The sequence below is a fragment of the Myotis nattereri genome (genome assembly GCF_964212035.1).
Source record: "Myotis nattereri genome assembly, chromosome: 6".
Classification (NCBI taxonomy): domain Eukaryota; kingdom Metazoa; phylum Chordata; class Mammalia; order Chiroptera; family Vespertilionidae; genus Myotis; species Myotis nattereri.
In genome coordinates, this window is record NC_138081.1 from 43361720 (window position 1) to 43878893 (window position 517174).

Genomic DNA, 517174 nt, shown 5'->3' on the forward strand with positions numbered 1-517174 from the left:
AAACTTAGTAATTCAATATAACTGCTTGAAAACTTAAACATTATAAAAGGTGAATGCTTATGGTAAGCAGTTCTTTAAAAGTAGGATCGTCGAAAATATAAATGTGTTTGGAGTTCCAGCTTGAACCCAAATAGTGCTGACATCTGGAATTTTTGGCTTGAGTCTGTTTGTATGAGGGACCAAGAGACTTCCTGGGAGAAACTCATGTAAACAAAGAGAGACTTCTGCACATGGACTGGATTCAAAAAAAGGCATTTTATTGTGGAGTGCTCAAAATTTGTCTAGCCCACTGGGCTGGGATAGGAATTTCAAATTTTAAAAATTGATAAAGCAAATTTTACTAAAAACTCCATAATAATAGACACTGGGGTGCAGGGAAACACTGTTGTGAGATCCAGTCATAAGTGTGACACAAAGTGGAGAGAACCAACATTCTCCCTATTTCTGCACAGTACACAGTGCAACTTTGGCTTATCCAAGTTTCTAAGACTATTGCTCCATTGGTAGCATCTGGGAAGGAGAGGCACCACATGTCACAGAACAGCCCCGCTGTGCACATCTGAGCAGTGGTGATCACCAGCACCAATTGATGCTGCATAAAAAATAAAATAAAATATGCCAAAACCGGTTTGGCTCAGTGGATAGAGCGTCGGCCTGCGGACTGAAAGGTCCCAGGTTTGATTCCGGTCAAGGGCATGTACCTGGGTTGCGGGCACATCCCCAGTGGGGGATGTGCAGGAGGCAGCTGATCGATGTTTCTCTCTCATCGATGTTTCTGACTCTCTATCTCTCTCCCTTCCTCTCTGTAAAAAATCAATAAAATATATATATAAATAAAATAAAATAAAATAAAATAAGAAGGAAATGGCAGATGCCATGGGATAGATGACAATAAATAGCAGGTCATACTTATGAGCACCCCCTAGGGCACCAGAAAAAATATGATTTATTTCTGCTCATCTGACCCCACCTGTCTCTTCCCCAATGCTGGAGTGGACTACCTAGACCAGGGTTTCTCAAACTATGGCCCGTGGGCCACATGCAAATACAAATACTGTATTTGTTCCCGTTTTGTTTTTTTACTTCACAATAAGATATGTGCCGTGTGCATAGGAATTTGTTCATAGTTTTTTTCTTAAACTATAGTCTGGACCTCCAACGGTCTGAGGGACAGTGAACTGGCCCCCTGTTTAAAAAGTTTGAGGACCCCTGACCTAGACTATATAAACATGGGTTACTCAAACATTAGGTGCTAGTTCATTTCAACTATACACTGATTAGTCTCTCAGAAGAAAAGTGATCATCTATCTGAAATTTAGTAACATTTCCCACAACTTCTTTCCCATCTGCACTCTTTCTGGCCAAATATTCATATTTTAAATTGCTGTGACCCTACAGCATAATTCTGAAATAAGTGAGGGGAAAAAACACAAGGGAATTAAGATTATAAGGGAAGTGAAGACGCTGCCTTGTTCTCCTGAGAACCAGTGACACTGAGAAACGAACAGGGATTCCTGGTACTTTTGGAAACTATATGAAAGGTAAATTGAACTTCTGTCCAGAGTGCATCCCTGTAGGATCACAGTCAGAAACTTCTGGGCTGAATTCCTTTCCTCATTTAAAGGTTTTCGGGAAAGCTTTTCTGCTCTCAAGAGAGGACTTTGAAAAAGAACTCATTTTAAAAGGTCTTTGTGAAAATGCTTACAATGGGTTACCCTGTCCCATGTTAGATCAAAGCTGACTGCAAGTGGAAAAGTATGGATCCTATTGTACTTTTAATGGCCTTCAAAAAGATTTAAAAGCAGAATAGGAAAAAGCACTGCAAAGGCATTTGGCCAAGACATTCTTTGACAGTTCTGGGAACTGGAAAACCTCTTCTTGTTTTGTAATAGGTCTTCCTTTTTTCTTCTCAGTCTACCTTGTGGTCTGCCATCAGATTAATTTTTCTAATGCATCACTTTCTTTGTGTCCTTCCCCTGCTTAAAAATCTCAGAAAATAAATTTCATGGGCAAAGGGAAGAGGAGTGGCAAGGAACGGCGAATTCGTAGGATAACTATAACTAAAATGTACCCTGCGCCATGTGCCAGGCACTGTTCTCAACACTGTGCATGCATGAAACCATGTAATACTCAAAACCCCTATGAGATAGATGCCATTTTTTAAACTTCATTTTAAAGATGAGTTTAAGGAACTTGCTTAGATTGCACAGGTAGGCGACATTTCAAACCAGGCAGTCTGCCAGCAGAGCCCTCTCACTCTTAACTACTGCGTCTAAATCCTAGAGCTCAGAAAGGACCTCAGGGCACAAAAGAAAAATGTGCTTTCTGTCCATGTTGTGCTTGATCCCTGAGAAGTCAAAAGGAAGGACAAGGTTCTCTGGTTTCATGTGCCTTTGACATTCTGATGAAAACTCTTTTCTATCCTAGTCACTGTCCTGTCTCAATTCCTCCAATCTAGCACCATGTTCTCCTCATTTTGAAATGCTATTGTTCTTCCTGTTTCTGCCTTCCTGTCTTCCCAAAGCGTAACGATCATTTAAAGCCCACATTAAATCCTGCCCCATCTGAACAAAGACCGCTTCTCTGACCACATTCACTGGAAGGGCATCTTTGGACCCCTACAACTGTTGAGGTCCCTATCAGTGGTTTGGTATCATCACTCACTGCTTGTAGGGTTCTCTTCCCAGGTGTTTTTCTCACCTCCATTCTAAATTTTAATTCCATCAAAACAAGTTCCAATGACTTTCTTGACTGTGTAAGGAATACAACCAACAAATGTTCAATAGGCAACAACCGTAATTTAGAGAACATCCTTGTCTTGATAGACTAAATCAGAGAAACAAATAAACACATGTATTGAAACAGGCTCTTCTAAAATTGCCTTGAACAGTTATCACAGGCTTGGAAGTTTATGTAGAAAATGTATTTTATTGATCAAGTTTTCTTTGTTTCTCCTAGAGATTTCTAACACATACCTTTTCAACTTACTGATTTCTTTAAATTAAAATATATATAAAAACTTATTTTTTGTTAATATTAACAATAAAACAACATCTTCTGCCTGTGCTAGATGAGGAAGAACCTTGGCCAATTTTTCTCATCTTCTTAACATCATTACTTCTCAGATTTTATTGAATTAAAAGGTGAAATTTTATTTCAATTCCTTTGTTACCTTATCTCAAGAATTCTTTCTTAACATTTACATTACATTTTATAATCAAATGTAACTTTGAAAAAATGTATAGTGCCCTTTGTTGAGTTTATTATTCAGAATATTTGGGGGAGGAGGGAGAAGCTATGATTAACTTATTTTTCAGAAAGTATAAGTCTAATATACACTATGGAACATAAAACTAGTGATGATTAATATTTTTTTAGGTCTGTAGTCTTTTTATTATTAAAGTATAGTTGACATATAAGGCTATATTAGTTTTGGGTGTACAACATAGTGCTTTGACATTTATGTATCTTACAATGCAATCCCCAACTAAATCTGTTAACCTGTCACCATGAAAAGCCATCACAATATTATTGACCATATTCCCCTTCACCTTTTCACCCATCCCTCCACTCCCCTTCCTTTTGGCAATCATCAGTTTGTTCTTTGTTTCTATGAGTCTGTTTTTGTTTTATTTGTTTGTTTTAAAAATTTTTAATTTCACATATGAGTGAAATGCAGTATTTGTCTTTCTTTTTTAAAAAATATTTTTATTGATTTGAGAGAGGAAGGGAGAGGGAGATAATTCAAGCCCACAGCCCGGTCATGTGCCCAGACAGGGAATTGAACCACAATCTCCTGGTTCATGGGTCAACACTCAACCACTGAGCAACACTGGCCGAGCTAGTATTTGTCTTTCTTTGTCTGGCTTATTTCACTTAGCATAATACCCTCTAGGTCCATCCATGTTATTGCAGATGGCTGGACTTCATTATTTTTTATTGCTGAGTAATATTCCATTTTGTGTACATATACCACATCTTTTTCACCCATTCATCTATCAATGGACTAATAATGACTAATTCTGATAGTCATCCTCCTATGAGGAGAAAGTTTCAAGTGAAGAGGCCATACAAGTTACCAACCCCTAAGTCTTGATTCTGATTCTGGAAGGGAGTACAGGAGTAACCAAGGCTGGTACTTCTGGCTCATTTTCTTAGAGATAGTATTCAACAGGAAGGGCTGGGGAGGGGTTGGGGAATGTTAGGGGAGCTATAGGTTAGAAAGATCTGTTTCCTATTCCCAAGCACTGGTTTCCTAAGAATCCGTGAAGTAGAGATTCCATTATTACGTGTACACTTATAAAGTGCTTTGTTTCTACAATTCCTTTCCCAGCTTAAGCCTGCAGAAAGCCTACCGTGGTCTCCTCAGGACAAAGGGCAACAGACCTAGTTTTTTGAGTTTAGGAAAGGTTCATTCAGAAACTCAAATAGGCATCCAAATAGGCCAATACACTTCTGTGACTGTATTAAATGAAGGTGCTCACTATAGTGTTCCTGATTTTGGTCTTTTTGATAGATGTATTGAAATTTGCAACCATTATACTAATAGAACATATAAACAAATTATGGCAATAAAAGTTTCTCTCTCTCTTTGCCTCCAATAAAATAGAGAAAAAAGTTTTCATCCATAAAGTATTAAGAGAGCAAATAAAAATATTGAAAGATTTATAGAAAGAAACTAACCAGGCTGTGGACAGTTGGGGAGAAAGATGAATAATGAAAATGCAGTCATCTTGTCATTAGTTTCCATTCAGACCAGAAAGGCTGTGGTAGGTCACAAGTGGGTCTACGAAGAGGCAGAGCTAGGACACAAATCCTGCACTCTGTTTATTATGTCTGCAGCCAAAGGGCCCTAGGAATGTGGGGCCCTGAAAATGGGCTTTCTAATTTATCTATAACAGGACTGAAAAGAACTTGGCTTAGTCTATTCCTGAATGCAAATGGAGCCATATTGTAAAAGAACAACAGTACAGGTTGGATGCTTCTAAAAATGTTGTTTTGAGCCAAGTAGTTCTCTGTCACTTTTCTTAAAACTAGAGAGTACCTCTTAAAATAACTTATTTACAGGTAACTTCCTCCCATACCCCCCCCCCCCCATTTAAGCTGATGAAAGCTGAACCATCCCTCAAAAGGTGAACAAAGAAATTGCTATATTGTCACACCAAGTGCTCATGAGTATTTAGGACAATTTAAGAATGTGTAAAACTCTTAGAAAAGCAATTAGTGGAAACCACCCCTCTGATGTATAAGATAAATGTTAATGATTTTCTAAGTACAGACTAAGATGTAGAAGTCATCCCTGCATTCCTGAATTATAATGAAAAGTGGGTCCCAATTGATCTTTGTTATATACTGAGAACAAATGTTCCGGGACAACAACTAGGCTGGCTTTATTTATCATGCAAAACCATCTAACCTTGTCCGCACTTTTCACTCTAGGGCAGCGGTTCTCAACCTGTGGGTTGCGACCCCTTTGGGGGTCGTCTAAGACCATCGGAAAACACATATATAATTACATATTGTTTTGTGATTAATCACTATGCTTTAATTATGTTCAATTTGTAACAATGAATATACATCCTGCATATCAGATATTTACATTACGATTCATAATAGTAGCAAAATTACAGTTATGAAGTAGCAACGAAAATAATTTTATGGTTGGGGGTCATCACAACATGAGGAACTGTATTAAAGGGTCATGGCATTAGGAAGGATGAAAACCACTGCTCTAGAGGCTACTGATGGGGCTTAATTACCAAAGTGGTGAGTGCAAGGCAATGACATCTGAGTGCCTGGTTCTAGTCAGGTTTTCCGTAATCAATAGAACCAAACAAGCTTTGCTAATACTGGTGTATCTTTGTTTAGTCAAGCTACTTTTGGCAAAATGATGTAAGGTTGTGGCTTCTACTCAATGTGTTGGCATTTAGTAATGCACTCTGGATGGAGTTGAAATATTGTGACCATGTATGGTACCACGACTATACATCTAGTCTAAGCTCAACTTAGGCTTCTTGTCTGAAACAGCACACCTCCCTTTACCCAGCTTTTTCATACTGTACTTATTATTTTCATAAATCATATTATGATGTTACAGAGTATTTTACAATAAAATACTTATTTCTGTTTGTGCCCTCCCCATGAGAATGTAAGCTCCATGTGGGAGGCACTTTGTTTTATTGGTTCTATCTGCAGAGTTGATTAACTATCCCTGGCATGTAGCAGTTCTTCCATAAATACACATTAAGTAACAAAGGTTAAGGAATTGGTTTGCCAAAAATAAATAGCCAATAGAAGTTTTCAACTGGATCTATGTACTGTAATTATACTAAGTGAGAATAAGTTCACAGGACCACTTATTTAAGTGACATAGTGAGTTAATAAATAACTAACCACTTGTTTAATTTAATTGGGTTTAAGTTTTTAGAGATATAAAAAATGGATTTGGTGGTGTTTTGCTATGCCTCTCATCCTTGATAGCCTCTAATGGTATATCCAAATTCTATGGTACCATTATCAAGGAATACTACTGAATAGATTCTGGAATTATATTCACAAAACACAGGAAGCTAATGTAGAATGACTTCCAAGGGCCAACATTGATTGCACTGCATGTTTATTCTCTCTAGCCCTCCTAACGTGGTTTAACCAAATTATATATTTTTAATGCTGGATATCTCTGTCTCCACGTTGCTCTCTTGGTGAAGGAAGGCAAAGAGAAAGAGAGGGAGCGAGAGCAATTTTCTCTTTACTAGACAAAAAATAGAAAGGGTTCCATTTCCCCTCTTTCCCCATTCCCTGTGGCCATTAAGTAGACTCTCAGGTTCAGACATGTTACCCTCATGTAACCTCTCTACCCCAGTGACTAGATATTAACAGCTCACTCTGAGACTGGCTTAGAACCAATAAAGGCCTGCTGAGCTTGAGAACTTCACCATGACAAGATTCTATCTAAGTGCATGTTACATACAATTTTACACACAGTAACTGCATTCTGTAGTCAGAAATCTGTCCTGTGTATGTGAGCTCCTCCTACTCCTGGCCATCCCTCAGAGCTTCTCACAACCACTTCATCTGTGCCAGTAGAAAGCAGCTGGACTGCCTGGCCAGTGTGGCTCAGTGGTTGAGTGTGGGCTCAGTTCCCTGTAGAGGTGTCTGCAGGAGGCAGATCAATGTTGATGTTTCTCTCTCCTCAATGTTTCTTTCTCTCTCTCCCTCTCTCTATCAAATCAATACTAAAAAAAAAAAAAAAGAATAAAAAGGGAGCTGGACTTAAGTCTCATTGGCTTGTTCTTCCTTAAGACCCCAGACAGAGCTAAGGGGGTCTAACTGCATTAGACTCTACTTGACTTAGACAAGGTTAGTAAATTTGAATATTCTTCTAGTTGGGCTGAGTGGTAGAGTTATTGAGAAGGCTAAAAAGGGCTAATTCAAATGTAATCCTGATATTTGGGGGGCTAGCAATTGGAATCCATGCCAGCAAGCTAACCTATAATTAAGTCATTACCTCCTTCCCAGAAACTGGTCTTGCAGAACCTGTTACAGAGGCCATAAACCTGTGAACAGTGCACTGCCCGGAGGGAGAGTGTTATCCCTGGCGCCAGGCCAGACCATCAGATATGGCCCGGAGACCCCCAACACCTGAGGGCCTTCTTTCAAAGCCCTCGGAAAGGACCAGAAGCATAATCCATATTTGCGGGACAAAGACCACAGGGAGATATAAAATGAAGGCCCCTGCATGTTTCGGTACTCTGATTTGGAAATTATTTCCCAGAGTCCACCGGTGTAATTAAAACAGTGTTTCTCCACTTCTTCAAAGCGTTGCTTGGTTTTTCTGGGGTCTTCTGCAACATTATCTTTAAAAAAAAAATATATATATATATATATTTTTGATTTAATATATATAAAAAAATATATATTATTGATTTTTTACAGAGAGGAAGGGAGAGGGATAGAGAGTTAGAAACATCAATGAGAGAGAAACATCAATCAGCTGCCTCCTGCACACCCCCTATTGGGAATGTGCCCGCTACCAAAGTACATGCCCTTGACGGGAATCAAACCTGGTACCCTTCAGTCCGCAGGTCGATGCTCTATCCACTGAGCCAAACCAGTTAGGGCTGCAACATTATCTTTTGAATCATGAGCACCTGCCCCATCTGAAGTGTAGGCAAATACTAGTATGGTAATGACGTCTTTCTTTTCTAGAGAAAAAAAAAAAACTGTCTCAGAATAACATTATATTTTATGCACTGGCTGAACTCTGCTTCATCTAATTTATTCTAGTCTCCAACATTAGATCAATACAAACTGAACTCCTAAAAAATATTCACACACAAAGTTATTCATCAGCATTCATTTGTGAAAACAATAGTATACTTAAACCTGGCCACATGCTAGAAAATGTCTCAGATTTTGTAATGGCTGCACCATTGGCAATACATAACTACAGGAAATTGGTGGGGAGGAAAACTTTTTTTCCCCCTACTAGGCTCTTTGGCTCACCCAACAATTAAAATGATGTAAGCTATTAACAAAAGAAAAAAAGCCCACAAACATTTAAATTTATATGTATGGGAGCACATAGAAATATGAGACTCAAAGAAGTAACCAACACCACTTTTATACCTTTTAGACAAAGAAACAATACACTTGTGAAGAACTGACAAGACAAAGGGTTTGTGCTTGGGATAGTAAATTAGAAAAAGAGCAACACGGTTTGTTTATGCAGGGTTTTCGGTCCAGAATTCCCTCTCTCTGGTACAGGGAGTAGACCTTTCACATGGGAGACTTATTTCAGGAGAACAAAGGAGGGTCAGAATGCCCTTCTTGCACTGCCCACTTCTTAAGTAACTTTAAGTCAAAACAGAAATATGCCAAATGGCATATTGTTACTGGACTAAAGGAGGTCCGTTTGCCTGTGTGCATCAAAGCCCAATAAGGCAAGAACAGGAGTTCGCAGCAAAGAAAGTGAGGGTTTATTTTTAGGAAGTGGCCCAAGCAGGAGCCCCGTGAGCTAATGCTCAAAGACCTGGCTTCCAGGGGATGGGTTATATAGGCATCATTAATCATGGTGACTACGGGAGTACGGCAATGGTCTCTACTGGCTGGTCAAGGCTAGGGTAGGGGATAGTTGATCAGTGCACCTGGTCCTGCGTCAGCCATGGCATCACCATGGTTTCGCTGCTTTTCTGGGCCTGGAGCGGAAACAATTGAGGCCTAGATGCTATCTCTAGTTTGACTGAAACTGTCTCTGAGGAAAACAGACCAGAGGCTTCCTTCCTAAGAAGGCTTAATGATTAGGAGGTGGGCCTGCAAGGGAGGAGGCAGGTGAGACAGGCTGCTGGGATGAGGCCAGTTTGAATCAAAAGGGAAGGAGAAAAGGTCATGTTAAAAAATTGAAATTCCACTAGCTCGTAGCCTTCCCTGAACCCCATCAGTCACCAAATCTTGTTTCTCAGACATATCTGCTATAGCAGTGGTTCTCAACTGGCTTGATTTTGCCACGAAGGGCAGTGTTTGCAGACACTTTTTGTTGTCACAGCTTGGGGAGGGGGCTGCTGCTAAACATCCTCCAATGCACTGAAGGGGACTCGAATGTCACCCCAAAATATGCCATAAGCATTAGTTGGCATAAGCATTATTTTGAGCTAAAGAACTGAGAACCAGCAGAAGCAGGAAAAGCTTTTTACCTCCCCTAACAGCCAAAAAACACAGTATGAATTTCCCCTTTTGTAAAGTATATTTACATTTATACAGAAAATTTCCATTTGTAAACACCACTCTGCACCAGGAAGAGAGCTACTTCTGGAGACAACTCTCATCATCTGAGAAACCCTCGCCTGCACATAAGACAATCCTCAGTAACCAACATCTCCTCCTCTCACCCTCCTATGACTTGCTTCTCCCTGCCTAGGAGCTCAACCCTCCTTTTTCTTTGTTTAGCCTATGATGGTATATAAACCTGAATCCTCTAGTCACTTCTTAGAGCCTCATTTCTTTTGAAACTCCTGTGCAGATGTATGTAATTAAACTTTCTTTTTCTGTTAATATGTCTTTTTATCAGTTTGAGTTGTAAGCTCCAGCCATTGAACCTAGGAGGGTATAGGACAAAAAACATTTTTTCCCAACAGCACAGGACAGTCTCCCACAACAAAGAATTATCTGGCCCATTAACCAATGAACTTATATGCATACCAGAGGCCTAGTGCACAAAATTTGTGCACTGGGGTTGGGGGGCGTTTGTCCCTCAGGCCGGCCTGTGCCCTCTTGCAGTCCGGGACTCCTTGCTCCTTACTGCCCGCCTGCTTGCTGCTCCTTGCTCAGCTCACTGCTCCTTAGGGCTGCCATGAAGGTGGGAGAGGCTCCCGCCAACACCTCTGTGCTCACCAGCCATGAGCCCAGCTTCTGGCCTAGCAGCACTCCCACTGTGGGAGCGCACTGACCACCAGCGGGCAGTTCCTGTGTTGAGCGTCTGCCCCCTGGTGGTCAGTGCATGTCATAGCAACAGGACGTTCTGCCTTTTGGTTGATTTGCATATTAGCCTTTTATTAAATAGGATATGCATAACCCATGAACACAGAAAATAGTGAAGGCCTGTGGGGGGCGGGGGGAGGAGGGATGGGGACTGGGAGGGAGCAGGTCAAGGGGGAAAAACGGGGGACATCTGTAATACTTTCAATAGTAAAGATAAATTTTAAAAAAAGAAAGCAACACTAAAAATAAACAAATAAAAGAATTATCTGGTCCAAAATGTAACTAGAGCCCAGGCTGAGAAACCTTGCTCTCTACCAACAGAGGACAGAGAGCAATCTAAAGCATAAAAAGTCAGCATGGGGTTTGGGAGTTTAGTAGCGTGAGTGAAGCCAAATTCTCCTTTATGGCTGGGAGTCTTGGACATATTACTAAGAACTTCAATGTTTCAAACTGTGCTTAAAAATGACTCCACCAGATTAAACTGATGAGTTTTATTCCTATGTTAGCCCACCAGTGATGGATTTGAGTGCTAGACCACTGATTGCTGGCAGGACAAATGTTTTGGTTAAACTACAAGGAAGAAGATGTCATGAAAGTTTCACCAAATCACAGTGCCAGTGACCCCTGTGTTAAGTTAGGAAATTAGGGGACAGAAAACTCAGGGTTTTCAAATAAAAGGTACTGGTGGTCTGTGGGTTGGGATGAAGGCTAAGAGGCTCGATAAGCAGCAATTAGAGCTGCAGACCCAGAGCCCGTCCTCCTGAGGGGGGAGTGGGAAAGGAGGAGCTGGCTCTGGTCCGGGCTTCGCTCCTACTTCGTGAGAATAGGCAAGTCTCCAACCTTTGCTGTAAACTCAGGAGCTGGCTGCGCTCGCTCTATCATTCTCATTCAATGACCTCTTCACCCCCTGCTTGGGCACATGAGGGTTTTGACAACTCTGTACCAGGATGCCAGTGAGGTCTATATACTGATTTGCAATAATATTGGTAAAGGAAATAAAGAACAAAGGGAATACAGGCAGGTTTGCGTAAGTGGGAAAACCTTTAATTTGATAATCATTTATTCAACAAACATTTATTTATTGAGCATCTCCTCTAAATAAGGTATGCAAAATTCGATATTTTCGTTTAAAAAAAATTGTTTTAAAGGAACCTGAGAAGTTCTTTGAAAGTTTATTTCCAAAGATTTATGGCAGTTAACACAATTCCAGCAGCGAAGTCCCTCTGCATTCCGCTCTGGACAGACGGGTCTCCGCTAGCTCGCAGCCTTCCTGGTGGTCTGACACAGCACACATTTGGATGTTCTTCTCTGTGGAAATAGAGACTGAACTTCTACACTTAACTCAACCTGCTCCGGTGACTTCCTTCACCACCTTGGTCTTTCACAGAGTTGAAGTTTAGAGAATATATGCAGGTAACACTCAAACTCCACTGCAGGGCTCGGGCTCTTGTCTGTCATCACTGCTCCCTGGGCTGACTGCCGGCCTCCCATGTGCTCCGTGCTGTGCAGAGGAAGGCTTCGGCTCCCACGGTTACATCTTCAAAAAGGCCACCTGGAAAAGGAAGAAAACCCCCCAGCGCTTTACTTATCTAACATGATGAAATGGCTGATGCACATCAAATCAGAACCAGGTAAGTGTGGTCAATAAGGACGCATGTTGATCTAAAAAGATTCTTTGGCCAGACATTATCATTTTACAGAAGGAGCCAATTCGTCCTTCTAAAATGAATCATAGAGTAATTTAAATGATTCACATACACTTTAAAGAAAAAAATAAAAGTTTTAATTGACACTAAAGTTGTATTGTTGTGAAGTAACCCAGGTCTCTTTCCCATTGGTTCAAATAGCTGCTCAGACCTCCCATAAGCAGAATTCTGCGTCCTAAAGATCCCTGGGCAAGTCCAGCTCCTTGTCACTCTCGGCAACTATACCAGCTTCTCCTCAGGTCATGCCAATGTTTTTAACCACACTCAGTCATCAGCAGCGATCAATCCTAAAACTCAGTGTTTTAAAATTTTTTAATTCATATAGGCCTAGGCACAAGACATGTTCTGACTATTTAATAAGGCCCAGATCAAATGCATCTAATTTCACAATCATTTTACATAACACAGAAACAAACATCATAAAGTCAGTCATAACTGTTTAGAAAGTTTTGGTTCAGGGGTGATAATAAATTGGGGACTGTGCCAGATCAGGCAGAGATGGGATGTAGATCAGAGATAAAGACCAGGAAGTATGGGACAGTGGAGAAGGTCAACCTAGGCCTTTCTAGGGGGAAAGAGTAAGCAACAGAAGTAACAGCGCTCCACTCTTAGTGGTTCTTAAGTCCCCGAACACAGCCAGAGGAGGCATGCATTTAATGACGCTTGTTAGGTGGAAGGGAAAAGAATCATGCAGAGCAGAAAGCATCTGCTTTATGTTGAGTAATTCAGAAGGATGTTCCTCTTCATGCAGTGCTGGTAAGAAAGGCACCTGCTGAGTTTCCATATCAACTTCCTGCTGAGTCTCTATATCAAGTTCTGCAATGAGAACACCAAAGTTGAAGGAGCAGGCAAAGAAGAAAGGTTAAGATTCTTAAACAAAATGTAAACACAAACAGCTGTTACAAACCTCAATGGCTTATTGTGAAAATTAAATGAGGTAATAGTTATGAAAATGCATGTGTTTCTCTCTCTGGCTTCTCAGATGATAACTGATATTAGGAGTCCATAAACATTTCAGATGAGAAGGGGCTGTTCAAGAGAGACCAGCTGGGAACCTTAGGGAATGATCACAGAATTACAGGGCAAGGGAATTTAGGAGCTGTTGAGTCCGACTTCTGGCTTGCTGTCGATGGTGTGCCTACAAGAAATTTACAAAGGCCTTACAAAAGAAGACAATGCCAGCCCGATGAGGAATGAAACTAGTTATTTCATTTTTAATTCTGAAAATTGCTGTTATTTCATTTTTAATTCTGAAAACTACTCAGAATAACAATGACACTGATAAATCTATATATATAAAAGGCTACGTGACCGACCATCCATCTGTCCATCCAACCAACCGACCTACCAGCCAGTACATATGATGCGCACCAGCAATTTAAAAATAAACGTTGACTGGCGCACGAGTGATATATATAAAGCTCTTGCTGGTGCCAATCACATGCATGTTTCGTCTGTCATTGTCGATCATGAATTTGGTTGACGCTTCTATTATAAAGAAAGGGCGAACAGTGATATTACAATATTTCTTCTAATTAATTTCCTTTTAATGTGCACTAGGGCACTAGTGTCATCATAAAAGTGGTTAAGAACTTTAGCTCTGGAATCACATAGACCAGTGCTTCTCAATGTTGGGTGATTTTGCCTGCCAGGTGACATGTGGCAAGGTCTGAACACATTTTTGATTGTCACAACTTATGGGATGCTATTGGCATCTAGGGGATAGAAGATAGGAAAGCTGCTACACATCCACTAATGCACAGGGCACCCCTCACCCCAAGAACAAATTATCAGTCACGCCCCCTCCCCCCAATCAATAGTGCCAATGTTGGAAAATGCTGTAATTTAGACATAGGACTTTAGTATTAGCTCTCACATTTACTAGCTGGGTGACCTTCCACAAGTTTGTTAGCCTCTCTCAGCCTTTTTCCAATCTGCAAAATGGGAATTATAGCAGGACCTTCCTGGAACTTGTAAAACACTTTATATGAAGCCTATTTTGACTCCTCTCATCCTCAGCACAGTCCCGTGACTTAAATAAATCAGGCATTTGACGTTGCTGTACAAGTGAAGAAACGAGCTCAGAAAAATTCAGTGACTTGCTCAGGATACAAAGCTATGAAGTATCAAGGATGGGCTTCAGAAGAAACTTCGATTCCTAATTTATGCTTTTTCCATTGAATGAGATAAAACTGCAGAGGTTTAGGGACCTTTAATCTTCATTATTGCTTCAAATACCAAAGATTTATTTTCTTTTGCATGCCTGTGGCTATGAACAAATACATAAAAGGCTGAGCAGACTAAATTAAGTAACCAGAAATAGAGCCCCCTCAGAAAAGAAAACTTTAAAATTCGACCTAATATGTCTTTTTTCATCCCTGGTTTTTATAGTTCCACCTGCCAAGTACATTCTGTATTTTTTGCAGGACTCAATAACAAGCGTATGCAATCATCCTCGGAAACAGATAATGTACAATGCATTTTAGTGTCTTTATTTAAAACACTGTGGGATATCATTTCAAATGCTGATTTTGTGTTCCTAGCTTTTAACCATGACAGAAGAAATTGCTTTCCCTAACTGCCATTTATTGTAAGAGAGGATAATTTTATTTTGTTCCACGACACTGAGAAAAATCTCTGTATTTTATCTTTTATTTTTATTTTTTGGTTTTATTCCCCAAAGCAAAAGTTTTAAAGCTTTTCAGAGGATATCAGTACAGTTACAGCTTCAGGCCCCACTGCTACATTTCTGAAATATACCATTACAAAAGTATAAGTAATTATTAAAAACTAGGAAAGACAGGACTCTTCCATGTTGGCTGTTGAGGTCTGAACCCGCCCTGTTCCCTGAATTTGGACACTTGGGAATGGAAAGGATGAGAGAGTGAAGACATCTAAATAAAGGTCTCTGCTTTGAGTCATCATCTACAAACACTCTTCTTAAACCACAACAGCCAGGGCCAGGCCGATGGAACAGCTGATCAAATGTTAAGTTTAGAATGCTTCAATACGTTCATGTTAAACACATTTTGATGTTCTCTTATCTTCGTTAACAAATGTATATTATGAAATTCTATTCCTCAGCACAGATTTAGAATTTCAATCAATAGAAAGGTACGCTGTCAAGGCAGGCTGCAGAAGATAAAATTAGCTTTTTATAAAAAGCTACATAACCGTTTTAGGGTGTGCTAAATAAGACAGATGTAATTGTGAAATACTGGAAAATGTGAGCTTCGTAATAATTGCAGGCTCTAGAAAAGACTCTTTAGAATAAGTAGCATAACCATAGACAACTGTTCCTCTTAAAGGGTACTGTAGACTTAAAAAAGCAGGTATTTAAAACTATGCTTTAAATATGTATTGCTGTCTAAGCATGGCTCCTGTTCAGTTATGTTCTGCAATAGGAAAAGAGAGTGTACACTTTATATTATAAACTAAAGTTTCTAGGATCAAATTTCATTTATAAAATAAAATTAATATGAAAATACAAATTAGTTTCAACCTTTACCTTGTATCTCAGCCATGGATGCACTGTGATGATTCACATGTAAATGAATCACATAAATATAAAAATAAATTTTGTCAAGCATTTATAAATTTGGCATCTTAAGGAACATTGGGATTAAGCTATTTTGACTCACTAACTCAGCACCACTCAGGCCCGTGCTGCTGACACCTGGACTGAACTTTTTGAGTTGGATAAACAATGTAAGATATTGCTTTCTCGGGTAGGCAGGCTGGCTCCGTTCACTCAGTTCACCCAACATTAAGTACCTTCTACATGCCAGTGACTGTCCCATCACAGAGCACACTCAGAAGGCGTTCCTACAAGGTGTTAACACACAAGTGGGGAGGCAGTCCAGTAAAGAGATGATTCTAATTAGATGCCACGAGTTTAAGACAGATGCTTTATGCCTGCTGGCAGAAAAAAGACTACTCTTGAGTTATGAAAGGGAGTGAGATTTCAGAGGCAGTATCCTGAAAAAGGTAGTTATGACTCTACTACTACTACTACTACTACTACTACTACTACTGCTACTACTACTGTGTTGGCAAGGAGAGACAATAAAACAGACGTGCTAAATGAATTAGCAGCAAACAGGAAGGATGGAACAAAAGATGTGAGAAGCAACACAGAGAGGGGAAAACTCCTCTCCCTTTAAACTGACAGTTGTGTGCGTACACAACTGTAAACCGCGGACAGAAATGTGGCATGAAGGGAACATCAGTGCTGCCCCCTCAGCTCCCCAACTCCAGAGTTCCTGCACAAGTCCTGTACGAGCCTTTAGGAAGCAGGAGAGAAAGAAGTAAGGGGCTGACTACAAACGAATGTCAACCGTTACCTTTTATTTAAGCCATGGATGCACTGTGATGATTTACGTGCAAATAAAACGCCTGTTGATTTTCATCTTCCTGGGAACCAGTTAAACGAAGCACAATTATGTTTGCTAGTGGACATCTAGGTCAAAAGCCAGCAGTGGGAGAAGGGCCAGCAGGGAGATGTGTGTGTGTGGGAGAAAGAGAAGAGGACGGAGCCTTTTTATCTCTAGACGGGGTTGAAATGTGGAAAAATGCCACTGTGCCTGGGTCTCGATCCTATTCTTCAACAAAGCACTTACGTTCTAGACATAAACTTCTCATCACTTCTTTCAGAATAAATGGGTTACGGAGAGGAATGTGGGCACTGGCTGGTGCTGTTGCAGTGAACAGGCAGGCCCGGTGCGATCACCGAAACTCCCAAGTACAAGAAGCAAACCCAGTAACTTGGGTAATGACGGCAAACCCGTGGGGCAAATGTTTATATGACAACCGTCTTTAGTTGTTACGTGAAAATACACTGCCTCGAGCACAACACATACTTGTTAAAGGAAATAATTCTATTTATGAGTGGGTGTTAAAACGCATACTATAATGCAGTGCTACCACAGTAAATACACTGTCACTCATAAATCAAAATGTCCTTTTAATTTCTCATTCCCATGGAATGTCCTCCTGCGGGAGCTGGCAGCGGAAACGGCGGCACCACAGCTCGGGACGAGAAGGGTGCTTTGAAAATCAGCACTGCACTGCCTTGCTGGCGACAGGTCTCGGACCAAATACGTTTACTCAGAAACAGAGTTCAGAAATGAAAAGGTGTTTTTCTACAGTATCAACTGATTAAAAAATTTAGCAGCAAACTGTTTTAATAAACAATGTTCCAAGGAAGCTTTGCTCACGCTCATCTACCTTAAGGTTGGGAAGCATGGATGTTGAAGAAGACAACATATCTGGGATAACAGTGCAATCTGAGAATCCAGGAGGGGACATGAACCCACAGCTTTCCATAGCAGATGAGTGGTTTTTGTCATCTAAACAGATTTATTTCAGTGATATTTTTAAACTCCTATTTTAGTTGCAAATATTCATTCTTCTAACAGAGACATAACCAGGGAAGAATCTTGCTTCATTCAGATAAAGACGTTCTTTCTGCCTCCCTGTCAAGGATGGAGGAGGGACTAGCTGGTGAGGTTATGGCTGGGAATCCCAGTTAGCAGTGGGGGAAGTGCCATGAAAACATTACACAGGCAGCAACGAGAGGCTGTAACGAGCGGTCCGGGGCCAGGACTATTCAGTGCGTGAGTGCAGAGCTCTGTCAGGCAGGAAGAATGACAAAGGTGATCAACCACACTTTTTAGGAGAAAGGGTGAAGGAGCGTCACAGCTGCTCCTGCAAACTGTCCCAGACAACTGTATCTCATACCTGAACAGATAACTTCTGTTGGTGGGTATTCAACAAGCTCTTTACTGCAATGATTACAACTGAGAGAAACACTTACTATGAAATCAAGACTTGTACTGCTTACAGAAATGAAGATTTGTATTGTTCACTGTATTTTGTTTGTTTTAACAACTGATTTATAAATATATGAATTATAGACAAAATTAGAAAACACAGAAAAGCACACAAAAAAAGAAAAAGAAAAACTTTGAAACTCCATTACTCAGCAATAGCAACTACTAATACTTTGGGTATATCTTTCTAGACTTTTACTTTCTATGTATAACTGAACATTTCTATAGATGCTGTTCTGTAATGTATACTAATAGCTTCTTGTTAACCTAATAATATGTTGGGGTAATCTTCCCGGGACAGTGAATATTCTTCTATGATTTTTTAAATGGAAAACAAATTTAAGGTTTTTTTGGGGGAGAAGGTGGTGCTGACTGTTGGGCCCAAAGCACTTTAGTGTAATCTCGTCTAGGGTTTTCATGGACATTTCCTGCCACGTCAATGCATCACCTGGGAATTTGTTAGGCAAATCCTTGTGCCTGCTCTAGCCCTGCTCCATCAGAAAGTCTAGGGGTGGAGCCCTGCAACTGGCGTCTTAATAGATCCCTTAGGGGCTTCTACTTCATGCTAGAGTTTGAGAGCCATTTGCTAGAGCTGAGCAAACTTAGAGAAGGTAACTGACTTATTTACAATAACACAGCTGATAACAAGAGAGGCTCAACCGTAGGCCTTCTAACTCCTAACCCAGCGATTTGATTTCTAGACCAGGGCAAACTGAAGACACTGGCCCAGACAGAAACAAATGATCTCCAGCCCTATTTCCTGATATTGATAAAGGAGGCTGGGCCCAACGTCTACCAAGGAAGACCTTGGTAGTTATCTAGAGACTGAAGGGGCCAAATATCAAACTGACCTACACTATAGAGTTAGTCTATTAAGAGTTAAGTGAATGAATTTTTGTTTTGGGGGGGCGGGGGGCGAGGTACTGGGAAGGGTGGAGACAGGGAGTAGATAAGTCCTGATGTGGTTTTCTTTTCTAAATTAGTTACTTCATGTGTGTTTTTTCAGCAAAATTATTTGATTAATTCTGGTAAAGACAACTGTCATTAATTTGACTTCAAAATAAGTCTCCCGTGATGGCACCGAATGCTGGCAAAGAAACCAAATCTCCTAAACATTGCTTGGGGGAATATAAAATGGTATAGACATTCTAGGAAACAATTTGGCAGTTTCTTTTAAAAATAAACATGTGGTTACTATATGACACAGCAATTGCAGCCTGGGACATATATTCCAGAAGTGAAATCTTTATGTTCACAGGAATACCTGTGCACAAATGTCCATGAAGCATTATTTTAATAGCCAAAAACTGGAATCAGCCCAGGTGAGCAGTTCAACAGTGGTACACCATACCATAGAATACTATTCCGTATAACCAACAGCGAAGTGTTGATACGTGCAACAACTTGGAAGCATCTCCAGGGAACCAGGCTAAATTTAAAAAGCAGCCTCACAAGGTCCAATACTGTATAATTCCATTTATATAACATTTGTGAAATGACAAAACTTCCCCAAAAGAGGACAAGGTAGTGGCTGCCAGGGGTGAGGGATGGTGGGGAGGGGAGAGAGGGTGTGAATATAAAAGGGCACCGCACCTGGAGGGATGGAACTAGTCGTGTCTTGATGGTGGTGGGAGAAACACAAACACGCACAGGTGATACAATCTCAGAACTTCATACTCTCGTGCACATGTGCACACACAAATAAGTATAACCAGGGAATCTGAGTAAGGTGAGAGGCACTGTACCATGTCAATACCCTGGCTATGGTAGTATACTATAGTTCTGCAAAACTGTTACCACCAAGAGAAACTGGGCAAAGTATACAAGGGATGTTTTGTATTATTTCTCACAACTACAAGCAAATCTACGACTATGTCAATAAAAATTTCAACTAAAAACCATGGCATAATACTTGGCAAATGATCTTGTCTAGCTTACTTCAATCCAGTTATCTCTAGATATAGCTTTGAGATGCATTCTTTTTTAAAATTTCTCTGTATTGTTGAGAGTATCACAGATATCCCCCTTTTTTTACTCCCCATTGACCCCCTCCTCCCTGCACCGCCTCTCCTAGGCCTTCACCACACTATTGTCTGTGTCCATGGGCTAGGCATATATACATATAAACTCCCCGGTTAATCTCTCCCCACCCCTCCTCACCCCCGCTTATTTAAAGTCTTGCTCACATTGACATTCTGGTCAATATATCACTGAGATCTCATCTCTCTCAGTAGAATGACCTGAGTAAGCCAGTTAGTTAATATTGGAATGAGTCCTGAAGCAGGTGGCTATAGTGCGATAGCCCCATTATATTTACCATGGTTCGGGCTAACAGCGTGACATTAAACACGTAGGTTACACACAATAGCACCTTAGCTCTTAGGTTCTGCATGAAGTATTTATTCTAAATAGTCTGCGAAGCATACCTTTTTTGCTTTTTTACTGCCATGAAGTAAATAATGAGGAAAGATTCTGGCTTTTTAAAAAATCAAAATGACATAGAAAAATTTCCAGACACATACATAATGGCACTCAATACATTAGACTAAAACTATAATTTTAATCTTAAAAGTCATATTAACTTATAAAAAACTCGGGGAAACAGGTAAAAAGAGAAAAAGAAACATATGCTATAATGTTTTAACAAAATTATGACTTGGGTCTATTTTCATTTAGCTTTAAGATACATTTTTTTCATATTAATTATCTTTTCTACGTATTTCTAATATCATAAACATTTTTACGTGCCTCTCAATAGTCTTTATTTTTAGTTTAAAAGCTGGAAAATAGTCCTTCATAGCTTAATCCATTATAAACATAATTTGTTCTTAGGTTTGTTAAGATCATCATAATAAAATAGTTATTGTCATGTTTAAAAATTTTTTCCATATTTTAGAATATTCCCTAAGGATAGAGTCGTAGAGTTCCAGAAATGGAATTATTAGACTTAAAGATATGAATATTATTATAATTTGATGCATATTTTTTCCAATGAGCAGTACCCACTGGCAATGGTGCCAGCATTAAGTCTTTCCTTTAAAATTAGTGCTAATTTAATAAAAGAAAAATAACATTTCAATTCTTTTAAAATTTATTTAATTGCTATGAGTTTAAACATTCCCCAAATGTTCATTTGTACTTGCTTTTCTTGTGAATTCGTTAATTGTGAGTTCATGTCCTTTTTCTGTATCTACCAACAGGGGGTTTAATTTTTTGTAATAGTCTGTACAAGCTCTGCAGTGAGTGTTAATGTGTTTTATGCAATGAAGAAACTAAGTGCCAGGCATGGGCTCACCTCACTAATTCCTACAAAATCTACTTGAAGTAAACATCTAAATTAATTATGTCCCCAATATATAAATGAGGAACCAAGGTTCAGAAAAATCCAGTAACTTTTGCTCATTGCTACAAGCTAGTAAGACAAGGCTGAGTTTGCAACCGGGTCTTTGTTTCCCAGCCGAGCCTCATGTTCATTCCATCATAAAAGCTCCCTGCCATCTAATTAGGGAGAGAGATAATTGCTACAGTAACTCTAAATGAAGAAAGAATCCATACTACCATTCCAATTTTAAGCCGGATTTAGCAGCCGTTGGAATGATGCAGGCGCTCTATTTTTAAGGAAGAAAGTAGATTATTTCTTTTGGATTAGATGAAGGAGAGAGAAGACAGAATGACAAATTAAAGCCCTTCCTGTAATGAGAAAGTAATTCTCTGATTAGAAGAGAAAACTTCTGGCAAGTGAGGAGAACCAGCAAGATAGAGGAGAAAGTGGCCTGAAATCTTAGAAAGGAATTTCTGCCCATAAGTTTAGAAAGCAGGATGAATCATACTAGTCTAGTTTAGTCAGTTCAGTAAAAAAGATTATGACTTGGAATAATTAAATAACAGTTAAGGACTGGTGAGAAGGGGATCAAATTATAACCAGATGCTTATTTTCCTTAACCATTACTACTTCACCATTACTTTGAAAATATAGTATTTTAAAATATGCAAATCTTCAAAGGAAAACATACTAATATATCCATGTTCAAATAAACACCATTTATTTCTTAAGCCAGTTATTTGGAGTTGTGGGAAATAAACAGTGATCATGAAACTGTAATTAATCTATTTTAAAGATGGGATAGAGACTGGCTTATAAGGATTTAAAACTACAAAATGAAATGAAAATAAATGCTGGTACTGACAGAGAGGAACACAGTGAAAAGGACAATGTTACATGATGTTTTCCATGAGCCTCAGCTTTTCACTTTAAGCCGCAGGGAGAGCCAAGAGGGGCTCCTTACACAGAACTGCAGATGGAGTTCCCTGAAGGCAGGAACAGCGCAGGGTGCGGGACGAGGAAAGGGCACACAGCGATTAAGGCTCTCCTTGTTCAAAGTGGTAGGTTTACACCCACATCTAAGCTCCATGGGAAGCCAGAAGAAACCAGGTGGTAACTAGGAAAGTGCAGAAAGGGGAACTATACAAAGACAGGAAAGCTGGAGGTAAAGGATACGGAGCAGAGAGAAGTGAAAACAGATAAGGGTGAGGAAACAACACTGCACAGACCATGGGAGAGCAAAGACCCAGGCTCTGGCCTAAGGGGGGAGCTGAGACTGAGTCCCCTCCCTAATGCCTACAAGCTGAATGACCACAGACAGCTTCAGCTCCCCCCAGATCTGACCCCTGGTGGCTGTGGGGGTCAGTGATAAAGGACGCAAATGGATCAGCAGGCCTAGGACAGCTGAGGACCCCAATAAATGGAAGAGCTTATTATTAAGACAACTATATCTAAATGTTTTATGTAAATGTTGCTACAGATGCATCTGTTTTTCTATCAGCTGTTCATGAACAAATCTTGTTTAATTATTTTTAAAGGAAGAAGCACAAATGGCTGGTATGTATAAAATATCCTAGGATTAACTCTTTGGCTTATACTACCCCAAGTAAAAATAACATCTACCACTATCAGGTACTGAAATCGCAGATATTGCATCTGAGAACAAACTGCAAACCTATAGTATCAGCAGATGTAAGAATGCAGATGGCTTAGTGAAAAATATCACCTGCTATTTGAAACACAACTCCAAGCCCAGAGGTTACTAATGGATACTTCAATGCCAGTCAGAGCTGGCAAGCTAGAGAGATGAAAGAGGCAGCCTGGCTCAGGGGAAAGGACACATGTATTTTCCAGAGACAACCTGGCAGGTAACCCAGCCCTCATGCCTTAATCTCTGCATCTGTAACATGGGGGCTTCCAGCTTCCTCAAGTTGGTCAAGGTTTATATCAGGTCCGCCAGTGTCTGTGACTGATCCCAAGTAGGCTTTCTCTTCCCCACACCATGCCCGGGAAAGCTTCCTTAGCCAAAAGCCTTCCTCCACCTGACTAAATGGGGTCTGAAACTCCTGACTAGTGACCTGCAAAATGTGAAATAATTTCTTCGGGATCAGAGAAGTTCTGAGAGGAGACACAGAAACATAAGCTTTGATCTGACAGGAGTAAGGACCACAGCTTTTCCAAGTTATAAAGCCATGAGAAAAGTACACTATGTTTGATGGGGAGGGGAGAACATTTTGAAGCTCACATATTGTTTTAGGTGTCTTTAACACACTTAATTGCTAACAGGCTCTGAGCATAAACAAGTGTTCTACTGAGTCTGCTGTGCTCAGAACTATTCCATTCTGTATACTTAAAGATAAGGCCTACAGACACGTTTGAGCAATGTTCTCTATTTTCTATTTATTTAGGGGTAAAACATTTCTTTGAAAGGAAAAAGAAGTGTTTAACAATGTCCCCAAATTTACTTGAGGTCTTCATCTTTCAAAAGTATGAGAAATGAATGGAAAATGAATGAGAAATGAATGAAAAAGGTTCCCATTGGGGTGGGGGTGGGGGCCGGGATGGTCCCTCAAGTAAGGAATTTTGGACAACCAAGACCCAGTATGAGATAAACAGATACAATTTTATTCCTTTCTCAAGAATCCTAGGTTCATAACATTAGTGTGATGGTAATAAAAGAATGGAGAGAAAAACGTTGGGGGCAGGTTGGATCAGTGGGATACTCATCTTTCCATTCTGACAAACCTATAAAGAAACCCAGCAAGACAGGGCTCCTCACTTACTAGTAAGTCCAGTGACCCCCAGCAGGTTCGGACATCTGCCAGCTCTGACTGACATTGAAGTATGCAGGTTCTTCTGTCCATCAGTGATGCCAACTCCCAGAACTTCACTTCTGTGGGAAGATGGCCATATCCTGGCTTCAGAGTGAACCAGAGGCCAGCATTTTATGGCCATTAGCTGATTTTAAAGGAGGCCGGTGTTTCCCAAAAAAATATAGTTGAGCTTTGGTCATTTCCAAGTATCTAATGCTATAGTAGCTAGACAAGTCCTGTCCCCATAGTAATTCACTAATGACTGAGAGGTGATAGGTTGAGTTTATATCCATCCATTCATTCCCACCGTTTTACAGTTTTTTGGTGAAAAAATCAGTCAGACTCTTCTTTCTAGTTAAAGTTGTGATACATTCCTAGTTAAAGTTGAATGCATTTATGATGGGCCTAATCACTGCAAATTCAGCCAAATAGTCTCATATTTTAAAAATCCATTGTCTCTGGATTGAGGCTTGAATTTCTAAGGGGTGGATTATCTCAGTAAGCAAGGATGTTCTGGTTTGAACCTGCACATTATACACATTCAAAGGCCCCTACACTGTCTATTAGTAAGCACTGGGCTTGGAGTTATCTTCCTCTTTTCTTTTAAATCCTCACCGGATGATATGTTTTTATTGATTTTGTGAGAGAGAAACATCAGTTTATTCCTGTTGGCACCTGGACCAGGAATCGAACCTGCAACTTTTTGGTGTACAGGACGAAGCTCCAATGGAATCACCTGGCCAGGGCTATTTTTTTAAAAAAATTTATTTTATTTTTTTCCCAGTAGCAGGCGATATTTTACATTATACCATCTACATTCTTATTTTTGCAAACACTATAGATTTTTAGTTTCCGTTATCAGAATTTAGATGGAAAAAGAAATCTTTCTAAATGGACAAATTTTTTTTTTTTTTAAATTACGTAAAGACATTTCTGTGTGAGTGAAAGAAACATGGTTCTGGAACAAGGCTCACTAGCAACTCCCCTGGGCATGGAATTATAAAGGTGACTCACTGCCTCCTGGGGGACAGGTCCCTGCTCTTAATTTGTTTGTCAAAGTTGTGGAAGGAAGAGGTAGGGCTCATGGTTATGTATAGCCTGTGGGCATTGGAAGGCTAGCCCAAATAAAAGTAGTTTTGTGTATTTGTCTGGCTAATTAGAAGGAGCATTTCTAACCTCATTAAAAGAAAAGATGCTATAACCTCACAGTCTGTTTGGAAACAGGAAAGGAAACAATAAAAAGAAGGGCATGTTTCATAGCAGTTTTAATCATTTAAACCACATTTATTCAGTTGGCGAAAGGTTTCTTAGTTCCTAAGGTTCAGGCAGCAGGTTCTTGTAAACTGTGAACCTGTTCTAGGGGGTTCGGGGACACAAATGTAATGGGAACCTCTACATATCAACCATAAAGGACTCAGACATATTACAAAAGAAGACAAATGACCAAAACCACCTGAAAGGATGCTAAATATCCTTTGTCATCAGGGAAATGCAAACAAAAATCACAATGAGGTACCCACCAGAATAACTAAAATAAAAAAGATTGCTAACACCAAATGGTGATGGTGTTGATGGTGATATGAATCAACTGCAATGCTCATACACAATTGAGTATGTGGGAGTGTAAAATGGCATAACACTTTACAGAAGTGGTTATATTTACACAATGGAATACTATGCAGTTGTGAAAAAGAAGGATCGCTTACCCTTTGAGACAACATGGAGGGACCTGGAGGATATTATGCTAAGTGAAATAAGCCAGTCAGAGAAAGAAAAATTTCACATGGTCTCACTTATATGTGGAATCTAATGAACAAAATAAACTGACAAATAAAATAGGTACAGAGACATGGAAGCATGCAACAGACAGGGGCAGGGTCAAGAAGAGATTAACATCCATGGACACAGACAATAGTGCGGTGAAGGACTAGGGAGGGGTGAGAGTGGGAAGGAGAGGGTCAATGGGGGGGGCGGGGGGCGGGAGGTAAAGGGACATCTGTATACTTTTAACAATAAAGATAAATTAAAAAAAAAAGGTTAAACATACATGTACCCTACAGCCCAGGAATTCCATTCCAAGATATTTACTAAGAGAAATGAAAACATGTCCACAAAAACACTCTATCAGAATATTTAGAAAAGCTTTATTCCAAATAGTCCTAAATCAGAAATAACCTAAGTATTCATAACAGTCAAATGTATTAACAAATTGTGGTATATTCATACAATGGAACACTACTCTGCAATTAAATGTAATAACATGGATAAATCACAAACACATCATGTTAAGTGAAAGAGATTAGACCAAAGAAAAGAGTGCACATGTATGATTTAATTTACACAAAGTTCACGTTTAGGCAAAATGACTCTATGATGACAGAAATTAGAGACAGTGGTTTTGGGGATTAACTAAAAGACCTGAAGGGAACTTTCTGGAGGAATGGATATGGTTTGTATCTTCTTTCTGGATGGTAGTTACATGAGCACATATCAGTGGTTTTCAACCAGGAGTGATTCTGCTTCCCAGAGGACACCTGGAAATGTCTGGAGTCTCTTTTGATTGTCATGACTAGGGGATGCTACTGGCATCCCATGGGTAGAGGCCAGGGATGAACAGAGCAGCTCCCTACAACAAAGAATTACCTAGTCAAAATGTCAACATTGGTAAGGCTGTATGTACTAAGTGTATATATACTAAGTGTATATACAATTGTCAAAACTCATCAAAAGAACAATTAAGTTCTGCACACTTTATTGAATGTTAATTATTACCAAAAGAAAGAAAGGAAAAGAATTCAACAGCTCTTCTCTCCTTCCCAAGAGTTGAAAAGAAGATTGGAAAAAAGAGAAAACTGTTTCATATTTCCATTGTATGAGTTCAACTGCTTAATAAATGCATTTCATACCCAAATCATGCTCAGTTAATATTTATTAAAATAAAATATATTTGGGAAACTTCTGGTCTTGGGTTCTCCATTTTGGGAGCTTAGAAGTTGCCACTCCATCCTAATAAGTAAGAAGCTGAACAGACTGAAAAACCATCTCTTCTTGGGTCCATCAGAGAGGAGGACACAGGGTAAACCAAGGCTGGAGAGACAGGAGAATACCGGGAATCGCCTTTACAGGAGCTGAGCTTTATGAGCAGAATTCCCGTGAGAACTAGTGCTGGGGTGGAAATCCTAAACTGTAACTGGGGACTTGCTGGAGCCTCAGTGTGGACAAGACTGAGTTAAAAACTGCTGGGGATCCAGTGGGAAGGACTCCACATTTACCTCCAGGCACTCACAGTAGATATGGGAGAAAAATCCTTTGTGTTTCTGATGGGAGGAGGGGTAATTAAACTTTTTGAAATATGCCAGAGCACTCGGTTCTTCCTAACAAGACCTGCCCTCAGGGGAAACTGGTTAACAGAAGCCTCATCTGCTGGGTATCAGCAGAGCTAACTGACCTGGGGAAGGGAAATAGCCAACTCTAGGTAACTCTAGCCATCCTGTCCCACCTGAGAGGGAGGAAAAAGGAAACAAAAACTTGACATAGAAAATGTCAAAAAAATAAAATAAAATTGGGGGCAAGATGGGTGGCATAAGGGACATCATTTCAACAACTCTTTCAAGCTCACTCACTCTTCCTGTCTTCCCTTCCGGCATTTGTATGACTCACACCTGAATTACTCTACTTAAAACTTCCTGCAGGAATTCAATTTTGATGTCAGGGAAAGGTTTCAATAGTCCAGCACACAGTCCTGGGTGATAAAGCCCAGACCCCATGCAGGCTGAAGGTGAGTCGCCCAGGTTTCCCAGCGAGCCTCAGGCTGTGTCCCCATCCCTGGAAAGCCACTCTTTCTGGGCCCCAGGCTCTGTGCTCAACTCACTTAATCTGAAGCAGCCACAGGAAGCAGCGGGTGTGGAGCTGGGTCACGACTTCCAAGAGGCTTCCCTTTGTCCCCCAGATCACAGGGACAAGCTGGCAACTGACTCCTATGCTTTCTCTGAATCGCAGCGGAAATTTCTGGTATAAAGTACAAAGCTGTTCTTAAGTGGAGAGAAAAATGGATTCAAAAAATGAAATGCCACAGACTAGTTTGTGGTGCAGGTACTAGTAACTCTGATGTCTGCATAAAACACGTAGCTCCTGACTCTGATTACTAATGCTAAACTTCATAAACAATTTTTTCCTTGGGGGGAATCTGATCTGTATAACTTAGACTTCCTGTCAGTGATGTTTAGACTTCCCTAACGCTTACAGTACCCAGAAAACATTCTCTGCTAAGCCTGGAGGCACCCCTGAGCCAGCTTTGCCCATTATCTGAGAGAGACATTCAAGAGACACATTATTCAGAAATGCCTCTGGAGGAGATGCCCAAGAGCTCTTTCGCTACGCTAGCCTTCTCCCCAGCCAAAAACTTTCCCCTTAAGTTTAAATGAACTGGTTTTTAACAGGAGCGCCCACGTCTGCTTTCTTTGCCTTTATGCAGAAGTACTGCTTCAACTGTGGGTGGGGCGAACTAGAACTCCAAGTTAAAAAAGTTGCCCACCAAAACGTCATCACTCACTCACGGACTCTCAGAAGCCTAAAGCTTTTACACTGTTCTACCCTTCACACCGATTCTCCAGAATGTGAGGACTGTGAGCAATGAAGCCCATTAGCTAAATTCTTCTGGAAACCTGACAGCCTCACACTGTGCGGTTGTTCCTGTGGGCACATCTGCCGCACAGGAGGGGAGTGGAATTGGATGCAGTCCTTCCCTCGCTCCCAACCTTGCTGTTTAAAATGTCACTGAGTGTTAGAAGTAGTAGGCGGCAGATGAGAAAGGCAACCTTACAACACATTGGTCACCTGCGCTGACACATGCCAATACTCCGGCTTTATAGTCATCATCTGTCAAACACTTGAACTGCTGACTCCAGAGAACTACTTCTTAGAGTGGGATTCAAGAAAAGAGACAAAGCATCAGTGCATTTTAATCCCCACACTCATGCATGTGACACAGACACTGAGAGGGGGACCACGTGCCTCTTCTTGCTGACATCTGGCGTTGTTGTGTTCCCAATAAAAACCGTTCTTGTCAACCCATCCCCATGTTTCCAAATAACCAAACTTGCATGTGGAACAGTAATGCCTTATCCAAATCTCTCTCCCTTGGAGGTTTTGCACAAAGAACATTTTCAATAAATATACATTGGGCCCTGGATGGTGTTGCTAAATGGGTAGAGCATTGGCCCAAAGACCAAAGGGTGTGGGTTCGATTCTTGGTCAAGGGGATGTACTTGGGTTGCAGGTTCGATCCCCAACCCTGGTTGGGGTGAGTGCGGGAGGCAACCAATCAATGTGTCTCTCTCACATCGATGTTTCTCTCTCCCCCATCCCTCCCTTCCACTCTCTCTAAAAATCAATGGGAAAAATATCCTCGGGTGAGGATTAACAAAAAATAAATAACAAAATATATGTGTGTTGGTTGAAATGAAAAAATGATTGAATTAATGAATTGTGTAACTAGAATCCAGGTTTGGTACTTTGGACTGTCAAAAATAATGCTATGTAATAAAAGGCTAATATGCAAATAGACCGAATGGCAGAACAAAAGAACAACCAGTTGCTATGAGGTGCGCTGACCACCAGGGTGTGCCTGCGGAACATGGCGGGCGTCGGCAGCAGGCAGCAAAGCACGGAACATGGCGAGCGTTGGCCACAGTGGGATGGTGGAGCAGGTGAGCAGGGCACCAGACCAAGGCGGGGTGCTGTTCGCTGTCATCAGGGTGAGCCTCTGGTTGTTACTGAAAATTCTTTGCTCCGCCCGCCCCTTGCATCCACTGCTGTCGCCGGAGCTGCTGCTTGCACCTACTGCTGGCGCCCAGTGCTGGCCCCAATTGCTCGGCACCATCAGTGGGTGCAGCAGCTGCCTGCCCCGATCGCCCTTGAGGGCTCCTCCACCTACCCCTGTTCCTGAGGGGCGATTGGGGCAGCAGCTGCCACTCATACCTGCTGATGGTGCCAGCCTCACTCACAGCCGCTGCTGGCGCCAGCACCAATCACTCTGCGCCATCAGCAGGTGTGAGTGGGGCCAGCACCATCAGCAGGTGTGAGCGGTGCTGCCAGCAGACAGGGGACCGGGGGCCGTGGCAGGAGCAGCTGGGCAGGGGCATGGAGGATGGGCTGAGACCTGCCACTGTGCCCAGTGCAGCCTCATGGCCCACAGTTCCTTTCAAGATGCATGAATTTGTGCACTGGGTCCCTAGTATTTTATAAAAAGTTTTTGCATAGCAAAAGAAACCATAAACAAAACAGAAAGACAACCTAATGAAAGGGAGAAGATATTCCCCAATGATACATCTGATAAGGGGTTAATATCCAAAATTTATAAAGAACTCAGACAACATAACACTAGAAAAGCAAAAGAAATCCAATTATAAGGTAGGCAGAACACCTGAATAGACACTTCTCCAGGGAGGACATACAGATGGCCAATAACCATACGAAAAGTTTCTCAATGTCATTAATCATCAGAGCGATGCAAATTAAAACCACAATAAGATATCATCTCACTCCTGTCAGAATGGATATCCTCAATAAAACAACGAACAACAAGTGTTGGCGAGGATGTGGAGAAAAGGGAACCCTGGTGCACTGCTGGTGGGAAAGCAGACTGGTGCACCCACTATACATAACAGTGTGGAAGTTCCTCAAAAAATTAAAAGTGGAACTGCCTTATGTCCCAGAAATTCTACTTTTGGGTATATACCTGAAGAAACCCCAAACACTAATTTGAAAGAATATATGCAACTCTACGTTCAATGAGTGCTATTTACAACAGCCAAGATAAGGAAGCAACTCAACTTCCCATCAATAGATGAGTGGATAAAAAAGCAGTGGTATATATATACAACAGAAATCTACGTGGCCATGAAAAAGCATGAAATCTTACATTTTGCAACAGCATAGATGGATCTAGAAGGTACTATGTTAAGTGCAAAAAGTCAGATAGAGGAAGGCAAATAGCATTTGATTTCACCTATATGTGGATTCTAAAGAACAAAATAAACAAATAAAATAGAAACAGATTCATAGATGCAAAAACAGAATGACAGTTGTTAGAGGGGAGGGTGAGTTGAGAGGGCTGGTGAAAAAGGTGAAGGGCTTAAGAAGTACAAATTGGCAGTTACATAATAGTTATGGGATGTAAAGTACAGCATAGGGAATATAGTCAATGATATCGTGATAACTAGGTTTTAGGGCCAGGTGGGTTATTGAAACATTGGGGGAACCACGCTGTAAAGTCCATGATTTTCTAACCACTATGCTGTACATCTGAAACTAACACAATAATATTGAATATAAATTGTAATTGAAAAATTAAAAAAATAACGTTTTATAGGATGGAGCTAATAAGAATTTGGAAGCCGATGTTCTCAAGCCCAGTACTCTAATACTCCCATGTTACTTGGCAAAGCACCCAGACCAGAAAGTGGCTTTGCTTAGAGCTTTGCCCAGCCTTGATTCACAAGCCTCAAAGTTGAGACCAAAGAACAGAGACCCCCAGTGCTCTTCCTAGCTCTGCCAAAGAGGTAAATATCACAGAGTGAGGTCCTGAGGGTTCCGTGGTGATCTTCTTACAAAGTTTTTTTTTAGAGTAATATTGTAAGATTTCAAGAATTATAATCAGATGATAACAGTATTCATGTTGAAAACACAACAAAGACAAACTCAATCACCACGTGATTGAAAATGCAAGAGTTAGGCAGCTGGTGACACTAGCCATGTGAAGATTGTTCCAAATATCATTCTGACCACTGAGGCACCGTTCGGATCTTCACAATGACTACGGCTCACCAATGTTCCAGGTGTTTGCTTTCCATGCATATTTTGTGTCATTCTAGCCTGTTAAACTCAAAAGATCTAATCCCACAAGATCACCTATAATTAGAGAGCGATGATGCTTTCTTAGAAGACAAATATAGACACCATGGAGGTGATGCATCAGCAGTCTTAAAATAATTAATGCTTATCCTCGCAAGGCCACCTACACTAAGACACTTGGGAACAGTTCACTACAGCCATGTCACAGAAAGATGGCAAAATCATTTTTCATATCTGCGGAAGTAGGTCACAGCAAGAAGATTTGGCAAAACACACATACACACACACACAAAAATCCCCCACAAAAACCCCAGAGCATCCATGAATGGGTTTTGTAACACCATCTTGTCATTTTTCACCTCAATGCCAGACTTGATCATCAGTTCATTCTGTACTCTTACCTTCTTCCCACACAGTAAAAGGACTGGAATAAGGCATTGAAATGCAATGTTTGGGGACACAGCAAAAAGCCCCATTTACCAGAATACAGCTTTCAAATTGAATAGCAAGAGCTGAAGCATTTGAGGCAGCCATTGGTTTTTGTTGTTTAATGCCCAATGATATGAAAATGAAATCCATCATCATAAATTAGCACACTTATCAGGAGTCTGAGCGAGGCACAGTGTAGGCATAGAGGCTAAAGGCACAGTGTAGGCATAGAGGCTAAAGGGCACGGCATTTCCCACAGCACCCTTCGACACTCGGCATATGGCCGCTTGTGGGAAGGCATCTTATTTCCCTGGAGACTTCCACTTAAAACTGACCCTTGGACCTTGCAAAAACAATCAAGAGTTACCCGCATTTCACTGGTGCTGCTGCCTTCTAAATAATGAATGCCTTTCCCAGTGAGGATGGAGAGGGTCGAAAAAGGGGGTATACAGTAGCGGGAAGGGGGACCACGCCATGCACCCTGATAATTCTGTAATCTCAGGAAGTGCCATCAGAGGGGCTGCCCTAAAGGTCTGTCCTGTCATCAGTCATAAAGGCTCAATGCGCTTCCTGTACCAGCCGCTTTCTCCAATCGCTGCTGCTGTCTCCTCACCATCAGGTACTTGGGTTCAGTGACAGACACTGGGCTTTCTTCCTGGGGAACAGAGAGAATGTCTCTAGGAAACAGGGCTTCTTGCCTAACGATGGGCTCTTATTGACCTACATTTTTAAAGGAATTTGCTTGGAAGTTCTGGGAAGAGCTAGAATCCCTTCTTTGGCTCCTACTCAGAGTTACTGGTTTGCTGCAGACCTTTCTTCCTGCCCTCAAATGCACTAAGAAGTTTTCATTCTGCATAGAATACGTTGTGTGTGTGTTCACTTTATCATTTTTGCTCCCTTAGTGTCATTAATGACCTTCGAGCTTAGTCAGTTATTCTATGCTTTTCCCTTCCACATTCATCTTTTTATTTCTTCCTATTTTAGCGTTGGAGGACAGCTATACAATGAGTAGATTATAAAGTTGTGTCACAGTTCCCCTAAGGACAACTTCTTCCTTGAGCTATTAAATTGGAAAACACATCAAGGCTTTGTCACAAGCAGGTGCAATCATTACAATGTAAAATTAGTCCATTTTCCAAAGAAAGAGGTGTAATACTTTACTTGTAACTGCACAAAGGGATTAAGGAAATGGGATATTTAAAGGAAACCTATCAAGAGCTTTCAAGAGTTATGTGCAAAGTTATAAGATATTTTGTTCCTGCAATGCAGACAAAAGTCATACTGCTGTACAAGGCTACAGTTTTGATCTCTGGATACACTCTTGGAGAATGACCTGCTTTTCATTCAGTCACGCATCCAGGTAGCCATCCATTTGACACTCATTGGATTCTTCCAATGTGCTTGGCAGAATAAATTAAAAGAAAATCTAAATACCCCAGCGGCTGTGGCTCAGTGGTTGAGTCAACCTATAAACCAGGAGGTCACAGTTCAATTTCCAGTCAGGGCACATGCCCAGTGAAGGGCATGCAGGAGACAGGTGATCAATGATTCTCTCCCATCATTGATGTTTCTCTCTCTCTCTCTCTCCTTTCCTCTCTGAAATCAATAAAAATAATTAAAAAAAGAAAGAAAATCTAAATAAAAAGACAAACAAAAAACAATCTTTTCATCCTGAGAAATATGTCACTGTTTATCCTCCATTCTGGGCATGACACTCACTTGAACTATTTGCCTGTAGAAAGAGAGGAGGAGTAACAGGAAACCGACCTGCAGGCAGATGCACTGAGGTAGGTGTAGTTTTACAGCACTCTGTGAAATCCACAACTGTCTCACTAGTTAACAGTAGCCTACTGGGCATGCACCACAGTGGGGGCAGAAAAGGACATCTCGCTCTTTGTTTTGCTGTCTGTGTGGCCTGGTCTTTGCCTCTGAGTCTCCATTTCCTCTTGTGAAAAACATGAATAGCCACACCGGTCCCAAAGGGCGACTGTAATGAATGATTAAGTAAGACAAAATCCACCAAGTTTCTATAATGTGTCTGTAGTAAAGTTGATGCTCAAGAAATTGTAATGTTAGCAGCATTGTTATCATGTCTGGGGTTTACAGCCTAGGAGAAATAACAGCCCCAAATCAAGGGCTTCTTTTTTTTTTTTTTTCCTGAGAAGGGTTAATTCCAAGGAGTCTGCAGAGACCTAGGTTGAAAATTAGCATATCCCTTATACTAGCTCTGCCCCTCCATCCTTCACCTAAGTACCCCACTTGCATCATCTGCATAAGTGCCTGTCTACATGAGCATCCCATTCACTGGCCTGTCACCATTATCTTTTCCTCTATCCACCCCAGACTTATTTAGACATAGCTTAACTCAGGGAAGTAGACAGTTTAAACAAGTCAAAGAAAGGGAAGCAGATCAATCATCTTTTTGCTTGAAGATAGAGATGATGGAAATGTAAGGAAGAGGATTATAAGGAAACTAGAGGCCCGGTGCATGAAATTTGTGCGCTGGGGGAGGGGGGGGGGCTGGGTGTCCCTCAGCCCAGCCTGCACCCTCTCCAATCTGGGACATCCCTCTCACAATCCAGGACTGCTGGCTCCCAACGGCTTGCCTGCCTGCCTGCCTGATTGCCCCTAACCGCTTCTGCCTGCCAGCCTGATCACCCCCTAACCACTCCCTTGCCAGCATGATCAATGCCTAATCACCCCCCCTTTCCTCCCCTGCTGGCCTGGTCACCCCCAACTGCCCTCCCCTGCTGGCCTGATCACCCCCAACTGCCCTCCCCTGCCGGCCCAGTCGCCCCCAATTGCCCACCCCTGCTGGCCCGGTCACCCCAACTGCCCTCCCCTGCTGGCCTGGTTGCCCCCAAAGGCCATCCCTTGCCAGCCTGGTTGCCCCCAATGGTCCTCCCCTGCAGGCCTGGTCTCCCCCAACTGTCCTCCTCTGTCAGTCCAGTCACCCCTAACTACCCTCCCCTGCAAGCCTGGTCCCTCCCAACTGCCCTCCCCTGCTGACCTGGTCACCCCCAACTGCCCTCCCCTGCTGGCCTGATTGCCCACAACTGCCCTCCTCTGCAAGCTATCTTGTTGCGGCCATCTTTGCCCACATGGGGGCAACCATCTTGTGTGTTGGAGTGATGGTTAATTTGCATACTTATCACAACTAATTAGCATCTCAGGGCTAATTAGCATACCCCTCTCGTATTTGTTGGAGTGATGGTCAATTTGCATACTGGTCACGACTAATTAGCATATCCGGTCATGACTGTGGGGGCATTGTGAGCAATTTGCATATTACCCTTTTATTAGTATAGATATGGATAACTGGACCCCCCAAAACCCCAAACCAACAAAAAATGATCCAAACTTAACAAAAGAACTGATGCCCAATTGTTGAGAGGACTCATTTCATGTGTTCACCTAACTTGGTTCATAGAATAGAAACACTAGAGCTGGAAGAGACCGCAAAAATAATTCATTCAAATCCCAGCTTTTTAGAGATAGAGGAACTGAGGCCCAAAGAAGTCTTAAGTGACTTGCTGATGACCACCTGGCTAATTGCACAGACCCAGAACCAGAATCTTGATTTATTCCAAAAAGCATATAAATGACTAAGGCATGGTAAGTTTAGGTCATTGACGTTATTGTATTTTGTTTTGTTTGCTGTTGTGGTTCTTGCTTAGTATGCAAAGATGCAGTCTGACTTTTAAGAGGGGTTTGGATCTGAGAGATTTATTTTACGTGCTGGGTGGTGGTGGTGGCGGTGAAGCCATCTACAAAGGACCTGAAATTGTATGCAAACTTTTAAGTGGATGTACATTTTTCTAGAAATAGGGTCCAAAGCTTTATCAGACTCTTTAAGGTGCCAGCAAACAAAAGGAAGCTAAGTGAACTGGGCAGAGACTAAGATGGGCAGTTTCCAAGCTGTTGCAAGCAATGCAGACATGGAGATGCAGGGAAGGGAGAAGTTGGTTGGCAGACAAACTCCTTGGTCCCTCCTCAGCTTCAAGCACGATGACTTGACTTTCTACCTGCTTTCTAAATTAGCATTCTGCTGAGTTTGCTGAAGAAAAGGCTTCTGCTGCTGAAAACCCTGTTGGACCACATCCTAGCTAATCTCAACAAAGATGTGACCTTCTGCCCATTAAAAAAAAAATTACAGTACTCTGCCAAGACTTCCTTCTCTTGCTGTTTGATTTCTTTCATGTTTAATGATCATGGTGATACCTCTTGCTTTCCCAACATCTTCCTGAATGCCTGCTGGTGGCCAGAAAATAAGCACCAGGAATTGAAAGTGGCTAGAATAAAGGACTCAAGTCCATGCTGTCTCCTTGTGAGGAGAATGGAAATCACTTTTTCTGTTTCCCTATTTCTCACAGGATGATCTTGGACCCCAAGGCCAAGGTGCTGCTATAGATGGATGAGAAAACCCAAGTGGACTGTCTATCTTTCCCTTCTCTTTATAACCTGAGAAATACTCTGCCCTCCATTTTTCTCCAACAATAGAGTTGAGGGCATAGATTTAGAAACGAGAACTTTTACCTTTTATAGAATATTTGATAACTTGACATGGGGAAAAATGAGAACTAGAAAAAAGCAATAAAGCTTAGAAAGCAATGTATTTGGTCATTTTCACCCCAAATTAGAACTTCATGCCCCTAAGACACAAACCTAAATAATGTTGTTTATGTTGCATTAACCTTAAGCTATAATATGGCAAAAGCAGATTATAGGAGATCACAAAGAACAGTTATAGCATTAGCAGCAGCTCGCAGGAGTATTCTGGCAAGCAATCACTCTTACAGATTCAGTTATAAAATCAGGATCACAATTGGGGCCAGTGTGAGTTTGTATGCAATCTGAGTATAAACATAAGACTGCAAAAAATACTTACCATACTGAAAAATGACCAGCCCACAAGACATCTTTATATTTGGGGTTAGTTTCTCTTCCTTTGCTTTTACTCTCTCACTCTTGGTATCAATAAAGAACAACAGAGCCCTGGGGCTGGAGGGGGTGATGAGAAGTCAGGTGGTTTCACTGCCCCTCTCCCGCTCTCCACAAGTACAACCATTTCTGTTCACCAATATGGTCTTCAGAATTAGAACTGCTAAAGATTGACTAGCTGGGCATACACCCAGCAATGTTCTGGGTGTTGTGAATTATACTCTAAAAGTGTAAGATGATGTTCCTGTTTTCAAGGAATTTATCTCACTGGAAACCCCGGACATTAAGTGGCTATTAGTCATACTAAGTGATGGTAGCCAGAGCAAGAGGCAGTGAGAAGGAGATGTTCATCTGATTGTCTCCCTTGGTGCTCCACACAGGACCTACCATGAGGTGTGTAACACAGCTGGTTGAACCAGGGATACAGACAACAGAGCACTGGGATGGGCAATAAAGAGGCCAGGTCTCTACTATTAATAGGAGCCGATGCTTAGAATTAGAAACAGAAGGCACAGGGACAAAAGTAACAGGAATGTAGTTGGCACTTAGTATATTCCAAGTATTTCCACATATTCACTGACTTTACCATCACCCAAAAGTAAGTAATATTAATATACAGGTGAATAAACAGAGGCTCAGAGACATGTTTCGCCGAGGTCCCTCAGTCAGCATGTGGAGGAGCTGAGCTTTCACACCACACCTATCTGCTTTTTTAAGACCGGGCTCCAATCTTGGCTCCTTAGTCCTGTCATTGCTGAGATCCTGTCCACCCATGTTACCATCCCTACTATGATGTCTTATCCTACCTAATAAAAGAGTGATATGCAAATTGACCATCACTCCAACACACAAGATGGCCTACAGGGGAGGGCAGTTGTGGATGATCAGGTCAGCAGGGGAGGGCAGTTGGGAGGGACCAGGCCTGCAGGGGAGGGCAGGTGGGGATGACCAGGCCTGCAGGGGAGGGCAGTTAGGGGCAATCAGGCTGGCAGGGGAGCAGTTAGGTGTCGATCAGGATGGAAGGGGAGTGGTTAGATGTCAATCAGGCTGGCAGGCAGAAACAGTTAGGGGCAATCAGGCAGGCAGGCAGGCGGCTGGGACCCAGCAGTTCTGGATTGTGAGAGGGATGTCCAACTGGATTGGGCCTAAACGGGCAGTCAGACATCCTTCGAGGGGTCCCAGATTGGAGAGGGTGCAGGCTTGGCTGAGGGACACCACTCCCCCGCCCCCCCCCCCCCCAGTGCATGAATTTTGTACACCGGGCCTCTAGTTTAACTATGAAATACTAGAGGCCCGGTGCACGAAATTCACACACTGGGGGGTGGGCAGGGAGGTCCCTCAGCCCAGCTCGCAGTCCGGGACACCTCAGGGGACGTACAACTGCTGGCTTGTGGCTGGATGGCCTTCTGCTGCTGGACCACCATGGTCTGTCCTGCAAACACCATTGAGTCGGTGAGTCAAGCATGGAAGCAGGCTCACCCTGAGTTCCCTGAGCTTCCCTGAGTCACTGAGTTGTTCAGACTGACTGCCTTCTACAGAGAATGGCACCGGGATTGGGCCTAAGCCGGCAGTTGGACATCCTTCTCACAGTCCGGGACCCCTCAAGGGAGGTAGCAGTGTGCCAAGTTGCAGACGGTCAGGGAGGAGCCGGAATTCGGGCCAGGCACCGCGCCACTCACGCTCATCCCAGCCTGCTACACCTGCTGCTGCCGCGAAGTCAGGAGAGGTTCCATGGCAGCTGCACTCACCAGCCATGAGCCCAGCTTCTAGCTGAGTGGTGCCCCCCACCCTGTGGGAGCGCACAGACCACCGGGGGCAACTCCTGCATTGAGTATCTGCCCCCCGGTAGTCAGTGCAAATCGTAGTGACTGGTTGTTCCACCGTAACGGTCGCTTAGGCTTTAATTATATAGACAATGAAGCTCGTGAAGCTTTCAGACATTTCTACAGAAATTTTACTATAATTTTCTACTTCTCATACTAACATAGCTTAAAACTATTACTATAGCATCTATAAGATAACAACATAGAAGATCAGAGCACACACATTATATTTAATTTCCGTAGGTTTGTATTGAAAGCTGGCACATTTAGAATATACTGATGAAGGTAAATTATTTAGGCATTTTACTTAGCTCTGATGAACAGAACATTAAAATAAATTGGAATATTGGGATGGATAAAATTAGTGTTGTGAGTGAAAGAAGTTACAAACCTGATGAAAATCAAGGGTACTGTTATAAGAAAATTATTGTAACACCTATACACATTCCAAGTGTACATTTTAAATAGGAAAAGCAAATACAATGGGCTCTAGCTCCAAGATAAGGAAAGTGCACATATCTAAATGCCACTTGCTACTGAAGAAAGTCAGCGAATGTGCATTCACTATGGATGCAGCAACTCGTTAGAGAGAGAGATGCTTTAACACCTGTGCATTATCAGCTGCACCCTCCCCCCAATCCAACTTAATTTAGGTTCAGATTATTATATATAGAAGGAACCTTTTATTTTATCTACCCAGCTTCCTACACATGCAGCATCCCATAAGAAATCAGACACTGAAGGTATTAAAAGCCCTTTGCTATTGATGGAATCTGAAAGCAACACTGCTGCTTGTAGAGAAGGGGTACATGGGGCTTTTAGAGAACTAGGAAGAGGCTAAGGTTCTTCCATCAAAATCCTGCTTCATCCTCCTTTTCTTAATGATGTGGAACAAGAGGACAGTTCAAAATGAGCATTTTTTCCTTTCTTTAAATTAAACTTATTGGGGTGACATTGGTTAATAAGCTTATATAGATTATATCGGTTTCAGATGTATAATTCTAGAATACATCATCTGTATACTAGTGGCCTAGTGCACAGATTCATGCACATTGAAAGGAAATTAATTAGAAGAAATATTTTAATATCGCTACTTGCCCTTTCTCTATAATGGAAGTGTCAACCAAATTCACGATTGACAATAACAGATTGAAACACACGTGTGCAATTGGCACCAGTGAGAGCTTCATATGTATTGCGCATGTGCAAATCAACTTAGCCTTTTATATAGAGAGAACAAACTTGCTTAATTAGACCTGCTTTCTGATGTAGCTAAACTTTTTCCAGACCAGTGAAGCACCCCAACTTCTCTTTCAGGTAATTGTCAGCAACACAGCAGTAAATATCAACATGAAGCAGATTATTATTGTAGCTCACGCAGGGAGAACAAAGGGTAAAATATTTAATTGCAGCAGTGTTTGACTATATTTTGCACAGTGAGAAAACCTGAAGTTATTTTCAAGGTCCACCATTTCTTACTTCTTTTCAGTCGGGTCAAATTTCTAAACTTACTAAATCTCTGTTTTCTATATAATGAAAAGAAAATAGGATTCTACTGAGTTTCCTATATACCTACTCCAGGACTTCTGTGAGGATCAAATGAGATGAGGCACAAGAAAATACTTCACAGACATTTGGTTAAAATGTAAAATATTTGCACCTGGCTATAAAGCAAATCATGTTCCTAGGCTGAAGAAACTGCAAGGAGGCTAGTCGCTAGGGAGAGGAAGTGGGTACTGCTACATGACATCATTGCCTGGCGCCCACAGTGACCTTTTCCGGGCTGGGCTGGGCTGTGGGCTGCATTTTGACAGCATCAGCTGTGATTTGGTGGGGTGTCACTATGGGATAGTGGTGGGGCCTGCATCCCACTTGGGGGAAGCCAAGTGTTGCTTTGTTGGTGCCAGGTCCGCGCTGCTGTTTCTCTGTAAATGGCCAGTGTGCATCACGGCAGCTCCTGTGTTGAGCATCTACCCCCTGGTGTTCAGTGCACGTCATAGCAACCAGTCGAATGGGTGGAGGAACACTTAGCATATTAACCTTTTATATATATAGATTGCATTGTGTGTTCACCATCCCAAGTTTTCTAATTCTTATTTCCAGCAGTAAAATAAGTAAATTCATATAAAGAAATCAATTTCTACTTTCTCCTGAGAGATTACACAACTCCAGCTAAGAAGAAAGGGAAGGAAGAAGAAAATAAGGAAGGTAAGATCAGTGCAAACAGAACTGGAATAAATGCAGGAAGGAAATGAAGTTAACTCCCTAGTTTTGGCAATCGTTTTGTATTCTCCTCAAGTGATTTTTTAATTTCTGAAGGAATAATGCTCATTTACCCTTCTACCAGGAAAATAAAAGTAGGGATAAGCAAAAAACTTTATTTCCTGGATCTTACTGTTGCATAAACTGTCCACAAATCTGAGTTTTATGCTATTTATATGCATGACACTATAAAGGTACAGGTTTTTAAAAAAGTCATCTTACAAAAGAGAAAATGATGGTATAGGGCACTAAGAAATACACCTGAGTTTACCCGATGAAAAAGATGTAAAAAAAGACAAAAGTGTTTTCCAGAATAGGTTCTTAGTTTAGCTCAGTTAAAGTACCATGGAAACAGGATGATGCAATGAGAGGTAAACTGTGTACTGTGCTCTTGCTGCTACGGGTTCACTCACAAAGGCATTATTCGATACATTTCCCTCTCCTCCCCTTCCCTGGAGCAGAGAAAGTACAGAAAGGCCCTGCTGGGCTTGGATCCTGGCCCCCCTGACCCCTCTGTGAGGCTAGCTTCCAGGCAAGGGAAGCAAGATGCCTCACAGGAGAAAGCAGACTTCTTGAGACCCAAGTCAGGGGGCGGATGGGTTGGTAAGTTCCAAAGTGGTGGTAGTCATTGCTCTTCTTTTAGTTCGTGACCTTAGAAGAATCAGGACTTTGGTGGGCAGGTGATTATAAGGATGCCAGTGGAGGTCCTGGAGGCGGTGGCACAGGTCGCACAGGTCAATTACTGGGCTGCCACAGAGAAAGTCAAACGCCAGGGAAACTGCCTGCTTTTGAATTTGGGCTAAGAATGTCTTCCTAGATATCCTATCTAATAATAGCCAAACATGGTAATTGACTGTACCTTCTCTATGCCTCCCATGGGCTAATCAGTGCGATATGCAAATTAACCGCCAACAAAGATGGCGGTTAATTTGCATATACCAGCTGGGAGCGAAGCAAGCCAGGCGGCCGAAAACAAGACGGGCAGCGGAGGTGGGAGCAAAATAAGCCGGGCGGCGGAGGGAGGCGAGGGCAAAACAAGCCGGGCTGGGCAGCGGAGGGAGGTGGGGGCAAAACAAGCTGGACATCCTTTGAGGGGTCCCAGACTGTGAGAGGGCACAGGCCGGGCTGAGGGACACCCCCACCCCCAGTGCACAAATTGTTGTGCACCAGGCCTCTAGTATATATATATGAAAGGAAAGGCAGGTTCCCACGTCATGGAGGAGAAAAATAATTTCAGTATTTCCATGTAGGGAAACAGGTCAGCTAGTGATGACACTCATGATAAAATCACAGGATTGGGGTAAGAAAAATGAGTTTTTAATCCCCATAGGTTTAATTTGCTCAAGCTTTGTGTTTTATGGCCTACCAAAGTCAAGATGTCCTATATATACAGGGACAGAAATGTGAATGATAAGGGCAAGTGACGCAGATATGTCTAAAAAGCAATGTCTACTTTAAAAATAAAATATTTGATTTGAAGAAGGAATAATAAACCAAAGTCACCTTTCTTTTAATTTGGACATATTTTATGCCTTTATTTTGTTACAGTCAATCTACTGTAACAAAAGTGTCCCTGGAGCGCTATCACATTTTCTGCCTGTCCAGCACCTTTTGAACACCCTTGAAAGGTTTGAGGAATTTCTTTCTTTTTTTTAAAATATATTTTATTGATTTTTTACAGAAAGGAAGGGAGTAGGGATAGAGAGTTAGAAACATCGATGAGAGAGAAACATCGATCAGCTGCCTCCTGCACATTCCTTACTGGGGATGTGCCCGCAACCCAGGTACATGCCCTAGACCGGAATCGAACCCGGGACCTTTCAGTCCGCAGGCCGACGCTCTATCCACTGAGCCTATCTGGCCAGGGCAGGAATTTCTTTCTTTATTGGTCTTACTTTCTTAAGTCAGAAGCCAGAACACTTTTTCCTCAGCCTCCATGAAGCCAGGGCAGCATTGCGTGATCAGGCTCCACCAACCAGACACCCTGCTCAGGACTTGGCTTTGGAAGTACGTCATTTGAGGAGGAAACATGGAGAATCCATACTTTGAAGACCATGGAGGGAAGTATCAGTCTTTCCGAGGATAGTAGGGCAGTAACCTGTGTCAGCGATATAGTGATCTTTTCCCTAAAACAACTGGAATGCATATTAGACTCCATTCCCAGCTACATACTTAACTACCAAATACCCTTCAGCAAATTCTGCTTCTGTTCAAACTAACCAGAGTGTAAGCTGTTGTTTGGAAGAACCCTGACAATATGAGGAATGATAAATGAAGCCCCTAAAATATAAAGGAGAATAGATGTCCTACAAAATGACGACATATTAGATAACTAGTACTTCATCAGTTGGCCCTTTACTTTGTTCCTACTAGAGACTACATTCTCATTTCAGGTGGGGAAACATTCCAACATCACAGGAAACTACATGGAAGACTGCTATTCAAATCCACATAGTTCTGACTCAAGAGTGTGAAATCTTATAATTGACATGAACTTCCGCCCCTCTTCCCCATCACCTCTACAGGAAATATAGAACAAAGACCTAATGATGATGCTTCAAAAATATTTCCTAAAGAAAGTACCCACTTGCTTTACTTAAGCCCTTTCTCAGACATTTCAGTCATTTCACTGTAATTCCTACACTTGAATGTAAAAATGGAGTGGAGTCCATGTAAAAAGTGAGCAAGAATGCAAAATCTGGTCAGATGCTAAAATGGATCCTGGGAGCCATACAAATAATTGACTTTCTTTTTTAAGCCAACTGCTACCAACCACTAAAAACAAAACAAGTCTACAAATCTCTCAGGAACATCTGAAAACATTATTAGTGATGTTACATGTAGCATAAAAAGCAGAGGAACAGAAAATAACATGAATTTTTAAAAATACGGTTCAACTATATCCTGATTTCTGTAATCAACTCTATATTGCAAATTACCACTTCATCATGGTAAATTTGCAAATGTATTGGGAAACTTAAAAAGATCTTTTAACACCTGTTTTAGGGGCACCAACCATTTTATATTAGCCCCTCTGCACATTTAGAAAACAAGATTCATTTACCAAGTCTGCTTAAATTTTAAAACATGAATACGTTCAGTGATCATTTTATTTTGCAGAGAAAGAAGTACAAGGGAGCTTCTAAATGTTGGTTCCCATTATATTTCCAATTATTTCAATTATTTCAGATTATGCATAAGGCAATTTTCCCTCTGAAAAAATGCTGGATAAAAATATCCATGGGAATCCAAATAGCAGCAGTCTAAGGGGGGAACAAAAAGTTTTAAGTTAGGTGATGTAATATGAATTTAATTTTCTATGGAAGCACTATTACAACAAAGACTTGCATGACTAAACCTACCCCAACTTTACATATAAGTGACTACAAACATCTTATTTAATTAACTCTTCTGCATTATTTCAAACAAAATTCCAATAAGGCAACCAAAATAACGAAACTATGCTTACTATGACTCCTGCTTGATTTTATAAAAATCAAAGGTTGAAGAATTAACAACTCTTTCTTTGGATAAATGTAAGATGTCCATCCAACCCACAAGCCCATGGTCCATTTGTTAAGAACTTTCTTACTTCATAGGTGTGGCTTTGCATTGGCCAAGTTTGTCCTGCATAACCCTGGGCCTTAATCACATTTGATGGAAATAAACCCTGACCTAATGGAATTGTCTGTCTCATGGAGAACCTAAGATTTTTTTTTTTGGCGGGGGTGGGGGGGGGGGGGAGAGGGATCACTTAAGTGCTTTTTGCAAAAATGCCATTTCTGCTAAGCTTTCTTATAGGTAAAGAATTAGGCATTGGGTTTCTATAACTAAAAACTAGAAGATTTCTGATTTTCTTAAGGTAATAGCTCCCCAACACCACCAGCTATATGTTGAATGTTAATGTTTAGGTATGGATATCTTTAAGGTGAAGATAACCAACATTTACTTCTTTAGTATTTTCTATCCATTCTTCCATCCCTCAAAATGTGAATTCATACCATCAACAAGTTTCAAAGCTTTGAAATAAATGGTGGCCAAACTAAAAAAGAATTCATTATTGTGTACATATTAAGACTTATTGCCTCAACCTCAAGTCTTCTACATATTACCTCACACACTATAGTAATAAAGTGAACTACAGTCAGTGTAATGACTTCATGATCTGCACCCCGCTAACTCCTGGCCCTCACCATCAAATGAAGTTTGCTGCCTTTAACACCTCACTTCCTTAGCTGCTATCAGTATGTTCCCTTTCTTAGGGTTCAAAGATTAAGCCTTGATCTAGCCTCCTGCTTTTTATAAAACATTTTTAAATTCAATTTGTTTAAAAAAATTGTTATTGGTTTTTTACAGAGAGAAAGGGAGAGGGATAGAGAGTTAGAAACATCGATGAGAGAGAAACATCAATCAGCTGCCTCCTGCACACCCCCCAAGGGGATGTGCCCGCAACCAAGGTACATGCCCTTGACTGGAATCGAACCTGGGACCCTTTAGTCCACAGGCCAACGTTCTATGCACTGAACCAAACCGGTTAGGGCTGATTTGTAGATTTTTAAATCTGATTCTAGTCTAATTATTTTGCCTTTGTAAGTTATTTGATTTTTTGGCCTAAAGCACTTGAGAATTTCATCTTTATCTTTGAAATTTAAGAGTTGTATTATCATCTGTCTCGGGCTTGATCATTCAGGGTTAATTTTCCCAAGTAACCAGTGAACCCTTCTCAATGTGTAGATTTGGGTCTTTTCCTATTTCTGGAAAGTTTTCACAAGTGTGTGGACTCAAGTTTTTTTCTACTTATGGCATTATTTTTTAAATTATAGTTTAAATATTAGATCTGTGTCATTGCTTTTTGTTGTTGCTTGTTTGTTTTTTAATTCAGAAACAATTCTTTAAAAACTGACCTTTTCGCCCTGCTGGTGTGGTGGCTAAGTTGGTTGAGCATTGTCCTATGCATAGGAAGTCTCCGGTTCCACTCCTGGTCAGGGCACATGCCTAGGTTGCAGGCTCTAGACCCAATAGGAGGCATGCAGGAGGCAGCCAATTGATGTTTCTCTCTTATCAATGTGTCTATCTCTCTCTTCCTCTCACTTCATCTCCCTGAAATCAATATAAACATATTAAAAATTTTTTAATGACCTTTTCTTTTTTTTGCCTATCTTTCATTGCCAATACTTTCTCTTAGATCAGGTGGGTGGCAGAATATGCCATTCCAAAATATGCCACATAAAGATTATTTTGGGTTAAAGGTACTTGAAAAACAGAAAAAGAAAGAAAAAATTTTTTTTAAATATATATTTTATTGATTCTCCACAGAGAGGAAGGGAGAGAGATAGAGAGCTAGAAACATCGATGAGAGAGAAACATCGATCAGCTGCCTCCCGCACATCCCCCACTGGGGATGTGCCCGCAACCAAGGTACATGCCCCTGACCAGAATCACACCCGGGACCTTTCAGTCCACAGGCCGACGCTCCATCCACTGAGCCAAACCGGTTTCGGCAAGAAAAATTTTTTGATAGCCTTCTTTTTCTTAAAAGCAGGAGATGAAATTCCCAAGTGAAAGATGTTCTCCCTGAACTAGAAGGAAATATCATTCTTATCATCAAGGACAAAAAGTTGAAACCAAAACATGTTTACGTAAAAAAAACCTTGTAAACATAATTCTTATCTTCCTTTAGCCTCTCCACATAATTTACTTACTTTTCTACAGTCGCCTCTCTTTGTTCAACCCACTATAAAAGCACGGAAGCTCCACCATTTCTTTGGGTCTTTACAACCTACACGGGCCTCACATAAAACTTACACAAATTTGTATGCATTTCTATTGTTAATCAGTCTTACATCAGTTTAACTCTTTGGGCCCAGCCAAAAAACACTAAGAAGGTAGAGGTAAAAATTTACCTCCCTTTCAGAGCCTGTTTTACTTCTTCCTTTATGTGATTTTCATTTTCTTAGCTATTTTTCTGTCTTTCTTTAAACCCTTTAATAAATATTCATTAGACTCTATTTTCACTTGGGCACTTTTTAAATTCATTCTTCATTCCTGACATCTTTTTTCTCCCTTCCATTAATTTCTTGAGTTCAATCAACTCCTTTTTTATTTATCTTGGTTTTTGTCCATTTTACATTTCTGAAGCAGAGTGGTTTTTCATATTCTCAAATACTTGAACATCCTTAATTCTTTTTGGAGTGTAAACTTAACACTTCTAGTTCATTGTGATGTTGTAGGGGAGGATTTTTCTTAATTGATGGTTATGATTTTTCTAATTTTCTGCAATATTTCTCCACTGGCTTTCCTTTTGCCCATTTTTATGATATGGGAATGTTTTATAAAATCCCTATTTTAAAAGGTGACCTTTTCTGTTAGTCTAGCAAAGTCCAGGTAATTTAGTAGGTTTTTCTGTCAGTGTGTTTGTTTTGGTGGCCAGAAAGGAGTTATGAGTCCTCTTTGTCTTACAGAACCCTAAGTTCCACCCACCTCACTTTTCTTCTTCATTGCTAAAAAGCACTTCTTTTCTTTTTGCTTTTTTCCTCCGGAAGCTATACTTTGGGAAGATTGCCCCAGTAAGTGATGCTTACCCTTTTAAATCATTCTGGCCCCTTTAAATCATGTCTGTCTCTTTAAATGGTACACCTAGTCCTGTATTATGTCTGCTTCTTTTAATCACATGTACTTTAAAATCCCTTTCCTACACTCCATGCTCTGATCTGCTTGAACATTTTTTCAGCATTTAAAAATTTAGGCTGGATTTAATATTTCTAGTGGCCATTCAAAATCACCCATCGGCACCTCCTTCTCTTCAGTCTGCGCTACAGTTTTCCTTGGTCTGTTTTCTTCACCAAGAGCCTGCGGCAGAGCGGAGGTGAGGCAGGTGTATAAGGAATTGAGCACTAGAACATGTTGATTTTTTCCCCTGTTTACTCACAGGTATTCTCTTCCTCCAGGTATGCGTGTAGAACTTTCATAGTCGGGAAGTTGTTTTCAGTTTGGGAGACTGATCATGACATAGCTGCATTGTTTTTGGCTACTTTGAAATGTGTAGAGAGCATTTCTTGACTCCAGGTGATGTACCAGAGGATGGAGAAGAGAGGATGCAAAATTTTCAGTTGAAAACAATAGCAAGATGAAGGTAAAAAACTGGGCTCTAGCCAAGGATGTGCCAAGAATGCTGAAAAATCCTGTTGCCAAGAATGTGGAAACATGAGGGAAGAAAGCCTTTAATTTTGTGTGTCCAGGGTCAAACTCAGGCTCCGACTTCTCTCTTTGATTCTCAAAACCTGACTAGCCATATATATATCCATTAAAATAAAACTCAATAATGGGGATAAGTACCAAAAAGAGTGCTTACAAAATCTAGTGCTGAAGAATTTATCCTGAATTCATATATAGACATACATATGTGAAACAACCTTTAAGAGAGAAGGAGAACATATTGAAAGACTCTAATATACGCCTAATAGGAGGGCAAAAGAAGAAAATGCGGGGATAATTGAGATTTAATATATAATGGTTAACCATTTTTCAGAACTAATTAAAGATGAGTCCTCAGATGATCTGGTTTCAGAGAATAGAATATTTTTTTTTAAGTCCACACCTATACATCACTGAAAAACTATACAGTATATCAAGCACAAAGATAAAATCTTATAGGCCAGTCAGAGAAAAGAGATAGATTATCTTCAAGGAAACAGCAAATAATCTTACAATAGCTGTCATATCAACAGAAATAGATGACAAAAGGCAATGTGTGATAAACCTTCACACTGTGAAGGGGTACAGGATTCTATACTTAGCTTACAAGACTATGAACAAAATAAAGACATTTTAGATAGAAAGACCAAGAATCTACCATTCACAGACCATCAGTGAAAAGAATACTAAAGGATATGGGATTCAGGAAAACAAACAACAAAAAAGCACATAAACTCATATGCATATATGTACTGAAGATTAAAATATATTTAAAATTAATAACATTTGTTTTTAAGTGAAAGAAACAAAAGTAGTACAGAAGAATGGGAAAGAAGGGGGTGAGGGGAAGGAATGTGCTTAATAGACAGTTAAAATATGGTAAGATTCTTGCTTGTTTGAAAAAAGTGAAGATACTGAACAATTTTATTTTTACCAGGAAGCTTTATACTTTAATTAAAAAATGTAAGAGTAACCACTAAAAAAAGAAAACTGTATGCTACTGTTTCCAAGCCAGAAAATACATTTACAAAAAAAGATGAAAAGTTATCAAGAGAACAGAGGACAAGAAATAGAAAAAAAGAAAAGATAGTAAGGTAATCAAAACACATACACTCCCCTCCACATGCATATAGAGAGATAGTAGCCCAGCCAGCGTGGCTCAGTGTTTGAGCATCCACCCAGGAATCAAGAGGTCACGGTTTAATTCTTGGTCAGGGTGTGTGCCCGGGTTTCAGGCTCGATCCCCAGAAGGAGACGTGCAGTAGGCAGCAGATGGATGATGTTTCCCTCTCATTGATGTTTCTAGCTCTATCTCCCTTTCCTTTACTCTCTCTCTTAAAAAAAAAAAAATCACTAAAAAAATAAAAAATAGATGGTAGACACAAGTCCAGCTACACTAGAAATCACAATAATGTAAGCAGAGTTAACTTACCTATTTAAAATAAAATCATGTGTTCTGTTTGCAGGGCTCTAATTTCTGCTAAAAACAGTATATTTGGGGGGCTTGATGCTGAAAAGCAGCTGACAGTTCAAACAGGCAATGCCTCAAATGTTTATTGCCTTTACAAACGATTTTCAAGCTGAAGTTAAATGAGACAAAACAACAACAATAATTTATGATCAGCAGGAAGAGTCAGAAACGTTGGAACTATGGATAAATGTTATTATTTATAAAGAACTACTCCCAGCTTTAAAGAGACAAGAAAAGGCACTGGCACCTAAATATCACTCGGCCAATTCTTTACTCCAGTTTAGTCTGTGTTCTGTTATTAGAGCTTCGAACAAGGGACCAGATAACCTCTCGTTCACCACGGATTGATCCAACTGCCTTACTCTACTGAACGCTAACTGCAGACACTAACTGCATGAAGCCCTGCTTGAAGCTACAGAAATATTTCCCTGCTGCCACAGCATAATCCTTCCTTTGCAACCTCTGCAGCCATCATTTCCAAGTTCCAGCCTGGAAAGAAGCAACGTGCTAACCTGTAAGGGGATGCTAACTTACACTGGATGCCGGCCTTCTTCCCCAGGCACACTTAATCCATAAGCTCGCACGCTACTGTGAGTCCTTCGACTACTAAAACAGCATTGGTGGATTTCTGAGCTGCAGGAATGAGAAACCTGGGATCTAGACAGGTGACTTGCACCCAGTCACACTGGTTGCAGGTGCCATAGCAGCCCAGACCAGAAACCAGACCTGCTTCCCCCCTCTATGTCACCTATCAGGTCTATGAGAGAGGAACAGAAGGACAATAAATTGGCTTCATTCTTGTTCCTCATAATTCCTTTGGCCCAGTTCCCCAACACCTTTTCTGTTCCAAATCTTCTCACTTTGCTGAAGGAATGAATCCTTACTGGAGATTCTCAGTGGAAGCTTAGAATAATTCCACCTTCCAACCCATCATTCCCTTCCAGACTGGCACCCTTCCCAGGCTGCTGTTTGCCCCTCTGGGCAGAAAAGCTCCTGCCAACAGTACAGTAGCTTCCTTCACAGGAGAGGCGAGCTCAGCCATCTCGATCCTGATGGCATGTTGTTTCTAAAAGCAGACACGTCTTTAGCCTCCTTTTCAAGGAAGCGGGACCCTCCCCCAGGAAGCCGCTCGACTGAACACAGCCATGTTCAGTGTGTGGGAAAGAACCGAGTCTTGTTGTTAATAGCTCCAGTTAGAAAACTTTCCCAGAATAACCACATCTACAAATAAAATTAATGCAAATGCAAAACCACTGGAAAATTCCCAAGCCACAGCTGTTTCAATGAGAACCAGGACCCCGAGTCAGAAGCACAGGGTGGAACCCGAAGAGGAAGAAGCTGAGGGAGAGCAGAGAAATCGAGAGGCGTCCAAAGACCATTCCAGGGTTCTGCCTCTCGTCTCTACACAGCTCACCTGACACTGGTTTTTCTCTGTCTGGCCCCACAGGAAGGAGGGACCTGGGATTCTCAGGCAGGAGAGCCAGGGCCAGAGAGCACTGTAATCCCATCACTTGTGACCCTTTTTTGTGGCTGTTAGCAAGGTCAAGGATATAAACTCCATTCTCTTGCAGAGCCAAACCAAACCAAACCAAAACAAAACCTCTACGTAATGGGGCTTTATCTATGCTTTTCAACAGTTAAACACTTTCAAGATGTTCAAAAGAAATAAGGACGTCGTCTCTGTAAGAAATACATTCAGTTACAGCGGTCAGCCCGGGCGAATAAATTAGGAACAGCTGGGAACACAGTGCCTCTATGTGCTTCTACCTGACGAGGAACTTCATAATCGAACCCAAGGCCCTCACTGCACAGATAAAGAACTGGGACCCCGCGAGGTTCCTGGGCTACAGCAGGGTCACCCGGCGTCCAGGTGGGGGCAGACTTAAGACCAGACCCTGAGCGTCCTCTGCCAAGGGGAGCGGCTGGCTGTGGAAGGGGAGAGGCTGTGGGGGCTGCACAGCCCTGCGGGGAGGAACCGGAGACTGGGAGACACTGGAGGCCAGGAGTCCGTGCCACACGGCAGGAAGACAACGTAGAGGTCACTGACACCTGGGCTCCACCAAGCACCTGAGTGGGAAAGGCGAGAGCACAGGAGAAGAAAACAGCACCAGAAAAAGCACGAACTTTGTGGTGGCTCCGTTTACTTCACAGTCAGGGATGTGGCAAGGGCAGGTTCGTAAGGAAAAGTGAAGAAAAGAGAAAAATAACTGAGCTATTTGAACTAGTCACTAGGTGTCTGTCATTATTAAAACAATAACAACACACGTTTTGTTTATATTTTCCACCTCAGTGGGAATATATTCTATTATCATATACGTGTTTCTGACCTTGGTTCTTGAAAGCCTTGATCAGAAACACTTTGGATGTTAGCCACATGCAGATTCCGGGCGCTCCTGCAGAGCCACTGACGCAGAATCTCCCAGAAACCTGAATTTTAAACAGGCTTCCCATGGACACTGACATTTAGTGACCAGCACGTGCCTATTCCTGTCGCGGATGAATCGGACAAACCTATCTGCCCTCCAGTCCGCCCCGCTCCCCTCTCAGAGTTACAGATCCTGAGTGCCCTCAAAGCACGGGCTGCTCCGCCCTGGCAGGCCTTGCCGCCAGGCCTTCTCTCCCCACCAGGCATTAGGACTGAAAGGGGCTAGGTAATAGCTGGTTTAATTTTAAGACTCTATATTTTTAGGTTAAAAGTGCAAATAAGTATTGTTTTGCTAATGAAAAACATACCACATTTTCTGTCATGAGTATTTCCTTTAAAGTCGGGGCGGGGGGGGGGGGGAGTTAATTTACTAAAAAAAAGCAAACAACATGAAAGACAGAATCATTGACTTTTTGGGCTCTACCTCATCCCTGCTTCTCTCAATAAGGCCAAAGCCAGAGCAGCCCTGGCACAATCAGGGTCCCCGAACAAGTGCAGCTCCTCAGAGTGAAGGTCAGGGAAGGCTTGGGAACCACGTCCGTGGGAGACAGAAATTTCAGGGGGGCAGGACGTGTAGTGGGGAATCTGGGTAGCATGATCAGCCTTTTGGTAAGAGGTGATGTGGTGGCAACATAAGCTGGCTCTCTGCTTGGCCCCGTCCTCCACATTTTCTCAAGAATATGGCAAAACAGCAGGGACCAAGGGAGGAAGAGGAAGGGAGAATCCAGACTACAGAGCTGTAGTAAACGAAGGCTACCTGCTTATTTCCCCAAACCACACAACACCTCACAGGGCAGAAAGGAAGGAAGGCGGCAACATCCTTTCACGCCCAAATTGTGGAGGCAGTTCTCAGAAATCCGTTTTGTAGAGAGAGGCTGAAAATAGAGCAGTAATCACTACCTTTGAGACTTGGATTTCCTAAATATTATGAGTAGCATTCACGTCCTGGATTATCTCTGCCCGCTGAGGGGAAAGGCATTAGCAGGAAAGGGAGAAGACTGGCACACCTCAGGGACTGATGGGGTCAACAACCCGCCTCTCAGTTCTCTGGAACGCGCACTTAGATCTCCCTGATAGCGGAGTGAAGTTCTAGCAGGCGCCTGCCCATCTCCTGCAGGCCTACCTGCCTCCTGATTACACCCGCAGCAACCCGTGGGCACCTGGAATGGCTCACAGCCTCCCTCCCCATCCACTGTCACCTAACAACAGGACTTTCACATAAAAAGTCTCCAAGTGCCTTTGACAGCCTCGGGGGATGGCTGTCTGCACGCAAGGTGAAACAGAGGAAAGAACAGAATACTGCCAGTAACTGAGTCCCAGCACCTCCAACAAGGGCAATTTTATACTAAAACATATTTGTGTCTGTGTGTATAGATATGTGAGCATACATAAAAAACACTAACAAGAATTACTCTATTTTATTCCCAGTAATTTTTAATTTTCTTTACACTTTTCTGTATTTTCCCATTTTTTTTTTTTATCATGTGACTGTCTTCTTATAATCATTTTCTAAAATGTTACTTTAAAAGATAATTACGACACTCTGGCCAGAGTTGCTAAGTGGTTAGAGTGTTGTCCCATACACGGAAGGGTCACAGGTTTGATTCCCGGTCAAGGGCTCGTACCTGGGTTGTGGGTTCACTCCCCAGTTGGGCACATGTGGGGAGGCAACCAATCGGTGTGTCTCTTTCACATCGATGTTCATCTCTCCCTCTCCATTTCTTTCTAGAATCAATGAAAACTATTTTTGGATGAGGATTAAAAAAAATAAAGATAATTACATCTATAATTCCTCTAGAGATGAACATGGCATATAATAGATAAAGCCATTTATGCAGTGCAATGTCTAAAAGTAGAATAGAGAAAAAAATGGTGTAGAGATAGAAACTTCACTTTCTCTTTTCTGTAGCCCTGTTGTTGCTACTGATCTATAAAGGCCTCTGCCTACCAATTTCTTGGAGCCCCCTGTAGATTACATTTTTTAAAGAAGTTCCTAAGCTTAAACTACAACTTCAAACATAGAAGCAATCAAATCTTTTCCTGAGATACCAACAAATGGCCAAATGACAAAACCAAATTTTCATGTGTTACTTTCTCCCTCTTTTTGGTATAGGTATTAATAAGTAGTAAAAAGAGTAGCTGAATAGGGGAATTATTTGCAAAATTATTCACTTCTGAACAAATGAGAAGTTGAATATGTGTTTTTTTACAGTTAAAATCAAACTGCATACAAGTAAAATAATTAAGAATTTCTTTTCCTCTGGAATGAGTCCCTTATTCAAAATAGTTCATCTGCTTCACCCTTCTTCACTGAACAGTGCATGATTTCAAATCCATCTAGAGCTGAGGAAATATCCCTGAGCAACCCCATTATGGTAAAAAATAAGCTCTATAAATCTTTGCTTCTTCCTTTCTACGTATTTTCACCATATTATTCAACCACACAGCATATGCATAAACCTGCACTCTGATGATGCTCAGAATCTATGATGCTGGAGAACGCCACAACACGCTCCCAGGGCTGAAGGCTGTGGTTCTCTAAAAGGTGATATTAGTAAAAGAGACACTTGCTGCCTTATGGGAAAGAGAGTATGCACAAGACCTAGGATGGTTAAATAAGGCCCCTCGGTATTTTCTTTAACGTAACTGTCATGAGGTGGAATAAATAAGAAGTCCCAGGTTTGAAACACCACCCTGTATTTGGATAATAAGGCAGAGTGCTGGGAAATAATATTAACTACATTCTACGTGAACTTGCCCATATCACTTACTTTCCTCACCTTCAAAATAGGGGTTGTTGTGAGGATTTAAAAAATACACAATGTCTGTGAAAACATTTTAAATTATTATGGAATGCAGCCATCTACCTGTGGGAAAGAAGCAGCTTCAGTTCTGGGGCTCTGTGCTCTGGACAATCCCATCCACACAATCTGGATGGCCCGGAGCGGCTGGATGGAGCAAAGGTTAGTGAGGGAAGGTGAGGGAATGGACAAGAATGGTTTCCTCAGCTCAGGGCCCAAGGCTATGGAACACTCCTTATCCCTCAGCTGAATGTAAGTTTCCAAGGAAGACTCCTCTTGGGAATTCTCAGTGGAAGTCAAGTCATAAGTTAGGAGAGAGACAGAGTCTAGCCAGATGACTCACTCCATTAATGGGACCCTCCGCCATGTTACTACCTAGCTGCACTGTGTTCAGAGTGGCCGAGACCCAGCTGCAATAGAACTGGAAGCAGGTGCAGACTGGGAAAGCAATGCTCAACCAGGGCCTGCTGGGCCTCTCCTGTGACTCACTAAGAAATGGCAAATCTTGTTCCTGCTGTACCATCTAACCAAGGTGGTCCTGACCAGAGGAGAGCTGTCTAGTCACTAAAAATAAAAAAATAAAAAATGATATCCTCTTGACAATCACCAATTAAACATGCAGCGTTACTGCTGGGAAGAACGGACGTGAGTGCTCTGCCTTATCATCCAAATCTTCCGCTATCAGACAGAATAGTGTCTCCCATCTGTGTTCTCAGAGCATTAATTCCATTAAACGCCACTAGAAAAAGTCTTTGTAGTATCCAATACAACTGGGAAATAATATTAACTATATTCTTTAACTAGCAAGGGTCACAATGCTCCTTATGCACATATGAAAGGCACTGAAAAGTCCTGCAAGTAAAAATAAAAAAAATATATTAGTTTAACTAAAGTTATTTTAAATGGCAACAGTACCTGGTGATTAAGTACAGGGGATTCTAGGGCCAGGCTTTGTACCTTATGCTCCTCCGTTTACTAGTTGTGAGAGCATGGGCAAGTTCATCTCTCTGGCTCAGTTTCTGCACAAGTGAAATGGGAATAATACCTTCCGTATGGTATTTTTTCATGACAATGAGCTAATCATTGAGAACAGTGCCATGATAACAGAAAGTTCTGACTATACATTAGCCTTTAAATCTGCATTATTTTTTTTTTAAAAAATATATTTTATTGATTTTTTACAGAGGAAGGGAGAGAGATAGAGAGTTAGAAACATCGATGGGAGAGAAACATCGATCAGCCGCCTCCTGCACATCTCCCACTGGGGATGTGCCCGCAACCCAGGTACATGCCCTTGACCGGAATCGAACCTGGGACCCCTCAGTCCGCAGGCCGACGCTCTATCCACTGAGCCAAACCGGTTTCGGCAAATCTGCATTATTAATACATAATTACTAAATACTATTTTCTATAACAACTACATATTCTAAGGCAGCAGTTGTCAACCTTTCTGACCTCATGGACCACCAGTGGTCACCAGATCACTGGTTGGCGAGCTGTCCTAAGGAACCTGTGTTCCATGGAATAAGGAAATGCTAGTAAGAAAAATAATATTCTTCATACCTGAAGAGAAGTCAGCATCTTGTGTAGCACAAAAAGCATAGCATAGAAATCAGTTAGTCTCCAATATCAACTTACCCTTCTGGGGTCTATTTCCTTATCTATAAAAGTAAGGTAATTAGACTAGTTGGTCTTTCCTGCTACAGTAATAGTCTAGGATTCCAAGGAAAAGGCCTAGTAATTAAAACCCGCAGCCCTGCCCAATCCTGGATCCAACCCGGTTGCCCTTAAGGCTCTACGCCATTCAGATTTAAAGTTGCTATTACCGGTTAAGAAGCGGGTCTGCCATCCAGCAAAATGGATATGGAAATGGCCTTCTGCCACCTTGCCCCGGAGTTCTGAAGCACTCGGAGCAGAAGCAAGCTGGCAGCAGTCATGAGGGCCACAGGCTGCTACCTGCCCTGTTCCCGGACCTTCAATCCCGCCACCTGGGTTTCTGGCATCGAAGCTTGGGCATCATCCCTATTTCCGTACTGTGGTCTCCAGTGCCTAGAGGGAGCCCAGTCCTGTGTACTAGTCACTCTGCTTATCTTGATTCCTGCCAGCTCTTCCCAAAGGCTGAACTCTTCTCCCAGTCTTTCTCATCTGTACAAAGCCCCAGGCTGGAATTACAGTGCAGATACCCACCTGTGCTCAACCATGCCCACATCTCTCCAATCTGAATTCCTGTGGAGTCCACCCTGTCTCAACAGGAAAGGGCTCTGCGTCTGCCCCGGAGTGTGTATGGCTCACACTAGCTCCGTCTTTTGGAGATCTCTAGAATGTCAAATGGCCATGCCGATTTGCGCTCTATTTGCGTATCCTCCCACCATAGCCAGTCAGCCCATATGCTTTCTCCGTCCAAGCACTGTTCTACGTTCTGTTGACACAATATTGAACACAAGCAGACATTCTTCCTCTTTACAGTTAACACACATTTCAGTAGAGGAAAAAGGACAAATAAATGTACAAGATAAGGTTATAGAATATGCTGATAGGGAGAGAGGAATTTGATGAGGAGTGTCAGGCTAGGCCCTTTAGGGAAGGGGGCACCTGAGCTGAGACTGAAAGAAGGTCCAGACCTGAAATTGGGTCCAGAACACCTCCTGGTAGCAAAGAAAACCTCCAGTACACAGACTCTACGGCCAGATCCAGCTTGTGCTGGGGAGCAGGAAATAAGGCCAGTGTGGCTGGAACAGAGTGAGAGGGAAAGAGTAGGACATGAGGCCAAAGGGCAAGGCAGGGCCACATGTTGCTGGCTTTGTTGGCCAGGTGCAGATGTTTGGATTTTATTCTCATTGCAATAAAAAGTCATGGAAGAATTTTAACAGAGTGTGACACGGTAAGTCCATCCTTCTTCCTGGGGCTGCAACAACAACTCTAGTATGTGCCTAGCAACACATCAGTGATTATCCACCAAATGCTACAGTCTCTTCGCTCACAATCACAACAGGCATGTTCAGGTATGTAACCCAGTGCAAGTTAAAATGATAACAAATCCACCCAAAGATATCCCTATTGGCTTGAGAGAAATGTTATACTGTAATTTAAGAAGTTATACTTTCTTATATGTTAATAGCTCTAATCCTATCTAATAAAGAGGTAATATGCAAATTGACCATCACTCCAACACAAAAGATGGCTGCCCCCATGTGGACACAAGATGGCCTGCAGGGGAGGGCAGTTGGGGGGACCAGGTCTGCAGGGTAGGGCAGATGGGGGCAACCAGGCTGGCAGGGAAGCAGTTAGGCCAGCCGTGGGCAAACTATGGCCCGCGGGCCGGATCCGGCCTGTTTGAAATGAATAAAACTATTGAAAAAAAAGACTGTACCCTTTTATGTAATGATATTTACTTTGAATTTATATTAGTTCACACAAACACTCCATCCATGCTTTTGTTCCGGCCCTCTGGTCCAGTTTAAGAACCCATTGTGGCCCTTGAGTCAAAAAGTTTGCCCACCCCTGAGTTAGGCGGTGATCAGGCTGGCAGGCAGAAGCGGTTAGGGGCAATCAGGCAGGCGAGTGGTTGGGAGCCAGCAGTCCTGGATTGTGAGAGGGATGTACGACTGCCCTTAAGGGGTCCCAGATTGGAGAAGGTGCAGGCTGGGCTGAGGGACACCCGCCCCCCCCCCCCCCCGCCGTGCACGAATTTCATGCACCGGGCCTCTAGTTAATAAGATAAACCTCTCCTTTTGGGATTTGGCAGTGATAAGGCTAAAGTGGAATCCTCAGAATTGGAAAATCACATTTTTACAAAAAAAGCAAAAAAAAAAAAGCAGCATTGCTCACAGTAACTGACTCGGCCTGGAATACAAGAGAACTGGAAATGTAAAGATGGTATCTTTAACAAATGTCACTCTGTTATTCTATAGCTCTTGCCAGTACAGCACTTTAAAGAACTGCATTAAAGTTGCTCCCAATTGAAAAAGTAAATCCCAAGTACAGGCAGAATTAGCAGCCCCGTTCCTTGCTCTTATAGTAAATGATTAAGGGGGTGTTACAAAGATGAAGCAGGGCCTCTCTTTCTAATCCTGACAGACATCCTCCCTTTTTCACTAATCCTCTATTTTGGAGTGAAGGCCCGCACAGGGAAGTCGATTCCTGGTAAAGCCATAATAAGAATGCGTCTTTCCGCCCTAACTGGTCTGGCTCAGTGGATAGAGCGTCGGCCTGCGGACTCAAGGGTCCCAGGTTCGATTCCGGTCAAGGGCATGTACCTGGGTTGCGGGCACATCCCCAGTAGTGGGTGTGCAAGAGGCAGCTGATTGATGTTTCTCTCTCATCGATGTTTCTAACTCTCTATTCCTCTCCCTTCCTCTCTGTAAAAAATCAATAAAATATATTTTAAAAAAAAAGAATGCGTCTTTCCAGGGCCAGAAGCAGGGGGAAATCTCTTTAGCAGACACTGTTCAGGAACTTGTGACAAGTTTCTCTGTACCTTTGAAATCGGGCAAATGTTTGTGCTCCTGACAATAATATTCACAAAGGACTGAGACCAGAGGAAGTACAATCACTCATAGAGAGGGTCACTCAGCAATTAACGTGCTGACAGCTCTAAAAGCTCCCGTGATTAGCGGTGAGAGGAGAGAACAGTAATGCCACCAAGAGCAGGCAGGCTTTCCTGCCCCTGTGTTTACATGAGCCCGAGCTGAGATCCTCAAAGGCAGCAAGGCCGCCTGCCTCGTCTCATGGAGAAGAAATACAGACGGGGCCTCCTCTCAAATTCCCCACACCCGGTTTAGATTCCTCTTTTACCTTTCATCCCTAAGACTTGCGTTGAGGCAACTTTGTAATATAATTATTCTCAATTTATATCACACACAGATGATGGTTCCATCTTCCCCAATATTCTATGTAAAATCCTTCAAGTCAGAGTCATCTCTCTGGCTCCCCCACTCACCCATCATATAAAAATTTCACACCATACATGAAGGAACAAATAAAAAATAATTGCCTTCCAGTCTCACTCCCCAAAGGGTAACCATTGATAAGTTTCTTACCTCCCTTCAAAAAAGTTTGTGGGCATATATAGACTTTTGTGTTATGCAGTGTTCAATCTCAAGAGCAAAATTTAGAAGAAAGAAAGATTGATAGAATTTTAAATCATTTCTGGTTCAGGGCAGCATACAAATAAATAATTACAAATTACTAGAGAATAAGGGATGATGTGGATATTCCAAGATAGACACAACTGGCCTCCATCTACCACTGACACACCCTCCACCTCCCAAGACTTGGGCGAGTACTGCATTCAGGTGGTAGATGCAGTTACCTGGGCATTTGCCAGGGGACTCCAGCTCTGTCTCTAACATGCTGCGTGGTCCCTGGCCAGTTCACTCCATCTCTCTGCGTCTCAGTTTCCTCTCCTACAAAATAAGGTGTTTTCTAGGGTCCCTTGAGTCCGGTATCAAAGTTGATAATCGAGTAATGAATGATAAATACAAACAGGCACACCATGGCCAAAGTCTGATATTTGTATCAGGAAGAAAATCACAGAGATAATCAATATAATAAATTACCAGGAGAATATGGATACAAACTAGATTGCAGTAATTATGTTTTTTTAATCAATTTTTTGAGCTATAATTCATAGAAGAATTCATGTCTTATTTTAACAGAGATGCACCAAGCAACACACATTGATCCTGAAGTTATTTTAAGATACACCTGCAACCCTTTGGAAGTAGAATTGACATACATTGACTCATTTCTCACCTGGGCATGTGGCCTTCTCACCAAGCTCAGAAGGTTTGCGAATATTTTTCCATTGTCAAGACTCATTGATATGTTCAATTACACTCAGTAGCTATTGGGTCACAACTTCAGTGACTAACATCTTCATTCTCATTTGCCACCTCAGTGACAATTAGCTGCCTACCAGGGAGAAAGTCCTATTGCTGGTTGGTCCATATTTGCTGTCCTGTTTGTCCTGTTCTGACCTTGTCCTTTACCTGGAGCATAGATAGATACCCAGGAGAGTGGGAAAGTGATGATGGTGGGACCAGGGAGAGAGGGAACAGGTGCTGAGAGTGGGTAAGACCCTATTACTGTTAAGCATCCACTTGGCAATTTGACTGCAAGCTGAAGATCCTTGTTCCAGGGCAAATCTGGGAAAAAGGAAGTGGCATTCACAAGTGTCTCTGTCAAATGTTCTTGCCTTTTCTCTCAGAGGCAGGAAAGATTAAGGGAACAAACCCTGGAGTTAGAGAGAGATGGATTCCATCACTACTGAACAACTGCCTAGAGAATTCTGAGCCTCCATTTTTTCATTTGTTTAAAAAGAGACAGGCAAGGCAGTACATGCATTATGCTTATTATTAGTATGAGGTGAAAATGTGGGTTTCCGTGGACTACCTCCTGTGAAAGGCAGGCTCCTTAGAGGGCCATTGCAAGTAAAACTGAGAAATGACACCCTGGTAGGAACAATCCCTTACCTGAAAGGAATTCATACAGCGAAGGGACGGAGGCAGCGTGGCATTATTCCTTGATAATAGCAGCAGCAGCTCCAAGCAGGTTGCAGAGGGCAGGGTCAGAGGGTGGACGCTGATGTCACTTTCCCAGGAGCTGACAAACCTGAAAGACATTGGTGTGTGCAAGGTCATAATTGCACCTGGTCACCATTATTTCCAGAATCTAATGGAGAAGAAGAAAACCTCCAGCTGTGGGAGGAAAAACAATGTACAAAAAAAATAGAAAGAAAATAGTTACGCTATAAACTCACAGATTAAATGTCCAAGACATCTTACAGCATTTGGGTATAAAACAGATGGCGTAGGCCTTTTTTTCAGGTCAACATTTTATCCTCAAGGAGCCAAGAAATGCAGTCTTACTTGTGAGGGACCAATCTGGGGTTTGGGGGAACAATAGCGAACACACCGAATGCTTCCTATGTTCTACGCTCTGAGCTGCATGGGCACCTTGGTCCACCCGCAGATATGTGTGAAACGGACCTATTGTTATCCCCATTCCACACATGTGGCAATTGTTACTGAGCTGGATATGCCCTTTGCAACATCCAGTTCAGTGATTTTCAGACCAGCCCTCATTCATGACACAAATCAAAGCAAAGCTGGTGTTAGAAGGGTAGGAATGGCAGGAGGCTCTCACCCTCCAGCGTGGCCTGGGAAGCAGCTCTATTTGAAAATCCTTTCATTTGAGAGATGAGGAAACCGAGGGCTAGAAAAGCAAAGAGACTTGTCTGAGATGAGGAGGATGTTTAGGAAATTATACGAGTCTGATCCTGGTTTCCTGACTTTCCATCTGGTGCTTAAAGAAAAGGGGAAAATCAGGAAATCGTTATGAGAAAGTGTAATAAGAGTAGCATGAGTCTTATGCTATCACTCTTCTATTTACAGTACTTGAGTATTTCCTGTCTTTGCCCCCACCAAAGTGTCTCTTGCCATTGTCCTGAATTTTAAAGAGAAGTGTGTGTGTGTGTGTGTGTGTGTGTGTGTGTGTGTATGTTTGCCTTTCTATATAAACTTCTCTCTTAACGGTGACTTTTAATCAAGTCAGTGGTGAATTCCGAAACTTCAGGGAGCAGCAGTGGTTGAGAAGAGAATAGAGTTGAACACTTTATATGACAAGTCATAGCAGATCATTTAGCTGTGTGCATCAGGTTACTCATTACGCTGCTAGGTTTCTGATGTGGGGTGCAGAGTCAACTCCTTCCTAAAGCATTCGCCTTCTAATGCGACTGGAAGAGGAAGGACACTGTCTGCTTTCCTAAATATTGGTCTATTTCAGCAAGCGTATATTTTTTGTGTCTTTTCAGTGTTTTAAAAATTATTTTATACTGACTGGCTCTGTTATTCTTTCTGCTTTTACTATTTATGTAACATTCTTGACATTTTTTCCAGAATGGAAATAAAGACTCTTGCCACCTTTGGTAAAAGTCATATGTAGTACTAGTGCAGTGGCTCCAAGCTCATTCTCCTGGCACCATCCTTTTGCCCTCCACAAACCAGTTACTTTCCCTTCTCTGGCCTGCACTAGGCTACACACCTGTGAATGGTCACAGTTTTCTGAGCCTGGAAGGCCTGTTTCCCTTATAAGAATTAACTTGCTAATCACCATACTTGTATCCATTACAACATGTACCACCACCCTAGTTGTGTGCCTATTTGGACTGTGTCTACATCTCTGACTCATATGAGATCAGACATGAGTAACTGTAACCTGTGGATTACTCTAACTTGGCAGTCTAATGTGGAAATAAAAATTAGATTAGTATTGTTTTTCCTCAAACACACCCAGGATTTAACCTGTTACTGGCTAAAAGAAATAGCCAATGCCAATTTTTCACTCATTCTTGTATGTTCAATAAGCAATTTAAGTTTTCAGAATTCATACATTTTACCCCAGCACCTACAACAGGGCTCATTAAAGCTATTTTCATTCTTATTTTCTAAAAAGTGCCCTGAAAAGGTTTTTGCTTTTTTCTGAATTGGAACTCTTGCAGCCAAGGTCACCTGACACTGCCCTGGATTGTGAATGTCCCTTGGGAACTCATAGGTGAACCCTCAAAACCTAACCCGGGCCAGTCATGCTGCATCTTCAGTAGGGGTGTCCCGGGAACACTGCAGCCTGCACGGGGCTGGCTGGAGCTCACAAGTAAGGATCCAACCAGAGCGCAGAACATCTTTGAGACACTAACACTTTTTCATCATTTTTTTACTCCTCTTTTGGCAGTATCCTATCTAATAAAAGAGAAACATGGTAATTAGCATACGACCGCTACCCTTCCCATTGGCTAATCAGGGAGATATGCAAATTAACTGCCAGCCAAGATGGCGGCTGGCAGCCAGGCAGCTGGAAGCTAACATGAGGCTTGCTTGCTTCAGTGACGGAGGACTCCAATGTTCCCCGCCTGCCTTGCCAGCCTCTGAGCTTGCAGTTTCAAACATTGTAACAAATATAGAAGCTAAACAAAACCCCAGAAACCTGCTTTCAGCCTGCCAGGATCTCAGAGCTGGAGTTATACATTGTTTCGATTATAGAACCCAAACAAACCAGATACCTGCTTTCAGTAGCAGAGGCCTCAGAGCTGGAGCCAGAGCTAAAGTATGCCCAGAATATAAAGAAAAAAGAAAAAAAGGAGCAGTTGGGAGCTTCAGTCACCTGTCAGCCTGAAAACAGCCCTCAGCCCCTCACCCAGACTGGCCAGGCACCCCAGTGGGGACCCCCACCCTGAAGGGTGTGTGACCAGCTGCAAACAGCCATCATCCCCTCACCCAGGCTGGCCAGGCACCCCAGTGGGGACCCCCACCGTGAAGGGTTGTGTGACCAGCTGAAAACAGCCATCATCCCCCACCCAGGCTGGCCAGGCACCCCAGTGGGGACCCCCACCCTGATCCAGGACACCCTTCAGGGCAAACCAGCTGGCACCCACCCATGCACCAGGCCTCTAACCTATATAGTAAAAGGGTAATATGCCTCCCAGCACCGGGATCAGTGGAGCCGCGAGGCCTCCCGGCACTGGGATCAGCATGACAGGGGGCAGCGCCTAAACCCCCTGATCGCCCTGCGGCTCTGTGTGTGACCGGGAGCGGGGCCACAACCTCCTATCGGCCCTGCTCTGTTCGTGACAGGGGAAGGCGCCCCAACCTCCTGATCAGCCCTGCTCTGTGCCTGATACGGGGGAGCTTCCCAACCCCCTGATCGCCCTGCGACTCTGTGTGTGACAGGCTGGGGCACCCCAACCCCATGATCAGCCCTGCTCTGTGTGTGACAGGCTGCGGCACCCCAACCCCATGATCAGCCCTGCTCTGTGTGTGACAGGGTGCGGCGCCCCAACCCCCCGCCCCCCCCACGGGCCCTGCTCTGTGTGTGACAGGGTAGAGCCATAACCTCCCCATCGGCCCTGCCCTGAGTGTGAGAGTGGCGGCGCCCCAACCCCCTGATCGGCCCTGCTCTGTGGGTGATAGAGGGCAGCGCCCCAACCCCCTGATCCACCCTGCTCTGTGTGTGACAGGGGGCGGTGCCCCAACTCCCCTATCGGCCCTACTATGTGAGTGACAGGAGGGAGCTCCTCAACCCCCTGATGGGCCCTGCTCTGTGCGTGACAGGGGGGAGCTCCCCAACCCCCTGATCGACCCTGCTCTGTGCGTGACAGGGTACGTAGCCCCAACCCCCCTGATCGGCCCTGCTCTGTGCGTGACAAGGGATGGCGCCACAACCTCCCAATCCGCCCTGCTCTGTGCATGACAGGAGGTGGCGCCCCAACTCCCCAATCGGCCCTGCTCTGAGCCCGACCAGGGGCTGCACCTAGGGATTGGGCCTGCCCTCTGCCACCCGGGAGCAGGCCTAAGCCAGCAGGGCGTTATCTCCCGAGGGGTCCCAGACTGTGAGAGGGCACAGGCCGGGCTGAGGGACCCCCCCTCCCCCCCCTAGTGCACAAATTACTTTATGATACTGTATATATTCTAAACCTTGAATTAGAAAGGTAGTACAGATGGACATAGGAAAATACCCATCTGTCATGGTAAGCAAAACAGTTATATGAGAAAAACAGGTTAGAAGGCAATACAATAAACATAAATGGTTATTTCTGTTAGAGGGAGATAATAACCTGATTTATACGTTTTCTTCCTTATGCTTTCATATTTTCCAAGTATTATTTTTACAATCAGGAACACGTTCACGTTAGGATGTAGATGTGATTTTTGGCACAGAGAGAGGAATGTTTACATGCTGCTTAAAGGTGTCAATGGGCTGCTAAATGGCTACGGTGTGATCTATCAAAAGGGACACTCAAACAGAAATTAAAACACATCAGCACTGCCTTGCCACTCACCATCAAGTGATCTTTGACAAGCATTCTTGGACAGGCCTACCTGCCTCATAAGATCCTGAAGTTTATATACAACCCACCCAATGTATCAAACCACCTAAATTTATACAAAAGGACATTCATCACACTACTAATGAACCATAGTTACAAAGAAAAGACAAATTACTTAAACATGTTAATTATTCATGTTGCTATGTAATCACAAACTTTAGCCTGGCATGTAAATGCAACATTGGCATTTTAAATTGAAGCCTTAAAGTATTCTGCAATTTAATAATGTTCATCCCTATTGAAGCTCAAAATAGTGAAGAATGTCCTGATCACATAGTTAGTGAGGGATGGAAAAGAAACTCAGACATGATCTCCATCTAAGCCTCATTCTGTTTTTACCATACTACACACAAGGCAAAAGTCTACTAGATATTTTTGAACTAGTTCTAGCCAATGAAGTTCAAAGAATAAGAGCAAACAATGGGGTAAATTTTAGATATCTTAGAACACCCCTTTTTTTAATCATTTGAACAACCTTATTATTTTTGAAATTAGACAATCCAGGTGGACTCAAGATAGCTCAAATTTCCAATATTCATCCTTTCCCCACAGCATATTTTTCATTAGCCCTAAGACTTATTTTTTAATGTTAAAATTTATAATCTGAATCATAATATATTATTTTAATCACATGACACATCCATATACGTGGACATGAAAAATAAAAACAGCTGCCTTGGAAAGGTAGAGCTATGGGTAACCTGTTCCCAAAATTTCAGCTAATGTTTTCACATTAAAAATAAAATTTAGTTAGAAAGAAATAAAGGAAAGAGAGCAGAAAGGAAAGAGGGAGAAATGGTCTATCGTACTTAAAAGTCGGTTTATCTTAAAACAGTTTCCAAACTCATTATGTGGAACTTAGGGCACGTACTGATTAAGCCAGAGGTGATATTTGAGACCATCCACCCATGTCTCAAATTGGTACAAATTTCATTAATGAAAAAAACAGAGGATTATAATAATCAAGCATTTGGATTATTTCTGATATTTCCTGCAAAGATATCGCAGACTATTAGACCTAAATCAGTAATCTTCCACTATAAGATCAATATGAGAAGTATTGCAAAAGAAATAACAAACTAAACATCAATTGAAACCTATTTCTGTGACTTTAAAGTACTGAGAGAGGAAAAGCTTTCCTGGGAGACCAGGGCTGTCAGCCAGGTGACCTTAGTCCAAGAGACCAAAATGCAAGTGGAGAACACACCATCCTTCTTCCTAAACGTCTGCCTTGACAGAATCCCCTAGGAAAGCAACTATGACCTATTTATTTTGAAAGAGGCAACAAGAAGGGGAAAAATTCAGTTCCATCACTTCTAACAAAAACAGTGAAATAATAAATCAACCACCAATCAATATCAAGAAAGGACTTGAGAAAATAGAAAAGTGATACAGTCTTCTAGGAAACACAGAGGTTGTTTAATGTAATAGGTGAAAATAACAAATAGACAAGATATAACAACTCCACCAAAAATTAAAATTATTTCAAATGAGTCCAACATAATTGTATAGAGAAGAGAAAATAATAGAGTAGAGCTAGTTGATTTGGACTCTTTTGTCCTAGAAAGACCTAAGAAAGCAAATAACCTATTAATGATGTTAAAATACAACACTGTTCATGCCTGTGGATTTTAAAAATTCAATTTCAAAGCTACCACAATGATAAGCACATCAATTTATGCTCTCCTCTTCGTGACAGCAGCCTGAGGTGATTTCTGAAAATGGTTTTCTATTCACTTGACCCAGAAAACCCCACAAAATTATGCAATCAAGAGGTTCAAATCTTTATGTTCACGTTAAGAACACGTGTGAAACTGCCCAGGCCATGTCACTTTACAGAAGTAATGTGTGCCATTCTGTCCTTACAATAGTGGAGTTGGGAGGTATGCCCAGCCAAACAGTGGGGCTGGACAGAGTTGGTGGCCCAGAAAGACTACTGAATTTTTGCTGCATATGTTTGAAAATGCAGAGAGCAATGCTGAACTTAAGGGTAGATGTAGATTCTCTGGTCCTTGAGCACATCCAGGGGAACAAAGCTCCCAAGATGCTGCACAGAACTTAGAGCGCTTGCGGGCACATTACCCAGTACATAAGCTCTTCCTGCCACACTGAGATGATCCTCACTGAAAAAGAGCAAATTATTCTTAAACCAGAAGAGAGGTTGCACAGAAGAAAAATATATCCCAGAAGAAATTAAAAAAAAACAACAAAAAACGTAATGGTTCAGAAGTAAATTCAGCATAAAATCTATATATATAAAAGCCTAATATGCAAAGTGTCCCCTCTACAGACCAGGAGTTCTATCGCTCGCTATAACGTGCACTGACCACGAGGGGTGGCACGGAATGAAGGCAGGCCCCAGCTATCAGCCAGAAGCCTGGGAAGGGAGGCCCCGGTCGGCAGCCAGCAGCCGCTAGGGACCCTATCCGTGCACGAATTTTGTGCATTGGGCCTCTAGTAAGTAATAATAAAAGTAAAACACTGTACTATTAAAAAACAAAAGAATCTTCAAAAATCACAGGTCAAAGGTAGAAACTCTCTGAAAGAACTCCAATATATTTATAAAAGGAGGACAAACAACAAAAATTTGGTGTTTTGCTTTGTGTGTTTTTTTAAGAAAGCCTATGAATAGACAATAGTTCAGGGAAGGCCTGGGGAGGGGTAGAGAATGGGGTGGAGGGGATCAATGGGGGAGAAAAAAGAAAGGGAACATCTGTAATACTTTCAATAATAAAGATAAATTTTTTTAAAAAGGCTTTCAAGTAATGGTTTTTAAACCATTTGAAGGTCATTGGTCTTTATGACAATATGATTAAAATTATGGACTCCCTCTCTACAGAAGCATTCATTTATACAAAGAAAATTTTGCACATAATTTTGAGTGCTTCCTAGACCACCCATTGCTCAAGAGCACTCATGCCCTTATTTTTTACTGGCTTCTTTCACTTAGCATGTTTTCAGGGTAAAAACCATTGCTTTTCAGTTAAATATGGTCTCTAATCTACAATTTTTGATAAAATATTAAAACAATTTCATTTTATGCTTATAATATATCATACTTGTGTTAGCATATTAATATAGGTAAAGTTTTCAAGGAATTTTTAAAGAGAAAGTCTCCTGGCTCAGATTTTTACTACATTCCATGACCAGAGGAAATCAATCAAAAAGGAGGCTGATAAATGTACTTCTAATCTTTTAATCACTTTCCTGAGCCACTGGACATCAACTTATGAGGGCTGAGATGCAATAAATTAGATTCACTCTAATAATATTCTTATAAGTAAGCTTCACACTGCGCATCACTAGACTTCCTATCCCATGAGGGGTCAACTCAGCCAGCACTTTCATTAATCAGCACTACCCCCTCTGTCCCAGTTTAAGTCCTCTATCAATGTGGCTATGAAAGTGTTTATGATGCAGACAGTACAAAGCAAGGGTGTGAGACTTTTTGTTCTTTAATTATTTCTTAGGCCTGGTTCGATGAATAAGTTTTCTATTTGTTCAGTTAAAATAGATTGTCAGTGACTGTGTTGACAGGTACAGTAAAACCATGTTTGGTCTACAGAGAAGAGATGATCTATTGGAGTATTACCAGCCCATGGCTTCAGAAGGGGGTTAGGGTTAGGTGGTCTGCACCAATATCCAACCTTCCCCTTCCCTGCCTTTATAGAACACTGTCATCTCCAGTATTCTTGGCTTCTCTTACACCTCTTCTAAGTCCACTTTCAGATGGCCTTCTCTTGGAAATCCATACACCCTTCCTTCATAAGAGGGCAGAGGACAGTGGTATAGCTCAATTCAGATGAATTAGGCCTGGCCAATTTTGGTAGCTGAGATATTAGCAATGAACTGCATAACTCTGAGTCACAAGTGGCTCTCTCTGATCCATTAGAAGACAAACCCTAATGACTAAAAATTCTGTCCCTTCATGGGAAGAGACGAGAATCCCAATGCCAAGATCGCTAACCTACTCATGTTCTCTATGCAAGAGTCCTTGATTTTAGGAAATGTCCTCCTGTTTAAGACTTCAGACCTTTTGCGAAGTCACATGTCAGTGCAACTCTGGTAGAGTGAAAGCCCAATGGCCACACTCCTTTCAGGTAAGGTAAGAGAATCAATTTTGAAATTAAGATATAATTATTATTTATTTTTTAGAGAGAGGGGAAGGGGGGGGGGAGAGAAAGAGAGAGAGAAAAGAGAAACAGCAATTTGTTGTTCCACTTATTCGTGCATTCATTTGTTGATTTTTGTATGTCTTGTATGTGCCCTGACTGGGGATCAAACCCACAACCTGTGCATATTGGGATGATGCTCTAACCAAATGAGCTATCTAGCCTTGTATATAGAAATTTCATTTCTACCAACTTAAATTCAATTCCCTTGTAATAAAGTTATTAATGTGTACCTTAATAAAATAAACAATAAGATCAATCAGGTCAGGCCTGACAGTCTCCTAAACTTTATATCTATCATTTACCCACGAGCTAACCCTAAAAAGATCTGCGTATAGACACTGGCAAATATGCTCCAAAGTTTTATTCAAAGATTTTATGGAGTAAGAGGCACCCCTTAGAAAAGCATCTTGAGTCAAAGAAGGAAATACCTGACTAAATTTTTCCAAGGCAAAACCAAATATTGTTAAAAATGAAAGCTTTTGGAACCTAGGAGGAATTTCATTGAAACCTCCAAAGACCATGACTTTTTAAGATTATTAAATATGCAGCTTTTCTTTCCTTCCAACCACACCCTTGAAATGAACTATCTTTGCTATCTGGCTTCCACTATTCTTCGTTCGTTCATTTTGGAGAGACTATTGTAAATATTTGGTACCAAGGTATGAAAAAGACACTTAAAATGTGGTAATCATCCCTGTATAGCATATGCGTGTGAACTGAGGCAGGGGGCATGTGTTAAACATGGTTGATTCAAAAAATCACTATTCTAGAAAGGTTTTAAAGTTACTTTCAGCAACTAGAGAAAAGCAGCTAAGCATCTGAATTTACCAGTATTAGGAGAACTAGAAACGCTAACTTGTTCTGTTTTTCTAACAGTAATCCATCATACTCTCAATATAAAAATACTGTCATTCTCTGAACCAATTCATAGTATAATAAGAAATTTTCTTTCTAAATTTAATGAGTAAAGTTTGCATTTATTTAGCCTAGGAAATAGGAAGAAAACAAAACAATGTTTCTTGATAATACAAAATATTTAACTTATAACCAAAGTATTTCTTGTTCATTTATTGATATAAACATTAAAAACATATAAACTTGCTTTAGTTACTAAAATAAACGTGTACATTTTTCAGTGAAAGTATCAAAACTGTACTTTTGATACCCGAGTTCATCTTTTATTAACATCCCAAGCATCATCTGCAATTCTGCTTTCTAACTACTTGTAACATTGAGTTATAAAAACTAGCAAAAATAAGTTAAAACTCCAAAGTATGTAACCTCTAAAAATCAAAAGCTAAATGATGGTTGTACTAGTAGATCTATTTGACATGAAAAGACAGTCACAATATTTTGACAAATTAAAAAGAAAATGTAAAATAAAAAACAACACATACAGCTAAAATTAATTTATGGGCAGTTAAATATTCTAATCAGATTTTTCTGAATATAGGGCAGGACAAAAATAGGCTTACAGTTGAGAGTATGAAAAACAGAATTTATTCTTATACTAGAGGCCCAGTGCACAAAAATTTGTGCACTCGGGAGGGAGGGGAGAGTCCCTCAGCCCGGCCTGTGCCCTCTTGCAGTCTGGGACCCCTCGGGAGATAACGCCCTGCTGGCTTAGGCCTGCTCCCGGGTGGCAGAGGGCAGGCCCAATCCCTAGGTGCAGCCCCTGGTCAGGCTCAGAGCAGGGCCGATTGGGGAGTTGGGGTGCTGCCCTGTCATGCACAGAGCAGGGCGATTGGGAGGTTGTGATGCCACACTCAAGTCACGCTCAGGGTAGGGCCGATTGGGGGGGTGGGGCACCATCCCGTCACACTCAAAGCAGGGTCGATGGGGAGGTTGCAGCGCCACCCCATCATGCACAGGGCAGGGCCAATCAGGGGGTTGGGGCATTTCCCCCTGTCACTCACAGAGCAGGGCCCATCAGGGGGGTTGGGGCTCTGTACCCTGTCACGCACAGAGCAAGGCCCGTAGGAGGGGCGGGGCGTTGGGGCGACGCACCCTGTCACACACAGAGCCGCAGTGCGATCAGGGGGTTTGGGCACTGCCCCCTGTCACGCTGATCCCGGTGCTGGGAGGCATATTACCCTTTTACTATATAGGTTAGAGGCCTGGTGCATGGGTGGGTGCCGGCTGGTTTGCCCTGAAGGGTGTCCTGGATCAGGGTGGGGGTCCCCACTGGGGTGCCTGGCCAGCCTGGGTGAGGGGGTGATGGCTGTTTGCAGCTGGTCACACACCCTTCAGGGTGGGGGTCCCCACTGGGGTGCCTGGCCAGCCTGGGTGAGGGGGTGATGGCTGTTTGCAGCTGGTCACACACCCTTCAGGGTGGGGGTCCCCACTGGGGTCCCTGGCCAGTCTGGGTGAGGAGCTGAGGGCTGTTTTCAGGCTGGGGGTGACTGAAGCTCCCAACCGCTCCTTTTTTTCTTTTTCTTTTTTTATTCTGGGCCAGCTTTGGCTTTGAGGCTTGGCTCCAATTCTTAGGCCTCCGCTGCTGAAAGTAGGTTTCTGGCCTTTGCTTACAATGTTGTGATTCTGCTGGCTGAAGCCCGGCAGGTTCCTGGGGTTTTGTTTAGCTTCTATGTTTGTTACATAGTTGCTTGCAGCTCAGAGGCCTGCAGCGGCAGGCGGGGAACGTTGGAGTCCTCCGTCACTGAAGCAAGCAAGCCTCATGTTAATTTCAATCTGCCTGGCTGCCGGCCGCTATCTTGGCTGACAGTTAATTTGCATATTGCCCTGATTAGCCAATGGGAAGGGTAGTGGTCGTACGCCAATTACCATGTTTCTCTTTTATTAGATAGGATTGTTACTTATTAATTATCACATTATTTTCCACATGAACAACTGTAAAACTACTTTTTCACCATGCTGTATATGTACATAAAGAAATATAGTGCCAAAATGTTGATAGCAGCTTTCTTTGAAAAACCAAGATTAAAATAATTCAGCTTTGAAGAAATCAAGATGGCGGGATAGGTAAACAGCTGAAATTGCTGCCTCGCACAACCACTTCAAAAATACAACTAAGAGACAAAACAGACATCATCCAGAACCACAGGAAGGCTGGCTGAGTGGAAATTCTACAACTAGAAGGAAAGAGAAAAAAGCACACTGAGACTCAGAGGAGCTGCGGAAGTAAAGTGCAGAGGTACGAAGGCTCCAGCATATGTGGAAAGGGGCTGGCAACGGAGGACGCCGGTGTCTTTCACAATCGGGAGGGAGGCACAAGCTCCTGAAGGCCCTGACTCCAGTTCCGGGCGAGTCTCTGGGGACCCAGACTCATATGGAGAGAAACTGGACTGTCTGGCAGCAAGCAGAACTCAAGGGCGGCTTTCTCTCAGAGTTGCTTGCAGCGATTACCAGGACACTGAGATGCGGGGCCTCTTAGGGCAGGACTGAGGATCAGCCATAGCTGTTTGCTCTGCCCTGTTGATTCCCTGAGACCCCGCCCCACCCAAGCGGTGCGCAGAGGCTTTTGCATATGAATGGGCTGGCCCTTTGAGATCTAAAATTACCTAACAAACTGCAGCTGGGTCAGAAAGACCCACAACATCCAAAAGAAGGCCCAAGACCCCACAGCAGCCTGCATTGCTTCACAGCTGGGTCTCATCTGGGCACCTCCAAACCCCAAACAAGGAAGAGGAACCTGCAGATCTCTCTGTAGCTCTTGCTGGGTAGCCTCAGGCAGAGGCTAAATTAGCACCTCCTTAGAGATCCAAGAACCAGTGTACCCAGTGGTCAGATTGGGACCATCCAGATTACAACTCTTCAGATCCATAAGAGACACACTCAGGGAGCAGCCTCAGTAAGCACCAAAGTCCCACTGAAGCAAGTCTTGCCCCAGAAGGGTGTCTTCAGCACAGAAGTTCTCCCACTGTAGACACAGCTGACTCTCACAGCCAATTGGCCTGGAGACCAATTCCTCCCAGTGATACCTACAACAATCAAGGCTTAACTACAACAAGACTGTGCACACAGCCTACAAAGGGGTGCATCAAGAGTGTCCACCCCAGGTAATTGGGGAGGCTGTGCCACTGGGCCCTATAGGACACCTAGCACAGAAAGCCACTCTGTCAACACAGGGAAGCATAAAAAATGTGAAGACAAAGAAACAGATCACAAATGATAGAAATGGGGGAAAGCAAACTACTGGATATAGAGTTCAAAACCACGGTTATAAGGTTTTTCAAGAATTTTCTAGAAACTGCCGATAAATTTAGTGAGATCCTCCTGGATATGAAAAATGACCAACTAGAAATTAAGCATACACTGACTGAAATAAAGAATAATATACAGAGATCCAACAGCAGACAAGAAGATCCCAAGAATCAAGTCAAAGATTTGAAATACGGAAGTAAAAAACACCCAACTGGAAAAGTAAAAAGAAAAAAGAATCCAAAAATATCAAGATAGTGTAAGGAGCCTCTGGGACAACTTCACGTGTCCTAAAATCCGAATTATAGGGGTGCCAGAAGAAGAGAGAGAGCAAGATATTGAAAACCTATTTGAAGAAATAATGACAGAAAACTTCCTCTATCTGGTGAAAGAAATAGACTTATAAGTCCAGGAAGCGCAGAGAACCCCAAACAAAAGGAATCCAAAGAGGACCACACCAAGACACATCATAATTAAAATGCCAAGGGTAAAAGACAAAGAGAGAATCTTAAAAGCAGCAAGAGAAAAAAACTCAGTTACCTACAAAGGAGTACCCATATGATTGTCAGCTGATTTCTCAACAGAAACTATGCAGGCCAGAAGGGAGTGGCAAGAAATATTCAAAGTGATGAAGTGCAAGAACCTACAACCAAGATCACTTTATCCAGCAAAGCTATCATTCAGAATTGAAGGTTAGATAAAGAGCTCCACTGATAAGAAAAAGCTAAAGGAGTTCATCACCATCAAACCAGTATTATATGAAATGCTGAAAGGTATTCTTTAAGAAGAGGAAGAAGAAAAAGGTAAAGATAAAAATTATGAACAACGAATTCATAGCTATCAACAAGTGAATCTAAAAATCAAGTGAATAAAAAATCTGATGAACAGAGTAAACTGGTGAATATAATAGAATCAGGGGCATAGAAAGGGAGTGGACTGACAATTCTCAGTGGGGGGAAAGGGGTGTGGGGAGTGTGGGAAGAGACTGGACAAAAATCGTACACCTATGGATGGTGACAGTGGGGGGAGAAGGGCAGAGGGTGGGGTGGGAACTGGGTGGAGGGGAGTTATAGGGGGGAAAAAGAGGAACAACTGTAATAATCTGAACAATAAAGATTTATTTAAAAAAATAATTCAGCTTTATTTTCCCAGAGTGTTTCAAATGTTTGCATTAATATGACCATTTTGGTGATCATATAAATATTTTCATTTTGAAAGTATATAAAATGAAACCTATCTCTGAATGTTTTATATATGTATTAACATTACATCAAGTAAAATTCATTTTTATGCAAGAAATCAAATCATCTTAACAAATTCTTGAAATCTTTAATTCACCTGAAAGTAACCTAATCAGTAGTCTTTTCCCTCAGAAAAAGGTATTTGAGATGGTAGATTTAGCATTCCAGATTTCTATCATTGTGAGCATCACTCAAGTTGTTCTAGATATTAAAATTGTGTTGCCTACAAATTGACAAACTTGGTGGTTGCTATTAACAGGATTCTTTACTTAGGTAACAAAAGATATAAAATAAGTACTATAAATGACTGACTACTTGAGGGAACGTCAGCAGGTATAATACCTATTATTAAGAGATGACAATGAAACTAGGGAGCCCTCTTCTTCATTTTTATTTTATTTTTTTAAGTTCCTAGAGAAAAACTTGCATCCAAGGAATGTAAGGCAAAATTATTTCAGGCACTTTCCATGAACTTGGAACAAGGTAAATGGCCATGTTATCTGCCTTAGCACTTTGCCACAACAAAAGCAGGGAATCTGGCTTCTTTGGAAAGTCAGTGCCCAGCATACTATCCAATCTAGGATCCGTTCATATTTTCGTACTGCCCAATAAAACCATAATAGCCAATCTGCCTGGTGCTGTGATCCCATTAGGTCTTGCAACCTAAGCAGAGCCAGCTTAAGTCTAATCACACCAAACAGCTGTTCTAACAGTTGGGTTTCTCCAAAATTAAAATATTCTATTCCTGACAGTGCCTAGCAACTCAACTGTTAAAACAGCTGCTCAAGTTGAAGAGTTAAAACCAAGCGTACACACAGCCTTCCTCCCATTCGCAACTGTTTGAGATTCTTTCAGAATAGAAGTTCTTAAACTTCAGTTCACTTTGACATTTCCTGACCTGTTTAAATTTTTATGCCGGTATTGCCTCTATCGCTGACCTTCAGCCAATAGTTCTGCCATCATCATCTCTTTTGGTGTTTGCCCTTTGTCTCCTTCATCCTCTAAACCATAATGGCCAGCTGGTGGTTCTGTATTTCCCTCCTTAGAAATATCATCTGTGTGCTTTACACTTATTTCTCTTTCAACTTTCTTGGAAGCATCTTCACTTCCTATGAAACACAGGTGATAACTTAGAAGTCCCCGGACTCCACTAGGTGATACATTATTTTCAATGACTTATGTTAGTACTATTAAGGTTAACTGTTGAAATTAGACTCTTAAAAAAAAAGTGCTCTCTGGCTAACAGTTTTCATTTATAAATGTCTTAAAAATTCTGCACTCACCAAGATCTCATTCAGATATGTCTGCCGTTTTTTTTTGGTTTTTTTTCTTACTCTGTAGCACAGAAACTTAGTCACCAGCAATCATATTACCAAAAACGATTAGGTAGTTTTATCTGTCTATCCATCTCTCTACCTAACCTTTCTATCCTTGCATTCATCCATTTATCCACCCACCTTCTCATCTTAAAATTGTTCCCAACTGGAATGGTCACACCCAAGCTAAAATGACTCTGATGAGCTCTTAAAGTCTGAAAACGATCTTGACCCTGATTATGCAACATTTGCTTTCTCCCCTCATCACGTCCCCACTCCCTAAAATTGTACTGCGTTACAGATAATTTAAAATCCTAGCTCACAGGGTCTAAGAATAGATTTACTGCAGCACCCAGACTCATCAAACCAGAACATACCTACAAAGAAGCTGAACACGTTTCAAGATTACAAAATTTTTCCTGCAGCAGCTCCAGCTCTTCCCCTGGGTTATGTACAGAGTGATTCTGGCACATTAATCTTAGAAACAATCTCGCATGCCCCACTTCTCAGTGAAGGAGGGCGGAAATACAGATAGACTTCAACAAGTGCAGATGCCATAAATAAAAAGGTGCTCACTTGTACCAGGCAACACAGTCCTGGGGCAACCTGGCTCCTGTGGAGACAGTGGGGTGCTCTGAGAAGACAAGGCTCCGGGGCTGGGAGTTATTTTAATAAGTCACGTCAAACCCTAAATTGCCAGCATGGCAGAGCTAAGAGTTTTTAATTAAAGGAGACTCTGAAATACTGGCTGTGCTGTCGCTATCTCATTACCATAATGTCCATGCTGAAGACACTAGCCCCAAAGTCTCCAAACTTTATTTTTGAGTCAGTTTCCAGAACAGTCTTCATCCTTCCCGTTTACAGCACTGTTAGGATCAGTTTTGCTTTACTGGACTAAACATAGAAAAGTTTTCATTTTTAATAAGAGTTTAGATAAATAACCTTAAATCCCAAAGGGACTCGTTAAAGCAGCCTCATGAAAGTTTTACACTTGCATATGAGTTTGAAAAAAAGGGGAAAAAAAAAATGTCTATCTGGCAGTTTGAGCTCCGGCTGACTTCTCTAGCCTTGGGGAAGTTATTGTTGAAATTCATATGTCTTGCCATTTCAGATGATTTAAAGCAGTCTATTATGATAAATCACCATGAAGTACACCAAATGAAAGACATTGGTCCAACAAAATCTCAATTTTAAATACACAAAATACACACAGCGCACTCATCCGCATGTTTAAATAGCATTAAGGTTCTGATACATTACTCATCTAACCACATTTTATCCTCAAGCCTATGATGCAAAAACATATTTTGTGTGAGGTGATCTATTTTTCCATTTTATTTTTTAGGAGGTCATTCCAACACATTTTGACTCTACCCTGGAGAATTAAAGCCTATGCAGGAGAGTTCCAAGAAAACTGGAAACTAAATCAGCTGGAATAACAAAGAACATTAGTGGGCAATGCCAGCATTTTACCACCTCCCTTACCAGATCTGGGAAGATCAAGACCGACAAAGTGCATTTAAAAGGTGAGAGGATGACTGAAAACAGAACAGAACATCTCCTATGTTCTAGAGATGGCTTTTTATTTTATTTTTATTCTTTTGTTAATCCTTACCTGAGGATATTTTCTTTTCCCATTGATTTTTTTTAGAGAGATTGGAAGGGAGGGGAAGAGACAGAGAGAGAAACATCAATGTGAGAGAGACACATCCATTGGTGGCCTCCTGTAGGTGCCCCCACTGCAGCCAGGGATCAAGCCTGCAACCAAGTTATATGCCCTTGACTGGAATACAACTCGGGACCCTTCAATCCGTGGGCGGAGGCTCTATCCACTGAGCCAGGGCTAATGATGGGATTTTAAAAACACTTTGGTACCTAGGACTTCACCATGCAATGTGGTAAATGTTTAATAAATATTTAATAAATTATTTTTTAAAATCAGCTTATAGATTGTTTTCTGCAATTTTTATCCCATCACAAGGCTATCATCATTAGTGTTTCTCAGACCTTAAAATCTGTGACCAGGAATCTTTACCCAACTTTAAGAATTTGTTAGGTTTCATAATAGAAACCCAGGGTAGAAACCGATCTGAGAGGAAGGAAGCCCCTCTTCAATATTCCTAAAGTAGGGCTGTATGGTCTTTGCTCGGAAAACTCCAGTAACAGGGAGACTCATCACAAAGAAGTTCTTTAAATAGTTTGAAACCTACCCTTCAGAACCTGAGGCCTTCAGAAAATATATGACAACATCTAACTCCTTCTGACCTGTCCCTAAGCTAAACATTCCCCACCTCCTAAACATTCCCTTTCCTCATGTTATATAGGTGAGTCTTCTTAGCATTCTACTTTTTCAACTTAGGGACCATGTATTAAAATAGCCCCACCATAATGTTCATCATTTGTGCAGAATGAAAATTGGCGTAATATCTTATATGCTATCGTTCACATATCATCAGTTCACTTAGTCTTTATAATAACACTGTAAAATGGGGTTTCATGATGTTCATTTTGCAGACAGACAAACTGAAGTTCAAAAGGTTAAATGACGTGGTCTTACAGAAGAACCAGGACTCCAATCTAGTTCCTTTGACTCCCAAAGGTTTTTCATTACCCTTTTGAACCTTGGTCTTGCAGCTGTAAAATGGGGGTAATCATATTTACCCTTCAGCTTCAATGAATAGCAAATGAGATAATATGTAAAAAAACATGAAAGGCAGGTTTTAATTACTGAGATCATTCATATGTAGATAATCTCTGCTCTTTAAGTATTTAATTTATAAATGAGAGAAGTCCAAGTCACAGGTGATATGAATGTTGATGTTCTCTGCTTTCCGAATGCATAGCATGTGACAATAGAATGATCCAGGAGTATGATGAGACTAAATCCTATAAAGATGAAGGACAGTCACTCTTTTTTTTTTGGAGTTGTAATTCAATTAGGAAAGTACTTTTCTAGAAAAAATCATTTGCTTTTTCCTACACTGAACCCTTAGTATTCTGTCAGGTTTGTAGATCATTATGCTATGAATTAATAAGTTTTTGTGGACTGGCCTAGAAAACTATTGACACTTATAACGTAAGTCTATGAAAAACAGTCTTCTAGTTCTAAGGACTTGCATTAGAAATAGAAACTTTAGAACATGTCCATTTATAATCCAAGTATTTTTTCCTTTTCTATCTTGATAAGGCTATTAATAGTTTTCTAAGGAATAAGAGAGTATTTAAAAATAATTACTTTAATTCTCATTTTTCAAGGGGAATAAAGTAGTAGTTTATATTCTAGATCTAGTTGAAGAGTGGAGAATTGGTTTTCAATTGGTACTGCCAAGAACACCACATTAAAACCAGGACTTCAGCCCTAAATGGTTTGGCTCAGTGGATAGAGCGTCGGGCCTGTGGACTCAAGGTTCCCAGGTTCGATTCTGGTCGGGGGCATGTACCTTGGTTGCGGGCACATCCCCAGTAGGGAATGCGCAGGAGGCAGCTGATCGATGTCTCTCTCTCTCATTGATGTTTCTAACTCTCTATCCCTCTCCCTTCCTCTCTGTAAAAAATCAATAAAATATATATAAAATAAAAAAATAAAACCAGGACTTCATTTGATGATTATTTCTTAGAAGGATGAATTGATAAACAAGCAGGCAGAACCTATAATAAATGCCTGTTTCTAAATAAAAATCATTTGGCTTAAATTAAAAAAAAAAATTGGTCAAAAATAGAAAAGGTATACAAAGTAGAGAGAATAGTGCAACAGACACCCACATAACCCCATCATTTAGCTTCAACATGATCAATTCATGGCTAATCTTGCTTCAGCCCTCCAACCCTGGATTTTTTAAAGCAAATTTCACAAACACTATCATATCATCTGTAAATAATCGAATATGTATTCTAAAAGATAGGGACTCATTTTAAAATATATATCCATAATATTATCATACCTTAAAAACTTTAACAATAATTCTTCATAGGTAGGGTTATAAACTTCTATCAGGAGGAATATAATCAACCTGTATCTCTCTTCCTCTCTCTCTTTTTGTGATGTTAGTATCCATAGATGATCATTTCCAAGTTTCATTAGTTCATGATAGGTCAGGAAATGGTGATATCTCTATTCTATAATTTTTTTTTCATTTATCAGCTGCAATCCTTCTATAGAAAGAAACTTCCCCTCATCATCTATTGTATTACTTTGAGGTATAGTTCAGTGAGGAAGGGCAAAATAAATGCTAGATTCTGCACTCTCCCCTCGCCACCGCCCCCCATCCCCCCCCCGCCACCAGCCCCTTATCCTCCAGTTTTCAAAGCAATGAGATGGTTCACTAACATTTACCAAAGGTAATGAGCAATAAAATTGTGTTTTTAAAAGTTTTAGTATCATTATGAACTTGCAGACCTAATATTTGTTGTTTTGTCCTTATTGTTAGGTTATTATCCTTATTGAGAAATTGACCCATCTTTCGTGAATGGAGCCTATTCCAGTTGTCTCCTGAGTCATTTGACATGACCCTGAAAATACCATATCTTTCTGTGTATAATAATAATAATAACAAAAGCATAATATGCTAATTAGACCAGATGTCCTTCCTGACGACCTTCCAGACAAAGCCGGAGCTGCAAGGGAAGCCCGGGTCCCAGGTGCCTGCCGGCGGCCAGAGGGAAGTCGGTGCCGCAGCAGGGGGAAGGAAGGCCTACTTTTGCATGAATTTCGTGCATCAGGCCTCTACTTTTTTGATAAATTGTTAGGCTGAGAATCGAGGGGTGTCTTATACATGGAAGTCAGCTGAGGAGGGAGCTCACAGGTGTCTAGCTGCCCAGACCTTGTCAAACAGGCTTCCTCCAATCACGAGCCTTATTGTTACTGATGTCAGCTGATGCTGTAATTGGAGGTGGAGCTGGAGAGTGTACAGATGCAACAGGGACCATGTTCTCTCAGACAACAGTGTTCTGAGCTTTGAACAGAGATGCACAAATAAGGTGATTGTCTTTCCCTGCTGAGGACATTCACCAGTGTTCACATACGGTCTATATGAATGTATATCGATATCAGGCTTGTGGTAGAACACCTGGGCAGTCACAGTCAGCAGAAATTAGAGGAACACTGACTGATCAACTACATGCCATTTCCTTTCTAGACTTTTTCTAAACTAGATATTATTAAAGCTTGAGAAATGTCTTAGATATTAAAGGATAAACACATAATACGTTGAAATCAAAATTACAAAGCAAAACCAGGTGTTGTCAGGAGATTAATTGCAAAAAAATAAAATCGTACCTGTAGTCCCAGAACTAAGCCCAATACTAAAGTGACTGCCACCATACCTGGAAGAATCAATCAGTAACTGTTAGTGACAAGATAGCTTACAACACTCTACAAAATGGAATTAGCAAGAAAATAGACTAGAATCCAGCCCTCAAGCACCTAATTTCAAAATGACATATTCATCCTTCATAGATGATTTTGGGTAAAAGAAAAAATGTCAAGTCTTCTAGGCAAATACAGAGAAGGCAAGAGCTCCTTTATAGTAATAAATTACAGCAGGCCTCTCCTACTATGCCCCTTATGGCTGAGGAGCCATTGTCATCAGCAGTACATGGTCCCTGGGGTGTTCACCTCTGATCCAGCATCATTAACCTCTGCCCTCTGTTCTATAAATCTCACTTCTCCAGGAGGCTGTCCAGGTAGCGACTTCTTCCTTAGACCAGGAGAGCAATTACTCCTACAGGGCTCAGAGAGTAAACGTTAGTGTATTACCTGTAGGACAGTCTGCTACATGACTTGTAATACATTCACTTATCATTTAGACAGATGTATTTCAGCTATGCTTTTATGCCAAAAGAATGCCAACCTCATCTCAGTATAAAAAAGTAAGATTAGAAAACCTCTTAATAAATAAAGGGCCAGATAGTAAATACTTGAGACATGTGGGACATTTGTCACAACTACTCAACTCTGCTGTTGTATGGCAAAAGCATTCATAGATGACGACATGTATACAAATGGCCATGACTGTGTTTCTAATAAAATTTTATTTGCAATCAAGCACACTTTGAAAGAAAACTGTCCCATATGGCTATGTAAGTTATTTTCACCTTTTAAGCCCTGATTCAACTCCAGTCTTCATCAGGAAGTACACATCAATGGCTTATACATAAGAGAAGTCCTCCACAATGAAACCTTTCTATCTACTTTTGGGCCCCCCTGCTCTATTCCCTCAGAATAAAACACAGATTTGTAGCCTTACAGAGATTAGGGACTCCTTTTAGAAACTGATGAGAGCTTTAAATACTTGCCAAGAAAAACACACATACATATGCATTTTAACCCAATTTCATGGGGTTCAGATACACCCTGAAATTTGCTAGAAGTGAGGAAAGTATGTCCAAGGGCTCCAGGTTTGTTTCTGTCTTATCTCTTGAGTTATCTACTGCTGCATAACAAGTACCCCCAAACCTGGCAGTTTAAAGTAACAATTTATCTGGATTGGCTCTGGTTCAGAGTTTCTCCTGAGATTGCAGTCAAGATGAGAGTAGGGCCTACAGTCATCTCAGACACTGAGACTGGGGCCCCACTGTCCTTATTCTGGCAGCTAGATCCTCCCCTCCTCCCAGAGCAAGGAGGAGTCCACTGTGCCTTTTATGACCTACTCCCAGAATTCACACTCTGCCACATCCACTTTGTTCTATTTATTAAGTCCAGATCACACCAAGAGAGAGAGGAATTAAACTCTACTTTTTAAAAGGAGGAATAAAGGATTTGTTGACATACTTTAAAATGATTATATGCCTTCAAAAACCCAATGATACCAAGAAGGTGGGATTATATTTATTTAATCTTTCTGGAATACTTAATTGTTCATAGCACCATGTTTAATAAATAAATACCTGCACCGACTCATTAATACATGGAATTAGGCAGGGATCAGGTAGTTTTTCATAATAATCCTGTGAATTTTGGTAGCAGACCATTTTTTAGAAGGACCTAAATAGAACATTTAGTTATTTAACTTGCACACATGAATTAAACTATCAAATGAAGAATGGCTGATGATTCCTGAGCTATGCTCCCATAGCTTACAAGTAAATTCCCCGCCCCTCTCCCCCCAAATTTTGGTGAAGGAAGATGTTATGTAAGAAAATAAAAATTTGTGGTTAAGAAATATTTATAATTTTGAAAATAAAAAAATCAAAACGAATGAAAACATAGCAATCCTAACCAATTAAGGTTAACCTTACAAACTGGTTGAAAAAAAACTTCCTTCCCCTTAGCATTTCCTGAATCCCCAACTTCTGGAATTTTCCCTCAAGGTTTTCACCAAAGCTCCTATTATCTATGAACCAGCCAAGCACACAGCCTCAGGAGGGAGAGCTGCTAGGCATAATCAATATGGTCTTAGAGAGAGTTAGAGGTACATGTCACATTAGCATTAATTAGTGTCATCTGCAAAAGACTCAAGTGCATCAATAAAAAAATTAAGATCTTCATTATAAAAACAGTTGTGAGCTAAATATTTTAAAATAAATTTTCTTTTGTTCCAATAGATTTCATAGCAAACATGCACAGATGGGATATAAATATTCCAAAATGTCACGTAAGTCCTCCAACATTTATAGGTCACGTCTCCGAGGTAAAGGAATGGGATCTGTAGTTCACCTGTCTCTGAGGCCTTTACTAAGAACTAACTTTGCCTTTTGGGTATTTTTCATGTATTCACCAGGGAAGTGGCGATGTTCTTTGAAACATATAATACTAGACATATATTAGTCCCGTTCATAGACTATATGTTCTACAAGAACAAGGGTTTTAGAGGTTTTATTCACTAATGTATACCTATCACCTGACACACCATCTATTAGTTGAAGCATGAATGAATGAATGAACCTTTCATCTAATCTGTGTATACAAATGGGCAGGGTTCGTGTGTGTGTGTGTGTGTGTGTGTGTGTTAGCAAAACACAATTCATTATTTAAGTGGTTTAAAACATATTAACCTTACAATTGTAAATAAGTATAAATTCTCTTGTGAATTCCTTCCTTCAATGTACAGGCACTCTCAACAATTATCAACATTTGATGACCTTCCTTTAACCTATTCCTAGATGGATGTAACCAAGCTATACTTGGCATACACTGACACCTACCGGCTGACATAGAAAATGACTTCTGTGTGTGTGAATATACATATTCCAATCTCTTTCTTTCTGAAACTATTATTTCCAACTTTGGTTCAATTAATATCAGAAGGCCTCTCTTGCTATATTCACTCCACTCACTGATATATATGATTTTCTGATGCAATTTCTCAAAATTACATCTTTGGACTTAGTGTTCCCATGAAAAGGGGTTCTGTGATCATATAAGATTCATAAAGTGCTAAGCACTACATGTTCCTCTTAGCAATTCACAGTGACCTTTAGAATATTAAGGTGCTGAGCAATATAGTAGTAAAATACCTACACACACACACACACAAAAATAAATACCTACACACAGTTTCATTGAGCCCAATGCTTCATAAATTTAATATAAAAAAAACAATAGTAAGAAACAAAATTGTACAGTAACAATCTAATTTGTATTAATTCACTATGGCATCTTTTTTCTCCCACAAAAAAGAAAATCCTATTAATATCTTTTGAAATATATTTTAGGAAATATATCCTGCAATTTCTAACTTTTGCTCAGGCTGTCTCCTCTTCAGCCTCCTGCTCCCATTATCTATATATATAAAAGCCTAAGTGACTGAATGATCAGAACAACTGGTCGACCGGTCGCTGTGGCGTGCACTGACCACCAGGGGGCAGATGCTCAATGCAGGAACTGCCCCCTGATGGACAGTGCGCTCTCATAATGGGAGTGCCGCTCAGCTGACTGACCCGTCCTGGCGGCCCACCAGCCCTGCAGCAACCAGTCACTCCCTCAGTTGTCCTGCAGGTCCAATCTCCAGAGAACGGGACGAGGTCAGCCTCGGGCACTCAAGGGGATCCCATCCCCCCAACCCCCACCTGGAAGGATAATCACGTCCCGGCCTCCCCCACCCCTCCTGGGATACCACCCATGCATGAATTCATGCACCAGGACTCTAGTCTTTACATAATTCTCAGACTAAATGTTACCCTATGAAATTTTCCTTAATTAGAATTAATCCAAAGCCCCCTGTTTGTCTATCATAGAACATAGCATATACCTTCTAGAGCAGTGGTTCTCAACCTGAGGGTGACGACCCCTTTGGGGGTTGAACGACCCTTTCACAGGGGTCGCCTAAGACCATCGGAAAACACATATATAATTACATATTGTTTTTGTGATTAATCACTATGCTTTAATTATGTTCAATTTGTAACAATGAAAATACATCCTGCATATCAGATATTTACATTACGATTCAAAACAGTAGCAAAATTACAGTTATGAAGTAGCAACGAAAATAATTTTAAGGTTGGGGTCACCACAACATGAGGAACTGTATTATAGGGTCGCAGCATTAGGAAGGTTGAGAACCACTGTTCTAGAGTTTTTATGTAATTTATCAGTTCCCATGATTAAACATTGAGACTCTGGAAGTAAAAATTCTGTCTTATTTATATTTTTATCTTCTATATCTCTAAGCAGACTTTACACACAGGAAGCCTAAGTGAATGTCTGTGGAACTGAATCTGAGGCTAAGCAATGCATTTATTAAATACTCCTATAAAAAGAAAACTAAGCCTTCAGTTTATAAGACAAACTAAACACAATAGAGAGCTTAAGATCACCTCTTTAAAATGCTTATAAGTGTCCCAAAGTTTCAGAATTACAGAACATTAAGCATACCTATCCCCAACATGAGGAAATTAAGGGCCAGAGAGGAGTCTGTCCCTTGGCTTGGCAACATAGCTAGTCAATGTCAGTGGAAAATCTGGGACTAGATTGCATGTCTGACTCCAATCCCATACTCTTCCCAGTATAACATGTCAAATGTCCTCCTACAACTTCTAAGTGCCCTCAAATGTTTCAGGTCCTCTCAATATCAAATGCCCTAATAATCATCCCCCGCTACAGATGGGGGAAATCACTCCTTAATTCAGTGTGCTGAAGTCCCATGCCAGGTAAGAGTATTAAATTTAAGACATACGTACATTTCTACAACTGTATCACCAAGTCCCAAGACTAACCATTTCAATGAAAACACTGCATGCTCACTTTATGTTCTAGGTTCTCTCTTTTTTTCTGGCATACTTTTGCTGAGTTATATGTAAACCTTAATTTAAATCTATTCTATAAGCATCTTAAGAACTATTTATGTAAGAATTTGGCTAAGAACAAGGCATTTCTAAACAATCTCCTACCCTAAAGTTCTATTTTTGTTGCAGTTGTTTTTTAAATACAGACCAAATGATTTTATCAAAGAGGTAAAAAGTGGTTGGTGAGCCAAAGTGGACCTGGAGGTTTTACAATGACTAAGTCAGTTACCGCACTGGGAAAACAGTGGAGTGAGTGTACAAGTAGATACCAGAATTAGGTCCAAAGAAGCCTAGGAAAGTAAATCAAGTAGGATTCCCAAATGAGAATGCAATGTGGAGAATACTAAGAAAATTAAGAATTTGGAAAGGATCTCAGCATGTGAGTTAACTGTGGAAAAGAGAGGGGAAGAGGTCAGCCCCACAGGGTTAAGATGGTTTGAAGCTATTCATGGGTACATGGTTGATATGAAAATAAACTAAGATGGGCTCGAGGGCAGTCAATTAGATTGGGGTTTGCAATCAGCAGGAAGAAAAAAGAGTAGATAATGAAATTAGGTTTAGAAGTACATAGTCGCCAAGTTTAGGTTTCATTAGGTAGATAAAAAAGAGTGGATTAGTTATTCCTACTTGAGAGCTTGTAGGAAGGTTTGATGGTATAAGTCTGAAGAGTCCAAAAGTAGTACTTGGTAAATAAATCACTTCCACATTTAAAAAAAAAAAAATTTCCACCATTATTTTTCCTTCACAGGCAGTTGTTTTAAATCAGTGGTTCTCAACCTTCTTAATGCCACGACCCTTTAATATAGTTCCTCATGTTGTGGTGACCCCGAATTTCATTGCTACAATGAAATTATTTTCGTTGCTACTTCATAACTGTAATTTTGCTACTGTTATGAATCGTAATGTAAATATCTGATATGCAGGATGTATTTTCATTGTTACAAATTGAACATAATTAAAGCATAGTGATTAATCACAAAAACAATATGTAATTATATATGTGTTTTCCGATGGTCTTAGGTGACCCCTGTGAAAGGGTCGTTCGACCCCCAAAAGGGTCGCAACCCACAGGTTAAGAACCGCTGTTTTAGATGCTACTCTGCAAATACTGACACAAGAAACACATGTGGCTGACATAACCAAGGGTTTTCAAGACAGACATTTTTTGAATCCTAGGTCTGTGACATCTCAGCTATGCCTCCCTGGGTAAGTGACTTTAGTTTCTGTCAAGATGGTAACAAGAGCACTGTCCCACAGAGATGTCATGAGCATTCACCTCCCCACAGAGACATTATGAGCATTCAATGATATATATTTTTAAAAATTTAACATGTCCGATGCATATTAAAAGTTCAGTAATAGTTATTATTAGATTATTAAAACCACAATAATCTGTAAAGGTTTTAAAGAGGAGGGGGCTCATATCAAGCTTACAAAAGAGAAGAGTACATAGATGCACAAAACCAAAAATATCACCCGCAGGAAAAGAAGAGTAGGAATGGCAATCTATAGTGTCTATAAAAAACTTATTTCAGCCCAGAGACTTTTTATTCAGAAAACTCAATTACTATAGTACATCTCATCCATGCCCTTGGTTTTAATTATGACCAATATGACCAGATGACTCACAAATTCACAAATCCAGTCCAAATCTCTCATCTGAACTCCAAGTCTATATATTAACTTTCTGTTTGTTACTCTCCAATGACTCAGACGTACTTCAAACTCAACATGTATAAAACTGAAACTCATGATCTTCTCTCAAAACTTGACCTTCCTAAATATTATTTATTCCAGTAAATAGTGGTTCATTCCAAAAATACATCAATTACCAAACACTGCAATGTTATTTACTAAGTACCTCTCAAATACATCTCAGCTACCATCACCCACTATAATAATTTCTCTTGGGCTTCTGCAATAGCTTCCTATCTGATCTACTATATCCATCTGTTTTCTAAATGGCTGCCTGAGTAATCTTTCTGAAGCATAAGTGAAACCATCTCATCCTTCTCTCTAAATAAAACATGTAACAGATCCTTATTGTTCTTAGGATAAATACAAAGACAAAATTCTTTAAAATGTCCTTTAGGATCCTGAGTTGGCCTGGCTCCTCCCTAAGTCTGTGACATCTCAGCTATGCCTCACTGGGTAAGTGACTTTAGTTTAAATCATTTTTTAAAATCTGTTTCTCACTCTCTCCAATAGCTACGTTGGCCTTCTTTCCATCCCTTTTACTCTCTCTGTGTTCTCTCCCACCTTAGGTCCTTTTGTATTGCTTTTCCTCCTGCCTAGGGATTCTTCACACAGTTAATGCATTCTCATCCTTCAGACATCAGTCAAGCATCAATTCTTCCTGGAATCCTATCCTGACCTGGCTGGCCTCTTCCTATGATTTGCTCTCATAGCACCACGTATCTCTTTGTCCTAGTACTGATCGCTTTGCAATTTTACACTTTCTATCCTTCCCACCAGACTCTAACAAGGCCTAATAATGCAAGGCATCAGATCTCTTTTGCTCAATATTGTGTTCCTGACACCTAGCACAGTATTGCGAATTTACGGTAACAAGTGTTTATTGAAAGAATAAAGGAGTACCTGCAATACCTCAGGTTGAAAACTTTTGTTTAATGTACAAATTCAATGGATTCTTGAAATCCATTCTCTCTTGTGTAGTACCACTGAAAACACCTTCTTCCCATTACATCAAAATTATCTTAAACAGCCTTGTAGGAGGAATCCCTACCTCTAGCTTCTCTCCAATTCACCCTATCTATGCAAAGCTGACAGGTTGTTGGCACAACATCCTATGGGTATATGGTAAGAGGAAAAGGAACCGAGTATAAAAAGAGACTGTGCAAGGAAAGGGATCCATTTGAGGATCTTTAACTTTGAAAAGAGAAAATCTAGGAGTGTCGGATTATTTGAATATTTGAAGAGCTCTCATGTTCAAGCATGAGCAGCTTAATTTTGGTAGCTCTGAATGAGAGTTTCTGGGAGGCCGATTTCAGCTCAATGAAAGGAAGACCATTCAAACACTATGCACTATGGCAATGTGGTCAATTTTGCAAGTAGTAACTTTGCTATGACCCAGTGAATTTAAGCACAGCCTTGTGAAATGCTTTGCAGGGAGAATGGTGGTTTTCAAACATTTTTTTTAAATCAGCTGTGGAACCCATTCTCCAACCAAAAGCTTTTGAGGAGAACCTAATATGCTAAGCAGATGAATGCAGCATCTCCATAGGTAGAAGACTGCCCCCCACCTCCCACTCTAACCCCTCTCTGAGCCATAGGCCACTCCATCAGCAGTAGCCTACTGGATGGAGCTCCCTGGAACCCACTATCTGAAAACATGCACAGTTTCCTTCCCCAGCCTTTTTCAGCTTTTACTGGGGTGTGGATGGTAAAGAGCACATCTTACCTTTTTATTTTTTCTTCAATTCAGCTCAAGAATACTGTTTTCTATGTAAATCTGTTCCTTAGTATGTGTGTAAATTTTGCTCTTTTGAAAGAATGCATTTTTGTGTATTTACCATGTTGTCTTAACTTTACTCTAAGTTCTTTATGGCAGAAGTCTTTGTTCTCCTGCTTTGGAATCAAATACAATACCAAATATAGTAGGAAGTAATGAAAAAGAGGATGTGAAAGGTTAAGACAACTAATTCAGGTCTAAATTGTAAACACAGAAAATTGAAGAAACAATTTCATATATAGATCCCCCTTCCTTCTTTCATCCAATCCCTGTCTTCTCCCCTTCTTGCCCTCACAGGTCATGACTATACTTGTCTCACATTCTTTCATCAGAATGAAACCAGATCCCTTCCCCAACTCCCAATAAGTAATCACAGAAAATCTGCTTTGACTACAGGAAAATGCTCACTTTTATTTTATGTTATGGCCTTATTTCCTGTATCTTCTTTAATGATTACAAATTAATTAATGGATGATATAGAAATTCCAAATAAAACGTATTGAATTTAGGCTACTGTACTAACACAGTCCACTCAGAGGATTTTTTTTACCAATTACTAACCAAAGCAGTGTGTACTCAATTTGCATAATAATGAGAATTGGTCTCTAGATGAATGTGTCTTGGTGATAATGTGGTACTAGCAGACGAATGTGTGAAAAGTGCTTTCCAAGGAAGCTTTATATTTTCCCAGAGGTATCTGATTACTTTCCTGTATTTTTAGATTAATTTCCTTTCAGTGGGTTCCTATTCTAAAAAGCTAAGGCAATGGACTTCTGGGGAAAAAAATCATATTTGAATCCTTAAATTCTGATCTATCAGATTGGATATAAACACACTATAAATTAGAAGTTTCTGCTACTGATGCTACATATTAAGATGCATAAATATTCACTGAATGGAGTATATGTAAGCAGGATATTTTGGAGAGTATTCAAAATGCTAACATTCTAGACCAGGGGTGGGCAAACTTTTTGACTGGAGGGCCACAATGGGTTCTTAAACTGGACAGGAAGGCCGGAACAAAAGCATGGATGGAGTGTTTGTGTGAACTAATATAAATTCAAAGTAAACATCATTACATAAAAGGGTACGGTCTTTTTTTTCAATAGTTTTATTCATTTCAAAGGGACCGGATCCGGCCCGCGGGCCGTAGTTTGCCCACGGCTGTTCTAGACTCTAGGGAAATTGCTCTTAAGGAAAAATATACATTTATAGAGACATTTTCAGATCTCCTAAAATTTTATTGTGAGGCACTATATGATACAATCAAAAAACACTGAATTTGGAATCACAACAACCTAGCTCTAATTCTGGCTCTATCACCAACTAACTAACTCTACTTACTTTTCTTATTGTTCCTCAGTTCCTCACTGATGTGAGATTTGGACATTTATACTGAAATTTAAGTTTATTGTCCTCTGCAAAGTCAATGTCCCTGATTAGAGCGCACTGACAATGCCTCCCTGTGACTCCTATGTGAGGGAGTAGAAGACACTTAAAGGAGATGATTTAAAAAATCATCAAAAGCATTGAAAGCATTCTGTAGGGGTTGGTGACACTCATTCATTCATTCATTCATTATAGCAACATATTAGCACATATCCAAATAAATTAACATGAAGTGTTTTAGCAGATTATGCAATTATAAAAAAAAAAAACAAGTCTTAGATATTCTGCTGGATGTAAAATTAGCATAAATTAACATTTTGTTTATGTTTTTAACCAATCAAAAGATCAGATTGCTTTCAATCTCCTCAAAATCACCTAATTTTATTTCCGAAGTATTTTAGGCAGTGATAGCCTCTGCCCCATCAGATACAGAGAGCATCAAAATTAAGCAGAGTGGCAATGATTTCTTGGATATGACACCAAAAACACAGGCAACAAAAGTAAAAATAGACAAGTGTAACTACATCAAACTTAAAAATTTGTGTGTGCCAAAAGACAATGAACAGTGCAAAGGCAGCCTATGGAATGGGAAAAAAAAATTTGCAGGTCATATGTTTAATAAAGGATTAATATCAGAATATATACAGAACTCCTACAATTCAACAATAAAAAATCAAATAACCCAATTTAAAAATGGGCCAAGAACTTGAACAGACATTTCTCCAAAGAAGATATACAAATGGCCAACAAGTATATGAAAAGATGCTCAATAACACTAATTATCAGAGAAATGCAAACTAAAACCACAATGAAATACCACCTCACACCTAATAAAATGGCTACTATAAAAACAACACCACAGAAAATAACAAGTGTTGTCGAGAATATGAAAAAATTAGAACCCTTGTGCACTGTTGGTAGGATTATAAAACGATGCAATCACCATGGAAAACAGTATGATGATGCATCAAATAATTAAAAATAGAACTAACATTATAACCCAGCAATCTCATTTCTGGGTATATACCCAAAAGCATTGAAAGCAAGGTTTCAAAAATGTATTTGTACACCCCAAGTTCACAGCAGCACTATTCATAAGACACAAAAGATGGAAGCGACCCAAATGTCCATTGAGGGATGAATGGAAAAACAAAAAATGGCATACACACACACACACACACACACACACAAACTAGTATATATAGTTTCATCTTTAAAAAGAAAGGCAATTACATGCTACAACACAGATGAACCTTCAGGACATATGCTAAGCAAAATAAACCAGTCATGAAAAGACAAATACTATATGATTGCACTTACATGAAATATCTAAAACAGTCAGCCGACGTAGCTCAGTTGGTTGAGCATCAGACCATGTACCAAGAAGTCACCAGTTCAATTCTCGGTCAGAGCACATGCCCAGGTTTTGAACTCCATCCCCAGTAGGGGGATGCAGGAGGCAGCCAAACAATGTTTCTCTCTCATCGATGTTTCTCTCTCTCTCTCATCCTCTCCCTAAAAACTAATAAAAACGTATTTTAAAACAGTCAATGCTATAAATTGCATTATGTCCCTCCAAAATTCATGTTAAATATAAGTAGAGGTAGGGTTCTAAGCCAATGTGACTGTATTAGAAAGATAGGGCCCTTAACAAAGTACTTAAGTTAAATGTGGTCATAAGAATGAAACCCTAATCTGATAAGACTACTTATCTTATCAGAAGAGAGACACAAGAGATCTCTCTCTTTCTCTCCATAAGCAAAAAGAGATCATGTGAGGTCAGAGCAATAAGATATTTGCCAGGAAGAGAGGCCTTAGTAGAGACCAATCCTGACACACTTTGATCTTGGTCTTCCAGCCTCTAGAACTCAGAAAATAAATCTCTGTTAATTTTTAAGCCATCCAGTCTGTGGTATTTTGTTATGGCAGCTCTAGCAAACTAATACAGTCAAATTTATAAAAACAAAAAATAAGAGGGATTGGGGAAAGTGGGAAGAGAAGAGTTGTGTTTAATGAGTGCAGAGTTTCGCCGAAACCGGTTTGGCTCAGTGGATAGAGCGTCGGCCTGCGGACCGAAGGGTCCCAGGTTCGATTCCGGTCAAGGGCATGTACCTGGGTTGTAGGCACATCCACAGTAGGAGATGTGCAGGAGGCAGCTGATCGATGTTTCTCTCTCATCGATGTTTCTAACTCTCTATCTCTCGCCCTTCCTCTCTGTAAAAAAATCAATAAAATATATTTAAAAAAAAATGAGTGTACAGTTTCAAATGTGCAAGATGAAATAGTTCTGGAGGTATATTTTACAACAATCCTATACAATAAAAGGTTAATATGCAAATTGACCAAACTGTGGAACGACTGGTCACTATGATGCGCACTGACCACCAAGGGGCAGATGCTCAATGCAGGAGCTGCCCCCTGGTGGTCAGTGTCCTCCCATAGGGGGAGTGCTGCTCATGCTCAGCCAGAAATCGTGAGCCCAGCTTTGGGGCCCCAATCACGACTGGCGGGGGGCAGGGCCCCAAGAAGCTGGGCTCATGGCTGACGATGGCAGGAGCCTCTCCTGCCTCCACAGCAGCACTAAGGATGTCCGACTGACAGCTTAGGCCCACACCCTGCGTGCTCCGGACTGCGAGAGGGTGCAGGCTGGGCTGAGGGACCCTCCCCTCTCCCCGCGAGCGTACATGCATTGGGCTTCTAGTGTGAATATACTTGACATTATCGAACTATAGACTTAAAAAAAAAAACGGTCAAGATGGTAAATTTTATGTTATGTGGTTTTTATCCCAATGAATACACAGAATTTCCATTTTCTTGCTGAAATAAAAGAATAAAAAGATAAGAAATACAACTTCACAAATAAAAATAACCACTAATACTATTTTATACATATGAAATGCATATGGATGTGGTTTATATTTGTTTTTATTTCATTAGAAAAAGCAATATTGATGACTGTCTAAGGGCAAAAATAACACTTCTGTTTTAGAAGCAATAATTACCTATATATAGCCAACAGAGAAACCTAGTTAGTTTATAAAATATAATCTCTAAATTCTACTACAACTAGGGGTGAATATAACATGCCTTTAACATTTCCTCCCTCAGCATATTATGCAAGAAAATGTTATTAATACAAGAACATAGAATAGGTCTTCTAAGTTCAAATTCTCTGAATTCTTAAATTGGATATCTCTTGAAAAAGGTGGGAAGAACAAATAGCACTACTAGGACTTGTGTAACTTATACAATGAAGAGAATTCAATTTAGCTTAAAAAACAGCAATAACAACAATACTTATTTACACTTACTGATTACATTCCCCTAGCTCTTTTCTCTTAAAAATATGAGGACAAAGGACTTGATACCTACAAAATTCATCATTTAATAAAAATACATCTATTCTTCATGTATCCCTAACAGAAAAAGAGAAAAATGTAATAATAAACATTTACATTACATTTTCTAACAAAGTTAACATGTAAGATTATAGAGATTTTGGCTCATGCCACAGTAAAATTTCTCTTCTTTGCAGGCCTAAATACAATTTCAAGAAAATGTTGGGCTATGACACCCAGAGGGATAAGATAGACTCAGCTGGATTTTAGGAGATAATCTAGATTAGGGTTTCTCCACTTTTGGCATTATTAGCATTTGGGGCTAGATAATTCTTTGTTGTAGGAGGTCTCCAATGCATTGTAAGATGTTTAAGAGCTTCCCTGGCTCTACCTACTAGATGCCAGCCCGCACCCCCTACCCCCCCGCCCCCAAGTTGTAACAACCAAAAATGTCTCCAGACACTGCCAATGTCCCCTGAGGGGAAAATTACCCCCAGATTAGAGAATGAGGACACAGATAAACTGATGAATTGGCAGATTAAACTGCAAAAGTTAACTTTAGTTAACAAAGCTAAAAAAGTAATATTTAGTATCTAAATCTGATATGCAAACTAAAGAATGTGAGTTGTAGGGTAATTGTAGGTGAAGGAAGGAGAGATTAAAAAAACAGATTTCAAAATGTTAAGAGATATGTGTGTCTATTGCTAGAAAGAAAGAACATTCTAAAAATATTACTGCCACTTTTTTGTGTGAGTGCTCAAGGAAATAAAACCCTAGTTACATTTGCTATTTTCCTCTTTTAGACTGCCATCTGGCAATCCATACTTCCACTAGAAAAAATTCTAGCCAACTGGACTAAAATAGTTAATGCACCAACCCATGCACCAAAAATATGCCAGGGAATCTACGGCTTCCTCAGTCATGCCCCAAAAGATAGAAACTATCGTCCTCAGAAAATAAAAGTAAATAACTCACAGGATGCTTACACAACTTGGCAAAATTCCCCTCCTACCTTGGGAGGTGTGGGGACCAAGTCACACAGTAGCTGGAGGAAAAGCACAACAGAAGTATATGAAACAGGCAAACTAAAGTAATCAAACTCATTTATTGGACGTCAACTCATTCCCAAGACATATGGAGTTAAAAAATAAAGAGTCCACTAATCAAATACAAGAGAACACAACCTAAATAGTCATTATATTTCTGATGTCACAGAGATTTGTTAGGAATGAATGAAATAATGGGACAGGTGTAATGATCCGTGTAACACTCCTCAGGAAAGGCAGTGCGAAGATTCTTCATAATAATGAACACAAGGTTCACCACCATAACTGAATCTACTCCCACTTCCTTTTTCTTAATACCCAGAGCTTTAAAGTACAGCTGCAAATCTACTTCTGCCCACCCCTATAACGCAAAAACTGATATCAAAACCAGAAGAAAATGACTTTTCCATATTCACAGTGAGATTTAACACACTCTTCTGAAAAATTCACATTTCAAATAAATAAAAAAAGATGATTTAAAAAGGTTTTAATGAACTTGACTAAATAAATCTAAATATATAAAGGCAGACATACATCCACACTAGTGAATAAAGAATATAATCAGTGAACAACTTAAAAGTTTACTATGTATTAGAATACACACACACACACACCACACACACACACACACATACACACGGCTAAACAAAGTTCCCAAAGCATCAAATACACATAAGCCTTATTATCTGATCATGCATTAATAAAACACAAAGATAGTCAAGTGAACCTATTTCATTTAGACTGGCATCAGATGTGCAAAAATCTAAATGGCAGGTTGAGTGAGGGTGCAGGAAAATGGGCATTTACAGAAACTTCAGTTGGGAATATAAATCCATAATATCTTTTTGCAAAACAATTTGATACTATCTATCAAAATTTTAAATGTCATACCCTTTGACTCAGCAATTATACTTTTAAAAATCCTTATTACAAAAATAGTACACATAATCACAAAACAAATGTACAACACACACAGGACAGTACTAACTACAGCAGCAAAAAAGTAATAACCCAAATATCTATCGACAGAAAAATGATTAAATATTTACAGTACATCCATTTCATAAAATGCTGAGCACTGATATAGACAGAATCTCCAAGACACAGTGTTTTTTAAGTGTAAAAAATATACATGTACCATTCAACTTATGTTAAAATACAATATAACAGAAAAAAGGAAAGGACGAATACACAACATACTTTTTACTTCTGGAAAGAGAAAGGATGGAGAACTTCCATATTTGACTTCATATTTGTCTCTACTGTATGAATATTTTATGAATTATACTGCTTGCATAATTCAAAGTCAAGCAATGATTTTTAAAATTTTCTTATTTACTTCCCAGAAAAAGATTGGGACCTTTCTGTTCCTGGTACAAATTTGATGGAACCCATTTTAGAGTACAGGACAAGTATAACTTCCAATCTGTTCAAATAAGAAGACTCTGTTTCCTCTGCCGGGAATGCTCTTCCCAGCAATAAGCCTCACTCCCTAACTTCTTTCAAGTTTTCCAATTAAATATCATCTTAATCCGAGGAACCGTCCTTGCCTTTTCAATATAAAATGAAAAACCTTCCCATGCCCATTTTACCACTCCCCAACTACCTCACCTAGCTTTAAATTCACTAGCCGTGCTATTTACACCTGTGTCTTAGCATCCTTATTGCTAAACTAGAGGCCTAATGCACAAAGATTCATGCAAGAATGGGCCTTCCCCCTGGCTGCCGGTACCACCTTCGCTCAGGCTGGAGCCGCCTTTCCGCCTTCGCTCTGGCTCGGAGCTGCCTTTCTGCCTTCACTCTGGCCCAGAGTCGCCTTTCCGCCTTCCACGCTGCCCAGAGGCCTGGAGCGGCCCCGGCTGCACCCACTGCTCAATGCCTGTGTATGCAAATTAACCCACCATCTTTGTTGGGTTAATTTGCATACGCACGCCTGATTGGCTGGTGGGCGTCACGAAGATACAGTCAATTTGCATCTTTCTCTTTTATTAGTGTAGAAGATGGGGGTGATAATAGTATCTACCCACAGAGTGCTGTTAGACTTAAATGAACTAGAAGCCCTTACGTGAGAGTTGGTGTCATAGTAAGGGCCACATTAATCTTTGATATTTTTGCCTGTTTTGTTTATGATCTGCCTTCCCCCGCTTAGAATGACAACTCAAGGAGGCAGGGACTGTGTTTTATTTGCTCTTGTATCCTGAATGCCTGGAAACTGCTTATCAGTACTAGTAAATATTCATAGTTGTTGAGTCTGATTTAGTACTGCAGCCATATGTAGAGACAGCTGAGATTATAAGAAAAAGACCAATTGTTTTCAGTAAAAGCAAGCTTTCTGCACATTAGCATGAATCATCTATAATAATTCAATCTACTCTGAAAGGATAACATTTAGGAGTATGACTCCAAGAAGCTTCAAGTATGGAAGTGGTACAGTAGCATTTAATTCATTAAGTTCTTAACACCAACATGGCAACAGAAACTAAAACATAATGTGAAATGAGAAAACAAGAGCACAACTTACTTTTCATTCCTACTTTTGATGCATGGCTGGTAGAGGACTTTGACAGCATTCTGAGCAGAACTGGAATCTGCCTTCAATATGTCTTCCAACAAGGGAAACTTTTTGACACTTCTGGAACTTGCCAAAGATTCAATCACCAAACTGTCTGAGTTTAAAAGCCATAGCTAAAGATAAGGAGAGAAAAGTCCAAGTATAAGGATATCACCATCCTACCCCTATCTCATATCATCACTCAAATAAACAAACACAAAACAAACCTATAAAAATATCAGAAAAAATATAAGAGAACCATCTATGTAATTTTTAAGGAAGGTTCGTCTTTCAAAGTATAACCATGGTAGAGTAAACAACATGATAAAGTTTGAAAAAAAGAAGAAAAAGACAACTAGCTAGAAAGAAGTATTTAATACACATATAACAAAGTTATTGTATACAGCACTCCTAAAAATCCAGCCCAATGGAAATGCAGGCAAAGAATATGAACAGCATTATCAGAAGAAATAAGTGATAAACATATAAAAATGTTAATATAACTGGCAATAAGGAAATGCAAAATTTGTGTGCTACCCTTTTTCACTTATCCGATTGGCAAATACAAGAAGATTGATACCGCCAGTTCAGAAGAGGGCTCTGGATGGATACTCCCAAACACTGCTGGTGGAAGAGTGAGGATTTGAATGCGTGTGATTCCATCAGGGAATACTCTCAGGAGACTGGGAGTAAGGTAAACAGGAGAAGGTGGAGGGAGGAGCCAGGCAAGGATGTGAACTCAGCTGGAGTCTGGCTCAGCCTGATCCCACAAGGACATCACACCCAAGGTTTGTCCCACCTTGAGAAACAGGAGACCCCAGCTTCATTGCAGCTTTATTTACCAAAACCAAAAGGTAGAAACAATCTGAATGTCCATCTATGAATGAATAAAGAAAATGTGGCACATATATATAATGAAAGGAAATCTTATAATATGAGACCACATGGATGATGAACTTGAGGACATTTTGCTAAGTGAAACAAGCCAGACACAGAAGGACAAAAGAAAAAAAAATGCATGATCCCATTTATATGAGGAATCTAAAATAGTCTAACTCATAGAAGTAGAGAGTAGAATGGGAGTTGCCAGGGGCTGGGGGAGGGAGAAATGAGGACCTGCTATAAGTACTGTGCTTATAGTTAACAATACTGTATTGTGCACTTAAAAATCTGTGAAGTGTCCCAGCTGGTGTAGCTCAGTTGTTTGAGCGTCATTCCATGCACCAGGAGTGGCTGATTGAATTACCAGTCAGGGCACATGCCCGGGCTGCGGGCTCAATCCCCAGTAGGAGATGTGCAGGAGGCAGCTGATGGATGTTTCTCTCTCATCCATGGTTCTCTCTTCTCTCTCTCTCGCTCCCTGCATCTCTCTGAAATCAATAAAAACATACTTAAAATAAATCTGTGAAGTGGGTAGGTCTCATGTTAAGTTTTCTTACCACAAAACAAACAAAAAAATTCATAAGAGTATCAAGTAGGAAAAAAAAAAAGAAACAGAATTCTGTTATAAGAAAAACCATTAAAACCTGAGTGAAAACTTTGTTTTGTGTTATGAGCTTCTACAGAGCAGGAATCAGGTTGTATTTCTTTCTATATCCCTAGTATCTAGCACATAGAAGCATTTGATCATTTGTTACTAAGTTAAGGAAGTTTTATTTGTGAATTAAACTGATATTCAAATTAAGCTGACATTAAAAATTCTTTGTTTTTTAAATCAACTGTTTTGTAGACCTGAGAATTAAGAAAAAAGAATGACAAAAACTAAAGAATTACTGGGACCCTGTGTTACTCGGGCGACAAAAAGCTGAAATAATTTCTTACCAAGATGTACGGTTTGCTGTCATGACCTTGAACACTGAATCTAAAAGTGCTTCTAGCAGAGGAGAGTTCCACTAGGCACTGAGCGACAGTGCTCTGTACAAACTGAGACCTGTTTGAACAGAAATAAATTTTCACAATGTGCCTCTCATAATAACTCTAAATGGCAAGATGAGCCAAAAATACCCACAGGGTACCTAAAAGACAGAGGCACGTGCATGCCAGATTCTTCTATATGCCACCCTTTCCCTCACAACCTGTGCTAATGTGGATTTTAATATATTTTAATGTATTTGCTCTAGTCTTCTTATATCCTATTCTCCAATCCTTAATACATTTTCCACCCCAAACCTTACTGAATAAAAAATAGTATGTCAGCCCTGGCCGGTGGCTCAGTGGTTAGAGTGTCAGCCTGCACACTGAAGGGTCGTCGGTTTGATTCCCGGTCAAGGGTGCGTACTTCTGTTGTGGATTCAGCCCCCTACCCCTACTTGGGGCACATTTGGGAGGCAGCCAGTGGATGTGTCTCTCTCACATTGATGTTTCACTCTCTTTCTCTGTCTCCCTCTCCCGCCCTGTGAAAAGCAATGGGAAAAATATCCGCAGGTGAGAATTAACAAAACAAAAAACAAAGTATGTCAGACAAGTCAATGTTCCACTTGTGCTGCACATTAAACAGTGAATAGCTAAGTTTGAAAAGGCAAGACATTTCCTCCCAAACATTAGGCAGCATTATCTACAATATTTTCATTTGGATCCCCTAAAGCAGTGGTTCTCAACCTGTGGGTCCCGACCCCTTTGGCAGTCGAATGACCCTTTCACAGGGGTCGCCTAAGACCATCCTGCATATCAGATATTTACATTACGATTCATAACAGTAGCAATATTACAGTTATAAAGTGGCAACAAAAATAATTTTATGTTGGGTCACATGAGGAACTGTATTTAAAGGGCCAGAAGGTTGAGAACCACTGCTAAAGTATCAGATCTTAGGTACCTAAGAAAGCATTTATAGGAGAATAATATGAGACCCTAAATTAGGGTTATACTTAGATTGCCAAAATCATTAGACATCAATAATGAACTAAAATAAAGACATATATACTATAGTTAACTCCTGTTTGCAAACTAAAACAATTTGAAGAAAAGAAACACTAATGGATTTAGTGGCTAAGTACCACTTAAAAACACACACACAAAACATTAGGAAACTGAACCATGTCTCAAATTTTAAGTACATCAAATTACAACCAAAAATAATTATTCAAAAACTTATTGATGGTTAGGTTATAAGACTTTGGATATCTGGCACATAGAAAGAAACAAAAAATCTGAATTAGATTTATATGAGCACATTTGTCTATAACATCATGTAAGCAAATCATAAATAAATCCTCAAGTCTTTTACAAGTGTGGTTTGGTCCAACTAACCTTTCCAAATAAAGAGAAGTATAAATAAAAATGAATTCCCAAGTAATCCATTGTACCTATCTTTTCCTACATTTGAAATTACAGAATAAATATAATTTGCAATTGTACCTTGGTATGATGGGAAAATTTCTCTCAGATGGCTGCATAATCACCTCTGTCATATAAAACTTAATGGTTTCTGGAAAGAAAAAATAGAACATAAAAAATCTCCCCGTATTTTTATTGTGGGCATGTTGGTCCCAAATTATGACATTCAAACTAAATAGTAGATATACTGGTAAAATTAAAATTCTGTAAAAGTTTTTAAAAAGTGACAAAGCCTTTTTAAAAAGAAGACAAAGCCTTGATGACTACAAGGAGACAGCCCTGATACTTCAGACAGCTTGGTGTCACTTCAGAAGAGTATGTTTCAAGTGCATCTGATGTAGCAAGACGCTGCTCACACATGTGGAAGATTATAAAAATTAGTCACAGAGCTGTGGCCTATTATCTAGAAACTGGTCGCTTGGTTTCTGCATTTCTACAGAGTAGCTACAAACCTAGAAGTCACTGAAAAGGGCTTTTTAGTCTTTTAAAGTACCTAAAGCCGTTGCACAGATGCTGTGAACCCATTTACCCAAAATTTCACTGAGTTTATAAAGTACAATTCCCATCAAATCTGGTTATCTAATTACTTAGTTTATTGAAAATTTTAAACAGTAAAGTAAATATCTCATAGAAATAAATATAAACACAACCATTTTGTATTACTTAAAAATCCATGAAAAAGATGTACTCTCACTGGCAATGAAGGAAATACAAATTAAAATGAAATTATTTTGCATCAAATTAATAAAATAATTTTAATGATAAGGTGCAGCACTAATGAACACATAGAGAAATGGGTACACATTCACAAACTGTTGTCAGAATTGAAAATTATATATTTCTGAAAAGTCACTTGTCAAAGGCCTTAAAAATGTGTATATATTTTGATACCATAAGAATTTATCTCAAAAGAATACTCATAGGTATCTCCAAAAATGTATCCATATAATGATTCTCATAATAGAAAAATATTGAAAAATTAAATGTCTAAAAATTAAGGATGGTTAGGTTAAATAAACAATTATACATTTAGGAACAAGAATTCTATTTAGTCATTAAAAATAATGTACCAAATAATTTTTTTGTTTTTATAAGATAAAATTTGTTCCTAATATATTTTCTAAAAAATGTTTCCAATTGCCCAATACAGAAAAAGGCCAAAAAAATCAATACTGTTTAATAGATTATTATATATCTAGAGCCATAATGAATTTATTTTTCTTTGAAGTTCATTTTCACTTTACTATTTTGAAGTCATTTTATTAAATGAAGAACTGAACCTTTTAATTGTATGAAGTGATCCCTTTTACCCCAGCTGCTGTTAAAATAATTTAACCCTATAATTTTAATCCCACAGGTTATTATTAATGTTGTTTTATAAAGTTAATATTAATTTAGTGTCACCCACATATTTATCTCGTTTTTACCAACCCTTCTTGAATTTCGACCATCTATCTGGGATCACTTTCTTCTATAGGTAATATTTCTTTTAATAAGAAACCAAACCACTAGAGGTGAAATATCTGTTTTTATTTGTCAGAAAATATATTTATCTTTGTCTTGATTCTTTCATATCAGGACATTTTCACCTGACATGAAATCTTAGGTTAACTGTTTCTGACCTATGGTCATACTGACACTATCATTCCATTCTCTTCAAACGTCCATTGCTACCATTCCTTTGAAGGTGATCTGTCATTTCTCTTTGGTTGTTTTTAAGATTTTCTCTTTGCTTTTCATTTTTCTCTAGTGTCACTGTGTCTAGCTATGAATTTGTTTTAATTTATCTTTCTTGGGCCTCATATCAATAGAATTCACTGGACTTTTTGAATCTGCAGATTTTTGCTCTCCATGTTTTGTAAAATTGTCCACAATTATCTCTTTACATATTGCCTATGTTCCATTCTACTTCTCTTTTTTTTCTAGAAGTTTGGTTAAACATGCGTTAAATCTTCTCAGAGTATAATTTATGTCCCTTACTCTCTCCTATATGCCTTCTTGTCTCTGTGTCAGATTACAGATTTTTTTTTTTTTTTACTTAGGTATCTTATGTTCATTAATGCTTTCTCCTAATAGTACCTACTCTGCCATTAAACCACTCACTGAATTTTACATTTCAATTATAATTTATTATTATTACTTTTAAATTTGTTTATTGATTTTAGAGAGAGGAAGGGAAAAGGGGAGAAAGAAAGAGAAATGCTGATGTGAAAGAGAAACATCAATCGGTTACCTCCTATATGTACCCTGAGAGGTGACTGAATCCACAACCTGGACATGTGCCCTGACTGGGAATGGAACTGGTGACCTTTTGGTGCACTGGACAATGCTCCACCAACTAAGCCACACCAGCAAGGACTCAATTATATATATATATATATATATATATATATATATATATATATATATATAAAATATATAAAAATATTTTACTATATTTTTTAAAATTCTATTGTGAATCTTTTCCAAATGTAGTTTCCTTTTCCTTTTGAGATCAAGTCTGCCTTTTATATTGTTAAATATAGTCAGCATGGTTGTTTTAACAGTTTACATCTGAAAATTCCAATAACAGAAGTCTGTTTCTATTATTTCCTGTTTTTGTTCTTATTGATGGAACAAATAATAATTTACTTGCTTGCTTATTTATGTTTGGTTATATAGTGAACACTGCACTTGACAGATTCTGTGAGAATAATATGTTTTACAGTGAAGATACCTTCCTCCATAAGTGATTTGATTTTGCCAGGCGCACAGTGTTATATCTGTACAAAGCAGAATAACCAAGTTCAAGACCTGAAATATCCTAAAGTCCCAAAGGATTGATAAGTATTCCATAGAGCTGACCTGCTTTTGATTCACCTTCACTATTAAGATATGACTCTTCAGCATCTCATATTTTTATATAGGCACTTACTAGGTTCCCATCTTGTATAGTCTTTGATTTCTATCCTTACTTCCCAAAGCAACCAAAATAAAAGTTCTAATTTTAGAGAACTGGCAAATTGCAGGGAAAAGGTGGCTTCAATTTTGTGCTAAACTCTTTTGAGTTTGCTTTTGTGGTAATTTCCACAAAATTTCCATTTATCTTGCTCCTCATTCCTTCCTGTGGATTCCAAATACCGCTGGTATCTTTTACTTTAGCCTGAATAACTTTCCTGAGAATATTCTGTAGAGAAGATCTGCTAGTAATACATTATTTCCATCTATTTATATAAAAATGTCCTCATTGTGCCTTCCTTTTCAAAAGATAGTTTTGCTGGGTATAGAATTGTTAGTTGACAGGTGTTCCCTCTCCCTAGCATTTTGAATATCTCATTTTAGTGTCTTCTGGCTGTCATCATTTCTATAAGTCAGCCTCAATTATATCCTGAAATTCCTATATGTGATATTTTGTTTTGCTCTTGTTACTTTGAATATTCTCTTTGCATCTTTAGCTTTTTCTTAATATATATTTCTTATTTCAGAGAAGGAGAGATAGAAATATCAGTGATGAAAGAGAATCAATCATCAATTGGCTGCCTCCTGCATGCCCCACAATGGGGATCAAGCCTGCAACCCAGGCATGTGCCCTGACTGGGAATTGAACTGTGACCTCCTGGTTCATAGGTCAATGCTCAAACACTGAGCCACACTGGCAGGGCTTTTCACTTTTAGGTTTTATCAGTTTGATTATAATGTGCCTGCGTGAAGAGTTCTTTTTTGTTTATTCTATTTGAGATTCATTACAGTACTTGGATCTGAAAGTTAATATTTTTCAGCAATTTTGCCAATATTTCAGCCATTTTTTTCTATAATTTTTTTTCCTGACCTTTGTTTTTCTCCTCACCTTCTGAGATTCCAATTACACATTTATTGAAAAACTTAAGATTGTACCACGAATCTCTGAGGTTCTATTCATTATGCTTTAGACTTTTTTCTTTCTGTTCTTTGGGTTGATTAATTTCTATTAATCTACTTCAGTGATATTTTTTCTTCTGTCATCTCAAATATGTGGCTTAGCTAATCCAACGATTTTATAGTTACTGTAATTGTCAGCTCTGCAATTATCAACTGGTTCTTCTTTTTAAATTTCCATTTTGTTGAGATTTGCCCTTAGTTCACTCAAGAGGCTTTTTAAAATTCTTTGCCATATTTATAATAGCTGCTCAATACCTTTGTCTGCTAAATCTAATATTTGTGCTTACTCTGCACCTGTTTATTGAATTCTGTTTTTTTTTTTCCTTGAGTATGAATCACTCTGTTCTAACTCTTTGCCTACAATTTCTAGATGGAAGTAAGACATCATATGAAATACATTGCAGCAATTCTGGATTGTCTTTTGCTCTCTTAAGGGTTACTGGTTTATAGATATAGCCCAGATTCACACTGTGAAATATGTCTTTCCACAGTGTGTAGCCTCTCATGACTCTGCTCAGTTTTGTTTGGCCGGTTCACTGGAGAGTATGTACTATACTTGTATCGTTTAGCTGTCAGCAAATTTGGGAAGAAGTTCTGCTCAAACACCTCAAGCCAGTAAGGCTCCCACCTTCTGCTGCTCAAGTTGTATGTGGATTGAAGAATGCAATCTGAGGTACAGCAAATCGGCAGGTCTCCCCAAGCTTTCAATTCTTACTGAACTCTCTGCGCCTATTGCATGCACGTATAGTTTAGCAGTCAGCCAGAGTTGTGCGAAGAAAGTGATATCTCAGCCCTTCTATGGCCTTGATGCTCCCAATTTTTTCCTCTTTAATTTCCAGTTTCTTCCGCAACCAAACTTACCACCTGTAAACCATAAAGCTGAGTGCTTCCTGCCCAAGTTGAGGCAAGGGGCATGGCAATGCCCCCAAGAGACAAGGGTACAATTTGCCATTCTAAGCAAAAGCAATAGCAGTTTCTCATAACTAAATCATTCTTCAAATCACTGCTTCATTCTGGTCTTCCAGCGACTGCTCTTAATGTTTTGCACTCGTACAGTCCTGTATTTGTTTTCTACAGAATGGAACTATTCTTTATAGCACTGTTTTTGAAAGTGGAGTCCTACTAATTTACTTTCAAAGTAGAGGTGAATCTCTCTCTCTTACATCACCTCACACACCCTCAACATATATTGACCCCCAAATATACTTATATATTACATCACAAAGATTTTTGGTTAAATCAATATTCGGTGTTTACACTATGGAGATCATAATGATACAATGGCAATGTTTCCTTTCTTGCTCAGTCTTGTTTTCCTGCAGTGTGTAATTGCTTTCTTTTTCATGTGTTTAATTTTCCAAGCACCTTTACCTAATTCTTCCGTTGTGATGAAGTGATTTGTCTCAAGATTGTTTGTTTCATGTGATCAAACAAATAAAAAAATTTATCAGTTTCACCTTACAACTGAAAACGCCTTTACTGCAATCTTCTCTCCTCCTGATTCACCCCAGGCTGTTATTCTCTAGGCCTGCTGCACATCCCTCATCCTGAGACTTCTTTATCTTGCTCTCCTGTGTTAGATAATCTGTTTCCTAAATCCCATGTCCTCTCTCTTCAGACCGAATCCCTAGTTTTGGTGATAAATATCCTATGCTAGATTCCTAAGGAATATATACCTTTGCGATCTATATTTTAAAATCATGTTATTTCCAGAAATGTATTTGTTATCTTCATACTTGATTCATGGTTTGTCTGGGTATAGTATTCTGGGTTAAAAATCTTTTTTCTTCTAAATTATGAAGGTATCGCTTCATTGTCTTTTAGCTTTCAACACTGCTGTGAAGTTCTAATTCCTAATCCTTGCCCAACTACCTCCTTTTTTTCTCTCTGGAAACTTCATTCTTAGTGTTCAGAAATTACTCAATGATGTGGCTTGGAGTAGCTTCCCTGCTATTCCTCTATTAATTATGCTTGACACTTAGTGGGCCCTTCCTATTGACAAACTTAAGCCCTTGCTCTGGAAAATAGCCTTGTGATATATTTTTTTGTATTTTTTGTCCTTTGATAATTCCCTACACTCTATTGTCTCTATTCTCTTTTTCTAGAATTCCCATTATCTAGATGTTAGATGTCCTAAAAGGCTCAGTGCATTCATTCACTCAACAAATATTACGAGATACCCATCATGTGCCACATGTTCTAAGTGCTGGGATTACATGATAAATGAGATAGACAGTATCCTTATCCTCCAGAAACTTACGTGATGATTTTTTTTAAATACTTCCTTTCCCAATTTTCAGTCTCTGTCAATTGTTTCTGATTTCTAAGTTAGCGCCTTAATTTTATCATCCAGTCCTTTGGTTAGTTTTTTAAGTCATTACACCTTTAATTCTATATTCTCCAAATTATGGAGGTAGTATTATTTCATTCTCCAAGGACATTTATTATGCTTTTGAAAAGGTTCTCTTCTATTTTATACATAATTTGTTTCTTCTCAGTGCCTTTGCTATGCTAACTTGATGATTTATTTGCGTTGGTCTCTTTCATGTTGGAATTTCCCTCAAATATTTGTTGATTGTCAGCAATCCATTCATATTTAAGTGTAAGGTAATAAAATGCTAAGGGAAAGCTTTTGGGTGTAGGTATAAGGCTTGTTGATTGTAGGACAGTTGAATATAAGCTCAATTTTGTTGAATGATCCCTAAGAATCTGTGTCTCCTGTGGGGCGCGGCTACAGTGTTTTGGCCAGGTTCAAGCCTCGGACTAATGAAAGGACAGGGTCCTCTCATTGCCACGTGCAAGTCCCAGCTGGAGGGCAGGGCCCTCCCAGCACAATTATAGCCAACAGCTATAGTTGTAAGCTTGAACCTATGGTCCGAACACGTGGCCCCACATGCCTTGTGCTAGAGTTCAGGTGCATATAGTTGAGGAGGGTTGGAACTCACGAGAATGCTCTAAACAACTTGATCACGCCCCTACTTTGCCTCGTGGCATCTGCTATAAAATAAAGACATGGCTTGTGGGCGCTGGTGTTGTCTCCTCATCAGGGAGCAGCGTCCCACCGAGACCCAGCTTTCATTCTCTTGTCTGTCTTTTCTCAATCCTTTCACCCCCCAACTCAGGATCACCTTTGGACTTAACAGTCTCCAAATCTTTTCTCTGATTGGTACTCTTCCATTACTTCAAGAAAGGGTTCTCCAATCTCCTAGCTTGAAAGTATAAGCAAGTTGCAAGGGGAGGAGGAGAAACAGGAGCTCCCTATATCAACTATATCAATCATCCTGCTTCCAGCTCTTTGTCTCAGACTGCCTTCCCTGTTCCTGCTGCCCCCAAATTGTAACCAGTTCTGGGGTTCTACAATGAATACTGGCTCACTTCTCACCCAAATAACCTTCTGCAGACACTTAGGCTGTGGCTCTCCCCACATTGCCAAGTTTGTTCCCAAGGGTGTCTCTCAGCTTTAGAGCTTCGAAAAAAGTTTGCCTACATCTCTTGTTTACATCACTGCTATGTCCTCTCTATTTCTCTTTGTCACTGCGCATGTGTATCTTTTTAATTACTCAACATACATTTTGACTAGACTTCAGGGAGGAGTGAAAAGCATTAAAAAAAATAATTCATTTTATCTAACTTAAATTTTCTAAGTTGTTGCTTAAGGGGCTTGCTTTCATTCTCCAAAAATAACAGTGAAGAGGACTGCATCCTCTACTGCTGCTCATTCTTCCCTTTCTGTTCACTCCAAGGAAGTAACTACTTATAAGATTCTGATTATATTAAAAACGATTATTCATCTCCCACAAAGCTACCACAGCATGTTGTAGCTGTAGATATTTTTAAACTGTATCTTTAAATAGTATACATTTTAATTACTGGGATTTTCATTATTACATTTCAAAGCAGTATAACATAGACTTTATATAAAATATAATTAACATTATTGGGAAGAATAAGGAGCAAAGTACAAAACTCAAAATGTATTTTCTTCCATTTCAAAACGTTCTCTCCCACCCTTAGCCCCAAAATACATCCCTGAGGCAGAGGGCAGCCAAGACAAGCAACTTTTCCATCATCTCTGGCAACCAACTCTTCTGATTGAGGAACTGTGTTAAGAAAAAATCTCCAGTCTTCTTTAAGACAGACCCAACTACAAAGTTTATATAATTGCTTTATATCTACAGAGAATATGAATATTACAAATGACCCTACTTCGTAATGCTTAAAATTCAATACCATGTAGTTATAAAGGTCAAAATACACAAAGTTCTTAGCCTATTGGATGTTAGTTGATTTCTATTTTTAAAAGTATAAATTCTAAAATAAATAAATAAATAAAAGTATAAATTCTGTAACATATATTAGTCATCTCTCTTTCATACATATTTCCTATAAAACCTATTTTGACTCTTACTCCAGTGTATTTTATAGGCTTTTTAACAAAAAGGCAATCATTTTGGCTTTTTCTTACCTGATGACATGGTCTCTCCCAACATTACCTTGCAACGCTTACAAATTACTTTGGTATTTGCCTTTGGTTTCTGTAGAACAGAAAAATGTCATTTAAATGTCATTCTGCTTTTCTTAAAAGGAACATATAATTTTAACATAGTCTCTAGGGTATACATTGAACTTTACATTTTATTTTGCCCTCTCCTAAATACTGGGAATACATTTAGCTTGTATGCATAACTCACATACACAGACATAATTTTTTTCAAGTCTAAAGACAGAATAGTGAACCGAATGATTTTTCAAACCTAGCCACTTCTTGATAATCTAAATGTTGCCAGACAATTTGAATAAGGAGAGCTTTACATTGCTAAAAAGCACCTGCAAATATCCCAATCATTTAGAATTGGCACATGGTAGGCAACAAGGGCAGAGAGGGTAGGTGACTTGCCTCAACTCATGTGTCTAGAAAACAGAAGAATCAGAACTTGAACTCATTATTTTGACTCCTACTCCAGTGTAGCTTATGTTAAAGTCATCTATAATTCATAACCACCATCAGAAGCTAAAAATATCTAACCCATTCATATAATTTTATTTTTCCAGTTAACATATGCATCAGAACAGAAAAGATGGCTAGTGTTCTGGGACAAATTCCTGAAACATTCTTAAACTTCAAAAATCCGTACTCATCATTTGGGATACAGATTAAAATAGCTAGCATTCACCTAATCATTAAGCAAACAAAAAATGCTCTTTATGACACAGAGAATAGATGGTAGTTACCAGAGGTGAGGCTGGGTGTGGGTGGGGGGGTAAGGCAAAAATGGGCGAAGGGGTTCAAAATAGGTAAAAATAAATAAATTTTAAATAAATAAAGAAGTCCTGGGATGTATTGTACAGCATGGCAACTATAATTAATAAAACTATATTCATATTTGAAAGTTACTGAGAGTGAATCTTAAAAGTATTCATCACAAGAAAAACAAATGTAACTGTAAGGTGATAAATGTTAACTAGAATTATTGTGATGACCATTTTTGCAGTATGTACAAATAGCAAATCCTTATGTAGTATACCTGAAAGTAATATGTTATATGTCAATTATACCTCAATTTAAAAAAATCTTCCTAATTTGTGGTTTGTTGTAGAAGTTATGTTATAAGCAATAGCAAAGTGGTTAAAAGCCCAGAGTCTGGGGCCAGACTTCCTAAGTTCAAATCCCAACTCTGTTATTTACTAGACTTGTGACCTTGGGCAAGTTAACTATCCTGTGTTGGTTTCCTTATCTGTGAAATGGACTTAATAGTAATCACTAATTCACAGTTTATTAGGATTTAGAAAAGAGTGTTATAAAGCACTGTCCTGGGTACATGGTAACTACTAAGATGGATGTTACATAAATATACTATTGGCACAAATCATTCCAGAAATGGGCAGAAAACCCATACCCTCCCACAAGGGACTGCTTTTTTGCCCTTTACTAGGCAGCCACTGTACATTAATTAAGAATCTAAAAAAAAAAAAAATGAATGAAAGCAAGCCCTTTTCACATCCATAGTAATACCTGTGTTAAAGCCACACACTATTTGTCTCACCCAGATATACTGCTAAATGGCAGAAGTCACATAAAAGTGGGCAGGGAGAAGACATTTCTGCAACTCTGGCCACCTGAGGTCATCCCCCTTGGGAAGTCCCAGAATAGAATGTGGGTCGAAGTGAGGAAATAGTGACTTTCTGATGTGGGGTAACATATGTAGTAATCTAAGGACTTTCTGATGTGGGTAGCATATGTAGTAATCTAAGGAATAAGTCTTAACAGATTAGTATAAGGAAGTAGAATTATATTTCCCATGACATGTTTCCTGAAAAACTGTACACAAAGCACATTTAAACTGAGTTCCATGGATGTCCTGCTAGTACCTGATCTTGGTTGACATTTGAATCTTGGTCCCCTAGATGCTAAAGCTTATGCTTGTAATCACTATGCCAACTATTTTCCAAATCAATTCATGGAATCAATTCAATGGGTTACAGCCTGAATTAAAATACCACAGTGCTTCAAACAAAAGGTAAGTACTGCTTCAAGACCCTTTTACTTGAGGGGTGTGTATGTGTAGTCAAATCTTAATGTAAAAAATGTATTTCTGAGTTTAGTGAGAGATCAAAAAAAGTCCAAAGCCACAGATGTAGAAACCAAGGCAGGAGCCACTTTGTTCAGGTTCAGGCAAGGTTACAGGAAGACAGTTCAGAAACCAGTATGTTCAATTGTAAAGTTTGACATTTTGGCAGTCTCGTGCTTTCTTACAGTAAAACCTATCTGTATGGCTTCAAAGTGGTATTAAAGATACTTTATAAAGAGTCCTACTTGGTACAAGTTAAGTCAGACCATCCCGATTAAGCCTTGCCTAAAACTAAGGACTTTACTAAAAATTAATATAGGGTGTTGGAGTAGCAATGCTTGAGAAGGGATTTTTCTATTGGAAATGGAAATTTTTTCATCAGGTGTTCTGTTATGTATTTTATTTATTTATAGCACACTTCGCTTTGTCTTTCAATGAAGTAGGAAAAGTGGGTTTTGTTGGTATGTCCTTAAAATAAGATTCTATCTTTTTAAAACATAGTAATCAGGATGTCTATGTTTATAATATGATCAATAAAAAGCAAATGACCTCAAACAACCAAATGTGTGACAGTGAAATATAGTTTTAATACAATTTGGAAAATTTGTATACAGCCTTTATTGTATCGTAAGTAATCACTGTTAATTTTGTTAGATGTGAAAATGACACTGTGGTTATGTAAAAAAGAAACACCCATATAGGGATCAAATGACATAATGTCTTGGATTTGCTTTAAAGTACACACATAAAATAATAATAAAAGGGACAGGTAAAGAATACTTTGTGAATCAAGTCAATTGGTATACTGAAGTTTAGAATTCTGTTCTGTTTACATTGGTGAATGTTTACAAAGTCCAACACATCATTCTAAGAAAATAAAAAAGGATATCTTCATGGATTTAACAAAACACATTACCCAAATCAATAAATAATTGATAAGTACCCCAGGAAAGGAAAAAAGGTAAAGCTGGTTGTCATACTTGCCATCCTATATAATAAAACCCTTATAGGTAAATGGACCAAACATAGAACAACTGGTCGCTATGATGTGCACTGACCACCAGGGGGCAGACGCTCAATGCAGGAGCTGCCCCCTGGTGGTCAGTGTGCTCCTAGAGGGGTAGGGCTGCTCAGCCAGAAGCCAGGCTCAAAGATGGTGAGTGCAGTGTGGTGGCAGGAGCCTCTCCCGCCTCTGCTGCAGGCGGGTGGTAAGGAGCAAGGGGTCCCGGACTGCAAGAGGGATAAGCAGTCGGACATCCCCCAAGGGGTCCCAGACAGCGAGAGGGTGCAGGCCGGGCGGAGGGACCACCCCCCACCCCCAAGTGCACAAAATTTCATGCACCGGGCTTCTAGTCTATAATATAACTGAAGTTCAATTTAATTTGTTCTTTAAAAAAATATGGTAAAGTCGTATATGTGGCCATACTTTTGAGAATAATTTTATGAATCTTACAAAATGGTTGGGGTGCCATCCTTACCACTCTATTAAAAGACGCAAAGCTTCTATGCTGGTAGACATGAAAATATAGCACAAGAGATAACACACAAGTGCAAAAACAGGAAAATCTCAGCAGGTATCTTTTGAAAACAAAAGGTATATATCACTGCCATGCTAACACAGGCACGAACAACAAACTGTACACTCTATGGGGATACTGAAGGGAAGAAATATGATGGACATTATATGTGTGTGTTTACGCCGTTTTAAAAATCAGATCTTTTAAATTAAAATATTATAATACTTTTAATCTTATTCAAAGAGAAACTCTGCTTTGTAATACATTGTTCTTAACCTGTGCTTAAAGGAAAGACTAAAGCAAGTTGTGCAAGGAAACAGCCTAATAGTGTGGGAACTCTACAAAGCAAACATCAGAGACACTGTTGTGACTAATTAAATCAATATATCTGAGAGATGGCACTGATGCTCAGAGGGGATTAGACTCCTGTCCGAGTTTTTATTTTCCTTTGTGTTGTTTCCATTTCTAAGGACCCTTGATGTTGTCTCGCCAAAAAAAAACACGTTTCCCAAGAGATACCATTAGGATGCTGTGTCAACGTGTGACATTTCAAAACCCTGCTGGACGGCTAGGCTGGGTGGTATGAGAAACAGGTTTTCAACAGCGCAGAGCAGCCTTGTTCCCACAGGAGCCTTGAGAGCACTGTTTAAGCAGTCCCTCTAAATTTATGTTACTATTTTGGTCACGGGCATACGCTTTGGACTGCTGCAATATGCAATTAAAGTGAAACTTCCATCCAGGCTACCTTGAAAACAATCTTGCCAACAGTAGCTTGTCATGATAGTAATTTCCCAGTCTCCTTGATACTAAAAACCATAGTGTCTGAATAAGGAGGGTCTTCCTTTAAGAAATAGTATAGTTGTTCGCATTAAGAGAAATTGTTGTAAGTGGCATCCTATAACTGATAAAGATATAAATGCGAAGAATATATGTCAATAGTGTAGAATTTATCTAAAAAAGTGTAATTCATGGTTTCTCTTAATCTTCACTCCACTTCCACTCATGCCCTCCAAACATTTTAAAAAAATTTATAACTTAATCATAAAAATCAAAGTTAAAATACATAAAACAGTATAGTATTACAATATAAATTTAGTATAAAATATTTTAATAAAACCATATTAAACGTAATTATAACAGATTTACATTAACTTCTTACCATTTATCTTTTAACATTATAGAATAACATACTATAATTTAAAACGAACCATATTTAGGTAAAGGGATCTGGGTTACGGTGAGAGATGAGACATGTAAATAATTATAACAATTTAACCTTGTTATTTGAGGAACTTCCTTAATCTCCCTCAAAACAGAAAATAGTTCTATAAACTAACTTTCAACCCAAGAGCTGCCCAGCTGCTGCAAATTTCCTAAAGTGGCCCAGTTCTCATGACAAAAATTAAATGAGCTCTAGATGAAACTTAACATACATTGCCTATGTCCCTACCAATAAGCAGATGTTAAGATAAAAATTCTCTGGCAATGATGTTCTTTACCTTTTCAATCACATCTGTATTGACTTGCCATCAGGAGAATGATTTCTCACTGGACCAAGTCAATGCCATTGATTTTCTTTTAAAATAAGGTAAACCACTTGTTCTCTGTGGTGAGAGGAAATTGCCTTCTCCCTAAAGCAACTTGGAGAGCAAGAGCCACCTGACCTCATGCTGTCAACCACCAGCAGAGCCTGCAGCACAAGCTTCATTTCCACGCTTTTCCTCTTTTCTCTGGCGTCTGCGTTTATGACGTGAGCAGAAGTCTAGACTATGAACCTAACTGTAGTAGTTATCCTGGAGCAAGAGAACAATTTTAATTTAAATCAGACTATGAGGACAAAACGTACATGGATTATGGAATATTGTCCTCAAAACAAGAAAGTAAGTAGGGCACTTGGGTTTGTAAAATGGTAACATTCCCAATTCTAGACATGAAGAAATTCTCTCCCCTCCGTCCTTCAGCCCCTGTGGGCTGTTTCGGTCTTTAGAACAGTCTGTGTGACATACCCTGAATTAAGAAAAGATGGGAGAAGCCAGTTTCTAAGCCAACCTCTAAATTAGCACCAAGTATTCTGAAAAGGTATTTTACCGATTTAAAATGGTTCTCGGAAGACGGACAGTGCATCTCCCCTGGAGCTACTTGAGGACTTGGCTGCAACGTGTCACTTCTTAAATTCACCAAGTAGAAAGCGTCTCCAATAAGACAGTCGTTCTCTCGCGGATGAAGGCGCTTATTAGCAAAGGGGTCCGCATGGCAACACCATTCTCCAACCAGAGCTCCCCAGTTCTCCATCGGCAACGGGAGCACCCTGAGGAGCTTCCTAGTGGAAAGAGGAAAACTCTTTTTTACAGAACCAAACAGAAATGTGACAGTTGCTTAATTAAGTCTGCATGAAAGGTGGAAAACCCCTCATTAATGCCATTGTCCGCAGGGTTTATCTCTCCCTCTACATTACACAAGTATACACAACCCACTACAGACAATTCTGAAAAGACAGAGAGATTTGACGAAAACAAAAATCTTCCTTTCCTTACCACCCAAGGATAAGTGACTGCTTTGAACAAGATGGCATATTTCCTTGCCACCCTTTCAAGAGACAAAGCTGTGCACATGCATATAAAGTCAGAATATGTACAAACTGCATGTTGCCTTTGTTGTTTTATTTAGTTATAATCATGATTCTTAATGACTCCATTCTATTCCATAGGAATGCCAAAACTTTTAGATCATTCCCTCATTGTTAGATATTTAGGTTTTGAGCTTCTCATTATTAACAATCTTGTGGTGAACATTCTTATGGGAAAATAATCTTGTGAGAGATTAAAAGCACAAATGGAAAATAATCATTGATCACAATTCACTTCCTTTCGAGAGAGGAAGAAAGAGATACACATTGATATGAGAGAGAAACACGATTGGTTGCCTCCCGCACGCACCCTGACCAGGGATCAAACCCACAACCTGGGTATGTGCCCTGACCATAAATTGAACCTGCAGCCTTTTGGTGTACAGGATGACACTTGCACCAACTGAGCCACCCGGCCACAACTGGTATGCATATTTCTAAACCCAATACCTATATTGGCCAACTGCTTTTCAGAAAGGCTATGCCAATCTATAATTCTTCCACTTACCATCTTCAAAATTGAATACTATAATTTTTTTCATGTAATGGGTGAAATGTTTTCAATACTGCTTTTTTAAAAAAATTCTATTTATTTTTAGAGAGAGAGGAAAGAAAGGAGGAAGGGAGAGAGAGGGAAGAAGGGAGAGAGAGCAAGAGCGAGAGCGAGAGAGAAATACTGATGTGAGAAACATTGACTGGTTGCCTCCTGCACATGCCCTGACTTGGGATCAAACCCTCAGCCTAGGTATGTGCCCTGACTGGGAATCAAACCCGCCACCTTTTGGTGTACAGGACGACACTCCAACCAACTGAGCTACACTGGCCAGGGCTCCAATACTGTTTTAATTGGCACTTCTTTAATTCCTGGTGTGATTGAATTGGCTTTCATATTTATTGATCACTGTTTCTTCTGTGAATTGTGATCAATGATTATTTTCCAATGAGGTATTAGTCTATTCTTATTAATATGTAAAAGTATATTCTATGTTAAGAAGATCAGTCCTTTGTCTAACATCAGTGACAAATATTTTTGTGTTACTGCCTTTTAATTTAGTTCACGTCTTAAATTTCAAATCACTTAAGCCTGTTTTTTATGATCTCGCCCACTATTTTTAATAAATGTTTTGGAGTAATTTTAGATTTACAGAAAAGGTACAAAACCAGTACAGATAGTTCCCATATACATTTCAGCCAGCTCTCCCTTATGCTAACATCTTACATAACCATGGGAGATTTGTCAAAGTGCAGACTTTATCTGGATTTCCCTAGTTTTTCCACTAATGAACTCTTTTTCTGTTCCAGGATCCAATTCATGATAACGCACTGCATTTATTTAGTCATCGTGGTGCCCTCTTCTCCTCTGATCTGTGACAATTTCTCAGTCTTCCCTTATTTTTCAGGACCTTGAGATTTTTAAAAACTGCCAATCAAGTATTTTGTAGACTCTCCCTCAATTGAGTTTGTCTGATATTTTCTCAAGATTAGACTGGAGTTATGGGTTCCGGGGAAGTATACCAGATGTAAAGTGCACTTCTCATCACATCATATCAGAGGGTACACCTTATCAACATGACTTATCCCTGTGATGCTAATCTTGATCGCTTGGTTAAAATGGTATCTGCTAGGTTTCTCCACAAATAAAGCCACTATTTCTCCCTTTGCATACTCTTCCTATATCACTTGGAAGTGAGTCATAAAGTCCAGGCCACACTCAAGGGGAGAAAAATTAAGCGCTACTCTGCCATTATTTTTTATTCTTAGAACATCCTTAGAATTAAGTAGTCCCTTATATTAGCTACCAGGCTCTGTGTGTGTGTGTGTGCTTTAATAGATTCATTTATTTGCTGGACAACAACAGACAGCTGAGACTTTACCAGGAGGAAAGCCAAAGATGGTTTACTTCCATTCTACTCTAAGTTAGGATGATCAGTCGTCTAAGGGGAGAAGAAATGAGAGCAGGATAATGAGAAAATTTCAAAATAATTCATCCTCAGAGAAACTGAGAAGAGAAACAAGTTTTTTCTAATGTCTATGAGCACTGTGAAGCTTAAAGCATGCTGACTACTTACACACTTCGCTCCTGTTGAACTATGTACTTAATAAAAGTCAATTTTGTGTGATCACAGACCTATTTATGCCACTTATACATGCTATACTAGTTACAGAATTTAAATAGCATGTAATCCAAAGAAATATGTGTTGTTGCTATTCCTCTAAAAACTAAAGATTTCAGACTAGATGAAAGCTAGTTGTAATGAAAATCACTGGAAGGATGCAGGATATATAACTATAGAACACTGGGGAGAGGGAGAAAAAGAAAAAAAACCTAAAAAAATTCTGGTATCAGACTGTTTCAACAATTTTTCATTTCACTTTAAAGAAACCTGGAAGTTGTAGATGATGAATTTTTGATGGCTTAAGTGAAAAAAGCTACACAACAGTGGAGTCATATTCAACAGAAAGATATTGGTTCCATAATAGAATACTAGTAAATTAATGCACATTTGTATGTTTTAAATTAAAATATTTAAGATGCAAATGTATCATTTTTTAATCATTTCCTTTTTCTTTGATTCCCCACTCAACCATGAGTCTCATAAAAGGGCAATTACAATATGGAAGACATTTAATTTAGAACTCTAGAGGACAGAGCTGAGAACAAGAAAGACTAATTTTAGTTTAATATAAGGCAAAACGTTCCCTTTCAAAGTAGAAAATCATGCTCCACTAGCATTATTCAAGCTGCTGAACCTGTTACAAATATTAAGAAACGATTCTTTCAACATACGTTTTCTAAAAGTCTACTATGAACCAGGCATTCTGCTGACAAAAATATTAATACATACAGTCTCTTCTCTCAAGGGACTTATGTTCTAGTAGGAGACACAGACCTATAAACAAATAATAAAATCATAATATAATAAATGCGCATAACAAAGTAGTTGTTCTAAATTCTTATAGGGCGGAGGGGAGGGGACAGCTCAAACTCCCTTGAACATTTGATGAAAGCTTTATAGCCCCTTCAAACATACATTCCCACATGCACACAAAATTGATATATTACTTTAGAGGATTCATTTATGGATTCATAAAACCAGTCCATGAACTCAGGGCAATATGTACAAAGTGCTAGAGGACTATACATGGACTTCAGAGAAGAAGGAACATCTGAGCTGACATCTGAAGGATAAATAGGAGTTCTCTAGGCAATGAAAGAAATTAAGGGCATCACTGGGTGAAGGAAACAATATGAAGATGGCACCACATCTGTTTAACTCACCACTGCATTCCTCGTGTCAGGCACAGTGCCTGACACAAAGTGTAAGCTCTTAAATATTTGTTCAAGGAATGAGCAAGCATATTTTGATAACTTTAATATGGGAGGTCCCTGGCTGGGTCTGTTGCATACTCAGATAAAAGAGTTAACAAATCTTTTCCTTGCCTTCTTGAGAATCTGAACTTTGGTTTAACCACCTAGTTCTATTCCTCTGGGAGCCAAGTAGATGGTAGACATGAATTATATTGCTAGGCAACACTGCTTATGGTAAAAAACAATCCCTGCTTGGTATCTTGCATTTGGACTGGTAGGAAATATGAATGAGCTGTAAAAATCTGATGAGCATGCCATGCGTTGGACTTCCCCGAATGCAGTCTTTTGTGGGCAACTACAATATGGATCTTGATCTTTGTATCTAGAACAGTGATGGCGAACCTTTTGAGCTCGGCGTGTCAGCATTTTGAAAAACCCTAACTTAACTCTGGCGCCGTGTCACATATAGAAATTTTTTGATATTTGCAACCATAGTAACACAAAGACTTATATTTTTGATATTTATTTTAAATGCCATTTAACAAAGAAAAATCAACCAAAAAAATGAGTTCGCGTGTTTGCCATCACTGATCTAGAACCATACACATGGGTAGTCTACAGTCCCCATACAGGTATAGGAGCCGTCACTTGTTTGAACTGCTGCAAGATGCCTGCTCAGAGGAACTCCTGATGCAGGCCTGGTGGCAGGAAATGTGGCCCGTGGTGGTGTTGAGTCTGAACGTGTAGTTAAACTTAGAAGACCTCTGGTGGGCACTACATACAGCTTTTCCATCTAATGTTTCCTACCACTCTGTGAGACAAGAATCTGCATTCCTCAGAGGGGGAAAGGTATTTCTGATGTTTGAAAGAACAAAACTTTTAAGAACAAAAGATGTATTTTAATCACAGCTGTACTGAAAACCAAAACTCTAATCTAATCTACTTCCCAGAACTTTCACAACAAAATAGATACCTTTTCTTTCTCACAGTAGTTTTAAGGTAAAAATGCGCAGAAGCTCAGGAAAAGAGTGAAATGATCTCTTGAATTTTCTCTCAGCTCAAGATTCTAAGATGTACAGTAACATGTTTCTAATAAATTAGAATTTCCTAATTTTTTAAAACTTATCTTGATTGTTGAAAGTATTACAGATGCCCCCCTCCCCCATTTTTTATTCCCATTGACCCCTTCCACTCCACACCCACCCCTCCCAGGCCTTCACTACACTATTGTCTATGTCCATGGGCTATGCATATGCATGGGCTATTGTTAATCTCGCTCCACCCCCACCCCCACCTTCCCTCTGAGATTCCACTGTCTGTTCCATGCTTCTATCTCTGGATCTATTTTATTCATCAGTTTATTTTGTTCATTAGAGTCCACATATGAGTGAGATCATGTGATACTTATCTTTATCGGAGTAGCTTATTTCACTTAGCACAATAATTTCCAGGTCCCTCCATGCTGTCTCAAAGGGTAAGAGATCCTTCTTTTCACAAGTATATAGTATTCCATGGTGTAAATGTACCACAGCTCTTTAATCCACTCATCTACTAATGGGCACTTGGACTATTTCCAGATCTTAGCTATTGTAAATTGTGCTTCTATGAATACAGGGGTGCATATATTCTTTCTGATTGGTATTTTGGGTTTCTTAGGATATATTCCTAAAAGTGGGATCACTGGGTCAAATGGTGGTTGCATTTTTAATTTTTTGAGGGAACTCCATACTGTTTTCCATAATGGCTGCACCAGTCTGCATTCCTACCAGTAGTATACTAGGGTTCCCTTTTCTCCACATCCTTGCCAGAACTTATCATTTGTTGATGACAGCCGTTCTGACAGGTGTGAGGTGATATCTCATTGTCCTTCTGATTTACATTTCTCTGATGATTAGTGACTGTGAGCATTTTTTTCATATGTCTCTTGGCCTTCTGTATGTCCACTTTGGAGAAGAAAGAGAAACTCAAAAAACAATCCCATTTACCATTGTAACAAAAAATTAAGAAACTTAGGAAGAAACTTAAGCAAGGAGGTAAAAGACCTGTACTCAGAAAACTACAGATGTTGAAAAGAGAGAGGAAGATATAAACAAGTGGAAGAAAATACTGTGTTCATAGATTGATAAAATTAACATCATTAATATGTCCATAGTACCCAGAGCAGTCTATAGATTCAATGCAATCCCTATTAAAATACCAAGGCATATTTCACAGAGCTAATTATTTTTAATGCATCTTAAGCATAGGCTTTAGGGAAAAATAACTTAAAATAGATACTTTTAATCAAAACTGATTATTTAAAACTTAAACATATAGACCAGAAAATGAAATGTCCTTTAACTTTAGAATCAACCATTAGTCAGTGAAAATAACAATGGTAACATCATAGAGCTTTTACAGATTGAATTACAACCAAACAGACATTAAGCATTTTAAGAATAACACCAAATGTCTAAAGCTCAAAATATGGCTGCTGGGATTTAGGTAAATTCAGCTGGCATTATTTAACAGGTAGGTTCCAAACCTATGAACCTAACTTTGCATTTTATTACCATTATGTACATAGTATGACTAGATCCATAAAAGTATAACCATTTTATTCCAAAAGTTTGTACAGTATTACTAATAATCCAGTTTGTACGTGTACTCTTTCTCACTTCTTTGTTCTCATTCATAAAAAAGTGATGGTATTCATGGGAATAGATTTTTTTAGGCTACAATTACAGCTGGTCTGTCAAGTAGACCAATCGATTGGTTGGATATTGTGACATCTCTTAATCTATAATAATAAAAGCATAATATGCTAATTAGACTGGACGTCCTTCTGGACAACGTTCTGGAGCCAGGGATGCGAAAGAAGCCTGGGTCCCAGGTGCCTGCTGGAGGCTGGAGGGAAGCCTGGGTCCAGGTGCCAGAGGGAAGCCGGTGCAGGCAGCTGGGGGAAGGAAGGCCCACTCTTGCATGAATTTTGTGCATCGGGCCTCTAGTGTTTCAATAAAGTCCATTTTGCATGTTTCCTTCTAGAGTTTCAATGCCCTCATGAGCTGCTGGGCTGACACCTAGTGCTGCTGGTGCAGGTGGAATGGGGAGGGCCTCTCCAGAGACCTCAGGAGACCTCTCAAATGGGCTGAAAATCAAACGGCATATGTTTGAAAGTCTGGCCAACTGATGTAATTCAAGTCTGCCCTGAATTTATTTCTCAAAGACATAAATTCCAAATGCAATGACCATTTAGCTGTTTCTGAGACTATTCACAAAGAAGTAAATTTTGTTATTATTGCTGCTTTATATTAAGGTCTGTGAGTCTCAACAAGAACATAATAAAAAATTGTATATGTTCAGACAATTTTTATAGTAAAACTCTGCTGAACTAGTAAAATGCAAATTGGACATTTTCTTGTAAAGGAGCAAGGCAGTATTTATATTCAAATACCAAAACAAATGGCTAAGAGCATGTACTCCTAGGTTCAGAAAAAAGACTACTACTACACATAGCAGATTTCCAGTGCCCTGGTACTAAAAAGAATTAAAGCCATAATGAGTCTTAATAGGTTAAACAGTCCTCTGCACCTTACTTCTATAATTTGCTTGACAAGAAAAAAAAAAAAAAAAAGGGAACAGCATTAGTCTTGCAGCATCCGAATTACATGAATCACAGAACCCAGGCACAACTTTATGAACTTCACTAACCACAGATGAGGAAACTGGGGCCCAGAGAATTAAACTGACTTGTTCCCAGATGATAAGGTTAGCCAGCAAGCAGATCTTAGGTCTGCCCCACTGCTCCTATTAGAGGGGCTCCCAGTGCAGATAAATCAACATTTTCCAAGGTGCTTTCCTGGTAAAGATGTCTACAATTAGTTCATTGTGATTATAGCACATTCAAGCCTCTTTTGAAATACCTTTGGTTTTATTCTCTACATAACAAGAACAGAAGATGCCCTTATCACTATGTAGAACAGATAACTGGGTGTGTGTGTGTGTGGGGGGGGGGGGGGGGGGTGAGAAGACCACTGAGCTTACTGCACACAGTCAACATGAAATCCTTGTACAGATACTGGAGGAATCACGTTTCTCCATAAAACAAAGTCATAGGGCATACTGCCTAAGAGTAAAATGTAAGCTAACGTGAGGCAAGGACTCAGTCAAATAAGAAGGGAGAAAGGTGGATCATTTCCCTGGCACACCTATAAAATGCAGTGTAGTAAACCAAAGAGGTTTAAAAAAACTAAACAAGGTAATTTACTAGTTTGGTGATAAGACCAATTATGGAAAAGGGAGTGGAAGGAGTCTATAGAACCAATAAAAAAGAGCTTGTTGAGCATTAATATTCCATGTGTTACAGCCTTTAACTCTCTTCACGAATTTGGAAAATAGGCCTCATTTTTTCTACTTAAGAAAAAGGTGACTTCAGGGTATCTACCCCCAAATTTTAAAAACATATATTCATAAAGATATATGCACCCCTATGTTCATTACAGCATTAGTCGTGATAGCCAAGACATGGAAGCAACCTAAGTGTGCTTCGATAGATGGTTTCATAAAGGAGATGTGGTACACTCGTACAACGCAACACTACTCAGACAGAAGAAAGGATAAAATACTGCCATTTGCAACAACATGGGTAGATCTTGAGAGTATCATGTTAAAGAGTCGGACAGAAAAGGACAAGAACCACATATAAACCACTCGTGTGGATATAAAAGAGAAAACAACAAATGAACAAACTCATAGACACGGACAGCGGTATGAAGGGGACTAGAGGATAAAGAAGGTAAAAGGGGTCAAATATATGGTGACAGAGGAAGATCAGACTATGAGTGGTGAGAGTACAATGCAATGTACAGGTCATGTATTATAGAACTGTACACTTGAAACTTATAATGTTAGCTAAAAAAAGAAGCTGAGGTGATATGGACAGGTTCCCCAGCTACTAAGTGGTGAAGCTGGAGTTCAAACCCTGATCCCACTCTCCCACTCTCACTTCCACACTACAGGGCCTCCTAGTGGTCAGGGTTAGGGAGAGTAAATACAGACTTTCAGTGTTAGCCTCTACTAAGCCCTTCTAGTTCCCAATCCCATGACTGTAAAAAAGGATCGACACAAAACAGAAGGTGCAGTTCCTGACTAGGAAAACGGGGACTACAGATAAAAGTTTCTCATACCCATCACCCTTTTCCAATGAAATATCAGCCAGCAGTCAATGAGCATAACCTCCACTGTAAGCAGCACCAGGAAACACTGTTACACTGAGTTTCACCTGTTCCTGCTGAAACTACTAGGTCAGCTCATTGCTGTGCAGGCATGCATGTGTAGGAAACTTCACATGAGAATTAAACCAAAGCCTGAAGTAGACGGAGACAAGGAAAACCTTCTTGGTTAAACTGCTATGTAAACTGGGATCCTCTGACCCTCTCAGGCTAAGGTGAGCCTATCACAGAGCGCGCACTCTGCAGCAACTTCAGCCTCTGCTAATTCGATCAAGAACATTCTCTCCTCTACAGGTTGAGAATCACCTCATTTCTCACCCAAGATAATCATTCAGAGGATGCTTCCTTCACAACCTCCCATTTCCACCAAAGTAACTTTCTGCTATCTCATCTACCTGGGGCACTGCCAGGAATCATAAAGCAAGCAAGAGAGGATGGCAGGAGGCCAAAATAAACACCCTAACGTTTATTTAATTCAACCCAGCAAGAATTTATTGAAGGTGCATTATTCACCAGGCATGATGCCTGATGCTGGAGATCTTGGTGATGATGATGGTAAGAATAATTACAGTAGCAGCTACCACATACTGAATGCTTAGCATGTCCCAAACTTGGTTATAAACACTTAAATTCATTGGATCCTCCAGACAACCCTAAGAGGTAGCTCCTATTGTTATCTATGTGTTTGTAGTAAGGATATTGAGGCATGGAGTGGTTAAGTAACTAGCCCAGGGTCACATCCAGGAAGTGGTGATGTGAGCCCAGACTGGCTGGTTTCTGGGTCTGTACTACTAGCCACTAGAGTACACTGCACTCTAAATATGAGTAGGGATTAGGGATATAGGGGTCAATAAGACTATCCTCACCCCAGAGCCTACAGTTTAATCAGGAAGACAGGCAAATAAATCTTAGAGGGAGATTAGACTATGGGTGGTGAGCAGAGAAGGCTCCCAGCAGTAGATGACATTTAATTTAGGAGCTGAATTTAGGAGTGAACCTGAGGGAAATAGGGTACGGGGTACATTCCACGGGAGAGAGTAGCTCTCACTAAGCCAGCTAGGGTGGAGAAAAGCCTGGAGAGTCGGGGGATGCAGGCTGATCACTAGAGCTGTGCACAGAATGTGTGTACATAACGGTGTGCTGTTTTGGGGACAAAGAAAGGAAGTTGAGGGTGGAAAGGTAAATAGAAACAAACTCATAAAGGACCTGGCATGGCATGCTAACGTCTTACGGACTTTACCTTGAAAGATGTGGAAGGGCTTGAACAGGGGAGCCAGCTGCATTTGGGAATAATCACTCGATAGTGCAGAAATGTTCAGAAGAGGATGAACCTGGAGGAAGGCTAAGCAGATAGGGAGCTGGCAACAAGTGCTATTAGGTGAGAAGACAGTAGCCTGGAGGGAGGTAGTAGCACTGGGGTGGAGGAATGTGGACTTGAAAGAAATGCAGGGAAGGAAGTAGCAAAAGTAGTTGGTGAGTGACTATATATGGGGGGCAAGGAGGAACCCAGAGACACCACCAGGAATCTACCTTGAAGATGCAGTAGAGGTCTGCATGCCCTCAGACAAGGAGCCCTGGAAGAGGAGCAGGTTTCAGATATGGAGAAGGACCCATTTGCATGTAAGTCTCAGGCACTTGTCTTGGAGGAAATGCACCAAAGAACTCTAAATTCTTTTTAAAAATATTGTTAACCAGTGTAAGGTTTTCATTTGTCTTTCCCATGTATGAGTGATCAGAAGCTGAAAATTCAGGGGGAAGGGTTTGTGCCCAGGAAACAAGGAGGCTGACAGGAGGAAGGGAGCAGATGGGAAAATGATTCAACAAGACAACTTGGGAATGCAAAGGTACCACAAAGAGCCCTTTCCATCTCAGTGGGGCAATCACAGCACACCGTAAGAACAGATTATAAGGTTAGCCTGATCATCAAGAGAAGGTTCATTTGTGTTCTCTATATGCTGTTTTAACAAGCAGGGAAATAGGAACTGGATTTCAGACAGGCACTAATAGAAATAGTTCAAATAAAAAGTTGTGCTGCAAAACCTTCCTTTTTAGAAATGTCACTTAATGTGGAAAATCCCATTCACCAACATGATGGATAAAACATGCAATAGGTCCCAAGTCTATTTTTGTAAGAGAGATGCTTCAGTGATCGACACTATTCCACCAAGATAACCAACCCTTCCCCCCTCAAAGCCAGCATCCTATTGTTCCCCCTGGTCGGCCTGAGAAGACTTAACTGCTCTGTGATTGCTGGAGAGTTTTATGGCCGATGTTGTTCAAAGTGGCATTAAGCTGGCTCTCGTTTTAAGGCCATACACTGTTCCCTTGGCGATTACTTCAAAAACTCTGATAGGAAAGAGAAAAGCATCGCCAGGCACAGAATTAATCAATGTAAGACGCATTCCTTACCTGTCCCTTATTATGACTTCACCGCAGGACTGGCAATAAAATGTGCAGCAGTCTTGGGCTTCTGAGCTTTGATTAAACATTGAAGTCAGCTCTAAAGGAAATCAATGACACAGAAATCTTAGAGGTTTGGGACAAATATGTTAACATATTTATAAGAGTGTAACAGTCACAATAAATTACCATCAATAAATACTGTTTATGATGTACCCAGAAGTACACATTTAATTAGTATTATCTGATGACTCAACCAGAAGTAAATATTGTGAAGTGTTTTCAAAAACAACAGATTTTGCTTGTTCCGGAGCCAGGTATTGCCCAGATTGTTCATGTCACACACTGTTATTTCTCTCATTCCATAAACACCAACATTAAAGATGAAGAAAAAGGGGCTATTTCTTTCCTATCAGGCTAACTACACAGAGCTTCACCATTCTCGGCTTTCTTCTGCTACGTCTGAGGTATAGTTTTTCATCATTGTGACTGCAGGTGAATAAAGCTTTTAAATTTAAGTTTAATTTGATTTAAATAAGATTTATGTCCACTTTGGCATATTACCAGTATGTACTAACAAAATGAATCTTGAAACTGGTCTATTGGACAGGTTCCTGAATATGGAATGGCTCCTAAGAAAAATTCAATCTCTTAAGAGCAAAACTCAATTTCTGATTAAAGCTGTGGAAAAACATATATTTCCCACATTATGTGAAATGCAGCATAAGCAGTATATTCTCTGTTTCCTTTATTTATTCATGAAGAAAAATTTTTTTTCATTCTCTTCCCCCCTGCCCCCGAAAAAATACCCACCAAAATATGTGTTATATTTAAAAATATAAAGAAATGAGAATCAGGCAATTTAAATTTGGTTTATGTTATTTTGTATGTATGGTAAGATTAAGCAGACCTAGGTAAGACATCCAAAAATATTCTTTTCAGAACCAGTAAACAAATTTTCAGTGAAATACTCCCCTCTGCTGGTCACCCAGCATGATCCTCTAGCTCAGGTTCAAGTCAGAACTTTCAGATACAGGGTATCCTGGGAGAGGCACCACCACCTGGGGATAAACCTCATGCTTGTGCTATATCAGATTTGTGTTCCCCATCAAGGTTATGATCTGACCTAAGTTACATTCAAAACAGTGTGACAATACGTTTACTATAATCCCTAGAAGAAAGTTCTTACAATAGAAAAGTTAACTTTTTAAAAACCCCGCATCACAACTGAATGCTAAAAATTTCAAAACTCTCTTCCTACAATAGATTCCGACTGATTCAAGCTTACATCAGTATGCATCTATCTAGTATTTATTTATTCAGTACCTATTATGAGCAAAGCTCTAAAGCAATTAAGTACGGAGGACTATTTCGCATATCTTTTCATGCACTACAGAACAAGCTTTTGAAAGCTTTCCTTTTTCAGATATTTGAGTAAAATATGTTTCAGAACCAGAAAGAAACAGGAGACCAATGAATGCAAACAACACATAGCAGTCAATTTATTTTGTCCTCCAGTCAAAACTAAACAATAATGCTTGCTGACTTAAATTTTTTTAAATAGTTCAAGTTTTGCTATTTGCATATTAACTGTTACAAAATATGGGTAGGTGATAAACCAATTCTTGATTCTGAAAGGTCTCCATACCCCCTAAGTATGGGCCCTAAAATCATGTTCCCAGGAAACGAACAGTAGATCTGAAACACCCCACTGTGCCGTTTCCCAAGTTCCAGACGGCGACTGCTGTGACTGTCCGTCACTGCGACAGAGAGGGTGATGACAGGACAAGGGCCAGCCTCCAGGCTTCTTCCCTGCCACACCACTCCCTCCGCCTACATTAGGTACACTGGGGAGTGTGGGTGTGCTTCCCGTCTAGTCACCCACTCTGCTTCCCATGAATAGTCCAACAGTCATTCTCAGTGTTTATCTTACACCATTTAAGCTCCATGGCATTTCTTTTCCCTATCTCTTATCCCTAAAACCAACTCTACCCACCTCAGACTAGTTATTCATCAACCCGGGACACGAGCAAAATTACTCTCCAGCAAATAAGGAGCGAAACTCGCTCTCTATCTTCTCTTCCCTTTCAAAAGCCAGCAAAAAGACTCAGGGGAACTGAAAAAGGCTCCTATCTTTTAAATGGCTCTTCAAAACAATCTGCCGGACCCCACCACTGGCTCCATGCAGTTCAGATGAAAGGCTTAGTAAAAATGAGGCAGCAGTGAAGTCTAAGGGTATAGCTGGGAGAAATAAAATCCTTCTCTGATAATGAGCATCTATCAGTCCTCTGCACCGTACTTCTATAAAGTTCTCCATTTTAACATCATGTTAATCCTCAAAAGTATATTACTGCCCTGCCTGGTTTGGCTCAGTGGATAGAGCGTCGGCCTGCATACTGAAGGGTCCCAGGTTCAATTCTGGTCAAGGGCATGTACCTTGGTTGCGGGCACGTCCCCAGTGGGGGATGTGCAGGAGGCAGCTGATGGATGTTTCTCTCTCATCGATGTTTCTAACTCTCTATCCCACTCCCTTCCTCTCTGTAAAAAATCAATAAAATATATTTTTTAAAAAGTATATTACTTAGATGGTAAGAAATGTAATAAACCAATAATTTTATTCAATAAATTATTCTGAGAAACACTTTTACTATCTTACTGAATCAATGTACCAGTAACAAATATTGGAAATAAGATAGGCATAACAACATTCAAAATTAAATTATGTATCATACTCAATTTCAGAATCTTTGTATGGACTATTCTATTTGGAAATGTCTCTACATGGATGGGATCATTTCCATCATTCAGTTCTCTGATCAAATATCGCCTCTTTCGAGTGGCCTTCTCCATCACTCTCCACCCAACCCCAGTCACTCCCTATCCCATCATTTGGCTTTACTTTGCCCATGGCGCTTTTCTCTGTATCCAAGTAATTAATTTGGTCATTATCTATTCCCACGCATTACAATGTAAGCTCCCTGAAGCCAGAGACCCTCCTAGCTTGTTCACATCTGTATCGCTATAATCTAGAGCAATTCCTAACTCAAAATATAAGGTAATGGTTACTGAATTAATGAATTTCTATGTAACGCTTTAAAATAAACTACATCTTTCACAAACCATCTTACTTCACCTTCATATCAGCTCTGTGAGCCAGGTAATTTTACAATTAAAGAGACGAAGCAGAGGTATATGGAAAATCTTCGCGAACTTCTGCTCAATTTTGTTGTGGACCTAAAATTGCTCTAAAAAGTAAGTGTATTAGGAAGAAACAAAAACCACTAAAAAGAAAAATCCAAAATAAACAAAACCTCAGAAAGATTATGTGACACGTTTAACTGCACATAGCTGATAAATGGCAGAGCTGGCTAAGACCCTAGATCAGCGGTTCTCAACCTGTGGGTCACGACCCCTTTGGGGGTTGAACGACCCTTTCACAGGGGTCGCCTAAGACCATCGGAAAACACATATATAATTACATATTGTTTTTGTGATTAATCACTATGCTTTAATTATGTTCAATTTGTAACAATGAAAATACATCCTGCATATCAGATATTTACATTATGATTCATAACAGTAGCAAAATTACAGTTATGAAGTAGCAACGAAAATAATTTTATGGCTGGGGGTCACCACAACATGAGGAACTGTATTAAAGGGTCGCGGCATTAGGAAGGATGAGAACCACTGCCCTAGATCTTTTCCACTCCCAGCTCTTTCCATGCCACTGATGAGCAGCTATTTCCACCTGGGAAAATTCAACTTCTTAGGGGAAAAATCACCCTTGATTTGTAGTGAAAAAGTTAATGCAGAAACAGGAGTGCTAGCATTGCTTACTTGTGCTGAATTCTGTCCGCGCCTGCAGCCGCAGGTGTAGTCCATCTCCAGCCACATACTGCAGCCCATGGCCAGAGGAAGGCACAAGCCTGACCTCTGCTGGAAGGCAGATCTCTGTGCAGCCTCCAGGGGTTTTCACCTGGAGCGAGGAGGGAGTTATGGAAATATCCATGGGCATACCTCCTTCTTTGGGCTCTCTGGCAATTAAAAATAAAACACACAACAATTATTTCTCATTGCTGAAAACCACATGATGAAAGAAACAAAAACGGCCAACAATCTCTCTGTTCCTCTTCAGTAAAGGCCCTAAAGTTAACTATCCCAGAAAAATAACAGTGAGCCAAGCATTATAAACTTATGAACAATAATAGATACAGAGGCAGAGCTGCCTCAAACTGATTGTCAAACTGCAGTGGGAAGGCCGGGGATGGTTGGGGGGCAGGAGGGAGGGGGGTAAGAGATCAATGGAAGGACTTGTATGCATGCATATAAGCATAACCAATGGACATAAGACACTGGGGGGTGCGGGAGGCCAGGGGATTGTCAAGGGCGGGGGAAAAAAAAGGACACATATGTAATACTCTTTGTAATACTTTAAGCAATAAAAGAATAAAAAATAAAAATAAAAAAAAAGTCTATACTAGGTTTAGACCAGGTCAGAGAGCACTTTACACTATTACTGTAACATGAAAGTTCTGGGATATATATTTTATGATTGCTTCTTTTTTATGCTAATGATGCACTTTAAAATGTGCACTTTTTCCAATGATAATAATCGTGAGTCCACTCCCAGCTCTCTCTTCTATCCTAAAGCTTCCTCCACGTGCTCCAGCCTGGACCTTCCTGGGGTTGCTCTGCACAGCCTGCCATTCCATTTCCTCATGCCCCCAATTTCCTCCCACAAGTCTCCCCAACTTCAGTTTCTTCAAACAAGCACAGTCTAACACTGGCCTGTCAAATGTCATACACTTGTTCTTTGAAATATTTTTGGGAAGAGAATTCAACAAAGGCAGCATAAGACAGTGGCTTATTCATCTTTGCATCCCTTGACCATAGCATGGTTTGTATATTCATTCATTCACTCATTCATTCAAACCATCTTTTGTGAGTTCTACATATAATGTGCCAGGTACTGGAAATATAACAACTAACAATATATTTTCTCTGGCCCCCCTCCCCCAAATAGGGGACAGGTAAGTAAACAGGAATGCTCAAGGGATCAGTGGAAACTACACTGTACTTATTCCTGACAAATACAGGTTACTACGGAAGCACATGGAGGGGTGTAGTGACTTTCATTAACCGAGCACTAACTTAATGATATTTGAATAATGAATGAATGAGTGAGTGAAATACTTCTGCTCCTGAGACCAGCATTACAATGTTTAACTTTCAGTAAATTCAAGCATTGCTATTGGATATACAGGATTTTGATAAAGAGATCAGGTTTACATTAAATAAAAGGTACAGGAGAAAAAATTTTTCTTGTCAACATTAAGAATAAAAAAAAAATTACGAAAATCTACTGAGTATGAATACCAGGCATAAAAGGACTTATTAATCCAGTTCACTACAAACACAAATCACTCAGTGTAGGCAATAAAGAGTAACACACAGTGCCCATCCGCCAAAATATAAAGGGGGATTAAACACACAGAGAAATGATTCTCATATGAAGCTGAAATATGCTTAGCACTGTAACAGAGGACTTCCTCTTAAAAGCAGACAGCAGGTGCAGGCCATCCACTCTGTGTCACCTAATTTCAGAATGTGCGTCATCTGGAGTGTCATCTAAGTACAGAGGTCAAACCCTGCGTTCAGGTGTGAATCTTGGTTAGGCCTCTTAATTGCCTTAGAAAATCTTAAGACTACCTTCTGGCTAGCTCCTTCTCAAAGTATATGGATCTACACTTAATTGGCAACATAGACTATCAAAAAACCCAAATATTTTCCTGGGTCAAAGGTCTAATTTTAAGAAATTATGTTTAAGAAATAATAATCCTCACATGGCCGGTGTGGCTCAGTGGTGGATCATCAACCCATGAACCAGGAGGTCATGATTTGGTTCCTAGCCAAGGCACATGCCTGGGTTTCGCCCCGATCCCTAGTAGGGGACATGCAGAGGGCAGTCGATCAATGGTTCTCTCTCATCATTGATGCTTCTGTCCCTCCCTCTCTCTGAAATCAATAAAAAAATATATTTTAAAAATCCTCTAAAGCAGAGGTCAGAAAACTTTTTATATAAAAGCCAGATTGTAAATATTTCAGGTTTTACAGGCCATATATGGTCTCTGTTGCATATTCTATTTTGTGTTTTTCTTTTTTAACAACCCTTTAAAAAATGTAAAACACATTCTCTGCTCACAGGCTGTACCAAAACAGGCCACAGGTTAGATTTGGTTCATGGGCCATAGTTTGACAACCACTACTCTAAAGATACAGTGTGTCCACTTTGGTACTTCAGTGACTTTCAAATTTCCAGTTGGCACTTAGAAGTGCTCCAGAGGCTACTATTGGGTTCCTAAGCCCCCACTCCCACCCCGTCTCTGGCTTACGACTCTTCCCCTTATCTTCCCTGAAAAATTCAGCCAATTACACAAGGCCAAGTAAAAAAGGCATCTATGCAAGGGTGGGAGAACCACAGTGGCCTGGAGTGTGTCTGATAAATCCAGCAGGGTGAGGGGGGGCATGCACCATACAGCCTGAGAGCTAAGGAGGCCACTCGGCAGCAATGTCAGATCCAACGAGGGGTGAGGCGGAAATCTGCGGGTTGGAGGGCAGCTCAGCATGGGGTTTCAGAGCCTATCTTAGCTCAAGCAACTATAACAAAATACCACATATTGGGTGGCCTAAACAGCTGGCATTTACTTCTCATAGTTCTGGAGGCTGGGAAGTCCAAGACCAAGGTGCCAGCAAATGTGCTCCTTATTGAGGGCCCTCTTTCTGGCCTGCAGGTGGCCGCCTTCTCCCTGTAACCTCAGATGGCAGAAAGGGGAAGCTTTGGTGCCCCTTCTTATAAAAGCCTGACTCTTATCAGGGTGGCTCCACCCTCATGACTTCATCTAAACTTAAGTATCTACCAAAGGCCCCACTCCTAATCCCATCACACTGGGAGTTAGGGTTTCAACATATGAATTTTGATGGGACATAAACATTCAATCCAAGCAGCCCAAGCAGGGGAGGAGAGTGCCAACACCGGGGGGGGGGGGGGAAGGAAGCAGCAAAGGGTGACAGCAAAATATTATTTATATATATGTAACTGCGGGGTCCCAGGTTCGATTCCGGTCCAGGGCATGTACCTTGGTTGCGGGCACATCCCTGGTAGGGGGTGTGCAGGAAGCAGCTGATCGATGTTTCTCTCTCATCGATGTTTGTAACTCTCTATCCCTCTCTCTTCCTCTCTATAAAATAAATAATATATATATATATTTTATTTTTATTTTTTTTCAATATACAGGTATATCATGAGGAAAATGAAAGCCAGGATTGTCACTATGGGAGGGCAGAGTTACAAAGAGGAAAGGGAGAAAACCAGAATGGATCCTATGGTGGTAGACTAGAATTGGAAATATCAGTGTGAAGTCATGGTGTTCAATGTATATAAACAGATACAGTAATATATGTAGATGTCCATGTATGTATGTGCATGTATGATATAGATACACATACATACACACATACACAAACATCACATATACTAGTATGTCGGGCGCGCGCACACACATACACTCTCAATTCTATTCACTAGTGGTTTTCGGAGAAGTGACACCCAATAGTAATGAGCACACTCTGTGTCCAGATCTTGTTTTCTAAAGACCATTTTCCACTTAAAAAAAACCAATGAACAAAAGCAAAACAAACCAGGGTTCCTTGGAAAAATAACTACATGCAAGACTGGAATAGGAAAAACATGAGATGAGCCTGGAACATCTTGGTGTGCAACAAAGAAGAAATTAATAAATGATAGGGACATGTTAAAACAGACAAAGAATCAGGCCAGTGTGCTCAGTGGTTGAGAGTCAAGTCCACCCATGAACCAGAAGGTCACAGTTCAATTCCAGGTCAGGGCACATATCCAGATTATGGACTTGATCCCCAGTGGGAGGTAAGCAGGACGCAGCTGAGCAATGAATCTCTCTCGTCATTGATGTTTCTGTCTCTCCTTCTCCCTTCCTCACTCTGAAATCAATATATATATATAAAACATAAAAAAAAGGCACAAATAATTTTGAAGGAACCACCACTGGCGACATCAAGTGTAATTTGATTTAAAAAGTAACCCCCTCTAAAAAACCATGGGTCCATACTGATGTAAATAAATCCTATCCTATCTAATAAAAGACAAACATGGTAATTAGCGTACGACCACTACCCTTCCCATTGGCTAATCAGGGTGATATGCAAATTAACTGCCAGCCAAGATGGCGGCTGGCAGACAGGCAGCTGGAAGCGAACATGAGGCTTGCTTACTTCAGTGACGAAGGAAACCAACATTCCCCACCTGCCGCTGCTGGCCTCTGAGCTACAACTCTAAGCAACTATGTTACAAATATAGAAGCTAAACAAAACCCCAGAAACCTGCTTTAGTCGCCGGGCTTCAGCCAGCAGGATCGCAACATTGTTTCAAATACAGAAGGTAAACAAAGGCCAGAAACCTGCTTTCAGCAGCAGATGCCTCAGAGTTAGAGCCAGAGCTAAAGCGGGCCCAGAATAAAAAGAAAAAGAAAAAAAGGAGCGGTTGGGAGCTTCAGTCACCCGCCAGCCTGAAAATAGCTCTCAACCCCTCACCCAGACTGGCCAGGCACCCCAGTGGGGACCCCCACCCTGAAGGGTGTGTGACCAGCTGCAAACAGCCATCATCCCCTCATCCAGGCTGGCCAGGCACCCCAGTGGGGACCCCCACTCTGATCCAGGACACTCTTCAGGGCAAACCAGCCGGCCCCCAGCCATGCACCAGGCCTCTATCCTATATAGTAAAAGGGTAATATGCCTCCCAGCACTGGGATCAGCAGAGCAGCGAGGCCTCCCGGCCTGGGATCAGTGGAGCCGCGAGGCCTCCCAGCACCGGGATCAGCAGAGCTGAGAGGCCTCCTGGCACCAGGATAAGAGTGACAGGGGGAAGCGCCCAAACCCCCTGATCGCCCTGCGGCTCTGTGTGTGACAGGGGGCGAGGCCACAACCTCCCTATCTGCTCTGCTCTGTTCATGACAGGGGAAGGCGCCCCAACCCCCTGATCAGCCCTGCTCTGTGCCTGATAGGGGGAGCTCCCCAACCCCCTGATTGCCCTGCGGCTCTGTGTGTGACAGGGTGCAGCGCCCCAACACCCTGATCGGCCCTGCTCTGTGTGTGACAGGGTGCGGCGCCCAACCTCCCCCCATGGGCCCTGCTCTGTGTGTGACGGGGTAGAGCCATATCCTCCCCATCGGCCCTGCCCTGAGTGTGACAGGGTGCGGCGCCCCAACCCCCTGATCCGCCCTGCTTTGTGTGTGACAGGGGCCGGTGACCCAACTCCCCTATCGGCCCTACTCTGTGCGTGACAGGGGGGAGCTCCCCAACCTCCTGATGGGCCCTGCTCTGTGCGTGACAGCGGGGAGCTCCCCAACCCCCTAATCGACCCTGCTCTGTGCGTGACAGGGTATGGAGCCCCAACCCCCCTGATGGGCCCTGCTCTGTGAGTGACAGGGGGAAGCGCCCCAACCCCCTGATTGGACCTGCTCTGTGCGTGACAGGGGGTGGCGCCGCAACCTCCCCATCAACCCTGCCTTGAGTGTGACAGGGGGCGGTGCCCCAACCCCCCAATCAGCCCTACCCTGAGCGTGGCATCGCAACCTCCTGATCAGCCCTGCTCTGTGCATGACAGGGGCGGCGCCCCAACTCCCAATCGGCCCTGCTCTAAGCCCAACCAGGGGCTGCACCTAGGGATTGGGCCTGCCTTCTGCCACCTGGGAGCAGGCATAAGCCAGCAGGTCGTTATCTCCCAAGGGGTCCCAGACTGCGAGAGGGCACAGGCCGGGCTGAGGGGCCCCTCCTTCCCCCCAAGTGCACAAATTTTTGTTCACCAGGCCTCTACTGAATAATAATAATAAAAAATCTGATGAGGACCAGGGCATTTACATAGTATCAAAGGATCTCTTCAGTAACACTGATTTTGAAGAGAAAAAGAGTAACTTTATGGTGGAGACGCCTGGCAGACACCACTTTAAGTACTCAATATATACTGTAATGTGCCATCTGATAGGTTGTAATGAGAACACAGAATCATTTCTATGATATTACTGCCAAAGATGTATAACCTGGACCTAATTTTGAGGAAACATGAGACAAACCCAAATGACAGGATATTATATAAAATAATTGGGCTGTAATCTTCAAAAGTGTCAGGATCATGAAAGTTAAGAAAAACTGAGGAACTGTTCCTTCCAAGGTAAACCTGGCAATGAATGAACTGGATCCCTGCACATCACAGATATTATGTAGACAACGGGCAAAGCTTGAATGAGGTTTGAGTATAAGAAGACAGTAACCTATTTCCCAATTCTGAGGGTTGCCTGGTGGTTATGGAGGAAAATGTGCTTACGTGTAGGAAGTCCACAGTAACATATTCAGGTGGGACAGCAACTTATCTCAAGTTTGCTATCAACCCAAAACAAAGTTTTGAAACTCTAATTGTTAGCACTTTTTATAACTTGAGGCTTTCTTCCCTATCCATTTGTCTTCTTTCAGGCGTCACATTTTGCTTGAAACTATCCAGTAAGTTCATATCTTGCCCTGAGTACCAGCTAATGTCTCTTCAACGGTGTGTAAGACCCAGTGATACACTAGAGCCACGTGTGAAAGTTGCAGGCATTTTGCAAACCAGTTGGCCTCACTTTGACAGCTTTGGCATCATCCATAGTGAAAGCATTTACACCATAGAAATCAGTAAATGCTGCAAATTGGGAGGTTTTTGTTTGGTTGGTTGCTTTGTTTTCCTGGAGTGCAGGTTGCTAAACACTCACCAGCACACCACTCATTGTCTGACCCTTTATTATGTGCCCCACCAGCCCACCCACACCTCTATGAACGAAGCACCCCTTCACACTCAGAGGAAAACAGTCTTCTACCAGGTATCCCATAGTTCCAAACCATACTTCTTTCAGTTTATTACTCAAATCTTGTTTTTGCCTTTGGAATAACAATTTGTCATTTGTTTTACCTATCCCTTTTTCTGTTGTATTTTTTTTTCCAGGTGCTTATCTGTATTCAATAGAATGTGTATTTTGCTTATTTTGTGTGTGTTTTTCTGCCTAATTCTCACCCACTGCCACCATGAGACTGTAAATTCAATGAGAACAAATATTTTTGTCTTTGTTCTTATTACTGTTCACAGCTGTATACCCATACTTGGAATCTGAGGTTTTGGCAGTAGAATAGGAATTCAGTAAATATCTGTGGATTGAATAAATGAATGGCTTAGGTTTATCCCAGGAATGCTAAGATGGCTTGACATAAATAGATTTTTCTAATGCAATTCACAGATGTAAAGATCAAAGCAAAAAAATATGATCATCACAATACACGCAGAAATAATTACAGATAATATAATATCTATTCATGATTAAAAACCTTAAACTAGGCCCTGGCTGGGTAGCTCAGTTGGTTAGAGGATTGTCCTGATACACCAAGGTTGTGGGTTCAATCCCTGGTCAGGGAGCATATAAGAGTCAATTATTGAATGCATAAATAAATGGAACAACAAATTGATGTCTCTCAAAAAAAAAATCAATCAATTAAAACACACACACCCCCTTAAACTAGAAGAAGAACTATGCAACCTATCAAACAGGTTAGCCAAAAATCAACTTCATCATACCTAAAGATTACATACTACAAGTATTTGTTTTAATATTAGGAACAAAAATAAAATTCAATCATATCATGTACATTAACTGTAAAATGTGTAGACTAAAAATTCTAACTAATTGTATAAATTGTCAGAATGAATTTTAAAAAACTTTACCCAGTATGCTATAAAAATTTTACATATAAAGATGGATTGAGAGTAAAAGTATAAAAAAGGACATACCATTCAAACAGTATAGTCAACTGATTTCTGAAAAGACACTGAGTTAATTCAATGGGAGAAATTACAGTCTTTTTAACTAATGGTGCTAAAACAACTGGATATCCTTACAGGAAAAAAAAAAAAAAGGACTTGACCATGCCTCACTCCAAACACAAAAATGAATTTACCATATTCACAGACCTAAATGTAAAAGCTTAAACTATGTTAACTCCTAAAATATAAACATAGGAAAATAAATCTTTACAAGCCTAAGGTAGACAAAGATTTCTTAAGATACAAAAACACTAATCATTAAGGAAAAATGCAATAAACTGGATTTCATTATAATTAAAAATTTCTGTTCATCAAAAAACACTATTAAGAAAATGAAAAGGTAAGTTACACACAGAGAGAAAATATTTAGATACAAGGCATAAATGAAAAAAAGCATTTTTCCAGACTATATAAAGAACTTTTCAAATTCAATAATAAGGCAAACAACCGGATTTTTTAATGCCAAAACATTATAAGATACCTTACTAAGGAACATATGTGAATAACCAAAGAACAAATAAAAGGTACTCAACATTATTAGTCAAGGAAATGCAAATTAAAATGACAATGAGATACCACTTTATATCACTATAATGACTACAATCAAAAAGCCTTACAACACTAAATGCAGATGAGAATGTGAAGCAATTGGAACTCTCATTTTTTTTTTTCTGGTGAGAGTGTAAAATGGTACAACCACTTTGGAGGTTGTTTGGCAATTTCTCATAAAGTGAAGGCCACATCTGCCCTATGACCCATCAATTCCACTCTTAGGTAATTACCTATGAGAAATGAAAATGCATGTCCACAAAAAGACTGATACAAACAATGTGTGGCAGCTTTATCCATAATAAGCAAACTCTAGAACAGAAGTGGGAAACGATGTCCTGAAGGCCGTAGAAGGCCGTAGAAGGCCTAAGTCGTTTGGTCTGGTCCTGCCAAGGCACTAGGGGCTAGTTAATTAAATGTTTGACCAAATATAACAGGCTAATGTTTAAGCTGATAATTTTGTATGGCCCACAAATGATGTTTTAAGTATCCCAATAGCCCTTGGCAGAAAAAAAGTTTCCCTACCCTGCTCTAAAACACACAAAATGTCCAGCAACCGGAGAAGGAATAAATGAACTGTCATATGTTCATTCAGTGGAAAACTACTCAGCAGGAAAAAAGAATTGGATTATTTACGTATTCGATGGCAGGGGTGAAACATGAATCTCAGAAACACTGTTGAAGGAAAGCAGCCAGAAACAACAACAACAAAGTGAGCAATGGCAAAACCAACCTTTGTTGAATGAAATCAGAACACTGGTTGCTTTTAGAGTAGAGGGAATTGATTAGTGATAAAGCTCAATGGTCAAAGACCACCGGGGGACAAACCAGTAGTCCCGCAGTTAGGTTTCTGAACTTGCTTAAACAGGGAGAGTAATCCAGGACAACCCTGAAGAAAGCAGGGAGGTTGTTTTGTCTTGTGTAAGGTTTGGGTCCCTAACTACCCTACGAAGTGAAATGGAGTTGGAGATACTTATCTGATTTGAGAGACAGAAAGAAGAGAAGTAAATATCGCCATTTTACAACTGAAAAAAATTCAGACTAAATAAAATTCTACCTTTGTGAAGAAGCTAGGATTTGAATTCAGTTCTCCCGCCAAATCCAAAACTGCCACACAGACCCCTGGCTGACTTAAGGAAAAGAGGTAAAGCTACGCACCAATCTACCTCACAGTGGCATTGTGTAATAAAATTTTTAGGATTTTAATATCGAATTTGCTGTATTTGAAACAGTGGGCACAGGAGAAAGAATCACATACTACAAAACAAAACAAAAAGGAGAACACTTTTTCTAACCGTTTCGTATTTATGTAGCGGAAAAGAAAAAAGAAAAAAAGAAGTTAAACGGTTTGCAGACTTCCCAGTGGAACTCGTAATGTGAATAAAAGAATGAACTGTAGTGAGCATACCACCTTTGTTAGTCACTCATTAAACACACGTTTTAAATGACTGTATCGGTTTCTCTGCATAGAACAGTTTGGGGAGGGGAAAAAAAAACACCCGACTTTATTTATAAAACAGGAAACTCACTTTGGAACTGATCCTACAATGAAGATCCTTTAATGAGTCAGACAGGCATTTTGGGGCACCGTTTCCTTGGAAACGCCGGGCACCGCCAACGATGTGTTTTACATCAGTGCTCCTCAAACGTGAACGTGCAACTGAATGGGGGAAGCACGTCAAATGCAAGTTCTGATTCAGCAGGTCTGTTGTGGGCTGAGACTGCATTTCTCAGAAGCTGCCAGGTGATGCCGAGAAGGTAGAAGGGATGAGGGCTATAGGAGAGGGAGCACTCTACTCTGAGTAATCAAGAGAGCTCTGAGCAACTGGAAAGAAGACATTCAAAAGCACACCCTCCCCAGGGAGGCGGAGACTTGCCGGGTAGCATAGAGGCGAGCTAGGCTCGGTGCCCAGGAGCCCACACTCCCACCCCTGGCCTTACCCCAGGATCAGCAGCGCGCTCTGCAGCCGTCTCCGCACCTCCAGGAACACGCGCGTCTCTGCCGGCGGGGCCATGGCGGGCGCCCGGACGGAGGTCCCCGCCAAGCCGCCACCGGGGCCAGAAGCGCCTCTGCACGTGCGGCTCAAACCCAAGCAGCCCCGGCGGCGGCGGCACGGGATTCCGGGATCCGCTCGCTCGGCTGAAACAGCCAGCCCGCCTACAGCGCCACCTGCCGGGCGGAGAGTGCGCTGCCTAGAGGACTCGATCTGGGGGGCGTGAGCGTTTTCAGAGCGGGTTTGGGGTCTGAGCATTGTGAAGGTGGGTGGGAGAGCCAGGTTGTCCTCCCACCCTGCTTCTTGTGCGTGTGACCTGATGCGTTCGTCTCCTTGGAAATGACCTTAAAAATCAGACGGGGCGTGCATTCCTTTGGCTAGCGTGGATAGGGATGTGAGGCTGGAAGAGAGGGAGCTCATACAGGCAGGCACAGTCCCCTGGAGGCCCAAGAGCAGAATTCTTCACCCCAAATACACTGTATTTTGTTTTTGTGTTTCGTTTTATTTTGTCTTGTTTTTATGGACTATGATCTCATTTTTATGATCTATGGGCGGGAGGTCCTTCAGTAGCTCTCCTCTCTCTGAGGCCACAGATGTCCAGGATTGACGTGACATTGCTTCTCAAGTTAGACACAGTTGCTCCAAGTTGCAAAAGTGTGAGAAGTTTTCTGTTCCCTATGCAGAATAGAGTGTATTAAAACCAGTAACATGAATCACAGGATTAATCATTCCTATAAGCTTTGAAAAAAGGAAGATGAGAATGATTCCATGTATACATTTTCACTATTCACTTTTGTGGAAGTAAAAACTGACTCAGGGAAGTCCTAATCTTATTACTACCAGAAGATTGTTTTGGAAAGTTTGACACAGTAAAGAAAAGGATCTAGTATATTGTAAATACTTATAATGGAAAATGCTAAAATATAAGTCCATGGACGCATTATAAGAATTCTTTAAAAGAAAGAGGCTGTTTTTTTAAAAAAACAGAAACAGTGAATGTTTGTATTCAGAAAATCTTATGTTTATTGATGTTCTACTTCATAATTTCAAGGTCATAATTACCACACACCAAACATTCATCTAGACATTTTCTGAGTAGATAATAAAACCCCTATCTTAGAGACACTAGTATAAGACAATATTTCTAAAATTGGTATTTGAGCCCTAGCTAGTTTGGCTAAGTGGATAGAGCATCACCCTGGTTGGAGTGTGTGCAGGGGGCAACCAACCAATGTGTCTCTCACATTAATGTTTCTCTCTCTGTCTCTCCCTCTCCCTTCCACTCTTCCTAAAAATCAATAGAAAATTATCCTTGGGTGAGGATTAACTAAAATTGGTATTTGAACTTTTAAAGGTTTATCATGTTGCATCACAAATTCCTGTATCCATCACAATGATTCAACAACACAGAATTAACTTGACTACTATTCCATCTCAGATAATGGCGATGAAGGGTGATGATTTCCACTCATATCTTCTTTAATTCTCAAGGCTATGCTATTAAGTGCTTAAATAACATTCTTAGCATAGTATGCTCTTCATAATTGGTTTATTTTATTATTTTTTAAAATATATTTTTATTGATTTTAGAGAGTAAGGGAAAGGGAGAGAGAGAGAGAGAAACATCAATGGTGAGAGTGAATCATTGGCTGCCTCCTGCACGCTCCACAATGGGGATCAAGCCTGCACTCTGGGTATATGCCCTGACAGGGAATTGAACCCATGACCTTCTGGTTCAAAGGTCGACGCTCAACCACTGAGCCATGCAGGCGGGCGATTTTGATTATTTTTAAATATTTTTGTATTTTTACATTGGTAAAAAGAAATTATTTTTTTTGACCCTATGATTTAGGCAAACCAGTGCAATCCTCCTTGCAATAACTACGTGATTTAGAGAGTTCTAGGCTCAAACAGTCCAAAGCTGATAACTACTGGAATTTCCTAAGTCTTCTAATCTCTCTGGGCCTCAAGATCTGCCTAAGAAATACAAAGGAATTATTTAAATTATATTTAAACACTTATTTAAATAATACTTATGTAAAAGCTGTTTTCAACTCCTAGCATCCCTTCAAACTCTCTGGATTGGCTGGCGCTGGCGAGTTAAAAACACCTGCTATAAACCCCTTTGCAGGCCCACTTCCGCAGTTGGTGGCCCTGGACCGCTTCCCTGACACTCCGCTTGAGGGCGCTGTGGCGACAGCTGGCGCCCAGCACGGGGAACGGACCAGGGGGTGGATATAGAGCTCGTCGACGTCGACGCCGGCGTGGGCGTGGGCGCAGCGCGGTGCACGCTGGGAGCTGTCACCAAGCCCTTCGGCTTTCGGCCTCCGTGTAGCTGCCGCGGTTGCCAGGAGAGCGGCGCTGGCGGCAGCGGCGGAGCCCACAGCAGGTAACCGTGTCCCCGCCCCCGTAGCGGTCACGAGGCCGGCCGCTGGCTCTGAGCGGCTTCCTCGGCCTGCCTCGTTCCGGAGCCGCGGGGACGTGCCGGGTCAGGCTGCTGTGGCGTCGGGGGCGATGCCTCCCTGGCCCCGCATGAAGCCGCGCAGCCGGGCGGCTGCCCTCTGGTTTCCGGGGAAGCGGAGCTGCGCGGGGACCGGCGGGCTGGGGCGGGGCGGAGGCGCGAGGGCGGCCGCAGGTGTCCGGTGGCGGATCCCCAGCCGCCCGCGCTGGGGCCGGCCGGGCGCCAGGTTGGAGTGGAGGTCGCACCTGGGCGAGGAAGGCGCGCGGGGGAACCCTTTGTTGGCGGCGTCAAGGCCTCGTGCAGTCTCACTGGTGTGTGCGATCGTTCTGATATTGTGACAGCAGTGAGTGCCACCCCCGGTGCATGGCCCACGCGAGGGGTCGGAAAGGAGTGCCCAAGTCGATGAGAGGAAGTCAGATTAGTCATAAGGAAGTTGTTAATGATCACCTTTGATTCCGAGGCTTTTAAAGTTGCTGCATAAACTACAGTTACCTGTTCAGCCTCCTCCATTCTTCTGCCCTGCGGAGGAAAGGAGTGGCACACAACTATGCATTTTCTTTAACACTATAAGAACTCTTTTTTTTTTAAGAGATTACATTTTTAATATATTTCAGAGAGGAAGGGAGAGGGGGAGAGAGAGATGGAAACATCAGTGAGAGAGAATCACTGATTTGGCTGCCTGCTGCACGCCCCCTGTGGGGACCAAGCGCGCAACCCAGGCGAGTGCCCTTGAAGGAAATCGAAACCGAGACCCTTCAGTCCGCAGGCCCACGCTCTACCCACTGAGCAAACCGGCTAGGGCCACTATACTTTTTTAAAGCTACGTAAATTGTGTTTTGATTAATCTTACACTTCTATGGAGTTTGAGAAACATAAAGATGAGGGGGAAATTGATTTGGAGGTTGTAGTTAAAGCAATCAAGACTTTTTAATAATTACAAAAAGAGGAAGATGCCTGATAAAAAAGCCTTGAACTATAGAAAAAAAAAACACAACAAACCTCTCCTTTTCGTTGTTATTGGCTATCTTCTATGCAGACATAGATCTTCATTTTCCTGTGAATAACATGTCAGCATTAGGTGCTAAGTAACTCACCTGATAAACAACACAATGATTTAGTTGAGCTGACAAGTTATACCAAGAGTAAACTAACACCAGTTGTAGTACACGTGCTTTATTTTCAGTGATTACTTTCAGCTGCCACTCTGAACTACATAATTCTCCAGTATTGCTAAATAATAGCAAATATCCAGGTGGACATGATGATCAGGAACTGAAGTCTTGAAGGAAGAATTAAAAACACCTAAGTTAACACACAAACCAGAAAATGTGATAGCACAACCAGAATGTGACATGTAAATTAAATGTTGTTAATTAAATGTTTAACGATGTGTATGAAGGCAAAGGAGTCCTGTTCACCTCCTACGTTCTTTGTTCTGCTAACCTGGAATGAGCTCTTTGGGCCTCAGTTTTGTCATCTGTTTAAGGGAATTTCGCAAGTTTAGAGTTTTTCAAACTGATGTTTCACCCTGAACAGTGTTCTGAACTCAGTAACAGGCTTACTGCCCCAAAAGAGTGTTCCACGGCAAATGATTTGGAAGCACATTGGGTTTAATCAGGAGTTTAACTTTTGATTTGCTTTTACCTGCAGGACTTCTCAAAACCTTTACAGTTACTATTCTTATATGCATGCAAATCCTCAAGGGAACGTTATCAAAGCGTTTCCTAAACCAACCAGAGCAGAGAGCCTATTTCCTCATAGCCAACCTGTTAACATCTAGAATATGATTACAGCAGGTCCTAGAATAACATTTCCTTCAGTGTTGTTTCCTTGTATCATTCCTGTAGGAACTTGTTTATGCCAGTCAGCTTATGGTAAAACTGGTTTCCTTATGTCATTTCACCTCAGTTTCAAGAAATGACTTATTGTAAGTAGAATACCAATTTCGAAAGTATAGCACTTGACTTGAGTCCTCTTTCAACTCGGAAATTCCCCACATGGCTTCCATGTTAAGTTTTCTGGAGCATGCAGATCTAGTGGCAACTCACTGGTATAACCAGTAAAATATTAAGGATGCACATAGGTTTCTATGGACCCAATGCTTTAACTTATAGCAGAAGAGTATCTTCTTTTTCTGGTCTGTTGATGCTTTTCAATACCATAATTATTTCATGTTTTGAATTTGATGTTTATGGGCAAGTTTATGATTTTATTAAGAATGATATTATAAAGTTCCAACAGGTAAAGACTTGTTAATCATGGTGTTATTTTTACTATGAATGATTTCCCTCTCTAGTCATGAATTCTTCAACTGTGAAATGTATAAAAGCCACTTGAAATGTACTTAATAATTGATTACTGAAAATAATTAAAGATTAAAACGTAAATTCTAAGGCAGTTTCTAAATTGCTTACTGTCAGGATCTACATGTTTAATACAACCTTACATAATTTTGCTAAATTCTGTCAGGTGTCACTAGCGCAGAACCAGTGTGGCTACTTCTGTTCTTTGTTACCTTGTTAGGGGTGAGTGCTGTTAATGAACTCCTTTGTTTGGGAGGGGTAACACATTTAATTTTAATAGGTAAGCCTTAATTCAGATGCGTTCTCTCCCTGAAATGAAACTATTATGTAGAAGCATAGAGCTATTTTTTTTTCGGTTATAGCTAAAATATTTAATTGAAATTTTATTATGTGAAATTAAGTACTTTTGATTCCTTTTAAAATGTGTTTTCCATTTTCTCTTTATTGCATTCACTTCTCTCTCCCCAAGTTACTCAAGCCTGAAACCTCAATGACTTTTCATATAATAGGTCAAATATCTGCTATCAAATTTATTAAGGGAAAATTTACATATAGTAACGTGCACTCATTTTATATGTACATTATATACACGCACCTATGTCACCACCACCACCACAATCAAGATTTGAAATATGTCACCACTCAGGCCTGTATTGTTATGCTTTTGTTCTCTTTGAATGCTCTGTCTCTACATATCTAAATCATACCAATCAAGTCCTAGCTTAAAATGCCATTTTGTGTATTTCTTCATTTTGAAATAATTTCCTTTTCTCCTTTTCTATTTACATTTCTTTGAATAACCTTTTCTATCCTTATGGTGGCCAAACGAATGGCATGCTCATAGTTGGCACTTACACTTATTTGTTTACCCAATGGAAAAGTGTAGTATTTCTCAAACTTCAGCCATTTCTTAAATTTTTATTTTTTCAATTACAATTACAGTTTACATTCAGTATTATTTTGTATTAGTTTAAGGTGTACAACACAGTGGTTAGACAGTCATATACTTTACAAAGTGTTCCCCTGATATTTCCAGGACCTACCTGGCACCATAGTTATTACAATATTACTGACTGTATTTCCTGCGCTGTGCTTTACACCCCCATTACTGTTTTGTAACTACCAATCTGTATTTCTCAATCCCTTCACCTTTCCCCCCAAACTCTCTCCCCTCTGGCAGCCATCAGCCTGGTCTCTGTATCTATGAGTCTATTTCTCTTATGTTTGTTCGTGAATATTGTTATTTACATAATACCCTCTAGTTCCATCCATGCTGTCACAAATAAGATTTCATTCTCTTTTTATGGCTAATATTCCATTGTGTATATGTACTGCTTTTTTATCCATTTGTCTATTGATGGACACTTGGGTTGCTTCTGTAGCTTGGCTACTGTAAATAACAACAATGCGATGAATATAGGGGTGCATCTATTCTTTTGAATTAGTGTTTTGGGTTTCTTCAGATATATACCCAGAAGTGGAATCACAGGGTCATAACGCAGTTCCATTTATAATTTTTTGAAGAACCTCCCTACTGTTTTCCACAGCAGTAGGTGCGGGTTCCCGTTTCTCCATATCTTCATCAACACTTGTTTATAGATTTATTGATGATAGCCATTCTGGCAGGTGTGAGGTAATATCCATTGTGGTTTTAATTGCCATTTCTCTGATGATTACTGATGTTGAGCATCTTTTCACATCCGTCGGCCATGTGTATGTCCTCTCTGAAGAAATGTCTATTCAGGTCCTTTGCCCATTTTTAAATTGGATTGTTTGTTTTGGGGCTGTGGAGTTGTATGCATTCTTTATAAATTTTGCATAGTAATCCCTTATCAGATGTATCATTGGTGAATATCTTCTCCCATTCAAAAAACATTTTAATTTGATGTTGTTTGACTCATTTTTTTTCCACCTCCCTAAGAAGATATATCAGAAAAAATATTATTGAGAGAAAGGTTGGAGATTTTACTACCTATGTTTTTTCCTAGGAGTTTTACGGTTTGAGTCTTAAATTTAAGGCTGTAATCCAGGGGTGGGGAACCTTTTTTCTGCCAAGAGCCATTTGGATATTTGTAACATCATTTGCGGGCCATACAAAATTATCAACTTAACAATTAGCTACATTTGGTCAAACGTTTAATTGACTCATCCCTAATGCCTTGGCAGGACCAGACTAAATGATTTCTCTTGTAGATGCAAGAAAGTGGTCTGGTTTCATTTTTGTGCATATATCAGTCCAGTTTTCCCACCACCATTTATTGAATAGACTATCTTTACCCCATTATATGTTCTTGCCTCTTTTGACAAACATTAATTGGCCATATAGCCTTGGGTATATTTTTGGGCTCTCTCTTCTCTTTCATTGATTTATACGTCTAGTTTTGTTTGTTTTTATGCTAGTGTCATGCTTTTTTAAATTACTGTGGCCTTGTCGTATAGTTTAATATCAGGGAGCATGATTCCTTCAACTGTGTTCTTTCTCAGTATTACTATTTGGAGTCTTTTTTGGTTCCATGTAAATTTTTGGATTATTTATCTTATTCTGTGAAGTACACCATTGGTATTTTGATAGGAATTGAGTTGAATCTATAGGTTGCTTTGGGTAGTATGGACATTTTCACAATGCTAATTCTTCCTATCCATGAGCATATATATGCTTCCATTTATTTGTAGCATCACTTTCTTCAGTGTCATAATTTTCCGAGTATTGGTCTTTTACATCCTTGGTTAAATTTATTCCTAGTTATTTTACTTCTATTTTTGATGCAGTTGTAAATGAGATTGTTTTCTGAGATTCCCTTTCAGACAGTTCATTATTGGTGTATAAAAATGAAACTGATTTCTGGATGTTTATTTTATATCCTACTACTTTACTGAATTTATCAGTTCCAGTAGTTTTCTGGTGGATTCTTCAGGATTCTCTATGTAAAATATGTCATTTGTAAATAATGACAGTTTTCCTTTCCAATTTGGATGCTTTTTATTTCTTTTTGTCTCATTGCTGTGGCTATGATTTCTAGTACTGTGTTGAATAAGAGGGGTGAAAGTGGACATCTTCGTTTTGTTACTGATCTGAAGGGAAATGCTTTTAGTTTTTCCCAATTGAGTATGATATTAGCTGTGGTTTTGTCATATATGCCCTTTAATACATTGAGGTATGTTCCCTCTATTTCCACTTTTCTATAAGTTTGTATCATATATGGGTGCTGATTTTTGTCAAATGCTTTTTCTGAATTTATTGATATGATAATATGAATTTTATTCTTCATTTTGTTTATGTGGTGTACCACATTAACTGATTTGCAGATATTGTGCCCACCATGCATCCCAGGAATAAATCCCACTTTGATCATGGTGTATGATTTTTTAAGATATTGCTAGAATTGATTTGCTAATATTGTTTGAGGATTTTTACATCTATGTTGATCAGGGATATTGGTGTATAATTTTCTTTCTTTGTCATGTCTTTATCTGGTTTTGGAATTAGGATAATGCAGGCCTTGTGAAATGAGTTTGGAAGTCTTCCCTCCACTTGACTTGTTTGCAGTAGTTTGAGGATAAGTGTTAGTTCTTCTTTGAATATTTGGTAAGATTTACTTGTGAAGCCATCTGGTCCAGGGCTTTTGTTTGTTGGAAGATTTTTTTATTGCTGCTTCAATTTCATTAGTTATAATTGGTCGGTTCAGATTTTATTTCTTCTTGATTCAGTTTTGGGAGATTATATATTTCTAGAAATTTTTCCATTTCTTCTATATTGTCTAATTTGTTGGCCTATAGTTGTTTGTTATATTTTCTGTATATTTCCGTGGTGCCAGTTGCTACTTCTCTTTCATTTCTGATTTTATTTATTTGGGCCCCCTCTCTTTCTTTTTTTAAAAAATATATTTTATTGATATTTTACAGAGAAGAAGGGAGAGGGATAGAGAGTTAGAAACATTGATGAGAGAGAAACATCGATCAGCTGCCTCCTGCACACTCCCTCCTGGGTATGTGCCCACAACCAAGGTACATGCCCTTGACCGGAATCAAACCTGGGACCCTTGAGTCCGCAGGCCGATGCTCTATCCACTGAGCCAAACCGGTTAGGGCTCTCCTCTCTTTTTTACTAGATGAGTCTGGTTAAAGGTTTTTCCCTCTGATTTATCTTTTCAAAGAACCAGCTCTTGATTTCATTGATCTGTTGTTATTGCTTCTTTTAGACTCTATTTTGTTTATTTCCACTCAGACCTTTATTATTTCCTTCCTTCTACTCACTTTGGGCTTTGTTATTTTTCTAATTCCTTTAAGTTTAAAGTTATATTGCTTATTTGAGAGATTTCTTGTTTCTTGAAGTAGGCCTGGAATGCTATGAATTTCCCTTTTACAGATTTGGGGTTATTGTGTTTTCATTTTCATTTGTCTCAGGGTATCTTTTGATTTATTTCTTGATTTCATTGTTTTCCATTCATTGTTTAATAGACATGTTATTTAGCCTCCATGTGATTGTGTGCTTTTTTATTTTTTTTCTTATAATTGATTTCTGGTCTTATACCAGGTCAAAAAAGATGCTTGATATGATTTTAATTTTTTTAATGTATAAGTTGTTTTGTATCCTAACATGTTGTATATTCTGCTACTTTGGGGTGAAATGCTCTAAAGATATCAATTAAATCCATCTGATCTAGTCTGTTATTTAAGGCCCTCATCAAACTCGGTCATTTTTATTATCATCTACAAAATTCTGGCCACAACTGCATACTTCCGGCATACTTGTTTCTTTACTATTTCTTTACATCAATGTGATTATTAAGATCATATTTACATATTTTTACTGATTTTAGAGGGAAGGGAGAGGGAGAGAGAGATGGAAACATTAATGTGACTGTCCTATCCATGGCAGGTACTGGCCCCGAAGGCTGCCACAGAAACACTCTGGCGGATGGGCCCTGATCCCCTCTCCTGGGCCTCAGGGGTAAATTTGGCTACAGACATCAAGGAATAAAAAAGAAACATCAATGATGAGAGAGAGAATCATTTATTGTCTTCCCCCTGCATGTCCCACACTGGGCATCGAACCGTGACCTCCTGGTTCATAGGTTGACACTCAACCACTTAGCCACACCAACCGGACTAAAATAATTTTTAAAGGAAACTTGGAATAATCATCATTAGTAAAAAACAGGTATTGTCATAAACAGAAGGTAGACATAAAGATGAAAATAATGGAAACAAAACAGTATTGATAAATTCTTGCTAGAATTAATTATCTGCTAGAGAACCTCAGTTTGAGATTTACTGTTCTTTGTTTAAAAGAGAGATATCAAGAATCGGGGAGGTGTCGATAACACCAATCTGAGTCCTCCTGATATAGTCTGAGGAATTTAAATAGAATGAAGGGAGAATAAATTGCTCACTTGCTACATTGTCACTTAGCCTTGTCTTTGGAGCCCATGAAATCATCTTGTATCTGATTGGTAGCCAAAATTTTGTGAGATACTGTATAATACAGGGCTTGAAAATTCCTTAGAATTTTATTTGTGAAAGAGTTGGGAAACAAAGCCTCAGTTCTCAATTAAAAGGTATACTAGAGTTAACTTTAAAAATATGATACGAAGACAAAAAGTTAACATAATTATAATTGAATCTCTTTTTTTAAAAAATGTTTTTAATGTTACTAATCTTACTTTTATAAATAAAACTATCAAATATTTGTTTTAAGGGTACATTAACTTTTAAGATAAACCTTTAAATCTAAAAATATCTGACACCCACTGGGAATCTTCTATATGACAAAGTGATGATTGGATGAAATGTTAATAGCATAATGTTTATCTGTCAAAGCTCCTATAAGAGTAGATGATGTAATAAACTTAATAAGATCTACTATCTCCTTTACTTCTTCCTTTTTTTCTTAACTTTAAGCTATATTTTCGTTATTTCCATCCTGCGGAAGACATTTTCAGTCTAATTTCTTATGAGGTAATGAAAAACTATCTTATGGCAAGAATTTTGTATAAATACGCAGGGAAATAGATTCCCTGCTTTGTGAAATACATCTTATATTTCAATTTGCTCTGGTTATTTACAGGCAATAAATATTATACTATGAACTTAATGTGTAAATTGTATTAGTTTGTGTTCATGAATAAAGAGTTCAGGTAAGTAGGCCATTTATTTGGTGTTACTCTTCTTTTTTTTTTTTTAAATATATTTTATTGATTTTTTTACAGAGAGGAAGGGAGAGAGAGAGTTAGAAACATCGATGGGAGAGAAACATCGATCAGCCGCCTCCTACACATCTCCCACTGGGGATGTGCCCGCAACCCAGGTACATGCCCTTGACCGGAATCGAACCTGGGACCTCTCAGTCCGCAGGCCGACGCTGTATCCACTGAGCCAAACCGGTTTCGGCAAGGTGTTACTCTTCTTGAAAAAATAATTTACCTGAGTGATAGATACTAGGTTTATCAGTACACACAATAATTTGCTATTCAACCAGGAGTCAGATTGCTGTTAGTTAAAGGTTCGGGGATGCAACCTCAATTGGGAAGTAAGAAAAGAGTCTTTTGGATGAATAGTCTTTATTTCATAAAAAAAGTCATCACTCAGCCCTAGCTGGTTTGGCTCAGTGGATAAAGTGCTGGCCTGCTAACTGAAGGGGCCCGAGTTTGATTCCGGTCAAGGGCACATGCCTGGTTTTGGGCTCAATCCCCAGTAGAGGGCATGCAAGAGGCAGCCAAGCAATGATTCTCTCTCATCATTGATGTTTCTCTCTCTCTCTCCCTCTCCCTCTCCCTTCCTCCCTGAAATCACTGAAAAAATAAATAAAAGTCATCACTCAAACAAGTAGTTTCTTTCCTGTGTCTCTACCATAAAATAAAGCAGAAGTCGTCATTTAAAAGTGACATCTGACTATAATCAGAAAAACTATAAAAACACAGCAGTCTTAGTCCTTTGAAATAAACAGGTAAATAGCTCTATTTCCAGCTGCTTTCAATTGTGTTGTTACATTATGAAAAAGTACTATAAAATATTAACTGCCTGAAACCTTTAGGACAGTGATGGCAAACCTATGACACGCGTGTCAGAGATGACACGCATGTCAGAGATGACACACGAACTCATTTTTTTGGTTGATTTTTCTTTGTTAAATGGCATTTAAATATATAAAATAAATACCAAAAATAGAAGTCTTTGTTTTACTATTGTTGCAAATATCAAAAAATTTCTATATGTGACCTGGCACCAAAGTTAGGGTTTTTCACAATGCTGACACGCCGAGCTCAAAAGGTTCTCCATCACTGCTTTAGGATATGTATTTTGATAATCCATTTTTCCTGGTATCTGGAACTTTTATATATTATATACTACAAATGCCATCCGAGTTTGCTGATTATACTTTTTGCTTGTCTGCAGCACGATGCACTCGACACTGTGGCCTTTCTGTGTACACTTACACATGTCTCACATTGTGTCTTAATTTTAAAGTTTCCTGGACAGAAGTTTTTCTCCTGAGGGGAAAAACTTAGAACATAGTAAAGTTGGTGTCTGTCATTTTGGAAGATAAATAAATGCTTTCCTTATCAACAGTTCCATAAGTGTTACCACCAGTTAGGAGTTCACCTTTCTTCCTGAGTGAGGGGTTCTAAAAACTTTTGTGTGTCTGTGTGGCATCCGGAATTTATTGGAAGGCTATCCTTGAAGTACTGGTACCTAAGTCCACCTGATTCTGTAATTTGAGGCTGCCCATTAGGTTTATGAGATCTGATAAATAGGACTATTTTTATTATGTCTTCTAAGTTATAGAGGTTGTGGTTGAATAAATGAAAAGATTATTTGAGAATAAACTCTTTAGTTATTTATTGTTGCATAACTGATTATTTCAAAACCTGGTGACTTCAAACAACAATAAATACCTTTCACAGTTTCTGTCAGAGGGGATTGGGAACAGTTTGGTTGTGAGGTTCTGCTTGAATATTTTGTCAGATGTCGACCTGGGCTAGTCATGTAAAAGTTTGGGGTTGAAGAAACCCTTTCCAAAGTGACTCACTTACATGCTGGCAAGTTGTGTATGTGTGTGTGTGTGTGCAAATTATATGAACATACACTTCCTCCTTTTAAAAAATATAAATGGTAGCATCCTATAAACACCCTTATGCACCTTGATTATTTTAGTTTATATATGTTGGGAGCGTTTTCTAAATCAATAGACTTTATTCATTCTTTTTATCAGCTGCATATATTCTATTGTCATTTAATTTTTATATCTTGGGATGTGATAAAACACTTGGACCGTCCCCAGATATATCTTTAGAATTGGATAATATTGAATGTTTCTTTCTCTTCAGCCCTCCCCCTACCTTTCATGGCAAAGAAGGGAGGGAAGAGAAGAGCTCATCTATCTATCTATATAAAAGCCTAATATGCAAATTGTCCCCTTGGGAGATCGGGAGTTTGATTGCTCGCTATGACGTACGCTGATCACCAGGGGGAGGTGCAGAACAAAGGAAGGCCCTGGCCTGCAGCCAGGGAAGGGAGGCCCTGGCCAGCAGCCAGAAAGTCTGGATAGGCCCTGATCACTGGCCAGGCCTAGGGACTCTACCCGTGCACGAATTTCTGCACCAGGCCTCAATCAAAAGGTATACTGGAGTTAACTTTCTAAAAATATCTGACACCCACTAATGATAAACAAGTTGGCCCAAAGTATCTTCAGGTAATTACTGTATTCTGAAATTAGGTTTACTCATTGTTTATAACCATTTAAACAAAACTTTTAAAAATTTAAATGATCTAATGAACTATTTCATTTTTTATTTAAATGTTACCTCTGTACACTATAAATATGAAAACATAAATCTGTATAATTTGATAATTTTCTTAGGGCCTAATTTGTCTAAAGAAATCTTTAGCTTTTTTTTTTAAAGAGACACACAGAGACAGACATTAATTTGTTGTTCTACTTATTTATGCATTCATTGGTTGCTTCTTGTAAGTATTTGCTCTGACTAGGGATAGAACCCGTAACCTTGGTGTATGGGGATGGTGCTCTAACCAGCAGAGCTACCCTGTCAGGGCTTATAGCTTTTTTTAACAGCTATTTTATTTTCATCTTTGAATGAGACAAAACACTGCACTAAATCATGTTTTATGATAGTTCAGGTTTAGTTTATCTGAATTATACATTTCAAAGAACAACTACTTTGTCAAGTGGACTATAGATCAAGTCAGAAAAGCTACTTATTAAGAGCTCCTGAATGATTATAAATGCCATTTTGACTTGCCTGCATCACTTTATGAAAAAACAAATTAGAATTTTTATTAAATATTTATTTATACATTTCAATTTAAGTTATTTATAATATTAAATACTTCGTTATTGTGTCTACTGGGAAATAGATATTTTATCTTTTAATTCAAACAAAAACTCACTTGATACAGGTAATGGCAATGTTTGGTTTCTTGTTTGGGGCAGTGGAAATGTTCTATACAGTATTTAACTATGGTGCGGAATCTTGATTGTTTTGATGGTTTTGTGGGTGTATGCATTAGTCATAACTTATCAAATGTGTGTTAAGTATGTGCAGTTTAATAAAATATTTTTTTAAAAAACCTCATTTGGCAATGACATTTTAATTTACATTCCTGAGACAATTAGAGGTAGGTTGGTGAGGTTCTTCATTTTTCCGTTTTGGTGCCAGTAAGTTCAGAGCCATATCTGATAATTATAACTTATTGAGCCTCATAATCAACATACTTGATTCCTAGTACTGTGTTTATATTGGTAATAATAGGGACAGTGACTTTTAGAGCATTTTCTATGTGCCAGGCACTCTGATGACTTTGATATGTTCTCTGTTTAATTTTGACAACCATTGAGGTAGGTATTATCTCCTTTTACAGATGAGGAAACTGAAGCTTGCGCATTTGCCCAAGGCCATACAGCTGCTAAGTAATTGGTAGAACTAGGATTTGGATTCCCATTTACCTTAACTTTAACTAAACCCTGTGCTTGGAGGCCTTGCCCTCTACTGCCTATCTTTTCATGGGCTGATGTTTCTACAAAACACTGTTTGGTTATTGAATATGTGTATTTTTGCCATGTGTCACCACCACCTTTCTGGGGGACAGGCAACATATAACGTTTCCTTGGGAATGTTATATTTGTGTTATGATCTAAGTGTGATTTGTGGGCCATTTATAAATTCTTTGGTAAGGAAACATTAGATGAGCACAGAAATGAAACTAAGTATTTAGAAACTTTTGTAGCAGTTTGATGTTGCTTCAGCAACTAATACATGATTTTGTATTTTAGGAAAATATCAGCCATGGAGTGGAGGGAAAAACTGGTTCTTCACAGAGAGTTTGAGGAGTTTTGATATAAATAATTTAAAACATAAAATACTATAGAAAAATGTATCTGAGAATAATTTAACTTTATTATATACTTGATGAAAAATTGCATTAATTATATATTGGCTAAAAAATTCAAAAGTGGTGCTTCCCTAGACTTCTCCTCTGATATATGAATAATTTTATGGCATTAAAATCATTGAGGAAGCATAAGCAAATTTTTAGTCCAAGGATCTATCTGACCATCTTTTCCATGGAAAAAAAAAAAAAAAAAAAAAAAAACACCACTGTAGCTCTCCTGCTGATGAAACTTCTACAGAATGTCCTTTTAAATTTTTAGCCATCTTCATAAGATTGTGCTTTTAAGGTTCTACCTGTGTGTTACATGTGTCCTATGCTATGTGAGCTCTTTTAATCATATTTAAATATTTAGAATTTTTTGGCTAAATAAATAAGAAAATCCAAATTTCTTACTTGACTCAACTTTTTTTTTTTAGCTATAGACACATGCAAAAGTTGTAAACGCCACAAACTTAGCTGGGTTTTTTTTTTTGGTATGTTTTTGTATTCATTTTGCACAGTTAGTGTTTTTGTTCCAAATAAGAAAAGTATGTTTGAAGATAAGTCAATTGAGTTAATATTGCTTCACAATTATATTATTCTTACTCTGATTATAGATCACAGCCCCAATTTTCATTGATAGGATTTATTACTAAATTGTTTCTCAGGTTATCCTGTCTATGCATATTATATATCTTCAAAATGGATGTGTTATCTTATACTAGAAATATTGCTAAGGGAAAAAAATTGTCCCTGTCAGTGAAATTTATATACGCGCTTTACTCTACAACTAGTAGATTCTAGGGTTTTATTGTTTAGAATTTAGTTATTTCATACTATTTTTATACACTTTCAAAAAATCCATTCAAGTTGATTTCCTCTCTCCCTAAGTTTAATTTGGTTTGCAATTCTGTCTTCTCTGATTTCTCAGACACATCTACACTAATAAAAGAGAAAAATGGTAATTGGTGTACGGCGATACCGTTTTCATTGACTAATCAGGGCTATATGCAAATTAACTGCCAACTAAGATTGGCAGTTAACTGCCAACAAGATGGCGGCTAATTTGCATATGTAGGCACAATGCAGGGAGGCGAAAGGGAAAGCAGGAAGAAGCCCCCTGCCACTGACAGTGATCAGAAACCCAGGGGGGAGCTAAGAGCTGGGGGGCAGGGGGGCCGCCTTTGCCCTGCCCCCCAGCCATGATCGGAGAATCAGGTGCCTTTTCCGCCCTGGCCAGTGATAGCAGGAAGTAGGGGTGGAGCCAGCGATGGGAGCTGGGCACGGTTGAAGCTGGCAGTCCCAGGAGCTAGGGGTCCCTTGCCTGGGCCTAAAGCGAAGCCCACGATCGCGGTGCCTCCCGCTGCCACTGCAGGTCCCCGCTGCCCGAGCCGGACGCCTAGGCCAGAGGCGTTAGGCCTGGGCAGGGGCAGAGCCTGCAACCGCGGGGAGCTGGGGGTCCCCTGCCCAGGCCTGACACCTCTGCCGGAGGCCTCAGGCCTGGTCAAGGGGCCGATCCGGTGATTGGTGATTGGAGGGTGATGAGGGTCAACTCCTCTGGCTGAGGCATCAGGCCTGGGTGGCGGAGCCGGGGATTGGGGGGATATGATGGTCCCCTTGCCCAGGCCTGAAGCCTGGGTCAGAGGCATCAGGCTTGGGCGGGGGGTGGAGCAAGCGATCAGAGGGAGATGGGGGTCCCCTGCCCAGGCATGATTCCTGGGCCAGAGGCCTCAGGCCTGGGTGGGGGCCAGAGCCAGTGATCAGGGGGAGATGGGGGTCCCCTGTCCAAGCCTGACACCTCTGGCGGAGGCGTCAGGCCTGGGCAAGGGGCCGATCAGGCGATCAGAGGGTGATGGGGGTCAACGCCTGAGGGCTCCCAGTATGTGAGAGGGGGCAGGCTGGGCTGAGGGACACTCTTCCCCCCCACCCCAACACCCAGTGCACGAATTTCGTGCACCGGGCCCCTAGTTTTAGTTTATTATAAGGTTCATTCTTCATTCCATCTATGTCACTATTAATATTTAACTATTAGTTATGACATTTATGACTTTAATTGCTTTAGTATGTCACTCAGTGTTTTATATCTGAAATAAATATTGTTGTGTGTGTTTATTATTAAATCTAGTTATTAAAATTTTAGAGACCAGACCTAGCCAGTTTGCCTCAGTGGATAGAGCATTGGCCTGTGGACCAAAAGGTCCTGGGTTTGATTACAGTCAAGGCATGTACCTTGGTTGCAGGCTCCTACCCAGCTGAGGCCCTGGTCAGGGCTCGTGCGGGAGGCAACCAATCGATGTGTTTCTCTCACATGGATCTTTCTCTCTGTCTTTCCCTCTCTCTTCTACTTTTTCTAAAAATCAATGGAAAAATATCCTCAGGTGAGGATTAATAAAAATAAAAAAATAAAAGGCAAAATTTAGAAACCATAGATTGAAGATAAAACAGCTTGCATAGTTTTTAATTTATTTCCATACTTAACTACTATACTTAAACCACTGTGTATGAACCCAGCTTGATCCTCAGTATTATAAGTTATGTGCTATGAAATATAACAGATACATATAAAACATAGTTCCTGCTTGCTCTCAAAGACTTCTAATTCTAGTAGGGAAATTGTAGACAGTATTACAGATGTCCCCCATTTTCCCCCTTTGTCCCCTTCCTAGGGCCCCCACCCCAGGCCTTCACAGCACTATTGTGTCCATGGGCTATGTACATATACATGTAAGTTCTTTAGTTAATCTCTTCCCTCCCTTCTCCCCCCCTTTTCCTCTGAGATATGTCAGTCTGTTCCATGCATCCCTGTCTCTACCTATTTTGTTCATTAGATTCCACATATAAGTGAGATCATGTGATAATTGTCTTTCTTTGATTGGCTTATTTCACTTATTGTAATGATCTCCAGGTCCATTCATGCTCTCTTAAAGAGTAAGAACACCTTCTTTTTTTTTACAGCTGCATAGTATTCCATTGTATAAATGTACCACAGCTTTTTTATCCACTCATTAACTGATGGGCACTTGGGCTGTTTTCACCTCTTAGCTATTGTAAATAATGCTGCTATAAACTTAGAGTGTATATATGCTTTCTGATTGGTATTTCAGGATTCTTAGGATATATTCCCAGAAGTGGGATTGCTGGGTAAGAAGGCAGATCCATTTTTAATGTTTTGAGGAAATTCCATGCTATTTTCCACAGTGTGTACACTAGTCTGCATTCCCAACAGCAGTGTACTGGGATTCCCTTTTCCCCACATCCTTGCCAGCACTTGTTGTTGATTTATTGATGGTAGCCATTCGGGCAGGTGTGAGTTGATACCTCATTGCAGTTTTAATTTGCATCTCTCTGATTATTAATGACACTGAGCATTTTTTCACATGTCTTTTGTCCATTGTATGTCCTCTTTGGAGAAGTGTCTATACAGATCCTTTGTCCATTTTACAGTAGTTATTCTTAATCTTTTTGATTATGTAGAAAAATATATTTGAGAATAGTATTAAAGTATAGATTTATCTCCCCAATAAAATGTAAGATTTTGCATGTAATTTGAGAAAATACACAGAACCATGAGGCTCATTTTATTCATATATATTTCATATATATCTTTGAGATAATATGCATACCATGTGATTCACCCATTTAAAGTGTATAAATCAGTGGTTTTCAGTACATTCACAGAGTTGTGTAACCATTCCTATAGTCAATTTTAGAATACTTTTATCATCCCCAAAAGAAATCATTAGGAATCGCTCCATTTCCCCCTTATTCCTCTGTCCTCCTCCCCCTCACCCTAAGTAATTTACTTTCTGTCTCTATAGATTTATCTGTTCTGGACATTTCATATTAATGGAATAATATATGTTTTTTTGTGAATCATTTCCTTTACTTAGCAGGTGTTCAGGGTTCATCCATGTTGTAGCATCAGTACTTCATTCTGTTCCTATGGTTGAAGAATATTCCATTGTGTATTCTATTAATCCACACATCAATTGATGGATATTTGGGTTGTTTCCTTTTTTTGGCAATTATGAATAACTAGAGGCCCGGTGCACAAAAATTTGTTCCTCAGCCTGGCCTGTGCTCTCTCAGTCTGGGACCCCTTGGGGGATGACCACCTGCTGACTTAGGCCTGCTCCCCGGGGAATTGGGCCTAAGCTGGCAGTCAGACATCCCTCTGGCAGCCTGGCAGCCCTCGGGGGATGTCCACTTGCCAGCGGGGAGCAGGCCTAAACTGCAGTTGGACATCCTTAGCGCTGCTGAGGAGGCAGGAGAGGCTCCCACCACCACTGCAGTACTGGCAGCCGGCAGCCTGGCTTGTGGCTGAGCAGAGCTCCCCATGTGAGAGCGCCCTGACCACCAGAGGGCAGCTCCTGCATTGAGTGTCTGCCCCCTGGTGGTCAGTGTGTGTTATAGTAACCAGTCATTCCCAGTCTTTCTGCTGTTCGGGTCAGTTTGCATATTACCCTTTTACTATATAGGATAGAAGCCTGGTGCATGGGTGGGGGCTGACTGGTTTGCCCTGAAGGGTGTCCTGGATCAGGGTGGGGGTCCCGCTTGGGTGCCTGGCCAGCCTTGATGAGGGGATGATGGCTGTTTGCATCTGGTTGCACTCCGTTCAGGGTGGGGGTCCCCACTGGGGTGCCTGGCCAGTCTGGGTGAGGGGCTGAGGGCCGTATTCAGGATGGTGGGCAACTGAAGCTCCCAACCTCTCCTTTTTTTCTTTTACTTTTTTTTATTCTGGGATTTATTTACCTTCTATGGCTGTCACTGGAGCTGAGAGCCAGCTCCAGCTCTGAGGCTGGGCTCCAGCTTAAGGCCTTGGCTGCTGAAATCAGGTATCTAGGGTTTGTTTGGCTTCTATAATTGAAACACTGTTGCAGCTCCAGCTCTGAGACCTTGGCTGGCTGAAAGCTGGTATCTGGGGTTTGTTTAGCTTCTATAATTGAAACATAGTTGCTTTCGGAGCTGTTGCTTTCAGGCTCAGAGCCGGCCATGGCAGGCGGGGAACCTTGGCTTCCTCCATCACTGGAGCAAGCAAGCCTCATGTTCGCTTCAGCTGCGTGGCTGCTGGCCGCCATCTTGGTTGGCAGTTAATTTGCATATCGCCTTGATTAGCCCATGGGAAGCGTATCGGAGGTACGGTTAATTACCCTGTTTGTCTTTTATTAGATAGGATGCCTTTTTGAGCATTAATATAAACGTTTTTGTGTGGACATGTTTTCATTTCTCTTGGGTATGTATGTATACTATATCGGAATTGCTGAGTCATAAGGTAATTCTATGTTTAACCTTTTGAGAACTGCCAGACTATTTTTTTAAAGCAACTGTACTAATTTACATTCACACAAGCAGTGTAGGGTTCCAGTTTCTCTGTATCTTTGCCAATACTTGTTATTGTCTTTTTTATTCTAGGCATCCTAGTTGTGTGAAGTATCAAATTGTGGTTTTGATTTGCATTTCCCTGGTGATTAATGATGTTAACTCATTTTATATACTTATTGACCATCTATTTATATAAAAGCCTAAGTGATGGAACAACTGAATGACCGGTTGACCGGTTGCTATGATGCGCACTGACCACCAGGGCACAGACCCTCAATGCAGGAGCTGCCCCCTTGTGGTCAGTGTCCTCCCACAAGTGAGTGCTGCTCAGCTGGCCGTTGGGCGCCAGATGCTGGGCTCAGGGCTGGTGAGCCTCTCCCACCTTCGCGGCAGCACTACCAAGCAGTTGCAGCGGTGGCAGGCACCCACTCCGGCCATCTGCTGCTTCTGGCACTACTACATCCCTCGTATCCGGCAGTCCAATATGCCCCGAGGGGTCCTGGATTACAAGAGGGCTCAGGCCAGGCTGAGGGACCCCACTGGTGCACAAATCTGTGCACCGGGCCTCTAGTTTGTGTATATATATTCTTTGGAGAAATGTTTACTCACATCCTGTGCCCATTTTTAAATTATTTGTCCTTCTATTATGAACTTCTAAGATATGTGTGTGTGTGTGTGTATATATGTGTATGTGTGTGTGTGTGTGTGTGTGTATATATGTGTGTATATATATATATATATATATATACATATATATATATATATACACATACACATATGTACATATATTAGAAGCCTGATGCACAAAATTTGTGCATGGGTAGGGTCCCTAGGCCTGGCCGGCAATCAGGGCTGATCTGTGGGGTGACAAGTGGGGTGATTGGGCGGCCCCCGCTGGCACCTACCTTGGCTGACCTGGCACCGGCTGCTCGCCAGCCCCGCCCCCCCACTGCCACCACCACAGGTCACCTCCCTCTGTGGAGTGACTGGCGGGGTGATCTGCGCCCCCCCCCCCAACCCCTCTGCTGGCACTCACCTTGGCTGGCCTGGGGCCTGTGGGCTAGGGGCAGCTCCTGCATCGAATGTCTGCCCCCTGGTGGTCAGTGTGAGTCATAGCAACCAGTCGTTCCACCAGTTGTTTTGCTGTTTGGTTGATTTGAATATCAGGCTTTTATTATATAGGATTTCAAGTTCCTTATTGGAAATATGAGAAATACATGTTCTTCCATTCTTTGAGTTTTCACTTTCTTGATGATGTCCTTTGAGGTACAGTCGGGCCTTGACTTATGAGTTCAATTCGTTCCATGACGGAGCTCATAACTCAAATTACTCGTATATCAAATCAATGTAACGTTCACTGCGCCAACTAGCGGTGGGGTATCTGAAGCTGGCTCCTAACCCAATTTTTTTTGAGCTTGCAACTCAAAGCAAAACATCGGTCGAGAGACGGCTCGTATCTCAAAAATACTCGTTAGTCGGGACACTCGTAAGTCAAGGCCCCACTGTACAAAGGTTTTTAATTTTGAGGGAGTCCAGTTACCTTTTTTTTCTTTTGTTGCGTATAGTGCTTTCAGTGTTATTTCTAAGAAGATTGGCTGGCCCTGGATCAAAAAGATTTAATTCTGTATTTTCTTCTAAGAGTTTCATAGTGCTGTTACATTTAGATCTATGATCCTTTTTTAAATTAATTTTTTAGGGAGTCATCATCAATCTATGATCCATTTTGATTTAATTTTTGTCTAGGTGTGAGGATGGAGTAAATTTCATTCTTTCACAGATGTGGATATATAGTTATTCCAAAATCATTTGTTGAGAAGCCTGTTTTTACACCCCTCCCCCCATTTAATCTTAGACCCTCCTTCAGCCCATGAACCCAGCTCTAGGGAAAGATGCAGAGATAGTTAAAAGTCAGGTAGAATACCAAAATAATTGGAGGAGAGGCCACATTCGTTTCTGAGTTAAGCCTCAATTAAATCCTGTTACTAGTCTGTATAACAAATCAACCCCCAACTCAGTGGCTTAAAACTGCAAACTTTCTGTAGGTCATGAATTTGAGGGACTTAGCTATGCAGTCTGGCTTAGGTTCTCATAAAGTTATGATCAAGATGTTGGTGTTGCTGTCAAATCAAAGCTCGCCTGGGGATGGAGGAAGTGCTTCTAAAATGGCTCGTTCTCTTGGCTGTTGGCAGAAAACCTCAGTTCCTCACCTCAGTGACTCCTCCATAGGGCTCTTAGAAATGCCATCATGACATGGTGGTTGGCTTTCCCAGAGCTAAAGATGGGGAAGGGAGAGGGAGAGAATGGAGCTGGAGTGCTTTTATGAAATAGGCAGAAATGATGATGTATAAAGGCTAAGAGTGATTACTTTCCTTAGAAGACTGATTATTTTCCTTAGAATTGAGTTACAGAGTCCAGCCCAAAGGACTGGAGGATTAGGTTCCACTTATTGAAAGTAGTATCAAAGAATTTGTGAATATATTTTAAACCACTGCATGTACTTGTCAGTTTTATTAAAATTAAGAAATTAAGGTCTAATTTCAAAGAGCTGATGTTTCTATGTACTATATGCCAGTTTATTGCTTAATAAAATAAGGTGATCTCCAAGTCATTTATTTTTCTTTGTCTTTTTTCTTTTTGCATGTCCTTTGATGTTTACAATCTAACTAGGATCAAAACAAAGTGAAGAGGTATGTATATCAGAAATGTTATTTCAGCAAATATGACTGTGAAATAACATGATTTCTAAATTTCAAAAAGTGCAGAATATTTTCTGCTCTTCTATATCCCTAAAACCAGCCATTTTTGCAGTTCCTAAGAAGGATCACAGAGTGAGTTCTCTTTGAAGCTGTCTTTGAATACTTCTATGAACCTGTGTACTGTGACACCAAAGTATTAATCACTTCTAATTTAAGAAACATTTTATTTTATTTTTTTAAGTCTAATTATTTTTATTTATTTTTTTTAATTTATTGCTTAAAGTATTACAAAGGGTATTACATATGTGTCCATTTTATCCCCCCGCCCTAGACAGTCCCCTAGCCTCCCCTATCCCCCAATGTCTTATGTCCACTGGTTATGCTTATATGCATGCATACAAGTCCTTTAGTTGATCTCTTACCCCCCTACCTCCTGCCCCCCAACCCTCCCCTGCCTTCCCGCTGCAGTTTGACAATCTGTTTGAGGCAGCTCTGCCTCTGTATCTATTATTGTTCAAAAGTTTATAATGGTCTCTATTATCCATGAGTGAGTGAGATCATGTGGTATTTCTCCTTCATTGACTGGCTTATTTCACTTAGCATAATGCTCTCCAGTTCCATCCATGACGTTGCAAATGGTAAGAGTTCCTTCCTTTTTAGAGCAGCATAGTATTCCATCGTGTAGATGTACCACAGTTTTCTAATCCATTCATCTACTGATGGGCACTTAGGCTGTTTCCAGAACTTCTAATTTAAGAAACATTTTAAAGTTAGATATTAACTTCATCTGAACCCATTTTAATACTTTAGTGCTGCCTGCAAAATTCTTTTGTAGGTAATGATTTTTACATGATTTTGGAACTGGCCTCTAGTGGGACACTGTGGGAGGATGAACGCAGAAGAGCTGGAGTTATTGAGTGACTCCAAATATAGAAACTATGTAGCCGCAATTGACAAAGCACTGAAGAATTTTGAATATTCCAGTGAATGGGCAGATTTGATATCGGCACTTGGAAAACTTAATAAGGTATGTCAGTCTTACGCATTTCATAAAAATTAATAGAAAACAGAAATCTGTGTCTATACTGGTACTTATTAGATTTCTTTAAATCTTGAAGTAGAAATTTGAAAACATAACCTCAGAATTACTTTTGTTACTGCTATTGTACTTTTTACAGTTGCATGACTATGTAGTCAGGCATATTTCTAAGGCCAAAACAACAGTGCCTTTAAGTTACAGTTATTATCATCCTATCTAATAAAAGAGAAACATGGTAATTAGCCATACGTCTGCTACCCTTCCCATTGGCTAATCAGGGCGATATGCAAATTAACTACTAGCCAAGATGGCGGCCGGCAGCCAGGCAGCTTGAAGCGAACATGAGGCTTGCTTGCTTCAGTGACGTAGGACTCCAAAGTTCCCCGCCTGCCTTGCCGGCCTCTGAGCTTGCAGTTTGAAACATTGTTACAAATATGGAAGCTAAAAAAAAACCCAGAAACCTGCTTTCAGCCAGCTGGGATCTCAGAGCTGGAGTTGATACAGTGTTTCGATTATAGAACCCAAACAAACCAGATACCTGCTTTCAGCAGCGGAGGCCTAAGAGCTGGAGCCAAGCCTCAGAGCTAAAGCTGGCCCAGAATAAAAAAAAAAAAGAAAAAAGGAGAGGTTGGGAGCTTCAGTCACCCGCCAGCCTAAAAACAGCCCTCAGCCCCTCACCCAGACTGACCAGGCACCCCAGTGGGGACCCCCACCGTGAAGGGTTGTGTGACCAGCTTCAAACAGCCATCATCCCCTCATCCAGGCTGGCCAGGCACCCCAATGGGGACCCCCAACCTGATCCAGGACACCCTTCAGGGCAAACCAGCCGGCCCCCACCCGTGCACCAGGCCTCTATACTATATAGTAAAAGGGTAATATGCCTCCCAGCACTGGGATCAGTGGAGCCGCGAGGCCTCCCGGCACTGGGATCAGCATGACAGGGGGCAGCGCCCAAACCCCCTGATCGCCCTGCGGCTCTGTTTGTGGCAGGGGTCGGGGCCACAATCTCCCTATCCGCCCTGCTCTGTTCATAACAGGGGAAGGCGCCCCAAACCCCTGATCAGCCCTGCTCTGTGCCTGATAGGGGGGAGCTCCCCAACCCGCTGATCACCCTGTGGCTCTGTTTGTGACAGGGTGTGGCGCCCCAATCCCCTGATCGGCCCTGCCATGTGTGTGACAGGGTGCGGCGCCCCAACCGCCCCCCACCGGCCCTGCTCTGTGTGTGACGGGGTAGAGCCATATCCTCCCCATCAGCCCTGCCCTGAGTGTGACAGGGTGCAGCGCCCCAACCCCCTGATCCACCCTGCTCTGTGTGTGATGGGGCAGTGCCCAAACGCCCCTATCGGCCCTACTCTGTGAGTGACAGGGGGGAGCTCCTCAACCCCCTGATCGCCCCTGCACTGTGCATGACGGGGGAAGCTCCCCTACCCCCTGATGGGCCCTGCTCTGTGAATGACAGGGGACAGCGCCCCAACCCCCTGATTGGCCCTGCTCTGTGTGTGACGGGATGGCACCGCAACCTCCCCATTGACCCTGCCTTGAGTGTGACAGGGGTTGGTGCCCCAACCCCCCAATCGGCCCTACCCTGAGTGTGACTGAGGGTGGCATTGCAACCTCCAGATCCACCCTGCTCTGTGAATGACAGGGGGCGGCGCCCCAACTCCCCAATCAGCCCTGCTCTGAGCCCAACCAAGGGCTGCACCTAGGGATTGGGCCTGTCCTCTGCCACCCGGGAGCAGGCCTAAGCCAGCAGATCGTTATTTCCCGAGGGGTCCCAGACTGTGAGAGGGCACAGCCCGGGCTGAGGGCACAAATTTTCGTGCACCGGGCCTCTTGTTACCTATAAAAATACAATAGTAAGAATCAAATATCGTAACCGTGAAGGCTAATACATTTCTGTAATTGAGCACCTAATATGGTTGCAGAGTTCCTGGCAAGAAAGTGGAAACCTGTATATGGAAAGCAGTAACTAATATGTCTTTCCAAATGGTATGTAGCAGTAAGGAAATATTCTGTATATAGGCAAGCCTTAGTTATAGTCAGTACAGTACTTTTTACAAAAGTGACAAGCAGTCACTTGGAGCTTGGCCTTGAATAATCTTTCTTGATTTGTGTGGTTTTTATCCACTATAATTATGGTGGTATCATTGATCAACTCATAGTTTTAGATTTTTGACCTTTTTTAAAAATTAAATTTTTTATCACCTTACACCCATAGTTTCTTATTTTTTGGACTTAAAAAAACAATTGTCATTAAATAGGAATACTTCTAAATATTAAATGGATCAGGGGAGGAGATAGAAAAGGAAAGCTCTTTCAATAACAATTGTTTTTATTTTTGTTTTTAATCTTTACTTGAGGATATGTTTTTATTGATTTTAGAGAAAGAGGAAAATTGGGGGGGGGGTAAAAAGAGAGAGAGAGAAAAAAACATCGATATGAAAGAGAATCATTGATCCCTACGCACCCAGTCCATGGAATTGGCAACCGAGGTATATGCCCTAACTGGGAATTGAACCCACGACCTTTTTTTTTTTTTCTTTTTTTGTCTAAGGGATGAAGCTCCAATCAACTGAGTGACCCGGGTTGGGCCCAATAACAATTTTAACATGAAATAGCTTAGCATAGAGTTATTAGGAAAGAAATTTATCTTAAAATATATACTAAGAACACTAGTTTTCCACCTGATACTCTTACACCTTGATATCTTAAAAAGAAAATCTTACATTTTCAGTGTGCCAATTGCAACTAAAAGTACCAGTTTGCTTAAAGGTAGGTTCCCTTTTGGTCTAAAGATTCTCTTTCTGAAGACTTGCTAGGAACTATGTTTAAAAGCAACTCAGGATTGTAGAAATTAATTATTGTAAGTATTACAATTACTTGCTATAATATGATACACTAAACTAGTGGTTGTCCCTCTTCCAACTATATATCTATGTTGAAGTCCAATATTCTCTATATATTTCAAACGACATCAAAAATAGATGAAAGGCTGATTAACATTAATGTTTTACAAAAAATATAAAACAATGCCTCTCTTCTGAATAATTTTTTGGAAATATAGTTATTTTTAATAAAAATGTTATTTCTCTTAACATGCAATAGAGTCTTAAAAGCACATTAAATATTTTTTTTAATTTTCAGTTTTTTTTTTTTTTTTTTTTGTTTTTTTTTTTTTAAATATATTTTATTGATTTTTTACAGAGAGGAAGGGAGAGAGATAGAGAGCCAGAAACATCGACGAGAGAGAAACATCGATCAGCCGCCTCCTGCACATCTCCCACTGGGGATGTGCCCGCAACCAAGGCACATGCCCCTGACCGGAATCGAACCTGGGACCTCTCAGTCCGCAGGCCGACGCTCTATCCACTGAGCCAAACCGGTTTCGGCGTAATTTTCAGTTTTAATTTCAAATATGATATACCTTGATATAACTGACAAAACTAAAAGTTCTTTGGTCTTCTCTCTAATTTTTTTGAAGTATAAAGAAGTTCTGTAAGGATTTTTTTTTAAATATATATTTTATTGATTTTTTACAGAGTAGAAGGGAGAGGGATAGAGAGTTAGAAATATCGATGAGAGAGGTCGATCAGCTGCCTCCTGCACTCCCCCTACTGGGGATGTGCCTGCAACCAGGGTACATGCCCCTGACAGGAATAGAACCTGGGACACTTCAGTCCGCAGGCCGACGCTCTATCCACTGAGCCAAACCGGTTCAGCAGGATTTTTGATAATAGTGTGTTAGAAAGTGGAAATAATATGAGATGTAATATTTTTTCTGCACTGAATTAAAATGTTTTCTTCAAGGTTTTACAGAATAATGCAAAGTACCAAGTGGTGCCCAAAAAGCTGACTATAGGCAAACGCCTAGCTCAGTGTCTGCATCCAGCATTACCAGGTGGAGTTCATCGGAAGGCACTTGAAACATATGAAATTATCTTTAAAATCATTGGACCTAAGCGACTTGCCAAAGATCTTTTTTTATATAGGTAAGAATAATTTTACCATCTATTTACATGTAAATAAGAATATTTTTAAACTATGCTTTTGTAGTAAAAGCTAAAAAATTGAAAATTCCTTAATGGAGGTTTTCAGAGATGGATTTTTAAAAATTTTTTAGAGGTAGAGAAGAAGGGGTGGGGTGAGAGGGAGCGGGAGAGAGAGAGAAGGAAATATCAGTTGGTTGTTCCACTTATCTGTGCATTCACTAGTTGCTTCTTATATGTGCCCTGACCAGGGATCCAACCTTAAGCCTTGGCATATCAGGACAACGCTCTAACCAACTGAGCTATCTGGCCAGGGCCTCCGATATGTATCCTACATATTTTGATAGTTAAATGATTCAGAGAAATTTAGAATATTCCTTAATAAATAATTTTTTTCATAGAGGTCATTTATGAAGTTTTCATTCAAAATTATTGAGACTACAGTATTTTCTACCGTTTTAAACTTGAGAACTATCTTTAGAAAAAATAGGATACCTTGATCTCTCAGTAACTTTCAACATTCTCTACTTGAAGTATTCTTTTCTCTTGGCTTCTGTGATACCATGTTCTCTAGTTTAGTCACTTGATCACTTGCCTTCTCTCCTTTCCCTGATATCTACATATGGAGTTTCTTAGGGCTTGCTTAGTCCTGTGCCTTATGATTTCACTTTATATTCACTTCTTGGGCAGGTTTATCCATTCCCATGATTTATCTTTAATGTGCAATTGATTTATTTTGCTTAGCATGATATTCTCAAAATGTATTCATGTTGTCACAAACGGCAGTATTTCATCTTTTCTTATGGGCTGCGTAATATTCCAATATATATATGCCATATCTTTTTTGTTCATTCATCTATCGAGGTGTTGCTGGGTCATATAAATCAAATAGGAAAAGTCAAGAATCTATGGTTCACTCATGTGTGGAATATAAAACTAAAAGTAACAAGTGAACAGACAAACCAGAACTCATAGACACAGACAACAGTATGGTGGTTACCAGAGGGGAAGGGAGGTTAAGGGGCAGTAAAAGGTAAAGGGGGGTCAAATATATGGTGACTTTGGGTGATAAATACACAGTGCAATATACTGATGATATATCATAGAATTGCATACTTGAAACCTATATACTTTTATTAACCATTGTCACCCCAATAAATAATTTTCTTAAAAAGGGCAATTGAAGCTCAACCTGTTCCAAACTAATCTCATCTTCTTCTGTTATTAACCCGGCCTTCTGCAGTGCACCATGTCAATCCATTTACACAAGCCTGAAATATGAAAGCTCCACTTGATATCTTATTTTACTTGCCCATATCCTCCTCCTTCCCATGCACATTCTGTCACTACCAGTTCTGTCTCATAGTGGTTAAGAGCAGAGGCAGTGTAGTCAAGACTGCTTACCTTTACCAATAACTCGTTCTGTGACATGGGACCATTTTCTTCACCTCTGTGTGTGTGTGTTTTCATCTGTAAAATGACCAATTTTATAGGTTGTTAATAGAATTGAGAGAGTTAATATATTTAAAGTGCTTAGAACAATGTGCAACATTAGTTCAATAAATCTTAGCTATTATTCTGATATATGTCGCAAATTTATTTCTCTCTACTTTCACTAGCAGCATCCACTCTAAATAAGCATCATATCTAGCCTGGTTTTTATCACTGGCCTCATAACATTTACACATCTGTTCTTATCCTCTTATATATACCCTTTTCTCCACACAATAGCAGAGTAAACTTTTTAGTATATTAAATATTGTCATTCCACTGCTAAAAACCTTCACTGACTTCTGTCATACTTAAAAACAAAAATCAAAATCATTACCATGGCTTCTATGGCTTTATATAGTCTGGCCCTGGCCCTGTCAATGACCTTCAACCCCTACCACTTTCTCCCCAATTTATTCCATTCTGGTGACACAGATCTCTTTGCTTATTCTTCCTCATTTTCTTTGCTTTTCCCTTACCCTAAATATTCTAATAGAGGTCTCTGATTAAATATCAACTCCTCAGAGAAGACTTGCCTAATTACCCCTCCTGAAATAGCTCTGCCTCTACATCTTTGTAGTTTTACTATGATGTATTCAGGTATCTTTTTATTTATCCTGGTTGGGGTTTATTGGGATTTTTAAATCTATGGACTAATGCTTTTAATCACTTCTGGAATCTCTTTGAGAGAAAATTTGCCTTTATTCTCTCTTCCATTTTTTGGAAATTTGATTAAACATATGTTAGATCTTCTCACTCTGGCTCCCGCATCTCTTAATCCTTCTTTGCTATTTTCAAACTTTTCTCTCTCTAATGCATTCTGGGTAATTTCCACTTACCTAGCTTCCAGGTTACTAATTCTCTTTTTTTTTTTTCATGTATTTGTAAAATATTTTGTTCTTCTCCCCCATCTTTATACCATAGTACGTTTAGTTAACACAGTCATCCCCTTGCATAGTTACATATGTGTGTTTATGCTAATACTAGAGGCCTGGTGCATGAATTAGTGCACAGGTGGGGTCCCTTGGCCTGGCCATGATTGAGGCCTATCGGGGGGCCAGCTGCTGGGGGGAGGGACCTCCGTTGGCTGGCTGGCTGCGGGGGAGGGACTCTAGGGGGTGCAGCTAGCCAGGGGGAAGGACCACGGGAGGGGGTAGGCCGGCCAGGGGGAGGAGGCTGCAGGAAGTTTGCTGTGGGAGCGCACTGACCACCGGGGGCAGCTCTTGCATTGAGCTCCTGCCCCCTGGTGGTCAGTGCGCATCATAGCGACTGGTCAACTGGTCGTTCTGGTCGTTCAGTCTTAATGTTCACTTAGGCTTCTATATATATATATATATATACTGTTTTGATTACTATAGCTTTGTAATATCAGAAATTAGAAAGTGTGATGCATTTAGCTTTGTTCTTCTTTCTCAGGATTTCTTTGACTATTCAGGGTCTTATGTGGTTCCAAATGAATTTTAGAATTTTTTAAAGTTTTTCTGTAAAAAATGCCTTTGAAATCTTGATAGGAATTTCATTGAATCTTTTGGTACTATGGATATTTTAATAATAATCTTCTAATTTATGGACACAGGAGATCTTTCTGCTTATTTGTGGCTTCAGTTTTTTTCATTAATGTCTTAGTTTTTTATTCTATTGTATTTGGGGTTGTTTATTTTTCATAAAATTCAGTTTTAGTGTATAGAAACACTACTGATTTTTATTTTCATGCTCACCCAAGGATATTTTCCACTGATCTTCAGAGAGAGAGAGAGAGAGTAGAAGGGAGAGAGAACATTAATGTGAAAGAGACACAGAGACAGTTGCCTTCTGTCCTTTCCCCAACCAGGGCCAGGGATTGAACCTGCAACTGAGGTACATGCCCTTGATGTACCCATGACCCCACTGGCCCTCTGGTCTGAGGGCCGTGCTCTAACCACTATGTCAAACCAGCTAGGGCTAAACACTATTAATTTTGTACATTGATTTTTTAAAAATTAGTTCTAATAGTTTTGATGGAGTCTTTAGAATGTTCTATATAAAATTATGTCATCTGTGAATAAAGACAATTTTACTTCATCCTTTCCAGTTTGGATGCCTTTGTTTTCCTTTACTTGCCTGATTGCTCTGGCTAGGAGTACTCTGTTTTTAGTACTAGTTTCAATAGTGGGCTGTGTGGAATAGGAATAGTGAAAGTGGGCACCCTTGCTTTCTTGTTCCTGATAGAGAAAAGCTTTCAACCTTTCATCATTGTATAATGTTATCTGTGGAATTGTTATTTATGACCTTTATTATATAGAGGTATGTTCTTCTGTACTCAATATTTTAGAGTTTTTATCATGAATAGATAATTGAGTTTTATCAACTACTTTTCTGTATCTATTGAGATCATATTATATTTATCTTTCATTCTGTTAATGTGATGTATCACACTTACAGAATTGTATATGTTTAACATTTGTTGAATTGCATAAGTCGAACCATTCTTGAATCCTAGGGATAAATCTCACCTGGTACTGGTGTAAATTCATGGTGTATGATTTTGTCCTGTAATTTTCCTTTTAGTGTTCTTATCTGGCTTTAGTATCAAGGTAATGCTGGCCTTCTAAAATGAGCTGGGGAATGTTCCCTCCTCTGCAGTGTTTGGAAAGAATTTCACAAGGCTTTCCCTTGTTGGGAGGTTTTTGATTATTGATTCAGTCTCCCGATTTCCTTTTTATTGCTCTGTTTAGATTTTTTATTTCTTCAAGGCTTAATCTTGGTAGGTTTTATATTTTTAGGAATTCATCCATTCTAGGTTATCTAATTTTTTGCATATAATTTTTCATAGCAGTTTCTTATGATTCTTTATTACTGTGATATCAGGTGTAATGTCTCCTGTTTCATTTATAATTTTATTTATTTGGGCTCTTTTTCATTCTGTCTTAATGAGATTAATGCAGTTCAGGTATTGTCAATTTTATTAATTGTTTTTGAAAGAAGGAACTCTTTATTTTATTAATCTTTTCTAATTTATTTCCTCTATTTCATTTATTTCTGCTCTAATATTTATTTTCTTTCTTCTGCTAGTTTTGAGCTTACCTTGTTCTTTTTTTTTTTTTCTAGCTCCTCGGGGTATAAAGTTAGGGTGCTTTATTTGATGTCTTTCATTTTTCTTGATATATGTATTTATCACTATAAACTTCATTCTTAGGACTGTGTCTCCATAAGTTTGGATATGTTGTGCTTCCATTTTTATTTGTGTCTAGGTGTTTTTTATTTCCCTTTTGATTTCTTCTTTAACCCCTAGGTGTTTAAGGAATGTGTTGTTTAATTTCTGTGTATTTGTGAATTTTCTTATGTTAATGAGGTGTAGTTTCGTACTATTGTGGTTAGAAAAGATACTTGATATAATTTCTATGTTCTTGAATTTGTTGATACTTCTTTTGTGATCTATTCTTCAAAATGTTCCAGGTGCACTTGAGAAGAATCTGTATTCTGCTGCTATTGGATGGAATGTTCTATAAATGTATATTAGATCCAGTGGGTCTATAGTGTTATACAATCCAGTTTATTCAATCTGATCTTCATATGTTCCCCCTGTGATCCCTGTGAGGTGAGACCCAACTGGACCTACTGAGAAGCATTCCACAGTCCTGAGGGTGCTGGATGTCTACCCTGGGCTTTTTCTCACTAGAGAAACTGTAGGGCAAGAGTGTGGTACTGTGCCAACCTGGGGAGGGCAGTACAGTCAGAGTGTAACCATTCTTCTTACCCTTTCAATGTGGTCCTTCTCAGTCTTTGTGGTCCAGAGGTGGTGCTTCATCCTCACCCCATGTTCTGGGATTTTCACAATGTATCTTGTCTATGGATAGTTGGTAGTTTGTTCCTCTTGTGATAGGGACTGAAGTTGGGAGCAACTTATATTGCTATCTATATCATTAATTCTTTTTCTCTTTTTTAAAATTGTTGCTGTAATTTACTTAAAATAAAATGGACAGATCATAAGTGCTCAGTTTGATAAGTTTTGTCAAATGTAGTCAATTGTGTAGCTACCACTAAAAGCAAGATAAGACATTTCTGTCACCAGAAAATTTCCTCCTATCCTTTTCTAATCAAAATCTCTACCTCTCCAGCTATATATGTATATTCCTCTTTGTCCCTCTCTTTTTCTGTTTCTGTTTATATCTATACTAGAGGCCCAGTGCACGAAATTCATGCATTGGGAGGAGGGGTCCTTCAGCCCAGCCTGCATCCTCTCGCAATCCGGGACCACACGGGGGATGTCCGACTGCCGGTTTAGGCCTGATCCCACAGGAAAACTGGCAGTCGGACATCCCTCTTGCAATCTGGGACTGCTGGCTCCTAACCACTCACCTGCCTGCCTGCCTGCCTGATCACCCCTAACCACTCTGCCTGCCTCATTGCCACTAACCACTCTGCATGTCCACCTCATCGCCCCAACCCTCTTCATGTCTGCCTGATCACCCCTAACTGCTCTCCTGCCTTTGTGATCGCCCCTAACTACTCTGCCTGGCTGCCTGATGCCCCTAACCACTCACCTGCCTGCCTGCCCCTAACCACTCTGCCTGCCTGTTCGCTCCTAATTGCTTGCCTGCCTGCCTGCCTGCCTGATCATCCCTAACCCCTCTGCCAGCCTGCCTGATTGCCCCTAACTGCCTCTGCCTCAGCCCCCGCCGCTGCAGCTTCGTCCGGAAGGACATCTGGATTGACATCTGGAAGATCGTTCGGCTGTATGGTCTAAAGCATATTATGCTTTTATTATTATAAATATCTATATTTATGTATTTATCCCCAAACTCTGTGGCTTGTCTTTTCACTCTCTAAATGACATCTTTGAAGAATCAAAATTTCTTAATGCTCTTTTTTGAAGGAGGTTCTTAATTTTAATGAAATCTAGTTTATCAACCTTTTCTTTTATATGTAGCCTATTTGTTTAAGGAATCTTTGCCTTGGATATTATTGCTAAAATTTAGAAATACAATGATTTTTCTATATTGACTTTGTATCCAGCAACTTTGCGAAATTCACCTATTTTTTCTAATAGTTTTTAGACTCTTTGGGGTTTTCAGTATATATAGTCATATTATAATAATGAGTTTTATTACTTATAGTCCATTTTTAAGATATTTGCTTGTCTTACTGAACTGACTGGGAACTCTAGTACAGTGTTAAAGAGAAGTGGTGATGATGAACATCATTCTCATGTCCTCCACTTTAGGTAGAAAGTGTTCAATATTTTTAAAGTTTTAATATACCTCTCATTTCTGGAATATGTGTAGTTTGCTTATGATTTGTAATATTTATGTCACTAGATTTATTCTGCCTTTTTTTTTTAGTTGTCTTGAATCTGTGTTCACTAAAGAGTGACTGGTTTTAACCTTTTTATCTGGTTTGATGTTAAGTTGGAATTTTTTTTCCATTTTCTGGAAGTTTTATAAGATACAGTTTCTTAAATATTTGGATGATTTCCTCATTAAAGCCATTTGGACTTTATCTTTGTAGAAGAGTTTATAGTTAAAGATTTAATTTCTTTAGTAGGTATAGAACTATTTAAAGTGTTTACTTACATCAGTTTTTTTTCTAGAAATTTGCCCATTTTATCTAAATGTTCAGATCTGTCTCCCTGAAGTTGTTCATTATATACTACTAGAGGCCCGGTGCATGACATTCATGCACTGGGGGGATGGGAGCCCTTAGCTCAGCCCGCTCCCTCTCGCAGTCTGGAAGCCCTTGGGGGATGTCCAAATCTCAGCTTAGGCCCGCTCACTCCAGGGAGCGAGCCTAAGCTGGCAGTTGGACATCCCCCTGGGGGTCCTTAGCGCTGCCGCAGAGGCCACCCTTCTGGCTGAGCAGTGCTCCCCCTGTGGGGACGCACTGACCACCAGGGGGCAGCTCCTGTGTTGAGCGTTTGCCCCCTGGTGATCAGTGCATATCATAGTGACCAGTTATTCTGCTGTTCGGTCGATTTGCATATTAGCCTTTTGTTATACAGGATTGTGATCTTTGCAGTATATATGATCTATAGTGGTGTCTCTTTCACTCTTGGCATTAGTGACTTCAATCTCCTTTTTTTTTCACTTTGATTAGTCTTATGAGTTCACCAATTTTATTAGTTTTTTGAAAAATAAACTTTTAGCTTTGCTGGTTCACTTTTCCATGAATATGTTTTCTCTTTCTTTAATTTCTGCTCAGATAAGTCTTCTCTGAATACCGTGTTTAAAATTGCAATATTTGCCCCTACTTTTCCTCCTCTGCCTTTTTTTAATCTCTGTGACATTTATCACCATCTGAGATTTATATTGTTGGGTTTCTGTATATATTCTACCTTAGTTCCTTGAAAATAAGTTTTATGAGGGTTATGGGGCGGGCATTTTTTTTTATTATTTTATTTTATTTTTTACTTTACTTTATTGCTTAAAGTATTACAAAGAGTATTATATATGTCTCCTTCTTTTTCCCCCCTTTAACATTCCCCTGGCTTCCCCTACCCCCCAGTGCTTATGTCCATTGGTTATGCCTATATGCATGCATACAAATCCTTTGGTTGATCTGGGACAGGAATTTTTTAAAAAATATTTTTATTGATTTCAGAGAGGAAGGGAGAGGGAGAGATAGAAACATCAATAATGAGAGCAAATCATTGATCAGCTGCCTCCTGCACGCCCCTACTGGGGATCAAGCCCCCAACCCAGGCATATGCCCTTGACTAGAATCAAACCTGGGACCGTTCAGTCCACAGATTGATGCTTTATCCACTGAGCTAAACCAGCTAGGTCAGGAATTTCTTCATGTAATTTATGAATTGTTATAGCCTCAACACCTTAAAAACTATGTGACAGGTAATAGATCCTGAATGAATAATCTAAAGCAGTGGTTCTCAACCTTCCTAATGCCGCGACCCTTTAATACAGTTCCTCATGTTGTAGTGACCCCCAACCATAAAATTATTTTCGTTGCTACTTCATAACTGTAATTTTGCTACTGTTATGAATAACAGTAAATATCTGATATGCAGGATGTATTCTCATTGTTACAAATTAAACATAATTAAAGCATAGTGATTCATTACAAAAACAATATGTAATTATATATGTGTTTTCCGATGGTCGTAGGTGACCCCTGTGAAGGGGTCGTTTGACCTCCAAAGGGGTCGCTACCCACAGGTTGAAAACCACTGATCTAAAGAAATGTTATTTGTTAAGTAATTCAGTTCTTTTAAACTATAAATATTATAATGAATGGATGTTGAATTTTGTCAAATGTTTTTTCTGTGTTTATTGAGAAGAATATATGATGTTTTTCTTTAATTCTATTAATGTGATATATTGCATTGGTTGTTTTTTTGTTTGTTTGTTTGTTTTGGCATATGTTGAACTATCCTTGTACCCCAGGTATAGATCCCCCTTGATCATGGTGAGTAATCCTTTGAATGTGCTGGTGAACTCAGTTTGCTAGTATTTTATTGAGCATTATTGCACCATATTCATCAGGATATTTGTCCATAGTTTTCTTCTCTGCCAGTGTCCTTTTCTGGCTTTGGTTTGGCCTCAGAAAATGAGTTTAGGAGTGTTCTCTCTTCTTCGATATTTTTTGGAAGGATTGTCATTAATGATTCTTTAAATGTTTGCTAAGATTCACCAGTGAAGTCGTTTGGTCCTGGGTTTTTCTTTGTTGGGAGTTTTTTTTTTGTTTGTTTTTTGTTTTTTGTGTTTTTGTTTTTTTTACTGACTCCATCTCCTTACTAGTAATTGGTCTATTCAGACTTTGTATTTCTTCCTGATTCAGTCTTAATACTTTGTATGTTTCTAAGAATTTTTCCATTTCTTCTAGTGTGTCTAGTTTGTTGGCATATAGTTGCTAATGGTTTTATATTTTTAAACAGTTCTGGATTATTTCCTCTTCTTGCAAATGCTGCCATGTCTGTGAAACCAACATTGCTAAGTTTGTATGAGATATATTACCTGCCTTTGGGTAAAACACTGAAGCCTGGTCTACAAGGATTGCTAACTGGTATTCTTCCTGGCTTAGAAGAAGGATCAGAGTACTATGAGAGGTAAGATGGTATGAAGCTAAGTAATCAAAGTCATAGATTTGTCAGCAAGCATCCTTAAATCAGTAATGTTTTAACATCACAAAAATTAACTCTTCTAGATCCTTCAGTATACCACCTGGAGTTTCTGTAGCAAAAAAATTATTGTAATTATCTGGTATGTGTATCACACTGAAAATAAAGCTAGGTGATAAGAGCACACACTTGGGAGATAAATGAATTAGGTTCAAATCCTGGCTCCACAGATACTGTGTGAGCTCAGGAAAGCTTTTTTAAACATTTCTGAACTTTTTTCAATTTCCTCATCTATAAAACAAACATAATACTTATTTCAATGTGTTATTGTAATAATGAAATCATTTAGTCTACAGCCTAGCATATATAAGTCACTCAAAAAATTGTGAAACACAATTTAAAATAAAAATACAGTAGGTAGGATGTTTAGATTAATTTTTAAAATGGGAAATTGGGCCAATGCCAACAGTTTTAAATTGTTAGTGCTGGAAAATATCCTAGCTCCAAGTGCAGTGCTGTTTTACTAGCTGTTGACATAACACTGTTGATATTTTAACTTTAAAATTATTTGATCTGCCCAGCCAGTGTTGGTCATTGATTGAGCATCGACCCATGAACCTGGAGATCATGATTCCATTCTTGGTCAGGGCATATGCCTGGGTTGCTGGCTTAGTCCCCAGTAAGGGGCATGCAGGAGGCAGCTGATCAATAATGATTCTGCCTCATCATTGATGTTTCTATCTCTCTTTCCCTTTCTCTCTCTGAAATCAATAAAAACATTAAAAATTTATAAAAAAGGATTTTATTTCTTTTGGAGCCTATTATTATTTCTAGGGAAGTTAATAGTTGTAGACAATGCATGATGGCATTAAGTATCTTTAATATCTTATTATTCTTACCAAAAAGGGGACTTACAAGTTGAGATGGCAAAAATAGAAAATGTCAGACTTCTTTATAAGTAGACTTAATTATTAAATTTAAATAATTTATTCTAGTATAATTACCTACTACTCCATTTTATTGTATTTCATCAGCTCCCATAATACAGTAAGAATCTAATCCTGAAAATATTGGATAATACTTATAGGCTGCTTTGAGAAAAATTAATTTTGTCCCCAAAGCTTATTTTCTTTTCTTAACTTTTTCACTTATTTGCTTACAATTTTAGAAATATAACATGAGGTTATTTTATAAATCAGTTTTTTTTAAAATTATTGCATTAATTTTCCTAAGGGAAGTATAGAATCAATATCACTTTATAACTCTATTAGTTACAATTAGAAATTTTAACATAGAAATGAATAGTGATCTTTATTAATGTGGTATCCCTATGATTTATCTTGTGTGTCATAGTCCATTTGTGCTGCTATAACAGTGTACCCCAGACTGGATAACTAATAAACTACAGAAATTTATTTCTCACAGTCCTAGTGGTTGGAAATCTAAGTTCAATTTGCCATCATGGTCTTGTTCTAGGGCAGGGGTGGGCAACCTTTTTGTGAGTGTGTGCCAAAACCAGCAAAATCTCTGACTCAAAATTCTTCTGTGTGCCAACCCTAATTTTTTGAGAACATATTAAACCTACTTGATATCTCTTAAGGTGTACATATGTGAAGAACCTTGAAGAAATAATAAAATTCAAGCGACAAAAACACAGTATATGATGATGAAAAATACATTTATTTTTTAATGTATAAATGTACATTGATAGTCCGACAGAAAACTTTATGACTCCGTTTGATATTATCGGTGGGACTTTTGCTGCTGCATCACTGATGACAGAGATTTTACATCAGGTTTATATTTCATGACCTTCAGAGATATGCACGAGCTCCTACTTTCATCCGTCAGGCTACTCCTATTACGAGACTTAACAAAATTCATCACTGAGAACAAAGATTCACAATTGTAAATGGAAGATTATAAGGGAGGCTTTCGCGTGCCAGCAAAAGGTACTGGTGTGCCATGTTTGGCACGCGTGCCAGGGGTTGCCCACCCTGTTCTAGGGCGAGCACTCTTTCTGGTTAGTAGCTCAGTTCTGTGGGTTTCTTTCATAAGAAAACTAATCTCATTCAGGAGGGCCTTCATGACTTAAGCATCTCCCAAAAGCTTTCACCTCTTAATAACATTACCTTTGGGGATTAAAGTTTAACATGTGAATTTTGAGGAGCCAGAAACATTCAGAACATAGCATTATCATTAGCCACTTATGCCACACATGTCCTATGAAAGGATTTGTAAATACTTTCTTCTTTCAATGCATAGATAAATTGAGGTCAGAAGGGATTATAGGTTAGTATTATAGCAAGTAAACAATAAAACTCATCAGATTCTCTTGATTTTGGCTATGCTATAATATCATCTATATTTGTGTATTGTTCATTTTATGTTCACAAGAAATCAAGAGTAATTTTTTTAAATATATTTTTTATTGACTTCAGAGAGGAAGGGAGAGGGAGAGGGAGATAGAAACATTAATGATGAGAGAGAATCATTGATGGGCTGCCTCCAGCATGCCCCACATTGGGGATCGAGCCCACAACCCGGGCTTATGCCCTGAATGGAATCGAACCCTGACCTCCTGGGTTCATAGGTCGACGCCCAACCACAGAGCCAAGCAATCCGGCAGGAGTAATTTTTAAATGTAATCCTTAATAGAGCAGTAATGATTTTGTCATAGGTCTAATTCATCAAAGTTGTTGTGAATTACATAGTGTGATTTTAAAGAGAAGGAAATATTTGGAAATGCCCTTTTAAGATTTTATAGAAAATATGTTTTGCTATAAGAGTACTACAAACTAAGTGTATGGTGTTTAACAACCCGCTAATATAGATAGGACTTGTGATATTGTTTTTGTTATCTTAGTTTTATAGATGAAGAAACTGAACTGAAGATGTATTAAGTGATTTCCCAAATTACACAGCTAGTAAATGGTGGAGACGGGACTTAAATCTGGTCCTCTGATTTCTAAAGTACATGCTTCTTCCAGGCTGCCACACTTGTCTCTTGAGTGGAGCATATGACTATAACATGGATACTTTCATACTTTCTGGAAGAGAATAACAATTTATTATATGACAATAAATCTTTCCCTTCTTAAACTATCTTATTTTGTCCCTCAGAACAAACACATTGTTGGAAAAGGTTGCTGCTGCAGTGGACCAATCAGCATTCTATAGTGCCCTCTGGGGTAGTCTTCTCACCAGTCCTGCTGTGCGTTTACCTGGAATCACGTATGTTCTCGCCCATTTGAACAGGAAGCTTTCCATGGAAGATCAACTTTATATAATTGGCAGTGATATTGAGTTAATGGTAGGTCCATATATGGTTGTTCCTTGAACAAATACTTCTTTAGAATCAGTACATTATTTCAGACAGATATTGAAAGTCCTGCCACAAACAAAGTTCCTATTTTCATGGAGCTTACCTTTTTCATCAAGGAAACTTAAAAATAATCAGTAATTATTGTTTTTAAAATCTTCAGATTTTTTTTCATGAAAAGGAAATTGTTATTTATATGTTATTTTTATTATCTGTTATTCAAGCAAATAAGTAATCTTTATATCATTTTGCTTGCTTATCAGACCACTGTTAACATAGCCACATTTATTATGTTATTCTGAAATGAACCTTCTCTTTGATCATAGTTTTCTTTAAAAGAAAGACATGTTTTAGACAAAAGTATAGCTATATTCTGTGTGGGATTTGTGTCAGAGGATGTAGTACTAAAATCAGATAATGGAAAAAATCACACTGATTGTTTATACTTTTTCAATTTGAAGATTAAGAACAGATGGAAACATTTATCTCTGGAAGGTTGTACTCTTAAAATACTCAATGGTTAAAAAACAAAGAAAGCCTCAAGGGTCCTTTTGAAAATTAAAAAAAACAAACAAATTTTAATTAATCATCCTGTACTTTACTTCCACATGATTATATATGATTGAGATTTTTGTGCAGATTTTCAGTTATATTTATTAACGTATAATTAACATACACTGAAATTAACTTGTTGAACATGTACAGTTTTATGAATTTTGACAGACACACAGTCATGAGACCAATGCTACAATCAAAATATAGGATATTTATTTATATCACCATAAAATGTTCTTTTGTGCTCCTTTGTGGTCACTCCCCTTCCCCTGCACTCCTAGGTTTTTGCAAACACTGGTTTGTTTTCTGTTTCCATAGTTGTGCTTTTCCCAGAATATTATGAATAGAATAATACTGTATTAGCCATTCTTTTTTTAAAAAATATATTTTTATTGATTTCAGAGAGGAGGGGAGAGGGACAGAGAGATAAACATCAATGATGAGAGAGAATCATTGATTGGCTGCATCCTGCAAGTTCCCTACTGGGAATTGAGCCTGCAACCTGGGCATGTGCCCTGACCAAAATCAAAACATAACCTTCTGGTTCATAGGTCAACACTCTACCAGTGAGCCAGGTGGGCAGGGCATAGCAATTAATTCTTGTTTCCTTCACTTGACATAACAGATTTGAGATTCATTTATGTTTTTGCATTTATGAGTAATTTGTGGTATGAATGTACCACAGTTTGTTTACTTATTCACTGATTAATGGATGATTAAATTGTTTCCAGTTTGGGGTAATTATGGAAAAGGTACTGTAAACATGTGCGTAGAATTCCTTGTGTAGACATATGTTCTTATTTCTTGGGAAAATACCTAGGGATGGAATTTGTGGTTTATATTGTAAATGTATTTTTAACTTTTTTTAAATAACAGCTTTATTGATATATATATATATATATAATTCACATACCCTTTTAAGTTGTACAGTTTATTGGTTTTTAGTATATTCATAAATCTGTGCAACTATTATCACTATCCAATTTCAGAACATTTTCATTACCCCATTCCCACTCACCATACTCCTTTATTCCTGCCCCTAGGAACCACTTATCTATTTTCTGTTTCTGTAAATTTGCCTGTTCTGGACATTTTATAGAAATGGATGTATACAATATGTAATCTTTTATGAATGGCTTTTTTCACTTACCATAGTATTTTCAAGTTTTGAAGCATATTTCAGTACTTCACTCCTTTTTATGGTTGAATAATATTTCATTATATGGGTATCTGTATCACATTTTGTTTCTCCATTCATCAGTTGAGGGACTTCTGGGTCTTGTCTACTTTTTCGCTCTTAAGAATGATGCTCTCTGCCCTAACCGGTTTGGCTTAGTGGATAGAGCGTCGGCCTGCAGACTGAAGGGTCCCAGGTTCGATTCCGGGCAAGGGCATGTACCTTGGTTGTGGGCACATCCCCAGTAGGGGGTGTGCAGGAGGCAGCTGATCGATGTTTCTCTCTCATCGTTGTTTCTAACTCTCTATCCCTCTCCCTTGCTTTCTGTAAAAAAATCAATAAAATATATTTTTTAAAAAAGAATGATTCTCTATGAACATTCATAAATAAGTGTTCCTGTAGGCATGTTTTCTTTTGAGTATATACTTACAAGTGGAATTGTGGGTCATATGGTAACTCTATGATTAACTTTTTGAGGAACTGAAAAGCTGTTTTCCATAGTGACTGTACCAATATACATTTCCACCAGCAATATATGAGGGGTCCTACTTCTGCACATCCTTGTGAACACTTGTTATTGTCTGTCTTTTTATTATACTCATCCTAGTGGATGTCAAGTAGTTTTGATTTGCATTTCTCTAATGACTAATAATATTGAGTGTATTTTCTTGTAGTTTTGGACCATTTTTATATCTTCTTTGGAGACGTGCCTATTCAAAGTTCTTGCTCATTATTTAAATTGGGTTATTTCTCCTTTTCTTGTTGAGTTGTGGGAGTTCTTTATTTATTTTGAATATTAAACCCTTATGTGTGTATGACTTGAAAATATTTTCCCCAATCTGTGGATTATCTTGTCAGTTTCCTTTTTTTTGTTTTAAATACTCACTTGAGGATATGTTTTCTTTTAAAATTGATTTTAGAGAGAGGGAGGGAGAGGAGAAAGAGAGAAAGAAAGAAACATTAATGTAAGAGAGAAACATGGATCTGTTGCCTCCTGTATGCATCCCACCAGGGATCAAACCTGCAGACTGGATATGTGTCCTGATTGGGAATTGAATGGGGTATGGGACAACGCTTCAACCAACTGAGCCAAACCGGCCATGATTTCAGTGTTGAAAATCATGTCCTTTGAAGCACAAAAGTTTTAATTTTGATCAAGTCCAATTTATGTTTTTTCTCTTGTCATTGTGCTTTTGGTGTTATATAATATCTAAGAAATTGTTTCTAATCCAAGGTCACAAGTATTTACTCCTACATTTTCTTGTAATATATATTTAAGTTTACAGGAAACTGGCAAATTATTTTCCAAAATGGCTACACCATTTTTATGTAGATCTTTAAATGTATTGGTTTTTGCATTTCCTTTTAATTATTTAAAAAAAATTTTTTTATTGATTTTAGAGAGGGAGAGAGGGATAGAAACATCCATGATGAGAGAGAATCATTGATTGGCTGCCTCCTGCACACCCCACACTGGGGATCAAGCCCGCAACCTAGGCATGTACCCTGACCGGAAATCGAACCCAGGACCTTCTGGTTTCCAGGTCAATGCTCAACCACTGAGCCACGCCGGCTGGGCTCCTTTTAATTATTTAATGAAATTTTTAAACAAGTCATTTTATAATTTTTTTTTGAAAGACAAATGCCATAATTGGAAAACCATTTGCAATAAGTCATAGTGAAAGAACTAAACTCCCTAATATTGAAAGAGGTACTATCAATAAATATAGTGGAAGAATGCATTTGAACAGATAATGTACCTAAGAAATAAAAATAAATTAAACATGAAAAGGTGCTCAACATTACTTATAAGAGAAATAAAAATTTAAATACACCAAGATATCAGTTTTCATATATCAGAGTGACAAAAATAAAAATGCATGGGTAAACATGGAAAAACAGAAACTGTCACACGTTGCTGTTGGGAATATAAATATATGTAACCTTAACAGAAAGCATCACACTGATTAAGTTGCAATTGTGTGTACCCTAAGACCTGGCAACACTACTTTGAGGGATGTATTTGTATATTACGTAAGTATATTGCAGCATTATTTACAATAATAAATGTCTGCAAACAGTATAAATGTCTATCTTAGGAACCTAGTTAAATAAAAGAGAGTTTATATATGAAATAAAGTACTTCCATGGCCATAAAAAATAATAAAGTACTTTATGTACTGATAAGGAACGATCTCCAAAATATATTTTAAAATGAAAATGGCAGGGTTTTGGATCTATGCCTGTGTATTATTGTTTATTAATACTTGCAGAAAATATTCACTAGTAATACTGCTTGCTTGCAAAAAGAAAATTGGATGAATGGTTGGAAGACGGAGATGGGAGAGAACCTTTTTGCTTTATACTCTTTTGTGCTTCTTCATTTTTTTAAAATATATTTTTATTGATTTTTTTATAGAGAGGAAGGGAGAGGGATACAGAGTTAGAAACATCAATGAGAGAGAAACATCGATCAGCTGCCTCCTGCACCCGCCCCCCCACTGGGGATGTGCCCACAACCAAGGTACATGCCCTTGACTGGAATCGAACCTGGGACCCTTCAGTCTGTAGGCCGATGCTCTATCCACTGAGCCAAACCAGTTAGGGCTGTGCTTCTTCATTTTTAAGCCGTCATAATATATTTACCTATTCAGAGTGATGTAAATATATTTAATTATTGATAAGATGCTCAGAATCATATTTTTATTTATGGGAGAAAATGAAGAGTTGTTACATTTTCATGTTACACATTTTCCAGTGTAACAATAGATAATAGATACTAAAGGCTCTCTCATTTTAGGTAGAAGCCGTAAGTACCTCGGTGCAGGACTCAAGTGTACTTGTACAGAGAAGCACGCTGGACCTCATACTTTTCTGTTTTCCATTCCACATGAGTCAGGTAAAACATTAATGCTGATCCTATATAATAAAAGGCTAATATGCAAATCAACCAAAGGACAGAATGACTGGTTGCTATGATGTGCACTGACCACCAGGGGGCAGACGCTCAATGCAGGAGTTTTCCCCTGGTGGTCAGTGCGCTCCCACAGGGGGAGCGCTGCTCAGCCAGAAGCTCTGAGCCAGGCTCACAGCTGGCAAGTGCAGCGGTGGTGGTGGGAGGTGGGAGCCTCTCCTGCCTCCGCAGCAGCGCTAAGGATGTCCAACTGCTGTCAGTGGGACATCCCCCGAGGGTTCCTGGACTGTGAGAGGGCGCAGGCTGGGCTGAGGGACTCCCCCCACCCATCCGAGTGCACAAATTTTGTGCACTGGGCCTCTAGTATTAATATAAGGCATTCTTTGTAAAATCACAATTTATGATGTATAGTTATTTAAGCTGGATTCTTTTGTTTTATAAACTAGTAAGTACATGGAAAACAAGTTCCTTTTCAAGGAATGGAACTTGTGACAATTATAAAGAAAAAAGTTTGTTGATTTGGATAAGAATATGTTAATTGAATTTGGTAATTTCATACCTTTAAAAACAATTCTAACCTATAATAAGCAGGAAGTACTCATTGCTAGTTGTGAATGTGCCAGGACTTTGAACCCAGGCCTTCTACCAGCTGTTATCTCTGTCCTGTTATCTTTTCTTAGTTTGGTGATTTTGAGATTGTCAGACCTTTGCAAATAATGATTCACAGTGATATCCTCTAGAACTTTTATTACAAATGAGAGCAATTAATTTAACAAATCATAATTGAAGCATTTCATTGCTGGAACTTTAATCAGTATCCTCATTTTTTAAAGAAGTCATCTAAATTCTTTTGAGTTGTAAACCTTAATGCGGAATGTTGTAGAGCACCAGTATGTAAGCATTCAGAATGGTGAACTACATGTCTAACAGAAGTAATAAGAGAATTTCTACCTTGGAAATGTAAGTTTATTTCTTAAAAGTCATTAGCAGAAAAAGCTATTATTTGAGGTTCTTTTAAAGAACGTTAGATAACTAGTGAGTTTTATTATGATCGGTCATGCTCAACTTTTTCTTTATTACTTTATTAATTTTGAAATTGAATTATCAATAATAGAAGAATTTTATACTTCATTGCCAATACTGTCGCTAATTGGGACATAAATCACCCCCAGTTTCTATTTGGAGTTTTTCCATTCTTAAATCAATGGCCCTTATTTCACTCTGGTTTTTCATAGGAACATTCCCTGGGACATCTCAGTGTAGTCTAAAATTACTAGTATAGAGCTGGTGAAAAACCCACAAGATAAGAGTAATTTTTACTTTTTTAAAGGCCCACAAAAGAAAATAAAAAGAATATTCCAAAGAAATATATGTGGCTCAAAAGCTTAAAATATTATGTCCCTTTATTGACCTTTGCTCTTAAACTTTCCCATTGCTTTCTTCCCTTGCAAACATTCAATATTATTAGTCCTTTAGTATACTGATAGGTGACTCAACAATATCTGAGAATTTAAGTCAGTGTAGACTTAAATTGAGAAGAATTAATTTGTAATTTCACTGACCACTGTTTCTCAATGTTTTTTCAGCCTGAGCTTTCTTCAGTACTTTCTTACTCCACCACCTCTGTATCCCTCCCATCCAAGGCTTTTTCAAGCCTTACCTTCTATAATTCGTATTATGAAAATAACAGCTATGTTGACTATCTTTTAAAAGTAATGCCCTACCCAGGCCCAATTCTAACACTCTTTCTTCTATTTCTGTACCAAATCATTAGATTTCCCGAGAATAAGGATCATGAAAAAGTCATCTTTGTTCTCCACGTTCCCTCTTTCTATGACTATTAATTGTTTTTCTTATTTTAATTTTTTTAAAAAAATTTTAATTGTTTTTCTTGAAGTGACAGGCTCACTTTATTTTTATTTTATTTATTTATTCGTTTCTAAATATATTTTTATTGATTTCAGAGAGGAAGGGAGAGGGAGAGATAGAAACATCAATGATGAGAAAAAATCATTAATTGGCTGCCTACTGCACCCCCCCCCCCCCCACTGGGGTTCAAGCCCACAACCCAGGCATGTGCCCTTGACCGGGAATTGAACGTGGAACCCTTCGGTCCAAAGGCCGACACTCTATCCACTGAGCCAAACCGGCTAGGGCTATGTTTTAATTTTTTTGAGAAAATGTCTTTCAAGTGTCCAAGCATGATAATCATAGTTTGTGTCAATCATTCTTTCAGGTAAAAATGGTATTCTGTGAAAAAATTCTGGTAGGTCAGTTCAAAATTCAGTCATACAAGTGAGTTTCTTTGAGACATCTATCATACTGCAGTATACACAGGAGTGTGTTATGTGTACTTCCCATTTTATTACACAGAATATTAAAAAATGTACTAAAAGAGTCAATATTTTATAAAGTAAATTTTTGCTGCTTCAACAACATTCTTAAGTGAAACTGACTTTTATTGTTTGTTTTGGTTTCTTATTGTAATACAAGTGTATGGCACTAAAAAAATACAGTGACTACAAGTGCAGTGGATGCCACTGTTGTACTGCTTCCTTTCTTGCTAAGATGCCAGCAGTTTTACCCCCTATCACATGATCAGGGTAAATATCAACATAGTAAAAAAACAGAACATCTTGCTATTGTTCTGATCTAGTTTTTACCTTATGGACCTCCTGAAAGGGTCTTAGAGATTCCCTTAGAGCAGTGGTTCTCAACCTTGGCTGCACATTGGAATCACCTGGAAATCTTTTTAAAATCCTGAGGCCCAGAAATCAAGATTTTAAAAAGATTCCCACGTGATTCTAATATGCAGCCAAGGTTGAGAACCACTGCCTTAGAGTCTGGGAATCACACTTTGAGAGTTTCTTAGGTTAATGGAAAACATTTGTGTTTTGATGAGTAACTGTAATTTTTTTTTTATTGCTTAAAGTATTACAAAGGGTATTACATGTGTGTCCTTTTTTCCCCCCTGCCCTTGACAGTCCCCTAGCCTCCCCTATCCCCCAGTGTCTTATGTCCATTGGTTATGCTTATATGCATGCATACAAGTCCTTTGGTTGATTTGTCAGCTGTTGATGATTTGTATTTTGTAACATCTCAATTATTTCTCTAAGATTCCTTTAAAACAAATAAAAAGGGTGAATCCCTTTTTAATACTGTCAAGAAGAATGGTGTAGTAAAATGATCACCAGTTTGTGATTAAAGGGAGGTCACTTCTTATTCAACTTGGGCACTAACCAGGCTTTTACATTAGGCTAAGTACTGAGGCTTTGTGAAACTCGGGTTTTTTGAGAGTGATTGTTAACTAGTTGATTTCAATGTTATTTTCTAATGCTCACACTCCAAGCTTCTGTTCTAAATGGATTATTTAGTAATATTATTAAAACTAACATCAATTCTCATATGCATCTATGCATAACCCATAGACACAAACATAGGGTAATGAAGGCCTGGTGATGAGGGGGAGGAGAGGGCTATGGGGGAAGAGGGGACATATGTAATACTTTCAAAAATAAAGATTTATAAAAACAAATAAAAAAGAAAGAAAAAATCCTAACATCAATTAACAGGCTTCCTTTTATCTTTCTTTTAACTTTACCTTTTTTAGCTAAAACCAGGTTTCCTTTAATAAAATAAACTTTTGAATGTATTGTAAGGTGTGTGTTTTGTTTTTTAAAGAGGAAAAAGTAATGTTTTTATATGTGATTAAATACAACCACATTCCTAACTTTTTCAGGCCACTCGACCAGATATGATCAGGATCTTGTCAGCAGCCCTTCATGTAGTACTAAGGAGGGACATGTCTCTGAACCGAAGACTTTATGCATGGCTTCTAGGTAGGTGTTTCATGTGTGGTCTTAGCTGGGAAAAGATGGAGGAAAGTTTGCTATACATAAATATTATCAAGTGCTATGTATGGCCTAAATGAAGAAACTGAAAAATTTGTTTAAATAGACAATTAAAATGTAAACACTATTAACTGTGTATTGTATGAAGAAATTTCAAAAGCTTCTTAGTTGAAGAGGCTAATTCATAAGTCATGATCCCTTTGATAAGCTTTTTCTGCCCTTATAAGTTGCGATTGTTCTACTATAAATATGTAGACAAAGAAGAATAACTTAATAATCAAAATAGAGACATAATTCCTAAAAAATTTAAAGTACATATTTTTATTGTTGATAGTATTATAGGTATCTCCCACTTTCCCTCCCTTTATCTCCCTAATTCCTAAAATTTTTAAGTCATCAAAGGAATCAGGACTAGTACTACTGACCCACACATGGTACCAGTCTCTCAGGCAATAAAGCATCGTGCATACTTTGTTCTTCTATACTTTTCATCAGTGTTTGCCCTGTCTTCACAACTCATTACCACCTGGAGTCGGACACAATATCACTTAATTTTAATTTTCTGACTCTGCAGTTATTTCACTGTTCATAAGACTTATGTAAAGAAAAAAACAGGATAATTCTGAAAGAATACTATGATACTCACTTCCATATTGAATTGGTTTTCCTTTATTAAACTATCTAAAATGATCTCTCTTGCTGGCATTGATTGGGCTACTAATCGGTAAGTGTTTAGTTTTGAGATATTCGTTGTTTTGGTGTTAGTGAACAACAGTTTTGAGAATTTTAATTTATTTCTCAATTTATTTCTGTGGAGGTTTTGATAACAACGGTGCTATCATAGGACCCAGAAGCACAAGACACAGTAATCCTGAAGAACATGCCACTTACTATTTTACTACCTTTTCAAAAGAATTGTTGGTCCAGGTAATGAATATTTTCATTTTGGTTACTCTCTGACCATTAGAGTTGCTCAGCAAGTGTAAGACAAGGTTCTACTTAATTGAATTAATTCATAATTGAAGAGGTAGAGACAAGCCTCATAAACTTCCTGAGTGACAATAATAAGCAAATGACCACAATAAAATGAATAAGTAATTTTAAGATTCACTCACTTCTGTGTAAGTCCAGAGATTTTATTTTCTTTTAGTTTATTTTGATGACTTTATTAAAACATAGTTGCAGCTTCTCACCTGTCTGCCCTATGAAAATTGGAGCTTTTCCAAAATGAGCCAGGATCTGTGTTATTTCCTCTGAAGCCACAGGGAAATTTGGGTTACAACAGGAATCTAAATGTTTGGTAAAACTACTTTTGTAATGGAAATGTTAAAATGAACTATAGATTTATTTTATATTATTTTTACATCAATTTTATTTATTTAGGCTATCTCAAAATAAAATAAGAAAATACATAGTATACTGTATCTGAAGCATTTTAAAATGAAGGAGGTCATAAGAATATAGATGGTCTGGAGGCACCAATGGGAAAACAATTGTATACCGGCAGACACTACCATATGATGTGGCATAGTTTGATGCACATTGATTATCTTAAATATAAATATTTTTATCTTTTGGGCAGTCAAATAACTCATAACTTTATTTTCTAGATTTTCTTTAACTTTCCAATTTTTTTCTAGAAAAAAAATGTAAGCACTCTTTTCTTCTCAAGAAAAATGAATGTAACATATTTTCCCCCTAGTGGAAGGATAAAGCCAACTTCATTGAAAGCTTCATAAAAGCAATAGGCAATGTATTAAAAATATTCTTTTTTTGAAAAAATTATTTGAAAACTGTTTATTTAAATGACTAGTGTACTTTTTCTTTTTAAAGGCAATGGTGGGGATCTTACACATGAATGGACTTGGAGAAGAGACCACTTTAACACAGGATCTAAAACCTTTTCGTATTTTGATCAGTTTACTGGACAAACCTGAGCTAGGTAATAAGATCACATGTTTTGTATTCTTTCATAAGAAAAATAAGGCAAAGTTGTTATTTAGAAAAATTGCTGTATTTTGAGGTGACCTTTAAATACACATTCTTAACAATTTCTTACCTAACATTCACTCTAGAATGTTAAGAAGGTAGATATGTATGCAACTTGTATGTTATCTGTGTGTGTAGCAGAGAAGTCATTTTAAAGATTCTATCTAAAATTTTCTTAATCCTTATTAAGTTACTTAAATTGAAACATTTATGATATGTCATGACTGTCTTGTAAATATGTGTGCTTTTTAAAAATTGATTTCAGAGAGGAAGGGTGAGAGAGTAAGAGATAGAAACGTCAATGATGAGAGAGAATCATTGATTGGCTGCCTCCTGCACATCCCCCCACTGGGGATTGAGCCTAAAACCCAGGCATGTGCCCCAATCAGAACTCAAACCATGACCTCCTGGTTCATGAGTCAGTAGTCAATCACTGAGCCACACCAGCGGGGCATAGCTGTCTTATAGTTCACAGTATTAAAGGACTTGAGCGAAAGTACTTGGGTTGTATCCCTCAACATTTTTCCCCGTACTCCCTTTGTCTTGTGTATTTTCCCTTCCTTCATTATATATTTCTTATATAATCATTCTATTGGGAAGTTAGTTATGGCCCCTAGGACAAAAATTAATAAGCATAAATACTAGCACACAAAAAATGAAATAACGTAGTACCTAATTTCTTAAAATTAAAATAAAAAATTTAAAATGAGTTGTATCAATGGCTCTGAGAGTTTATTTTAGCTAATATGCGCTAATATATTGAAGCTCAGGAATTTTTTTTAAGGATATTGCTGTCTATTATAGCAATATAGGTTAGCCCTGTTCCTTCTTATATTACGTAAATTCAAGATGGTAGTAATATTGCTATCATTTACTGAATAGTCATTATATCCTGGGAATTATGCCACCCACCTTACAAATATTGTTCATGACCCTAACAACCTTTATGTAAGCTTGGTATTATTATCCTCATTCTAGATGAGGAAACTAAAGCTCAAAGAAGTTAAATTTTCCAAAGTAACAACTATTAGTTGGCAAAACCAATTTCCCTGATTCTGTTATGTCAGCCTAAAGTTAAATAAACATTTGCTCAGTTATTTACTATTTTACTGTTAGGTTATCAAAATGTAAAGTTTAGTTTAGCTTCTAGGGGAAAAAAGAAACTATTGTAAAAAAAAAATACTTGTTTTAAGACTGACAGCTGTCAGGGCAGAGGGAGTTGGGAGCTGGGTGAGAAGGGATGAAGGGATTAAGCAAAGGGAAAAATAAAAGATTCGGACACAGACAACAGTATGGTGATTGCTAGAGAGAAAGGAAAGGGAGTGTAGGAGAGAGTAAAGGTAGGATAAATGGTGATGGAAGGAGACTTGACTTGGGGTGGTAAACAACACAATACAATGCATATACAGGTGAATTGTATACTAGATTTGTATATTACAATTGTAGAATTGTATACTAGAAATCTATATACTTTTATTAACCACTGTCACTCCAATAAATTCATTTTAAAAAATACTTTTTTTTAAAGCATTCTTTACTTCAGCCAGTTTTTAGATAATCATGATTTGCCAATGCTAATTAATTTTGTCTTTAATATGTATATTCATTTTAGGGCCTGTAATTCTAGAAGATGTCCTAATTGAAGTATTTAGAACATTGTATTCTCAGTGCAAAGCAGAATTGGATCTTCAGATGGAACCACCCTTCAGCAAGGATCATGCTCAATTAAGCAGGTAGATTACCAAAAAATTAAGCATGACATGACTTATGACTTGAACACAGAATTAAGTGAATCAAAGGGTACCAAATGTTCTTTAAAGAACTTTTTTTTTATGTTAGGGTTATTTCTTTTTCAGGTATATATAAACGCTTTTGTTGTTGTTTTAATCCTCACCTGAGGATATTTTTTCCATTGATTTTTAGAGAGAGTGAAAGGAAGGGAGAGGGGAGTAGAAGAGAGAGAGAGAAAAACACACACTGATGTGAGAGATATATTGATTGGTTGCCTCCTGCAGGAGCCCCAGGGCTAAACGCATTTTTAATGCCTAGGATAACTCATATAAAATTAGCATGTCCTCCTCTTTAAGTCAGTGATCAGTACATGTTGACAAAATTTTACTTTTTTACTTTTATATATTAAAACATAATAGGCAGTTTTTGATTTTTAGTAAATATAATATCCTGTAATTTTTGTTTGAGAAGTTAATATTGACTAAACAGTTACACTGTTTTATTCTGTACTCTGTCTGATAATTTATATTGTCTTGTAGAGTATTTAATTAGTCTTTAATGTGGGGATATGTCTTGCAACTTGCTAAATGCATTGGCAATACCTCACTATATATAAAAATGATTATTTTTATTGTAAGGAGGGTGGCAGGAGATAGGTAAGTGGATAATTAATAAGCTAAAGGATTCCCACTTGCAATAACAAAGTTATTTTTCCTGATAGGACTTTAGTAATAATGGCTATGGTTTTTTTGCTGTTTTGTTTTTCAAGCTAAGAATACTAGATTGAAATTCAACAAATAAACTTAACGTTTCTTAAGTAAATCTTACAGGAAAGCAGACAAAGTTACTTCAGAATCAAGACTGTCAAAATCAAATAACTAAATTTATATATGCCAAGTGAAACAAGGTAATTTAATGCCAAATTAAGAGTCAGATACTCAAAATAGTTCAAAAAAATTTCCTGTTCTTTTACTGGAAGGGCAGTTGTTTTTTCTTATGCAAGTCTAATTTTTTATCTTCGATCATACAGTTGAGTTACGAAAACTCAGATTTGGAAAAATAATTACTTAGAATGTAATAAGAGAATGGCAGTAGATAAAAATCATATATTCCAATTTTCTTACATGCAAGTGTTTTAACAACTGCCTAGGAATATATACACCCTAACAACATTGTACTAAAATTTAAATTTGCAAAAATAAATGTTAATATTTATTATGTTTTCTTTTCCTCTTTTAGTAAATTAAGGGAAAATAAGAAAACAGCAGAGCTGATTAAAACTGCCAACCTTCTCTTTAATTCCTTTGAACCTTATTATATGTGGGATTATGTGGCACGTTGGTTTGAAGAATGTTGTAGGTATGTTAAACTGTTTCTTTCATTTTAATTTAATAGCATTCAAAGCCAGCCTTTTCTTTGTTTGTTTTTTAAGTTCTTCAATCTAATGGAAAGATTTTTTTGTACATTTACCACTACTATTTACAACTGTTATATACATTTAATAGCCATAACCTGGCTGTACCTTGTTATTCTAGAATATAGAATTATTGATCATATAATCTTAGAATTGGATAGTTCAGAGGTAAGTTATTCAGTCACCAGTATACATGAAAAATTTTTCCTCTGCAATCTATACTAATCCAGTTTGGTTTTTGTTGTAGAGAAAATAGCATATTTGTGGTTGCTGCCTTAGAACACATTCCCAAAATTATTCCCACTTTGAAGAACAGAAAATTCCTTAGTGTCTTATTTGTGTTTTTAAAGCCATAGAACCAGCTATATTGTCACTATCTATATATATAAAAGCCTAAAAGACTGAACGACCGGTCGACTGGTCGCTTTGATGTGCACTGACCACCAGGGGGCAGACGCTCAACCAGGAGCTGCCCCCTGGTGCTCAGTGTGCTCCCACAGCCAACCTCCCATGGCCTGCCAACCTCCCGCGTTCCCTCCCGCTGGCTATCAGCCCCGATTGGCCCCAGTTGCCAGCCAGGCCGAGGGACTCCACCGCACCGGGCCTCTAGTTGAGTAATAAAAGCCCTTCACCCCCTAGGACATAAAGTTTAAAAAATGCTCTGAAAACCCAAGGACACTAGTGAACCCAAGTAGAGTCTCTGTCTGAAATGTAGTTCAAATTCTCTCAGAACCAGATTAACCTCTCAAGCCTCAGGAGCATATAGTCACAAAGTAAGCCTGTATGAATTTGGGATTAGAAGTCTTTTGAAACTATAAATGCTGATGTGATAAATTAATTGTACATTTACTGATTCAGATACTGAGTACCCAGTTGAAAAGCATTATGCTAGGCATATCTAGTCCCTGTTTTTAAAGACTTTGTAGTAAGAACAAATAAGACATGCACATACATATTCCTAGTATTAAATTAAAACTTACAAATGCCTTCGTAGAGAGATTAAAATAGGAATGCCAAGGAACTATGAGTGTCTTTTTGCCACCTGGCCTTCATTTCTCATTTACAAACATACACAGCCATCCTTTTTTAGGTAACCTGGACTAGTCCCTGCACATACATTACTTTCATGCTGCAGTCATGCTATTTCTTAAAACATATGTTTTGTCTTTGCCCATCTGGTATTGTCCTATATAGAGATCACCCACTTTTCCATGACTCCTTCAAGTCTCTCATCAGAATCAGCTTTTCCTATGCTGTCACATTATTACATTTACTTATCTATATGTTTGTATTTCTTGCTGGTTAGGGCTGTACCATATTCTTCTTAACTTGTGTCTTCAGAGTGTAGGGCAGTAGATGGTCATATAGGATTAATATGATTTGATGTGAATGTTGGAGTAATGATCTCTACTGCTTGGATCAGAAGAGGCTTCCTGGAGGAGGTAACATTTGATCTTAAATCTTGAAGGACAGATACATTCTTATATGAGAGAATGAGGTTGAGGGAGGGTGAAAGTCCAGGTGGACAAGTGTGTATCAGCAAAGGCCCTGAAATTAGAAATAACGCAACAAATAATCCTTTTTAACTAGGAGATGATAATCTGTTTTGGGAGCAATAGGAAATAAGTCCCCAAAAGTGAAATCCATCCAGAACACTTGGGAATACAGGATGGGAGTAATAGGGAGAGGTTAAACCTAGGAGTCTTCCCTGGGAATTTTCCACATAGAGGTACAGTGGTGTCCTGGGGAAAAGGGAATATACTTCATCATAAGAATGTTACTGTGTGTGCCCCACTGCTGAATTGACCCTCATTAAAAATAACCAATGATGTTGTCACATGTTCATTTTACTTGATAGTATACTTGATAAAGTGAATTTTGTGCCTTTAGGAGGACAATGCATGCCAGACTTCAGACTGGGCCTGGAGATAGTGAGTCATCTGAGTTACAGCTGACCAATTTCTGCCTCCTGGTAGATTTTTTGTTGGATATAGTTTCTTTGGTAAGATGACCTTGGCAAAAAAATATTGAGGAAATCTAATATAGTTTAGATATTTCATGTTGAAGACAAACCTTATCTTCAAATAAACTTTATCTTTAATATTAAATATTTTTTCCCTTGTGGCTTAGCCTTTTTTTTCCGTAAAATTTTCCAAGTGTTTTGTCCTGTAACACATATACATAATACATGTACAAGTCTTATATAATACATGGATTATACTTCATAATTGCATGTTATTGAAATTTTAAATGTTTAGTGTAAAATAATCTGATGATGTATTTATATTTATTAATGATTCTTTCTACTAAATGATAACTTTTGGGAATCTTTTCCCTTTTTCTCTCCTAAATTCTTTGCTTTCTCATTTTGAAGCCTACTAGAAGTATGAGGGTGTTGTGTCAGGTATGCCATTCAGCCTGTTTGTATTGTATTCGCTTTTGTTATAACGTCAGTAATGTAGCAAATAAAATGGGGATTGTTTTATTATATATCTTTGAAATACTTAAATTGAGAATTTGGGAATATAAATTTTATATCACTAATAATAAAATGATTATACAATGTTAATTAAGAGCATGATACATATAAAATATGACAGATGAGTAAAAATTATTTCCTTTTTTATATAGATTAAAAATCAGTGAAATAATATAACTTTTGGATTGCATATTTAAACTTTTGTCACTTCACTTTTATTTTCAGGAGACTTATATTGAAATCCAGACAGAACACTTGCCCCAGTTGCTGCTCAGGATGGTTTCTGCCCTGACAAGCCATCTCCAGACATTGCACTTGTCTGAACTCACAGATTCACTCAGGCTCTGCTCAAAGATCCTTAGCAAAGTTCAGCCTCCACTGTTAGCTGCCAGCACTGGAGGTGTTTTGCAGTTTCCAAGTGGGCAGAACAACTCAGTGAAAGAATGGGAAGACAAAAAGGTAATATTAGCTGTTAATTATGTTATTAGACCAGTTACAGTTGACCCTTAAATAACATGGGTTTGAACTATGTAGGCCCACTTTATACACAGATTTTTTTCAATAAATATAAAATTTTGGGAGATTTGCAACAATTTGAAAAAACTCATAGATGAACCTGTAGCTTAGAAATGACAAAATTAGGCAAAAGTTAGATATATTATGAATGCATGAAATATATGTAGATAATAATCTATTTTATCATTTACTAGCATAAAATATATACGTCTATTATTAAAAGTTTAAAATTTATCAGTACTTATTCTCAAATGGCCTGGTCAGCGTGGCTCAGTTTGTTGGAGCATCGTCCCATACACCAAAGGTGGCATGTTTGATTCCTGGTCAGGAAACATACCCAGGTTGTGTGTTCCATCCCCAGTTGCCGGTCTGTACAGGAGGCAGCCAATAGATGTGTCTCTCATGTCAATCTCTCTCTCTCTCTCTCTCTCTCTCTCTCTCTCTCTCTGTCTTCATCTTCTCTCCCTCTCTCTCCCTCCCTCCCCCTCCTCACTCCCTTCCACTCTCTCTAGAAATCAATGGAAAAAAATATCCTCAGGTGAGAATTAAAAAAACACAAAAATAAACATAAGTGATAAAATTAATTCTAGTACATACTGTATTACTGTAATAGTTTCATAGCCACATCCTGTTGCTCTTGCAGTGAGCACAAGTGTTGCGAGTATCCACTTAAACGTGTGACACTAATCGTCTAATATCTCTGTGTAAGCAGCTTGTCTACCGTAAATTGCATATTGAAGTAAAAAAGTGATCTCTCATAGTTCTTGCGTATCTTTTATCATATGTAGTGCAATGCCATAAGCCTTGAATAACACCATGAGACTCATAGAAAATGCCACTGGTGATACTGGAAGTACTCCCAAGAAGCAGAGAAAAGTCATGACATTACAAGACAAAATTGACTTGCGTGGTACGTTTCGTAGATTGAGATCTGCAGCTGTGTTTGCCGCCATTTTAAGATAAATGAATCCAGCATTATGACCATTGTTTAAAAAAAAAAAAAAGAAATTTGTGAAGCAGCCACTATACCTGTGCCAGCAGAAGCAAAAACCCTGCAAATATCATATCTCTTGTTGAAAATGCAGCTTTTATGTGGGTGCAAGATTGCTATAAGAAAGGCATACCTCTGGAATCTAATATGAATCAAGAAAAAGTGAAGTCATTATGTGACAAATTAAAGTGAAAGGAAGGTGAAGGCTCTAAAGCTGGAGAATTATTTTATTTATTTATTTATTTTAAATCTTCATTATTGAAAATATTACATATGTCCCCTTTTTACTTCATTGACCTCTTCTAGCCCACCTCCCTGCCCCAGGCCTTTACCACCCTACAGTCTGTGTCCATAGATTACGAATATATGCATACAAGTTCTTTGGTTGATCTTTTCCCGCCCACCCATCTATCCTTGCCTTCCCTCTGAGATTCAACAGTCTGTTCCATGCTTCTGTGTCTCTGGATCTATTTTGTTGATTAGATGTGACATATAAGTGAGAGCATGTGATACTTATCTTTCTCTGACTGGCTTATTTTGCTTAGCATAATACTCTTGAGGTCCTTCCATGAAGCTGGAGAATAATTTTAGAAAGAGGTTTGGTTTAAAAAAATGTCAAGATAATAGCAGAAGCAGTTTCGGCCAACCAAGAGGCAGCAGATGAGATCCTAGACACTATTAAGAAAATCATGGAGGAGAAAGAATACCTGCCTGACAGGTTTTTAATGCAGACAAAAATGCCATATTCTGGGGATATACACCCCCAAAGGACATTTATTACTGAGGAAGAGATGTGAGCACCAGGTATTAAAACAGGAAGGGATAGGCTAACATTACTCTTGTGCAAATACAGTCAGGTTTATGATCAGGACTGCCTTTGTCTATAAAGCTTGCTGAACCCTGAGCCTTTAAGGAGGAAGATAAACACTAGCTGCCGGTCTTTTCACTGTATAATGAGAAGACTTGAACAACGAGAACCCTTCCTCTGCATTGGTTCCATCGCTGCTTTGTCCCTTACCTTGCCAGTAAGGGACTACCTTTTAAAGTTTATTTGACATTGGACAATGCCTCTGACCACACAGAGCCCCATCCATTCAATATCAAAAGCCTGGAAGTGTCTACTGCCCTCACACACAATGTCTCCAATTCAGCCTCTAGGTCAGGAGGTCATGAGGGCCTTTAAGGCCATTACAAAGGGTACTCTATGGGAAGGATTGTCAGTGCTATGGAAGAGAAGAGAACCTTGACAGAACATCATGAATGTCAGGAAGGATTACACCATTGAAGATGCCATCATTGTTATGTAAAAAGCTGTGAAAGCCATCAAGCCTGAAACTGTAAATTTCTGCTGGAGAAAACTGTTCCCTGATGTGAGTGACTTCACAGGATTTAAGACAGAGTCAATCAAGGAAATCATGAAATATATTGTGAATATGGCAAAAAAAAGGAGGGTGAAGGGCTTCAACATGTGAATCTTGGGAGAAATTCAAGAATAAATAGACACCACACCAGAGGAATTGATGGAAGATAACTTGATGGAGTTGAGTGCTCTGGACTAGCAATGCCAGACAAGGAGAAGGAGGTAGAAGAAGCAGTGCCAGAAAACAAATTGACATTAGACAGTTTGGCACAAGGGTTTTACTTATTTAAGACTACGCTTGACTTCTTTTATGATACAGGCCCTTCTATGATACAGGTGCTTAAAACTAAATAAAGCACACGATGAAAGGATTGGTACTGTATGGAAACATTTTTAGAGAAATGAAAAGGAAAAGGTCAGGAATTGCAATGTATTTCTGTAAAGTTTTACCAACCTCCCTGCCTCCCCTTCCATTCCTTACACCCGTTCCACCTCTTTTGCACCTGAAACAGCAAGACCAACCTCTCTTCTTCCTCCTCCTAAGCCTACTCAATGTGAAGATGAGGATGAAGACATTTATGATGTTCCATGTCCAATTAATGAATAGTAACTAATCATCATGTCATGAAGTTTATAAACTTATCTATTGTGTATGTGTCTTCATGTGAAAATTTAATAACTGCACGACAACTGTATGATAACCTTGTGTGGATGACTTGTATGAAAGTGGATAGCTTATCCTTGCATAGGCATAGGTGAATAATATTTAATAAAATTAATATATTCTCTTACTGTTTTATAAGTTTGCTTTCAAACAATTACATTACTTACATTATGCTCCTTTCCTGTAATTGAAGAAACTGGTTATCAGCCAATCATCAGAGGTAAGTGGTTTTATTTTTTAAAATGTAACAATATTTCCATTTCTGTATTATGAATATGACTGTAATACTGTATGCCATAAAATTTTATAGTGATTTATTCATTAGTATATAGGCTAGGCTACCATGAAGCAATCATATTGATGACTTTAAGCTACCATAAAGCAGTGGTATTGATGCTGCTTTGTGGTCAATGTATGAACTGTTATACCAGTGGATAATTATGAATTTCTTCTTCACATTATCTTTCCATTTTTGATGTCCAGTGTTATTAATATATGTAAGATCTACAATGTGTTGTGTTATATGTGATAATTTTGATATAGGTATTGACAGATGGTGCAAACTTACACTATCCAAAAATACAGTATAGCCCAGCCAGCGTGGCTCAGTGATTGAGCTTCTACCTATGAACCAGGAGGTCATGTTCGGTTCCCTGTGTGTGCCCAGGTGTAGGCCGGTCCCAGTGTGGGGCGTGCAGGAAGTGGCCGATCAGTGATTCTCTCTCATTGATGTTTCTGTCTGTCTCTGTCTCTCCTTTACTCTCTGAAATCAATAAAAATATATTTTTTAAAAATACAGTATAATACTGTATATGTATTTTTCTTATGGTTTCTTAACATTTTCTTTAGTTTATTGTAAGAACATAGTATATAATACATATAACATACAAACTATGTGCTAATAGACTTGTTTCTGTTATCTGTAAGGTTTCCTGTCAATACTGGGCTATTAGTAGTTAAGTTTTGGGGGGAGGCAAAAATTATACATGTATTTCAACTGTTTAAGGGGGCAGGGGGTTGACATCTCCCCTCTCCCTATGTTGTTCAAGGGTCAACTGTTTATTTCTTCAAAGCAGAATAATATCTGAGTAAAGTCATATAACAAATGATTTAGTGAATCTTGCATAGATCCAAATGTGTGGCAGTAGACCATTATGTAGGCTTTGGCTCTAGTGCAATTTAACTGTTTATATCAACACTTTCCAATAGAAATATAATGCCAGCAACATATGTAATTTTAAAATTTCTGGTAGCCACTTTTATTTATTTTTTTCATCCTCACTTTTTCCATTCATTTTTTTCATTCATTTTTTTCTTAGAGAGTGGAAGGAAGAGAGGAGGGGGAAAGAGAAAGAGAAAGAAACATTGGTGTAAGAGAGACACATTGCTTGGTTGCTTCCCCCATGATCCCTGACCTGGGCCAGGGATTGAACCTGCAAGCAAGGTACATACCCTTGACTGGGAATCAAACCTGAGACACTTTGGTCTATGGGCCGATGCCAGTGCTCTAACCTCTGAACCAAACTAACTAGGGCTCTGGTAGTCACTTTTAAATAGTAAAAAGAAACAGGAAAAAATAATTTTAATTATATTTTATTTAGGCCTTTCTAGATAATTTATTATGATTTCAACATGTAATCATAAAATTGATGTAATATAAAAAGTTAGATATTTTACATTCTTTTTTGTACTGTTTTCAAAATTTCAGTGTGTATTTTGCACTTTAGCACATCTTTGTTCAAATTCTAAATTTTTTTCAAAAACACTTGAAATAAGAAAATTTAGTACCTCTGTCAGATCAGCTACATTACAAGTGCTCAGTAGCCACATGTTTATAATCTAAACTTCACTGGTCCTTCCATATGTGTACAGTAGGTTTTTTACATGCTCTTCTTGAAATACAGAATCTCTTCTAGATTCATAATGCGTACTCTGTGACATTGAATAGAATTATAATGATTTTAGTCTAGCACTAGTAACATCCTTAAACTCCTGCAAAACATCGGTGGCAACATCAGGAATTCAACAGCTTTCAAGTTTATAATATTAAAATATTTTTAGCAAAAATTAACAAAAATATTAATGAAATTATATAGTTACAGTGGCACTATCTTACAATAAAGATTTTAAAATTTCTGGCATACAAGGTTTGTTACCTAAATCCAGGATTTGTGGAGTTGACCTTGGTTTTTTGTGTGTTTTTTTTATTTGCTTTTTTATTGTTCTGCCAGGAAAAATATATTATCAGGACGATTTCATACAATTTTTATCACCAACTAATAATCCTAAAACTTTTCTTGGTCCTTCTAAATATATCGATCTTCATATATGAAATGATCATTACTGACCCTCAATCAATTTAAATATATCCAGGATTATCCTACATAAACTAAAACCGGTCTCTGACTTTCCTTCCTACTGCTTATTTATATGTGACATTCTGTTACGATTCTATTGTTGGGAAATTCATTTTGTTTGTTGTTTTTCCTTAATGTATGCCTCTTGGATCTTAGAAATAAAACTAGAATAAGTATTAACTGCTTTTGAAGTTTTGCTATTTATATAAATGAGATTAGTGAGAGTAGGGAAAGGAATATAGAAAACATCTGGAGGCACTTATTGATGATTAAAGGTAAGGTATTGGGAACATTGATTTTTAGTAATGAAATACAATTAAATAATATACTTTTAAAAATACATAATGGTTCATTAACCTTAACATACGCTCCTCTCTCTGTCTCTGTCTCTCTCTCCCCTACTTCCTTCCTATTGCTCCCCACCACCACCTCTGTCTCTGGTTTCTGCTATGTTCCCAGGGCTTATATCTTCTTTCCTATTTTTTACTGAAGTACAATGGTGGTATCTTCACTGAGATGCCTGAATACTGATCATATTTGAAAGCTGAGGGTATTTTCTGTAATTTTTTAAAATGTAAGTGAAGGAATGGTTCTTTAAAAAATTATGAGTCTCGCCCTAACCACTTTGGCTCAGTGGATAGAGCATCGGCCTGCGAACTGACAGTTCCCAGGTTCAATTCTGGTCAAGGGCATGCACCTTGGTTGCGGGCACATCCCCAGTAGGAGGTATTCGGCAGACCGCTTTATATATCCTGTCTTACTCTTGATGTTTCTCTCTCATTGATGTTTCTAACTCTCTATCCCTCTCCCTTCCTCTCTGTAAAAAATCAATAAAATATATTTTTTAAAAAATTATAAGTCCCTATGCTCTTAGTACATTAAAAAAAAAAAAAAATCAGTGTATTGGATCTCTATACCCAAATGTCCAAAACATGTTATTTCTTTCTATTTTCAGAAAAATTTTATTATAAAATAATCTGAAGTCTAGTTATGTAATATAGACCATACAACTAAATATTATAAATGTATGCAAGTTTAATTGAATTTTGTAGCTTGAATTCTAGTAATTTAATATCCATTGTTTTATGACCTTTAAAAAAGATCAATACAGAAATGACTTTACACTAAAGCTAATGACAATTCTACCATTTAAATAATACATTTAAAAAAGTGTATTAATACAGGATTTTAGATGATTGTTAACCTTTCAGAGGAAAAATTGATAAAGTCATTATGATAGCCATCTCTAACTTTGGCATTATAATATGAAAATTTCATACCGTTACAGATAAAGTGATATGATATGGTGATAAGAGCTATGAAGATTAGAATCACCTAATTGAGCTCTTCTAACTAATAAATTTATTTGTTGTAACCTTGGGCAAGTTTTTTGGGGGTTATTTTTGTTGTTGTTAATCCTCACCTGAGGATATTTTTCCAGTGATTTTTAGAGAGAGTGAAAGGGACGGGGAGAGACAGAGAGAGAGAAACATTGATGTGAGAGAGACACACTCACACCTACCAGGGTTGGGGATCAAGCCTGCAACCAAGGTACCTGCTCTTGACCAGAATCTAATGGATCCCAGGACCCTTCAGTCTGTGGGCTGATGCTGTATCCACTGAGCCAAACTGGCTGCAGTGGTCAGCAAACTGCGGATCGGCAAACCGCGGCTCGCGAGCCACATGCGGTTCTTTGGCCGCTTGAGTGTGGCTCTTCCACAAAACACCACGTGTGGGCGCACACATACAGTGCGATTGAAACTTCGTAGCCCATGCGCAGAAGTCGGTATTTTGTGGAAGAGCCACACTCAAGGGGCCGAAGAGCTGCATGTGGCTTGCAAGCCACGGTTTGCCGACCACGGGGCTGGGGCAAGTTTGTTGTTGTTTTTGTTGTTTTAATTTATTTATCTTTTAACTTCCCTGAGCCTCAGTTTTCTTATCTTTGAAACAGAGAATGTAGCCTGTTTTCATTCATTCACTAATGCTGGGTATCCAGAGGTTGAACTAGGCACAGTCTCTGCCCTCTCTACCCTTTCTTTCTAGGAGACAGACACTAAACAAATAATTACACACTTAATTACAGTTGTGATGGATGCATGAAGGAAAATCTGAGTGGTAGAAATATGGATCTAATCTAGATTGGGGGTCAAGAAGGCTTTCTTGAGAAAGGATTGAGTGAAACCCCAAAGGAATTTAGGGTATGAGTGAGGAAGAAAGAAGAGAACATTTGCTAGAAGAAAGAACATTTGCAAAGGCTTTGGCAGACAGGAGCTCATTGCCGACAGTGCAGGGGAGATCCAGCTCTTGAGGTAGGCAGGAGCCAGGTCTTACAGAGCTTATGCACTGTACTAAGGCTTTTACTCTTTATCTTAGGAACACACTCAAGGGAAAAAGGCAAGTGACATAATTAGATTTGTGTGTGAGAAAAATTACTCTGGCTGCAGTGTGGAGTGTGGATCTAGATCTAGAAACAAAAATGGGTGTGGGGAGACCTGCAGTAGTGCTGGTGAGAGGTGGTGGTAACGTGCTAAGGTGGGGGAGTTAAGACAGAGAAATGGATGCATTAGCCTTGTATAGGTAAGTAGTAGTAATGGATCGGTAAGGGTAATGAGTAATTACTAACATTTATTGAATGTCTATTAAGTGCCAGGTATTATGCCAGGTACTTTATATATCCTGTCTTACTTAAGCCTCATAGCAGCTGTAAAATGTAGGAATTATTGTCATGCCATTTATACAAATTAGGAGACTAAGGTTTGAAGTTAAAGAACTTCCCAAGCTAGTAGGTGGCAGAGCCTTAGCTGACTAATGCCCAGCACCCTTAACCACTATACTGAAGTGGATGTAAAAGAAGTGTGGAGGAGAGGTGGACAAGGTTCCAAGAATCCCCCCTAGGTTTCTGCCTTCCTGGGTTGATGAATGGTGGTATGATACACTGAAGCAAGGAACATTGGGTGAGGCCCCACTTTGTGGCAGCAGAGCATTGAGTACTTATCTTTAGAGATCTTACTCAAATTCAAATGATGCTCTGGCACAATTTCCCAAAGAACTCATGCTGAGACTCTTGTTTACTTGCACTAGGCCAGAAAATATGCATAATGATTTGTACTTAGTCTTATCATAGGGAGGGGAACAGTCTACCCATTCCTGCTGTACTACAGTAGCTGCTTCATTTTTTAATTTATATTTTAATTGTTTCCTATCTTGTCCTCTAGATTATAAACTATTCCTTTAATTCCTAGTACCCAATACAGTGTCTGGCACATAATGTAGGTCTAGTAACTGTTCAGTGAAAGAATGTAAGAATGTTAATAGCAAACATTTAAATAGTACTTTATACTTTTCAGACAAATTTCACACTCATGCGGTCCTAAACAGATGACCTACTAGATTTAATTCTAATTCTTTTTCCTTACATTGTTTAGACATTAGGAAAATTACATTATTTAGGCATTAGGAAAGTGTTTTCATGAATTGGATTGAATAAATTCTTAGTCTTTTGAAAAAAAGGATATGAATCTTAGAAATTTGTACATTCACATATTTTGCCCTGATGAACATAACTTTATGCTATGCATATGGTCTAAAATAAATATTTACTGAATGAGTTAAATTGACATATTCATTAGAACCATATCCATATTTCCTATTGATTATCATAGACATATAAATCAATTGTAGAAACTATTTTAAGATTTAACTGATTATATAAAGTTGTGAATAGGAATCTAAAATTGACTTTTCTCCAAATATGGTCATTTCTAATTTTTAATTCCTAATATATACATTTAGCTACTAAGCAGTTCTTTTTCATCCCTACCAGGTATCATCAGTTACTCTTGAAAATCCTACTGAAGTGTTTGAAGATGGAGAAAATCCACCAAGTAGTCAGTCATCAGAGAGTGGATTCACTGAGTTTATACAGTATCAAGCAGATCGAACTGATGACATTGACAGAGAACTGAGTGAGGGGCAGGGACCAGCTGCCATCCCAATTGGTAGCACATCCTCTGAGACAGAAACGGCTTCCACTGTGGGATCTGAAGAAACCATCATCCAGCCTGCCTCCCTAGTCACTCAGGGGACAGCAACCCGAGGTGGGAAGACAGTCCAAAAGACTGCAATGCAGTGCTGCTTAGAGTATGTCCAGCAGTTTCTCACCAGACTTATCAACCTCTACATTGTTCAGAGTAACTCTTTCTCACAAGCTTTGGCTACAGAGCATCATGGGGATCTCAGCCGAGAGCAAGGAGACACTTCAAAGTGGGACAGGGATTCACATGGAGATGTAAAGGACAGAAATATAAGTAAACAGAAAACTTCCAAAGAATACCTTTCTGCCTTCCTTGCTGCCTGCCAGCTCTTCCTGGAGTGCTCAAGTTTTCCAGTTTACATTGCAGACGGGAACCATACCTCAGAGTTACATTCTGAACAGTCAGAGACCGGTAAGGTAGTTTGTTTTATTCATATTCAAAAATTTTCTGTGGCATGCTATCTTTTTAACCCAGGAGTACTCAGATATTAAAACTGAGGTATGTTTTGACAGTTAATTTTTTAAGGTGTTTTTTAATTTGTAGATTTTCTTTAAATGAAATACTGTCATGGGGAGATTATGTTGGAAAAGTTATGATTTTGAAGTACAGTTTTCTTGCAAGTGAATAGAAACTAAGAAGGAAATTAAGTCCATTCTTTGGGACAGTGAATCTAATATTTAGATCCACTGTTGTTTTTCTCACTGGTTTTCTTTATTATGACTAGAATATGTATTTACCTTCATGTAAATTTTTATATATACACACAGTTCAGTGATTACTATATAATGTTTGACTAATACACAATCTCAGTACAGGAAAACAGATTGTATGACTTGCCATAAGAAAAGTACATATGGAAAACAAGTTTATGACAGTCTTGTTACTGCTGTATTTTCTAGTGTAGTTGAGAAGCCATTGGTTTTGCTAACAGATCAAGGCCTAAAGGTAGTAAGTAGAGGAGCTTTGTTATTTTAAATTAACTGGAGTATGTATGAAGGTTTAGTGTGATGAAATGTGTTGGCTTCCATCTTTTGTTTCAGACTGTGAGCATGTGCAGCCTCCACTGTGGCTCCAGACTCTAATGAATGCGTGCAACCAAGCAAGTGATTTCAGTGTGCAGAGTGTCGCTATCTCACTAGTCATGGACCTGGTGGGATTGACTCAGTCTGTGGTCATGGTCACTGGGGAAAACATCAATAGTGTGGAACCTGTGCAACCCTTAAGTCCAAACCAGGGAAGAGTTGCTGTGGTTATTAGACCGCCCCTCACTCCGGGCAATCTGAAGTACATAGCTGAGAAGACTGAATTTTTCAAGGTAAATTCTAACTACATACATGACTAAGGTGATACTTGACCTAGTTTGCATGGCAAAGACCTTAAAGATGATAATCAGGCTTAATTGAACACCTTAATATCATACTATATAGAAAAAGATACACTTGATGTGTACTGCTTTGCCCATCTTGTTCCCACTTCTGTGTGGAGAAAAAAGATAAGGATGGGGGGAATATTAAGGTAAATAAAAGGCAATTATTAAAGCACTAAATCCATGGAGGAAATAATTTCAGCTAAAATAAAAAAGGAAAAAGGAAAGCTCTATAGAGTAAAACTTATTTCCAGATGAAGTGGTTGTGGCACTTTGCTTTGTACAACTTAGCTCTTCAAAACTCCCAGGAAAAGTTTTTCTGACTGTATATGTTTGCTTATCATCTGTGGTGTATGATGACATTGAGGAAAAATGTAGTCTTTAATTTCTGCAACAGTACAAATGATATTCTCTATATAGAAAGAACATCAAGTATACCTAGTATTTGCATTGTTTTACATCTTAAGCAGATTTTTTTTTATACATAAAAAAATTTAAACATTTCTTTATCTCCTTTCAAGTCATTGTGCCCTTCCAGATAGTTCCTGCTGATGGATTAACATTGATTTCTATAAGGTTGTGGTGATAAACCCTGATGATTGTACTTTTTTTTTTTTCTTTTTTCTTTTTCTTTTTTGGAGGCACGGATGGGGTTGTACTTTTTTTTTTTTTTTTTTTTTTTTAGCACTGTCATAGAGCAAGTGCTGTGTTAACACATACATGGAGCTCTGAAATACAGATGACCTACTTTATATGCCTTAAGTAGTTTGGATATTTGGGCTATTTCACTTTGCAACATATCACTGTAAATATTAAGTATTCAGTGTGGGAATTATGCCCTTTTAAGGATAATGTATTCTAGCATCACTTTACTAAATGTCATTAAAATAGTGAAATGGGGATTTATTTTGGCTCTGCAGAAAGTGCTTACGTGTCTGATGTTTAAAATAAATACTATTAAAGGACTATCATCAGAGGTTCTAAGGGCCTGAATGACAGTAGGTAGGTGAAAGGTACACTTTTAAATCTCATCCCAGTGTCATAATGAGTATTAAAGACCTTTGAGTTCTGGCCATCAGACTTGTATGTACCAGTAGGAAGTTTGTTAATGAATTTTCATTCATGGTTTTATAATACTGTTACTTTTACCTCTTTTTCTACAGCACGTAGCTTTCACACTATGGGACCAGCTGGGAGATAGCACCCCTCAGCACCACCAAAAGAGTGTGGAGCTCTTCTACCAGTTACATAACTTGGTTCCTTCTTCCAGCATCTGTGAGGATGTGATAAGCCAGCAGTTAACTCATAAAGACAAGGTGACTTCTCTTATCCTGTGTCCACTCCCCATTCCTATTATACCAAATGTAAAGTTGGGCAACCCTATGAAAATGATTGCAGCTAGTATCTGAATAAGAGAAAATAGAGGTTCGTTCAGAGTGATTTTAATGTTTTTAAAATAAAGGTTCTATTCTTTTTAGAGGAAAGTTCTTTACAAAAGCATCAGTACAATGAAAAATCAAGTAACCCAAAATCAAATACTGGGTTTATTTCTTGGTATAGGATACCAGTTATGGGTGGTGATGATTAAGTTTTTTGCTGGTCCAAGTTCTAGACTCATTTAAAGAGGCCTCAGTGGCCTCAGTTGTGGTACTGATGGATACATTAATACATGGGAAATGAAATAATATGTGTCATTTACATTTATCAGCTATATAATGCTAATATGTGAGATTGTATTATTTTCATTATGTTGCATATCCAAAATAAGGATTTTGTATTCTAATGTATAGGAAGTGACACATAGGTCAGTTAGAGTAAAGATGTCTGAGTTACGAGTGAGTCTGAGAGGAAGTTGGGACACATTCTAATTGATCTCTTCCAGGTAACTTAATGAAGTATGTGGTCCTCCTGCACATGCTCTGTAATATAAATTCAAGATTTTATTAAATAGCTTTTAGAAGTGAATTGCCCTAATTGAATAAAGCCTCAATTCTAGTGAGTTTGAATGGGTCATACTCAAAAAGGCTTTGTGTTGGCCTGGCTGGTTTGGCTCAGTGGATAGAGCATTGACCTGTGGACTGAAGGGTCCTGAGTTCAATTCTGGTCAAGGCACATGCCTGGATTGCGGGCCCTATCCCCAGTAGGGGACGTACAGGAGGCAGCTGATCAATGATTCTCTCTCATCATTGATGTTTCTCTCTCACTCTCCTTTCCTCTCTAAAATGAATAAAAATATCTATTTTTTTAAAAAACTAACAACAACAAGAAACATGATTAAAACAAAAAGGCATTGTGTTGAGTAAATGAAACATTTGGCAGGGTAGGGAAGTGGCAAATGGAGAAGAAAATGAAAAAGAATGAAAAGTTTATTCCCAGAAAAAAAGTTAAAATTCTATTTTAGCTGCAACACATTCTTTCAGAACTGTTCAGAAATAAAATTTTAAATAAAGCCTTATATTTTAATTAAATTTTGTTTTACATTACATCACATATATTTAGGACAAATTACATACCTGTTTACTTGTGCAACATTTCATTTGTAAAGAAATACTAAGTCCTGAATAAAGATACTTCATGGCCATGTAAAAAGTTAAAGTACCTGTTATTATTTACTTTATTTTTACATGTTTGTATTGGTTGATGTATAAACACAGGGTTTATAGGAAAAGCATTTATTATGCCCACAGAAAAAGCAAGCAATTCTCTGACCTATCACAAGCAATTGAAACAGTCCCTGGTCTAGGGGGGCTTTTACTTGAAGGATTCTACAAGCGCTAGAGAAAGACTATAAATATTTTAATATCACAATTTCTACTTGATTTACATTAATACATGTTCATTATCTAATACCAAACTCTGGTCTTTCTAAATAATTTATTTTTACATTGTTCTATCCATTATTATCTTAACACTTAAATCTTATTCAAATAATCCCAAAAATAGTGTAATATTTTTCTTGTACAAATAATGTTTTAGCTGTTTAAATTTTTTAATCAAATAAACCAGCTTTGTAAGTGATAAATTTATTTGGGATTAATATATAATTTCTGGGAGCAAAAGTAAATCATATAGTACAACAAAATCAATTTTGACTACTAAGTATTTATATCAGAATGAGGGGGAAAAGTACTTCCTATACTGAGAATATCATGAGGCATGCACATTATCAACACTTTTCCTTACAATAAGGTAGTAAACTGATTACCTCTCTGAATTGAATAATTATCAGACAGCATAAGGTGATCCTTTATGTTTAATATTTTGTATTTATTTAGGTATTTTCTATGTTTCTACTTCCATGAAAAAATAAAGTTTATTGCAGTGTTTTGGAGTACCATGAACATTGAACATAACATTCTCTCTTAAATAGCTCCTTTGATTTTTACTAAAATCATTTAATATCTTCAAAGGAAAGTAAAATAATGTAATCTCTTATATTCCTCCTCAGAAAATAAAGATGGAGGCGCATGCAAAGTTTGCAGTTCTTTGGCATCTAACAAGGGACCTCCATATAAATAAGTCTTCATCTTTTGCACGTTCTTTTGACAGGTTAGTTGCATTTTATATTCAGATTTTATCATCAGATATCTGAATGCCTCTTTTCTTGACTCCTTAGTTTGGCAGGGGTAGGCAATAGCAATGTACACATTTTATAAATAGAACTTATAAATTATTGTTAAAAATCTAAGCTACATTAAAATTCATGGCATTTTCATGTATCTACCAGATTTCATTTATCTGCCAGATTTGCCCTTTTTTGCCCTGGAGCACCCAGTGTCCCGCATTTATTGGATGACTGTTTATCAAGTCCCTATAATGTGGGAGGTGCCATGCCAGGTATCAGGATTACAACAGTGGAGACAGCCTTCTTGAATCTGTAATCAAATTCAGTAACATAACATGTAAACAGTACATTATATAAGTGTTTCTCTAGCAGTTATTCTCAATCTTTTGCCTGAACTGGTATTTATTAAAAACTAAAGCTAAAATACTGACAAATTACTTTCATGGATTCAAAGAACATATAGGTGCCTGAGAGTGGTTCTGAAATTTGTAAAGCCTATTTAGATGACTCATTCCCAAAACATGAGATTTGCATTGACTTCCAAGTAGATGCCACTTAAAAGTAGATTCATATAGTCTCACCAGCAGATTTCATAGAGGTGGCCACAAATCTATGTCTAAAGCCCAGCTCAGATCACATGTCTGCTCTACTGAATTTTATGTCAACTGGTGCTTTTCAAGCAGCATCACCATCTTTAAATGATCTGCTATTTAACTTCTATAACAAAGTAGGCCCTAGGTCTAGAAACCTTACAAATACCATCTCTAATTTGGCGACCACGTTTCCTCATCGTACAAGTGAGGCAATGAAGGCCCAGAGAAGTTGTGACTTGCCCAAGAGCACATATTAGATAAAATGAATGGCCCAGGTTTGAATCATGGGTATTCTGATCCAAACCATCCCTCATGCCTTGAATTAAGTGCATAGTTTTGATTCATAAAGAGAATGGGAACAGAGGAGCATGGATCAGCATAGAGGTAACATTGACTTGAATTGGAGAGGGTTTAGTATTTGGAGACAGGAATATGTTGCTAAAACAAGACTAATTTTGTAAGGCTTTTTAAAAATTTTTTTATTCTTTACTATTTATCTTAAGAATAATGTATGCTTGTGAAAATTCAAGAACCTAAGTACCTACAAAAAGGGAAAAGACAGTTTTCTCCTTCTATTGTACCTATTGAGACTGTGGGATTAAGATTATTAAAATGCTGTGGTCAAAGTTATCCTGAAGTATGACAAGTTTAAAATGGTTAATTCAAAATAAGAAACACAACTTATAATGTTAATTTTAGAAAAGTTAAGAGTGTCACAGTAAAAGTAGGCATTTTGTTCTTTACTTATTTGTGTTTATTGTAGGTCACTGTTCATCATGTTAGATAGCCTTAACAGTATCGATGGTTCTACCAGTTCTGTGGGACAAGCCTGGCTGAACCAAGTTCTACAAAGACATGATATTGCAAGAGTTTTGGAGCCATTGCTATTGCTCCTGCTTCATCCCAAAACTCAGAGGGTTTCAGTGCAGCGTGTTCAAGCAGAACGTTATTGGAATAAGGCTTGTTATCCTGGAGAAGAAAGTGACAAGCATTTCATGGAAAATTTTGCATGTGGCAATGGTGAATATCACATGCAAGTAGAACAGCTCTATTTAGAGTTAAGTTTTTAAAATAAAGTGAGAGTTGAACACAACAGTGATTGACAAGAGAATTGAATGTGAGATTTTTTGCATGGGCTTATTTTCTCCCCTCTGCATGCACTAGCAGTGCTCATGTGGGCCATGTCTGTATGTGCTTCGTCAGTGACCCTCTTAGAGGAGTTGGATCTCTTATCGTTGACTCTTCTTTCAAGAAGTAATCAGCACAGCATTGGTCAGAGACATCCTTCAGTTTTGATGGAAATACCTTTAGTTTTATTTTGCAATCCTAGTCCTACAAGGCTCTGCAGATACTTCACTAGGAATGTATAGTAAGCTTATAGTGCATATTTACATTTCATGAGTCATTTTCCTCATCTGTAAAATGGGAATCATAACCCACTTCTCAAGTCATATTTATGACATGTTTAGTGTAGTACTGGCATATTTTAAGTGATAAATATTTTTTAAATTTTGTTTTATTGCTTAAAGTATTACAAAAAGTAGTACATATGTCTCCTTTTATTTACCCCCTTGACCTTCTCCCGGCCTCCCCTACCCCCCAGTGTCTTGTGTCCATTGGTTATGCTTATATGCATGCATACAGGTCCTTCGGTTGATCTCTTACAACCACTTCCCCAAAATACTATTATTACTCTCTACAAACTGTTGGGTTAAACCCTTTTATAACACAGTATTGGATTAATTTATTATATGAAAAGGACAGAAAACTCATATCATTTGTGTCTCAACAACCCTATGAGGTCAGCAATAAAAAAGTAATTATACTGAGCAGGGAGCTGATTCTTAGAAGGTTGTGCTATTTCAAAGACTCACTGCTGGTAAGTGATGGAAGCTGGAACTAAACCATCCTGCTATTTCACTTTTAGTGTGTTTCTAGAGTCTTTGTTCCTTTCTCTAGATTCCTTTCCACTTCTTTCCATGAATCTTCTAAAAAATGCCCTACCCTGCTAATTGCCAGAACTTCTATGTATTATTGCTTTACATACCATCACAGTTCCCGCTTGTCTGCTGAATTCTCACCTCTCCTCTGAAATCAATCTCGGACCTCACCTGTGGTATCATGATGCGTTCCCTGAAAGTGATAGCATTTGGTTGGTACCATTCATATGCAACTAAGCCTTCCATCCAGTCTGAAAGAATTCCATCAATGTAGTATGCTCTCCAAAAAGTATAGAAATAGATTAACGTACTGGTGATCCCCCCACTGATTTTAAGCTCCTTGGAGGGAACAATGTTGCCTTTTTCTTCTCTCACCCTCATTGTCTCTTGGTTTAGGGCAGTGGTCGGCAAACTCATTAGTCAACAGAGCCAAATATCAATAGTACAACGATTGAAATTTATTTTGAGAGCCAAATTTTTTAAACTTAAACTATATAGGTAGGTACATTGTTATTAACTTAATTAGAGTACTCCTAAGGCTTAGGAAGAGCCACACTCAAGGGGCTAAAGAGCCGCATGTGGCTCGCGAGCCGCAGTTTGCCAACCACGGGTTTAGGGCATTACTCATACTAGATTATTCATAAATGTTTTTTGAATTTTATCAGAATCAAGGAGGTTGTATTTTTATATTTCTCTTTAGCATAACACAGGGAGGAAAAGAACACTAAAATCTTGAACTGCAGTAAAAAAGGATGTCTTATTTGGGGATGAGGGCAAATTTTTATATTTTATCTGTGTTAAATGTGCTCTTCTGTTTAAGTTTAATTCAATGGAATAATAGGCCTTCTATTGTTGAATTGTGTTTATTAAATTCTAATTAATAATTATCTATATAATTTTCTAACTTAAAAAGTATAAAATAGTAATAAAATATGATTTTAATAGTAAAATATAAGTAGGTTTTGAAACTAATGATTAAAATTCTTGAGTTCAGTGTACATTTTCATTATTTTAAATTTTTCCTTCTTTACTATTTTTTTCATATACCAGTAAGCCAAATACAACTCATTGCATCTAAAGGAAATGGTGAAAAGCCGCTTACCGTGGATGAAATAGAGAACTTTAGTCTCACCGTTAATCCATTGAGTGACAGACTTTCCCTTCTAAGTACCAGCAGTGAGACAATTCCAATGGTTGTGTCTGATTTTGATCTTCCAGACCAACAGATAGAAATACTTCAGAGTTCTGACTCTGGATGTTCGCAGTCCTCTGCTGGGGACAACCTGAGTTACGAAGTTGATCCTGAAAATGTAAATGCCCAAGAGGACTCTCAGATGCTGAACGCAAGCTCCCCAGATGATGATGTTCAGCAGGTGGTGTTTGACCTGATATGTAAAGTCGTAAGTGGCCTCGAAGCAGAATCAGCATCAGCTCCTTCTCAGTTAGAAATTGAAGCTATGCCCCCACAGCACAGTGATGTGGATCCAGGCGAGGAGCCGATTAAAGGTGAAGATCAGTCCACTCAGCAGAGTCAGAGTACTTCGCTGAGTAATGAGAGTTCTCAGTTTCTCTCTGTGTCTGCAGAAGATGGCCGTGAGCGTATGGCAACTGGAATCTCCAGAAATAGCTCCTCACCTTGTATTTCCGAAACCACACAGACTCCCCATGACTCTTCTGTTGGTTCCACAGAAACCAAATCTAGACAGAGGAGTCACAGTAGTATTCAGTTCAGCTTCAAAGAAAAATTATCAGAAAAAGTCTCGGAGAAAGAAACAATTGTTAAGGAGTCAGGCAAACAGCCAGGAGCAAAACCTAAAGTAAAACTTGCCAAGAAAAAGGATGATGACAAGAAAAAAACTTCAAATGAAAAACTCAAACAAACTAATGTGTTTTTTAGTGATGGTCTGGATTTAGAGAACTGGTATAGCTGTGGAGAGGGAGACATTTCTGAAATCGAGAGTGACATGGGTTCTCCAGGATCACGGAAATCTCCCAGTTTCAACATCCATCCTCTCTATCAGCATGTGCTCCTGTATCTCCAGTTGTATGACTCATCCAGGACTCTCTATGCTTTTTCTGCCATCAAAGCCATATTGAAAACTAACCCTACTGCTTTTGTAAATGCCATTTCAACCACTAGTATAAATAATGTGTATACCCCTCAGTTATCTCTGCTTCAGAATCTATTGGCCAGACACCGGATTTCTGTTATGGGCAAAGACTTCTATAGTCACATTCCAGTGGACTCAAATCATAACTTCAGGAGTTCTATGTACATAGAAATTCTCATTTCCCTCTGTTTATATTACATGCGTAGCCATTACCCAACTCATGTCAAGGTCACCGCACAAGATTTAATAGGCAATCGAAATATGCAGATGATGAGCATAGAAATTTTGACACTTCTCTTTACTGAGCTGGCAAAAGTAATAGAAAACTCAGCAAAGGGTTTCCCTAGTTTTATCTCTGATATGTTATCTAAGTGCAAAGTTCAGAAAGTAATTCTTCATTGTTTGCTGTCATCTATCTTTAGTGCACAGAAATGGCATAGTGAAAAGATGGCAGGTAAGAATGTGATTGCTGTGGAAGAAGGTTTCTCAGAGGACAGCCTTATCAATTTCTCAGAGGATGAGTTTGACAATGGTAGCACACTCCAGTCACAACTTCTTAAAGTTCTTCAGAGACTCATTGTTCTAGAACACTGGGTAATGACTGTCCCTGAAGAGAATGAAACAGGTTTTGATTTTGTTGTATCTGATCTGGAACACATCAGTCCCCATCAGCCCATGACTTCTCTTCAGTATTTGCACGCTCAGCCAATCACATGCCAAGGCATGTTCCTCTGTGCAGTGATACGGGCCTTACATCAACACTGTGCTTGTAAGATGCACCCACAATGGATTGGTTTAATCACATCTACTCTGCCTTACATGGGAAAAGTTCTACAGAGAGTGGTTGTTTCTGTGACACTACAGCTTTGCAGAAATTTAGATAATCTAATTCAGCAGTACAAATATGAAACAGGATTATCTGATAGTAGGTAAGAGTTGATTTTTAACTGTTATAATTGACATTCATCACATATATAACTGCTTAGTCATACAGAATGTCAGTCACAATTTGAGTAAATAAATTAGTGGGTATCACTAGGTAGGTTACAAATAGTATGTTATTTTCACAAAGGAGAAAATTCAGCTTGAGGAGTAATAATTAAACAATGAAGATTGGAAAAGATAAGGAATGTTTAAACAGGCCTTTTTCCTCCTAAGGCAGTGATGGCGAACCTTTTGAACTCGGTGTGTCAGCATTTTGAAAAACCCTAACTTAACTCTGGTGCCGTGTCACGTATAGAAATTTTTTGATACTTGCAACCATAGTAAAACAAATACTTATATTTTTGATGTTTATTTTATATATTTAAATGCCATTTAACAAAGAAAAATCAACCAAAAAAATGAGTTTGCATGTCACCTCTGACACGCGTGTCATAGGTTCGCCATCACTGTCTAAGGGCTGAAATTAATTCCGTTCTTCTTCTGTGAGCTGGCAAAAGTAATAGCCCAGTAAAGGGCTTCCCTAGTTTTATCTGAATGTTATCTAAGGGCAAATTAATTTCATACCAAATTAATTTAAATTTATAAACCTTTTCCTATCTGATTTTATTTCTTGTTTGGAGGATACATATTTAAAATTAGTCTGCCAAATGAGCCAGATGATTAGTAGACTAATTTCTGGTTTGTCTCTTGTAATTTTGTCTTATATTTTACATGTAAAATATAAGAAAACTGCCCTATACAGTTGCTGAAGATTTACTGGCATTGACTTTGTATAGAATGTCTTAGCCAAAAACAACTTTCGTACATATAATGTGACTCATTTATTTTATAAATTAGGCCATAAAAGCTACTAATTTATTAACCAATTTATTATTTTAGTCACTTATTTATGTAATCTTTATTGAGCACTTACTATGTTCTTAGAACATGCTGGGCATTTAATATTAATAAAATATGGACTTGTTTCTCAGAACTTATGTTCAAATGAATGCATTTTATTTCAGGCCTCTATGGATGGCATCAGTTATTCCACCAGATATGATTCTTATTCTTTTAGAAGGGATCACAGCCATTATCCATTACTGTTTGTTGGATCCTACTACACAATATCTCCAAGTAAGACTGCACAAATATTTTACTTTTTAAAAAAGATTATGAGATACAAGTCCCCATTTAGAAGCCTCGGTAAGTGATAATATGTTTTTCCCCCCAACTTTAATAGCTTTGGGTCAATGTAGACCACAGACACTTGTATGAAGCCCGCAAAGGAATCCTTTCAATCCTTCATATGATCATGTCCTCTGTGACATTGCTTTGGAGCATACTGCATCAGGCTGATTCTTCGGAAAAGATGACTGTTGCTGCATCTGCTTCTGTGACCACTATTAATCTTGGAGCCACAAAGGTTAGAAATTCACACTTCACCTGGGGCTCAAGAGTCTGTTTTAGCACTTTCCCAGAGATTATATTCAGAATTTGTGAATAATTTGAGTAGTATGTATGGCACTCTAATGTGTTGAATAATTAATTACCAAATAACTTTATGACACATTATAAAATTCACCTATTTAAAGTACATGCAATATAGTGATTTTTAGAAACATATTTGAAGAGTAGTGAAACTATCACCACACTCTACTTTTCAAACGTATCTATTACCACAAAGATTCCGCATATCCATTTTCAGTCACTCCGTGTTCCTCCCCCTAACCTCCATACACTATTCATCTGTATCCTCTATATGTAGAGTTGCTTCTTCTGAGCATTTTAAATAAACAGAACCACGCATTATTTCATCTTTTGTATTTAGTTTCTTTCATATGACATAATGTTTTTGATGTTTATTCATATATATTAAACTTTGTTCCTTTTCAAAGAGCTTTTAAATATTTATAGTCTTTTACCTAGTAATGAATTTTAAAGTAATCAAAAATTATGCAAAGATATATTTGTAAGGCAAACAAAGAGAGATTCTAAACAATAAATAAGGAAATAGTTAAGTAAATTATTCTTTAGTGTTACATTATGTAGCTACTAATAATTGTAGTTTTGAGAATTCTTAGTGGGTAGAAAAATGCTTAAAAGTTTAGTGAAACAGGGATGTTACTTAGTTGAACAAATGCTGTATTTCCAGTCATGTAAAGAAAATAAATTTCTCTCAGAAAAAGGAATAAATTTCATGTTAATAGTGATGATCTCAGAATGATGGAATTAATGGTTGTTTTAAAAATACTGTTACATGTTTTCCAATTTTTCTACTTTATATTTAGAAGAAAATTATATGAATAGTTAAAAGTGTGTTATGCTATGTCAGTTGTCACATTGACATTCGTCTATTATCTAGACCTGACTTCCTGGACTTGAGCCGTGGGAACATGTTTGTAATTGGGAAAAGGGGAAGGAGTTAGAATCATGAGGAAAATTTTGTCTAAGTACTGACATTTGGATTAAACTGTGGTTTTTATTTTATTCAATTTTACTAAAATGTTAAACCCCTCTCCTTTTTAATAATGAATCTACATAAAAAATAATTGAATTTCATGTATAGTTGCCCCTTGAGCCTCATGGGTTGGGGGCCCTGATCCCCAGTGCATTGGAAAATCCATGAGTAACTTCTGTCTGCCCCCAAGTTTCCCCCCCTCAATGTCCATGGAGGATTGATTCCAGGATACCTCCCCTGGTGTCAAAATCTGTAGGTGATCAAATTTCCTATATAAAATAGCCTAGAACAGTGCATACAATCAGTCCTTCACATTCATGGACTCCCAAATGCAGATGGAAAATAGCACAAGTATTTATTGGGGGAAAAATTAACATATTAGTGGATCCTTGTAATTCAAACCCTTGTTGTTCAAGGGTCAACTATATTGTGTTTTTTTGTTATCTCATCACACTAATTACACTCTTGCATTTAGCTGATTGGTTGTCATTTTATAGGATTCTCCTTCCCTTCCCCTCCACCCCCATTTTAGAATTAAAATGACTATGGTTGCATATATTAACATGATTAACGTTTCCTCTGCTGTTGTTTAGGTAGTAAAACATATAAGTACTGTACATTACTTCAAGAGAAACTAAAAGTGCAGGTTAGTTGTTAATGCTTTCATACTTTTTAATTCACTTGTCATTTGCTTGTTTTAGAACTTGAGACAGCAAATTCTTGAATTATTGGGCCCCATTTCAATGAATCATGGTGTTCACTTTATGGCTGCCATTGCATTTGTATGGAATGAAAGAAGGCAGAATAAAAATATCAACAGGACCAGGGTATGTATTTAACCATTTCATACTTTTTATTTTTTTGTTTGGTAAAGCATTTGGCAAGTACAGTAAGTTCTTACTTAACATTGACTGTGGGTTCTTGGAACATACTATAATGAAACCAGTTTTACCATAGGCTAATTGATATAAACAACAGTTAAGTTCCTACAGCATCTCATCCATGTAATAATGAAAAGATATTGAACAAAATTATATCATTTGATGACCTGCTGGACAAGCAAATTTTCAACTCTCCATTAATTAAAAAGGGCCAATATTGGGTGGGTAAGTAGAAAAGCAACATTTTGTGCACCTGTTTAGGTAATGACTTGTTGCCTAAATTTCTTAAATAATTATAAAAGGTATTTTTTATGTGAAAAGAAAAATTAGTATGATATTAAAACTGTAGCCATATTTAGACAGCCATGATGATATAGTACAGAATATCTTTTAAATGCTAGTTATTCAGGGTACAAAGCAAGGATATAAAGAAAAGTTTTTAAGTTCACTAGTTTCTCATTATGACATGATAGGTTAAATAGTTTATTTCTAAATGTAATTCATAAATTGTTTTTTACTAGGTTATATATGTGAAAATTTGTTACTTTGAAAGCTCAAGAAAGTGTTCTATATTAGAAATAAATAGTGACATTAGGATATTAAGGCTGTTAAATTTACATTCACTCAAGATATGTGATTTGTCTAGCTAGAGGTTTCTGATGTTATTTTTTGTGCTGAATTCACATTATTTATATGCTGACATTTCTAAAGTACTAAAAATAAACATTTCACTTATATGACATTATTTTAACATTTGAGAATTAAGTAGTAGATAGTACTTTGGACAGAATTAAAATCCTGGAATATGTAAAAGCAGTCAATTAGTATTTGACAAAGGAAGCAAGAACATACAATGGGGTAATGGTAGTCTATTCATTAAATGTTGTTTGGAACATTAGACAGATACTTGCAAAAAAAAAGTGAAACTAGATCACCTTATACCATATACAAGTATAAAACTCAAAATGGATTAAAAACTTAAATGTAAGGCTGGAAACCATAAAAATCATAGAAAACATAAGCAGTAGAATCTTGGACATTTCTCTTAACAAATCTCCTTGGGCAGGATAAAGAAAAGAAAAAAATAAACAAATGCAACTACATTATCTTAAAAGTTCTTGCACAGCAAAGGAAACCATCAAAAAGAAAGAAAAGACAACCCATTGAATGGAGGATATATTCATCAATGATACATATGATAAAGGATTAATATTCAAAATTTATAAAGAACTCAAAAAATACAAACAATCCAAATTAAAAATGCTCAAAGGTCTCTTGCAGGTGGCTTAGTTGATTGGAGCATAGTCCCATACCAAAGAGGTGGGGGTTCAGATCCCAGGCAGAGCGGATACCAAGGTTGGGGGTTCAGTGTTGGGAGTTCGATCCCTGGTTGGGGCAGATACATGGGGCAACCAATCGATGTTTCTCTCTCACATCAGTTTTACCATTTGCAACAGCATGGGTGGATCCTAGAGGGTATTATGCTAAGTTAAATAAGTCAGCCAGAGAAAGACAAATACTGTATGATTTCACTTACATGTGGAATCTAACGAAGACTATAAACAAAACAGAAACAGACTCATAAATACAGGAAACAGACTAATAGTTGCCAGAGGGGCGGGTGATTTGGGGCTGGGTGAAAGATGGGAGGGGGTTGGGGGGTGAAAAAAGTGAAGAGATTAAGAAGTACAAATTGGTAGCTACAGAATAGTCACAGGATATAAAGTACTGCATAGGGAATATAATCAATAATATTGTAATAACTGTGTGGTATCCAATGGGAACTGGATTTATTGGTGTAATAAGTTGTGTTATGTCCAATCACTGTTTTATACACCTGAAACTATGAATATAAAGATAAGGATTAACAGTCATATGGAAAAAAAGCTTATAGGATAGACAAAGACCAAAATAAGTAGATAAAAAAAGAAGAAACCATGCAGATAACAGAAGATGTGAACAATAATAATAATGTATTTCAATAAGTAAAACCATATTGCATCCATAATATAAGAGACTGGTAGAAAGATCATTGCAAAAATTTAAAATTTTTCTTGGATATTGAATTTTATAGCAGAGGTAAAACAAACTAAGAGTTGAAAGCAAAAGGAGTAAATATCAGAAATAGCATGCAAACTTGGGAAGATGGACATGGGGAAAAGGAGATAAGAAATTTAGGGAAGTGAGCCCTGGTTGGTGTGGCTCAGTTGGTTGGAGTGTTGTCCTGAACACTAAAAGATGGAGGGTTTGATTTCTGCTCAGGACACATACCCAGGTAGCAGGTTTGATCCCCAGTTGGGGCACATGTGGGATTCTCTCTCACACCAATGTTTCTCTCTCCCTCTCTTCCCCTCCTCTCTCTTTCTCCCTCCCTCTCCCCCTTCCACTCTCTAAAAAAAATCAATAAAATAAAAATAAAATTAGGGCAGTGATACTGGAGGTTCAATATCTTTGCAGAAAGATGGAACAGAAAAAAATGAGGAGAGAATAATATCAAAGAAATAGTACAAGAACATTCCTTTGACAGTCACTGTGAAAAAGAGATCTCCACAAAGATCAGCATGTGATTTCAGAACACTGGATTTAAAGAGGAGATCTGAAAATATCCTCAAGAGAAAATACTGGAATAATGATAAGACTTGTCAATAGCAACACTGGAAATTGTGATGGAAAAATTAGTTTCAAACTATAATTTCATACCCAGCCAAAATGTCACTTAAGGTGTTCTGAACCATGCAATATCTAAAAAAAAAAAAAAAAAAATTGCAATAAATTCACACTCTCAACTACAGGAAAATAAACCAAGAAGGAAGAAGATATAGGATCCAATCAATAGGGGTTCCAACACAGAAGAAATAGAAAGGGAATTTCTAGGCTGATGGTCTCAGGAGAGATATCAAGATGATACTGTGTAGCAAGCCTAGAGGGCATGAACCCAGGGTAGAACAGAAAGACATTGAGCAGATTTCTCACACACACAAAAAAGGAGACATTAAATGGAGGAGGAAAGGATAGAAAATTAACTACCTGGTATGTTTGAATATGTAATAAGAGATTTACAGTTGCTGGAGCATTGAGGAAGAATTTGTGATAGAAGTAGAGAAAACCAAATTTTAAAAAAAGCAGTGTCTTAATTCTAGGAAAAACAAAAAGTTTAATTAGAAGAGAAATGCAATGATAGTGCAATATACAGCACAACCATAAGTGGGCATGTGAACACTGGATGTTTATTTTAAATTAATGACATAACTATGTTGGGAGGATAGGAAGAAAAGAGTAAGCGACCTCAATCATTGTCTCCTAAAGTTGGAAGTCAGTAGGTAATATCTAAAATTGGGGTGGGGGGTGAAATAGGAAAATATAATAACATTGTGTATCATTCAGAAATAATAGAAAAGAGCTAAGAGTTGAACATGGTTGCTTTGGGTCATGAGAAAGGATAGGGCAGTGCAATTTTTTTTTAATCAGGCTTATTGTCCTATGCGATTTTTAAAAAATGTACATGTGTTACTGATAAAAAATATAAATTTTACCTGATATATAATCAGTGGACTTGAAAAATCCTTTGAAAGTCCTCTTAAAAGACTTATGTACACGCATATATAAATTCAATGATGTGTTATTCAGGTTATTCCTGCAGCCAGTGAAGAACAGCTTTTACTGGTAGAACTGGTTCGCTCAATCAGTGTCATGAGAACAGAAACTGTTATACAGACTGTGAAAGAAGTTTTAAAGCAGCCCCCAGCCATAGCAAAAGACAAGGTAAGGAGAGCTTTTCTCAGCTTTTGTTTACAGTTCTGTTTGAAAAATGATGCTGGTAGGTAAGGTTTTTTTGTTGTACAGTAATGTCCTTTTTGCAGAGATGAATGCATGTGGCACTTGCACTGCTGTAATAAAAACAGTTATCAATAACTTCAGTGACTTACTATTGTGATCATTCTGTAGCTAGTGAAAAACAGTTGACTGCTCATACTCTATATGTCCATCTAAGGCAGTCAACAGCTGTGTAGCTGAATTCTTAGGGGCGGGGAAGGGAAGGCTGGTGGGCTTCTAGTCCTTTAAAGGGAGAACACAGAGCCAGAGTCTAATGTCTGCTTACCTCAGCTGTTGACCTTCTCAAAGCTTCTTCATTGCTTTCTCTTCTAAATGAATCTGACTCTTTTTTTCTTCTTTTTTTCAATTAATGTTTACATTCAATATTATTTTGTGTTAGTTTCATGTGTACAGCATAGTGGCTAGACATTCATATACTTTACAAAGTGTTCTGCCTAATCTTTCCGGTACTCATCTGACACCATACATAGTTATTATGATCTTATTGACTATATTTCCTATGCTGTACTTTATAGTCTCATTACTATTTTGTTAACTGCCAATCTGTACTTCAGTCCCTTCACCTTTTCCTCCCTGTCCCCAGTCCTCCTCCTCTCTGGCAACCAGCGGGCTGTTCTCTGTATCTATGAGTCTGTTTCTGTTTTGTTTGTTTGTTTACAGTTTTCTTTTGATTCCACATATAAGTGAAATCATATGCTATTTGTCTTTCTCTGACTGACTTATGTCACTTAGCATAGTACCCTTTGGTATAATATCCATGCTGTTGCAAATGGTTCAGACTTTGTTCTTTTTTATGGCCAAGTAATATTCCATTGTCTATATGTACCACTGCTTTTTTATTCACTCATCTATTGATGTGCACTTTTTAGTATAATGTAGTTGCATTTGTTTATTTTTCTTTTGTTACCCTTGCCCAAGGAGACTTGCTAAAAGAAATGTCCAGGATTTTACCACCTATGTGTTCTATGGTTTCCAGTCTTACATTTAAGTTTTTAATCTATTTTGAGTTTCTACTTGTATATATGGTGAAAGGAGGTAATCTATTTTCTTTTTTTCCATGTATCTGTCCAATTTTCCCAACACCATTTAATGAGTAGATTGTCTTTCTCCCAGCGGATATTCTTGCCTCCTTTGTCAAATGTTATACTAATTGGCCATACAGGAATGGGTTTATGTCTTTGATCTCTATTCTGTTCCATTAATATATGTCTGTTTTTATGCCAATACCATGCTGCTTTGATTACTATGGCCTTATAGTATAATTTGATATTAGGTAGCATGCTTCCTCCAACTTTATTCTTTCTCAAGATTGCTGTGGCTATTCAGGTCTGTTGTGGTTCCATATAAATTTATGGAATATTTGTTCTAGTTCTGTGAAGTATGCCATTTGTATTTTTATAGGAATTAATGTTGAATCTATAGATCACTTGGGTAGTATGGACATTTTTACAATATTCTTGCTATCCGTGACCACAGTATATGCTTCCATTTATTTGTATCTTTTTCATTTTCTTTCTTCAGTGTCTTATAATTTTCCAAGTACAGGTCTTTTACATCCTTGGTTAAATTTATCCCTATGTATTTTTTATGCACTTGTAAATGGGATTGTTTTCTTACTTTCTCTTTTTGATAATTTATTATTGGTGTATAAAAATGCAACCGATTTCTGAATATTTATTTTGTTTCCTACTACTTTACTGAATTTATCAGTTTGAATAGTTTGGTGGAATCTTTAATATTCTCTATATAAAGTATCATGTTATCTGCAAATAATGATAGTTTTTCTTCTTCCTTTCAAATTGAATCGCCTTTTATTTCTTCTTCTCGTCTGATAGTTGTGGCTAGGACTTTCAGTACTATGTTGAATAAGAGTGATGAAAGTGGGCATCCCTGTCTTGTTCCTCAAAATGAATCTCTTAATTCTGTAAACTTCTCATGTTTTGCTATAACTTTAGTTCTAGTCAGTGTCATTTCTTGATCATGTACAAGACTATCTTCGAAGAGCTACAGAAAATGAATAACACAATCTCTGCATTCATAGTGCACTGTCTTTAATTAGGCAGACATGAAATTCTACAAGTAGTAAAATTATGGCCTCTTTACTTTTTCTGATTTTAATTATAGCAATATTAAGAGGTCATATTTTCTTAGAAATTATTTATTAACTGCAAACATTAGACTTCAGGCCATTCAAAAGAGACCTATTCACATCCATGAAAGAATTATTACACAGATCTGAAAATCTTGACATTTTTTCCTTGATTTACCAATAGGGAAAGTGTGCTTGCATATGTAAATAGCCAATGTTCTTATCTTTTTAATACTTTCCTTACTATTCTGAAATCACCCCTGGGGCATTTGTGATAGGATTTTAAATTTGCCTGTGAAGCTCAATTCAGCATAATATTTTCAGCATCTACTTGTACCAAATATTGGGCTAAGTGTGCAGGATATGAAAACAAGAGCACATTTCTCACACACACACACACACACACACACACACACACACACACACACACCCCACCTGCTGCCCCTCTGTTCTCACTCTACTAAGTTGAGTAGATTAGATACTTCACTTTCTTTGTGATAAAAGGGGAAAACTTCAAGGGAATATTTGCTACTGAAAAGGGAACAAATTGGTAAATGTCAGTGGTCAACAGTTTCGTTTTCTTACCTAGTATTAATTTCTAAGTACAGGTGTTTCTTTTTATTATATGTTTCTCTCAGCACTATTTTTAGATAAAGACTACATTTTAGATATTAGGCGTTGTTCCAAAATTTGACTAACTATATTAATTTAACAGAAATGTGTGATAAAATTAATTAAAAGCACATTTTATTAAAAAATCTCAACATAATTCTGATAGCACCAACTAAGCATAAGGTAATTAAAATAAAACTAGATTTGGTACTTACAGAGTAAATCGTTCATTTAAAAGTAACAGCTAGAGTGGTAGGGTAGGAATTTAGAATCTATTCTTTCCATTTTCAACTTTATAAATAGCTCGAGTTTTTCCCATACTAAATGGAAGAGCCGCATGGTTTTGTTTTGTTTTTATGACAAATTTGTGTTTGATTTTGTTTTGTTCTTTAATTAAAAATTGGCAGTAAAATACAGAGTAGTTGCAACAATGAAAAAGCAAAGGCAGCATTTTTCTTCACTGTAAAATTGATTTCTTTTGTTTATAGAAACATCTTTCTTTGGAAGTCTGCATGCTTCAGTTTTTCTATGCTTATATTCAAAGGTAAGATAACTGATGTGGATCTCTCCTTACTGTATTAGCAATGTATAAAAGTTAGGAAATATAGGAGAAAAGCACCTGAATTCTTTAAAAAAAATGCTATTTCTTCCCCCTAAAACTAAAAGAACAAATGCTAGAAACAGAAACATTGTTTCTGGATATATTAATACAAGTCATTGGATATCTTCAAGACACAACCTAAAACGTGAAGACCTATGTGTATTTAAGATACACTGGGTATTAAAACACTGAATTGTAAGAAAATTATTTAAATATAAATAAAAATCTGAGTCCTACTATTGAAACCATGCCTACTGCCACTGAATTTATTATTATTTTCATATAGGTGAATATGTGGTAGCTTAATATGATTTTTTAAATGTTAGTAATAATAATATGAAAATATATTTTTGTTATGGCATTCCAATTTTCCATTTAGCTAACCCCTGAATAGAAAGTTGGTTGACTTCAATTTTGATAAAATTCTTACTGGAGAACTTGAATCCTTATCCTCTGTTATAGGGTAATTCGGTTTTAATCAAGCGTGGCATCATTTTGTGGTCTATGACAGACATTATTATAAATTAGGTTATATGGTGTATTAAAACTCGTTGTGACTGCCTAAAATCTAAACTTCGACACATAGAGGTGTTAGGGTTAAGATCAGACAGACACAAGATAATTTCTCTGTAGGTGAGAGACTGATGTTCAGGGTAGGTTAACAGGTCTCCCAAAGATGAGACAGACTCATGGGTGAAGAAAAAAGAACTAGTAAAGAAGTGGAGAGAACAGGATAGGGAGTAGGTGACTATGATGTTAGTAATAAAAATGAGATTTCAGTTGTATTTTAGTTTTGAGAGTCCATGTGTTAAAAACAGGGTCTCTACAGCAAAATTTCTAGACTAATAAATTGTACTGGGTATTAAATGTATTTGATTTTCTTTTTATGTAACAGTAGAAAAAAGAGAGCTTCTAGGGATTTTGTTCTTTCATAGTCTAAAAATTTAGGGAATGTTTCAAGAAATTAGAATTTGTTAAAGACTATTGATGAAATTATAAAGAAAATTAAAGTTTACTGTGGATTTCTATATATGTATATATAAAAAAATCTTTATCTTGCAGAATTCCAGTGCCCAATTTAGTGGATAGCTGGGCATCACTTTTGATCCTACTGAAAGACTCTATACAACTGAGTCTTCCAGCCCCCGGGCAGTTCCTTATTCTTGGGTAAGCAATTTCACTTAAAAATATTATCTATAATAATAAAAGTGAGATATGCTAATTAGACCAGATGACCTTCCGGACGAAGCCATGGCAGCGGGGTCTGAGGCAACTGCTGCTGTGGCAGGGACCAAGGCAGCTGCCACAGTGGCGGGAGCCGAGCTCCTTGCACAAATTTCGTGCATCGGGCCTCTAGTTTTGAATAAAAGAAAAATGTTCATTGTCTTAATTGCTATATATCAGATGTTTTGGGTGATCATGTGATCTCTACCTTCTCAAAGAATTCTCAAGGTATAAAACTAGATGTATAGCATAAGGCCTGTAAATAAAGGAGTGGGCAGGGATGGAGAAATCATGTTTATACATATACAAAATGTAAATGTGCTAGTGTAAAACTTACAACACTAGTTATTTCATGAGGAGAGACAGTGGATTAAAAGGGAAGGGGGTGACATGAACCAGGAGGTCACAGTTCAATTTCCAGTCAGGGCACATGCCCGGGTTTTGGACTCAATCCCCAGTAGGAGTGTGCAGGAGGTAACCAATCAGTGATTCTCTCTCATCATTGATGTTTCTATCTCTCTTTCCATCTCCCTTCCTCTCTCTGAAAGCAATAAAAATATATTTAAAAAATAAAGAGGGGGAAGGGGTGAGTAGGATAGCTGAAGTGGACTGCATAGAGGAGGGTCATTTGAGTTCAAGGCCCTGAGCATAAACAGATTTGGAAAAAGTAATTTTCCTGATTTATGTTACTAGTTTGTATGATTATTTGATAAATTCCAGTCATCCTTGCTTAACTTCAAGCACCATGATTTCATGGACATTGTTTTCTTTTGCTTACCATTATTCTTAGTTCACAATAAATACTTAATCTGTGAGTGGAGATGGTAGGAACAGAAAGCTTTCTTTCTATGAGGTTGTAGGAGACAGGAAGCGGAAGGTATATTGGGCAAGATAATTTGTCTGGTTTGGTTACAGAGTAGGGCACAGGCAGTGGAATGAGAGATGGATGAAAAGGGAGATGGGAGCTAGATAGAGAAGCACTTTGCATTTTAACTTAAGAAGTTTGGTCTTAGATAGGGGTGGACCAATTGTAGGTGTTGAAGAGAGACATGACTGACAAGTTAGTAGGAGGATGGATCAAAGGGGAAAGAGGACAGACTAGGAATTATGTTTCAAGTGGGAGTTAGGGAGTATGAACTATTGACGGGAGTGAAAGAACAGGACAAAGAAGAAGGTAAAGGGGTCAGCAAAGGAGATAGAAAGGCAGACACCAGAAAGTGAGAAGAAAACCAAATATATTCAGTGTTTTAAAACAGAGAAGTTAAGAGGACATAAGTAATACCAGAAAGATTAAGGAAGAAGAGGATAAATAAGAGGCTGTAATTATTGATGATTTGGAGAGGGTTGGTGATTTAGGGGAAAGGAGTTTGGCAAGATAGTAAGCACAGATGTGAACAGCAAAGGGTTAGAATGAGAAAGTAAGTGTGGGTTATTCTTTGAAGGTGTTTATTCTTTGAAGGTGTTTAATCATGAAAAGGAAGACATTATGAGGTAGCAAGAGGAAATGTGATTCAAAGGTCATATTAATGGTAAGGAAGACCTGAGGACCCTGACTTGTTACCAGCAAAGATTCTGAATGTGCAAATCCTAGCTCCTTTACTTCGTAGCCGTGTGCCCTTGGACAGTCACTTAATAGTATGGGGATGGTAATGGTGCCTGGTATAGAGTTGTTATGAGGATTAAATGGGTTACATATTTGTTAAAATCTTAAATAGTGCCTGGCCTCTTTTAGTAAGATGGTCTTCAGTAAGTGTAATGTAAGTGGAGAGTGACAGCAGATTCTAGAGAGAATCTCCTTGATAGCACCAGATTCCAGAGACAGCAGGGAAGGAATGGAAAGCATTGAAGGGCACCAAGTCTAAAAGTGAGAAAAAAGGATGCATTTTCTCTAAGACATTGCCACTCAAAGGTTGACCCTTTAACTAGCAGCATTGGAATCAGCTGGGATCTTGTTAGAAACGTGGAATCCGAGGCTCTACCCCAGACCACTCCCCAATCAGAATCCTTATTTGAACAAGATTCCCACATGATCTAGTACACATTAAAGTTTAAAAAGGACTGCTTAAGACATAAGGGGGGAAAGAAAGGAAATAAACTTTTTCACATTACCTCAGATAGTCTAATGGTGTCATTAGTAGTCAATGACAGCCAATATGTTATCACACTGAATGGATAAATTCAACCAGTAGCAAAGAACTTCAATCTACTAGTCAGCCTCTGTAGCCATTACATTGATTTAATGTATGTGATTGTGTGATTCTATCTATGTATATAGATTGTATGTATATAGATTACCTTCTATCCTTATTGTCCTTAAGAGAACTAGCAGTTCTGGTTTGGCAGCTAATGGTGTAGAAAATTTTGAAGTGGAGAAGAAGGGAGTTGAGGGTTCTTCAGTAAGATGACCTCATGTTTCCTAGTAATTGTGGGACTGTAGTCTTCCAACAGGAAGCAGAGAGAAGGTGGAGTGACAGAGCTGACAGCTTGAAGAGAGTGGATCAGCCTGTAGTAGCTGGGTAACGTTGACTGCCCAGCCACAGCGAGCTAGAGATCCTGCTTGAGAATTTCAGGGATCAGAATGATCCCAGGATCCTCATGCTATTTTCTAAATAAAAAAACTGAAGGGTTTTGGAGATTGAAGGTATAATAAAAAGAACAGTGGACTAAGAACAGTGGACTTGATGTCTGCAATTCCTGGAACAGAAGTTAAGATTACCCGTGTGTATGATTTTATTTTTTAAAATATATTTTTACTGATTTCAGAGAGGAAGGGAAAGGGGAAAGAGAGATAGACACATCAATGATGGAGAGAATCATTGATCGGCTGTCTTCTACACACTCCCTACTGGAGATCCAGCCTGCAACCTAGGCATGTGCCCTTGATCTGAATCGAACCTGAGACCCTTCAGTCCACAAAGCCAATGTTCTATGCACTGAGTAAAACCAGCATGGGCCCCATGTGTATGATTTTAGTAATGAGAGATGTAATTACTAGAAATCAAACATTCTAATGAAGATTTCTGGTTCTTATATTTTAAGCTCTACTTCCAACCCTAATCTCTGTTACCTTGGGTACATCAATAAACCTCTCCAAGGCTATTTTTCTATCAAGCAGTAATATCTGCCCTACCCACCTCTATACTGTTTTAAGGCTCAATGAGGGAATATATGTACAGTTGTCTGAATCATCACCAAATAACCCTGCTGGCGAGTTTCATTAAAATTTAAGAACATCTATTATGACTTGTAGCTTCTCCCTTACATTTACTGTTTTCTCAACTACCTTTTTTTTCAGTTCTCAGATACTGAAGGATCCTATCTGCTTCTCAATATGTGTGTACATTGAGCATTTACACACAAAAATTGGACATGTTCGGTTATACTAGAAACTTACTCCCCTTTTTAAACTTCTGGTTGTTTATATATTTTTCCCAACCATCCCACTGATCCTTTAAAAAGTTCCAGTTATAAAATAGAAATCAACATGAGGATTACTCAATATAACTTTACATTTGAGTTTGAAAATAATTATACGTATAATTTATCTTAATAAAACCAAGTCAAAATAAATATTGAGTGGAATAGCTTAGCAAACAATGGAAATGGAAACATTTTAATATAATCTATTATTTAATTTATTATATATAATATTACACATACAGGGTAAGAACGATTTCTATGTCACAATTTAAAATTGGTGGGGTTTGGGTGTGGCTTTTTGTTTTTTTGTTTTTACTTTTTGGTTGATGCATAAAACACATACAGAAAAACATACAAATAAGTAAGTAAACAACTCCACAAATTATTATAAAGTAAACACACCAGTGTATAATAACGAGTCTAAATTAAGAAATAAAACACCATATTTCCCCTAAGGTCCCTTCCCAATTACTGTCCTTTCCCTTCTCCCCAGAGATAACCACTATTCTGACTTCTAACACCACAGATAAATTTTGCTTCGTTTGTGAATGATAAGTATAACATTTATTTTGTGTCTGCTTCCTTCACACGTTAGTAAGATTCATCCATGTAATTTCATGTAGTTAGTTATTCATGTTCATCGCTGTTTAGTATTTCATTGTATGAATATGCCACAGTTTATCTCTGTTGCTGGATATTTTTCTTTTTTTTATTGCTTAAAGTATTAAAAAGAATATTACATATGTCTCCTTTCCCCCCCGCCCCCTTGACATTCCCCCGGCCCCTCCTACCCCCCCAGTGGCTTGTGTCCATTGGCTATGCTTATATGCATGCATACAAGTCCTTTGGTTGATCTCTTACCCACCCCCTCCCATCCCCCAAACCTCCCAGGCCTTCCTGCTGTAGTTTGACAGTCTGTTCGATGCTGCTCTGCCTCTGTATCTATTTTTGTTCATCAGTTTATAATGGTCTTTATTATCCATAAATGAGTGAGATCATACGTATTTTTCTTTCATTGACTGGCTTATTTCACTTAGCATAATGCTCTCCAGTTCCATCCATGCTGTTGCAAATGGTAAGAATTCCTTCTTTTTTACAGCAGCATAGTATTCCATTGTGTAGATGTACCACTGTTTTCTAATCGATTCATCTACTGATGGGCACTTAGGCTGTTTCCAGATCTTAGCTATGGTGAATTGTGCTGCTATGAACATAGGGGTGCATATATCCTTTCTGATTGGTGTTTCTGGTTTCTTGGGATATATTCCTAGGAGTGGCATCACAGGGTCAAATGGGAGTTCCATTTTTAGTTTTTTGAGGAAACTCCATACTGTCTTCCATAGTGGCTGCACTTGTCGTTTGTTGATTTGTTGATGATAGCCATTCTGACAGGTGTGAGATAATACCTCATTGTTTTGATTTGCATCTCTCGGATGATTAGTGACTTTGAGCATGTTTTCATATGTCTCTTGGCTTTCTGAATGTCCTCTTTTGAAAAGTGTCTATTTAGGTCCTTTGCCCATTTTTTTATTGGATTGTTTATCTTCCTTGTGGTAAGTTGTATGAGTTCCCTGTAAATGTTGGAGATTAGACCCTTATCGGTGATAACATTGGCAAATATGTTCTCCCATGCAGTGGGCTTTCTTGTTGTTTTGTTGATGGTTTCTTTTGCTGTGCAGAAGCTTTTTATTTTGATGTAGTCCCATTTGTTTATTTTCTCTTTAGTTTCTGATGCCCTAGGAGCAGTATCAGTGAAGAAATTGCTTTGGCATATGTCTGAGATTTTGTTGCCTTTGGACTCTTCTAGTATTTTTATGATTTTCTGTCTTACATTTAAGTCCTTTACCCATTTTGAGTTTATTTTTGTGTATGGTGTAAGTTGGTGGTCTAGTTTCATTTTTTGCATGTATCTATCAAATTTTCCCAACACCATTTATTGAAGAGACTGTCTTGACTCCATTGTAGGTTCTTGCCTCCTTTGTTAAATATTAATTGAGCATATTGGTTCGGGTCGATTTCTGGGTTCTCTATTCTATTCCATTGATCTATATGTCTGTTCTTGTGCCAATACCAGGCAGTTTTGAGAACAGTGACTTTGTAATACAGCTTGATATCTGGTATTGAGATCCCACCTACTTTGTTCTTCTTTCTCAGGATCGCTGCAGCTATTCAGGGCATTTTTTTATTCCAGATGAATTTTTGGAGAGTTGGACATTTTTCTTCTTCCCAGTTTTTGGCTTTTGCAAATAATGCTGTTACACGAACATCCTTGGACATATCTTTTCATGGCATATTCTTATGTATTTCAGCTGAGTCATAGGATACAATATATATAATCATTAAACATACGAAACAGAAAATGAGGCCACAGTCACTTGCTTACTCTGAGAAATTAGATTGCATCATTTTCTTTAATATTTCCGTTTTGTTTTGTTTTTGGCTCCTTTAGGGTTCTGAATGAGTTTATTATGAAAAACCCTAGTTTGGAAAATAAAAAAGACCAAAGAGACCTTCAGGTAAGGCATTCTGAATTGAGGACTGTTGCCCAAACTCTGTTTCTCAGTGTCATCAACACTAAAATGGGAAGGTCAAATAATGTTGTCTGTGAAGTTTCATGTGCCTGTATATAAGTACATATATTTATAGTGGTTTTTCCTTGTTTCTTTAGGATGTGACTCATAAAATAGTGGATGCAATTGGGGCAATTGCTGGTTCTTCTTTGGAACAGACAACATGGCTACGCCGGAATCTTGAAGTTAAGCCTTCTCCCAAAATAACGGTGGACGGAACCACTCTGGAATCTGATGTTGAAGGTATTGATATCAAACATTTAGGCTTATATGTGTAGGTGTATATTCACTAAGAAATCATTGCAGCTATTACTAGAAATACCACATAATCATCCCTTTTCCCTTACATTTAGCAGGTAGCTTTCTTAGTGGGAAAAGATCTAACTTTATCTTTACCTGCATCTTCTCTTATTTAGATATGTTATCACCTGCACTGGAAACCTCAAACATAGCTCCTTCTGTATATAGTGTGCACGCACTGACATTACTTTCTGAGGTAAATATTATTAAGTTTTTAAAAATGAACTTTCAAGTAAGAAGTTTCACAAATATTAGCAAGTAATTCTTAGAGTTTTTAATTTGAATAATCATTTTGTACTTATAGAAATCACTGTATAGAATAAATTTGTATAGCATAATGTTTGAATTTGTATTCAGGTTATTTCGTTTTTTAAATATTAGTGATAATAACCTTAGATTTTCCTCAACTTCCCAAATACTATTTTTTAAAGTGTACTTTTTATAAAAAGATAAGTGCTTTTGTATCATAGTATGGTAGGGAGGGGTAGAGATGATATAATAATGCTTGCCACTATAGAGTATTTTACAGTATACCAAACATTTTTATATACATTCTCTGACATGCTCTTTTTTATATCCTGTTATATAGTCTGGCAGGCCATTTTTGTTCCCCCTTTTCAGATGTGGATACTGAGCCTCACAAGGATTAGAACAATATGATTCAAATCAAATAGCTATTAATTGACAGAGTTGGGACTTGAGCATTTGAATTAATTTGGTTGTTTTTACCCCAAGCCTCCTTTAACTGGGTCAGGAAAAGAGAATGCTGAGTTTCTGATCTTAAATTTACTATTTACTCACTCACATTAAAAGTACCTTGACCTCTCTTTTTCTATACTTCCCTATCTCGGTTAGAAATAGTAAAATTTGCCCATATTTATATATCCTATAGTAATAATGAACAAAAAAAGCAAATAGTATCAAACTATTCATATAAAAATGGCTTAGGTAGATCTTATTTTAGATTTTTCTAATTCTAAGGTATTCTAGGTTTTTTCTTAAAGATGAAAATCACCTCTGAATGCTTTTAGATTATACTTCACTTCTTTTTTTAGGTTTTGGCTCATCTTTTGGATATGGTTTTCTATAGTGATGAAAAAGAACGAGTTATTCCTTTACTTGTAAATATTATGCATTATGTTGTGCCCTACCTCCGAAATCACAGGTACTATATTACTATTTAAGTAGATTTATTAGTTAATTCATAGCTTATTCAAAGAAAATTAATTCATTTATTGCCATTATTTGAATTACCACAAAATGACATTATTTTTCCTTGAATTATAATGATAAAAAAATTTATCTTATGGTGCTTTCTGTTTCCTATCATTGTTTTAGGTAGCTGTGAACATTAATGAATAATTTACTATGATGATTAAAATGATAACACATAGGTTAAGGTGGTTTTCCTTCCTCCTAGTGCACATAATGCCCCTAGTTACCGAGCCTGTGTCCAGCTGCTCAGCAGTCTTAGTGGGTATCAGTACACCCGGAGAGCCTGGAAAAAAGAAGCCTTTGACCTCTTTATGGATCCCAGTTTCTTTCAGATGGATGCCTCTTGTGTTAATCAGTAAGTCATGGTCTAGCTTTTATTCAACATGATAGTGCATCTCATAAAGTCTGTTGAAATGAATTACTATCCTGAAAAGAACACTTTTTAATAATAATAACAAAATCTTAATTACATATCTTAATCCTTGTCTTTTTTAGTTGGAGAGCAATTCTGGACAATCTGATGACACATGATAAGACAACATTTAGAGATTTGATGAGTGAGTATTATGGGATGACAACCTAAGCAGTGTCTTTCCTGTATATAATCTATTCTTACTTAATTTGCTCTTTTTAGACACTACTAGTTATACTTCGCTCTTTGTCAAGTTATACTTAGTACCTTATAGGAATATAATATTAAAACTCAAAGAGGACAGCATAGTGATAATTAATAAGTAAAACTATTTGACCATGTGTCTGTAAATTGTTTCCTTAGACCACAGCGTAGAACCTAGCACACAGTAAGTACCCAATAAGAAATTGTTGAAGAAATGAAAGAATGCCAGGTAGGGAGGCAGGGAAATGCAGGCAGTTGGAGCCAAACTATGGGACAAGTGATTCAAAATCCTGGGGCTCTGTTTAACTCTTCTGAAGGAAGAAAGAGGGGCCAAAATAGTTTGGAATCACTCTCTATCCCCTTTCTACTCTATCTTGATTGGTTTTATATATTTATATATTGTAATATTTCATCTGAAGAAAAAGGCTCTTTAAAAATGTTTTTAAGTTTGGAAGTTACTAAGCTAATGACCTTAAATAGCAGCAAAGTTGGGTGAGTCTGTATGATTCTGCGCAAGTTCTTAAACACAAACTACAGTCCCCCTCCAGAAAATAAAGGAGCAGCATATTCTCGCTTCTCTATTTCTCACTGCGTTGTTTTAAGGTTCAGATTCATCCATTCAACAAATATTTATTAAAAGACAAAAATGGGCCCGGCATTATGCTAACCTTAGTCACATTAATAAGATTATTTTCGGGAATAAGGAATAAGCTGTGAAGGAAATAGAACAATGCAGCACATTTTAAGTAACAGCTAAAGGGCTCATATTTGAGGTGAAACTAAAGAAACCATGAGATGTCCTAAGGGCAGAGTATTTCTGGAATAGGAACAAAAATTATAAAGGCCTTGGGTGGGAACAAGCTTGGTGAGTTCAAGGAAAAGCAAGCAAGACAGTGTGGTTGCAGAAGAGTGAGTAGGGGATGAGTGACAACACATAAGAAAGGAGAGCAAGGTAGGCCAGACCAGAAATTAGGGAGATGGCATAAAATATTAAAGGGTTTATAAAATGGCGTTGTTAGTAATCTTACCTTCAGAAACTTATAGTTCTAAATTTTCTGTCTCTCCACATCACAGTTCCTACACAAATCTGGCTCGTGTATGTAGGGGGGATGCCAGTCCCCGCTCTGCCCGAGAGAGAAGCCCAAGTTCTCTACCCTAGGTTCCTTCAACTCTTGATCTAGCCATTTTTAAAAACAAATAATGATCTGGCTGACTGTATCACAACCTCTCTCACACGCTTTCTGTTTTCAGCTCGTGTGGCTGTGGCTCAAAGTAGTTCACTTAATCTCTTTGCAAACCGGGATGTGGAGCTTGAGCAGAGAGCTATGCTTCTCAAAAGATTAGCATTTGCTATTTTTAGCAGTGAAATTGACCAGTACCAGAAATATCTTCCAGATATACAAGGTAAATAGTGGAAACTATTTTATTTACCTTCCAAACTGGAGGGCTTTTTGCTTCTTAGAAAATACTTTCCTTAAGTTGTAATATGGGGTCAAATATACCAAGTGTAGGTAGATGAAAAATGTTGTAGAATTAGAAATTCATTCTATTGAAACAATAAAAAATACCACTAGTATGTAAAAGCAATCAAACACTGAGTTTGTAGAATGTATGTAAAGTAGTTCCTTTTGTTATTTGACCTACATTTCCTAGGGATTCATATTTGAGGATGAGGTGTAAGACTATTTTGCTGTGGGCAGTATTAGCATTTTTAAATTGTGGATAAGGGGTCTATATACCTTTAATCAGAGGACCAGAATACAGGCAGAGCCAGGAAATTTTGGCTGGAAGTAACATTTCAAGTCTGTAGTCTAGGGTCAGGGTATGGAGTGAATAAGGTTTTGATAAACCTTCATGAAGGATGTCAGTGCACTTCATCCACCCAGGGATGAACTTGCCCTGGGGCAGAATTGTTTGCTGCTCTGTCAGTGTGCTTGGCAGCCACCAGCCACAGCAGCTGGCCTGGGGACTGGGCTGGCTTGACAGTTGCCATCTCCTCAATGAAATTATTTCTCTCTCAGAAGATAGTGACTCCTTCCTGACCCCTTGTATCTGAAGTTGCATATATAGCACCCACAGTGTTAGTGCTGTTATTCAAAGGTCGACTAGATCAGGGCTACTCAGAGTGGACCCGTACAGACATTTACAGTAAGCATTTTTTAACATTTTAACAATTTGACAGAATCTGTTGATTCTAATAAGAAGAAAATGGCATTTGTATTTTTATATCTTTTTCTTTATGATTTTTCTAATAATTCATTTTTATTATAGTTTACAAAAGTATCAACCTGCAGCATATTAGAAATCTTGTAAAGAGTTGGTCCTTCACCACAGAAAGTTTGAGCAAAACTAGACTAGATTATATAGAAAAGTTTTACATTAAAATGATTCTCGTTATTTAAGTATTGACCATTTGCTGCATTTCTTTCAGAGAGATTAGTGGAGAGTCTCCGTTTGCCCCAAGTGCCAACTCTTCACTCTCAAGTGTTCCTCTTCTTCAGAGTGTTGCTTTTAAGAATGTCTCCACAACATCTTACCTCGCTCTGGCCTACCATGATTACAGAACTTGTGAGTTCATTTTGAATCAATTTATAATAAATCATAAAGCACCGCGGGTAGTGTCAACATGCTTACTCTAGTTAAGCCTTTTTCTGACAGTTTTAACATTGGAAAATAGTAAAACAAGTCAGATTACCTCTCCATACGGCTTAAACTTCCTAATATACAGTATTAATATTAGCTACTTGTAAATCGTTACTTTGTCTGATCTGGTTTAAGTCAATCTCTTCTACACTAAATGTTTAACTTTGTCACAGCTGCCAGGCCTGGTTCCCACCTGTGGCAGCACCTCTAAAGCGATGAGAGGTGGTGTAGCTGTATTTAAATGGACTGACATAAGGCACATACTCACTCTAAAATGCAGCACTTGCTCTAGTTAAGCTGGCTTCAGAGAGATGCTCCCAGAGAATCTTCCCCCTACACTAATCCATTCCTCTCCCCAAACCATACCCTGTCACCCTCATCTGAGGGAGTTGGGGACAGGGAGATGAATAAAGAAAGAGAAAGGAATGCACAGCTCTGACAACCCAGCATTTACAATTTTCCCACAAAGAAATTGGTTTTAATATTTTTCTTTTTTTAGTAACTATAACTCTGTTCCATATTCATCCAAACCAAAAGCATACCTTTATCTCAACTCTGCCAAATTATTAACAAGGCTCTGTGGTAAATTTCTAGTTTTATTTTCAGAAACTAAGTATAAAGATCCTGAAGTTGTTTCCTAAAATGTGTTTTTATTTATTGTTGAAATGGGGTTTTATTTATTGTTGAAAGTATTACAGATGTCCTCCTTTTTCCCCCAATTGACCCCCTCAACCCAACCCCCGCCCCCTCCTCATGCCTTCACCACACTATATTATCTGTGTCCACGGGTTATGCATATATGCATACAAGTTCTTTGATTATCTCTTCCTGCCTGCCCCCCTAAAATTCGTTTTTAGATTAATGAAAATGTAGCCTAAAGATAACTTGCAAGAAGGATTAAATCTCCAATTTGAAAAAACATTTAACATTTATTCCCTGGTCTTCAGGTACAGGTATTTTTACTGATGGAGCAGGAACTCACTGCTGATGAAGATATTTCACGGTAATATGTAATTCATTTCAATACATTCTTGACAATGTTTAGTATCCTAAATTCATCCAGAATGTTACTTAAAACTAAGAGAGTACAGGTACTGTTTTATCTAAGTACTTTATATACAGGGTGGGGGCAAAAGTAGGTTTACAGTTGTTCATATGGAAAATTGTATAATAAATAATACAAGAATATTGCACTCACAGCTGTAAACCCACTTTTGCCACACCCTGTGTTTAGTCTGTTACTATCTACTTTATCATATTTGGATATATTTTCACTTATTCCTTGAGTATTTTAGATTGGATTAAACTATCAGTATTCATGGCCTTTGGCCTCTAGACACAAATTTTGTTTAAAGCTATATAATAGTGTTTCAGGTACATGAGCCATTTTGGTTTTGGTAGGTCAAATCTTGGCCACAATACATGCAGCAAAATATATTATTGGGAGGTAACCTGTCACTAAGTTATTCATATGTCCAGATCTTCCAGAAGATCTCACTTTAATGTATTATAATTTTATTCTTCTTAGTAGAGGCAGTTCATTGTATGACTAAATATAATTTATTTTTATTTATATAGGGATTTTTGTACAAATAAGTTTATAAATTCAAAATTTCCTTTAAGACCATTATGTCTTGAGAATATTTTATTCTTTTGCAGTGCTCGGCTTATAAGAGAGTTCCCCGTACTAATAACTGTGTATTATTATAGAAAGTCCTCCCCAATCCCTTGCAAAACAACACTGAGTTGTAGAGAGGTCTCTTGGTTTTAAAACTTTTGGATGTAACATAGTAATTCTGTACTATTTTTATGTTCAGAAAATTTAAAGAACAAAAGGTAATGTTTTGTTTGAGACAGCTAAATTATAGTCATAACTTTGCTTAGTAAGTACACTTTCAAATGATTATGAAAAATATGAGTCGGCACTTTGAGGTTTTCTAGGAATTACCTGTTAGTAAACAGGTCCAGCTGCTGACAGCACTGTCTCCTGCTCACAGGACCTCAGGTCCCTCTGTGGCTGGTCTGGAGACAACCTACACAGGCGGCAATGGGTTTTCTACGTCGTATAACAGCCAGCGGTGGTTAAACCTCTATCTCTCTGCTTGCAAATTTTTGGATTTGGCCCTGGCATTGCCCTCTGAAAATCTTCCTCAGTTTCAGATGTAAGTAAAAGCAAGGATGTTTTAAATGGATATTCTGAAAATGCATTTGCTTTGGTCACTGATATCTAAGACTAATTTAAAAGTTTTTTGTATAAGTTGAAATATTTTTATTGAAGTATAATTCTTTTGAGGGGTGAGGGAACAGACTTATTGGAAGTAAATTATTTCTATGGATATATTAAAATTAACAGACCATTTAGTCAACAAATTGAATGCCCCCTGGAAGCAGTGGGGAACATGACTCATCAGCTTCAATCCAGTGAAAGAGACATAAACACATGATGATTTGATAGCACATGTGATCCAAGATGCTGTGAGGCCACACCACAGTGACCGCTCCTGCCTTTGAGGGTCAGGCAGGCCACGAGGGCAGTGCTGTATTGAGGTGGTGAAGAGTGAGAGTTGAGGGGAGGTGCATGTGTGAAGACTTAGAAAGGAGTGGACTTGGTGTGTTGGAAATGTTGAAAGAAGAGGCTGGAATAGGACTGAATTATGAATTATATAGCCTTGTAAACTATATGAGAGAATTTGCACTTTACCCTAAGGACAGTGGGAAACCTCTGAGGCATATTAAGGAATGAAATGCTATTATCAGGTCAGGCTTACATTTTAGAAATTTTACTGTGGCTGTAGTTTGAAGAAAAGACTGGAGATGGGCAAGACTGGAATGGAGGCTGTTTTATTCCAGATGAGAGTGAACTGCACTAGAGATTGCAGAGGGGAATAGGGAGAAAACTGATGTAAGTTCTCACAATGCCTTATTCGTAAGCACTCAATATTTAATTATGGTTTCTAACATTTAAATTTTCAATAGTCAAACTATATAAGATAGTTTCATCAAAATAGAGCTAAGATAATTTGAGAATTTATCCACATGATCAAATATGTTTCTATATATTGCTGTTCTTCTGGAATAAAATATTAAAATAAAGATATCAGGATCTTTCTATATTTGAACATTCTTAAATCTCCAAAAACTATTTCACAAGCTTACTTTTTATTAAATGTATTGGTAAGAACTATAAACTACTTGTAAATTAATTTTTTTTTTTGCATTTGAAAACCATATACATCTATTTCTTGATGAATTTCAGCGGTTGGGTATCTGTTAAAATGATGTTACTCCCAAAGAAATTCTGAAAAGGACAATAAGTAGAATTGTAGGAAAGTGGCCAAAATTAATTAGGATGCTTATCTTCACAAAGGTGATAGAAGCTATACTCTTTAGGGCTTGAGGAAGAACATTAAGTAGTATACTTATGGTGTTGACTTTTTAGCTTCCATGATGAGAACCAAAATGAGTTCATCCTCTTGTCAAAATACAATTACTAGAAAGGGATGAAATATGCTCTAGTAGTAACTATAGTTTTTTAAAGAGTACTTGGTCTTTAAAAATAAATCTATATAAAGCAGAGTAACATGGCGATTTAATCTTAAAAGAGTAATATCTTTCTAAGCATAACATGTATTTCAGACATTCAAAATATTTGATAATTTAACTACATAATAAAATTAAGTCTGTATGGCTAGAAGATACCATTTTTAAAAGGCAGCAACGAGTTGGGAAGAGATATTTGCACTGTATATGATAAAAGTCCAACTCGCTTTATTGTAAAAGTCAATAACCCAATAGAAAAATGGGCCAATGAGAGATTAGTAGTTCATAGAAAAGGAATGGTTTCTCAACGTAGGAAAAGGTGCCCAGACATACTCATAAGAGAAATTCCAATTGAAATTGTAAATAAACATCAGAATGGTCTTTTTACCATTAACAACAGAAACATTCTTATTCTTGTTGGAAGTATAAACTGAAATACTGTCCAGTTGCTCTCCAAAGAGATTATATTTACAAATTCAAAATATACATCCTCAGTAAACCAGTAATTCTACCACACCCAGGAAATTAGCCGACCACTGCACTCTCAGGAGTGCACAAAATCTACGTCATATAAGGGTGTCCATTATGACACTTTCTGTAAAAGCAAGAAACTGGACAAATCTAGGAAACTGGTTAAATCAGCACCTCCCACTGGGTACTGATAAAAAGGATGGAGTTTTATATGATAACATTTCCAAGATAAATAATTCAATGGAAATAAGCAATCCTGTCTTGTTTTAAAGAGGAGGGCTGTAAGAATATGTGCTCTTTTCTGCACAAACTCCAGATAGATACACGAGACTAGTGGTATTGATGGGACCTACAGTGGAGGCAGACTCTCTTTCTTTGGTATGCCCTTTTGTACTGTTTGACTTTTTTCCACAGTCAGGTATTAATTTTACTTATTAAAGACAAAAATAAAAAATACAAAGGGAGGTATGAAAGAAGTCCTACTTAAATTATTTGCCCTCTGTCCCTTACTCTTTAGTTAGGCAAAATTTCCACCGTACACTTGGCCAAATGTTCCCTATTAATGAGGATGGAAACATTTGTTAAGGACTTCCTTTGTGCTCATGAAAAAAAATAGTGATGAGCACTTTACAAGTTTACACATTTACTTACTTGCTACAATTCTATGAGATAGTTAACAGTATCTGTATTTACTGATAAAGGCTCAGGTTAAGACACATGCCCAAGGTGTGAGGGCTACAAGGGCATAGCTGCATTTGAATCTGTGAAAGTGGTGGGGATTTGATCTTTCTACTCTATGTTACGTGTCTTAGATGGCACAAGTCTGTTCCTGATGTTGATGGGTATCATTCTTCTACACATAGGTACCGATGGGCCTTTATTCCAGAAGCCTCAGATGATTCTGGTTTGGAAGTCAGAAGGCAAGGCATACATCAACGAGAGTTTAAACCTTATGTAGTACGACTGGCAAAACTGCTTCGAAAAAGGGCAAAGGTATTACACTTCCTTTAAATTTGTCTTTAAGTGTAAGATAGAATTTATAAAACATGTTTATATTGTGTTATGAACTTTATATTTTTCATTACACTTCAGATTAATTAAATAGAAATCTTGGCCCAAGCAAATAGTAAAGTTGACCCTTGAACAATGTACTAGTAAGGGTTAGGGGCACCAACACTCCCCCTGCCCAGTTGAAAATCCATGTATACCTTTTGACTCCCCAAACCTGAACTACTAATAGCCTACTGTTGACCTTACCAATAATGTAAACAGTCGATTAACACATATGTGTATGTTACATGAATTATATACTGTATTCTTACAATAAAATGAACTAGCGAAAAGAAAATGTTAAGAAAAATCATAAGGAAAATAAATTTACAGCATTTATTGAAAAAAATCTGTAAATAAGTATACACATATAGTTTAAACCTGTAGTTGTTCAAGGGTCAGTTGTAATGAATTTAGCATGCCATCAGTGAGCCTTTGTTACAGATCTTTTATTTTGCCTTTAAAAATTTAAAAAGTAATTGTACAATTTGGGGATTTTGAGTTCTAGTCTTCAGAATGTGCTTTGAGTGCTCAGAAATTTTCCAGTCTTCTGGGGTTCCCTACTCAGGCAGTAGCTCCTAAACCACATTCTACAAATTATAGAAAATGGAATGGAGACAAGTGATTAAAAAGGAGGTTGTACTTGAAGGATTTAAAATCAAGTTATTTCTTTAGGGACCAAGTAAAAGGACAGAGTCAAAGATGAAAGTTGGGTCCAGAGTTTAGGGTAGGATTTAAGTATTTCCACTTTGATATCACAGGTTTGAAAAAATATTCATGATAGCAAATCCAGAAGCAAGGTGACTATATATGACCCCTAGGCACATATACTCTGTCATCATTGCATGTCATTATTGAGCATTTTTATAAGATTCCTCCCTTATCTAAGGGATAAATATGACAGTCTTATCCCACAGAGTAAGAAAACAGTTTTGATTGGAAAGCATTCCCAAAACACTTTAAATAAGGCCTTCATGGCCAAGCATACTTTTCATGGAACAAAGGCTATGAGTTCTCCTCTTTCCTTCCACAGGACAAGGAGGAGGACTTTAAGACAGTGATTTTGGAGGGATTGGAGATGACCAAGCATCAGGTGAGGGTGGCTTTTTGATGCTTGTAATATGGCAGCAAAAGTTGCCACATCTGTACCAAATATTGAGACATAAACCCAGGTCTGAATTTCAACCATGACAACTGAGTTAAAAAGGAAGGAAGTCTTTCTTCAAGTATAGATTGGCGAAGTGAAAGGAGAAACCGTTTGTATGGAAACGTGTTTGACTTTTTAATTTTACTTATTATTGAGGAAGGTGATTCTGATTAAGAGCAGAACACTAAGACAAGTCCTTCTTCTTAGTGAAGCGTTTAGTTAAGTCCCTCTCAACTAAGACAGGAGCATAAACAAAAGGTTAACCTTAGTTCTCTTACACTGGAAAATATTCATGTAGAGGGATCAAATATATTCATTTTACTTTAGGATAATGTTTAATACGCTCTAATTACTATGGAATTGTCGTTTGATTTAGGGAACTAAAGGTGGTATGGTCAGCCAACTAACGGTAGTCAATGCTGTGAAAATCAGTCCTGGGACTGTCATTAAAGCAAGTGTTATAGTTAAGAGAAAGGGAGATGGTTTTTTTAAAGTGTATTTTTATTGATTTCAGAGAGGGAGAGTGAATCATTGATCAGCTGCCCCCTGCACACCCCACACTGGGGATCGAGCTCACAACCCAGGCATATGCTCAACCACTGACCCACGCCATCTGGGCAGGAAGATGTTTTTTTTATAGCCTATAATTGAGACTGGAGGTTAAATCACTACTAACGTATTATATTAACTAAGAGATAGCTGAGATTTTCTGGCCATAAAGAATTGGATGATCTTTTTTTCTTCACATAGTCTTCTGTTTTAACTTAAATCTTTTTTCCTTTCTCAGGATTTTATTTTTAAATTGGCAAACAAAATTAGCAAACAAATCTGTGAGCACACACAAGAAAATGAACTGGATTTTGCATCTCCTTTCTCCACTAGGAAACTAGTGATTACAATATTAGGTAGAATCAAGTTTCTTGGCAACACCTGATCTTGTAACTAATATGACAGATAATTCTGTTTCCTGAGTTCCACTTGATTTTTCCTTTTTTTCTCCAGTTTAGTGTTTGTTTTCATATCTTTGAGTCTGCCTAAGTTCAAGCATCTTTAGTTCTTATAACTTTTTCCAGACATATTGATATCTAACAGCTGTGTTTGTATATTTAGTGGCTTTTCAAATTAGCTTCTTAGTACACAGATGATCTTGTGTTTATTTAGTTGACAGAATTTTTACATACGTACATTCTCATTTGACTTTCCTGCTGCAAGATAGAGTCCCCCATTTTACAGAGGAACCTTTCTGTATCTTGCCCAAGGATACACAGTAAGTAAATGACAGAGCTAGGGCACTAACCTGGATACTTTTACTCCAGTTCCAGCTCTCCTCCCCACATTGTTTAGCACAACACAGAAACAGTCTCCCGAGGGTTCCTTTCCTTTCTCTGTGCTGATGACAGTTATTCACTTTGGGTCCTGCTACCATCTTGCGGCAAGTTTAAGCCACTTGGCTAATAGGGAATTGAGTTTCTAATGGTAAAATGTATAAGAATCTTTGTTCCTTCCTGGCCTTCTGTAGCCATTTTGTGGCCTAGTCCTTGGTTACATTAGTGGGAGTCCAGAAATCTGGGAGCTTTTTGAGTATATGCAAAGCACAAAATAAACTTTTAATATTTGACTCTCCCTATCCAAAACCAATTCTATTAAGCTTCTTTATGCATTCTAGTTGAAAAATGTAACCAGTGTTTGACTCCTCTATATTCACTTAATAACTGGTATCCAAAGGCCTCAGTTAGAAGCAAGAATCTTAAGTCTACAATGAAGATGTAATATCATCAGTTGTATTTGTTTAACTGTTTATTGATGTTTATTCCTTTTTAAGTATTCTCACGTACTATAACATCTGTTAATAACAATTTCCTTTTTGTTTTCTGCAGAAAAATCCAGAGGAAGACAACTCAGGGAGAACATTAGGTTGGGAGCCGGGGCACTTACTGCTCACCATCTGTACCGTGCGCAGTATTGAGCAGCTCCTGCCATTCTTCAATGTGCTCAGTCAAGTCTTCAACAGCAAAGTCACTAGCCGATGTGTGGGACACTCAGGGAGCCCTGTCCTCTACTCAAACACTTTCCCTAATACGGACATGAAACTGGAAAACCACAAACCATTTTCCAGCAAAGCCAGGCAAAAAATAGAAGAGATGGTAGAAAAAGATTTTCTAGAAGGAGTGATAAAAACTTGAGCACCACAAGTGGTTCCATTTAGTTTAAATGTAAATGTTATCATTTAAAACAAAACATTACTCTGAGTTCTATAGTTTCTTTTTTTTTTTTGTATGTAACAAAACACATTTCAGGTTGTATTTAATTTAAGTATTTGTAAATAAGAGCAAACGTCTGAATGTGGCCTGGATCACATATATATATTGTTGGCTCATATTGATTATGGTGCCTAAGAGAGACCTATATATGCATATATAGTTCATTGTTTTTACTGTCCTGAGTTGTCTTAAACCTGCAAAATACACACTGCACATTTTTTTCTATTGGTGTCAAGATTGGTTTAATTTAGATTGGTTGGGGAGTTTTTCTTTCTGTTATTAACCACATTTTAGTGCCAGAGGTTTGGTGATGTATTACAATTAGCTTTCTCCCACATACCTTCACTAAGAGGAATAAGGAATAACCGAAGCCTGGGACATGATCCCTTTACATGTAGCACGTCCAACTCAGTACAGAGATGTGCAGCCTCCATATTCCACCTCTGAGCTCCTGACGATGGTAACTGAAGAGGTAAGTCACTTAAAAATCACTCTGAAGACTTTGCTGGAGAACAATTGACTGCAAACAACATCCTGGTTAGGTAATGGCTACAGAAAAGACATCCCAACATGTTGCTAATAAGATTTAATTTCCAGCAGCCCTCATGATTTCTTCCCAGCATACATTATAAAGTTAATTGAATCATATATGTAAGCCCCAATATCTTACATTAGTGAGACTGAAACTAGAGGTAAGTTTCATTTAGAAGAAAAAACAACAACGAATGTAAGGAATTATTCTGGTAGTGTTTAAGGAAAACAATCAGACCTAGAAACAATCCATTAAGGTGCAGTAAACATTATGGTTATAGATGTGTTTGAACCGTCACAATAATGGCTTTACCGTTCTATAAAAACCTTTCAAAAATCCAGTCTCTCAAGAATGTAAAAATTGTCTTCATAAACCTGGTTGGGGACTTTCTCCAACCCCTCCAGCCAGCTGAAATACCGCCAAGCTCACTTCATGTGCCAGGTTGTCTGCACTTTCCTGAAAAGTACATTAAAGGTGATTAGATGGGAAAGTCTACTTGCAGCTAACCCTGAGGGAAGGGGAGGGAGCTTCCTGATTGTTTCACTAACAAATTCAAATGAAAACTTTTCATCTTTCAGTAGCAAATTCTAACCACCTTAAATACATGGGAAACAAAGTCTCTCAAATAAGGTAAGTTCTTAATCAAATCAGATTAAAGTTATTCCAAAACTGAATAAATTTAATAAAACATAGTCCTTAAAGGCAAAACACAGCCATAATTATCCTAAGAGTAAGTAACTCTTAAGGCCCCAGATAGCCTCTCCGCACCCCGCCAGGGGTATTTATTCTTTACATTAGAAGCCTGGTGCATGAATTCCTGCACCAGTAGGGTCCCTTGACCGAGACCAGCTCTCCGACATCCCCGAGGGGTCCCGGATTGCAGGAGGGCTCCAGGGCATGTCCAGCCCATCTTGCTCAGTCCTGATCAATCAGCTGGACCCCAGCAGCAAGCTAGCCAGTCGGAACGTCTGCCCCCTGGTGGTGAGTGAACATTCTAGTGACTGGTCAAACAACCTTAGCATATTATTAGCATATTAGGCTTTTATTATATAGGATTCTGGGATGGCCTAAGGCAGGGGTCCTCAAACTATGGCCCACGGGCAACATGCAAATACAAATATTGTATTTGTTCCCATTTTGTTTTTTTCACTTCAAAATAAGATATGTGCAGTGTGCATAGGAATTTGTTCATAGTTTTTTTTTTTTAACTATAGTCTGGCCCTCCAACGGTCTGAGGGACAGTGAACTGGCCCCGTTTAAAAAGTTTGAGGACCCCCGGCCTAAGGCTTCTGCAGAAAAGCTGCCAGCTAATGTATACATTAATGGAAAATGTCTCCTTCTGAGCCCCTATTCAATAGACTATTTTGCCTCCACTGTGCAAATTTTTTATCAAGGATTTATGGTGACAGAAAACGATGTGTGAGAGGGCAAATTTTAATATCCAATCACAAAGATTTAATATCCTATCACAAAAACAGCAAAAGCACAGAACAAGGCTGTCATTTAAAGGAAATACTTCAAAAAACAAATTGAGAGTCCAGAGTCAAACATGAATTTCAGAAATGGACCTCAACCCTGATTGTTTACATGAAACAACAGGATTATGTTTTTGTAGGAAAAATAAAACAGAAAATAGTTCAACATGTGTCAAGCTAAGTACCTATTAGTTATTCATGCCACAATTATAAATATGGCTTTTTAGGAAATATAGAATAAATCAAAAGAAAAATATTTGGGGGAAGAATCTAAGTGGGCGTAATTTTGTTCAACTATATAACAACCACTGATGAAAATAATTTTGTAATCTTAATATGAACCTAAAAGTCTCCATAAACAAATATCAGACATTAAATCCTTAATTATCACATTGAGATTGCAACACTATTAAAATAATTTTCACCTCCTAGTACCAGCCCCCACTACGTATGTTATTATTGGATTCCCACTGCACATTTTTAAATAGAACTGTATCAGCTTACTTGTGAGTCTGCTTCTGCGTATACTCGGACTATATCTTCTGTACCAGAGGGCCGGACGAAAGCTCGGGAAAGCTTGTACTTCTTCACCAGGTTGTCGATTGCCTCCTGTAGTCCTGGGGGTGTGACTGCTTTCCTTTCAGCATCCGTGGTGCTAATAACTTGCCTGTCTGCAACCTATGCACAAGCATTTCATGCTTGTTATTATAATTTCATCCCCATTTCAATTTAACAATAACAGCGCTACATTTCAGCTTCTTGTACACAAAGTACAGCACAGAAAGTATCAAATTAAGCATACAATGAAATTACATTAAAATTTTATATTTCTGCCAAAAGCAGGGCTGTTGATATCAACTTTTCTTAGTTTCTTCAGTCTACAAAGAACTACCTTTAGCAAAAAGAAATAACGGCCAGTAAATACCGTATGACTTAAGTCACTGATCAAATTAGCTTTTTAAAAAATCATCTAGTATGAAAGAGGATCATGAGAATCTCCTAGTCACAGTGCTCCAAACTAATTTGAACAATCAGCAGCAATTTCTGTGAACTCTGGTGGTGAATGTGTAAACTGGTATAAATCTACATGGAAATCAATTAGCCGTTTATCTTAAATGCCTTTTAAAAATTCTCTCCCTTTGAGCCCACAGATTCTACTCAGCATCTAGCCTGAGGAACTATTTTTACTTGAAATGATAGGCTATCCAGGATGTGCTTCAAAATAATATGGGAATGTGGAGAATGTAGAGGGAACAACTTAAAATCTACTGAAACTGGGTATACAGGGGTTCATTATTTTGTTCTCTCTATATGTATGTTTTAAGTTTTCCATAATTTTTCAGTGATATATAGTTATAATAGATTTGGAAACCAAATACTTCTCAAAGAATAGAATGGCTAAGAATTATTCTGTAATCTTTAAAGATATGAAAAAATACAGTTAGATGATATAAGGCATTATTTTCCATGTAATATTTATGTTTAGAATGAAATACGAAACATTTGGGAAACATTTTTATATAGTGAGATTTGAAATAATAGGTTTTAATTTTTAAAAAAGAATTTTAAAATCTTGCTCACACCTTAACTTTGAGCTGTCGGTTTGGAAGGTCCGTATAGAGAGCATCCCACTGTTGTATAGTCAGCCCTTTCAGAGCCAAGATTGCCTCGATCACCAGCATGTCAGAAATAGCATCACCGGCTGCCTGCAAGATGGGAGACAATGGAAGGGACCGTTCAACTACAAGGAAAGATTAGATGTGAATGTGTCTTAGGAAACTAAGTTTCCTGTGCTTCCTGCTCCTCTCCCTATGCAGCAACATTAACTGGTGTGGATAAATTAAATATTAACGAGGGGAAAAACTAGCTCTTGAAAAACCTGCCTTTAATCTTCCTCCTTAGCTATAAAATGAAATTACATAACTCTTAAGATTCCAGCATTAACATTCTATAATTCAAATTTTTCTTTGTAACTAGATCCCTTTTGAGATATGCCGTGATGGAAGGCATCATGCAAAGTCTTGGAAAAATAGGAGCTTTGGTGTAAGACATACCTGAAGTTGAAGCCATGTTCTGCCATGTATTAGCTCTAAGCCTTTGTTTCTTCATATATAAAATGACAATTATAATAACCCTTCTCTCTATGTTACAGCAAGGTTTGCACAATACAGTATGTAAAGTGCCCAAAATGTGCAAGATGCTCAAATGTTACTTCCACTGCCATTAGTTACACTCCAATTCTACCCAGTCTGACCCACAAGACAACTGATTGTTCTTCCTGAGTTTTGAGAAAATAGGTTTAAAAAAACATATTTAGTCATATATATACTCAGAGGCTGAATCTAATGAAATTTTTCATCAAAAAATGTAGGGCAAGGGAAGCACTTCAATGTTCTGTCATTGTCATTTCAGTGTAAATCTCCACTGTATGTGCCATGGTTGTGAGAAAGCTTGCAGGACTTCACCACTTTAATTTTTTATATAAGCCCACTATTCTGTCCACCTTCTTTATGAATAATGTGAAAGTAACCAAGACCCCACCAGCCCATCAGTTCTAACCTGGTTAAACAAATCAATAATGTTTTCAAGCATCTTAGCAGCTTTCCTTTTCTTATCTTCTAATTCTTCTGCTAGCTGTTTTATCTTCATTTCAGCAGTTTTACTAAACAACACCTGCAATGAGAGCGTACACAATCACAAAACTACCCCAGGCCCAGTCATAAGTACTATCATGCTAAACCACTTTTGAAATTCTCAATGAATCTGGAGAAACTAAGGGGAAAAATAATGGCAGCCTTACAATGTATGAAATTAAGATCAAAGCAAAACCCAAAAGATATTACTAAGGAGAAAAAAGGTCCTTTGTGGATTATAAAACTGGTTATTAACATTTAAAGAGCTGATGACAAAATACCACTTTGGCAAAGGTGATCACATACATGGGTTCATTATGTTTGCCCCTCAGCCAGTTTAATCAGTTCTGTGCAACCGGGTTTCTTAGGTGGATCTGTATCATTTTACCTGAAGTACATAATTCATTGCACTAGTATCTTTTTGTCCTAAAATTAAGACTGTAAGCCAGGCAGAAGTAGAAAGCGCACTCCACTCACCTATATCATATTGTGGCAAATAATACCAAACTATTTATTATAACATACATCACGTTCCTCAAGATTTCTGTCATTTTGAAATGCCTTTCCCATGATTTTAGTGCCTTCAGATGCCCGCCACTGAGGAGGAGCTGCATACCATGCTCAGCCACTTGCTAAAATACTTACCTGTTGGTAAACTAAGGTGCAGCTGGTCACTCGTTTGAACAGAATACAGCCATACACATTCATTTACCGCACACCAGCAGGCCCGACCAGTTGTCACAGACATTATAGTCCCAAAGCCTAAAATATTTACTATCTACCTTTTATATTCATTCACCAACCTCTGCATTAGATCACTGAAGTTATTTTCTAAGAACTTATTTTACTTCTACTTTCATTCATTGCCTCTAGAAGCCAATTTTGAAATTCATGAGGAAAATTATTTGACCTAGATAAGTTTTTGTGTTGGGCACCCCAAATCTATGAAATGAGGTAAAATATTAAAACATCTAAAGAAAAATTATGTACTTTTTGAATATACTAAAAACCATTTTTACACACCAAAATTGTGAATTTTATGGCAGGTGAGTTATATTTCAGAAAACTTTTAAAAGCATTCTGTCTGCTAAGAGCACCATAAAAAAAAAAGTGTATGCTTACTGCTAATTACATTTCCAGTTGTTTATAACTTAATTCTCAAGCTATCCAACACTTTTCAATTTACCACACCTACTATACTTTTTACCACCTATGGCCAGTTGAACAGAGTATTTTTAAATGATATATAGACAACCAGCTTATTAAAAAATTAAGATGTGCATTCTTATAAGTAATTATACTGTAAGAACGAATTAGCATTATTTCTTCACTCTCAAAGGAAGATCAACCAAATCAAATTCCACTACCATCCCAATAATTTCAACAAAGTATAATATCACCTATTACTAACCAGATATAGAATCCCCATCATTAAAAAAAAGTGCCAGCTAAAGTTGTAATTGTTTAAGAGAACTTACGGTGCCATGCCCATTTGCTTCAAAATAAATTCCAATATCAAACTCCTGAGCCTTATGATGCAAATGTTTTACACCAGTTTTAGTACAATAGACTGGGACCTATAACACATTAAAAAAAATAATAACAGCAATTATTCAATCAACAAATTCATTGTGTACCTACTATTCAGGGATACAATAGGGAGCAACACCTGGGGCTTAATCTAGTGAGGAAGACAAAGCAATTGAAACCAAAGTGGTAAGAGAAGGCACTTAGAAGCACAAAAACAAGGGAAAAGCAAGGCGAAAGAGATGAGGATGGAGGAGTGACATGATCTGGTACAGAAAGCTCCATTTAGCTACAGGATGAAGAGTGGCTTAGAGTAGAGGTTTACAAGCTTTTATTATAAAAGGCCAATTCTAGGCTTTGCAACCACATTGTCTGTTATAATTGCTCAACTCTCATTATCTGTGAAAGCAGCCACAGACAATACAAAAACAAATTAGCATGGCTGTATTCCAATAAACCTTTATAAGCAGGCTGGATTTCCCAGCTTAAGAAGGGGCCAGTAGGAGTTTTCTAGGATTAATCCCAGTAGGAAATTATGGTGGTTGGACTGGTAACAGTGGTCAAAGTCTTGATAGTGCAAAACTACAAAAAGACCAAATAAGATGGACATCTGATTGGATTTAGGAAGCCTCAAGAATCATTAGAGCTAAAAGTATTTAACCCTTTGCGGTCCAATGCTATTTTTGGAATTCAAACAGTCTGGTCCAAATTAATTGACGGGATTGAATGTTGAACTTTTTAATGTTCTTATTGCTTGACGTTGGGCCTGCTCCTAGCTCCTGGTCTGTCAAGTCAGCCTCGAGGTTGGACCGAAAAGGGTTAATTTATTAGAAAATGGTTGAAAAGTAACAGTTTCTGATGCATTCAGTTTCTTAAATGGAATCTTACCTATAAGGGATTTTTAAGACAGAACATAGGGATTAAAATAGTAAAACAACCACCTGAATACTGAAAATCCTGTGAAAAGTAGGCAATTGGGCCCCTGATGGAAGTCCCTTGAGTAACTCTACTGTAAACCACTTTTGTCCCACCCTGAAATCAATCAGATCACAAACTCCAGCCTCCAGATGAGTTTTATTGTGCCTGCTCACTATTTTTCTTAAAATTTATATCAGTTGCCAAGACTTAAAAAGTCAGAAATTTACATGAAAATTTCAGTTTCAGCTCCTCACAGATGGCTTGGGCACACTCTTCCTAGTCCTCACCTGCCCAACTGTACTCATTCACTTTAGCTGTCCAGATCCTAGAGTAACCTGGCTTCACCATTCCTACTTTAAAACGAGTGGCAAGACAAAAAAATAGCAAAATGCAGGAACTTTAAAGGGATACACAAAAGTTAAAAAAGACTGCAGTAGCTAGTGAAAAAAAGAGTCAAGGCAAACAGACCCAATTTTGGCCATGAACCTCTAACACTTAGAGCAGTGTCATACAGATGGTGGTCATCTGGTGGACATTGGGGAAATAATTAGAAACAGAATCTATCAACCCACAAAAATTCTCCACAGAAGAGTAGGAAGACAGTTTTATTACTGAATAAGCATTAAGCCAGACTAGTGATACACATCATGGTCAATCTGCTAAAAGGCTGCAAAGACAGAAAGTCCCTCTTTGCATCAGGAACAATTTAATTTTTCTTTTAGTTTCTAGTTAGCCTTACATGAACAAAGACTCAGCTTCATGCACTACAACCTATTCACTTTTATGAGGGTATTATTTTCCACACAGAAATATCTTACAGTCTACACCAGGGGTGGGCAAACTTTTTGACTCGAGGGCCACAATGGGTTCTTAAACTGGACCGGAGGGCCGGAACAAAAGCATGGATGGAGTGTTTGTGTGAACTAATATAAATTCAAAGTAAACATCATTACATAAAAGGGTACGGTCTTTTTTTTTTTTTTTTTTTAGTTTTATTCATTTCAAACGGGCCGGATCCGGCCCGCAGGCCATAGTTTGCCAATGGCTGGTCTACACTAATAAAAGAGAAACATGCAAATTGCTGTCACTCCGCTATGCCCACCAGCCAATCAGAGCGACTATGCAAATTAACCCAACAAAGATGGTGGTTAATTTGCATATGCAGGCACAGAGCGAAGACTGAAGGCTCCGGCCAGAGTGAAGACTGTTGCAGCTGGAGGGGAGAAGCCAGGCCTCCCTGCAGCCGGACCAAAGGCTTGGGTCCCGGGTGCCAGAGGAAAACCGGTGCCAGCAGCCAGAGGAAGGCAGGCCTACTGCACGAATCTCTTCGTGCAACGGGCCTCTAGTAAAACATAATTAAGAAACCACCAGCAAATGGAAATGGTTCAGTACCTTCATAACTTCTTCAAGATACCGTGTTGAGCTTCCATTTGCATATGCAGTTTGTACAACGCCAATATTCAGACTTTCTCCAATCTAGGCAAAAACAATGAAATGACCATACATCTAAAGTAAAAACACTCCAAAGCAAACGTACGTTCTAAAGGATGACAAAGTGATCAACAAATTCAGCTGTGCCTTATTTTATGCAATAAATAAATGACTCAATCAAAATTTACATATAGGCCAGAAAAAAAGCTAAAATACTTCTGGGCATTATTTAAAACAATTCTACAAGGAATCTTTCATAAAGAACCATGTGGTTTCTTGATCTGTATCTCTTTAATTTTTTAAATAAAAGTATTTATTGAATTCTTGAAGTATATCTTTTCCAGATCATAATAATTACTTCCTATTCATCCTATAAGGCTAGCCACAGATTTCCAAAAGATCAAAACAAATCTCTGAGGATGAGATTTCCTATTTAAGCTTGAAGCTTTGGGGATTTATGGTGGAACTCCCATTATTAAAGTGGGAGTAATGAAGTGTCAGCTATGAAGAATTCAAAACTTCATAAAGCCTCAAATCATAAAACTTCGCCTACATAAGGAAGCAAAAAGTAACTTCGGATTCCAAAACCAGTTCTCCAAAGTTGAAATGTCTAGAATAACCATATCTTTTTGTATTTTCCAGCCACACATGTAAGGAACTTCCCATAAATTGTGCCTTTGAGACATTCAACTGACTGCTATAGAGGCTAAAGAACTATTTCACCAATAAGTCTAGTTTTAAAGGGTAGTCAATCACTCCCTGCCATACCTCCAACAGGAGCTCTTTAAGGAAACTACTAATGAGTGTTGCTATCTTGTCTCCATCAATGAGATGAAAGTGGCCATCTGCATCATAGTAGTAATAAATAATTCTGTCTGCATCTCCATCAAAGGAACAGCATCTTTCATTGGGTTTCATTTCTATTCCTAGTACACAGAATAATTAAAAATGCATTTTAGTCTAAAAAATGGGAATACAACTCAATATTAAAAGTTTTAGGTTTTTTTCTTATTCTAGTTGTAAATGGAAATTTTTTCCCTAAAGTATGATCACAGCTGGTCTTATGTGTTACATGGAAACATGTCCACTATGATTATTCAAGAAATAGTTAAAATTATCCTTCCAAATAAAAACCAGTGTCTTAATCTGCGAACAGTATGCAGGCTTATTGGTAGTTTTTACAGGGTAAATTCTTTCACAGCTAACTGAAAAAGAAGCATTCAAACTCTATGCTGAACTTGACATCATGCTAAAATAATATTCCACTTTATAAGCCAGTTGGTTTGGCAACATAGGTTCCCATATAGTTGCTTAAAAGCTACAGGTATTCCTAAATGCAATTTATCTAGTCCTACTATGTCCTTTATATATATATATAAAAAAAATCAGCAATAGATGAGGTATGTGCTTTAATTCAGATAGGAATGATTTTTATTGTTCACACCATCAATAACAAGAAGCTGATGTTTCTATCTCTCCCTCTCCCTCTCTTAAATCAATAAAAATATATTTTAAAAAACAAAACAGAATTATAGCCCATGAGAGATAAATGGTTTCTGTAATTTGCATAAAATTATTGAAACCTCAGCAACTGTTACAAATTTATTAGATATAAGGATGTCAACATATTGCCAATGCAACATGAAGCAAGTAGGCAGTGAATATGAATTTAAGATTGACTATAGGGTTCAACACAAGCTCCATGAAAGTCAGGGCCTATGGTTTGTTCATACTATAGCCCCAGTGCCTACAGCAAGATAAAAAGCTCATGATTTAGTGAATAAATAGATCAGGGCCTGAGAACTGAGCTGCAGGTAAAGTAGTAGTCAAAACTAGCAACCAATGAAAGGGAGCTTAAATTGGTTAAACTGGAAATTTAAATGCTTACTACAGTAAGGCATAAAGTAACATTAATGTGAGAAGTCACTAGATAAGGTCTGTAGAATTCTGAAGAATGCAGTACTGTCTTAGTATGGAGCCACTCTACTGCAGCCAGTCCACGTGACATGAGGTAAAGAGAAGCCAGATTCCAATATTTAAGTGAAATCAAAGCATTTTAAAAATGGCCCTAGCCAGGTAGCTCAGTTGGTTAAAGCGTCATCCCAATACATCAAGGTTGAGGGTTCAATCCCCAGTCAAGACACAAGAATCAACCAATGAATGCAAAATTAGGGGAACAAATCGATGTCTCTCTAAAATCAATTAACAAAAATTAATAAAAATAAATGGTGGCAACTAATGCAATTAAACACAGACACACAGATCAAACAAAATACATTTGCAAACCAGGCTAACAATTTTGAATCTATAATGCAGCTAAATATAGAAACCTCTGACTACAACTACAATCTGAAGAACAGTCTCCCTCCTAACATGCCCACTGTGGAAAACACTGATTCTGGAAACACATAATTCAGCAGGAGCATTCTCCTTCCAGTGTGTCTAATTCAATAAGATGAAAAATAATGCTACTTACCTATTGCTATTCTTTAGATCAGTGATTCTCAAAGTGTGGTCCCCAGACCAGCATCATCAAAAAGCCCTGGGCTCTTCATAGAAATGCAAATTCCTGTGCTCTACAAACCCGATCCAGACCTACAGACTCAGAAATTCTGCGGGAGAGCCCAGGAATCAGTGTGTGAACAAGCTCTCCAGTTACCAATTTCTGAGTTTGCTTTCCCACCCACACGCTGTGAGGAGTCCTGTGACCCACAGGCAGAGTCCATGTTTGGAATGGCACTAATGAGTAGGAAGGTGCCCAGGTGTCTACAAGTGACACAAAAACCAAATGCATGGCTCCTCATTTGGCCACTTCTGTTTGTAAATGAGATTGGTTTCAAAACTCCAAAAACAAATTTTTTACATACCTTGTGGAGGTTTCTGATGACTTTTCACAAAGTCAGCCCCACATAAATAATTGAGTTTCCCTGTAGTCCCAACGTTAAACAACTGAATTGACAGCCCCCGGGAGAAGTAGTTTTTCATTTCTCTCAGCTTCAGGGCCCCTATGCCATTTGCACAGTCAACCTTAAGTAACAGGCATTCGTCACCACTGCAGAAAGCCTTAAAGGAAAGACACAGGGAGGAAAATCTCAAGTTCTAAAGATAAGAGTGAATCATAAGGCATGCATACCCATATGTAAACATCTTCCATTATTTCAGTTCATCTATTTTAAATCAAGAAACAAAAGAGCACACATATTCAGATGAAAATCATAAAACATCAAAGTAAAATTTCAAAATACCCTTTTTTGAACACTTTGACACAGGAACAGTTTCAATGATTGAATGACTTATGGAAATGGAGTTTGTTAAACAAAAAATTTACTTTCACAGCTGAAAGTCTTTTTAAAAAGTCATTGCTAGAAAAAAAAAGACTGCTCTTGGGGTTAGAGTCTAAAACCCCAGCAGCATAGCCAGATAGAAAAGACAGACATGACACTGTCGTCCCAGAGTTGCGCAAGTGTCTTTATACATCACATACAGGGAAGAACGATGTGAGTGGTTTATAGGGATTTACATTACCTATAGACTAAGGGATGGGAGAAGTGAAGCGGGCCAGTTCTGGATAGGCACAGAGTCCAAGTCAAAAGTGTTTGCTCCCTTGGATAGGTTATGGGCAAGTGGGAAGTTCATGTTAAATAAGAGGCAGAGGCTCCTGGGGTTCAAAAATGCCTGGCTATTCTCTCTTTAGAACAATTGCAGGCATAGCACCTGGAAATTAATCTGAAGTTCCAAAAGACACCTGCTAATGTGAGCAGTCTCTTGTTAGCTGCTCCACAGCTGTTAACACGTGAACCGCTGTTTCTTTCTCTCTCTCTCTGGGTACTGTAATTTAATTAGGCCATCTCATAATTTTTTTTTTGGCAAGCTTTCTTAGATTTAGCCTCAATAAAGCAGGGTTCCTTAAAAATAATATAGTCTATATCACATGACAGTCTTTCAAAGGTGGGAATGAGCAGTAAAACATCTCTCATTCTCTTCATAGTATATAAATACCATGGGGCATTTTTGTTTGTTTTTTTCTAATTGACAGTCTCCTCTCCTACCCATCCTCATCCCAGAATATAAATTCTATGAGAGCAAGGGCTTTGTTTTGGTTTGCTGTGCCTGACAATAACATACACTCAATATTTATTGATCAAATAAATTAAGCTCCTCAAATCTCATCCAGGTTTAACATGCCAATTCCCTTAACAAGAAAATCTCAACAGTAAGATGCCTCAAGTGTGATATCAATAGCACCTACTTAAGAGTAAACTCGCCCTGGCCGGTTTGGCTCAATGGATAGAGCGTCGGCCTGCATACTGAAGGGTCCCAGGTTCAATTCCGGTCAAGGGCATGTACCTTGGTTGCGGGCACATCCCCAGTGGGGCGTGTGCAAGAGGCAGCTGATCGATGTTTCTCTCTCATCGATGTTTCTAACTCTCTATCCCTCTCCCTTCCTCTCTGTAAAAAATCAATAAAAATATATTAAAAAAAAAAAGAGTAAACTCATCTGAATGAATACTTATAACCACAAGAAAACCACCGTGTTTGTTCCCCCAGTGATTTAAGGATGTTACATGCCTTGCCAAGTAAATGCCAACACACAGTTAGGATACAAGGACCAGAATTTGTGTAGTCCTGCAAAGAAAATGATATGCCGAATTTTTGGAAAAAGGACAAGTGACAAACTATGTAATTAACATTCAAGTTTTCACCTGTTTGGTAAGCTCCACAAAGGCCTTGGAGAGCTTCTGGTAGTAGCCTTCTGTGGTTGCCTTTCCATACTGGCCCTGGGTATTCCGGCAGTACACCATGTAGTGCAGCTGCGGCGTTGTCAGCAAGCCATAATCTGTCACAGAAGGAAAGAAAGCAATGTAGCACATTTCTTAATAAAGAAAAGTTTAAATGGATTCATACTGAAGGAACTGAAGGTGAGAAAATACAGTTCAGAAAACACAAAATGCTAAATTTTAAAAAGCAAAAATATCCACTAAAATCATTACAAGTGCATGTCACATTGTAATTTATAGGAAGAAATATGTATTTGGTCTTTATCCCCATTCCTGACAGAGCTTCTAAACCAGCCATGGGCAAACTACAGCCTGCGGGCCGGATCCGGCCCGTTTGAAATGAATAAAACTAAAAAAAAAAAAAAAGACCGTACCCTTTTATGTAATGATGTTTACTTTGAATTTATATTAGTTCACACAAACACTCCATCCATGCTTTTGTTCCGGCCCTCAGGTCCAGTTTAAGAACCCATTGTGGCCCTCGAGTCAAAAAGTTTGCCCACCCCTGGTATAGACAAATAAAAAAAACACAGAGCAGTACAGAAAAGCTGTAATTGAGTTATATTTCCAGTAACACTGCAAACTACATAATTCAGGTGAACACTCCTACAAACAACCAGAAATGCTAGATTAAAAATTTCTTTTTAGAAGTAACTGCAGTGCCAGCAAGTTGTAGAGGAAGTAGGCCAAAATCTATTTAAACAGAAGAACTCCACAATTAGAGCCAAGGAAACTAGTTTTATTCTCTGGACATTCCTCAAAACTTGAAATTGAGCTATGGTTTTCAGTGCAAAAAAAGTCCATGTTGTTCTAAAAGGGGGAACCCAGTTGAAGGCCAGGCCCTCATAAAGCTGAGGCCCCAGAGGACTATTCTTCAGTGCAAAAGTGAGTCAGTGAATCAAAAGTGAGTCATGGAGGGGAAGAGATCAACCAAGGAACTTGTATGCATAGAGGCATAACCAATGGACACAGACAATGCAGGGGGGCTGGGAGAGAACAATGGTGGGGTGGGGGGGCATATGTAATACTTTCAACAATAAATAAAAAAAACAAATGTGAGTCAAGACCCAGCTGGGTGGCTCAGTTGGTTGGAGTGTCATCCTGTACACCAGAAAGGTGGCAGGCCTGATTCCCAGTTGGGGCACGTACCTAGGTTGTGGGTTAGAACTCTGGTCAGGGTGGCTACTGGAGGCAGCCAATCAATGTTTCTCTCTCCGTCTCAAATCAATAAACTTCTCCTCAGGTGAGGAGTAAAAAAAAAATAAGTCAAAAGTCCCCTCCCAGAAAAGCTGTCTTAGAACTCAGCACAGCAGAGGGAACACCCACAGCTAAAGAACATAACCACAATCACATGCCTCCCAGGGATTTCCAACCCAAATTCCCATAACCACACGGGTCTAAAAGAACCTTGTCATCAGCCAGCCAGGTAGTACTCCCAGCAGAAGCAAACATTAAACTGCGTCCACCATAAACCTCAAAAATGCCCCACAAATAATTTGTTTTTCAAGAAAAACAAATAGCTTATAGTAAAAAATCTAAACACACAAAAAAAGGCAACACGAGCAAGGAACAGGAGAAATAGATAGCAGGGATAGGCCAGTATCCAATAAATATTCATTCATGAAATCTGCCAACAGCCTTCACAAGTCATACACTAGAGTCTGCACTGAGGCGAAAAGTATTTAAGTTCTTGGCTGTGGTATAAGGATTAGATGAGAGGAGATGGAGAAACCCCCAAAATAAGTAAAAGCTTAAGTCTAAGGAGGAGAACTGTATAAGGAAGAGAAAAACTATTCCAAAAGGCATACTAAAGGATGAAACAAATTTTATGACCAATATCAAAATTACCAAATAAACATTCACTAAATGACTTTTTACAGTTAATAAAAAGCATAACCCCTCTATTCCACTGATCAACCCAAAAACATAGAAACCATTCTTCACAGCTCTATCCTCATCACATCACAAAATCCTTTGGATTAAATGTTAATTTCAAGTTCCTCCATTTCTCTTGCTATCATTACTCTTGCACAAACTTCTGCACAGTTTCCTCACTGGTCTCTTTTCCTTACAACTTTCCTATCTCTCGTTACACAATAGCCAGAGTGACTGCCTTAAAATCCTTTGGTGGAGACCCACTGCATCTGGACTAAAACCCAAATCTTTACCATGACCTCTAAGGCTTGGAATGACTTGGCCCCTGCTCACCTCCCTAATCTTATCTTCCAGTAGCTTCCCCCAAAGCTCCTTGTGCTGTAGCTGCACTAATCTTTTGTTTCCTGAAATACACTGGAGCTGGAGAGAAATGAAGGTTAAAAAAAAAAAAAAAAAAGCGACAGAACCTAGCGAGAGAACCTGGCTGAAGAACCTAGAGACAGAACCTAGAGACAGAACCTGGATAGAACATGGCAAGAGAACCTGACTAGAAGCTGGTGACTGAACCTGGCTGGAGAACCTGGAGAACCAGGCTGGAGAACCTAGCAAGAGAACATGGACACAGAACCTGGCTGGAGATCTTAACTAGAACTTTGCTGGAGATCCTGACCAGAACTTGGCTAGAGATCCTGGCTAGGCTGTTGATCAACTGAACGCTGTCTCTGTCATTCCTTCTTCGCCGATTCCGTCCACACCTTTGGGGACCCCTGGACCTGCTGGGGTTGGACCCCAGCAGCTACTGAAGTTGAGAGCGTCTTTTCATATATCTGTTGGCCATTAGGGATCAAAAGTCTTAATTTTATATTGCCATTTCCCTCAAATTGGATGGACTAAATAAACATTCACTCACAATATATAAGGGCTCCCATTCCCCTCCTTTACTACTTACATTGTATATTTCACTTCATCTTTGCTGGGCAAAAATCATTGTTCTCTTAATTTTATTTTTTAATGGCTAGTAAAATTTAAATATATGCCTAAAAAAATAAAACAAAACAAAACAAAACAAAAAAACCCTCAATTTTTTCTAAAATAAAACAGTAAAAAAGTGATGCTTCTAGAGATAGAATCAAAATGTTGAAAATAACCATTCTAGGAAGAACACAGTTTTGGGCAGAGTGAATGTAAAGCAGGGGCAGCCACCTAATGGGGCGTCATTCAGACCAACGCATTGCACACTGCAGGCTGAGCCACTGCATGTCTGCATTTTCTAAAGCAATAGATGAATGCACATCGTGTACTATGGGTAAGTATGTATGGAAACTTTTATCTCAGCTATACATACAAGCACACACACACAGTCATGATACCAAATGGGTTTCTTACTATGGGTTGAAACAGTCAAATACAGACTACTGAAGGGTTGTAAAAACAGGCACTCAGAAATGTTTGATGAATAAATAAATGAGTAAATAAAAGAATATACGTAGCTGAAGCTATGGCGGTAAAGATGAACACTCAGAGTGAGAGAGAGAAGCGAAGTATGGCCACATTAAGAGAGAGGGTAGAGGAGCACACAGAGAAGACCAACAAGGAACAGTGGCCAAGGAAGTGGAAGCTTAAAGAAAGAGGGAGGCCAAATTATGGACAGCTGCCAAGACACAGACTGAAATAAAAATTTCAAAACATAAATTCTAAAAGTTATTTTTATGTTACAGATCCCTTTGAGTATCTCACAAAAGCTATGAGTCCTCTCTCCAGAAACTAAGTGTGTGTGCAGGCAACACTCTGCATACTGTATTAACAGGGACGCAGGGTGTGGGCAGCTTAACCAACCACCACCACCCCCCACAGGTCCCGGGCCCAGGTTAAAAATCCCCACTCTTATAACACCCACTGGATTTGACAATTAGAATTCAGGTAAGTGTCAGGAGGCCTTTCGCTGGAGGGGCAAGGATGGAGACTGGCCTGTAGTAGGTGAAGTAAGGACTACAGGAGCAAAGAGAGAAGTGAGCTAGGTGTACTATTGGAAGAAGCCAGGTTATCTGTGAAGGAACGGAAGACACAGGATCTGGAAAGGAGGCTGAAAAGGTGAAGAGAAGGAATTTTTAAATGAGAACAATCTAACACTAGGAAAATTCACCTCCAAGCACAATGGGTTCATTGTATTCACAAGGGGCCCAACCTATATAAGAAGAGAATTCTAGCCTCCATTTTGTTGCATTTAATACTTCCTTATTTGTTAAAAATAGGGGGGAAAAACCCCAAACCACTTGTCAAAACTTAAAATCATGATTACAAGTAGACCAAAGATACTTTCCATACCTACATGACAGACAACAGCTGATTCCACATGTGATCAGCCATTAGTGAATGAATACCTGATATTGACAAAAGCTCCCTAGGATAGACTTCAAGTAAATTCAAGGAGTTTTATATCAAGAAGTTCAGCCTTACTAAAGACAGCTGTTTAAGATGCTTCCTACATGTAATGTATACATAAAATAAAATATGCATGCCCAGAAAAAAAATTTTTTTATTTTAAAGACTAGTATTTTATATCCTGAAGTTCATTTTTAAAAAACTTTATCTGTACTTTCAAACTTTTCTAAAATAAATATGTATTACTTTTATCATTTTTAAAAATGTTTTTTAAATATTAAATTAATTTACAACTTAAGATAACTACATACCATGGAATTGACCTCCTGAAAAAGTGATGCCATCTATTACAGACTGTGAAAGTTTCTCACTGCTGGGCCTAGGAGACAAAAGAGGAAAAATAGTACCTCTCATCCAGAAACCAACAGGTAGGTGGCTAGTTCTGAAAGCTAATGCTGAAATTATGTGCTACAAATATCAGAATAACAAGGTCATTATATTTGAATTGAAACCTGTCAAGTATGAAAACTCTGAAAAAAATCATTTGGGTAGAGTATGAGAAGTCTTTTACAATGTTATTTCTTGGAAAGATACTGGCTTTTAAATGAATTTAGAAAATAGATATAAAGGATGCACTAATTACACCATACCCAAATACCTTGTCAAGTTTGACAATAACTACACATACTGCCTAAGAGCACTAACTAATACTGCAGCATTGGGTATTAAAGTATCAAGGAAATAGAACTCACTTTTCATTTTAAAACATAAGAACAAATTATCTACCTATCTGAAAATAAAGTAATATATAACTGCCTTGTATATCATTATATAACTGCCTTGTAGAAAAAGATGTTCTGTATCATTTTAACTAATTAATAGGCAAGAGGCAAATACATGTGGATGGCTTTATTGTGAGATCATTTGCTTCAGAACATAAGTCACCTGGCTATTTCTGCTACCCATACATACCAGTGGTCATGGAATCAGTGATAGATGGAAGTCCCTCTGATAACACATTTAAGGGTAAAACACTAGTGCAAAGCAATAAGAAATGGAGTAAAAATTTCCTTTATAAGCATCTCTGGCTTAAACCAAATTTTATATAAATGTGAATGCTTGTTTCAAAGCACACTTTTAATCTAACATTTTACAAAAAAATCTTTTTGTAAAGGAAGGTAAAAGCTGCCAAATATGACAAATTTGAAGAAATAAACTTAATATTTTACAGTGAACTCCAGCATGGGAAAATAATATAAATATATGGGCCAACAACACGGGATTATAAAATATATCTCTAAAAATAATGAGTTAAAATCATGTGTTCTCACTTTACAGGGGAAAAAGTAAACCTAGAAGTACAGGGAGGAGACATCTGTTAATTCTCTCGTGCCAGGAAATGTATTATTTTGCATAAATTATTTCATGTAATCCTCACAAAAACCCTGTGTTAGGCCTTATCATCAACATTTTATAGATGAGCAAAGGGAAGCTCCAAAAGGTTAAAGTGGATAGTAAGTGTTGGAGTTGGTGTTCTGACTCCAAAACCCAAGCTGTAGTGCTGACTTAGTCCCTGTGTCTCCTAAAAAGGCCGGGTAGGGGAGAAGCCTCCCGGGCAGTTCTGTCTTTCTTTCCATTTATCATGGTACAAAACTGTTACAATCACTTATACTGAGTTCCCAAAGCTGCTTGCACCACTAACTCGATGGTCACCTGGTATCTCTACCAATCACGACGAAGGCGTCTTGCTGCAGATCCACGGCAGCTTTCTCGCTGATGTCCAGCAGCACTCTCTGCACATCTTGCTCCTCAGCATTTGCCAAACAGGTAGCGTGTTCCTCCCAGGAAGGTGCCAGCATTTCACCCAAAGGATCCACCAATTTGACACCATTGTCTTCCTTAAAAGAAAAACAATTGATAAGCCATCTGTGCATCTTTTTTTTTTTTTATGGTAAAAACTTTTTATTTATAAACAACCATGTACTCTTTCACCTGCTAGTATTTCAAACATAAGGGGGGAGCCACAGAATATATTCAATAAAGTGGGTAATGAATAATGATGTTTAGTTAAGAATGTAGAAAGTCTTAGTTATTAACCTTCAACTATTTGTATAGCACATGAGCATCTGTGCATCTTCAGAGGGTGAGTTGAGGAAGTAAACTCCAGCTGCTTTTTCCCAACAAAAGACAGTGATGTCTGAGAGCTTCACCAGTGACCCTTACTGAATGCCAGACCCTAGACTAGGTGTTTTGTACTCATTAGCTCAGTAGATAGATCTTCATGACCCCACACACCAACCTAATGACCCCATTATTATTCTAATCTGACAAAACGAAGATTCAGATCAAGTTATTTGCTTATGTTCATACAGTCAAGAAGTGTCAGTGCTGATAGTAAAACATTAAGTCCATCTGACTCTTACACCCAATAGACTACACTAGTTTTAAATGGCTGCCATCTGTGCTTTAACCACCCGTTAACTAAGGCACAGCTGGAGCAAAGTGAGGGCCAAAACTCCTTCTCACTATTACTTTCGATTCTAAGCACATCCTGGCCAGTGTGTCAACCAGTGGGTGGCACAGAAGCTGAAAACTGACTCCTAATTCTGTCCTGCTCAAATTTCTGGGGGAAAAAAAGTACAGTTTAGAGCAGCGGTCGCCAACCGGTGGTCTGCAGACCACTAGTGGTCCGTAAGGTCCGAAAGGTTGGTGATTGCTGGTTTAGAGTGAATGTCAACTGAAGGAAACAGCTCAGAATTGTTTTAAGAAATGCAATAAATATGAGGTTCTGCCTACAAATCATTAATAAATTACAGAAATTTAGACATGCATTTATAATAATGCACATTTAGAAGTTGGACAAGCAAAGTCCTCATGTTTGGGGGGAAGAGGTTACAATCCTACATTTAACTTACTTTTGATTTAGCTACAAAGGCAAAAATCTCATGCCATAGTAACCAAACAGAAGCATATTATTCAAATCATGTACATGGTGGGGCAAAAGTAGGTCTACAGTTGTTCATATGGGAAATAATACAATAATTAATAAATAATACAAGAATAAATTGTGTTTCACATACACACAACTGTTTTTACCTCACCCCTATTAGTGAGCAACAGAATAAAAGCTTAGTTGTATCAAAAGGATACTATATTTATAAAAGGCTGTGACTCTCGGGTAGCTATGATGCACATTGACCACCAGGGAGGCAGATGCTCAACACAGGAGCTGCAGAGCGACAGCAACTTTGCAGAGTGCCATCTCTCACTCTGGGACCCCTCAGGGGGTATCTGACTGCTGGTTTTAGCCTAATCCCCGCAGGCCAGGCCCAGGGACCCCACCTGCTGGAGGGACCCTGCTCACTTCACAGACACCCTTTGAGCCCCAGCACCACCCCAGGTGCCACCTCCTAATTAATTTCCTTTCAATGTGAACGAAGTCATACACCAGGCTTCCACTCCTTTGATAAAAACTTGTCATAAACACCAACACCATGAGCCTCATCAACATTCTGTCCAGAGCTCACTTTTGGATCCCTGGAGCCTCCCGTTTGGCTGTTTCTTCAGAACAAGAAACTATTCCCTAGCTATTAAAAAAACCTGTCTGAAAAATTTCAAAATGCACTAAGTCTTTGCAAACGTTTGCCCTTTCCCCACCTTGCTTCTAATCTCTCTAATTTCTGTTAAATTAACAGAGGTAAGATTTTTTATTACTGATACTGTGGCAACTAATTTGGAAGGACATTCTGTTATTTCTCTAATGTGGACACTCCCCCCAAAAATAACACTCATTTCATTCTCTCCACACCCTCTAATGAATCATGAGCCATATGACCACTCATTAAGAAAAAGCTATTTCACAACCAAAGGCACAAAACGACATGATGGCCCATTCCTAGAATTAGAATTTGAACACTAGATCAAACTGCTCAACACATTAAGGTTTGGTCTTGTAAATAAAGGTTTGCTTGATCAGAGAACTAAATGCATTACCTCAGGATTGTGTGATGCTGTTACCATGACTCCTATTGTAGATTTTGTCTGTTTTGACCGCAGAACAGCTAATAATCCCATGCGAAACATGACATGATCAAGATGTTCTGCTTTTGTTCGAAATCCAGCAGTCCCGTATTGAAGAATGAGTCCACTGGGCTTGGCATGTAATGCTGAGTGTTTTGTAATAGCATCTAAATCCATGTCTACAAAATTAAGGAATATTTTTCAGGCATATTAAGAAATCTTTCAAGGACCATTTGCTTCAAAAACTGCCACCCCAAACACACATGCCTCATTTTGAACCTCCCCAAAGAACCATTTTTAAAAAAATACATTTATTGATTTTTTACAGAGAGGAAAGGAGAGGGACAGAGCATTAGAAACATCGAGAGAGAAACATCGATCAGCTGCCTCCTGCACACCTCCTACTGGGGATGTGCCCGAAACCAAGGTACATGCCCTTGACCGGAATCGAACCTGGGACCCTTCAGTCTGCAGGCTGACGCTCTATCCACTGAGCAAAACCGGTTAGGGCCAAAGAACCATTTTTTAAGAAAGAAAAGAATGACAGAGTAAGTCCTGGGAGTTGGTAGTACCTAGAAAATCTTGCCCCAATTATATTGTCCACTCCAGAGCAGGGGTCAGATTATTTCACAACTCATCTCCCATTTGGCTCTAGGGATATCCCTGGACCTGGGCTGAATTTAAAATGGTCCACTCTCAACTAAAATGAAGGTTCCACAGCAAGATTCCTAGACCCCTACAAGATCAAAAATCACCTCATTTCACAAGTGGAACAGCTTGGGCCTGGGCCTCAGTTAAATGAGCTAAATTTACGATGGGTAACTGATGACCCTAAAGCCCAAGGTCCTACTCTCAAGGGGACTGGACCTACATACCCAGAACACGTGGGAAATCTGTGCAGCTCTTTTGTAATTCTTAAGAGCCTACAGAGACTATTCCCAGATGAAAAACAAAGGCTAACAGTCTCCTTCCTCTCCAATACCTTACAGGGGGTGGTTCCATTTTCATAAGGGAGAATCAGGGCACACTTCTAAGTTAAACTCTGGCCCAGCCAGGTGGCTCCCTTGGTTGGAGCACCCTCCCACACACCAAAAAGGGTTAGGGTTTGGTTCTGGTCCAGGGCACACAGCTAGGCTGCCGTTCCCATCCTGTTGGGTGCACATGGGAGGCAACTGATGTTTCTCTCCCCCTTCCTCTTCCTTCCTCTCCTCTCTCCCCCTCCCCCGCCCCCTCTCTCTCTCTCAAATTAATGAACATACCCTTGGAGAAGGAAGGAGGGAAGGAAGGAAGGAAGGAAGGAAGGAAGGAAGGAAGGAAGGAAGGGAGGGAGGGAGGGAGGGAGGAAGGGAGGGAGGAAGGAAGGAAGGAAGGAAAAGAAAAGGAAGGAAAGAAACGAAGCTCTGAAACTAACATCATCTTCCTTTTACCTTTAATTTTAAAAATCAAACATTGGCCCTTAGCCCTCTAACTTTTCTTAGCCGCTTGGCCACGTCCTCCGCAGGGATAGTCCCATTCCCGGTGGAACTTGGGGCTCCCCGCCTCAGCTGTGCACTGCTCAGTCCCTGGGTCAGCCCCACCTCCAATCAGCCCTGAGAGGAGCAGCAGCCCCCCGGCTGCCCGCCTGCCAACCTCCCGGGCAAACCTGGCAGGTGCGGGTCGCCTCCAGGCCGCCGCGGGGGGCGAGCACCGCCAGCAAAGCCAGTCAGCCTTCGGCTGGCGGAGGACCTAGCCTTCCACTTGTAAAACACAGCTGAGCAGCGCTCTGAAATGAGGTGTGCCTGAATCTTGTTTCCTTTATGGTCCTTAATTGCTTCAATGAACAAAAGTTAAAGGAAATGGTGGAAAACGTTTTGTTCGGTTGGAAGAAAGCTGGCGCTCGCCAAGCTGACTTAGTCCGGTCCAAAGTGATCAAACCTCTTTCCCAAACATGACCACATTTTGTTAAAACCTGACCCGTGGGTAATGTATCACGGTTATTCATAGGGCGTAAACCAGCCCTGTAAGTCCAAAAAGTCTTTTTATTATTATTACTAAGATAAGATGCGTCCACCCCTTCATGCGTTTCACGTGCTGAAACGACTTTGCATTGGTCCGTGAACGCTTTTGTTAAAAGTACTTGCAAGTCCAGGGTCCAATCTGAAAAAGCTCAGCGTACCCCCCCCACCCCATTCCATCGTCAGCACCCGGGCTGTCCCCTTCTCCTCCGGCCCGAGGCCCCGAGACCCCCGCCCGGGCCCGTGGACGCGCCGCCCGGCACGGGACCCTCGGGCCGGCCCGCCGCTCCCAGGCACAGTGGCGGGTGGGTGTGTCCCGCGCGCAGCAGGTTGGTCAGTCCGTTAACCCACCCACCGGCCCGCGGTCGGCCGAAGCCCCGGGGACCGGAACGTGCCCTCTCGCCGCCGCCCAGCCTCGGGGCCCCCTCACCTCGGCCGGAAGACTCGCCCTCGCCCGCGCCCAGCGGAGAAGCTGCCTCGCGGCGCGCCTGGTACCACCCGGGCGCTCTCGGAACCCGCAGACGTGGCCCTGCGTGGCTTCCGGCACGTCGCCACGCCCCCCGGCCAATCACGGCGGGGGAGGGTTCGCTGGCCCCGCCCCGCCGCCCGCCGCCCGCCGCCCGCGCGCTGCCGGCGCCTGCAGGAACTGCGGATCCGGGGTCGAAGCGGGCTTGGGGCTGAGTCCCCCGAATGACCACGAAGGGTGAGGCCTCCGCGGTGGCCCGGGACTTGCAGCCGAGGGTCGCGAGCCTTCCGAGCACTGCGGCCAGAACATACCCAGCCCCGCCTCCAAATTTGGGTCGGGGGGGGGGGGGGAGGGTAGATCCCGAGTCTGTGGGAAACTGGGAATCCTAGGGTCCCGGATGGGGGATGCCAGCGCCGATTTGAGTCTCTGACAAGGTGGCCTCGGTCACAGGGAAAGGGACCTGATATCCCGCGCCGCTTCTCCATGCTCGGGGTTCATCTCCCAAACCTCTGGATTCCGGGAAGCCTTCTTGGGCCTCCGCCCCGCCCCATCTCCGCCCAGATTGACACTAAACCTCATTTTATTTATGTAACTGTAGGATTTCCCCCCCCTCCCATTCCCCCCTTCGCTAAACTCAGACCCCTCGGGGCAGAGGCAAATGGGTCCAAATCGTCGGGAGCTTTCTGACGCCGCCCCGGGCCCGCTAGCTCCCGGGAGAGGCGGAAAGGGCCATCCCGGGACCCTGGGGGCTGAGGCTGAGGGATGACTTCTGACGCTGGGGGCGGCTGGGCCCACGAGGCCCCAGAGCCTGGAAACCAAAGCCCCCACCCCCCCGCAGGGAGCACTGCGGGGCTCCCTGCCCGCAGAGTCCAGCTCCGCCCACGCCGGGGACCTGGGAGGATTCCCGCTGGGCCCCTTGCCTTCCCCCAAATCCAGGCTTGCTGTGCATCCGCAGGTGTTTGCCAGCCACCTGCAACGGAATAATTGGGAACACTTGTTGGAAGTCCACATCCCCGGATCCAGATCGGAAGCGGGGCGGGGGGGGGGGGGGGGGGCGGGGAAGGAACTGGGAATCTGAATTCTAAGGCAGTGCCTTGGGGATGCTGTACACGCCAGATTTTGGATCCCGGAGGTAAAGCAGAAAAGTGTAAGTGTCCCGGTGTGTGCCCCCAGCTCTGAGTGTCCAGTGTTCCTGCAAAACTGCTCCCGCGCAAAGGGAACGTGGGGAGATCTCGCTGGGCACTGCGGACTGACAAACCCAGTGTCCCTGGGCCTCTCCAGTTTTCCTGGCAGGTTGATTTCTAGGCAACATGTCCTCCGCTTCTGTCCAAGAGTGCCTGCAGCTCCAGCTGCTGGAGATGGAAATGCTGTTGTCTATGTTTCCCAACCAAGGAGAAGTGAAACTGGAAGATGTAAATGCGCTGACGACTATAAAAAGATACCTGGAAGGCACAAGGGAGGCGCTGCCACCAAAAATTGAATTTGTGATTACACTCCAGATTGAGGAGCCCAAGGTAAGTGCCTTGAGTTGTTTTAATTATCAGGTGCCTCGTTTTTATTGGAAACACTTGGAACATGAGCTTTCAGTTTGAGCAAACAAGATATTCCAGGATATTTCCATTCCTTTTTTGAAAGCAAAATACGTAAAATACGAGTGCCCTGTAAATTGTCTTCAGTAAACATCCTGAATTTTACATGAACATGCACACCTTTTAACAAATATACCTAGTATTGTTTTTTTTATTAAAAAACATTTCAATACCATTATTATTCTGCTCAGTCATCCAGTTTTTTACCAATCCAACTATTATAGTATGGGTTTTGTACATTTGTGATTTTCACAAATATAAATGTGGCCTTTAGCAAAACTGGCTTTTAAGGGGTGAATGGCTGTTTCTTTGGTGGTACCCTAACACAGAAAGCAAATAGATAGAAATCTAAACACTAAAAATGAATTTACCTTCTTCTTCTGACCCACTTATCTCCAGCATTAGCATAGCACAGGTAATAAGTAGACTAGGCACTTGAGAGCTACTCTCCTATTTCCTACTCATCCTTTGCCATTCCCCCAAGGAGATGTCTTGGTTCCCCAGACTGGATTCATTCCCCCTGTTTACGCATTTCATTGGGTCCCTGTACTCTTCCATGGTAATGCTTCTCACCACTGAAATTCAATACTTGCTATGCGTAATTATTTGTTTAATGTCTGTCTCCTTCACTAGGCTCTAGACTTCACCAGGGTAGAAATGGTGTCTTCGCTTCTTTATTCTAGCATAGGGTACCTGGCACATGGTTAGGTGTTTGATAAATACTGGGATAAATGAATGTATAAATGGAAGGAATAGTGTAAAGTACTTAGTACAGTGTCTGGCACACAGATGCCAATAGTAGCAATAACTATTATACTTCATAAAATCATGCAGTTGCTACTGATAAACTAGCTTTGGTGATTTTATGGTACTTAAATCTATTTGATTTCCATTTTAAGGTGAAAATTGATTTGCAAGTAACCATGCCTCACAGCTATCCCTATGTAGCATTGCAGCTGTTTGGACGGTCATCTGAGCTTGACAGACAACAGCAGCTACTTCTCAACAGAGGTCTCACTTCTTACATAGGGACTTTTGATCCAGGTGAGCTCTGTGTGTGTGCAGCAATCCAGTGGTTACAGGACAACAGTGCCTCCTATTTCCTGAACAGAAAGCTTGTTTATGAACCATCAATACAAGCAAAGCCGGTCAAAAACATATTTCTCCGAATGTGGATCTACAGCCATCACATATATCAGCAGGACCTAAGGAAGAAGATTTTGGATGCTGGGAAAAGGTTAGATGTGACTGGATTTTGTATGACAGGAAAGCCTGGTATAATCTGTGTGGAAGGCTTCAAAGAGCAGTGTGAGGAGTTCTGGCACACGATCAGGTATCCCAATTGGAAACACATTTCCTGTAAGCATGCTGAAAGTATCGAAACCGAAGGAAATGGGGAGGATCTGAGACTCTTCCATTCTTTTGAAGAATTACTCCTTGAGGCCCATGGTGACTATGGATTAAGGAATGACTATCACATGAATCTGGGCCAGTTCTTAGAATTTCTAAAAAAACACAAAAGTGAGCATGTTTTCCAGATATTATTTGGCATTGAAAGCAAAAATTCAGATTCCTAGGAAGCTATTAATATTAAAAGGCCTATGCTTATAAGCTCACCAAGTCAGTATCTCTGTTAATAAAACCAAAATAAACAGGCTGGTGGCTGTTTAGTGTCCCTGTGAATAACCTGGCTGCAGAATTTTTACACAGGCCTTTTACCTTGACAGCAGTGCACTTGTGATGTTATGTCCATGTTCTTGTATTAACTGGAAGCTATTTAATTGTAACTTAATAAAAGCAGTCAATTTAACTGGGGAAGCTGATTTGATTGAAGAGGAGTCCAAAGCCCATAGTTAATGTCAGTAGTCCAACTGCAGCTTTGAATTCACAAATAAGAATAACATCTCTCCCTTTCGTGATGCTAGTATCCAGATGGCACACCACTCTTTCATTATTAGGGATGAATTCTAAATCAGGTTTAAGATGAGAACAAAGACAAAGCATGTTTACTACATTTCTTACTTTATTTTAAACCCCCGATTTTGAGGTTTTTCTTTCAGTAAAACTGGAGCCCATCTGTAATGGCAGAAGAGTCAGAAGTCTCAAGAGTAATGAAGAGGACATGTGCTGTTTGGCTGTTTGCATCAGTGGATTAATGATACTAAAGAGAACGATACAATATTCTTAGTTCAGTTCTTAGCCACAAAAAAAGATATGATTTCTTGTCTACAAAGTGTTCCACAGGTGATGCCCACTGGCCATCTGTGCCCATGTGTCAGGGCCAGAGTGTTGAGAGGACCAGTGTGGATGCCTGCGGACCATTACCTTTCTGGGGAAAAATTGAGCTCTACATTTTGGTGGTAAGTCATTGTCATCTCTCCTGAAAGTTCCAAGCTTCACCAGCCTTTTTCAAAATGAGAGTTTATTTCAATAACGCCTATTAAATTGGCACTTGCCAAACTTTTTCATTACAAAGTATCTGTCCCTCCCAAGAATTTCTGGGAGTCTCTGTGTTAAAGGGTACCCTGAACTGCCTCTGCTTTCCATGGTCTCTGCCTTTCTCAGGGAGCATTTCATTCTCCTGCTGGGTCCCAGGCACCTCCCTAAGGCCACAGTCCCCTCAGGATGCCAAAGCTGGATGCTGAGATTTAGAAACTTGGGGGGGAATGCCTCACTCCCCGTATTGCCATACGTTGTTAGATGCCAATCACTGCTGCATGTGCTGAGGGGCCTACAGGCATTTTGATAACAGTTCATTCTGGTTGTACACTCCATGTCTAAGATGTAGACACATGTCCTTGGGCCAGGGTGAGGACAAACGGAATAGACTGACCAGGCACTAAGCTGAGTCTCCTGACCTTGAAGCCTTGGAACTGGGTCCACTCTGTTCTACCAAAGGTCTCAGCTCAGAATGAGTTTCAGGGCACACCTCGGAGGCCCTGCCCTGGGCCTGCCTTTGCGAGATTGTCAGCTCACCCGTCCTAGCCTGGGCAGTAGCTGGGATTCAGACTGGAGCCTCATGCTTTTCTTATAAACGAAGGGAAGAAATAAGGCTTACATGGACTGAAAACAACTTCATGTAGTATTTCCCATACAATCTCCCCCAAACCATCAATAAGTATAATTAGCATTCACACGTTTTTAGACTCCAAAGAAATATAACTCCATTAATTTTCTTCCTTTGAAATGAGACAATATGTACCAAGTACCTAATATATGCCCAAACCACTCAGCAATTTTTCTGATTAAATTGGCAAAAGTAGTGACAGATAAACAAGCTTAAAGAACCAAAATATGAAACAAAAACAGAATTCAAAGGAATAAATTCTAGCTTATGAAACCTTTCCTGCTTCTGTAGCTATTTCTGATGGTAATTTTTCAGAGCCAACTTTTACATGCCCAATATGAGCATGTGGCAATACTTTATTCCTATCAGAAGCACTAATAATCAACATAAATTATGGGAGTATAGGTTTTACAGAAAAAAAATACATATATGAACATTCAAAGCTCAGCTGTCTATGTACAGTAGACTGCTGGTTTTGTTTAGTCAGCTTGATAAAAGTACATAGCACCCCCCCCCCCCCACCACCACCACCACCATCACACACACACACACACACCAGCAGCTACTTCTCAACAGAGGTCTCACTTCTTACATAGGGACTTTTGATCCAGGTGAGCTGTGTGTGTGTGCAGCAATCCAGTGGTTACAGACAACAGTGCCTCCTATTTCCTGAACAGAAAGCTTGCTCTGTGTGCCCCTTCTCTAAATGGTTTGGGAGAAATGAATGAAACCAAGTCGCTCATTGGAAACTTCCTATAAAGGAAGTTTTGATCTCTCGCTGCTTAAATCCATAGTGCCACCCTCGTTTCTGACCTACTGAATGCTTGGTTAACACCTCCTTTGAGCTATCCAGTGTCTTTTTTTTCTTGAAAGAACCAGTCTCCATTGTTTGTAACAAGAATCCTGATACTGTATACATACCTTATATTTATTAATGGTTATTTGCAAAGAATGCTCATTATAAATGTTGCAGTGTCTTTTTAAAAAACGATTAAATCAATATTTCTCCAAGGATGTTATTTGCTTTTTGTTCCTTTTTCGTCTACTATGTGTCAGGCTAAGTGCTGAGGATACGTGGATAATGGACTGAGGAGTGGGCCAGGTGACTTAAAGGACCCTAACACATCCCCATATTAAATTACAAATACGTTGCCTGTGAACTTGTTTCCAGGTATGACAGCTTACATGCCACCCATCCCTTCTGAGAACTTGAGAAGGCCCTGAGGGAGCCTATCTGAGGTCTTCACAGTTTCCTTTCATTTGCTTTGACCTCAAGTAGCCCCGTGGTAAGTTGAAAGAATAGGTACTTTCTGAAGAGGGCAAGCATGGTTTGCTCAAAAATCCTGGTTTAATACAGAATCCTGATCTGCCTCAAAACTGAGCCCATTCTGTCTCCCTTCAGGAGGCACTGCAGCCAGGACCAGAGGGAGAGGCCTTTCTTTTTCTTCGACCGGTTAAAGCTGGAAGCACGTGGGCCACCCATAAAAGGCTTTGAGTAGTGGACACCAAATTCAAAGAAGCCCAACAAACACTGAGGCTCCTCCTGAGTCACTGGTGGAACAAAGTATGCAATTCGGAGGGGACATCCCAACACGCACCAGACACTGGGCCTCCGCAACCTGGCTGAGGCTCTTGTGCTTTCTTTGGATTAATCTACCCCTTAGCTCAGGTCCTGTGAGCACAGCACCACCCATGTGTTAGACCAGCTTGTGCACCACACAGTGGTAAGACGATCAAGGTCTGGTAACAAGGACTATACTCTGGGACAGTATCAGAGAGTTAATGAAACCTTGACAAAAGGCAATATAGAATGTTGCTTGTTGATAGCACAAACTGCTTCGGGGCCCTCTGCTTACTGGAATAAAGGAGAAACAAACAAAAAAGCATTAGACAAATGAACATCTCCCTACTGATTTGCTCCAAGAAAGAGAAATTGTCTCTCAGCAGCTGTCATCCTTTTTTTAATAGCTTTTATTTTATTTTTGTTTTTTATAAATATACATATTTTATTGATTTGAGAGAGGGAGAGATAGAAACATCAATGATAAGAATCTTTGATTGCCTGCCTCCTGCATCCTTCCCCCAACTGGGGATGGAGCCCTGACTGGGAATCGAACAGTGACCTGGTTCATAAGTTGATGCTCAACTACTGAACCACACCGGCTGGGCGCAGCTGTCATTCTTAAAGGTCCATCTGTCTTTTGCACATGCCAAAGATCATGCTAATTCTAGATGTGGTAAGAATCAGACCCTTGCTTATTGTAAAGTTTGTGATGGTGAAATTTATCCCTGTAAAGCATATGGTACTTCCTGCCAGAATAGGCCTTTCTTATATATCAGGGATCCACTATGGCAGCAGTTCTCAATCTGTGGGTCGCGACCCCTTTGGGGATTGAACAACCCTTTCACAGGGGTCGCCTAAGATCATCAGAAAACACATATATAATTACATATTGTTTTTGTGATTAATCACTATGCTTTAATTATGTTCAATTTGTAACAATGAAAATACATACTGCATATCAGATATTTACATTACGATTCATAACAGTAGCAAAATTACAGTTATGAAGTAGCAACGAAAATAATTTTATGGTTGGGGGTCATTACAACATGAGGAACTGTATTAAAGGGTCGCGGCATTAGGAAGGTTGAGAACCATTGCACTATGGGGATACTGCCATACATGATGAAGACATCAATTCTAACTCTTCACTGGAAAAATAAATACATGATGGATATATTCCTAGAGCATGCACTTTGTCCCATAGACCAAAAAGGTTTCATAGACTCCAGAAATCTGTATTTGTTCAAACTGTGGCCAGATGATTTCCAAGAGACCTAGTAATGTTCTTGGTGTTAACCTGAAAATGGAGCCGCAAGGGAAGATGTCGGAAGCACTTACATTACAGCGTTCTTCACCTTCAAGATCTTTCATTCATACCTGTGATTGGCAGTTTGGTGAGGGCCTCGGAACTCAATCTTGGTGGTGGTAGTCAGGCTTTTCTGCTAGTGTTATACATATCAAGTAGACCTATGTGGGTTGCCCACATATTTGGACCTAAGCCATGCTGATATTCATCTAATAGACACTGGTTTGGCTGTTATCAATTGTATACTGGCATCCATTTTTCTTGGTCAGCACATATGCTGTCCTAATTGTTACATTTTTCAACAAAATTTCAGGACATGGGGTCCTATGATTTACTGGCTACCAGCAAAGATTTCTGTAAACTAAACTATTTTGAGTATAGCAGATCTTCTATTATTGTTTCCAATTTGTCTCCAGTTGTTAATAGCTGCAAAGCCTTGCTATTAAGCTCTATCGACCACAAGATTCTGACATCTCTATTGAAATAAGGAGCCCATTTTAACCTAGCATTTCCCACAAGCTCCCTGGCTTACAGAGAAGAGTCATTAAAATGCTTTTCATGTCCTCAACAAATATTAGCATACCAAACTCAACAATACATTGAAAGGGTCATATGCCATGATTAAATGAGACTTCTTCCTGGGATGCAAGGATTGTTCAATAGCAGCAAATCAACCAATATGATATACCACATTAACAAAATGAAGAATAAAAATCATGATTGTCTCAATAGATGCAGAAAAAGCATTTAACAAAATTCAACATCCATTTGTGATTTCAAAAAAAACAACAAATTATGTACAGAGGGAACATAACATAATAAAGGGCATATATGACGAGCAGACAGCTAAAACCATACTCAATGATAAAAAGCTGAAAGCTTTCCTGTAAGGTCAGAAACAAAACAAGGATGCCCCCTCTTGCCACTTTTATTCAACATAGGATTTAAAGTTTTAGCCAGAACAATTAGGCAAGAAAAGAATAAAACACATCCAAATTGGAAAGGAAGAAATAAAACTGCCTCTATTTGAGATGACATGATATTATATACAGAAAATTCTAAAGGCTACCAAAATACTGTTCGAAATAATAAACATATTCAGTAAAGTTGTAAGATACAACATTAATATTCAAAGATCTATTGCCTTTCTATACACTAATAATAAACTATAAGAAAAAGAAATTAAGAAAAGTATCTCATTTATAATTACATCGAAAAGAATAAAATACCTAGGAATAAATTGACCTAAGGAGGTGAAACACCTGTACAATGAAAATTATAAGACACTGATGAAAGAAATTGAAGATACAAATAAATTTAAAGATATTACATGCTCATCAACTGGAAGAATTAATATTGTTAAAATGTCCATAATACCCAAAGCAATTTACAGATTCAATGCAGTCCCTATCAAAATTCTAATAACATTTTTCACAGAAATAGAACAAACAATTCTAAAATTTGTATAGAACCACAAAAGACCCCAAATAGCCAAAGCAATCTTGAGAAAGAATAAAGCTGGAGGCATCACACACCCTGATTTCGAACTATATTACAAAGCTACAGCAATCAAAACAGTATGGTATACAAACAGACATATATATGAACTAGAGGCCCCGTGCACAGATTCATGAACTGGTGGGGTCACTTGGCCTGGCCTGAGGGGATCGGGCTGCAACTGGGTCTCTGACATCCCCCGAAGGATCCTGGATTGCAAGAGGGCGGTTCTCGGGTGACACACCCCAGAATCGGGCTCCCTCCTCTCTGGTTACGGGTGTGTCACCCTAGAACCAGAGCTGCCAAGTCATTGTAGCTCAGCAGCTCCTGCATTGAGCATCTGCCCCCTGGTGGTCAGTGCATGTCATAGCTACTGGCTGGTTGGCTGGTTGCTTAGGCTTCTATATATATAGATGAAACAGAATAGAGATTCAGAAATAAACCCACACATATATAGTCAATTAATTTATGATAAAGGAGCCAAAAATATACAATGAGGAAAGGGCAGTCTCTTCAGTAAATGGCGTTGGATACACTGGACCACTACACAAAAATTAACTCAAAATGGATTAAAGTATGAATGAAACACCTGAGACAATAAAACTCCTAGAAAAAAACATAGGCAGTAAACACCTTGACATTGATTTTGGTGATCATTTCTTGAATTTGACACCAAGAACAAAGGCAACAAAAGCACAAATAAACAAGTGGGATTACATTACATTAACTAAAAAGCTCTACACAACGAAGGCAACCCTCAACAAAATGAAAAAGGCAACCAACTCGATGGATGAAAATATTTGAAATCATGTATCTAAAAGGGACTAATATCCAAAATATATAAAGAACTCATACAACTCAATAATACCAAAAAAAATCTGACTAAAAATCAGATTAAAAATCTGAGAATCCCTACATGGTGTACCCAGTGGTTAGAGCATCGATCATGCAACAAAGGGTCATGGGTTCGATTCCTGGCAAAGGGCATGTACCTGGGTTGCAAGTTCAATCCCTGTCCTTGATCAAAGCACATGTGGGAGGTAACCAATCGATGTCTCTCTCTCACATCTCTCTCTCTCTTCTTATTCCTTCCTCCCTGCTTCCCTTCTTCCCTTCTTCCCTTCCACTCTCTCTAAAAAATCAATGGAAAAAATATCCTCAGGTGAGGGTTAAAAACAACAAAAAAAGGCAGAGGATCTGAATATTATTGAAAAGAAGATGTAGATGTCCATTGTGTACATAAAAAGATGCTCAACATCACTAATAATCAGGGAAATGCAAATTAAAACCACAATGAGGTATCACCTCACACCTGTCAGAACAGATATCAAAATGACAAGAAATAAGTATTGGTGAAGATGTGGAGAAAAGCGAACCCTTGTGTACTGTCAGTTGTCAGTGGGAATGTAAATTGGTGCAACTATTATGGAAGTCCTGAAAAAAAAAATATAGAACTACCATATGATCCAGGAATGAACCCACTAATTCATACAAATATATGGGTTCCATGTTCATTGCAGCATTATTTACAATAGGCAAGACATGGCCAACAATGGGTGAATAAAGGAAATGTGGTATATATGAATATTATTGAGCCATAAAAAAAGTAAAATGTTGCTATTTGCGACAACATGGGTAGACCTCAGGGGCATTATGTTAAGTGAAATAAACTTACATGTGGAATCTAAACAACAAACAAACAAAAACACAGAGCCCATCCTATATAATAAAAGCCTAATATGCTAAGTTTCCAGTCGTCCGGTGACCGTCGACTGTTTAACCAATCAAAGTGTAATATGCTAATGATATGCTAAGGCCACTCAACCGCTCGCTATGATGTGCACTGACTACCAGGGGGCAGACGCTCTGACTGGTAGGTTAGCTTGCTCCTGGGGCCTGGATGATTGGGACTGAGCAAGATGGGCTGAATACGCCCTGGAGCCCACCCGCGGTCCCTCCCCAGCTGGCCAACCTTCCGCATCCCTCCCTGGCCGGCCAGTCCCTTCCCGGCCCCGATCATGCATCAGTGGGGCCCCTCAGCCTGGCCTGTGCCCTTTTGCAATCCGGGACCTCTCGGGGGATGACAGAGAGCCAGTTTTGTTCTGATCCTACAGACCACTCCCCTTGGGAGGGCACCAGATGCAGGGCTCATGGCCGGCGAGCGTTGCTGCGGCATGAGCCTCTCCCAATTGGGACTGATTGGGAGCGAGCCTACAGCAGGTTCAGTGGGGCTGGGATGAGCGGGAGCAGCAGGTAGGAGCTGCAGGCGGCGTTCGACTGTGGGTTTCAGCCCAGTCCCCACAGGCCATCCCAAGCGACCCCACCAGTGCACGAATTCATACAACAGGACTCTAGTAGATACGTAAAAGAGACTGGTGGTTGACAGAGATGGGTGTGTGGGGGGATGGGGGAAATTGGTGAGAGGGGTTGAAACATACAAATTTACAGTTATAAAATAAGTCACGGGACTGTAATGTTTAGTATGCTGACTATGTATATAAAAGCGACTGGATGCACATCGACTGGATGGTGGAACGACCCGTCAGCTCTGACATGCACTGACCACCAGGGGGCAGATGCTCAACACAGGAGCTGCTCCCAGCCCACAGTCCCAGATCCTGATTGGAGCCTGCCGGCCAACCTCTTGGTCCCTCCACCTGGCCAGCAGGCTCCAATCATCCAATGGGGAACAGGGAACTGGGGGTGGGTGGCGGCAGACATGGGTGGCGGGGCCAGCTGCCGGCACCTGGGGAAGATCAGCTCTGATTGCAGGCCAGGCCTAGGGAACCTACCCATGCATGAATTTCATGCAGCAGGCCTCTAGTAGTTAATACTACTCTATTGAATACTTGAAAGTTGCTAAAAGAGTACATCTCAAAAGTTCTCATAAGAAAAACATTTTGGCCCTGGCTGGTTTGGTTCAGTGGACAGAGCATTGGCTTGTGGATTGAAGGGTCCTGTGTTTGATTTGGTCAAGGCACATGCCTGGGTTGTGGGCTTGATCCCCAGGGTGGGGCATGCAGGAGGCAGTTGACCAGTAATTGATGTTTCTATATCTCTCTCCCTCTCCCTTCCTCTCTGAAATAAATATATTAAAAAATAAATAAACTAATTATTAAAATTCTGTGGTACACCAAAAAATATATTAATAAAAAAGAAAAACATTTTGTAGCTATGTATGGTGACAAATGATCACTAGACTTATTGTGGTGATCATTTCACAATATATACAAACTAGAAGACCCGTGCACAAAAATTTGTGCACTGGCAGGGAAGGGGGGTCCCTCAGCCCAACCTGTGCCCTCTCACAGATCCTGCTGCTGCCCGCCCCGCCCACTCCGCCCAAGACACTGCAGGACAGGATCCCGCCCAACTCAGATCTGCTGCTGCCCACCCCGACCCCGCCCAAGACACAGCAGGCCAGGATCTCGCCTTGGGTGGCGCAGCGGGATCTGCCTGCAGTATGCAAATTAGCCGCCATCTTTGTTTGTGGTTAACTGCCATCTTAGTTGGCAGTTAATTTGCATATCACCTTGATTAGCCAATGGGAAGGGTAGCGAAGTTATGGTTAATTACCATGTTTGTCTATTATTAGATAGGATATGGAATCATGTTGATCACCTGAAACTAATATGTTACATGTTAATTATACCTTAATTTTTTAAAAATGTTTTTCATGGATGCTGCTATTCCCTTCACCAATGTGTCTCTCAAGGCCTCAGTGAAACCGATAGGTCCTCTTGGGAAACTTAGTTAGGAAATAATTAGGATTAGAATGTTTTGATTTGCACAAGACAAATCCACTCCAACACTCCTATTTTTGTAATCTTTTAATTCCTTTATATTATTTCAAGGAATGTTGGCATTCTCAATTGTATTTAATGTGGGCCATTATTAAGTTTACTAGAGGTCCGGTGCATGAAATTTGTGCATTCAGTGGGGAGGGGGGTCCCTCAGCCCAGCTTGCACCCTCTTGCAGTTCGGGAGCCCATGGGAGATGTCTGAATGACGACGTAGGCCTGCTCCCGGCAGTCGGACATCCTTAGCGCTGCCTCGGAGGCAGAAGAGGCTCCCGCCATCGCCACTGCACTAGCCAGCCGTGAGCCTGGCTTCTGGCTGAGAAGCGCTCCCACTGTGGGAGCACACTGACCACCAGGGGGCAGCTCCTGCATTGAGCATCTGAACCCTGGTGGCCAGTGCACATCATAGTGACCGGTCAACCATTTGGTTGATTTGCATATTAGCCTTTTATTATATAGTACTAGAGGCCTGGTGCACAAAAATTTGTGCACTTCGGGGGGTCCCTCAGCCTGGCCTGTGCCCATTTGCAGTCCAGGACCCTTTTGGGGATGTCCACCTGTCAACTTAGGCCCACTCCCTAGGAAATCAGGCCTAAGCTTGCAGTCAGACATCCTTTAGGCAGCCAGGGAGCCCTTGGGGGATGTCCGACTAAAGGCTTAGACCGCCGAGGGAGCTGTGATGAGGAAGCTGGGGTGACAGAGGAGCCACGCTGTTCCACCCCGCCACCCTGGGTCGGGTCACACACCGGACACCCGGACGGTGGCCAGGCAGGCTGGCGGATTGCTGCTGTTCCTCTCGGCTGCCCTGGGTCGAGTCGCACATGGGCCCCCTGGGCGGGCTGGCGGATCGCTGATGCCCTGCCCAGCCACCCTGGGTCGGGTCGTGCACGGGACGCCCGCTGCCCCGGGTTGCAGATAGCAGGCCTGGATGGCGGTAGGGCAGGCAGGATGGCGCTGTCCCGCTCCACCGCCCCAGATGGCAAATAGCAGGCCCGGAGGGCGGCGGGACAGGTGGATGGCACTGACCCACCCTGCCTGCAGTATGCAAATTAGCCATCATATTTGTTGGCGGCTAATTTGCATATCACGCTGATTAGCCAATGGGAGGCGTAGCAAAGGTATGGTCAATTACCATGTTTGTCTATTATTATACAGGATATTTCAGTCAACTAATTCAACCAACTAGTAGAATCTCTTTCAACTGCTTAAGGCAGCACATTAATCCAGACCCTGTGGCAAGTGCACCCCTAATCAATCAATTCTATCCAATCCAAAATTACACTTCTTTCTCAGTACATTTTCAGAATCCCAAACATTTTCCTCAGGTTTTGCCAATGTAAATGAGCCAAATCTAGAATTCTTTTGGTAGAAATCTTCTCCTCTTGGGTTTGTCTTTGTAATTGTATCTAACCCAGCTACTGGAATCTGATATTATGTGTACAGAGATAAGAAGAAGTAATCTGGGAAGAGCAGGACGCAAACCGAGTGAGATTATTACAGGATCTTCAAGCAAGGCTGCAACAACATCTTTTTTTTAAATTTCTTTATTGATTAAGGTATTACATATGTGTCCTTATCCCCCCATTGCCTCCTGCCACTCCCCACTCATGCCCTCACCCCCCTGTTGTCTGTGTCCATTGGTTAGGCTTATATGCATGCATACAAGCCCTGTGGTTGAGCAACAACATCTTTAGACAAGAATACCTCCCGCTTTGATTAGCAAGGGAGGACACATCAAGTGTTCTGGTTTGTCTGGGGTTGAGGGGTTTCCTGGGACACAGGACTTTCAGTAATTAAACAAGGGCTATTGTTCACCTATTTCAAAGTGTCACAAGTCCTCCAAATCCCCCTGTCATACATCCTCATTCCCAATCCAAGTCCTACTGTTTCCTGGTCATTACTCTTTACTTTTAGATGAGGTCTGGTAAGGCTGTGAATGCAATTCCTGGTGTAATTTGGCAACCAGATGGCTAAAATAATACCTTGGTTTTCAGTTATTTCAGCCTTACAGTTGGTAAGAGAGAAGAGATTCTTTTAGCAAAAACATAGGCATTTTTCTCATTTTTATACTGTGCCTTGAGCTGAGAACTTAAGCCTTTGAGCCTAAATGATCTCTTTATGATTCCATCTCTGTAGAGCAACTAACCTACCCCACAGTCCTGGATTTCTTTATCCTTTACAGTTTTATGGCAGCAGCCATTTATCAGCCAAAACCTTTCCACTCTTATATAATGCATTCCATCAATTTTTTAACCTCATGTTTGTGTTTCTGAGGTCTCAAAGATATTTTGCTTCGATTTTTTTTATTAGTTTTATATTTTACCCTTCATACTTAAGTATTAACCCATTTAAAGTCTACCTTTTTACATAGTTTTAATTTTATATAGTATATAGTTTTCATTTTCTCTATAGTTTTAAGTTTTCCTAATCTTTTAAACTACATAATCCATTCTTTATCTCTAATTATAGTGCTGCCTTTATAATTCATATATTCAGGGGGTCTCTGTGAGCTTCTTGTTCTATTCCATTGTTCTCTATATTCTCATGACTGATGTAAGTATAAATATCTGGATACTAGAGGCTTAGTATGAACAAAATACTGTGAAATATCTCATTAATATTTTTATATTGATTACATGTCAAAATGATAATATTCTGAATATGCTGGTTTAAATAAAATATATTATTAATATAAATTCCATTTTTCTTTTTATGAAACTACTAGTAATTATACATGTAGCCCTTTCATTTTCTGTTGGACAGTGCTGTCCTAAACTGTACTCTAGTGAGTCTACAGGCTAAGAAAAAAGATAAACATAGATTTAAAGCCCGCCTCCTTTACTTACTAGTATTAACTCTGTGGACTTGGCAAGTTACTCAAAATATCTACTTCATAAGGGAATTGTGGGGACCACATTAAATAAGATAATGTACACAGAATACATGCTACCTAGTAAGTAACCATCCAAAGCTGTTTCACTATCTTCCTCTAAGCTCATTCATTTTGTATACAACTGGTATTAAATAAACTAAGTTCATATAGAAATTAACTATCAGAATACTTTTAAATTCATTATATACTGTCACATGACCACCCATTAAGACTCAGCATTATTTTTAAATGAAAATACTTTAAGAGAAAAACAATTGTTTTACACTTTTCTTCATTCACTTTTTCTATGCTTTAATAAATCTTTTGCACAGGTAAGTACATTTAGTTGGAGCTATAAGACAACATCAAAACAGACAAAAAAGAGGCATTCTGGATCTTATCAAAATAACTATATTGAGGAAATTCTTGACTAAATCTTACCTTCAGAAATACTTCCACCCCTTCTCCCACTTAAAACAATTTGTAACCTTCCACTTACAATAAAATCATTTATAGTATAGTTAACCTTGAACATCGTTTTATATTCTTTAAAAGCATTACTTCAAAACCCAGAAAATTCTCCGAAAAATTCTACAAGTAAATAGCAAATGTTATTGTACCTGAGCTTATGAATTTAAAATTGTCTCCACTAGTTCAGTGATTAGTTTCTAAGGTAAAGCTTGAAATGAACATGAATTTCTTGGCTGTAACTACTAATGGTAATTAGAATATTTTAATATCTAATGTAAAGATTTCTGCGATTGGGGAAGTGATTACAAAATTTTCTCTAAATTCAGAGGAAATTGTGTTTACTGTAACCACAAAAGGAGCTCTTGATTATCTGAACGAATAAAAGGAACATTAGAGCAGGTCACTCAAGTGGGAACCCAGCTTGTTCGGGAACTGGGCTCTCTCTCCTGACTCTGCAGATCCTTGTCTTAATAGGTTGACACTGCAAACACCCCTTTCTCAAGGAGCTGACCTACTCTCCCCTCTGCTCTTCCCACTGCTCAGCCTGTGCTGAACTGAAGGTACCTACCTCAGGACAGGAGCCATAGTCCTCAAAAGGCCCAGCAGCAGTAAAGTGGAGCTGAAGGATAGGGTACTTAGTCATGGGAAAGAAAGATGCTATTAGAAGGGATAGGTGATGGAGGCCAAGATGATAAGAAGGTGTAACAAAGGAGAAAGAATATTAAAATCTAAAGCTGCCCAACGCATTGTAAACAGCAATAATCTTTCTTAGAAATGTCAGAATTCAGTTGTACCAAAAGAACAAGTATGGTCTGGAATTGGAATAAAAATACCTGAGAAGTTATATTTCTCTAGGCAACAACGTGTTATTTCTGTTTTTAGCAAAAGTTCATTTATGCCTAAATATATTTCTGTTTATATATAAAAAAAGATTTTTAACAAAATGGTCAGCCAAAGAATGATGGGTTTTAATTTTAATCATATCAATTTATTACTAATTTTGGTCTTCCCATTAGTTCCCTATATAAAAACAATGAGTTTCTCAGTAGTAGGTACAATAGCTTTTAAAGAGAACTTGGGCAAAATAAGATAGAAATCATAAATAACCAGAAAGTAAATGAAGCAAAATTGTCGAGTATAATATGTGCCCTAAAGTATATTAATATTTTCCCATAAATTTTTAGATTGTCAAAGTAAAATTATCTTAATCTAGCCTATTGTAAATCATTATAAAAGAGTCTAATCTTTAAAAATTATGAAAGATTTCAGAACTCATTAATGGAATTAGAAATGTTAGTTATTATGTTACTGGTCAGATTTGGTCTGTATTTTCTGGGCCTCCTCAGGTAGAATCTGGTCATAATCAGTGCTATACATCTGAGAGCAGACAAACGCTTCCTTGTTTGGGGGTTCAGGATAAATTGTGGCTGTCTTTTCTTGGTATGCATCTTTCACAATCTAGAAATAGAAAAAGAGTCTTAGTTATATTTTAAGGAACAGAGGTGATGGTGAGTACATGGCAGGAGTTTTTGTCTGTTCCAAGAAAATTAATATATAATTTATATCTTGTCTGTTTTCAAAAACAGCAAGTTGTATTAAAAGCACACATACACAAATAAGATATAAAATGAAAGTGCAAATATAAATTATGTAGCAAGAGGAGAATACAATAACAGCAACAAAAGGAAGTGTGGATAGCAGAGATTTATTCAAGGGTGATCACACCAGGATTTCTCAGATAACGTGGGAAATGTCTTGAAATGACCTGACTGGTAATTAACTTGAACTGACTATCATAATATGCCTACTAAGTTTGAACTTCAACACCTTGCAGTTTTAATAATCTCTATTCTAACCACAGCCTCTTACAAAATCTCTTTTTTTACCCCAGTCTCCTGACCCTGCTCACCTAACCAGCAGGACTCCACGGGCAGTTTCAACGCCCCTTCCCAGCATCACAGAATCCTGTTTCCATGTCTCTGTGTCACACTCTCCATTCTAGTCCCCAGCGTGGGGAACCCTCAGCGCCAGCTTTCTCCTTTCATGGCTCTCCCCCGCAATGTCCTACTATTCCTAACCTCACCTGGGTTACGTGGTTACACATTATGCTTTTATCCTCCTTTTGAAAAATAAAATAAAAAGCAACTTCCTCTCAGCTTTCCCACAGGTAATTTCAAACCATCCCCTGTCGAATCTCCATTTAACTCTCACCACTCTACTGAGAAGATTCCAATTAATCTGAGAAAACAATCTCAATTTCCCTTTACATCAACTTAAACTATCTCCTCTTTCTCTTCAAACGTCCTCTCTTCCCATATTTTCTTTGAGAAAAATGGATTTTCCCTCTTGTCAAAATGAATCATTCCATATGTGCTCTTAAATTACTCCTGTTTCACTGAGGAGCTATTTGTACACTAGACTTATTTGGATAAGTCTGTTTTCGAAGAATATTAGAATGGCTAGGTATCTCTTCTCAATGTAAAACTATGCATTTAAGAAAAATTATGGTTATAAAAACTGTGCTATATTATGAAGAAATGTTTCTGAAAATATCAGAAAACAAAACACCATACATTATTAAATTATGTTAGAAATGAAAGCAAACACATGAAAAAAGCCTGGAAGCACACTCCCCAAAATGATGAGTTGCTTCTGTTAGAAAAGTCAAATTTAGGCATTTCCCTCTTCTCTATTTTCCAAAGTGCCTACAGTGCATTGTTTCATTTCTGACATAGACGATGTGGAATTTCATTCCTCTCCATGCTCCGAGGATACAGACTCTTAATGATCCTCTCAGTGAAGTCTTCCCTCTCTCCTTGTCAAAGCCCAACTCTCTAGAAGAGTGGCTTGGATTAACTTCTTGGACCATTGAAATTGCTTTTTGTTATAGTTTCTGATGACTTCTTACATATAAATAAAAATTGTCAACATTCAAACGAGTTTTTCTTGCCAGGACTTGATTTTCTTAATCACAATGTCCACCCCCATCCTGAAAGTGTGTCTTCCTTTAATTTCTGACATGCTGCGCAGTCCTGAGTCTCTCCTTGAAATCATGACTTCTCTTCCTAACTGCCTCTCTTCTGTCTTTTGGCAGAAGAGAAACGATGTTCTATCCTTGGTTTTCTTCTTTCCATACTTGCTCTCTTGTAATCCCAACTACTGTGTGGTGCAATAACCATTCAAACTAGGTAACGGTGAGTAGACACACATCAGGAGGAAACATGAGCATACGCTTTACAAATAAATCACCAAGCAGATTATCTAAATGGTTTTTGAAGGATTACTCAGTTTTTGAAGCATTTACCCTCAATCAACAAGATAAATAATGACATATGAATCCTAAATGGTGTCGTTTTGATAAACTTGCTAATAGCTTTGGTTTTCAATCACAAACCATTTCGCCTCTGAGGGGCCAGTTGGCAATGTTCTGGAAACATTTTTGTTTGTCACAACCCTTCAGAGGCTACTGGTATCTAGTGGGAAAAGGCCAGCGATGCTGTTAAATATCCTTCAATGCCCAGGACAGCCCCACAACAAAGAGTTATCCGGACAAAATGTGCATGAGGTTGAGAAACCCTAGCTTAAATATATAATTATATTATAGGCTGAACTATGTCACCCCCAAATATTGAAGCGTTAACCCCCAGTATTCAGAATGTGACTGTGTTTGGAGACAGGGCCTTTAAGAGGTAATTAAGTTAAAACGAGGCTGTTTGGGTGGCCCTAACCCATGTTGACTGGTGTTTTTATGAGAAGGTAAACGAACAAAGCGACACCAGGGATATGCATACACAGAAGGAAGATCCCATGAAGACACAGAAGGCAGTCACCTACAAGCTCAGGAGAGAGGCCTCCAAAGATGTAAGTCCTGCTTATGCCTGAATCTTAGATTTCTAGCCTCCAGAATTATGAGAAAATAAATGTTTTTAAATCACCCAGTGGTTTTTAAATCACTCTGTGGTATTTTGCTATGGCAGCCCTAGCAAACTATTACAACTATATTGCAAAAATATTAATCTCTCTCAGTTACAAAAGATTTCTCTGCCATTAGATTCTTTTTGGCTGATTCCTTCAATAGCTCATCTACCACCCCAACAGCTTTGAGTGCTTTGCCGTCATTGCATTGCCCTCTGCCAGTGTTATTAGTTGTGATCTTTAAGATACCATACACCATGGAGACGCGGATCCACACACCATGGAGACGCGGATCCACACACCATGGAGACGCGGATCCACACACCATGGAGACGCAGATAAGGCAGGTATTTTGGAGTCTAAATGTCCCTCTACCACATCTGCAACATGTTAGCAACTTTCATAACTGTGATATGGAAGATACTAACTAAAATAGGGTAAAGTGTAAAAGATCTACCTGAAAGGAAATCCTAATAAATCACTTAAATTATAGAAGAGGAAAAGATTGATGGGGGAATTAATGATTCAGCTGATTCTTCTATTGCTACAGATCAGAGTCGCTAAGCTCTGCTGAGGCTCTGTGCCTGCTGACATAATAAGGTGACAGAAATTTCAAGAGAGTGCATTTTTAATACCAAAAAATGCATATTTAACAATAGAAGGAAGGAAAAATAACGAGGTTGGACAAGAACAGTTTTACCTTTACTGCGATTTTCAGAGAAATATCTCTAATGGTGTTCAAAGGAGGATACAGGCGGCCCTCTGCCAAGTGCTTATCTGACACTTCCTGAGCTATAACCTTAAAAAAAATAAAAATAAAAATGTTTACACTTCATACATACAACGTGAGGGTTATGAGGATAATTAGGTGAATGGCACATATTCGGTCATGTATAGAAGCGGATCACATGAACGGGATCCTCTAATTTCCCCTGCCCCTTTATCAGCGGAAACACTGAGCCCAGACAGGCTTGGTGATTGGTGGGATCACACCATTAGTGAAAAAGACAGGAATAGAATTTGGGTTTTCTCTTAGTCCAGTTCCTGTTCTACTGTACCATGAAATGCCAGCAGCTCTCTCATTTGCCACACGAGAGGAACAGGGAGAGAGGAGTAGGAAGTTACAGGAGGACGACAGTGATGGAGAAGTAGCCTGAAAGCCGCTGAGGAGGGAAGGTGTGCAAAGCTGATGTTGTCATGACTCCCAGCTCACATAATCTTGCACAGGAGGGAGAGCAGGAAGCTGAGAAACCTACTTCAGAGTCGCCTTGCGGGTAGGATTTTAATTTCCCACAGATTCTGGAGTATCTGGATCACCTAACTAGCATCAGCGTTTGCTGTCCGCAACCATCCCCATTTCTAAATCAAGCAAGCAGTGCACGCATGCACACTTAAACATTTGCTAAGAGGGTAGCTCTTATATTAAGTGTTCTGACCACCACAACTTTTCACATGTCAATCATAACTCAATAAAGTGGTTTTAAAAATAGGAGAAAACTTGGCACCTCCTGAGGTGTTGCCCTGAGAAGGAGACAATTACTAGGCATTCAGTGCTCCTCACAAAACCATGCAACTTGAATTAAATCAGAAGGAACCAATCAGAGGCCTAAATTGAGGAACACTGTAAAATAACTGGACTGTACTCTCCAATGTTAATGCCATAAAGGAAACAAAAGGCTAAAATATTCTTACAGATTAAAGGATTAGCCTAGATGCTCTGAAGGTCCTTTTAATGGAAAATTTGAATTTGGATTGTGCATTAAATAATAGTATTATATCAATGCTAATGTTCCTGAATTAATAATGGTACATTGATTACATAAGAAAATTTCCCAAAATATTTAGGGGTAAAAAGGCATACTATCTGTAAGTTTCTTTCAAACGGTTCACCAATAAAATACGATATATATATGCATATACATAGGTGAATGAGAGGACCCAGCAGGTGACTCAAGAGGAGTGGCGTGAGGACAGGAGACAAGGCTTGCCTCCCAGAAGTGGACAGGCTGCTGTACGTTCAATGCCAAGCCAGGAGGGCTGCCCCTGGGGCACACTGGGTGCTCCCATCAGAGGCCCGGGAGACTGTCCAGAGTACCAGGAAAGCCAACGATCTCTGTGTGAGATATTAAACTGTCCAGGAATAGTTTTCAGCATTGGTGCCAATCCATGAGATTTCGAGTTGCATAAGATATCTAACTAGCATTTTTACAATAACCCTAATAGTTATTTGCAGTTGCCAATCAAAAATTCACCTAGATCTCCTACATGTTACTTCGATTAACTACAAATATAATCTAGATGAAAAGGACTTTCTTCTTTAATAGGGCCCTCTAGCAGTGAGTGCATGTGGTATTGTATTTGTTCTTGCTAAGATACATGACTATTCTACTTAATTTAATTCAGTAAGTATTTACTCAGTTTCTGCGATATGCTTTAGCATCATACTAGGTGCTACTGGTATTTTAAAAGAAGAATATGGAAAGCTCACTTTTTAATTTACAATTTAATTATAAGACAACACTTAATTGTTTAAAATACGGAGCTCTCAAGGGCATAAAACCACTAGGAATGGCATTTAAATGCTGGTATGTTCGATGAAGACAGCCATGGCTAAGGAGAAAGACCACGAGCAGCCAGAGTGGTCACAAGAGGATGAGGGGACTTAAGCACTGACCTGAAGGGTAGGCTTCAATGGGTGGGGGATGATTTTCAGAGTTTTCCAGGCAGGATTAGAGATAGTAATAGAGAGAAATTACATGTAAGTGTGTATGCATGGAAACTTTGGGATGAGGGAGACTGAAAAGAATGTCTGGCTTCTAAGCTTTGGTGCCTGCTTAGAAAGGCCATATCACTAACACAAATGCAAATACTGAAGGCAAGGGAAGATGAGCGACATGGTTTTACACGTCTTGTGTTTAAGCAATCAGCAGGGTATTTCTGTGGAAATGCCCATTAGATAAGGAGACATGGTGAAGATGATAATAGAGATACCCAGATTTGAGCAATTTTTGAATGAAGATAATGGAAACAAGAGAAGGGATGAGATCTCTCAAAGCAAAAGGGGAAAAAAAAGGACAAAAAATGAATGCCAGAAAAGTGCTCATAGCAAAAAAAACAAACAAACAAAAAACACAAAGACATGAAAGGGAGACACTAAAATCAATAAGGTGGTATAAAAACCGGAATATTGTCTTGAAGCCTAAGAGAAAGGTGGAAAGGCCAAAAGATTTAGCCAGAGAGATCCCAAGCTCTGATAAGAACAACACTAATGACATCGACATATTTTACTTATTTTTCTTCATAGTTTTTTGCTATTACTTTTCCTGGATAGTAAATGGAAAGTTTTTTTTAATGCAATTTGTCACTAGAGGGTGCTGGAGTTATTTAGGAAAGAAAATGCTAGCTACTATGAATAAAAGACCTTTTTTTTTTTTTTCCTTATGATGTATCTGCTATAAAATATAATCATTACATTTTCCTTAATGTAACAGCTCTGAAAAGCTCTTTTAGTAATTAGACATGTACTTATGTTCAACAAGACTTTTTGAGTTAAAGTAATGCTGAGTCATAGCTGCTGTGCTTTTATTGCAGGGACAAAAAAGAAAGCAGCAGAACATTATCGTTTCCAGACGTCTGTTCCTACAGAATGACGCCGAGCTTGAATACGGGGATTACACACCTTTAGATCACATCAATTTCATAAGCGTCTTTGTTGACATTTTCATTGAATATTAATTATTATTTCATTCAGTTCAGTTATAATGTTTTACAGTGGTTTAATTCTAAGAGAAGAAATTCACTCTAATTTTCATTCATGAATTGTATCATTTTTGAACATGATATCAGCTAGATGAACACTCTGATTATCAAAAGCTCATGATTTTACATCTGTATGTCCAATCACTGTATCACCCCCCTGAGGCCTGGGGGCGGGGGGAGCTAGTGGGCACTAGAAGTTCATGTTACCTTTTGTGCTATATCTAGTGAGTAATAAAGTGCTTTGTCTCTAAGAGTTTTGTATCTTTTGCCAGAATTTATGAAACTGTGGTGGGCTAATTTGTTAGCTTGACAACAGGGTAAAATTTCAGAGCTTTCTCAGTTCTTAACAGTAGTAGCTTAGCAGAGCTTCCCTAGTGGGTCTTCTCTGTGATATTCTCAGAATCTTTCCTGAAGGCCCACACTAAAACCCACCTCTATCCTTTTAGCAACATTATAAACACTTAATTCCCTGTTTTAATTTCCTTTCTGCTAAAAATACTAGAGTGGTTATGCCCTGGTCAGGTGGTCAGTTGGTTCGATACCTGATCAGGGCACATACCTAGGTTGAAGGTTTGATTCCTAGTCTGGGTGCATACAGAAGACAACTGATGTCTGTCTGTCTGTCTGTCTGTCTTCTCCCCCCCCCCCCCACTCCTTTCTCTCTCTCTCTAAAATCAATACCAGCATATCCTTGGGTGAAGATAAAAAAATAATACTAGAGTGGTTTCTGTTTTCTACACTAAACCCTGAATGATAAACACTTCTTCACTATCCCAAATCAGGCTTTCATTTTAAATATTCAAAATGGCCATTAATATTTCTCTAAGTAGACAAATATTTACCAATTAACCTAGGAATTGGAGATATTTTAAATATTTTAAAATTGATTGCAGGCAGGAAGGGAGAGGGAGAGAAAGAGAGAGAAACATCAGTGATGAGAGCTTGATCAGCTGCCTCCTGCATGCCCCCTCTGGGGACTGAGCCCGCAACCAGGGCACGTGCCATGACCAGGAATAGAACTGTGGACCTCATGGTTCATAGGTTGATGCTCAACCACTGAGCAACACCAGCTGGGCTGAAAACAAAATTTTTAATTGTCTCACTACTGGCACAAAATTCGAAAGTATAAAGATAAAAAAAGGGTTCCATTTAAGGAATCAGAACACAATTTTGTGGGGTTTTTCTTGGCTACTAAAGAACAATCTTTTACAAATGACTCAACATGAGCCTGCTACCTGCCCTCATTCTCTCTCCACTGGGAAAGATTTTCTCTCCTTCAGCTATACCTTCTAGGGAGTGAGCTGAGATTGTACTAGATAAAGACAACATTAGATAACCACATGGAGGTCCTTTGGTGTTTTATAGCCTGAGAGAACTTAAGAGTATTTGACAGTACCTCAGCAGTAGTGAGAAAAACCTTGTCTGTGATATGCCTCAATCCACACGCCACAACACCAAGGGCAACTCCAGGAAACACATAGGAGTTGTTGCCTTGGCCAGGATACAGGGTCCGACCATCTGGAAGAGTGACTGGATCAAAAGGACTGCCACTGGCAAAAATCGCACGCCCCTACAACACAGACACACAACTGTAAAAGGAAGCAAGCTATCTTAACACAAATGTATCACAGCAGGACTCTCCCACTGAGCACTTAGAAAGAATTGTAATTTTTCATCCCTAATAAGTCTGGGCAAGTTGTTATGGTGTTGGCAATAAGTTCTTGAGTGGGTGATTATGACCGCTCTCTATCTTACTCTCCACTCCTAGAAGTGCAGATACCCGAAAGCCTGGTGCCACTCTGCAGTGGTCCAACCTACAGGCCTGTCAACCATCTCTAATGGGCTTCCAATTATAGACTGCTGAAGATAAAAATGATACATTAATATTGGAGTATTGGAAAGACTGACATCCTAGGTTAGAGTTTAGGGATCAACACGTTTCAACATAATCACTAGGACAAATTTTATATATTTCTACGTTGTGAAGAATTACATGAAAAATCATCTAGGAAATAAACCTATTAAAACAAGTGGGATTAGCAAATAAGATTAAATTATCAATAATTGTCAAAGACTGTCTTTATTTTTTCCTGGGTTCATATTTTGTCACAATGTTTTGGAGGAATTTCATGCACTACATGCGTTAAGATGGCATTAACTTGGGCCTGTTGGATGCCGCATTCCGTACTGCTGACAGAAAGGGAAGCATCTGTCTGATCTATGAGGGGAGGGTGGAGGCGTCCTTAAAAGCAGTCAGGCTTCTAAGACAGGAATAGGGAACCCTGGACAAATAAAGCATCACATCTGAGAAATGCACTGGGAAAGTCTAAAATCCCAACTCCCCAAAGCATAGTTTAAATAATGATAAACTGAATTAGAACTTGCATCCCTCTTACAGCTAGAGCAGTGACTTTCGACCTTTTCATCTCATGGCACACAGAAACTAATTACTAAAATTCTGTAGCACACCAAAAATATCTGATAATTTTTTGCCAATCTGACAAAAAATAGGTTTGATTTTTATTAATTTACTAAAAAATAATAATAGTAATTTTTACTCCAAAGTGACTTTGTCTGTGTCCATGGATTATGCATATACGCATATAAGTCCTTTGGTTAAAAAACCAAGTGCTCATACTTGTATATAAAGATTTCTGGTACCAAGAATTAACCAATTAGCTTTATTATGCAACATGACCAATAAGATGCAACTATATTATATGATCTATATATTTATGGTTCAAGACAGGGCATTCACACTGGATGGCTATTGTTGTGTTGGCTGTTGACATTTTTTTCATTTGACAATCTAAGACAAAAGAGGTCAGTGCCCCTGACTAACTAGTCAGGTAGTGCATGTTTTAAAAAAATTTTCATTGAATTTACTAGGGTAACATTGGTTGATACAATTACAGCGGGGCCTTGACTTACGAGTGTCCCGACTAACGAGTTTTTTGAGATAGCAGCTGTCTCTCAGCTGATTTTTTGCATTGAGTTGATAGAGTAATTTGAGTTAATGAGCTCCTTAACGAGCTTGGTCTCAGAACGAATTAAACTCGTAAGTCAAGGCCCCACTGTATATAGGTTTCAGGTGTACAATTCTATAATACAACATTTGTATATTGTATTGTGTGTTCACCATCCCAAGTCAAGTCTCCTTCCATCACCATTTATCCTGACTAGATCCTCTTCTACCTCCCCACACCTTCTTTCCCTCTGTAATCACCATACTGTCGTCTGTGTCCGTGAGGTTATTTTTGTTTTGTTTTATTTGGTTTGTTTTTCTTAATCCTTTCATCTGACAGCTGTCAGTTTGTTCTCTAGGTATTGCATGTTTTAAAAATTCTTGTGGCATACCAGTTGTAAATTGCTGATCTAGAGTCTAAACCAGCCGTGGGCAAACTACGGCCCGCGTGCCGGATCCGGCCCGTTTGAAATGAGTAAAACTAGACCGTACCCTTTTATGTAATGATGTTTACTTTGAATTTATATTAGTTCACACAAACACTCCATCCATGCTTTTGTTCCGGCCCTCCGGTCCAGTTTAAGAACCCATTTGCCCACCCCTGGTAAACCCATTATGATATTAATAATATTAACTTATTCATTTTAACCAATTTCAGAGAATATCTTATGTATAAAGGTAAAATTGTATAATGATTCAACCTATTCAGGATATAAAAAGATGAAAACAGATGAGAAAGAAAATAAAAATTCTCAGTAGGTGTCTATAAGACACTATTATGTGTTACACAAGATTAAGTTATACTTTTAGACAAATCTGATACCTTCAGTCTGTTTAGCAGATAAAATATGTTATTACAAGTAACTTTCTAATGTAACTAAATTAAGATTTGATATATATTAAATAAACATTTGTATATACTATTTGGTATGTACATACACCTTTGAAAATTTATAGGAAGAGACCTTCAATATTGCATTTATTCTTGTTTAACCTCCTCCCCTCCTTCACTCCCTCTCCTCCTGCCCATTGTTCTATAATTGTCATATTTTATGGAGGAATGGCATTAAGTAAATGATAGATAAGTATTCTCATATACATGAAATGTTAATATGGAGAAGGAAATCTCTCCATACCACTTTTGGTATAGTTTTTCTGGGTTCAATAATTTTTTTGCATTTTGTATTTCTAAATTTTCTCAACAACTTCCCCTGTGCCTGCAGCTGCGGAGACTCACATCCAGCCACAGGCAGACCTTTCTTTGTTCTGTAATTCTTTGGCTGAACCAGTGCTTACATTTTCAGCCTCAAGTGACTTTCAATTTTATGTATAAGGACACAGAACATTAAGCAAGATCCTATGAAGAGATTAGGCCATTTGCATCAAATGTATTCAAACTTAAAAACACAAGTATATAAATTTAGGTAATTTTGATTAACTATCACAGCTGAGTCTATCAACTCTTGAGGACTATGAAATATCCAAAGCAAAAATGATTACTTAAACATTTAGTGTGCCTACGATGTGCAATGCTAAAATGTTGTTATTGCTCAGAGAGCTTTTTCCTCCTTTAAGGATTTAAGAACTACTGATGAGTCAAATTCCCCAATCTAGAGATGAGATAAAAATTTAATTATTGAGGACATTGATGCCATCCCAAATAAGAGAGATAAACAATGCAGTAGCTCCTTGCCAACATTTCATCAATTCTAGTCATAAGCATTTAAGGACATAATATTAAAGAAGTGGGGCATCAAAGTCTGGTTTGTGCAGCGGCATCACTTTGTGTCATGTTGACCTTTTCTAGTTCATTTTGGATTTATTTCCAAAATAAAAGTGTTAGATATCTGTGACTCAATCCTTATTTTGTTTTAAAGACCTTCTCAAATATTTGAAGGGAAGAAGGCCCTGGTCAACATATCAGTTAAATATACAGAAAGTCACAAAAAATGTATACACACAATGTCTGTAAATTCTATTACATGTTGAAAATAAAATGTATTTTAATAGACATTGCCATTATAATCATTCAAAGTGTGTAAACATTTTTTGAAACACCCTATACAGGGTGGGGCAAAAGTAGGTATACAGTTGTCCACATGGAAAATAATACAATAATCTATCTATATATATAAAAGCCTAAGTGACTGTTACAACCAGTCAACCGAACAACTAGTCGACCAGTCGCTATGCTGTGCACTGACCACCAGAGGGCAGACACTCAATGCAGGTGTTGCCCCCCTGTGGTCAGTGTGCTCCCACAGCCAACCTTGCGTGGTTCTTATCCCTGGTCGGCCAGCAGGCCCCAAGACCCTGATCAGGACTGGGCAAGGGACCCCACCTGTGTATGAATTCATGCACCAGGCCTCTAGTTAATAAATAATAATACAAAAAATAAATAGATAATACAAGAATAAACTCTGTTTCGCATACTCACAACTGTAAACCTAATTTTGCCCCACCCTGTATATTAATACAAAGATAGCATAAATAAGTCATTTTGGAGAAACAGTAAAGGACTGAAGCTTTGAGGACTCCTGCCCCAGCCTGGCTGGATGTCAGAATGCTGCCCAGATACTCCACCCACGGCGTCAAAACCCAAACCCAGGGTTAGCAAAGCAAAAATAAGACTGTGGTTTGCATACTGTGTGCTTCAGTGTTTCAGAATAGCTAGTTAGAAGTTATTTTAATAAGCATCTAGAATCAAGCTTTTTCCTTTTTAACTTTTATGTTTTAACCTTAGATAATTCCAAATCATGAGGAAAATTATCAACAAAACATTACCAAGTTTATTTTGTTTTATTGAAGAAGAGGATTTTTATAACAACATTCTAGAATATGGTTCTTATCCCTTCTAACCTGTTCATTATTTTTTTTCAATCTTGCTTGCATAATTTTTAAAAGTTAAGTGGTAAGCTCCGTTGATATCCTCAGCTTCCCTATAATGAATCAAATTTGATAATTAAAATATCAGTTATGCTTTTGCTTTACCTGGGTTGCTTTATAACACTGCTCTGCAGTACATTCTGCTTTGCTGGTTGGATTACTCAAAGCAAAAATAATAGGCCGTTCATTGAAGGCAGCCATGTTTTTGAGGATTTGTTCCGAGAATGCCCCACTAATTGCGGCAGCTCCTAAAATAGAAATGAGAAACCAGTGAATAGGACTATCATTGGTTAATGAATCCAAGAAGCCCATGCCCAAGCAACAATGAAAAGTCAGGGCATTTTCTAACAGATGCTAAACAACTTTAGTATCAAAGTGACAAAAAAGATAAGTTTATTAATGTCAATAGCCTTTAGGGTTATAAATCTACAAGTGTCTAAAAAATCACAACTATAACATTTGACTCGTAATACATTGAGCTGGTGCCTAATCACTAGGAATTTTGATTACAGGTATTTATAAAAGGACATTCAAATGTGTCCAATATGACCCTGGCCCGGTAGTTCAGTTGGTTAGGCAGTGGTCGGCAAACTTATTAGTCAATAGAGCCAAATATCAACAGTACAACGATTGAAATTTCTTTTGAGAGCCAAATTTTTTAAACTTAAACTATATAGGTAGGTACATTGTTATTAACTTAATTAGGGTGCTCCTAAAGCTTAGGAAGAGCCACACTCAAGGGGCCAAAGAGCCGCATGTGGCTCGCGGGCCGCAGTTTGCCGATCACTGGTAGGGCATCGTCCCAATATGCCAAGGTTGCGGGTTTGATCCCCAGTCAGGGCACATACAAGAATCAAACAATTAACACATAAATAAGTGGAACAAGACATCTCTCTTTCTCTCTCTCTCAAATCAATAAGTAAAAAATTTAAAAAATTTGTACAATATGTATTATCTCTCTATAAGAAATACATGAGTATATTTCAGTCTCTAGGGCTATCAAGTAATTGTGTTTTATAAACCAAGGCTAACATTTAAGACAATCATCCAATTTAATTAAAAACTGAGGTATGATGTGTTTCAAGTTTAACAGAGAATGAAGCAATTAGCATAATGGAAATGAAAAAAAAAGGCAATTCCTGATAGACGATATTTTATAAAAAACAACAATAACGGCTTCCTACAGTTGCAGGCATGGAGTATTTGTTTTTATTATGGTTATCAATATTATTCTCAATATTGTCATCTGCTTCATAAGAGCTTCTAGGAATGGAGTATGATACAAAGTAAGGGCTGACATCATATACACACAAAATAAGAGATTAAGTTTCATGGCTTTCTTTGCGTTTTTTTCAACCACATTAACCTTGGCCATAATAAACATTTCACAGTGCACATGCCATGTTAAACTACTGTGCTAAGTGCTATGAGCAATACAAAGATACGTGAAATATGGTCCCTGTCTTCAAGGAGGGTCCAGTTCAGTGTTTCTCAACTCTGGCAATACTAACAGTGTGGGTTGGATAATTCCTTGTTGTGGGAGGCTTTCCTGTGCATTCCTAGTCTCTACTTACTAGATGTCAGTAGCCCTGACCCCACCCTCATCTCCTCCCAGCTGATGCAACCAAAAGTATCTCCAGGCATTGTCAAATGTTTCCATGGGGGCCAGCTCCATCCCATTGAGAGCCACTGTCTATGGGAGCAATCAAGCTTGGAAAAGTGCTGAATGTGCCAGGTACTAACAGGCTGACAGAGTTGGCAGAGGGGGCTGCACACTTCAACCTGGATCAGTAAGGTTAAGAAGACAGCATGAATTTACAAATCTAGGTGTCCATGGGGTGCCGTTGCTTCGGTGAATGTATAATTTTGTTTGTCAATTCCAAAGGTTAGAATTTCAAAAAACTCAACTATGCCTCATAAATCAGTAGTTAAGAAAAGGAATCAGGTGAAAATGGGGTCAGTTGGCGTTTATGTGAGGGAGGGAAAAGTTTACCTATGAGAGCAGTTGGTTTTATTTCTTGAACAATGTCTGCTAGGTTTTTCATTTCTTCATGTTCATGAGCAAATTCCTCTTTTTCTTTTGTTAAGGCAGCACGCCCCTAAATAAAGCAAAGAGAAAGAAATGATAAATCTGCCAAACATATGGGAATCAAAAGAAATTTCAGAATATTACCCATATTGCCAGTATTTATGCTTAACATTTTTATGTTACAGCTATTCTTAAACTCTCTTCTCCAATGATCAGAGTATCATTTCACTCATTCTTTTAAGAAATATTTATGTCTCCGACAATATTCTGGCAATGGGGATATAACAGTGAACTAAATAAAGTCTTTCCCTTTTTTATCTAGTATTTAATATTAAAATTCCTAATCCTACAGACATCTGTGAGAAACTGACAATAACAAATGGTAATGCAAAATGTCATTTAAATAAAGATACTGTTACTAAACATTATTTGTTTTAATACAGCAGTGTCTCAGAATGTAGATCTGGCTTTATCTGTAGCACTACCAATTTATATACCATTGATTAAGAATGGAACTGATGCCATATTTATACCATAGTTTCATTTTCTGAATAAGTCTTAGCTTTATATGTGTTTATTTGCAATGTTTTGATTATGAATGTGCCATGTCTTGTCTATAAAACATCTAATTATAATATTCCAGTTGCAAATATGTAAGATGTTGATTATATAATAAACCCCTGCCTAACTTTATTTATTTTTCTTTATTAAGGTATTACACATGTGTCCTTATCCCCCCCATTGCCCCCTATCCCTCTACTCATGCCCTCACCCCCCTGGTGCCAACCCCTGCCTAACTTTTTATGGTACTTTATGACTTACAAGTTGTTTTCACATATCTCATTTGATCCCCTCAACAATTTTAGAAAGTAGAACAAGTATAATTAGAGTTATTTTGCAAAGAAAATAGAGGCTTTAAATGTTAAACAACTTGCCTAAGGGAGGTAATGGAATTCAGCCTTTCTAATAATACACACAAGTATAGCTTTGGAGAAAAAGGTTTACAAGCAGTATATAACAGATCATTTGCAAATTGTTAATCCTAAAGATAGTACACTTTTCTTGCTTAAAAAGGTTATCATTTTATTTGTGTGTTTTTTTAAAATAATATATGTGAATTATAGATAGCTTGAAACTTGTTTCATCTGTAAAATAAGGACAGTAAGAACCCTCATCAGATTGTTTGTGGATTACATTAAATGACATATCTAGAGCATTTGGGACTGTACCTGATTTTTTAAAAATATGTTTTATTAATTTTTCACAGAGAGGAAGGGAGAGGGATAGAGAGTTAGAAACAGCAATGAGAGTTGGCCTGTAGGTCAAATCCCCGCCAGTGATACCTACAACAATCAAGGCTTAACTACAATAAGACTGCGCATAAAGACCACTAGGGGTTGCACCAAGAAAGCATAAAAAATGCAGAGACAAAGAAACAGGACGCAGATGCCAGAAATGGAAGATATAGAGCTTAAAACCACACTTTTAAGGTCTTTCAATAATTTTCTAAAAACTGCCGATAAATGTAGTGAGATCCTCAAGAAATCTAATGAGACCCTCGAAGTTGTGATAAAGAACCAACTAGAAATTAAGCATACACTGACTGAAATAAAGAATATTATACAGACACCCAACAGCAGGCCAGAGGAGCGCAAGAATCAAGGCAAAGAATTAAAATGTGAAGAAGCAAAAAACACCCAACTGGAAAAGCAAAATGAAAAAAGAATATGAAAATAGTGTAAGGAGCCTCTGGGACAGCTTCAAGCGTACCAACATCAGAATTATAGGGGTGCCAGGTGATGAGAGAGAGCAAGATATTGAAAACCTACTTGAAGAAATAATGACAGAAAACTTCCCCTACCTGGTGAAAGAAATAGACTTACAGGTCCAAGAAGCGCAGAGAACCCCAAACAAAAGGAATCCAAAGAGGACCACACCAAGACACATCATAATTAAAATGCCAAGGGCAAAAGACAAAGAGAGAATCTTAAAAGCAGCAAGAGAAAGAAACTCAGTTACCTACAAGGGAATACCCATACGACTGTCAGCTGATTTCTCAACAGAAACTTTGCAGGCCAGAAGGGAGTGGCAAGAAATATTCAAAGTGATGAAGTGCAAGAACCTACAACCAAGATTACTTTATCCAGCAAACCTATCATTCAGAATTGAAGGTCAGATAAAGAGCTTCACAGATAAGGAAAAGCAAAAGGAGTTCATCACCACCAAACCAGTATTATATGAAATGCTGAAAGGTATCCTTTAAGAAGAGGAAGAGGAAGAGGAAGAAAAAGGTAAAGATACAAATTATGAACAACAAATATACATCTATCAACAAGTGAATCTAAGAATCAAGTGAATAAATAATCTGATGAACAGAATGAACTGGTGATTATAATAGAATCAGGGACATAGAAAGGGAATGGACTGACTATTCTTGGGGGGGAAGGGGTGTGGGAGATGCGGGAAGAGACTGGACAAAAATTGTGCACCTATGGATGAGGACAGTGGGTGGGGAGTGAGGGCGGGGGGTGGGGCGGGAACTGGGAGGAGGGGAGTTATGGGGGAGAAAAAAGAGGAACAAATGTAATAATCTGAACAATAAAGATTTAATTAAAAAAAATAATTTTATGGTTGGGTCACAACATGAGGAACTGTATTTAAAGGGCCAGAAGGCTGAGAACCACTGTCCTAGATTATCAAGCCCAGCATCTGTCCAGGAAATTCACAGGTCTCACCATTTTCTTATTGGGAGAAGAGGCAACTTTCAACACAGTTTTTGGAGCCCTTGAAGGTCATTGGCTGAGTATGTCTTGGTTAAGTTCTCCATTTTGCAGTTGAGGAAACTGAGGATCGGTTTGGGTTCACAGTGCTTGTTAATCATAAAATTTAACCACCAGTTTAAATGGTATTAAGTAATCAAAAATAAAGAAAAATCTAGTCTATCAAAAAAAAAAAAAAAAGAAACATCAATGAGAAAGAAACATCGATCAGCTGCCTCCTTCACACCCACTACTGGGGATGTGCCCACAACCAAGGTACATGCCCTTGACCGGAATCGAACCTGGGACCCTTCAGTCCGCAGGCTGATGCTCTATCCACTGAGCCAAACCAGTTAGGGCTGTGCCTGATTTTTAACAGGAGTTGAATGTTAGTTATAATTAAAATTATTGTGAATAGGAAATAATTCTAGTGTTTATAATTTTGGTACATTTTCTTGTAGTCTACTGTAAAGTTCTATTTCTCTAGCACCGTTTTCTATTATGAGCATGACATTAAAGCAAACAGCTTCCTAAGAACAGAATTCACCATTAGTCATTTCTGGGTTCTATAAGATTATTATCTCAGCTTTTCTTTCTTACACAACAAAATATACTACATCTGAGACATTGTGAAAAATAATCTCATTTAACACTAACTAAAAAAGATATATAAGACACAGAAGCAACCTAAGAGTCCATTGATGGACTAATGGACAAGGGAAATATGGTATCTACTATGGAATATTACTGTCATGAAAAAAAAAATGCCATTTGTGACAACATGTATGGACCTTGAGGGTATTATGCTAATTGAAACAAGTCAGACAGAAAAATACTGTATGATCTCACTTATAAGTGGAATCTTAAAAAAATAGAACTAAACTAAAAAGACAAACAAACAAAAAAACTCCACTGCCCTAGCTGGTTTGGCTCAGTGGAAAGAGTGTCAGTTTGCAGACTGAAGGGTCCCAAGTTTGATTCCAGTCAAGGGCACATCTCCAGTAAGGGGCATGCAGGGGGCAGCTGATGGGTGATTCTCTTTCATCATTGATGTTTCTCTCTCTCTTTCCCCCTCTCCCTTCCTCTCTGAAATAAAAAAAAAATGTATTTTACAAATAAAAAAAATAAAACCCTCTAATTCATAGATACAGAGAACAGATTGGTGGTTGCCAAAGGTGGGGGGTAGGGAATGGGCAAAATGGGTAAAGGGTGTAAAAAACTACAAACTTTCAATTATGAAATAATTAAGTCCTGGGAATACAATGTATAAATAGCACCATTACTATAGTTAATAATACCGTATTGTACACTTGAAAGTTGCTAAAAGAATAAACAAAAGTTCTCACCATAAGAAAAAATTATTAACTGTGTGGTGATGGATGTTAGCCACATTACTGTGATGATCTTCTAACAATATAAACAAATAATGAAGCATTATGTTGTACACCTGAAACTAATATAATGACATATGTCAATTATATCTCAGTTTTTAAAAATATTTTTTAATTCATTCAGAGTAAAATTTGAAGCTTCTTGTTTCATATTTATTCCAGGAGAGAACATTCTAGTTTCTAGTAATACTAAGTTGAATTTCATTAGTCCATATTCTGTTCATCATACTTATTACAAAAAATATAGTCAAGTAGGATTTATCCCAGGGATGCAAGGATGGTACAATATCTGCAAATCAATAAAAGTGATACAACACATAAATAAATTGAAAGAAAAAAACCACATAGTCATATCAATTGATGCAGAAAAAGCATTTGACAAAATCCAACACCCATTTTTGATAAAAACTCTCAGCACGGTGGGAATAGAAGGATCATACCTCAACATAATAAAAGCCATATATGACAAACCCACAGCCAACATCATACTCAATGGATAAAAACTAATACCATTTCTCTTAGGCACAGGAACAAGACAGGGATGCCCACTCTCACCACTCCTGTTCGACATAGTACTGGAAATATTAGCCATTGCAATTAGACAAGAAGAAATAAAAGGCAGCCAAATTGGAAAACAGGAAGTAAAACTGTCCTTATTTGCAGACGACATGATATTATACATACAAAACCCTAGAGACTCCATCAAAAAACTACTAGACTTAATACATGAATTTGGCAATGTAGCAGGATATAAAATTAACACCAAGAAATCTATGGCATTTCTATACACCAATAATGAACTTACAGAAAGAGAGACTAAAAAAACAATCACATTTACCATCGCACCAAAAAAATTAAGCTACCTAGGAATAAACTTAACTAAAGAGGTAAAAGACCTCTACTCAGAAAACTACAAGATGTTGAAAAAAGAGAGGAAGACATAAACAGATGGAAGAACATACCATGTTCATGGATTGGTAGAATCAACATCATTAAAATGTCCATACTACCCAAAGCAATCTATAAATTCAATGCACTTCCCATTAAAATACCAACGGCATATTTCACAGACCTAAAATGAACTCTCCAAAAATTCATCTGAAATAAAAAAAGACCCAGATAGCTGCAGCGATCCTGAGAAAGAAGAAAAAAGTAGGTGGGATCTCAATACCAGATATCAAGCTGTATTACAAAGCCACTGTTCTCAAAACTGCATGGTACTGGCACAAGAACAGACATATAGATCAATGGAATAGCATAGAGAGCCCAGAAATCGGCCTGAACGAATATGCTCAATTAATATTTGACAAAGGAGGCAAGAACATACAATGGAGTCAAGATAGTCTCTTCAATAAATGGTGTTGGGAAAATGGGACAGATACATGCAAAAAAATGAAACTAGACACCAACTTACACCATACACAAAAATAAACTCAAAATGGATAAAGGACTTAAATGTAAGACAGAAAACCATAAAAATACTAGAAGAATCCAAAGGCAACAAAATCTCAGACATATGCCAAAGCAATTTCTTCACCGATATAGCTCCTAGGGCATTGGAAACTAAAGAGAAAATAAACAAATGAGACTACATCAAAATAAAAAGCTTCTGCAAAGCAAAAGAAACCATCAACAAAACAACAAGAAAGCCCACGGCATGGGAGAACATATTTGCCAATGTTATCACCGATAAGGGTTTAATCTCCAACATTTATAGGGAACTCATACAACTTACCAAAAGGAAGACAAACAATCCAATCAAAAAATGGGCAAAGGACCTAAATAGACACTTTTCAAAAGAGGACATTCAGAAAGCCAAGAGACATATGAAACATGCTCAAAGTCACTAATCATCTGAGAAATACAAATCAAAACAGCAATGAGGTCCCATCTCACACCTGTCAGAATGGCTATCATCAACAAATCAACAAACGACAAGTGCTGGTGAGGATGCAGAGAAAACGGAACACTCGTGCACTGCTGGTGGGAATGCAGACTGGTGCAGCTACTGTGGAGAACAGTATGGAGTTTCCTCAAAAAGTTAAAAATGGAACTCCCATTTGACCCCGTGATCTCACTTCTAGGAATATATCCCAAGAAAACTGAAACACCAATCAGAAAGGATATATGCAACCCTATGTTCATAGCAGCACAATTCACCATAGCTAAGATCTGGAAACAGCCTAAGTGCCCATCAGTAGATGAATCGATTAGAAAACAGTGGTACATCTACACGATGGAATACTATGCTGCTGTAAAAAAGAAGGAATTTTTACCATTTGCAACAGCATGGATGGAACTGGAGAGCATTATGCTAAGTGAAATAAGTCAGTCAATGAAGGAAAAATACCACATGATCTCACTCATTTATGGATAATAAAGACCATTATAAACTTATGAACAAAAATAGATACAGAGGCAGAGCAGCCTCGAACAGACTGTCAAACTACAGCGGGAAGGCCGGGGAGGGTTGGGGGGCCGAGGGGAGGGTAAGAGATCAACCAAAGGACTTGTATGCATGCATAAGCATAACCAATGGACATAAGACACTGGGGGGTAGGGGAGGCCGGGGAATTGTCAAGGGTGGGGAAAAAAGGAGACATATGTAATACCCTTTGTAATACTGTAAGCAATAAAACAATATATATATATATATATATATATATATATATATATATATATAGTCAAAAGAATCATACAAATTCAGTTCCCACTTTCATCTGGAAGCATCACCTTAACCCATCTATTATCACAGCCTTTTTAGAATTAGTCATAAGTCTAACAACAAAGAGTTATGGAAAGATGATCTGATTTTATGAGTAAACACTATATATTCTCAAACAGTTCTTTTGAATTATTACAAGGAAATTTTACAATAATGGAATCTTACAATTATCACTAAATTGCAGTATTGGAGGTACCCCCATACTCGCCTGGTGTCCCCATCCCTCACCTTTCTTAGCTTCACTACTGGGAAATCTATTTCACTTACATATCTCAATCACAAATTAATTAAGTATCATCCTAAGATATGGCTAGACTTAACGATAATCTATTAGTCACAAATAAGAAAACAGAAGTATTTGGGTTGCTATAAAATTCCCCCCAGATATTTTGATAATTCAGACTCTGATTTAGGCCCCAAATCCTCTTCACCCTTTTCTGTGCCAGTGTTCTTTGTAATGTACTTCATAGTTCCTTTCACCCAACGCAGAGTACGCTTTCCTGCCCCTTTGTCTTTGGATGTAAACATGTGGCTTGCTTTGATCAATAAAATATGAGCTGAAATGAAAGAGAGCCAGTTCCAAGCTTAGGCCTTAGGGGGAACTGTTGGTACTACTTGCTCTCTTGTGCCTTTGCCATCCTTTTAAAAAGTGCATAACCTGCTTGCTTGCTGGTCCAAGGAGGATGACAGCTTTGTGAAGCAGACCCGGACCCAACTTGCAGCTTAGAGTCACCCAGCCAACATCCTCAGAGCTACCCTATCTGACTGACAGGTGTGTGAGAAATAAGTAATTATCACTGTATGTCACTGAGATGCTGTGACTCTTGATAACACAATATCTAACAGATACAGGGGGAGACTTTTATTTTGGTTTTATATTCCACCAATTGTTTTACTCAGTGTTGTTCCTATCTGTTGCTTTGGGAAGAAGAGGTCCCTTTCTCTGAGATAATTTGAAAAAAAGGATGCTTTTGCAATCTATGTGCTACCTCAATGCCCTTATTACTGCTTAGATACTTGGCAAAAAAAAAAAATAGTCCTGCAATATTAGAAAGAAAAGAGAAAGTCTGGTCATGATTAGGAATATCAATTTGGAACCATTTGAAAGGGACAGTATTTAAATTATTTCTGAACTATTTCTGGAAGTAGTATATGCTAAAATTCATGACTATTTTCATTCTCATAACAATGAAATTTCTAAGACAGGTACTAAATAAAGTTGTGGCTTGGGAAGACATATTTCCTGGGAATAATAACTTTCAACTTCCTGCATTCTAAACTAAACATGACATATTTTCCCCCCAAAAATGCATATAGTCAATTGCATGTGTAAAGGCAGGAAACTAGACTAACATCTATCTGAGGCTCTACATGGCAAATGCTACAGGATTGCAAATTGCTTCTAGCATGACTTCCTGTGCACTTGAGGCTAAAGGGCTAAACTATAGTCCCCAGACTCTCTTGCAGCTATGGTTTCTGTTTTAAACATAGTGGTCACCAAGCTGATGTACCTTCACAGGACCTTGAAGGAGAAATGAGCATCATGAAGTGGTGGCCACATGGCTCTTCTGGAAGCTTGTGGTGGTGATGTTTGTTTGTTTGTTTGTTTGTTTTCAGGCAGGTGTGGCAGTCTTTAGTGTCTAGTCCATCACAAACAGGGTGCTAAGTAATGGTTGTAAGCAGGTACTATACTGGACACTTTCCTGTTTATGGTAGAGACATTGAATCTTGAGTGAGAAGCAAGAGTAGCTCCCTTGCTAATGTGAAGATTTGTATGAGAAGAACTACTCAAAGTTAAGCCTGGTTCTTACTTCTTCAAAGGTTTAGAGAAGTTTTTAAGGACAAGAGAACTTGTGTAATGTGTGCTAGGTTCTCTAACAGAGATAATTTTTCACCTACTCCAAACTAGCTTTAGTCATCCAATGCAATGTTATACAATCTTGATGGCTGCTAAGAAAAGTCATATCTCTCAGAGAAGACTGGATGAATTGCAGGCTTTGCCTATTGGTCTTTTTGGATTATAGTCTGAACTAGAGGCCTGGTGCATGAAATTCGTGCATGGGGGTGGGGGGAGTGTCCCTCAGCCCAGCCTGCACCCTCTCCAATCTGGGACCTCTCAGGGTTGCTACAGAATTCCCCCCCAGATATTTTGATAATTCAGACTCTGATTTAGGCCCCAATTCCTCTTCATCCCTTTTCTGTGTCAATGTTCTTTTTAATGTACTTCATAGTTCCTTTGACAAAAGGCAGAGTACACTTTCCTGCCCGCAGGGATTGGGCCTAAACGGGCAATCAGACATCCCTCTCACAATCTGGGACTGCTGGCTCCCAACTGCTCGCCTGCCTGCCCGCCTTATTGCCCCTAACTGCATTTGCCTGCCAGTCTGATTGCCCCCTAACTCCTTCCCTGCCAGCCTGATTGACGCCTCACTGCTCCCCTGCCATCCTGATCATTCACAACTGCCTTCCCCTGCCAGCCTGATCACTCACAACTGCCTTCCCCTGCTGGCCTGACTGCCCACAACTGCCTTCCCCTGCCACAACCTGCCTCCTCTGCTGGGCCCCACCTCTGCTGTGTGCGTGGCCATCTTGTGACGATGTTAGGGCATGATGCATGAGGGCGTGATGACCACCTAGGGTATTATTAGTATAGATATGTCATATTACTTTTATGGCCAAACAGTGAAACCTTTTTTCATGCTGTGGCAGAGAACTCTAATTGTCCATCAATTCACCCTCCACTTTTTGAAAATGAAATGTTTATTTTATTGTGATAAAACACTTAATATGAAATTTACTCTCTTAATAAATGTTTAAATGTACAACCTCTCTTTGTATTTGGTTTTCATTCTCTCCTTTTTAATAAGATTTCCCAGTTTTAGCCAACCATATGGCTACTCAGGTGGAAACTATATTTCTTAGCTCCTTTCAGCCTGGAGTGGGATGAGGCTGAGACTAGCTCATTGCCAAAAGGACAGAGTGTAAGTTATGTGAGCAACTTCTGTGAGGAAGGAGGCACAGTCCCCCATTCCATTCCCACACTCTGAAATATAATGAAAAATATTTAATGTGGGTCAAACCCCTAAGTTTCCCTGGAATGCGAAGCAAATCATAAAGAAGATAGATAAACAGTGTCTGAAAATAAAAGATGTATGCTGTAATCATGAGTGTCTGACTTTGTCAATAATAGTAATGGCACTGACAGTTCCTACCCACTGAAGCCAGCACTTGGACAGAAGATGCATCTAGTGAGAAACATAAATTACTCACAGCCTCACCCCCAAAGTTTCGATTCTTGGTGGTGACTTAGGAACCCTGAGAGAATTCTGAAAGAAGGCCAGGAATCGTGAAATAGTGATACTTGCATAACTGATGGGCTTTGCATGCCAAAAAGAAAAATCAAAAGACAAAATAAAGGTCCCCTAAGTATTTTCTATACCATTTCCAAACTGGATGTGACTATCTGGTTTAGATTTAAAAACTTTTGGAATGTGACCTTCTCTGAATCTAGCAAGCTTACGGCAATTGCCTTTACCTTTGGATTTCTGTTTTATGGACCAATGGCTCATTTTTCTCCTGTTTTCAAAATCTAATTTGGAATCCATATTCTTTATGCCAATCACTTAAGTTGGATATAAGATATAGAAGATTTATTTTCCCTTCATTCTTCCTTTCCAGGATCCTTTTCAGCTCAGCATTTTGCTCTCTTCTGGTAAAGTGCTTGTGAGCACTTATCTCAGAAATCCAAAATTCTAGAGTTTCTTTTTTTTTTTTAAAGTCTCCAGTTACAACAGATGTATTATGGATAGCTGGGAATTCCTTTTGAAAGTTATTACTTTTTAAGTTCCCCTCTCCCCTCATTTTTTTGGTGCTGATTCTTAGTACAGGGTAGAAGACACAATATAAGGAATGATTTCCTTTATCAAAAGCACATACCTCTGGGTAAGGGTGAGAAGGATAGGTGACAAAGAGTGTCAAGATTTTGGCTTAGCATTCCATGATCCAGGGTACGTATAAAAAAATCAATTATAGATTGCCTACACACACACACACACACACACACACACACACACACACGCATGAAAAGAACTCTTCCACGAGTGCCTACCTTGAATCCACTCCTGCTTATGCAATAGGCCCCATTTTACTGGCCTATTTTTGCTGCCATGCCATTAGTGTATTGAGTTGAATCTGACCCTTCTTTGGATCTGCAGAGGGGCCTTCCCAGAGCACTGTCAGTAACACTTCACTACAGGACTTTCAGTGAAGGTGCGTTAAAGACCTCAGAGCTGTGTTTCATCATCTCAGGACAGACTTTAAAAAGATAAATGATGCGGCAAAAGTATTTTCCATGCTAGAGCATAACAAGGGCTGCAGAATGGTCATAATTTAAGATAAAAGTAGTTGACACCATCAATATTTAATACTGTTAAAATCAATATCCATAATTTCCTAACTGTCTAAAAGACTCACACTCATAATCTTTTGTCTCTGCTCTTTTTAATAAATATGTATACACGGATCATACCCTATATGAACAAGAAAAGAGAGAATAAAAATCAAGTCAGATACTTTTCATCAAGCTTCACAGTCTCTTAGGAGATAGAATTTTTTTTAAACCACAGTGTATGAAATGTATTAACCATCATTCAAGATGGTAGTAGGATCACGGGCTGAAACTCTGATGATATCTTAGAAGAAAGGAAACCTTTTTCCATACAGCATGGACGTACAGATGAAGCTCTCAGGAAGGAAATAACTGTACTGTCAAAACTACCCTTACAACATATACAATGCCTTAATTCACTATCTCTTTTCATAGGAACCAAACATTTCACTATAAAGCAAAAAAATAAATAAATTAATTAATTAACTCAAAACAATTACTTAAAAGAGAACAAAATGAAACTAAAGTAAAAAAAATCTATAGTCCTATATTGAGTTTTCTGTCTCAGCAGTGATTTGGTTCATTGGTGAAAGCAGGAACGTATTTACTGACGGAATACATGAAGTCTGGACTGGTTTAAGGGGTGGCTCCTGTCCCCTCTGAAAGTGCCCCAGATTATCATTATGAAATGCAAGTATCAGTCATGCTGGCATGCTCCCTTTTCATTCTGTCACTGTATTTATTCTCTCTCTAATTTTTATTTTGGACGGATTTCTTTTAAACCAACTCTCAGCTTCTTTATATTAAAGTCCATTAATATTACCTGGCTAAATAGATATGTCAATATTTCTTGCTTTGAAATACTAACCTAATGTATTTAAATATTATCAGTGACCATATAATCCATTTCAATCAACTTTATTGCTATTGATGAATTATTTAAAATATTGATATTTATAGCATAAACTCATTCCACTGTACATGTGGATAGGAGGTAAATGATAGACAATGCTATAGATATGATGTTGAAAATGAAGAGAGAAAACATGTCAGGATAATACTTATCTAGTCTGATGATGCTATAACTCCATAAATGAGCTAACCTTACAGTTTACTAGTTTTGGTTTTATGTCTTTAAAGAGTTAAGGAGCCCTGACCGGTTTGGCTCAGTGGATAGAGCATCAGCCTGCAGACTGAAAGGTCCCAGGTTCAATTCCGTTCAAGGGCATGTACCTTGGTTGCGGGCACATCCCCCCCAGTAGGAGATGTGCAGGAGGCAGCTGACCGATGTTTCTCTCTCATCGATGTTTCTAACTCTCTATCCCTCTCTCTTCCTCTCTGTGAAAAATCAATAAAATATTTTTTTTTAAAAAAAGAGTTAAGGAGTTTGACTAATAAAAATTTTTATTTAAAACTTTATGATATTTTTATAAAGTACAAACAATTACACTGCAAGTTAATAAAATTAGTAAAACGATTATTATTGGTTCTCAGGAGAGGTTGTAAAAATATTAAGGATAAAGTATAACAAACAAAAAAATCATGTAGGTTTGAAAAAAAATACTGATTTACTAGTTATTCTAAGATTTATTAGTTCCACACAAAAAATTAACATAATTTTGATTTTTAAAAACACAAAAGAAAAAGCAGTTAACTGAAGCTTCTTTTATTTCTTTTATACGAAATACTGCACAAGCTATTAAATATATAACAGCCTTTTAAATGTAACTTTATTTACCTTGGCAAGCGGAATATATGCAGTTCTTTATTTTGGCAAGCAAAAGCATGAAGTAAGAGTGACTGATTATGTCTAGCAACAACTTCACAGTTATTCCAAATATTATAATCCATGGAATTTGAACTCTCAGTTCAGTAAGTCTATGTTAAAATTATTTGAGATGCTAAAATCTATATATCTTATGAAGATTTCACATATAAAAAAGTCAGTAGAAATCACAAAACCACAATTATAGACTTTCACTGTTGTTTGGATTCTTGAATGTATTAGATCCTTAAGCACAGCATAACTTGTATAGCTTTTCCCATGGCTCCAACTATTTACATGCAGATGATCCCCAAATCTCCATCTCCAGGAGCCCAGACCCTCAACCTGAGCCTTATTCTTTTATCTCCAATTGCCAAGGGGACATCTCTGTCTAATGCCTTTACAGGCAGCTTAACCTTGCTATGTCCAAAACCGATCTCATTCTCTCTCCCTTAAGCTGGTCCATTCTTTATTCCTTTTCTACATATGGCTGCATCACTTCCAAGGACTCCTGTTAGATTCCTTCCTCTATTCTATCCTACTCCTCCCTCCATATTTAATCGGTTCCTATATATGCTAATGATGCTATTTCTTTCTTTTTTTTAATTGATTTTAGAGAGAGAGGAAGGGAATCAATCAGCGGTCTTCTACTGCATGAGACAATGCTCAACCAACTGAGCCACACAGGTCATGGACCTATTTCTTAAATTCTACTGCATCAAACTTTTTCACTCACCCCCAGAGTCACTGCTTTATTTCAGACCCAACTAATTTTTATCAGTATTATTGCAGCAGTTTTATAATGTGTTTCCTTCCCTCATTTTCACCTTATTTCAACCCACCCTCCACAATGCCATCAGAGTGACCAGAGGCAAATCTCCTCTGCATACGTTTCTTCAGTTGCGGGAAACTGCTGCCCTTCTGCCTGGAAGGCCATTCATTAATTAATTCATTTATTAACAAAATATTTACTATCAATTATAGACACTATGTAGAGCTTTGAAGATATAAAGAGATGAAAGACATGATCCCTATTTTTAATCAAGATCTGAAAGTGAACTTGCCCTTCTACTTCTTTTGCCTCAGTTTTGGATAGAAGAAGTTTAAGATGTCTATGGAAACTCCAGATAAACTCCTAATTCTTCCTTTCAAAGTTAGATGAAGAGACATCTTGTCTCGGAATCTTCCTCAGTATTCCTACTAAGCTCTTTAGTGAAGCTGGAAGTGACATCTATGTGCATCTCTGACATCAAGGACGTATTTCTATAACATTTCCATGTAGAATTGTAACTCCTGACTCATTTGAGTTTTCCCTACTGGGCTGTGGGCTTCCTGAGATGCAGGGCCTTTCTGTGTCCCCCAAGGCTAATATAATGCCTGATCCATAGGTGATTTCATCAGTAAATATTCTTTCATTGCCGGGAGCCGGTCCATCCTTGCTGTTTCAAGGGACCTGGCATATATGGCATACTGTTCTTAATATGTTTGCTCACCTTCTTGGCACTATGTGTTTTAACCAAGGTCACCTCACTGAGAAAGGTTGTTTCCCCAGGTAGGGATTTTCCCCTGATGTTAGGGAGGGTATAAAACCCCTTAACTAAGTGCCAGGCGGGTAATTAAACACTTTAACTACGAACAATCATGCTTAAGCTACATAATCTTTACTTCCTGGAATGGAGATAAGAAACGCCCTAACCTTTGGAATAGAGATTGATAGGATTGGAATCAACTGGTATAAATAAAGATGTAACAAGACAACAGGACACAGAACCTAGACACAGAACCTACACAGAACCTAGAGACAGAAGAACTTCGCTGGAGAGAACATGGCAAAAGATCCTGGACAGAAACTGGAGACAGAACCTAGAGACAGAACCTAGCGAGAGAACATGGCAAAAGATCCTGGACAGAAACTGGCCACAGAACCTAGAGACAGAACCTAGTGAGAGGACCTGGCTGAAGAACCTAGCGAGGGAACATGGCTACAGAACCTGGCTGGAGAACCTGGAGAACCTGGCTGGAGAACCTAACAAGAGAACATGGACACAGAACCTGGCCGGAGATCCTAACCAGAACTTTTCTGGAGACCCTGAACAGAACTTGGCTGGAGATCCAGACCAGAACTTGGCTGGAGATCCTGGCTAGATCTCCTGGCTAGGCTGCTGATCAACTGAACGCTGTCTCCGTGTCATTCCTTCTTTGCCGACTCCGTCCACACCTTTGGGGACCCCTGGACCTGCTGGGGTTGGACCCCAGCATTTCATGACTACAGTATTTTTCATTCGACCACAGTGTACAATTTTTATAGTTATACTAATTATTCAAAGAACAGCAATTTTTAAGCCAAGAAATTGAAAATTTTGTTATAAATTTTTATTTTAAACAATTAATTTGCAATTCTAGGAAATTAATAAAATGATTATTATTTGGTTCTCAGAAGATGCTGTCAAAGTGATTTCTATCTTGTTTCATTGCTTTATAGATTCTCATAAAAGAGATATATGTACTGCTATTTGTAATACCTTAAAGAATAACATTTTTTTAAACAAGTTATGCATATACTTTCTCTTCTGAGGTAAAATTTGTCTGTCTATACTGATTTTTTAAAAAAAACTTTTTTCTAGCTTTATCCCTCCCCCCTTTTATTGAACTTATTGTGGTGATACTCGTTAACAAAATTATACAGGTTTCAAGTGCATAATTATACAATACATCTGTTCACTCTATTGTGTGTTCACCACCCAAGTCAAGTCTCAATCCCTCACCATTTACACCCCCTTTACCTCCTCCACCCCAACCCTGAAATCACCATACTAATGTCTGTGTCCTTGAGTTTTTTCTCTTTTTTTCCTTTTTTGCTCAATCCCTCTACTCCATCCACCCAGCCTCCAGCCCAGATAGCTATCAACCTGCTCTCTAACTTTTCTAACTTTAAAGGAATACAATTACTAAGTAGAATTTAGAATATACAAAAAGACATAATATATAGAATATACAGAAATAAAAATGTTAGTTTTAAAGTAATATGTATTTGATGCATTTCCTTTTATGACTTTTATATGTAACTCAATTTTTAAACAAAATAGTTATATATAAGATGGTGTTTTACTTTTTTCACCTAATGTTATATTATAAATCCTTTAATGTTATTTATAAGTCTTTGAGAACAATTTTAAGCTTGTATGTTATACTCATGTGACTATTCCAAAATTTATTGCAAATTATTCTTTATTTAAGTACAACAGATCATTATTATAATTAATGTATGATGAAATGTATCACTATTATCCTATATAATCAAAGGCTAATATGCACATCGACCAAACAGCAGAACGACCAGTCTCTATGACATGCACTGACTACCAGGGGGTAGATGCTCAATGCAGGAGCTGTCCCCTGGTGGTCAGTGTGCTCCCACAGGGGGAGCACCGCTCAGCTAGAAGCCAGGCTCATGGCTGGCTAGTGCAGCAGCAGTGGTGGGAGCCTCTCCAGCCTCTGCGGCAGCACTAAGGATATCCGACTGATGGCTTAGGCCCAATCTCCATAGGGTCATCCCCTGTGGGCCCTGGACTGCGAGAGGGTGCAGTCCGGGCTGAGGGACACCCCCCTCTGAGTGCACAAATTTTGTGCACCGGGCCTCTAGTAAATAATATTGTGATAATATCTTCATAGAAAACATTATACACATCTCTAACTCTATGGGATAGAGTCTTAGAATGGAAATTATTGGCCTGGCCAGTGTTACTCAGTGGTTGAGCATCCACCCATGAACAGGAGGTCATAGTTAGGGCACATGCCTGGGTTACGGGCTCAATCCCCAGTGGGGGGCGTGCAGGAGGCAACCAATCAATGATTCTCTCTGATCATTGATGTTACTATCCCTCTCTCCCTCTCCCTCTAAAAACAAATTTAGAAAAAGAATGGAAATTATTAGATCAGAAGCATGAACTTTTAAAAGCTCATGATACATATAAAACAGTTTTCCAGAAAGTTTGTACACACATTCACATTTGCTTATATATTAAATTACCAAATACACCACTTATGTTTATTTTTAAAATTCATCTTCATGTGGAAATGGGATTTACATTGTTTTTTTCCAGTAGTTTAAGAAAGTATGATTGATGTGCCCAAATGGTAGAAGTAATAATGAATGATGTCTTACAACTTTGCAGCAACATGGTTACTTACCTAGTTTTATTTACTCCTACCATGACCCTATGAAGTGGGACTATTATCTCTATTAAAGCTAGGGAAACTGAACCTCAAGTAAGTTAACGTTAAAACAGGCCATTTATTAAAGCCCGCCACAGAAATTCCCATTCAAACACTAAGAATTTGGTTGAGAGAAAGCAGCAGGTAAAAGAGTAGCTATTTATTTATTTTTTCCTCCTTTCTTTCTATCTAGTATGCAATTAGACACATAGCCTTTAATAAAAGGAGTTACACCTAGGAGTTTCATCTGTATCAGTATCAAATTGCCTCACCTAGACACTTACCTCATTCAAGTGGACTGACCTGTAGAGCCTATTCACATCAATTCCCTGACAGATTCTCTAGCTGAGCCGTATTTTTCTTCTTTATTCAGAAGAGTATCAGTATTGCTGTACGACATGGTCATTCATAGATAAGGGCTACTCTTTTAACACAGTGTTGGGGGTGGCATAAATGAAAATAGTAGTAGTCTTTGGGATGGGCATCCAGAATGGCAGATAGATTTTTCTTCTGGTTAAAATGACAAATTCTTACCTTAACTATCAATCCTTTAGAGTCAACCATCCATATCTTTTTTATGGCTTTCTCCTTTGGTAAACCTTCTTTCTCCATGGCCATTACAATCAGGTTTGCAATCCCTAAGGCAGCCTGAGAAAAGGTTATAAAAACAAAAATTTTTTAAGTTGTTCCATATTATATCTTATCAGGTTACATTTCACTGCATTTTGTTCTTGTTAATAAGGAAGTGCAAAATGGCCCTGTCTGTTGGCCTAAAGAGCTATTCATTTGTACTGGGAGCAAAGTATTTTTGTCACATTTGGGTTAAAATGAACGACAATTATTCATTCTTATCACAACAGAACCACTATTATGTAGCTTCCTATTTAGCCACAAATAAACCAGTAATATCCTTGATTGTCAGTATCCTTAATCATGTTAATACAATTAAGATTCGCGCCAATAAGAAAATATTGAATTTAAAATAATGAACTAGTCAGCCTTGCTTATTGGACTGTGTATTGTTTCTTGTTGGGTTCAAGCTCCTCTAACTGAATTCGAAGAAGGAAGCCAGGTCATTTGGATGGAACTTAACCAATTAGGCAATAAAATGAAACACAGAGAAACTGTGTTCCCACGCATTTATTTACCCTCTTAATTTGGACCAAAAAAGCACTGTGAATTTTCTTGCAAGATTAAAGGAATGAACTTCTTTGGTATTTGATAGACTCTGTCATAATCTGTGAAATTTCCAAAACCTTATCAGGGACAACTGAGTGACAGTTTTGAGTCATCCAGCCATGAATACTTCTGTCCTACTGAGTGTCAAAAGCTGGCCTGTGCCACTCAACAAAATCCTTTGGAAATTCAAAAGAAGTTTACTAAAATGAAGTATAGCATGGTACAATCCACGGAAATAAAAAACTCAAATGTTAATGAACTCTTATTTGCCTTGATTTTTATTTCAATGTGAAAACAAATTTGTGATTTAGATTCTGAATATTTCACATTTATATCTTGGCACCTAAGTTCTAGATTTGTATATTTGTTTTAAGAACAAGTAAAATCAAAACCAACATAATATACACAATTTCTACCAGTGTAATGTATTTAGCCATAATCTTATTAAATTTGTAAATTTAAAGCTTCTTAAAATATATATGGTGCAGCCACAAAGCATTTCTCTGTTTATTACATTCTATAATTCTGAACAGATTTTGGCAGTTTTCTCACAAGAAGCTCAACTCAACTAACATTTTAATTTCTATTTTGCGGGTGAATTATTATTGCTAGCGTCTAGTTTTCTTTCAAATGACGAATTTATAGAAAAAGATAACAGAAAACAGAATAATTCTGTCTTGCTGCTATCTCCTTCCAAAAGTATAAGATATTTTGGCTCTTTTTTGTGAGAACAGTTGTAATGAACAATGAGTCTCTCCAATACCTTTTTCTTAAAAACTTGAATATAGTTATATGTGTAAACATTGAGTTGTGAGTGAAATTAAGAAAACTTTTGCCAAAAGCGGTTTGGCTCAGTGGATAGAGCGTCAGCCTGCGGACTGAAGGGTCCCGGGTTCGATTCCGGTCAAGGGCATGTACCTGGGTTGTGGGCACATCCCCAGTAGGGGGTGTGCAGGAGGCAGTTGATCGATGTTTCTCTCTCATTGATGTTTCTAACTCTATCTCTCTCCCTTCCTCTCTGTAAAAAATCAATAAAATATATTTAAAAAAAAAAAAAAGAAAGAAAACTTTTATGACACTGGAGGATATAAAAGTTAACATCAGGTAGCATACCTTAACTATTTCTTAAAGGCTTTTCTATATAGGCATACATTTGAAACTTTTGTTATTGCATGGCATCTTAAATATGCATTATAAAAACCTATGGCAACATCTGATAAACTTATCACTGTAAAACTGTGAAAAATATCTCTATACCGCTAAAGCCTCCTATGAAAAATTAATAGGCCTCAAAATGAATATAAAATTGTGACTCTTTCAATAAAACCTATATTTACAATATACTAGAAATTTGAAAGAATATCTCAAATTTCAAGTTAATGAATATTTAAAATGATTTCTATGTTCATTAGTTTAGGAGAACGTAAGTATTCTATAAGGCAGGTACCTCTCCAGCTCCTTGGAATAGTATTGTTTGATCAGACAGTTTGTTCTTGGTTATTCGAAGAGCTGCAAGGATACCTGCGACTGCAACAGATGCTGTTCCTAAAAGAAGTAACAAATGCCCTTGAGTAATCAATTCTCAAACAGATCCTGCCAATGTCTGAGCCTCCAATCTTTATTCACATCTTGAAATCATTATACAACAGTTTAAATGGTACAAAGAGGGAACCTGTGGTTGTCGGATTCCATCCTTGCATATGAGGTGAAAGTCTCAGGCAATTGACATCAATATTTTAATATATTTGTGAAACTCTGAAAAGAAGATTCTGTGACTTAATTTGGTGATGCAATAAATAAGAGCTTGGGATTTGGATTCTTATGTGTATTCCACCTCAACCTGTTTACTAGCTGAATTACTTTAGAAAAATTATTTTGTACATCTGTTTCCTTATCTGTAAAACAGTTTTACTATATGAGATAAAAGAATACTAAGTGTTATTAGATTCTTCTACCTAATTACTCTTAGGGCTCTAAAATCTATTACTGATCCCCTCTACCCAGAGTGGGCATATAGTAAGCGCTTATTGATAATGGTGTTGGTAATGATGTTTATGATACATTTGGAATTTAATGTTTTAATTTTCAATTTGAAAATTAACAGTTAATATCAATTTTAGCCCTAGCTGGTTTGGCTCAGTGGATAGAGCGCTGGCCTGTGGACTGAAGGGCCCCGGGTTTGATTCTGGACAAGGGCACATGCCCAGGTTGTGGGCTCGATCCCCAGTAGTGGGTGTGCAGGAGGCAGCCGATCAATGATTCTCTCTCATTACTGATGTTTCTATCTCTCTCTCCCCCTCCCTTCCTCTATGAAATTAATAAAAATATTTTTAATCAATTTTAAGATCAGATGTTGCAGCATTCTCTAATTGGCTTCCTACCTATAATCACTGGTGAATCCTAAAGGTGCTAGACAAAATTAATGTAAAATTTATTTAGAATTAAAACTGAGTTTTCTGCATGTTCATAGAAACTTCACCAGTTCTAATTCTATTTGCCATATAAGCTTTCACAGATCATAGAGCAGTTCTTTTGCTTTGAGCATAATTACGTAGCTCAACCTCTTTATGGCTCATGTCTGAAATAAATCTGTGCAGCTTCTTGCAGTATGTTCCAGCTGTGTCTACATTTCACTCCTCTAAAGCAGGGGTCCTCAAACTGCGGCCCGCCGAAAACATTTATCCGGCCCGCTGGGTGTTTTTGCCGCCGCTGCCTGTTGCTTAGCAGCCGCCTAGTTTTTTTTAAAACTATAGTCCGGCCCTCCAACGGTCTGAGGGACAGTGAACTGGCCCCCTGTTTAAAAAGTTTGAGGACCCCTGCTCTAAAGTAATGATTCTAGATAAAGCCTAGTTAAACTGTAAACACACTCATTGGTTAAAAACAAACAATAACAGATTAGAATAGGTCTGATGAATGACAATTATGAAGTGTATGTATGTCAAGTACCAAAACACACTAAACATTTCACCACCAGCGTATTTGTTCTTTTAAATCTTTTAATTGTTTCTTTCCTACAGAATTTTGTGGTCACAAATAGGATCACAATAAATAATAATTATTGAAGACCCTCTCTTGTATGTTTTTTATTTTGGAGCATAATGTGGATCACACAAATAAAATGCTTGCAATTTGGAATCACCAATGCAATAAATTATGATCTGTGGCAAGTCATACTTTATGCAAAGGCCACTTTTCTATAGATTATTTAAAATGAAAGGCTGTTTAAATACGCAGCTGATCTATGTATGAAAAATACCATGACAGTATTAGGATGGTATTTGTCTCATACATCTACATATACTCACCACAACTATTAAATCCATGAAAAAAATAATTTTAGTTAGAGAAGTATATCTAGTCACTAGATAAGTACTTATTCACGAATAGTACCTCAAGCTATTCCTATTTCAGGCTCTTTGGAAGTAAATTAGCCAGAAATTTGGATTTGAGGGCTCTACATTCCCTTCTAACTCTGATATTTTATAATTTTAAGGGTTTCTACAGATTCTACCAGCACCACAAGACTTAACCAGTTGAAAAGTCAACATTATGGTGTCATCAGCAATCTCTGTATTTATATTATTGTTTTGATTTTAAGTAGAACTGCACATTTAAGAATAGACAATAAAATATTCCAAAAGGTCTTATCTATAAAGTGGTTACTTATTTTTATATGGTTATGCTAGATCAGTCTTTATTTTTAATTCAAAATGCTTTAAGTTCACACATTTCCCAATTAAAGCAAAAATAAGTTTCTGTCTATACTGGCTATCATCAGAGCCTTATACTTAAATGCATATTCTATAATATTTCCTGAGGACATAATCAAACACTTCTCTTCACAGAATTAAATAAAGTCAGAGCCCAGCTGGTGTGGTTCAGCAGTTGCGTATAGACCCAGGAACAAGAGGTCAGAGGTTTGATTCCCAGTCAGGGCACATGCCCAGGTTGTGGGCTTGATCCCCATTAGGGGGCATGCAGGAGGCAGCCAATCGATGATGATGTTCCTCTCTCATCAATGTTTCTATCTCTCTATCCCTCTTTCTCTAAAAATCAATAAAAAATATATTTTTTAAAAGAATAAAGTCAGAAAGATATTTTTAGCACTACCAAAAAGATACTTGAATATGATTCATATACATGGGTTGGTCTGACCTCCTGGTACAACCTTGATTTCAATTTCATTGCAATTAAAGAGTAAATGTGGTACGTTGATATTTCAGAATTATTTGAATTCTTACAATAAATTATTCCAAAATAACTTTGGTTTTGAAATTGACAACTAAACTTTTAGTCAATCAGAGAAAGAGAGGCTACTGTCTATCTTTGCACTATCACTGTTTGTAAAGAACACTCAATATTTAACATTGTTAGTAAGCTACTCAAGAGATTCAATCTTCTTAAAATTTTATAAACTTCCATTTGTATTTGTATATAATATGACTTTAACATTAAAATAAGTCACGTTAGTTATGCTGTGCTTTTGCTATGGTTATTAAATGTCAGTCCTATCTTTTATCAAAGTATGACCTCTACTAAAACAATAATTTAATCATCTGATTATAATTACTATATATAACCACTAAAGGAGACTGACATGTAATCTAATAATTGTAATCCTCATGTACTATTACATAGATCAGGCAAAGTACAAGGATTAGAACAGGGGAAGGAGGTGTGAATTTGTTTAGGCACAGGCCATGGCATTTAGAGAACATACCACCTGAGCACAGCACTGAAGGGTTAATGTGAGAGGTCCAGCACCTCAGGTGGCAGAATAAACTATACAGTAGAGCATGAGCAAGGCATGGAAGGAGGGATAAGTGTGAAAAATGAGAGACTGAACATATAGCATAGTTTTCCTTCTCCCCAAAAAACTCTACTAAACCAATAGAAAGAAGGTTTTTATTTTTAATCAAAGAGACCAGGAGAAGAGGATAGCAATCACATTTAGAAGCTGGAAGGCAGATGGGCAAATGGCAACTGACATAGCAGACTTGAAAAGCTGAATTCCTGGCCAGTCATGGGGAATTCTAAGAAGCAATCAGACTGATATGGCAAAAGTCTCAAAGGCCTAGATATAGGAGGCACCAAGTACCTCTGGAAGTGGGGATGAAAAAGAGACTAAAAACAGGAGGCTAGTCAAAAATCTAAGAAGTAGTCAGACGCCAGATTCACTTCCCTCTCCTTCTAGCAGACCATTGGCCTTCCCACACTATGGAGACTTAGAAAAACTAAAAGCTTATTTTCTAGAGAGGGTCTCTGGACTGTACGACACCAGGAGTAATGGTTAGACACGAGGAATAACTGGGTGCAATGATGCCATAGTTGTAAACAGAAGATTGAATGAAAGTTTGCATACTCAATATGGAGACCCCCAGTCTTCTCCTATGTGGCTCAAAGAACACTGGCAAAAAGCTAATACCTGCAAGTATCAGAAGAGAAATTGGAAAAATAATTTCTGTGGAATCTGAGCAGTGTTAAGAGAAAACACACACACCAGACTGATAAGGATTCATTAAGGAAATGGCTCAATCAAGTCACCTTATGGTAAAGACCTACAATACGAGCTCCATTTGTATACCGAGCCTCCCAAAATGTAAAAGGAGAGGAAACACAGAACATATGTGACACTGTAGGTATCACAGTGTTGCTGAAGCAAACACAGCTTATTGGAATGTAAAGTGATATGAGGTTAGTGAAGTGTCAGGAGGAGATCATACAGTGCCTTCTACTACAAAATCATAGTAGCTATAGATATGTATAGGACTGTATGTTATGATTTATTATAGGTAACAGATGGTTGCTGAAAGATTCTAAATTCAGAGAGCAATGGAGGGAATTGATTTGAGAGTTTCGAGGCTGGTAGTATGTAGACAAATTAGAAGCTCATTTAAATCTTTGATGTATATTCTTATAATTGTTTTCTATAGTTAATATATGCAAATTCAAAAACTTTTTAATGATAAAAAATATCTCATGCCATGCTTACTATTTTAACATATTCTCATCACTTAAAAATATGACTATCTTACCATGTCAATAATGTATTTTAAAATATTTTATAGTTACAATATTTCATAGTATAGATATATGATAACCTATTTAACCAAACCTCTATTTCTGAATATGTAGATGATTCTAATTTCTTACAGAAAATAACATTACAATAAATATACATAACAGGCATTTTTTCCAAAGAAAACATACTAATAGCCAATAGGTTTATGAACATGCTCAACATCAATGATCATCAAGAAAATGTGAATAAAAATCACAATGAGATATCACCTCACACTGTAAGAATGGCAAGAGATAACCAATAGTGGCATGGATGTGGAGAAAAGAGAACCCTTGGGAAGTGTTGGTGTAAATGTAAATTTGTGGAGCCACTATGGAAAAGAGTATGAAAGTTTCTTGAAAAAGTAACAATAGAACTACCATATAATCCAGCAATTCCACTTCTGGATATTTACCTGAAGAAAATGAAGTTACTATCTCAAAAAAAATAACTGCCACCCCCTTGTTCACTGCAGCATTACTTACAATTTCCAAGACATGGACACAACCTAAGTGTCCACCGCTGGATGAATAGATAAGGACAATGTGATATGTGACAATGGAATATTATTCAGCCAAAAAAAAGAAGGAAATCCTACATTGTAACAACAGGGATGAACCTTGAGAGCATTATGCTAACTGAAATAAGTCAGGCAGAAAAAGACAAATACTGTATGATCTCACTTACATGTTGATTCTAAAACAAAAACCCAAAATCAGGGATACAGAGAACAGATTGGTGGTTGCTAGAGGCTGGGGGTGAGGGGTGAACAAAATGGGTGAAAGGAGTCAAAAGGTACAAACCTCCTGTTATATGACAAATAAGTCCTAGGGGTATAATATACAACATGGTGACTATAATTAACAATACTGTATGACATATTTGAAAGTTGCTAAGAGAATAAATGTTCTCATCACACAAAAAAATTGTAACTATGTGAAGTGATGGATGTTAATTAATTAAACCTATTGTGGTAATCATTTTGCAGTATGTATATATATCAAATCATTATGTTGTACAACTAAAACCAATTCAATATTCCATGTCAATTATATCTCAATTTTAAAAATAAATAAATATTTAAAATAAATAAATATCTTTGTACATTTGTTTTGCATTTTTATTGCTCAGGATAAGTTGCTAAAAATAGAATTATTGGGTCAAAGATCTGCACGTTTTCAAGGTTTTTGACACATGTTGCCTCTCCAGGAGTACTACCAATTTATATTTCCACCTTCAGTGAATGAGAATGCTCATTTTCTTTAAAACATTATTAACAGTTGGAATGATAAAAACCTTTGTCTGCTTGATAGAGAAAAGCAGTTTCTCATTTGCTGTTTAATATGCTTTTTAAAACTTAGTGGTGTAGTTAAACTTTAAAATGCATTTTCCAGCCAACATATTCATTCTTTTATGAAATGTCTGTTTGACCGTTTCTGACTTTTATCTTTTCAATTATCAACGCATTTGGTATAAGATTAGGCAACATACCAAATGCTATGTTGGAGAGGGTCTCTGGACTGTGGCTCAAAGAACACTGGCAGAAAGTTAATACCAGCAAGTATCAGAAGAGAAATTGGAAAAATAATTTCTGTGGAATTTAAAAATCCCAACAATCAAACTAGGAGCCAAAGAGGCTACTATGAGAAGAAAAATCTCTTTTTATAGCTGATTTTAAAATGACAAGAGAATAAGACCAACTCTTTGGGTGAATTTGCTAAAATTTGATGGTCTGCAGGTTATATAATTAAATGCTTAACAGATTTAACTCGCATATTTTTTTTCAGTTAAAAATAATTTATAATTAGAATGCATTAAGGACTAAATACATTTTGAACCAAAATCTCTATCATTTATGATTATTTTAGATCACTAATATAGTAGAATTTTAAATATTTTAAAAAATCAAATATTTTCATAAAATAATATCTTTAAATCACACATCTGTTTTAAAAAATTCCCCATGGGTTCAGTGTAAAAACATTTATTTACATGGTGAGGCTGTAATAGTTACATAATTCTTTTTGTTGGCACTGGAAGGCAATTCCCATGCCCACAGTGGGGAAAGTATTACATTTGTGGGCAAAATGGTAAAAACATAAGGTTAAAAAGGTAAAATAGAAACATATGTGGGAAATGTGTCACTAAGGACACTATTTGGTATGGAAAAATGGTTTGTTCATTTCTAGTCAGAAACCTAATAAGTGGCTACAAGTTTTCTTTTGTCAGAGATTAGATTTATTTTTCTCAAATCATTCATTTTGAAGCTAAGGCCGTTATATTCTAAAACTCCTATATGCCAATAGGTAGACAAAATGGATGTAGATTACATTTTAGGGCAGATTAGTGGGGATGAATAAACAGTATGGAATGCCTCCATGGCTGACCTGCAGCAGAGAATATTCTGAGGCAGCCCCTCAGGGAATCTCCACAGGCAGTGCTCTTGGCCCTGGCGTGGCCCTGTCTCAGATTTCCTGGGCTCCTGACTTTAATTGTGATGCAGGCCAGGCCTTGACCTCTAAATTCTTTACCTTAGTTGACAGGAATTCTGACCCCAATTCCTAACTGTTCATTTTGTTTGATGATTGGGATTTAGGATTCTTCTTCTTAAACTGAACTTTGATGCCTATTAATTCTGTAGGATTCAAAATTATGTAATACTGGTCTTTAACTTCTATATGGACATTTCTGTGGGACCCACAAGTTAAAAGATATAGAATATGTTTAAAAGGACAGTATAGGTTTGTTCAACAGTTAACTGATGGCTATTTTAGAGACTACTGCAAAGTGAATTGATAAGTGACTTTGAGACACTGATCTACAAAGCTTACGTTTGTAGCATCAAAGACACTTTATCATTTTACATTGTATCTTCAGGCAAGGATTACAGTCATTAAAATTAGACGGCTTATATTTCCTTTCTGAATTTCTCCAAATAACTAGTACAGTCTCCCATCTCAAACAGTTACAGTTTGGTTGTCGACCAAGTTGTTCACAGTAAAAAGGTCTGGGTTGGGGAATAAAATTTAGGCTTTCAACTTGACAACCCTTTCTTGCTGACACCTCAACTTGACAAAAAGTGTCTCTCAGGCAACAAAGAAGAGAATGTTTTTGTTGCTGGCAGAAATCGACAATTAGCATAATTTTGAAACATAAAGGCCATCAAGAATGCTAATGTTGTTAAGGGTGTGAAAGTGCTCACAAAACAACAATCACATCTCAGCCCACAAGGCTAAGAGGTTGAACTCACTGGTTGAGTGTTGACCTAGATTCCTGATCTGGGCAGGTGCCTGGGTTTACCAGGTCCCCAGCAGAGGGGTGTGCAGGAGGTAGCTGATCAATGATTCTCTCTCATCACTGATATTTTTATCTGTCTCTTTCTCTCTCCCTTCCTCTTTGAAATCAGTAAGAAATATTTAAAAAAAAAATTATCAAACTACCCCCCACTAGCCTAATCAAATCACTTTCAGCATTCTTTCTAGGGCTGTCTTTCAGGGGAAAGAAGGAAGGAAGGAAGGAAGGAAGGAAGGAAGGAAGGAAGGAAGGAAGGAAGGAAGGAAGGAAGGGAGGGAGGGAGGGAGGGAGGGAGGGAGGGAGGGAGGGAGGGAGGGAGGGAGGGAGGGAGGGAAAGGAAGAAAAATAAAGAAAGAAAGAAGAAAGAAAGAAAGAAAGAAAGAAAGAAAGAAAGAAAGAAAGGAAGGAAGAAAGGAAGAAAGAAAGGAAGAAAGAAAGAAAGAAAGAAAGAAAGAAAGAAAGAAAGAAAGAAAGAAAGAAAGAAAGAAAGAAAGAAAGAAAGAAAAGGAAGGAAGGAAGGAAGGAAGGAAGGAAGGAAGGAAGGAAGAGAAAGAAAAGAAAGAAAGAAAAGAAATAAAGAAAGAAAGAAAGGAAGAAAAGGAAGGAAGGAAGGAAGGAAGGAAGGGAAAGAAAAGGAAGAAAAGGAAGAAAAGAAAGAAAGAAAAGAAATAAAGAAAGAAAGAAAGGAAGAAAAGGAAGGAAGGAAGGAAGGAAGGAAGGAAGGAAGGAAGGAAGGAAGGAAGGAAGGAAGAGAAAGAAAGAAAGAAGGAAGAAAAGAAAAGAAAGAAAGAAAGAAAGAAAGAAAGAAAGAAAGAAACAAACAAACAAACAAACAAACAAACACAGGGAACACAGGCAAAAGCAGGTAGCCCAGGAAATACAATCTATCAAAAAACAAATAGTAAAAATCAATGCACTATACATAAAGGCAGCTTTTATTGGGATGAAGCTTAGAAACTGTGGCTGATTGAGATAGTAGCTAAAGAGAAAAGTATATGCAGTCTTATTTTTAAACAATTAACAATATATTTTCATTTTGCTTTTTTTAAAAAATATATTTTATTGATTTTTTACAGAGAGGAAGGGAGAGGGATAGAGAGTCAGAAACATCAACCAGCTGCCTCCTGCACACCCCCCGCAACCAAGGTACATGCCCTTGACCGAATCGAACCTGGGACCCTTGAGTCCGCAGGTCGACGCTCTATCCACTGAGCCAAACCGGTTAGGGCTCGTTTTGCTTTCTTGTTAGCTGTAATCATGGGATTTTATCAGATTTTGGGGAGCTCATTCTCTAGCTCATGGATGAAATGGTACATTCTAGTGTCACAGGATACTTTTTTCAAATAGAGTATAAGAAAGTAAATAAGAAATAATATATGAAGTCATCAAGCGTAATTCCTGGCATTCAGTAGATATTCTTTAAAAAAAAAATAGCATAGCCAAAACCGGTTTGGCTCAGTGGATAGAGCGTCGGCGTGCGGACTGAGGGTTCTCAGGTTTGATTCCAGTCAAGGGCATATACCTTGGTTACGGGCACATCCCCAGTGGGAGGTGTGCAGGAGGCAGCTGGTCGATGTTTCTCTCTCATCGATGTTTCTGTCTCTCTATCCCTCTCCCTTCCTCTCTGTAAAAAATCAATAAAAATACATTTAAAAAAATAAAAAATAAAAACTCCTTTGAAAAAAATAATAAAATAAAATAAAAAATAGCATATAATTGGCATACAATATTATATTAGTTTCAGGTGTACAACATAGTGATTCCACATTATATACCTTATAATGTGGTCACCACAATAAGTCTAGTAACCATCTGTCACCATAGAAAGTTATGATATTACTGACTATAATACCATGTCTTATTTCTTTTATAACTGGGAGTTTGTATCTCTTATACTCTTTCACTCTTTTCACCCATTCCCCCAACCTCCTCCACTCTGGCAACCATTAGCAGATACTATTCTTGCCCACATGCAGTGAAAATTTTATTACCTTGAATATCATCGTTGAATGTGCAATACTGGTTTCGATATTTGTTCAAGAGACGAAATGCATTTACATTGCCAAAATCTTCAAATTGAATAAGGCAATCCATGCCATACCTATGGGACAAAACATTTATGTTAGAAGCGGTTAATGAAATAATATATAACATATATATATAATATATATATACATATATATTATATATATACATATATAATATATATATAAATATATATATAACATACATATATATATTTTATATATATAAAAGCCTAAGCAACCAGCCGACCGTTCGACCAGCTGCCCAGTAGCTATGACATGCACTGACCACCAGGGGGCAGACGCTCAACACAGGAGCTGCCAAACTATGGTGACTTGGCAGCTGCGGTGTTCGGGTGACTCACCCAAAACTAGAGAGGAGGGAGCCCAATTCCAGGGTGTGTCACCCGAGAACTGCCCTCTCACAATCCCAGACCCCTTGGGGGATCTCAGAGGGCTGGTTTTGGCTGGATCCCTGCAGGCCATGCGGAGGAACCCCACTGGTGCACGAATTCATGCACTAGGCCTCTAGTTTAAAAGTAGCCTAAAGAAAAGGAAAAACATTATTTTTTTGAAGGTCCTACCTTGCTACTTAGTATCATCCAATGCCTGTTCAGCAAATATTTAGTGCATGCTTACGTCAGAAAAAGCATTACATTGGTACTGTGAAATAATACAAAGATAATAAAAATGTGGTCCCTACCATCAGGGAATTTAAAATTTAGTGAAAACTAAAGTATTTTTATATAAATAAGAAGAGCATGAAAAGTAATGTAAAAGTGGTATACATAGGAATTATAGATGACAAGAGAACAGGTATCACTTCTGGCTGGCGTCACAGACTGTGTAACAAATGAACTGAGTTTTAATGAATAGTTATGATTTCAAAAGTTGAGATGTGCGGTTTTACAAGATATAGCAGAAGCAAAAGAATCAAGGTGAAAGTTGGGGAAAAAATTGTTCCAAAGATGTCAAACCTCATTTGGCTATAATGTGGTGATACACATAGGGTGTAATGAAAGATAAGGTCAGAATTTTATGTTGGAAACCTTAACATTCTAGCCTAAGATTCTGGTTTTTACTCTCTATTCATGGCCAAACACTGAAAGGTTTTGAGCTTTGAAGTATACAGGATGGATTTTTATTTCTGAAATTAACTGACTTGTCTGACCCTTTATTTGTATGATCCTTTACTCATATGATCCTACATAATTTCAACTTTGTTTTCTTCATTTTTGTATTAAAGTTCTTTTTGAGTATTTATTCATGAGAAGTGAACATCTGGAGGAATTCAGAAAGGAAATATAAACTGTCTAATTTTAATGTGCTATAACCCTTACTTGAAGATAGAATGCATAATGATATAGTGTCTTTGATGCTACAAACAGAAGCTTTGTAGATCAGTGTCTCAAAGTCACTTATCAATTCACTTAGCAGTGGTCTCTAAAGTAGCCACCAGTTAACTGTTAAACAAACATATACTATCATTTTGTAACTAGTATATTACAATTGTTCGTTAGGTCTTCAAAAGAAATGGCAATTGAAAACAAACATGTTCAACATCACTAATTATTAGGAAAAGGCAAACCAAAACCACAATGAGATTTCATTCACACTTGTAGGAATGGCTATCATCAAAAAGACAAAAAACAGCGAGTTCTGTAGAAAACGTGAAGAAAAGAGAAGCCTTGTGCTGGTGGGATTGTAAATTTATGTAGCCACTAAGAAAAATGGTATCATGACTCCTCAAAAATATAAGAACAGAACAACCATATGATTCAGTTATTCCACTTCTGAATATTTATCTGAAGAATAGAAAAACTCTAATTAAAAAGATATATACCGTCTATATTCATTGCAGCATTATTTACAATAGCCAAGATATGGAAATTAGACAACCTAAGTCCTCATCAATGGAGGAATGGATAAAGATGATGTGATGTAAATATAGTGGGATAAAACAGAATACAACAGAATAAAATCTTGCTATTTGTGACAACATGGATACACCTTAAAGATATAATGCTAAGTCAGAAGGAGAAAGACAAATGCCATATGATTTCACTCATATGTGGAGTCTTAAAAAAATAAAAACAAAATCAGCATATTTGTTCAGGAGACGAAATGCATTTACATTGCCAAAATCTTCAAATTGAAAACTGCTTTTCTCTATTGATATTTTGATATAACAAAAGAGGAGGGCAGGTGGTTGCCAGAGGGGAAGGGGATTGGCATGTGGGTGAAAGGGGTGAAGGGTGGCAAGTACACTGTGATGGATGGTCACTGGACTTTTGGAGGTGATCACTTTGTAATACATACAGATGTCAAATTACAATGTTGTACACCTGAAACTTATATAATTAAAAAAATAATAATACTTTCATGGTAAAAATTTTTATCCAAATAAAAATAATTAGAACATTCCCTTATGAGCAAAGATCAGCTAATAAAATATGAATTAAGAGGAAGAAGCAAATGGTCTAAAAGTTTTATTGCCAAGATCTTAAATTCTAAAATACTCTTCTCTCTGTCCCTAGGCCTGTCTTCCATCTCTTCCACTCTTCCTCCAGTACATAATATCTTCATTCTGGTTCTTCCTTTCCTCCTAATTCATTGCATCTTGCTTCACCTCTGTATGCCAAAGACAGTTTCCCTCATTCTGAATAAACCCCTCACTCCTCTTAGATGACACATAATTCCATGCTATGGAGTCTCAGCCTGGACCTTAACTTGCAATATTTGTTTTCAATGCCTACTGGTCCACTCCATTATGCCAAAGCAGCTTTTACAAACCTTTTTTTTATTCTCCTAGTCCCACAAGCAATCTCTTACCAGTCACTCCCTCACTAAGATTAATGCCATCCAGAGAGAACAATTTTAGCTTTCCTATCTTGCCTCTCCATTTAAAAATCTTTATACTTTTATTTCTTTTTTCCATCTACTTCTGAAGTACCTCTACTTCCTGTTTCTAATCTTTCTATGGACCTATTGCTTCAACTTTACATCTCTGTACTAACAGCTTCCATTTCTCCTTCTCCACTGGCCCCTTCCTGTATTCAAGAATTCTCAGGACTGTTTTTAAAACCTCATTCCTTAGTCATGACAAAACCACAACTATGGTTATTTATTGTTCCTTCTCCACCCCATTGCCAAACCTCTCACTTCTTGTCTATATTATGCCTATACTTCAAAGACCATCTCAAACCACCACATCTTGCTATCACAATGCAGATGAGGTCACTTTCTTCGGATTCAACAAAATACTTTGTAATTATTTCCTTCCATTGTGGTTATTAATGTATTATTATATTTGTTATTGATGAACTATCTTTTTAAATCACATTAAATTCACCAGTGAAAATTGGTATATAATTTTTTGTATTTTTTTATTACTGGTGAAACACATTTTTTTTTCCATGTCTATTTATAATTCTTTCTGGAAGACTGTATGTTATTTGGTTATTTTTACTATTTTATGATCCTTTTCTTTATTATTTCATAAGAGCTCTTTACAAATTAAGATTATTAACTTTCAGACAGAAGATTTCCCTACTGTAGTATATTGTGCCATTAATCATTTACAGTGCTCCTGTTTGTTTTTACAAAAGAAATTTAAGTTTTTTTTTTCTAACACCATTTATCCCCTCTATGCCTCTTCTACCTCCACCCCTCTCCTTCCTCCAAAAACCATCATCACACTGTTGTCCATGAGTTCCCGCTCTCTTTTTCTTCTTTTTTGCTCAGTTCCTCCACCATGAAATTTTAAATGTGATCAGGTCTTTCCATCTTTTTATTTATAATTTATACCTTTGATGGTATGCTTATTACAGCCTTCTCTACATGCATCTTAACTGTTAATCAAAATTTTATTCTAATGATATCACAAATTTAGACAATAATTAAGCTCTATAGCTGGTATAATTTTTACGATTGGGATGAAGATTTTTCAGAAAGATAAATCAAAATTTCTATTTTCCATATAATTCACACAACTACACCAGCACCATTTATTTAATAGTCCATCCTTTCTCTCATCACCTGTAATCAGACACTATATTCTGATATATAGTCAGGTTAGTTTCTGTGCTAATAACAACAAATACTTTTTCACTTTTGTGTGTGTGTGTGTGTGTGTGTGTGTGTGTGTGTGTGGTGACTTATCCTTCACAACCACCTAGGTAGTACTGTTATTCTCACCTTGTAGCTGAGCAATAGGCAGAGCATGTTGACCCTGCGGAGTAATGATAGTCTAACAGTGATGATTACTCTACTAATCTTTCTACCCAGAAAAAAATGTCTCTCTGTTGTAATTACTAAAGTTTTTAAATAACTTTATAATTTAATAATGTTATTTATCTTTCATTCTATTTTTTATATATATATTTTAAATATTTTGTATCAGTTTGAGGTGTATAGCATAGTGGTTAGGCAATCATATACTTTGCAAAGTAGTTCCCCCAATATTTCAAGTACCCACTTGGCACCATATATAGTTATTACAATATTATTATTTCATTCTCTTTAAGTATTTGCTTGGCTATGGTGGTTGTTTAAAAACCTAGGTTTTAGAGTCAGAGCTCCTGGGGTGAAATCTTGCCCTCCTTACTTATTTTGTATCCTAACTGGTCTGTGTCTCTATTCCTCCATCAGGAGAAATGAGAATAATAATGGTATATTGTAATACATTTGTTATTGGGGTTAAATGAAGTGATACATATAAAGTGCTCACCATGCAAAGATGGCATACGAATACTCTATCATCACTAGACATATTTTATTATTTAATAGCAACAATAGAAGGCATAGACAGTGAAATATTTTCAAAGGCCTAAAAGAAAGTAATTGTCATCCTAGAATAGTATATGTAGCAAAGGTATTCTTCAAGAGTAAGGTTGAAACAAGACATCTTTAGATAAATAAATGCTAAAGGACTTTTACTAAAGGATCTTCTAAAGGGTGCATTTCAGGAAGAAAGAAAATAACCCTAGAGAGAAGGTCTATGATATAAGACAGCAAAATGTACGTAAAAACAATTTTTATCCACATAAAATAGCAACAAAGGATAAGGCTGCGTCTGGCATGACATATTGAGGAGGTTGGCAAATCTGGTCCCCAAAGAGGAAAAAAAAATAGCAGAACAAATCTTCAAACCAACCATTTCAGTGCTATGGAAATCAACTAAAGTCAAAAGAAACAAAAATTGTAAAGCACAATGGGGGAATGAGGTCAATTTTTAAAAGAAACAAACAAATCATATGCTTCTTTTATATGTGATGCTACTCTAGGAAACTCTTTAGCTATTAGCTTTATTAAAAATTACTAAAATTTTATTAAGAATGGCCTTTCCCTGGTTATAAATTATTATGTGGTGGTTGTTTTTTTTTACAATCTTAGCAGAGAAACAAACGTTGTGGTAGCAACTGGTTACCCCAAACACAAATATCGGTCAATAATCATCCAGTGCCTGTAATGGCTCCTTCCTATGTCTGGTTTCCAGGCCGCCTTTAGGAAGCAGATAGCCTGCTTTCAGATAGTGCCCTCCTATGGTTGGCCCCAATGTGTCATGTACATGTGGTGGAGCAGCACTAGCTGGTCTGTCATTATGTCCCAAAGCAGCAGAACCTTGTGGTTTCAGCATGTGAGGAGGAATCAGAGCCTTCTCAGTGCTATTCCTGGGTCTACCACTTACTTGATCCTGTGGTTCTGGGCTTGTCACAGTTTCTCTGTGGTTAAGATGAAATCCCCTCAATGTCATTTGCCTTTGGTGTTTAGGACGCAATGTGGTCAGGCTATAAACTTATACTGTTTTCTAAGTGAAAGCAAAGCATAGGAATAGGTAGTAAAATGGTGCACCAGATACTTTATCATTTACAAAAGTTTGTTTTAAAATTATTCCTTGGAGAATATTGCATATCAGTTTTAAATTCACAACTTTTCTCTACCTTATAGTTAACTCTGATTTCTCCTAAAGATTTAGAGACAGGCATTCTGAATTCATTTTGTGACACAAGCATCTTACATCATATAATAAAAGGCAACCATGTAAGGGGTATTTTGTTCCAGATTGAACCAGCCTTGTTACTATGAAATTATGAGCAATGGAACACAAGGAAGTGAGCCAATTCAATTCTACATAACTACAAAAAGAACCCACTATTTCATGATCAAAATACCACATAAACCAGTGGGTGTGAATGGTTTTCAAAAGTAACAGAAATAGCACCCATGAAATTAACATGTAAGAACTGGAGAGATGTTTCCCTTGTGGCTGTTAAATCAGGCAAAAATCTGATTATGGCGACTAATGAATATGTAGCACTTACTAAGTGCTGGACACTGTGCTCCACATTTCATAGGGATTGTCTCATTTAATTCCCTCAGTAACCCAATTAGGCCATGTATTGTTCATCCATTTTACAGATGAAGATACAGGAGCTCAGAGAGATTGAGGGCCATAGTTGAGTTCATACTGCTAATAAGTGGAAGGGTCTGGATTGACCCACAGGACCTGTGTTCAAACTACTATATATCAGGCTTCCATAGAACACCAGCATCATGGTCAAGTCAATAAAGTAAACAGTATATTTAAAAATTAAAGCATTGCATTGATAAAATAAGGGAGTTATGATTTTATCATAAAACTAGTAAGATAGCATTTGTATGCATTCAATATACTAGGTATTTTTATTATAAAAAGTATATAGGCAGACAATGGTGAAAATGTTAGTCTTTTTCTTTGGTTATAAACTATCAAGAATTCACTCTAACCAAGTCAACCAAAAACATTTTGATTTTCTCCAAAAGATAGAGTAAAATGTTTAGTTTTGTTTATGATTTATGACTTACAGGACTCTAAGCAGCATTTAAGATATAGAGCACTTTAGTTCTGACAGGTACCTTAGAGATAATTTATTCCAAATTACTCATGCTTAATAATGTAATTAAGGTCTGAGGGAGGTCAAATAATTGAGCAGCAAATAGGAAACATGGATCTTGCCCTTAAAATGCTTACAGTCTCATTGGGAAGCAAATGATAAACTAAGTACCTACTAGGAATTAGGAATTGTTCTAGGTGCTGTTGACACATTTCTGCTCTCACAAAGCTTATGACAAATATAGTAAATAGGGATTATAATACAGTGGGATAAGTATTTTAATAGAGCAAATTCAGGATGCCAAAATTCAGAGAAGAAGCACCTATCCAGAATTAAGGGGATTAAGATAAACTTTCTAGAGAAAGCTGAAGCCTGAAAGGTGAGTAGGAGTTTGCCAAACTAAGAGGAAGACAAAGAATTTTTCTTGAGGGAACATCCTCAAAGGCTCAGACTTAAATCAATGCATATTCCAGGAACTGATATAAACATGACTAAATCACAATGTTTGACAGGAAAGAAACAAGAATTAAGTCTAGAGAGGTAAACAGAGCCAGATATGCAGGACCTCTAATCTGTGTTCAGGGATTTGCACTGGATCCTAAGAGTATAACATTAAACAGTTTGCATTTTAGACCAATCCTGTGTGGTCAGGGTGAAGAATGGATTAGAGAAGCAGGACTAGGTGCAGGAAGTTTCCTTAGGAGGCTGCTGCAAAACTCCAGGTCTGCATCTGAAAGAGAATGGTGAGAAGGAGAAGAAGATGGATTCAAGAATTATTAGGAGACAGAATAGACAGTATTAGGTAAAGAGAAGCAGATGATGAGGAAAAAGAAATCAAGAATGAATTCCAAGTTTCTAGCTTGGCAACTTGGTAGAGGACAGGGTCTATTAAAAAACATGAAACCTCAGGAGAAGAAGCAGGCTTGGTAAGGAAGATCAGGACCTCAAGCTTTCCATATGACGTTTTTGAGCAACGTTAGAGATCTGCAAGCAAAGGAAGATGTCATGAGACATTAAGATGTATGACTTTAGTATATCAGAGTTTGAGCAACTGCAAGCAAAGATAAGGCCCATGATACAGCCATGAGTGGACATCAAAAGTGGTTTGGTACAAAACGCCATTAGAAATGAATATCTTAAAAACAAGAAAGGCCAACATACAAGAAAGGTCATCCACGTGGAAATTAAAGTGGGTGAAGAGCATGACTTTGAAAATAGGCAAGAGTGGTTAAAACAGGGGAGAGCAGTTAAGAAACTGGGAGAAGATAGAGACATGATAACACCAAGAGACATAAGCATTAAAGCTGTGTTGGGGGGCAGGGTACTTACATAAGAATGGAGTACTAACAGTCTGAAAGGAACAAAGGGAGAAGACACTGATCTCCTCTCCCAACCCTAAGACACTATGTGGGCCAATACAAATTATTTGAAAGCACTGGGTGAAAAGTGAAGGTCTTAAATGTGAGCCATGCTTCAGCAAAGCAAGAAGATAAATATACAGAAATAGGTTTCCAAAGGTATAGTGGAAAGGTTTCAGAGGGAGAGGAGTATTGGGAGTTTGAAACATAAAACATAAAGTATGAAAGCATGAAGTATGTGAAAGAGTATATGGAAAAAGACAAATGACATGTTATGTTTACATTTTAACAGGAAGACCAATAATAACAATAATGTGAAGCAAGGTTTTCTAAGAATTATGTCCAGAGGCCACCTGATGGAGTGTGAGGAGATGGGAATATGGGAGGGGGAAGATGGCATCCCGGTCTCTATGAGTGGAGAGCAGCATGGGTATAGGCTAAAATCCACTGGGCAGCTTTGGCTCTAAAGGTCTGATCTGTGCTTCAACATGCCATTGTATTCTGATCTGCACCATTTCTCATGCCCAGAATGCCTTCATACAGAGGACGCAGAAATTTAGAAAATGCTTTTATAAACTCCATCTGCAAACTTACCATGGAGAATTAAAGGTCTCCTCAATTGCATGTTCCAGTAAATATCTTATCCCCAACCTCAATCATGGATGTCATTTACTTCTGCAGACTGAATCACTAAATCTGTCTATGTCTCCTTCTCAATTTAGTCTAGATCAAACTGTTTATTTCTAAAAGCCAACAACTTCCACAAAAGACAAGGGATCAAGTTTTGAGCAGCAAAGAGAATTGTATGTTATTTTGCTGCAGATTATCAGAGTCATAAAGCTAGAAAGGTCCTTGGAGACCATTTAGCAACAAGTAATGCCCAAGAAGGTTAAATGACACCATGATTACAGGAGCAGACACACGCATGAGTACTGTCACCTAGAGAAAAGCCAGAAAGGCCAAGTACAATGGCCACTTGTACCAGGAGACCTTTTTTTTTTTTTTTTTTTTTAATAAGAATGATATTCTGTCTCTATTTTTTTTTAAAAAAAATATATATTTTATTGATTTTTTACAGAGAAGAAGGGAGAGGGATAGAGAGTTTGAAACATCGAGGAGAGAGAAACATCGATCAGCTGCCTCCTACACACCTCCCACTGGAGATGTGCCCGCAACCAAGGTACATGACCTTGACCGAAATCGAACCCGGGACCCCTCAGTCCGCAGGCCAACACTCTATCCACTGAGCCAAACCAGTCAGGGCGAGACCTTTTTTTTAATGTAGGAAAATATCTTCTATGTTATTTCAGACTATAAAAATACAGAATATTTTTCAGAGGAATTTGTTAGAATTCATATATTCAAGTGAATATGAATGTTGTCCTTCAGCGTGCTCAAATCCAGACTATGCATTTATTCAATGATGCTGCAAAACTGCTCAACTACTTTTTTAAAATCATTTATGCTAAGCGAAATAAGTCGGTCAGATAAAGCTAAGAACCATATGTTTCACTCATATGTGGGATATATAATTGAAACTCATAGACACAGATTACAGTGTGATGGTTAGCAGAGGGAAGTGGGTGGGAGTAGTAAAGGGTAAAGAGGGTGAAACATAAGGTGACGGAAGATGATTTGACTGGGTAATGGGCACAAAATGCAATATACAGAACATATAGCACAGAAATGTACACCAGACACCTATATAATCTTTTTAACAACTGTCACCCCAATAAATTTAGATTAAAAAAAGCCCTGGCTGGGTTATCCAGTTTGTTAAGAGCATTGTCAAGATATGCCAAGGTTGCAGGTTCGATCCCCAGTCAGGGCACATACAAGAATCAACCAATAAATGCAGAAATGAGTGGAACAACAAATCCATGTTTCTCTCTTTCTTTTTCTCTCCCTCTTTCCTTCCCTCCCTCTCTCCGCCCCTCTTCTCTTTCTCTAAAAGTCAATCAATAAATAAAAAGAAATAAATGAAATTTATTTTTATATATAAGAAAAAAATCATTTCCTTGCTCCATAGTTCTATCTTGGTGATTTTCTTTCCTCTTTCATAACGAGTGACACTATATTTGACAAAAATTCTGTGAACATGATCCAAACATTGATTTGGATTAATGTTCTTATTCTATTTTCAAGAATCAATATCAGCCTCAAAGGATTTATCTTAAAATGCCATCACTGTGATATTCCAAAGAATTGCTATAGGTTGTAAAGATAGTCTTCTAAGAGGAATTCCAAAAGTACTGTGAACATTAGCAGTAATTATTGTAGAGTTCCAGGGTAGTATTTGGAAAGAGATTACACTCATTTGGATTCTAACTTTGTTTTTTAAAAAAATCACACTATTTTTTTAGAGAAACCTCAGAATCAAAGTAAAAATGAAAAAGGACTTTGAATGTATAATTACTTTAAAACTGTGAAAGATCATATCCATTTGTATGCCACTCAATAAATAGAAATCTATGCATATTATTGGAGAAAAAGCTGAGAAAGGTACATTTAGAAATATCTGAGGGCACAAATCCAATGTAAATTACAAATCTGGTCTCTCTGCCACAACATGTGGGCCAATGTCAAAGTTTGAACACTAACCATCTTCTGCAACTAGAAGTCACCTACTAATAATGTGTCCTGAAGTTTTGTCTATTTATAATTCCATAAAAATAGTACTGCCTGATACTAATGCAATTGCCAAAATATCATATTCCCTGCTTTATTAATAAGCTCTTTTCTTCCCACATACTGGGGTCCTCATGAACTAAGCAATCATATGTTCCAGTGGAATGAAAGCTCTTTTAAGCCCAAACTGTTTCTATTGGCACTCGTACATACATTAACTCAAATGTCAATGCCTCCCCCTACCCCTTAAATCAGCTCAATAATTAGTTGAAATGATTTAATCCAACATACTAAAATTATAATTCCATTACAGAGTTGCTTGTCAATCCTAAATAATTCTTAGGGACAAAATATGATGTAGTTCTAAGAATGGCTTTAACTTCATTTTATATTAAACTATGTTTAAATAACTCTGATGTGGGGGTATTGATTACAGAGAATAAGGGAGAGGGATAGAGAGATAGAAATATCAATGATGAGAGAGAATTATTGATTGGCTGTCTCCTGCATGCCCCACACTGGGGACTGAGACCGCAACCCAGGCATGGGCCCTGACCGGGAATTAAACCATGACCTCCTGGTTCATAGGTTGACACTTAACCACTGAGCCACGCTGGCCGGGTTGATACAGTTTGAATTAACAAGTACACTCAAATTTCAGTCTAAATTTTCAAGAATGCAACTCTGTCTCTGCCAAACTGATGTATTTCCAAAATCTGATTAACAAAACTATGTTTGTTTTGGAAGGATGATTTTTAGTAGTTTACTGAGTTTATTCCTTTGGGGGGGGGGGGGTGGAAGTATGATAACTTATCATTTGTAAAATAAAACTTTATTCTGGTATTGCTAAGAAATATAAGCCAAGACATGTAATTTCAGTGCCTAAAATAATACTTACTGAAAAGAACATGTAAAATGAAATTAATATTCCAACTCCCTTAGGATCTAAATACCTGGATTTGAGTTCTGCCTCTTCACTTACAAACTGAATTTTTGGGGTCAAATTTTCAGTCTTTCCACTATCCTTCTGAGAACTCCTTTTGCAATTCTAAATCAATAAAAAGAATTAGAAAAATATACCCAACAGAGGTCAGATGAACAAGTCAGGCTACCTACTACTATGCAAAATATTCAGGTGTTGAAAAAGTGACTCACCACCAATCCAATTAATGAAAGTAAGGAAATAAAAATATTATACATTTGCTCTCAGTGCAATCCATATGGAAAATCTCTCTAAGAGATTTCTAAATAAAACTATGACTAGTAATGAGGCAGGCATACATAGCAAGATATGTATATATTTTTTAAAATATGCTTTTATTTATTTCAGAGAGGAAGAAAGAGGGAGAGATAGAAACATCAACCATGAGAGAGAATAATAAATCGGCTGCCTCATGCGCCCCCTACTGGGGATCAAGCCCACAACCCAGGCATGTACCCTGACTAGGAATCAAACCATGACCTCCTGGTTCATAGATCAACCACTGGCTGGGCAAATTTTATTTTTTATAGATGTGCAAGAACATAAATAGATAATTAGGGTTTATGGATTTTAAGAGTATTAGAATTCCATGCTTGCCTCTAAGCAATAGGAGACTGAATAAGAAAGAAGTCAAGAACCCTGGCCAGTGTGGATAAGTTGGTTGAGCATCTTCCCATGCCTGAGTTGCTGGCTCAATCCCCAGTAGGGAGCGTGCAGGAGGTACCTGATTGATGTTTCTCTTTCACATTAATGTTTTTCTTTTTCTCTCCCTTTCCCTACCTCTCTCTCTAAACTCAATAAAACATGAGAAAATAAAGAAAATGACCGGAAAATCTAAATACTGCATAATAAATAACAAAATCTATAAAGTCATCTAGATAATAAGTTGCTAAAGAGTTTCATGTCAGGCTAAGACATTTTCTATGCCTTGCTTTCTTTAAAATCAACTCTAATGACATGTGGTTACAAGCAATAAAAAGCACCCATTTTTGGTGTATAATTTGATTAGTTTCAATAAATGCATTTCTATAAGCAAGATACAGAATATGCTCAACATCCCAAAAGCCCATTCTAGTCAATCCCCTAACACTGGCCCACAGACAACTACTGATCTCCTTTCTATCACTGTAGATTACTAGTCCATTTGTCTTTTCTTGATTTTTAAATAAGTGGGATAATATAAATTAAACCTTTTGTATTTGTCTTCTATTGTTTAGCATGATTTTCTTGAGATTCATTCATGTTGCATAAATTATAAGTTCCTTTTTATTGCTGAACAGTATTCCTATATATGGTTATACCACTTTGGGTATGTTATTATGAACAGATTGATGGATATATGGTTTAATTCCATTTTGAGAATATTACAAATAAAGCTGCTATGAGTTATTTTTAAGTTTGCATTTCATGGCTTCCGGTCAAGATTGCAGTGTGGTAAGTGAGGTTGTCGCATCCTCCCAAAACCACATAAAAAATACAACTAAACTACAGAACTGCCTGAAATCTAGCTGGACAGAAGTCCTACAACTAAGGATATAGAGAAAAAGCCATATCAAGACTGGTGGGTAGGGTAGAAACGAGGAATGGGCTAGTCCCATGTGGCAAATGAAAATTGGGGGGGATATCTCTGCTGTGGAGGATCCTCCTCAGGAGCTAGGGGTCCCAGCCCCACACCTGCCCCCCAACACAGAGTTCCAGTGTTAGAAGGAGAATTCCTCATAACTTGTGGCTGTACAAACCAGTGGGGATTGAGTTTGAGGGAGACGGATGGGGGCTGGAGGCCCAGGAAATTCCTTTTAAAGGGCCTGTGCAAGGACTTACTTGGATAGTCATTGGAATGTAAAGTACAGCATAAAAAATATAGTCAATAATATTTTAATAACTAAGTACGATGTCAGATGGATATGAGATTTATTGGGATAATCCCTTAGTAAGTTGTATAATATCTAATTATTTGGGTGTACACTGAAACTAATATAATATTGTATTTTAACTGTAACTGAAAAATAAAAAAAAATATTTAAAAAAATAGCTTGCATTTCTCTTTTGAAAATACCAAGGAATGGAATTGCTTGGTAGTATGGTAGGTATATAAAGAATACAAATGCCAATTTTCCAAAGTGGTTCTGTCCTTTTACATGTCCATCAACAATGGATGAGTTCCAGCCCAGCCAGTATGCCTCAGTGGTTGAATGTTAACCCATGAACCATAATTCTCTGTCAGGGCACATGCCCGGATTGTTGGGAGCATGTAGGAGGTAGCCAATTGATGTTTCTCTCTCATAGATGGTTCAAGCTCTCTCTCCCTCTTGCTTCCTATCTCTCTAAAATAAATAAAAACATTTAAAAATAAAAAAGGATCTGTTCCAGTTGCTCCAAATGCTCACCAACACTTGCTATTATCAGTCTTTTAAAATTAAGCCATCTAATGGGTGTGTAATGGCATCTCATTGTGATTTTAATTTGCATTTCCTGCCCTAGCTGGTTTGGCTCAGTGGATAGAGCACTGGAATGCAGACTGAGGAGTTCGGGTTTTCATTCCAGTCTGGGCGCTTATCGTGGGCTCCTCCTTGCCCCAGGCCCTGGTCCGGACACTGGCAGGAGGCAACCAATTGATGTGCTTCTCTCACATCAGTATTGCTCTCTGTCTTTCCCTCTCTCTTCTACTCTCTCTAAAATAAATCAATGGAAAAATATTCTTGGGTGAGGATTAAAAAAATAATAATAAAATACCGTAGCTTGCTTTTCCCTGATGACTAATTAGCTTACATGTACTTAAAGATTCTTGTGAAGTGTTGTTTCAAATCTTTGCCCATTTTAAAAATTGGGTTTTGTCTTATTACTGAGTTGTAGGAATTTTTAAAATATATTCTGAAGTAATTCATCAGACATATATATTATGACTATTTTCTCTTGTCATTTTCTTAACAGTATCTTTTGAAGAGCATAGTTTTTAACTTTATTAAAGTGCAATTTAACATTTTTTTTTCTTTTATAACTTGTGTTTCCTGTAAGAAATATTTAACAAACCTGAGGGCACAAAGATTTTCTTCTATATGTAACTTTTAAAGTTGTATCATTTTAGCTTTAGATTTATGATCCATTTTGAGTTAATTTTTGTGGGATAAGTATGAGATGTGGGTTGATGTTCATGTTTTCTTTATCGATATTTAATAGTTCAAAGACTATGTTTTAAAAGAAGTATTGTATCCCCACTGAATTACCTTCGTACTTATCTAGGCTCAATTAACCGTATGCATATTGGCCTACTTCTGGATTTTCTATTCTTTTCTATTGATCTACTTTATTGTTCTATTGCCTTATACCATTTTTAAACTATCTTAATTTACTGTAGCTTCATAAACTTTAGACTTAAGGAGTATAATTTCTCTAATTTTATTCTTCTTTTTCAAAATTATTTTAGCTATTCTAAATTCTAAGTCCTTTGCCTTTCCTAATACATTTTGAGTCATCTTGTTAATTTCTACAAAAAGCCTGCCAGGTTATAATTTTTTTAAAAAACTGATTTACATTTTTGTGTCATAAAAATTTTTAACAAAGGATTTCAGAAAATTTGTATTGAACTTCCTTGAATGCATTACATTATTTAGATCTGTAGATATGATGCCTGCATGTCAAAGTAAGTTTTAGACATGTACCTATAATTTCACTACTAAATACCCAATATATATTGACAAAATATTTTAACCATAGATAAAAGCATTAGAAATATTAATTAACACCCACGTGCTCCCTACACAGTTTTGTGAAATATTAATATTGTACCATATTTATTTCAGACCACAGGAAAGCTCAAATATCAACTAAAACTCCCTCTGTCCCTCCTGAATCCCACTTCACTCTCCTAAAATTGCTGTTTATCATTCCCATGCATCCTGCATTTTTACTATAAACGTATAACATCCAAAAGCAAATGTGACATTGTTTTTAAACTTTATATACATAGATAACTGTACATGAATCTGATGGGTATTGAATGATATCTGATTCTTATGACATGATAGTATGGTGCCATTATTAAGAGCTCAGGCTGAATGTGTTCAAATGTCTCTTTTTACAATTTTTCCACAATTATATGATTCTTAGATATATTCATGTGGGCATATGAAGCACAAGTTCCTTCCACTTTTATATACTACTAGAGGCCCAGTGCATGGAATTCGTGCATGCGGGGGGGGGGGGGGGGCTCAGCCTGGCCTGCAATGACGCCAGCATCCCTTGCCCTGGCTTCCACCCGAGGCTCCTCCCCTCCCTCCATCAAGCCAGGGGATGGACGCTGGGCTGCATGTTGCCAGGGTGACGCCACCAGCATCCCACTCCAGCCACTATGGGCTCCGCCATCTTTGTCACAGAGTGATGGTTAACTTACATATTACTCTTTTATTAGATAGGATACAATATTGCATGGTATTTCTATGGCACAATTTATCATTCTCCTGTTGATGGACATTTAGATTACTTCCAATTTTTCATTACTACAAGCAATGTTGCTGTGAAAATTTCTGTACATGTCTCCTTATGAACAAGTTTCTCTGGGGTGCCACTGCTGTGCAGAAGATTATGAAAATCTTAACTATGTTGCCAAAGTGTTTAATGAAGTTATACTCCTGCAAGCAGTGTACATATTCATCCACAGCCTCGCAAGCACTTGGCTAGGTCAGATTTAAACACTTTTGCCAATCTGATGGATGTAAAACGGTAGTTGATATCTGAGAAATGGCAGTATGGTGCTGGGCAGCCATGGAAATACGCTGCTTGGATTGCCCTTCAAAAATAGAACTTGTCCATGAGTGCAGTTAGATAACTGCCTCCAGACACAGTATCTTAAGATCTGCTCCAACATTCCCTCCAAGGCCACCCTCCTCCCAGCAAGTCCCCAGTCAATTTCTCAGCACAGCAGTACCACTGGAGCCTGGTCATTCCTCCTCAATGAGAGCTCATCTAACAAGCAATCTTTGCTTTGGAGTTCTCCACTGGGTTGGTTGAGACTTTGCCAGCTCTATATTACAGCCTGAAACTCTCTGCCAATTCTGCTTCCCAGATGTGCATGATGGTCTGAAGGCTTTCCCTGCCCAATTCTTTCCCCTCCCTGTTTATGTTCCACAGGCATTACTTCCAATACACTTTTCACACTTCAACTCCATTTCAAGAACTACTAACATGGAAAAGTCAAACTGATATGACTGAGTTCATCAGAGCTCAAGCCTCTGCTGAATCCAACTGCTTGGATCTGTATCCAGCTCTACTTATTACTTCTGGATGCTGGGTAGGTTGTTAAATTTCCCTAAACCTCAGTTATTTCAACTCTAAAATGGGGATAATAATACCTACCTCACAGGTGTGAGCAATTAAAATAATATAAACCTTTGGAAAAACTTCTGGCACATAAAAAGCCCTCAATCAATACTAGTTTTGTTTGCCCAGTGTGATTTCCTTATTTACTACAGGAGTTGTGATTAAGCTCCAGGATATATGAAACCATGAGTATAAACAATGGCCTGGGGATACTCATTGCTCCTTTCTTTAGGTATATGTGTATATTTAGTAGGTGTTATTATAACATGTTGGTAAACATAGTGACCTCAAATCAAATCCTCAGTGATAATCAATAATCCCAGTCTGATTATCTTTGTCAATGATTAATTTATATTCTAAAAACATTTGTGTTTTGATTTTTTTTTGCTTATAATAAATTATATATACAAGCAACATTAAGGAATATAAACTGCAAGACTGGAAAATCATTGGTGGGAGGCTTTGATTAAATGCCGTTTCTATCAAAGTGCACTATATATTTGGATCTTATAGTGTACAAATCTTGACAACTGTTCTATTAGCTTACTTTCAGGAAGATATTAAGAATCAAACACTATCATAAAATATTCTCATAAGTCAAAACATATTTAGTATTCTTTTTTAAATTGACATTTTCCCCCTGAAATTATTTTCCCAGAAATACCACCAGTTTTCCCTTTTTTTCGTTGTTTTCTAAAATTTAGAATAATGACAGATGGAAATGAAGAAAGGTCAGGAAAGAAGCTCAGTAACTAATGCATTCTTCTTGCATTCCAGTCCTCAGAGGCCAGGTTAATGAGAATTTGGAAGAGTAATTAGTATTTAAGACCCAGTCAAACATTTATTGTAATGTGATACTATTCCCTATCTTCAGTTTAAAAACTAGGAGTTTGGCCAAATATAAACTGTTGGAATAAGTAGATGCCTGGAAAAATAGAAGTCTCCATTAGCTTGCTGAAATATATTTTCTGTCTCATTCCAAAATCCTGTAATTCTCCATTGCAAGAAAAATAACTTCTGTATTGTTCCAAAACCCATATGAAATATATGCCCAGAGGACAACCTCTGATGCATTTGTGCAAAGAGATCATATATCTCATTCTTTAATCAACCCAATGGGAAAAAACAAAACAAAATCAAACCCTAGATAGTGCATCAAAAACAGTGCTGGGGCAAGGGGCAGCGGGGAAAATGATTTGTACTATCTCATCAGTAAAATGAATGCTCATACTTCAATTGATTTGCATAGTAAATTCTGATTAGGTTTGGTAAGTCATATAGCTATAAAAATATATTTCTTATCAGACTACATCTGTTTTTTTCATACAATAATATAACTTATAAAATATCACTCTTCATTTCTTTTTTACTTGTTAACTAAAACTCCAGAACAGATTAGGTTTCATATTTCTGGGTAAATGATCAAAATCCTTCTTCTTCCTAAAACCCCCTCAAAATAAACAAAGCTTGATCTTTATGCAGTACATATCCTATTTAACCCCTACACTTTCTTCTGGCCAAAGTGATCACTACATCCTTTAGTGATTAGCATCCTCTGAGGAACTGGGCTTCTCAGAAACTTGTGCTACAGTAATGTTAACTCGGATTTTGAAAAAAATAGGAATCCTTGCCCAAATGGTTTTGAGAACCAGTATGTAAAACAAAATACCTCTCTTCACTCAGCACTTGAGTTCTCAGAACTTGAACCTACTATTTACTATAAAGTGATCATCTCTGAGAAGAGGATGCATAAAATGTGAATTTATCATTCTAGCTGAACTAGAAAATACCTTTCCATGGCCCACAAAGAGTAGAAAAGAATACCGAGAGACCCTGTACATGTAACCCTTAACACAGGGTTAAAAAAGGTTCTGAGTTGTTAAATAGTTTATAATAAAGATCAAAACCTGTAAGAGTTCATTTGTTCTATACCAGTGATGGCGAACCTTTTGAGCTCAGTGTGTCAGCATTTTGAAAAACCCTAACTTAACTCTGGTGCTGTGTCACATATAGAAATTTTTTGATATTTGCAACCATAGTAAAACAAAGACTTATATTTTTGATATTTGTTTTATATATTTAAATGCCATTTAACAAAGAAAAATCAACCAAAAAAAATGAGTTCGCGTGTCACCTCTGACACGCGTGTCATAGGTTCGCCGTCACTGTTCAATACTCATAAATAGAATAAGGATGTCATTTTTTTGAAGGGAAAATTTTAAATGTCAAAACAAGACATATGTATCATTAAAGCAAAAAAAACCAACTAAGTTAATTTCAAATAAAGAGAAGTTTGTGGCTAGGCTAAGAAGTAAAATAAAAAAAATCTAACCAAGGAACCCACACAAAATTTCAGGAAAGGATCTTTTGCTTTCTGGTAATACAAATTATAAAGATCTCAAAAAGGAATGGGCTTATAATTCAAGGACATGCCTATCTCAAGATTATTTATTGGTATAGCTCTCTTTTCAAACCTAGACATTAAATAATAAAATTCATGACGTTTCACAAAATTCAAAACGGATAAAATTTTTAAAGGAAAGTATGTCAAATGATAACTTATAGACGTAGTCATGAATGCACCAAGTTTTATTTTCCTGTGGGTGGCTCTATCTGATCATAAGAGGAAGAGGTTTATGGCAGTTTAATGCGGGGGAGGGAGGAGGAGAGAATGTGGCTACCACTGAGTCACAGGGAGACTGTAACTGGTTTTTTGAAAGTTGACAATGCTTAAATCATAAGCATATGTGCAGTAAAGAAGTTCCCACTCTTGTTTCTCATATGAGCTGTATTAGTCACTTTGTTTTCCCCCAAGTTGATAACAATAACATTCTGTGGATTCTGTGGTTTTCAGGAAAAAAAAAAGGTAAGGTTTATATTTTCAAACCCCCAGTTAAGAAAAAATATTTCAATAAAAGAGAATACAGATTCAGAGAGATGCTGGTTGTAAGCAAAATTTCAGCTATGGGACACACCAAATTCTCCACATACCAAGCAATGTAAAGACAATATGGGATATATAATCTAAAAAATGTTTGAGGTTGATTTCCCTTTACTCAATTATTCTAATAGATTGAGATTTTTTATTTTGCAGTGCCAAATCAGATGAAATCAATACAACTTTGAAAGACTTTATGTCTGTTGACAAGAACCTACTTTATCTAATGCACTATAAAAGTTTTATGACACTGTCTCTGCTGCTTCAGTTAAGCTTTATTCTATGGGGGTTTTTTAACTGTACTCTCCTGTGTGCCCCAGGGGCCTTATTTGGTTAAGTGCCTGTTAACCCTTTCATGTCAAGTATATCCTATTTTTATAATGGAAAAAGAAAAGTGAGTTTTCAGTGGAAATGTGTTTTTTTGTTGTTTGTTTTGTTTAGTTGTGTGTTTCCTTTTTTCCAGGGGAAATGTTTTCATCTTTACCTTGCTTAATTCACTGCTCTGTTTGGTCCCATTAATTTCCTCTTTCCTGAAACTCTTGTCTTACTGATGCCTTTCCAGCAGTAAGTTGGTATTTCCCAATGCTCTGCTAACATTGAAATATGGGGGAGAATACAAAATTATTTTATGCTTACTACCTGCTTTTTAAAATTTTTTATTTGGATTTCTCTTATGATATTGCTGTGCTATGCTTAAATTAAAAAGAAGAAATGGAAAGCACACATTTATAAATTTATTAATTGCAAAAAGTTCTATCATTAATAACAAACTGCAACAGGAAAGAGACTAATAACTTACATGCTAATAGTTCTCTAGCTCTGCAATAAACTTAAGAAAGTAAAGATTTTTAGAATGAAATATAGCACGTTAAGTCTTAAGACACAGAGATATCAGTTTTGAAATAAAATGAACCCCACCTCCAGGAAATACTTAAAAGATGAATGTTAGCATTCCAATTTAGAAGAAAATATAGCAATTAACATTCTCTCAAATATAACTTTTAATATATTTTGTGAATTAAATGATGAAAATAAGGCCAGTCACTTAGATATTCGTTATCTTTTGTAAACAGAATATTTACATTCTCATATTCACTCACTGTAAGAGGCAAAATATATAAGTAACAGACCATTTACCTACTACAACTTTGATGATAATGTCTGAAACTCAATGGCTTTTGAACCTGAGTATAAATCTTCTAACAGGCATAGATTTCAGCCCCACTTTAATCAAAATCAACCAATGATTCTACATTAGCAAAAACACATTGAAAACCAATGCTCACATGCCCACCACAAGTATGTTAGCTCTGGATCTTGGGTAATTACAGGTCAAGGAAGATTAGAGGCAAAGTTAGGTTTATTTAAGGTAACACAACATGGGGAAAGGATTCATACAGGACACGATAAGGCAAGGTCACAGTTTGGGCTGTCAAACTAAAATTGAGAACAAAAATAAGATTTAGAATCCAACTCAGTTTATCAGAAACTTCCTATCCTCCTGGACCTTTTACCATCTGTATCCCAGAATTCTGAATCTAGGGTCAGGATTCCAGTATGACATGCAAACAGCTTGGATGTGGACACTCCAGTCTTTACAACAAGAAAAAAAGCTGGACAAACTCAAAATAGTACCTTCTTAATCCAATTTTGCTGCCCCCCAAACTGAAGAGACAAACAGGCAAATACAAAGAATCACAGCTTACCTGGAACAGAAGGCCAGGAGCAATCCCTGCAACTGGAGCCAATATCTGTGCCAATGCTTTCAACTATAATTGATGAATATTTGGCAGCTCAGTGTAGACTAACCAGAGAGTTAACAACTCCTAGGTGGGGGAGAGGGGGCAGTCTTGGGGAGAGCCCACCTACAGTTTTGCCTCCAGGAACCTCACCAGGTTCTCACTGGGAAGATTGGAGAAATCCTCTTATGCTTCCAACAGAGGACTAGAAAAAGTAAGCATTTTGAAATAGACCCAGAGTCTTCAATTCTCCTTTTAAAAGGCTCCTCTAGCCTTTAACCTGGAGAAAATGAAATACCCAACTCCAGCTCCTTCTAACTTTTAAAATGAGGAAGGGAAATACTCATCTTAGGCTCAGTAGAAGACTGAGACCTAAATATAGGGTTATAATATGCTTCCATTCCCCCCACATCTTATTACTACCTCAACAGGGCTCCAATAAAATAACAGGAGATTACAACTAAAAGAACTGCTAGCCTCAAACTCTACTTAATAAATCTGTGAGGAAATCCCAAAGACATGGGGAAGATAAGCGGCACTGAGGAAAATTTATCCTCTAACACCACAGCTGTAGCAAATAGTAAACATAGCCTAACTGCTAGCTAAACCAAAACCCTCACTCTGAAGGCCTTAGTTTCTTTTACTTTGTACCATCATGCCCATCTTTCAACAAAAAGTTACAAGGGAGTTAAAGGGTAAAAAATATAGTCTGAAAAGACAATGCAAGCATTAGAACTAGAATCAGATATGATAGAGCTTTGGGAGTAATCAGACCAGGAATTTCAAGTAACTATGATTAATATGTTAAAGGGCCTAATAGATAAAATAGTAGTAGACAATATGTAAGAACATATGGGTAACATTAAACAGAAGAGATGATAGCTCTAAGAAAGAATGAAAAAGAAATGTTAGAAATATAAATGAAGTAATATAAATGATATATAAATGAAAATTGCATTTGATGGATTCATCTATATACTAGACATGGAGAAGAAAAAAATTAGTGAGCTTGAAGAAATGTCAATAGGAATTCCCAAACCTGAAATGCAAAGAGAAAAAAAACATAATACTCAAGAACTATGGGACAATTACAAAGAGTGTAACATTGTGTACACACAATGGATATAACAAGGAGAGTAAATATTAGAGATAATGATGGAGAATAATTTTTATTAATTAAGATTAATGATAGACACCAAACTACATATCTAAGAAACTCAAAAAACACCAACAGGATAATATCAAAAAAAATCTATAATTAGGTATATCATATTCAAAATGTAGAAAATCAAAGGCAAAGAGAAAACTTTGAAAGAATCCAGAAAAAAAAACACACACCTTATCTACAGAAGGAAAAGATTAAGGATTACACCAAGAAGAAACTATATTGAAATATTGTAAGTATTAAAAGAAAGTATTAAAAGAAAAAACCAACCTAGAATTCTGTAGCCAGTGAAATTATCTTTCAGAAGTGAAGGAGAGATACTTTCTCAGACAACCAAAAATGGAAGGGTTTGTCACCAGACCTGCCTTGCAAAAAAGTTCTGCCTGTTGACCTCCTTTACCCTATACTAGCTCCCCCAATCTCTTTCTTTTTATACTAGGCTAGAGGCCCAGTGCACAAAAATTTGTGCACTCAGGTGGGCGGGGGGGGAGGCCCTCAGCCCAGCCTGTGCCCTCTCACAGTCCGGGACCCCTAGAGGATGTCCACCTGCCAGCTTAGGCCCACTCCCTGTCAGTTAGACATCCCTCTGTCAGCCCGGGAGCCCTCGGGGGATGTCTGATTAACAGCTTAGGTGTGCTCCCCACGGGGAGTGGGCCTAATCCATTAGTCGGACATCCTTAGTGCTGCCTCGGAGGCAGGAGAGGCTCTAGCCAGCCTCTGCTGCTACACTAGCCAGCCATGAGCCGGCTTCTGGCTGAGCAGCACTCCCCCTGTGGATGCGTACTGACCACCAGGAGGCAGCTTCTGCGTTGAGCGTCTGCCCCCTGGTGGTCAGTGCATGTCATAGCGACTGGTCATTCCTGGTCGTTCTGCTGTTAGGGTCAATTTGCATATTACCCTTTTATTATATGGGATAACTCCTTGGCTTTCCTTTACTTACAGTATCTGTTAGATACTGTGTCTTTTAGAACTCTGTGTATTCCAAGTTTTGGCTCCTCCAATTGTTCTTTTTGCTGCACATGCTTTGAGAAGATGGTGAATAAATTAAACAAATAAAAAACACTGCCCATAATAGTGAAATAATTGACCCAATAACCCACTGTCTAAACGTGTGGAAGTGTGACAAAATTTCTATAACCCTGGCCTCACCATGAACACATGTATTGGGTATTAGTTGATTATAAGAACTCTGTGCAGGTGCATCTGATAATACTAGCAATATATATCTCAGTGCCCAGAACAACACCTGGCACATAGCAAGTATTCATTATTTCTTAAATCTATTGATTTTTTTTTTAAAAAAGAATATTTAATACCTGGTGAGAAGTAACATAACATTTTCTAAATATTATTTGTCAACTTGCTATAATACCCACCTCACAAATAAAATTAAGTTTTCTATATTGGTCTGCATTTCTGAAATCTAACTTTACAGAAGTATTACGAGTATGCCTGGGAAACATCTTACATCTGGCACATTACTAGGTGTTGAGACCAGGTGTCTAAGTCTTTAAGTATAAAACACTCACTTGTCTCACTTGTGAAAAAATACTTTAAAAGTTTTGCAGATATGTATGTAGATTTAGGCAGCCTTACCCCATGATTAAAAACAATTTCATAGAAATTTAATACAACTTTTCAAAATATCAAGACATGACATGATAGTGAACTCAAATGGCTGAAGTGAGCAAAATCTGCTCCTAATTTTAATTTCATATAGTTTGTCACTTAAAAAGAACAGTTAATACTAAACTATTCTTTTTGTAAAAGTCTGAAGAGACAAGCTAGATAAGTCTTCTCTGACAACTCATCTTCCCCAGGTTACTTATTAGATACACTGTTTCTTATATTCTTACATACCTTAAAGTCATTTCTACTGAAGGGCTTACTGAAAATGTCTGTTTATTTATCTCTCTCCCCAACAATACTGAGTTCCTTAAAAGCATTTAGCAAAATGAATGCCTGATACATATAGGTGCTCAATGTGTTTGCTGAATAAATAAATAATCCAAGGTACTCTAAATATTGCCTTTGACTAAGTTTATAGAAATCATTTGTATGAGGGGGGACAACTCTACTATAGGGATAGCTAATTTCTCTTACTGTACACAAGTCAACAACGTTTGGATTTTTTTTCCCTTAATCTTCACTATTATTTATTTGTTTTCCAATAGGTCAATACAGCTTATCCAGAAAAAAAAGTTTAACTTAGCTAAAAAAATATTGGTATGACTGTGAACACACATTCACATTAAGACCTGTCTAGGCTATACAGCATGCTCTTTTCCTACATATGGCATTATATATTTGCTTGTTCTGTCTTTTCTTAACATCAGAATGTTAAGAACGAAAAAAAGTACATAGGAGTACAATATATTATAAAACTAACACAACAACCTTAACCACAAGAGTATAATATACATTACACAGTCACTGAAAACTTATTATGTGCCAGAGACGGTCAAAACCAAGAGACTTGTTTTTTTCTGTTTTGTCCTTTCACCTGAAACAAAAAGCATGAAAGCTTTATTCTCGTTAACTCCCAGCTTTAAGTTCAAATGTAAAACATCTTAATGTAAAATACTTTGAAAGCATTCATAAACTGAATGAATCCAACAAATATTTACTGAGTATTTCCTAGGAGTCAGGCTCTAGGGGTAGAGCAGTGAACCAAAGAGAAAAAAAAAATATCCTTGCCTTCATTGGATTCGTACTGTATTTATTTAAGACAGATATAAATAAGTAAATTATACAACATGTTCTATGGTGATAAGTAGTGTAGCGAAAGCCAGCCAGCATGAAGGGTGCAATTTTGAGTATAGACCTGAAGGAGGGAGGGGAAAGGGAAAGAGAAATGCCTGAGGGTTAAGACCACAGCAGGGCAAAGAACCTGAAAGAGTGTATTTGAAGTGGACAGGAAAGAGCAAGATTTGGAATGCACATTGAATGAAACTTCTGTTGAATTCACGCACATTTCCTATTTGCTTATAATTCAAGTACCAGAAAATACCTTCAAACTGTTTTATTTGTTTAGGGAAGTTAAAATGTTTAGGGAAAGAGGAAAATGCATAGTTTTCAAACAAATCACCTAATTTTCCATAGCTTCCTTCTCACAGTTATTAGGGTTTATCATCATGGCTACATGTGTAAAATCCAGCCCGAAGCTTACAGCTATTGGCGTTTCTATTTTCACCCTGACAGCGACAGCTGCGTTTGTAAGTGGTCTCAACACAGACCGTGCTGCACATGCCACAGTATTTGCATGGACACATTTGGATAGCACTGCTTTAAATCAGACAGCAATGCAACGCAATGAGTCAGCGCGTGGGCTCTGGAGCCAGACTGATGTGGAATCTCAGTCCTGTCACTTTCTAGTTGAGTAGCTATAGAAATGTCCGTAATCTCTCTGTGCCTCTGTTTCTTATCTGAAAAATGGGGATAACTAATTGTAAGAATGTCATAGAACTGTTTTGAGGATTTAAAGTATGTAAATTAGAACACAGCCTGGTATATACCATAAAAATGCATTAGCTTTGGGAGTGAGTGAAAAGGTGAAGGGATTGGAAAGTACAGGTTAGTAGTTACAAAACAGTCATGGGGATGTAAAGTACAGGATGGGAAATATCTCTATATAAAAGCCTAAGCGACCAAATGACCGAACGACCTAACAACCAGTCGCTATGATGTGCACTGACTACCAGGGGGCAGACGCTCAATGCAGGAGCTGCCACCTGGTGGTCAGTGTGCTCCCAGGGCCAACCTCCCATTGCCCCTCCTCCCGGCTGACCAGCCCCAATGACCCCCATAGGGGCGGCTGGCCAACCTTCCATGGCCCCTCTCCCTGCTGGCCAACCTTCCATGGCCCCGATCGGCCCCAATCACCGGCCAGGCAGAGGGACCCCACCTGTGCACGAATTTGTGCACTAGGCCTCTAGTAGTCAATAATATTGTAATAACTAAATATGGTGTCAGGCAAGTACTGGAAATATGAGGCATGAAACACTTTGTAAAGCATACAACTATCTAACAACTATGCTGTGTACATGAAACTAATATAAAATAATTTTGAATGTAAACTGTAATTTTAAAAACCTAAAAAAATGTATCAACTGTTATGATAGTTGTTATTATTAATATTGATGGAACACAACTGGTGATTTTTATATATCATAAACACAATAAGAAGTAATTATGATTTCTTATTTTTATTTATTTAGTTTAAAATATATTTTATTAATTTTTCACAGAGAGGAAGGGAAAGGGATAGAGAGACAGACACATCGATGAGAGAGAAACATCGATCAGCTGCCTCCTGCACACTCCCCACTGGGGATGTGCCTGCAAACAAGGTACATGCCCTTGGCCGGAATCGAACCTGGGACCTTTCAGTCTGCAGGCCAACGCTCTATCCACTGAGCCAAACCGGTTAGGGCATGATTCCTTATTTTTAAATATTTGCTCTCTCTGGATGGCAACAGTAAAAATCATTCTTTAATTTCTGAAGATTCAAATCCATGATAAGATCTGAATGCATATCAAGTATTCGTTCTTAAATTTAAACAGATATGTCTACATGTCAAGAAAACAAACAATGCATTAAAATTGAGTCAGCTTCTGATAATTTCTAAGTTGGAAAAGATATGCCTTTTAATACCCGATATTTATGAGTCCCCAGTCATGTGTAAAAAGTATACTTAAAAGCAAATTCTTTTGCATTTCATAACATTTAGAAGAACATCATAGAGTGTACTTACACAAACCTAGATGGTGGAGCCTAAGTAGGTTATATGGTATAGCCTATTTCTTTTAGGTTACAAGTTTGTACTGCATGTTACTGTACAAAACAACGGGGGCTTAAATCAAGCACAACGGAAAATGATGCAATTCAGAGACTCAGTAAGCACGAGGTGTCTGAGGCTACTGCTGGTGTAACACAGCATCCTGTTTTACAGAAAACTCTTTAATAAGTAGAAAGAGTACACTCTAAAAAACAAAGTATAGTATAATAACTACATAAACCAGTAATAGCTGTTGATTATCAAGTATTATGTACTGTACATAATTGTACGTGCCACACTTTTACACGGCTGGCAGTGCATAAATAAATGAGCAGGGAGCATATATAGTGTGGAGACGCTGGAAAAAGGGATGGTTCAAATCCCAGGCAAGATGGAGAGGGATGGCATGAGATTTCCTCATGCTACTCAGAACTGCACAATATTTAAAATTTATGAGTTGTTTATGTCTACCAAAAAAGTTTCCATTTAATATTTTTGGACTTTATTTGGAAAATTGTGCTTCTCTAGTTCACATTAGATAAGGGGCAGATATAATAGTCCTCCCCTAATCTGCAAAATGAAACTGCAGATAAGGGGGGGCTGCTATATAAAGGATTCGTGGAGAGGAGGAGGGTGACAAGAAGCAGGCAAAGTGCAAGAGCCAGATCAGAAGGGATTTATAAGTAGAAGGTGAAAACAGTTAATAAAGGGGGAAAGGTAAGCTCTTGAAGACTTACTGTTAGGATACAAAAGAAACTAGAAATTACTGAAAGGTTCTTTATGGTGATAAAGATATAAAGGGGTAAAGTCTAGGGAAGTTGGGTTATGGTTATGGAAATGGAGTCAAGAGTGTTGATCAAAGACATAACAGAGGAACTGTCTACATGGACTTAGTAATGAAACTGTTCTTTTTTTAAAATACATTTTATTATTTTTTTACAGAGAGGAAGGGAGAGGGATAGAGAGCTAGAAACACCGATGAGAGAAAAACATCGATTAGCTGCCTCCTGCACTCCCCCCACTGGGGATGTGCCCACAACCAAGGTACATGCCCTTGACTGGAATCGAACCTGGGACTCTTCAGTCCACAGGCCGACGCTCTATCCACTGAGCCAAACCGGTCAGGGCATGAATCTGTTCTTTAGATAAATGCATCGGGGAATCATAGCAGATAAGAAGAAAAAATTATTTCAATTTCTGCTTTGGGATATAATCAGATGGTACTGTTTAAAGATAATTTTTAAAGAAAGAGAGATAGTGAAGAAGTGAACTAGTTGATAGTTGATTTGCATATTTGGCTTATATAAGCCCAAGTCTCCTTTTTAATCTTGCAAATTAATTCAATAGTTTTTAGTATCCTCATATCATCTTTTATTGAGGAAATAATTCTTGTCACGGACTTGATTTGAAGCTGACTTACAACGAATATGCAGCATAGGAAATGTAATACAAGGCAAATAAAAAGTTTTTGTAAGAATTTTTTCTTTTGAATTAGTCACCTTTAACTCCTGATGAAAAAAACTTTGGGCAAAACAAGGAAAAACTAAGTAATTTAAAATGTTGAATGAGAAATATATTCCTCTGGGTCAAGTATAATTATATGATGTGATGATCAAACATTTTCAACTGACTCATAATGATCCCAACTATAAATGAATCACTGAATTTTTTGATACAGCTCATCCCTGAATGTTTAAACAAAATACAGATTCTTTAGTACTTTAATAGAACCCTAAAGTTAGAACACTTTAGAAAATGCTTAATTCTAATAAATACTTCCACTTAAGGCAGAAACCTGTATGTTTATGTTTATATTTATATTACATTATATATTTATATTGTATAATGTATATATTATGTTTATATTAAGTGTATCTGCCCACGTACTTAAAGTGACAGAGAGGTCACAAATAATATTTACAACAAAAACAACCAAAAATAACAACTACTGAGTAATTTTTATTGAAAAGCATTGTAGTAAATACTTCTACACGTATATACATATATATATTAATCCTCACCTGAGAATATATTTGTATTGATTTTAGAGAGACAAGAAGGGGGAGAGAGAGAAAGAGAAAAACAGAAATCTGTTGCCTCTCCTTGACCAGGGATTGAACCCAAAACCTAGGTATGTGCCCCGACTGGGAATCAAACCCACAGTCTTTTGGTGTATGGGACAATGCTCTAACCAACTGAGCCACCTGGCCAGGGCATGAATACTTTTATGTACATTATTTTATTTCTGAACAATTCCAACTATTAAGTGTTCTCTCTAACATCAATGCAAATTTGCCAACCTATAAATTTTTATTAAATTACTGGCCCTCATCATCCTCCCTTGGGAAAAAAATTGTACTTACTATTTGTATTACTTAACAAAAGTAATTTTGCTTCTTAATGTTTCATCTCAATCATCACAACAACCCTATGAAGTAGGTGCTGTTATTATTTTTCACTTTTTTTCTGGAGAGGTAAGCAGCTTTCCCAAGGTTGCAAATGTAGTAGTTGATGGAGCCAAAGGTTGACTTCAAAGCCCCGGTTTTGCTTATCACATGTCCCTGAGACAGGGGCCTTGTACACTGACGAAATCATGGTTCTGAACTTCCCAAACTGAGGGTCAGGTCCCAAACCATGGTGAAGTCCATGAAGTAAGAAACGTCATTCTATAAGGCCTCGGTAGAAATGGACTACAAACCTATTCAGGCAACACCACTCTAATATGTGCTCAGTAAGACAGCCTTTTCTCCATTATAATGTTTACATACCCAAATCTAACCATATTGGTTAAGAATAATAACAATTGCTTATTTTGTTATTCATATATGTGGCAGTCTTCGCCACCTATACTGTAGAATGTGGTTTTATTTTGACTGAAGATGTAAAAAAAAAAAAAAAAAATTGGGTCACCATCTGTGGATGCCACAACAAAGTCTTAAGAATTAATCACTACATGATGGTTAAATCAAAAGCATTACATGCTGTGTCAGTTTTGGCTTGTTTTATAATTTGTGAAATAAAAATAACAGTCAAATGATGGAAAACTAAGCTAGACAGAATGTGATCATCTTGGCAATATGATGATTATTTTGTTCTTATGTCTTGATTGTGGCAAATTTTATATAAATTTTGTTATAGTTTTAAATAATGGGACTTTGAAATCTATCAGCTCAGAAAATATTTACTGCCAACCTGCATTAAATGTAGTTAGATTACTTAATGTAACATACTGACTTCAGAACCTCTTAGCCCTCAAGGGATAATCTGTTTGTTGTTAAACTTGGGAAAATCAGGTATTCACCCTCACCACATCCCTATTTTCCTACTTTCTACATGAAAATGATGGTATTAACTCAGCAGATGTAGGACATATTTAAACTTTAATTTTCTAGTATGGTGAAAGATTGTTGCCAATCCACTCACATTCTCTTGTGTGGCCTCCATTAGAATAGCTCAGTCCAGTTTAACAAATATATATTGCATATCTAAGTATTTTGGCCAGGAATTGACATAGAAACTTGTTTATAAAATGAACAAGCTAGATTCCTGTCCTTGAGGAAATACATATTCTATTATCAGAGACACACAGTAAGCAAAACATGTAATAAATGAATCAATTATATAAAATTATAAAATAAGAAAAGTACAGCAAAGACAAGAGTATCAGGAGAGCCAGGCATGGGGAGGAGAAGGGGCAGATTTCAGTATTATATGGAGAATCTGGATACTAGTAAGCCTCAGAAGAAGGTGCGATTTCAGCAAGTACTGACAACAATTAGGGTATTTACCAAGTAGATTTCTTGGGGTAGAATATTTCAGACAGGGGAGAGCGAGGGCAAATACTCTGAGATGGAAACATGCTTTAAGAGTTCATTGACAGCAAAGTGTGGCTGCAGCGAGTGCATCAGAGGTCGTGAGTGGCCATTATAAGGACTACCACCATTACTATCTGAAAGGTAGTGATCATCAACAATAAGGACAGGTCAAGATATGATATTAATTGCAAATTAATATCTCACATTTCCTAGAGAATGTCTTTATAAGGGATTGCTGAATTGAAAAAAGTCCCCTTAAATTTCTGAACTTACCCTCAACCAACTTTCTAATATCTTTTTCTTAATTATTCTTTTACTTTCATCTTTAATCTCCAATGATAAAATAATATATATCTCATTCAAATATTGTTATACTATTTCCCCATCAAATCAGCCACACTGATAGTCTTTATTTTTTTTATTTTTTTAAAAATTAAATTTATTAATTTATTTATCTTTATTGTTGAGACTATTACAGATGTCTTCCCCCTTTTATTTTATTTTTTCAATCTTTAATTTCTTTATTGATTAAGGTATCACATATGTGAACTCATTCCCCCCATAAGCTATCCCCACTCATGCCCTCGATAGTCTTTAAAAATAAGAATTAAACTACTTTCATATGTGCATACCTTTTTCATCTTTGTTTATAAATTCACATAAATTAAGGAGGGCAAGAAAAATAATTTGAACAAAGGACTTTATTTTGACCGACAAGACATTGCTACTGGTGTTTTTTGCTTTTGTCTTTAGATTAATTTCCGGATATAATGCAATAAATTTATATTGCATTTCCCTTTTTATTATTACTAATGAGCAGATATATTCATTCTTATTTTCTAACTTATTTTATATGGTACATATAGATGGAAAACAATAAGAAACAAGTTTTTAAGGAAAAGAAATAAAAATAAATAAAATCATACTCTTGGTTCTCAAAAAAACAAAAAAAAGAAAGAAAGAAAGTCAAGAGAATAGGCAAAGAACACACACATACAAGAAGCATGGTATATAGGTCACTGTCAAAGGTAACTATTATCTTTAATAAATATAATTTAGCTTTAAAACTCATAAAATGTTAAGGAATTCCTCTTATCTCATTGTTTGCTGATTCAAAAAGAAAATGATAGGTAATAATGGTTGCAAAAGTAATTTTTTTTAGAAGGAATTCTTTTTTTAAATGTATTTCTTTTTTTTAATATATATTTTATTGACTTTTTACAGAGAGGAAGGGAGCGAGATAGAGAGTTAGAAACATCGATGAGAGAGAAACATCGATCAGCTGTCTCCTGCACACTCCCTACTGGGGATGTACCTGCAACCAAGGTACATGCCCTTGACTGGAATCGAACCTGGGACCCTTGAGTCCGCAGACCAACGCTCTAGCCACTGAGCCAAACTGATTAGGGCGCAATAGTAATTTACTAAAATACTTTTCTTCTTTAGAGAAAAGATCAATTCTAACACATCAATGTATATATTTAAAACTCAAATATTTAGTTTACTACAAGCAGAGCCACTTTATTTGGAAACTTGTGTGCTTCTCTAGTTTTCATTAGAGAACCACCTTTGCTTCAGATGTATGGCACTGTGGTTTCATTGAGGTTGCATTCAATGTTTAAGTAATGTTTTCAACGTAGTTACTTTATACCCACTATGTGCTACAGTACAATGTATGATAGATAAAAAGTAATCTCTTGTAATAAAGTTATTTTGCTGAAACAATTTACATTCTAGTAAGAAAAATGACACGGAATAATACATTTCAATAACACTCATACAAAAAGAATAAAACCAGTGTAAAAAATTTACAAGCACGTTAAAGGAATTTTGGATTAATGCAATCAGAATTAATGAATATAATAAGATAAGATTAGGAAAGAAAAGCAACTAAAAGAAAAGAATTGTAAACCATGTTCACTTATACCAGGGTTGGGGAACCTTCCTTCTGCTAAGGGCCATTTGGATATTTATAACATTATTCACAGGCCATACAAAATTATCAACTTAAAACTTAGCCTGCTATATTTGGTCAAGCACTTAACTAACTCACTCTTAATGCCTTGGCAGGGCAGACCAAATGATTTCTCAGGCCTTAAATGGCCCGTAGGTCAGACGTTCCCCACCCCTGATTTGCACAAATAGACAATAAAAACAAATACATAGAGAATTTCTCCTTTTATATAGTCTCATGGTATTCTCTATATAATTTCTTGATTAATGTGGCTACCTGAAAAGTTAAAATTTCAATAGCTTACATAGGTTTTAGGGTAAGATATTTAAAATTAAATAGGAAAAACTACTAACATTTAACTGTATTAAGCAATCTTGAACTAAAACTGTGGAATTTCTCAACTACTTCTATGAATAAGTACAGTTTAATTAAGTTAATAAGTAATAACAATAAATCAGGCATGGGTTTTGAAAAAGATTGCCAACTATACTCTGCATTAAAATCTTGGGTAATGAAAGATTCCATTTATTCGAAATATTGTGCAAGCTGGTGGAAGTACTTTTTGCTATTGGATTCAACTTCTTAAAATTAAACCTTATAATAAAAAGAAACCAGAAGGATGTCTCCATTTAGATTTGATTCTAGTGATGAGTTTATTTCCATGAGAAACCAAGGCAACATACGTGTATTTAAATAGTACATGGTTTATGTGGCTATACAGTAACAAATGGGATGACTGTTAGTGAGACAAAATTCTCCTAGAATATATTACTAACTTATGGCAGAAGTTTCTTCTTTGAAAGAAAAAATCTGGAAAATTTTACAGTAGCACTAGGCCAGTGATGGCGAACCTATGACACGCGTGTCAGAGGTGACACGCGAACTCATTTTTTTGGTTGATTTTACTTTGTTAAATGGCATTTAAATATATAAAATAAATATTAAAAATATAAGTCTTTGTTTTACTATGGTTGCAAATATCAAAAAATTTCTCTATGTGACACGGCACCAGAGTTAAGTTAGGGTTTTTCAAAATGCTGACACGCTGAGCTCAAAAGGTTCGCCATTACTGCACTAGGCCCACAGTTAAATACTACCTAGACTAGGTAAAATAAAGCACTGCACTTTAATTGAATACCTTCTTTTTAATCAGAGATTCACAGATTGTGATTGGATATCCTGGTCCTTGCTCCATTATGGACACTGTGCATTGCGCTAACTCACACTTCTTCCTCTGCTTTTCCCACCACAAATGGGTCAGATTCATCCAAAAAGATAATCAAAGATCACATTTATTAGCAGCCAGAACTATAGTACAGACTGCCAATAATCATAAGAGAAAAGTTTCTTTAGAAATAGCAACAAAGACAACCTTTTAGGGGATAAACACATGAAGATATCACTTGGCCACTAACTGCTATGAGTATATATGCACATATATTTTATTCAAATTGCTTCTAATTATTGGACATATAGCACAAAACTTGGATATTTTTATACTTCATTATGTTAAGTTACCTTTAAATTTTTCAAATTCAACTCAAATATAGGTAAAATAAATACTATACATACTTGGAAGAAACTGCCACCATGAATTCATCCAAAAAAGCATCATATTCAGGACCTCTCACTCTTCTCTGCCGGAGTCCAATGTACAGCGGATCTTTAAGTAACTCCTATTGTAAAAAAGTTACCAGAGATATAAAAATAACTAAAGGAAAGTCCTATACTTGTTTTAAGCCTGTTTCCTTACTTATATAATAAGAATAGAAATGGAAATAAAGTATTGTAAAACTGATTAAGAAGCAACCTACAGAGTCAATATTTAGTGTTAAATAGACTATATCTATAGTATTTATATGCCAAATAAGAAAAATAATTACTAAACATTATAAAACATTGTGCCTTATTCTGGGGGGAATAAATGGAATGAAAATTTCTCAGTGGTGCTAACTAGAAAAGCTCAGTTCAGATTTTACAGGCAGAGTTTTATAATATAGAAAAATATGAGTTCTGAGTATTAAATGAGCTTAGAAAAAGGGAAGTTAACAATTCCTTTCCTTTTTCTTTGTTTCTGAAAGCAAAATATTTATCAAACATTTTGATTATACCTTTAATATTATAGTTGACTAATATTAAAAATAATCTTTTAGCCGTGACTAAAGTTTTTCTTAAACTTTACACAGTTTTTAAAAAATATTTTTATTGATTTTAGAGAGAAAGGGAGAGGGATAGAGAGATAGAAACATCAATGATGAGAATCATTGATCGTCTGCCTCCTGCACGCCCCCTTCTGGGGATTGAGCCCACAACCCAGGCATGTGCGCTTGGCCTGAATCGAACCTGTGACCCTTCGGTCCACAGGCCAATGCTCTATCCATTGAGCCAAACCGGCTAGGGCTACACAGTGTTTTTTAAAAAAAGAAAAACACAAAAAGAAACTGATGTGAGCCAACATTACTCTGTTCACGTCTTAGTGTATGTAATATTTTTGTTTTTATTAAATCAGTTTTTAATTAAGGTATAATTTACATATGGTAATATCCATTCACAACAAGTTCCCAATAAAATAGGAACAGTAAGAAACTTCCTAAACCTAATAAAAGTCATCTATAAAAAAACCCAAGTTAACAACATATTTAACAGAAAAAGATTTAGTGCTATTTCCCTAAAATTGGAAACTAGCCCTAGCTGTTTGGTTCAGTGGACAGAGCATTGGCCTGTGGACTGAAAGGTTCTGGTCAAAGGCACATGCCTGGGTTGCAGGCTCAATCCCCAGTAGGGGGCATGCAGGAGGCAGCTGATCAATGATTCTCATCACTGATGTTTCTATGTCTCTCTCCCTCTCCCTTCCCCTCTGAAATCAATAAAAATATATTTAAAAATAAATAAATAAAATTGGAAACTAGACAAAGATATTTACTCTCACCACTTCTATTCAACACTATAATATACTGAAAATCCTAGCCATTACAATAAGGCAAGCAAAAGAAAACAAACAAACAGGAATACAGATTGGAAAGGAAGAAGTAAATTGTTTTTATTTGTATACACATGATCATGTACATGGAAAATACTAAGGAATCTACAAAAAAAAATATCCACTAGAAAAATTATGTGAATCTAAAATGATCACAGAATATAACATTAATATACACAAATCAAATCAAATTTGTCTCTATACACTACCAATGAACAACTGAAAGTGAAATAAAATACACAACTCATTTATAATAGAATTCCAAAGCATGAAATCCAAAGAAACATATTTAACAAAACATGTGTAAGCCCTGTAAACTGGCTTCATAGATGTAAGATAAAGTTAATACAGGATGAGCTAAAGAAGAAAATGTTCAGTTTGTGAGCAAAATTAAAGAAAACACAGAGGATACAAGACTAAGACTTGCTTGTAAAAGATTTCAAAAGTGAAATAAGGCTGGTAGTCAAAGATCAACTGAAATGTGTGGTTGTAACAACTTTAAAAAATATATATCTAAATGAGTTAAACTGGAGTCCAATAAACCATCTTGTCTTGATAAAAGGAACTAGTCCCAGAGCTCTCTGATACGCTGCCACTGAAGGGGGAAGGTCTGTTTTGAAAAGACTTGTGAGTGGGGCCTTTATGTAATAGAGTAGACTATAATCTGATACATAGAAAAATTTTTAAAAATTCTAAGGGTGCTAGATTAATTGGAACACTTCCAAATGAAACTTTGCTTGGTCCCTAACTTTCCACAAGAAGAAACTAGGCTGAGAAAGCTATTTAACTGTGATACTGTGGACAGAGCAAGAGTCCAGAGAGCAGAGCCAGAAGCATAAGAGAACTAGGCCCTTTTCAAAAACATTGCCCCTCCTCACACACACCCCGCCCCCGCCGTAGGTGGCCTGACAACATATGTCCAATGGGAATTCAAAATTTCTATGAACCATTTAGAGCCATATAATTCCTATTCCTCCCATTCTGAATGGGAATGTTGATGGTGATTATTCTGACCCTGCTCCACCATACTTAGTTTAATATGTGGGAACAGATAAGAGGACCCACAAAAAGGACCCAAACACAAGAAGCTTCATTTGTACCAAGACCTGATTTAGATCAGAGGACAGGATCCTGAAGTCTGGGCCTACTGCTGTTATTGGGATGAAACTTTTGGAAACCTAAGATGAAGATGAGCATATTTTTACATGTGGAATATGAACAATTTGTGAAGGAGAATCTACATGGTGAAGGGCAAACTGTCCCACGCCTTTTAGCCTTCCTGCCCATCCCAGCAAATCATAAACATTAATAAAATTGTAATTGTTTTAAGTCACTAAGTTTAGAGGTAGTCTGTTATAGATAAATGATGTTTTAGTAGGTGTGGTGATGTTGTTCTGTAGGTTGAGCCATTTAAATAATCTGAATAGCGATTTGCTTCAAGCCAACAGAAACGACAGTCTGGTTCACACCTGCCGTCCTAGTGAAATTATTAATAGTGTCCTCTTTCATTGTGAAAGTGTCTTGGTTTGGCTAATACAGTATGTGGTCATCCTACATATAACGTACTGCACAACAACGAGTTAAGGCTTTCTGGCTAGCTGGAAGTTAACATACTTAATCCTATAAATGTATTTCAGATGAAACGTAAAATCTGAAACTGAGTGCTGTTGTACAACCCAGCTGCTCCTTGAGGCCTACAAACTTTAAACAATCTACTGGCAGGCTTCTGAACAGCTGGGGCTGGCTTGCCAGTGAGCCTGCCAGAAGTGAAACCCCTTCTCCATGTCTGGGATGTATTTGGACTTCTAAAATGTGAATTAGAAGACACAATTGAGAAAAGATGTCACATGTTTCCTTGCTCTTTTTGCCCATTCTTTCCATTGCTAATAATTAAAGTATATATAACTACAATGGAGAGTCAAATTGAAGACTTATGAACAAGAAAAAGCTTTTACATTAAATCAGGAAGTTATAAAATTCTCCCAAATATAATGTTTCTGTCAATATTTACTGTTTTTAATTTTTCATGATAATTAAGGCTTGAATAACCAGTGCACTCTTGGAGATCTGACTGAAAAAAAAATCTACAGCAAGCAAAATTACCTAATTTTGATAATGGCTTCATAGACTAAGTTGCCTGGCACAGAAGTGATATTAGCTTATCACATTAACAGCTTCTTGTGGCCACGATTAAACATGCACTAGAACCATTTTTGGAGAATAAATGAAAGACTGGGTATGAAGCAAGCACTTAAAAAGGTTAGCCACTCTTTAGCAAGAGATGTCACATGTAATGCAGGTAATGTCACTAAAAACTTATGAAGACTTATAGCATGAGAGAAAGAAAAAGATTATAAGAAAACAGTAAAAGACAAAGCATACGGAAATCAGGAGGGTATATACTGGTCAAGTTAATTATCTTCCTTGTTAGCACTATCTCAATTGTGGAATCTTGAGAAATTTTATTTGAAGCATTCATTTATTTGAAGTTAATAGTAATTATCATCAATTCACGCCCTGTTCTTGTCTCTGACATTTATACCTTTCAAATCTGAAGTTTTTGAAAATTAAAAACTATTTTCTTAATATTTTAAGTTTTTTATCATTAGTAAAACAACATTTCCTATCAGAAAATTTGAGAGCACTGAATAAACTCTACCCATTCAGAACTACCCTCTACTTTCACCTTGATGAATAGTCTTCCAGGCCATTTTCTTTATATCCGCGCATGTAAAATATTATCTGTTCAAATTTTGGACAATATTATAACCTCTTTTCACATAGGAATATATTGTGAAAAATTTTCATGTCAATAGAGGAGCAGTCTTAAAATTTGTGATCTATATTAGAACTCTGGCGTCAAAGAGGATGAACAAATTAATGGTCCTCCCAATGACATGTAATAACTACACCTATTTTGTTGCAGCCTCAAGTAAAAGTATTATCTTTCCACATATATATATGTGTGTATATGTATATACATATAAAATATATATAATACATATAATGTATAACAAAATAAATATATATAAACATATTATTTATCTGTAATGTTAATGAGCAACATTCATTTGTATTTTTCTAATATTAAACATGTTTTCATAAATTTATCGAGCATTTTTACTTCTTCATTTGTAAATTGTATGTGTCCATATGTCATTTAGCAATTTGCATATTTCAAATTTGACATTTTCTTATTGACTTTAAAATATTCTCTGTGATACTGAGAACATATAAACTTTTATCTGCCATGTTATAACTATTCCCCACTTTAGCATTTATTTTTAAATTTTATTTATAATATATAGATGATCATTTTTTTGGTGCTATGACCTCATTATTTTCAAATGAAAAAACAAGATTCTGTAAAGAAATAATATGTAATTTTCACTCACATCAGTAACATTAAGCAAACTGCCAACATTCTAAAACAATAATTAAAATGTCAGCATGCACATATGCTGGCACAAAAGTTAAAAAGAGGTAAAAATAAAAATGATTAAGTTTGACTGTGATTCAGTAAGTCTGGAGTGGGGGTCAGGGTTGGGCAATCTTAACACATGCCCTTGGTAATTCTGAAGTGGTTGGTCCATAGAACACATATTGAGGACCACTCATTTCAAACTTATTAAGTTAAAAATAAGATTATTATACCTCCCCAAAGGTTCATTTCCATCTTATGTAATTCCGTTTTCTATTCTAATTTATATAATGGGTATTTCTAAAATCTACCACAAACTTCAAGAAATTTCATAGTTATAATGCGTATAAAATCAAACTGAAGAAAGTCCTCATTCTCTTTCCCAAGGCATTGGTGTAGTGTCTCAGACAATAAAGAAATGATTAATACTCATTCCAATGCAGGATCACTTGTCAGAAGTGGCAAGTAATCCCCATAACATGGAAATACAAAGGCTAGAACTTAAGGCAACCTGAGAGAGAAATGATGACACTCTAATTGGGACCATGTGGTAGGTAGATAATGACCCTCCTTCTCCCCAAACTTGTAAGTATGTTACCTTATTTGGCAGAAGAAACTTTGCAGAGGTGATTAAGGGCGAGTCTTTGAAAGTGAAAGCCTTTCCTGGCCCTGGTCTGAGAAAGAAATGTGACTCGAAAGCAGGTCAGAGAGATACTGCACTGCTGGCTTTGAGCATGGATCAAGGGGAACACGAACAAAGGAATGAGTCTGTAGAAGCTGGAAAAGGCAAGGATAGGGACTGCGGCCCTGCTGGCACCTTTTATGATTTGGCCTTTTGAGACTTGCATATATTTGTGTTGTTTTAAACCACCAAGTTGGTAATAAATTGCTATGTTAGCAATAGAAAACGAATCAATGATTCTCTCTCATCATTGATGTTTCTATCTCTCTCTCCCTCTCCCTTCCTCTCTGAAAATCAATAAAAATATATTAAAAACAAAACAAGTTAAGTCACTTTTTCAAGATCACATTCTAGTGCCAATGCTAGCTTCTGTACAAGGGCTGAAAGATACATGGCAGATACATATGACAGAAAATCTATAAGGTTTTTCTTTAGTTCAGCTTCTGACAGCTGGCTCATGCCACAGATGAAGAGCACTTTCTAGAACACAAGGGGAAACCTTCTAAATGGGAAGAGGCTTCAACCTGAGTTCAAGTTCCAATGACGATTCTAGAGCTAGATACAACGTTCACATGAACTAAAAGTCAGACTAAACATACAACCAGAATCAGAAAAGCTAAGACCTGGAGCAATGGTATCATAAACAGAGTAACTGTGCACCCTGACGGGGTAGCTTTGTTGATTGGAGTGTCATCCCGTACATCAGAAGGTGACAAGTTTGATTCCTGGTCAGGGCACATACCCCAGTTTCAGGTTCAATCTCTGATCAGGGCACATGCGAGAGGCAAAAAACCGACGTTTCTCTCTCACATCTGTTTCTCTCTTTCTCTCTCTCTCTCTCTCTCTCTCTCTCTCTCTCTCTCTCTTTCTCTCCTTCCTCTACCCCCTCCTTCCCTCTCTCTAAAAATCAATAAGAATTATAAATGTATATATTATAAATGTATTTAAATATATTAATAAGAATTATAAATGTATATATTATAAATGTATTTAAATATATTAACAATATTTAATTTAGCAATATTTTGTTTCTGATCTACATTAATGTAAATTAACATTACTAAGTACTTACAAAATGCCAGTCACAATTCTAAAGACTCTTAAGTATATTAAATCATGACAACTCTATAAGATAGGTACTCATTTTGCATGAGGAAACTGAAGCACATAAAAGTTAAGTCATGTCCTAGCTGGTTTGGCTCAGTGGATCGAGCGCCAGCCTGCAGACTGAAGGGTCCTGGGTTCGATTCCCAGTCAGGGCACATGCCCGGGTTGCGGGCTCCATCCCCAGTAGGGGGCATGCAGGAGGCAGCCAATCAATGACTCTCATCATTGATGTTTCTATCTCTCTCTCACTCTCCCTTCCTCTCTGAAAATCAATAAAATAATATTAAAAACAAAAAAAGTTAAGTCACTTTTTCAAGATCATACAATTAGTAAACAATGAAACTGGGAATATGGATAAACATAAGACTAACTGTTATGTACTATTTTTACCAGATTTGGAAATCAAGCTTATAAAGAAATGTGAAGCTATCAATTTTAATATGTTCTGGAACAGTTTCTAGAGCACAGGAACTATGTTTTCTGAAACTTGAATAATCAAACCCATAATCTGATCTGAGTTTGAATTCTACTTGACATTAAAATTTAGACCTATTTTTCTTTTTGTGTTTGCCTCATATTTTTGTCTATTGTTTGCATGGACTCTGGTGACATGATTCACGTGCATTCAACTATTTTGGATAGGGCCTAACCACTTTACCTAGTTGACTAAGGACCATAACTAATAGTCACAGGGTGGGGGCTGGCTATGCCAGAAAATTAGCCATGTGATTTGGGTTGGGGGACCCTGGGTCACTGGTATCAGTCAACTGGAGACAGAGAATACATGGCAATCAATCAATCATGCCTAGGTAATGAAATCCTAGAGCACATATCAGTCCCACACTTGAACACTGGAAGATAATGTGTCTTGACTTCCCAAAGACAGGAAAATAGAAGCTTCACAGTTAGAGCCCTCTAAGACTCTGCCCTGTGTATCATTTCCTTTAGCTTATTTTAATATGTACCTTGTCCCTTTAATACAACTTAACTGTAATTATAAAAACTTTCAGTGAGATCTTTGAGTATAAGCCTTAAAAAACCTGAGAGTGCTTTGGGAAACCCTCCAAACCTTTCAGTTGGTGTCTGAAGTGAGAGCAGTCTTGGAACTATGCCCTCAAATTTTGTAGTTTGGCTAATTTCAGGTATAGCTAAATGATCTAAAGGAACTAATAATTTAGTCTCTCTTTAAGACAAGAACTCTAACTGACATTTGTGATATACATTTTCACTATTAAATTTCTTACATATGATTTTAGAAAAAGATAAGTTATAAACAGATTGCTGAAATATAGTTAGAGATCCAGAGTATATTGGAACTGGCAGAGAAATGGTTTGCTAACAGTCATTAATAGTTTGTCAAATGTCCTATCAAAGCATTCAGTGCATGCTGAATCTAGTTAGGTATGTATCTCCTCTTCTAGATTCAGAGCATCTTGCTGGCAAGATCTTAAGTTGTTTACTATGATGTTATCTAGCCTTCACTTAGGCCCTGACAGATAGTAGGTGCTCAATATTTATCTAACTCAGTTAAATCAACATAATCTGACTCAAACTCTCAAAACTCTGAATAATTTCAGGAAAGTCTCTTAGGTTAAAAAGATATTCTCCAGTGACCTGTCAAAGAGTGAATATTCCACCCCTCACTTAATTTTCCCTCCTAATGTCTCCAACAGCCCACTGGCAGTAAGCAAAAATGTCTAGAAATAACACATAGTACTTTAAAAATAGATTAATTTAACATATCAGATTATTTTCTAATTTAGCAGCTCGAAAACTTTGAAATATGGTACGCACCAGGCATTTTAATGGAAAAATAATTTAGAGAGCTAGATCTACAGCAGGGCAAAGTAAGAAATTTGATGATGGATAGATGGGTTTTGCAGGCTGTGGGAGGCTGAGAGACAGAAATGGAATAACATAAAATCAGTGACTACCAAAATAGGAAAGGAATACTAAATGGACATAATGTGAGAAAATTTCAAGACAATTAGCAAATTTGACAATTTTAAGACACACTTTCAGAAAATTAAATATTTCATATAACTAATACAATCAATAGTCCCAGTGGTTTCAGTAGTGCACAATTTACTCTATGTCCACATCATACAATCTCATTAAAAGGCCCAAGTTTAAAAACGAACTCTTAAATTTTTGCGTGCCTGTTTTATCACTCTTTACTCTTCTTTATTTCTTCCTAGAATTTTTAAGATGTTCTACAGATTTTGTGATTTTTAAACTTTGATTTCAATGTAATTTATCAGAGAAGAATGTTTTAAAATATATGAAAAAAGAGGAAATATTCAATCTACATACTCAGTTTTAGAATAATTGTTATAATAGGTCAGCTTTGATAATTTCTAAGTCATTTCTTTCAGTATTAAAAAAGAAAATGCCAGATAAGCAATTGGTTTTTGTCAAAATGTATCCTTTATAAAGGTTAAATGAGAACTCATGTATACACAGGAAGTTAAACATAAAAACTGTTGCCCTAACCCCGTGGTCGGCAAACTGCGGCTCACGAGCCACATGTGGCTCTTTGGCCCCTTGAGTGTGGCTCTTCCTAAGCCTTAGGAGTACCCTAATTAAGTTAATAACAATGTACCTACCTATATTGTTTAAGTTTAAAAAATTTGGCTCTCAAAAGAAATTTCAATCGTTGTACTGTTGATATTTGGCTCTGTTGACTAATGAGTTTGCCAACCACTGCCCTAACTGGTTTGGCTCAGTAGATAGAGCGTCAGCCTGAGGACTCAAGGGTCCCAGGTTCAATTCTGGTCAAGGACATGTACCCTGGTTGAGAGCACATCCCCAGTAGGGAGTGTGCAGGAGGCAGCTGATCGATGTTTCTAACTCTCTCTCTCCCTCTCTTCCTCTCTGTAAAAAATCAATAAAATATACTTTTTAAAAAAAGAAAAACATAAAAAAACACACCATAAAAACTGTTTAAGTTATTATTATAACAACAGAGGTCTGGTACATGAAAATTCATGCACTCGGGGAAGGGGGGTTGGGGGGGAAAGGTCCCTCAGCCCAGCCTGTGCCCTTTCGAAGTCCAGGACCCCACAGGGGATGTCCACCTGCCAGCTTAATCCCACTCTCTGGGGAAACGGGCCTAAGCTAGCAGTCAGACATCCCTCTGGCAGCCCGGGAGTCTTTGGGGGATGTCCAACTGACAGCCTGCGGGGAGCAGGCCTAAGGCATCAGTCAGACATCCTTGGCGCTGCCAAGAAGGCAGGTGAGGCTCCCACCATCACAACTGTGCTCGCAGCTGTCAGCCTGGCTTGTGGCTAAGCATATGCCCCCTGGTGGTCAGTATGCATCATAGCAACTGGTCATTCCAGGTCGTTCAGCTGTTAGGGTCAATTTGCATATTAACCTTTTATTATATAGGATTACTAACAGGTCAAAACTTATATCTTAAGTTGCTTTAGGAAGGAACAAAAAAAAACTATAAAAGAGTATACATATTTATTTCAAGTATCAAGGTCTTATTTGATAATGAATCTGTTCCGGACCTAGGTCTGAAATTTGTATGTAACTTTTAAAAAGTCTATCCTTAACTGACCATTATCTTTCATCTCTATTTCAGAAAATTCTGCCTTTAATTTCTAGTATTTTTCACCCATAACTAATCCTGGATATTAGCAATAAAGGATGAGCAAAAATATGTACCATTTGATATATGACTTTAAGATTCTAAAATACCGTTGCAGGATGAGAAAGACTAAACTCCAAATCATCTACCTAAGGTTTAATACAAACTTTTAGGATAAAAGCATTTCAGACTGATTAAACTTAATATCCTTTGGGTTCCTATGTAATATGAACATAATAATTAAAAAAGAAACTATGATAATCTAAAGTAAAACATAATACTCTATAGAATAATAGTATAAATACTCATCAAAGGATAATAGTCAATAAAGAAGCTGGTAAAAGAGTAATAATATTATAAAGACGGGAAGATGAAAAGAGAAAATACTTTTCTTATAAAAGTTGGGGGACAGGTTTGAGAAGAAGAAAACCAGCCAGAAAATAATTAATTTTATGAGGTTCTTGGCATAAGCTCAAAATAAAGGAATTGTTGTTTTGTTTTTGAAGGTTAACAGCTTTCTTAGAGACTTAAATTGTTTACCTCATTTTCTGTTCCCACGTCCAGAGTGACGGGCAGACATTCACGAGGATTCATCCCTCCACAAGCTGTGTACAGAGCCAATTTACCCACAGGGATGCCCATTCCATTACTACCAAGGTCTCCCAAGCCAAGAATACGCTCTCCATCAGTCACCACAATAGCCTAGAAGAAAAAGAAAAAATATCTATTAATAGATAGATGTTCACAAATCCTGGGCCGCAGTTCCTGGTCTCCATTTCAGAAGTTAATACTTACGTAATAAAATACTAAACTGTCAATATACATAAACTAAATATACATGGAAAAAATGCTATGTGATTGCACATGTGGAAGAATAAATAAATTTGATAAATACATTTTATATTTTGTTAAAAATAAATGTAAGTGCTTAATATGGTTGTCAAAAAAAAAAGAGAGGACTATGCACATAAAGACATAAACAATCCAGCCCTGGCCAGGATGCTCAGTGGGTTGGAGCATCATCCCATACAACAAAAGGTGGAGGGTTCGATTCTGATCAGGGCATATACCTAGTTTGCAGGTTTGATCCAAGGTTGGAGTGCTTATGGAGGCAACAGACTGAAATCTCTCTCTCTCTCTTTTTCTTTCTCTCTCTTCCTCTATCTAAACCTATCCTCTCTTGAGGATTAAATCAAACACAAAGATTAATCAAGAGGGACAGTTTGAAGAGTATCCTATGTAATAAAGAGGTAATATGCAAATTGACCACCACACCCTTGCACAAAATGGCCACCACAAGATGACCAGCAGAGTAGGGCAGTTGTGGGAGATCAGGCCAGCAGGAGAGAGCAGTTAGGGGTGACCAGACCAGCAGGGAAGGGCAGTTGGGGGCAACCAGGCCTGTAGGAGAGGGAGGGTAGTTGGGAGGGACCAGGCCTGCAGGGGAGGGCAGTTAGGGGCGACCAGGCCTGTAGGGGAGGGCAATTAGGGGCTAGCAGGAGAGGGCAGTCAGTGGCAACCAGGCCTGCAGGGGAAGGCAGTTAGGGGGGGAACAGGTCTGGAGGGGAGGGCAGTTGGAGGGGGCCAGGCCTGCAGAGGAGGGCAGTTAGGGTGACCAATTCAGCAGGGGAGGGCAGTTGGGGGCAACTGGGCCAGCAGGGGAGGGCAGTTGGGGTGACCGGGCCATCAGGGAAGGGCAGTTGGGGGCAATCGGGCTGGCAGGAGAGCAGTTAGGCGTCGATCAGGCTGGCAGGGGAGTGGTTAGGGGGTGATCAGGCTGGCAGGCAGAAGCAGTTAGGGGCAATCAGGCAGGCAGGCAGGCGAGCGGTTGGGAGCCAGCAGTCCTGGATTGTGAGAGGGCTGTCCGAGGGGTCCCAGATTGGAGAGGGTGCAGGCTGGGCTGAGGGACAACCACCCCAGTGCACGAATTTTGTGCATAGGGCCTCTAGTAGGGAAATAAAAACTAAAACTGGGAACTGAAAGGAAACAGAGCAGTTTTAAAACTAGTTGCATCCACTTGGAGGACAATTAGTTATATAATGAGAAGTAGCTGAGAAGCCTCCAAATATCCAGATCTTTGGTTTATGTGTCCTGGCATAAACTGTTCCATCTTTCTCTGAATGATAGTATCCTGGCACTTATAATTTATGTCAGTTTACTTAGATATTGTCTAATAACTGATTGCTTTTGCTTCATGTGTGCTTTCAACTACACAGTCGAGACTACATCTTAATTTTCACTATTCTATTACAATAAAGAGCTGTCATTTATTAAGTGTCTGCTATGTGCAGACACTATGTTAGGCTTTTAAAAATAACAGTACTTATAATTAAGATCAAGAATATTAGTGAGTGTGGAAAGCCACCGCTTGCCAATACTGTCATGAGAGTGCACCAAGGAATGCAGAAGGCCAATGGACCTGGGGCGTTAGCAGGGCTGACGCTAAGCATCGATTGTTCAATCGTGTTGAGATAGTGGTGGCTCAAGGCAATTCCCTAACCTGATAATCCTTTTACTGTTTACCAAACTTTACCTTTGATATGCCTGTATGCATTGCAAAAGGGCAAATGTGTATTCAAGTAAGTAAATAGCGGACCAGGTCAGAAGTCGGTGTGCCTCTTCAAGAAAGAGGTCTCCACCTGGCCCCCAATGCCTTCTAAATTCATATTTCTTGTATAGTATTTTCATTTGTGCATTAGCCCCTCCTCTAGATCCTGAACCCCACTGCGAAGGTCACGGCAGGTGAGGATGCAATACTGAGTTGGAAGGATATAGGTGGGCTATTAATGAAGTTGATCAACTAGTGGGAAGAACCTAAAGCAAGGGGATGGCTTACTGCCCAGCCCTTAGGATTACAGGGATATTCATTAGACCTCTCTACCTCAGAACCATTTCCTATGTTGACTCATTCTTAATATCCTCTCCTGATTGAATGTGAGTATTCTTGCTGGGCTGGAGTGGGGTCTCAGTTGGTTGAACATCATCCATGCACTCAAAGATTGCTGTTGACTCCTGGTCAGGGCACATACCTGGGTTGCAGTTCAATCCCTAGTTGGGGCCTGTACCAATCAAACTCATTCTCTCTCTCTCTCTCTCTCTCTCTCTCTCTCTCTCTCTCTCTCTCATCATGTCCTCGGGTGAGGATTAAAATAAATAAATGTTAACATAAGTAAATGTAAGTATTCTTCTTCTTAGAGGATCAGACATTTATACTTTATCGAATTAGCACATTTTTAGGGTAGTTCCTAAGGACTGGACCTATGGACAGTGCAGACTACTTGGTGGGAGAAAAACTGAGGGAGCAACTTAGTGGGAGAAAGAGAAATAACTGGGAAGACTGGAAACAGTAAGAAACATTTTGCTTTACAAGTTTGCCCAGCATGAGCCTTAAAGAACAGAGTGAACCACTTCTAGCCACAACTGTTCAGGGAGTAACACTTCAGAAGTCACAGCTGAAGAGCCTTTATACCACAGATGTCAGTGTATTCAGTCTTAATCCTGAAAGTTACCACAGAGTTGCTGAGCACCTAACAGAAAGGAAAGGGGGGCCAAGGAGGGACAAGAACATCTCACTTTCTTTAGACAAGGCAGGTGGTCGAGCACATGTCTAAGAGCAAAGGCTCTGGGACCTGCCTTCAATTCCCACACCACCATGCACTGCTGTGTAACCCTCTGATAAGCTGTGCCTTCCTTTCCTCCACAAATTATCAGGATAAATACAAGAGTGAGTCCAAGTACAGTGTCTCAAAGCGAAACCTATGAAATGTCCGATTATATTGTTACTTTATTTTGATCAGTTCACTCACAGAGGGAAGTCTGATGAGCTTCCTAATTTCCAAATGATAAAGGAAATTAACTGATTTTTTGCCTACCTGGGTTCCCCTTATTGAATGCTTAATATGAAAACAGAATTTGCTTAAACATATCCAGACACCATTTCAACGTTTATTCAACATTTATCATCGCTTTCAATGAACAAAGAAATTCTAAGAAATTAGATTGAAATAATGAGGAAACAGCATCCAAACGACATACAAAAATCAACGGGATACAAATTGGTGACATGTACTAGTACTAGAAAGCTAGTGAATGCTACTAAAGGTCATGATAACTGTCAATATGTTTTAGGAGAGAGAAAATAACAAATTTGGTAACTTACCTTGATGACATCTTCTGGCCATGCATCAAGAATTGAAGCAATATGCCCTCTATCATGGATACTAATAAAAAGTCCCCTGAAAGAAAAAAAAGTAGTAGTTTTAATTTACTTCAGACTTATCAAACTATCACGAACATTTAAAAAAATTTTTCAAATCAGTTTAATGTTTCTCCATTTTTATCAAACTAGTGAAAATTATTTCCTTAAACAAATAAGACATATAAATCTTATAAGAAAGAAACAAAGTATTTAAACAATATATAGACACCTGCAATAAAGGTATATTCATTCAACTATTACATATTCCTAAATATTTTTTTAATTAATGAAACATTCATTATTTTGTCTATAGAGAATTTAAATAGCATTATCAATTCCACTCCTAGATTCATTTACAGTCTTTCACTAAATGATATGTATAAAAGCCTTTAAAGAACAACATGAAGCATATGCAAACAGGCATTTTCAGTGTATGTCCCATTTATTAAATCCTAGAGGCCTGGTGCATGAATTCGTGCATGGGTGAAGTCTGGCCAGCCCACACCGGTGGGGGCCGATTGGGCAGGGGCCGGCCAGGGGAAGATGCCTCTGGTGGTTGGTTGGCCAGCACTGCCCCCTCCCCCCCCCATCAAGTGTGGGAGTGGAGCAATCGGGGGTGGGGTCAGCCAGGGAGAGGGCCAATTGGGGGTGGAGCTGGCTGGGGGAGGGGCCATGGGAGGTTGGGGGGGCCGATTGGCCACCACAGTGCGCGTCATAGCGATAGACCGTTTTGGTTGTTCCATTGTTCCGGTTGCTTAGCTTTTATGTATATAGATTCACAGTGTGGAAAGGAGAACATGCATTGGCAATGGCTGAAGTGACTGATACTGCTGAGTAGTCCTTTGATTTGTGGCTTTAGTTGTTGTCTGCAATGCTGTTATTTAGAGCCTCAGCTGAAGCCTTTTACATTTCTCACCCTTATACCCCCCAGTTCCTCTGAAAGTCTAACAAGTCACTGTAAGAATTCAGATAGAAATTTTTTAAATTTCTTAATCTCACTTATAAGTTTTACTTTAGTCTTGTTAAACATAGCTACAGAGAACTACATACAACAAATGTATAGCTTAATGAAGTGTTATCAGGCAACCACCCCTCTACAGAATATCCACTAAAGCAGAGAAAATCCTGTCAGCTACCCAGAGCCCTCTACATGTTTTCTCCCAATCAAAACTTCTCCCTCCTAAGAATAACCATTCTCCTGACTTTTATGGTATCATTTCCTCAGTTTATAGTTTCATCATCCAAATAGCAAACCATCCCTATGGATTACTGTTTAATTTGTCTGGACAAGTTTCCCCAAATCTGAATTTTGCTGATTGCATCCCTAGAGTACAGATTAACATGTTACTCCTCACTCTGTACTTTTTGGAAAATTGGTACTAGTAATTGAATTTAAAGGCTTAAATGGATTCTTCAAATTTTTTTACAAGACACTTGACAGTTTGGTATTATCAGAAGATACATAACATTTTGTAGTCCTTTTTGTGATTTTAGCAGTTGCTGATGCATGATATCTAAATTCATTAACTCAAGATGGTGATATTCCAATTCTATCAACCATTATTTATTAGCTGGAACACTACACTTCTTTTTAAATTAAATTTATTGGGTGACATTGGTTAATAAAATTATATAGGTTTCAAGTGTGCAATTCTATGATACATATAGGTTGCAAGTGTATATTTTGCATTGTGTGCTCATGGAGGGTAGAGGGGGTCCAATATTCGGTGACAGCATAAGATTTTACTTTTGGTGGAACACTTCTTTAAAGAGAACTTTCACCATACCTATTGTTTAGTTACCCTATGGTAAAGTTTATATTTAAAAAAGGGATAAATGCTTGAGACTTTCTCTTATCAGGTTTTTTGTTTTGTTTTGTTTTGTTTTAATCCTCACCTGAGGATATTCTTTCCCATTGATTTTTTTTTTTTTTTTGAGAGAGAGAGAGAATGGAGGGGAGGCAGAAGGAGGGGTAGTGAGAGAAACATCGATGTGAAAGAGACACAACAATGGGATTGTTGCCTCCCATTGGCATCCTAACTGGGCCGAGATTGAGCCTGCAACCCAGGTATGCACCCTTGACCAGAATCAACCTGCGGCCCACTGAACTGTAGGCCCAACTGTAGAAACTAGTTAAGGCTACTTATCAGTTTATTTGTTTTTTAAAAGAATGCATTTGCTAGAATCCTTCAAGAGTTTCCCCTAAGGTGTGTGTGTGAGTGTTTGTGTTTGTGTGTGTGTGTGTGTGTGTGTTGGATCAATATGAACTCAGGAATTTAAACATATTTTGTTTTAATCCATTACAGTTATTATCTTTATTGAAACCCAAATTGTCCCATTTTTAACCAGTGGAAAGCTCTTCGCATTGGCCCCGGAGCCTTTCTGATAGCTTCCTTAATCTCTGCTATGAAGATATTCCATTTTGTCTTAAAAATGTTTGTCCCAGACCAAAACGAGACATTAAGAAGCCCAGCTTTGTTTTAGTAGAAAGTAGTATTTCAAGACCAAAATCTAGGTACTAGGGATCCCTACCACTAGTAGCTGATCCAGGTATTGTTATTTTAAAAATTTACAAAACAAAGTTAAAATTCACTTCCTGGTTATGGCTAGAAATCTCAAATGGGCACTCTTCTCTTGAAAAGTTACCACTGATTTCCTAGCAAATTCAACCTACTGCTCTCTGGGAGAACCATTTCACACCTCCTTTCACCTCACCTCTCCTCACCTCTCAGGGGACAAGCAAATCTTAAATTTCAAACAGAAATAGATGCAGTAGGGTAAAAACTACCTCATTTTTCTAATGTAAATTCCATTAACCATCTTCATCTTTTAAAAAAATACACTTTATTTTTTAGGGCAGTTTTAGGTTCACAGCAAAACAGAAGATAATACAAAGATTTCCTATATACTCCCTGCCCCCACACATGTATACTCTCTTCTAGCCAACATTCTCCATCAGAGTGGTGTATTTGTTACAACTAATGAACCTACAGCTGACACATCATTATCACCCAGAGTACATAGTTCACATTAATGTTCATTCTTTTGAGTTGTACATTCTATGGGTTTAGAAAATTTACAAAGACATCCTATATAATAAAAGGCTAATATACAAATAGACTGAATGGCGAAACAACTGAACAACCAGTCACTATAATGTGCGCTAACCACCAGGGGGCGTGCACGGAACATGGTGGGTATTGGCCGCAGCGGGATGGTGGAGCAGGTGAGCAGGGGCACCAGACCAAGGCGGGGTGCCTGTCATTGTCATCGGGGCGAGCCTCTGGTGGTTACTAAAAATTCTTTGCTCCCAAGCACCGCAGTCCTGCCCGGTGCTCACACTTGCTGCCAGCGCCAGCCCAGCTCACACCCACAGCTGACGCCGGAGGCAGCCCTGCTCACACCTGCTGCCAGTGCCCAGCGCCGGTTCCGATTCCTTGGCACCATCAGTGGGTGCAAGCAGCGGCTCTAGGTCCTGATCATCCCTGAGGGCTTCTCCACCTCCCACTGCTCCTGAGGGGCCGGCCCCACTCACACCTGCTGCTGGCGCTGGCCCCAATCTCTCCGCACCATCAGCAGGTTTGAGCAGGGCCAGCACTGTCAGCGCATGGGAGCGGGGCTGCAGGCAGACAGGGGACTGGGGGCTGCGGTGGGAGGGGTCGGGGGGGTGAAGAGATGGGCCAAGACCCACCCCTGTGCCCACCGCAGCCTCGCAACCCACAGTTCCTTTCAAGGCACATGAATTCGTGCAATGGACCCCTAGTATTGCTATAAACATTCCTGCACATATATGTGTGTGTAAGTCTTGAACTCATTTGGGTAAATATAGCAGGACCTCTAATAACATTGTTTAGTTCAACATTGAAGAGGGGAAAAAAATCCATTCCCAGCCAGGGCCACTGTATATGTAGAGTTTGCATGGTCTACCCCTACTGCTGCCCCCCTTCCATTCCACACACATATACACACAAAGCAGAAAGCTACTTAAGTAAAGAGACACTCTGTTTTGCTCACATTTTTACCCCTAATTCCTATAAGTACGCTGGCACATAGTATGTGTCCAACAATGTGCTCTGACTTCAGTGTTGAAAAATAAGGTTTCTACAATCTATTTTTTCTTAAGTACAGAAAATATGAAATAAAGCCAGACTTAGTATGACTTATTAAGTAACCAAAAATTATATGATAATAGTAAGTGCTACAGGCAGATTACTGATGACTGTCTGACTCAACAAAAATATTAATTTACCAAGTCGGCAATAAACTATATCCTTTCCTGTTTTTTTCACTGTTCCATGTGAATTTATTTTGTTTCCCAAAATAATTATAAGCTCCTTATAAGTTATACATATTTCTTTTGGATCCCTGTTATATCCAACTTTGCAATCAAAAGATCTCAATAAATAATTGCAAAATTAGAAGGAAATGTACTTGGGCTTATAAAATAAAGCATTTTTGTTGAATTATCTAAGATGTTCTTGGCAGTATAACATTAAATAATATTCTTGGGAACTTGCTAGTTAGCCAAGGTTTTCTAAGTAACACTGGTCTGAGAAAACAGTATCATTTTTTAAAACAAGAGGGGTACAGAATGATATTAAATTTTACATCAATTAAATGCTATTATGTAAAAATATGAGTACAACTTCAGTAAGAAAGCAATTTGACCACCTGTAATTTCTTGCTCTGGCTAGAGATTTATTTGTGGTAAAAATGCTTACTCTCAGAGAGATCTCAATAAATTAAGGATTGGCAATATCCCACCAAAGTCAAGCATTTTGATGGAATAATTTTCAAAACTTCTGGAATGCTACTTTGATCAGAAACCTATTGAGATATCCAAAAACATTTCAGCACTGTAAAGACTCATACTCATAGAGCTGAATATTAAATATTAATTCTCAATATATACCTATATAGTTAAAAATGAAATGTTTAGACAAGAAAGTTATTTATCAATGATATTTTAATATTTAATTTTAAAATGTGGCCATGTGTTTATTATTTTAATCAGTAGGTTTTAATCTGTAGCAAACATTATATAGTTGATTAGAAGCCCGGTGTATGAAAGTTCATGCACTGGGGGGCGGGGGGGGGGGGACCTCAGCCTGGCCTGCCCCCTCTCACAGTCCAGAAGCCCTCAGGGGTGGGAGGCGACCTGGTGATCAGGGGAAGGCGACGCCCCATCACACCTCTGCTGCTGCCACTGCCAGCAGCGCAAGCCTCAGCTGGCCCTGGTTACCTGTGCCTCGGTGGCCCTGGGCATCTGGAGGGCTAAGGTCACTGGGGGACTCCAGAGGCAGGTGCGCAGAGCAGCTGGGCCCACCTGGCGATGGGCCCAGCCTTGCCACATGCCTGCCACCCTGATGGGGCTAAGGGGACTTGGCGCCGCCATCTTGTGGCTGTGGACGTCGCCATCTTTGAGGGCGTGGGAGTCAATTAGCATATTCCTTCCTTATTGGCTGTGGGCACCACCATCTTTGCAATGGCGTGAGGGTCAATTAGCATATTCCTTCTTTATTAGATAGGATGCTCAAAATATTCCAGCTTCTGCCCCAGTGGGATCCACTTCAAGGGTGTCTATGTCTTTTGACAGGACCCCATCATTCTTTGGGCCTTTTCTTACTTTCTGGTACTGCAGACTGATGATGCTGCAGACTCATCTTTTACTTATCCTGGACCAGCCCTGGAATCAGCAATTTCTCTAAGGTGTTCTGGTTCCTTTTTAGTAGAGAATCGAATTTAGATCTGAATGCTAGGTGTGCTCATTGTTCCTGGAGTGTTACTGTTTCCCAGGCCAACTCAATGGACACAGCTAGAGAATATATGTATGTGCATACATAGTTTGTGTGCATGTACACATACATACATACATATATATTTATTTCTATATCTATTAAATATTAAAATATCATTGGTAACTTTCTTGTCTAAACATTTCATTTTATAACTGTATCTATATGTACATATTGAGAATTAATATATCATATTCTATCTATACATTGCAAGCCATAAGTTCACACTAATACTTCCAATTCTAATTCAATGCCACAGGATTCATTCTAGTGTTCTCACTTCAGTTTCCACATTTGTAGCAACTTTCTCCAACAGTGAGAAACCTAGTTCCATTGTGCTTAATATATTTATTTATTAGATCAGTCCTCTTTGTATAACGCCAATCTTGTCCCCTCCCTGTGTGGACACCTCACTCACCTCACTAACGCTCCAATCTCAAACGCAGGCAGCCTTCCTACACAGATGCCCTCCTCACCCCCCTGGGGGCCCAACACCTGGAACCCCCCTCCCTTCATCTTGCTTGGCTCTCATCTCGAGTCAGTCTACATGGGTGTTCCTAACGCCGCCCAGGCTCCAAAACTCCATGCTAGGTTCCCAATCCTTCACGAAGCAGTCAGAGGGTAGGGCCTGACTGCTGCTGGAGTCTCTGAGGAACACAGAAGCCTGGTGCTGGGCGTGCAAAAGGAAGCTACCACTATCTCCTGCTGCTGGAGAAATACCAACCTTGACCACATCGTCACGAACCAAGGATGTTTATCCCTTTGTTTATCATACTTGTGGAAACTAATTTCCTAATTTTTTATCTTTTATTTGTTGTTTTCCATTTACATAAAGTGAAACAAACTGATTTTCTTTTTCTTTTTTTAAAATATATTTCATTGATTTTTCACAGAGAGGAAGGGAGAGGGATAGAGAGACAGAAACATTGATGAGAGAGAAACATCTATCAGCTGCCTCCTGCACACTCCTACTGGGGCTGTGCCCGCAACCAAGGTATATGCCCTTGACCGGAAACGAACCTGGGACCCTTGGGTCCACAGGCCGATGCTCTATTCACTGAGCCAAACCGGTTACGGCATGGAACATGAATTTTGAAAGTTATTTTTTACTATTTCTAAAGCATTCTTATTAAAAATTTGTGATTTTCATACACTGAATAGCTACAGAATTCTATCAATGGTGTAGTTAGTTATACATTGGTCCATTTATAATATGACATGAAGTAACAGAAAAAAATTAAGTTTCTATCAAGAATGACTCTTTAGAATGGGGAAAGAATATCTTTTGACACTGATGAAATTACAATTACTTTTGTTGCTGTTGTTAATCCTCACCTGAGTATATTTTTTCCATTGTTTTCTAAAGAGAGTGAAAGCGGGGGGGTAGGGGGGGGGGAGGGAGGGAGGGAGAGAGAGAGAGAGAGAGAGAGAGAGAGAGAGAGAGAGAGAGAGAAAAGTGTTAATGTGCAAGAGACACATTGATTGGTTGCCTCCCGCACATGCCCTGACCGGGGCTGGGGATGGATCCTGCAACCCAGGTATTTGACCTTGACCGGAAATGGAACCCACCACCATTTGATGCATGGACTGACACTCTAACCACACTTAGTAACAGGGCAAATTCCAATTACTTTTAAGCATGCTATTGCAAACAAGAATATTGTTATTGGAAATATTTAAATGTATCCTAATATTTGGCAATCAAAAGAATTTAATATTTTAAGCTCCCAAATATATAACCAACAAATTGGTTTAACAGGGGGAGGCAATAGGTTGGTGAAGAATTATTTGAAAGAAAAATGCATGAAGTCTTTGGGATCTCAGTCATCAGTCTTCCTCAGGATCTTACTAATTAACTGTCTCACATAGCTGGGAAAACAAAGGGATTGGTACTTAGAAAGCAGAAGAAGTAGTTTTAGCTTCTGTTCTTGTTTCTCCTTTTAAACTAAAATAAAACCAAATCAGTAAACTGGTGTTTTCACTAAATTAATAAAGGGTTGAGGCAGTCACCAATAGAAGCTATAAATACAGTAAAACCATGTAATCATTCAAATCACAGAAAAATGACAGGAAGCACAGAGATCCAGAAGGCAACCTTTACCCTGTTTTTTTCTAGGCAGCAAGAAGCCACACCACCCTGGAGAAATAAGATGATATTTTTCTTAGAAGACATGGGCTTTCCACTTAGCCTGGGAAGAACTCAAGGGCTAATAACTGTTTAAAACCTAGGTTTGCAAGACTCGCCCATTTAAAGATAATTAATATAAAAGAGGGGACGGGCAGGAAAAAGAAGTTGGTCTAAAACAACTACTGCAATGGAACACAAAATATAGAAAAAGGAAGTTAGTTCTCAAGTCTAATAAAGAAAGTATATATAGCACTGCATCTGGGAAAGAAAAAAAGGCATCATATTTCTTGGGCTCTGAGAGGAATTTATGAAATAGGTCTTTATATAAAGGACATTGACCAATAATATATTAGACATTGTTTTCAATACAAGGTATAATAAAAGGCATAGAGCAGCCTTCTCTGTTTGATATTGCTTTCTTATAAGAACCTTGATTTAAAAAAACAATATAATATTACAAATGCCTGCAAATCATATTGAATAAATCAGAGTTGAACTCCACTGATATTCTCCACTCAGATATTTATATTTGTCTGTTGAATGGGGAAAGGACAGTATGAATGAAAGAAAAGTTTTATATAAATTCGACGTGGCAGTTAGCAGATACTTGAACAACATAAATATTACATATAAAAGTTTCTTAAACTGACTCAACTAGCTTAATACATAAATTAAGGCTCCCAGCAACTTATTCATCTGTTTCCAACCACAAGGAATTCTTCCCACCATAGTCATTGGTGGTTTTCTCTGGGTAAGGAGTAAAGAAGAAGACTATTCTCTGGGATTTTTTTTTTTTAGTATGTATCTCATTACAAATAGAAAAATAAGCAGCTAAACACACACACACACACACACACTTTTTCTTATAGCTATGTTAGTGAGTTACTTACTTTAGTATGTATAGTGTTTAAATTACTTATTTATGTCACCAACAAAGTGCATTTCATTGGTACAACTTTTAACATTATTTAGTTAACTTAGTGCACTATTTTGTTTCATGAGAAATAATGATGAGTAACAAAGGAAAAAGAAACCACATGGCCGTGTCCAAGGAAGATAATAAATTAGAAGCTAAATTTGGTATTGAAATAATCTTTGCAAAAATAAATATGCAACATCAGTATCTCATTTATCTTACTGAAAAAATTAGTGAGCTCATCTTCTTATGTGAAAAAAAGAGAAATGTCCAATATCCAATAGATTTTTTTATGAGTGAGGACTTCCTTGAGAAACTTAATGTAGTTTAAGTAACAGTTTAAATTTATATATATATGTATATATATATATATATATATGTATATATATATATATATATATATATAGTTTAAATACAAAAATATTTGTTTTTCCTTGGAAATACCAAATATAATAATATATTGTTCATGAGGCAGAATAACATAAATTTCCTTTGTGTTCTATAAATATTTATTAAAAACATGTCTTTAGTGATAGTGTTAAATTAAGTTTAAGTACTTAGGAAAAGAAATTTCTGTTTCATAAATTAAGAATTTGATATTTGAATACTGTAGGTACATCTGAATTTCAGATAAATCAGTTTTTAATTTCTGCTATATACAACCTGTCAAAAGATATAGGCTTAAGAAAGATAATCTTATTTAAATATAATAACAATATTCATTTTACAGATGAGGAAACTAAAGGTCCGGGTATTTATATTTTTGACCCAAGATCACACCATTAATAAGAAGCAATGAAGAGATTTAAACCAAGCCTCCTCTTTAGGTCCAAAGCACATACTACACCAGCAATGTTTATTCATACTCTATTGCCCAATTGTCCACTCAACAATTCATATCTATTGCCTATTTATCTACTCAACTGGTAGTCTACTAGGTTCTGGGATAGAGGTAAAAGATACAGAGTTGCCACCTGAAGAAAAAAGTCAAGATAGTCAGAAAAGAAAGTCAACTATTACAGTCAGTGCACTATATACTGTGAAAGCATCCAGGGGGTCTGGGGAACTCAACTTGGGATGAGGTGCCAGGTGTGAAGTGTAGGAAAGAGGTAGCAATGTAGCCAGAGGCTAGGGCAAAGGAGACAGATCATACAATCTTTGAAGGCCATCTAAGCAGTTGGATTTTATGATGGGCAAGTGGGGAGTCATTCTATGACTTTAGTCAGGAAAATGACATAATTAGGCATCCCTTTTTGAAAATCCACTGTCTTTTGAAATGAGGACTTAATCTAAGAGTAGCAATAAGATTAAATGAACAAGAGATTTGACAGACAGAAGGTAAAACTGTCAAGGCTCATAAAGGGAAAGGCAGAGGGGAAAATCCAGACTATCTCTGAGAAGTCTGGTTTAGATAACTCAGTCAATGCTGCTGCACCTTACAATGTTAAGAAACCTGGGGGACTGAAATGGTGGGCTGGAAGTAAGAAAACAAGACCCAGAAAAAAATTAGAGAACACTGATCTATTAGTGGGTACAGATTAAGAAGGAAATATATCCAAGAGGGTAAATTTGGTAGGTTTAACTCATGAAAAGAAAATGTTAGGGCAATGAATTCACAGGGGAGATGAAGAGGAATATATGAGATAAGGAGGGTAAGGCTGCAGAATTGTTCATGTACTTGCAACCACAGAATGAGATGAGCCAAGAACACAGCTGGTGTTCAACTCCATGGAATAGAAGGCCCAGCTGAGACTGAACTATTCAGACAGTTATAGAACTCCACCTCACATTAATATTTTATTTTAAAATAAGTGCACAGACATGAAATGAAGACTATGTAGTAGCTATGTGAACATGTCTAGTTGGCTTTTCCTTGAGGGGAAAAAAGGGTTGGTTCAGGATGTATTTGTGCAGTGGACAAAGGAAAGAATAATTAGAGTATAGACTTGAGTTATAAATGAAGTGACTGTACTAAGCCTGCAAGCTTGAGAAATTCTTATGTACAGCAGATCTTATTGTCTCCTGCTGAAATATATTAAACAGCTACTCAGAACTAAAGGGAGAAACAGTTCAAAACACAATTATAGTTGGAGACCTTAATACTCCATTGACAGCTCTAGACAGATCAAACAAAATAAAGAAATATTGGCCTTAAATGAAACACTATACCAAATGGATATAATCGACATTTACAGAACATTTCATCCCAGAACATCAGACTATACATTCTTCTCCAGAGCACATGGAACATTCTCAAGGATAGACCATACTAGCTAATCGAATACAACAGTACATCCCAAAAATAATGCATCATGATCAAGTGGGATTCATTCTAAGGGCACAAGGATGGTTCAACATTCGCAAATCAATCAACATAATACACTACATTAACAAAAGAAAAGATAAAAACCATACAATCTTGTAAGTAGATACAGAAAAAGCATTTGATAAGGTACAATATCCATTTATGATTAAAACACTCAATTAAACAGGAATAGAAGTAAAGTACCTCAACATAATAAAAGCCATCCTATATAATAAAAGCATAATATGCAAATCGACTGAATGGTGGAAGGACTGTTCGGCGGAGGGCGGGGCCAGTGAGCGTGCCAGAAGGCAGAAGGAGGGGGCGGCGGAGGGGTGATGGGGGGGCGGGGCCGGCCGCTCACCTGCTGGAGCTGTCCCCTGATCAGCCTGCCCAGTTGCCTTCTGCAGAGGGAGGCCACCTGCAGGGTGATGGGGGGGGCGGGGCAGTGGGGGGCAGGGCTCACCAGTGACCATCCTCTGATCAGCCTGCTTGGTCACCTCCCGCAGAGTGAGACCAGACTGCAGCTTAGGCCCACTCCCCACTGCAGCTGATTTGGACACCCCCTGAGAGCTCCCGAACTGCCATAGGGCACAGACCAGGCTGAGGGACCCCTCCCCATTCCGAGCGCATGAATTTTCGTGCACTGGGCCTCTTGTTTTTTTTTTTTTTTTATATATATATATATTTTTATTGATTAAGATATTACATATGTGTACCCTCTACCCCCCCACCCCCCGCTCATCCCCTCACCCCCCCGTTGTCCGTGTCCATTGGTTAGGCCTATATGCTTGCATATAAGTCCTTTGGTTGATCCTTCCCCCTTGCCCCCACCCTCCCCTACCTTCCCTCCAAGGCCCGACAGTCCAATCAAAGCCTCTCCGTCTCTGGATCAGTCCTTGTTCATCAGTTTATGTTGTTCATTATATTCCACAAATAAGTGAGATCTTGTGGTATTTATCCGCTCTCCAGTTCCATCGATGCTGTGGCAAATGGTAAGAGTTCCTTTTTCTTCTTCCTCTTCTTAAAGAATACCTTTCAGCATTTCATATAATGCTGGTTTGGTGGTGATGAACTCCTTTAGCTTTTTCTTATCCGTGAAGCTCTTTATCTGACCTTCCATTCTGAATGATAGCTTTGCTGGATAAAGTAATCTTGGTTGCAGGTTCTTGCTATTCATCTCTTTGAATATTTCTTGCCACTCTCTTCTGGCCTGCATGGTTTCTGTTGAGAAATCAGCTGACAGTCGGACGGGTACTCCCTTGTAGGTAACTGACTGTCTTTCTCTTGCTGCTTTTAAGATTCTCTCTTTATCTTTTGCTCTTGGCATTTTAATTATGATGTGTCTTGGTGTGGTCCTCTTTGGATTCCTTTTGTTTGGGGTTCTCTGCGCTTCCTGAACTTGTAAGTCCATTTCTTTCACCAGGTGGGGGAAGTTTTCTGTCATTATTTCTTCAAAAAGGTTTTCAATATCTTGCCCTCTCTCTCCTTCTGGTACCCCTATAATTCTGATGTTGGTACGCTTGAAGTTGTCCCAGAGGTTCCTTACACTAGCTTCATATTTTTTGAATCTCTTTTCTTTTTTCTTTTTCGGTTGGGTATTTTTTGTTTCTTTGTATTTCAAATCTTTGACTTGATTCTTGGGATCCTCTTGTCTGCTGTTGGATCTCTGTAAATTATTCTTTATTTCAGTCAGTGTATGCTTAATTTCTAGTTGGTCCTTTTTCATGTTCTCCATGGTCTCACTATACTCCTTGAGGGATTCATTAAATTTATCGGCGGTTTCCATAAAATTCTTGACAAACCTTATAAACGTGGCCTTGAACTCTATATCCAGTCATCTGCCCTCCTCCGTTTCTGCCAATTGTGACCTGTTTCTTTCTCTCCGCATTTTGGCTGCTTCCCTGTGTTGATAGAGTGGTCCTGCGCGCCAGGTGTCCTGTAGGGCCCAGTGGCTCAGCCTCCCCAGTTACCTGGGGTGGACACTCTTGGTGCACTCTTGGTGCCTTGGTTGTTGTAGGATCACTGGGAGGAATTGACCTCCAAGCCAATTGGCTGTGGGAAGCAGCTGTGTCTGAAGTGGGAGAATGGTCCCCCTCTGACCACTGGGTACAGTGGCTCCTGGATCTAAGGAGGTGCTAATTCAGCCCCTGCCTGAGGCCACACAGCTGGAGCCACGAAGAGGCTCAGCTGTGAAGCAATGCAAGCCGCTGCGGGGCCTTGGGCCTTCTCTTGGAAGTTCTGGGTCTGCTTGGCTGGGCTGCAGTTAGGTACATTCACATGCAAAAGCCTCTGCTGCAGCCTGGGTGGGGCGGGGTCTCAGGGAGTCAAAAGGGCGGAGAAAGAGGCTATGTCTGGTTCTCCGTGCCGGAGTCGTGCGTCTCAGTGTCCCGGTAACGGCTGCAAGCACCTCTGAGGGAAAGCTGCCCTCAAGTTCGCCCGCTGCCGCCTGACAGAGCAGCTTCTCCCCGTATGAGACCTGGGTCCCCAGAGACTTGCTGGAACCGGAGTTCAGAGCAGTCGGGAGCTTGTGATTCAAAAAGACAGCCGCGTCCTCAGGTGCCACCCCCTTTCCGAGCGCGCGAGCCGCCGCCGTACCTCTGCACTCAGCCTCCGCAGCTCCTCTGGCTCTCAGCGTGCTTTTCTTTTCTTCTAGTTGTAGAAATTACACTCAGCCAGCCTTCCTGTTGTTCTGGACGATGTTTGCTCCGTCCTTTGGGATATTGTTCAATTGTTGTGTGAGGCGACTATTTCCCGGTGTTTATCTATGCCGCCATCTTAGTTTCTCTCGGGCCTCTTGTATATGATAAATCCTCAGCCAATATCATACTAAATGGTGAAAAACAGAAAGCTTTTCCCCTAAGATCAGGAACAAGACAAGGATGTCCACTCTCACCACTCTTATTCAACATAGTACTAACCAGAGCAATAAGGTAACAGAAAGAAATAAAAGGCAACCAAACAGGGAAGGAAGAAGTCAAACTGTCACTTTTTGTGGATGGCATGATGCTATATATAGAAAACCCTAAAGACTCTACTGAAAAACTACTGGAAACAATAAACAAATACAGTCAAGTTGTAGGATACAAAATCAATGTGCAAAAATCCATTGCCTTCCTCTATACCAACAACAAAACTTCAGAAAAAGAAACGGAGAAAACAATTCCTTTTGCAATGGCAACCAAAAGGATAAAATACCTAGGAATCAACTTAACAAAAATGTGCAAGACCTATATACTGAAAAGTACAAAACATTATTAAATGAGATTGACAAAGACACAAGAAATGGAAAAATATCCCATATTCATGCATTGGAAGAATCAACATAGTTAAAATGACCATCTTACCCAAAGCAATATGTAGATTTAATGCAATTCCCATCAAAACCCAATGTCATTTTTTTTAAAAAAAAAATACAACGAGAAATCATCAGATTTATATGGAACCACAAAACACCCAGAAGAGCCAAAGAAATCCTGAAAATAAAGAATGATGCTGGAGGTATCACACTACCTGACTTCAAATATACTACAATAATAAAACAGCATGATATTGGCAGAGAAACAGAATAGAGAGCCCAACTATAAAACCACATGTATATGGACAGATAATTTTCGACAAAGGAGCCAGAAATGCACATTGGAGTAAAGATAGTTTCTTCAATAAATGGTGCTGGGAAAACCAGAAAGCCACATGGAAACAAATGAAACTGGATTGCATTCTGTCTCCATGTACAAAAATTAATTTAAAATGGATCAAAGACTTAAACATAAGACCCAAAACTATAAGTCACATAGAAAAAATATAGGTACTAAACTTATGGACCTGGGTGGTAGAGAACATTTTATGGACTTGACCCCAAAGGCAAGGGAGATAAAGGCAAAAATAAATGAATGGGACTATATCAAAGTGAAGGGCTTCTGCTCAGCAAAAGAAATGAACAACAAAACAAACAGGCAGCCAACCAGATGGGAGATGATATTTGCAAACAGTAGCTCTGACAAAGGTTTAATTTCCAAAATATATAAAGAACTCGTAAAACTCAACACCAAACAAATAAGCAATCCAATCAAAACGTGGGCAGAGGACCTGAAAATACACCTCTCCCAAGAAGACATACAAACAGCCAATAGATATATGAAAAGATGTTTAACCTCACTGGCAATTAGGGAAATGCAAATGAAAACTGCAATGAGATACCACCTTATACCAGTTAGAGTGGCCATAATCAACAAGACAAGCAACAACAAATGTCAGAGAGGTTGTTGAACAAAGGAAACCCTGATTCACTGCTGGTGGGAATATAGACAGTACAACCACTATGGAAAGCAGTCTGGCGAGTCCTCAAAAAATTAAAAGTAGAACTATCATATGACCCAACAACCCCACTCCTGGATATATACCGGAAAAACTCGAAATCATTTATACACAAAGATATATGGACCTCTATGTTCATTTCAGCATTATTCATGGTGGCCAAGACTTGGAAACAGCCAAAGTGCCCTGCGATAGAGGACTGGATACAGAAGATGTGGTATATATACACAATGGAGTACTACATGGCCATAAGAAAGGGTGAAATAGCATCATTTACAACATGGATGGACCTTGAGAACATTATGCAAAGTGAAATAAGTCAGATTGAAAAAGCTAAGAACTATATGAATTCACTCATATGTAGAATATAAAACTGAAACTTTTGAACACAAACAGCAGTGTGGTGATTTCCAGAGTGGGGGAGGGGGAGGAAGGGTCCTATAATATGAGGTGACAGGAGAAGATTTGACTTTGAGTGGTGGGCACATGGTCCTATATACAGATTTTTGTTACTTAGTAATCCACACAGTTAACCTATATGTTCATGTTGACTAATATCACCCCAATAAAATTTAATTTAAAAAAGTATACACACCCTTTGAATAATTATAAAGGCAGTATTTATTAAAATACATTTCATTTGCAAAGTTAAAAAGAAAACAGTGGTGAAAGTAGACATCCCTATCTAGTTCCTGTTCTTAGGCAAATGGTTTTAGTTTTTGCCCACTGAGTATGATATTGGCTGTAGGTTTGTCATAAACGGCTTTTATTATGTTGAGGTCTGATCTCTCTATTTGCGCTTTGCTGAGAGTTTTTATCAAAAAAGAGTGTTGGATTTTGTCAAATGCTTTTTCTGCATCAATTGATATAATCATGTGATTTTTTGTCTTCCAATGTGCTTATGTGATATATATATCACATTTTTTGATTTGGGAGTATTGTACCAGCCTTGCACCCCTGGAATAAATCCTACTTGGTCATGATGTGTGATCTTTTTAATGTATCGCTGGATCTGATTTGCTAATATTTTGTTGAGGATTTTAGCATCTGTGCTCATCAGAGATACTGGCCAGTAATTTTCTTTCTTTGTTGTGTCTTTATCTGGTTTTGGAATTAGGGTAATGTTGGTTGGCCTCATAAAAAAAGCTTAGAAGTACTCCTTTTTCTTGAATTTTTTGGAACAGTTTGAGGGTGTTAGTTCTTCTTTGAATGTTTGGTAAAACTACCCTGTGAACCCATCTGATCCAGAGCTTTAGTCTGCTGGAAGTTATTTCATTACTGCTTCAATTTCATCAGTAGTTATTGGCCTATTCAGGTTTTTTGTTTCTTCCTGATTGAGTTTTGGAAGATTGTATTTTTCTAGGAATTCTGCAATGAAGCAGGATATAAAAATTAACACTCAGAAATCTATGGCATTTTTATACACTAACTAGAGGCCCAGCGCACGAAAATTCGTGCACTCGGCAGGGCAGGTGTCCCTCAGCCTGGCCTGTGCCCTCTCACAGTCTGGGAGCCCTTGGGGGATGTCCACCTGCCAGCTTAGGCCTGCTTCCCTAAGCAGTCAGACATCCCTCTGGCAGCCTGGGAGCCCTCAGGGGATGTCTGACTAATGGGGAGCAGGCCTTTTGTCGGACATCCTTAGCACTGCTGCTGAGGCAGGAGAGGCTCCCGCTACCAATGCTGCGCTGACCAACCATGAGCCAGCTTCTGGCTGAGTGGTGCTGCCCCTGTGTACCACCAGGAGGAAGCTCCTGCATTGAGCGTCTGCTCCCTGATGGTCAGTGTGCATCATGGTGACCAGTCATTCCCTGTTGTTCTGCCATTAGCATCAATTTGCATAATACCCTTTATTTTATAGGATAATGAATTCACAGAAAGAGAAATTTAAAAAACAATCCCATTTACCACTGCGACAACAAAAGAATTAAGATACTGAGAATTAAATTTAACCAAGGAGGTAAAAGACCTGTTCTAAGAAAACCATGGGATGTTGAAAAAAGAGATAGAGAAAGCTATAAACAAGTGGAAGAATATACGGTGTTCATGGATTGGTTAAATCAACATCATTAAAATGTGCATACTACCTAAAGCAATCTATAGATTTAATGCAATTCCTATTTAAAATGCCAATGGAATATTTCACAGATCTAGAACAACCACTACAAATATTTTCATGGAATTAAAAAAGATCCCAAATAGCCACAGAAATCTTGAGAAAGAAGAACAAAGTTGTAAGAATCACAATACCAGATATCAAGTAATACTACAAAGCTACTATACTCAAAATAGCCTGGTACTGTCACAAGAACAGGCATATAGATCAATGGAACAGAACAGAGAACCCAGAAATTAACTCAAGCCATTATATTCAATTAATGTTTGACAAAGAAGGTGAGAGCAAACAATGGAGTCAAGACAGTCTCTTCAATAAATGGTGTTGGGAAAACTGGACAGGTACATGCAAAAAAAAAAAGAAAGCAAGAAAGAAAAGAAATTAACCTACCAACTTACACCATACACAAGAATTAACTCAAAATGGATAAAGGACTTAAATGTAAGTCTGAGATGGCAGCAAAATCTCAGACATCTCTCATAGCAATATGTTTATGAATACACCTCCTGGGGCAGTGGGAACTAAGGAGAAATAAACTAATGGGACTACATCAAAATAAAAAGCTTCTGCACAGCAAAAGAAACAAGCGACAAAATAAAAAGAGAGCCCATTGCATGGGAGAACATATTTGCCAATAATTATTCCAATAAGGGGTTAATTTCCAATATATATAAGGAACTCATACAACTTAACAAAAGGAAGACAAACAATCCAATTTTAAAAAATGGGTAAAGGACCTAAATAAACACTTCTCCAAAGTGGACATACAGATGGCCAAGAAACATATGAAAAAATGCTCAAAGTCACTAATCATCTGAGAGATGCAAATTAAAACAACAATGAGGTATCAGTTCACACATGTCAGAATCAACAAATTAAGAAATGACAAGCGCTGGTGAGGATGTGGTGAAAAGGGAACCCTCGTGCACTGCTGGTGGGAATGCAGACTGGTGCAGTCACTGTGGAAAACAGTATGGAGTTTGCCCATCTGCAGATGAGTGGATAAAAAAGCATACATTTAAACAATGTAATACTATGCAGTTGTAAAAAAGAAAGAACTCTTACCATCTGCAATAGCATGGTTGGACCTGGAGAGTATTATGCTAAACTAAATAAGGCAGTCAGAGAAAGATAAGTATCACATGATTTCACTCATTCGTGGAATCGAATGAACAAAATAAACTGATGAACAAAATAGATCCAGAGACACAGAAGCATGGAACAGACTGATGAATTTCAGAGGGAAGGCAGGGGAGGAGGGATGGGTGGGAAGTGATTAACTGGGAAACTTATATGCATATATGAAAACAGACAATAGAATGATGAAGGCCTGGGAGGGATGGGTACTACATGGAGGGCGTCAATGGGAAAACAAACAAATAAACAAACAAAGAGGACATCTGTAATACTGTCAACAATAAAGAAAAAAATAAAAAGAAATCCCTTTGTTATTCTTTATTATTATCCTCTGTTCATTTCCTTCACAATACAAACTATACTCATATTTATTTGTTCACTTGACTATTACCTGTAAATTCAACTATGGCAGGAAATATGTCTTTTATTTACCTACACTCATATTCGTAAAATGCCTGGCATGCAGTGGACACTCAATAAATTTCTACTAAAAAAAGAATGGAAAGGAGGAATAATGAACACATGTTAAGCATGCAGCTTCTCTGAACACAGTCCCACTGTAGAAAACATAATCAATCTAAGATAAGAGCACAACCTTGGTCTAGGAGGATCTGATGGTTAATTTTACTTATTTATTTATTTATTTAATTGATTTCAGAGAGGAAAGGAGAGAGAGAGAAATACCAATGATGAGAGAATCATTGATCAGCTGCCTCCTGTTTTTCTGCATTTATTCAATTTAAAACTAATATTAGCACACCAAGTAATTAAGTACAAATTAATTAATGTTCTGATAGTTAAAATCAAAAGCACTTTTTTCCATGGTAGAAAACACAGGAAAGAATCCTAAAATAACACTGAATTAATCAGACAGATGGCATTTATTTGGCAGATTGTCAATAAAAATTAACTTCTTCCATTAGGGAAATAATATACTTACACATTGTCAGCTTTCAAAATAAATTACCTCATTTCATAGTGAAATGATTTTTTATGTCATAAGGCAGAACTATTTTTATAAAATATGTAAAATATGATACTCTCCAAATATTTATAAATGTCATTCATTCAGCCACCAGACTATGATTAGGATTTATATTGTTTTTTTTGTTTTTTTTTTTATATTTTTTTATTGATTAAGATATTACATATGTGTACCCTCTACCCCCCCAACCCCCCCCCCCCCCCCCGCTCATCCCCTCACCCCCCCGTTGTCCGTGTCCATTGGTTAGGCCTATATGCTTGCATATAAGTCCTTTGGTTGATCCTTCCCCCTTGCCCCCACCCTCCCCTACCTTCCCTCCAAGGCCCGACAGTCCAATCAAAGCCTCTCCGTCTCTGGATCAGTCCTTGTTCATCAGTTTATGTTGTTCATTATATTCCACAAATAAGTGAGATCTTGTGGTATTTATCCGCTCTCCAGTTCCATCGATGCTGTGGCAAATGGTAAGAGTTCCTTTTTCTTCTTCCTCTTCTTAAAGAATACCTTTCAGCATTTCATATAATGCTGGTGTGGTGGTGATGAACTCCTTTAGCTTTTTCTTATCCGTGAAGCTCTTTATCTGACCTTCCATTCTGAATGATAGCTTTGCTGGATAAAGTAATCTTGGTTGCAGGTTCTTGCTATTCATCTCTTTGAATATTTCTTGCCACTCTCTTCTGGCCTGCATGGTTTCTGTTGAGAAATCAGCTGACAGTCAGATGGGTACTCCCTTGTAGGTAACTGACTGTCTTTCTCTTGCTGCTTTTAAGATTCTCTCTTTATCTTTTGCTCTTGGCATTTTAATTATGATGTGTCTTGGTGTGGTCCTCTTTGGATTCCTTTTGTTTGGGGTTCTCTGCGCTTCCTGGACGTGTAAGTCCATTTCTTTCACCAGGTGGGGGAAGTTTTCTGTCATTATTTCTTCAAAAAGGTTTTCAATATCTTGCCCTCTCTCTCCTTCTGGTACCCCTATAATTCTGATGTTGGTACGCTTGAAGTTGTCCCAGAGGTTCCTTACACTAGCTTCATATTTTTTGAATCTCTTTTCTTTTTTCTTTTTCGGTTGGGTATTTTTTGTTTCTTTGTATTTCAAATCTTTGACTTGATTCTTGGGATCCTCTTGTCTGCTGTTGGATCTCTGTAAATTATTCTTTATTTCAGTCAGTGTATGCTTAATTTCTAGTTGGTCCTTTTTCATGTTCTCCATGGTCTCACTATACTCCTTGAGGGATTCATTAAATTTATCGGCGGTTTCCATAAAATTCTTGACAAACCTTATAAACGTGGCCTTGAACTCTATATCCAGTCGTCTGCCCTCCTCCGTTTCTGCCAATTGTGACCTGTTTCTTTCTCTCCGCATTTTGGCTGCTTCCCTGTGTTGATAGAGTGGCCCTGCGCGCCAGGTGTCCTGTAGGGCCCAGTGGCTCAGCCTCCCCAGTTACCTGGGGTGGACACTCTTGGTGCACTCTTGGTGCCTTGGTTGTTGTAGGATCACTGGGAGGAATTGACCTCCAAGCCAATTGGCTGTGGGAAGCAGCTGTGTCTGAAGTGGGAGAATGGTCCCCCTCTGACCACTGGGTACAGTGGCTCCTGGATCTAAGGAGGTGCTAATTCAGCCCCTGCCTGAGGCCACACAGCTGGAGCCGCCACGAAGAGGCTCAGCTGTGAAGCAATGCAAGCCGCTGCGGGGCCTTGGGCCTTCTCTTGGAAGTTCCGGGTCTGCTTGGCTGGGCTGCAGTTAGGTACATTCACATGCAAAAGCCTCTGCTGCAGCCTGGGTGGGGCGGGGTCTCAGGGAGTCAAAAGGGCGGAGAAAGAAGCTATGTCTGGTTCTCCGTGCCGGAGTCGCGCGTCTCAGTGTCCCGGTAACGGCTGCAAGCACCTCTGAGGGAAATCCGCCCTCAAGTTCGCCCGCTGCCGCCTGACAGAGCAGCCTCTCCCCGTATGAGTCCTGGGTCCCCAGAGACTTCCCAGAACTGGAGTTCAGAGCAGTCGGGAGCTTGTGATTCAAAAAGACAGCCGCGTCCTCAGGTGCCACCCCCTTTCCGCGTGCGGGAGCCGCCGCCGTACCTCTGCACTCAGCCTCCGCAGCTCCTCTGGCTCTCAGCGTGCTTTTCTTTTCTTCTAGTTGTAGAAATTACACTCAGCCAGCCTTCCTGTTGTTCTGGACGATGTTTGCTCCGTCCTTTGGGATATTTCTCAATTGTTGTGGGAGGCGACTATTTCCCGGTGTTTATCTATGCCGCCATCTTAGTTTCTCCAGGATTTATATTGTTAAATGAGAAATTTCTTTGCTCAGAAAGAAATAAAATGGAGAACTTTCATGATTTATTTTAAGTAGATAATTACAGCAGGTCCTCAAGTAGCACTGTTTTGTTCAACATCTTTTTTTATAACGTGAGATGTTTATATTAGCCTATTGCAATTGGTTTCAATATATGTCATTTTGCTTACAGTCACATAACCTATCAATGTTAAAGGAGGACTTCGTGTGCATAATTTGCCTATCAAATAATTTTACCACAGTAAATATAAAACATTATAAAATATCCGTATATTGAGCTATAATTGACAATTTCAATTGAAGAGTTAAAAATTATCTTGCATAAAATCGAACATTTAAAGGTATTAAAATAATTATTAGACAATATTGAATGTATATTATTTTGTCAAGAAAACGGATGAAAACAAATCTTTAAATTTTCAGAAGCATACCTAAAAAGCATTTTGGAAATTTTAGAAAAGATAATAACATTCTAACCTGGCTATTTCTCCTCCACTACTGATTTGGGTGGCGGGGGCTTGTGGGGAAAGGTGGAAGCACTGCCTCAGAGAAAATTCTTCCTAATAATTTCTCCATTAGCTACACTGCCACTAAGTTAAGGAAAACATATAAAAATAATGAGAGCTTAAAAGCATATACAGAAAAAGGATGAAAAAACTACAAAAAAATAAAAATTAGATCAGAATAAAGTTATTATTTTAAATGAGAAAATGTTAACATAAAACTTTTAATCCAGTCAAACTGAAGAAATGTTACAACCAAAGCATTATAGTGAGGGTACAGCTGTGTTTGTGCAATTGTTTGGGAGATGGAGTAGGAATTCTGATGAGTTGTATCATCAAATCATTTTAAATCTGTTTTAAATCATTTCTTATTAAAAAACATTTTTTAAATAATTCTTAACATTGTGATTAAGTTGTTACCAAAAAACCTTCCTGAATTAGAAAGCAGGGTTACTTGAAATAATGTGTGATTTAGTTATACTTTAGGACATGTTCCAAATACCTAAAATTATTCATCTGTAGGCTGAGTTTTCAAAAATTCACAGCATTTTCTTGTTAAAAGTGACCTTAAAATTCAACTATTTTACAATCACACCCAATGCAAGAATCACATGTATAACCTGTATGACAAATGATTATCTACACCATGTGAACATTTCCAATGAGGAGAAAAGGAAGCCTATTCCAATGTAAGATAGTTAAATTATCAGAAATCTTCCTCTACATTTAAGTTAAATCTCACCCTGTAATAATTTCCATCCATTCATTTTACGTTCTGGGGCTGTACCATGCAAGTGTACTCTTTTTCCACATGAAAACCTTTCAAATAAGTGAAGACTTGACTATATCCCTTTTAAGTCTTTTCTTTTAGGATAAACATTTCTATTTCTTCCAACACTTTCTCATATAGTGGTAAGTTTTCAATAACTGACACTGCTTTAGTTACTCTTCTTAGGACAAATCTCAGTTTGCCAATGACCCTCCAAAAATATGGCATCCAAAACTAAACACAGGTATGATCTGGGTATGTGATGCAAAATAGCCATTGCCTCCCTTTTTAAAAAATTCTTTATTTTCAGTAATGAAGACTGGAAGTTATAATCCTTCTTTAAAAATATAAAAACACCCAAATTAATACACTGTCAAAAATACTACCTGAGATAAAACTTGGCAATTTTTCTTAATTCTCTATACGCTATGTGTAAACTAAACTTAAATCAAAACACTTGGGTGTGCCACACAGACTGTGGCAGTTATTTTTGGATCCCAAACTTGAATTTCCATTTAAGTTTTCCACACTTAAAGTCTCAAGATGAACTGTTACTTTATACTTCAGGGCCTTTTACAATAAAAGATAAGTTTCACGGCCTTGCTAAAGAAATTTGTCTATGCATATGTGTAGACAATCTTTAGGTCTTGATGTGAAGAATTAATGTTTGAATCATGCCTACGTTTTTTCCATTCTCCATACTTTTCCTAATTAAAGTGATACTTAGGAAAGAAGACAGTTGGCATTTTAAACTACTTCTGGGCACACACTGCATTTCCAGTACGTAAGACTGAGGACACTCTACCTCACTTACTTAATGAAAGTCACATATACATTTTCATCAATAGCACATTTAGTCTGATCAGAAAATACTGTTAATTTGAATTAACTAGTAGTTCAAAAAATCATCTAAATCTCCATATTAAACTAAAATCAACTATTTTCAAATAAGTATCTCTAAAAAAATCAATCGAGGAAACAGTTAAGAGACCTCAACTAGTCCAGACATTCCATTTAACTTGTTTCATATCTTTGAGAAAAAATTCCACCATGTGCTTTTTCTCATACTTTAAAATATTAGGCCGATTTAAAGGGAAATAAGTAGTGGGACAAAAGTATATTTTTTAATAAATTTAATCAAAATGAAAGACTTACTGCTATAGGTAAATGGTAAAAAGTTTATTACATCTAACATTAAGATGATCACTGTTCTAGAAGCACTAAAAAATTAGTTGCTCTCTTAAATATCAACTATTTGAATTTCTAAAGATATAGAAAATTATAATATGATAAGAAATAAAATTACAAACTAAACCAGAGCTATAAGCTAAAAATATTCCATGGTTCACAAAGTCTCCTAAATATTTCTAAAGATTTTAAAGTGATTGAACTGAAGAAAGCCAAATCCAAGCAAGAATAGTCTCAGTTTAGAGGAAAGGGGGGAAGGGGAGTAATGAAAGTAAAGAGGGTCAAATATATGGTGACAGAAAAAGATTTGACTTGGATGAAGGGCACACAATACAACTTACAGATGATGGATCAGAGATATGTACTTGAAACCTATACTTTTATTAACGAACTAGAGGCCCAATGCACAAAATTTGTGCAAGGGCCTTGGCCCAAGCCCCCGCCCGCCGCTGCTGCTACCACTGTGGCGAGGGGCTTCTGCCACCTCTGCCATGGCCCCCGCCCGCTGCAGCTTTGTCCAGAAGGACATCCGGTCTAATTAGCATATTATGTTTTTATTATTATAGATCTCATCCTCAATACATTTAATTTAAAAAATAGTCCTGGTTCACCCGGTTTAGAACCTCCTCACCCCCACCTAGAAACTTCAAAGTGAGATGAGCTAGGACAGCAAGAGATGTCAACTCACACAAGGGCACTGGGTAACTTGGCAGGTTACATCACTATGGTCCAGTAAAAATGAGACCACACTAAACTATTGACAGTGCCACAGCCTTATTTCAAGGGTTAATTTATTTAATTTGCAGCTATAAAAACTGGCTGTGAAACCATGTTTCTTTGCCATAACCAACTTAAACTCTTTATAATCAATTACTGAGTTACTGAAGTACTTAGAGCTTAGTAAAAGTAAAACTGCCCTCACGTCTTTATAGAGCATCATAAAAATAGGCTACGTTTAAGAAAACCAGGTAGATCTAAAGTGAGAAAACGTACAGAACAAGGATATGAAAGTTTCCATTCTACTAACAGTTCATTTGATAGTAATTGTAATCCATACTACATGATGAGAACATTCTTGGGTTAAAAGGAGTAATAACTTTGGGTAGGTTTCTTTTACATTTATTTTTTAAAATTCTTTTCTTACTGCTATTTCATAAGCCAAAATCAGGTAAAATTGACACCTTCATTGTATAAGATGACAAAATCTGCTGAACTTTTGGCTCTCTGAGAAACTGCATGTTTCTGTATGAGTAAACGATCTCCACTTCGAATCGTGGTCTAATCATGGTCATGGTTATGACCATTTCTATTTTACGTTCTCACATGAAACGACACATGGGGTAATAAAAAAACTTAGTCCTCACAAATTAAATAACGAATACTCTACTTCAAGTCGTGTTTGGAATTCCAAAGAAAATAAACAACAAATGTAGAAACACTACTTTAGTATTTTGTTTTGGTTCATCTTAATGTTCCCATTTATGCATTTCCTTAAGAATTTTCTAGGAAAAAATAAAACTAAAAATTAAAACATCTTAATGAATGATTCGCTTTGACAATTTTATTGTTAATTTTCATCACTGTCAATATCAAAACAGGTACAATTTATGTGGCATATATAATGTTAATTAAAATACTAAGAGCTTTAAGTACAATATTTACTAAGTTCCAGGTCATACATTTAAATACCTACTAGACGTCTGTACTTGGAAGAACCAAAGATATTTAAAACTCAGCATGTCCCCAAAAGAACTTTCTATTCCCTTACAAACATATTCCAGTATTCTGAAACTTGGTAAATGGTACCATCATCCATTTAGTCATGAAGAAACCTGGGAGCTACAATACCAGATGTAATAACTACTATCTGGGAACAGCTACTGTATGCCAAGAATTATGCTAGGTACATTATCTACAACAAAATCTAACCTCCATCCTCCAAAAACTTGCAAAATAAGCATTATTCTGTGAAATCTTACAATAAACAATTCTGTTTAGTTTTAGTTAATTCAAATTTTCCACAATTAACTTGAGCATTGAACACTTTTTTCACCATAACATTTGGCAAGTCAGCCAATGGTACTAGTTGTAAATATTTTTTTAAAGAACTGTAATCAACAAAATTATATTTGCTCATCCTTTTTGCCAAAATCATATCAGTGAATTACTGTATAAAAATTAGTAAGTGAAAGGAGTAAACTGTGTGCTTAAAGATGTATTATCTATATTTAATCAAAATTCTACTTCCTCACAGCCTGATTCCTTCAAGTGAGTTCAATTTCTTTCCGATCTATTATTTATGAGAACTTACCTTTTACAACAATATGGTTAAACAGTAGGAGAAATAAAGAACATTACCAATACTTTATCATTTTCTATGTGAGCAGATGAATACAGTAATATTAAATTACTATTTCTATGAGGCAGCAAAAAACATATATTAATTCAGCACCAACCAGAAACTAAGCCTAACTAGGATGAAAAGTACAGATATAATTTATAAAATATGATCCCTTCTCTCTAGATGCTTACCAACTGTTTGATAGAACATCAGAAATATGAAAAATAGAAACATGCTTAATTGCCAAAGGCATGATAAAATGGTATGTAGCTAATAAGAACAGAAACGAAAAGGAGATGATTCCTAGAAAATGCAGTCTAAAATGTAGCAGGTAGAAATGTTTCCAAATAAATTATGTAAATCTGCTTTAAAAACATTTCTTTAAGAAAAATATTGATAGAATACCAATAATTTAATTAACACACTAAGCTTAGCATTCTGCAAAAATACAAAATGGTTTCTAGCTTCCAAAAATTATACCTCTATCAACAAATTAGCCACAATTAGACAAGCATATTCCACTACCAAATATTGGATCTGCAAAAATCCAAATGTTATGGACATATGCAAAGGAGGTAATCCAAGCAAACTCAACACCATTCTTAAACATCATTATCCATGAAAGCTTGAAAAACCCACACAAATTATGCCAAAAAGAAAAGAAATCCCACACAAAAAACAATAAATGGATATTCCAGCATCTTACCTTAAGAAAAAATATACCGGAAGTAGAAGCATTCTTATAAGAATTTATTTTTTGATACCTAGCCAAATTTTAATGCCATATTCAAAATGAAAAATAAATATCTAGTCATAGCAAGTAAAATATAGTTAAGCTATGAAACTGTATTACACTCAGTACTTGTAATATTAACCTTTAACTTTCACTTAACATGTTCCTAATTGCTACCACCAAATTCACAAAGTAAATATAATAACAGGTATAATCTTCCTGTTCACTTTCTGAATGTCTTAGAATACCTGCTGTTGCAACAGGAAAGGTTTATAGACATTTGTCATTTTTGGCTTTAAACAAATCGTGTATTTGCTAACTGATGCCTGAAAGATCCATCATTATTCAAACACAATCACCATTTCCTTTCCAATTAAATACAATATCTAAATTTATGCTACATAATATGTTTTCAAACAAGTTCCTTTTTATAATTATGGGAGAAGCCATGAGAACTATTCTACTAACAACTTCAAAATCATCAAAAGTTTAACAAAATATAAACATTAAAAATCAACATGACAGAAACTGCCATAATATTGTGGAAAATTAAAAGAATAATACAATGAATACTTCCACCTAGATTCAACATTTGTAAGCATTTTGCTGTCTCCTACCTCCTGCCATACCTCCTCCTCTCTCCCTCTCCTATCATTCTATCTATCTGTCTGTCCATCCATCCATCCATCCTCCCATCCATCCACCCTATTTATTTTGGACAAAGCCCCCAGAAATTAAATATATTAATACTTCTAAAGAAAACAAATTATACTATACAGACTATAAATAGTCATACAGCCATATAAAGACTATAAATTCAGTTCACATTTTGTCACAAATGGGTTCAGATAGATCAGGTTGTATCCCAAATGAGATTTCTTTTAATGTTTTGGTTTTCAAAGTTTTGGATTTGAAAAATGTGAAAGGATGGCGGGCAGTAGTATTATCCCTATGTTACAGAGGAGGAAACATTAAATAATTTATTCAAAACTAAAACAAGTAGCAAAACCAGAAGTGAAAATAGGCAAACTACTCCAGAGTAGTTAAAAGCACTGCTCTAGGAAGCCTCCAATCCCAGAGGAAATCCTTGAGACCTTCTTTTTCTTTATCCAGAATCTGAACCCTCACCCCTAATTCCATTGCTACCCTCCTAATCTGAGTCACTTTGTTTACTGCAACAGCCTACTAACCAGGCTACCTGATTCTTCTACCTACTTAACTAACAGTAAAAGCCAATGTTCATTAAAATAGCATACAAGAACCTATAGGTTCTGGACCCTCTCGTTTATCTTAACATCTGTTATCACATCTACTACTCCCTCTCTCACTCCACTCCAGCCTCACTGGTCTCTACGCTGCCCTGGTCTCCACGCGTGTTCCCAGTTAGGACCCTGGCACCGACTATTCCTCCTGCCTGGCACACATTTCCTCTGTATCTTAATGACTCCCCCTCACTCCTCCAATATCACCTCCCAGTGGGGCCCACACTGTCACTCTATTTAAAATTGCAACTGCCCCCTCCAAAGCAACTGACATTCTGGATCCCCCTGTCCCTGCTCTACTCTTTCTTTCTCCTAAACACTTAACTACCTGCAAACATTCTAGACAATATGCTTATTTCTTATTTTCCTGTCTTTTGTACTTAGATGTATACATACACCAAAGTATCCCCAGTCCTTAGAAAATCATCTAGTATATAAGTGCTCAAAAATAATTGTTGCTATTGAGATTTCCATGTCAATTTCAACCTAAGCTCCTCCACATTTCTTATAGTTGTTAGCATTTCTCAGTATCTCTCAGAAAAGTTAGAATTTCAATAAATATACTTAAATTGTATTTTAAAATAGCCATGTTTTATCCAATTATGCTTTGATTAAGATTCTTTATGTAGAATTATATTTTATAGACATGGACAGATGTTATGACGTCTCTCAGAGAAGACAATAAAGTAGGTAGCAGTTTATATATATAGTATGATCCCTTCTATAAGCAAAAACAGTATGTATTTGTGTATATCAGGGTTTGGGGCATGATGACATTAGGTATTTAAAAAATATTTTTTCATCTGTATATTTGCATTTTCTCTTTTTTTTCATTAATATGTATTATTTGTATGATTAAAAAATAATATACAGCCCTAGCTGGTTTGGCTCAGTGGATAGGGTGTTGGACTATGGACTGGAAGGTCCTGGGTTCGATTCCAGTCAAGGGCACATGCTCAGGTTAGGGGCTTGATCCTCAGTAGGGAGCATGCAGGAGGCAGCTGATCAATGATACTCTCTCATCATTGATGTTTTTATCTCTCTCTCCCTCTCCCTTCCTCTCTGAGATCAATAAAAACATATTTTTAAAAAAATAATATACAGCCCTGGCTGGTGTTTTTAAGTGGTTAGAGTGCCAGCCCACACATCAAAGGGTCCTGGGTTTGATTCCTAGTCAAAGGCATGTACCTGGGTTGCAGGTTCTATCCCTGGCCCCAGTCAAGGTGTGTGTGGGAGGCAACCAATGGATGTGTCTCTCTCACAATGATTTCTCTCTTCTCTCTCTCTCTCTCTCTCTCTCTCTCTCTCTCTCTCTCTCTCTCTTCCGCTCCTACCCTCCCTCCCTCCCTTCCACTCTCTCTGAAAAGCAATGGGAAAATTATCTTCAGGTGAGGAATAACAACAACAACAAAAAGAATTAGCCACATCACCCCTTGTATAAAGAGAAGCAGTAGATCGGTATTTATAGGTAGTCTGTTAAATGATACGAATAGCACATATCTATTACATTATATAATGGCTATTTTAACAGTGAATACAAATTTTCTTTCATAGAAAGGACAAGATTTAGAATTTAGCTGGCAAATGTATTGTGAAGAATAATTTTTTGAGGTATATGAGTACTGTATATCATTATTATTTTTATTTTGTTAATTCTCACTGAAGGATATTTTTTTCCATTGATTTTTAGAGAGAGTGGAAGAAAGGGAGGGAAAGGGAGAGAAAGAAAGAGAAACATCTGTGTGAGAGAGACACATCAACTGGTTGCCTCCTGCACATGCCCTGACCACCCTGACCAGGGCGGGGAGCAAACCCACAACTGAGGTACTTGTCCTTGACTGGTAATGGAACCCACAAACCTTTAGTAGAAGGGGCCCACACTTTCACCACTTAACAACACTGGTCAGGGTCTAGTTCTTTTATTTATACAAAGGGTAATATGGAGTAGGTATGCTAAGTACTACTACATTCATATATCTATGTAAAATCCACATATTCAATCTAACTTTCAATGACAATGCTTTTAGGAGGCTTTTATATTTTTAGTATAAACTTATAAACATTTCTTTTTATCTTTAAATTCATTAATATATTGAATAAAGTGAAGCTATAGATTTAGAACAACTGTATTGATCATTAAAGGTAACTACTATTTCACTTAAGGGAAATCAACAAAAAACTACTTTAATGCCAACTCTGATTTTAGAAAACAGTAGTTTACCATTTTCACAAAAATCTGGAATCTTTTGCTTTAACTTATAAAATATATACATAATAGTGATAATTAACATCTTAAAGACAAGTTTAATTATGAGCAATTATTCTCTTTCCAAATAAAAAACAAATTCATTTACTCTCTGTAAAAGGAAACCTAAATTGGTTTAGAAATACTTTCCCCTTATCTTAAATCTAGAAAGAAAATACTATGTTTTTAATGTTATATATGTTTATATTTAATGTCCTTTTAAATAAAATTTGATTTAGATTTTCCAAAGTTCAATTCCATTCAATATTTTATTGCAAAACCTTTACAAAAAAATAAATAAATAAGGACACGAGTTGTATTTAAAATAAAAGTTTACATACCTTGGTTCCCGAAAAACTAAACTATATTGCTGGCAAGCCAGACCCACAGTTGGAGTATAAACAATAGGCATGAACTTCTCAATGTCAGACATAAGCACTCGATAAAAGAGCTTTTCATTTCTGTCTTGAAGATCCATTAAGAGAAGATACCTGTGAAAAATGGACAAAATGAGGTCTATATTCCAACAAAGCCATGAAATAGCTGCTTAGAAATCTTATTAAACATTTTTCAACAAAGTATGAAGAACTTTTTAGGTCACACAGGAAACATCTGATCAAAAAAAACACTTCAGAAATATTCTTAAATACCTCAAAGAATGAAGAACCATAAACCTCCTTGAATGTCATTCAAATATTAAAATAATTGCTAAAACAGAAGTTTTACTTAATATTTGAAATGTCTTTATCCCTATTTTAAAATGAAAGAATGATGAAAATACCATTATACATATAGCATTATCTTTAAGTAAACACAGAGACTTCATCCTTTCACCTTCAGTGCTGAATAACCACGGGAAATAACAGATGAAAAATGAGTAAGGAATATAGCACCAACCTTAAAAATTACTAAGGTAGCAAGAAAGTTCAAGAGACTTTTCTTATTATTTGTATCAAACAGGTTTTTTCTTTCTAGAGGCATTTTTGACCCAGACTTATCTTTCTAAGCATCAAACTTATCATGTTACCTGGAGCCTTCAATGGTTTGTAAAATAAAACTCAAATTGTTTGGTACAATTTAAAAGAATATTTTAAGATTGTACTTAGTAATCTTACCAGCCTTTTTGGATTGATTGCCATTCCCTGAAGTAGTTTAAAATGCACAGCATTTAGTGTCAGACATACGGGATTCTAATGCTGGGCAAAGAGATAGGTTATGCTAACCCAAAAAATTAAAATTTAGGAAGAAGATGATGACTTTTAGACATGCTAAAATTGATTTAGCAAATGTGTAAGTCCTCATTGCTAAATCAAAGATCAATCCTCAGACCTCATTTTATTTATCAGAACATTTGACTCAAGTGGCACTCCCTCCCTATAAGTCAATAAATTCTCTTTACTTGACTTCTAGGACATCATATTCTCTTCATTTTCTTTCTAGCTCACTAGTTCCCTGTTTCTTTGCAATTTCTTTTTTGTTTCTTTTTGCTGTTTTCTCTTCTCTGCAAGGTCTCTAATACATTAGGCTTTACTTTCAACATATATCCAAAATCTAAACACCTTCATTGCTACCACACTGGGTCTAAATCACCATCATCTTTTGCTTGGATTATTGTAATAGTCTCCTAAACAATCTTCCAGCCTACATTCTATTCTCAACATTGCAGCCATTCTCTTCTTGAAATGTAGCTCAGATGATGTTGATTTCCTGTTCAAAACCTTGAAAGGCTTCCCTTTTCACTCAGATTAATAGCAGAAGTCCTTTCTTGGCCTTCAAATACATAATCTATCCTCTATTACCTTGATAACTTCCTTTCCCAACCTACCATTCTTGCCCTCACTCATTCTATTCCTGGCACAGGTATCCCTACTGATCCTCGAATCAGAAAAAGAATATAAAGTAAAAACATAAGCTGAAGGAAGAACTTAAGTAACAAGTGAAAGAGATTGTGGAGAGGTTTAAGAAGCAGGAAAAATACACAACTGGACAAGCTGAGTCAGTCTCTTTCTCCGGCTGCCCGACATCACCCATGGGCTCATGAAAAAAGTGGCCATGGCAGGAATGGAGGTTATCACGGGCTCAGCAATATGGACTTCCAGTCACCAAGGCTGACCTGCCTTTAGACTCTCCTGGGTGCCCAATCTGCCAGAGGCCAACACTGCATGCCTGATTGGGTGCCATTCCACGGGGTGATCAGCAAGCCACCTGGTGGCAGGTGAATACATTGGACTGCTTCCGTCATGGAAGAGGCAGCGTTGTTGTTACTGGAATTGACACTTACTCTGGATACAGATTTGCCTTCCCTACACACAATGCTTCAGCCAAAACTACCATCTGTGGACTTACAGAATGCCTTATCCACCATTATGGTATCCCACAAGGCATTGCTTTTGATCAAGGGACTCACTTTAGAGCAAATGAAGCATGGCAATGGGCCTGTATTCATGAAATTCACTGGTCTTACCATGTTTCCCCACCATCCTGAAGCAACTTACTTGACAGAATGGTGGAATGGCCTCCTGAGGCTCAGTTACAGCACCAGCTAGGTGGTAATACCTTGCAAAGCTGAGGCAAAGTTCTCTAGGAGGCTATGAATCCGTGTCCAGTATGATGCTATTTCTCCCATAATCAGGATTCACAGGTCCACAAACCCAGGGGTGAAAATGGAAATGGCACCACTCACTATTATCGCCAGTGACCCACTAGCAAAATTTCTGCTTCTTGTCCCCATGACTTTATGCTCTGCGGGCCAATAAGTCTTAGTTTCAAAAGGAGGGACGTTTCCACCAGGAAACAATTATTCCGTTAGATTGGAAATTAAGATGGCCACTTGCCACTATGGACACCACATGCCTCTGAATCAATAAGCAAAGAAGGAAGTTACTGTGCTGGCTAGGTTGACTGATCCTGCCTACTAAGGGGGATTTGGACTACTACTCTATTATTAGTAGTAGTATTCTCTTTAGTAAAAAGAAATTCTGCAAGCAGTCTGCCTTTAGGCTCGAACTGCAAGTCTTTTCTTGTTCTCCAGCTGCCAGTCTACCTGAAGACTTAGGACTTAACCAGGCTTCACAATCATGGGAGCCAATCCCTTGAAATAAATATATATCTCCATCCAACAGGATGTAATGTGTGTGTGTGTGTGTGTGTGTGTGTATTCACACAACACATATATCCTGTTGCTTCTGCTTCTCTGAAGACCACTAGAAAACCCTGACTAATACAAATACTTACTTGGTGTTGAGTTAGCTACCTCTTCTAAACTTCGCAACAATATTTTGAAATAACTATTCTCTTCAATCCATAAATGAAAAACCTGAGGGTTAGTGCCTAAATAAGGGAAGAGTTCAAAGCAGAAGGCAAGGCATACAGAGTGGTCCTGACAGTGGTTGTGATGGTTTGCTCGAGGCCCCAATGCTAGTGAAACACAGCCAGAATTTCAACCTAGGGCTATCTCATTACAGAGAGAAGGCACACGTTACCTTTATCTCTGTGCAAACATGGAAACTGAATTCTAAACACAGTAAGTGACCTAAATTCGCACTAGCATTAGAACCAGGTTTAGAAGTTGAAAAAGTGCATCCAATATGCACTCATAGTCTGACTAAAAGCCACTTTAACCTGTTTTGCTCTGTTCAGGATGGCATTTCCTGATAACTTACCTTTATAGCAACAATTTTATCACAAGAGCAAAGTAGTCTCTCTGAGGATAACAGTTTGGAAAGGAAAATTCTATTCCTAAATGTTCCTAAAAAGGTAAATTTTTAAAAACATCATTGTATTTTTGGGCAAATTCTCCTCAAAGTTGACTACTTTTTCCAAATCACTAAATATTTTAACTTTCTCATCTAATAAAAAATAAAATAAACAACTGCCTAAGAGAAATATAAAATGTGTTACCTGTCAAAGTCAGAGTTCAGACGCTCACAATTTTTAATTATTCTAAGAACTTGGATATCCTGATTGATGAAGCCAGGTGGCAATAATCCATGAATACTCAATAGTTGTCTTTCTTCCAGGGTAAAAGCCAAGTCCTATGGAAAAAAGAAAGACAATAACTTAAGGAGAAAAAAAAGAGAGAAAAAGCATATATTTACAAAAATAACATCCAACAAGTATATGGAATTAAGGACCAGAAGATCTGGCGATACTCTAAACGTAGACATTTGACTGTGAGTAGACCATGTAACCTCTCAATTCCTCAGTTTCTTCAACATTAAATATTATAATACTATAACATTTTCAGATCTGTGTCACTCACATATTGTTAAGATGAAATTAGGTAATAGGGAAAATGAGTTGAAGACATACAAATGACAGATATAAATATCATTATTAATATCATTAAGTATAAAATGAATAGAAGTTATTATAAGAGACTTTTAAATTATGAATATGAGTAGGTCATCTTTAAATAGGTCAGGTAATGCCTGATATAAGATTGAGGCACCTGTTCCAACACTCCATTCCCAAGTATTCTTATACTATTCTTATACACCCCTAACCACACAAAGCTTCTTGCCATTTCCTGAACGCACCTGAAAGCGTTTCATTCTTCCATGACACTATGGTCAAGAATATATTTCTTCCCTGCTTCTCTGCCCTTCAAGCCTTACCTTAAATGCTCTATCTTCTCTAAAGCCTCCCCAGACTCACCCAGTATATCCATTAGAACCCTATTATTACACTTATGCTATGTTACCTATTTACATGAACACTGGTTGCATAAAACAATAGTACAGAAATTATGAGGCTTGAAAACAAGAAAACAAAATAGAACTGATGGGTTGATGCAAAGACCCAGGATGGATCTAAGAGATTTGTTGGGAAGGGGTAGTACTACAAGGGGTAGTAATAGCAAAAGAAACCCCAGCAGTCATTAATCTTGAAGACGGGAATGAGCAATTCCCCCTGGAAAAAGGTCTCCCCTGGAGATAGGTCTCCTGGGGATTTCCAAGAGACCTCTCTGGTTAGACTGTGCTGCTGTGCCTATGGGTCTGGCAAAAGTGCAGCAACATGATGATGGTCAGGTTCGCTCACTGTGACCACTGCGGATGTTTCTTAGACAACCTGGATGAGTAGGAATGCATTCACTAACTTTGTGTTGGACAATTCTACAGCCATCCTCCTTTGCCCCGAAAGTTTCTTATGATGGCAAAAGAGTGACTCCCAAGTCTTCGGGAAGTTTATTACTCTGGGAAAAGGACAGACAATTTGGTTCATCCCTGAGGCTGACAGATCCTGAGTGTCGAGAAATGAACATGTCCAACCTTAGGAAGTAGGTGAAGGAGGTCAATGAATGAACAACTCTCTATTTCTTCTATTTTTTAAAATACAGAAAAGCCCATCAATTCATGTCACTGATAGAAAGCCTTATGTTTGGACTCCTGGGGGCAAACTGAGGAAAGGCAAATAGATTTGTCCACTGAATGATCCCTGACCGCTGGTGGAGCTCTCGAAGTTGCCTGCAAGAGCTAGCTGAGACAAATAGCTCCTTCTGACGTCTCAAAAGGTCTCCAGGTGCAATCAGTAAAGCTGGTGTCGCTACAAGATGTTTCTCTCCACTAGCAGCCATTCTCATGACTGCAAAACTCCCATTGTTACATGCTCAGCTGGGGGTCCTCTGGGGCTCCAATAAGTGTGGACAGCAGCAGAATGGTTCCTTTCCAAGAGGATAATCCAGTGTGACCATCTGTGCCTGCCCCATCACCCTCTCTTGGTTACCTGGAGAAGAGCAAGCAGACCAGTGCAGCCTGTCAGTTCCTTGCCTAGGAGTTTCAGCAGAAACCAGGACTCCACTGCAGTGTTGCTGGAACCTTTCACATGCCATTTGCTTTTCTACTTGTCATTTGTGTCCCCATGCCAGAATGCAAATGCCATGATGTCAGAGAACTTGTCTGTTTTTTCCACTCTTTATCTTTCGTGCTTAGAACAGGACCTGGCATAATTAGATTTCAGGAATTTACTGCATAAACAGTAAAGTTTTAAATGTTTAATTTTAGAGACTTACATTAAAATTTTAAGAACACTAAAATTGCTGCTCTGAAAACTGATTAGCATATAGACACTGGTACAATTACATTTAAATATAAAGCAACTGGAAAGTGATATATGCATAAAAAGTAACTATAAAGTAGAGAGCATATTTCACTTTCTAAAGATATAACTGGGAAGACTGATCATTTAAAGCACAATGCCATGAAATAACTATTTGAAATGACACAGAATTATGTAGAGTAATATATTTGAAAAAGAAAGAAAACTCAAATTTTTCTCAAACTTGAAATGAAAAATTTGGAAATTGAAAATGGGGGGGAAGCTAGGCTAAGTTAGTCTCAAAAATACATGAATATCTGTAAAGAAACAGTAAACTCCTGAATGTTATGCCTTGAAAATCTGCCTGCAAATATAATAATCAAAATATCAATAACCTGAGAATAAGGCTTATTATCATGCACTTAATAATGGCACTTAACTATCATTTGTTGATGTAGTTAGCTAGTCTTTTTACATAAATTTTCCAGTGAAAGTATATGAAACTAATTTCTAACACTAACAGGTCTCCCATATCTTGTGTCATGTAAATGATAATGTCATCTGGATATCTCTTAATATCCTTTTATGTTTAGTAACTACAAACTCCCATACACTGTTAGCAAAATTTTCCAAGACAGAGTAAAGAGCCAATTAAATTCTATAAAAACAACAACAACCCACCCAGAGTTTAGAAATCTGGGGAACTAGGCCAAGTTAAATTCCTATAATTGGATTCATATTCTATTACTACCCTTTATAATTTTTAAAAAATAAATGAATAAGTAAAATTAAATCTTAAAGTCCCTGAAAATATAAAAATATATATGGTATGATTTCATTTAAACCACAGTTTTTAAGAATTACTCATCAATGTGATCCTTACCAACCAGCAGCTTCCCAAAATGTATTTAGAGAAGAAGTGGAATTTTGAACCATTTAACAATCCTGGCTATATATTTCATTTTTTCATACTAACAGAAACATATTCATAAGCATATTTTTTTACAGTCAAGCCTATCATTATTTAATAATTATTATTGAACGTATTACATATGTCCCCTTTTTCCCCCACTGACCCCCCCCCCTCCAATACCCACCCCACCGCAGGCCTTCAGCACTCTGTCTGTGTCCATGGGTTATGCATTATATGCATACAAAGTCTTTGGTTGATTACTTCCCACCCACCCACCATCCCCCACCTTCCCTCTGAGATTCTGCACTCTGTCCTATGCTTCCATGTCTCTGGATCCACTCCATTCATCAGTTTATTTTGTTACTTAGATTCTACATATGAGTGTGATCATGTAATACTTGTCTTTCTCTGAATGACTTATTTCACTTAGCATGATACTCTCCAGGTCCCTCCATGCTGTCTCAAAGGTTAAGATATTCTTTTTTTATAGCAGCATAATATTCCACTATGTAGACATACCACTGTTTTTTAATCCACTCATCTGCTGATGGGCACTTAGGCTGTTTCCAAATCTCAGCTATTTTAAATTGTGCTGCTATGAACATAGGGGTGCATATATCCTTTCTGATTGGTGTTTCTAGTTTCTTGGGATATATTCCTAGAAGTAGGATTACTGGGTCAAATGGAAGTACCATTTTTAATTTTTTTGAGGAAACGCCATACTGTTCTCCACAGTGGCTGCACCAGCCTGCATTCCCCCTAGCAGTGCACTAGAGTTCCTTTTTTTCTGCATCCTCGCATCCTTGCCAGCACTTGTCGTTTGTTGATTTGTTAATGATAGCCATTCTGACAGGTATGAGATGGTACTTCATTGTTATTTTGATTTGCATCTCTCGGATGATTAGTGACTTTGAGCATGTTTTCATATGTCTCTTGGCTTTCTGAATGTCCTCTTTTGAAAATTGTCTATTTAGGTCCTTTGCCCATTTTTTGATTGGATTGTTTGTCTTCCTTTTGTTAAGTTGTATGAGTTCCTTATATATATATTGTGGAAATTTATAAACAACTCAGTTCTATCTAAAACTTGACAGCAAAATGCCAGTTTTATACATTCTTATTAAAAGCTGATGTAATATACAAATGTTTAAAGAGTGTTTACCTTATGGTTATCCTGTAGGGTCTATCCAACAAAGAATAGTGTATCTAAAGCATGCAGGTCTAAACTTTCATTGGATTTCTACTGAGTCTTTCATGTAGTTGAAAAGCTTAGACATCCATACTTATATTGGGTTTCCAGAACATCTATAATTCTAGTTCCCTAAAAGCATTTTCATACACTCTAGGTTCAACTCTGGTTTTCTCCTTTTCTGTCTTCCTTTTACTTTCCCTACTCCCTAAAAAACCTTTTGGACTAGATCCCTAGCAGAATGGTATGTTGTTTCACTGCTGAGGGCAGAAACAGGACAACTATTCTTCTGGACTTTACTAATTAATCTATGTATATCTTTTTGAGAAAACCGAGATTATCAAGCAGATAGAAAACAAAATTCCTGGCATAACGAGAAACATATTAAAAACCATTTTTGCACCGAGCAAACATAACAGAGAAAGAAACTAGTTTTACCTTGAGTAATTTATCAGAAACTGCTACCATTAAAAACAGAATATATTCAGTATTCTATACTAAGCATCTTTAATGTTTCCAGTGAACTTTAGTAGTTTGCCTTCTTTTCTCCTAAATAATGATTAAAAATAATCAGGCTGAATGGCAAAAATCAAAAACATAAAAAGCATCTAAATCACAAAATTTTTAAGATGACCGGTAGGTTAGTTTGCTGCTGGGGTCTGGCCAATCAGGACTGAGCAAGATGGGCCAGGCATGCCCTGGAGCCCTCCTGCGGTCCCTCCTGGCCCCAACTGTGCACTGGTAGGATCCCTCCGCCTGGCCTGCGCCCTCTCACAATCTGGGATCCCTCAGGGGATGTCAGAGAGCCGGTTTCAGCAGATCCTGCAGGAGGGCACCAGGTGCTGGCAGGTGCTGCTGCTGCGGTGGCGTGAGCCTCTCCCAGTCAGGACTGATTGGGCGCGAGACTGCGGCAGGTGCAGTGGGGCCTGGATGAGTGGGAGCGGCAAGTAGAATCTGCGGGCGGTGTTGGACTGTGGTTTTGGCCCAATTGCCACTGGCTACCCCTAGGGACCCCACCCTTGCACGAATTCATGCACCAAGCCTCTAGTGTGTGTGTGTGTGTGTGTGTGTGTGTGTGTGTGTGTGTATACATATACATATATATATACATACACACACACATATATATATATATACACACACACACACTAGGGGCCCGGTGCACAAAATTCGTGCACTGGGTGTGTGTGTGGGGGGGGAGTGTCCCTCAGCCCAGCCTGCCCCCTCTCACATACTGGGAGCCCTCAGGCGTTGACCCCCATCACCCTCCAATCGCAGGATCGGCCCCTTGCCCAGGCCTGACGCCTCTGACAGAGGCGTCAGGCCTGGGCAGGGGACTCTCATTTCCCCCCATCACTGGTTCTGCCCCCAGCCCAGGCCTGATGCCTCTGGCCCAGGCATCAGGCCTGGGCAGGGGATCCCCAGACCCCTCCGATTGCTGGCTCTGCCCCTTGCCCAGGCCTGACGCCTCCGCCAGAGGTGTCAGGCTTGGACAGGGAACCCCCATCTCCCCCCGATCACTGGCTCTGGCTCCCACCCAGGCCTGAGGCCTCTGGCCCAGGAATCATGCCTGGGCAGGGGACCCCCATCTCCCTCTGATCGCTTGCTCCACCCCCCGCCCAAGCCTGATGCCTCTGACCCAGGCTTCAGGCCTGGGCAAGGGGACCATCATATCCCCCCAATCCCCGGCTCTGCCCCCCGCCCAGGCCTGATGCCTCAGCCAGAGGAGTTGATCCTCATCACCCTCGGATCACCACTGGATCAGCCCCTTGACCAGGCGTCAGGCCTGGGCAGGGGACCCCCAGCTCCCCGCAGTTGCAGGCTCCGCCCCTGCCCCGGCCTGACGCCTCTGGCTGAGACGTCCGGCCCGGGCAGTGGGGACCCGCAGCTGCAGCGGCCCCGCGATCGTGGGCTCTGCTTTAGGCCCAGGCAAGGGACCCCTAGCTCCTGGGACTGCCAGCTTCGACCGTGCCCAGCTCCCATCGCTGGCTCCACCCCTACTTCCTGCTATCACTGGCCAGGGCGGAAAAGGCGCCTGATTCTCCGATCATGGCTGGGGGGCAGGGCAAAGGCGGCCCCAGGGCGGCCTTTGCCCTGCACCCCAGCTCTTAGCTCCCCCCTGGGTTTCCGATCACTGTCAGTGGCAGGGGGGTTCTTCCTGCTTTCCCTTTCGCCTCCCTGCATTGTGCCTACATATGCAAATTAGCCGCCATCTTGTTGACAGTTAACTGCCAATCTTTGTTGGCAGTTAACTGCCAATCTTAGTTGGCAGTTAACTGCCAATCTTAGTTGGCAGTTAATTTGCATATAGCCCTGATTAGCCAATGAAAAGGGTAGTGCCGTACGCCAATTACCATTTTTCTCTTTTATTAGTGTAGATATATATGCTTAATATGCAAATTGTCCACATGGGAGTTCGACCGGGAGACTGATCACTTGCTATGATGTGCACTGACCACCAGGGGGTGGTTCAGAACAAAGGAAGGCCCTGGCCGGCAGCTAGCAGCCAGGGTAGGGAGGCCCCGGGCAGCAGCTGGAAGGCCCCAATCGGCCCTGATTGCCAGCCAGGCCTAGGGACCCTACCCGTGCTCATGCACCGGGCCTCTAGTATTATTTTATATTAGTTTCAGGAGTACAGCATAGTGGTTAGACAATTACATAATTTACAACGTGATTCCCCTGATAATTCTAGTACGTACATGGTATCATGGTTATTACAATATTACAATATTATTGACTATATTCCCTATGCTGTACTTTACATCCCATGACTGTATTGTAACTATCAATTTGTATTTTTAAATCCCTTCACCTTTTCACCCAGCCCCTCAACACCGTCCCATCTGGCTACCCTGTTTGTTCTCTGTATCTATGAGTCTGTTTCTGTTTTGTTGGTTCATTTGTTTGGTTCTGTAGATTTCACATATAAGTGAAATCATAATGGCACATCAGTTCTAACAGGTTTTTTAAAATGCAGGCAGTCCTTGATGTACGTCATTTCGTGGTTACGTCACCATCTCCCATTTATTTATAAAAAAAAAAGTTGCGTGACGCATGTGCTTTAGGTTTTTTATTATTTATTTGCCACAAGTAAGGGTCAGGAATTGCTATCTTTCTTTTAAATTTCTTTACTGTTTCACTTCATTGCTGCTGTATATGTGCTCCATGTGAGTGACGTAGGTGCTTATGTAGGTGGGTTCCCACTTACGGCGATTTCGCATTAAGTCGCACCATAGGAACAGATCTCTGATGAAACCCGAGGACCTACTGTATCAAAAGATTTTCAAATTATTTTTAATAGTAATTTGGGAGAAAATTATTTATCTATTAAGAGTATTAAAGGAGGGGCCTTTTTGTTTTTATTATTTATTATTCTGAAATAAAGAGATCAAATTTTAGTTTTAAATACCATAGTATTTTTAAATGTATTAACATAGTGTATGTGCACAGTTTATATCTACAGAAAGAGAAGTGATACTAATTTGTCCTGGATACATTCTACTGAAGGATTCCTTCCTATACATTTTCCAGAGTGCCAAAAATTGCTCTTTTCTCTCTCTTTTTCTCTCTCTTCCTCCTCCCCTCCTTCCCTCTGTCTTCTCCCTCCTTCCCTCCATCCCTCCATCCCTACATCCTTTACACTTCCTCTTAAAAAAAAAAGCCAAATCTCAGATCTTGGATTGAAATGTGTAAGAATAATCCAAACCAAATCAAATGGGTAATAACGGTTGCCAGTAGAGAGTCTAGTAATCATATGCACATTTACATTATTCTAGACAAAATCCTCTAAATATGCCTAAGATAATACATATAGTGATTACTCAACAGGAAGGTCAGGATGACTAGATACTTGTCTATTGTGCATTCATTTGATTTCTTAACTCACTGACCTAACAGAAGAATCTGCAAAGTTTGAAAATTAGGTGGCATTTCGACACATTTAATTACCAATTAAATTAAACATGGATTTGTAAATGTCCCTTGCTTTTTCCTTCAAGAAGGTTTTCCTCCTTTTCTTTGGGTTAGTGAGGGGCCCTCCAATATGCTCCCACAACATCTGGTACTTCTCTACTTCATTTCTACTTAACTGCTGTTTCACCCGGAATTCCGGGTGCTTCCGGTGGACAAGCACTATGCTATTCATATTTGTAAGCCAGCCTCTGACACAATGCCAGGACGGAGCAGGGCCTTAATAAATTTTAAATAAACAAGTGGATGAACAAATATGAGTCTGAAACAACTTTTCAGTTACATGTAGTTCGTTCTATGTAGTTCTAATTTTAAGCAATCAACCCATCCACTTCAAATTTCAAACTAAGAATTTTTATATACACATATGTACAAGAATGTTCATGATGTGAAATCTGTCCAGTAATAATTGAGCTTTCACACATACATTAGAAAAATATTTAATTAAATTAATCTAATACTAATAACTTTTTAAATTGATTTTAAAGCAAGTATTTAAGATCCACTTGGTTTGATAAGAGATATCTACTTAGCGTTAAGTACCAGAGTTGGTGGGGATTTTTTTAAATGTCTTAATCTAAATCAGGGTTTCTCAACCTCAGCACTTAGTGACATTTTGAACCAGATAATTCTTTGTTATAGGTGGCTGTTTGGTACATTTGGCATGTATTTGGTACATATTTGGTACATTATTTTGCAATAATCCATATGCTTTAAATTGATACACATACTTCACGGGCAAACATATATTCACAGGAACATATAAGTCTAATGGGCATACTATTTGGATTTAGATACAAGTTTGATTCACAAGTAGACATTTTTTAACACTGTGATTTTGAGCAAGTACTTAAAGTATTAGGGGTTAAATGGAAACTCTCCTCAATGAATATATCACCTAAATAAGAGTAATCAAACATTTATGGAGCACATAGTATAGGTTATGTGTGTCACATTGGGTTGTTGGGAGGACAAAATGTGATTAGATATTTTTGCATCCTGTGTAAATTATAAAGTGAGTGATATATAAATATTTATATTACTAACAAGTTTTAAGATGAAATCACACATATGCAAATCCTAAGTAAATAGGATTCTTCACAGCCCAATATTGTCAGAAACTCCTTGAATTTAAGAATCAATTTTAAGAGACCAAGTCAGTACCTTTTGTAAAGACCCAACTTATTGGGTTATTAATAACTGGGGGTTATTAACATAAGGTCCATGGACCTAATCACAGACCCTGAGTGGATATTATTCAAGAATCTCAAAATGTGGACATTTTGTTTGACTAACTCTATTTCCTCTCATTATAAAAGAAGAAAAAACAAACAAGATAAATACAGGGTTGGATGAAAGTAGGTGTACAGTTCTAATACAAATAAATAATATAATAATTAAAAAAATAATAATACAAAAATAAACTGTTTTGTGTACTTATAACTATAAACCTACTTTTGCCTACCACTATAGTAGTGGTTCTTGTGATTCTGGCATAAATCAAAATAACAAACATTTTTATATCCTATTACATTTGTGGGATATATTTTGATATATCATTTATAACTATCATTATTTGAAATTATAGTAGTTTAAAACCCAAAATAAGGTTGCTTTATAACATGAATAGGCACATAGGCTAGTCAGGGTGATGATCTTCCTACTGATCTCTTTTAAAAATAAAATTTTACTTCAAATTGCCCATATTTAAATATATTGCAATGCCACGTAAGTCTTTAGTAAAGAGAAATCTATCTTAGGGAGGTTTTTTTAAAAATATATTTTATTGATTTTTTACAGAGAGGAAGGGAGAGGGACAGAGAGTTAGAAACATCAATGAGAGAGATGAGCTGCCTCCTGCACATCCCCCACTGGGGATGCGCCCGCAACCAAGGTACATACCCTTGACCGGAATTGAACCTGAGACCCTTCTGTCCGCAGACCTACACTCTATCCACTGAGCCAGACCAGTTAGGGCGAGAAATATATCTTACAATATCCCACATTTAGTGTTTAACATTTTAATATATATATTGTATTATAATTGATTTTATAACATTATGTATTTTACTTATTTAAAACCATTGCTTTAAGGAGTCTACGGACTTCACCACATTTGCAAAGGAGACTTCTGGCACAAAATATATTAAGAACTGTTGCAGAGAACTATGTTTTAGTTTCCTAAGGGATACACACATACTTTACCTATCAACATGATATTCCCAGAAACACCACAAGATGGCTTTCTTACTTCAGATCCACAGTTGAGATTTTCAGGGATGTCCTGACTCCTCTTACAGTTGTTTTGTGGGTGATTGTAAAGCTCACTGTGTTGGTTAGGGTTCTCCAGAGAAACATAACCAATAGGATGCATGTACATACCCATGGAAATTTACTTAAGGAATTGGCTCATACAATTATGGAGATTAACAAGTCCTTAAATCTGGTCAGCAAGATGGAGACCCAGGAGAACCAATGATGTAGTTCCAGTCCAAATCTAAAGGCCTGAGAAACCCAGAGAGCTGAGAGTCTAGTCTAGCTTGGCCCACCCAAAATAGGGAGGGAAGTTGGCTTTGCTCAGTCTACCAATTCAAATGTTAATTTCATCCATAAACATCCTCAGAGACATACTCAAAATAATATCTGACCAAATGTCTGGGCATCCAGTGGCCCAGTCAAGTTGATACATAAAATCCATCATCACATTCACCAAATATTTTTCAACAAATATTTTTTAGTGTCTGCTCACAATGCTTATAGGCACTAAACCAATGGAACAGTGTGATATGTCAAACATGGTCCATGGCCTCAAGGAATTTACAATCTAGAGAGCTTACCAGGATATTATATAAATAGCTATACAAATAACTATAAAATAATTAGGTGGTAAGTGCAGGGAAAAGGGAAAGCTTATGATGTAACTTAATTTAGAATGTTCAAAGGGAAGAGCTCACTGAAAGGGTGTTCAAATGAGATTTGAAGGACACATAGAAGAGTAGGAGTTGACCAAGTAAAAAGCTGGGGTGGTAGTGCAGGCAAGAACAGGGCATAAACCCTAATGCACACAGCCTGGCTTCTTGGAGAAAGTATAGGGAAGAAAACTGCATCACCTGTGGAAAGAAGGCTGAAAGATGACACTGAGAAGACAGGCAAGAACCAGAACAGGCAAGTCTTTGTTAGCCTGGTCAAATTTTAAACTGTATGCTAAGACTAATGGGAGAACTCCTTTTTTTCCCCCTAACTAGTCATACCATTTCATGAAAATGCTACGGGTGAGTTCAGAGCACTCACCCGACAGTATTTGTTACTCACCATACTGAGGAATCCCCTTGCTAAGGCTAACTCAGTAAAGAAAGGGAACACAATGCTTCAGAACCAGTTGCAGAGTACCAGGTTGATGATACAGAGTCCAATCTGGGATCATGATTCTCAGTCCGTTTTCCATGTCTCCCTATGATCTGTACATATAAAAGCCTAAGCGACCGTTCCAACCAGTCAGCCATTTACTATGACACGCACTGACCACCAGGGGGAAGACGCTCAATGCAGGAGCTGCCCTCTGGTGGTCAGTGCACTCCCACAGTGGGAGCACCACTCAGCTGACCGAGGGGTGCCAGATGCAGGGCTCACAGCTGGTCACTGCAGCCCGGAGACTGCAGCGGAGCGGCAGTGAGCCTACCCAGCAGGCACAGCAGGGCCAGGATGAGCAGGAGTGGCAGGCAGGAGTGGCAGGCAGCATTGGACTGCCATTTTCGGCCAGATCCCCACAGGCCACTCAAGGTGCACCGGGCCTCTAATTCATATATATACTCCTAACTGCAACATTTCTCTTTATAACACCACCTCCTACCCACTACTCAAAAGGCATACCTAATTCATGCCCTATATTAATAACATTTATGAAAATCCCTTGTAAGAATATGCTGAGTACAGTATTTCTAGAATGTAATGGAAACAATTGTCACTGAAACAGTCGTTGCCTGCAGGAAGGAGAACCAGTTAGCTGATGCACAAAAGTGGAAGGGGGACAAACTTTTCACACTTTGGTATCTTTTTATTTTTATACAATAAATCTGTAAGGCTATTAAAATATTAATAACTGTGAAAGCCACTTATCTCAATCTCTAAGAACATTGTAATCATATTTGTCATTTACCTGTGTTAAATCTCTAGCCTGTTTCTGGCAGCTCTGGCTATAGCAGAGACTGCTAACTGTCTGCCACATCTGTTCTCCCCTTCCTCCCCAGTAAGAGAACCATTACATTATTTGGGGCAGCAACGCATCAGGTAAAAGACTATAATTCCATACTCCCTTGTAGTTAGATGTGGCCATGTGACTATAAATGGTAGTGTTGTATGAGATGTGGGGAAAACTCCTTAACCCCTAGAGTGCCGGGGAGCGCAATCGCGCTCCTCCTGTCTTTCGCCAAAAGTGCTGGGAGCGCTTTATTTTAACATTATATGTTTTGTTCAAATTTTTTTTCTACTTGTATTTTATAATACAATCAGCAAACAATATATGTCAAAGATGAAAACAAATGTAGTAAAGGTTTCCTTAAGTTTTTGAATATGTAACTTCATTTATTTGCGATTCATAATTTTTTTCCTAAACTGCTGTAAAATCAGCAAAAATGCCTTGGCAATTTTAGCATAGTTCCTAGGATATTGGCTGGCACTCAAAGGGTTAAAGACAGCTGACTCCACTGAAAAGTGGGTTTTCTAGTGTTTCATTTCTTCCAGCAGTCACCTGGGAATGTGTACATAAAATCTATAAATCTACACTCAGGACTATGAAGTGATCTTGAGGATGGCAAAGCAGCAATGTTCTTGGTCACTCTGTGGACACACCAAAAAGCCTGAGATGGGCTCTCAAAGGTCACGGAGAAGGAAAATCCACTGCTTTTTCCATTTTCTCCAGCCCCAGCCCCAAGGTAATCTCATAGTGGGGGGCAGACTCATGGCTACCACAGATGTCGAAAATTCTAAGGGAGGGATGTCATTCGTTTTAACCAGAGGAGCAATGGTCCCAAGATCATGGGTCAAATGCCTGCTGCTTGTTTCTCTCTCTTCCAGATACTTGGCCCCAGATACAAATGCAGCTGCAGGAAGTACACAGCAGAGCAGGGAAACTAAAGGCCCAGTTTTCTGGCTTGTGGGCTGGAAAGGGGGATCTGCAGGAGACAAGATAGTATCAGAGAAATCACAGAGAAGGGAACTCAAAAGAGCCATCCCCTAAAGTTGTATATGAACAACTGGGCTCACTTCTGAGCTATTCATGTATCGATCTGACCTTAAAGCACAGCAAAAGCTTTGAGAACTGAACTGTGCAGTGAGCCACTGCACAAACCCACACTGGCCACTAGATGGTACACATGATGAACAGATCCAAAGAACAGTACAAAGTAGGTTTTGAAAATGGGATACTGGAACCACACCCATGGAAGCTGGGTCTAACTTACACACTGACCTAACCAGATTGAGTGGCTTCTAAAAATAAAAAGAACAGTATTCTCCTTAGGATTTAACTAAAACCTATAAACTCATAATATGCAAATGTTCAGGGTCCATGCAAAAATTACTCAGCATATAAAGAAACAGAAAAACATTAACTCTCAATGGAAAAGAAATTAAACAAGCATCAATCCCAAGAAGATACAGGTAATGGACTTATCAAGGACTTATAATCAGCTCTTGTAACCATGCCCCAAACCATAAGAGCAAAATATTTTAAAATGACTGGAAAGATAGAAAGTCTTGGCTAAGAAATTAAAACTATAAAAATCAAAATGGAAATTTTAGAACTGAAAAAAAACCCCAATAACAACTAAAATATTCATTGGATAGGCTCAAGAACAAAATGGAGATGTGAGAGGGAAGAGTCTGTCAACTTCAATACAGATCATTAGAAATCAACCACTCTATAAAACAAAGAGAAAAACAAGATGGGGGGGAGGGGAGTAACAGCCTCAAAGACTTGTGGGCAATACCAAAAAGCATAACATTTGTATCAACAGAATCCCAACAGGAGAGGAGAAATAAAAAATATTTGGGAAAATAATGGCTAAAACCTTATCAATTTTGGCACAAGACATAAATTACAAATTCAGGAAGCTCGGCAAAACACAAGAAGATAAACTCAAAGAAATCCAAACCCAGAAATACTATATTCAAAATGTTAAAAACTAAAAACAAAAGGAAAAAGAAAAAAACCTTTTAAGGAGCCAAAGAAAAACAATTGGAATGACTGTAGATTTCTTGTCAGAAACAAGGGAAACCAGGAGGAAGAAGAATGGCACTTTTTTTTAAAAAAAATTCTTTATTGTTTAAAGTATTACATATGTCTCCTTTTTCCCCCATTGACTGCTCCCCGGCCACTCCCACCCCCCAGCACCAGCCCTCACCCCTTAGTGTCTGTGTGCATTGGTTATGCTTATATGCATGCATACAAGTCCTTTGGTTGATCTCTTACCCCACTCCACCCTCCCCTTCCTTCCCTCTGAGGTATGATGGTCTGTTCCATACTTCTCTGTCTCTGGATCTATTTTTGTTCATCAGCTTACGTTGTTCATTAAATGGGCAAAGGACCTAATCAGACACTTTTGAAAGTGGACACACAGAAGGCCAGGAGACATATGAAAACATGCTCGAAGTCACTAATCATCCGAGAAATGCAAATCAAAACAGCAATGAGGTACCATCTCACACCTGTCAGAACGGCTATCATCAAGAAATCAATAAACAACTAACGCTAGTGAGGATGTGGAACCCTCGTGCACTGCTGGTGGGAATGCAGACTGGTACAGCCACTGTGGAGAACAGTATGGAATTTCCTCAAAAAGTTAAAAATGGAACTCCCATTTGACCCAGGAATTCCACTTCTAGAAATATATCCCAAGAAACCAGAAACACCAATCAGAAAGGATATATGTACCCTTATGTTCATAGCAGCGCAATTTACAATAGCTAAGATTTGGAAACAGCCTACGTGCCCATGAGTAGATGAGTGGATTAAAAAACAGTGGTACATATACACAATGTAATACTACACTACTGTAAAAAAGAATGAATTTTTACCATTTGCAACAGCATGATGGACCTGGACAGCATTATGCTAAGTGAAATAAGCCAGTTGGAGAAAGATAAGTATCACATGATCTCACTCATTTGTGGAATATAAAGAATGGCACTTTTAAAGTGTTGAAGGGGAAAAAACTGTTAACCCTGAATTCTGTAACTGGTAAAAATATCCTTTAAAAATTAAAGTGAAATAAAGACATTCTCAGATGAAAGAAAACTAAAACAATTGGTATTCTAGCAACACTACTCTAAAGGAAATGCTAATGTCTGAGGAAAACTTGGAATATCAAAAATGAAAGAAAAGTAACAGAAATGGTAAATATCTGGGTAACTATAATAGATTATCCTTTCCCTCTTAAAATCTTTAAAATATGTATGACAGTTAAAATCAAGTTAAAAACATTATATTAAATTATTACACCAAAAATATTTTTATAAAACACAATAGCAAAACAAAAAACCAAACTGATTAAAAATGGGCAGAGGCCCTGGCAGAGTGTGGCTCATTTGGTTGGAACATCGTCCTGGACCCCAAAAGGTTGCAGGTTCGATTTCAGTGAAGGCACATACCTAGATTTCAAGTTCAATTCCCAGTTGGGACACGTACAGGAAACAACCTATCGGTGATAGATGTTTCTCTCCCACATCGATGTCTCTCTCTCTCTCTCTCTCTCTCTCTCTCTCTCTCTCTCTCTCTCTCTCCTCTCTCTAAGCATGTTCTCGGGTGAGGATTGAAAAAAATGGACAGAGTTTCCAAACAGACAGTTTTCCAAAGAAGACATATGAATGGCAAACAGGTACATGAAAAGGTGCTCTAATCATGGAGAAGTGCAAATCAAAACCACAATGAGATATCACCTCACGCCTGTTAGAATGACTATTATGCAAAACATAAGTAATAACAAGTATTGATGAGGATGTGGAGAAAAGGGAACCCTTGTGCACTATGGGTAGAAATGTAAAATGGAGCACCACTATAGAAAACAGTATTCAGGTTCCTCAAAAACTTAAAAATAGAACTACCATATGACTAGCAATTCTACTTCTGGGTATTTATTGGAGGAAATCAAAAACACTAACTCAACAGGATATGTGCACCCTTATGTTCATTATAGCATTATTTACAATAGCTAAGATATGGACACTACCTAAGTGCCCATCGATAGATGAATGGATAAAGAAAATGTGTTGTATATATATGCATGTATATAAACTTACACAATGAAATACTATTCAGCCATATGAAAGAAATCTTGCCATTTGTGACTACATGTATAGACTTTGAGGACATTATGCTAAAAGAATTCAGACAGAAAGACAAACACTGTGTACTATCACATATGTGGAAGTTTTTTTTAATGAGCTCATAGATACCGAGGTGAGAGGCTGGGGGGGGGGGTACAAAATGGGTGAAGATTGTCAAAAGGTATAAACTTCCAGTTATAAATACATGTCATGATAAGTACCTATAATAATAAAAGCATAATATGCAAATCGACTGAACTGCCGAACAACGGGACGACCCTCCGGATGAAGCAGGGGCTGCGAGGGCTGAGGCAGCCAGGACTGGGAGGGCAGAGCACCTTGCACAAATTCTGTGCACCAGGCCTCTCGTAGTTAATAATACTGTAGTGCATTTTTGGAAGTTGCTAAATGAATAAATGTTAAAAGTTCTCATCACACAAAAAAACCTGTATAACTATGTCTGGTGATGGGTGTTAACTAGACTTATTGTGCTGAGGATTTTGCAATATATACAAATATTGTATCATCATGTTTTAAACCTGAAACTAATATAATGTTATATGTCAACTATATCTCCATTTTAAAATGTTTATGTAATACATGCACGGATATGTAAGTGGATATAATACCTATAAAAATTATAACATAAACAGATGAAAGTAATTAGACCTATATGATGGTGGAGTATCTGCATCATATTGATGTTGATTTTAAGTAGATTGTGGAAAGTTAAAGATATCTTATTCCTAAAGAGATACTGTCAAAACTCAATGGGTAAATTAAAAGAGGATAATAAAAATATTCAAACAATATAAAAAAGTAGCAGGAAAGGAGAAATAAAGGAATAAAAAAACAGAGGGAACATGCACCTAATCATAAAATGGTGAATAGAAATCCAAACATATCAAGAATTACATTAAGTATAAAGGGTCTAAACTCAGAAATTAAAAGACAGACATTGTGATAAATTGGCAACAATCAAAACTGACTGATTAGATCATTACTGTTTCTCACCTACATGTTCCTGTGAAGACCCAGAAAATGTTGACCTTAACCTCTGACTCTGCATGTCACCATTTCCAGCTCCTCCTGATGACTTATATCATTGGATCTTTCAAACCAGTAATGTCTCTGTTATTTATTAAGCTTTGATTCTTAAAGGAAGATTATAGTACATTTTTCAATTTCCCAATTTCTCAATTAAATTATCTCATAATTTGGAAAAGCATAACTTTTGTGAGAAATTGAGGAAGACATTTCTATGTGGAAACAGTTTTTTGACCCTTTGATATGTCTTGCACTGAGTGAGATATGTTAAGTCTTCTATTATTGGTGTGTGTTTTTAATTCTCTTTTCATGTCCTGCAGTGTCTTTTTGAGTAAAGGTGGCTGCTGCCTTATTTGGTACATAGATATCATAACTTCATTCAGAATTGCACCTTTCAGCATTATAAAGAATCCTATATAATAAAAGGCTAATATGCAAATAGACCGAACAGTGGAACAACCGAACAACTGAACAAACGGTTGCTATGACGTGCACTGACCACCAGGGGGCGTTTGCAGAACATGGTGGGTGTTGGCCGTGGCAGGATGGTGGAGCAGGTGAGTGGGGGCGCTAGACCAAGGCAGGGCACCAGTCGTTGTCATCAGGGCAAGGCTCTGGTGGTTACTGAAAATTCTTTGCTCCTGCATGCTGCGGTCCCGCCTGGCACTGCACCTGCTGCCGGCACCAGCCTCGCTTGCACCAGCTGCCTGCGCCAGAGTTGCCACTCGCACTCATTGCCAGCGCCAGTCCTGCTTGCACCCGCAGCTGGCTCAGGAGCCACTGCTTTCACCTGCTGCTGGTGCCTGGCGGCAGTCCTGATCACTCAGCACCATCAGCAGATGTGAGCAGTGGCTGCCAGCCATGATTGCCCCTGAGGGCTTCTCCACCTCCCTCTGCTCCTGAGGGGCGATCGGGGCAGCAGCAGCCGCTTGCACCCACTTGTGCCAGCTCCAATCACTCTACGCTGTCAGCGGTGTGAGTGGGGCTGGCGCCATCAGCGCATAGGAGCGGGAGGTGGCAGGAGTGGGGCTGCAGGCAGACAGGGGACTGGGGGCCGTGGCGGGAGGGGCTGGGCAGGGGCACTGAGGATGGGCTGAGACCTGCCCCTGTGCCTACTGCAGCCTCGTGGCCCACAGTTCCTTTCAAGGTGCATGAATTCTAACAATAGGGCCCCTAGTACTTCATATCATTTAATGCTTTTTGACACAACTTCTACATTGTCTGACCTCAGGATAACTCTGATTTCTTGCTGCTTGCATTTTCCCATTTCTTTATTTGTAGCCTGTCTGTAACATTTTGTTCTTGATGTATTTCTTATATGCAGTATAGTTTGTGCTTTGTGAAACAATCTGAAAACAATTTTATTTATAAGTGAGTTATTCTCACTTATATTTATTTGTATGACCAATATATTTGCTCTCAATTCTGTCATATTATTATGTTATAATTATCACGTGTAAGAAGTAAATATAAGCAAGATTTTGAATAAGTAAAAATTTTAAAGATCCACAAAAATGCTTATTAACCAAGTTTCAATTTCTTTTTGGCTCTAAGCACATAAGTAAAGACACACTGTTTGCCCGGGTTGTGGGCTCAATCCCCAGTTGGGGGCATGTGGGAGGCAGCTGACCAGTGATTCCCTGTCATCATTGATGTTTCTATCTCTCTGCCCTTCTCCCTTTCTCTCTAAAATCAATAAAAATAGTATTTTTTTAAAAAAAAGAAAGTTGTTAAGTAATGATAGTAGGACTAATATTCAGCACATAAATTTTAAGTGGAAGGCTAAATTGGGGAACTAATGAGATAAATTTGGAGAAGATGTAAACCTAATTGACAGATTGAATTTACATTCAACATAACAGTAAATAATAACATACTATAAATACTTGGATAACAGAAGAGTAAGTAACATAAAGGAAAATGCTAATTGATTAAGACATTTCTCTCATACTTAGATGTAGGACAGACTACAATACTGAAAATAAAACTAGCAAAACTTGCAGTTACCCAAAAAGTAGGGTGACGAAGGTCTGTGTGAGTATGGCTGAAGAAGTCTTCATATAGTTAGGTGACAGGCTGAGGTGTTATAGGACAGTAAGAAATACTAGTGTTTCTTTGGAGCCAAGGTTGTCACAAAAATCAATATGAATTCCTGGACTAGCAAAAAACTTAAAGGCCCAGAAGTCTTCAGAGTTCGGAGCAGATCAAGAAGTTCCACAACTATGGTTCCAGTAGTATACAGGTGTTCCAAAAATATATATATACACACTTTAACAATTGATAGCTCAATTTTGAAAATGAAATGTATTTTAATAAACACTGCCTTTATAGTTATTCAAAGTGTGTGTATACAGTTTTTTGGGATACCCTATATATGAGGATATTGCCACTTCCATGAGGTACCACACCACTGGGTAAAAAGAATAGTTTACTCCATTAACCTCCCCATGGTTGGTGAATTAGTTTTTTAAATCCAATTTGATACAATGCAGCCAATAAAATTCAATTACAAATTCAAAAAATGTGTTTTTAATGCTGCACCTTTTTACCTTTGGTGAAAATCTCTGTGATATGACTATTCTTAAAGAAATTAACCCTTATTGATGAGTAGGAGTATAAAGGGTTTTAATATAATAAATTATTGATGTAAATAGTAAAGGCATAAACTACTCTTGCTTTGGGAGTGCATATTCCATCTACCTACTCGGAACAGACACTCTTGCCCCTGACTTGAGGATTTCAAACAGGTTATACCACTCACGTGGTCCTTTTTAAGTGGTGATCCATACTTGGTCATAAACAGAAGGAAGCTACACATCAAAGTAACCGATTGTTTTGTCACATCAAATGTTATCTTTGTTCTACTGAAAATACGTCCAGACATGCAGTATAATAAAAAGGAAGAAAAAAAATCAAACCAGCAATTAAATTCATTTTGAAGTATTTCCAATTTCATAATGCTTTATGATCACAAATGCTAAATAATCATAGATTTGTAAAAGTTGCCTGTCACCACAAAAATAAAAAAGAATTCACACTAACCATAATTTATTAAATAAAAGGAATCACAAGTCTTGAAGCCATTAAAATGGATTTTAAAAATCACCAGCAGATGCCCTAACCAGTTTGGCTCAGTGGATAGAGCATAGGCCTGCAGACTGAAGGGTCCCCGGCTCGATTCCAGTCAAGGGCAAGTACCTTGGTTGTGGGACACATCCCCAGTGGGGGGTGTGCAGGAGGCAGCTGGTCGATGTTTCTTTCTCATCGATGTTTCTAACTCTCTATCCCTCTCCCTTCCTATCTGTAAAAAATCAATAAAATAAAAAATAAATAAATAAATCACCAGCAGAAAATTCCTGTCAGGATGGCAGAGTAGGGTAAATGCTGTGTTCACCTCTTCCCAAGACATCAACATTACAACTAAATTACCGAACAACCACTCTTAAGAACCATCTCAAGACTAGCTGAACAGAACTATAACCAATGATATACAGAAGCTACCTGGAGACTGGTAGGAGGGGCAGAGACCTGAAACAGGCTGGTCCCACACCCACCTGTGGCAGAATCAGGAGGGATATCTCGGCTGTAGAGGTCCCCACTAAACAGTAAGGGGTCCCAGCTCCACCCTGGGCTCCCCAGTCCTGAGCACCAGTGCTGAGAAGAGGCGTCCCAGCAACTAGTGAAAATGTCCTCTCAAAGGGCCCGAACTCAGACTCAGTAGTTCAAAAACGCTTGCCAGCTAAAGGACAGCAGCTTGAAAATTGCTAGAGAAATATGGGAAATGGAATTGTCTGGCTTCAGGGTGACGGCTAGAGGGGCAGCTCTCTTGGGACTAAAGTACTAACAGGCTCCACTGTTTCTTTGCTGAGCTCTCCCCACACATAAATGACGGGTACAGATGGGCACCAAATATGAGTCTCCTTTAACCTCCCTAACACCCCTCTCACCCCACCCAGGTGATTCTCTGAGATCCCCTAACCCACCCAAGCCATGCACCAAAGGAACCTCTTTCTACAGCTGTTCCTCATACGCTGCTGACCTTGACCCACTCTGCCGACTTTCCTAAAAATCTCTCAAAAATCCACAAACCCCAAATAAACAACAACTGGCAACATGTACGCTGTACGTCTTGCCAAGCAGTCCCAAGCCATGCTCTAGTGGTGATAGGCTTTGGTTCGCAGCATAGCTTCTCCAGGCACCTCCAAGCCCAGCACAGGCAGCTACCAACCACAAACTGTGTTGCATCTCCTACCAGGTGGCCCAAGGATGGACTCAGACGTGGCTGACCTAGGCCTACACAGTAGCCCCTCCCGAGAGGCCCTAGAACTAACACATCTCGTGGACGACTTCAGACCTCACCAGAGCACCACCCAATTAGCACCATAAACGACACACCCAAAGAATGGACTGGCAGGCACCAGGGTCCCCTAAAGTAAATCCCAATCCATGGGGTCAGCCCCTACATAACAGCTCACCCACTGTAGCCATGGCCAGTTCTCACAACCAGGCAACCTCAGGGTCAAACCCACCCACTGACATGCCTATAGCAATCAAGGCTCAACTACAACAGGAGGGCATGCAACTCACACAAAGGACACCCCTGGAGCACCCAGCTCAAGTGACCAGAGAGTCTGCAGCACTAGGCCCCACAGGACATCTACTATGTAATGCTACCCCACCAAGACTGGGAGACATAGCAGACCTACCTAATATTTAGAAACAAACACAGAGAGGTAGCCAAAATGAAGAAACCAAAACTATGAACAAAAAAAACATGGCAATAACTACTTGGTACATACCTATCAATAATTACTTTAATTGTAATTGGATTAAATGCTCCAATGAAAAGACATATGGTGGCTGAATAGAGAAGAAAACAAGACACATACATTTGCTGCGTACAAGAGATGCACTTCAGAGCGAAAGACACACAAAAACTAAAGGGATGAAAAAAGATATTTCGTGCAAATAGAAGAGAAAAAAAAGCTGGAGTAGCAATACTTAGACAAAATAGACTTTAAAACAAAGGGTAAACAAAAGAAAAAAAGGACATTTCATGTACAATAGCCAAGACATGGAAGCAACTGAAGTGATGACATGGTACATATATACAACGGAATATTACTTGGCCATTAAAAAGAATGAAATCTTTCCATTTGTGACAGCATGAATGGACCTAAGGGGCATTATGCTAAATAAAATATCTCAGACAGAGAAAGATAGACACCATATGTTTTCACTGATATGTGGAATCTAAAAAACAAAAAAAGCCATCAAAACAGAAACAAACGACACAGAACCTAGACACAGAACCTACACAGAACCTAGAGACAGAAGAACTACGCTGGAGAGAACATGGCAAAAGATCCTGGACAGAAACTGGACACAGAACCTAGACACAGAACCTAGACACAGAATCTACACAGAACCTAGAGACAGAAGAACTTCACTGGAGAGAACATGGCAAAAGATCCTGGACAGAAACTGGCCACAGAACCTAGAGACAGAACCTAGCGAGAGAACCTGGCTGAAGAACCTAGAGACAGAACCTGGCTACAGAACCTAGATAGAACATGGCAAGAGAACCTGACTAGAACCTGGTGACTGAACCTGGCTGGAGAACCTGGACAGAACCTGGCTGGAGAACCTAGCGAGGGAACATGGCTACAGAACCTGGCTGAAGAACCTAGCAAGAGAACATGGACACAGAACCTGGCTAGAGATCCTAACCAGAACTTCACTGGAGATCCTGGATAGAACCTGGCAGGAGAACCTCTCTATGCTGATCAACAGAACCTGGCTGGAGAACCCAACTATGCTGATCAACTGAACACTGCCTCCGTGTCCTTTCTTCTTCGCCGACTCCGTCCACACCTTTGGGGACCCCTGGACCTGCTGAGGTTGGACCCCAGCAATATACCACATGACTACCCAGAAGACCAGGTTCAGATAGCCAGGTGGCTGTACCTGGCTCACCTGAGTTCTTTTTTTCTATGTAATCCCAATATTCATTAATCATTTTAATTAAAGACAGAGTAGCATTATGGCTCATCCACACTTCCAGTGAACAACAACAACAAATGAAAAGCAAACAAAACAATTCTTCATTTACTGAGAGGATGAACAAAAGAATATGAAGTCCTACAGTGATTTGAAAATAAGTACTAGCCTGAATTTGCTGAGTTTGATGCTTAGTACTGTTTATAATTTACAACATGTTTGAGGGAGGAAATCCTTAAATATTATTGCTCATCTAAATAAAAGTACAGTTTGTGCCAGACTGAGTGGAAAAAAACACACACACACACAAAACCAGAAACAAACTCATATATACAGAAAAAAAAACTGACAATTGCCAGTTGGGAAGGATGTTGGGGGGGGGGGGCAGGTGACCAAGGTGAAGTGGGTAGGAAGTACAAATCGGCAGTTACAAATAGTCATAGGGATGTAAAGTACTGCATAGGGAATACAGTCAATAATCTTATAATAACTACTAGAGGCCTGGTGCACGAAATTCATGCACTGGGGGGAGGGCTGAGTCCCTCAGCCGGGCCTGCACCCTCTTGCAGTTCAGTACCCCTAGCTCTTTACCACCCGGCTCACTACTCCTTAGCATTGCCGCAGAGGCGGGAGAAGCTTCTGCCATCACCACTGAGCTTGCCAGCCATCGGCCTGGCTTGTGGCTGAGCAGAGCTCCCCCCTGTGAGAGCACACTGACCACCAGAGGGCAGCTCCTGCATTGAGCATCTGCCCCCTGGTGGTCAGTGTGTGTCATAGTTACCAGTCACTCCCAGTCTTTCTGCTATTAGGGTCAGTTTGCATATTACCCTTTTACTATATAGGATAGAGGCCTGGTACATGGGTGGGGGCCGGCTGGTTTGCCCTGAAGGGTGTCCCAGATCAGGGTGGTGGTCCCCACTGAGGTGCCTGGCCAGCCTGGGTGAGGGGCTGATGGCTGTTTGCAGCTGGTCACACCCCCTTCAGGGTGGGTGTCCCCACTGGGCTGCCTGGGCAGTCTGGGTGAGGGGCTGAGAGCTGTTTTCAGGCTGGCAGGTGACTGAAGTTCCCAGCCTCTCCTTTTTTTCTTTTTCTTTTTATTCTGGGATTTATTTACCTTCTATAGCTGTCACTGGAGCTGAGAGCCAGCTCCAGCTCTGAGGCCGGGGCTGGCTGAAAGCAGGTATCTGGGGTTTGTTTAGCTTCTATAATTGAAACATTGTTGCTTTTGGAGCTGTTGCTTCAGGAGCTCAGAGCTGGGCCACGGCAGGCGGGGAACCTTGGCTTCCTCCATCACTGGAGCAAGCAAGCCTCATGTTCGCTTCAGCTGCGTGGCTGCCGGCCGCCATCTTGGTTGGCAGTTAATTTGCATATCTCCCTGATTAGCAATGGGAAGCATAGCAGAGGTATGGTTAATCACTCTATTTGTCTATTATTAGATAGGATATATGGTGCCAGGTAGGTATTAGACTTATTGGGGGGATCACTTTGAGAGTTATGAAAATGCCTAATCACTGGGTTGTACATCTGAAACTAATATAATACTGAATGTCAACTATAAGTGAAAATTAAAATTGGAAAACACACACACACACACACATTTACATAAACACACACACACACAATCACCAGCAACATGATGGGGTGGGTGGGTCAGGGCAGGGTATGAGGTCCAGTTCTTAATGAAAAAGGGTCCATATTCATGTGAAAGGCTGTCCAATAAAGAGAAAACCGAAATCACTAAACTAATCTCTATGCTGACTGGTGCATTTTCCATGTGCTAACTACAAAGGAGATGTCAACAGCACACACATACACAAAAGGAACCATCCAGAGACACACCCGGCTAGACCATAACCGCGGCTGCTTAGTATCTAGACAAGCAAATTATAAAACGTGAGGTGCTTCTCATTGGCGAGAAGTCTTAGGGGATTATACGACAATACTTGTGAAGAAAAATGAAATCCTACCAGGATTTGAAAAGGGTTCTCTGAACAGTGTACACTGAATTTTTCTTTTAATAATAATTTTTTTAAAAATCTTAACTTCCGGAATGCCAGGTTCAAAAAGTAGAGCTGGCTTTACCGCAGTCCCATGTCTGCGGCCACGCAGGGGCCACCCACCCGCGCACTCCCAGGTTCCTAAGTGTCACCCCAGGACCCTGCCTGTGAGCCAGGCTGGACCGGCAGGGCCACCCCCTCCAGGGGGCCCCCGGACGGCCACACCGAGCCCAGCCACGAGTGGGGAGTGGCGAGCGCTGCCTACCCGCCACCTTCACAGAAACACACTTTGTTTCCACTCCTTCGGCCCGGCTCTCGCCCGCCGTGGAGAAGAGAAGCCATCAAGTCTCAAAGACAAGTCACATCTTCTCCGGCCCCAAACCGGGATGCCGAGGTGCGGAGGCACCACCTCCCGTCCCATCACAGTCCTGGGCACAGACCCCAGTGGGCGGCCCCTGCGCTCCGCCGGCTCCGAGGCACGGAGGTCGCCCCAGGGAGGCCCTGGGCCGCCCGGCGGGCACCGTCCAGGAGGAGCGGGCGGAGGGGCCGGGTCGGGCGAGCGCTGCCTGCCCCTGGCCGGGAGGAGCCGGCCGGCCGCGGGGGGCCCGGGGGCCCGGGGGCTCACCTTGTTGAGGCGGGAGTCCCGCAGCACCGAGCAGCCGCGCTGGGGGGTGTGGCGGCGGCGAGGGCCGGCGGGCTCCATGGTGGACGCTCGGTGGGCGGCGCGGTCGGGCGGAGCGGGAGGCGCGCAGCGCGGGCCGTGGATGCTGCTGGGGCGCCGGCGCGGAGTGCGAGTGCGGCGGCCGCGCAGGGGCAGGAGCAGGGGCAGGGGCAGGGCCGGGCCCGCGCCGGGAGCAGGCGTGGGAGGGGAGAGGGGGCGGCGGCCGCGGGAGGAGCCGGCGAGGAGCCGGTGTCCCCAGCCGGACGGCCCGCGAGAAACGCTGAGTCATGGCCGGAGCTCGCCGGGCGGGCGGGCGAGGAGGAGGGAGAGGCGCTCGCGGGGCCCAGGCGGGCGGCCCGGGAGGCGCTCCCCGCCCCTCGCAGCCCCGCTACCGCCGCCATCGCGCTTGCCGCCGGGACTGGACGGGCCGTCCCCGCGTGGGCGTGTCGGCGTGTGGCGCCCTGAATGCGCTCCTTGTCCCCCGGGGCCCACGTGGGGCGTGCGGGGCCCCTGGCAGAGCCGCCGCCGGAGGGGGGAGCCATGCGCTGCAGCGGCGCCGAGGGGAGCCTGGGGAGGTTTGCGGACACCCAGGACCGGCTGCTGCGAACCAGACTTCCATCTACCCTCACAGAGCGCCCTGCCCACAGTCCTGGGTGCAGCCATGCCCGTGAGCAGGAGGCAGGAGGAAGCCAACCTTGACCCAGAAAGCCCAGGCCCAAGTAGAACTGGGGGAAAGGCGAGAAGGAGAGCGTGGGCGCCGCCGCACAGGTCCCTGCAGATCACCCGCGGGACGTTTATGAACGTAAATGTGTGCTGGGTCCATGTGGGCTAGAGTGCAGGTGCGTTAGGGCCCAAACCACAGTCCCGTTTATCCTGCAGATAACCTTCCTAAGTTCTAGAAGCCGGGATGTTTAAGAACCTCTCTCTCAATAACGATGAGTAACTCAATCTTTAGGCGCTTCAGTTTCTTCTTTGGTAAAACTACCCTAGTTTTACCAAAACTAGGGTCAGAATAGTGATGGTACAGCACTGAAGTTCTCTTTTTATGGATATTCACACCTAAAGTGTCAAGAAATGGAAAAACAGTCATAGGAGAGCCAGAAGGGAGTGTCTGACACACAGGGGACACGGAGGATTTCTGCGCCCCAATTTCCTTTTCAGTTAAATAGGAATCCTGATGTCTGCCCTATGCATCTCTATCTAATGATATACCAGATAGTGTTTTGGATTGCTTATCTGTTGGTTTTATAGATCCACAAACTAGACACACATCCATTCAGTATCTTCTTTATTTCTAATTATGTTCTTTTTCTTATGAGAATGCTTTGTTCCAGAAATTGTTTTGTGGCCATACTTCTCTCCAGAAGCTTCTTAGGCCCGGCCTTGGAATTATCTAGAATGAGTGCTTTTATGTAGAGAACGTTTTATTGGCGTCGCAGAGTTCTTTTAAAACATTCATTGCATTTAAGTAACACTTTTCACTGTTGATTTTATAATCCATAAATAATTAACCCTACAACATCTGAGAAGAAGGTATACTTTACAAAAGACACTCTCTTAAATTAGCTGAGACACATTACAATTACAGTGCTTTATGTGAGAGAAAAACAGTTTAACAACAGGCCTGGGAACCAAACAGAAGACAGTGAAGACGAAACAAAAATGTTCATACCATGGAACCTTATCATAAAGCAGCTCTTATTGCATAAATTTAGATGTATTACCAGTCTACTCCTGTCTCTGTGATATAATATCTACCTATAGAAAAGCTGATGTAAATACAGGGAGTAGCCCCAAAAGAGTGTGGGCTCTTCCTCTAAGCCTTCATTACACAGGGATTACAAGATCCTGCCAGTGCAGGTAAGGCTCACATCTCTCTTCCATGTGTTTATTTCTCTTATGGAAAGAGTTCCAATTGTGTTGAGCGATATTAGTAAAAGGCCTAGTGGGGGAGCAATCTTGCATATCCACGAGCCATTCCAATAACTTATTTTTCCACATAAATGTTAGCCAGAACATGCAATTTTCCAGTCCTTTCAAGTAGTTTGTAAGATTAGGTTTTATTGCAAAAAAAACCCAAAAATGGATGAAAGAAAAAAATTTGTTTTAATTTTTCTTGGAAGAAACTATAGTTGTGCAGTCATCTGCACACAATTGGTGATGTTAATAATGAGTGTGATTCACAAACGAAGGTTTCTGTTACACAGGTGCAAATACTAAACTTACAATCAAATCAAATATTTGATCAAATATTTGATCAAATACAATCAAGTCAAAATCAAACATTTCTTGCCCAAGTAAGTTCAGTGCACAATGAGCTCTAATCATATTAAAATACTAAAGGACCAGTGCATGAGATCCATGCAAGGGTGGGGGCCCTAAGCCTGTCTGCGGCCTCTCACAATCTGGGACCCCTCGGGGGATGTCTGCCTGCTGGCTTAGGCCCGATCCCTGGGCCTAAGCCAGCAGTCAGACATCCCTCTCGCAGTCCAGGCCTCTCCCAGTCCGGGACACCTTGCTCCTTACTGCCTGCCTGCAGTGGAAGTGGGAGAGGCTCCCACCACTGCTGCTGCGCTCGCCAGCCATGAGCCCCGCTTCTGGCTGAGCAGTGCTCCCCCTGTGGGAGCACACTGACCACCAGAGGGCAGCTCCTGCCTGCATTGAGCATCTGCCCCCTGATGGTCTGATGGTCACAGCAACCGGTTGTTCGGCCATTCGGTCAATTTGCATATTATGCTTTTATTATATAGGATGATTTTAGTATTCTGATCTAATGTCATTGAGATTTCAAGAAAAGGCATACACCTCAGATACTGTGGGTTGGGTTCCAAATCACTGCACTAAAACATTGTTGCAATAAATTAAGCCATAAAAAGTCTGTGAACCGAAATAAAGCAAAGTGCAATAAAACAAGATATGCCTGTTCAGGAAATTCTTAATAGCACATACAGCATTGCAAATGTTTTACCTTCTTTGAGAAAAAAGGTAATCTGGCCATTGCTAGGTAGCTAAGTTGGTTAGAGTATCATCCTAATACACCAAGGTTGTAGATTCAATTTCCAGTCAGGGCACATACCAGAAGCAACCAATAAATGCAATGATAAGTGAAACAATACATTAATGTTTTTTTCTCTCTCTCTCTTCTTTCCTCTGTCTCAAATTGATAAATAAAATTTATAAAAAGATTAATAGAAAAAATATAGTAGATGATGGTTTGTGTTATTTTAGTAAATGATGCTGTATTTCTTTGCACAAAAAGCACATTACTATGTAAAATAAATTCTGATTTTTTTTTAATTGAAAATCTCAACATGCCTGGTTCTTGTGTTTCTGTATGAGTGAAAGACCTTTGACTTGTAGGGGTTCTAATTTGAGAGTTCCATGTTTCTTAGAAATGCGAAAATCTATCAGGGTGGCCAACCCTCAAACTTCAGAGTCAAATGTAGGACCTTTGACCTTTTGGGTTTCTGATTTTAGAATTCCAGTGTTGGTGCTGGCTGGTGTGGCTCAGTTGGTTTGAGCATCGTCCCCATACGCTGAAAGGTCATGAGTTCAATTCCAGGTCAGGGCACATACCCAGGTTGCAGGTTCCATCCCAGTCCAGATGCCTGCGGGAGAAGGCTGATTGATGTTTCTCTCTCTCTGTCTCCCTCCCTCCCTCCCTCCCTCCCTCCTTCCCTCCCTCCCTCCCTCCTTCTCTCTCTAAAATCAATAAAAACATATCCTTTGGTGAGGATAAAAAAAAGAAAAGAAAGAATCCCAGTGTTCAATATGTTAGCGGGTGGGCTACCCTGGGTCAAATGTAGGAGGCTGAATCCCTGGGATAGCAAGCCCCTGTGTAGTTGCCAACCAAGGAGAAAGTTGACTTTTCCCCTGCATCCTGAAGTGAGGATACAAGTTAAATGAGTGCTAACATAGAGGAGGCAAAACTTTACTTCCACCCATCATAGGTTTTCAGCTGGGACTCTTTAACAAGAAGACATTCACAAAAGAATATGAGTTTATTAACACGTGTAGTGCACATCATGCAGAAGATACCCCAAAGGAGGAGTGACTCAAAGCAGCAGCTTACAACTGCAATATAAAGCATCTTCAACAAAGAACAATAAATTTGTAGAGAAATGACAAGACAAAGGAAAGCAGTTTTAGGTTCCCAAAGGGTGGCAAACCGTGGGAAGGTAAACATATGGGAAGAAACAAATGGAGTAAGGTTTGTTTACAGGTTCCTCTGGTCCTCGATAATGCATATTTTGGGGTTCCATATTCTGATTTCCTTCACTAGGCTCTGTACCTGGGAATCCCTGATGAACCAAACTATAAGCAATTGTTATTTGAATATTATAGTACTTGATGAAATGATATGAGTCATTTCATTAGAATATGTTAAAGAGATATAACCTTACCTTATCTACATGCAAAAATTTATGCAAAAACTCCATCCTCTAAGAGAACCTATGTATATATTCTGTATGTATATGTATATATGTATATATATACATATACATATATATGTATATTCTGTATGTATATGTATATATGTATATACATATGTATATGTATATGTGTATATATATATATATATAGAGAGAGAGAGAGAGAGAGAGAGAGAGAGAGAGAGAGAAGCTGCATGGTGATTAAGTGATTTGGGAATAAATCCATAAATTAAAATCCATTTGGAACCCAACCCACAGCATGTATAAATCATTTATATCTTAACTGCTCATTTATATCTGAACAAGTTTTCAGTAAGCGGACTAGTAATTTTCAAATGTTCAAATGTGGTAGCATTATCTTATTTTGCTGAATTGCATTTGGGAAAAAGAAGCTGGGTGTTTCATTTATTTAATGCTAATATATTCTGGACAATATTATACATGTGTAGAAGATTAAAAGACCACAAATTTCCCCCCAAAAGACATTATTTAGTCTGTCATTGGTGTGTGTTTGCAAAACAGTTTATTTTAACACGGCAAATAGAAGTTTCAATATGGGGCACTGGGAAAGGTTTATACTCAACTACAACGATCCTAGCATTCTTCTATACAAGGCCTCAGCAATGTTCATCATCTGGAGGTAGAAGTTTATCAATAAATTGTGTGTTAGCCATCATTTCCTGGTGACATCATGCCTTCATAGGCTTTGAAGGTTACATTGGCTGGGTTTGCCAATGTTTTTGGATTTACAACAGCAAGAGAACCAACTATTAAGGGAACTAAAGGGTCACAGTATCCATGACACTGGGGAATAGAAATGTCTGTGTTAGTCACTGATAGTGAAACCGGACTCAGTGGGTTCAATGCAGCCTGTCACTACTTGAGCCAAATTAAGCAGAGACAGGGTTGAATCATATATGAGCATTTATTCCAATACTGCCGGCAGTATGGGGAGAGCAATCGGTCACCCTGGAAATTCTGCTCTGGCCGCCCTGCCAGTTGGCTGCTTCTGTACACACGGGGAGAAGATAGCTGCATGCAGCTGCAAGCAGCAAGAGTAACATGGAAAGGGGAGGCTAGAGTTTGCAGTTTGGCCTTCAGGAACTCAAAGTCTGATAACAAGATGACTAATCTTCTATGATGTTACAAACAACTCAGCCCATTCCTGGGACCGGAGAATGGTCAGCGTTCCTGAGAAAAACTCCCAGAGGGGGTCAAGGTCCGGACACAGCAACCAAATCAAAGGGTGTCCTGCCCTTGGTCTGTTCTCAAAATGTATTTCTTTTCTGAGTAATGGACCCATGGAGGCATCTTATCTTTTTACAGCCTTGTTTCATCCTCCAGTTTCCCAGGGTCTGTAAGAAAACGTCTTATGTGTAGTGAGGTGAATAATTATTGAACAACTATGACTTGTCCTGATTACGTGCCCTTCCCCACTATCAATAGGACCCTGGGAATCGAAGCCGGTAACTGAGGGCAGCGAAGCTTGCTAGTTTCTGCTGTGTGGTAAGAGCGGAGTATAAAGATAAACCTCCTCCCTGAGAAAATCCTCCCAAAATAATTCTGTTTAAAGGAATACTGTTCCTTGCCTCTGGTCTTTCAATTTATGTTTTCTGGTGCTTATTTAATTCCAGGTTCACCTTCCTGTGAATTTGGTGAAAGCCTAATAATATCAAACCAAGAAGGCATAGCCATGTTCACATTGAACATAACAGGTGCAAGCGGGTAGATATGTTTGATATGTGACCATCTGATATCTGCAAAGGCTTCTGCCCACCTGTTAGATGGGACAAAAGTCTCAAGGCCTATGCAGTTCTAAATGTTATTACTAAACGTTATTCTTGCTAAGTGGTCAAATGTTGCACAGTATTTTGCAGACCAGTGGTAAACAGGATGAGTTTGACAGGAACCTAACCAGTAAATGTGGCCAACTGCGAAGAAGAAATCAATGCGTAACTGACCAAATAGTGTATATGAGCAACAGCCAAGCCTCCCTTCAGGGAGACAGAGCTTTGGTTATGAATCCCCTGACTCCTGTACTTGCTGCAAGTAAATAAACTACCTTGTGACAATCATGTCTCATTCTTAAATAGAGCACCCAAACGGAAAACCCCTTGCGTTCAGTAACACACCCATGCCCTTAATCCTCATCCAGGAAGGAACGTCACCACCGTGGCCTTTCTGGCAGGGGGCACAATGTCAGGAAGCAGGGCAGGCATGCCACTGCCCTGTAGGAAGTGAGAAAGGGCACAGCACCTGGAGAGCATAATTTAAAAAGCATGGATAGCGATCGGTGGCTTTCCATCTTTATGACATAATAGAACCACCTGGAGAGTTTTAAAAATCACTCTTGACTGTATTAAGAATGGTGGACTTAATTGTCCGGGTTGTAGCATGAGCAATAGGATTTTTTGCCCAAGGAACCCAGATGATTCTAATTTTCAGTCAAGGGTGAGAATTGCCAGTCTAGAATAATGGTTCTCAAAATTTGCTTGCATCAGAATATTATTTGGAATATTATTTTAAGCTGGTTATTTTTAAGGAATAAAAAGCTCAAAAAAACTTTTGGCTTTCTCCCTAATTACCTAAATTTAGATAGAGGACCTATTCCAGTAAGGGAGATATCAACGTAGATAACTATAATTTAGCATGAACTAGCGTGTGATAGGGAGGAATTTGTCAAGGCCCATTTAATCAAAGCCCTCTCAGTGTTTCATTGGTAAAGATGGCCCAGCAAACATTTATTTACCGAATTTTTGCTTCAATATTGCCTTCCTGCCTTTGAAATCCCAAACTACAAGCCCCTTTCTCTTTAGCTCAAGATGGTACATGAGTCTCAACTTCCCACTGCATTCTTGGGCCCTATATTCTTATGGAACCCTCGTATGTACATTCGTAACAAATTTGGTAATTTTCTCCTGTTAATCTGTCTAAAGATAATTTGATAATTAGCTTAGCCAGAAGAACTTTGAAAGTTGAGAGGAAAACAATCCCCCCCACACACACACACACACAATAAATGTCAAGTATTTAGAACAGTGCCTGTCACATAATAAGCACTCAACAGATTTTATCCTTTTCCTTCAATATCTAGCTCAACATCATCTTGTGAAGCCATCCCTTATTCCTCATGCAGTTATTTATCCCTTAATTTATTTAAAATATTTATTGAACACTTTCTATATGCTAAGCCTCAGGCTTAGGCCCTAGAATACAGATATAAACTTAGGAGGAGAAGTTGGTGCCAATAACAAGTAAAGAAGCTGGTGATTACAAAATCTGAAGTGTGAGAGCAATGAGTAACATGAAGACTGTTTTAAAATATTTAGAATGTTTTTTAATTTTTTTTCATAATACTTGGTATGCTTTTGTGGGAGGCAGTTAGACATGAGCAGAGCAAGGACCATGGCCAGGAAGAGAAGGTCACCAGGGTGGAGTGCCTAGTGAAGGACAATTGTAGGGTGGACCCTCCCCTGACCTTTCCTCCATGCAGATAATTACTAGGCCTAGGCCTCAGTTGTGTTTCAGCTCCAGGCTCAGCAAAACAACAAAGCCAGCCACCTCCAGACCAGTTGCGTTAAATAATGATTCCCTGCCCTGATGCTCAGTGGAGGCCTAGACCCTGACATGACACAATTGGAAAACTGCTGAATAGTCTATCGAAATCTTTCCCTGGGATCTCCCCTGAAATCTCCACCCTTAAAAGTCTTGGGCCCTGGCTCAGGTTCATGTTCCTTAGTGATTAGAGTGTCAGCCCAGGCACTGAAGGACCATGGATTCAATTCCCAGTCAAGGGTACCTACCTGGGTTGCAGGTTAGATTCCTGGCCTGGTTGGGGCACGTGTCTCTCTCACATCGATGTCTCTCTCTCTCTCTCTGTCTCTCTCTCTCTGTCTCTCTCTCTCTCCTCCCTCCCTTCTACTGCATCTAAAATCAATAGAAAAATATCCTCAGGTGAGGATTAACAAAACAAAAAATGTAATAGTGGACACTGAATACTGAAAGGATAGAGAATCTTTTTAATTTGGAAAAATATATCCCAAAACTATTGATAGTTTGTTTTATTTTATAGTTCTATAATGTTTGAAGTTTGTATGAAGAGTATATATTACTTTTATATTCAGAAAAAAACCCTAAAATTTGGAATATACGAGTGGGGTGTATATAATTAAAGTAATACACCACAAAATTTTAGGAATTAGGAATCTCATCTTTTTTTTTTCTTTTGTTCCAAAGGTAATTTGAGATGACAATTTGGCATTATATCTCATTACCTTCCTCTAGTTTGGATACTTGAAAATCTCTGACTGCTTGCCAGTAGTCACTGGAGCCAACCACATAATGCAACTCTGAGACAGGGAGGGTAAGTTTCATAATACCTTAGTCTGCCAAACACCTGTGCGGATCCACCCTACTCTTCTTACTTTGAAAAAGCTGGACTAAAAACAAACTAAAAAAAAAAAATCTTAAAGATAAAAATTAAACTTAAAAACTTCGTATAAATTTAACCTTTTTCATAAAAATTTACATTGAATTTACCATATAACCCTGACTCACCTAAAGAATAGATACTCATGATTTAGTTAATAAGCAATTGCTTTTCCAATATAACATGATGCTAATAGTAATTCTGTAAGTGTGGCTTTTCACTTCTCAATCTCTGTTTGAAAATACACGGTGAGTATGATTTATTTCAAGTAAAGTTTTTCAACCATGAAAACATGTTTCAAAAAACTACCTAACTGTCTTCTTAGAATGAATAGTTACTGCTTTTAAATTGCCATTAGTTTCTGACACTGTATTAAATTATTTGTCTTAATACCTCAAACAGATATTAAGAAAAATGGTGAATCAAAATATCACAAACACTCCCATGAGGATACCCTCAGGTCACTCTCCCCGGAGCTCTGTCAGGTGGCGCAGAGGAGCACAGCCTCTGCCCCATGGTGTGTGCTCCCTTTCCGCAATGGCGGAGGGAAAGCCGGGCCTCCTGCAGCTTCTCAGAGTCCTGTGGACAATGACTGTGGAGACAAACCACGCAGGAAACATCTGTGGGAGGGTGGGGGTGTGGGAGGGTCCCAAACACAAAAGAGCCTTATTAAGTTGCTTTGTTTAATTTGAATTTTAAGAGACAGAATGTTCTTGTTTTTGGAGATCGACTCAAAACACATCGACCTTGTTAACTTGGAGCTCATGGGCTATCTGGTTAGCATTCAGGGACCTGCCAAGGATATAACTAAGCCAGCCTTAGGCACCAACCAGCCATCTGTAATGTCACCAGAAGCTTGGCATTTCCAATCCAGTTCTAAGCTGAAGCTGCTCATGGGGTGGCAGAGCTCCAGGCCTCCAGACCGTCTGGTTTGTGGGAGAGGAAGAGCACGAGTATGAAAGCTTGTACTCAGGAGGCTTATAAGGGGGCTCATTCATGATGAAGAGACCTGACAGAAAGCACAGAAGCACGGTGGAAGGCTGAAGGACGAAAATAAATTTTGCCATGGTAGAAACAGGCAAGACCAAACCATTTTCTGAAGACATGGTCCAATTTTTTGAAGGAAAATTGAGAAAACTTTGAGCAGGAGAGAATAACTGTATAAATTTGGTAGGAAAGTTATTAAGTCCCTTTGGGGTTTTGAAAATAATCAGGCCTGGGGTACTTGTTTTTCACACAGATCCATTTAATCATTCAAGGTTTCCAAACTAGAGTAGAATTTATACTGACACAGGAACCTTATATGTAATTGTTTATATTTCCAAGCTGTTTAAAGTCAAATTTGGAGATAGGTATTGATGGTATTGGTTACTAGAACCATAAGCAAAAAAAAAGTTGGAGGAAGTAGCCAATCATTTGTCCTTAGCTTCCCCCAGCCTCATCTCCCCACCCCCACAGACGGTTGTATCACCTGAAAAAGCAGGTTCCCAGAACACCCTCCTCTCCTTACACTGTGCAGCCTGCTCCCTCATGCCTTCAAACTGGGCTTTAGAGAGACCTGAGATCTTCCTGCCCCCACCGTGGCCTTGGTGTGGTGGAGAATGAGGGCAAGTTTTACCAGGGGAGCCAGGACTGCAGAGACAATGGTAACTCCCCACAATCTCCTCATCCCTTACCTCTCCTTTCTTACTTTACTAAGCCACTCTGGATGCAATGGAAAAAAACAAGGAGCAAGAGGTGAAAAAGCCCTGCTGAGCAGAAAAGGGAGGGTACTTCCGGAGCGCAGGCAAAGTTAGAGCAAAACTATAAAATCACTCTGTTACAAAGAGTTATCAAAACGCCCGCGAGCTCTTGGAATTAAGTTCAGAACCAGCTCTCGGTTTTTCAGAGAATCAAAGCTTTAAAGTTTTCTAGGTCAAGTCCCAGAGACTTGGATTCACACTTGATTTGTTTGCCCTGTCTACAGGGAAGCCGATATACAACTTTAGAAGTTATATTACTGAATACAAATATTAAGTCACCTGGCATGTGTTATATAGAGTTTTGTTTGCAATTATCCTGATAACATCTGTTGGAGAGACAGGAAATCTAGCTCATGAGGATTAAATAGTTTTGTTTTTTTTATCATAACATTTTCTTCCAATCTGTATAAGTTCTTCATAAGTAGATCTATGCATAGAAAAATAAAGGGCATAAGAACAAAGTCAAATAAATATTAAACCTTCTTGTAGTTTCTGAACAATTAAAGAGCAGGAGAGAGAGAGAGAGAGAGAGAGAGAGAGAGAGAGAGAGAGAAAGAGAGAGAGGAGAGAGAGAGAGAGAAACAGTAGTTTAATTCTCTTGTACCAGAAGATCCCACATTTTCATATGCCCTTCTCCCAGCTCCCAAACCTCAAAGAAGATAATGTATCACATTTCCCCCCCCGCCCCCCGCCCTAGAATTAGCCGCTTTAAAATCTATATCAAACACAGGAAAGAGGTTTTTTCCCCCCCTCAGTGATACAGTCTATTTGTATTTAAGTTTCTTTTGTTTCCCTGTCCTAGTTATGATAATCTTTATAATCTATAATATTCCCACAGGAGGAAGAGCATTTAATAAACCCAGGCTAAAACTGAAATCTCCCTAGATTCCTTTTAGAAATTGATATGTAAATATTCTAACACATGCCAGTTATTTCAAAACCATTAATAATTGCAGCAGATATAAATGTAAATGTATAAACATAATAGGTTTTCTTTTCAGAAATCTCCTTATTTCTATAGTCATTTAAGGAAACTATCAACTCTAACAGTTTTATTATAAGACATTGATAATATTTCTCTCCATTCAACTTATTAAAATGAAATAGAATAAATATGCTACAAAGAAAAACTTGGGGTGGGGGAGAAGTTTGTTAGAGAACCAAGAAACTAGATAACTTTTTTAAAAAAAGTGTCACCTGAGGTCTTAGTAAGGATGGTTTTTCGAAAATATGCTACTCTTAGTCTGAAATACTACTGATTTACTGACATCTACACTAAAAGCCATTTCAGTAACATTTAAGTTATAACATCAGTTTCCCTGGCTGTAGATAAGGTCATTCTTGATGTATTCATTACCTACTAATATGTAAGAAATGACCACAAAACTTCGTGGCCTACATTTATCTCCCAGTTTTTGTGGTTCAGGAATCCAGAGGCAGCTTGGCTGGGTACCTCGGCCCAGGGTCTCTCACAAGACAAGTTCTTCAAATTTCCACCAAGACTTTGTGCTTTCTGTCAGGTCTGTTCATCATGAATGAATCTCCTGTATATCTCTCCTGAGTACAACCTTTCATACGCATGCTCTCCCTCTCCCATAACCCAAGGCCTGGACTTCTGCCACTAACCTCTGCCAGAGTCAAGGCGATGGCCAGGGCGGTTTTCATCTCAAGGCTCAACCAGGGGAGAATTAGATTCCAAGTTCACTGACATGGATGTTAGCAGAATTCAGTTCCTGATTGGCCTTGCTCACTACATTGGACTCTCTATAGGGCACCTATGATAACTTGCTTCATCACAACAAGCAAGCAAGAAGTGTGAGTGTGTGTGTGTGTGTGTGTGTGTGTGTGTGTGTGTGTGTGAGAGAGAGAGAGAGAGAGAGAGAGAGAGAGAGAGAGAGAGAGAGAGAGAGAAGCAAAATGGAAGTTGGTCTTTTATAACCTAATTTCAAAAGTGACATCCCATCACTTTTGCCATATGCTATTCTTTTAAATCAAGTCACTAGATTTAGTCCACACTCAAAAAAGACTGCACAAAATGTGTGAATACTAGGAGGCAGGGATCTTTGAGAGCCATTGTAGGGACTGCCTACCACGTCTGATATAGGAAATTATTTATAACTCCAGACCTTTTTGAGATAGCAACATTTTTGGATAACCATTTTCAAAAGTTAGGGGTTTTAGAAGAGGGAAAGGGGGTCAAATACAAGGTGACAACAAATGACTAGGGCGCACAGGCAGGGAGCACACAATATACACATGTTGTATTCTAAAGTTGTACATCTGAATATGTCATTAACCAATGATACCCTAATAAATTTAATAACAAAAAAGTGGGCTTAATTTTAAAATGTATTCCATTTTGTATTCTGAATACTGAGAAAATTTTTTTTCAGGAAGTAATTTCTTTTATACCTTTTAAAAATAAGTGCCTACTTTTAACTTATTAATGATATATATATATATTGATATATCTAAAACATTTTTTGGCTAAATAAAGTTAAGGAGAGTTAGAGGGGAAAAAATCAAATAAATAATATATTTTTTCAAAATATACTTCAATATTGAGCTAGACAATATAACCTCCTTGACACATCGATCATATAATAAGTCCCATTTTACAAATAAAATAAAGGGTAGTACTAGATGGGCATTTAGAATTGTTTCCAAAAAAAATAAGAAAATCCACAAAAAAGTCTAGTCAATTCTTTCAAAAAAATTTTCCCTTCTCCATTACAGTCTCAACTAAATGTTTTTGTATATTTGTTGATGTCAAAACTTGAGGTGTATGTGCATTTTTCTATAGAGGGAGTTAATAGCATCCATGAGATTTTCAAAACACCAAGAATCATTGCTGTACACAACGATAACTTAAGCACTGAATTCTCATACTGTCTCATAAATTTGCTTCATATATCCAAAAGATAAAAGCAAAGCAAAATTTACTGGATTTTCTTTTAAACTGTCCATTTTATCAGTTCAACTAGTGTTGAACTTCACACTAATTCAGTACATATTTACTCAGTATGCTAGATGCCATCAACAGTTGGCATACAAATTGAAATACAAATGCCGTTCTCAAGGAGCTCACACTTCTGGGGGTTAAGGGGTAGTGGACAATAAAGACAGTAATGTATACAATATTGGGCGTGCTGAGTGTTGTGGAGAAAATAAGCAGGATATATATCTGAATTCTTCAAAGCTTTAATGGGAATATACACACACCTTCAATCAGCCCTTTTGGTCTTGCATGAAAGCTTTTAATGTCAATATAATGCACTCAGTCAAGTCCAGCAAATATTTATCTAGCGCTTACTATGGGCTAGATGCTGAGGTGAAGGTGCTGCTCAGAGAAGTTTACTGTCTGGGTTGGAGGGTCCCTAGATACCCTTCTGGCCTGAGTCAGGGGTTCCCCTCTGTGACCACTTAATAACCCAGGCACACATTTATCGTGCTGACCTTCAGGTCACATCTAAGTGTATCTCTTTCGTACGTGATTGTAAGCTCTTTGAGAGCAAGACCTACACTTTATTAATCTTTGAATCCTAGTGCTTGGGGCTTAGTGGTTGTTGACCTGCACTTGAAGAGATAGGCTAACTATGAGAGATTGCGCATGCCCAGGACTTTCTCTGACTTCATCTTGCGCAGTAAGATTCAGAATGACATTTTTCTCTCTTAGGTTTCAGTTCAAAACAATGACTATCATTGAGGTGAAATCTGATATGGTGTAAAAAAATGCTTTTATCAAGACCATATGCATTCTTTCCAAGGAAAACTGGTTAGCAACACATTGCCATGTTTTATCCAGCAAATAAGTCATTCCTCTTCTCAGGCCCCTCGCTCTTTCTGGCCTTGGGCCCATGTAACAGCTCCACACCCCACGTTCAGTCTCCATTCTTGCTCTGAGATGAGCAGTGACCTGGAGAAGTGGAGGATAGATACCATGCTGTGAAGGTGATCAGCCCTGCTTTTGCTTGCTTCACTGGCAAATTTTAGAAAAAAAATATACTATTCAGTTTTAGGCTACATTTAAAAAAAGAAATCATTCAAAGGTCAGGTCTCAGAGAAATAAAGAGATAGATAAAAAGTCAAATTGAACTGAACTTCTCAAAGTCAGTGTGTCCTTTGTGTATATTCTATCAGAAACAATTATATCATGTAACCATTTCTTTCTGAATAAGGCCTAATTCTTTGTCCACACCCAGCAAAACGTATGTTTTTTTATTCTCAAATTTTCTCAAAGGCAAATGCTTTCCCACACTCAGACATGCATTAATGGTCCTTTGAGTATTCATTTTATGCCAGATTTCAGGGTTTTAAATCTAAACTATTTTGTTTAGTTTTTAAAAGCATGCATTATAGTAGAAAAAGAATATTATTTTTTTCATGCTTGACTGACTCAATTAACCATTATTTTTATGGATTCTTGAGAAATTGCTTTTAAACTAAGAAATGGAAGGAGAAATTCCACCAGACAATTCTATTTTTTGAGAATATAACAAATAGGAAGATATGGACTCAAAAGCCTGCATCCTTTGCCATATTAATACAACTTCAATATGTCACTGTTGCCAGGAAGGGTTGGGTTTAAATTAACAATCCTAATAATAAATGAATAGCCCTGTATCACCCTGGAGGGGAATCTCTACTAGAAGTAGGGCTCTATCCTTGTCTTTACTCTTTAACGCTCATCAACTTTTTAGATGAAAATGTAAAAGGCATATCATTTTTAAAGTATTGATATGCATTTTTATAACTTTTCTCCTAATTATAAAAATTGCACATGATTAATACAGGTAATTTAGAAAACACAGGTAAATATCCTCCATAGTAATATGATTTTTCTTTCTTGTGGGATAATTACACTTCACTGCCATAAGTTAAGCCAAGGCTAGATGATCATCCACCCAGGAGCTAAATTATGCTATAGAAAGGATTCTTGAACTGAGTGGGATATTGGACTAGATCCAGCTCTGAGATTGGGTGATTCCATGATAGAAGCAGCCCATCCTTGATAGGAACCAGTTGTGTAACTGTTCATTTTGGAAATAACAAAGAAGAAAGAAAACCTTTTCTAAAAGTGTTGCTTGGAACCCAAGAATGTGAATTTACACGATTGCTGAGACATTATCCTTTAATCCTAGCTGGATGGTGTGGAAGATGCACACAGAAGTACACTTGTGTTTCAAATACAATAGCTCTGATAGTCCACAAGTAAAAAATAAAAACGAAACTTTGAAACTATAAGATGGAAAGTTTTCAATAAAGTAAGCAAATTGCACAGTGATCAGGGTGATAATTGGGTGAGTGTCCAAGTATCTCTCTATATAAAAGGCTAATATTCTAAGTGTTCCTCTGACCATCCGACCGGTCACTATGACATGCACTGACTACCAGGGGGCAGACACTCAACACAGGAGCTGCCATAACACGCACTGGCCATTTACAAAGAAACGGCACCGCGGACCTGGCACCAACAAAGCAACACTCGGCTTCCCCCAAGTGGGACACAGGCCTCGCCACCACCGCGGAGCTACAGCCCACCAAATCATGGCCAACCCTGTCAAGACCCCATGGCCCAAAATGTGGCCCACAGCTCAGCCCAACACAGCCCAGAAACAGTGGCTGTGGGTGCCAGGTAATGATGTCACATAGCAATGCCCAGCTTCCTCTCCCTAGCAACTAGCCTCCTTGCAGTTTCTTCAGCCCAGGAACATGACTTGCTTTATGGACAGATGGAAACATTTACACTGTCACCAAATGTCTGTGAAGCATTTTCCCGTGCCTCATCTTGTTTGATCCTCACAGAAGTCCTGGAGTAGGTAGATAGGAGACGTGGTGGAATCCTACTTTCTTTTCATTAGCCGGAAAATGGTGATTTAGAAAGTTTAGAAACTTGACCCAACTGAAAAGAAGAAATGGTGGACCTTGAAAATGACTTCAGGTTTTCTCACTGTGCAGAATATAGTCAAACACTGCTAAATATTTTACCCTTTGTTCTCCCTGCATGAGCTACAATAATAATCTGCTTCGTGTTGGTATTTACTGCTGTGTTGCTGACAGTTACCTGAAAGAGAAGTTGGGGTGCTTCATTGGGCTGGAGAAAGTTTAGCTACATCAGAAAGCAGGTCTAATTAAGCAAGTTTATTCTATATATATAAAAGGCTAAGTTGACTCACGCATGCACGATACATATAAAGCTCTAGCTGGCACCAATTGCATGCATGTGTTTCAATCTGTTATTGTTGATCGTGAATTTGGTTGACACTTCTATTATAGAGAAAGGGAAAATAGTGATATTAAACTGTTTGTTCTAATTAACTTCCTTTCAATGTGCATGAATCCGTGCACCAGGCCACTAGTAGCTTATATAATGAACTCTGTGAAAGAGGCAAATAATGGGGGGAAAAAACCCAGATATTGGCAATGTCCCAGGAGTCATGCTTAGAAAGAATTAATCTATCTGTTAGAGTATTAGTGTTTTGCTGGGAGCCGGTCCATCCTTGCTGTTTCAAAGGACCTGGCATATATGGCATACTGTTCTTAATATGTTTGCTCACCTTCTTGGCACTATGTGTTTTAACCAAGGTCACCTCTCTGAGAAAGGTTGTTTCCCCAGGTAGGGATTTTCCCCTGAAGTTAGTGAGGGAATAAAACCCCTCAACTAAGTGCCAGGCGGGTAATTAATCACTTTAACTACGAACAATCATGCTTAAGCTACATAATCTTTACTCCCTGGAATGGAGATAAGAAATGCCCTAACCTTTGTAATAGAGATTGATAGGATTGAATCAACTGGTATAAACACAGATGTAACAAGACAACAGGAGACAGAACTTAGAAGACAGAACCAAGAGACACAGAACCTAGACTCAGAACCTAGACACAGAACCTAGACACAGAACCTACACAGAACCTAGAGACAGAAGAACTTCGCTGGAGAGAACATGGCAAAAGATCCTGGACAGAAACTGGCCACAGAACCGAGAGACAGAACCTAGAGACAGAACCTGGCTACAGAACCTGGATAAACATGGCAAGAGAACCTGACTAGAACCTGGTGACTGAACCTGGCTGGAGAACCTGGACAGAACCTGGCTGGAGAACCTAGCAAGGGAACATGGACACAGAACCTGGCTGGAGATCCTAACCAGAACTTCGCTGGAGATCCTGAACAGAACTTGGCTGGAGATCCTGGCTAGAGATTCTGGCTAGAGATCCTGGCTAGGCTGCTGATCAACTGAACGCTGTCTCCGTGTCATTCCTTCTTTGCCGACTCCGTCCACACCTTTGGGGACCCCTGGACCTGCTGGGGTTGGACCCCAGCAGTGTTTATAGGGTAAACTGATACAAATCACTTCAAAATGAAAACATTATTTTTAAGCTACCTATCACTTTGCATCTAAATATATTTAGAATCATATCTGTATGATATGTTTCTAAATATATTTAGAATTTTTTAAATTAATGACTGAAGGGGTCAATGTAAAGAAGATACTGGTGAGCAATTTGTTAACCAGAAATGTTTACGTCAGAAAGTAGTTACATTTGAATTTGTGAACACAATATATTATTCAAAGATATTACTTATGGCATAGAGGTAAAACAATAAGCCATAGCTTCTAAAAGATCATAAGGGACTGACTTTGTGAGCGATTTTTTTTTTCTGAAATCTTAAGCACTTCCCAACTTCTTAATTTCTGCTAATTCCTTTTGGTTTAGCTTTTTAATGTTAAAAATAAGATTTTTCTATATAATATACTTAAAAGTCTATACTGAGTTCAGTAGCTATTTGTGTGATATTAATATGCTTCTTAATTGATATAAAATTAGTAGGGAAAGCAAGTTATAATGTATTTGTAGAATATAAAATATTAGCATGTTTGTTCAAATATCACAACACAAAGATGACTTGTATCCAAAGGGATCATAACATGGTTGAAAGTGAAAAAGTCAAACAAATTCAGGGCAAGGTAGATGGGAACTAAAAATGCATTTAAAAACCTGGATTAAAAGAGTCTTTTTCATATGTGCATCTGGCACATAGAATTTGCCTGGAATGTTAATTTGCTTCTTTACTGTTTATTATATGTTCAACTTGTGGAAAAGGAAACGCAGCTATATAGTTGTGTCTTATATTACACTATAGACATGTCCCTTAAAAGTGTAAGTTGAAATTTTGTAAACTAAATGTGTGAAATGTATTCTTGGTATTGGCTTTAGAAGTAGTTAGCGTATCATAACCTTATCAGTTCTACACTGTATAAACCTGAATTGTTTTAAGTAAATTTTGCTTAAACAAATAAACCTTTTTAACTATTGAGTAATGGGCCATTATGCTTGGCATAATTTTCAGACTAAAAAGGCAGTTTATGACATGGCCCTATTCAGACCAAGTATGAAATAAACTGCTAAAATTCATTTATTCTTAGGTGTCAGTGTGGTAGGATCTGAAACCAGGTTTTCCATTATCCTGCTTTGGTTGACTACAATACTGCAAACTCTTGAGTCAGAAAGAGTAAGTGTAGTTAATTCAAAATAAGTATTCCTTCATATAAACACCCTGCTCAAAGTTATTAAAATTGTACCATCACTTGGAATAACTTATCACTGTACAGTTCTCAAGAGAAAATTGAGATGGAATTATTGAAATCAAGGGAAAAAACATGACCATGATCGTCATTGGAGAAAAAGCCAAGTCAAACATAGGAGAGAACCTAGCATCTGGGAGAAGCAGCTGCAGCTGCATGCTCATGGCTTCATAATGTGGAATTCCTCCTGGCGGGGGCTCTGAGGCTCCACTTCAGACTGAGGCTGGCTGCGGTATGCAAAAATGCTCTTATTCTGCTGAAACCCAATTGCCAAAATTGTTATCTTTTCCCCCATAATATATGCTAGTTTTCTTTTCCTCTTCTGTGTATCCCACATTCTTAAATATATCACTCGTTGTCAGTAGAAGAGATAAGTTCTTTTAAAAACATAATATAGAAAATCATATCTTTCCACCAGAGGAATCTTTACAGGATGGGTATTCTGATTTAGTCTTTTCATAGCCTTTGTTTTAACTCTTCTGAGGGAAAGAGTGCATCAGCAACATCATGAAATATTAGATTATTAATATTAAATGTCTTGTGAGTAACCCAAAGGTTTACGATTTCTGATTTTGAAATTTGGCATTTTTTTTGTTTGAGTCAATATAAAGAAGGTGATTGTTTCCAAGATTAATTAACTTCCTGTAGATCATAACAGCGAGAGCATCTCTGTCTTGTACCAATAAAGAACATCAGCACATGGGCTCCTATAACAGCCACACAACCAAAGCCCTATTGTGTGTTATTGTGAAGGCCCTGCCCTGATTCACTATGTGCCCCTAAAGGAGACTGGAAAGGAAAGTACCATTGGGTACCTATCTTGTACTAGGTATTTTGCTAGGCAGTTTCACATACAGTAACTTATTTAATGCTCACCACCTTCCTGGAAAGTGAGTTTCAGTATCCTTCAAGTCCATTGATAATTCCTCCTTAAAGAATGACCTAGGTCAATGGTCGTCAAACTGCGGCTCATGAGTCACATGAGGCTCTTTGGCTCCTTGAGTGTTGCTCTTCCACAAAATACCATGTGCGGGCGCGCACGTACAGTGCGATTGAAACTTCGTGGCCCATGCACAGAAGTTGGTATTTTGTGGAAGAGCCACACTCAAGGGGCCAAAGAGCCGCATGTGGCTTGCGAGCCGCAGTTTGACGACCACTGACCTAGGTCATAGACATCACATTTAGTAGTAGAAATGTTGCTGCAGAAGAAATGATGATGAGATTGACTTGGAGGCTGCATTGTCCAACACGTCAATCACTAACCACATGTGGTTATTTAAATTTAATTCAAGTAAAATTATAAATTTCAGCTCCAGCCCGGCTGATGTGGCTCAGTGGTTGAACATTGACGTATGAACCAGGAGGTCATGATTTGATTCCCAGTCAGGACACATGGCCAGGTTGTGGGCTTAGTCCCCAGTGTGGGGCACGCAGGAGACAGCAGATTGATGATTCTCTTATCATTAATGTTTCTCTCTCTCTCTCTTCCTTTCCCTTTCTCTGAAATCAATAAAAACATATTTTTTAAAGTAAAAGTCATACTAGCTCCATTTCAAGTGCTCAATAGCCACATGTGACTAGTGGCTACTGTCACATTGGACAGTGAAGATTATAGAGCATTTTTATCATTGCAGAATGTTCCATTGGACAGTGCCAATAGGAAGTTTGCAACAATTAGACTAGATGGCATTTTCATTGGGTAAAACAAAAGTGGACTGTGATATACAACTGAGTAATTTTATTGACCAAAAATTATTTCAATATTAAGTGATAAGTTATCATGTGACAGGTGATTAAGGTGACCTTAATATTCCTTTCAACCTGACTAAACTTTAAGTTTAGACAGACTTCTTCCTCACTATCCGACTCCTGACCTTTCTTTTCTCAGATAATTTCTTTAGAAAACTTGTAAATTATCATGTCTTTTGGCCCCTTTGAGATGTATGTAAGTCTATATATATATATATATATATATATATATATATATATATATTATTGATTTTTTTTACAGAGAGGAAGGGAAAGGGATAGAGAGTTAGAAAAATCGATGAGAGAGAAACATCGAACAGCTGCCTCCTGCATGCCCCCCACTGGGGATGCACCCGCAACCAAGGTACATGCCCTTGACCGGAATCGAACCCAGGACCCTTCAGTCCGCAGGCCGACGTTCTATCCAATGAGCCAAGCCGGTCAGGGCTATGTAAGTCTTTTTAAAAGCCTTTGCCAGATTGACCCTGGCCAGTGTCTCTCAGTGGTGAGAGCGTCCTCCTGCACAGCAAAGAGTTCTGGGTTCAATTCCCAGTCAAGGGCACATACCTGGGTTGCAGGTTTAATCCAGGCCCCCAGTCGGGGCGTATGCCAGAGGCAACTAATACATGTGTCTCTCTCACATCTCTCTCTGTCTCTCTCTCTGTCTCTCTCTCTCTCTCTCTCTGTCTCTCTCTCTCTCTCTCTCTCTCTCTCTCTCTCTCTCTCTCTCTCTCTTTCTCTTTCTCTCTCCCACTCCCTTCCTTCGTCCTTCCCTCCCTCCCCTTTCACTCTCTCTAAAAGTCAATGGAAAAATATCCTCAGGTGAGGATTAAAAAAAAGAAGAAAGAAAGAAAGCCTTTGCCAGTTTTACAACACAAAAATATCTTTCTCAATGTTTTGGAAGCCATCTGTTTGAAATGTAATTTAAAGGAGATGGCATCCCTATCTCCCAGGTTCTGTGGGAGGGTAGGGCCTAACTTCAGTGGGCACCTTTCTCTAAGTTGCAAAATTACCTCCTGACATAAAGATAGAAGATCATCTTTTCTTTAAATAAAGCCAATGATTGAGCACAGATGGCCTATGACTTCCCTCCTTCATGCTCCATACTGTCCCCCTCGTTGACCCCAGCCCTTAGAAAACCTTGCCCTCTCTGCCTCGGTGAAGTTGAGCTTGTGGTTAGTTCTACATCTCTCTCCCCGAATATAATAGCCTGGAATAAAGTCTTCCTGGCCTCTTTACCTTTGTCTGGTATGTATGTTGTATGTATTTTTATACCAATTTTTCGAAAATGAAAATACTGTCTTCGTTTATGCTGGAAACAGTTTGACATTTTCTTAAGATGAACCACCTATTGCATTGTCTATATAAGTAATCCTCTAGTCATGTGAGCAAAGTGAAATGGTTTGATGGTAAAGGTAAATCCGATCCTGGCTATGCCTGACGCTGCTTCACCGCTACACATAACTATTACCCAGTTTATCTGCCCTGCCCTGCCCTGCTCTGCCATGATGGGAAAAGAAGCCAAGTTTTGTTTTTTGTGTGTGTGTGTGTGTTTTTTTTTTATCTAGAACACTTTCCTCTGGAACATCCTCTCACTCTAGCTGAAATCGTTAGTGTGGAAAGTTAGTTCTTAGAGGGAAAGTTTGAGGCCTCCTCAAAAAGAGGGCTCAGAGGAGTCGGACTGAAGTTTGGTTAAGGAGAGAGTCTTTGCCAATGACTGTGGGAATTAATATAAATCCCCGCCCATAACACCAGTGTTCCCAAAGAATAAAATAAAAGCTGTTAATGTTTCACTATTTTTAATGCCTACTAGTTCACATTAATGCCTTTTGTGAAAAGGAAGATGTCTATAATCACTGATGTCTAAGAAGCAGAAATTTAACTCACAGTAGTGAGCTATGATGCTGAGAAAGGAGTGCTATTTTCCTGAATTAGGAAAACTAAAGATAAGGACTATTATATCTCTGCCTTTGGGTTGCATCTTTTATGGTAAGTAAGCGAATGGACTCTCTACCCCACCTAGGTACCTGACCTTGAAACACGCTTTGTGCTCTAAGGAAAAGCCGAATCATTCAACAAATATTCATTGTGTGCCTACCATCTACCAGGCACTGAGGATTTAGTGGTGAACAAGACAAACAGATCCTTGCCTTTAGGGGACTCACATTCTATATGATGAAAGACAGACAATAGCTGAGTAAGCAAACAGCAGGGTGACTTGATAGAGTGTGATGGGCTGGGAGGGATCTGCTTTAGATGAGATCAGGGAACCTCTCTGAGCAGGCATTTGTGTTGAGATCTGAAGGATCTGGGGGAACAGCATTCTGGACAGAGGGCACATGTACAAATACCTTGATGTGGAAATACTTGGCTGAATTTACAGAACAGAGAGGAGTAGCTGAAGCATAGTGAGTGAGCAGGGAGTGATAGGAGATGTGACTGAAGAAAGAAAGCCAGGTCATACCTGACATTACAGGCAGTGGTAAGGAGTTCAGATTTTATTCCAAGTGCAACGATAACTCCTGAAGGATTTTAAGCAGGGGAGTGAGAACATCATGTTTATTGTGAAAGAAAGAGCAGCAGGGGTCAAAAGTAGGAGTAGGAGAGCAGTTCTAAAGGTATTTTACAAATCTAGAGAAAATGTGATGGTAGTTTGTATTAGGGTTGTAGCAGTAGATAGGGAAAGCCATGAACAGATTGAACGGGGAACTGATTTGTGAATAGATTAGATGTAGGGAATGGAGGAACCAAGGAGGATACTTAGACTTATAGCTTGAGGGAAATACTGGGGGAAAATAGGTGTGAGGAAATGAATAAGAGTTAAGTTTAAGAGATGTCAGTCAGAAGCTGTATGCATAAATCTAGAATTCAGGGAGGGGTTCAAGCTCAAGAAGTGTATTAGGGAGTCACCTACATGTGGAAGATATTTAAACATATCACCTTTAGGATTTGAGGAACACAAAACAGAAAACATTTTAGCCAACTGGGCAGATGAGGTAAGCATAGTTGTCTATATTATTTACTACATTTAGTGACAGTTAGTATGTATTGCAAATGTGCATTTTATATACTATACATTAAATGTGCCCTTAAGTGCACTTATGAATATCATGGGGGAAGGAAGACAGACCTTGCTATTATGTTTTATGTGTTATGGTATTGTAATCCTCAAAAGTATATATCACTCAGCCAGTGTGGCTCAATGGTTGAGCATTGACCCATGAACCAATAGGTCTCTGATTCAATTCCCGGTCAGGGCAAATGCCCAGGTTGTGGGCTTGATCCCCAGTGTGGGGCGTGTAGGAGGCAGCCAATCGATGGTCATCCATATTTCTATCTCTCTCCCTTCCTCTTTCTCTAAAATCAATTTTAAAAAAGATATATATTTTTTAAAAGTTTATAGCAAATTTTCAAGTCAGCAGTGCTCCTCATGCCAATAAAATAGTACATTCACAGGCCTAAAGGCAGAGAACAGAAGTATCAGTCATCTCCTGGCACATTCTTTCCTTATTATGCAATACTGTGGTAAATGCAGTGACTCTCAGCTGTCACTCATCTCTAGAGACAGGAGGGTGGAGCAGAGGAGCTCTAAGAGAATTGCTCCCACGCCCACCTGAGACGATGGCATATTGAGCCACTATGATTACTGAATAACTGACGCAAGTCTTTCTGGCACATCACAAAGAGTGTCAGGCTGGGCCTGTCACAACTATTAGGCAGTTTGACCATGGTCTGCTCATACAAAATATTCACTGCTCATATACTCTGATCAATTTTTCTTTTTATGAGATTGTATATTACTGTGCAGCAGGTCAAACAACTTTAGAATTCCATCAACATTGTTCAGATATGGGAGCTTAAAATGTCTTTTCCAGTGCTTTGTGCTCAGCCACAGTATAACCACACCCAGTTTCTGTTGCAGTCTTACCATTACTGCAGCTTCATAAATATTACCGTGCATCAAAGTTTAGTAAGTATTTTACGGAATTAGAAGGGAAAACTGTGCTTCTAACTCATGGGGTGGTTGGATTAGATGATTATTTTCTTTAAGCTTTTTAAAAAACAAGTACTTTTAAAAAATATATATTATTGATTTCTTTACAGAGAGGAAGGGAGAGGGATGGAGAGTTAGAAACATTGATGAGAGAGAAGCATCGATCAGCTGCCTCCTGCACTCCCCTAACTGGGGATGTGCCCGCAACAAAGGTACATGCCCTTGACTGGAATCAAACCTGGGACCCTTCAGTCCACAGGCCCACGCTCTATCCACTGAGCAAAACTGGTTAGGGCAGTATTTTTTTAAATCGATTTCAGAGAGGAAGAGAGAGATAGAAGCATCAATGATGAGAGAGAATCATTGATCAGCTGCCTCCCGTATGCCCCCTACTGGGGGTGGAATGGAGCCTGCAACCCAGGCATGTGCCTTTGACCAGAATCAAACCATGACCTCCTGGTTCATAGGTAGACGCTCAACCACTGAGTCACCATGACCAGGCTCTTTAAGCTTTAATGTTCTACTTATTTGTAATGAATGCTACAGATTACTGTCCAATAGAAACTACCTCGGCCAAATGGTCTTCTGTTCTTGCCTAAGTGCCTCTGGTGATCAAGAATTTTCATTTCTCCGACCACAGACTATTCTAAGGTAGCATAGTGGCTTAAAGCTGATGTATTTCTAGTATATATGGCAGTGGCCAACACGTAGTAGAACTAACTAACAATATGGACTTGCAAGCTTTGGATCAGCAGCTATAGTTTCAGATCTCAGTTTTTCTCCTGTCAGGCTGATATTAGGGATGTTAATCTTGTAAGCCTCATTTTCATCATCTATAAAATGCGGTTGTCATATTGATCTCATAGAGCTATTGCGAGGATTAAATGTAAATTGCTTAGAACAATGTTTGGCAATCTTGAGCATCCGTGAATGGTAGTGAACTAAAACACCATTGCCATCTATGATGGGTTCTCCCCTCATGCCTCTCACCCCATGGCTTACCCATTTGGGCCACTAGAAATGCAGTCTATAGCTTCTATTGCCTCAAAGAGGACAACTTCAAGTAAAACAAGACTTTACAATGCCACATTCTTCAAGAAGGAGCTGGATGAATAAGGGACTCAGTCCCTCCCTCCCCTGCCTCCTCCCACCCCCTGAGTACATAATGGTCATCTGAACTGAGGCAAGGAAGAGGCGGAGTAAGAGAAAAAGAAAGACATGAGTCCGTGCTTCCTGCCCCTGCCCACCTGGCCTCCATGCTCCACCAGAAGCAGTTATACATGGTTTGCAGTGTGTGCATGGCCAGCTTGGGTTCCCTAACTAAGCTCAGTGCCCTAGTATCTGGCTTGGTGTCCTTGTGGGAAGAAAAAGTCTCCCCTCCTGGGCAATGTTGAACTGACCTAGTTTACTAGGAAATGGCTTTTTTCTTGCAAATGGGGACTTGAGATAAAACCTGATAGACATGGGAAAAATAAAATTACATTTTACAGACCTTAGTACATGACTTAAACATTCTTACTAGCCATAGCAACTTCCATCTCTATATTAGCCAAAATGAGTATCCACTCTAATTTCTACCCACTGGTGCCATAGAAAAATAATTTATCTTTTATTGAAAATGTCTTCAAATATTTTAACATGAAAATCCTGTCTCTCAAACTTTCTCTAAGTTATTCTAGGTTTGCTAATCATATATCACATAAAATGATTCTAAACTCTTCCATTGTAGTTATTAAAACCCGTACATGCTCAAGTATATTTGTCTAAGTGAGATTAATCTTTCTTTTTTTATATTTTTAAATTTTATTTTATTGATTTTTACAGAGAGGAAGGGAGAGAGATAGAGAGTTAGAAACACTGATGAGAGAGAAACACCGACCAGCTGCCTCCTGCACATCTCCCACTGGCGATGTGCCCGCAACCCAGGTACATGCCCTTGACCGGAATCGAACCTGGGACCCCTCAGTCCGCAGGCCGACGCTCCATCCACTGAGCCAAACCGGTTTCGGCGATTAATCTTTCTTGACACTAAAGTGAAACATAACTTTTAAAGAATGGGAAAAACTGTCTTTAAAAAATTGAAAAACTCATAGAAATAACCCTGAGAGGACAGATATGTAAATGAATTCTCCTTTCACTCTGAGCTTTGTCATCTCTCTTATACTTTCATAAATGCTAACCACTTTCTTTGGTTAATAAAAAAAAAAGAAGGGCCCTAACTTGTTTGGCTCAGTGGATAGAGTGTCAGCCTGTGGACTGAAGGGTCCTGGGTTCAAATCCAGTGAAGGGCACATGCCCAGGTTGCAGGCTTGATCCCCAATGGGGGGGGGTGTGTGCAGGAGGCAGCTGATCAATGATTCTGTCAACATTGATGTTTTTCTCTCTCTCTCTCACTTCCTCTCTGAAATCTATAAAAATAAAATAAATTTAAAAAGGATATTTTTCCATTTTTTTTTTTTTTTTTTTAGAAAGAATGGAAGGGGGACAGGGGCAGAGGGAGGGAGAAGGAAAGAGAGAGATTGAGAAAGAGAGACAGTGACTTTGATGTAAGAGAGACACATTGAGACACATTGATTTTGATATGAGACACATTGATTGGTCGCCTCCTGCACGTGGGATTGAATCTGCAACCTAGGCATGTGTTCTTGACTGGGACTCAAACCCTCCACCCTTTGGGCAGACACTCTAACCATTTAGCAATACCAGCCAGGGCCATAAATGCTAACTTTTATCATAAATATTATTAACTTTGTTATCAGTAAGAAAACCCATCACTGATAGGATTGATTTATAAAATTTAATTAATTAATTTAAAAGCTAATAGTATGTAACTAAAATGAATTATATACTGTCTTATTTTTATCTATGGAGATGATTACAGAGTGTCCATAAAATGTTATGAGTAAATGGCATATGGTATAAACATCAGCAAAATCCAAATGGAAAATCTGTCTATTGAGAATGTAAGACAGTTTTTGCAATGGTTTTGCATTTCCCACTTCCCTGTGACCTTGCACAAGCAATGACTTTTGGTTTCTGTGGATGTCAAAGATGATTGCATGTTAGGCAACATAATTCTAGCATTAGAGGTATGACTTAGTGCATTGACAACTACCGCCAGTGTAACCATCGCTCCAGATTTTCCTATTTGCAATAACTTTCATGCTGATGTCTTCGTGCTGTTCTCATTACTAATTTAAGTAAGCTAGACGGGGCTCATTAGGTCCTGCACCAGCAGTTCTCAGAGAGAACCCTGTAAATGTGCAGCAGTAGCCAGAGGGGCCCCGAAGCCCCAAGGACACTCCTTCGTCACTGCTCTTGAAGTGCAGTGTCTGATTCCAAGCATTACGCAGCCTAATGAGGACAGCCTGGGGTCAAGGTTCACAGGGTTCATTCCTGCCCCGGCAGCAGATTTCTGGGTAACCAAAGAGGAACACTTAACAGATACGTTTGTATCAGCAAAACTTAGTAGTTTAAAACATCCCCATTTAGTAATAAAACTGTTTTATAATTGTTTAAAAATTTCCACTTATTCATTCTTAGTCATCTGTTTATCCAGCTCCTCACCCATACTCTGATGACATCCCTCCTCTATCATGTCCATAGCAATTTTTTGTTTTGCTTTATTCATTTTTAATTGTGGTAAAATATACATAACATAAAATATACACCTTAGCCACTTTCAAGTACACAGTTCAGTGGCATTAGGTACATTCACATTGTTGGGCAACCAACCTTCACAACTCTTTCAACTTGTGGGACTAAAACTCTATACCCATTGAACAACTTCCCATCACCCCTCCCTCCCCCCCCCCCCTGCTCCAGAAAATACCATTCTACTTTCTATCTCTACAAATTTGACTGCCTCATATAAGTGGAATCATATAGTATTTGGCTTTTGTGACTGGCTTATTTCACATAGCATAATGTTCTCAAGGTTTATCCATGTTGTGGTATATGTCAGAATGTATCTCCCTTTAAAAGCTGAATGTATATGTACAGACCACATTTTGATTATCCTTTCATTTCTTGATGGACACTTGGGTTACTTTCACCTTTTGGCTATTATGAAAAATGCTGCCATGAACATGTGTATACAAATATCTCTTCAAGACCATGCTTTTAGATATATTCTCAGATGTAGAATTGCTGGATCAGAAGGTAATTCTGCTTTTAGTTTTTGAAGACCATCATCTTACTTTCCACAGCAGCTGCATTATTTTACATTCCCACCAACAGTGCACAAGGCTCTCAGTTTTCCACATTCCTGCCAACACTTGTTATTTTCTGTTTTTCTGGCAGTAGCTGTTATGGACTGAATTCCCCTCTTCCCCACTCCAAATTTATATGCTGAAGTCCCAATCCCGATAAATCAGAATGTAACCACAGTTTGAGATAGGGCCTTTAAGAGGTAATTGAATTAAAATGAGCCATAATTCAATCTGACATGTGTTCTTATGAGAAAAGATCAGGACACACAGACAGAAACCAGGTATGTGCACAAACAGAGAAAAGGCCACTGCTCCAAAGACAACATACAGATGGCCAATAGACATTTGAAGCAATGTTCAACATCATTAATCATCAGAGAGATGCCATTTACGGCCACAATGAGATATCACCTCACACCTGTCAGAATGGCTACCGTCAATAAATTAATAAACAAATGCTGGTGAGGATGTGGAGAAAAGGGAACCCTAGTACACTGTTGGTGGGAATGCAGACTGGTGCAGCCACTGTGGAAAACAGTATGGAGTTTCCTCAAAAAATGAAAAATGGAACTACTTTTTGACCCAGCAATCCTACTTCTGGGAATATATTCTAATATCTATATATATAAAAGCCTAAGCAACCATTCGACCGTCCAACCAGTAGCTATGCCACACCCTGACCACCAGGAGGCAGATGCTCAATGCACAGGCATGGAAACATGGAACAGACTGATGAATCTCAGAGGGAAGGGGAGAGGGGCGAGGGCAGGAAAGATTAACCAAAGATCTTATATGCATACTAGAGGCCTGGTGCACGGATTCGTGCACTGGTGGGGTCCTTTTGCCTGGCCTGCGGGGACCAGATCGAAACCGGCAGTCTGACATCCCTCAAGGGGTCCTGGATTACAAGTGGTGCAGGCCAGGCCAAGGGATCCCACTGGTGCACGAATCCATGCATCAGGCCTGTAGTATTCTAATAATTCAGAAACACCAATCAGAAAGAATATATACACCCTTGTGTTCATAACAGCTTTATTTACAATAGCCAAGATCTGGAAGCAGCACAAGTGCCCATCAATAGACGAGTGGATAAAAAAACTATGGTACATTTACATAATGGTACATTTACACATTTACATGGCTGTAAAAAAGAAGGATCTCTTACCTTTTGCGACAGCATGGATGGACCTGGAGTTATTATGATAAGCGAAATAAGCCAGAGAGAGAAAGACAAATACCATATGATCTCATTTATATGTGGAATCTAATGAACAAAATAAACTGAGGAACAAAATAGAACCAGAGGCATGGATACATGGAACAGACTGACAGAGGTCTGAGGGGAGGGGGATGAGGGGGACTAGATGAAAGAAGGTGAAGAGATTCGCCAAAGCACATATAAGCATAGCCCGTGGACTGAGACAACAGTGGGTGATGGCCAGAGGTGGGGGTGGGGGTAGGAAGTCAGGGGGACTGGGTGGAGGGTGGTAAAGGGTGTGGAAATGGGGGATATCTAAAACAGAGTCAACAATTAAAATAAAAAAGACAGTTTCTAGCATTGGCAAAATGTGAAGTAACTGTGACTCTCATACGTTGCTCTTTGGCTGTTTCTATTTAGTATAATTAAACAAATGCCTTTTCTATGACACAGTTATGTGCCCCAAATGACTTATTCCCGACCATTCATAGCATATTCATTTATAATAGCCCCAAATTAGGAACTATCCAAATAGTCATCATAAGCAGAATGAATAATAAATCATGGCATATTAATACAACAGAATGCTACACAACAATAAAGAATGTACCAATAAATACAACAATATGGATAAATCTGAAAAATATGCTGGGAGCAAGAGAAGAGAAACACATAGGAGTATGTAATGTGTGAATGCATTTGTATGAAGTTCTAGGACAGACAACACTATTCCATGGTGGTGGACGTTAACCTAGAAATTATCTCAGGGTTGGTTCTACTGTCTGGGAAAGTATCTCAGGAACTTCTTGTGGGACATAAACATGTTCTTGATTGGTGCTAGTTACATGGGTTTATAAGTTGTAAAAGTTATCAAGGTAGACTCAACATCCAGTAACTGCTCAAATTTTTAATTATAACATAAATGTCATAACTTTCACAATTTATTTGAATCAGAATCCAAATAAAGTATGAATATTAAATTGGCAAATGTCTTTTAAGTTACCATTTATTCAATAGGTTCTCCATATTTCCCTTTTTTCTTAAGATCTATTTTTAGAAAATGGATTGCTTGTCCTATACGGTTTTCTATGTTTTGAATTTTTCCAGTTGCTTTTCTGTGGTTTAGTTGTTCTAGCTTCTATAAACTAATATTTGGCATTACAGGTTTAATCACATTTGGCTTCAATGTTTTTAGCATGGCTATCTCATTTATTATAGTATCCACTGAGGATTTTTATTTCAATGATCATAATCTCATTTCAAAAATCTTGCTGTGATTATTAGTTTTAGTAGGTTTTCCTGTTGTTAATTCTTTTATATTTTCTGCATGGACATTCATGCCATCTGTGAACAAAGACTATTTTATTTCTTTCTGTCCAATTTGTATACTTTTAATTTTATTTTCTTGTCTGAATGCATTGGCTAGGACTTCAAGTATGATGTTGAACAAGAGAGAGGTTTAAGAGGAGACATTCTTGTCTTTTAGCCAATTTTAGGGAGAAAGAATCTAGTTTCTCACAATTAAGTATGATTTTGTAGATGTTCTTTATCAAGTAAAGGAATTTCCTCTTAATAAAGCATTCCTACTTTGATGGGAGTTTTTATTATGAATAAGTATTGAATTTATCAAATACATTTTCAGCATCTATTGATATAATCATTTAAACTTCTTTTTCCTATAACCTGTTGACGTGATGAATTTTGTTAACCCTCACCTGAGGATATTTTCTCCATTAATTTTTTTTTTTTAGACAGAATGGAAGGAAGGGGAAAGACAGAAAGAAACACTGATGTGAGAGAAACACATCGATTGGTTGCCTCCTACACAAGCCCCGTCTGGGCCAGGAATCAAGCCTGCAGGCCGATTCCGGGTTACCTGCCCTTGACCCGAAATCAAAATTGCAGGCCGATGCTCTATCCACTGAAAAAAACTGGCCAGGGCTGAATTTTTTAATGTTGAGCCAGCCTTGTATACCCAGAATAAATCTGAACATATTTAAGAAAAAATATGGGTAGAGTGATGTGTTAAAAATATTTTATAATAAAATATTGGAAAAAATTATAAACCTATATGGGCCAGGAATATAGAACCAAAGACAAATATAAAAATGAAAGTAATTTGATTGTGGTATATTCGTTATTGTGGGAAATTTTTCTCTCTCTTCAATTAAGAAGACTGCTTTGAGTGTTGCTGAAAACTTTAACACAGCAGTGGTAAATCACCAATGAGTTTTTAAAAGCTCTTTATAATTCCCTAGAAATATGTTTCTGTTTTAAAACTCACTTTCAGGTCTTTAGCCTAAAGGTCAAAATTCCATCCAATATAACTTTTTTTTCTTAAACAGGCTTAATTCAGTTTGTTTCTCTCGTACAAAATTATGTGGTGGCACAGCTGGGGCCTGGGCCGTCGGCACAGAAGCTCTGGTGTGGGTCTTTGCGAGGTGGCCAGTAATGCCTGAGAGGGAGACGTGGTGAGCAGTCTCTTTCCAGAGATGAAATAGCTGTAGGTCTCAGAGATGGAATTAAAGGTGCCCAGGGTGGCAGTGCAGCCCCTGGCTGAGGTGCAGCAGTCCTCGGTACCGGCCACCAACAGCAGCCTCTTGGGCACTAAGAAGGGGCTAAGAGGATGTCAGTGCCTCTGGAGGCAGAGATGAGGTGCCTGGGCACCGAGCCACAGTGGCTGGTCACCTTGCAGGGGACAGGGTGGGGCTTGTGGATCTTGTTCCCCTAGAAGCCTCCTGCATAGGGACAATAGAGGGCTTGGCCAGGATGATGGCCCCACAGTGGGTATTTCCTTTGAGCACTTAACATTCAGACCAATATGTCCACTGTAGTCCCCCATGGCAACAAATACATTGAACATATCTATATACACTGAGTGGCCAGATTATTGTGACCACCTGATGTTTGTAGGCGAATTAGCTATAATTCCGTGCTGAAGTTGCTAGAGGGCCAGACCATTATAAATAGGGAAGCAGGTTGTTTACCACGAAAGTAGAAGTAATTTTTTTTTCTGAAGATATGGGTAAACAACGCTATTTAACAGTCTTTGAATGTGGGATATATATATATATATATATATATATATATATATATATATATATCCCTAATATGCAAATAGATTGAATGGTGGAACAACCGGTCGCTATGACGTGCACTGACCACCAGGGGGTGCACGTGGAACATGGCAGGCATCAGCAGCAGGCAGGATGGTGGATCAGGTGAGCGGGGGCGCCAACCAAGGCGGGTCACTCGTCACTGTCATTGGGGCGAGCCTCTGGTGGTTACTAAAAATTCTTTACTCCCGTAAGTTATGGTCCCGCCCAGCACTTGCACCCCCTGCTGGCATCGGCCCCAATTGCTCTGCACTGTCAGCGGGTGCAAGTGGAGCCAACGCTGTCAGTGTGTGGGAGCAATGGGAGTGGGGCTGCCGGCAGATAAGGGACGGGGGGCCACTGTGAAAGGGGCCAGGCAGGGGCGTGAAGGATGGGCCAAGACCCGACCTTGTGCCCACTGCAGCCTCGTGGCCCACAGTTCCTTTCAAGGTACACGAATTTGTGCACTGGGCCCCTAATTTTATAATAAAATGTTGGAAAAAACAGGGACTTGATCTTCATGTCCTTGACCAGGTGGCCAGCTTGGTGATGGGGATCCACTCCTTGTCTTTGTCCTTGTCCTTGTCCTTGTCCTTGCCTCTGTGAACTCTGCAGTTTCCAGCAACCTCAGCCCTGATGCCACAGCTAAATCCTCCCAGTTCAGCGCCTCTGGGGCCTCCAAGGCCTCTGCCCCCTCCGCCCTGCCTCCCGTACCTGTATCATCTGTCATTTGGTGTTTCCTTGGAAAAAAAGATGTCACTCTTTTTTTGCTCACAGCAGAAATGTTCTATAATCCCTGTTGCTTTATTTAAAACATCTTATTTACTTTAAAAAAATCTTGTTAAACAAATAACAAATGAATTTTTTTAATGTTCTAATTTCATGAGGGCATACTAGTCATTATGGGCAGGAGTGAAGGAGTTAAACTTGTAAAGTAAAAAAGTGTTGCCAGCCACTCACCAGACATGTATTCATCACCATTTGCATTTGGGGAATGAGTCCTCTGATCTTGAAATTCCATAAACAAAGCTACAGGTTTCTGCGTTTGGATGGCTCTGTTATTGCAACTTTGAAAAACATTTTTTTTTTTTAAGAAAAAAAGAACTAAAAAGAAAGCTTTTCATAAACAGAGCTCAAATTCAAACACCTATGTATAGAAATATCAAGAGGAAATATTAATTGTTGCATTATTTTTCAGATGTTTTTTCAACCTTAGAGAAAAGATTTCACATTTCAAATGATTAAACTTAATTATCCAAGTTATTGTGCTAGACATGTTTTGCAAATGGAACAATGAAATAAATAAGGTCCTTGTTTCACAGTGTTTCAAACATCTTATGAAGAGAGAGATACCAGCAGAAGAAGGACAGGGGACAGCAGAGCTGTGGAAAGGGGGGCATTTGAGCTTAGATGCAAAGCAGCATAGGGAGAAAGGGTGTTCATGAAGGTGGGCGTATTTGGTTCTTCAGAGAAACCAGAACCAGTAGAATGTATCTATAAAAAAAAATTGTGGAAACTTGGCAAGTCCAAAATCCTCACAGTAGGCTGGCAGGCTGGAGACCCAGACAAGAGTTACAGTTGGAGTCCTAAGGTTGACAGAATTCCCTCTCCTTCCAGGGAATGATTGGACGAGATCCAACCACATTATGGAGAATAATCTGCTCTACTCAAAGTCTACTGATTAAAATGCTACTGTCATCTAAAAAATAATATTTGACCAAATGTCTGGGCACTGTGGCCTAGTCAAGTTGACACATAAAATTAACCATTACAGAGGGATAAGCATATTCTCAGGCCGAGGGAAGAATTGAAGGTTCATAATAGGGATATTTTGTGGTAAGAGCGATTCATGAAGAAAGATTAGAGGGAAGGAAGAGGGGCTACGATCAAAGACACAGGCAGAGGGGTTGGCCTTATAAAGAAGGATGGTACAGAGTGGTTGAGGTGAAGAGGAAAAACTAAAAAGCACACCAAAAACTTGTCAGACAACTTGGTCTCTCAGGCGAAAATGAGATATTTGTTGGAAGGGAAGGTTGGGGGTTGGTAGCAGCTAAAGCACATCCAAGGCGGGGGTTTGAGGATGTAGAAAGTATTAGGCATCTCACTCAGAATAACCTTTATGTTTCAAATGTTGAATCTAAATCTTTATTTTTGTTTTCCAGCAGGATCTCTAAAAGAGAAGGAGCTGCGGAATTATACTGGCTGGAATTTAAGTCCCAAGAACCCACTCAATGACCCATTATGTGACCTTGGGAAAATTACATAAACTCTCATAGTCTCTGCTGTAAAAGATAAGGAAAATAACCCGTGTAAAAGTGTCTAGAACAGCGAGTGATACTTAACAGGGGAGGATTCTGCCCCTCACGGGGCATTTGGCAATGTCTAGAGATGTTTTTGTTTGTAACAGCTGGTGGGGGAGGGGGTGTGTGCTATTAACATCTCTAGTGGGTACAGGCCAAGGAAGTTACCAAATATTATTTAATGCACAGGACAGCTCCATCACAACAAAGGATTATTCAGTCCAAAATGTAAGTAGACCCTAGTGTGTTTGGCTCAGTGGATAGAGCGCTGACCTGCGGACTGAAGGGTCCCAGGTTCAATTCCAGTCAAGGGCACATGCGCTGGTTGCAAGCTCAATCCCCAGTAGGGGCTGTGCAGGAGGCAGCTGATCAATGATTTTCTCTCATCATTGATGTTTCAATCTCTCTCCCTGCCTCCCTGAAATTTTTTTTTTAAAAAATGTGACTAGTGCCAAGGTTGAGAAATCCTGGTTTAGAACAATGCCTGGGGCATTGTAAACAGTAAATGTTGGTTTCTGCCTTCTTATTAATCATGGTAAACCAAATGCAATTAAATTTTTACCCATAAGTGGCCACTTCTGAAGGTTTGTTTTCAAAAATATTTTAAGTATTCTGCTGTCTGAAAAAGATGAAAATATAATTTAGAGACAATAAAGAAGGAAGCCCTATTCAGAAATAAAATTTCTACACAAATAAACTATAAACAAAATCTACAAAATCAAGAAATACCCAAAGTTCAACTCCTAACTATAAAAGGGCCCTACTGTTCCTTTGGAAAAGTTCTGGCTAGGACAGACTAGTTCTTTTACATTGTGTACTATGAACCAAACTGAGAGAAACTTTCAAGTGATTGGGATTTACATTTATAAATTTATTTTTACATTTTTCCTATAGCAATGATATGTTTTAGAAATGAAACAGAAAACTCAGCAAATTGAATGGTTAAGTTTTATCCAGTCATATGTGTAATTTCTTAATCAATATAATAAAAGCCTAAGCAACCCTAACAGTGGAACCACCAGAATGACCAGTAACTATGATGCACACTGACCACCAGGGGGCAGATGCTCAGAGTAGGAGCTGCCCCCTGATGGTCAGTGTGCTCCCACAGGGGGAGTGCCGCTCAGCCAGAAGCCGGGCTCATGGCTGGCGAGCCCAGCAGCAGTGGCAGGAGCCTTTCCTGCCTCCGCAGCAGCACTAAGGAGCAGCAAGCCGAGCAGTAAGGAGCAGTGAGCAGGCGGGCGGTAAGGAGCGAGGGGTCCCAGACTTCGAGAAGGCACAGGCCAGGCTGAGGGATCCCTCCTCCAGTGCACGAATTTCGTGCACTGGGCCTCTAGTATATAATAATAAAAGCATAATATGCTAATTAGACTGGACAGCCGAACGACCTTCTGGACGTCCTTCCAGACGAAGCCGGGGCTGCAGCTGTGGCTACAAGGGAGGGATCGAGGCAGCCACCACAGCTGCAAAGGCCTACTCTTGCATGAATTTCGTGCATTGGGCCTCTAGTTAAAAATAAAACTGAAGTCCTTAAGCAACTTTGGTGCCCACGCTGTACAGTTCTACCTGGGATATCTTAATCTGGTGTTCCCAGAGATGTAGACACCAAACAAATAATGCAAATTTTAAGGCGATTTTAGTTCTTCCAAAGTGATTTTTATTATAATTGCATCAAAAGTGAAAATCATTTCCATTATGCTTTGATGGGGCTGGGAGGGAAGACCCTGAAGCTAGTTATCTAGCACTTAGTAATGCTATTACAACTAAATCTCACATTTATTTAATCATTTTCTTTACATTGTGGTCAAAACTTGCAAAAAAAGACTTTTACTTGTTAAATGTGAACAGGACCTCTGAAAATTACTTTGAATTTGAAGTAAGTTTTATAGCAAGAAGGCAGATCAGCTAAAAATAGGACCAGGAAGAAACCATGTGTGAGCCCTGATGTCTGCTCATTGGCCAGTGGCCCAGAATTCCTTCTTTGGCCTCAAGTACTGATCAAAGTCTAGAGAAAAGGGGAGGGACCGTGATTCCTGGAACTGTACAGAAACAAGTATCAGTGGAGGTTAAGGAGGAACTGAAGGCCATGGCTGAAATCAATCATGTCACCCTTGGGAAGTTGGGGGGGCTGGGAGGGTCCCAAAGAGTATTAAAAATAGTAGCTGCCACCTGAGGAGAGCCTACTATGGGCCAGGCAGTCTATAGACATTCTTTTATTTGATCCTAACAATCACTTTTCAGGGTTGAGATTATCATTCCCATTTTTCGCATAAGAAAAAAAATGCTGAGAGATTAATTTCCTAAATTCACCCATCCTAAATAGCTCATCCTAAACAGCTGTGGCGGGATTTAAGTCTAATAGGAGAGGAATGTTGAAATGACTGAAAAATATACCTTAATTGTGTTTGTCTACAATGAAAGTAGATTTAGTGTAGGTTTTTAAAAAATTAATAAACTTCATTTTTACGCAATTTTAGGATCATTGTGGGTTTTTATGCCAATTTTATAAATCATCTCTAACAGTATAAGGTGATTAAAATCAATTGGAATTTGCTCAATTCCCTTGGGCAGGGCACATGCCTGGGTTGCTGGCTCAATCCCCATCAAAGGGCTTGCAGGAGGCAGCCAATCAATGTTTCTCTCATATCAATGCTTCTATCTTTCTCTCCCTCTCCCTTTCTTTATAAAATCAATAAACACATATTTTTAAAAAGTCAGTTTGAATTCATTAAACTCCTTTTAACCATCACATGCATCTTTTTTATGATTTTATATACAATACAGAGGCATGGTGCACGAAATTTGTGGATTCAGGGGGTGGGGGTGTCTCTCAGCCCAGCCTGTGGGAGCCCCACCATCAATCGCCCCACAGAGGGAGACCCTGCCCACCCACCGCAGCCCATGGGTCCATGGCCTGGGCCTCCTCCCTCTTTGGGGTGATCATGGGGTGATGGTGGGACCCCCCAACCAATTGCATCTCACCCGCCTGCCTTGGCTAGCCTGGCACCACTGCATGTCATAGCATGGTTGTCCAAACAGTCGTTCTGCTGTTCTGTCATTTGGTCGATTTGTATATTACACTTTTATTATTATAGATAAGCAATTCAATAAAAATATAATTATACTAGAGGCCCAGTGCACAAATTTGTGCATGGGTGGAGTCCCTCAGGGTGGCCTGTGGGGATTGGGATGAAACCCACAGTCCAACACTGCCTGCTGCTTCCGCCTGCCACTCCTGCTCATCCCGGTTTGCACCTAGTCAGTCAGTCCTGATCAGGAGAGGCTCACGCTGCTGCAGCAGTGCTTGCCAGCTGTGAACCCTGCTTCTGGTGCCTGCACCAGGGGGTTGGGGGGCCTGGGACATGATTGGCCTTCTGGGCAGGTGGTGGGACACCCTTGATGGCCTGGGATCCCGCTCTGTTCTGCTGACGTTCGCTCTGGTTGTTGGGAGCCACCTGGAGGCCACTTTTATATCGTTTCTCTCTTGAGGAGCATCTAGGGAGGGGAAGTGGCCACGGTGGCCCAGGCCAACTTCCAGGAGGCCAGCAGTGCTGTTGGGATTGTACCAGTGGTGCTGGGTCTGTCAGTGCCTGGCCCGTTCTCCAGAGATTAGACCTGCAGGACTACTGAGGTAGTGAGTGGCTGCCACATGGCTGGTGGACTGCTAGGATGGGTCAGTTATCTGAGCGATGCCACACTAACCACCAGGGGGCAGCTCCTGCATTGAGTGTCTGCCCCCTGGTGGTCAGCACGTGTCATAGCGACCAGATGACCGGGCATTCAGTTGTTTGGTCGCTTAGGCATATATAATCTTTAAAAATTAAAAGATAATATTTTATAATATAGATATTTTGCTTTTCTTTTACTTGCTTCCTCTACTTTGTTCACACAATCATAATTGTAATTGAATACACACACATGCACACACATATATATATATATTTACCTACCTGCATTTACATACATATGGAGGGTTTTTTGGTTGTTGCTTTTATATTAATGTAATGGAATCATCTCATGTATATTCCTCTGTGCATTTCACTTAACCACACTCTGAGGAAATTCCTCCAAGGCAGCTGGCTTGGGTCTAACTTTTTCCAGAGAAAGACACCACAGTGTCCCAGAGTACAGGCATATCATGGTGTATTTAATCATTTTGCTTTCATAGGCATTCACTTTGTTTCTATTTTTCTTCTACAATACAAAAAACGGTTGCAATAAATATCCTTGTAAACAGGCTTGGTTTCTTTTGAGCCCTGAAATCCTCCCTTTTCTTTATTTACTCTCCATGTTCAGTCACCAGCTCACTCAATTTTATCTCCACGTCTCTATGGAATTTGTCCTCCCTCCACATCCAGGGCTACTGCCTGGTTGGCACCTTCATAATGTTTAGTTTGAACTGTTGTAATAATCTCTGAGTTGATATTTCTACTTCAAGTTTAACCCTTCTCTTTCACTTTATCTCCTTCTTCCAGGATAATCTTTCTAATATCCAACTGACCTTATATTTTCAGGTATTTGCCTACCCTGTAAATACATAGTACAGTAGACAGAGACAAATGGTAATGCATTTGACATGACATATGAAACCAATTCTTAGACTGAATACAGAGAAGATAAGAAGGAGACAACATTCAAGTTCTAGAGGGCCTGTTCCATGTAAATTGTTAGCTGATCCTTAGCTTTGATACACTATTGCCATAAGTGAACGTGGAACAGACTTGCCTCATCTTCTCATTTTTCTAATTTACTACCTACACCAGAGCATCTGTAATCTGAGGATCAAAGGCAACCTGGTCTGTTTGTTGTTCCCATTTCCCACTGCTCCTCTCCTCATATCCTTCACTCTGATCTCAGGTGATCAATCTCTGCTTGTTCGTCCTCTAGGGCAGCAGTTGCCAACCTCTTGGGCCTCACAGACCACCAGTGGTCCACGGACCACCAGCTGGCGACTGCTGCTCTAGGGGATTGCTTAAGTGTTATGAAGGCTGTTTGACTTAATTGATGCTTTGTCTCTGGATATAGTCATCTTGGCATATAATGAGAACAGAAGGGAAGGCATAGCATAGAGAAGCTAACATTAGAGGTCCCTGGGTCTATCACAGAAATCAGCTTCTGATTACACCTTGGAGTAAGGTAGTGACCTCTGCATTTTGTCACCCATTACACTCTATTCCAGGGGACACTTCTCTGGGTCTATGAAATTGAATTCTAGCTCTACTTATTGATCATCTATCACAGTGGTCGGCAAACTGCAGCTCGCGAGCCACATGCGGCTCTTTGACCCCTTGAATGTGGCTCTTCCACAAAATACCACGTGCGGGCACGCATGTACAATGCGATTGAAACTTTGTGGCCCATGCGCAGAAGTCGGTATTTTGTGGAAGAGTCACACTCAAGGGGCCAAAGAGCCGCATGTGGCTCGCGAGCCGCAGTTTGCCGACCACTGATCTATCATATTCCCAGTCATAGCTAAGGACATTCACATACATGTTCACATTTATGCCTCATGACCACTCTTCCAGGCTAATTTTTTCATGCTAACTTCCCAAATAGGTAACGGGCTTCGAGAGGGAAAGTGGCCTGCCCAAGTCACATAGCTAACAATAGCAGTGTTCACCTTCAGACCTTGGCCTTCCCACCCCAAATACACTTCCAGTGAATGCACTGTTGGTACAAGGCCAAGATGGACTCAGTGACATAGTCAAAGGTCATGTAGAAGGAGGAATAGCTTTTGATCCTCCTGATTGGATACATGATTGAAACTGTCATTTGCCAGGATCATTTTGACCCCAATAAAGATCTTTATTGAAGGCTTGCACATATCTCGTTGTTATTTATCACTATTTGCAAAACCAAATAATCATCTGGTAATAGTAGACAAAAAGTTATCATGAGCTTCCAAGCTTGGAGGATCAATGATTCTGCCCCATCAGCCTCAAGTTACATTCCTATAAGTTCAGCTTTACAAGAGTCTCTAATCCTCCTGCAATACCCTATGAAATCCTGTGTCTCGGACACTTTGTGGTTTGGGTCCAATGTTTTAGTCCCCCGTTGCATTCGCTAGAGCTTATGTCCTCTTTGGATTTTTTATTTCACACTTACTTGTGATGGCTCTACTTAACTCTTTGTGTTTTCTGTGGGAATTCCAGTTTCTTCTTCTAATCTTCTCTGCTCTCTCTAAAGTACAGGGTGAGAGTGGCAGAAAGTCTCTCAATTCTGGTCCATTTCTGAAGACATTTTCATTTTCTCAGTTAACATTTCTCAGATATCTAAATTCCAGATACTACACTTGGTGCTGGAGATATAAAGGTTTTGCTGCCCTTGAGGCTCTCATAGGCCAGTTTGGCAGAAATAATTCCAAAACAGTCTGACAAGCACCCAGTTTCAGCGCTGGCGCACAGGAGAGAGAGATCAGCTCTGCCCACCAGAGAGAGCAAGTCCAAGATGGGGGAGGGGCTACACCATGACTAAAATGAGGGACCCAACCTTCAGATTTCTTTCGAGAAGAGATCATTGCTTCTTCTTGAGCCAAACAGAAAGGCGGAGGAAGTCCGTGGGTCTGCAGGTTTGTGGAAAGCTAGCAACTCTTCCTCCAATGAGCTGATTGTAGGTGGCTCCCATCAGTGTAAATGTAACCTGAGGACAAAGGTCACCTTTTCTTGTAATGTTTCTTATTATTGCATTTGCTTAATTTTCTTCGTCTGTCTTAGCCAAGGGTCCCTGGCTTTTTAAACATGCAGATCCACATTCATATTACCTAAAGGTTTTGATCAAAACTTGGGATTAAAAGTTAACAGAGAAGATTCCATCCACAGCAAGCTGTGCCCCTTCTACAAGGTTGAGTCATCACTTAGATCTTGACCATGGACTGTGAAGCATGACCTCTTTCTATCTTTCCAGTGTTAAACATTTCCAAGTACATTTCCATGACAAATAAGATTTAGCATTGGGAAAGGAGCTCTTCTATATTGGTTTGAGTCTCTTGGGATACCAAATCTAGAAAAAAAAATTAAGTGATAAAGCCTTAATCATGGGCAGGCCAGATAGGGGTCACAGACTTCTAATAGATTACAATATCCTTAATTACCTGAAATGTGGTAAGAAATGTATCCAGTCCTCTTGGACCATTGCTGGAAAGGTATACAAATGCCCTCATTAGGCTAGGGGCCACACACAGAATAGGTAGCTATCAATTCCATTGATGCATTGTTAGAAGGTTGGATTGTATTAAAAGTAATTTGATCAAATCTTTAACCATGATGGTCATAATATTTGCAGACCAAGTCTAGGAGTGTTGAGGAAAGAAGGCTGGAAACTACATTATTAGTGTTTTTTAAACTTATAACATTCATTACAATGCATTTTTTACTAAAATGGTGGGAGACATATTAAACAAAGTGTTTACTCTCATGTAGAAAACTGGTTGAGGAGCATTGTAAAATTGTCGGGTCAAAATAACAGGACAAAAATGGGGAACTCGAAGGGCTGGAAAGGAGCCTTTTTGTGGTATAGTTGAATATGGGGGTCTAAATTGCTCATACAAGGCTGCAGAACATTTGAGGGACTGGACTAAGTCTGGAGAAGGAACCCTGATTAAGAGAAGTCAGAATCCTGGAACCAGAGAATTAGTAATTATTAAGGTAAAGCTCTAAATTAACTAATTAGCTAATTTTTAAAAAGTCAAGTTAATGCTAAGACAACCTCTATCAGATCCAGAAATGAAAGGCAGTGGGGGAACCATGTCACCCAGATGGCAGAATAGGAGGCCCCGGCCTCCTTCCCCCAACAAAGATCAACTATTAGCTGTGTTTGAGCAAACACACACTTGCAAGGGTGCTGGAGTCCACTGAAGAAACTTCAGCAACACGATGGAACTAAACAACTTGAGGGGAGCGAGGGCAGCTTCATTTTGCCTGCACCATCCACCCCGCAGCTGACACTGCCCAGCACCAGGAGGGAACTCCCCAGCTAAGAGGCTGCCCTCACAGGGAAAGGAAGAGCAAGGTCAGAGGGGCAGCTTCCCCAGCCCAACTAGAGGCTGAAACTCAAGTTAGAGAGTTGGATCAAAAACAGATTGGAGAAAGGCATGCAGCTGACAACTATCTCTGAGGCTAACATAATAAGGTTGAGGGCTTGGGGGGCTGGATGATAAAGGGAAGAAATTAAGTAGCATACATTTCCAGCTATAAAAACAGTCACAGGGCTGTAAAGTAGAGCATGGGGAATATAGTTATTGTGATAACTACGTATGGTGCCAGCTGGGTGCTGGACTTATTAGGGGGAGCACGTTGTAAATTATATAAATGTCCAACCATGATGCTGTACACTTGAAACCAATAATATTGTATGTCAACTGTAATTGAAAAAAAATATTTAAAGAGAAAAGTAATTTGAGACCTTAGTGGGCCATTTTGCAAAGCTAGGAAGGCGAAAGATGCTGTAGGTTAAGGTCTGAGCACTGTGACCGACGTGATGGGCAGACTAGGAGGTAGAATCCCTGGGAAAGTAAGAAGAACGAAGGGCAGAATGTCATGATGATTGATAATGAAATCGATGGAGTGCCCTATACCAGTGGTCGGCAAACTCCTTAGTCAGCAGAGCCAAATATCAACAGTACAACGATTGAAATTTCTTTTGAGAGCCAAATTTTTAAAACTTAAACTATATAGGTAGGTACATTGTTATTAACTTAATTAGGGTGCTCCTAAGGCTTAGGAAGAGCCACACTCAAGGGGCCAAAGAGCCGCATGTGGCTCGCGAGCCACAGTTTGCCGACCACTGCCATATACTGTTAGACCCCCTAATACAAAGGAAAATTTTAAATAGCAATTTCCTTAGACTTCTGATAATAAAGAAATACATCCCCAAACGCCTAGGGGAAAACTTGAATCCTTTCTGTCTCTGAAACTTGCAAATCTTATCATGCCTTTGAAATGTAAACACCCCAGGAGCTAACCAAAACATTGCCCACAGAAACTGAAGGACAAAAGAGGCCTTTAAAAAAATACAGACTGCTGTAGCCAAAATTGATTTGTAAAAGAACTAAGGCTTTTTACGAAACTACTAGAACATAATAAGGATGAAAGAAAATGACTGTATATGGAAAGTGAGATATATGTTTTCTGTACAAGAAGGTATAAAAAAAAGGAAATGCATTTTTTGTTGAGGGAAAGGAAAATAGAATGTGGTGTTGTTGTTTTGATAAAAGAATGATATAAAGAACATAGTTTTTTTGGTAAAGGTAAAAAAAAATAATTTTGTCCTAAATTAAAATGATTGTTTCAAATACAAAAGGAAAAGATAGGGCACAGCTGAAAGGCACATGAAAGTTGCAGAAGGTTTGTGGAAAAGGAATCTTGGGGGAAGAATTTGATGTGTGGTCAAGCTGAGTAAGAGTGGAATAGATAATTAAGTCAATTGCCTCATTGTGTGTATATATGTGAACTCTCAGCAGAATCTTAACCATGATTGTGTTTAAGTCTTTTGTCATTTGCAGTTATTATTTTATTCTGATGCTTTTGCAAAAATGTTCCTGCCAAGGTATTTCATCTTTAAGAAGATTCATGGAAAGACTGACAAGTACAGGTTTCTGATAACTTCCCTACATGTGTGGGGTGGGGGGCAACAATAAATCCCTTAAGAGCTTCCCAAGGTTACCTTCACAGCCCCACAATATGACCTGTCCTTCCCACACCTGCGAGATGACCTATTGCATTGATGACATAATGTTCCCATGTGAAGGCTTGGCTCTGCTGGGACATCTCTCAGGGAAAAGATGAAGGGTAAACCCACAGAAAACTAAAGGCCCAGAGACAACAAATGCCAGCGAGGAGGAGGAGAAAAGGAAACCCTGGGGCACTAGTACTGGTACTCATGGAAATTGTACAGTCACTATGGAAAACAGTATGGAATCCTTCAAAAATTTAAGGATAGAACTACCATACCATTAAGCACTTCCACTTCTGGGTGTATATCTGAAGAAGATAAAAATCACTATTTTGGATAGATATCTGCACATTCATCTGCCTTACAGCATTACTCATAAAAGTCAAATCATGGGAACAACCTAAGTGTCCATTAACATAAAAACGGATAAAGAAAATGTAACACATGCGCACACACACACACACACTATATATATATTTATTATTATTATTATTATTATTATTATTATTATTCAACCATGACAAAGAAGGAAATCTTGCCATTTGCAACAACATGGATGGATCTTGAGGGCATTGTGCTAAGTGAAATAACCCTGACAGAGAAACATCAATACTGTATGAACTCCTATGTGAAATCTAAAAACATCATCTTCTTAAAAACAGAGAATAGAATGGTGGTGATCAGAGGCTGAAGAGTGGGGGGAACATGGAAATGTTGGTCAAAAGGCACACACTTTCAATTATAAGATGATCATGTTGAACCTAATGCACAGCATGGCGACTGTGGTTAACAATATTGTATTGTGTACTTGAACATTGCTGTGAGAGTAGAGCTTTAATGTTCTCACAATAACAAAATGGTAATGATGTGAGGGAAAGGATGTGTTAACTCGCCTTATTATGGCAAACATTTTGTAATATATCCAAGTATGAAATCATCACATGGTACATCATAAACTTACCCAGGGTTATATGTGAATAAAGCTAGGGGAAACGGGCCTTGGGGTACAAGACTCACTCAGGAAGGGGGCCTTGGAAATGTGAGAGCACTTGAAGTCAGCCTTATGTGATGTCCATGACGGGGCCACATTACATTCTTCTGGATGTATGCAGTGTTAGAATCCCAAAAATGTTTGAGAAGTACAGACTGTAGAATTTCTCCAGCTTGGCCTTCTTAATTTACAGGTGAAGACATTGAGGCCCAGGGAACAGCTATTTAGTATCAGTTGTGACTTCCCACTCTGGATTCTGGATTTTCTCTCTTACTCCCCTGCAACTCCATTTAATTGGAAAATTTTTTTTAGTTCAACACATAGTCAGCACCCATCACATACCATGTGGGAGAGGGTGGCAATTCAAAGATGTGTATAAAGCTTACGATCTAATGGAGGAGACAGCATCTCAGAACTAACTATATTCTACCAGATAAAAATTATTAATAGATTGAAATTACATAGTAAATGCATAAATGAAAATGCTAAGTGAAAAAACAGGAAATAAAACTGTATACATGTTCTGATCTCGATTTGTTAAAAAAATATAGGGACGTGAGAAATGCAATAACCCATTAGTGAGCCCAGTGCTGTGAGAGGTGCTAAAACCTTGTGTTATCAATACGTGTGCACTTACTTGAGGGGCAGCACCGTGTTTGTGCTCATTGCTGTAGCCCTGCACCTTGCCCCGGTAGGAGCAGCTCAGTAGATGCTGAAACAATGAAGTTCCCTTCCACGTGCGGTCCCTACCCCAAAGGAGCACCTCTCCTAACGAGGAGAATAGAAGAGAGTGAGAATGAATGAGGTTAGAATTCAGGTGGGCTGGGGAGGGCAAGGATCTTAAAAGGATATTCGCTAAAAGTATTTTTTTAAAAAGGAAAAAAAAAAGCCTGTTACCTCCTGACGGATGGAAACCGACGAGCGCCCCCTGCAGGCAGTATGGATGCTCACAGGGTCACCAGTAGCTCAGTCGGCGGGCGAGGCTGTCTGGGGTGCCTGGTCCACTGTGGGCGCCTGTGGGAACCTGGGGCTACAGGTGACTTGGCACGTGGTGCTGGCACCAGTCGGACTTGCCCCGTGGGCAGAGCGTCCTGGGAGGCGAGGTCCGGGATGAGGACTGGCGTGGGATAGGGTTGGGGAAACGCCCTGGTTCTGCTGGCTGAGTCTAAGCAGCCAGCCGAGGGGAGGAATGAGACTCAAAGTGAACTCTGGGGCGCTGCCTCCCCACTTCCAGCACGTACACACCAGGGTATCTTCCTGAGATAGGCAAGGGTGCACGCTCTCACTGCGTCAGATGTCTCCTGCAAGCCCACTCATGCATGTGTCCTAATGCTCAATTCACTCACTCTGGGGACAAAAACAAGGTGGGAGGCTGCTTTGTCTGCCCGCATTTCATAGTAAGGTACCCCCCCCCCCCCACACACACACAACCCCCGTCCCCAATGGGCCAGCGTCTCGGCTCCTTCTCCGTCCCGCTCTCCTCTGGCCCACCTCCTTCCCCCTCGCCTCCCCCCACCCCACGTCATCGCCCCCTTTCCCCTCCCATCTCCCCTCCGTGAGCAGCTGGGCGCTGCCTCCTCCGCAGTCTCTGCCGCTGGCTCCTGGAGGCGCTGGCCAGCGGTGGCAGGGCAGCCTCTGGCCCTGGCAGTCAGCGAGGCTCCTGGCAGCAGCGCCCCCATCCTCCCTCCGTCCCCAGCCTCGGTGACCACCTCGCGGGAGCTCTTTGATTCCTACTGGGCAGCGCCCTAGGGACTGAATAAGCTTTACAGGTAAGGATGGAGCCCCCACCCCAACCGCAGGCGAGACCCTAGCTAGAAGTTGGAAGTTTTCCTTAAAAAGGTAGTACCCATCCAAAGAGAGCTTCTTTGACAGACTCTAAAGATGGGATCAAACTTAGCATTTTGTCCTCAAAGAAATGAACTTCTCTTCCAACAGGCAACAGTGGGTGCCTGCCTCTGCACAGTTTAATATTAACAGCACAGTGTTTGCATTGGAATATAAATGGAATTCTTTCTACTTAAGCAGCACCAGAGGAGAACCTCTTTATTTTTATGATTATTAGCAGATGCTATTGCAAAAGGTGTAAAACACATTCTCATAAAGTCTGCTCTCGAAAACCTCTTTGGCAGGGTTACTGTGAAAACTAGAATCAATCACACACTCTCTCTTCAACTTTTCTGCAAAAGAAGCAGTGGAAAACCTTTCTAAAATAAGAAGGTGAAAAGAAATAGAACAGTGTTGGACTTGCTGTAAAATACTCTAGCAAAAAAAAAGAAGAGGGAATAGATGAAACAAGATTGGCTAAATATTGATAACTGTTGAAGCTGGATGATGGGCACACGGGGATATACTTCTTACTCTACTTGTGTGTAGCTTGGACATTTTCTATAATACAAAGTTTTGAAAGTTGTAGAAATATTCTTGCCTGATTCCTCTGACCTTTTTACATGGTCATTGATTGGAAATGAAGCTGCATGTCCTATCTAGTCCCCCCTCCCCCCTTTTATTAATCCTACTAACTTCTGGAATTCTCATTTTATCTCACGTACATTTGCCTCTAGAGAGGATTATAAAAGTCACATTTTTGCTACTTAGAGAATTATGCTTAGAATCTGTTTTATAATTTGTAGAAAGAATGTTCAAATCCCAGCCAAAGAAGACATCCAGGCTTGAAAGTAGTGGCCAAGCATCATTTGGAATTTTGTTTTTTAAGGAAATATTAGAGGAGCTCCTTTAGTGTGAGAAGGGATCGGACTCTCCAAAATTTTCTTCCAGACAACCCAGAAACCCATGGCTTAAAAGAAACGTTTTCATGTTTTTAAATGTGAGACTGTTTGTCTCACATTGCTTGGCACATAGTATGTACTCATTATATGTTAAAACAAACCATTGCTAATGTGAGTTAATTTTCCCTACTGAGTAAATTATTTATCTTTCTCTGCCCAGTGCTCAAGCATATTGCATTTTATCAGCAGGATCAGATTCAGAATTTTGGAGGCTGAAGCTTCCTCACTTAGCACTGAGTTAATTGCAGATGAGAAATCTGAGATGAGAGATTAGAAAACAACGAAGTCAGATTAGTGGAACAAAAGTCATTTTACAACTTTGCTTAACTAAAATTTTATTCAAAAATTTCAAATGGGTTAAACTGAGGTATGATTAGAAAAAAAAACGTGATCAAAAGCTGCTTTAAAGCCTGAAAAGTAGCAAACCTAATACATTTATAGGCATTCTTTGCTTTCAAAGATCAATTTGCAAGATATAAAAATAAGTCTGGAGCCATATGCTGTGCACTTCCCATCTCAATACATGAGAGAGCCAGCAGAGGGTTCCCTCGGGGCTCCCTTACTGCCATTCACCCCAAATTTGATTTACACACAGCATATTCATTGCATAAATTGAAATGTACATGTCCTGGAAAAATAGATGAAAAAAAAGGGAGGATTTTTTTTTATTGTGATGAGAAACAGAAGATGTGTGTTACTGTAAAATAATCAACTGTGTAAGGTTACCGTCTTCCTTTCCCTCATGTGCTGCCAAACTCTTAAAGCAGACATTACTTTGTCTCCGTTCCTGAAACTGAAGTTGAAAATCGTGCTATGGTATGATATTTTGAATAGAAATTGGCACATTGTCAATGAACTTTCTTGCCTTCAGCATAGGATCAGCAGAGAGCATATCCTTTGGGAATGGATTATAAAGTGTTTGATAAACATATGTGAAATACTTGGCAGCTTGAAGATTTTCCTTTATGTTGAAATGAATTACAGTGCATTTGGGGGGACTATTTAGCAATGCTGTAGGTCATAGTGGAAGTGTGCTGGCACTACCACGGTTTTCGGAAAGCCACCTGCCAGAAAATTGTCTGGCTGTAGACAGCATTATCAGCTCTCAGTTCATCAGGATGGGCTCTGTGGCCTGCGGATGGGTTTTCTAAATGTGATACATTCCATATGTGACAACCATTTTGTGTATTAGCCAGTTACTTCTCCCCCTGCTGAATTCCACAGGCTTTTCAAATAAATTCTATATCACAGCTCAGAATGTAAACAATTTAAATGCAGGGCCTTAGGTTTGCTATCACCAGGCTAACTCTGCCATCTACTGGTAGCAATGTAGATAGCAGACAAGTTCCCATCCTGGAGGATTAGGAATTGAAGCTTCTTGAGGATCATGGACAAATAAATTACTTATGTTTTCTCATTTGTGGCTTAAATTTTTTAAAAAATATGTATTTTACTGATTTCATAGAGGAAGGGAGAGGGAGAGAGAGAGACAGAACCTTTAATGATGAGAGAGAATCATTGATCACCTGCCTCCTGCACACCCCACTGGGGATGGAGCCCGCAACCTGGGCATGTGCCCTGGCCAGGAATGGAACCGTAACCTCCTAGTTCAGTGATGGCGAACCTTCTGAGCTCGGCGTGTCAGCATTTTGAAAAACCCTAACTTAACTCTGGTGCCGTGTCACATATAGAAATTTTTTGATATTTGCAACCATAGTAAAACAAAGACTTATATTTTTGATATTTATTTTATATATTTAAATGCCATTTAACAAAGAAAAATCAACCAAAAAAATGAGTTTGCGTGTCACCTCTGACACGTGTGTCATAGGTTCGCCATCACTGTACCTAGTTCATAGGTTGACGCTCAACCACTGAGCCATGCCGGCCTGGCATCCCCTGTGGTTTAATCTAGGACGTTAGAGCTGAAAGAGATCTTAGAAATGTTCTAGTCTAACTCGATAGCTAAGAAGAACTATCACAGGAACCTTAAATAAGGAAAGAGACTTTGAAATGGTGCATAGTCTTCAGTATCTGTTCGTTGAATAAACAAATCTCTCTTCCCTTTTCCAATTCTTGTCTCTCTCGCAGCACTGCTTCATGCCACCATAAAGTTTTACTGTGACCTGTTTTTAGTTCTAAAATTGCATGGCTGTATACTTTTCCTTAAAATGAAAAATTTTCATCTATGTTTAAGGTGCTGAACCAAACATTTTCCCCCACGTTGTATCACGCCCTACTTCCTCTTTCTTTCTCAACACGCAGGGCAGACAATTTTAAAGAAGCTAGATTCTTACCTCTGTACGTGTATTGATTTCCTCCTGCTGCTGTAAAAGATTATTGAAGACGCAGTGACTTACACAACATGTTGTCCTACATTCCTGAAGGCCAGAAGTCTAAAGCAGGTCAGCAGGGTTGCTTTCCTTCTGAAAGCTCAAAGACAGAATCTCTTTTCTTGCGTTTTTCAGGTTCTGGAGGCCACCCCATATGCTTACCCTGCACCACTCTGACCCCTGCCTCCATCTTCATAGTTCCTTCTCACTCCGGGCCCTCCTACCTTCTTAGAAGGATCCCTGTGATTACATTGGGCTCACCTGGATAACCCAAGCTAACCGCATCTCAGAATCCTTGATCCCATGTGGAAATCTTTCACCATGTCAGGAACATATTTCCAGGTTCTGGGAATTAGAATGTGGCTCTCTTTGGCAGCCATTACTTGGCATAAACAATGAGGGACCCAGCAGTGGGAAATGTATGAAGTCCCTTATGAATATCTACCTATGTTTGGACTTTCATTGTTTTATATTAATAATAATATGTTGCTGCTATTTGTTGAATATATATTATGCTCTGGGCATATTAATATCAGTTCCTTACAAAAATACTTTAAAGTATTCTCCCTATTTAACAAATGTGGGAAATAATGTTTGAAGAGATTAACCTTCATAAGTCACACAGCTAAAAAGTAGCATGTATAGACTTTAATTGGTTTGACTCCCGTGCCCACTGCCTCCATAATGATTGAAACACCCCCGTTCTTACTCTTCATATTTGTTAACGTCACCAACACTGTTATTTTCTCAAGACTGAAATTTCATACACTTTGTAACTTAAAGGCTGCTGCTATTCAATGCTCCAGCCAGTAATTAACATTAGTGAGGGCCTACAGTGGGAATTGAACTTGGTAAAGTACATTTTCTTCTCTACACCTGCCCCCAATTTGTGAAAGTGACTTTTAAAGTTTTTACAGGTGTTCTCCAAAACCTGACCCATTAAGGCTTGCTTTACACTTGTTTAGTCTTATTAGTAACAACCCTCATCTCCTGCTATGGGCTTTTGCCCAAGCTAGCACTTCTCCCTGTTGGTAATTAGAAATACCAGGGCCAAGTCACAACGTCGGCCTGCTGTATGTCAATCTTAATGAGCAGGTAGGGTATGAAAGTGGAGGAAGGAGATGGCTGGAGCATGTTTTCATACTTATGCATGTGTATAAATGTAGGCAGTGGTGTGTGTGTGTGTGTGTGTGTGTGTGTGTGTGTGTTGGGGTGGGGCAGGTGGTTGAGATCTTGGATGGTTAAGAAAAGGACAGGCAAGTTGTAAAAAGTGTCTGTGCAGTCCTTGGTGTGTCCTAACATATACATAAGGTAGAAGTTGGTGTTGGCCAGCACTGCCCCCTTGAATGTTTAACAGATTAAGGCAAAATTCTGTTCGGTGACGGCATACTATTTATATACATGAATTTGGACCCCCACCTCACCATACATTACAAGGGCCAGGTGGAAAGAAAGGCCTGAGTCAGTGTGAGTGTATCACCCGGTGAGGGACTGCAATCCGTGCCGGTCCCTGATGTTAAGCCAGCAGCCTCATTTTTCATACATAAGAAAAACAATTCATGTGAAATGTTTAATATAGCGAGCAGTCTTCTCGCCTTTCATCAGTCCACCTGCCCTACCTGAGCTAAAGTGTAAATATAATTATGTCATGCCAGTAATATTCCATACATTTTAGATAGATTTCCTCAGAAAGTTAGTTTTTTCTTTCACTGCAAGTCCCTTAGAATTATTATTTTGACATGGACTCTGTTTCTTTTTAGGCTGAGAGCCTGATTCAGTTCCAGAATTCCAATGTAGATCCAGGCTATAAATAAGTCTCAGGAAATGCAGTTTGAGTGTTCTGTGACCGGGTAATGTTTAATCATATTTAAGTTTAACAGTAATGAGAAAAATATATTACAAAAACACAGATGTTTGTAGGAAGGAATAATTAGGGAAAAATTCATTTGGGAAGTCTCTAAAGTGAAGCTGTCCTTGAACAGAACAAAACACAATGGACAAAAAAGGGAGTTTGAGAGTGTGTTGGAAACCATCCTAGAATAAAAATATTTGACTGTAAAATTGACTTTTTAGAAAACTAAAAGTGCTGTAACTTTAGCTCATGTAATAAGTTAATTCCAAGTGATATTTTTAAAAATTAAATTTAGTGGGGTGACATTGGTTAATAGGATCATATAGGTTTCCAGTGTACATTTATTTTTTTTTAAAAAAAGTATGCTTTATTGATTTTAGAGAGAGGAAGGGAGAGGGCTAGAGAGATAGAAACGTTGATGAGAGAGAAACATCAATGGGGTGCCTCCTGCACGTCCACTGAGCCACACCGGCCAGGTTCAGTATACATTTCTATGATTCATTAGTGCATTGTGTGCCCACCACCCAAGTCAAATCATCTTCTATCACCATATATTTAGCTCCCTTTACCTTTTACTATCCTCCTACCCGCTTCCCTCCGGTAGCCACCACACTGTTATCTGCATCTACTAGTATGAGTTTCAGCTTTATATCCCACATATGAGTGAAATCACATGGTTCTTAGCTTGACTTATTTCATTTAGCATAATGCTCTCAAGGTCCATCCATGTTGTCACAAATGGCAGGATTTCATCGTTTCTCGTGGCTGAGTGGTATTCCATTGTCTATCTGGACCACATCTTCTTTATCCAATGCTCTAGCGAAGGACACTTTGGTTGTCTCCATGTCTTGGCCACTGTGAGTCATACTGCAGTGAGCATAGGGTGGACATGTCTTTGAGAATACATGTTTTCGAGTTTTTCATGTAGATACCCAGAAGAGGGATGGCTGGGTCATATTGGTAACTCTATTTTTAATTTTTTGAGGAACTGTCATACTGTTTCCCATAGTGGCTGTACCAATTTATAGTAATATTCATTCGCCCATGAAGGTAGAACAATAATGATGAAGGAACCTGTTATTGATGCTCACCATGCTTTGGGCTCATTGGTGAGACCATATGACGTAGAGATCATTATTATCCCCACTTTTCAGGTGAGGATGGAACTTAATGAACTTCCCAAATAGATAGGCCTCATAAGTGATAAAGATGAGACTTAGCCCAAGTCTGCTCACTCCTTGGTCTGCACGTGTAGCCACTATGCTGGTTATACATGCAGGCCAAATATTCTGTATACTATCACAATCACTTTCTGAGAGCATAGCAAACAAACAAAGTAAGTAGTAAGTCATCTTTTGTAGTTATATGTGGTTATTTCTGTTAATAATGATCAGGTACAAAAGTGCAGTAGTATTTGCTCTATCGCTGCAAGTTCATCTGCATATCCTGGTGCTCTTGCTTCCTTCCTAATTCCCATCTACTCCATGTATTTCCATAGTCCAGCCCACAACCAACCGTGTGTACACTGACGCCTGGTGGAGAGCCATGACTACAACCTCACTTTCATTAACCGAAATGAAGCCTCAACTCCAAGCCATCTGGAAAGTGACAGTTAAGGTCACAATTATAGTGGAAGGTTGGAAAAAGGAGGAAGACGAGGGAAGATAAGGAATGTTATAGATTTCAAAATATAGATGCCCCACTAATAGGGACTGTGTCTTGTTAGGTCAATGAGTTAGTGCTTTTTGAATGTTGGGCATACGTAGATGGAGCCAATGAACCATGGGTTGCTCTATCACTGAGAGCTGTCATTTACATTACATTGACATTTTACCACCAGGCAAACTTAGATTTTCCAAAAGAAAGCATCCATAGACATTTGTCCAATTTTAAATTACAGGCCAAATTAAGCTAACTGAACCCATGTCCTCTTATTACCGTGATTCTGAGGTCATGTTACAAGGCTGTGCCCTTCCCGTGCCCAAGGATAGATGTGGGCATGGCTTTTACTTTTGTGGAGCTCGATCCAAAGGCACCAGACAGGGCTGGGCAACTCATGCCACTGCACGATCTCTGGCATCAGAAGTTGGTGGCATCTCATACCAGCCTACTGAATTTGAATCTTTTCAGATCTATTATTAGGTCACTTATATAAAAGTAACTTATTTTTTTCTTATTAAATAACTGAACCATTTGCTGTTAGCAGTTGCTAAGATAGTAAAGGAGCAAACTTCAGAATAAATTTATTTTGTACACAAACATGGAGCAGATATCATTTGAAACCTGGTTAAGCAATCATACCTGGAAAGACTGCCATCCAGGGTGTGGCTCAAGCTACTACACTAGGGCCTTGGTTTACTGTGATTCTTAAACTGTACTGAGTATCAGAATTGCCTGGAAGGCGGGTGAAAACATAGATAGCTGGGAACCTGCCCCCCTCCTGGAGAGTTTCGGGCAGTAGGTGGTTGGGCCCTGAAATTATCATTTTTAACACATTCCTGGGTGATGCTGACCCGGCTTCTCTGGGGACTACAAGCTCAGCATCCTTTGATATGACAGGGTTTATAGCTTGTCAGACATCAATACAGAATTTTATTAACAAATTAATGACATTCTTTTGAGTTGTTCATGTTTCATGTTGAGTCCCAAGTCAGGAATAAAAGCAATGCCTCAGCTCAAAGCAGTTAGGTAGGAAGTGTTTTCCCTTACTCACAGGAGAGTCAGTCTTCGTTCTGTTCAGACCTTCAACTGATTGGGTGAGGCCCACCCACATTGAGGAGAGAAAACTGTTTTGCTTATTCTACTAACTCAAATGCCAATCTCATCCAGAAACACCGTCACAGGCACACCACACCCAGGGTAATGTGCAACCAAGTACCTGGGCACCCTGTGGCCTAGTCAAGTTGACACATAAAACGATTACATGGGGCTTTCTTAAAAGCCTGCCTACAGAGTTATGACACAGAGAGCATGTTTTATTCCGTAAAGAGTAGGGAAACTTCTATATTTTTTGTTCATATTCCAGTTTGATGATTTGCATAGTAGAATATCATCTTGTCAGTTATTTAATAGTTACATTCTTCCTTTCTAATCCCTAAGTAGATAAAAAGTTGCAAGACTAAACTAAATCATTCTGAAAACAAAAACTAACTGGGGAAATAGTATCACAGCACCATGATTTGGGACATCTCTGTTTGCCTAGGAATGACTCTCCCACATTATTATTCTACAGAACATTAGTGTCAAGTGTTAATATGTACGAAATGATTCTATGTATTTCTCAATCAAGACATATGGCTGACTTTCAGTCTTTGATACAATCATATACTGCAATCATGTACTGTATAAATAGACAGTTATTATCATAAAGGGCTAAATGAAAAAATCAAAATTTTTTTTTAATCCTCACCCAAGAATATTATTTTTCCTTCGGTGAGGATTAGGTGGAAGGGAGGGAGTAGGCGGGGGAGAGAGAGAGAGAAACATCAGTGTGAGAGAGACACATTGATTTGTTGTCTCCTCTATGCTCCCCAGTGGGGCTGAGGATTGAACCTTCAACTGAGGTACATCCCCTTGATCGGGAATTGAACCTGAGACCCTTTGGTCTGCAGGCCAACACTTTAACCACTGAGCAAAACCAGCCATGGTGAAAAAAATAATTTTTAAAACTTTTTTTCCAGACTAAAAAGCTCCCTTGATTGAAATTTTGCTGAGAATCAGGTAGATAAAATATATGTATCTTTTTAATCACATCTATTTTAGTCTGTTGATAAGCTAAGAGGCAGCAAATAACTCTGATTTTAGCTTTTTTTTTTTTTTTTTTTTTTTTTTGCAAAGACATAATTTTTCATTGTGGAAACTATCCAGTTAAGCACAGGATTTCAAGGTCTTAGTGGAATTACTGAGTTATAAGCTTTTCACTCCAACCCAATTAAATAAAATTTATGAAATACTCATTGTGCAGATTGCATAGAAGATAACAAAAGAAAATACTAAGTGGCTCAACAAAATCATTTTCAATATAAATACTGCTCTGATAAAGTCAAATTTGCCATGGTAATGATTAGACAATATTGTCCCATGACTGTGGATTCTTTTCCAAAGTATATTCTTTATTGATTTTTGGACAATATCCATTATTTCCCCAAATAAAATAAGTCACAAGGTAAGTTACAAGGTACTTAAACAATACAGTCTAAAATTAACTGAATCACCATTACTCAGCATTCAAGTATGAGCAGATACAAAAAAATGGAAATTGCAAACCTTCTGTGTAATCTTGCTGATGCCAAAACATGGTAAAGATTATTATAAATTTGTTCAATATGTTTCAATGTATGGTGATTCAAGTTAATTGTGTCATATTTTGGTGAATATATCATGTTTAAACAATGGAGAGGTTATGTAGTATATGTTTTATCAAAGGATGCTGTTTATTAATAAAATTCTGTACTCCTATATGGCAAAAGGAACTCTGTTGTATCAAGCGATGTCATATCCAACTCTGCTCAGAGATAACTTGTGGTTTTCATGCCGGTGCACAGGATCCTATGGGTGTACCCTGGGTTAAGGAACATTCCTAACATTCTTCATTACTTTTATTTCACACACACACACACACACACACACACACACACACACACACACACATTATCAGAGAACATTGAGAGTCCAAGTGTTGTAAGAATAATGTAACTTTGAATTTGCCTCTGCACTATACTAAGTGCAAATCACTTGCTAAGCCTGGATATTTTAGCTATTAGTTAAAAATGATGTGGAATATAGCTTACAAACTTCAAAATTGATGCTCCAAAAAGTGCTACCACTGGCCCCACCCTCAGGAAGCAACAACTGACAAACACCAGTTCCACTACAGAGATTTACATACCTGTGAGCCTAGGGAGGCAGGAAAAGAGGGCAAGAAGAGGTGAATACAAGAAGATGCAATGTATGATCGATCAGCACTCACAACTTTAAAAGTACTTAGCACAGAACCACTGCTCTTGGAGGAGGAGACCCATGATGAAAGGGACTATATTTATTCCCTATCATGCTCCCCCAAGTAGCCAATTCGGAGTCATAGCCTGTGCTCCATAAATTCTTGTAACTAATTTTAACATAGAGTAAAAGCCCACTGTGACACATGTTTGTATGTTGCTTTGCCTTAGATGGTAGTAAGTTCAGAGTACATTTTTCTAACTTTAGCATAAAATGGCCTGTGCATATTTTTTATGATAAGGGGTTCTGCTTGTAAAAATCAAAGCAGGTCAACAGCAGATGACCCCATTTATTTATTTCATAAGCCTCTACTGCTTTTAGAATAGTATCTGGTGATTTCAATTACGTCGTCAATCAGCTTGGTCCGCAAACCATGGTTCTGGGAAATCCACTGTATTCTAATGAACGCTTTTTTGAGCTCTGTGCAAGGACTTACACTGTAGAGATGAGGAATCTTATGATTTTTGCGTTTAAGGAGCCAAGTGCAAGGGAAGTGCAGAGCATCTCCTGCTATCTGTATGTCTAAGGCATCTGCAAATAAGGTTGCAGGAGACCTAGGAAGGAGGAGCGTGTGGCTTGGGCAGTAGAGACCCCCCAGTTAGCTATCCCGTCCCCCTCTCCCGCGCATTGGGCCTGGGAGGTAGAGGTGGAGATGGCAGACTGGGGCAGGGGGAGAGTTAGGGCTGGTGGTGGGAAGATTGGGGGGAAAACAATCTACTGATTTTGGAAATCTGTCCGAGCCTACTTAACAGGGTGTTTATCACAATAAAACCTAAGTACAGTGGGGCCTTGACTTACGAGTGTCCCGCCTAACGAGTTTTTTGAGATACCAGCTGTCTCTTGGCTGATTTTTTGCATTGAGTTGATAGAGTAATTTGAGTTAACGAGCTCCTTAACAAGCTCGGTCTCGAACGAATTAAACTCGTAAGTCAAGGCCCCACTGTACAGGGACCATAAGGACTCCTGTTTGTGGTGAAGATTCCCGTTGGACCCAAGGCCTAAATGACATGGATAAGTAACATTTAAAAAGAAAATGTTGTAAAGCTCCTCTTTTCTCTTTCTATTTTTTAAGGACAAGAGAGAAGAACACAATGGAAAAGACGCTACTGTGGTTGATATTTTTCACGCTGGGGTGGCCCCTCACTGATGGATCAGAGATGGAGCAGGATTTTATGTGGCATCTGAGAAAAGTACCCCGGGTTGTCAGCGACAGGACTTTCCATCTCACCAGCCCCACGTTTGAGGCCGAGGCCAAGATGGTGTTAAAGAAAGTGTGTGGCATTGAGTGCCAGAAAGAACTCCCCGCTCCCAGCCTCTCTGACCTGGAAGATTCTCTCTCCTACGAGACTGTCTTTGAGAATGGCACCCGGACCCTCACCAGAGTGAAAGTGCAAGGCCTGGTCCTGGAGCCCACGCCAAACACCACCGCCAGAGGGGCATCGGCCAGGAGAAAGAGGCAGGTGTATGGCACAGACAGCAGGTTCAGCATCTTGGACAAAAGATTCCTCACCAACTTCCCTTTCAACACAGCCGTGAAGCTGTCCACGGGCTGCAGTGGCGTTCTCGTGTCCCCCAGGCACGTTCTGACCGCTGCCCACTGTGTGCACGACGGGAAGGACTATGTGAAAGGGAGTAGAAAGCTGAGGGTAGGGCTGCTGAAGATGAGAAATAAAGGAGGTGGCAAGAAACGTAGGGGTTCCAGGAGGAGCAGGAGAGAAGCCAATGGTGATGACCAAAGAGAGGGCAGCAAAGAGCACCTGAGGGAGACAGCCAAGGCTGGAAGGAGGAGAAAGAACTCTGCTGGGGGTCAGAGGGGCGCTGAGGGCGGGCCCTCCTTCCAGTGGACCCGGGTCAAGAACACCCACATCCCCAAAGGCTGGGCCACGGGAGGGCCAGGGGCCGCCGCCTTGGACTACGACTACGCTCTTCTGGAGCTGAAACGTGCTCACAAAAAGAAATACATGGACCTAGGAATCAGCCCGGCCCTCAGGAAGCTGCCCGGGGGCATGATCCACTTCTCCGGCTTTGATCAGGACAGAGCTGATCAGCTGGTCTACCGGTTTTGCAGCGTGTCCGAGGAGTCCAATGACCTCCTCTATCAATACTGCGATGCCCAGCCGGGCTCCACCGGCTCCGGGGTCTACCTGCGCCTGAAAGAGCCGGACAAGCATTGGAAGCGCAAGATCATCGCGGTCTATTCCGGCCACCAGTGGGTGGACGTGCAGGGCGAGCAGAAGGACTACAACGTGGCGGTGCGCATCACGCCCCTCAAGTACGCGCAGCTGTGCCTCTGGATCCGCGGGGAGGACGCCGACTGTACTCACGGGTAACGGGAACCCCACACCAGGCCACGGACGATCTCAGTCGCAGGGGAAACCACTTCCGATGATTGTGGCAAGACCACCTCACGGAGTGTGCCTGGACACGAACTCTATTAATAGCATTTCAATATTTTTATAAATTTACTTTTGTCAAAAGGCGGAGATTTTCCTGCATGTAGAAGCGTTTAGGTAAAGTTATTGATGGGCATTTCCATGCCAAGTATATATTCTTCTTCCATGGTGGTACGTGTGGTTTGTGCAAAGTAATTTTTTTCCTGCTAGCCTTCTTAAAAATTAGACACTCTTTAAAACTTCCAGCTGGTCCTATAAACAATGTGATTTCTCAATGGAGTTATTCTCAGGGTCCTACCCCAAGAAGAATCTACTGTGGTGCTGGGTGCCAAGTAAAGGTGAAACGGCAGACACAGAGGCGGACAGTCACATTTCAAATCGAGTTAGAGACAAACATTCACGACAGTTAGGACTACTCTGAGGTGGACCCATTCAGTGCATGCCCTCAGGGTTTATATTGCTTTCTCTTGGGTCTGAGAAACTTTAGTTTTTTGTTAGTTTTGTTTTTTAAAGAATTACAAGGAATAGCTTTATCAACAGAACTGTCAACTGTTGTACTGCTTTGAAAAGTATCGACTGAAGTGTGTATAGTTTAAAATGAAAGAAATACTTCATCCTAGGAAATAAATCTAGTTTAAAAATAGGGAAGCCGAGGATGGGAGGGGGGTTCTCTCTTCCCCCGGCCAACGCAGAGAGAGAGAGAGAACACGGGAGTTGATGAACCTTGATTAGAAATGCGACTAGGTTTAAGGAAAAATGAAAAGACAGACACAAAAATAGAGTAAAAGCTGGGCCTGGGTGTGGCGTCTGCCCTCTGCTGGAGGGACAGATGCAGAGAAAGCCAGCACGGAAAGGAGTTTATTAAATACTCGAATCACAGGAAATTACATCACATCTGGGTGGGCCTTGAGTTCCTGGTGACATCATGAGATCCATCCCCTTAACACTGGGCGGGAAGGTCTAAACTGAGTGGTGTCCCAGTCTGTTGACCCGGTCCACCCCCAGGGCGTGGCTCTGCCTTTGCTCTGAGTTTCAGCCGACCTTAACAGCTGAGACCTTTTAAGATCTCAAGCTTTTATTTCACTAGTGTTCTAACCATGGGCTTTTCATGCTTGCGTAGGGGAGACAGCTCCACAGTGGTAAATGACCTTGCATTTGAAAGGCACATCACTTTATGCTACACAGTCTCCCGGTGTTTTTAGGACAAGCAATTCTTGTCTTTCCCAAGTGAGAGTCTTTTTTCCCCTTGAAAAAATTCAGCTTTCTTCATAGGGCCTTGGGCATATTATTTTTGGCGAATTCTCTGAGTAGTAATTTTAAATAGCTTCCTTAAAATGAGTATGATCTAAGAATACTTTTACAAAGAAGGTTCTGATTATTTCCATTAGGGACCAATGCTGTTCACTCACTCTGGCCATTATGGCAGCCTCAGCAGACAGAGTGAGTCTACTGGCTGCCCTGGGGCACTTGATACCTATTTCCTGAATGGTTATAAAAGGGCATTAGTTCAGGCCCTTATTTATTACTTTTTTTGTTGTTGTCAATCCTCAACCAACGATATATTTTTCATTGATTCTAGAGAGAGAAACATCAATCGGTTGGTTGCCTCATGCCTGAGCCCCAGCCAGGGACAGAACCTGACTGGTAATCAAACCCATGAACCTTTGGTGCACAGGATGACGCTCTACCCACTGAGCAACACTGGCCAGGCCCAGGCCCTTATTTCCAAGGGGTTTTAGTAATTTGTAGATGAATGAACCATGAAATTCAGGAACTACAGGCCTAATCTCTGGTCTGCTCTTCCTGGCAGTTTTGAGGGAACACATTCTCTTCTGTCATGACATACCCAAGTTACTGATTTTGCCAGAGCTCAAATTTATTTTATTTGTTATTATTATTTTTATGAATGGGGAGTTAAATCCTTGATTAGTATGCATAGGAATATCTGACCAGCTTATGATAAAATGGTTTGTAAATTGTGTCCAAAACAGCTGAAATTTAACACAAGTGTATGTTCTTTTATGTGAGTTGGTGAAAAAAATCATTCAATAAAAAATTTTAAAAGTAAATCAGTTATAACTATTATTGTGTCTGTATATATTTTTTTATGCAGGGTTTCAGCAAATATTAAATCAACTGTCATTTACTTAAAAATGATTCTATTTCATTCTAACCACATTTCACTAAGTAGTATTTTATTATTGTCACTAGTAGAATAGGGCTACTGACTCAAAAGATTTGTTCAGATCTTTTTTGAAAAATCATCTATATGATCATTGCAACTAAAGATGTTTCCAGGTGAATTTTGCACATTTATTGCAAACACACACACACAAAACTTCATCTTAGATGCTTACAAAATAATTCCTGGGATTTGAGTAAATTCAGAGTAATTTAGGGTGTTTAGTGTCAGTAGTTTGGTGTTTAAGGTTAAATTCTGACTATACATAATCTCCTTAAAATCATTGTGCTTTTCAAAAACATAACATGTAGCTCATTTTCTTTGCAGAGCTTTATTTGATTCTCCCATTCTCTTATCTTTTCTAACTGAATGATGAATCGATGGCAAAATCTTGTTCTCATCAGATGGGGTCACTGTATAGGATGCACAGTTTTTCATCCACTTATCATATACCGAAGGGGAGCAAACACCCTCAAATGGTTTTCTAAAGTCTGGGGAGGAAAATTCCCTGTTCACTTCTTTCTGTAATTAATAACTGGCAGTTGCATCCTGTGCATATGGTGTCATAAAATAATTTGTATTCCCAATTTGGGCTAATTTGCTTCACCCACAGGTGAGGTGTTGTCTTAATCTGCTCGGCTGTCATAACAAAATATCATAGACTGGTGGCTTAAACAATAGAAATTGATTTCTCACAGTTTTGAAGGCTGGGGATTTCAGCAAGGTAGGTTTCTGAAGCCCCTTTTCTTGGTTTGGAGGCCGCCGTCTTGCAGTGTGCTCCCATGACCTCTTCTCTGTTTACTCTCAGAGAGAGAGCTGTGAGCTCTTCAGTGGTGTCTCTTCATAAAGGGACTAATCCCCATCATGAGGGCTCCACCCTGGTGACCCCACCTAGCCCCAATGACCTCATTCAGGCCCCATTTTTTGGGGGTAGGGCTTCAACATATGAATTGGGGGTGGGGGTAGTGCACAAGCATTCAGTCCATAATAGGTGTCTATTCTAAACCCACAAGTTGCATCTTGGGCCAGGCCCAGGGAACTCACAAACATCCCAGTCACCAGAGGAACTAGGTTAAGGGCTATGTTAATATGTCTATAGAGAATGGCAGCTCAGGCCACTTTCATTATCATCATCTCAAGTGCTCATACCTGGGACATAGCAGGCAATTAATATATGCTTAAAGTATCAAGTATTCATTGGCATTATTTACTCTCTGCTACATGCTAAGCCTTCAAATAATTAGAGCTATTATCTTAAGTGTATACTGTATTAAAGATAAAGCTACATATCTAAATAATGGAAATATTTATTATAATGAGAATTTTACTCTCAGAATATTGTGGCACTTAAGGAATCAGATATTTGCCATATTCCCTACTGACTTATTTGAGTTTCTGATGAGCATGCCTTCAAACTGACAGGTCCCAGGCTCCTGCAGCGACTCCTCATCCTCTCCATCTGCCATGTAAACATTTAATAAGATAAACTCTGCCTCAGAACATGCCTCCAAAATACTTTTGTTTTAGTAATATTTTAAGCTTTCCAATAATATCTTAAGATCCCTTCACTTTCTTCAAGCACTGGGAAGAAGCTGGCTACTTAGAATATCTACTTCAATTCACAATGCAGCCAATATGTGAATTTATTATCTATTTTTACCTTCCACTATGGTTACCAAACTTTGGCTATGTGAGCACATTTCTATCTATATTTATAAATGTTTTATTAATACTCAAACTTGAACTTGTGTTATTAAAATTCTCTGTGTATGTATTCATAGCCTGAGAAGTGTGTATACTTTCACACATGTGGCATAGATAAGGGAAATACTTTGGAATCTCTTCATATAACTGAATACAGATGACTTTGGAAAGTTCTAGGCTTTTGCTCAGCCTATCCATTCCTTATTCTTCTCTATAGACATATGAAAGCATACCAATATGTTATGCTTATAATGATTGCGTAATCAGTATAACATTTAGTTTTGTCCAGTATGAGTTTTGGAGGGCAGTACATTATAGAAAGATTTTCATAAAAATTTTAACTTATATTTTAAAAAGTTGTTTAAAAGAAATGATAAAAATAATTTTAAAAAAATGAATAAAAAAGGGAAACATCAGTGGTCTACAGAATTGACTTGTTTTTATACTCAAATGCAATTCTAACCTCAAAAGTAAAGAAAAAAAATCTTTCCTCAATATTTTATGAAACTCCCAAAATATTGAATGTTAATGTGTGTTATTGAAAGCTTAGAATTGGCTATACAGCTGCACCTGATTTATGCATGCACTTAGCATTGTGGTTTATAGATACACCAACTCTGATATAATGGAAAAAATTCTGGATATGGAATAAAAGACCTTTAATTGTCTAACCGGAGCAGACTTCCCTGTATAAAGTAAATGTTCACCAAATATAATATCCTGACACTTGCAATTAGTTTTCTAAGATTACAGAAATCATATCTAATAAAAGAGAAACATGGTAATTAGCGTACGACTGCTACCCTTCTCATCGGCTAATCAGGGCGATATGCAAATTAACTGCCAGCCAAGATGGCGGCTGGCAGCCAGGCAGCTTGAAACTAACATGAGGCTTGCTTGCTTCAGTGACGGAGGACTCCAATGTTCCCTGCCTGCCGCTGTCGGCCTCTGAGCTGCAACTCTAAGCAACTACGTTACAAATATAGAAGCTAAACAAAACCCCAGAAACCTGCTTTAGTCGCCGGGCTTCAGCCAGTAGGATCGCAACATTGTTTCAAATACAGAAGGTAAACAAAGGCCAGAAACCTGCTTTCAGCAGTGGAGGCCTAAGAGCTGGAGCCTCAGAGCTAAAGCTGGCCCAGAAAAAAAGATAAAAAGGAGCGGTTGGGGGCTTCAGTCACCCGCCAGCCTGAAAACAGCCCTCAGACCCTCACCCAGACTGTCCAGGTACCCCAGTGGGGACCCCCACCCTGATCCAGGACACCCTTCAGGGCAAACCAGCCGGCCCCAACCCATGCACGAGGCCTCTATCCTATACAGTAAAAGGGTAATATGCCTCCCAGCACCGGGACCAGTGTGACAGGGGGCAGCACCCAAACCCCCTGATCGCCCTGCGGCTGTGTGTGTGACAGGGGGCAGGGCCACACCTCCCTATCCGCCCTGCTCTGTTCGTGACAGGGGAAGGCGCCCCAACCCCCTGATCAGCCCTGCGGCTCTGTGTGTGACAGGCTGCGGTGCCCCAACCCCCTGATTGGCCCTGCTCTGTGTATGGCAGGGTGCGGTGCCCCAACCCCCTACCCCCACTGGCCCTGCTGTGTGTGTGACGGGGTAGAGCCATAACCTCCCCATCAGCCCTGCCCTGAGTGTGAGAGTGGCGGCGCCCAAACTCCCTGATCCGCCCTGCTCTGTGTGTGACAGGGGGCGGTGCCCCAACTCCCCTATTGGCCCTACTCTGTGAGTGACAGGGGGAGCTCCCCAACCCCCTGATCGACCCTGCTCTGTGCGTGACAGGCGGGAGCTCCCCAACCCCCTGATCGACCCTGCTCTGTGCGTGACAGGGTACGGAGCCCCAACCCCCCTGATTGGCCCTGCTCTGTGCATGACAGGGGGTGGCGCCGCAACCTGCCCATCGACCCTGCCTTGAGTGTTACGGGGGCAGTGCCCCAACCCCCCAATCAGCCCTACCCTGAGTGTGACTGAGGGTGGCATCACAACCTCCAGATCCGCCCTGCTCTGTGCATGACAGGGGCGGCGCCCCAACTCCCCAATCAGCCCTGCTCTGAGCCCGACCAGGGGCTGCACCTAGGGATTGGGCCTGCCCTCTGCCACCCGGGAGCAGGCCTAAGCCAGCAGGTCGTTATCTCCCGAGGGGTCCCAGACTGCTAGAGGGCACAGGCCGGGCTGAGGAACCCCCCCCTCCCCCCCAAGTGCACAAATTTTTGTGTACCGGGCCTCTAGTTACTTAATATAATTGAAAGAAAGACTAGAATATTCTAAGAGCAGAGGTCAGCAATCATTTATCCCAGAACTAGTGTCAGTGTGAGTATGTGTGAGTGTGTGTGCTGCTGGCCCACTTGGGAGGATTGGGGTGATACAACTCTTGTTTTCTCAAAATAGTCATCTTCCACTCTCCACCGATATGTTACTCCTAAACTTCCAGCTACAGGCGTTTAGCTAGCAAACAATGCAATGCTCTTCTAAGAACTGCCCATTAAGGAGTTTATCTCTTCTCAGCTGGATGAACAATTCAGGGACTTCCCAAGAACAATCCCTAGAGTACTGAGGTCCCTGGCAGACAAGGAGAAGCCCCTTCCTGCTTCATGCACCCGCCCCTTACCGTCTTCCCCTTCCCATTAATTGACAGGAGTTAAAACTTTGCAATTTTGTTTTCCTTAGACTTTAAACTAGTGCTACTGACCCAGACACCAGATCGTAAAACACCACAAATCTCAGGATATAAGAGAAAAGAACATAATAATACAATAGAGAGTTCTGGGAGGATGTGAGAATTTTTTTCCTTAAAACTACTTTCAATGGATCAGTTGTTAGACAAATTTGCAGCCAACAACTTAGAAGATACAACTTTTAAATTCTTCAAAAACATTTCTTTGCAATGCCTACACAATGCTGTTTGTTTTTTTCTTTGAAAAATCAGGATTGGCTTGGTGCAAAGATCCCACTGCCAAACAAAAGTACCACTTTATCAAGCAATTGCCTGAAAATAAAAGTGTGTTATTTTTGAGACAACTGGATTTAGTCTTTTGCCACTGTACTTGAAACATTTACTTTAAAAGGCGTTCTTTGTGGCCTGGGAAAGTAAGTGACACTATTGTACCCACCAAATGGGCAGTGGTGCCACTTCATGTGGATGGTCTGTGACTGATGTGGTTCCCTAATCGGATGTCCTGGGCAACTGTCAGCCCGCATATAGCAGCATGTCTCTCGTGCACATACTCCCAGATGAAAGCTTGGGTTTCGGTGAAAACTAGTGTACCATTATGCTCCACGGACCACCTTTTTATAACCTGCAACTAAATGTGTCAATTTTTAGGCTAGGTCAAACAAAATACTCTTTGTGGCTTTCCTATTTTAAAGAATTTGGAAATGTTCTCTTTTGCTGGAATCATCTGTGACTTTCCAATAGAGCTACATATTCAGAGTCCATTGGATTTATGGTATTTCAGTGGTTTCCCTTAGCCTAGTGGTTTCTGAATTTGGCTGCTCATTGAAATAACCTAGGGAATTATTTCAGAAAGCCCGTTTCCAGCGCCTCACCAAAATCTTCCCTGCAGTCTCTCAGTGTGAAGCACAGACGTCTATATTTGATAAAGCTCTCCAAGTACATACGACGATCACCCAGGTTTGGGAACCACTATCATAACCTATCTTTCCTAAACTGATTGTTCTTCCACCTCGCACAGTTCTCCCTCTGCGCACAATATTTTTCTTTTTCTTCCAGGTTAAATGTTTTCTCAGTTTTACCTGCCTTCATGTTTTTTCTTGTAAACTCCCTCCAGTATGTTGGTGAGGAAAATGGTGACAAAACTATCAAATGCACAGGTGGGATTCTTTTCAGTATTTTTTTTTAATGCCCTCACATTTTTATTTTATACACTTGTCTTAGCATTTCTCTCAAAGATTCCTAAAGGGAGACTGCTGGCCAAAAGCTTTGTTCATTATATGTCCTAATAGCTACTGCCGATTGTGTACGTCCCAAAAAATCTTTTGCCTTTCTTCACTTTTTAAAAGTACAATAAATAACATGAAAGCTAGAGATCAAAGGAGACACTGAGAACCACTTGCAATCATTATGCCATATAGAAAGTGATTCAAATCTTTAACTTAAGATGGTGTGTTTTTAAAAAAATCCTCACCTGAGGATTTTTCCATGGAAGGGGAGGGAGAGGAGAGAGAGTGAGAGAGAGAGAGAGAGAGAGAGAGAGAGAGAGAGAGAGAGAGAGAGACACTTCTATGTGAGAGAGACACATTGATTGGTTGCCTTTTGCACATGCCCTGACCTGACCACATGAACCTGCAACCCAGGTATGTGCCCTTGACTGGGAATAGAACCTGCGACCCTTAGGTGCCTGGGCTGACGCTCTAACTGCTGAGCCAAACCGGCCAAGGCAAGATGGGTTTTAATTGGTGTTACTTCTTTTATTATAGTAAGCTGAAAAAGAATTATTAAAACTCTAATACCATCTATATCAGTGGTTCTCAACCTTCCTAACGCCGCGACCCTTTAATACAGTTCCTCATGTTGTGGTGACCCCCAACCATAAAATTATTTTCGTTGCTACTTCATAACTGTAATTTTGCTACTGTTATAAATCGTAATGTAAATATCTGATATGCAGGATGTATTTTCATTGTTGCAAATTGAACATAATTAAAGCATAGTGATTAATCACAAAAACAGTATGTAATTATATATTCAATACGTGTTTTCTGATGGTCTTAGGCGACCCCTGTGAAAGGGTTGTTCGACCCCCAAAGGGGTCGCAACCCACAGGTTGAGAACCGCTGATCTATATGTATGTAAAAAGCCAGTGACCAGAACGCTGTAACGTAACGACTGGAATGACTGGTTGCTATGATGCCCACTGCGGCCAGCGAACTGGCCCGATCAGGGGTGGGGCCAGCCAGCCAACTTCCTGAAGCCCCTCCCCCTGCCCGGCTTCACCCTAGATTGGCCCCCCCACCCTGATCAAGGGCAGGGCTGGCCAGCCAACCACCCATAGCCCCTCCCCCAGGCTGCTGCCCCTATCAGCCTCCCCACCCCATTTGGGGACAGGGCTGGCCAGCCCACTGTCCACAGCTGGCCCCACCCCAAATCGGCCTCCCCACCCCAATTGGGGGGCAGGGCCCTCCAGCCAATCACCCATGGCCCCTCCCCCCAGCTGACCCAACCCCAATCTGCCCCGATTGGGGCTGGGCCAGCTGGACCCCACCCGTGCATGAATTTGTGTACTGGGCCTCTAGTTTGACAATAAAAGCACTAT

At 39.0% G+C, this 517174-nt stretch overlaps 6 protein-coding genes across 13 annotated transcripts; 3 read left to right on the forward strand and 3 right to left on the reverse strand.

The window, feature by feature from the left end:
• Positions 1-11501: 11501 nt before the first annotated feature.
• On the reverse strand, positions 11502-132038 carry UBE3D (ubiquitin protein ligase E3D; the record flags this gene model as incomplete). 2 transcript variants are annotated; one of them, XM_081094262.1, is made up of 9 exons in its annotated part: positions 131846-132036; positions 128015-128105; positions 116548-116779; positions 110839-110908; positions 102498-102567; positions 100962-101070; positions 99111-99274; positions 61822-61960; positions 11502-12028 (listed from the first exon to the last, which is right to left on the reverse strand). In XM_081094262.1, exons 1-9 carry the CDS (start codon positions 132021-132023, stop codon positions 12008-12010), a joined length of 1074 nt encoding a protein of 357 aa, XP_080950388.1. In that variant the 5' UTR covers positions 132024-132036. The 2 variants fall into 2 exon arrangements, with proteins under 2 accessions (XP_080950388.1, XP_080950389.1); XM_081094263.1 differs by lacking the exon at positions 11502-12028 and adding an exon at positions 61438-61494 and having other exon boundaries at positions 131846-132038.
• Positions 132039-166546: 34508 nt separating this feature from the next.
• DOP1A (DOP1 leucine zipper like protein A) lies at positions 166547-251234 on the forward strand (the record flags this gene model as incomplete). Of its 6 annotated transcripts, none has more annotated exons than XM_081094396.1 (38): positions 166547-166684; positions 170504-170685; positions 180041-180211; positions 183347-183536; positions 188078-188176; positions 191931-192030; positions 192860-192969; positions 193876-193984; positions 195644-195764; positions 197002-197121; positions 199067-199178; positions 199551-199580; positions 199881-200114; positions 209367-209988; positions 210618-210892; positions 212107-212259; positions 214392-214492; positions 215865-216121; positions 218092-220081; positions 221102-221213; positions 221320-221502; positions 223239-223364; positions 227046-227180; positions 230442-230497; positions 231617-231721; positions 237648-237714; positions 237867-238011; positions 238185-238264; positions 239124-239233; positions 239489-239638; positions 239779-239840; positions 241151-241303; positions 242331-242467; positions 243490-243545; positions 244540-244704; positions 247417-247546; positions 248637-248696; positions 250628-251234. In XM_081094396.1, the coding sequence occupies 38 exons, from the start codon at positions 166547-166549 to the stop codon at positions 250931-250933; spliced, it is 7452 nt and encodes a 2483-aa protein (XP_080950522.1). In that variant the 3' UTR covers positions 250934-251234. The 6 variants fall into 6 exon arrangements, with proteins under 6 accessions (XP_080950522.1, XP_080950523.1, XP_080950525.1 ...); XM_081094397.1 differs by having other exon boundaries at positions 192887-192969; XM_081094399.1 differs by lacking the exon at positions 248637-248696.
• Positions 251009-275087, reverse strand: PGM3 (phosphoglucomutase 3). Of its 2 annotated transcripts, XM_081094402.1 has the most exons (13): positions 275007-275087; positions 272556-272761; positions 270276-270460; positions 268874-268941; positions 264231-264364; positions 262395-262590; positions 260296-260453; positions 259489-259572; positions 257130-257228; positions 255578-255691; positions 254602-254724; positions 253523-253696; positions 251009-251999 (listed from the first exon to the last, which is right to left on the reverse strand). In XM_081094402.1, the coding sequence occupies exons 2-13, from the start codon at positions 272757-272759 to the stop codon at positions 251910-251912; spliced, it is 1629 nt and encodes a 542-aa protein (XP_080950528.1). In that variant the 5' UTR covers positions 272760-272761; positions 275007-275087; the 3' UTR covers positions 251009-251909. The 2 variants fall into 2 exon arrangements, with proteins under 2 accessions (XP_080950528.1, XP_080950529.1); XM_081094403.1 differs by lacking the exons at positions 260296-260453; positions 262395-262590.
• Positions 275088-275211: 124 nt separating this feature from the next.
• On the forward strand, positions 275212-280710 carry RWDD2A (RWD domain containing 2A). The gene is made up of 3 exons (XM_081093540.1): positions 275212-275279; positions 276324-276556; positions 277531-280710. Exons 2-3 carry the CDS (start codon positions 276353-276355, stop codon positions 278206-278208), a joined length of 882 nt encoding a protein of 293 aa, XP_080949666.1. The 5' UTR covers positions 275212-275279; positions 276324-276352; the 3' UTR covers positions 278209-280710.
• Positions 280711-291033: 10323 nt separating this feature from the next.
• ME1 (malic enzyme 1) lies at positions 291034-447680 on the reverse strand. The gene is made up of 14 exons (XM_081094386.1): positions 447210-447680; positions 421015-421148; positions 417456-417605; positions 386058-386133; positions 382439-382600; positions 371686-371789; positions 336533-336642; positions 326634-326731; positions 324542-324655; positions 306730-306835; positions 304842-304984; positions 300282-300455; positions 295827-295925; positions 291034-292669 (listed from the first exon to the last, which is right to left on the reverse strand). Exons 1-14 carry the CDS (start codon positions 447285-447287, stop codon positions 292517-292519), a joined length of 1701 nt encoding a protein of 566 aa, XP_080950512.1. The 5' UTR covers positions 447288-447680; the 3' UTR covers positions 291034-292516.
• Positions 447681-506692: 59012 nt separating this feature from the next.
• Positions 506693-507943, forward strand: PRSS35 (serine protease 35; the record flags this gene model as incomplete). The annotated part of the gene is made up of 1 exon (XM_081093962.1): positions 506693-507943. Exon 1 carries the CDS (start codon positions 506705-506707, stop codon positions 507941-507943), a length of 1239 nt encoding a protein of 412 aa, XP_080950088.1. The 5' UTR covers positions 506693-506704.
• Positions 507944-517174: the final 9231 nt, after the last annotated feature.

What these genes read in the sequence shown, in the direction of transcription:
- RWDD2A (XM_081093540.1), top strand. Translation starts at nt 276,353, where the DNA reads ATGTCCTCCGCTTCTGTCCAAGAGTGCCTGCAGCTCCAGCTGCTGGAG. An exon ending in TCCAGATTGAGGAGCCCAAG is followed by an intron (nt 276,557 to 277,530) that starts GTAAGTGCCTTG and finishes TTCCATTTTAAG; the next exon opens with GTGAAAATTGATTTGCAAGT.
- ME1 (XM_081094386.1), bottom strand. Translation starts at nt 447,287, where the DNA reads ATGGAGCCCGCCGGCCCTCGCCGCCGCCACACCCCCCAGCGCGGCTGC. An exon ending in GGCCAGAAGATGTCATCAAG is followed by an intron (nt 382,601 to 386,057) that starts GTAAGTTACCAA and finishes TTTTTCTTCTAG; the next exon opens with GCTATTGTGGTGACTGATGG. An exon ending in AGTGTTATAAAGCAACCCAG is followed by an intron (nt 300,456 to 304,841) that starts GTAAAGCAAAAG and finishes TCTGTGTTGTAG; the next exon opens with GGGCGTGCGATTTTTGCCAG.
- PGM3 (XM_081094402.1), bottom strand. Translation starts at nt 272,759, where the DNA reads ATGGATTTAGATGCTATTACAAAACACTCAGCATTACATGCCAAGCCC. An exon ending in GTGATTGGTAGAGATACCAG is followed by an intron (nt 268,942 to 270,275) that starts GTGACCATCGAG and finishes TTTGTCTCCTAG; the next exon opens with GCCCAGCAGTGAGAAACTTT. An exon ending in ACCGACAGCTCAAAGTTAAG is followed by an intron (nt 253,697 to 254,601) that starts GTGTGAGCAAGA and finishes GCTTGTGCATAG; the next exon opens with GTTGCAGACAGGCAAGTTAT.